General features: G+C 36.2%; 2 protein-coding genes, 1 long non-coding RNA gene and 1 pseudogene across 13 annotated transcripts; 2 read left to right on the top strand and 2 right to left on the bottom strand.

Moving 5' to 3' along the window:
• Positions 1–8,189: 8,189 nt before the first annotated feature.
• On the bottom strand, positions 8,190–228,809 carry SCLT1 (sodium channel and clathrin linker 1). Of its 4 annotated transcripts, none has more exons than XM_042935491.1 (21): positions 228,239–228,808; positions 211,891–211,958; positions 203,881–203,939; positions 202,950–203,022; positions 193,778–193,833; positions 181,309–181,444; positions 172,702–172,824; positions 170,483–170,548; positions 165,687–165,757; positions 126,345–126,435; positions 115,011–115,102; positions 105,078–105,255; positions 100,934–101,032; positions 83,791–83,862; positions 76,254–76,328; positions 73,853–73,998; positions 68,033–68,225; positions 61,285–61,481; positions 18,427–18,505; positions 12,509–12,604; positions 8,190–8,484 (listed from the first exon to the last, which is right to left on the bottom strand). In XM_042935491.1, exons 1-21 carry the CDS (start codon positions 228,270–228,272, stop codon positions 8,422–8,424), a joined length of 2,067 nt encoding a protein of 688 aa, XP_042791425.1. In that variant the 5' UTR covers positions 228,273–228,808; the 3' UTR covers positions 8,190–8,421. The 4 variants fall into 4 exon arrangements, 3 of the variants coding, with proteins under 3 accessions (XP_042791425.1, XP_042791426.1, XP_042791427.1); XM_042935492.1 differs by lacking the exons at positions 211,891–211,958; positions 228,239–228,808 and adding exons at positions 203,571–203,664; positions 208,768–208,974; XM_042935493.1 differs by lacking the exons at positions 211,891–211,958; positions 228,239–228,808 and adding an exon at positions 208,768–208,974.
• On the top strand, positions 169,692–173,046 carry LOC122217862. Its single transcript, XR_006201718.1, has 3 exons — positions 169,692–169,720; positions 172,025–172,138; positions 173,009–173,046. It is a non-coding gene; the product is annotated as an uncharacterized LOC122217862 (long non-coding RNA).
• A 101-nt stretch (positions 228,810–228,910) lies between the features above and the next one.
• Positions 228,911–355,617, top strand: CB1H4orf33 (chromosome B1 C4orf33 homolog). 8 transcript variants are annotated; one of them, XM_042935498.1, is made up of 11 exons: positions 228,911–229,047; positions 239,541–239,730; positions 244,408–244,468; positions 246,994–247,045; positions 247,404–247,603; positions 249,782–249,936; positions 287,583–287,706; positions 320,395–320,443; positions 351,292–351,564; positions 353,509–353,576; positions 355,360–355,617. In XM_042935498.1, the coding sequence occupies exons 2-6, from the start codon at positions 239,550–239,552 to the stop codon at positions 249,885–249,887; spliced, it is 600 nt and encodes a 199-aa protein (XP_042791432.1). In that variant the 5' UTR covers positions 228,911–229,047; positions 239,541–239,549; the 3' UTR covers positions 249,888–249,936; positions 287,583–287,706; positions 320,395–320,443; positions 351,292–351,564; positions 353,509–353,576; positions 355,360–355,617. The 8 variants fall into 8 exon arrangements, with proteins under 8 accessions (XP_042791432.1, XP_042791429.1, XP_042791431.1 ...); XM_042935495.1 differs by having other exon boundaries at positions 228,911–229,145; XM_042935500.1 differs by lacking the exon at positions 228,911–229,047 and adding an exon at positions 229,229–229,258.
• LOC122218435 lies at positions 303,702–313,581 on the bottom strand (annotated as a pseudogene).
• Positions 355,618–450,896: the final 95,279 nt, after the last annotated feature.

Raw genomic sequence — 450,896 nt, 5'->3', positions numbered from 1 at the left:
AAAAAAAAAAAAAAAAAGTTATTTCTGAATGACAGGAAGACTTTAAGGTCCTTCAAGAATGATTTTTCAAAGAGTAGTTTCGTTAAATGCTTTCTTTTGATTGCAGAATTCTGGAACACTAGGACCAAGAAGAGCTGCCCTCTGCATCCTACATAGAAGGTAGGTCCAAGATTACATACAGCATTAGGTATGGGCAGAACTGGGCCTAGACCCTAGTTCTCATTTCTGGTTTGGTGTTCTCCCCGCCTGAAACAGTCTTTATTTAACCACTACATGCAGAAATCAGTATATAGATATACTTTCCTTCATACTGGGAACAGCAAAGCTGGTATGGGTTTATAGTCTGCATTCTCTTCTAGATTATGAGCCATGACAGGGTCGTGTCACTGTCCCTAATTTATAATTACTGTAAAATTTTGGCCATTTTTAAAAATGTGAATTGTTCATACATTTGGCTAAAAGCTTGTTTATTTCTTCTTGTTCCTCCTTAGTGACTATTTACTTCCATGTTGCTTGCTCTGAGTAAGACCCCAGAGAGAAATAACTGTGGTTCTTCCTGCAAGGTCTTAAAGTTGAATAACCACAATAGTTCCCCAGGGAAATTAAGTCCCCAGGAGCCAAAGGAAGGGCCTATCACTGGCAATTCTGTGATACATGATGGGAAATGTGGCACCAGGGACTTGTGCTTACGTTTTTACCCAGATCACTTAGAAAACAGATTCTACCTTTGAAACATCAGCCATCTGCAGCAAACTTTGCAGTTAACTTCAGGGTTGAAGTCTTCAGTGTGATTTCCTTTTAATGCTCAGAACTGCATTAGGTGATGTGTTCTAGTCTGGGGTAGAAGAGCTTCAATTGCCTGGTCATTGAAAAAGAGGAAAAAAGCAAACCTGTCATCTACTTCCTTGACTTCAACTATTCTCTTTGCTGCCGAGTTCGAGGTCTCTGCAATCCAACTCTTCCTGAGTTCCAATGGACTGCTTCCTGGGCATTTCCTCTTGGATTCATGCAGGCACTTGAGATTTTGGAATGCCTCCTTTTCCCTATCCTGCCTTAGAGAATGTCATCCAAGCCTGAAACCTGGGAGTCCTTTGTGAGTCCTTCCGTCAACTCCCACAGCCAAATGGTGATCCGGGTCACCAGATGCATACGCAGCAGTTATTTTTCACTTCTCTCAATCCCACCACCACCTGCCATATAGTTTTAAGTCTCATCATTTCTTGCCCGGATTATTGCAGCAGCCTCTTAGCTGGTTTCCTTGACTCCAGTCTTGCTGAAATTAATCCCTTCCCCCAACTAGCTACAGCCTTGATAATGCCATTTACACAGTGGTAACCTGCAATAAAAACTGATGCTGTCATTCCACATAGCCTTCAGTGGACCCTTCAGACTTCTGCAGGTAATTACAAAGCATTTATCAAATGGCTGACACTGACTGGTCTGTATTTTATGCATATTACTTTGCTCACAACATGTGAGGTAGGCACTATTATCTAATTGGCAGATGAGGAAACAGGGGCACAATTTGCTCAAGGTCAGTTGGTGGTAGAGCTGGGAGTTAATCCCAGCCAGACTACAACTCAGCTCCTTGGGCTCTACTGTCTCTCAGAATATAAAAATAGTTCACATCAAGTAGTTCGTGTGTTCTTGAGTTCACTGAGGATTATATATGTGAACTTTGGTTCAATGAGTTTCTATAAAGTAAAACTAATAATCTTGGCCTAAAACATTATGTTCATGTGCTGGATGAATACCTGCACATAACCTAATGGAGGACGAGCAACAGTAGGCTTGCGGTCAGTCAGTTCCTGAATCGAATGGAATTAGTTTTGTTTCATACGTGTACATTTATGTAACACAAACATATTTACAGGTAAAATCTATGCATATAGGATCGAAGAAAATAACATTGCCATCAGAAACTTAATTCTGTGTCCTAACACACTGCTTGGAAACTTAAAGAGAATTATTTAAAGTTACATAGTTTCTTGATGATGAACCTAGAATTAAGACTAATGTCTTAAGACTTTTCAAACTGATTCTATGCAAAACTTTGCAATCGGTAATTTTGTGATATAAAGTACAGTAAAATCTGGTTATTTTTTAGAAATAAGTCCTTGCTTCTCAGTCTTTTGGCAAAGATCAAATGCAGAAATGAATAAATCAAGCAATGCCAAATTAAATAGTGAAGTCATTCCTAATAGCAAAGTCATTCCTAATGGATCACTAGTGTATCCTGATATTCTCACTCTTCCTTGGCTTACATATGGCTGTTTGAAATAGTGTATTTATAATTATGGGCTAATTGTGGTTATTTTATCCACTAATCTGGCTGATGGTTCTAATTTCAGGATTATTACCAGTATGATACAATTTATGAAGCAAATTTTTTCTCTGGTGTTTCCCTTCCCCGCCACGTAGCAGCCTCAAAGGGCACTTTCCTTCTTTTCTTCCTAATTATGGCTCTGTTCCAACTTTACTGTTTGAATTGTTTGAGCTTCTCTTTTTCGTATTAAATCTCTGTGATCGTATCTTTGCTTCAACTATTCCCAAGTACTTACTCAAAGTGAGTAAATACCTTTCAAACATCACGCTTTAAAATACCATGCTTAGGGCGCCTGGGTGGCTTAGTCGGTTAAGCAACCACATCTTGATTTCAGCTCAGGTCATGATCTCACAGTTTTGTGAGTTCGAGCCCCTCATCTGGCTGTATGCCCACTACTTGGGATTCTCTCCCTGCTCTTTGCCCCTCCCACACACACTGTATCTCTCTCAAATAAACTTAAAATCCCATGCTCTTGTTTTGACACAGGAAGGCATGCAAGTCTGTATCAATCACTTTATAACTGCTAAACAATTTAACATTTAAGAGTTTTTGGTAGCAACTTGGTAGACATGACACTTTTTTGGGGGTGAAATTGTTACCACTCATTACATCTGGAAACCTTCAAGAGATTGTCAGATTACGTGCATTACATAGAAAATTTCTTAGGAAAAGCACCTTCATATCTGGTGGGATTTTGTAATTTTTTCAAAACTTGAAACTGGCTAAAAAAAGTCCAGTAACTTTGGTGGAAAACAGATAGAGATCTAAGCAAGGGAAGTTATATAATTAGTGGGCTAGCTACCTCTTTTGAAGGTTTTCATTTTTCTTTAATGGGTGATAACCATTTCACCAAAAAAAGTATATCTACCAAAAAGGCTTAAATATGTTAAATTGTTTAGCAATTGTAAAGTGGTTGATGTCATACTGTATGACTTCCTGTGTCAAAACAAGCATGATATTTTAAAATGTGATGTTTGAAAGGCATTTACTCACTCTGAGTACTTAGGACTAGTTGAAGCAAGTTACTTAACTTTTATGATACCTTTGGAAAGGGAGTAATACCTAACTAGCAAGTCTGTTGAATTATATAAGGTAATAAATGCAAAATGCCAGCACAATGTCTTACATATGATAGGTGCTCAATAAATAGACATTATTCATACAGAGCAGCATGATTATTGTAGATCCAGGGAAAGATTCCCCAATGTATTCTTTCGGTTATTTGTAGAAACAAAACTTTTCTCATTCTCTTTTATCCCCCTACCGTTTATATGAAAGGAGGTGCTAGTATCACATTTTTAATATTTACAAATGTAAGTGCAAACAGACTTTGTATACATATTTTGCTCTGATTTTATTCTTTGAAAATAGGATGAAAATATTGAACGAAAAGTTCCATGATGCCATATTAAAGGCTTCAAGGGTTTTAAATGAACATTAAAAAAATAGTGATTACTAGGCAGCTACATGGATTTACTAGAAAGAAATCTATCGGAATAAACTTTCTTCTTGGATAGATTACTAGATGAGGTCTGGGAAGTATGACAGTTGTAGCATAAACAAACTTTCTCTGGACAGAAGAGTGGGTATTTCTTGATGTTTTTGTGATGGTGAAGAAGCAGCAAACAGGCCAGATTAAAAATGGGCTGAATAACCAGGCCCCATGATCCTGATTAATTATACATTATGGGAGCTGGGAGCTGGTGTGTTCTAAGAGACCAACTGCACTCACATCTGTCTAGTTCTTTTTTTTTTTTTTTTCATGATTTTCATGAAAATATGGGTGGTATGTTTACCAAACCTATAGATGGCATCATCGTAAAAAAGTTGTCATGGGTGCAAGAAACATAGCACTAAAAATAAAGCAGACATGGTCCCTATGCTTACAAGTAACAAACTGGATGACAGAATTGGAGCTAAAACGACCTCAGCACACTGTCATGACATAATAAAATTTAAAAGGGATGAACGACCAGTCTGGCTTCTGGAGCAAAGATTTAGCTCAGCAACGAAACCTTTGGAAAAGACGCGAAGATTTTAGTTAACAATATGCTCAACATTTCCAACACTGAAATTCAAATTCCAAAAAAGCTAACATGATTTTAAGTGGCATTAATGGAAGTACACATTGTAGAATAATTTTTTTCTCATTCTAAATACTAATGAGAAATTACATGTACATATCCAAGAATCACTAACTATAATAACTCTCAAAGCATGTTTCCATAAAAGACCATGTCAGACTATTGTGGGGGCTGGGAAAAGGGGAAGCGTATGTGGTTTGAACCACATCCGTCCCCTGGAGGTTCTAATACATGTTTTTCCCCCACACTTAGGTAGGTATCACTTACGCTTCTCCCACCTCTCTCTCAGTCATGATTCAGAACAAGGGAGTAGTTTTTTTACACCTTGAATATAATTTTTGGTTCTGGGCATAAGACTGATAAATCCCAAGCATGCCTGGTGTAAAAAGTAGGTGCTCAATAAATATTTACTGAATGAATGAAGAAGCATATGTGATAATCAGAGCACTTTCAGAGACCAGTGGGTGGCTGGCAAAAGGACTCAAAACCAACTCCTCTGAGGAAATGGGGATGTTTACTTACGTGCAGGCAGAACATGAAGATTATTTTCAAAAGGCTGAAGACCTGCCACTTGTAAGATGGTTTAGACTTACTCTGTTGCACAAGGTAGAACTAAGGCAGGAAGACACATTAAGGTAAGGTAAGGAAGGTCAGACTAATGGTCAGACTGTTGGAAAGTAGACTGGCCCATCTCAAGGGAGAGTACCCCCACCCCCTCCAGCCCCAGTGCATTTAGACAGAGGTGCAGGGTAACAGCACTAATCTGTTCTCTAAAAATAAAGCAGTGAACTTTAAGAATGTATATTTAGAAAGAAACTAGAGAAAATACAAAGTTAGCTCCATAATGTTATTCTCTCATGCTTACATTCCAATATACTTGAATGGAAGAAATGAGAGTGGTGTTAGAGCTAGTACATGGGGGTGTCTACCGGAATGTGGGGCACATGTGCATGTTTTGTGGTGAACCCTTGGGCTACAAAACCACTTACTCAGTGTAGATTGTTTTCTCAGTAGCTGGGTGGGTGCCAGTGTTGTAAAAAAAAAAATACCTTAAAGATGCCTTCCCATCCTATGTTTTTTTTTTAAGTATATACATATTTGTTTAGTTTCTATATAAATACTAAGAATGTTAACACTGCTCCAAAGGCACATATTTGTACATGTTTTAAGGGCTGGTGAGGGACAGATTTCATACATCACAGTGGGGTATTTCAGTGTCTCTCCCCTCATTGTGCACATATCTATATGTATATATACATTTTTAAATAAACTAAGAAAACCTAATCATTATTTTTGATTAAAATGTTTGTAAAAAAGCCCATTACAGATTTGCTATTCTGGAAAAACCGATGAAATACATTATGGTTAAAGAACAGAATTTATACTAAAATGTTTAAAGTATTTTTTCATTCTTCCTTGATTTGTCTGCGAGTTGGCTTGGCAGACTGTGTAGCTATGAAATATTCATATTTGCTGAATAAACGAATGGCTGAATTGTTGCTAATGTTCTCCCATATTTGGGGTAGTTACAGTGCTCATACCAGAGGAGAAATTAGAAGATTGTTGGCTGCCCCAATTTGCATATTTGTATACAAAAGGAAGAAGAGGTAATCATATCTCTTTCTTCCTCAGGGAGACACAAATAAAGAAATATGAATAAATAAAATGAACTAGCTGTGTTGTCCTTAATTTCAGATTTACATCATTTCTTTTCACTCTTTCCTATTCATTTCCCCTATCGCCTAAAATACAGTTCACAGAAAAATGATAATGTCTCTGTAAATGAAGGCAAGACTGACTGACCAATATGAGAAATGTCAAAAATTCCACTACATTTTTACATTGAAATCATTAGCTAACAAACTTTTCTGAAAGAAAAATAACCACGCATGTTCAGTTCTGTTGGTAAACCTAGCTTAAGTCTGTTCGAATTCAGCAGAGGTAAGAAAGGCCTATTGTCTGACTAGTAGCCTAAGCTTTACTTGGAGAATATCTAAGTATTCAAGGAGATCAACTGGAGAGAGGGTTATCGATTTTAAAAGGTAAAGAGTAGGTGCCCATGGCCAAAGTTTGGAGAAAGTGCTTACACTGAAAGATTTACCTTGAGGAAATGAGTCTGGGAAGTTCGATTTTCTTTTTGAGAAAGGATGATAATCAGATTCCATTTGTCTATAATGTTCATTTCTGAAGTGCTTCCTCCTACAGTCTCATCTTTCTTGTATAATTCTAACATCTTCTCTAATTAAAAGTTTTTAAGAATAAATTTTATATTCTATAAACATGAATATGAACATAACTCTTAACATGGAAATTACTCTGTGAGTGACATAGGAAGGAATTCACATTAGAGAATCAAATGAAAAATTCCTAGAAAATGAAAATAAGCTAAGTGCCTAATTATCATTTAACTATCATACTTGTACTATTTCATATCGCCACCGAATTTGACACTAGCAACCACTTGTCCCCTCCTTTAGTCCTGGCCCTCCTTTAGTCTTCTTTAGAGAATCATACTGGATTCTCTTGGTTATAGCCCTCTCATTGTTCCTATTTAGTCTCCTTCAATGACTCCTCTCCCTGAGCTCATTCAACAAATGAAGATATCTTCTAAGGTCCTGTCCTTAAAAATTATTTTTCAGAATTTGAACAGTTATTGAATACCCTCCGTGTGCCAGAAACTACTATGCTGAGTACTAAGAGTACAATGAAGGGGAGCAGACATGAATCCTGCTCTCAAGGAGTTTGCGGACTGTTGGAGTAGATATTAAAAAATTTCAAAAAGTTAATTACAAATTTTCCCAAGTGCTATGAATCAAAAATACAGCACACTATTACGAGAAGTACAAGGGGACCTAATCTAGTCTGGAGGCTGGAAGGCTCTCTGAGGCAGGGATATTTGAGTAGTGATCTGAAGAATGTGCAGATGGCAAAGTACACACAGAAATCCTGTGGGGAGGAAGGATGATGTGTTGACAGAAGTAAAAGAAGGCCACCATCAGAGCTAGAGCAAAAGAAATGGACGGAAAGAGGTAGCCACATCCCATAAAGTCCCAAGGCAAGCTCCTATACCCCATGGCTTCAATTCTCAGCACCATGCCAAAGACCCCATTTCTATCTGTTTGTTAGAGCCAGTCCTAAGCTTCTGACTGCCTGGGTGAATATTTACACATGAATGTTTTCATGTCACTTCAAACTCAATTCATTATCCTTTATCTGGACTACTGCAGCAGTTTCCTAACTTGTTAACCAGATGCAAACTCATGTGCTGTAATCACCAGAGAGCAGGGTGTACCAAGTTCAAACCAGAAGCAAAGAATAGCTAACTACATGGACCTATGAAAATCAACTAGACCTATGAAAATCAACTAGACTGCAATATTCAATGCCCATGCATTCTCAGAATTTATTGTTAGTACTGCTTTGAGTAATAGCAAAACAAAAACAAAACCTCCCAAATTCTTAAATATAAATATTTGATAAAAACTGGAAATCGTGTAAATTAAAAATGAATCACTACAATTATACATTAAAATACATGACTGCATCATTTTAGAAAGTGCATAATTTATTACATTTATGAGTTTATAATAAAATGGATACTTGGGAACTTAAAAAGTGAGTTAGTAACAATTAGATGTAAAATTCTCAAATCATGGAACCTGAAATATTAAAATTCTAGCATTGTCTTTCTCATGATTAGTATAGCTTAAAAATTATTATGCTTTTCCAAAGGAAGGAAGGGAGAATTAAAAAATAGACACGTTGATGAAGGCAATGAATTCTTCTCAGCTGGCTTTATTCTCCACTGAAGCTCAATATACGGTTATATTTTCTTTACTTACAGGAAGCTGTCATTGTTCTGTTTTCCATACCCCTCAAAACAGAATGGAAAATGCTTCTGCAAAACGACACAAGCCTTAACCATTCTCTATGGGTTTTTACCATTTCAATACACTTCTAGTCGAACAGTTTTCCCAATTCTAAAGTTCTGAGAGTGAACTATGAATATTTTTAAATATTTTCCAGATTCATCATGGAGGCTGCTTTTCTTCTCTGCACTGTAATCACACTGAGCTGCAATTAAAATAGACAATCAGTAAGTAGTTACTTTTTCTATGGAAAATCTTACACTAATACAAAGTATAATGCATCACAACTTACAATTATTGCAAATAATCTGACTGGAAGGGGTCCTGGAAGAGGTTATTTTGTGTGTTCCTTTCTATTTTACTCTTGAGTCTTTAAAATACCTGTATTACACTAGAGATATGCATGTCAAATACAGCATTCCATAGCTCAGAATGATATACAGTACTTAGAATTCCAAAACATATTTCACAGATGAATGAAAATATCTACATAAAAGCTAATTAGAAAAGTGGGTAAAATACAAACTAAGTGTGAGCCAGCACAATACAAGGTTGGGAATGAGAGGATGATAAATCATAGTAAGAAAGGTCTAATAGGAAAATAGTCTTTAAATATCAACTGGAGTTGACATTATACACACCTGGAAAGATATCTAACAGTACAAAAGAGTATATACATCCTAGAAAAGTCTTCTTACTGCTGTCCTTCATTCTATAGCCCTCTTACCAGATACAACCACTACTTCCGTTTTCTATTTCTAGAAATACATTCTAAATGAGAATAGATGGATGTATTTCCTCACGCCTTTTTATTTAAAAAAAAAATGATAAAGGGCTATATATGTTTTATCTTTTTTTTTCCTTCTGAATGATCTACCTTACAAATAGCTCCGTGTGAGATCTACTTTATTCTTCTTAACAGTGGCAAACTTTTCCTGGTATGGATACTCCATAATTTAACTGGCTTTCTATCGATGGGCATTTAGATGGCTTTGAATCTATTAAAATTATAGGCAATGTTGCAATTACTATTTTTACATGTTTCCTTGCAGACTTGCCAAGGTGCAAGTACACCACGGGCAGAATAAACTCATAGAACGACTGGGTCAAAGGTTATATATACATTACAATTTTTGAGAGATACTGCCAAACTGGGCTCCAAAGAGACTGCACCAATACACATTTATATCAGTGATGTATGGAAGTGCCAGCTTAATGTATTAACAAACTTCATGATCTGACATGATCATGAAATGGTGAAAAATGGTATGCAATTATGGTTTAATCCTGTATTTGTCTTATGAATGAGGATGAGTATCTTTTTAGATGTTTAGAAGCCATCTGTCTTCCCTTTTCTGCAAATAGGTTTTCTTTGTTGTACGTTGAACTTTTTGTTGACTTAGTCACTCTTTATATAAAAGATACTGCTTTTGTCACATGTATTGCAGATATTTTTCTCAATTTTTCATTGACTATGGCTTTTTAAAATGCAGACATTTGAAATTTTACATGGTTCACATTTATTAATTTCTTTTCATAGTTTTTAGGTTTTGTGTTCTTGCTTAGAAAGGCTTCACCACGCTGATTTTATGGTCAAAAGAACACAGTAGGGCTTTCATTAGTTTAGACTGATACATTTAGAACATATAACCACAGTCCAAAGATGGATGAAGAATGTACAGAAAAAGTTCATCAGAATAGCACATTTAGAACATGGAGGGTTCAGTACAATGCAGGGCTTGTGCATGACGTTGGGCTGCACTGGTAAGTATGATGTACACAGTAGAGGAAATAGTAATTCTTCAACTCCTTTCTTTCATTAAATATCAGGCCCTTAGCAGGGTAGTCTTTCTAATAGCAGTTTCCATTTTTTAGGGGAAAATGGGAAAATTAGAATCCAGAGAAAGCAAAGATAAAGATTTAAAAAGCCGAATATGTCTAAAGAAAGGAAGTTTATAACTTGAACTCATTTAAAACAGAACAAAAATTAATTCCAGGGTATAAATTCCTTTCTGTGGATGGGGAGAATGCTCAGTGATTACTTTTCATCTCCAAATGAAAATGGGATGGAAGGAGAAAAGCTTAAGGAAAAAACCTGTAAAGTGGTTACTGACATAACATCAAAAAAAAAATCTCATAAAGAGAATGGTGAAATGTCTGTCATTAGAGAGTTTAAATCACAGAAGAAAAATCAATGTTGCACTGTTTGGGTTTAATTCTGTCAGGAGGGAGACTAAACTAGTTGCCAAACTGGATTATCCAGTTAAGGTTCTGTAACTTTACTCTTTTTACTATAGAACTTAAGGTAGTTAATTTTAAGTAGGCATTTTCTTTACCATATTCTTTAAAAAAGGTAAACTTGAAGATTTAAGGACTGTGATATAGAAATTTACTTTCTTATATAACTAAATACTTACCACTTAATGATTATACTAAGTGTTTATATGTGTTAATCTTTTTGATCTTTCAATAACTCTGTAAGGGAGGTGTTATTACACTACATCAAACATGAAGAAACTGAGGCTTAGAAAAGTTGAAATTGTCCCAAATCACATGGCTACTTAATGGCACCAGGCTATTTGCCTGACACTAAAACATCCACTCTTAAGTTACTGCCCGGGACACCCAAAACAATGGTTTCTTGAATGATTAATAACTTACTACATTCATTCGTAAGTTCATAAGTTTATTTGGTAAAGCTCTAATTACTTTTTTTTTTTTTAATGTTTATTTATTTTTGAGACAGAGAGAGACAGAGCATGAGCAGGGAAGGGGCAGAGAGAGAGGGAGACACAGAATGTGAAGCAGGCTCCAGGCTCTGAGCTGTCAGCACAGAGCCCGACGCGGGGCTCGAACTCATGAACTGTGAGATCATGACCTGAGCCGAAGTCGGACGCTTAACCGACTGAGCCACCCAGGCGCCCCTCTAATTACTTTCCAGAGGGAGGAGAACAGAAGGGCAAATTACTGCACTTTCTTAAATGCCATGCCATGTTCAAATCAGAAGTAGATTAAAAAAAAAATCTACAAATATCACATACATAAACTGAATTCAATGAGTATTTAGAGCTGCTTTACTATTATGAAATGCTGTAATATCTGTACATAATATTAATTTTGATTGAAACAGTTTAAAAAAATTTTTTTTAATCTTTATTTTTGAGAGAGAGAGAGAGAGAGAGAGAGAGAGCAAGCGAGTCGGGGAGGAACAGAGAGAGGGAGACACAGAATCCGAAGCAGGCTTCAGGCTCCGAGCTGTCAGCACAGAGCCCAATATGGGGCTCGAACTCACAAACCATGAGATCAAACCTGAGCTGAAGTCGGACGCTTAACTGACTGAGCCACCCAGGCACCCCTGATTGAAACAGTTTTTATAAACAAATGTAATTAATAATGTAGTCACTTGGTTTCTCTGCCTATCTATATCTATCCATCTATCTATCTAAACGGTTTCCAGCCTATCTTTATAATCACTAAATGATCTCACATTGTTCCTAATAGGAGGGACTATTGCTCCTACTTTAGAACAAATGGTGCATTTCCTTTATATGATGTGCATAAATTATGAGTAATTACCCCTTTGTATTTTATTGATGTTCTGCATTTCCAGTCTATTTCCCAATGGATAACTTTCAGACAGTATTTTAGATTTATATGGTTATATACAAATGCACATTAAATGAAGGTAACCTATAGGCCAAGTAAAATTTTGCATTTAAAACTACAATAAAAACAAAGTTACTGCAGTTTGAAGCATTACACTCAAAGTGATGTTTTCTACTTACAAATCTGTCAGTGATACATGCTTAGAACAAAATTCTAGAACAGTGCTGTCCAAGAGAACTTTTTGTGATCATTGAGTTCTATTTATGCTGTCCAATATGAGAACCATAGTTACATAGGAGCATCTGAAATCCAGCCAGTGTTAATGAGGTTTTCAAATTGTAATTTATTTAATTTTAATAATTAAATTAAAACAGCTGCTTAGGCCTAGTGGCTACCAATCTGGCAGCAGAGGTCTAGATTTTGGTGTCAGTTTAGGAGACCATGTTTATTTCTGTTTTTAAAGTTTATTATTTCAATCTCAAACATTAAAAAGACTAATTTTAAACAGTTTAATCAAGTAAAAATAAAACTACTAGTTCTCTGGGAGCTTTTGAGGAACTTTACTTATCTTTGATCTCTACTCAGATTATTTACTAACCAGGGATAATGAGGAAGTTCCCTACCTGCTGGGAAGCTGAAGCCGCCCTCTGTTCTGCCTGACTTAGACGCCTTTGAAGTCTGTTGGCTTTTTCTTGATGCTCTAGAATTAGTTTTTCATTCTGTTAAGGGGAAATATAAAGTAAACAAGTTAAAAATCCGTATGTGACATTGAAAGGTTTTGTGGAATAATCAATACAAAATCTGAATATCATTTTTTATTTTTTAAAATTTATATCCAAGTTAGTTAGCATATAGTGCAACAATGGTTTCAGGAGTAGATTCCTAAGTGGCCCTTACCCATTTAGCCCATCCCCCCTCCCACACCCCCTCTAGTAACCCTCAGTTTGTTCCCCATATTTATGAGTCTCTTCTGTTTTATCCCCGTTTTTTCATATTATTTTTGTTTCCCTTATGTTCATCTGTTTTGTCTCTTAAAGTCCTCATATGAGTGAAATCATATGATTTTTGTCTTTTTCTGACTAATTTCACTTAGCATAATACCCTCCAGTTCCATCCACATAGTTGCAAATGGCAAGAGTTCATTCTTTTTCATTGCCGAGTAATACTCCATTGTATACATATACCACTTCTTCTTTATCCATTCATCCATCAATGGACATTTGGGCTCTTTCCATACTTTGGCTATTGTTGATAGTGCTGCTATAAACATGGGGGTGCATGTGTTTCTTCGAAACAGCATCCTTGTATCCCTTGGATAAATGCCTAATAGTGCAATTGCTGGGTTGAAGGGTAGTTCTATTTTTATTTTGAGGAACCTCCATACTGTTTTCCAGAGTGGCTGCACCAGCTTGCATTCCCACCAACAATGAAAAAGAGATCCTCTTTCTCCTCATCCTCGCCAACATCTGTTGTTGCCTTAGTTGTTAATGTTAGCCATTCTGACAGGTATAAGGTGGTATCTCATTGTGGTTTTGATTTGTATTTCCCTGATGAGTGATGTTGAGCACTTTTTCATGTGTCAGTTGGCCATCTGGATGTCTTCTTTGGAGAAGTGTCTATTCATGTCTTTTGCCCATTTCTTCATTGGATTATTTGTTTTTTGGGTGTTGAGTTTGATAAGTTCTTTATAGATTTTGGATACTAAACCTTTCTCTGATATGTCATTTGCAAATATCTTCTCCCATTCTGTTGGTTGCCTTTTAGTTTTGCTGATTGTTTCCTTTGCTGTGCAGAAGCTTTTTATTTTGATGAGGTCCCAGTAGTTCATTTTTGCTTTTGTTTCCCTTGCCTCCAGAGACATGTTGAGTAAGAAGTTGCTGTGGACAAGATCAAAGAGGTTTTTGCCTGCTTTCTCCTCGAGGATTTTGATGGCTTCCTGTCTTACATTGAGGTCTTTCATCCATTTTGAGTTTATTTTTGTGTATGGTGTAATAAAGTGGTCCAGGTTCATTCTTCTGCATGTCGCTGTCCAGTTTTCCCAGCACTAGTTGCTGAACACACTGTCTTTATTCTATTGGATGTCCTTTCCCGCTTTGTTGAGGATTAGTTGGCCATATGTTTGTGGGTCCATTTCTGGGTTCTCTATTCTATTCCATTGATCTGAGTGTCTGTTCTTGTGCCAGTACCTTGATGATGACAGCTTTGTAGTATAGCTTGAAGTCTGGGATTGTGATGCCTCCTACTTTGGTTTTCTTTTTCAAGATTGCTTTGGCTATTCGGGGTCTTTTCTGGTTGCATACAAATTTTAGGATTGTTTGTTCTAGCTCTGTGAAGAATGCTGGTGTTATTTTGATAGGGATTGCATTGAATATGTAGATTGCTTTGGGTAGTATCGACATTTTAAAAATATTTGTTCTTCCTATCCATGAGCATGGAATCTTCTTCCATTTTTTTGTATCTTCCTCAATTTCTTTCATAAGCTTTCTATAGTTTTCAGTGTATAGATTTTTCACCTCTTTGGTTAGATTTATTCCTAGGTATTTTATGGTTTTTGGTGCAACTGTAAATCAGATCGATTCCTTGATCTCTCTTTCTGTCGCTTCATTGTTGGTGTATAGGAATGCAACCGATTCCTGTGCGTTGATTTTATATCCTGCAACTTTGTTGAATTCATGAATCAATTCTAGCAGTTTTTTGGTGGAATCTTTTGGGTTTTCCATATAAAGTATCATGTCATCTGTGAAGAGTGAAAGTTTGACCTTCTCCTGGCTGATCTGGATAAAAATCTGAATATCATTTTACCCCTTATAAAATGCAAAGATAGATCTCCACGTTAATATTTTTTAAAATTATACTTTGACTAAATTGTTCTTTTCCCCCTCTATGTGTTACCAAAGAAAGTGAATCAGAGGTTAAGAACAAGATTTTCAATATTTGACATTACCCTTGAGACGCTAGATCACGCTTCAGAATCACCTGGAGTTTGAAAACACAGGCTGTTGGGCCTCACAAGTAAAACTTCAGTAGGATGGGATGAGTTGTGAGAATATGTACTCCTACCAAGTTCTTAGTTGGTGTTGATGCTGTCTGCTGGTGCATTTAGAACTACTATGCTACAGGGGCACCTGGGTGGCTCAGTCAGTTAAGCATCTGACTGCATTTGGGCTCAGGTCACAATCTCGCAGTTTCATGGGTTCAAGCCCTTATTGGGCTCTGCGCTGACAGTGCAGAACCTGCTTGGGATTCTCTCTCTCCCCCACTCTCTGCCCTTCCCCCATTCATACTGTCTCTCTCAAAGTAAAAAGTAACTACTATGCTACAGCAAGCTTCTAGAGACACTGCGACATTGCCATTCTTTTACTTTTTTTATTTTTTATTTTTTATTATTTTTATTTTTTTATTAAAAAAAAATTTTTTTTAACGTTTTTATTTTTGAGACAGAGAGAGACAAAGCATGAATGGGGGAGGGGCAGAGAGAGGGAGACACAGAATCCGAAACAGGCTCCAGGCTCTGAGCTGTCAGCACAGAGCCCGACGCGGGGCTCGAACTCACGGACCGCGAGATCATGACCTGAGCCGAAGTCGGCCGCTTAACTGACTGAGCCACCCAGGCGCCCCTCTTTTACTTTTTTTAAATGTTTATTTATTTTTGAGAGAGAGAGAGAGGGAGAGAGAGGGAGAGAGAGGGAGAGAGAGGGAGAGAGAGGGAGAGAGAGGGAGAGAGAGGGAGAGAGAGGGAGAGAGAGAAAGAGAGAGAGGGAGAGAGAGAGGGAGAGAGAGAAAGAGAGAGAGAGAGTTCGAGCAGGGGAGGGGCAGAGAGAGAGGCAGACACAGAATCCCAAGCAGGCTCCAGACTCTGAGCTGTCACCACAGAGCTTGATGCAGGGCTCAAACTCATGAACTCTGAGATCATGACCTGAGCCAAAATCCAATGTTTAACCAACTGAGCCACCCAGATGCCCTGTAACATTGCCATTCTTAAAGTTCACTTAAAATTCAAGGAATGGGTGGCTCAGTTGGTTAAGTGCCCAACTCTTGATTTTGGCTCAGGTCATGATCTCACGGTTTTGAGATCGAGTCCCATGTAAAGCTCCACGTTGAGCATGGAGCTTGCTTGGTGATCTCCTCTCCTCTCCTCTCCTTCTCCTCTCCCTCTCCCCTGCCTTTCCCCTCCCTCTCCCCTCCCCTCTCTCCTCCCCTCCCCTCTCCTCTCCCTCTCTCTCTCTCTGCCCCTCCCCTGCTCATGTATGGACTCTCTCTCAAAATAAATTAAAAAAAAAAAAAAAAGAAATAGGGTCTTTGCTGATGATTAAAGTGAGGTTTTAAGGTTTTTAGGGTGGATCCTAATCCAATATGCCTAGTATCTTCATAAAAAGGGAAAATTTGTACACGGACATGTACAAGGGGAAGACTGCAGGAAAACACAAGGAGAACACCATCTACAAGCCAAGCAATTCTGGAAGCCACCAGAAGGTAAGAGAGAAGCATGGAAGATTCTTCCTCAGAATCCTCAGAGGGAACCCATCCTGTTGACTTGATTTTGGACTTCTGGCCTTCAGAATTGTGAGACAATACATTTCTGTTGTTTAAACCATCAAGTTTGTAATACTTGTTAGAGCTGCCTCAGGAAACTATATTGACATCATGAATATAAATCTGTCATAATATGCTGTCAGGGAGACAAGTTCAAAGAAATTATCAATTAAAAAAATGTACTAGTGCTCTCCATACCTACTAGCCTAAAAAAAGAAAAGTTTTGTACAACTAGAATTGTTATGTAGTTTTCTGGCACCTGTCTAAATTGAGAGAGTAATACCAGTCTAATCAGGAACAGTAAGAAAAACACATTTTCTATGAACAACTACATCGTTCCCAGACCCTAACATATAAGTGATAACAGTGAATGTCATGTCTAATAATGAAAAGTGCTGAAATAACAATATATTGCTAAAATGAGCTTATTATATATTTTATTGTGCCCAAAAGCAAAATGAAATTTTATGAAGAGAACCATATTGGCTGTTTCAATTTACCAAGATATTTAAATATATACTCTTAAATTTAAAAGGTATATCATTAACACTAGAAAAAACTTGGGGGAAAAAATCCCATCATCTATAATAATCATTTTCATAGGTTATCATCAGACTACATATAATATGCATTTTTCCATGCTTAACCATACATTTTCCATGGTTAAGGCACAGTCTAGATTAGGTAAATCATAATATATACAACTGTTCTTTTTTAACTGATCATTTTGGTTGCTTTTGATCTTCTAATATTATTAACATTATTGTGTTGAATATCTGCATTTATTTTTTTCATATTTTAAATTATTTCCTTAAGTACAGATTCCTGGAAGTAAAAAACTACAGTAAGTATTTTTTTTTTTTAACATTTATTTTTGAGACAGAGAGAGACAGAGCATGAACAGGGGAGGGGCAGAGAGAGAGGGAGACACAGAATCTGAAACAGGCTCCAGGCTCTGAGCGGTCAGCACAGAGCCCGACGCGGGGCTCAAACTCACGGACCGTGAGATCATGACCTGAGCTGAAATCAGATGCTTAACCGACCGAGCCACCCAGGCGCCCCAAAAACTACAGTAAGTATTTTAATGGCTATTGTTTGTTTCCTAAATGGCTCATATCAATTTATAATGCTTTGAAACTTGAGAGTAATTATTTCACTGTGACTTTTATAGATGGCCACAAAAATACAGCAGACCATAATAGCCTATTAATGAAATTCCAACAAATACATTTGACATTAGAACATCAAATGAAGAACTAGAGTTCTAGAAAGCTCTAATCATAATCTAGAATTGTTAACTTTTTTTTTTAAAGATTCAAAGAGAAAAATGGTGAACTTTTGCTGCATTTAGCTCTAAAGCATTAATTAATCTAGGAGTGGCTGAGTGGCTTAGTTGGTTAAGCGGCTGACTTCAGCTCAGGTCATGATCTCACAGCTCGTGAGTTCTACCCCTGCACTGGGCTCTGTGCTGACAGCTCAGAACCTGGAGGCTGCTTTGGATTCTGTGTCTCCTTCTCTCTCTGCCCTTCCTCTGTTTGTGCTCTCTGTGTCTCTCTAAAATAAACATACATTAAAAAAAAAAAATAAAGCATTAATCTAAAGGAGTATTTTAATGTATTCCAGTAGGCAAAAGTAATTACTACATATCTTTTGTGTTGGATTAGAACAAAATAAGAGGAATGGGCTAACAAATATAATCTTAGACACGCTTAGAAATGAAGGGGATCTTAACACATTTTCTGCAACACTGCACAAGTTATATTGGTGAAAATGAAATAAGAGCTCTACCTTTTGTCATTTACATATGATGAATCACTGACTTTCAAAGCTTTTATTCACATTATAAAATGTGGACTTTTAGGGTTATGGATGATTTCTCTACAAGGAATACTCACATCTGTATGGTCATTTCCAAGTAGAATTAATTTGGAGTTGGCTCAGGTAAAATTCTATAACATGTGTATCAAGCTGCAGCAGAAAGTACTTCCCGGGAGAGTCATTATCTTACCTCAACTACCTTTTCATTTGCCATTTCCAGCTGAGAAAGCAGCTCTTGGGTATGAAGTTTCTGTCGACTCAGCTCACTCCTATTAATCAAGAGACATCCCCCCAACCAAAGCCATTAATATAATTGTTCAAAAATGTAACAAAAAAGAATCCCTTTTAGTGAGATATATGCTCATGTTTTGAACAAAATTATCTTATGTGCAAAATAAAGTCTCTGATTAATAGACTATATTTTACAGGACTCCTTACTTTATAAAATGCACATGTATTCTGGAGACTGGCTGTACAACAATGTGAATACACTGGACACTATTGAACTGTACACCTAAAAATGACTAAGATGGTAAATTTTATATGTATTTTATTACAACTAAAAAATGTTAAAATGTTAAATTTTATGTATATTTTACCACCAAAAGCGGAAAAAACCCACACCATATATTCAGAAAGTGCTCAAGTGTCTTCAATATTATTATCTTGAGGTATTATTTGGCATTAAAATGAATATATATCCACATTAAACAGATACAGTATTTGGTACTGTCTAATCTCATAAGCTATCATGATTCTTAGCTAGAGTATGCATTTTTAGGATTCATATACAGTGCTTCTTAGAGGAATTCAGTTCTTGGAAATTGAAGGTAATGTTAATCACTCCAACATCATTTCAGTGTAGTATATTCAGAATTGGTATTTATGTTTTGGTTGTATATGTGCTATATTTTATACATTCATATCCTTTATGCTTTAATAGCTGGGTTTATCCTATGCATTGTGCTGGCTGTCTTTTTTCTTTTCTGTTTTTAATCCAACATATAAGCATTGTTTTACTTTTGGCCAAAGGTATTTTGTTCAAGAGTCTCAATTTAGAAGTAGGTACAATGGGGGTACCTGGGTGCCTCAGTTGGTTCAGTGTCTGACTCTTGATTTCAGCTCAGGTCATGATCTCATGGTTCATGAGTTCAAGCACCACATTGGGCTCTGTGCTGACAGAGTAGAGCCTGCTTGGGATTCTTTCTGCCCCTCCCCCCACTCGTTTTCTCTCTCTCTCCTCCATAAACAAACAAACAAACATACACATAACTTAAAAAAAGTAGATACAATGTAGTCTCAAAAATAATTTTAGGGGTTCCTGGGTGGCTCAGTTGGTTGAGTGGCCGGCTTCAGCTCAGGTCATGATCTCATGGTTCATAAGTTTGAGTCCCACATTGGGCTCTGTGCTGACAGCTTGGAGCCTGGAGCCTGATTTGGATTCTGTGTCTCTCAGTCTCTCAGTCCCTCCCCCACTCACACTGTCTCTGTCTCTCTAAAAATAAAACATTAAAAACAATTTTTTTTAAAAGACCAAATAAATTTCTGAGTATTAAAATACTCTGTTAATTCAGGACTAGTTTTTATCTTTGACCTTACTTCTGCTTAAATAAATCAACAAATTAACACTTCTAAAATAACTTCAGCTTTAAAGTTTTTCCAAATGAGCTGCATGGTATAAAAACTTGGTAAGCCCCTCAGGTGTCCTACATTTGAATGAATAGTTGTTAAAATCTTGAGCAAGCAATCTGTTATAAATACATAGGAGAGAACAAAAAATAATGTCACCCACAAATCAATTCCACAAATATTTACTGAACACTATGGGCTAAGAGCAACACATAGCTGTTGCCATAATAGAACTCAGAGGGAAATGCCTTATTCTAACTCAGTGGCTTCATCCACATAGAACACTGACAATGAGGAAGAAGACTGAGTATCTATCATGGATTCTATGACAGACAAACCCAAATGTTTTATCTTTGCTATATTTTGGTAATAATAATGTGGGATAAATCACTGTGCAAAAAGTACCTTGTGTAGCTTAAAATCACTGCTGCTCCTCAACATGATATAACGAAGAGAGGCAAAATGACCAACGTGGCTAGTCTTCTAGGCCAAATTAATTAAAGGTAAAATTATGCACATTAATGCTGATGAGAAATAACCTTTGAGTAATACTGAGATTAAAATGATACAGTGATCCCATTTATAAAGTTAGCCAACATTCAGTTTATATAAAACCTTTTCAGAAAACACCTTCTGCATAACTTGATGCCTAAACCACTTACGCATGACAATTTATAGGATAGTCTCCACTTGTGCTCTTCTCTCTCTCAAAAATAAACATTAAAAAAATCAAAAAAACCATAATTTATATGATAGTAATAATTTCTAACAAATAATATTAAATAGTGATTTTCCACAAAATTTAAGACCACAAAGATCAAATTATTAACTTTAAGTTCTTTTAAATCCATGTAAATACTTATTCTGTTGTGCATCAAGCTCTGTAACCCCCACTGGATGGTCAGCAAGTTTGTTATTCATCTTTGTATCCTTACAATCTGGTACTCAACAGAGCTTGGCAAGTAATAGTGAAGATGACGGTGATAAGAACAGCAAACACTTTCATAGTGCTTACTATATGCCAGGCACTTTGGGTGTTTTATTTAAATTAACTTATTTAGTTTTCTTGATAACCCTATGAGATCCCCAGTTTTACAAATGAGAAAATTTAAACACGTGAGAATTTTAACAATCAAGTTAAATAAAATAAAATAAAATTTAAACAAATGAGAAATTTAAAAATAAAGTTAGGTCATATAGCTAGTCCAACTGTAGAGTCAGGATTCAAAAACTGGGCCCTTTTGTTCCAAGGTCTGTGTTCTTAACCACTCCCCTACACTGCAACATGGTAGGCAATTGCTAAATGTTAGCTGAATGAATATGTGAAAGAATATATATGTGTGAGTTTGGGTACTAGACATCCTAGGAATATAAATATTTATAAATTCACTTAAAAACCTAACACATTATATAGCTTTATTTCTGACTTCTTTCCTAAAATGTTATATTCAAATTTAACATGCCTAATATCAAACTTTTTGATTTTTCCCTGAAAACCTACTTCTCATCTTGCCACTCAATTAACAATTTTTTTTAAGTTTATTTATTTTGAAAGAGAGAAAGAGAGAGAGAGAGCAGCGAAGGGGCAGAGAGAAAGGGAGAGAGAGAATACTAAGTAGAGTCCACTCTGTCAGCACAGAGCCCAATGTGGGACTTGAACTCATGACACCGAAATTGTGATCTGAGCCGAAACCAAGAGTCGGGATGCTTAACCAAATGAGCCACCCAGGTGCCCCTTGACACTAAATTTTTATATCAGTGACATCTTTGCCCTCATTGCCTACGTTAAACCACCTCAACTCTATTTCTTACCTTCTCTTAAATGTAACATCTAGTTTGCCCCTAAAGAGACTCCCTAAAGAGACTCTTCCTTTGCAATGTCTCTTGTATCCGTTCTTCATTTTTATGGAGCCTTAGCATCACAACTCAAGTTCTTATAACTTAATTTTTAGATTTATTACAAAAGCCAAATGCTCAGGCTTCTCAATATGAAGTGAAAAAATTTTGCAAAGTACATCACATTGCACAAAAAGCACTCAATTAATATAGTGGTTTTCCATGTCTAACCCACACATCATGAATGTATTTCTCTAAGTCACTTTTATAATTTACTTCCTTAAATAATAACTTCCAGTGGCTTTCTGCTATTGGACAAAATAATCCAATTCCTGAGAGTGGCATTCAAAATCCTCCAAAATTTTGTATACTATCTTTCCAACCTTATCTCCAATAGGAATCTTCTACTTCAGTTAGGTTCTCACTGTCTCACATACAAGCCATATATGTAACACCTTTAGACTCATGTTTATGTCATTTTCTGTATCCTTTTTTTAGATTTCCCTTTAAACTCTTAAGATTCCACTTTTGCCCCCTTCTCTTTCTATACCTCCTTTTCAGTTCATTTTAATCCAGACAGTTCTCTTCTCAAATTAAAGCTTTGATACTTCTTTTATGTTACAAGACATTTAGCAATTCTCTATTATGCAAGTCATTTATATGTGCGTGTATACATACATAACATGTATGTATACACACACACTTCCCCAAGTATAATGGGGAACGTTTAAAGAGGGGATTGTTTTTAGTTTCCATAGTATTTACCACAGTGCTTTACATACAGGCTATCAATAAAAATGTGATTTATGGCTAAATTTCTGTAGAAAACCTGGCAGTTAGAAAATTTTATTCCTTATTTGTTCAACAAACATTTACTGAGGAATCTACCACAAAACATATTAGATAAAGGTTATTTTTATTTATTTAGATTTATTTATATTCTAGTTCTTTCTAACAAAGGATTCGAAGTGCCTAAGAAAAGGTTATTTTTCAGTTATGCATTTCCTTCAATCTCACTTCTGATTGAAATTTTAGAAGGTATTAAAGGGTGGAGAGAAAAGTGGTTTTGCCAACTCTATCCCCTGAGACCTCCTAGAGTCTGCCTGTCAGTCTTCAGCAACTCCTTATTTCTTTGTCAGGATATTTCACTGCAGGGATAAAGGAAAGACGTGGGAGGATGATCTAACTCAATGTATTATCTATGAGAATTTTCTCTTCATTAGAGAACATAATTGAAAGTTCCCTATATCATTAGTGATTTAGGATAAACATAAAATAAGACTTCAGAGTTTCACAGTGGTATTACACTTGAAACACTCACCAAGTACAGCTATATAATCTCTTCACTGGAAATCTTTAACAACAGAAACATTCCTACCTATCAGGGATGATTTAAGTGTAGCCTGCCAGAAAGTAAAGAGACAGATGACATTTCATTTCTGTATGACATTATGGCACTTAAAGAATATTTTATGCTAATTAAAGAATTTAAATGAAGTTGTACGCAATTTCTCTATATAATTTCTAGTATATTATACAATATGTTACAAGATTTAAGGTAAAATTATTGTCCTCTACCAATTTTTTTTTCTTTTTTTAGAGAGAGCGCCTGTGCATGTGTGATTGAGGGAGGGGCAGAGAGAATCTTAAGCAGGCCTCATGCTCAGTGTGGAACCTGATGTGGGACTTGATCTCCTGACCCCAGAGATCATGACCTGAGCTGAAATCAAGAGTCAGACGCTCAAATGATTGAGCCACCCAGGTGCCCCTATCTTCTGTCAATTTTAATGTAAGCGTATGTGAATGAGGAATTCCTTATAACACTGGGAACTGCTTAGCCCATCGGTGTCCTAAATACTTTCAGTTCACTTATATAATTAATATGTGACAGAAAATCCTAGTCATGCCTACAAAATGTAATTTAGAAAATACATTGTAAAATATAATTCATTTACTGCCTTCTGTGTAAGTAAAATCTTACAAAATAATTTAGCAAAGTAATAAATGCTGTATCTATTAAGAAAACATTCAGTGCTTTTCTACAAAATATTCCATAAAATATTATAATCAACACTGATAAAGTCTCAAATTCATCAATTTGAGGTGAAAGTGGGTGGATAGTGGGAACTAAGGCAAAGGTTCTCCATCTGTGGTCCACAGACAGGCTATATATATGTATGTTCACAAGCACCCTGAAACTATCTGCAATATCTTGTGTGTTTATCTTTTCTGGGAAGAGGATCCATAGATTTCCTGAATTTTTAAGAGGTCTGAGGCCCAAGGAAGGATAAGGATTTTGTCTGGACCTCTAGTCTAGAATATACAAAGTGTTTTGTTTTTTTTGTTTTGTTTTTAGATCTCTATGTTTTAAAGTATGACCACACTGATTGGAGTGTTTCAATGTTGAATGTCTTTCTTACAAAAACCACATCTATAATGTATCATCTATAACTATTTCCACTTCTGGCTTCATAAGTGTGGCTCAAGCATTCAAAGGCACTTGGCAAGCAATCCAAATACAGAATTCTCTAAATCGTTATAGTATTCCCTCTATTCTTTTAGAGTTGCTTGTCCAAATGTATTTCAACAGCAAATTCTCCAAAGTATACAATTCAGTTTTGAAAGAAATAATAACTTTTTCTGTAGTCATGAATCACTGTTTTATTATGTATTTCTAATACAAGTACAACTGGCATAACCTGGTTTGGGAGCAAACATAGGGACACTTGTAAAGCAAGTGACAGATAACAATACTAGAGTAAAGTCAATTAAAGCAAGGGCATGGAGAATGCTTTGGACACTGGTCAGAATTCTTTGCACAGAAATTTAGTTCACAGGTTAATGTTATAAGATTAAGTGGACATCAGCCAAGAGAGTTTGTTACTGTACCTTAACTTTACTACAGTACTTTATTATTACTTTAAGCTTGCAAAGTAGTTATTATTCTCATCTTCTAAGTAAAGGAATTAAGACTCAAATTATTTAATGTTCCTAAGGTCATGCAGTGACAATGAAAACATGGGGTTCACACTCAGTCTTTAATCAAAATCTTCTCTCAATTAAGTCACACTGCCTCATATCTTAAGCCCAATCAATTACAAAAGATATTAGTAAAACATATCTGTGGCATCATATAGTATCAAGACCTAAAAGGCAAAATGAAGATTCTGTAAAAAAAATTTAATCCTAAGTATGTGGCAAAATGGTTAGTAATTACAAAGATTGTGATCTCAACTTTTTGTATGGCTTCAAAAAGACCTGACTACTAAAAAAGGAAATTCATCCTACGGTTTCAAATCTCATTCAGTTAACTAAAAATACCACAAGTTAAAGCACACAGGCCAGCTATAGATATAGTAGAGCACTCTTGGTCATACTCCCAGGTTCTTTCCTTCCCTATCTGCACAATCCCCTTAAGTGATCTCATCTATTCTATGACTGTAAAGGAATGTTAATGAGCACCTCATATGTAACCTGTCCAAAATGGAAACTACCTCTTATCTATACCATCCCAAGTTTTCTCCTTCCCAGTAAAAGGCCTCACCGTCTACTGATGTTCAAGTCTACGCTAAGACATCATCTTTGACTCCTCCCTTTTCCTCATTACCTATATTTGACTTAACAAATAAGTTTTGTCTTACCTTCCTAATAGACTTTATAACTGTCTACTTCTCTCCATTTCCATTTGACAACACTCTGCTCTAAGCTACTATTATCTATTGCCTGGAATTCTGTAATAATCTAGTATCTTGTCTCCCTGACTCAATTTTTGCCACGTCTGTATTTTCTACACAATAGCTAAAGTGTTCTTTCAAAGATCTAAGGATGTTTAAAATTCTCCAATGATTTCCCACTCCTGTATTTCTTTTAACTTAAAATAGTCTTAAATATTTTTACTTAAAGTAAGAATATTTTACTTAAAACGCCCTACAAGATTCTCATGATCTAATCCATGCCTTGGTTCCTCAATGTTATAGCTTCTCTTTTTGCTGACTATACTTTATTTACATGGTCAACTCCTCTTAATTCTGGAGCTTTGTACTTCCTATTCTTCCCTCTGCCTGGAATACTTTCCTGGCTTTTTTGTATAGTTGGTTTATTTCTACAATTCAGGCCTTGGTTTAAAATGTCAGCTTTTCCGACCACTTTTTAAAAAATTGTGCAGTCCTTTCAGGTCCCGCCTCGTCCCAGTTACTGTCTATCATATTGACCTGTTTTCTTCATACCACTTAAAACATCTAAAATTATCTTATTTTATTTGTTGGCTTACCTCTTGACTATTTGTCTCTCCTCATTAAAATGAAAGCTCTAAAAGAGGAGCTATATTCACAAGGCTTAGATTAATGCCTTGAACATACAGGGTGATTTTTAGCCTAGGCAAATTTTAGGTAACCCCACAGAATCAGTTAACCAGTACATTCAATGATAACATTTCTAATACACTGTATTTTGCCTTTTCAAAGTTTTCACTATATATTTGCTCTCACAAGAAAACAAATTAGATAATTCAGTGATTACATTTTCAAAGTAGCTACCAAATGGTGTATTAAATTTGGGAGATTACTACTAGGGAAGTGAGTGTGAGATAGAGCTTTATGTACAAAAATCATTCACAGGAAGCTTATTTTAAGTTATTTGAATAAGGAACTCAAAGTTACAAAGTATTACGTGAATTTTCTTCACAACATCTAATTTTAAGTCCTGAACTTAGGATAAGATAGAGGGAATATAAAGTTCATTCATTCAACAAATACTGAAATGAATGCCTGTCACATTCCATATATTATGCTAAGTGCTAGGGAGACAAGGAGGAACAAGATCCAGTTACTGCCATAGTGAAATTTATAAACTACTAAATACTGAAAAGCCCCTACTTTATAATATAGGTAGTAAATGCTATAAAAAGTGCTATGGGAATGTGTAGGGATGATTAGGGGATTAGAGCTGTTTCTCCAGAGGAAGTAGGCTTTTAAGCTGATGTATGAAAGAGAAACAGAAGTTAGATGGACAAAAGCAGAGTAAGGAAAGGAAGAGTGTTACAATCAAATCCATGTGTGAAGGCCAGGCAGTAAGAAAGGATAATAAATTCAGGGAACTGAAAGGAGTTCAGTGTGTGCAAGGCATAGAGTGTTACTAGGAGGTGGAAGTGGGAGTAAGAGAGGAAAAGCTGGAAACACAGGAAATACAGATTGCAAAGGATCTTCTATGTCTTGACAGTAAGTTTAGACTTTATTATTAATACACTGGGGAAGCACTGAAGTACTTTAAGAAGAGATGTCACATGACTGGATTTGAATATCAGAAAATCTGCTGATTACAGCAAGAAAAAGTAGGTTAGGAGACATGACTGTGGTAAATTAAGGGTTATAGCAGTAATCCAGGTGAGCAATGTTGATAGCCTAAACTATTAGTGGGGAATGGACAGACTCAGGAGATATTTAGGAAGTAGAATTAGTAATAATTGATTCAGGGGTGCAAGGAGAAGAAGTTCAGGATGACTTCTGGCGTTTTTTTTGAGCAAATGGGTAGATATTATCAGTCATGGAATGGGAAATACAGGATGAAATAAAAACTTGGGTTAGGAGTGAAATATATTTAAATGTATTGAGTTTGAGGTACCTATCGACATGCTCAGCAGAGATTTGGAAATACAGATTATTTCAAAAAGGTCGGCACTAGAACCTGTTTTATAATAATTAACCCTTTTCTGTTTGTTTCTGTCATAGAAATGGATATCCTACCTAGCACATGTTGAAAGGAAGAATTTCTACTAAAAACGTGCTTCAATTCTTAGTATCACTGGCATATATAATAACTGAAAAGTATGCTTATGAGGATGACAGCAAAGTTTTCCCTACAATGCATGAGTTTCTTTGAAAACACCATAAATGCTTTAAATAAAAAAAAGAGAGAAGTATGGTTCCTTATGAAATGGGAGCTTGAAATTTAGGTCAATTTCTTAGGCATTATAATCAATTACTATAATTGCTCAGATCATTCTGTTATTATTGAGGCAGTTTTAAGATAAGAATAAGCCATGTATATTTTAGTTGATACAGCACAGGGGAAATTTCCTCAATGCCTGAAATCCTTTAGTGATGACTAAAGATTAAATCACATAAGGCTCTAGTCTATATTATACGAGAGAATTAAAAACAAAAGGTGTACTATTCGTTTCAGGAAAATGATGGATCTGCCAGCTGCAGCAAGTGCTTTCTTTGAAACTCTCTTATGACAAATTAACATAGCATGTGCCAGATGTTTTTTTTTTTTTTTCTGTTGAATTATACTATAATATGCTTCAGTTACTTTTAGTAATTACGCATTTTGTAATCTGCCAGTACCTGCAGCTGCCTCTCATTCTATTAAAAAAAAAAAGCAGTTATGGCAGCCAAACATTACAGATATATAGCCAAGAATAATGTTTTAAAGACTGATGAAAACTCCTTAGGCTTCAAACACTGTGTAATCTATATATATATATATGTGTATATGTGTGTGTATATATATATATATATATATATATATATACACACACATATATATTCACATATATTCATATATATGTATACATACATATGTGTATATATCAATAAAATTGTATAGAATGAATTTATTTACATTATGTAATATTTTCTAAAGAAAATATTTTTCTGATGAAAATATTACATACTGTGTATTCATTCATTCATTCATTCAATACAATTTTATTGACTGACTATAGGCCAGGCAAGATGTTAGCTCATGGTCTTGCAGAAGAAATGCATGTAAATGACAGTCATACTACAATTCAAGAAGTGTCATAAAGAAGAACAGTATGGGAACGCCTGGGTGATTCAGTTGGTTAAGTATCTGACTCTTGGTTTCGGCTCAGGTCATGATCTCACAGTTCGTGGGTTTGAGCCCCACACTGGGCTCTGTGCTGACAGTACAGAGCCTGCTTGAGATTCTCTCTCTCTTCCCCGCTCTCTCTGTTCCTCCCCTACTTGTGCTTGCTCTCTCTCTCTCTAAAATAAATAAATAAACTTGAAAAAAACCAGTATGGGAGTACAGAAAAAGGAAAGACTTGATCTGTCAGGGGAATTAGAAATGTCCTACAGAAAAAATGACATTTGAGTTGGGTCTGGAAGGAAGAAAACTTTTTCAGGTCGGGAATTGGGAAAGGACATTCCTACAAAGAAATTGCATGTACAAGCTACCTCTAGAATCATCCTTGATTCTTATCTTTTTCTTCATATTTCATAACCAATCCATCAGCACCTTCTATTACCTCTTAAAAAAATAAAAACTCCCAATGAATTCACCTTTCTCTTTCTTCTTAGTCTAAGCCACCATTAAGTAATCTCTGCACCCAATGTGGGGCTCGAACTCACAACCCTGAGATCAAGAGTTGCATACTTTACCGACTGAACCAGCCAGGTGCCCTAAAGCCACCACTATCTCTTAACAAGAATCTTGCAATAGCCTTAAATTTTTTCTCTAGCTTTTTCAGCCATTTCCATTTTCTACCCAGTAGCCAGAGTAATCTTAAAAAAAAAGAAATCTGGTCAGGTAACATTTTTCATAACTGACCACTGACCTTCATTCACACTTAGAATTCTTTTTTTTTTTTTTTTAATATTTTTGAGAGAGAGCGAGCGAGCAAGTGCATGCTGGGGTGGGGCAGAAGCAGGGAGAAGAGACACAGAATCCGAAGCAGGCTCCAGGCTCTGAGTTGTCAGCACAGAGCCCGACATGAGGCTCGAACCCATGAACCGTGAGATCGTGACCTGAGCTGAAGTCAGATGCTCCATTGACTGAGCCACCCAGGTGCCTCACACACTTAAAACTCTTTAACCTGTAAGATCAGGTCCTTGTCTGCAGCAGAGACAGTGTTCACCAAACATTCCGCTTGTTCCATATACATTTCCTAGACTCTTACACAGTTAGATTTGGTCCCTATGACTGGTTTGGCCAATAAAAGTAAAAGGAAATGATGTGTGTATATCACTTCAGAGCTTAGTTAAGAGTTACTGTTCTTCCATTCTTCTCTTTCCCTGTTTCAGTGATCTCAGGAAACCATATGTTCAAGATGGTGGAATCTCTACCAGCAGATCCTTCTTGTAAAACTGTCTCAGATGTGTAATGTGAGCAAGAAATAAACCTTTGTTAAGTCTCTGAGATATCAGTTTGTTTGCTGTGGTGCCTGGCATTACTTAATATAATACATTTCCCACATCTGTCACTATTGCCTTTATTTTTCATACTATTTTGTTTACTTCAAACATACCAAGTATATTCCTGCCTTGGGGTCTTTGCGCTGACTGTTCTGTCTGCTTTGATGATCTTTCTTCTGATTTTCAATGACAGGATACTTTTTGTCATTAGATCTTAAGATTTATTTTCTCGGGGCGCCTGGGTGGCTCGGTCGGTTAAGTGTCCGACTTCGGCTCAGGTCATGATCTCACGGTCCGTGAGTTCGAGCCCCACGTCGGGCTCTTTGCTGACCGCTCAGAGCCTGGTGCCTGTTTCAGATTTTGTGTCTCCCTCTCTCTCTGCCCCTCCCCTGTTCATGCTCTGTCTCTCTCTGTCTCAAAAATAAATAAACGTTAAAAAAAAAAAAAAAGATTTATTTTCTCACAGGATCCTATTCTCAGGGATCCACCCATTCATTAGCACATTGACTTATTTTAATTTTCTACATATACTTTGATTATTTGATTATTTGATTTTAAGCATATACATATTTTTTTTACTCAACAATTCCACCTTCCCATCAATAATCTGCTATCTTCAAAAACCCCAAAAGAAAACAGGGGGACCTTGGGCTTTGCTGTATCATCAGTACTTAAAGAACAATAAATTCAATAAATACATGATGAGTATGTGGAGTGCAGACTCGGAGTTGTAAAAAGGGCTGGCTGAGCATGCTTGTTTATTGAGGTAGGAGTTCAGTGTGGCTGGAACACAAGGAACGTGAAGGACAGAGGCAGACTGCTGATAATAAGGTGGAGAAAAGACTATAAAAAACTAATAGGCAAGAGTAAAAGAGAAGTCTTTAAGTAGGCAGGGCCAGAATCATATTTGCTTTTCAGGAAAATAATCTGACAGCAGTATGAAAGATGGGATAGAGCAGAATAAAACTGAAGACAGAGAAACCAGAGAGAAAGAGGCTGCCTTAACGGCTGTGATTTAAGATGTGAAGGATTGGACAGGTGGACAAATATGTTACCATATGTTTACATATATGCAAGTACTTCTTTAGGACAGATTCCTGTACTTGGAATTTCAAAAGGATATGTATAGTTTAATCTGTTAGATACTGCTACATTACTTTATAAAAAGGATTTGCCAGTTTACACTCCCACCAATACTGTATATCTATTCCTGTTTATTCATGTGTTTGCAGACACTGTGTAATAACTGTCATTTACATTTTTCTCTATTTGCTGGGTAAAATAAAATTATTGTTTAAATCTGCATTTCTTCAGTGAATACTGTGGTTGAACCTGATTTGTTATGTTTAAAGGAGCTTTGTATTTCTCCTTTTGTGAGCTGCTAGTTCACATACTTTTCCATCTATTAGCTTGTTAATATTTTTCATAATTATGGAATTCTTGATGGATTTTGCCTACTAATCCCTTATTTTATTTTTTGTCATTTGTCTTTTATCTTTGTTTAGTACCTTTCTTCATACAGAATTTTAATTTTTATGGTTAAATCAGTTAATCAATATTTTCCTTGTTTGCATTCTGGGTTTTGTGTTTTTATTACAAAGACTTTTCCATTCCAAGATACTAAAAATAATCTTATTTCTTCCAATACTTTCTTTTTTACTTAGCTTGTTAATCTACCTGGAATTTACCTTATATATGGAATATTCTAAATGATTTAAAATTTTTCCAACAGCATCTTTTCACCGTTGATTTGAAATGGCATATTCTCATGAACAAAATTTCTAATTTTACATGGTTTCTATTTTTCTGTATTCTGTTCAAATTATCTATCCCTATGCCAATACTACCATACAGCTTTACATACTTTGATACCTCATAGGGCAAATCTCATTTTTTTTCCTATAGAAGTTTTTGATTTAATCTGTAAAACTAACAGGGTCCCATCCAAGTAAGATTACTACAGATATATGGCAGTTACAAATGTTATACAATAATAATAACTATTAAAATTATTTTCTCTTGGAAGCTCAAAATTCCATGTTATATATATTTCAAGATAAAAGAGTAATTAAGAAGGAATAATTATAGATGAATTAATGAAATTTTATAAATAAAAGGAAACTTCAAACTGAAAGAAACCACAGAGGAGTTCAGATTTTTAAAAAGCTTTTATACTAGGTTTTAAAAAAATGTTTCTTCATTTATTTATTTTTTAGAGAGATAGTGAGTGGAGGAGGGACAGAGAGAGAAGGAGACAGAGAATCCTAAGTAGGCTCTGCACTGTCATCACACAGCCCGATGTGGGGCATGAACCCACAAATTGTGAGACCATGACCTGAGCAGAAATCAAGACTTGGACACTTAACTGACTGAGCCATGCAGACACCCCATACCAGCTTTTTGAGACTAAGATGAAAAACTTCCTTCTATGGGAAAATTATTTAATTATTTTGTGTTATATTTAATTATGACTATACTTACTTATGGGTAAGATCTTAAGAAATCATAGCTACCTGATAATCATATTTAACGGTCATCAGAAGGAACAAAGGTTGCCAAAGGCAGCACAGTTAGTCCAAAGAGGACTCTAACGTCCTTAAGGTTTTGTGGCTATGCTGATATTTGGTTTTCTCTAATATTTTTGCAACTGTAGTAAATAGGTGGATACATAATAAACAAGAAGACAGCCGATTTATAAGAATTTGTTATAAAGTAGAGAGGACAGATGCAAACAGCCAAGTATTTTTGATTTGATGAGTCCAGACTAGCACTAATTTTTAAGGGGCCTATTTTCAGAGAGAAAGCTTTGATGCTTAATGCACACTGGGAAGCAGGATGCTGGACCTAATGTGAAAGAGTTCATTTTGGATACCTAGTGCTAAACACTTCTTGTATGAATGGTAGAATGTATAAAGTCACAGCATGTACAGAGAAACTCTTATATAGGGAGAGTCAAATTCATCAAATGAGCTATCTGCTTTTTAAGTACTGCTCTGTAGTTTATTTTGGAATTTATAAAAGACCTAATAGGTTGAAGACTTAGATTGTATCACTGAATCATTCTGAAAACAAAACCATTTCTAAGGAGAGCAAATGAATCTTTTCCCAAAGATACAGAAATACTTTCTAGAAGTTAGCCTTGTACCCTAATGGTACAACATAGCATACATCAATTTGCTAAATGCCCAATATTGATGCTACTGCAAATATGTCCAGTAAAGATCATCACATTCGTAACATTTTTTTTCCACTGGAATAAGCATAAATTTTAATTTTCTATTTCAAAAATTATAAATTTATTATGGTGTCCATATAATTCTCTGTTATAACCAATAGGTGAGATATGTCAGTGAAAATATTTTAGTAGCTACATTTCTATTGCAGAAAAATTTTTGACTTGATTTCATATATATTCCTCAGTGTTATTTATATCCTCTAACAGGACAGATATAATTTATATATATAAATATTGCCTAAAATTTAGTGCTTTCTAAAACTAGTAATGTTTTCATAAATTAAAGGTGGAATACATGAGCTTCTCATACACACCTCATGAAATATATCATGCTTACTTTGAATACAATAATGTCTTAGAATTTATAAAGGCTATTCCCTAAACCCACTGTCCACTGTTTGCTTCCTAAAGATTTTCCTACGTGCTAGGCATGGAGTGAACATCTTATATTTGTTACCATATAAATCCTTATAATAACATATGGGGTTTATAGATAAGTGGGAAGGACTGGGCCTGGGTGGGATTCAAATTCAGGTCTTACGTACTTTGACTTAGTCCTCTTATCTCTAATGCTGTGCTGCCTCCTTATGTGCTAAAAAAAAATACTGTTTTTCAACATTACTAAATATAAAATCTTTTCATGAAAGGAAATAATCAATGCAAAATCTCATGAAAATGTTTCTATGTTGAAAGTTAACATTTTAGTTTTGACATGTCTGAGCATATAAGTACAATTTTAGTGACATAGTGAGAGACATGGATAAAGTTTTTCTTAGTATATCCCAATGTAATTTCTATTTCCAACTGTTGTTTAAACAGTTGACACAGGAATATCAAGCAAAAGTTAACTATATCCTATAAAAGCCCAATTTTCCTATGCAAAATCATAAATATATACAATGAAACCTTGTTAGAATATAATGCTTTCTCACATTTTTATAAGTCTTAAACATTTATTTATTTTTGAAGGAGAGACAGAGCATGAGTGAATGAGGGGCAGAGAGAGAGGGAGACACAGAATCAGAAGCAGGCTCCAGGCTCTGAGCTGTTAGCACAGAGCCCGATGTGGGGCTCGAACTCACGAGCTGTGAGATCATGACCTGAGCCGAAGTCAGACGCTTAACTGAGTGAGCCACCCAGGTGCCCCCACATTTTTATAATTTTATAGAAATTATCATATAACCTAGAAATATTTAACTTAAGCATAATTATTCCTTTTTAAAAAGATATCTAAAGAAGTATGACTAATCTAAAAATTCAAAGCATGTAAAAAATGTAACCTATTTATTTTTGATTTACTTTTTTTAATGTTTTATTTTATTTTTTGAGAGGCAGAGAGAGACAGAGCATGATCAGGGGAGGGGCAAAGAGAGAGGGAGACACAGAATACAAAAGAAGCTCCAGGCTCTGAGCTGTCAGCACACAACCCGACGTGCAACTTGAACCCACGAACGTGAGATCATGACCTGAGCTGAAGTTGGACACTCAATCAACCGGGCCACCCAGATGCCCCGATAACGATTATTTCTAAGTAATCTTTCTCAATCTATTCAACCTACCCAGAATGCCAAAGACCATGGGGCTTTTAACATTTATTAAAAATAAGTGATGAATCACTAAATTCTACTCCTGAAATTATAACACTGTATGTTAAAACTTGGATTTAAATAAAACTAAACAATTAAAAAACCACAAAGTTTTACATTAAAAAAAATAAAAAATAAAATTTATTAAAAACAGTGCTCTAATCATGGGACAAAGACCAGATTGTCACAAAAGCAGGAGAGGTGATGGCTGAAAAAAATCTGTTTTTTGTTTGTTTTTTTGTTCCTGTCTTTAATAAGAACATCCAAAGGAGGGTTCTTTCCATATGTATTTATGTTAAGTTTATTAAAAACTGCTACACTGAACTAGGATGGCAGAAAGAAAAGTAGTGACAATAATCAATATCCATTTGAACTTGAAAGGATAAGATCATGATAAAAATTGAAAAGGATGTTGAAAATATCTCAAGGACAGTCAAGGACTGGCAATTCAGGGATATTAAGGCAATTAAAAAACTAAAAATCTGGGTATAAAATATTTCTAATCTAATAATATACATTTGCTTGATGTTTTATAGTTTGACACTGGGATATTTATACTATTTCCAAAACAACCTTAGCAAACTAATATAGCTTTTATGCTTATCAATGATAAAATTGCAGCTTGGAAAAATTGGTTTATACATAATCACACATTTGTGGGGCAGAACTTGGATGTGAATTTAGCGTGTTAGCTTTTTATATACTGCAACTGACTCCTACATTAAGATCTTAAGTCCATCACTCATGTTTAGGAGAAAATTTTTGAGGTCTCTAAAAACTGGTATTTCATTAGTTCACTGTTTAAGGTCACTGATAAATATATGGGTCTAAGCTTCTATTTTTCAATATCTAAAAGGCTGTCAAATTAAGAGTTATGTATAAAAGATGGAGATCACTCAGGGAAACCATACACAGTCCTTTTAAGATTCTATGTAAACTGGAAATAAAATGAACACAATGCCTTCAGTTATGTGCTGAATGGATGATTTGGAAAGTTCACATTAATTCTGAAACATTACTTAAGAAGCTTTGAGAACAATTTAAGTTCTTAGTAATGACATACAAACTGAGTTTGATATAAATTCAAATTGATAGAAATGGTAAAAGAAATAAAAAATTAATTGACTAAAACTAGAGATCAAATTGCTAAAAACCTGGTAGCAGAGTAAACTTCCATTAGTACAGATCGTTATAGTCCGACTCCCCAACTAGAATGTAGTGTCTCCAATGGCAGGGCAATATTTGTCCACTGATTAAAACTGATGTTAAAAGCTATTTTTAAAAATATTATATAAGAAAAACAATAATCTTACCCATTTTTGGTGTCAAGTGATGGTATTATTCTCGTGATTTTCAAGGAAATAATTCTATTTCCTTTCTTTCCTTTTATCTAAGAGGTAAAAAAAAATCACTAAATTATTAGAAATTTGGTAGCCTTAACTTACTTAGGGTTTGGAAGGTTGTTTACCAAAACCTAGTTTTTAAGCCTAGACAGGGAAGAGGGTAAGCTTTGAAACTGAAAAGAATCCTAGTTATATTTACTGAATTCAAGGTACAACTGGAGTCAAGACACAAACTGTTTGACTAAGCTAACGTAATTTCTTGATTACCTAATGTAATCTGCTGAGCATATCCGACCATGGTGCACCAGCACTGGTGAAAAGTCTAAAAAATTTACAAACAAAGATTTTATTTAAGTAGGAATATTCCTTAGAAGACTGGTTGTTTAGTTTTAAATCGCTTATTCCATGAATTATTTCTATTTGTTTCTCTCTTAAGGGCACTTAACCACTTCGTGTTGCTATATTAGGTATTCTTTTTTTTATGGAAAATTGTTTTCAGAAAAGACTTTTTAGTTGAAAATTCAACAAAGAGGCAGTATAGCAAAGTGGCGATGAAATCTATGGGACAAAAGAAGAATTTGACCTTATATTGGAGCAGGGGTAGTTTATGTCATTACAGCAGGGTGTATGGGAAAAGATGCACAGAGAAATATAAATGCAGTAGAAGTTCTCTTCTGATTGCTTCTTTTTTCTCAGTGAAATAGGAATTGAGGTTACCAAATGAAAGTGGTTATGGGGAGGAGATATAAAAGATTTGAAGAAGGATATGAGGGTATGAAATAGTCACCAAAAAGAGTGGAATATATAGAGGTTGCCTGGCAGCTTAAAGACCCCTTTTGCGATGATGAATTAATTAATATATATATATATATATTTTTAATGTTTCTTTATTCTTAAGACAGAGCATGAGCAGGGGAGGGGCAGAGAGAGAGGGAGACACAGAATGTGAAGCAGGCTCCAGGCTCTGAGCTGTCAGCACAGAGCCCGACACGGGGCTCCAATTCACAAGCTGGGAGATCAAGACCTGAGCCGAAGTCGGACGCTTAACCAACTGAGCCACTCAGGCTCCCATAATTAATATCTTTAATGTTTGTTTGTTTGTTTGTTTGTTTATTTATTTATTTATTTTGAGAAAGTGAGAGAGAGAGAGAGAGAGCGAGCACAGGCAGGGGAGGTGCAGAGAGAGAGTGGGAGAGAGAGAATCCTAAGCAGGTTCTGCACTGTCAATGCAGAGCCTGATGTGGGGCTGGAACCCACGAATGGTGAGACCATGACCTGGGCCAAAATCAAGAATCGGACGCTTAACTGACTGGGCCACCCAGGTGCCTGATGATGAATTTAGAGTGAGATCACCAGCATGGCTGTGTGTTTTCCTCCAGCCACCTTAAGTTGAATGGGTGAAGGTACAGAAAGGACAACGGACTGGAGATAACCAGGGCTTGTCTGGCAAAAGGAAGAAGAGAAAGCATCAGCAGAGTTCAAAATGATTATCCCTGCTGACTCTTTCTAAACTACATGGCAACTGATGGATGGGAGAAGATATCTCCAAATGACACATCAGATAAAGGATTAGTATCCAAAATGTATAAATAAGTTATCAAAATAAACACCCCCAAACCAAATAATCCAGTGAAGAAATGGGCAAAAGACATGAACAGACACATTTCCAAAGAAGACATCCAGACAGCTAACAGACACATGAAAAGATGCTGAGCATCACTCATCATCAGGGAAATACAAATCAAAACCACAATGAGATATCACCTCACACCTATGAGAATGGCTAAAGTTAACAACTCAGGCAACAACAAATGTTAGCGAGAATGTGGAGAAAGGAAAACACTTTTGTACTGCTGGTGGGAATGCAAACTGGTGCAGCCACTGTGGAGAACAGTATGGAGGTTCCCAAAAAATTAAAAATAGAACTACCTTATGATCCAGCAATTGCACTACTAGGTATTTATCCAAAGGATACAAAATGCTGATATGAAGGGGCACATGCACCTCAATGTTTATAGCAGCACTATCAACAATAGCCAAATTATGGAAAGAGCCCAAATGTTCATTGACTAATGAATGGATAAAGAAGAGGTGGTATATATATATACAATAGAGTATTACTTGGTGATCAAAATGAATGAATGAAATCTTGCCATTTGCAACAATGTAGATGGAACTACAGTGTATTATGCTAAGCGAAATAAATCAGTCAGAAAAGACAGATATCATATGATTTCACTCATATGTGCAATTTAAGAAACAAAACAGATGAACATAGGGGGAGGGAAGGAAAAATAAGAAGAAAACAAAAAACAAAAAAGAAAGGGAGGCCAACCATAAAAGACCCTTAAATACAGAGAACAAATTGAGGGTTGCTGGAGCAGGGCTGGGTGGGGGGATGGGCTAAATGTGGATGGGCATTAAGGAGGCACTTGTTGGGATGAGCATTGGGTGTTAGGTGTAAGTGATGAATCACTAAATTCTATTCCCGAAATCATTATTGCACTATATGTTAATTAACTTGGATTTAAATAAGATTAAAAAATAAAAAATAACTTAAGAAAAACTATATTCCCTTCTAAAAATATATATACTACCTATTCCCTTTTTCTGCTTTACATTTATCTTCAGCCCTTATCATTCTCTACCACACTGTATACTTAATTTCTCTTGTTTACTATCTTTATTAGAATGAAAACTCCAGGAAGGCAAGGATTTTTTGTCTGTCTAGTTCACTGCTATTGTTTTTTAAAAGCACATCTTCTTGCTGGATAACGGCAAAGCAGTTTCACCCCCTCACTCTCCACCAACGCCCTGTAGTTTCACAGAGAGAACTGACTGGCTGGCTTATTAGCTAGGAGCTATTTTTAAAGGACTAGGTGCTTTGGATATAACTTTAATTTTTAAAACTGGTAATATTAACTTATTCTTATTAAAATAAAGGAAACTTAAGGTGATGGAGGTTTCTCTAAAATTTTCTTAAGTAGAAGAGAGTAATATAAAGTGGAAAGTGATAGAAATGATATTGGAATACTGTAAGGGCCCGATGAGAAAATCTCTGTAGCCACCTTCTTCCTAACTGGTTAGGAAGGGGTGGGAGAATAAAATGAATTAACATTTATAAGAGGCATCTCTGGCATAGTGTGGAAAATGGATTAGAGGGAAGACAAGTTTAGGGTTCCAGAAATCAATCGGAAAGCTGTTGCAGTAATCCAGGTAAGGAGATGAGGGTGGCCTGAACTAAGGAGTGAGATAAAGGCAAATATCTTTGAAAAACATTAAGGAGGGAAGATCAGCCAGACTCAGTAATTGTGAAGATACAGGAAAGGAGGTAGAATGAGAGGGGTCAGGGCAATTTGCTCTTCTGGTCATTCTATGGACCACATCAATGTTGTTTTCAAGATTCTGATGATTGGAAACCACTGGACTACTTCCCATAGTATTTGAATTTTAGCTAAAAATGAGACAAAAGCATATGAAAAACAAATAGTTTCCAGTATTCAAAAGATTAAGTTATGGTGGTGTGATGACAGGCAGCAGGATTGAGACTTTTTTGACACACTGGACTCATTCCATGAAACTTTTTTTTTTTGAGAGAGAGAGAGAGAGAGAGAGAGAGATGTGTACAAATAGGGGAGGGGCAGAGGAAGAGAAAGACAGTCCCAAGCAGGCTCTGTGCCCATCGTGGAGCCAAAAGTGAGGCTTGTTCTCATGACCATGACATCATGACCTGAGCTGAAATCAAGAGTTGGACACTTAACCAACTGAGCCACTTACATGCCCTCAGGAAACTCCTTTAAATCAGTCATATATGGAGCTACCTATTCTGCTTGCTCATAAAGCTGGCATTGCATCTCAGATTTCAGGTGGAAGGGATTCTTCTTTGGTCTTATACTACTGGCTGGCAAAAACTCCTTTAAAAAAATCACACTTCAGTAATTCAACTAAATCACCTATAAATGTTGTACATAATACTTAACAAATGCCCAGCACTATGCTATGGACTTTATGTTTACATAAATATTTATGCTTATATATGCATATTGATTCAATAAATATTATGTGCCAATAACTACTGATGTGTTGGTGCCTATGGATACACATGCTTACTTCACAGAAGTCTGTAATATATGACCAATGTGTACTTGAAATTTTAGAACAGGAGTTCAAACATGAGTTCAAACAATTGGATAAATAATCCTAGCCACATTATTTTGTGTGATATTTTATCCTCTGAAAGTATGATCTTGATTATGAGCAGTACTAATTTTAACTTATTTCACTCAATCCTGGTGCCTTCATCTTGGACTATGTATTCCTTTATCATCGACAGTTTTCATAATAATTATTAGAATGAAGACCATTTAAAAAACTTTATGAGATAAGAAAAAACTTCACTATAGGCTGTGGTATAATTATGGCAATTTATGTTTCTTAGTTTCTTGAATAGTGGCGGCACATTATACCTTATCATGTTTCACAAAGTTCAATTGCATTTCAAAAACTAAAATTCTACATAAAAGATCAAAATTGAAAGGGGAATTTGTCCTAGAAAAGAAAAAAATAATTGAAAAAAGATCAACTAGCTTTCATTCATTCACTCAATAAATAGGTTTTGAGTATCTTCTAGGGCTGGACATTCTTTTAGGGTCTAGGGATATAGTGGGGAACACGAGAGACAACTTACTTTATGCAGGGAGAAAGTAAAGATAAAAAGTATATTTTCTCCCTTCATGAGGGAGAAAGAAGATAAAAAGTATAAAGAAATAAATATAAAATGCAATTACTTTAAAAATTTTTTAAAATAATTTTTAAAAATTTATTTATTTATTTTGAGATAGCATGAGCAGGAGAGGGGCAGAGAGATAGGGGGAGAGAGAGAATCCCAAGCAGGCTCCATGCTGTCAGCACAGAGCCTGATGCAGGGCTTGAACTCATAAACCGTGAGATCATGACCTGACCTGAAATCAAGAGTTGATGCTTAACTGACTGAGCCACCCAGGTGCCCCTTTAGATTTTTTTTTAATGTTTGTTTGTATTTGAGAGAGACAGACAGAGTGCAAGCAGAGTAGGGGCAGAGAGTGAGAGAGGCAGAATCTGAAGCAGGCTTCAGGCTCTGAGCTGTCAGCACAGAGCCCAAAGTAGGGCTTGAACTCACAAGCCGCGAGGTCATGACCTGAGCCACAGTTGGATGCTTAACCAACTGAGCCACCCAGATGCCCCAAAATGCAGTAACTCTTAATGATGAACACTAAAAGGAGAAACAAAAAATGGGTAATGGGATATAGTAACTTCTTAAGAGCAGGGCCTGGTCTTACTCATCTCTGTGTTTCAATAGCAGCTAGCAGAATGCTTAGAAAAGAGTGGTCACTCACATGTTTTTTTATATAAATTAAAGTGAGTTTTTAGGTATCTGCTTTTGTTTCTGGAAGTACCTGTATAAATCTGCAAACTGAAGTATTAGACACTTTAAACTGGAATTCTGAACTTAATTCTGAACTTAATAAAGTGTAGAGACAGCCAAGATGTAAATAATCTTGCTGAACACTTTTAAAGGTGTCCTAAAGCCCTGAATCTGAGCAAATTTGGATATTTTCAGGTAGGTTTACCAATAAAAAAAGCAACTATATAAAATATTAATGTGTTTATATTCTTGCAGAGTTTATATCATTTAATAATCTACATGTAATTTTTAATACAAAGATAATAGTAAACCAAATTGATTTATTCATCACTTTTTTTTCTGAGAACTATGGGAAAAATCAAGTGTAATGAGACCCACAAAGAAGTGGCACTGCCTTTCTCTTAAGCCTGATGCAAAATATCTGTCAAGTGACAAAAGCTTTTTGGGTAGATTTATAGTGTCTAATTATCAAAGCATACTGACTGAAGAAAAAGCTATTATGTTAGAAAATGCAATGTTAAATCTTTACAGGACATCCTCTGCATGGGAAGTCTCTCACTAAGCAAGAAGTATAGTTACAAATTATGCTACATTTTTCAAGATGTTTTTAAGATCTCAGCTAACATGACAGGTACTTTTTATCTTTCAACACCGTGATATAAATAAATTCAAAGTTAGGCACTTCTGTCCTATTAAAATCTGTCCTTATATCCTAGGCTTATGACTCTATACTATTAGTTGCTTCAAGGTATAATATAGTTGTTTTTAAATGTTGTCTTGACTCAATTTTGAGGGCCTAGCAAGAGGTCTTTTTTTTTTTTTTTTTCTTGTACAGCCGATTAAATGCACACTCCCAACCACTTTGGTTATGTGGCTCTCATACTCTGTACCACTGTACATCTACCTTAACTGCCCCAGGGCGAGGTATCAGGCAACCAGAGCCCACTGAAATCATTCAAATTATCCAATCCTAACCCTACTTACCCTGCCTTATTCCTTCCACCGGAAAATACAATAAAGGGACTCGCCCACTGTTACCCCTACTTCCTCTGCCTTGTGACCCTTCAGTGGCCCTCTGTGGTGTGCTGTGTTTGCCCCAGGAAACTGTGATTATAAGAAATTATAAAATTCTTTCCTTTGTCTCTTAATCTGCATCTGCCCTTGCTATATCTCACTCAAAGTAATTTGGTTACAACACAGAGGCACACAATGTATTTCTTTTAGTTAAGACATAATACTAATATCAATTGCTAATGTTTATTAAAGAAGTAATATGTTCTATAAGTGCAACACTGGTTCTAAAGACCCTGAGGCTAATTCCCTGTAATAGTTTGAATTGATTTATTTTGTAGCTACAGTCCATTTCAACTTCCAGGATGCTGTAATCGACCAGACACACATGTAAACTCTGTACAAGACAAAAGTTATCTAAAGATTTTCACCAAGACATATCAATCACTGTGCTAAATGAGGTGGCTATTTTTAAAGAGATATATATGCTTAGATCTAGTAAAAGCACACCAGGGCATTCAGATTAATCAACCCATGAAAAACTCTACAACACTTTAAAAGCATTAAAGAGATGAAAATATAGCAAAAAGTCCCAAGATAGTTACTGAATGGAAGTTTGTAATGAGAAAAAGAAGCAGAATACTGGAACACCAATGCTTCCTATGCCCCAGAAGGCATTTACAATAGCCCATATTTAGGATCTCGTTCTTTCATGAGGGGGTGTGGTAGAGAAACCTTTTCCAATACTGATACTCTTTCAGGATAAAGGTGAAACATATCTTAATCCATGTCCTTCCTTGTAAAGTCATAGAACTATAGAGAAGCTACTTTGGTCATAAGCAAAACAGGAGAAGAAAAGAAAAAAGAAATATTCCTGTGAAGTTGTGGCCACAGACCAGCTATCTTACAGATTTACCTCAAAGAACAAATACCTAGGGTAGTCCAGAAAGCCTAACTGTATGGTCAAGTGCTCAAAACCAGAAGTGCTCTAAGGCACCCAGAAGCAGCAAAGGCAAAGCCTGTCCAGGTAATCCCCATAACAAAAATTTTCCAGTGCAATTACTAACAAGCAGATAGAGCAACCATACAACATGAATAGAACCAGCAGAAACAAACCTGTCTCATATTGAATTTATCAGATGTGGTCTTTCAAATAATGTTTACTATTTTAAAAGAAAAGCATGGCAAACTTGGAAATGTCAGCAAGAAAAAGGAGGCTTTAAGAATGTAAAATGGCAGATATGACCAAGTTAAATAGAACTTCTAGTAACAAAAAACCCTTAAGATAAAAACTCAGTGGACATATACAGAAGGTTGAACATAAACAGAACATAAAATATTAGACTTGAAGAAACTGTCTGAATATAGCACATTGAAAGAAAAAGATGGAAATAGAGACACAGTAATGTAGTATGGGAGAGAGAGAACTGAACAAAGGCAATATTTGTTTTGTTTTTAAAACCAACCTTATTGAAATGTAATTATGGAAAATAAATGTAGTCATTTTGAGTGTAGGGTTTGGTAAGGTCTGACAAATGCATATAGTCACATAACTACAATCACAGTTAATACACAGAATATGTCCATCACCCCAAAATATTCCCTCATGACCCCATGTAGTCATTGTCCCATCTCTAACCCCAGCCCTACGCATCCACTAAACTGTTCTCGTTACAGATTAAAATTATCGTTCTCAGAATTTCATATAAATGTGATCATACAGTGTGCACTCTTCTTTGGCTTTTGTTTCAGCTCACTTTTGACAATCATCCATGTTGTTGCATTTATCAGTAGTTTGTCCCTTTTTATCGCTGAGTATTTATCCACACACCTCTTGATGAACATCTGGGTTTTTTTTCCCATTTTTGGTTATCATAAATAAAGCATCTACAAAGACTTGTGCACAAGTTTTTTTGTGTGTGAATCTGTTTTCATTTCTCTTGGTTAAATATTTATGAGTCCAACTGCATGATAATATAGTAAGTACATACTTAACTTTGTAGTAAACTGCCAAACTGTTATTATCGTTATTGACCAGTAAGATTTTTTTAAAATACTCCGGGGGCACCTGGGTGGCTCAGTTGGTTAAGCATCCAATTTCGGCTCAGGTCATGATCTCACGGTCTGTGAGTTGGAGCCCCGCGTTGGGCTCTGTGCTGACAGCTCGGAGCCTGGAGCCTGCTTCAGATTCTGTGTCTCCCTCTCTCTCTCTGCCCCTCCCCAATTCGTGCTCTGTCTCTCTCTGTCTCAAAAATAAATAAAAATAAACATTAAAAAAAATAAAGTACTCTGAGTACAAGTTCTTTGTCAGTTATACTATTTGCAAATCTTTTCTCACAGTCTTATTTTGATTTTCTTAAATGGTGATTTTTGAAGAGAAGTTAATACAATGTAGTCCAATTTATCAATTTTTTAAATGATTTGTTCTTCTTGTGTCCTATATAAGAAATTTTTGCTTACTACAGATTTTTTTCATGTTTCTTCTAGAATTTTTGTTGTTTTCCTTTTATGTAAGACTAGGATTCATTTCAAGTTACTTTTGTATATTGTGTATGTAATGGTGTGGCAGGTAGCCTCTAAAATGGCTCCCAATTTCTGTACCTTCTGGTATTCAGACCCCCACATTCAAAGGGGGTGCTATACACAATAACTTGATTCTAATTAATGGAAAAAGGTAAAAGTGATGAGATGTCACTGAAAGATTAGATTAAAAAAGACAACAACTTTTGCTTTCCCTTCTCTTCTTTCTTCCTTTCTTTGCCTCTTTCTTTCTCAGCTCTCACTCTGAGGGAAGCAAGCAGTCATGTTGTGAGTACACATACAAAGAGGCTCACGAGGCAAGGAACTGATGTCTCCTGCCAACAACAATTAATACTCGAGGACTGCCATGGCTTTAAAGTGAACTTGGGAGTGAATCCTCCCCTTTGGAGCCTTGAGATGCCTGCAGTTTCATCACAGATCCTGAGTCAGAGGCATTCTGATTCAGATAAGCCTGGACTCCTGACCCAAAAAAAACTGTGGAATAATAAATGTTGTTCTAAGCCACTAAGTTTTGAAGTAATTTGTTATAACAAATTACTAATACAAATTAGTAATAGATAACTAATACAAAGGTTTTTTTTTAATCAAATATGGAAAACTTTTGACTATTATTTCTTAAAATACCCCTAACTGTCACCCCCACACTTTACCCTGCTTGATACTGTCCCTCTGGTCACTGAGGCTGTCTTTGTTTTTGTCTTTTTTTCTCATTATGCTTCATTTTTGGGTAATTTTCTTTTCTGTCTTCAAGTTCTCTGATCTTTTTTCCTGCGGTGTATAATTTTTTGTTAATCCCATCCAGTAAATAAAGCAATTTCCAATTTTATAATTAGCATGCCCAAATTTTCATATGGTTCCTTTCTCATCATCTTCATGTATTTCTTTAAATCACTGGGCACATTTTTAACCACTAGTTCAAAGTTTAATTATGCCAAACCTCTGTCACTTCTGAGTGTGTTTCTATGTACTGCTTCTTTTTTTCTTGGTTATGGGTACTATTTTTTGCTTACCTGATAATAAAAGTGTTGGATTTTTTCTGGCAGGCAATTAAATTACTTGAGAACATGCTAGATTATTTTGAGGCTTGGTTTTAAGTCTTGTCAAGGCAAATTTAGAATACCTTTTGTTCTAGGCTGGCTTAATTCTATTAATAAGGTAAAGTCATTCTGGAATCTTTACTGAAGGATTCTCCCCTCTGGCTGGGCAGAACTCTAATATCTCCTAGCCCTATGTGAGCTATTGATGTTTTTCAGCTTATAGCTCCTTAGTCATTGTTTGCCTAGCTTCTTTGAGTTTCATTCTATGTATGAGTAAGAAACACAAAGGGACTACTATGCAGATTTCTAAAGCTCTTTCTCTGTGTAGCTCTATCTTCTCTGGTTCTCTGCCTTGCAAATTTCAGTTACTCAGGCAGACTTGGAAGTGGCTGAGATGTACCCTCTCTGGACCATGGTCATGAAAGTACCTTGACACAGAAATCCAAGGTGAGTCTAGATTTTATCTTGTTTCTTGTCTCTCTTGAATCAGAAAAATAATTGTTTCAAATATTTTGTCCAGTTTTCTAGTTGTTTCTTGTGGGAAGTTAAGTCTGGCACCAGTTTCTCCATCATGGCAGGAAACAGAGATTTCCAGATGCCATATTTGAAAAGTTGACATCTGCCAATTTTCTGAACCAACACCAATCTACACTATCAAAAGGCACAAAATACAACAAATGAAATGACACCCATACTTAAGATACATCACAGTGAAAGGACAGAAAAACAAAACATTTAAATAGCCATAGGAAAAGAGATTACTTTCAAAGGAGTGATAAGTGAGGTGGCCAGATGTCTTCTATATAGAAATAACAGAAGTCAGAGGTAAACAGATTGTTTTTAATTTTCTGAAAGAAAATAGCAGTCAACTTGGAATTCTGTCAACCAGCCAAAATACTGCTCAAATAGGAACATAAAAAGTAGGAAAAATAGGGGCGCCCTGGGTGGCTCAGTCAGTTAAGTGTCTAACTTTGGCTCAGGTCATGATCTCACAGTTCATGATTTCGAGCCCAACTCTGGGCTCACTGCTGTCAGCACCGAAAACGCTTTGGATCCTCTGTCCCCCACCATCTCTCTCTCTGCCCTTCTCCTGCTCATACTCTCTCAAAACAAAAAACAAAAAACAAAAAACATTAAAAACAAAAAAAGTAGGAAAAGTAGTCCTAGCTGGAATGTTTGAGATATAAGAAGAAATGCAGAACAAAGAAGGTGGTAAATATATGGGCTAAATGAACTGTAATTATATAAAATAATTAGCAGTGTGAAATGAAAACACTACAAAGCAGACTTAAAAATTTGGCAACAATAACATATAAGTTGGGCCAGGGAAACAAATGGTGTTAATATGTTCCAAAGTTCTTGGATTATCTGGCTAGAGGAAAATGGCTTTGATTAACTTTAGACTTTCCTATGGTAAATATATATGGCATAATTTCTAGGGTAACAGAGTATTTAATTTCTAAAACTTAAGGGGAGAAGTGGAATGATTAAAAAAAATACCTAGTCAATAAAAAAAGATGAGAAAGGAAAGAAAAAGAAAGCAGAGATGATAAAAATAGGAAGTACTAAAATAAAACATAACAAATCTCAATATACTTTGGATTACACTGAGTATAAATGAACTAAATGGTCTAAAACAAAACTATATACTGTTTCTAAGAGACATATCTATGGAAAATAGAAGTAATTAACAAAAAGAGAGTATGTCCCCATATGTTTAGAAATTTAAAAATGTACTTATAAATAACACATGGATTGAAAGAAGAAATGAAAATCAGAAAATATTTTGAAGTAAATAAGAGTGAAAATACTAGATGTATCAAAACTTGTATGCTAAAGCTATGTCAGTGTCTGGGAGAAAATCAATAGCATTTAAGAAAATATATTCAAATGATGAAAAAACAAAAGGTGAAAATTTGTGAGATATGCTTCTATTTCAAGAAGACAGAAAAGGAACAGCAACATGAAAGCAAAGAAAGCAGAAGGAGCGAGGTAATAAAGAGAAAATATATAACAAATATAAAATAAAGAAGATTTAAAAAATCAAAGCTTATTTATAGAGTAATGAAATTGACAATCCTCTAGTGGAATGATAAGGACAAAAGAGACTAGGTACAAATAATATCAGTATCAACTGAGAACAAACTGAGGGTTGATGGGGGTTGGGAGGGAGGGGAGGGTAGGTGATGGCATCTTTTGGGATAAGCACTGGGTGTTGTATGGACACCAATTTGATAATAAATTTCATATATTAAAAAAAACAAATAATATCAGTATCAGTAATGCAATCATTACAGATGCTTCAGACATCAGATAAGAAGATATTATGAACAAATTTTATCCAAAATACTTGGAAATTCAGAAGACATGGAGGCATTTCTAGAAAAATATAATTTATCAAAACTGTTTCAGAGAAGAAAAAGAAAATGTGAAGAGTTTTTTTTAACTGTTCAATGGAATCAACAATCAAAGATATTCCTATAGAAATCCCAAAACAACAACAACAGCAACAACAACACTCCAGGCCAAGACAGTGTCACTGGAGAGATCTACCAAATATTCAAAGAAAATAAACATTTCTAACATACAGTTTATGAGAAAACAAAAAAGCAATTTTTTGAGGCTGGCATAACTTTGATTCTACAAATTAACAATGAGAGTTGAAGAATGGAAAGCTTCAGGTCCATCTCTCTAGTGAACACAGATGAAAAAATACTAAACAAAATACCAGCAAGCCAAATCCAGAAATATATTAAGAAGAATGCATTCGGACTGTGTTAGTTTTATTATAGGAATATAAATTTGGTACACTAGCAAAATTGATCTATAAAATTTATCCCATTGATTATAAGAAAAAAATCAAATGATTACCTCAAACAATACAGAAAAATCTTTTATAAAATTCAATAGGATAAAAACTCAGAAAAATAAGAAAACTTCCTGAATCTAACAGAAGTTATCTTCCAACACAGAAAACATTATACACAAAGATGAAGACTGAAAGCTTTCCTTCTGAGATTGAAAAAAAAGGAGAGGCTATTACTCTGATTCTTCACTGTGATGGAGATCTAGCCAGTGTAATAGGTGAAAAAGGGAAATAAAACAGATGATGACTGGAAATAAGTAAAAAAGTTGTGGTTTATATATACAATGGACTACTACTTGGCAATGAGAAAGAATGAAATATGGCCTTTTGTAGCAATGTGGATGGAACTGGAGAGTGTTATGCTAAGTGAAATAAGTCATACAGAGAAAGACAGATACCATATGTTTTCACTCTTATGTGGATCCTGAGAAACTTAACAGAAGACCATGGGGGAGGGGAAGGGAAAAAAAAAGTTACAGAGAGGGAAGGAGGCAAATCATAAGAGACTCTTAAAAACTGAGAATAAACTCAGACTTGATGGGGGGGGTGGGAGGGAGGGAAAAGTGGGTGACGGGCATTGAGGAGGGCATCTGTTGGGATGAGCACTGGGTGTTGTAAGGAATCCAATTTGACAATAAATTTCATATTAAAAAAACTGTTATATTCAGAGAGGATATAATTATACATAAACAAAATCCAACATATGCATTAATTTCTTAAATTATGTAGAAAACAAAATGTACAGTTATGAACCAAAGTTGCAATAATACTGGCTTTTAGATGATCTGCCCTTTTTTTTTTTTTTAATGTTTGTTTATTTTTGAGAGACAGAGACAGAGCACAAGCGGGGAAGGCAGAGAGAGGAAGACAGAATCCAAAGCAGGCTCCAGGCTCCAAGCTGGCAGCAAGGAGTCTGATGCAGAGTTCAAACTCATGAGTCTCAAGATCATGGCCTGAGCTGAAGTCAGATTGCCAACTGACTGAGCCACCCAGGCACTCCATAGACTAACTGCTTTTTAAAAAATCTATTACTCTTAAATCAGGTAGAAAACAAAGAGTAGAGTTATATTTTTCTCTAAAAAATTTTTTTAAGTGCTTATTTTTGAGAGAGAGAGAGAGAGAGAGAGAGAGAGAGAGAGTGTGTGCAGGGGAGGAACAGAGAGAGAGGGAGACACAGAATCTGAAGCACATTGCAGGTTCTGAGCTGTCAGCCCAGAGCTGGGTGTGGGGCTTGAACCCACAAACCTTGAGATTATGACCTAAGCCAAAGTCAGACACTTAACCTACTAAGCCACCCAGGTGCCCCTTGTTTTCTACATAATGTAGGAGCCTGATGCATTTTGAACAATTGTTTGTTTACGCTTTTGGACATAATGTATAAAGGTATAATTTTGTGACATCAACAACTGAAAGGAGTGGGGACAGAACTATAAAGGATCAGAGTTTTTGTATGTTACTGAAGTTAAACTGGTATAAACCCAAATTAGTGTTACAACAACTTTAGGATGTTACACGTAATCCCTATGGTAATCTCTCTCTCTCTCTCTCTCTCTCTCTCTCTCTCTCTCTCTCTCTCTCTCACACACACACACACACACACACACACACACACACACACAGAATATACACAAAAGGAAATGAGAAAGGAACTTAAATGTTTCATTTAAAAAAATCAGCTAAACATAAAGACAGTAATGCAAGAAATGAAGGACAAAAAAGCTGTGAAGTATATAGAAAACAAATAGTAAAATGACAGAAGCAAGTCCCTCCTTATCTGCTAGCCTTAAAAGAGAAGGAGATTCTGGCATACCCTACAACATGGATGAGTCTTGGGGACTTTGTGTTGGGTGAAATAGGCCAGTCACAGGGGGACTGATACCTCTGATACCTATATGAGGTACTTAGGGTGGTAGTCAAGGTCACAGAGACAGAAGTGGAGTGGTTGTTGCCAGTGGCTGGAGGAGGGGGAAGAGGGCACTGGGGGAGTTTAGTTTAATAGGTACAGAGTTTCCAATTTTCAAGATGAAAAGCAATTCTGGAGAAGGATGGGTGGTGATACATCATTCAGTACACTGAATACCACTGAAATGTATACTTAAAAATGGTTAATATGGTAAATGTCATATGCATATTTTGCCACAATTAAACAATAGTTTAAGTGGAATCAATGCAAAGGTCCATCAACTGGTGAGCAGATAAAACAAAATATGGTATATATCCATACTACTGACTCATCGATAAAAATAAACACAATACTGATCTGTGATACAATTTGGATGAATCTGAAAGACATTATGCTAAGGGAAAGAAGTGCGATGCAAAAGAACATATGATGTGTGATTCCCTATACAGGAAATGCCCAGAACAGGCAAATCTAAGGAGACAGCAAGTAGGTTATTGATTGTCAGAAATAGGAAGTTGGTACTGCCTGCAAATAGGCATGGGAGATTTTGTGGTTTGATGGAAATGTGCTGAAACCTGATTGAAGTGATGCTTGCACAACTCTGTAAAATTACTATAAATCACAGAATTGTATGCTTAATGGAGCGAGATATATGGTATGCAAATTATACCACAATAAAGCTGTTGAAAAACTCAAAGAATCTACAGTTTTTGTACTGAGCAAGGTTCCTGGTTAAAAAAAATCAGTTATAAAAAGCATTTCTATTTCTGTATGCAAGCAAAGATCACAAAATAAAATCAGGGAAATACTATTTATATCATAAAATATCAATTACTAAAATATACCAACTAAATCTAACAAAGATGTGTAAGACTTCTATAAAGAAATTAATACACTTTACTGAGGGTAGTAAAAAAGATGTAAACAAATAGAGAGATGCATGTCCAAAAGATTGGAATCTTTAAAACTTTAAATTATTTTAACTTGCTCCGAATTTACTTATAGACTCAATGTACTCCCAACCAAAATCTCATCACAGTTCTTTATGGAATTTAAGAACACGATTTTAACATGAATAGGAAATGTCCATGGCCAAGAACAGACAAGAATTTTGAAAAATAGAACAAGAGGAGTGGTTCTATCAGATATCAAGTCACTTTTCTAATTTTGTATTTGTTTTCAAAAGTGTCCCCTAAAGCTATAATAAACAGCAATATGGTATCGACACAGGATTGGCAGACAAACAAATGAAACATAAGAAAGCTCAGAAACAGACACACACATATGAACACAAATTATGACAAAGGGGACACTGCAAAATATTGAGGAAATGACAATTTTGTCATGAAAGGTTACAGGGATGAATGGCTACCACATGGAAAAAATGGACTTCTATCTTACCCTATACACAAAATCAATTTTAGAGTGAATAAAGACTTATCTGTGGAAGGTAAAACTATAAAACTTTTGGTAGTTAAGCTAAAAGAGAATCTTTAGAGGTCAGGATAGAAAGGGAGTTTTTAAAATAAGACACACAGTCATCATAAAACCAAAGAGATAAATATGACTCCATCAAAGTTAATAATTTCTGTTTATCAAAATGTGTCAGGAGATGGGGAAGAGAAAAATAGAAAGAAGGAAAATGATAAGCCACAGAATAGGAGAAGATATTTTTGTTTTTGTTTTTTGGAGAAGATATTTGCAACATTTGAGAAAAAGTAAACAATAGAGAAATGGTTAAAAGGCTTGAAGAGACACTTCACAGAATAAAAGTTCACAAGGCCAATAAACGTAGATGTTCAACTTCAATAGAATTATGAACTGCAAGTTAAAACTATAATGAGAAACCAATAATCATTACAGTCGCACAATTTAACATATCTGACTTCACTGAGTGGAGCTGAGGACTATCAGAAATTCTTACGCTGCTTGCAAAAATGTAAATAGTTACAATTATTTTGAGAAACAGTGAGGCCTTTTCTACTATGTTGAAAATATGCATTCCTTATGACTCAACGATTCCATTTTTAGGAATATGCTAGAAAGAGGGATGTCTAGGTATATCAGGATATTATAGAGTAATAATAAGTTCATTATCCATTGTACTGCTAATGGGCATTTGCATTTCCATTTGGAGACAATTATGAAAAATGCTACTATAAGCATTCTTGTAGCAGCTATGTATACGATCTTAAAAGCTATGATTTATTTTTGCCTGGTTTCTTTCCTTCTCCCCCACACCCCAAATGGGCCAAACTGAAAGCTTTAGGAGAGATTAGTAATTCAGCAATGAACTGGATAATGAAACTCTTGAACAGAGAAGATCAAGTGAAAATTAACTCTATGGAAACAGTTAATTCCATAACATGATTAAAGAAGAGCTCCCTGTGATATTTCTTTCTTGGATATCTATATTTTATCTTTTAGTGCCAAGATTTGTTGCATCTTAAAAAAAAGTAGCTGTGGGGCGCCTGGGTGGCTCAGTCGGTTAAGCGGCCGACTTCGGCTCAGGTCATGATCTCGCGGTCCGTGGGTTCGAGCCCCGCGTCGGGCTCTGTGCTGGCAGCACAGAGCCTGGAGCCTGTTTCAGATTCTGTGTCTCCCTCTCTCTGACCCTCCCCCGTTCATGCTCTGTCTCTCCCTGTCTCAAAAATAAATAAAACGTTAAAAAAAAATTAAAAAAAAAAGTAGCTGTATTTCATTATATAAACATTGCTATTATCATTAAAGATGTTATTTACTATTAATTTTTGGTTACCAATATCTTTATGTTCCAGCAAATATGTTCCTCCAAAATTGTTATTCATTACTAAGCTTTGGATCTTTTCTGCTGCAGTGTATTTCTCACCTTCAATTCTCACACCAGATCAACATTTCTAAAATCTATTGTGATTTCCAATATTTGAAAACTATATTTTGAGTAGTCAAAGAAGCCTTTTATTATCTTCATTAAGCTCATTAGGAAGAGTGTTACCAAAAGATAGATGACTTTCCAATCTAGTATCACCATGTTAATATTATCAGTATGTATTAAAGGCACTGAGTGATTATATCATATAACCACAGCTATCCCTCACATCTGTCAGAACGGCTAGCCTCAACAACACAAGATACAACAAGTGTTGGCAAGGATGTGGAGAAAAAAGAACACTTGTGAACTGCTGGTGGAAATGCAAACTGGTGCAGCCACTGTGGAAAGCAGTATGGAGGTTCCTCAAGAAGTTAAAAATAGAACTACCCTACAATCCAGCAACTGCACTACTGGGTACTTACCCAAAGAATACAAAACACTAATTCAAAGGGATACATGCACCTCTTTGTTTATAGCAGCATTATTTATAGTGGCCAAGATATGGAAGCAGCTCAAGAGTCCATCAACTAATGAATAAAGAAGATGTGGTATACATATACAATGGAATACTATTCAGCCATTAAAAGAATGAAATCTTTCCATTTACAATGGTATGGATGAAGCTGGAGAGTATACTGCTAAGTGAAATAAGTCAGAGAGAGACAAATACCATATAATTTCACTCAAGTGGAATTTAAGAAACAAAACAAATAAGCAAAGGGAAAAAAGAGAGAGAGATAGAAAACTGATGGTTAGAGGGGAAGGGGGTGGGGGTGGGGGTGGGGCTGGGTTAAATAAGTGATGGGACTAAGGAGTGTACTTGTCATGATAAGCATTGGGTGTTGTATGGAACTGCTGAATCACTATACAGTACACCGGAAACTCATATATAATGCTGTATGTTAATGAACAGGAATTAAAATAAAAACTTAAAAAATAAAATGTTAACTGACAGCTGCAAAGAAAAAAAAAATAATCCCAGCTACCAAGGTTTCATGTTTTCAGATTTATTCTGCATATTTTTATAAAAAAAGTATTTTATTCAATTTCTTTTTATGATTATAGCCCATCTGGTTTAATGTCACCACTGTGTTCTCTATCTTCCTCTAAGGTAATTCAAGTCTACTCTCTTTTTCATCTTCACTTTGTTTTGATCTTTTGTGTTTACCACATGTGGGGACACATCTATTTTGTGCCCATGCCAGATCTCCGCCTCAATTTATGTTTTGGGGGAAAAATAATCTGTGGAATCATTGATTTGTCTATAATTGAAAACAACTATACAAATTTTCCTTCACACAGCACTTTACAGGTTATTTTAAAAGCATGAGTTAGAACATTTAAAATTATTTTAGGGGCACCTGAGTGGCTCAGTTGTTAAGTATCTGACCGGCTCAGGTCATGATCTCACAGTTCATGAGTTCAAGTCCTACTTGGATGAGCTAAAGCCCCACATCAGGTGAGCTCAAGCCCTGCACAAGCCCCAGGTGAACCCTGCTTCTCTCTCTCCCTCTCTTTGCCACTTGCTCACTAGCGCCCTCTCTCTCTCAAAAAAAGTGATTTTAGATGTAAGAATTCAATTTGTGGGCATTTGTTACATTCATTAAGGTGTTTACTGGTCAAATATATTTAATCCTATATGCTAAAAATAAATGTATGGAAGTTAAGATCTATAAAACTTAAAGTCTAAGATATCTTTTTTAAATTTCTATATTTTTAAAATTTATTTATTCTTGAGAGAGAGAGAGCACATGAGCAGGGGAGGGGCAGAGAGAGAGAGAGGGAGAGAATCCCAAGCAAGCACAGTCAGCATGGAGTGTGGAGCCCCGCCGAGGCTAGTGATATCAAGAGTCAGATGCTTAACTGACTGAGCCACCAAGGCTCCCCAAAAGGTATCTATAATTTTTGAAGACATTCTTTGATCTTTCTGGACTAATAAAATATCCTACCAAAAAAAAAAAAAGAATAATCTTACAACTCACAGACTCCTATGTAATAATGGGACAACTCAAGGGAATCATGTAAAAATTCCTTGATAATGAGTATATAACTGGGGTGAATTATTTTTCAAAAAATCAAGTACTATTCCTGAAGTCACAAGTTGTAAAGAACCTTAATAATCTTTCTAGCCCAGATGAAAGCAATAGACGGGGTTGTGTTAAAAGTATTTTGACAGACTCAAGACAATTATATTCAACATTCTACGTGCTTCCTTTTGGCAAAGTACTTTGATACTTCAGAGAATACAAACTGAAATAAAACACATTCACTATCAATAACCTACTGGGAATAATTAGCTGGTGTGTACAAGTTACATGTATAATATAGCAATGCCTAACACAGCCAAGAACAGTATTTTAAGGGTTTAGAGTAGGACAGAGATTACAGTAGTCATAAATATTTCTCAGTAAAACATGTGAATAGGCATAATAAATGTTTATGTGTATCTGTATACACATGCATATATGTGTGTGCACACACATATATACCTATACCATAAATAGCCTCCTGTCAGTTCAAGTCAGGTTTGCCACCAAAGTGTAGGCAGTTAACTTTGGAAAAGTCTGTTTTCGGGTTTTTTTTTCAAATTTAAAATTGCAGACAATGAATTATGGATCTGTATAAATTTTTCAAAGTCTAGAGTTTCCTCATGTGTAAAATGGAGAGTGTGATGGTTAATTTTATGTGTCAATTTGTCTGGGCCATGGTGCCCAGATGTTTAATCAAGCATTATTCTGGATGTGTCTGTGAGAGTGTTTTAGGTAAAATTTACATTTAAATCACTGGACTTGGAATAAAGCAGAATACCTTTCATGATGTGGGTGGGCCCCATACAACTAGTTGATGGCCTCATAGAACAAAAAGCTGACTTCCCCCAAGCAAGAGGAAATTCTGCAGTAGACCACTTTTGGACTTGAATGGTAACAATGGCTCTTCAGGTCTCCAGCCTGAATGTCTCTGGACTCAAACTGCAACCTGCAACTATTTCCTGAGTCTCTGGTTTGTCAGTTTTCTCCATCAAAAAAACTTTACATACCTTATCCTTTATAGGCACTTGATTATATAGGTGATAATTTAAGTAACTGTTTTGCCATTGCATAGCATGGATTACCAGTGTACCCTTTACCAGTGGCCTTTAAATCTAATCAAAGCAGAGAATCAATTCCAGATAATCCAGATCCAGTTGGAGTACCCATTCATGAGGTTATATTCTTCTGGAACTACTTCTGTAATTGAAACCAATTCCTATATGTATCAGGGTTTATTCAGGAAAACAGAGCTACACTGAGTGATACAGAATATGGGATTTATTTTGGGAATTAGGTGTGACACACTTGTGGGAGCTGGTAGAAAAGCCAATGCAATGCAGTTGTTTCTGCATCTGGTGTTAAGTCCAAAGTCACTATGGGTCAGCTAAACTAGATGTCATGAAGAAAAGCTAGATATGAACGGAAGCAACTATAAGGACAAACTAGAATCCTGTTTTCATTTATCTCTCACCATCTCCAACTACTGCTGTAGATGACCTACAGGAGAAGCTGGTGCCCTTTCCCATGCATCTACACGTTTAAAAGGAGTCTGTTACACATCCATATATACATCCTCTTGGCCTTCGTCTAAGGGACCTGTGAAGAGTTAGCAGGGTGACCATGCAGTGGGGAAAAAGAAATCCAGGACATTTTCAGTATTACTGAGCAAGGCTGCTGAAAAAATTCTACAGATCCCAAATACCACTGTGGTCACTAACCAGGAGAGGTCTATACAGATCAGGTCATCAATGAAGTCTTCGCTTAAGTTGTCTCACAATGGGCCTAGTGTGTCTACAATCCTACTCTGTGGTTATTTCCCTGGTTCTGGGATGCATAATTGGAACAGACACACTGAACAACTAAATGGCAAAATCTCTACACTAGTTCTGTAAGCAGTGAAGTAAAGGCTATTATAGTAGGAAAAACCAAGTAGCATTTGAGGAAGTATAGTGAGTAAAGGAAAGGTACAATAAAAGTTTGACTTTCCACTTTATGTTTCCACAATGTGCTGGTTCCACAGCATCTTCCAAAGGTGTCCAAAGCCTTTTTTTCTTTATTAAATATCATTCTGAAGTCACGGATTTTTAATATATTTGACATGTTTCAATTTATTGTAGATACTCTTTTTGATGTTCAAACTGCCCCCACATCAGCCAGAGGGTGCCTACTTAAGTTAGCTCCTGGGTACTTTTGCCATGACCCAAGTAATGTTGATACCTTCTTTACCTTTTGCTACAACAAAGTGTTTTCTAGGCTCATCTTCTACTTTTCTAACCTAGATCTATGATCAATCATTTCTTTAAAGAGTCCTGGTTTCTTTTGGGATACCTCATTGCGACAGAATACTGGTCAGTGCTTCCAGGTCCTTTTAGTGGACAGAGCCAGGAGACACACGTTTTTAAGAGTAAAACACATCATGAGTTCCCATTATATTCCCAATTTCAATTACAGTTGTAAATTTTATTTAATTTCTTTGAGTTTCTTCTCTATTACAAAAATCTTGGTTCTTAAAGACATTTACATAATTACTCAATTGCTTTATCTCATAATTATAAGCTTCAGAATAATAATAATACCGATATTATTTCTAATGATATAACTACTAAACACAGTTTATGGTTTTTTTTACATTTCCTTTTATCCTTAGGATTTATCTCACTAGGGATATACAGTCTAATTACTGTGTTTAATGTAACTTGACATAATTTATCTGTGTAATTAAGCCATTAACTTCCTACACAATTAGCTCATTTGTCTAATTTTACTTTCAATTTTTGGGTTTTTAAAAAATTTTTTGATTTAATTTAAAAAATAATTATATGAACGTTTATATAGCTTCAAACTCAAGCCAATATATCTATAAAACAAGTTTCATTCAAAGAAGTCTAGCCTTCATCCTTTGCTCCTTTCTCTTCCCTCACAGAGAACCATTTCAGTTACTGTTTTGGTCACCTCTCTTTTTTTTTTTTTTTTTAATTTTTTTTCAATGTTTTTTATTTATTTTTGGGACAGAGAGAGACAGAGCATGAACGGGGGAGGGTCAGAGAGAGAGGGAGACACAGAATCGGAAACAGGCTCCAGGCTCCGAGCCATCAGCCCAGAGCCTGACGCGGGGCTCGAACTTACGGACCGCGAGATCGTGACCTGGCTGAAGTCGGACGCTTAACCGACTGCGCCACCCAGGTGCCCCTGGTCACCTCTCTTTTTGAGAATGTGTGCATGTGTGTATGAACATAGTGTATACGTAGCATGCTGGTATATATATGTACACACATACACAGAGACGTCCCCCTCTTAAAAGGTAGAATACTACACACACTGTAAAATACTTGATTTTTTCACTTAAAATATTTTGGATACTGCTCCATGTGCTAAGATTTTAACTGGGATTACGATGCATCTATAGATGACGGGGGGCGTGGGAGGGCTGTTAACAAATTTATAACATTGAGTATTCTGATCAGTTAACCTGATCTATCTAGTTAGGCCTTCCTCTATCTAGTTAGGCCTAACCTCTAGTTAGGCCTAACCTCTATCTAGTTAGGCCTTCTTTAATCATCCCGATATCATAGTTATGTAGAAGTCTTACACATTGTTAGATTTATTCTTGGGTATTTTATCTTTTTGATGCATTGTTAAGTTTACTATTATAGGTTTAATTTTGAAATATTTGTTGTAGGTATGTAGGAATACAATTGATTTTTATATATTTGCGTATTATCTATTAATTATTTTGGACTTATTACATATACAGTCATGCTATCTGTAAAGAATGACTGTTCCTTCCTTCCTTTCTAGTTTGTTTACCTTTTCATTTTCTTGCCACAGTGCACTGAAAATCAGGACTTCTGATACAAACATTAATAGAAGTGACAATAATGAACTTCTTTGTATCTTCTCAATCTTCAAAGTTACTAACATTTTTTGCCAATAAAAATGTTTGCTTTAGAATAGATACCTTTACAAAATTAAAGAAATTCTATTTCTAGTTTGCTAAGAGATATTTTGAAAAATGATAAATGGATATCAAATATTATCAAATGCTTTTTCTGTACTGAGAAGGCCTTATAATTTTTTCTTTTTTTAAAAAATCTAATGCAGTAAATTATATTATTTATTTTCTAAGCTTTTAATAATTTTGCATTCCCAGGATAAGCCAAATTGGTAACAATTTTTTTTGTTAGTTCTTTAATGCTCTCGATAGATGTTTTCTACAATTCATCTAACTTTTTTGGTTGTGGTCTAGGGCGGGTTCAAACTGCCTAGCTCACCATTAACTGGAAGCAGAAATTCTCTTTGTCTCTTCAATTCATTCCAAATACATTTTTATTCCAGCATTCCACCAAAACTGCTCTTATCATGGTTAACAAAGACCATCAAAGGGCAACAAACTAAAAGGTCCATTCTCAGTCCTCACCATATTCACCACTCAGTAGCATTTTATAAAACAACAGTTAAGAGCATATTGTCTTTACTGGCCATTCTGTTAGCTAAGTGACTTTGACTAAGTTCCTTAACCTCCCTCAGCCTCAGTTTCTCTACAGTAAAATGTAAATGATAATGTTATCCAGTTCTAGGGTTGTTGTAAAGTTTAAGTAAGTACATCTAAGTCGTTTAGAACAACAACAAAAAAACACATTATGTGCTAAATAAATATCACCTATTATTATTGCTTATACTCCTGAAAAAAAAAAAAGATTTCTTTTTTAACCATTCTTTCATGATTCTTATTTCTCTGGATATTCTTTCTCAGTCTCTTTCAGACTTTCAGACTCTTTCAGTCTCAGTCTTCATCTCTCCAGAATATAACTTTTGGAACTTAGTCTTCTGACAGCTTAATTTCTCTACCTAGACTTCCTTTCTACACAATATTATCCCATGACTTTAAAAATCACGTATATGTTAATGAGTCCCACAATTATAGCTTCTGTTGCAATCTCTTCCCTGAACTTCAAACTTACAGACTCTACTGACTAGTTAATATCTCGATTTAAATGTCTTCTAGGCAGCACATATTTAACATGGTTCAAACAAACTTTTTAAAATGATTTCCAACCCTTCAAAACCTAATCCAAGTTAGAATCATTTTATATGCCAATTATTACAGTATTTGCCAACCTTCTCCCTTCTACCCTTGCCCCTCTAGTCTGTTCTTCAAACTTCAATCAAACTGATATGTTAAACATTTAAGCCTGATCATATCACTTTGCTCAAAGCTTTCCATAGCATCCCATCGCATTCAGCATAAAAGCTCAAGTACTTTCCGGGCAGGGGTCAGCAAACTTTCTCTTCAAGGGCCAAAGAGCAAATATTTCAGGCTTTGCAAATCAATCACATTCTGCTGCAACCACAAAATATTATATGCTATACCTATATGCAAAGAGTATTAAGATTCTAAACTGCCACGTCCAAAAAAAATCATTATATTCTGTGGAATGTGACTAAAGTTTTCAAAAATGTAGCATGAGTTTTGGTTTCTAATGCTTAATATTTTTCACAGCAGTTCAATAAATATTTGCTGAATAAAAAAATAAGATATTTTTACAAAAAGATGGCAAAGACATTAAAGGTTAAATAATTTATTCTGTAAAATGTATCAAACAATTAATAGTGGACTTACTTTAGATTACTGATTCTAATCTCTGCACTTTCAGTAAGTTTCTTTGTTTCTTCTTTCCACCTATTGGCCACCTTCTGTTGAGTCACTAAGAGATGTCTCAGTTCAACAGTGGAATTTCGATTACTGTCTTCCATCTCTCTTAATTGAACTTCAAATCCATGTTCCTTTATTGAAAATTCATGTTCCATTGTACTGATCTAAGGAACAAAATGAACACATATCTTCTTTTATTTTTTTTTTTTTCCTACTGTAGGGGATACATTGATCAGTGACACTTACAAAAGCAATAACTCATTGTGGTGTTTGTGGCACAGAAATGTCTGGATGAGATATATAAAAATATGTTTACAATTTTCCTTCATCACAAATGAAGACTTATCCTGTATTGTAATTTAAATTTGGTGAAACCAGAATTATGGACAATTTTTTTTGCAACACTTTCCTCAACATCTTAAAATGCCGGTAGGAAAAAAGTATACTATTTAATATAAAACTGCTCTCATTATCTACTTTCACTTTTGCTGCCAGGATCCATGGAAAATGTTCATGCTCTCAAATAACTGAGAGCTTTTTACTCAAACCATTAAAAAAAAAGTTTACTAATTTATTATAAAGGGTACAACTCAGAAACAGGCAAATGGAATAGTTATATAGGGCAAGGTATGGATTTGGGGGTGTGCAGAGCCTCCACGACCTCTCCAAATGCACCATCCTCTCAGCACCTTAATGTGCTCAACTCAGAATCTCCTCAACTCACCTCATACTAAATTTCAAGTTGTCTTTTAAAGGGTTTTGTAAAGAAAGTAATATACGAGAGTTTCTTTACCACTTCAGTTATGGTATAAACAAATATTTCTTTTTCAGGAAAAAAAAAGACTATAAATAATGATTTTTCGGAATCTCATATGTAAGGATTGTCCATTATTTCCAGCTAATTTATGTCATTAGGGTAAAAATAACTTAATGCAGAATAAACATATAAGTAAATGCTTTTTGGATACTTTAGAAGCATTCTTAATTGGGGTTCAGGGAGAAAATTAAGCCCTAATGTTCTCAGGCATTCAGTGTATGTAATGAATTGCCTTCTCTTGAATGCTTCTAGAATGAAACTGTCTATATCATCCTTGAGGCAACTGACAAAACAGTCACTAGAACAATTTATTTGGTGTACTCTCAGGCCATCTTTATCTTACGATACTAAAGAAACATTATAAAGAATATTTATCTTATGATATTTTAAAGTAATGTGCTTTAAAGATCGTTACAGCTGGTATAGCTTATAGTAATTCATCAAATATGGCCACTTTCCAAAATCAAAAAAGGATGAATAAAAAGGACTCAACTTTACTCAATACCAAGGAAAACTAAACAACAGCAAAATCCATGGTTCTTGGGGTAAACTGCAAACACCCATCCTCACTACTTCTGCTAAATGCAACGTGCTTCCTAAAACTCTTAAATTTGGTTTCTCAAATAATACACAAGTAGAAATTTAAGACTTTATAAATACTGGCACTGGGAAAACAACCTTAGTTTTATTAATTCTCTATTATATTACAAGCTCCTGAGGCTCCTTGACTCCTGCTATTTTAATTTCTGTCTTATTGGATTCTGCAAATTTAGATTTGAATATGCTCCTACTCCTTCTCTGTCTCAATCTCAACCTTGCCTGGAGAAGCCATGGTTCTTATGTGTTAGGCAGAACTATTTCTGTCTTTGTCTCTCTCATATATATATTAAAAACTGATAAATGCATCTATACAGTTTTAGAAGTCTGCCTGCCTAGTTAACTCCCCATTTCTTCTTAGAAAGCTTATTTGTAATTTGATAAGCCTTGTTCTGAGGTTCTTTGTGACAACCTGGTCTTTGTCTACTTCTAACAAGCTTGTGTTGTGCTACTCTTCCCTTTTTTTTCTTTGTTTCTGTTACAATGGCTTCTCATTCTTGGCTCATTTTCACATGTAGTTCCCTTTGCCTGAAGTAATCTTACCTCTCCTGCTTGTCTTAGTTATTTCTATTCAATTTTTAAAACTTAGTTCAATTATTGCTTCTATCTAGAACCAAATCAAGTCCCTCTGTTATAAGTTCTCTCAGTGCCCTATGTTTTTCCTAAAGAGTATTTATTAGTTTGTAAATACATGTTAAAGTTTGCCCATCTCCATGAAAAAATGACAGTTTTAAGGTTGGGGGGGGGGCGCATGTCTTCATTACATTTTCAGCACCTGAAACATAGTAAAGTTCCCAAAACACATCTGTAGACCAAATTAATGATGGCTTTTTGGTATCAAAATGTAGTCTTTAAACACATGCCAGATCCTTTAGCTGGTGAAATTCCAACTGTTAAACTGGACAGATCTGCAGCTATGGACTACAAACAACTGAGTCTCCTATAACAGAAGTCCCACTAATGGTTAAATTCAATATATTGGTAGGAAGAAAGGATTTATGGTCTCCCTTTTTTCTTTGTGCTCTTCCTCTGCAGAGAACCACTCACACAAATAGTTCTGTCATCCTTTTGTTCTCCAAAACATCAATTACTATCCTGAACTGTTAAAGATAGATAAAATGTAGCACCAGGTAGGGAAAGTCATGAATTTCCCTCTCCCCCATTATAAAAACCAAAACACCTAAACATACACATATTGTAAAGTTATGGAAGATTAAAAAAAATTAAAAACAAATATAAGGTTTCTGTAATTGACAACTCAGAGATAACTACCTCTACTCTACCTGTTGTTTTTTATTTATGAATTTTAGAAGTTAGAGTAGTGACTACAGAATTGCAATATATATATACTTATATTTTTTCTTATTGTTTTAAAACTTAGACATAGCAATATAAAAAACATTATAAATTATTTAGAACCAATTTTTAATGATGACTCAATACAGTATTTTATAGATGTACCATCTCATTGTTCCTTCATTTCTAGTTATGAATAATGTTGCAATGGATTTTTTGAATTATGAAATATTTTACTTATTTTCTTACGAGAAAATTTTAGACTCTAAATGTGTACCATTTTTTTTAAAAAAATTAATATTTATTTTTTTTTGAGAGAGACAGAGTGCAAGTGAGGGAGGGAGAGGCAGAGAGAGAGGGAGACACAGAATCTGAAGCAGGCTCCAGGCTCTGAGCTGTCAGTATAGAGCCCGATGTGGGGCTTGAACTGACAAGCCGCAGTCGATTGACCTGGGTTGAAGTTGAATGCTTAACTGACTGTGCCACCCAGGGGCCTCTAAATGTGTATCATTTTAAACTCTCAGTTGCACATTCACTCACTGATAACTATGCAATTAATTAATAGTGACTTTAAACTTTAAAAAAGTTATTTACTAGCACTTTGTTTCCTTAGTCTGTGACTTCTGTTCATGTCTCCTACACGTTCTTCTATTGGGTTATATTTTTTAAAGCTCCTTATGTATGAATGTTTTTTGTCTTTTGTCCCATTTACTAAAATTATTTCTCCCAGTTATTTCTTTTCAAAACATTTAAAAATGGTTCTAAATATTTAAAAACTTTATATACCTAAACCTACCAATATATTCATTTGCAATATCTTCCAATTTTGTTTGTTTTGCTAGGAAAGTTCTTTTCCATCTATCAGTTACATATCTGCCTACATTTCCCACTAATGTTTTATAGTGTCACTAATAGCTTTTAGTTATAAACCCATATGAAATTTATAATGTAAAATTTAAAATCGAACAAGGTACAAATATTTTTTCACCAAGTACACTGACTTATTTTATTATGGAAATGTTTTGGTATGAGAACTTTCAAGCATACACAAAATAAAAATAAAAATATTACAACGAATCCCTATGTGCCCATCAACCACATAGTGCACTTGTTTTATCTGCACGCCTACTAAACTTTCCTTTGCCAAGATTTATCTTTCTTTTCCTTACAATGAACTACATTCCAACTCAAGTTTTACACATATACTGACATGCCAGAGTCACCACCCTGATTTAGATATCTCAGGAGGCTCACTCATATGTCCTAATCATTACTCATTTTGTAATTGAAGTTGTAACCTCTATTCTGATCTCATCCTCATAGGTAATTATGCCTATTCTTCACTTTCAAATAATGAAATTAATAGACTAGAGATTTTTCGTGTCTGGCTTCTTTGTTCAACATTAGGTCTGTGAGACTCATCCATAATTACTTATAGTTCATTCTGTTTTATTGGTGCATCTATTTCATTATCTGAGTGTACCACCATTTATTTATGTAATCTCATGTGGATGAACATGAGTTATTTTCAGTGTTTGATATGATTAAAACTTTTATGAATATTCTTATACAGATGTCTTCATGAACATAAGCACTCATATCTATGGGTATGTAGCCAGGATTATTTGGCATCGTATGTATGTATGTATGTCCAACTTTAAAAGATAATGCTAACTGCTGGTTGTACCAACTTACATTCTCAAAGTAGTGTATGAAAGTTCCAGTTGCTTTACATCTTTGTCAACACTTGATAGTCTTAGTTTTTTTTAATTTTATTTTAGCCATTCTGGTAGGTATGCAGTGGTACCTCACTGCAATTTTCATTATTTTGCTGATTAATAATGCAGTTGAACATTTTTTCATAAATCCTCTTTTATGAAGTGCCTATTTAAGGTTTTTACCCACTTTTGGAAACAGGTGTTTGTTTTTTCCTTATTAACTGCTAACTATTTTATCATTAACTGGTAACAGTTTTTATATTCTATTCTAGATATTAGTCCTTTTTTTGGTTATGTTCTATTATATATACATATATATTATTGTGTTACAAGTGTATTATATTATACATACATTATATATACTTTCCATATTCCAAATACTTTCTTACTTTTCACCCTCTTAATGGTATCTTTTTTTTTTTTTTTTAATATTTGTTTATTTCTGAGAGAGAGAGAGAGACAGAGCATGAGCAGGGGAGGGGCAGACAGAGAAGGAGACACAGAATCTGAAGCAGGCTCCAGGCTCTGAGTTGTCAACACAGAGCCCGACATGGGACTCGAACTCACAAACTGTGAGATCATGACCTGAGCCAAAGTCAGACACTCAACTGACTGAGCCACCCTGATGCCCCAATGGTGTCTTTTTTTATTTCGACAATTGGATTGTGATTTTTTTTTTAAATTTTTTTTTTTACATTTATTTATTTTTGAGAAACAGAGTGAGACAAAGCGTGAGTGGGGGAGGGGCAGAGAGAGGACACACAGAATCTGAAGCAGGCTCCAGGCTCTGAGCAAGCGGTCAGCACAGAGCCTGATGCGGGGCTCGAACCCACAGACTGTGAGATCATGACCTGAGCCGAAGTCGGATGCTCAACCGACTGAGCCACCCAGGTGCCCCGGATTGTGAATTTTAAGAGGCAAGACTGGCAAACCAGGGCTTGCATTGTACTTAATGGTGTCTTTTGATGACTCAATAATATTAATTTAATGAAATCCAATTAATTTATTATGATTATTGCATTTCGTGTTCTCATTAAGAAATTCTTTCTAACCCAAGATCATGAAGATTTGAAGCTTGAAGGTCCACTGTTTTATATGTTGCATTTAGGTCTACAAGACAGCTCAAATGAGTTTAAATGTGTGGTGTGATATAGGGGTCAAGGTTTATTTTAAAAATATGGACCCAATTGATCTAGCATCATTTTTTATAAAGATAATTCTTTCCCTGTTGAACTACAGTAGTGCTTTTGTTATAAATGAGGTGATTATGAAAAATGGGTTTGTCCCTGGACTATGTTTTGTTCCATTGATCAAATTGATTATTATTGATAGCACAGTGTTACTGTAGCTTTATATCGTCAATATCTGGTGGTGTGATTCTTCCCTTTTGTTCTTCAAAGATTTCCCACATACTAAACCATAAAGTACAAACCTCTCTGTATGATCTACAAAGCTGTCTTTCAGAGTTAAAGCTTTTATTAATAACTACAGTGTCTGATACATGCAGAAGGCAATACATATGGGTTGATATGAATTAGGTTGGAATGTGACTTTGTATGAGTACACAGTAACAAAAAACAAAGTGAAACATGAATACTGCTATCTCAATCTTTACTATGAAACTGGAAGATACAGCTTTTTACCATAAAGAGTTAATGCCACCTTTTACAAAAGTTGCATGGAATGGGGTAAAGCAAGCAACATGCTGATGGTCACACCAGTGCTTCTTGAAACTCCCTTAAACATGTTCCTATTGTCAAAGCATGTTAAACATTACCATGAAGAAAGAGGGAAGGAGAGGGAAAATAAAGGGGATTTTTTTTTTTTCTAGAAGGGACTTTTATCCCTTGCCTTCCTCCTAGCGTGGAAATTTTAGACTACCTATGAGAGGTTCTCAGAGCATACTGATGTAGCATCCTCTATAGAGCTAGTTTTAGAGTTCAATTTTTAAGAGGCTATTACAGAAGCGAGGATGACAGTCTGTAAAGTTATCTCATCTATAGTTTTGCTAGCACTGCTTAAATTGCTTTGGCAAGAATATCAGTGTATTTCATGGTTGGAAAGAATTTTTTGTGTGTGTGGATAGTGAAAGCAATCATTTTTAAGTATGCTTGCCAAATTCTACAATACAAAAAAGACTGGTTAATGCTCTGCATTATGATTTAGTGCTATCCGATGAAAAGGCAAAAAAAAAAAAAAAAAAAGGCCTTAAAAATGTTTTACTGGGTCTCTCTTATATTTTGATTTTTACAAGTACACATTTAACTCTAACTAGACTTGAAAATACCTTTAATTTGGCTTTTTTTTGAGCTTCAAGAGCAATCTTTCTTAAATCCTCAGTCTCTTTCTGTAACTGTTCATTTTCTTGCTGAAGTTTCAGCCTTTGTTCACTGACAAATCCACAGTTTTCTCTCTCAGACTCCAATAAGTTTTGAAGTTTCTGAATCATTTCTTGGCAACGTGATATCTCTTCTGAGGAACTGATAAAAAAACAAAAGGAACCCATAATTAAACTTAATGATCTGTAACAGAAGTCAAGCACTCTGTTTTATAGTGTAGACTTGTTTTGTTCTGACTCATTTCTCTTCACAGAGGATTTTTTTTCTTTTTTTAATTTTTATTTATTTATTTTTTTTAGATTTACAGCCAAATTAGTTAGCATATAGTACAACAATGATTTCAGGAGTAGATTCCTTAACGCCCCTTACCCATCCAGCCCATCCCCCCTCCCACAACCCCTCCAGCAACTCTCAGTCTGTTCTCTGTATTTATGAGTCTCTTCTGTTTTGTCCCCCCTCCCTGTTTTTATATTATTTTTGTTTCCCTTCCCTTATGTTTATCTGTTTTGTCGCTTAAAGTCCTCACATGAGTGAAGTCATATGGTTTTTGTCTTTCTCTAATTTCACTTAGCATAATACCCTCCAGTTCCACCCACGTAGTTGCAAATGGCAAGATTTCATTCTTTTTGACTGCCGAGTAGTACTCCATTGTGTGTGTGTGTGTGTGTGTGTGTGTGTGTGTGTGTGTGTGTGTGTATTTATATACCACATCTTCTTTATCCATTCATCCATCGATGGACATTTGGGCTCTTTCCATACTTTGGCTATTGTTGATAATGCTGCTATAAACATGGGGGTGCATGTGTCCCTTCAAAACAGCACACCTGTATCCTGTGGATAAATGCCTAGTAGTGCAATTGCTGGGTCGTAGGGTAGTTCTATTTTTAGTTTTTTGAGGAACCTCCATACTGTTTTCCAGAGTGGCTGCACCAGCTTGCATTCCCACCAACAATGCAAAAGAGATCCTCTTTCTCCGCATCCTCTCCAACATCTGTTGTTGCTTGAGTTGTTATCTTCACTGAGGATTTAAACTATGTGGTTTCACAATGTTATATTAGCCCAGGCAAATACATTCAGCTTAGCAATCTTGACTAATACACTGAACAGTTACTACTCACCTATAAAATCTATGTGAAACTTTTTTCAAATTTTTACTAACACTGAGAATCACTATGTAACAAGGACTTCAAGAGGATAAACTGAAGCTAATGATAAGGAAGGTGAAGTAGATAATGATCAAAACTCCTTTACTACTTTGATTAACTCCATAGGAAGACACATTAGGTGTCTAGATTACTAAATTACAATAAGACCTATTTCATATTTTTCTGTTGCATGACTTAAAATTTTTTTTTATAAACTTCCAGCTCTACAAATCTCATTTTATCAGTTTAAATAGGTTATAGTTCTTGAACTTTCTCAACAATGGATTATTGGGTAACACAACCTTCAAACATGTATGTTGCTTCAATATGCTAACTTATATTCCTATCTTTTAAAATTTCTATGTTTTCAAACCCAGCTAATCAAATACTGTGAACATTCTCTGGTCAACAGGTGTCAGAGGAAATATATATAAGGTCTTTTAGTTCCGTATACCATAACTCTTTTTTCCTATTCAACTCTGGCTGATAAAGTTTCTAATGAAATGATGGATCTAGGAAATGATCAAAGGATGATAAAATCAGAAAGATGCTAAGATCAGAAATAATCACATATTTTATTTTTCCTTTTCAAATTTTGATGTAAATTTTAGTTAACATACAGTACAATATTGGTGTCAGGAGCAGAATTCAGTGATTCATCACTTACATATAACACCAAGTGCTCATCATAACAAGTGCCCTCCTTAGTATCCATCACCCATTTAGCCTATCCCCCACCTGCCTCCCTCCATTAACTCTCAGTTTATGCTCTATCTTTAAGGATTTCTTAGGGTTTGTTTCCCTCTCTCTTTTTTCTCCCTTCCCCACCATGTGTTCATCTGTTTTATTTCTTAAATTGCACATATGAGTGAAATCATACTGTATGTCTTTCTCTGCCTGACTTATTTCACTTAGAATACACTCTAGCTCCATCCACGTTGCTGCCAATGACAAGATTTCACTCTTTCTTATGGCTGAGTAATGGTCCATTGTATATATGCTGCCTCTAATTTATCCACTCATCAGTCGATAGGCGTTTGGGATCTCTCCACAGTTTGGCTATCGTTGATAATTCTGCTATAAACATCAGGGTGCACATATCCCTTAGAATCAGTATTTCTGTATCCTTTGGGTAAATGCCTAATACTGCAATTGCTGGATCGTAGGGTAGGTCTGGAAAAGAGTATGGAGGTTCCTCAAAAAGTTAAAAATAGAACTACCCTACAACCCAACAACTGCACTGAACAATGTTTATTCATTTTTGAGAGAGACGGAGAGAGAGCACATGCACATGAATAGGAGAGGGGCAGAGAGAGGGTGACAAAGGATCCAAAATGGACTCTATGCTGATAGCAGAGATCCCAACGTGGGGCTCGAACTCACAAACCCTGAGATTATGACCGGAGCCGAAGCTGGATGCTTAACCAACCAAACCATCCAGGCATCCCTCCTGTGATAGTTTTTGACTTAAATTCTATTTGTCTGATAGAAGATACTCCTGCTATCTTTTGGGCACCATTCGCATGGAATATCTTTTGTCATCTCTTCATTTTCAGCCTGTGTATTTCCTCAAGTTTAAAGTGACTCTCTAGTAGGCAACATATAGTTGGATTTTATTTTCTAATCCATTCTGTCACTCTGTCTTTTGATTGGATGATTTAATCCACTTAAATTAAAAGTAATTACTAATAGGTAGTAACTCGTGATTTTGCTGTTTTCCATTTTGTAGTTCCTTTGTTCTTTTATTCCTATTTTAGTTGTCTTCCTTTGTGATTTGTTGAATTTTTGTAGTAGCTGCTTTCATTCCTTTCTCTTTACCTTTTGGGTGTCTACTACACATTTTTTTTTTTTTCTGATTAGCATGAGACTTACATAAAATGTCTGTTATGAGTCTATTTTAAATTGGTAACAATTTCAATCACTTTTATTTCTCTCTCTCCTCACATTCTGTGTTATTGATGTCATACTTTACATCTTTTTATATTGTATATCAATTATCACATTATTGTACTTCTTGTTATTTTTAATAATCTTATATTTTAGCTTCTATACTAGAGTTAAAAGTGATTTATGTAGTACTATTATGAGTCTTAGAGTATTCTGACTTTGGCAGTATACTTTCCTTTACCAGAAAGTTTTATTCTTTCACATATTTTTATGTTTCTAATTAGTATCCTTTCAGTTCCATTTGAAAACTCTAGCTTTTCTTATACAGCAACTCTAATAGTGATGCACTCCCTTTTGAGCTTTTGTTCATCTTAGGAAGTTTTTAATCTCTCTTTTACTTTTGATGGACAACTTTGCTGGGTATAGTATTCCTGGTTTGCACTTTTTTTCTTTCAGTACTTTGGATATATCATGCCACTTTCTCTCTGCTACAAAGTTTCTTCTAAGAAATCCATTAATACTTTTATTGGGGTTGGAGGGAGTCCCATGTATGTGATGAGTCACTTCCTGTTTTAAAAATTCTTTTTTATTCTTGGCAATTTGATTATAATGTGTCTAGGTGAAGACCTCTTGATGTTGAGCCTTTCTGTGATTCTTTGAGTGTCATGGATCTGGATGTTCAATTCCCTCCCCAGATTTGGGCAGTTTTCTATTATTATTTCTTTACAAGCTTTCTGTTCCTTTCTCATTCTCTGCTCCTTCTGGGATTTTCATAATGTGTATACTAATTCACTTTAAGATGTCCCATAACTCATGTAGGTTTTTTTCAGTCTTTTTCATTCTTCTCTTTGTTCCTCTAACTGGATGATTTCAAATGACCTCTCTTCAAGCATGCGGATTTTCTTCTGAATGATCAAGTCTGCTACTGAAACTCCACAGAATTTTTCAGTTCAGTTCTTCAGCTCCAGGATTTCTGTTTGTTTCTTTTTAATGGATTCTACTTCTTTGTTAAACTGCTCATTTTGTTCATGTAACATTTTTCTGATTTTATTTAGTTGACTCTGTTCTCTTATAGCTGAGTTTCTTTAAGACGATATTTTAAATTTTTGTTAAGCAGTCCATGGATCACCATTTCTTTTGGGTCAATTATTAGTTTCCTTTATTAGTTTATTAGTTTCCTTTGATGATGTCATATTTGCCCGATTCTTTCTTGGTATCTGTGTATTTGAAGAAGCAGATTCCTCTTCTAGTCCTTACAGACTGAAGGAGGAAGACTTCCTCCTGCCAAGTCCCACAGCTGATGAGGCTGCTTCTGGGATTGTGGTTGAGCAAGGCTGAAACCATGTCATGTGACTACTGCCAAGTTCATCTTTGGCAGGCATGTAACCAAGGGCACAATCAAGTGTTTTGTCCAGTGAGTTCCTAAAGGTGCTCCTGTCATGCCACTGAACTGGTCCATATGTGCACAGGACTGTTTCTGGACTGTGGTAGAGTGGGACTAAAGCTGGGTCACAAAACTACTTCACGGATTGTAGTCAGTTCTGAGGTCAGTGGGTCTGTAACTGTAAGCATCTATGGGTGTAGCTTGTGCTGAGTCTTTTGGCTGGTTGGCTGGACGCCTAGCCATGAAAGACTACCTCAAACTGTGGTACAGCAAAGCTGGATCCATGTCTTATGGTTTTTGCTAAGTCTGCAGTCAGGTCTGTGGTTGGCAGGCCTGTTACCAGAGGTGTGGCCAGGTGTGACTTCTGCTGGGTAACTGTTAGTACTCCCAAAACTGGGCTGGTTCTGGGTGGCAGGGTTGCTTCCAGACTACAGTAGAGTGGAACTAAAGCCAGGTTGCAGGGACAGTAAGGTCTGAGTTTGGCAGGCCTGTTATCAGAAGCACTCACAGGCATGGCTTCTCCTGAATCCCTAAGTGGAAGAGGCTAGGTGCAGGACTGTCAACAAGCAGGGCTAGAGCCAAGTCCACATGTAGATGGGGCTGCTTTGGCCCATAGATAGGACCATAGTATATGCTGGCACTGGTGTGTAGACCTGCCTCTCTGTTTTTGGGCTCCAATAGTGATTTGTAACCTCCTACCTGGATCCCAAAGCTTTCACAAAGGCACTTTTGTCCAGGGATGCCTTTCACATATTTGTTTCTGTGGAGGGATATGGGCTGGGTACCTCCAATTCATTCCACTATATTGCTGACAGTATTCATCTTTATTTTTAAAATATCTATCAAACATATTCTGTAACAGATTGAGATTTCATGCAATTCAAATTAAGTTTTACAGTATTAAGTAACACTCTGGCAGGAAAGGTAGAAAATTAGTTAGAACGGATATACCAGATTATAAATTTACCATTTTAATAGACAATGTAATAAATAAACATGAAGGATTATTATAGAATATTAAAAAAAAAAAAGAAATATAAGTATAAACTGATTATAAAAGCAATAATTGTAAGGAAGCTACTGCAATAGCTTAGTTAGTATGAAGAAAAACCCAATCTTATAAGCATTCTATTTAACTGCCAGAAAGGAGAAATTTGATACAAATGGTATAATACTGTTGAATCGTTTCTTCTGAAACAAATTAGTTTTCAGAAATAAGCTTGAAAAAAATTCTATTTGGTGCTAAATTTTTTGTCCCAACATATATATAAGTCCTATTTAAGAAAAGTAAAGAATCTGTCAAAAAGTATGTGAATTATAAAAATGTTAATAGAAAATGTAAAATAACTTACTTTATTTCAAGTTGTTTTATTTTATTTTCTGCCGTCTTAAGTCTTAGCTGAAGATCGTCTTTTGAACGTTCTGCAACCAGGCATCTTTGGTGCATTTCCTCTAGTTTTCTGTAATCACTTTCATTTACTCTGCCTTCATGGTAAATCTGCAAAAGAAGCTTATATGTACTACCTTACAGAAGAAAACTGCCTTAACAAATTATACAGTTTAGAAACTGAAATCAATGGATAAATAAAAACCCATAATCATGTGTTCATCTGTTCCCACTGTAACACACTAAAACATATCAATAATTTTGGTGTTTCATATTTATAAAATAAAATGTTGAAAACTGACATATAATTGCTTATTTTTTGAAATTATTCATGCTTATGGTAAACTATTCAAAAAGTTTTAATATTTTATCCTTTCTTTTATTAATGTGCTGTATCATGCTGACTGATTTGTGAATACTGAACCACCCTTGCAACCCAGGAATAAATCCTATTTGATCATGGTGAATGATTTGTTTTTTTTAATGTATAGTTTGGATTCAGTTTTGTCATTGAGAATTTTTGCATCTATGCTTATCAGGAATACTAGCCTGTAGTTCTCTTTTTCAGTGGTGTCTTTATCTGGTTTTGGTATTAGGGTAATACTGGCCTCATGGAATGAATATGGAAGTTTTCCTTCCTTTTCTATTTTAGGTAATAGTTTGGGAAGAATAGGTATTAACTCTTCTTTAACTGTTTGATAGAACTTCCTGTGAAGTCATCTGGTACTGGGGACAGTTTCAATATTTTAAAAAGAAATATAAAATAGTTGAAATAAAAAAAATACTCTAAATGTCACCACTTAGAGATAATTGTTTTGATTCAATTGTCTTGAATACCTTTTAAGAAAATTCTATATTCTGGTATTAAAAAATACAGACATATGCTATGGAGGAATGAGTAGAACTATCTGAAAGTGACTTCAGAATCTTACTCTGGTTTAACTAGACAATGATCTAACTGAAACGGGAGTTCCTCTTCCCCCAACGGGAGTGACTGTACCCAAGCTCAGCTTCTTATAAGACTAAGCTTCCTACCACGACACAGGGGCTATAACATCCCAAGAAGTGTGAAGTTGCCAGGTGCTAAGCAGCTCACATTTTCAGACAAATTCCACACAAGGCTATCCTCTAAATCCAGACTGCCTGGCAAATAACCTGTATCTTCTTCCACTGAAAAGACTGCTTTGTCACTCCTACTCTATAAAAAGGTAAAGTATCAGCAAGTTAATGTCCCACTACTAAAATACAGGCCTATAGTATAGTCCCAGCAGTGCTTTGACTTCAGCACACTTGTTTGTTGGACAGTGGGAGAATTAGGGACCTGTGCCTTCTCTTTACCTGTTGTCTTCAGTATTATAAGTTTTACATTTCCTCAATTAAGCCTATTCCTTACTCTATGCCATGTAATATTAAGAAATTCATCCCAGCCCTGATGTATAGCAGGTGGCAATCTAAATGGGATCTATACCTATTCCATAACATATAGTAACTCAGAAGGAATCAACCTTGCAGGAGAAAGATGACCATAAAGGTCCCACTTGGAATATGACATGTATGCTATATGCTGCTTTGTAAAGGACTCATTTACTATCTGATGTCATGATCTTTTTATGTCAATAACACATATATGTCACATGCTTTTTACTGATTGCTAAGTTTACTGATTTTCTTTATGCTATGTAGCACAGCATGTATGTACTCTTCTTTGAAAATCAAAGTCTGACTGTAACATTTAGTATTTGTTAACATTAGGTAACTTACTTAACCTCTCTACAAAAGTTCCTAATGCACCACTTAAAACACCGTATATTCTGCACCAAGTTAGTCTCCATTTTTTCCCAAGGCATTTTACAAGAGTGGGATATTTACTGATGATAAAAAAGCTATCTAAGTAAGAAATAAATTTTAAACTACACACTTCTTACAGTATTTTTTCATAAATATCATTTGGGTAATATTTTTCTACTTACAAAATAAAAATCTATACTTTTAAAAGGTTAAAATCAGAGCAATGTTGTAATTTTCTGGTTATACATATTTGTATTTATAGATGGCCTGAACCCAATAAAAGTTGGCATAGAATTTAAAAACACAAGGAAGATGAAGTAAAATTTACTACTGGAATAAGGTTTAATCAAGGATAGCTACTTCAAAAAATGTACACCTTTAAGTAAAAAGTACAAGTACTATGGCCACTCTTATAAAGAAATGTATTCAGGCAATACTAGTATTTAAGTACAGATTCTGAATATATTCCAGGTAAAAACACTCACTTATAATATAGGGGTTGCTAGTAGGCAGCGTGATGAAAGCAAACAGTAATAGTGAATATCTGCAGTTGAGTTTAGGTATTTTTTCCTTTTTACCTTTTCTAGTTCTTCTTCCACTGCTTTTTTCTCCCTAATGGCTCGTTCAATTTGGCTTTGTTTTTCAGCACACTCCTATAAATTCAATTCATATTGTAAATAAATATGTTTGTAAAAACTTAAGAAAAAAATGGGTAAAATGATTTGTTTGTAACAAAGAAATACCAACAAACAAATTCTTATTTGTAACAAGAATACCACACTTACACTATCAACAGAGCATGACCATATTGATTATTCAACAAAAACAAAAAAACCTCAATCTTCAAAGAGCTGCCTATCTCAGGATTTCAGAAATCGCCTCCAGCACAGAATGTCAAGGAGTTCTAAGTAAACATACTAAATGGGTGACAGAGGTTGAGGGATTCCAGAGAGAAAAAAATAAGACCCCTTTCTCATATTAGTTTTATTCATATACTCATATCACATATTTTAATTTCTTAAAAATGTTATTTATTTTCAGAAGGAGGGGGAGGGAGAGAATGCATGCGTGAGCTAGCAGTGGAGGGGCAGAAAGAGAGGGAGAGAAAGAGAGTACGAAGCCCAATTCACAAACCATGAGATCGTGACCTGAGCTGAAATCAAGAGACCTCTTATCACGTATTTTAAAAGGAAACACAGAACTGGACAGTGACACCATATCCTGAGGATAACCTGTGGCCTAAAATGTACATGGGTATATAAATTCAATTTTTTTTTTTTGGCAAAACTTATAAACAGCCAACGTACATAGTAAATTTTACTAACATGATCATTAAACATTTCTGCTCATGAGGCACCTGGGAGGCTCAGCTGATTAACCAGCCAACTTTGGCTCAGGTCATGATCTCGTGGTTCATGGGTTCGAGCCCCGCATTGGGCTCTGTGTGGACAGCTCAGAGCCTGGAGCCTGCTTTGGATTCTGTGTCTCCCTCTCTCTCTGCCCTCCTCTGCTTGCACTCTGTCTCTAAAATAAATAAACATTAAAAAAACTTTTTTTAACATTTCTCCTCAAAAGGCTTTAATCAGTAAAACTGAGCAAGCATATCAATCAGCTGATAAAATTTAATATTTTGCAAATGAGACTAAACTAAAAACAACCTTTATAATGACTGGCTCCTCACAGCTATTTGTTTTTAACTATTTATTTATTTTTGAGAATCAGTGTGATTATTTTCTACTAATTGTAGATTATGCTTTGGATGAACCCGCTTACTGTCAGTACACTACTAATTAATATTCAACTATCTTTAGCATAACTTTATTTTATTTTTTATTTTAAAAATGTTTATTTATTTTGAGAGAGCATATGCACCTGTGAGTGGGGGAGGGGCAGAGAGAGAGGGGGAGAGAGAATCCCAAGCAGGGATGGATCCCATGACTTGAGCTGAAATCAAGAGTTGGACGCTAAACTGATGGGGCCATCCAGGTGCACTCAGCATAACTTTATTTTATTTAAGTATCAAAATGTTTTTAAATTTTGAAATAAGCTTCTAAATTGTGAATTCTGATTATAATGAAGATCTTAACCCTATGTTACAAATCAGATGATTAATCTAAATTATCTTTCATTAAGCTAGAATTATTAGTGCACAAGAAATGAAACTTTAAACATTCCATATATATTCATATAGTAAGTCGCTAATCTATGAAAAGGTAGTTTTATGGTGTGATATTTGGGATTTCTTCTATGTTGATATGTGATTTTTAATAGACTATTTTTAGAGCAGTTCAGATTCACAGAAAAATTGAGAAGTCAGAGATTTCTGCTATGCTTCTTGACCCCATAATATGAAAAGCCCTCCCCTATTTTCAACATCCCTCACTGTAGTTATACACTTGTTAATACTGATGAACCTATAATGACACAACCTTATCACTCAAAGTCCATAGCTTACATTAGAGTTCACTCTTGGTGCTGTTCATTTTGTGAGTTTGGACACATTTATAATGATATGTATTCACTACAGAGTAGGTACAGTGTCCTAAAAATCCTCTCTGCTTCACCTATGCCTATTTATCCCTCTCTTCTCCTTAACTCCTGATAACCATCAGTCTTTTTACCCCATAGTTTTGCCTTTCCAAGAATGCCATACGGTTGGAATCAAACAATATGTAGCCTTTACAGACTAGCTTCTTTCACTTAATAATATGTGTTTACGTTTCCTCCATGGTTTTTTTCATGGCTCGATAGCTCATTTCTTTTTAGTGCTAAATAACTGTCTGAATGTACCACAGTTTATCCATTCACCTAACTAAAGGACATCTTGGTTGCTTCCAAATTTTGGCAACTGTGAAAAAAGCTGCTATAAACATCCATGTTGAGTTTTTTTGTGTGGACATAAGTTTTCAACTCCTTTGGATAAATACAGAAGAGTATAATTGTTGGACAATATGTTAAGAGTATATTTAATTTTGTAAGAAACCATCAAACTGCCTTCAAAAGTGGCCATACCATTTTGAATTACCACCAGCAATGAATGAGAATTCCTGTTGCTCCACATTTTCCCCAGAGGTTGGTGGTATCAGGGTTCTGGATTTTGGTCATTCTAACAGGCATATCTGGCACATACTTGATGTAATGAATGGCACCTCATTATTACTTTAATTTGCATTTCCATGGTGACATATGATGTGTAGCACCTTTCTGTATGTTTATATGCCATCTGTATATGTTCTTTGGTGACGTGTCTGTCAAGGTCTTTGGTCCAGTTTTTAATTGAGCTGATTTCTTACTGTTGAGTTTTAAGAGTTCTTCATATATTCTGGATAACAGTCTTTTGTCAGTTATGTCTTTTGCAAATATTTTCTCCTAATCTGTGGTCTGAATTTTCATTCTCTTGACTATCTTTCACAGAGAAACTTTTCATTTTAATGAAGTCCAACTTACCAATTGTTTCTTTCATCAATCATGCCTTTGATATTATATCCAAAAATTCATTACGAAACTCAAGATCATCCAGGTTTTCTTCTATGTTATCTTCTAGGAATTTTATAGTTTTGCATTTTACATTTAGGGTTGTGACCCATTAAAAAAAACTTTGTAATGTTTATTAATTTTTGAGAGACAGAGAGGCAGAGCATTAGCAGGGGAGAGACAGACAGGGAGGAAGACAAAGAATCTGAAGCAGGCTCCAGGCTTTGAGCTGTGGGGCTCAGACTCATGAGCCATGAGACGAACTGAACCGAAGTCAGACACTTAACTGACTGGGCCACCCAGGTGCCCCAGGAATGTGACCTATTTTGAATTAATTATTGTGGAAGGTGTGTCTGGATTCATTCTTTTACATGTGAATGTCTAATTGTCGTAGCACCATTTGCTAAAAAGACTTATCTTTGCTCCACTGTCTTACCTTTGCTTCTTTGTCAATGATCAGCTGACTGTATTTATGTGGGTCTATATTTTACTCCATTCTAGGTTGTTTTATTTCATTTATTTTATTTCATTGATCTGCTTGCCTATTCTTTCACCAAGATCACACTATCTTGATTATTATAGCTTTAGAGTGAGTCTTGAAATCTGGTAGTATTAGTCCTCTGACTTTCTTCTTCTCCTTCAGTGTTGTGTTGGCTATTCTGGGTCTTTTGTCTCTCCAGATATACTTTGCAGTCAGTTTGTCAATATCCACAAAATAACTTACTGAGATTTTGACTGGGATTGCACTCAATCTATGGATCAGGCTGTGAAGAACTGACATTTTGACTGAGTCTTCCTATCCATGAGCATGGACTATCTCTTCATTTATTTACTTCTAGTTTGATACCTGTCATCAGTTTTCCTCACATAGACTTTGTATATTTTGTTAGATATATATCTAAGTAATTTTTTTACATGCTAAGGTAAATGGCACTGTGTTTTTAGTTTAAAATTCCACTTGTTAATTGCTGGTATGTGGGAATACAAAGGACTTTTGTATATTAACTCTATATCCTGCAACCTTACTATGCTATGATTGCTTCTTTCTTTTTGGTTGAATTTTTTGGGGTTTTACTTTTATTTTTTATTTTAGAAAGACAGCACACAAGCAGGGAAGAAGGACAGAGGAAGAGAGAGAGAGAGAGAGAGAGAGAGAGAGAGAGAGAGAGATTGATTTTTAGGAAGGCTCCATGCTCAATGTGGAGCTTGACATGGGGCTCAATCCCACGACCCTGGGATCATGACCTGAGCCAAAATCGAGTCAGATGCTCAACTGACTGAACAACCCAGGGCCCCCCCACCCCCGCCACTTTTTTTTTTTTTCTACATAGATAATCATATCAAATTTCTTCCTTCCCAATCTATGTAACTTTTATTTCCATTTTTAGTCAAATGGCATTAGCTAGTACTTCCAGGATGATGTTGAAAAGTAATGGTAAGAGGTCACATCACTGCCTTGCTCCTGATCTTAGTGGGAAAGCTTCTGGTTTCACAGCTGTAGGCTTTTTGTAGATATTCTTTATCAAGTTGAGGAAGTTCCCCTCTGTTTCTAGTTTACTGCAAGTTTTTATCATGAATGGGGGTTGGATTTTGTCAAATGCTTTTTCTATAGCTGCTTATATGATACCCATGTGATTTTTAATGTAGATATTAGTAACAAGGTTGGATCACACTTCTGAATCTGGTGAACGGCATATAAATAATGGTATGTTATATACTATGCATCTCTCTCTACCCAATTCACCATTTCACTGCCCAATGATGAAAAAAAAAAAAAAAAATTTGGTTAACCTCAAACAACAAAGTTAAAATTAGATAGAAAAGTTGAACCTTTCTAGAGAAATATACTAATTCTATTAAAAATTCACAGTAATACTAAAGCGAGTATTTAAAATTACTATTATTAAAAAGCCTTCATGAATATTTACTATTAATCACCACCAACATTCCTACCTTTTGGGCACAATATGACCAAATGATAACTAGATATTTTTTCAAGTACTCATGGAGTATTTCCAAAATTATACCCTATAGTGTACCATAAAGAAAATCACAACAAATATTAAGAATCAATATCATATAGACTATACTCTATGGCCTCTATTTAACTAGATTAGAAACCAATAATAAAAAGATATCTAAATACCTATGCACATGGAGATTCAAAATTAGACTTCTAAAAAATTCACATATCCAAAAAAGATCATATTGAATTTTTCATTTTACTTGCATAAAATTTGGGCATTTATAACCAGTCTTTTTACTATTTGCTGTAGATTAAAGTTCATTTTATTTATTTATTTATTTATTTATTTATTTATTTATTTATTTAGAGATCAGGGGAGGGGAAGAGAGAGAGGAGAGAAAGAATCTTAACCAGGCTCCTCAGCACTGTGAACTTAGAGTCCAAAGCAGGGCTTGATCCTCTGAACCGCAGGATCATGACCTGAGTCGATATCAAGAGTTGGATGCTTAACCAACTGAGCCACCCAGGCGCCCCACTATTTACTGTAGGTTAAAAATAATCTCTCCTATTTGGCAGAATTAAAGCCTTGAGTTTTCTTAAGAGAAACTGTAGGAGAAATAAAAGCTGTGTTGCTCTCCAAAGGGAGACATGTGGGTAGAGAGAGACTGGTTCTGGCCTTTTCTTAAACCTATCAAAAAAAATCTGCACACTAACTTAAAATACAGGTTTTTTTTTCCTTCCTGCAAGCATAACTTAGTTTGGGGTTAGCTAAAGTATGCTTAACCTCCCTCCTTGACTTCATGTTTATGGTCCAGCTGATAAAATTGGTATTTAAGAATATAAATCAATAGCCAACATCAGGTTATTATGTCTCAAACTATAGTCTGAGTTTCTGAGTTACCTGACAAAATCTGCTTTTTAAAGTAGTTGAACATGTCCTCCTTCAAACATATTTCTCAATGTTTGATATTTCAAACACTTTTCAATTATTCAGGACAGTTCCCCATGGAATCAACATGACATCACATAATATTTAATATCTTTAGAAAAATCCACTTAGCTATGTATTATAATTGTTTCACTATAAATCCTAAGAAATATAATTTTTTGCTCGAAATTGAGTTTACACAGCTCTGGTTGTGTAAACAGATAAGAATTATTTTTAAAAGCCCTGCAGATCTTATCCAACACACATTCATTCCTTTGAGAAAACAGAAAGAGATAATGTTCTTGTCCTTCCAGAGTTTACAAGCCATTAAATGATCCTGGACTGGGGAAAGACTTTCTTCTAGCTATGAATCTACTCAAAGCTAAACCAGTCCATGTAAGACAACAAGCAAAATAGCAAGGTAATAGAAGAAGTAGTAAAACTTGAAAACAACAATTAATTAGACATGACTATTTGGCCACACTGCATCCCATTAGTTTTACTTAATGTTCCTACATCCTTAACACAAATGACATTAAACAAAAAGTAACACTGGTTTCTAGTCTATTACTCTCAGGACCTGTACACAAAGACTAAAGTCTCAAGATGTACATTACAGAGTTTGTAGAATGTGGAAAAAGATCTGTTCTTTCCTTCAGAATTGTTTAAATATTAGTCAATAAGTATTTATTAAAATACATACTGTGAAAACACTGTGCTGGCAATGAAGATAAAAGAAGGCATAAGACTTTTCTCCTTCAAGGTGTTTATAATACAATTGGAAAGATAAGATTTGTCTAAAGTAAGAGAAAAGGAGAGTGAGGGAAGGAGATGGGAGATGGAAAGAGAACTAACATAATGTAATATATTTATTACAAGACATAAGTTGTTGCTAAGTTTTGTAGGCAGCATTAAAAGTGAGGCAGAGATTCAGAAAGGATTAGAGTTTGTGAAGTGGAAAATATCTTCCCAATCTCTAAAAATTCTTGTACTTTCATTCCCCTATAAGCAAGGTTATTAAATTCCATTTCATTATATCTTAATGTTACATTTACATATTTAATCTCACCTCTATCGAAACAAGTATTTTTTTTCCTTTCTCCTCTTTGCCTATTTATCCTTCAGTACTCTATCTCTTTTGGGAAGCTTGTCTTTCTTCTATCCCACTGACATATATACTTTCTCTTACTTTCTACTTAATCTCCCAGATGAAACTAGCATGTGGTAGCAGCTGCAGATGGGTGCTTCATAGCATGCTGTGCATTGTCAAAAAAAAAAGTAATAGTAAAATGTGATAAATGCCATCCATCTGTCCTCCTAGACCACAGGCTCCAAGATTACAGTTAACATGTTTATCTTGATTTTTAATCTTTTCCTAGAATCTAGCATAGTTCCTGGCTTAGTAAGTATCTTCTGAATGAACAAGAATGTGCATTACAAGACACATTAAAATGTATCTTGGCTTTAAAATAAGCAATATTCAGGGTCGCCTGGGTGGCTCAGTTGGTTAAGCTTCCAACTCTTGGTTTTGGCTCAGACCACGATCTCATGGTTCGTGAGATGAAGCCCCATATCACGCTCTGTGCTGACAGCATGGAGCATGCTTGGGATGTTCTCTCTACCTCTCTCTCTCTGCCCCTCCCCTGCTCTCTCTCTCACCCTCACTTTCAAGGTGAGTAAATAAACATTAAAAAAATAAGAAAAATAAAATAGACAATATTCAGAAGAATATAGTCTTCTAACCTACCATTTGAAGGGCTGAAAGTTCTTCTGTTAGTCGAGAAATCTGCACATTATACTGTTTTCTTGTGCTTGCAACCTGTAATTAAGACATTCAAAAATTGTTTAGGTTCACAAAAATTGATTAATACCCAATAAAAATATTTAGGATAATTTTGAGAAAAAACCAAAACTTTTACGGCATAAAAAATAAATAAGCACCTGAGTATTAAAGAGTCAAGAATTGAGAGTGTGATGCTAAGTGAAATAAGCCATACAGAGAAAGACAGATACCATATGGTTTCACTCTTATGTAGATCCTGAGAAACATAACAGAAACCCATGGGGGAGGGGAAGGAAAAAAAAAAAAAAAAGAGGTTAGAGTGGGAGAGAGCCAAAGCATTAGAGACTGTTAAAAACTGAGAACAAACTGAGGGTTGATGGGGGGTGGGAGGGAGGGCAGGGTGGGTGATGGGTATTGAGGAGGGCACCTTTTGGGATGAGCACTGGGTGTTGTATGGAAACCAATTTGACAGTAAATTTCATATATTAAAAAAAAAAAAAAAAAAAAGAGTCAAGAATTATTTTAAAAAATTTTTAATGTTTATTTTTGAGAGAGAGAGAGACAGAGTGTGGCTGGGGGAGGGGCAGAGAAAGAGGGAGACAGAATCTGAAGCAGGCTCCAGGCTCTAGGCTGTCAGCAGAGAGCCCGATGGGGAGCTGCGAGATCATGACCTGAGCTAAAGTCAGACACTTAACTGACTGAGCCACCTAGGTGCCCCTAAAGGGTCAAGAATTTATCACAACAGTGGAAGGAGAGTGAATTTCTATGAAAACTTACCATATTTGAAGTGAAAACTGGCAACATTTCAAAATATTTACTTATGAATCCCCTTATAGATATTAAGTCATTATAGGTTAACATAAATAACATTTTATGAAAAATAAGTTCATTTTCCAAAATAAAAAATTTTCTAGAAAAATGTTATTATTTTACATTTTTGTAAATTTCCTTAATGTTTGAACAGGGGATAGCCAGATTCACATTATCTACTTCTGTGTTCAACCCGTTGTGCTGCTTACCATCAGCCTCTGGAAAACACCACTGTACACTCATCAGAGAACGAGTATGAAAAAAGAAAACAGTAAACTATAATTATGAAAGTAGGTGTGACCTTCCAAACTCCCTGAACAACACTTTAAGAACTGGTGCCATAGAGCAAGTCAAGAGAAAAACTGAATTACACACTAAAAATGTAACTAGTAACTTTTAAGGCACTTTTGTTTTATAAGAAGAAAAATATTTTCATATTGCATATATTTCAGTATAAAGTAAATTACTTTGTGAGAAAAACTCTTATTTCAATTAACATTTAAAATACTTCAGAAACAGTATGACTTATGTGTACAAAATATTTTGAAGAATTAGTTACATCTCATCAAGATGACTCCTATGACAGTATATTTTTCTAATTAATAACTACTCATACTTTTTAAAAAGACCATGAAGGAAGGAGGAATTAAGATGGCAGAGCATCATGGAGATCCTGAGCTTGTCTTGTCCTTGAAACACAGCTAGAACAGCACCAAACTATTTTGAACGCCTAGGAAATTGTTCGGATAATTAATGCAACAATCTGCATAACTTAAATTTGTCCTTAACCTATAAGGGAAGATAGGTCAGGGTTGCAATAAACCTATCTACAAGAAATTTTGCAGGCCAAAAAGGAGTGATGTATTCAATGTGCTGAATTGGAAAATTATGCAGCCAAGAAATCTTTATCCAGAAAGGCTGTCATTCAAAATAAAAGGAGAGATAAAGAGTTTCCAAGACAAACAAAAACTAAAGGAGTACGTGACCACTAAAGCATCCCTGCAAGAAATTTTAAGAGGGACTCTGAGTGGACAAAAGAGAAAACAAAACAAAACAAAGATCAAAGCAACAAAGACTAGAAGCACCGGGGAACATTACCAGAAACAACTCTATAGGGAACACAAGGGCACTAAATTCATATGTTTCAGTACTCACTCTAAATGTCAATGGACTAAATGCTCCAATCAAAAGACATAGGGTATCAGAATGGATAAGAAAACAAGACACATTTATATGCTGCTTACAAGAGACTCATTTTAGACCTAAAGACACCTACAGATAGAAAGTAAGGGGATGGAGAACAATCTATCATGCTACTGGTTGTCAAATGAAAGCTGGAGTAGCCATACTTATATCAGACAATCTAGACTTTAAAATAAAGCCTGTATCAAGAGATGAAGGAGGGCATTATATCATAATTAAGGGGTCTATCAAGAATATCTAGCAATTGTAAACATTTATGCTCCAAATGTGAAAGCACCCAAATATGAAGAAAATCAACAAGGAAACAATGGCTTTGAATGACACACTGGACCGGATGGTTTAACAGATACATTTAGGGCATTTCATCCTAAAGCAGCAGAATACACATTCTTCTTGAGTGCACATGGAACATTCTCCACACTAGATCACATACTGGAACACAAATCAGCCTTCAACAAGTACAAAAAGATCAGGATCATACCTTTCATATTTTCAGACCACGAGTTTGCTATGAAACTCGAAATCAACCACAAGAAGAAATCTGCAATAACCATGAACACTTGGAGATTAAAGAACATCTTACTACAGAATGAATGGGTTAACCAAGAAATAAAAGAGGAAATTAAGAAGTACACAGAAGCCAATGAAAATGAAAACATGACAGCCCAAAACCTCTGGTATGCAGCAAAGGTGGTCATAAGAGGGAAGTACATAGCAATCCAGGCTCTCCTAAAGAAGGAAGAAAGGTCTCAAATACACAACTTAACTTTACACCTTAAAGAGCTGGAAAAAGAACAAATAAAGCCCAAAACCAGCGAAAGAAGGGAAATAATAAAGATTAGAGCAGAAATCAACGATATAGATTGAATCAAAGAAACAACAGATCAACAGAACCAGGAGTTGGTTGTTTGAAAGAATTAAGAAAATTGATAAACTCCTAGCCAGATGGATCAAAATGAAAAAGGAGAGGAGAATGAATAAGGAGAATGAAAGAGGAGAGATCACAACACCAGAGAAATACAAACTATAATAAGAGAATATTATGAGCAATTATATGCCAACAAACTGGTCAATCTGGAAGAAATGGAAAATTTGAATAGACCCACAACCAGTAAAGAAATTAAATCAGTAATCAAAAATCTCCCCAAAAACAAGAGTCCAGGGCTGGAAGGCTTTCCAGGGGAATTCTACCAAACATTTAAAGAAAAGTTAACACCTATCCTTTAAACCTGTTCCAAAAAATAGAAATGGAAAGAAAACTTTCAAACTCATTCTACAAGGCCAGCATTACCTTGAATCCAAAACCAGACAAAGACCCCCTACTAAAAAGGAGAACTACATACCAATTCCTTTGATGAACATGGATGTGAAAATTCTCAACAAGATACTAGCAAACCGGATCCAACAATACATTAAAAGATTTATTCACCACAATCAAGTGGGATTTATTCCTGTGATCCAGAGCTGGTTCAATATCCACAAATCAATTAATGTGATACATCACATAAATTAAAAAAAGGGTAAGAACCACATGATCCTCTCAATAGATGCAGAGAAAGAATTTGACAACATACAGTATCCTTTCTTGATAGCTGTTAAGAAAGTAGGGATAGAAGGAACATACCTCAAGATCATAAAGACCAGATACAAAAGATTGACTGCTAATATCATCCTCAATAGAGAAAAACTGACAGCTTTCCCTCTAAGGTCAGGAACACGACAAGGAGGCCCAATCTCTCCACTACACTGTTATTCAAAATAGTGTTGGAAGTCTGAGCCTCGGCAATCAGACAAAAAAAAAGAAATAAAAGGCATCTAGATCAGCAAGGAGGAAGTCACACTTTCACTCTTCGCAGATGACGTGATATTTTATGTGGAAAACCTGAAAGACTCCATCAAAAAACTGCTAGAACTGATCCAGGAATTCAGCAAAGTAGCAGAATATAAATTCAATGTACAGGAATCACATTTCTATACACCAATAATGAAGCAACAGAAAGAGATAACAGGGAATTGATCCCATTTACAATTGCACGAAAAACCATAAATATCTAGGAATAAACTTAATCAAAGAGGTGAAAAATCTATACACTGAAAACTATAGAAAGGTTATGAAAGAAATGGAAGAAGACACAGAACAGTGGAAAAACATTCCATGCTCGTGGATTGGAAGAACAAATATTGTTAAAATGTCGATACTACCCAAAGCAATCTACATATTCAATACAACCCCTATCAAAGTAACACCAGCATTCTTCACAGAGCTGGAACAAAGAGTCTAAAATTTGTATGGTACCAGAAAAGACCCTGAATAGCCAAAGTAATTTTGAAAAAGGAAACCAAAGCTGGAGGCATCACATTTCCAGACTTTAAGCTGTATTACAAAGTTGTAATCATCAAGACAGTATGGTACTGGCACAAAAACAGACACATGGATCAATGGAACAGAACCCAGAACCCAGAAATGGACCCACAAACGTATGGGCAACCAATCTTTGACAAAGCAGGAAAGAATATCCAGTGGAAAATAGACCATCTCTTCTGAAAACAGTGTTGGGAAAACTGGACAGCCAAATGCAGAACAATGAATCTGGACCACTTTCTTACACCATACACAAAATAACCTCAAATTGGATGAAAGACTTAAACATAAGACAGGAAGCCATCAAAATCCTAGAGGAGAAAACGGGTAACAACCTCTTTGACCTCAGCTGTAGCAACTTCTCACTGGTCTCCAGAGGCAAGGGAAACTAAAGGAAAAATGAACTATTGGGACTTTATCCAAATAAAAAGCTTCTGCACAGCGAAGGAAACAATCAGCAAAACTAAAAGGCAACTGGCGAAATGGGAGAAGATATTTGAAACAACATATCAGATAAAGGGTTAGTATCCAAAATCTATAAATAACTTATATCAAACTCAACATCCAAACAACTAATAATCCAGTGAAGAAATGGACAAAAGACATGAATAGATACTTTTCCATAAGAGAGATCCAGATGGCTAACAGACACATGAAAAGATGCTCAACATCACTCATTAGCAGGAAAACACAAATCAAAACCAAAATGAGATACCACCTCACACTTATCAGAATGGCTAAAATTAACAACTCAGGCCACAACAGATGTTGGCAAGGGTGTGGAGAAAGAGGAATCCTTTTGCACTGCTGGTGGGAATGCAAACTGGTGCATTTCCTCTGGAAAACAGAATGGAGGTTCCTCAAAAAATTAAAAATAGAACTACCCTACGACCCAGCAATGGCACTACTACATATTTATCTGAAGGATACAAAAATGCTGATTCAAAGGGGCACACTCAGCCCCTTTTTTTATAGCAGCTGTATCAACAATAGCCAAAGAATGGAAAGAACCTAAATGTCCATCCACTGATGTATGGATAAAAAAGATGTAGCATATATATTCAATGGACTATTACTCAGCAATCAAAAAGAATGCAATCTTACCATCTGCAACAAGGTAGATGGAACTAGAGTGTATTATGCTAAGCAATGTAAGTCAGCCAGAGAAAGATAAATAGGATACAATTTCACTCATATGTGGAATTTAAGAAACAAAACAGAAGAACATAGAAGAAGGGAAACAAAAATAAGATAAAAACGGAGAGGGAGGCAAACCATAAGAAACTCTTAAGTACAGAAAACAAACAGGCTGGCTGGTGGATAGTTGGGTAGGGGGATGGGCTAAATGAGCAATGGGCATTAAGACGGTCACTTACTGGGATGAACACTGGGTCTCGTATTATTATATGTAAGTGATGAGTCACTAAATTCTATTCCTGAAATTATTACACTATGTGTAATATACACTATTACACTATGTGTAATATACACCATGTGTAATAATTTGGATTTAAATTAAAAAAAAGGTCGTGAGGAATATTGATACTGATGCTATCATCAGTAAACATATGGTCAACAAAGATTTTTGGAAATATTCTAGATCTTATAAAATAGATTATTTCTAAAACATGATGTAAACCTTCTTTAGAACACTTATAAAATTGACATATATTTTATTTGGTTAATTAATAGAAGTTATTTTTCTGAAGACCTGACAAACATATGTGGGTCCATTTTAGCTCTATTTTAGATTTTGATGTAAACTTTGCCTATGAATAATTGTATGAAGGATCAATCCATCCTATTTATGGGTCAGTGATAATCATAGTTACTATTTACAGAGGTTTGATGTGTTAATGACTACTTAGAGCAGTGTAAGTGTTATTATCTGGTTCTCACCAACAATCTGCTTAAGTAGTCAGTATCCTCATTATAGATGAGGAAGATCAAGGCACAGAGAAATTAAGTCATGAAGGTTTTTAGAATATACAAGTTTTGGTTTCTATAAGGCCAGTCATGTCTGCTTGTCTCTCTCTCACACAATTTTTTAAAAGTGTTCTTTTTAGTATCTAGAAATGAATGCAGCTAGCATGAGGGTTTATGACCATAGTCGTATATATATTTTAAAACATTTTTACAATAATGTTGATGACTTCAGCAAATTAAAATATTCATACTTTAAAAAAGACTGTGTATAACTACTGAGACTGATGGTGTATCATCAATAAAATTATATGCTGCAGAGGTCATAGAAAATTTTCTGAGGTTGGTATCTGATAAAATATAATGTAAACCCTGCTATATGAGCAAATAACATGTTTCTGGAGGTAGTTTAATGTGGTTGGGGTTCAGAAGTCTGTAAGGGAACTAAAATCCCCTCTTACCCAACCTCACTTTCTTCATGTAAACATTTTCTTTTATAGTTTATGGATAGTAAGGATATCTATAAACTAAATAGTAAGACAAATTAACAAGAGACAGAAATAGAAAAGGACAATGATAGTACAAATACTGCCTAACAGGATGAATATAATTTTGATCACCAACTTTAAGCCATGACTTAAAATAAACAGAAAATCAAAATCAAAACCAGTATCAAATTTTTTTCACAAATTAAGTTTTACTTGAGAGAGATCTGAGCAATTGCATTTTCTGCGTTTTAAAGAAATAAGCTATTCTCATATTTCGTTCAGTTTTATAGCCAGAACATAAATATGTGATAATTTATTCATTATGTTTACTTTAGTTAAAAAAAAGATACCACTTAAGTCATTAGATGTAAGTTATCCCCAATTCAACAAATTAATTCTACATTATTTGGAGGACATATTAAATTATAATAATGGGACAATTACCAATACAGGTGAAAATTTTCAATCAAAAACATTAAAAATGTTTTAAAAGTATAAGGAAATAAATATTACATGTTGTATAAAATCTTATTATAGTTTGTTTACAAAAATACCTACTCTTGAAATTCCACACCTGCAGAATTACAATATGTAGAAAGTGAAAGATTCCTCATTATTCTATCTTCCAGGCTTAACATTATTCAAAGATTCATGTATAGGTCTCCAGAATTTTTTGTTTCACAGATAGTTACAACATTTCTTTGATAATTTGCAATTAAATGAAAATTCAAAGGACAATGCTAAAAATAGTGCTTATCTCTGGGTACTGGAATTATGATTTTAATTTTCTTTTACATTTCTTTCTCTTACATTTCTTTTTATAATGAACATGTATTACTTTTTAATAATAGTAACAATAAAGTTTACTTTAAAAAATCAACTTGGCAATAGTGTGGGACTTGGAGAAAGCAGGGACCCAGCAAAGTGCTTGGCACACAGTTAGTGCTCAATAATTACTTCTTTTAAATTATTTTATTTTTATTTTTTTATTTTTTAGAGAGAGATAGATAGTGTGTGAGCGGGGGAAGGGGAAGGAGAAAGAGAGAGAATCTTAAGCAAGCCCCACACTTAGCACAGATCCCAATATGAGGATAGATCTCACGACCCTGGGATCATGACCTGAGCTGAAATCAAGAGGCTGGCACTGAACTGACTGAGCCACCCACACACCCCTCAATAGCTATTTCTCAATAATTACTTCTTGAGCGAATAGTTGGAATACTACAGAAAGGCTGGATGCAAGGAAATCAAATGGAATCCACAAGGAAGGGAAGATAAGGGAGTAAGAGAGGGAGTTTGTTTTAGAAATGTCGGGCTTCAGATGCCTGGTGGGACTACTAGGTAGAGAAGCAGTTGAATATTCATGTTTGTAAAAAGGTTTAAATTGAATATAGAGATCATAGTATCTTTGAAAAATTATACTAAGATTATTTAAGGACTTGTGCAAAAGACAACTTCTATCAACTTTAAAATCAATGTGAACTTATTTTAGGATTAGGAAAAAAAATTAGAGGACTTTTCAGATGATGAGTACTTTGAGAAAACATTTTTATCACCGAAAGTCACAAAATTTATTAAATATTTTGAAGATATGCCATCAAAAATATTTCAAACTATGATTTTTTGGTTGGGAGAAGATGGCGGAGGAGGAGGACACTGGGCTCACTGTGTCCTGCTGATCACTTAGATTCCACCCAAATCTCCCTAAATAACCCAGAAAACTGCCAGAAGACTAGCAAAACGGACTCTCCAGAGCTAAGTGTAGACAAGAGGCTCATGGAAGAGGGTAGGAAGGGCGGAGAGGCAGTGTGCGCTACAGGGACTGATGGGAGGGAGCCGGGTGGCAGAGGGGCAGTCCCCCCAGCAAGGCAGAGCCCCCAAGTCTGGCTTGTAAAAGCGGAGGGGCCGGATGCCTGAGTTCTGACAGCCAGCAGGACTTAACATCTGGAATGTTATAAGTCCATAGCTCTGCTCGGAAAGCGGGAGGGTGAGAGGACACCAGGAGGGAGAGGTGTTGAGACCCGGAAGACAGAGCTCAGCTCACAGGGAACACAGGCGCTGGCCAGGGCCATCTCCCTCGCCCATCCCTCAGCTGAAACCCCAAAGGAAACCAGTTTCTATCACCGAACTTGCTTGCACCGTGCAAACACCCAACTCTGTGCTTCTGTGGATCCATCTCTCCAACGGGTCTGCCTGCCTCCCTCCAGGTGCTGCAGGGCCCCTACCGCAGGGGACCATCGACAGCAAAGCGAGGTAAGCCTGCCCCTCCTGCCCCTGTGCACCTTGTGGATCCACCCTGGCTAATATGCCAGATCCCATAGAAGCAGCACCACAAGCCTGGCAGTGTGCAAGTAGCCCAGACAGGGGCCACACCACTCCACAGTGAGTCCTGCCCCTGGGAGAGGGGAAGATAAGGTACACACCAGTCTGACTGTGGCCCCAGCGGGGGGGGGGGAAGACATCGGGACTGACTGAGGCCCCACCCACCAACACAAGTTACTCCAGACAGCACAGGGGAAGTGCCCTGCAGTTCCGCGCCACTCCAGGGACTATTCAAATGACGAAACGGAAGAATTCTCCTCAAAAGAAACTCCAGGAAGTAGCAACAGCTAACAAATTGATCAAAAATGATTTAAGCAATATAACGGAACATGAATTTAAAATAATAGTCATAAAATTAATCACTGGGCTTGAAAAAAGTATAGAGGACAGCAGAGAATCTATTGCTACAGAGATCAAGGGACTAAGAAAGAGTCAGGAGGAGCTAAAAAATGCTATAAATGAGGTGCAAAATAAAATGGAGGCGACCACACCTTGGATTGAAGAGGCAGAGGAGAGAATAGGTGAATTAGAAGATAAAATTATGGAAAAAGAGGAAGCTGAGAAAAAGAGATAAAAAAAATCCAGGAGTATGAGGGGAGAATTAGAGAATGAAGTGATGCAATGAAACGGAACAATATCCATATAATAGGAATTCCAGAAGAGGAAGAGAGAGAGAAAGGGGCTGAAGATGTACTTGAAAAAATCATAGATGAGAACTTCCCTGATCTGGGGAAGGAAAAAGGCATTGAAATCCAAGAGGCACAGAGAACTCCCTTCAGACATAACTTGAATCGATCTTCTGCATGACATATCACAGTCAAACTGGCAAAATACAAGGATAAAGAGAAAATTCTGAAAGCAGCTAGGGATAAACACGTTCTAACATATAAAGGGAGACCGATAAGACTAGTGATGGATCTATCTACTGAAACTTGGCAGGCCAGAAAGGAATGGCAGGAAATCTTCAATGTGATGAACAGAAAAAATATGCAGCTGAGAATTCTTTATCCAGCAAGTCTGTCATTTAGAATAGAAGGAGAGATAAAGGTCTTCCCAAACAAACAAAAACTGAAGGAATTCATCACCACTAAACCAACCCTACAGGAGATCCAAAGGGGGACTCTGTGAGTGAAATGTTGCAAGGACCACAAAGTACCAGAGACATCACTACAAGCATGAAACTTACAGACATCACAATGACTCTAAACCCATATCTTTCTATAATAACACTGAATATAAATGGACTAAATGCGCCAACCAAAAGACATAGGGTATCAGAATGGATAAAAAACAAGACCCATCTACTTGCTGTCTATGAGAGACTCATTTTAGACCTGAGGACACCTTCAGATTGAGAGTGAGGGGATGGAGAACTATTTATCATGCCACTGGAAGTCAAAAGAAAGCTGGAGTAGCCATATTTATATCAGACAAACTAGCCTTTAAATTAAAGGCTGTAACAAGAGATGAAGAAGGGCATTATATAATAATTACAGGTCTATCCATCAGGAAGAGCTAACAATTATAAATGTCTATGTGCCAAATATGGGAGCTCCCAAATATATAAAACAATTACTCACAAACATAAGCAACCTTATTGATAAGAATGTGATAATTGCAGGGGACTTTAATACTCCAATTACAACAATGGATAGATCATCTAGACACACGGTCAATAAAGAAACAAGGGCCCTGAATGATACATTGGATCAGATGGACTTGACAGATATATTTAGAACTCTGCATCCCAAAGCAACAGAATATACTTTCTTCTTGAGTGCACATGGAACATTCTCCAAGATAGATCACATACTGGATCACAAAACAGCCCTTCATAAGTATCCAAGAATTGAGATCATACCATGCATACTTTCAGACCACAATGCTATGAAGCTTGAAATCAACCACAGGAAAAAGTCTGGAAAACCTCCAAAAGCATGGAGGTTAAAGAACACCCTACTAAAGAATGAATGGGTCAACCAGGCAATTAGAGAAGAAATTTAAAAATATATGGAAACAAATGGAAATGAAAATACAACAATCCAAATGCTTTGGGATGCAGCAAAGGCAGTCCTGAGAGGAAAATACATTGCAATCCAGGCCTATCTCAAGAAAGAAGAAAAATCCCAAATACAAAACTTAACAGCACACCTAAAGGAAATAGAAGCAGAACAGCAAAGGCACCCCAAACCCAGCAGAAAAAGAGAAATAATAAAGATCAGAGCAGAAATAAACAATATAGAATCTAAAAAACCTGTAGAACAGATCAATGAAACCAAGAGTTGGCGTTTTGAAAAAATAAACAAAATCGATAAACCTCAGCCACGCTTCTCAGAAAGAAAAGCGAGATGACCGAAACAGATAAAATCATGAATGAAAATGGAATTATTACAACCAATCCCTCAGAAATACAAGCAACTATCAAGGAATACTATGAAAAATTATATGCCAACAAACTGGACAACCTGGAAGAAATGGACAAAGTCCTAAGTACCCACACACTTCCAAAACTCAAACAGGAAGAAATAGAAAACTTGAACAGACCCATAACCAGCAAAGAAATTGAATCAGTTATCAAAAATCTCCCCACAAATAAGAGTCCAGGACCAGATGGCTTCCCAGGGGAGTTCTACCAGACATTTAAAGCAGAAATAATAACTACCTTCTCAAGCTATTCCAAAAAAATAGAAAGGGAAGGAAAACTTCCAGACTCATTCTATGAAGCCAGCATTACTTTGATTCCTAAACCAGACAGAGACCCAGAAAAAAAAGAGAACTATAGGCCAATATCCCTGATGAATATGGATGCAAAAATTCTCAATAAGATAGTAGCAAATCGAATTCAACAGCATATAAAAAGAATTATACACCATGATCAAGTGGGATTCATTCCTGGGCTGCAGGGCTGGTTCAACATTCACAAATCAATCAATGTGATACATCACATTAATAAAAGAAAAGAACCATATGATCCTGTCAATCGATGCAGAAAAAGCATTTGACAAAATTCAGCATCCTTTCTTACTAAAAACCCTCGAGAAAGTCGGGATAGAAGGAACATACTTAAACATCATAAAAGCCATTTATGAAAAGCCACAGCTAATATCATCCTCAATGGGGAAAAACTGAGAACTTTTGCCCTGAGATCAGGAACATGACAGGGATGTCCACTCTCATCGCTGTTGTTTAACACTGTATTGGAAGTGCTAGCATCAGCAATCAGACAACAAAAGGAAATCAAAGGCATCAAAATTGGCAAAGATGAAGTCAAGCTTTCACTTTTTGCAGATGACATGATAGTATACATGGAAAATCTGATAGACTCCACCGAAAGTCTGCTAGAACTGATACATGAATTCAGCAAAGTCGCAGGATACAAAATCAATGTACAGAAATCAGTTGCATTCTTATACACTAATAATGAAGCAACAGAAAGACAAATAAAGAAACTGATCCCATCCACAATTGCACCAAGAAGCATAAAATACATAGGAATAAACCTAACCAATGATGTAAAAGATCTGTATGCTATTAACTGTAGAAAGCTTATGAAGGAAACTGAAGAAGATATAAAGAAATGGAAAAACATTCTGTGCTCATGGATTGGAAGAATAAATATTGGTAAAATGTCAATACTACCCAAAGCTATCTACACATTCAATGCAATCCCAATCAAAATTGCACCAGCATTCTTCTCGAAGCTAGAACAAGCAATCCTAAAATTTGTATGGAACCACAAAAGACCCCAAACAGCCAAAGTAATTTTGAAGAAGAAGACCAAAGCAGGAGGCATCACAATCCGAGACTTTAGCCTCTATCACAAAGCTGTAATCATCAAGACAGCATGGTATTGGCACAAAAACAGACACATAGACAATGGAATAGAATAGAAACCCCAGAATTAGACCCACAAAAGTATGGCCAACTAATCTTTGACAAAGAAGGAAAGAATATCCAATGGAAAAAAGACAGTCTCTTTAACAAATGGTGCTGGGAGAACTGGACAGCAACATGCAGAAGGATGAAACTAGACCACTTTCTTACACCATTCACAAACATAAACTCAAAATGGATACAGGACCTGAATGTGAGACATGAAACCATCAAAACCCTAGAGGAGAAAGCATGAAAAGACCTCTCTGACCTCAGCCACAGAAATTTCTTACTTGACACATCCCCAAAGGCATGGGAATTAAAAGCAAAAATGAACTACTGGGACCTCATCAAGATAAAACGTTTCTGCACTGCAAAGGAAACAACCAACAAAACTACAAGGCAACCAACAGAATGGGAAAAGATATTTGCAAATGACATGTGAGACAAAGGGCTAGTATCCAAAATCTATAAAGAGCTCACCAAACTCCACACCCTAAAAACAAATAATCCAGTGAAGAAATGGGTAGAAAACATGAATAGACACCTCTCTAAAGAAGACATCCAGATGGCCAACAGGCACATGAGAAGATGCTCAACGTCGCTCCTCATCAGGGAAATACAAATCAAAACCACACTCAGATATCACCTAACGCCAGTCACAGTGGCTAAAATGAACAAATCAGCAGGAGAGTATAGATGCTGGTGAGGATGTGGAGAAACAGGAACCCTCTTGCACTGTTGGTGGGAATGCAAACTGGTGCAGTCACTCTGGAAAACAGTGTGGAGGTTCTTCAATAAATTAAAAATAGATCTACCCTATGACCCAGCAATAGCACTGCTAGGAATTTACCCAAGGGATACAGGAGTGCTGATGCATGGGGCACTTGTACCCCAATGTTTATAGCAGCACTTTCAACAATAGCCAAATTATGGAAAGAGCCTAAATGTCCATCAACTGATGAATGGATAAAGAAATTGTGGTTTATATACACAATGGAATACTACGTGGCAATGAGAAAGAATGAAATATCGCTTTTTGTAGCAACATGGATGGAACTGGAGAGTGTGATGCTAAGTGAAATAAGTCAGAGAGAGAAAGACAGATACCATATGGTTTCACTCTTATGTGGATCCTGAGAAACTTAACAGAAGACAATGGGGACGGGAAGGAAAAAAAAAAAAAAAGAGGTTAGAGAGGGAGGGAGCCAAAACAGAAGAGACTCTTAAAAACTGAGAACAAACTGAGGGTTGATTGGGGGTGGGAGAGAGGGGAGAGTGCATGATGGGTATAGAGGAGAACACCTGTTGGGATGGGCACTGGGTGTTGTATGGAAACCAATTTGACAATAAATTTCATATTAAAAAAAATAATTCAAACTACGGCCAAAGATATAATATTCTTAACCCCAAGAATAGGACAAGGATTCCTACAGAAAGGTATGAAAATTAGTAATAAAAAAAAATCAACAAACCGGGTTTTAGTTTGGATTCTGCCTCAAATAGAGATTTTATCTTAGGAAATCACCTAATTTCAGCCTGTGATAAAGTAACAGATTTCTAAAAAATACTTTTGCAGCAAGAAACCTTATACAGAGACTCTATAGGAATGAAAATTCTACCACTTAGTTGCTTGGGAGAAAAGCAAGTACATTAGCTTTCTTTAACTGATGAGACTTTTTAAAACAAGTCTACTTCAGTCTATCTAGGAGAGAAATAATAATGCCCACAGAAAATACAGGTAAGAAAAGAGTTAACACCTTTATTTTATCCAGTGGAGGAATATACAGTGCACCCAACTACCCTATAGGAGCTCATTTTAAAGGAAAGGAGTATTAGTTTTCATTCCTTTTTGTTAACTATTTTCATAGACAGACTTTATGGATACACAGGAAATCATTTTAATGTAAATATTATAGTAAAAATGAAAAAACAATAGTTTTGCTAATTCGTGTCTCTGACAAAAATATCAAATAAAAAAATTATAACCAAAGCATGCTGGAAAAGTGGCTGACTCCCTGTCTGAGGTAGGGAAAGTACAAGATGAGAGAGGAATATCATTTATGCAAAAAAGCTGCAGAGACATTATGAGAATAAAAAAAACCCGATGGTAGTAGGTTGTAACAAAAAACTAAAGAAGACCAATGAACCATAGCGATATTAAAAAAGGAGAAAAGTCTACCGAAAACTGACAGCTAATAAATGTATAAAAATGATATAATCATTTGTAATCACTTCTTATAACATTTACTTCAGGCAAAGATTATTAATGGATGCTAAGACCACTGGATGATAACTTTTGGTAGAGAGCATAACTGTACAGTCTTCAAGTATCTCCCCCAGTTATTTATAAAGTTTACAAATGGAGAGTTCTGGTCTTACCACCATAACCATGTTGTCAAGCTTAGCTTCAACTAATGCACAACCTGACATTATAGCTTCCTGACGTGATGAAGTGGAAGATAACATTATCACTCTGCCAGAAATGATCTGAATCGAATCAAAAAGAAATGATTACAAGAATCCATATGTGGAATATTCTGGATTCTACAAAGGATTCTTTGTCATACACAGAGGAAGACAGAGGACTGGGTTACATTGAGGGGGACTACAGAGACATAGTAGTCAAATGCAATGATATATAAATTTGGGTTGGATCCTGAATTTAAAAAAAACAAAAAGCCATAGCCCGCATTGGGCTCCACATACAGCGTGGGGCCTGCTTGGGGCTCTCTCTCCCCTTCTCTCTCTGCCCCTTCCCTGTTTGCATTCTCTTGCTCTCATAATAAATAAATAAACTTTAAAAAACAAAACAAAAAAACCCAAAACCAAAAAAAGCTGTAAAGGATATTTTAGGAAAATATGAGTATAGATTAAAAATAATACTGATTTTTTTTTTAAGGTATGGTAATAGCAGTATGATTGTGTAGTAAAATGTCCTTTCTCAGGGAGAAAAAATGCCAAGATATTTAGGAGTGAAGTGTCATGATGTCTGCGGTCCATGTCCAAATGGCTGGCAAAAAGAGTGCATATGTATATAAAGACAGATGGAGCGTGTGTGGCAAGACATTAAGAATTATCTTGCTAAAGGGTAAATAAGTGTTCACTGAACAACGTTTAACCTTTTTATGGGTTTGAAAGTTTCTAAAAATAAAAAAATACACAATTAATGGGAACCAATTATTCACAGTGATTGAGGGTAGAGCTCAAGAATCAACGGACTTGTATTTACATCTAGTTCTGCTACTTCATAGAGGTGGAACCCTAAGCAACCTAAGTATTTTGGTTTTAAAAATGGTTTTTTTTTCATTTTAAAATGGGTTTTTGTGGTTTCTTCCTCCACAATTCATGTTATACTTTCAAACTTTACCACCCCACTTATGAACTGATCCATATCCATACCAGAGAAAAGGCAACTAGATATAGATCTTCCTTGTCTCTTTATATGAACGTAAACCTACATTGCTCAGACAATTTCAACTTCCATAAGCCTTACAATTCAAACCAACAAACAACTCATTATTTTAACACAAAAATATCAGATTTAGTCTTGATAACAGACTTGAAAATAACAACATAATTCACAAATTGTATAAGTGCCAGCATTATGTGATCAAAATAATGCTGGGCTTAGTATAGCAGGAGAAGGTACAGGTGTAAGTTCTGGCTTTAATTAGTATGTAACTTTGAGGGAGTCAATAATCTCTTGGAAGCTTCAGTTTCTTTACCAGTAAAATAAGAGGTCAAACCAGATTTCTCCAGTCTTAAGCTGCTCTAAGATACTGCAAGCCAACAGGTTTTTTCCTCTTAACTTCTTATACATTCTAAGTTTCTTTCTGAGGCTTCTTCAGGTGTGTTAATCTTCACTATATTCCTAGCCTAACCCCCCCCCCCCTCCAAATTCTTCTACTCCCACCCAGGCCCATACTAGCTAAAATGGTAGGGACTGCTTTCCTGAGATAATTTTTATTTGAATTGAATTTTTATTTAGCACAATTGATGCAATTAGCTGATAGTTAATTAGTTATGTCCATCAGGCAAAAACTTAGGTAATATTTAGTTGTAAGTTGTGAAATTCTGTAAACTTTTGAATGTTAAATAATTTTGAAGTTTAAAAACTCCTTACTTCCTTCCTGGTTCTTAGGGTAACATCTTGCACAAGCCGAGACACTGTTTCTTTCATTTTCTCTATATCTTCTTCTTTTTGCTTCTCCTCAAGTAGAGCCTTCAAAAAAATAATCACTTGATGTCATTATAGATCACACCGTTATTAATAAAGGTAACATAATAAATGGTTAAAAAGCTATCCAATAATCACTTTGTGGAAAGCAAACATCTTATGCTAAACTTCTGGGACATCTCCACTTGGAATCTTGCCTAATCTGTTACTTTCCCTCACCTTCTCACCTGACTTTATCCTAAAAATTTATTATTTTCCTCTGGTATTTATTTCGGCCAGGGCCATCACTCTTCTAACCCCTAGAAATCTTAAGAGTTATTTTTCAATTTTCCTTTTCCTTTACTCCCTATACAAAATAAGTCATCAAGTCTAGGTATTAAAGTCTTGGAAAAAAATCTCTTGGACTTCCCCTTCTTTCCATTATTTGATATTATTCAAATTATGTCCCTTGTCACCTCATTCCTTGATGTTTCTATCTATCCAATCATTTTCATCTCCCAATTAAAAAATATTCTTATAATCCTAGTTCTGTTGTCAGTCACACTCCCATTTCTCTGCTTCTCTCTGGAGTAAAACTCTAAATTCTGCACTTGCTCATCTCCAATACTTTTTCTTACACCAACTCCAATCAGGCTTTCAACCATCCATTGTCTCCATATTAATAACCTGTGAGTCAATTCTGAGTAACTATCTTATTTGATCTGTCAGCAGCACTTGAGATAACTGATTTCTCTCTTTTCTTTGTTTTATTTTCTTTATTCAGCTTTTAGAACACCACAGTATGGGTTTTCCTCCTAACTCACTGATCACTCCTTTTCAGTCTGCATTGCTGTTTCTTCCTCTTCTTCTAAACCTCTTTAAAAATTGCACTATCCATCAGAGGGGAGATGGGTGGAGGGATGGGTGAAATAGGCTACAGGGATTAAGAAGTGCACTTGTGATGAGCACTGGTAATATCTGGAATTGCTGAATCACTATGTTGCACACCTGAAACTAATATCACACTGTATGTTAACTATACTGAAATAAAAAAAACAAAATTGACTACCCAAGACTTAAGTCCTTCATCCTTCATTTCCATCTATCCTTTTATGGTTTAATTCAGTATCATGGTTTTCAATATCATTTATATGCTGATAACTCCCAAATTTATACCTCTAGACCAAATATCTTTCTGAGCCTGGAAGTGCTCCAATTCTAGGCATGATTGAATCTTTTTTTTTTTTTTTTTTTTAATCATCATATAATAAGTGGCCCTGTGTTTTGACCGTACTATTTTCCAAAGATTCTATACACATTCCCACCTGTTTTTTTTTCAATTGTTTAATAAATTTCCTGCTGTTTAAATAGGTAAGCTAGTAAGAGGTACAGCTGTTTTTTTTGTTTTTTTTTTTAGGTAGAATTAACAATAAGGTGTTATATTAGCTTCAGGTGCACAACAGAATGATTCAACAGTTCTATACATTACTCAGTGTTCACCATTAAGTGTACTTTTAATTCCCTTTACCTATTTGCTCCATCTCCCTACCCACCTGCCCTCTCTCAACCACCAGTTTGTTCTCCATATTTAAGAGTCTGTTTCTTTTTTTGATCATTTTGTTTTTTAAATTCCACATAAGTGAAATCATATGGTATTGTCTTTCCTCTGACTTATTTCACTAGTATTATATACCTTCTAGATCCATCCATGTTGTTACAAATGGTAAGAATTTGTTCTTTTTATGGCTGATTAATGTTCCATTGTATATATATACAGCCCATCCGTTCTTTTTTTAATTTAAATTCAAGTTAGTTAACATATAGTGTAGTAGTGGTTTCAGAATTTAGTGATTCATCACTTTCATATAACACTCAGTGCTCATCCCAACAAGTGCCCTCCTTAATGCCCATCACCCATGCAGCCCATCCCCCACCCAACAACCCTCCAGCACCCTGTTTTTCTGTATTAAAGAGTTTCTTATGATTTGCCTCCCTGTTTTAATCTTATTTTTCTTTCCCTTCTCCTATGTTCATCTGTTTTGTTTCTTAAATACCACATGAGTGAAATCATATCCTATCTGTCTTTGACTGACTTATTTCACTTAGTATAATACACTCTAGTTCCATCCATGTCATTGCAAATGGATTTCATTCCTTTTGATTGCCAAGTAATACTCCGTTGTATATATATACCACCTCTTCCTTATCCATTCATCAGTTGATGGACATTTGGACTCTTTTCATAATTTGGCTATTATTGATAGCACTGCTATAAATTATTGATAGCACTGCTATAAACATTGGGGTGCATGTGTCCCTTCAAATCAGCATTTTTGTATCCTTTGGATATATACTTAATAATGCAATTGCCGGGTTGTAGGGTAGTTCTATTTTGAATTTTTTGAGGAACCTCCATACTGCTTTCCTGAGTAGCTGTACCAATTTGCATTCCCACCAACAGTAAAAAAGTGTTCCCCTTTCTCTGCATCCTCACCAACATCTGTTGTTGCCTGAGTTGTTGATTTTAGCTATTCTCACAACACCAAATCTTTATCCATTCATACATGGATGGGCACTTGGATTGCTTCCATATCCTGGTTATTGTAAATTATGCAGTAACAGCTGTTATGATGTAACCACTTTGTGTGGGAGAATAAGACAATGAGGAAATAGAGAAGCATTATAAGAGAACTATAACACGCTGTGTTTCATGTCTGTTTGTGTGATCAGTTGAGAGAACCCCTGGCTTTGGAATAAGCAACTGAAGGTTGCTTAAACTGAAGGTGGGATTCCTCTAACAATTAAACAATGAGTCAGGAGGGAGCTTAATATGCAGCCATAACCAGTCTCTTTAAGGGTCTGTTGACTTCGGACCTGAGTGAGCAAATTTGAGGGATAGGCAATGAGTATTGTCACTACTTCTCTGTCCATTGTTGTTTACAAAAAATGTTCATCTTTAGTGACCGGATGTTAACAATGCTCATATGACTAGGCTTCAGAGGGGAAAGATAAGTAATTCTGTCCTGCTCTTAACTGTTCTAGCTAACTTAGAGTTAAGAGCAATTCCCAAGAATATTATGTGTATGTTGTGCCTTTCAACCATCCTAAGAGACAGTATGCAAATCACAGATGGGATTATTAGCAGAAAGGCATGACAAGCATTTTGCATTCCCAGTTTAAATAAGGATATTATTTCTTTTTTATTTATTACCTTCTTAATATGTGATTTATATCGCTGGTTTTGTTTTAATAGCCTTCTTGGAAAACCTCTATCATGTTAAGAGGAAATATAAATAAAGTATTTCCTGTGTACTCCCCATATTTCCCAGTAGAGTATTATGCAAATGTTAGGTATTCAATAAATGTTGGTTAAATGAAGTAATGATTTAATGATCTCTACATAAAGGAGGCAACAACATCAAAACCAAATCCATCCACCTGGTGACTTCTATAAACTATACACCATTTATATGGAAGTGATAAAACAAAAAAATATGATATGTGATACACAGGAATCACAATTGTTAGAGGGTTAAAAAAAAAAACAGTGGCGTGAAGGTCCCAGTTAATAAATCGTTACAGCTAAATTTAATTCCTGTCAATTAAGCTTCTGCTCTATTAGAGTAATTATGTAGGTGATGAAGGGGAAATCAAGATGAGTAAGATTGATCTGATTCAACCGAATAAAATATAGTATATTGTAGTAAAGTGCTATAATAGCTTTTTTAAAGTATGAGACTATAGGGGATGAAGATTATTCACATAAGGATTGGAGACATAAAGTCTGATATAAAAGTTTTGAGAGAGGGTTGACATTTTATCATCTTTTTAAAAAAATTTTATCATTTCATTTCATTTCATTTCAGCAATCTCTACACCCAACATGGGGTTCAAATTCATGCTCTTCCAACTGAGTCAGCCGGGCATCCCTATTTTATCATATTTTGTGGTTAAGTCTTACCATGAAGAATACAGTATGTCTATCAATGCAGAGCACAGCAATATTATTTTCATATGTTTATTCTGTAGTTACTGATTTCCTTATTATTAGGTCACATGGAGGAACTTTCAGTATTATATTATTTGTAAACATGTTTACTAGTTTTCTTACCTGATTTTTTTGAAGGTTAGCTTCTTCTAAGAGCTGCATGCTATTTCTGGCTCTTACAATAGCTTCATATTTTTCATTTTCTAATTCATTGCACTTTGCTTGTAATTCTCTGGTCTGTTTTTCCAAATGTGTTTTTTGTGCTCTTAACTGAGTGGCTTCTTGCATTGCTACACAGAGTCTAAAAGTCAATAATCACATTGTGAAAGTTAAATATCTTTAAAGGGAAGAAGGAAAATAGGAGATTTAGTGAGCATCTAGTATAGAACAAACACTATTCTGGTTACTTTCATATGTATTTTCTCATTTGATCTGCACAAAAGTTTTGTAAAGTAGGTTTCATTATTTCCATCTTAAAGAACAACAGACCCAGAGAGATTAAGCATGTGATTAAGTCCATATGGCTAATGAGCTGTAGTGCTGAGAATGAGCCTAGATATTGATTCTAATTATGTTACAGTTTTTACAGTATCACATTACATTATATAATCACAAGACAATGTTTTAAAGCAAATCCTTAAAGAATAAGTTGTTGTTTCTATTTATATTGTCTTCTAAAAATTTTCTTTTTTTGCTTGGCTCCCTTTTCCCACTCTCTACCCAATTTAATGTTAATTTACTAATGTATACCTTTAAATATTTTTCTCCGTGTTCATAAAATTGTATACACATATATATGCATGTATACACATAGATAAGCATGCAAAGTACATATACATCGGTCCATAGGTATTTTAACATAATTTTTTTGTGTTATAAAAATTAAGATCATAGGGTGCCTGGGTGGCTCAGTCAGTTAAGCACTGATTTCGTTTTAGGTCATGATTTCACAGTTTGTGAGATCAAGCCACAAGTTGGTCTCTGTGCTGACAGCATGGAACCTGCTTGAGATTCTCTCTCCCCCTCTTTCTCTGCTCTTTCTCTCTCTCTCAAAATAAACATTAAAAAAAATTAAGATCATAATACACCCTTTTCTGCACTTGCTTTTCTCATTCAATATCTTACGGAAATCACCTCAAGCAATACATCCCAAAGCTCTTTCTTTTCCTGGTATGATGCATGGAACTTCATTTTACTATTAATTTGTATTTCCCTGAATACTGGAGAGCTTAAGCACATTTTTAGTTTGTTAGCTATGTGAATTGTCCTCTTCGAACTTCCTCTTCATATCTTCTGCCAATTTTTTTTTTTCTGATGGGTTATTTGCTTATTCCTTTATATGAACTCTTTTAATATTAAAATATAAATGCTCAGGTTGTTCTGTATGCTACAAATATTTTTCCAAATCTACTTTTTTGGTTGTTGCTGCCTACTGACTATTTAGGAAATTTTCACTACACTAAAAATGTTCACTTTAATATAGCTAAATTTGGCTTTATCTTTCAGCTTCCAGGATTCATTTTTTAATAAAGACTATCTCCCTCATTAATACATTGCTAATGTAATTTCATAGATTTCCTCAAAAGATTGCTATGTCTTTAATATTTTTAACCAGTAAATCTTAATGCATCTGGAGTTTACTTCTGAATGTGTTGTAAGAGAGGAGTCCAATTTAACTTTTTTTCAGATTGATGGCCAGTTGTATGAATACCATTAGTAACTGATGAAGTAAAATTATCCCTTTAACATACTAAAATATGCAAATATAATGATTTACTTATGGATTATCATGTCTCCTTGATCTATTGGCCTATTCTATACCCAAATCATATCAATTTGATTATGACTTTATAATAGGTTCTGATACATTGTTGTTGCTGTTTGTTTGGTATATCTGCTTCATTCATTTTTTTAAACTTTTTTAAAAATGTGTATTTATTTTTGAGAGAGAGAGAGAGAGAGAGAGAAAATGCAAGTGGGGAAGGGACAGAGAGAGAGGGAGATACAGAATCTCAAGCAGATTCCAGGCTCCGAGCCATCAGCATAAAACCTGATACGGGGCTCGAACTCATGGACCATGAGATTATGACCTGAGCCAAAGTGAAACATTTAATGGACTGAGCCACTTAGGTGCCCCTCTGCTTCATTCTGAATGAAGTGAGATAAGGTCTACTACCATTTTAGTCAGGGTTCTTAGCTGCAGTAGTAGAAGCCAACTCTAATTTACGCAGAAAAAAGGTTTATTAAAAAAGATATTGGTAAGTTCACAGACTTACTGGGAGAGCTGGAAAATCAAGTTTGAAGCTTTGTAGCAAGAAATATGCCTAAAACTTCACCACAGGATTAGTTGATTCTCTCATAAAGAACTATAATCTGGGGAATTACCCAAACATGGAAGGGAGATAAGATCCAGATGGCCCAAAATAATGATCATAACTATATTTTATCAGATCACCCTTTCATCAAATTTCCTAGCTTTTGCATCACATATTTAGCTATCTTATTACTTACTATACATAAGGTTATTAATGTATCTTTTTCAATATGGTGCTATTTTTCACTATATAAAGTCTCTCTTTGTTCTGTTTGCTGCTTTTTACCATGAAACCATACCTAGTATAATAGTAAGACTCACTCCTCCTTTCTTTTTTGTTTATAGTTGATAATATGCTCCACTAAAACCTTTACTTTTTTATATTTATTTATGACAGAGAGAGAGAGGGAGAGAGACAGAATCTGAAGCAGGCTCCACACCTAGTGTGGAGCCCAATGTGGGGCTCGATTTCACAACTGTGAGATCATAACCTGAGCCTAAATCAAGAGTTGGATGCTTAACCTACTGAGCTACCCAGGCGCCGCTAAAACCTTTATTTTAAATTTAAAATAAATCATCTTTCTTTCCTTGAAATCTTTGTTCTAATTCATTTATCCTTTGTTTTAGGTATTTTCTAATATAACATATTACTGGCCTTACTTTTTAATCAAACTTTGCAAGTCTCTGCCTTTTAATGGAATTCAGTCCTCTCATATTTTAATGTGATGATTTATATATATGACATTATTCATTCTATTTCACTTAAAAATTTTTTTTTAATGTTTATTTATTATTGAAAGACAGAGAGACACAGAGTGTGAGCAGGAGAAGGGTAGAGAGAGGTAGAATCCGAAGCAGGCTCCAGGGTCTGAGCTGTCAGCACAGAGCCCGACGCAGGGCTCGAACTCACAAACTGCGAGATCATGACCTGAGCTGAAGTTGGTCACCCGACCAACTGAGCCACCCAGGCGCCCCCATTCTATTTCACTTTAGTTAAACATTGGTGGTAGAAGATGAAGCAGTCCGTACCTCTCCCAAAGAGGTATAGGGCACATGGCACTTTACTAGCATTATTAGTTGAGCCATTTGCTTTACCATGGCATCCTCAGGGTCAAGCAGAGCAAGTAACTCATGAAAGGCATATGCCAACTTCATCTCTTAAAAGCAGGCTTTGTTTAGGACTGTGTGCATTCCAATCCTCAGACAAGTCTCTCTGACACTCACTTCCAGGCTTCACTAACACTCATGTCAGAAAAAGCCTTGCAAACAAAAGATTCACATGCATTCAACAGTCTAGCAGCCCCAGCAACCACTTGGCTCTGTAAAGTCAGACTGGTGTTAGGAGTCAAGTGGAATTACAGTAAAGCAGATTCAGATAATCAGTTTCAAAATATATAGGTTTTCACAATTTTATAACATAAAAGGTGTATTACTACTATTCTTACTCTAATAAAAGCGCTTCTACATGCTTTATAGCCAAATCTTGCAAGAATCCTGTCAACTTGCTAAAATTGGGTCCAATTCCATCTTTGTAATAATGGTAACAACAAGGATGACAGCAAAAACTTGTAATAACATTCTTTGTGCTATGTACTTTATGTTAAAGAAAACATAATCCTCAATATCTTCAACAATGCTGTGAGATAGGTTATATCATTAACTTATGAGATAGGATATAAAGTTATAGTACATAAAAGATAGAAGATAGGTTATATCATTACAATTATCTTATAGATGAAGAAACAGAAGTACAGAGAGTAATCAACATGCCCAGGATTATTTATCTAGTTACTGGTGAAACTGGAGTTTGAACTTAGTCTAGGTCCAGAGCCAGTGTTCCTAGTAAATATACTATACTGCCAAATAGAAACTTCCACTTAAATGGTACAGATCCAACCCACAGATCTATGTATCTATAACTACACAGCAGGGGGCGGTCATTTCATCTAAAGTTGGGGATCAGAAGACATACCAAAACCCAGGGTATTGAGTGAAAGTTTGAATATTGAACCTCATTACTTCCAGACTCCTTCAACTTTGGAATACACTCACGCTTGTGCATTTCTACTCAGCCCACAGCAGAAGATTAATGAATCCTACCCTGGGAAAACTGGCTCAAGAAAGATTCTCATATATGGGAACTGCCTAAGGAAACAGCCAGCTTACTGACTAAACATAATAAAGTCTGGCAGATCCCAACCCACCTATACACACCTAGCTTCCTATCTGCTTTCTGGGGTCTTACTCTTTATTTTTAACTGAAACATATTTGATATACAACTCTGTATTAGTTTCAAGTATACAACATAATGATTTGGTATTTTTTTACATTGCAAAATGTTCACTGTAGTAAATTTAGTTAATATATATCACCACATACAGCTGTAATTTTTTCTTATGAAAACTTTTAAGATCTATTCTCTTAGCAACTTTCAAATATACAATACAGTATTATTATCAATAATCACCATGTTGTACATTACATCCTATGATTTATTTCTTTTATAACTGGAAATTTGTATCTTTTGACCATTGTCTCCCATTCCATCCCCTACCCCCTCCCCGGCAAACACCAGTCTGTTCTCTATCTATGGGTTTGGTGTTTAAAGATATGGAATGCTTCACAGATCTGCATGTGGGCCATCCTAATTTTCTCTGTATTCCAATTTTTAGTATATGTGCTGCTCAAATACTTTGGTGTCTTACTATTAAATATCAATGGATAGAAAGGATCACCAAGCATTTGAAGAAAGACAGATGGGCAAACAGAACAAAAGGAATGTAGAGAGAACACAGATAATGCAGATAGCAGAAGAAAACCTTATAAGATACATATTTAATACACTGAACTAAGATATAATATATATTAAATAAGAATAAGCTACTACAGAAAAAGAAACAGAATAAGAAATGGCTCTTTAAAATAAAATTTATGATAACTAAAATATTCAACAGATGGGGCACTTGAGTGGATCAGTTGGTTATGTGTCCAAATCTTGGTTTCAGCTCAGGTCATGATCTCACAGTTCCTGAGTTTGAGCCCTGCACCAGGCTCTGTGCTGACAGCATGACAGAATCTGTTTGGGATTCTCTCTCTCCCTCTCTCCCTGCCCCTCCCCTGCTTGCTCATGCACGTTCTCTCTCTCTCTCAAAATAAATTAATTAAAAGAAAAAAGTCAACAGATGGCTAGTTAGAAGAAAATTTAAGGAAACCTCCAAGAAAGGAGAAAATCAATGAAGGAAAGGAAAATCAGGGAGAAAAGATAGAAAAATTAGGTAATCAATCCGTAAGGTCCAATATGAAACTCATATTAAGTTCAAGAAAAAAGAACAGAGGAAAAAATGACTAAAACCATCAAATGAAAATTCCTTGAACTGAAGGACATGAATTTCTAGACTGAAGTGTTCCCAGTAAGATGAATGAAAAGGGATTCTCACTGAATGTGCACACTGCAATTTTAGAACACTGATTGTGGTGGTGGGGGTGGTAGATGATCCTAAAAGTCTTCAGAGGGAAAAGAAGAGTCAAAGAGAAAATATTGGAATTTTGAATGACATAGGAATTTTTTCCCTACATCCAAAGGCTAGATAATATAAGGAAAATGTCAACATTCTAAGAATAAGTGATTTAAAACCTTGGATTTCCAACCTATGATTCATTACTCAAGGAACTATCAAATACCTTTGAAACAGGATAAAAATATTTCTAAATAAGCAACATCTTAATAAATGTATCCCATGTATCTTCAGGAAGCTGATGAATCCATCAAATGGGTATTTGGTGGTATCCATCAAAATGAGGGGGAGTTAAGAAAGAAAGCAGCATTCGTGGGGATGCAAAAGACAGGCTTCAATATAGGAATGGCAAGAAGGAAATCGCAGGACCTAGTGAATTAAAGTTTTAAAATGAGAGTTGCATCAGTCCTAGTAGTGAACAGTTTGAGGCAGAGGATGGAGGACACCAATGGATTTCTTTAAGAAAAGGATGTAATGGCAATGACCTCATGTGGTTGACCAGATTGAGAGTCATTTTAGAGCTTTGATAGAGTATTTAGCCAAGAATGAGTATAAAGTACATAGAAAACTTACTATGTGAAGAAATGAGATAATTAATAAGAATGTATTTCTCATTATAATGCTTGTGGTACTATACGATTTTGAAACAATGCATATATATTTTCCTGATAAAAATAAAATTAAAAATGAATAAAGCCAATTTGTAACTAATATATAAAAACCACCTTACAGAAATAATATAATTAAATAATTTTATTTGGTCAATATTAAAAAAATACTCAGATTAGTTTGAAAACATTTCATAATAAACCAAAGAGCTATAATTGTGGGAAAGATTTAAGACTTATTCTTTGTAACACTGAAGACTGCTTTATTCTTTGTGACAGTTTATTAGACTTTACTCTACCTTGTTCTATTTCATTAAGACCATTAAAACAATTAAGATCCAAAAACCATTTTTTACTGTTCAGAATTCTCGGGGCGCCTGGGTGGCGCAGTCGGTTAAGCGTCCGACTTCAGCCCGGTCACGATCTCGCGGTCCGTGAGTTCGAGCCCCGCGTCAGGCTCTGGGCTGATGGCTCGGAGCCTGGAGCCTGTTTCCGATTGTGTCTCCCTCTCTCTCTGCCCCTCCCCCGTTCATGCTCTGTCTCTCTCTGTCCCAAAAATAAATAAAAAACGTTGAAAAAAAAAAATTTAAAAAAAAAAAAAAAAAAAAGAATTCTCATCATTTGTTAGTCTAATAAGTAGACTAGTTCTCCTCCAAATACTTGTTCATTCTATTAAATCCTAAATCTTATACAAGGTAAAGGTTGAAAGTGAAAAGAATTGTGAGTTTTCTAGAAAGAAGTTAACTTTACTCTGAAAGAAGGGGAAGATTTGAGAAAGTAAAATAATAAGCATGGTGCTAGGTTCCCTATATATTCTTATCTCATTTAATCCTAAAGAAACTACAGCTAAGTGAGGTTGGTTAACTCCTCCAAGGTACAAAGACAGAATACACTACAACCAGAAATCAAAGCAACTTTGCCTCTAAATCTCAAAATCTTTCTCCTCCAACAATTTATATTCCTGTCGCCAAATAGCCTCACTTTGAAAATATCATCAAATTAATCTTCATAAAATATTAATTTCATCATGTAATCCTGACTCAAGAATCTGTAATACATCACATGAAATCCAAATTTGACTATCTCCAAGGCCCTCCATATTTTCTCCAACATATTCACTAATTTCCAATGCATGGCCTTCTATTCTACTTAAAATCGAGACCATATTTCAACATCTTTAAAGAATTTATGTATTCTATTATGCTTAGAGTAGGGATAGAAAATAAAAAGCTGAACAATGATTGGAACGAAATTCACTTTCCACCAGTCACATAACTGAAGGTTTTGTAGTCCTATTTGCATAATCTCATTTTAAAAGAAACATCAAATTTAAAAATATGAAGAGGTAACTTAGAGCAATTCAACTCATTTAACTTCTGCCTTATTCAAGCTGAGCATATACAAACCGCAAAATATTTCCCAGAGAGAACTGTCATTCTCTGGAGGTAATTAATTCCCAGGATCCATGAATCATCTAAAAAGGGGAATGGAGGGGATCCTTTCTTTGAAAGACAAAGGAAATGGCTTAATGCTTCTCAGATGTTTGTGGCATTTGAAAGAATCACAAAGAATAATTTTAAAAATAAATAATAATTTTAATAATGCCAAAAAGCATTTACTGAGGCAAAAATGTCTTTGATTTTGTGGAACAAAGATGACCATTAAAAAGCTTACCTTTTTTTTTTTTTTTTAAAGTTTGTTTATTTATTTTGAGAGAGAGAGAAAGAGAGAATATCCCAAGCAGGATCCATACTGTCAGTACAGAGCCCAACATGGAGCTTGATCTCAAAAACTGTGAGATGACCTGAGCTGAAGTCAACAGTCAGACGTTTAACTGACTGAGTCACCCAGGCGCCCCCAAAACATAGCTTTTCTAACTGCAAGTTCCATTAAATAAGATACATTTACACCTAAAACATACTAGCTAAACATTGTTTAGAAACACATATCAAATATACTAATAACTTTGCTTTCTCCTACGTAAAATACAAGAGATTTTTAAAGTTTAAAATAGATAATTGTTTTTATTCTAACAGTAATATTAGTTTAATAGCTCTAAAAGGAAGCCAATGTAACAATTTCCTTTTCAGAGGTGGCTAGCTGAATATTGGACTTTAAAAAAATATTCTTAGATTTTCTTATATAGGCAGTGATCTCTTCTTACAGAGCTATTTGGTTAGATCATATTATAGCTTTATATTAAAAGCAAAACAAAATAAAACAAGAGTAACAAAAAACCACAAACTCTCAACATTAAAAAGACAACTAAAAGCACTGCTGAATGAAAAAAAAAATGAAAAAAAAACCCCCCAAAAACCTAGGTTCTTTATGATTCAATGCTATCAGAATCAAAAGGAATTGATACTCACTATTCAGTTAACTGTCTCAAGTCTCTAGCATTTTTCATAGCATAGAATAGCCACTAAGATAACAGAAATGAAAATCTACAATCACAAATTTTTTTCTCTAAGGTTAACACAAAGAAGTTCAGGAAAGCAGCAGTACAATAAATCAATCAACTGCTGAAAAGTTTAGATAACTGAAAAACAAAAACCCAAGACCCTCGTACATAAAATTATAACTCCTTTCATCACAAGTTAGTAGTTAAAATCAATTAGTTCTCAACCTGCTATGAGAAAATAATATTTTTATTACTATTTTGAAGCACAGGAAACAGAAGGTTAAGTATACTAATTTTTCTTCTGAACAAACAATAAATTAGCCATGGACTAGAATGGAGATCTTGATTTTTTTTTTAAATTTTTTTTAATGTTTATTTATTTTTGAGACAGAGAGAGACAGAGCATGAGCAGGGGAGGGGCAGAGAGAGAGGGTGGCACAGCAGCTGAAGGAGGCTCCAGGCTCTGAGCTGTCAGCACAGAGCCTGACGCGGGGCTTGAACTCACGAACTGTGAGATCATGACCTGAGCCGAAGTCGGACGCTTAACCAACTGAGCCACCCAGGCACCCCAAGGAGATCTTGATTTTTAATGTGCTCACGTTAGCAGGCTATTTATGAGATTCCAATCAGAGTAGATTTTTCATTTATAAACCATAAAGTAAATTTATGGGCTGTGGTCACTGTATCTTTAATGGATTACAAATGACAATTTTTAAGTCTCTTAAGGAAATAGATAGCAATTAAAAACAACCTACAGATACATTTAAAAAGTAGTCTAGACCTTCAACGACAACTGAAATTACTGCTCCAGAAGGTTCCAGGGCAAACATCTATAATGATTTCTTGGGTATTTTTTTTTCTCTTGTGTGTCTACTTAGTAAGTAGGTTCTACCAATTAGTTTTTCTATATAATTTTTACCCAACTTTTTCTGCTTTAAGATGGAAAGAACATTTTCATTTGGGGATTCACTTAACTTGACAATGACTGGGGAAAGGGTAAGACAGAAATGGTCTTTGAATATACATTCAAAATATACCAATATTTTGAACATGATTTTTTAAAATAAATAATGTCCAGTGAATCAGATTTCAAACTTACAAGTATAGTTTGTTTAGCACTATAAAATATATATTCTAGAAAATATCATAAACTGAAATTCTAATGTGGAATACCTTTTGAAGGTAACAGAGAAAGCTAGATGTATTTAACAATTTACCTTGTTTCTAATTGTTTTATGCTAGATTGTAACTGCTGTAAACGCCTATCTGATGCTTCCTCTCTTCCCTGGGCAGACAACATATCCTCCTCCTAGAAAATAAAGAAATTGGAATCCTGAGTATATGAAAATATAATACATCATTATATAGCATAAAGAAAAGAATTCAGTCTATAAAGGTATTATACTTCTAGAATTTATTATGTAAGTTTAAAGAAGGGATAACAGGGGCACCTGAGTGGTTCAGTTGGTTGAGACTGACTTTCAGCTCAGGTCATGATCTTGCAGTTCACGAGTTCAGCCCCATGTTGGGCTTTGTGCTGACAGCTCAAGGCCTGGAGCCTGTTTCAGATTCTGTGATTCCCTCTCTCTCTCTGCCCCTCCCCCACTCATGCTGTCTCTTAAAAATAAACATTAAAGAAGAAACATTAATAAACATTTAAATATGAGAGCCGTCCATGAAATATGTTTCACTAAAAAAATTCTGTAGCATAGTATTTATGGTATGACTCATTTTTTTAAATATTTCTTTTTTTTTTTTTTTTTTAACGTTTATTTATTTTTGAGACAGAGACAGAGCATGAACAGGGAAGGGGCAGAGAGAGAGGGAGACACAGAATCCGAAGCAGGCTCCAGGCTCTGAGCTGTCAGCACAGAGCCCGACGCGGGGCTCGAACTCATGGACCGTGAGATCATGACCTGAGCCGAAGTCGGATGCTTAACCGACCGAGCCACCCAGGCGCCCCAACTCATTTTACATTAAACAAAATTTAAGTATATGCGTGCGCACACACACACACACACACACACACACACACACACACACACAGAAAAAAGGTCTTTACGCTATAAATAATCTGTTACCGTTATTACTTCCTAGGGATTTGACTGCAAGGTAATTTTGTATATCTCTTTATTGCATATTTTGTATATAAATTGTGCTTTTCTTTGTGTATTTCTATGGTATTTGCATTTTTATGAATAGCATGCACTACCCTTATAACTAGAAAAATAATAAAGTTGAATTTTTAAACAAGTAAAAAAGAAAATCAGCAATAACAGTTTAGAAACAAATCACACATATACTAAATAAAAAAGGGGGAAGAGACCTATTAATTTTATATTAGAAAAACAGTAATCAAAAGTCATTATAAGTTTCACCAATATTTCAATCTACTTCTATAGTGTAAGTCTAACAAAACACAGCACAAACTGTATGTAGATAATCAGCCTTTAGAATATGCTCTTTTATGGGGCGCCTGGGTGGCGCAGTCAGTTAAGCGTCCGACTTCAGCCAGGTCACGATCTCGCGGTCCGTGAGTTCGAGCCCCGCGTCAGGCTCTGGGCTGATGGCTCGGAGCCTGGAGCCTGGAGCCTGTTTCCGATCCTGTGTCTCCCTCTCTCTGCCCCTCCCCCGTTCATGCTCTGTCTCTCTCTGTCCCAAAAATAAATAAAAAACATTGAAAAAAAAAAAATTTAGAATATGCTCTTTTAACGTGGTTATACAGCATCCTGTTATAATCACAGGATATTTCTTCTCTGACATAGCAACATTCTGAAATAAATCGGTTTGATTGGCACCACCTTAAAAAAAACCCTTGTTGATACTTCCTTGTCTTCTGTTGTATTAAACATTTTTTACATACCATTTTAATTCCATTGGCTTTTAGCTGTATGTCTTTAAATTATTTTTTAGTAGTTGCTCTGGAGATTATAACATGCATCTTTATCTTATCCCAATTTATTCAGAGTTAATGTTTAACTCATAAAAAACATTTGAACCTTGCAGGAATGTATTTATTTCCATGTCTCATCCTAGTCTTTAGTGCCATTGTTATATTACATCTGTGTACTTTATAAATCCATCACATATACTGCTCAATTCTGCTTTAGTCAATTTTTTAAAAGTATTAGAGAAAAGAAAAATATGTACATATATTATCTCATATTTATAATTATTATTGTTCTTATTTTCTCCCTATATCTGAGTTGCCATCTGGTGTCATTTCCTTTTAGCATAAAGAATTAACCATCATCATGCTTTGAAGAATAGCTCTGCTAGTGACGAGTTCTCTGTTTTGTTTATCTAAAAATGCTTTTATTTTCCCTTTATTTTTAAAAGCACAGTTTCACTTGACACAGGATTCGTAGACAGCATTTTTTTTCCTCTAGCACTTCACAGACTCTTCCAATGTTCTCTGCTTCCAAGATTGTTCTTTTTATTACTATGTTTTTAAATTTATAACCAAGTTAGTTAACATATAGTGTAATAATGATTTCAGGAATAGAATTCATTGATTCATCACTTACATATAACAGCCAGTGCTCAACCAACACATGTCCTTAATGCCTCTCACCCATTTAGCCCATCCCCCACCCAGCACCCCTCCAGCAACCCTGTTCATCCTCCATATTTAAGAGTCTCTTATGGTTTGTCTCCCTCTCTGTTGTTGTATTATTTTTGCTTTCCTTCCCTTATGTTCATCTGTTTTGTACCTTAAATTCCATGTATGAGTGAAGTCATGTGATATTTGTCTTTCTCTGACTGATTTCCCTTAGAATAATATACTCTAGTTCCGTCCAAGTTGATGTAAATGGCAAGATTTCATTCTTTTTGGTCACTGAGAAATATTCCATTGTCTATAGATACCATATCTTCTTTATCCATCATCAGTCGATGCATTATTTCGGTTCTTTCCATACTTTGGCTATTGTCGATAGTGCTGCTGTAAACATTGGGGTGCATGTGCCCCTTCGAATCAGTATTTTTGTATCCTTTGGATACAGATACCTAGTAGTGCAATTGCTGGGCTGTAGGGTAGTTCTATTTTTAACTTTTTGAGGAACCTGCATACTGTTTCCCAGAGGGGTTGCACCAGTTTGCATTCCCACCAGCAGTGCAAAAGGGTTCCTCTTTCTCCACATCGTCGCCAACATCTGTTGTGGCCTGAATTGTTAATTTTAGCCATTCTGACAGGTGTGAGGTGGTATCTCATTGTGGTTTTGATTTGTGTTTTCCTGCTAATGAGTGATGCTGAGCATCTTTTCATGTGTCTGTTAGCCATCTGGATGTCTTTTTTGGGAAAGTGCCTGTTCGTGTCTTTTGTCCATTTCTTCACTGGATTATTTGTTTTCTGGGTGTTGAGTTTGAGAAGTTCTTTATAGATTTTGGATACTAACCCTTTATCTGATATGCCCTTTGCAAATATCCTCTCCCATTCTGTTGGCTGCCTTTTAGTTCTGCTGATTGTTCCCTTCACTGTGCAGAAGCTTTTTACCTTGATGAGGTCCCAATAGTTCATTTTGCTTTTGTTTCCCTTGCCTCCAGAGACCTGTCAAGTAAAAAGTTGCTGTGGCCAAGGTCAAAGAGGTTGTTACCTGTTTTCTCCTCAAGGATTTTGATGGCTTCCTATCTCACGTTTAGGTCTTTTGTCCGTTTTGAATTTATTTTTGTGTGTGGTGTAAGAAAGTGGTCTCGGTTCATTCTTCTGCATGTGGCTGTCCAGTTTTCCCAACAGCACTTGCTGAAGAGACTGTCTTTTTTCCATTGGATATTCCTTCCTGCTTTGTCAAAGATTAGTCGGCCATATGTTTGTGGATCCATCTCTGGGTTCTGTTCCATTGATCTGTGTGTCTGTTTTTGTGCCAGTACCATAGTCTTGATGATTACAGCTTTGTGAAATAGCTTGAAGTCTGGAAATGTGATGCCTCCAGCTTTGGTTTCCTTTTTCAGGATTGCTTTGCCTATTTGAGGTCTTTTCTGATTCCATACAAATTTTCGGATTGTTTGTTCTACCACTGGGAAGAATGCTGGTGTGATTTTGATAGGGATTACATTGCACGTGTACATTGCTTAGACAGAATCAACATTTTAACAATATTTGTTCTTCCAATCCATGAGCATGGAATGTTTTTCCACTGTTCTGTGTCTTCTTCCATTTCTTCCATAACCTCTCCATAGTTTTCAGTGTATAGATTTTTCACCTCTTTGATTAGGTTTATTCCTAGGTATTTTATGGTTTTTCGTGCAATTGTAAATGGGATTGATCCCTTGACTTCTTGTTTTGCTGCTTCATGCAAGCAATTTCCGTACATTGAATTTATATACTGGGACTTTGCTGAATTCCTGGCTCAGTTCTAGCAGTTTTTTGGTGGAGTCTTTTGGGTTTTCCACATAGAGTATCATACTGTCTATGAAGAGTGAAATTTGACTTCCTCCCTGCCTATTTGGATGCCTTTTATTATTTTGTGTTGTCTAACTGCTGAGGCTAGGACTTCCAACACTATATTAAATAACAGTGGTGAGAGTGGACATCCTTGTCGTGTTCCTGACCTTAGGGGGAAAGTCTCAGTTTTTCCCAATTGAGGATGATATTAGCAGTGGGTTTTTCATATATGGCTTTTATGATCTTGAAGTATGATCCTTAAATCCTTACTTTGAGGGTTTTTATAAAAAAATGAGGCTATATTTTGTCAAATAGTTTTTTTTTTTTTGCACTATTGAGAGGATCATGTGTTTCCTATCCTTTGTTTTATTAATATGATTTAGCACACTGACTGATTTGCAGATTTTGAACCAGCCCTGGATACCAGGAATAAATCCCAGTGATCGTAGTGAATAATTCTTTTAATGTGTTGTTGGATCCAGTTGACTAGTATCTTGTTGAGAATTTTTGCATCCATGTTCATCAGAGGAATTGGCCTGTAGTTCTCCTTTTTAGTGGGGTCTTTATCTGGTTTTGGAATCAAGGTAATTCTGGCCTTGTGGAAGGAGTTTGGAAGTTTTCCTTCCATTTCTATATTTTGGAGCAGCTTTAAAACAATCAGTGTTAACTCTTCTTTAAATGTTTGGTAGAATTCCCCTGGAAAGCCATCCAGCCCAAGACTATTTGTTGGGAGATTTTTGATTACTGATTTCATTTCTTTACTGGTTATGGGTCTGTTCAAATCTTCTATTTCTTCCTGTTTCAGTTTTGGTAGTTATAGGTTTGTAGGACTTTGTCCATTTCTTCCAGATTGACCAGTTTGTTGGCATATAATTGCTCATAATAGTCTCATATTATTGTATTTCTGTGGTGTTGGTTGTGATCTCTCCTCTTTCATTCATGATTTTATTTACTTGGGTCCTTTGCTTTTTCATTTTGATCGATCTGGTTAGGGTTTTATCAATTTTGTGATTCTTTCAAAGAATCAGCTCCTGGTTTCACTGATCTGTTCTACCGTTTCTTTGATTTTGATATCACTGATTTCTGCTCTAACCTTTATTATTTTTCTTCTTCTGCTGGTTTTGGGTTTTATTTGCAGTTCTTTTTCCAGGTCTTTAAGGTGTAAGGTTAGGCTGTGTATTTGAGACCTTCCTTCCTTTTAGGAAGGCCTGGATTACTGTATACTTCCCTCTTATGACTGCCTTTCCTGCAACCAAGGGCTTTTGTGTTTTCATTTTTATTGGCCTCCAGATACTTTTTAATTTCCTCTTTATTTCTTGGTTAACCCATTCATTCTGTAGTTGGATTTCTCTAATCTCCAAGTATGCGTGGTCTTTCCAAATTTTTTCTTGTGGTTGATTTCAAGTTTTATAGCGTTGTGTTCTGAAAATATGCAAGGTATGATCTTGATCTTTTTGAACTTGTTGAGGGCTGATTTGTGCTCTACTATGTGATCTAGTTTGGAGAATATTCCATGTGCACTCGAGAATAATGTGTATTCTGCTGATTTAGGATGAATTACTCTGAATATATCTGTTAAGTCCATCTGGTCCAGTCATTCAAAGCCATTGTCTCTTTGTTGCTTTTCTGCTTAGATGATCTGTGCATTGTTGTAAGTGGGGTGTTGAAGTCCCCTACAATTTATGGTATTATTATCAATGAGTTTCTTTATGTTTGCGATTAACTGAGTTATATATTTGGGTGCTTTCACCTTTGGAGCATAAATGTTTACAACTGTTAGATCTTCTTGGTGGATAGACCTCTTATGATATAAAGCTCTTCTTCATCTCTTTGTTATAGTCTTTATTTTAAAATCTAGTTTGTCTAAGTATGGCTACTCTAGCTTTCTTTTGGCGACCATTAGCATGACAGATGGTTCACCATCCCCACTTTCAATCTGTATTGAAATATACATGTGTCTTATTTTCTTATCTATATAGATGTGTCTTGTTTTCTTATCCATTCTGATACCCTATGTCTTTTGATTGAAGCATTTAGTCCATTGACATTAAGAGTGAGTACAAAAAGATATGAATTTGGTGCCATTATGTTTCCTGTGAAGTTGGGAGTTTCTGGTGATACTCTCTGATCCTTTGTAGTCTTTGTTGCTTTTGATCTTTTTTGTTTTGGTTCATCTTTTCTCCACTCAAAGACTCCCCCTTAAAATTTAGTGGTTTAGTGGTCACAAATTCCTTCAGTTTTTGTCTGGGAAACTCTTTATCCCACCTTCTATTTTGAATGATGGCCTTTCTGGATAAAGATTTCTTGGCTGCATAATTTTCTGATTCAGCATATTGAATATATCCTGCCACTCCTTTCTGGCCTGCCAAGTTTCTGTGGATAGGTCTGCTGTGAATCTAATCTGTCTTCCCTTATAGGCTAACGACTTTTTTTTCCCTCTCTGCTTTCATAATTCTTTCCTTGTCTGTTTATCTTATGAATTTGACTAAGATATGCCTTGGTGATGATTGGTTTCTGTTGAATCTAATGGGAGTTTTTTGTGCTTCTTGGATTTTGATGTCTATGTCCTATCCCAGATTAGGCAAGTTTTCCACTGTAATGTGCTCACATAACTCTCTGTCCCTTTTCTCTCTCTTCATCTTCTGGGACTCCTATGATTTGGATGTTATTCCTTTTTAACAAGTCACTAAATTCTCAAAGTCCTGCATCGTTCTCTCTTGCCTTTGTCCCCCTCTATTTTTCTGCTTCATTATTCTCCATAATTCTGTCTTCTGTATCACTGATTTGCTGCTCTGCTTGTCCATCCTTGCCACTCTGGCATCCATTAGAGATTGCATCTTTGTTGTAGCATTTTTAATTTCATCCTGACTGGATTTTACTTATTTTTTTCCCCCATAGATAGGATTCAATGCTTTTTAAACCCCAGCTAGCCTTCCTGTTATTGTGGTTCTAAATTCTAGTTCAGACATCTTGCTTATATCTGTATTGATTAAGCCCCGGGCTATCATTTTTTCCTGTTCTTTCTTTTGTGGTGAATTCCTTCATTTGGTCATTTTGGAGGAAGAAAAAATTAACGAAATAAAAAATAAAAATTTAAAATTTAAAAACAAAACAAAAAGTCAAATAAAGGAAGCTAAATCCTAGGTATGTTTGGTCTGCTTCTGGAAAGAAGCGTGATAGACTATAGAAAAAAAAGGAAAGAGAGAAAAAAAAGGTAAGATAAAATTTAGAAATTAAAAAAATGTAAATAAAATAGAAGAAAATGAAATAAAGTGAAATAGAAAATTTACAATAAAATAAAAAATTAATTTTTTAAGAAAAAATAAAATAAAAATAAAATTTTCTCTTACTGTATGCGAGAAAAGGAAAAGGAGGAAAAAAACAAAGAAAAAAAACAATTTAAACAAAGACAGAAAAAAACAAACAAGTATATGAACCAGCAAACAGAATGAAACCTGAATGAAGTTACATCCAGTTTCCTCTAGAACTATGAAACACTCTATAAAGCATTCAGAGACTTGTGCTGGTCTTCTAGGGGATGTGTTGGGAGGGCATAGCTGGGCGGGGCTTAGTGTAACGGCTCCATTCTCCACTAGGTGGCACCACTTAACTTAATGGGGTGGATCAGTGTGGCTAGTATGCACACATGCATGTATACAGGAATGGTGGAAATGGCTTCGCCTAGCTTCCTAGTCTGGCACAGGAACTCTGCATTCTAACCAACCTATGATCAAGTACCCCTCCTTTGTCTTAGGCCTCTGTCTACTCTGCAGCTTTATCCTGTCTGTGTCCAAGTTGTCAGCCTGCCAGGCAGCACCTCCCTCCATAGTTTTATCGCAGACATGGCTGTGTTTTAAAATCCCTCACTTCAGAGAACCCTGGGGCTTGGACCTGCTTCAACTCTCTCAGGCAGGGTCTCACTGATCAATGGCTGGGCACCAGCTTGCCTGAGAAAACAATTGTGTTATTGCGCAGCAGGAGAGGTTCTGAGATTGTGGCAATTCAAACACACAGCTGGTACCAGGTTTCACTGCACTCTGGTGTCTGTCTCAATACCAGCAAAGGTGGCTGCTCTCCGGGGTCCGCTGGGACCTTTGCCTGTGGGAGGCTGTATGGACCCTACCTAATGCTCTCCAAGCAGGGGAACCACTTCGCTCCGTGTAGCACATGGACCCCTCAGACCCCATTGCCTTCTTCTGGGGATTTGCCCTTTTTCCTCACCAGACCACCGCCCAGCACTGGGCTCTGGAATTTCAGACTTTGTGCTCTAATGTTTATAGAATCCTAATGGTATTGAAACCCTCTCCTTTCTCCCCATAAGTCATTTTGGGGAACAGATTTCTTATTCAGCCCCTTGTGAGAGTTTTCACTCTTTGTCTTTCTCTCCAGCTACTTTCAGGGGGAGTACTTTTCCTGTGCTCTCCCTAGGCGCCACACTCTCCCCTGCCTTTCCCTGTCCTCTGCAAAAACAGCTTCCTACCCTTCGTGGCTGTTCTTTCCCTCAGTCTACCCCTCCACACCACATACCTGTCGAGTTCTGTGGCTCCAGTTATGCAGATTGTTGTGTTAAACCTCAGATCAGTTTCCTAGATGTGCAAAATGGCTTGGTGGTGATGTATTTGCGTTTCACTGTCGAGACAAGATGAGAGATTCCATGCTACTCTGCCATCTTGAACTCCTTCTGCTTCCACATTTCTTAATTAGAAGGCAGCCATTACTCTTATCACTGTTCCCATGTTCATGCCATTTTTCTGTTGCTGCTTTCAAGTTTTAGCTTTATAACTGGTTGTCAGTGTTGTCATGATGTGTCTAGAAGTAATTTTCTTTGTGTTTATCTCACCTGTTTACCACCAAATTTTGGAAGTTTTCAGCCATTATTTCTTTAGATATCTTTTCTGTTTCCCTCCCTTCCACAATTCCAATTACACTCTTGTTGGCTTGCTTCATATTTTCACATAGATCTCTGAGGACTTGTTCACTTTTCTTCCACGTTTTAAATTCTGTTTTTTGGACAGGAAAATTTATGTTGATCTTTCTTCAAGTTCATTGCTTATTTCTTCTGCTTTTCCCAATCTATTCTTGAACCATCTAATAAAATTTTTATTTTGGTTGTTATACTTTTGATCTCCGGAATGTCTTTTTTTTTTTTTTTTAAGCTTATTTATTTTGAGAGAGGCAGAGACAGCATGAGTCAGGGAGAGGCGGAAGGAGAGGGAGACAGAGAATCCCAAGCAGGTGTAGAGCCTGATGCAGGGCTCGGACTCATGAAACCATGAGATCATGACCTGAGCCAAAACCAAGAATCGGACGCTTAACCAAGTGAGCCATCCTGGCACCCCTAAACTCCAAGATTTCTATTTTTAAAATTATTTTCTATTTCTCAGTAAAAAATCTCTTTCTGCTCCTTCACTGAAACCTTATTTTACTGTAATTTAATTCTTTGAACACATTTATAACAGATTATTTGAAGTCTTTGCCTGCTGAATCCAAGAGCTGGGCCTGCTAAGAGTGAGTTTCTATGGACTGTTTCCCTGACCCCAACTCTGTCAGTCACACTTTCCCGTCAAGGAAGTTTTGGTTGAAAACTGGAAAATATAGATAATACATTGGATTCTATTTTGTTGAGCATTACTGGCTTTTTTGTGAGTAGGCAATTATCTTGCTTAGGTGCAAACTCTGAAATGTTTCCTCTACGGTAGGAGCAGCTGCCAACTCTGATCACTTATTTGTTTCCACTGTTTGTTTTTGAACTAGGCTTCCTAGAAATTCTCCTGTACCTGCCTAATATGAGGATCTGTCAAGTTTGGGCAGAGGAAGGACTCATTCTCTTCATGATTTTGTTGCTATTATAGATTCCTCTGTAATTTCTAGCTGCTCTGGGTTCTGTCCTTTGATACTTCAAACATTAAGTCTTCAGCTTTCTGTTGCCTGAATAGCACACATTTCAGGAATGCACTCAATTACAGAAAGCAGCAAACTCAAATATCTAGTTCCATACAGCTCTATCTTTCAAGAGTAGACTGCTTTCAGGTCTACTGCCTACTTCTTCACTGGACTCCCTGTCCCACTCCACTATGCATAGTTTGGCTGTTAGACACGGATTTGGTCAGAATTTGTACTCAGAATTTAGGTCTCTCTCTTTTTTGTGTTTCTTTTGCTGCTAATAATTTTTCTTCAAATTTTCAACTGCTTTTCCAGCCTTAAACATTGATTTTGGCCATTTTAAGTCCATATAAACCTGTTGTTTTCTCAAGTCACAACTATGGGGATTGGTGAAACTCTCAGTTCAGAAATTAAAAAACTTATAATTCACACCTCTTTCAGTGTTTTTCTGTTTTGGGACATGTTCCAGTGTTTGAAAGAATGTATCCAATTTTCATAACTGTTATCTATGGGAAGTTTTGCAAGTCTTTCATGAATCTACCATTACTAGAAATATGTAAGCAACTTTTACAGATTAAGAAATAAGGCTTAGAGAAGTTACACAGCTAGTAAGTACCAGAGCTAGACTTTTTAATAATTAGACCCACCTAAATCTAAAGCCTGACCATTCCTTGACTCTCGTGAAATGTCCTTATTACACATAAAAAAAACAATTTCTTATGCCAATACATATTTCTAAAAATAATACAAAATGTAGTATTAAATGCTTCTCTTCATTTACATATTCCCAATTAATCAAATTTGATCTTGCATTAATATGTCTTTTAGTAATGATGTGTTTATGAATGATTACTGTTTTATTAACTCAGGATAAAGTAAATGGAAAGAAGTTATCTCCAAAATTATACTTTAGCTTCCTAATTTCATATTTCATATTTAGGGCAACAGAATTTTTTTTAATGTTTATTTTTGAAAGAGAGAGAGAGAGAAAGAGCGTGCAAGCAGGAGAGGGGCAGAGAGAGAGGGAGACACAGACCCGAAGCAGCTCCAGGCTCTAAGCTGTCAGCACAGAGTCCGATGCGGAGCTCAAACCCACAGACCGTGAGATCATTACCTGAGCCAAAGTCAGACGCCCAACCGCCTGAGACACTCAGGCACCCCTCAAAATGATTTTTAATTCATTTTCCAGCAATTGTCTTCAGTACCTAATCCAAAATAGTTTAATAACAAAATTCATAGAAAACTAAGCTATAGGCTACCAACTGCCCTAAAAAGAGGCAAATACCTTCTTTTGCATCTGTCCTTGAAGATCTTCAGTTACTTTGGTTAACTCATCCACTTTTGCTGCTGCACTTCTCAGATCTAACTTGGCTTGCCTAAAATAGAAATTAAATTAATAAACACTTTTCACAGACCATAAATAATTAAAAGTATTAGAAAAGAAATCCAAATATGATAAAATCAGTACTACCTCTAGTGCACCTAAAAATGGATCTAAGAGGTAGATACTAAAAGAGCCCTTTATTACTAATAAAATGCATGTGGAAGAGAGTGAAAAGGAAAAATATCACTAAAGGGCAAGGGTATAAAGTGAGAGTTATTACTACTTTATTTGGAAAAATTATATTTCATACTCAAATGATTCATATTTCATGAAAAAGTACTTTATCATCTTAATAAATTACCTAACAAGAATGACAGTATTAAGTAGAATATAGCTATGGTAATTTCTTGAATTTATAGAGTTGAAGAAGTATCACTAATTGGCTTTTCTATAAAAATGAACCAAAGCTTCAGTGCCTTAATCATTCCTTAAACACCAGACGTATTATATAGCCACCGAACATAACGAATTAAAATATTTGTCTTGAGATAGTATAATAGTTATTAATGTTTTCAGACATTTAGTGGCAAAGGACAAAAATAACAAATTTACTGAATGTTCTGTTACTGTCAAGTTTCAGTATCTTGACTCCCCATAGAAAAAGATATTAGGATAGAGAGACTTTCTGAAACAGATAAAAAATATTTTTAATATCCTACCAATTAAGCACTAAGTATGAATACAAAACACCTGGGTTATGTAAAAAAAATACATTTTTAGGAACAAAACTACTTTAGTATAGGAACTGACCATATTTATTTGTTAATTATAGTTTATGTAGGTATTAAATATAAATCATATTAGTGCTGTTGAACCTAAAAAAACTATTTGATGGAAAATTCATAATAAATGTTAACTGATTTACTTTTGGCTAACAGTATTTATAATTACATTCTGATTGGCATAAAACAATAGGAAATAAAAATCTAATAATAGCTAAAATGTATCAGATAATCATTATATACCAGGAACTGTCCTAAATTCTTTGCAATCATCTCACTAATATAATTAACTCTCTCTGTGAATTAAGTACTATTGAGACTATTCTATCAAACTAAAGTCAAGAGAGTGAAGTTGACAGAGATTTACCAACTTGCCCAAGGATTCACAAATTAAACATGAAACTGGTATTTAAACAGAAACTGTCTACAAAAAGTGGTCTCAAGAATATAAAATTAAGCATTTTAGGGAAATGCTTTTATTTTTAAATAAATCCAATTTATGGGGCGCCTGGGTGGCTCAGTCGGTTAAGCGTCCGACTTCGGCTCAGGCCATGATCTCATGATTGGTGGGTTTGAGCCCCACATTGGGCTCTGTGCTGGCAGTTCGGAGCCTGGAGCCTGCCTCGGATTCTGTGTCTCCCTCCCCTGCTCATGATCTGTCTCTCTCTCTCTCAAAAATTAACATTAAAAAAATTTTTTTAATAAAAAATAAACCCAATTTATAAAAATCTGAATTTATCAGACATGAAACAGACCTTTCTACTTGCAAAATGGATCACCAAACAACAAAGCTAAAACCAAGACCACCTTAAACCAACACATTTAAAATCTACTTTAAGTTTAGAGATAATTTCAGGACAGCAACTAATAAATGTATTAATAAATGAACCTACCAGTTATAATATGCTATATACTTTGATTTTTTAAAAATGTTTATTCATTTAAGAAAAATTTTTTATGTTTATTTTTGAGAGACATAGAGACAGAGCATGAGTGGGGGAGGGGCAGAGAGATGAGACAGAGAATCCGAAGCAGGCTCCAGGCTCTGATCTGTCAGCACAGAGCCTGAAGCGGGGCTTGAACCCATGAACCATGAGATCATGACCTGAGCCAAAATAGAATGCTTAACTGACTGAGCCTCCCAGGCACTCCTACATTCTATATATTTTGAAAGGAAAAACTTAAGAGGTAAGATATTTAGGTAGCAATGATAAAACTGGATACATTCTAAAGAAGCATAGCACCCACACTGATTTGGTTTTCTTACCTTCAGATAGAGGATAATAATGCTTATTCTATTTATTTCATAGGTTGCTGAACAAGACAAAATAGATAATGTACATCAAGTACACTATAAACTATAAACAAATGCAAGCTTATGGCATGATTAAGAAAAAAAAAAAAACTATTGGTTAGAGACACAATCAGAATAGGGTGCAATATGGAAAACCCTAGAGTCACGAACCCAGTTCTGTCACTAACTAGTAATGTAGGCCTAATGCAATTCACTTGATAACAAGACTGTCTCAGCTATCTCACATCCAACAACAAGGAAGTGGTTGGCCAATCTTCAAAGACCAAAACCCTAAATAGATGGTCTCCTGATTCTAATTTTCCTAATGATTCTAATTCTAAAATTATCTTTCAATTGTATTCCATTTCCACTTCATGGCCCAACCTTTGGCCCCATCATTACTTCCCACAACTATTCCACTACTTTCCAAAGTGAAGGCTTCACTGTGGGTCTCCTCCTTAATTCATCCTCTATAATGCATCTTCTCTGCAAATAAAAGGTATCTAGTGGCAAAAATTCGTGTTTAATAACATTTTCTGAATTTCCTACTTACTTCTTTGGGCACACAATCAACTCCTCTACATGGCATAAAGGTTAGTCATCACCTGGCCTCAAAAAGTCCCATATTTTACCAATTCCCTTCACATAATTTATGTTTCAAATATAACAGAGCACAAACTCACTGTTTCTTGAAACACATCATTGTCTATTTTCTTACATGTTTGACTGGCCTAGACTTCTTCCTCTTTTTCTGAAACGTTCCTCAATCATCTTCAAGACATAGGTCAAAATCTCCACATCTCAAGTCTTCCTTAACTTCTAGTCAAAAGGCCCTATAATGCCAGTCTGCAAATTACATAATACTTTGTATGTTATTAACACCTACTCGCTTGTGGAAATGTGAATTTATAAAAAAAATATGGAATATAAGATCATTAAAGGCAAAAATCACATTTTACTATTTTTTAAAATCTAAGGAGATAGCACAGTGCTTGGCATATAGTAGACAAGTAAAAGTCATAAATGAATAAAAGAGCATAAAAGGAGGAAATAAAGAGTAACAGGTACAATTATATCTTGACATTTAACTTAGGTCCCTCATTCCAATTTAATATTCATGTGTGGAAATCTTAGAATAATAATTTTATGAACTCTTCCAAATATATACTCTCTCATTTGAAATAGGAATCTCTCTTCTACATAAATCAAAGAAAAAAATTCCTGCAATGGTCTTAAGAATTTTTTTTTTCAGTCATTAAAAGGAGCAATCCCTATCAAAATCACACTAGCATTCTTCCCAGTGGTAGAACAAACAATCCGAAAATTTGTATGGAATCAGAAAAGACCTCAAATAGGCAAAGCAATCCTGAAAAAGGAAACCAAAGCTGGAGGCATCACATTTCCAGACTTCAAGCTATTTCACAAAGCTGTAATCATCAAGACTATGGTACTGGCACAAAAACAGACACACAGATCAATGGAACAGAACCCAGAGATGGATCCACAAACATATGGCCGACTAATCTTTGACAAAGCAGGAAGGAATATCCAATGGAAAAAAGACAGTCTCTTCAGCAAGTGCTGTTGGGAAAACTGGACAGCCACATGCAGAAGAATGAACCGAGACCACTTTCTTACACCACACACAAAAATAAATTCAAAACGGACAAAAGACCTAAACGTGAGATAGGAAGCCATCAAAATCCTTGAGGAGAAAACAGGTAACAACCTCTTTGACCTTGGCCACAGCAACTTTTTACTTGACAGGTCTCTGGAGGCAAGGGAAACAAAAGCAAAATGAACTATTGGGACCTCATCAAGGTAAAAAGCTTCTGCACAGTGAAGGGAACAATCAGCAGAACTAAAAGGCAGCCAACAGAATGGGAGAGGATATTTGCAAAGGGCATATCAGATAAAGGGTTAGTATCCAAAATCTATAAAGAACTTCTCAAACTCAACACCCAGAAAACAAATAATCCAGTGAAGAAATGGACAAAAGACACGAACAGGCACTTTCCCAAAAAAGACATCCAGATGGCTAACAGACACATGAAAAGATGCTCAGCATCACTCATTAGCAGGAAAACACAAATCAAAACCACAATGAGATACCACCTCACACCTGTCAGAATGGCTAAAATTAACAATTCAGGCCACAACAGATGTTGGCGACGATGTGGAGAAAGAGGAACCCTTTTGCACTGCTGGTGGGAATGCAAACTGGTGCAACCCCTCTGGGAAACAGTATGCAGGTTCCTCAAAAAGTTAAAAATAGAACTACCCTACAGCCCAGCAATTGCACTACTAGGTATCTGTATCCAAAGGATACAAAAATACTGATTCGAAGGGGCACATGCACCCCAATGTTTACAGCAGCACTATCGACAATAGCCAAAGTATGGAAAGAACCGAAATAATGCATCGACTGATGATGGATAAAGAAGATATGGTATCTATAGACAATGGAATATTTCTCAGTGACCAAAAAGAATGAAATCTTGCCATTTACATCAACTTGGACGGAACTAGAGTATATTATTCTAAGGGAAATCAGTCAGAGAAAGACAAATATCACATGACTTCACTCATACATGGAATTTAAGGTACAAAACAGATGAACATAAGGGAAGGAAAGCAAAAATAATACAACAACAGAGAGGGAGACAAACCATAAGAGACTCTTAAATATGGAGGATGAACAGGGTTGCTGGAGGGGTGCTGGGTGGGGGATGGGCTAAATGGGTGAGAGGCATTAAGGACATGTGTTGGTTGAGCACTGGCTGTTATATGTAAGTGATGAATCAATGAATTCTATTCCTGAAATCATTATTACACTATATGTTAACTAACTTGGTTATAAATTAAAAAAAAAAAGGATTTAAGAAATCTAAACTCATTAAAGGAAAAATATACAGGAAGTATTTGTTATACTAATTTCCCTAAAACACAAAAAGCTATGCTTGAGAGAAAAATAAGTAGTAATTTTATATATATATATATATTATATATATAATATATATATATATATATATAAAATATATATATATATTTTTTTTCATTCCTACCTTATTTTATAAGAAGTGAATAGTTCTTTCTATTTTTGGCATGAAATACTAAAAAACATTGTAGAATACAAATTGTTAAGGTCTGTCTTCTGTACCTTACTCTACCACCACAAAAGACATGTAAACTGGGCCAATCACTTAACCTCTTGAGTCTCAGAATTGCAGCTATAAAATCCAGATTAATAACAATTTTCCTGTATAGCTCACAGAATTCCCATAAAGTGCAAATAAGGTAATGCATATTAAAGCACTTTTATAAACTAATTGTAGTTTATACAAATGCAAACTATCATCATAATTTTGCCCTATTTTAGAATTTAAATTGTCATGACCTATGTGGTATAGCTAGATTATAGCTGAAAAAGTACTGGGATACATGCATGTCTAACTCTGTTAGCCAGGAAATGAAAAGTGGGATTTATGACGTGCTGCTTAAAGTCTGAATATCACCTGGTAATCCCCAAACAGGATTTTAACTGATGGTTTTCATTTGGTACTGGTTAGATAGCTGGGATGGACTATGTGATCAGAGGGGCAAAAAAACATGCATCTTGGTAGCTTAATCTTCTGGAGACAAAGTATGCCATTGTCTAAAGATCCTAGGGGTGCTTGTGGCTGAATGTCACCTGTGCCCTCTCTATGCCTGTTTATGCTTTTCTTTCTTTCTTTTTTTTTTTAACTGCATGGTATCTTTTGCATTTAAATAAAAGCCTTATATGAGTCTACTCTGTGGAGTTTTGTCAGTCCTTTCAAATATTCAGACTTGTAAAACCTTTAAAGGAAGCAATAAAAATAATCCTAATTTTATTTTATGAAGGAAGTTTAACAACTATATGTTTATACTATTTTACATGCAAATGTCTTAGATACATGTCTGCTTATGTACATAATTTTATAAGTCAAAAAGTTTTTTTAGAAAAACAAATTTGAGGGGCGCCTGGGTGGTGCAGTCGGTTAAGCGTCCAACTTCAGCCAGGTCACGATCTCGCGGTCCGTGAGTTCGAGCCCCGCGTCAGGCTCTGGGCTGATGGCTCGGAGCCTGGAGCCTGTTTCCGATTCTGTGTCTCCCTCTCTCTCTGCCCCTCCCCCGTTCATGCTCTGTCTCTCTCTGTCCCAAAAATAAATAAATAAATAAATAAAAAAAAAAAAAAAAAAAGAAAAACAAATTTGATAAAAAATAAACAATAATACTAAATATTAACTAAGATTTGGTTAGCAGAAACGAACATGGCTGCAGAGCAGGAGGACCCTAGGCTCGTCTTGTCCTACAAACACAATTAGATAACTATCAAATCATCCTAAATATGCCATAAATCAACGTGAAGACTGACACAACAAACTCCATAACTAAAGGGAGTGAAGAGGCCACATTGAAGAAGGTAGAAAGTGCAGAGATGCAGTTTAGGGTAAAAATGGATCATGGGTGCTGCTGAGGGAGCCACGGTCAAGCAGAAGGGTGAGGGACAGGGGAGTACATAGGGGAATACACTAGGAGAATATTTCCCCAAAGTTATTGGCTTAGAAAATGATAGGGGCTGAATTTTGTGAGTTCTTGCAACCAGTGAGGCTTAAAGCATGGGGTTTTAAAGGTTGGCAGGCTTGGCTGGGATACAGTGCAGAGGGCACTCCTCTGTTCCTGGCAGAGAAGGCAGGCAAAAAACCTGGGGACAGGCAGCATAGAGAAACAGGGATCTGAAGAGCACCTATGGCACACAGTAGGGAGATTATTTGCTCTTCTCAGAGCAAGTCCCTGAGAGGCATCATTTACGGGCAGGCCTCTCTGGGAACAAAGAAGCTGGCTGATGCCACTTCCTTCTCCTGCCCCTCAGCATAAACACAGAGCCACCTGTGGGAAGCAGCACAGCATGGGCATTCGCAACCTGAATTGCTTACACCAAACCCCATCCCCCTACACTCTGGGCAGGAGTGCCCTTCTCATCAGTCAAGCTTGTCTCAGTCCCTATGTGGCAGACCTTCCCCCAGAACAGCAGCACAAACCTGTCTACACCACATCTCCCAACCAGAGAGTTCTGCAGGGTCTCAGTTCTGGTGGAGGTGGACACCACCTCAGGTCTCATTTTACAAGCAGACCAGAGCACACCTCATTAAAACTCACCACATTCAGGTCAGGGACCAAACACTGCCCAGAGCAGGCAAGGAGAGCCTCTGCAGATGACTGGCCTGAAGGACAGAGCAGCCTGAAACACAATAGCAGAGCACACTCAGCACACACTGGAGATACTTTCTAAGGCACCAAGCCCTGGGCACTACATGACCTCTTCTTCATAAGGTCAGTAGTTTCAGGAGCAGGTCACATATTGCCTTTTCTAACACAGAGAAGAAAGCAGAAACTTAGATAAAATGCCAAGGTGGAGGAATTTATCCCAAGTGAAAGAACAAGATAAGGCCATTGCCAGAGATCTAACAGAAACAGATACAAGTAACATGCCTGATGAAGAATTTAAAGCAACAATCATAAGAATACTCACTGGGATTGACAAAAGAATAGAAGACATCAGAGAGACCCTTACCACATTAATAAAAGTTTAAAAAGATTAAGAAAACAATAAATGAGATTGGAAACAGGTTTGATGCAATGAACATCAGGTTGGAAGACAGAGAAACGACTGGTGATCTAGAAGACAAAGTAATGGAAAATAATGAAGTTGAACAAAAGAGAATATTATATAATATGAGAATAGATTTAAGGAACCCACTGACTCCATCAAATGAAATACCACTTGTATTATAGGAGTCCCAGAAGAAGAAGAAGAGAGAAAAGGGGGCAGACAATTTATTTCAAGAAATAATAGCAGACAACTTCCTAACTGAAGGGAGGAATCAGACATCCAGATCTAGGAGGCACAAAGAATTCCCATCAAAAATGAACAAAAGCAGGCCAAAACAAAGACATATTGTAATTAAATTTGAAAAATATAGTGTTAAAGCAAAAAATCTTAAAAGCAACAAGAGAAAAGAAGTCCTTAGCTTACAAGGGAAAACCCGTAAAGTTAGCTGGAGATTTCTCAACAGAAACTTGGCAAGCCAGAAGGGAGTGGTATGATACATCCACAGTGCTGAATGGCAAAAATCTGCAGCCAAGAATACTCTATCCAGAAGACTAGCATTCAGAATAGGAGAGGGGGTTTCCCACACAACAAAAACTAAAGGAATTCGTGACTACTACACCAACCCTGCAAGAAATATTAAAGGAGACTCTTTGAGTACAAAGGAGAAACCAAAAGTGACAAAGATAAGAAAGGATCGAGGAATATTTCCAAAAACAACACACAAAGTAAATAATAAAATGGTACTAAATACATACCTATCAACAATTATTCTGAATGTAAATGGACTAAGTGCTTCAATCAAAAGACAGAGGGTATCAAATGGATGAAATAAATAAGACCCATCTATATGCTGCCAATAAGAGACTCATTTTAGACCTTAAGACACCTGCAGATTGAAAATGAGTGGGGTGGAAAAATATTTATTATGCAAATGGATGTCAAAAGAAAACTGGAGTAGCAATACTTGTATCAGATAAACTAGCCTTTAAAACAAAGACTGTAAAAAGAGAGAAAGGGCATTATATAATCATAAAGAAGGCAATCCAACAAGAAGATATAACAATTATAAATATTTATGCACCAAGCATGGGTGCACCCAAATATTTAAAACAATTACTAACAAACATAAAGGAACTAACTGATAATAATACAACAATAGCAGAGGACTTTAACACCCTACTTACATCAATGGACATATTTATATTCTCATATAAATAGAAAATAAACAGGGAAACAATGGCTTTGAATGACACTTGGGATCATATGGATTTCACGGATACATTGAGAACATTCCATGCTAAAACAGAATACACTGTTTTCAAGTACATATGGAACATTCTCAAGAATAAATCAAATAGCAGGTCACACAACAGGCCTCAACAAATACAAAAAGACTGAAATTAGGGGTACCTAGGTGGCTCAGTTGGTTGAGCCTCCAACTCTTGACCTTCAGCTCAGGTTATGATCTCACGATTCGTGGGATCAGGACCCATGCTGGGCTGCGTGCTGACAGCCAAGAGCCTGCTTGGGATTCTCTCTCTCCTCTCTGCCTCTCCCCCATCACATATTCTCTCTGTCTCAATAAATAAATAAATAAATAAATAAATAAATAATCATTAAAAAAAAAAAAAAAAAGACTGAATCATACCATGCATCTTTTCTGACCACAATGCTATGAAACTAGAAGTCAACTCACCCCCCCCCCACACACACACACAAACACACACAATCTAGACTACAAATGCATGGAGGTTAAGCAACATACTACTGAACAATGAATGAGTCAGGGTGGCTGGGTGGCTCAGGCAGTTAAGCGTCCAACTTGGGCTTAGGTCATGATCTCATGGTCTGTGAGTTTGAGCCCCATGTCAAGCTCTGTGCAGACAGCTCAGAGTCTGGAGCCTCCTTTGGATTCTGTGTCTCCCTCTCTCTGCCCCTCCCCCACCCAACTCTGTCTCTCTCAAAAATAAATAAACATTAAAAAAATTATAAACAATGAATGGGTCAATCAGGAAATCAAAAAAGTTAAAAAAATACATAAGAAACAAATGAAAATGAAGACACAATGGTCCAAAATCATTGGGATGCAACAAATGCAGTCCTAAGAGGGAAATATACAGCACTACAGGTTTATCTCAAGAAGCAAGAAAAATTTCAAATAAACAACCTACCTTACATTTAAAGGAGCTAGAAAAAGAACAACAAATGAAGCCTGAAGCCAGCAGAAGAAAGGAAGTAATAAAGATTAGAGCAGAAATAAATGATATAGAAACTTAAAAACAATAGAACAGATCAATGAAATCAGGAGCTGGTTCTTTGAAAAAATTAATAAAATTGAACTTCTAGCTAGATTTATCAGAAAGAAGAGAGAAAGGATCCAAATAAAATCACAAATGAGAAAGGAGAAATAACAACACCACAAAAATACCAACAGTTCTAACATAAAAATGTATATGAAAAGCAAAGCTGGAGACATCACAATTCTAGATTTCAAGTTATATTACAAAGTTATAGTCTTGGAGACAGTATGGTATTAGCACAAAATAGACACATAGATCAATAGAACAGAACAGAAAACTCAGAAATGAATCCACAAGTATATGGTCAATTAATATCCAGTGGTGTTGGGAAAAATGGATAGCAACAAGCAAAAAAATGAAAGTGGATCACTTTCTTACACCAAACACAAATGTAAATAATCTTAAATTGTTTATCTAAATAAGCTTATCTAAATAAGCTTAAGTTGTATTACAATAAAATCTGGGATTTTTCATTAATGTAATTTTTGTTACTTATAATATTAAAGAGATTTGAATTAAACCTTTAAAAATAAAGCTCTGGGGTGCCTGAGTGGCTCAGTTGGTTAAGCGTCCGAATTCGGCTCAGGTCATGATCTCGTGGTTTGTGAATTTGAGCCCCGTGTCCGGCTCTGCGCTGACAGCTCAGAGCCTGGAGCCTGCTTTCTGAAGCATGAGCAGGGGAGGAGCAGTGACAGAGGGAGACACAGAATCCGAAGCAGGCTCCAGGCTCTAAGCTGTCATCACAGAGCTCAGTGCAGGGCGTGAACCCACGAGCTGTGAGATCATGACCTAAGCCGAAGTCAGATGCTTAACTGACTGAGCCACCCAAGTGACCCCCCCAATTTTTTTTAAAAATAAAGCTTTGCTCTCTTATGCAAAGTATAACCAAGTATAGAAGATACAATAAGTATAATACTTATAGCATCAACTTGGGCAGAAATTAAAATGTCTTAATTATCAAAACATATTTTTTGAGATTTAACATCAAATACAATAAGCTTAAGTTGTATTACAATAAAATCTTAAATATTTTTGTAGGGCATTTCAACAGTATCCTAGAAATGTTTATAATATTTCTTTCATATGATGAAAAACCGTAAGGCTCTGAAAGAAAAAAACCCAGTTTGACTGATTTGATACATATTCCAAAATATACATACATACATACATACATACATACATTTTTGTTTCAAGTTTTCATTTGAATTCCAGTTAGTTAACATAGAGTATAATATTAGTTTCAGGAGTAGAACTTAGTGATTCATTATTTACATATCACACCCAGTGCTCACAAGTGCCCTCCTTAACACCCATCATCCATTTAGCTTATCCCCCTGCCCACCTCCTCTCCAAGAATCCTTAGTTTGTTCTCTATAGTTAAAAGTCTGTTTTATGGTTTGCCTCTTTTTCCCTGCTATGTTCATCTGTTTTGTTTCTTAAATTCCACAAATTAATGAAATCATATGGTATTTGTTTTTCTCTGACTTGTTTCACTTAGCATAATATACCATAGCTCCATCCACATTGCTTCAAATGGGAAGATTTCATTCTTTTTTATCGCTGAGCAATATTCCACTGTGTGTGTGAGATAGCTTTCTTCATATATACATACATCTATATATATATATACACATATGTATAAACACATATTATATACACACACACACATAAAAGGTAGTAGAAAGCACACAAAGGTGAGATACAGATCTACATCTATCTATTGAGAAAGGGAAATATCACAACTTCTTTATCCATTCATCAGTTGATGGTCATCTGGGCTCTTTCCATAATTTGGCTACTGTTGAATATTTAAAATTTTTAAATGTAAAAGAAAAGGCATACATAAGGTACTTTAATAAGTACTTCTGTAATTGTCCAGGATAATAAAACCAACCATTTATGCTTAAAAAACTTTAGAAAATCCCCAAATATAATTGTAGACAATTCTGAATTTAAAAAAAATTTTTTTTAATGTTTATTTATTTTTGAGAGAGAGAGAGAAAGATAGAATGCAAGCAGGAGAAGGGAAGAGAGAGAGGGAGACACAGAACCTGAAGCAGGCTCCAGGCTTTGAGCTATCAGCGCAGAGCCCGACACGGGGCTCAAACCCATTAACTGTGAGATCATGACCTGAGCCGAAGGTGGACACTTAACCAACTGAACCACCCAGGCTCTCCCAAAGTTATGAATTTTTACGACCACTTCTGCTTTTAGAAAACTGAAGTAAAAATCATAGCAAAAGTTTATTTTATTTTTAAATTTATTAATTATTTATTTTTGGAAAAGTTTTAATTTTTTTCTCCTTTCAATCTTTAGTCATAGTCTAATGATTAAACCTACTCAAAAGGCAGAAGCCTATTAAGAAACTGTGAAAGCAATGGATATTAATAATTCCTGTACTTAGCTATCAAAATTTAAAATAGGTTTTGCAGTCTAAAAATAGTTCATTTGTGTATAACTTTTACATAACTTTAATTCAAAATTATACACAATTTAGTTCAAAATTCTGAATTCTATATTAGAATATAATTTTTTATCACACTAGTAGTGGTTCTCTATATTCTGTGTATGAAAGTAAGCTTTTTGCAACTATATATGCATAGTCTCTGAGTCCTGTTTCAGATGACTGAATAGTACCTGGTCATCTCTTTTTCAGAATCACTACAGTTGATTCTGATATACAGCCATTGTCTTAGATTTTACACAATGACTACACAATCAACATGTTTAACTTTGCAAAAATACTCTAAGAAATGATTACAAATACAGTTTTAGAGTCATATAACTTTAAGTACCACTGATAATCTGAAGAATATATTAATTTTCAGTTATGAAACAGGCTTAGGCAATGGGCATATTCAAACATTTTTACCACACACCTGTCATGTTCCAGACAGAAAAGATGTTTTGTAAGGTGGTAGGAAGCACATAAAGATAGGTGAGATACAGTAATCTTTAGGAGGGGCACACAGCACACTTCAAGCATCACAAAAGATTACAAGAAAGTATTATGATTCAGAGTAGGTAGTACATTTGCATTTAGTTAAGAGCCTATGGAAGTAGGAGGTATTTAAAATGAGAATTGATACAGGAATGGTGGATTTCACAAGCAGAGACAAAGAGAAAGCTTCAAGAAGGAACAAAGCAAATACAAGCATAAAGATAGGAAAGTATAGGACGTATTTAGAGAAGATGGGAAACAAGACTGGAAATGTAATGGGTAGTTACAATGTGCCTCAATTAACAAGTTAAGTGATCTGTACAAATTTAAATGAAATGGGGGAGCTGCTCAAATAACAGGATCAGAGCTGTACTTTAGGAATTTAAATCTGGCATTTGTGAAAAAGGATGGACTATAATGAGGGTCCTCTTTAACCAATAGATCATAATAAATGAGACAGAGGCAGGAAAGGTGAAGGGTGATGGTAACAATAGGTAAGCAGTTCCACTGGGTAAGATGGCATAGATTTCACCAAGATAAAATTTACAAGATTCCATCCACTTATTCTTTCAACAAATCTTTACTGAATGTTTATAATATGTCAGACACTATGAATATAGTCAGGACACGTTGAGCTTCAAGTGTTGGTGACTCATTCAGTTTTGTATTTCTGGAGCCCTAGACTTATTTTATTGAACATCTAATGTAAACTATACTAAGTACTATTGTCAGTACTGGTGATGCAGGAGTAAACAAGGGAGAGAAAGCTCCTGTCCTCATAAACTTTATACATTGTAGTAGAGGGATATAGACAATATGTATGTTAATAAATAAATGAAGTAATTTCAGAAAGTGATAATGCTATGAAGCAAATGGTATAGAATAATGAGAGAAAGACGTGGGTCATCAGGAACAGCCTGTTTAAGGAAGGGATATTTGAGCTAAGATCTAAAGGACAATGAATTCAAGTTAAAATAAATCTAGGGAGAGTTATAAGGCAGAGAGAATTAACAATGAATGTAAATAGTATTAAAAGGGTACTGTAAGAAATGACAATTAGCTGGAATGTATTATAGAAAAAAAGAAACAGTAAGAATTTTGGAATTTGTTCCAACTGCAATGAAAACTACTGAATGTTAAAACAGGTGAGTGATGTGTTTTATAGTTTGAGAAGACTACTTGGGCTGGTATGTTGAAAATGATTTACAGCAGAATAAGAGTGAAAACAGAGAGACCAGATAGAAGACAAATACAGGCAAGAGATAGTGATGGCTTGGAATAGTGGTGAGAAAGGTAATGACTGGATTTGTGATATCTGGATATAGAGCCTACAAGATTTGAATGTGGGAGTAAAGCAAAAGAGAAGAATAAGCAAAATTCCTAGGTTTGATGATGGTATTAGTTATAAGATGGGGAAGACCTGCAATCCTTACCTCAATCATAGCAGTTCAACTTTGATCAGTTTTATATATTGCGGTTCTATGTGTATGATTTTTTAAAGGATTCTCCTTAAAAAAAAAAAAAAGTATGAAAACTCCTGCTCTAGAAATTCAAGTATAGAGCTCAACAAAGTTATCAAGGCCAGAGGTACATATTTGGGCAACAGTATTGAGATTAAAGTTTAACTCGGATAGGATAAATATGATCATTTAAGGTGGGGATGTGTATAATATAACTAGAGAACTATCTGAGTAGGTAGGCTAAGGAAATGGGAAAAGCTAAGGAAGAAAAGAAATGGCCAAAAAGGTCAGAGAGGAAATCAGGATACAAACACTAAAGATGTAGTAGAGAAATGTTCAAGGTTAGAAAAATAATCAACAGAGGAGAATGGAGGATTTTATTTTCAGGCACAAATGGTACCAGTAATCTTGAGGAGAAGAATAGAGAGGTAGGATCAAATCCAAGCTGAAAGAAATTTGGAAGAGTGACTATAGTACATACGATACTTCTTCCAAGCAATTTCAGAAAAGGGTAAGGAGAAAATATAGTAATATGAGGAAGCATCAGGGGACATCTGTATACTAGAGGTCTTGGAAGAACCCCACAAAAGACAGACTAAGATTTTTAAAAAGAATGAATATATTTGATGGAATCAGATATAAGAAACAAAAAACTGGGGTTATATAGCTAACAAGACATGAGGTTATAACAACAGAGAGGAGGAAAACAGAAAGGAATGTTTCATCTAGTCTTAGAAAGAATAGCAACAACAAAGGTAAGATGGATCTTCCAGAGCTCAGGAGGGAAACATCTACTGTCTATTTATTATATGAATACCAACTCCCAAATCTACAGGTATATGCTTTGTAAATATTATACAAGCCTACCTACATAGGTTGGATACTAAAGCAGAATGGAGGAAATCAAAGATAGTAAAAGTAAATAGTATACTGCAGCACTACAAGGAAGCTCATTTTATTTCTATTATTAAGATGAGGAAACTGAAGTTCATTCAGTTAAGCAACCTGTCCAAGTCAACAGAATATAAAAAACAATACAAATGTAGAACTGTCTGACTTCAAAGACTATGCTTTTTAAACTTTATACCACACAGAAGCACACTCTTAGATTAGGTGTGCAAATGTGGAGTATTTGCACAATATAATTATATTTACCAATAAGATACGTATTTTGAAATAAACCAGTAATGCCCTATTAGAGGTAAAGTTCCAAACAATAAAATTAGGGATTTGTTCCTACTCCTGACTAGTATGTTCCAGAAGCAAAGTCTAATATTCCTTATGCCTGTTAAAGATGAAAAGGAAAAGATATAAACATTTTTGAGTAGGAGGTGACATTAAGTAACTCTTTAAATAACATTAAAGTAAAACAGTATGAGGAGATAGGAAAATGCCAACAAAGCCCTATTTCTTATCTTAAAAACATGCTTTCTATGCTCAGAAAACTAGCTGCCAACACATAAGCAACTGTCTGGCAATTCTTATGACTAAGCACATCTGCTCCAGACCATTTCTCACATGGGATAGTTTCCAAGAAACACTATGAATCAAAAGAGTGATCCATAAATTCCAGATTTCCATAGCATTTTTATAATAGAAGACAAAATATTATTCAAATTTGAACATGAAACATCTGAGAAAAATCTGTTATCTCAGCTAAAATAAAAGTATTACCTGGCAAAGGTACATCTGTGTATTTCTAAAACATACAAAAACTACTGGCACAACATTTTTGAAAAAAAAAGTATGCATCTATAAAAAAGATTAATGATAAACACAATGAATATACATAGACAGTGATTTATGTAGTTTAACCTTTGTTGCATCAAACATAATAAAATTCTATCAACAATTACATTTCTACCACATCAGCTCTTACGTTCTTCAATAAAATCATTTATTTATAAATCATTTTACTATCACATTTTAAAGATTTCCTGGATTTTATTTCATATTTAAATACAACATTAAACTTAAAAAAATACTTAAATGTGTCTATCATGCATTCAAACTTGGAGATGATTGGTAATAAAAACAGATTTAAAAGTCAATAGGGTTTAAAGCCAGTATCCATAATGTGAAACACTGAAAAATCTTTTAATTCAGTTTGCAAAGCTACTGTTATATTAAAAATTGTTTTTTTAGGTGTGTTGTTTTAGAAATCAAACTACTAAGTAGATCTACATTACTCCACAACTGAAGAATTTAACATATAGTTTTTCTAAATAATTACAGTCCACGAAAACAGTTGTGACCCCAAAAGGCCAATAGTCATGTACACAAATAAAAAACCCACAAAAATTTAGTTTTGCCCCTCCAATGAAATACAATTACTTAATTAACTAACTTAATGACTCAAAAAAAATTTTTTGAGTACTTGCCATGTGTCTAACACTGTGTTAGATGTTGGCAAGATATAAATGGCTAAATGAGGATCTTATGAACTAGCAAGGACAGATTAATTTGTAAAGAATTATGTACGTTAAAGTGTTAAAAATGCTGTGACAGATATATGTGCAGTCCAAAGCTGAGGCACAAAGAAAGGCATGTTTGGCTCCTACTTGAGGAAGAAGAAACCATAACGTTTCAGAAAAAGATTTCTAGAAGATGTGACACCTGAGCTGAACCTTGAAAGTTGAGAGGATATTTATCAGAGAAAGGCATTTTAGGCAGCCTGAACAATGTGAGCTAAAGTAGGGAGTTATGAAATAGCATGGTGTGTTTAGGAAACAAAATAGTTCAGAAAATTGAGGGGATGACTGACAAAATATAGAGTTAAGTAGCCAGGGGTCAAGTCATAGAAGGTTTTAATGTCATAGTGAGTAATTTGAATTAAATCCTACAGGCATTTGGTAGCCACTAAAGGAGACTGACATGATCAGATTTTATTTCAAATCATTTTGATGACAGTATGAAAAAAGAAGATGTGGAGGGTAAGTCAATTTGGAGGTTACTGCTGCACTGATGGACTATGGAAACACAGTACCAACATAGTTAAACAAAACTGAAGGATCTGAGAGACATTTATAAGGTAGAGCTAGGAAAGAAAAGGATTTAGGATGCCTCCTACTTTTCTAAAGCAGAAACTGGATGGTGCCATTCATAAACATAAAAAGATACAGGAGATATGGTAAGACACAGTTTAGTACCTCTGACCTATGGGAGTAGAAATGATAACAAGAACACTGAGCTAGAAAAAATGGAATGGGACCCCATCTTTAGAAATTGTTAAATCCACAGAAGATGTGTGAAATGAAATGAGTCCAATTACAACAAGTTTGAGGCTGTATAATACATAAACTTATTAAAGACTGTTTCTACACTCAGAGCACACATGTTTAAGTTTTCAATAAGTATTAAATAAGTTGACTGACAAGTTACAGATTCTTTATATGAAGATAATATCTGTATCTGCTAATAAGATCATTCCTTAGTGGCTAATTTTTTTTAAAATAAATATTCTGATGGTGCCAATCTGATGATATGGATCTCTATGCAAGTGCTTTAGTCAATCTTTATAGTATGTCCTTTTACAAGTTTACAGTATGTCCTTTTTACAAATTATTCCTCAAAGAGATACACAAATGACAATCCTTTCCTTCAAAGATTTTACAAGGCAGATAAAAAAATCTGAGCACATATGAACTGAAAAATAACTGTTTCCATAAACCAGCTAAATATAAACAAATATAACAAAAAAGCACCCAAAGAAAAACAGCATAAAATCTCATGTTAAAATAAATAAATGCTGAGTATATCCACAAGAAAAGAAAAGTAAAAATCTGGTATAATGAATTGAGAAAAGTCTTCTTGGAGAAGGCAGGTTTTAACCAGGTTTTGAAAGTTGTAAGTTTTCTGAGAAACAGAATAATGATCAAAAGCCAAAGGAAGAAACCAAAGGCCTTTCCATGAGAAACCATAAAATAACTATTTTGAGCAGTGTGTACGTAACTGGGAGGTTGGGGAAGGGGCAGGTGAATAAAGGTTCATAGAAACTAGGCTGAAGAGTTTTATCTCCTATGACAGAGCATCAGCAGAAACTCTTGAAAAGGAAAATGATAAAAGCTTTCATTATAAGGTCCCATGATTCTAATCTTTGTTGCACCATAAAACCAGACAGCAAATGAAACTAATATGTTTTCAGTACGAGTACAAATTTAAACAAATCTAGAATTAAAAGAGTTTTTAATTTAGTTACTCTTGGCATAGTTACAGGGGCATCTCAAAACTTAAATTCTGGTAATGTCAATATGCCCCATCATTCAGAATCTGTCAAACTTGAAAGCAACACCCTCTTCCCTAAAAGAAGCATCTGCTTATCCTTATGTTTCTTCAGATCTGTGGCAGGAAAAGCAAGCATAGTTTTATGTATACAACTACGAACTGCTTAATGTTATGCTATGGAATATTGTCAGCAAATATGGCAAAGTTGCTCATGGACAATTATACACTTAAGACTTTCTAAGCTTTAGAAAACCATTACTTCCTTTAGTGATCTCTAACCTCAACTTATAATCTTTAGGCCCAAATGTCCAAAACCCAAATGAAACTTCATGCAGGTGTCAAAAACCAATGTAACCACTCTTGGTCCTTTAATAATTAACTCTCATTCTTGACTGCTGTGAATGTTGTCAGAAAACCAGGTTTAGAACTCACTAGACTAGCAATTATAAGTTATGAGCTCTAATTTGGCTCCATGAATTTGTCGTACAACCATGGACAAGACAAATAATTTCTGAGCCTTTGGTTCAGTTTGGTTTCTTCTAATATCATTAAGCTATCGTTAGCAATAAAATCCTACAATTCTTCATCTGCCCTTTCGCCCAATATCACCAAGTTCTACCATTTTTCCTACATAGAATCTTTTATATGCATTTCAGTTTTCTATTTCTGTTTTCATCATATGACTGCAGGTCTTTGTGAACCAATTTCCTTACTCATCTTCCTTCCAGAATCATCATACCCTGATTTATACTACATACATCATAAATCACATTCTTCTTTTTTCTTCCACTCTTTCTGAACCCTGAGTGCAGAGTTGAGTTAATCACACTTCTCATCCCATGGCCCATTATCACTATTAGCTGTGAAAGACTGCTCTCATTTGTTTCTTTTATTTTCCTGTTCATTACCAATCCCTCTCTCATTCCCCTTCATTTTTAAGGTTCATATTACATTATGATATATTCTTGGACATATATATGTATACTGGAAAAATATATATTATTATTTGCATGCTTGTGTTTTTTATGCTATAGATCTATATCTCTTTTTACTGTAATATAAACCTTGTTTTTTAGATTGACGTAAATACAAGTTTCCAAATGATGCAGTTATTCCACAGGATGCAATCACCACATTTTACCTATCCATTTCCTTAGTGACAGACACTTACAATGTCTCTAATACCCAATTTTTACAAATAAAGGCAATCACTAAACTTGAAGTTAGGTATATCAGTCCTTTTAATTTTTAGATTTTATTCTTTTATAGTATATAATACATATAATATGTACACATATATATATATTTACATTTCACTTTACTAAATATCCTGATATGAATATAGCTAACTAAAAAAAATATGTTCACAATCAATACACATTACTGTTTAAAATATTTAAAATGTATACAAATTGTATCATACTGTATTGTAACTTCTTTACCTTGTTATTATACTCATTATATATTTTTATTTATTATTTATTTTTAGACAAAGAGAGTGTGTGCGAGTGGGGGAGAGGTGCAGAGGGGGAGAGAGAGAAAGAGAGAGAGAATCCCAAGCAGGCTTCCCACACAGAGTGAGTAGAGCCTGATGTGGGGCTCAATCCCATGACCCTGGGATCATGACCCAAGCCGAAATCAAGAGTCATATGCTCAACTGACAGCTACCCAGGTATCCCTCCACATATTTTTGACACTGATAACTGGTATCACACTGATCACATTCTTTTAGAAGTATTTAGAAATAGTATCACATTATTTTAACTTGCATTTTCCTGATTGCTGACTTTTGACTTCATATTCTTTGCCTAATTTTCTATATTATTATTGATGTTTAAGTTAATGTATCCTCAATAGTAATGCACTGTCAATTATACGTACTGTGAACGTCTTCTCACAGAGTATGGGTTGTCCTTTCATTTGACATACTGATTCTTATAATAGAAGTTTTATATTTTAACAAATTCAAATATATCAATCTTTTCCTTTTTGGCTTGCACTTGAATTTTGATTAAGAATTACTTCTGTAGCAAAATGTTCAAGAGAGATTTTTTGATACTTTAAAACAAATTCTATAAAGTTTTGCTTTTTACATTTAGGTATTTAATCCATAAAACTGTATAAATACTTGAGGGAGGGGTTAAGATGGCAGAGAAGTAGGGGGACACTGGGCTTTCCTCATTCCTCAAACACAGCTATATTGAGGTCAGATCAATTCAAACACCCAGGAAATCAATCTGCGGAGTAGCAGAAGGATCTCTACAGTTGGAGGGAGAGAGTGAGGCAGGTGTGTGGAAGTGAACTGGGGGAGAGAAAAATGGCAGTGTCATGGAGGGGAGGGAACCCTTTCCATGGAGACAAAAGGGAGAGAAAGAGAGAGTGGCACTGAGAAAATGCACCATCGAGTTTGCATAAGAGGAAAATCTCTCTGGATCATGGACTGGAGAGCAAGAAATACTGAGCGTCACAGGGTTTTTTCTGCAATAGCATTTGGAGCTCAAACTCTGAGGTTTTGGAAGTGCATGACTTTCTCTGGAGCAGAGCTGTGGTGCACACTCCTGGGGAGGGAGCTGGCCTGGAAGTGCATAGTGTGGTGTAGGCATTTCAGGTCACATTGGGAGAGAACACTCCCCTTTTTGGAGTACTTTGGGAAGAGGGTTTATTGCCTCCCCAAAGCCAAAAGACCCTGCAGGTACCAGGCAAAGGCCTTTCATCAGCATGGGACAGAGGCACACCCCGAGGGAATATAACCTTTGCTGCTTTTAGCGGTGTGACACTATATATTTTGTGCACTATGCAGGCATGGGACTGTTTTTCAGGGACAGAGGGCTAATGACACAGGGTGCAGAGGCTCTACTCTGGAGGAGAGGGTCAGATATGCGTGGTGCCCAGTCCTTTGAGACTTTGGGTTTTGAATCCTAGCTGCATACCAAAGAAAAAACAAGGGAGAACTATGGCGTAGGGCAAATCAACTGCCCTCGCTATTCTGTGTGGCACCATTTTCTCCCTACCACCAACACAGTAGGTCTTCAGAGAACAGCACAGTAGCCCCCAGTATAGGCAGACCCACTTACACTAAACCATGCCTGCCCACCCCTGTCTGGCAACTGCTTATTTACTGGAGCAAGACTGACTCTGGGCCAACGCAGCAGGCCTCTCCTCCAGACCAGCACAGCTAGCATCCCCCATGCACCAAGTGCATTGAAAATATAGTGCTTTAAATGACACCTGTGTTTTTTTTTTCTCTTTTTCTTTTGGAATCAGGATTTTAGTTACCTGTTGTTTTTTTTATTTCCTTTTCTCTCTCTTTTTTTTTTTGGATCTGCTTTTTTATTATTTTTCTCTTCTTTTTTTTCACCCCTTTATTTTTCTTAGAAATAACCCTTATAGTTTTTTGATCCTGTTTGGTTTTTGTTGTTGTTCCCTTTCCTTTTCTCTTTTTTTGGGATCAGGCATTTATCCCACCCCCCCCCCCCACTTTCTTCCAGGTTTACTCCAACAAAAAATTCAAAGCACACACAGTTAAAAGTTCAAACACTCCGCTACTGCAAGCAAAGAGGAGCTCTGCAGAGGACTGACCAGTGGGAAAGAGCAGCCAAAATGCAACAACAGAGTGTGCAGAGCATACAATGGAAACACTTCCTGGAGTGCCAGGCCTCAGACAGTGTATGAGCCCTTTATATATAGCAGTATTTGCAGGTGCAGGACACATAACAAGCTTCTAAAACATGCAAAAGAAAGAAACAGCCAGAATGACAAAACAGAAGAATTCTTGCCAAAGAAATCACAGCCAGGGACATGCTCAAAACAGATAAAAACAACATTTAGAATTTAGAACAACAGTCATAAGACTACTAGCTGGGCTTGAAAAAAGCATAGAAGATACCAGAGAAACCCTGGCTGCAGAGATCAAAGACCTAAAAACTAATCACAATGAATTAAAACATGCTATCACTGAGATGTAAAACCAACTGGATACAGTCACAACGAGGACTGAAGAAGCAAAGAAGAGAACAGGTAATATAAAAGATAAAATTATGGAAAATAATGAAGCTGAGAAAAAAGAGGAAAAAGAAATTATCAGATCATGAGGGGAGACTTAGAGAACTAAGTGATTCCATAAAATGAAACAATATCTGTATCACAGGAGTGCCAGAAGAGAAGGGCAGGAAAAGGAAGCAGAAGGCTTATTTGAACAAATTAGAGAACTTCCCTAATCTGGAGAAGGAAACAGCCATTCAAGTCCAAGAGGTACAGAAAACTCTTTTCAGAATCAACAAAACAGGTCAACACCATAACATATCCTAGTGAAACTGGCAAAATACAAAGATAAAGAGAGCATTCTGAAAGCAGCTGGGGACAAATAGTCCTTAACTTACAAGGGTAGACACATAAGGTTAGTAGCAGACCGGTTCACTGAAACTTGGCAGGCCAAAATGGAGTGGCAGGAAATATTCAATGTACAGAATGGGAAAAATACGCAGCCAAGAAATCCTTTATCCAGCAAGGCTGTCATTCAGGATAAAGGGGAGATAAAGAGTTTCCCAGACAAACGAAAACTAAAGGAGTTCATGACCACTAAACCAGCCCTGCAAGAAATTTTAAGGGGGACTCTCTGAGTGGAGGAAAAAAAAAGACCAAAGCCACAAAGACTATAAAGGACTAGAGAATGTTATCAGAAACACCAAGTCTACAGGTATCAAAATGGCATTAAAATTCATATCTTTCAATAATTACTCTGAAGGTAAGCAGAGTACATATTCCAATCATAAGACACAGGGTATCAGAATGGATAAAAAACAAGATCCATCTATATGCTGCCTATGAGAGACTCTGTTAGACCTAAACACAACTGCAGATTGAAGGTGAGGGGATGGAGAAGCATCTATCATGCTAACGGATGTCAAAAGAAAGTTGGAGTAGCCATAATTACATCAGACAAACTAGATTAAAAAAAATTTTTTTTTAATGTTTATTTATTTTGAGAGACAGAGAGAGAAAGAGAGAGAGAGAGAGAGAGAGAGAGAGAGAGAGCGCCAGTAAGCATGTGAGTTGCAGAGAGGCAGAGAGAAAGGGGGACAGAATCCTAGCAGGTTCTGCACTGTCAGTGCAGAGTCCAATGCGGGGCTCAATCTCATGAATCATGAGATCATGACCTGAGCTGAAATCAAGAGTCAGATGTTTAACCAACTGAGCCACCCAGGGACCCCCACACAAACTAGATTTTAAAGCAAAGACTACAACAAGACATGAAAAAGGGTATTATAATTAAAGGGTCTATCCATCAAGAAGACCTAACAATTATAAATATTTATGCACCCAAATATATTTGGGAGCACTGAAATATATAAGAATCAACTAATAACAAACCTAAAGGAATTCATTGATAATAATACCATAAGAGTAGCAGACTTTAATACCCCACTTAAAGCAATGGACACATTATGTAAGCAGAAAATCAATAAGGAAACAATGGCTTTTAATGACACACTGGACCAGATGGACTTAACAAATATATTCAGAACATTTCATCCTAAAGCTGAATACACATTCTTCTCAAGTGCACATGGAACATTCTCCAGAACAGATCACATACTGGGTCACAAATCAGCCCTCAACAGGTACAAAAAGACTGAGATCATACCATGGATATTTTCAGATCACAATGCTATGAAATTTGAAATCAACCCAAAGAAAAAAATATTGAAAGCCCTCAAATATAAGGAGGTTAGAAAACATGAATGAATGGGTTAACCAGGAAATTAAAGAAGAAATTAAAAAATACATGGAAGTAAATAAAAATGAAGACACAACAGTCCAAACCCTTTGGGATGCAGCAAAGGCAGTCCTAAGTGGAAAGTACATTGCAATTCAGGCCTCTCTCAAGGAGGAAGGAAGGTACCAAATTCAAAATCTAACCCTATACCTAAAGGAGATGGAAAAGGAGTAGCAGATAAAGCCTAAAGACAGCAGAAGAAAGGGAAATAATAAAGGTTAGAATGGAAATAAAAGATATTTTAAAAAAAGGGTAGAACAATCAATGAAATTAAATGCTGATTTTTTTAAAGAATAAATAATATTGATAAACCACTAGCCAGTCTTATCAAAAAGAAAAGAGAAAGGACCCAAAGGAAAGAGGAAAGATCATAACCAACATCATAGAAATACAATTTACTGTGAAAAATTATATGCCAAAAAACTGGGCAATCTGGAAATGGACAAATTTCTAGAAACTCACACACTGCCAAAATTGAAATAGGAAGAAATTAAAAATTTGAACAGACCCATAACCAGTAAAAATTGAGAGTTATCAAAAATCTCCCAACAAATAAGAGTCCTGGGCCAGATGTGGCTTCCCAGGGGCATTCTACCAGACATTTAAAGAAGAGTTAATACCTATTATTCTCAAACTATTCCAAAAAATAGAAATCGAAGGAAAGCTTCCAACTGTGGGGCTTCCAATTCTATGAAGCCAGCATTACCTTGATTCCAAACCCAGACAAAGACCCCACTAAAAAGGAGAATTACAAGATAATATCCCTGATGAACATGGATGCAAAAATTCTCAACAAGACACTAGCAAATCGAATCCAACAGTACATTAAAAGAATTATTTACTATGATCAAGTGAGATTTATTCCTGGGCTGCAGGACTGGTTCAATATTTGCAAATCAATCAATGTGAAACATCACTTTACTAGAAGAAAGGATAAGAACCATCTAATCCTGTCAAGAGATGCAGAAAAAGCATTTGACAAGATACAGCATCCTTTCTTGATAAAGATCCTTAAGAAGTAGGGATAGAAGAAACATAACTGAACATAATAAAGGCCATATATGAGAAATCCATAGCTAATATCATTCTCAATGGGGAAAAACTGAGAGCTTTCCTCCTAAGGTCAGGAGCATGACAGGCATGTCTATTCTCTCCACTGTTGTTCAGTATAGTACTGGAATTCCTAGCTTCAGCAGACCAAATAATAATAATGATAATAATAATAATAATAATAATAATAATAATAATAATAATAAAACGCATGCAAGTTGCCAAGAAAGAAGTCAAAAGTCTCACTCTTTAAAGATGACATGATACTCTACATGGAAAACCGGAAAGACCACCAAAAAACTGGTAGAACTGATATGTGAAGTCAGCAAACTCACAGGACAGTCATGCAGAAATTGGTTGCACTACTTTGCACCAATAATGAAGCAGCAGAATAAGAAATCAAGGAATTTATCCCATTTATACTTGCACCAAAAACCATAAGATACCTAGGAATAAATCTAACCAAAGTGCTAAAAAATCTGTATGCTGAAAACTATAGAAACCTTATGAAAAAAAATTGAAGATGACACAAAGAAATGGAAAAATATTCCGTGCTCATGGATTGGAAAAATAAATATTGTTAAAATGTTGATACTCAAAAAACATGTTGATATTACCCAGGGCAATCTACACATTCAATGTAATCCTTATCAAAATAACATGAGCATTCTTCACAGAGCTAGAACAAACAATCCTAAAATCTGTATGCAACTATGAAAGACAGCAAATAGCCAAAGTAATGTTGAAAAAGAAAACCAAGACTGGAAGCATTAAAATTCTGTGAACTTCAAGCTATACTACAAAGCTGTAATCATCAAGACAGTATGGTATTGGCACAAAAACAGACACATAGATCAATGGAATAGAAAACCCCGAAATGGACCCACAAATATATGGCCAACTAATCTTGAACAAAGCGGGAAAGAATATCCAATGGAAAAAAGACTGTTTCTTTAGCAAATGGTGCTGGGAGAACTGGACAGCAACATGCAGAAGAATGAAACTGGACCACTCTCTTATGCCACACACAAAAATAGATGCAAAAAGCCTGAAAAACCTACATGTAAGACCTAAAACTCAAAATTCTACCTCTTTGACCTGGACCACAGCATGTTACCAGAGGCCAGGGAAACAAAAGCAAAAATGAACTATTAGGACCTCATCAAGATACAAATGTTTCTGCACAGAGAAGGAAACAGGCAATCAACGGAATGGGAGAAGGTATTTGCAAATGACATATTGGATAACGGGTTAGTATCCAAAATCTATAAAGAACTTCTCAAACACAACACCCAAAAAACAAATAATCCAGTGAAGAAATGGGCAGAAGACATGAACAGACACTTTTCCAAAGAAGATATCCAGATGGCAAACAAACATCAAAGATGCTTGAACATCTTTGTCCTCAGGGAAATATAAATCAAAACCACAATGAGATATCATCTCACATCTGTCAGAATGGCTATGATTAACTCAGGAATCAACAGATGTTGGCAAGGATGTGGAGAAATGAGAACCCTCTTGCACTGTTGGTGAGAGTGCAAACTGGTGCAGCTGCTCTGGAAAACAATGTGGAGGTTCCTCGAAAAATTAAAAATAGAACTACCCTATTACCCAGGAATAGCACCACCAGGAATTTATCCAAAGGATACAGGACTGCTGATTCACAGGGGCACACGTACCCCAATGTTTACAGCAGCACTTTCAACAATAGCCAAATCATGGAAAGAGCCCAAATGTCCATCAACTGATGAATGGATAAAGACGATGTGGTTTATATATACAATGGAATACTACTTGGCAATGAGAAAGAATGAAATCCTGCCATTTGCAGCAATGTGGATGGAACTAGAGGATATTATGCTAAGTGAAATAAGTCAGTCAGAAAAAGACAGATATATGTTTTCATTCATATGTGATCTTGAGAGACTCAACAGAAGACCATGGGGGAAGAGAAGGGGAAAAAAAAAGTTACAGAGAGGGAGGGAGGCAAACCATAAGAGACTCTTAAATACAGAGAACAAACTAAGGGTTGATGGGGGTGCAGGCAAGAGGGGAAATGGGGGGAGGGCACTTGCTGGGATGAGCACTGGGTGTTATATGTAAGTGATGAATCACGGGAATCTACCCCCAAAACCAAGAGCACACTGTATACACTGTGTGTTAGCCAATTTGACAATAAATTATTAAAAAAACTAAATAAACAGAATTAAAGGAAAAAAAAAAAAGAAAATACAGCTACCCTATGACTCAGCAATTGCACTACTAGGTATTTAATCCAAAGGATACAAAAATGCTGATTAAAAAGGGCACATGCACCCCAATGTTTATAGCAGCACTATCAACAAAAACCAAATTACGGAAAGAGCCCAATGTTCGCTGACTTATGAATGGATAAAGAAGATGTGGTGGGTGTACACACACACATACAGACACACACACAAGCAATGGAATTAGTCAGCTATGAAAAATAATGAAATCTTGCCATTTACAACAAGGTGGATAGAACTAGAGTGTTATGCTAAGTGAAATAAGTCAGTCAGAGAAAGACAAATATTATATGATTTCACTCATACATAGAATTTAAAAAACGAAACAGATGGAACATAGGGGAAAGGAAGGAAAAGTAAGAAAAACAGAGAGGGAGGCAAACCATAAGAGACTCTTAAATACAGAGAAGATACTGAAGGTTGCCAGAGCAGAAGTGGGCAGGAGGATGGGCTAAATGGGTGATGGGTATTAAGGCAGGCACTTGTTGGGATGAGCACTGGGTGTTACATGTAAGTGATGAATCACTAAATTCTCCTGAAACCAATACTACACTGTATTTTAACTAACTTGACTTGTAAAACAAAAACAAAAACAAAAAAACACATAAATACTTAAATGTGTACAGAAAAACATTATAGTTTTTTTTCTTCATAGAAAACAACCATTCCTGACATGATTTTGACATCAGTTTCCCTACTGATTTATACTATCTCCTCTGTCGTATACTAAATTTCTTTTTTTCTCTTTTTTAAATAGCTTATTCATTTAATTGGAAAGAGAGCATACATGTAGGAGGGGCAGAGAGAGAGAGAATCTCAAGCAGGCTCTGCACTAATTCATGAACCATGAGGTCATGACATGAGCCGAAATCAAGTTTAACTGAGTCATGCGGGTGCCCCCTAAATTTCTATATAGTCTTTATTCTGTTCTATTTGGCCAAACTCATGTTCTTGCAAATAACACTGCATTTTATTCTCTACAAGATGGTTTTGGTAAATGGTACTTTACTATTTCATGATGTTAGGATTACATTACCATGTTTTTCTCTCTCAGACACATATATACACACAAATTATAGAGGTTTTTAATACAAACTACGTTAAGGTTAATTTTAAAGATCTGGGAAACTTATAGGAAATTTAATCTTCCTATCCAAGTATGGCTGTCCATTGATAAAAACTGGAGTTAGGAGCACCAAACCCCCATGTAGTCAAAAATCCACATATAATGTTGACCCCCTCAAAAGTCAACTAACAGTCTACAGTTGACCTGAAACATACAGTTGATTAACACGTATTTTGTGTGTTTTACATATTATATACTGTATTCTTACAATAAAGTAAGGTAGAAGAAGAAAAATGTTAAGAAGATCCTAAGGAAGAAAAAACACATTCATAATATTGTATGTATTTATTGAAGAATATCTGCATACAAATGGACCCATGAAGTTCAAACCTGTGTTGTACATGGGTTAACTGTACTGATCTATTCCAGTGCCATGGCTGTCAACACTATTCTTATGTTGATCATCAAAAGTCTTGTACCCTGAGTGCAGATCTTTACTGAATTGCTTGTTAATGGTTATCACCAGTAGGATTTCCAGTAGTTACTGCAAGGCCAATTTGTCCAAACTGCCCCCTCCCCCACCATCTGGCCACCTATACATAGACTTCTCAGTTCATTCTTCCACTTGCTTGTGGAAAAAAACTTTAAGTCATCCTTGATACTTCAATCTCTCTGTTACCTCTATCAAATCTGTCAGGAATCTACCATACAAAATGTTAAAAACAAAACAAAACAAAACAAAACCATTTCCAGAATCTGACCACATCTTACCAGCTCCCACTGCCACCACCACAGCCCTAGTCAACCTGAGTCCCACTGCAGCTTTGGTTACTGTAATACCCTCCTTACTGGTCTCCTTGCTTCCAATTCTTCCTCTTTACAGTCTACTTTCCAATATGGCAGTCTGAGTGATCAATCCTATTAGAATATAAGTTAGATTGTGTCAATCTCCTGTTAAAAACCATTCCTATTTCGCCCACAGTAAAAAGCCAAAGTGCTCACTATAGCCTACAAGGCCCCATATCACTGTGTCTTCCACCCTCGATATCATTTCTGATTTAATCTTTTACTACTCTCATCCTCCTGTTTTATACTCTATTCCACATATAGTAGTGAGAAAGAGTCTGAAAAAAATGGCACCAAATTCTTGACTATCTATATCAACATCTGTGCAACATGATGTTGAAAATCTTTCCATCAAAAGGAGTATCTATTTCCCTATCCTTTGAATTTGGATTGACTTGGTGATGTGCCTCACCATGGATAATTAACAAATATGACTCTAAAGAGGCTTGAAAAGTATTTTCAACCTACGCAATGGCAAGTGCTATACTTGGAATACTGTTTCCCTGCATTCTATGGATAATCTGTTCATACCCTTCAAGTCTTTGTTCATATCTCAACTATTCAATGAGGTTTACTTTGAATACTCTATTTAAAATTGCAGGAGAGGGGCAAGATGGCAGAAGAGCATGGAAGGTTTTTTTGTTTGTTTGTATTTTTTTTCTGTATTTTTTTTGCATTTGTATTTTTTGTTTGTATTTTTGCATTTTGTGTCTCGCATTCATGAAATACAGCCAGACCAACACTAAACCTTCCTGCACGCCTAAAAAACTAATTTGAGGATTAACACAATAATCTGCATAACCTGAACCATAGAACTTAGCAGGTAGGCAGTGCGGAGAGGTGAACTGGGGGAGAGAGAAGCTGCAGAGGGCAGGGAGCTGTTTTTACTTGCAAAGAGAGGACAGAGAATGGGGGAGTATGGGAAAAGCACACCACCCAAAGCAGCTGGAGAGAAGGGGAAAAGTGGAAACAGCCGCAGGGACTGAATAAAAACGGGAAAAAGGAGAAAGGAGAGTGTTTAAATTCTATGAAAACTCTATAAAACAGGGGGAGCACAGACTCTGAAACTCTGCAGCTCCATACCTGGTGGTGCTCTGGTGGGAAGGGTGAATCCACAGGAGCAGAGAGTGAGGTCTGGGAGTCCTGGGGCCACACAAGAGAAGGCAATTGCCTTCTGGGAGGACATTTGGTAGAGGTCGTGTAGCCACCCTACAGCCAAAGGTCCTCACAGACCCCAGAGAAAAATGACATTCACCGGTGCTGGAAGAAGGACGTTAAGGGGGAAGCCAAGTGCCAGATATGTGTTGTGACTTACCATAATCCCTGAAACACTGCTGCTACATGATTGCGAGAAGTTTTTCTGGGGTGGTCTGGAATCCAGCCACAGATTCTGGACATCGGCAGCAGCACGGTCCTGCGAACATTTCTGGGTGCGGCTGGCACCCAGCCATTGCTCTGTGAACCCTCCCCCCAGAGGATCTGAGAGGGTCAAAACCACAGTCCCTCAGAAGTGAGGAGCTGCAAAAACAGTGCTGCATCTGAGATAAAACTAAGAAGGAAAGTGGCACCTGGCAACCTGATGGCTTGGTCACGGACAATGTAAAAGTAGGGAGTGGACGGAAGCCTGAGACAAAGGATGGGTGTGCGATTGCTGATCAGGCAGTACAGAGTTCTGATAACAGAGACTGGGTAGCTGGGTGATGCCATTTTCACCTCTCCCACGCATACGCATACACAACTACAAGTGCCACAACAATCCACCCCAGTAAGCTAAACGGTGACATCTAGTGGAGAATGGAGCTGTTACATTAAGCCCCACACAACTGGGCTAACCTCACTCTTCAGGAACACCACAAGTCTCTCCGCTTGCTTCGTTTATGGACTATAAAGTGCTTCAGAGTTTGACTTCTAGGGGAAAACAATGCAATTTCAATCGTATTTCAGTGTGTTAGTTGGTCCATCTATTCAATTTTTTTTCGTTTCTCTTTTCTTCAATACAGAAAGAAAAAATGTTATTTCTATTTTCAATTTTTATTGAAAATATATTTAACTTCTTCCAGTATATCTTTTACAGTTTTGTAAATTTCTCAAATTCTATTTTATTTCCATAATTTCATTTTACCTATTTATTTTTTGAAAATTTCAGACATTTTCCTTTTTTCCCCCTTTCCCCTTTTTTCTCTAATCTATCAAGCTCCTTACAACAACCAGACCAAAACACACCTATGATCTAACATCATTTATTTGATTTCTTTTTGGGTTGTTTTTTTTTCCTTATCAATTCCTTTTCTTCCTTCAAAATGATGAAACAAAGGAATTCACCCCAAAAGAAAGAGAAGGAAGAAACCACAGCCAGGGAATTAACACAGATACAAGCAAGATGTCTGAACCACAATTTAGAATCACGATAATAAGAATACTAGCTGGGGTTGAAAATAGATTGGAATACCTTTCTGTGGAGATAAAAGAAGTAAAAACTAGTCAGGATGAAATAAAAAATGGTATAACTGAGCTGCAATCTGGAATGGATGCCACGACAGCAAGGATGTATGAGGCAGAGCAGTGAATCAGTGATATAGAAGACAAATTTATGGAGAATAAAAAAGCAGAAAAAAGAGGGAGACTAAGACAAAAGAGCACGATTAAGAACTGGAGAAATCAGTGACTCAAAAGGAGCAAGAACAGAATCACAGGAGTCCCAGAAGATGAAGAGAGAGAAAAAAGGGTAGAAGGGTTATGTGAGCAAATCATAGTGGAAAACTTTTCCTAACCTGGGGAAAGGCACAGACATCAAAATCCAGGAAGCACAGAGGACTTCCACTAGATTCAACAAAAACCGACCACCAACAAGGCATATCATAGTCAAATTCACAAAATACTCAGGAAAGGAGAGAATCATGAAAGTAGCAAGGGAAAAAGAGTCCCTAATCTACAAGGTAAGACAGATCAGGTTTGCAGCACACCTATCCACAGAAACTTGGCAGGCCAGAAAGGAGTGGCAGGATATATTCAATGTGCTGAATCAGAAAAATATGCAGCCAAGAATTCCTTATCCAGCAAGACTTTCATTCAAAATAGGAGAGATTAAAAGTTTCCCACACAAAAAAAATTAAAGGAGTTCATGTCCACTAAACTAGCCCTACAAGAAATTTTAAGGGGGACTCTCTGAGGAGAGAAAAGATGCAAAAAAAACCATAAACCAAAATAACAAAAAAACCCAAAAAAACCCCAAAAGCAACAAAAACTAGAAAGGACCAGAGAACACTACCAGAAACTCCAACTCTGTAAGAAACATAATGGCAATAAATTCATATCTTTCAGTACTCACTCTAAATGTCAATGGACTAAATGCTCCAATCAAAAGATATAGGGTAACAGAATGGATAAGAAAACAAGATCCATCTATATGCTGTTTACAAGAGACCCACTCTAGACCTAAAACTACCTTCAGATTGAAAGTAAGGGGATGAAGAACCATGTATCATGCTAATGGTCGACAAAAGAAAGCTGGAGTAGCCATACTTATGTCAGAAAATCTAGACTTTAAGATAAAGATTATAACAAGAAATGAAGAAGGGCATGATCATAAATAAGGGGACATTCCACCAAGAAGACCTAACAATTGTTAACATTTATGCTCCAAATGTGTGAGCTCCCAAAAATATAAATCAATTAATCAAAAAGATAAACTCATTGATAATAATACCATAATAGGAGGGGACTTCAACACCCCACTTACAGCAATGGACAGATCATCTAAACAAAAAAATCAATAAGGAAACAATGGCTCTGAATGATACACTGGACCAGATGGACTTAACAGATATAATCAGAACACTTCATCCAAAAGCAGTGGAATATACATTCTTCTCCAGTGCACACGGGACATTCTCCAGAATAGATCACATACTGGGACACAAATCAGCCATCAACAAGTATAAAAAGATCGAGATGATACCATGCATATTTCCAGATCACAACTCTATGAAACTTGAAATCAACCACAATAAAAAATTTGGAAAGGTAACAAATACTTGGAGACTAAAGAACATCCTACTAAAGAATGAACGGGCCATCCAAGAAGTTAAAGAGGAAATTAAAAAGTTCATGGAAGCCAATGAAAATGGTAACACCATAGCCCAAAACCTCTGGGACACAGCAAAGGCAGTCATAAGAAGGAAGTATATATAGTAATCCAGACCTTCCTAAACAAGGAAGAAAGATCTCAGATACACAACCTAACCTTACACCTTAAAGAGGTGAAAAAAGAACAGCAAATAAAAACTCAAACCAGCAGAAGACAGGAAATAATAAAGATTAGAGTGAAATGACTGCTACTCAAACCCCCCCCCCCCCCAAAAAAAAAAAAAACAGACAGATCAATGAAACCAGAAGCTGGTTCTTTGAAAGAATTAAAAACTTTGATAAACCCTTAACCAGGTTGATCAAAAGAAACAGGAAAGGACCCAAATAAATACAATCAAGAATGAAAGAGGAGAGGCCATCACCAACACAGCAGAAATACAAACAATAATAAGAGAATATTATGAGCGATTATAAACCAATAAAACAGCAATCTGTAAGTAATGGACAAATTCCTAGAAACATACAAACTACCAAAAGAGAAACAGGAAGAAACAGAAAATTTGAACAGACCCATAACCAGTAAAGAAATCAAATCAGTAATCAAGAATCTCCCCCAAAACAAGAGTCCATGGCCAGATAGCTTTCCAGGGGAATTCAACCAAACACTTTTTTTTTTTTTTAATTTTTTTTTTAATGTTTATTTTTGAGACAGAGAGAGACACAGAATGAGCGGGGAAGGGGCAGAGAGAGAGGGAGACACAGAATGTGAAGCAGGCTCCAGGCTCTGAGCTGTCAGCACAGAGCCTGATGCAGGGCTCGAACTCACGAACTGTGAGATCATGACCTGAGCTGAAGTTGGACACTTAACCGACTGAGCCACCCAGGCGCCCCTTCAACCAAACATTTAAGGAAGAGTTAACACCTATTCTCTTGACGGTGTTCCAAAAAACAGAAATGGAAGGAAAACTTCCAAACTCTTTCTATGAAGCCAGCATTACTTTGATTCTAAAACCAGACAAAGACCCCACTAAAAAGAACTACAGACCGATTTCCCTGATGAACATGGATGCAAAAATCCTCAACAAGATATTAGCCAACCGGATCCAACAATACATTAAAAAATTATTCACCACGACCAAGTAGGATTTATACCTGAGATGCGGGGCTGGTTCAATATCCAAAAAACAATCAATGTGATGCATCACATCAATAAAAGAAGGACAAGAACCACATGATCCTCTCAAAAGATGCAGAGAAAACATTTGACAAAATACAGCATCCTTTCTTGATAAAAACCCTCAAGAAAGTAGGGATAGAAGGATCATACCTCAAGATCATAAAAGCCAAATATGAAAGACTCAACGCTAATATCATCCTCAATGGGGAAACACTGAGAGCTTTCCTCCTAAGGTCAGGAACAAGACAGGGGTGTCCACTCTCACCACTGTTATTCAACATAGTATTAGAAGTCTTAGCCTCTGCAATCAGACAACACAAAGAAATAAAAGGCATCCAAATTGGCCAGGAGGAGGTCAAACTTTTACTCTTTACTGATGACATGATATTCTATATGGAAAACCCAAAAGATTCCACCAAAAAACCTCTGGAATTGGTTCATGAATTCAGCAAAGTTGCAGGATATAAAATCAATGCACAGAAATCGGTTGCATTCCTGTACATCAACAATGAAGCAACAGAAAGAGAAACCAAGGAATCAACCTCATTTACAATTGCACCAAAACCCATAACATACCAAGGAATAAATCTAACCAAAGAGGTGAAAAAATTATACACTGACAACTATAGAAAGCTTATGAAACAAGTTGAAGACAACACAAAAAAAATGGAAAAATATTCCATGCTCCTGGATAAGAAGAATAAATATTGTTAAAATGTCGATACTACCCAAAGCAATCTACATATTCAATGCAATCCCTATCAAAATAACAGCAGCACTCTTCACAGAGCTAGAACAGTCTAAAATTTGTGTGGAACCAGAAAAGATCCAAATAGCCAAAGCAATCTTGGAAGAGGAAACCAAAGTAGGAGGCATCACAATCCTGGACTTCAAGCTGTACTACAAAGCTGTAATCATCAAGACAGTATGGTACTGGCACAAAAACAGACATGCAGATCAATGGAACAGAATAGAGAACCGAGAAATGGACCCACAAACGTATGGCCAACTAATCTTTGACAAAGCAGGAATGAATATCCAATGGAATAAAGACAGTCTCCTTAGCAAGTGGTGCTGGGAAAACTGGACAGAAACATGCAGAAAAATGATCCTGGACCACTTTCTTACACCATACACAAAATTAAACCCAAAATGGATGAAAGATCTAAACATAAGACAGGAAGCCATCAAAATCCTCGAGGAGAAAGCAGGCAAAAACCTCTTTGATCTTGGCTGCAGCAACTTCTTACTCAACACATCTCCAGAGGCAAGGGAAACAAAAGCAAAAATGAACTATTGGGACCTTATCCAAATAAAAAGCTTCTGCACAGCAAAGGAAACAGTCAGCAAAACTAAAAGGCAACTGACAGAATGGGAAAAGATATTTGCAAATGACATTAGATAAAGGGTTAGTATCCAAAATCTGTAAAGAACTTGTCTAATTCAACACCCAAAAAACCAAATAATCCAGTGAAGAAATGGGCAAAAGACATGAATAGACACTTCTCCAAAGAAGACATCCAGATGGCCAACTGACACATGAAAAACTACTCAACATCACTCATTATCAGGGAAATACAAATCAAAACCACAATGAGATACCATCTTATACCTGTCAGAATGGCTAACGTTAACTACTCAAGCAACAACAGATGTTGGCGAGGATGCGGAGAAAGAGGATCTCTTTTGCACTGCTGGTGGTAATGCAAACTGATGCAGCCACTCTGGAAAACAATATGGAGGTTCCTCAAAAAATTAAAAATAAAACTACCCAATAACCCAGCAATTGCACTACTAGGTATTTAGTCAAGGGATACAGGTATGCTGTTTCAAAGGAACACATGCACCCCCATGTTTATAGCAGCACTAACAACAGCCAAAGTATGAAAAGAGCCCAAATGTCTATCGATGGATGAATGAATAAAGAAAAGTGGTGTGTATACATACAATGGAGTATTACTTGGCAATCAAAAAGAATGAAACCTTGCCATTTGCAGTTACATGGATGGAACTAGAGGGTATTATGTACGCTAAGCGAAATTAGTCAGAGAAACAGAAACATCCTATGACTTAACTCATATGAGGACTTTAAGATACAAAACAGATAAACATAAGGGAAGGGAATCAAAAATAATATAGAAACAGGGAGGGGTATGAAACGTCAGAGATTCTTAAATATGGAGAACAAACAGAGGGTTACTGGAGGGTTGTGGGAAGGGGAATGGGCTAAATGGGTAAGGGGCATTATGGAGTCCGCTCCTGAAATCACTGTTGCACTATATGCTAACTAACTTGGATGTAAATTAAAAAAAATATATATAAATAACCTAAAAAATAAATAAAATAAAATTTCAAGCCCACCACTACTACGTTCCCCTCATAGCAGGAGTATCTTTGCTATTCAAGGTAGGCCTCTGGGACCATGTCTGAGTTTATGCTAATGAAGTGACACAAGGTAGGAATGGGAGCTGGGCCATGCTGGAAAGTGCAATCAGGTAATTAGAGAGTTGAGGCTTTGAGCCATGTAATATAGGCCTGACTTCTTGACCTCCAGGGAGAGAAGGTAGACTGGAGATTGAATTCAATCAAAAGGCCAATGATTCAATCAGTCATGATATTTAAATTGCAAAAGCATAGTCAAATAATGTTTTATTGGATGACACAGTCATTGAGAAATATCATTAAAAAAGTAAATTTATTTAGATTTAAAACAAATCATAGGCATATAATAAAAATACAATAAAATGTCTGAACACTAAGGCTTAGGTCAGCTTCCTAGTTGGTGAACACAGTGATGTGCCAGGAGGGTGCTGCACCCTAGTTCCATGGGCAGAGGACATGAGAGTTCTAATTTTGAGATCTTACTAGATCTCACCCAATGGGTCTCTTCTTTTGGCTGGTTCTGATTTGTGAACTTTATAATAAAATTTTAATCATTAAGTATAGTGCTTTCCTGAGTTCCCTTAGACATTGTAGAGAATTACTGTGGGGACACTTGTATTTGGAGCCAGTTGGCCACAAGTGTGGGTGGCCCGGGGATCCCTAAACTTGAATCCTAGTGAGGGTTCTTATTGGGGATTGTGCTCTTAATCTGTGGAGTCTGGACTAAACATGGTTAGTGCCAGAACTGCACTGCAACTTGTATACTTTCATACTATCTAGAGTTTTCTCTAATGGACTTATATTAGTTTTATAATTAAAATAAGACACTTCCATTTGGAAGAAAGAGAAATAAAATCTTGGGATTGAATACTATTTTAAAATGTAAAATCATTAACATCAAAAGAAATATAGAGGACCAAATAAGAGCCCTTGAATAGAAATGTCTAGGGGAAAAGAATGTAAATTTATTTAAATTAAATTAAAAAGCTGATAAAGGCATAAAATTTTGTGAAATGCATTCTTCTTTTTTTAAAATAGCAAAATGTTATTTTGTGGGGCCAAATACATGATGGTGTAAAAAACGAAATAAATAGCAAGGTTCATTTAACAAACAGAAACTTACGTTTTTTTTAATAAAATGTAAATATATACTACAATTTAAAGATATTTCTAAGTTACTGCATCATACAGCAAAACCCTATTATGATTATACTTTTGACTTTTCAGTATTATGATTAAGGGGGACGAAAAGTGAAAAAAAAGTTTTGGTCATTTGGAGCCCAATGCCAGGCTTGATTGCACCAACCCTGAAATCATGACTGAGCCACAATCAAGAGCCAGATGCTTAACCAAGTGAGCCACCCAGGTGCCCCTAAGTTGCCTGAACTTTAAAAACTCTCTACTGGCTTTCTTATCTTCCTCTCTGTTCCACTTTCCTCCTACTGGTGCTCCCTGGTATTACATTTCAATAAACTACATGCTTTGACACCCTTTTCTCAGGTCTACTTACAGGGAAATACAAAGAAGATATGTGCAGAAAAAATGTTTCTAAGGGAACTGATTTTATTCCATAAGCACTGGTTTTACTATCATGGAACATCCTTTCATGTGTATATTAATAGATGCCTCCTCACTAATTGCCTTGATTTCAATCTGCCTTGAGAGAAGCTTAAAAGGGAAGAAAAAAATTCACGGAAAACTCATGGAAAAATTATGGCATCATCACTTGCTCTGAAGTAAAATAATTTCTTTAAAAATTTATTTATCTTGAGAGAGAGAGAGAGAGAGAGAGAGAGAATGTGTGTGAGTGGAGGAGCGGCAAAGAGAGAGGGAAGAAAGAATCTCAAGCAGGCTCCACACTATCAGCACGGAGCCCAATGCAGGGTTGGAACTCATGAACCAAGAGACCATGACCTGAGTCGAAATCAAGAGTCAGAGGCTTAACCAACTAAGCCACTAGGCATCCCTGAAAAAAAATTATTAATAAAATAACAAAATTCATTTTTGAATTTACCTAAGTTGTTTTCGGAGTTGCTCAATTTCCACATTTTGTTCAGTTACTGTTTTCAGAAAGTGTTGGTTAGTCTGCCACAAGAAAAAAAACAGAAACGTTCAGTATTAGAACACTTAAAACTACATCTTCAAAGACTAACTACAGGGCATATAAGTAGAAAAAATTAAGTCATGATAATGATTAGTGTTTTTGACTGTAAAATATAACCTTGGCAATATTTCCTCACCTTTACTACTTAGTGGATGTCTGCTTCACTTCAAACCATGTACATCTGTTTTTCTGTTTTAGGTCTTTCCTTGAATATTTGAACCTCCTTTATTCACTTAACTGCCCAGAAGGTGACAGGTGTTGCAGAATTCATGTCCCCAGTATGCTCTGGAAGAGCTCGATAACAATGACTGAAGAGAACTGGTGTGTAAACATCTCACTCTCCTCCTATGCTCCATGGTGGAATAAGTCTGAGCCTGTTATACAAAGGCTTCCAGAGTCCATTGGTAGGATTCAGTCTCAGTTACCCATGGTGTTAACTGGCATGATTCTTAAAAACCCTTTGGCTACCTTCTCTTCCTTTCCTAGTCTCACTTCCCCATTTCCCTACTGGTGCGCCCTTGTATTATCTCCTAAATAAACGACATGCTTTAGAATCATTTTCTCAGGGTTAGCCTGCAAAGGAACCTAAAGTAAGATATGTAGCAGTCTTCCAACTGTAGAAAAAACTTTTTTAAAGGAAATTGATTTTCTTCTGTAAGTGCTGGTTTTATCACAAAGGCACAGATCCCTTATCCTTATCATCTTTATCTATACGCCTTATAGGTAAAGTCATACAGACTCCAGTTACTTCATAATCCATAGTCTTGATTTCAGTTTCTTCCCATCCCAACAAATCATACATACATCTGTCCAAATGCTTCTCCCCAAAGCAGTTTTCATTGTGCTTCTATCATATTCTATTCAATTTCATTGACTCCCCCTCCCTCCCTCCTTCCGTCTTTCTCCTTCCTTCCTTCCTTCCTTCTCTCTCTCTCTCTTTTTTTTTTTATTTTTTTTAATTTTTTTTTATTTTTATTTTTGGGACAGAGAGAGACAGAGCATGAACGGGGGAGGGGCAGAGAGAAAGGGAGACACAGAATCGGAAACAGGCTCCAGGCTCCGAGCCATCAGCCCAGAGCCTGACGCGGGGCTCGAACCCACGGACTGTGAGATCGTGACCTGGCTGAAGTCGGACGCTTAACCGCTTAACCGACTGCGCCACCCAGGCGCCCCTCTCTCTCTCTTTCTTAAGAGAGTATGAGTGGGGATGGAGCAGAGAGAGAGGGAGGGATCTGAGGAGCCAAAGCAGGTTCTGTGCTGCCAGCAGCGAGCCCAACATGGATCTTGAACTCAAAAACCTTAAGATCACAACCTGAGCCGAAGTTGGACGCTCAACTGAGCCACAGATGTGCCCCACGGACTTCATATTTTTAATACACTATTTTATTTCTTCCTGAAATCAGAATTCCATCCTGCCATCATTTATCCCTTTCACATCCTGTGTGGCCCACTCACTTTAAGACAGAAATAATTGTTTCCTTTCTATATTTTGATAAAATTTTATATGCATTTTTACAATACACATCACATTATATTCAAACATTATATTTAAAGTTCATGTATTCCTGGCAAAAATATGAGTCATTTATTGAAGACCACCTTCTCCCAGAATCCTCAGTAAATGCCACATGATTTAGTACATTCTAAGTACCTAAACCTTTAAGGAATAAATGAATGAATGTCTCCATTGAAACATGGAAGAGTTTGAAGACTGCATCTTTCTTTATTTTGGGAAGCAGAATACTGCAGACCAGAATTTAGTGGTCCATTCACAGACCACAATTTAAGAGGCCAACTATCACACACAGGAAAAGAAGGCTAGAATTATGAAAGGTAGGTAAATTATACCATATCAGAATAGTTAAAACAAAAAAACTGGGTGCAGCACTGGGCATGAATCAGGAAAGACCTAATGGTTACATGTAAATAATTGAAGGGTTAACTTGAAGAAGTGAGCTTGTTCTATGTTACTCCAAAAGATAAAATCACATATCAATGGGAGGAAATTTATGAAGATTTTAGTTTTCTAATAATCAGAATTCAAAAGAACAGACTCTTTGGGGAAGTGATAAATCTCTTACAAGGAATATCTAAAGCATAGGCTAGATGATCATTTAACTGAAAAGCATTTAATGAAAGATGCCTATGTCATTTGAGGAAATAGATGACTTTTAATATCATTTCAAATTCTCCTGTCAAGCAATCTCAATGACTTCAGTCCAAACTGATTCACATCTCTGAATTCTTCTATGTCTGTAATGCACCATGATGTTTTATTACATATACTGTCTTAGCATTAACATAATTAATGCTTGTGTCTTTTACCAGTTGGGAACACCTTAAAAATAAATGACATAGAGCAATCAGGAGAATTATAAATTGAAACTGTGAATTATAAAAAGCTAGTGTTAGAAACTAACACACTTGATTTGCTAGCAAGCCTAGTAGAGCTCAACAACTGCAACTGAATATGGCTTTGGTGATCTGTATTTGTCATTACAAAGAAAATTAAATACTATATTAATATTCTAGAGTTTGAAGATTCATAAAGGTCCAAGGAGGCATCCCTTTCAATCATCAATCATGATTATTTCATATGTCATCCTGTTTTACCAAGTAGGACAGGAATTTATGGTTAGATGCACATTTCTCTTGCAACCTTTAACAGTGAAAGGAACTTAATATGCAATTAGCAAATATTTTTGAGTAATTTTATAGAGATGAACAAATCTCAAAAAAGAATATTATTTCACTAAGAGAACCTGTAGGAAATATCAACTACTATTATATAAATAAATATATACTTGTAATAAATAAATATAAACTTGTACTTTTACGTATCATTCACATCACTTCCATATGTTACAAAAGTGCACTGGTCATGAAAGATAATTACTTCTTGTATACTCACCAATTTACTGTACATCTATAGGGACTGATTCCATTAATCAGCTTATTATCAATTCTTTTTTATGGGAACTGCTTGATTTTTAAAGGGTACTTTTCTTCAAGTCTGATTTTTACTCAAACGTGCTCCTATGCCTATGCTCTGAATGCTCTTTGAGACATACAAAATCTTTACAATCAGTTAGCTATGTCTCTTCACATTTAGCAGTCTTGTTTGCCACCTGATAGGTACGTTAAGAAAAATTCTTAAGTTTCAAAATTTCTTTTACCATTTTCCTTTATTTTAACCACCAAGACAGCCTCTTCTTTGTTCTCTCTCTTTCATCTCTTATATCCATCGTGTCACTCCTTTATCACTTTTATTATACCCATAACTTTCTATGCTTAGTTTTGGCTAAAATCTATGAATTCTTATGTCTTAGAAAATTTTTAATGCATTTCCTATGAATACTCAAATATTTGCTTCCCATGACTTTTATCATAATGATTTTGGGTTGCTTATAATAAAATAGGAGCTCTGTGGTATAAGGTAACAGAGGATTATATAATCCCTGAAATTCTAGGAGATATACTGAAAGAATGAATAATTGTGATAATAGGTTAGACTACTGATTTCATGCAGAAATATGATTTCCTGATTATGGATATTAGTCATTTAGTTCTGGAGCACTTTTAATATTGTTTTTAAAATGTCTAAGAAGTATATCATCAAAAACTTTAAGTGATTAAAAAATAGAAGCTAAATAAGGCAAAATTTATTTAATAATTTTTTGCATGGTTAAAGGAGAAAATTTTGAAAGGTAGAAAAAATTAGATATAACTTACTTTTGATGGCACAACTCCACTCTTAAACAAAGACATTTTCATTAGGTACTAACAAGAATTAGCAGAGTAACTAAGCAAAATGAAGAAAGGAAAGAGAGGAATTACCTGGGATGTCATAATTATATTACTCAACAATGAGGTAAAATAAAATTCCAAGAAGAAAGGAAAAGAAAAGGAGACAAAAGAAGAGAAAAAGTGAGAGGAGAAAAAAGGTAAAGAGTAGAATTAGGAAGGCTAATTACATTTCTTTTAGAAAAATATTAAAGGGAAATTTAGATATACCAAATAATACTGGTGGTCAATCCACTAACAAATGATCCTTAATGTCCCATTATTTTAAGAAATTGGTCTATTAGTTTATTTAACAGTTCTACAATTCTTATTATATACCTAGCAGTGTGCTACACAAAATGGTAAGAATAAAGAATGAGAGGGGTGACTGAGCGGCTCAGTCGGTTGCACGTCTGACTTCGGCTTAGGTCATGATCTTGCGGTCTGTGAGTTTGAGCCCTATGTCGGGCTCTGTGCTGACAGGTCAGAGCCTGGAGCCTGCTTTGGATTCTGTGTCTCTCTCTCTCTCTGTACCACCCCTGCTTGCATTCTCTGTCTCTCAAAAATGAATAAATGTTAAAAAAAAAAAAAAGGAAAGAAAAGAAAAAAGAAAGAATAAAGTATGAGTCATACTCTTGAGAAGCTCACAGTCTAGAATACTCTCAGGAGATCCTACCTAGGACCCTAAGATAACCATTAGATTAGGTGATATTTCAGAGAGATTTTAGCTTTAGATCTCCAGTAAGTTTTGTGAATTCTGTCATGCTATTGAATGTAAAAGATAAAAAAGAGGACTGCCTACTTATCTTAATTTCACGTAACACAGGATTTTCTGTTACTGATTTTTATTAGCATAAATAATATTTACAGTGACAATTTCTAGTTTGTATAAACAAGCACACTAAATGGATACTTTCACTTACCATTTCTATGTTCTCATTAGTAACATGAAGTTGCTTGGTCAGTTGTTGAAAATTGGTCAGTTGATCCTATAGGAGGAAGGTAGAAGTGTACATAAATAGCATTCTGTACAACAGACATTCAGGTTCAACCTGTATGTAAAATTAACCTAAAATCAAGTCTAAATTCATTGTGCCTAAGTTTAGATGAAATTACTTGCCTTTCTGTTATTGTGTGAATTAACAGTTGAAGAAATAAGACAAAAACTTTTAAAAATGATTACAAAAAATGAATGTATTTATTTTTTATGTAAGACCACTATTTCTAAAAATTGGTTTATTAGTAAATAGACATGCTAAGAGAGACACTGCTTAATTTTGGAAAACTACATTCAAACCTACTCAAAACCTATTAACATAAAACCCTGGCACAGGAATTATTGTCCCTCTATCCCCCTTTTAAAATTCTCATGGCTTGAATTTTTAAGTTATGTCATTATCTGTTATGATCCTGTTAAACACAGTATGTGCAGGGGACACAAAATTGGAAGGGGCTGTTAATATGTTGGATGACAGAATTAAAGACTGATAGATAACTGGGGAAATAAGGACAAAGTATTATTTGTAAAGTCTTGTTCAAAAAAAGAAAACTAACTGCATAGCTACAGTACAAGAATAAAGGTAAATAACATAGGACTTAGTAGATTGACCTAAATGAGGAAAACAGCCTCAAAGAACTAGATTGTATTAGAAATGGTTTCTAGATCTCAGAAGTAAAAGCCTTTTCTCTTTGATAAAATGCTATCTATATACACATATCCATACACAGACACACTTCCAATTTTTTTTTTTTTTTTTTTTTTTTGACACAGAGAGAAAGAAAGAGAGGAGTGGGGGAGAGGGAGAGAGTGGCAGGGAGGGAGAATCTTAAGCAGGTTCCAAGCTCAGTGTAGATCCCTACATGGGGCTTAATTCCATGACTCTGAGATCATGACCTGAACTGAAATCAAAGGTCAGTCACTCAACTGACTGAGCCACCCAGGTGCCCCCACACTTTTGAGTATAGTTGACACACAATGTTACATTAGTTTCAAGTGTACAACCAACACAGTGATTCAACTTCTCTATGCATTGTGCTATGGCTCACCATGAGTATAGCTACCATCTGTCACCATACAATGTTGCTATAATATCACTGACTATATTCCCTATAATGTGCCTCTTATTCTTGTGACTTATTCAGTCCATATCTGGAAGCCTGTATCTCCTCTTCACTCCCCTTCACTCATTTTTCCCATTCTCCCCGCTCCCCTTCTCTCAGAGGTAAACGTCTTATGGCTGAGACTACATATGGGTTATTTGCAAACCAGGGAATATATAGAAAAATCATTTTGTAAAGTGCAAAGCATCATGTAAGCATTATTATGACTCCTTTAGGTAAAAATTCCCAATAATGCTGATAATAATAGAAACAATCTTAAACTGGAATTTGAAAAGTCTATAAATGAGAATTAAAGAAAGGCGTGATAACCAATGTATTTATAGCTGCCTTCTCAAAACCCACAGAAAAGGAATCAGAATTGGGATTACTCTACAACTGTCAATGTTCCTAGCAGAAAAAGAATCAATGGAAGGATAAAGGAGGCAGATTTTTCAAGGAATGGATGGTCTTGTGACATGGTAAGTTCATGTCAACAGAGGTATACAGCAAAAGCTTAATGTCTACTTTGACAATATAAAAATCATTCTTGCTTTGGATAGAAAGAATGCCTTAATAATCATTAAGATCTCTTCCTATTATAAAACTCTAATCTGATTAACTTATGGTAAAACACTTGATACCTATCTTAGAGGTCACATTAAGGGTGTTAATATTTTCATCTTACATGACGTTATCACTATATTTGAGCAGGTTTCTTCACTGGCCATGATCTAATGAATAGTTTCTGTCTTAAGCAAGGTAGGAAATTAACAATATAAAAGTTTGGGGGTCCATTTATACAGAATCATCTTATACCTGCTTCTTAGAACTAAATAAAGCTTCCATTGCTAATTTATATTATAAAACCTAATGTACAATAGGCACTGCTTTGACTAACTGTCCAAGAAATATCATCTATTTAATGTAAATAACACAATGGACACTTAGGCATTCCTCTTCAAAACTGAGTTTCTCCAGAATGAAGATATATAAGAAAACTATGAAAACTGATATGTAAGAAAACTATGAAATTCAAGATTACCTTTTGTTTTTGACTTTCAACTACATGAATGTGGGCCTCAGTCATATATTCCTGGTAAAGTCTCTGAAGTCTGTCCAACTCCTGAGAAGCAGTCTGCCAGAGTTCCACAGCCTGAGTTTTTTCCTATAAAACAAAAAGAAGTAGGCTATTACACAGTACAAATGAATCATATTCTTTTACAGAATGAATTCTTATATATAAAGTCACAAAAATATAAATAAGACTGTGTAAAGATGGTATAGTCATACTATTTTTGATGATATGCACTTTGTATTTTTTTTAATCTTTTTTTTTTTTTTCTTGTCAGGGGGAAGGGCAGGGGGAGAAGGAGAAGAGACTCTCAAGCAGGCTCCATGCTGGGCATCAATGCAGCACCCGATTCCATGACCCTGAAATCATGACTTGAACTGAAATCAAGAGTCTAGACACAACCGACTGAGCCACCCAGATGCCCTGATATGCACTTGTGTTAATAACAATTTAGAGAAGAACCCAAAAGATGAAATTTCTTATGTTGAAATTATTTCACAGCTAAAATTTAACTTTTTAATTTTTTTTTAATGTTTATTTTTGAGAGAGAGAGACAGAGCATGAGCAGGGGAGGGGCAGAGAGAGGGAGACACAGATTCTGAAGCTAGTTCCAGGCTTTGAGCTGTCAGCACAGAGCCCAATGCGGGGCTTCAACTCATGAACTATTGTTGATAGTGCTGCTGTAAACATGGGAGTGCATGTGCCCCTCCGAATCAGCATTTCTGTGTCTTTGGACAAATTCCTAGCAGTGCAATTGCTGGGTTGTACAGTATTTGTATTTTGAATTTTTTAAGGAACCTCCATACTGTTTTCCAGAGTAGCTACAACAGTTTGTATCCCCCCTAACAGTGCAAGAGGGTTCCCATTTCTCCACATCCTCGCCAACATCTGCTGTTTCTGGAATTAATTTTAGCCATTCTGACCAGTGGGAGGTGGTATCTCATTTGGATTGTGTTTCCCTGAGGATGAATGATGTTGAGCATCTTTTCTTTGCTTAATTTTTCTTTAATGTTTATTTATTTTTGAGACAGAGAGACAGAGCATGAGTGATGGAGGGGCAGAAAGAGAGGGAGACACAGAAGCCAAAGCAGGCTCCAGGCTCTGAGATGTCAGCATAGAGCTTGAGGTGGGGCTCGCACTTACGAACCATGAGATCATGACCAGAGCCAAAGTCAGACGCTTAACCAACTGAGCCACTAGGTACCCCTTGAGCATATTTTCATGTGTCTGTTTCCATCTGGATGTCTTCTTTGGAGAAGTGTCTATTCATGTCTTCTGCCTATTTCTTCACTGGATTATTTGTTTTTTGGGTGTTGAGTTTGAGATGTTCTTTATAGATTTTGGATACTAACCCTTTTTATCTGAGATGTCAATTGCAAATATCTTTTCCCATTCTGTTGGTTGTCTTTTAGTTTTCTTGACTGTTTCCTTTGCTATGCAGATGATTTTTGTCTTGCTAAGGTCCCAATAGTTCATTTTTGCTTTTATTTCCCTGCCTCTGGAGACATGTCAAATAAGAAGTTGCTGTGGCTTAGGTCAAAGAGATTGGTGCCTGTTTTCACCTATAGTATTTTGATGGTTTCCTGTCTCACATTTAGGTCATTCATCCATTTTGAGTTTATTTTTGTATATGGTGTAAGAAAGTAGCCCAGTTTCATTCTTCTGCATGTTTCTGTCCAGTTCTACCAGACCCGTTGGCTAAAGAGACTTTTTTCCATTGGATACTCTTTCCTTCTTTGTTGAAGATTGGTATATTTGTGGGTCCATTTCTGGGTTCTCTATTCTATCCCATTGATCTGTGGGTCTGTTTTTATGTCAATACCATACTGACTTGATGATTACAGCTTTGTAATACAAGTTGAAGTCCAGGATTGTGATGCTCCCAATTCGTTTTCTTTTTCAACATTACTCTGGCTATTTGGAGTCTTTTGTAGTTTCATACAAATTTTAGGACTGTTTGTTCTAGCTCTGTGAAGAATGCTGGTGTTATCTTGATAGGTATTGCACTGGATGTCTAGATTGCTTTGGGTAGCATCAACACTTTAACAATATTCTTCCACTCCATGAGCATGGAATGTTTTTCCATTTGTTTGGATATTTTTCAATTTCTTTCATAAGCTTTCTATAGTTTTCAGCATACAGATCTTTTACCTCTTTGGTTAGGTTTATTCCTAAGTATTTTATGGTTTTTGGTGCAGTTGTAAATGGGATTGATTCCCTGATTTCTCCTTCTGTTGCTTCATTATTGGTGTATAGAAATGCAACCGACTTCTGCACATTGATTTTATATCCTGTGACTTTGCTGAATTCATGTATCAGCTTTAGCAGGTTTTTGGTGGAGTCTTTCAGGTTTTCCATGTAGAAAATCATGTCATCTGTGAAGAGTGGAAGTTTGGCTTCTTCTTTGCCAATTTGGATGCCTTTATTTGGTTTTGTTGTCTGATTGCTGAGGCTAGGACTTCCAACACTACGCTGAACAACATTGGTGAGAGTGGACATCCCTGTTATTTCTGATCTCAGGGGGAAAGAGCTTGGTTTTTCTCCATTGAGGATGATATTAGCTGTGGTCTTTCCTATATGGCTTTTATGATGTTAAGATATGTTCCTTCTATCCCGAGTTTTGTGAGGGTTTTATCAAGAAAGGATGCCATGTTTTGTTGAATGCCTTTTCTGCATCTGTAGACAGGATCATATAGTTCTTATCCTTTCTTCTATTAATGTGGTGTATCACATTGATTGATTTGCAAATATTAACCAACCCTGCAGCCTAGGAATGAATCCCACTTGTTCATGGTGAATAATTCTTTTAATGTACTATTGAGTTCGATTTGCTACCATCTTGTTGATAATTTCTGCATCCAGGTTCATCAGGGATATTGGCCTGTCATTCTCCTTTTTAGTGGGGATTTTGGTTTTGGAAATCAAGGTAAGGTACTGCTGACTTCATAGAATGAGTCTGGAAACTTTCTTTACATTTGTATTTTTTGGAACAGCTTGAGTAGAATGTCTGGTAGAATTCCCCTAGGAAGCCATCTGGCCCAGGACTCTTTTGTTGGGAGATTCTTGATAACCCATTCACTTCTTCACTGGTCTGTTCAAGTTCTCTATTTCTTCCCATTTGAGTTTTGGTAGTATATGAATGTCTATGAATTTGTCCACTTCTTCCAGATTGTCCAGTTTATTGGCATATATAGTTTTTCATAGCATCATCTTACACTTGTACTTCTGTGGTGTTGGTTTTACTCTCTCCTCTTTTATTTGTGATTGTATCTATTTGGATCCCCTCTCTTTTCTTTTAAGTCTGGCTAGGGGGTTATCAATTTTTTTTATTCTTTCAAAAAGTCAGTTCTTAGTTTCATTAATCTGTTTTACTGTTTTCTTTTGGATTCTATTTATTTCTGCTCTAATGTTTATTATTGCCCTTCTTCTGCTGGCTTTGGGCTTTATTTGCTTCAGCTTTTCTAGGTGTAAGGTTAGGTTGTGTATTTGGGAACTTTCTGACTTCTTTTTTTTTTTTCTTTTTTCAACGTTTTTTTTTTTTTTTTTTTTTTTTTTAATTTTTATTTTTGGGACAGAGAGAGACAGAGCATGAACGGGGGAGGGGCAGAGAGAGAGGGAGACACAGAATCGGAAACAGGCTCCAGGCTCCGAGCCATCAGCCCAGAGCCTGACGCGGGGCTCGAACTCACGGACCGCGAGATCGTGACCTGGCCGAAGTCGGACGCTTAACCGACTGCGCCACCCAGGCGCCCCTCTGACTTCTTGAGATAGGCCTGAATTACAATGTATTTTCCTCTTAGGACTGCCTTTGCTACATCCCAAAGGGTTTAGACTGTTGTGTTCTCATTTTCACTTGCTTTCACGTATTTTTAAATTTCTTTTTAAATTTCGTTTAACCTATTCATTCTTAAGTAGGATGTTCTTTAACCTCCATGTATTTGGGGGCTTTCAAGTTTCATAGTGTTGTGATCTGAAAATATGCACGGTATGATCTCAATCTGTTTGTACCTGTTGAGGGCTGTTTTGTGACCCAATATATGATCTATTTTGGAGAATGTTCCATGTGCACTCGAGAAGAATGTGTATTCTGCTTTATTATGAAAAATTCTGAATATATCTGTTAAGTCCACCTGGTCCAATGTGTCATTCAGAGCCATTGTTTCTGTACTGATTTTCTGCCTAGATAATCTGTCCATTGTTGTAAGGGTGTATAAAAGTCTCTTACAATTATGGTGTTTATCAGTAAATTTGCTTCTGTTTGTGATTAATAGATTTATATAAGTGGGTGCTGCCACACTGGGGGCATATTTACAATTATTAAAACTTCTTGGTGCAGAGAACCTTTAATTATAATATAATGCTTTTTTTGATTTCTTGTTACAGTCTTTCTTTTCAAATCTAGTTTGTTTGATGAAAGTATGGCTACTCTGGCTTTCTTTCAACGTCCATTAGCATGATAGATGGTTCTCCATTCCCTCACTTTCAAAGAGTCTCTTGTAGGCAGCATATTGATGGCTCTTGTTTTTTATCCATCTTGAAACCCTATGTCTTTTGATTGGGGCATTTAGTCCATTTACATTCAGAGTGATTGTTGAAAGATATGAATTTAGTGCCATTGTGTTTTCTGTAGATTTGATGTTCATGGTGATATCCCTGGTCCTTCTGTAGTCTTTGCTGCTTTCCACACACACAGTACCCCTTAGGATCTCTTGCAGGCCTGGTCTAGTCATCACAAACTCCTCTAATTTTCTTTTTGTCTGGAGAACTCTTTTTTTTCTCCCCTTCTATTCTGAACGACAGCTTTGCTGGATAAAGGATTCTTGGCTGCATAATTTTCCTATCCAGCATGTTGAATATTTCCTGCCACTCCCTTCTGGCCTGCCAAAGTTCAGTGGACAAGTCTGCTACTACCCTTATGTGTCAACCCTTGTAGGCTAAGGATCGTTTGTCCTTAGCTGTTTTCAGAATTCTCTCTTTATCTTTGTATATTGCCAGTGTCACTAGGATATGTCATGATGTTGACCTGTTCTTGTTGATTCTGAAGGGAGTTCTCTGTGCCTGTTGGACTTGGATGCCTGTTTCTTTCCCCAGAGTAGGGAAGTTCTCAGCTATAACTGGTTCAAATAAACCTGCCCCTTTCTCTCACTCCTCTTCTTCTGGAACTCCGATGATATGGACACTCGTTTCATTTCATGGAATCACTTAGGTCTCCAATTCTCCCCTCGTGATCTAATAATTTCCTCCCCCCTGCCTTTTTCTTTTCAGCTTCTTTATTTTCCAAAATTTTATCTTCTATTTCACCTCGTCTCTCCTCTGGTTCTTCCATTCTCGCTGTCACTGTTTCTAGTTTATTTTTCATCTCAGTTATAGCATTTTTTAATTCATCATGACTAGTTCTTAGGTCTTTGATCTCTGCAACAAGAGTTTCTCTGGTGTCTTCTATGCTTTTTTCAAGCCCAGTTGTTAGTCTTATGACTGTTACTCTAAATTCTTGTTCAGATATATTACTTATATCTGTTTTGAACAATTCTCTGGCCTTGCTTTCTTCTTGAAGAAATCTCGAATTCTCTTTTGGGGAGAATTCCTCCGTTTTGTCATTTTGGCTAAGTTTCTGTGTTTTGTGTTTTAAAAGCTTCTTCTGTGTCCTGCACCTGAGTGTACTACTATATTAAAAAGGGGTCAAACCCTATCCAGGCCTGGCACTCCAGGTATTTTTGGTATATGTGGTGTGCACTCTGTTGTACATTTTGGCTGCTCATCCTAGTGACCAGTACTGTGCAGAGCTCCTCTTTGCTTGTAGTGGCGGAATGTGTGGGCCTTCAACCAGATGTGCTTTAATGTTTTTGATGAAGTAACCAACTCACCCCCCAAAAAAGGAAAGAGGGTAGAAGTCTGATCCCATAAAAAGAGAAAAATGAAAAGGGAGAAAAGAAATCCAAATAGAGAATCAAAAAACTATAAGGCTAAATTCAGGGAGAGAGAGAGGAAAATAAAGAAGAAGAGAGAAGGTGGAAAAAGAACAGAATAAAAATGACTAATATTATATATATATATATATAATATACTATTATTTATACACACACACATATATATATGTATACAAGAATTGACCAAAAACAAATCAGAAACTTTGAGCCTGATTCCAAAAGAAACATAAAAGAGGGAAGAAAGAGAAAGAAAAAGAAAAGAATAAAGGAAAACAAACAGAAAAACAAACAAAAAGAAACACTTGTGTGTTGGTGCCTGGGACCAGTGGCTGTGCTGGTCTGGAGGAGAGGCCAGCTGTGTTGTATCAGTCAGTCTTCCTCCATTAAGTAAGCAGTTGCCATATGGGCAGAGTTTGGTGTAAGCTGGTCTTGCCTCCACTAGGGGCCACTGAGGTGCTCTCTTAAGTCCCACCGTGTTGGTGTTGGTGTTGGTGTTGGTGTTGGTGTTGGTGTTGGTGTTGGTGTTGGGGAGAAAAATGTCAACCCCCCCAATCTCTCTTCCCTGGACTGGGTATCTCAACCCACACTGTTGAGGCAGCCCTCACAGAATAGTTAGGGGAGTCAGCTTGCCCTGATCCACAGTTCCTGCGCCTTCTAAGTGCTCAGCTGGGATTCATAACCCAAAGTCTCAAAGGACCCAGCTCAGTGGGACTCCTTTCCCCCGTTCTGGAGTAGAGCCACCCCACCCTGCTGATTTAAAAGGCCTTTGGCTGGCACCTGCAGGGTCTCTTTTCCTTGGGGAGGCAATATACCATCTTCACAAAGTACTCCAAGAAGGGGACTGTTCTCTCCCAGTACTCCTCTGAGATTCTACACCATGCTATGTGCTTTGGAGCTGGCTTCCTCCTCCCCAGAAGCATGAGCCAAGGCTTCCAGCTTGGTTCCACAGAAAGCCACGCATTTTTGAAATCTCCTTGTTTCAGCTTCTAAGGCTTTTTTGCGAAATAGAACCTGGTACTCTCCATATTTTTTGTTCCCCAGTCTGTGGTCCAGAGAAGTTTTCCTTTTGTGCTAATTTGACTTCGGAATTTCACAGCCCCTCTCTTTCTCTTCCTTTTTTCTCTCCACAGAAGGGGTTCCCTCCCCTCTGTGCCTATGCCGTTTTATCTCCCCCAATTCACATACATGTACTTGGAATCTGCCAAGCTGTCTCCCTACAACTGTGGAGATACTTCTGCCACTCTGCATATCTATTTCCTGGGTGTTCAAGTGATCTGACCGAAATAGAGCTATGTTTGAAGGACAAGGAAAATCCCAGTCCCCCTACTTCTCTGCCATCTTAACTTCTCCCTCTCCAATTTCTAGTTCTTAATTGTTTTTCAGTTTTACTGAAGTATGATTGACAAATAATCATTGTATATACTTAAGGTATATTAACAGAGGGTTGTTTTACATATGGTCTGCCACAATCTATTATGGACTACTGAGAATTGTACATTGTGCATCAGCTTTTGCTACCTGGTTAGAAAGCATTCATAAGCTTCAATTAATTTTCATTTATTTCTATATAAATATTTAGAAATCCTGATAATACTAGTTTGAACAGAGTAAAGAGCATGCTTTTTCAAATTCCTTCTCTTTACACATTAAAAAAATAAAATCAGAGTTAAATACATGCCCCTTTATCAAGGTACATATAGCCTGCCTGATTAAATTCTCAATTTCACAAGTATAAAAATTTTAAAACCAAATTTCTAGGATATAAAAAAGTGATTTTTCATAGATAACTATAAAATCAAAATCACAATAAAGAATTTGTAATCTCCATTTATAAATGAGGAAACTGAGGCACGTAAGTAGAAAGTAGAATGAGATTCAAATCCATACAAGTTATGAGATGCCTAGAATAGAAAATTATAAATTAAAATTAAACTCCTTTATGTACAATCACAAAAATGTTCAGTGTAGAAAACAGGATATATGTATGTATAATATATATATATGTGTATACCAAATACATATATATATACGTATAACAAATACATATATTACACATAACAAATACATATATATATATATATATATACATAACAAATACATACGTGTGTGTGTGTGTGTGTGTGTATATATATATATATACATATATATATATATATACATATATATATATATATATATATACATATATGTATATATATATATATAACAAATATTTCAATTACTATGAGGGAGGACAAAAGGAGAGAAAGTAACTTGGAGAAGTATAATTTTGAAAAAATATAATTCTATGATCTTAGAAAACTGAAGAGAACACAGTATGAAAAGAAAACACAGAAAAATAAAAAATGTAAATTTAGGTGAGTGAATAATTTTCTTTAAAAATTTTCTTGGGAATTAAAATATTTTAATAAGACATAAAAATCACGTCAAAAGCTTTATGATTCAATTAAAACATACATTTTGTAACTATATTTATAACAATTAGGGAGGGTATATATTATACGTTTTGTTAGCTGTTAAATGTATCTTGTAGAAAATCAGTATGTATTAATTTTGCTGTTCCACTATTATCATTCATAAATAATGATTAACAGATATTTAAAAAATTCTGTTAATTCAGAATAAAATTTTAAAAATATATGTCACTCACTTGATTGGCTAGTTGTAATTGTTCTTGAAGATTCCTGACTGTTTCATCATCTGTATATATATCATTTCCCATATCTGTGCCAAAGGGAAGGGTCTCCAGTTGCTTTTCAACAGCATCTTTTAATTCACTGTGCAACCTTCAGAAAAAGTTAACACAATAGTAATATAAATTCATTTTACTAGCAGTAATCACTTTCAGAATCAACTAAAAAAACATTTTGGTCAGAAATCACTCTTTAAAATGAAAGTTCTTCACACAAAAGTCATTTTTAAGTAGCCCTCAAAAATTAGAAGTTTTAATCACCATTAAATACTGCACTACAAGTGTAAAAATATAACAATTTCAAACGCACTAAATTGTCATAATTAATTCAAGCATAATTCAGTTTGTCCTAGAAAGATTTAAATTTTTCGAACAGGTAAAATTCAGATATTACACCCTATTAATTGATGAAAAAGCCATTCAGAAATGTAAATACAACAATGGTTTCATCTAGTCTATTAAAAGGAAATGTGATATAAAATTCTGTAGAATTATTTATTTTTTCCATTGCATTTCATAAATCTCAGTTGACTTACTAGATCCAGTTAATAAACAGAATAAAATTGTTGCTGGTTATGAAATCAAGACTATTAGTAGAGGCACAGTATTCAGCTAGACCATAACTCTGAAAGCCTTAAATTCAATTTTAATGTTAACATTAAAGTAAATTACACATATGTATTATGTTTTAAACAGCTACCAAAAAAAAGTTATAGAAAGGTACATCTAAAAAGACGGATTAAGTGTTTTATTTTAAAACCTAAGAGGAAGAAAAAAAAAATTTGTAATATCGGAGAAACTTGAAAACCCTTAACTCATACAATTATAAGCAGAAATGTTATTTATAATAAACATATCTCATGGCAAGTTTCCCAAAGAAACTGCATCCACCTATTTAAAATAAAGACAATTATCTACTGATATTAAAAAATCTCCATTGAAACTAGAAAAATTCAATTTAATATTTAGAATATATTTACTGAAAACAAAGTTCATCAAACACAGTTTGGATAATTTAGGAACAACAAGAAATTACTCCCTAAGGAAAGTACAGAATTTGCTAACTATTTCCTAGTTAAAAATTTTAAAAGTATTTAGAATTATCAATAACACAAAGGTTCATATTTTAAAATATTTCTAGTATTTTATGTTTTTCACTTTTATTCAATTTTTAACTCTAGTTCTAGTATAGTTAACAGTGTTATATTAGTTTCAGGTGTACAATATAGGAATTCAACAACTGCATACATTACTCAGTTCTCATCACAAGTGCACTCCTTAATCCCCATCATCTATTTCACCTATCCCCCCACCCATCTCCCCTCTGGTAACCACCAGTTTGTTCTCTATAGTTAAGGGTTTGTTTCTTGGTTTATCTCTTTTTCTCCCCACTGTTCATTTGTTTTGTTTCTTAAATTCCATGAGTGAGATCATACAGTATTTGTCTTTCTCTAATTTCACTTAGCATTATACTCTAGCTCCATCCATGTCACTGCAAATGGCAAGATTTCATTCTTTTTTTCATGGCTCAATAATATTCCATTGTCTTTATCTACAACATCGTTTTTATCCATTCATCTATGAATGGACACTTAGGCTGCTTCTATAATGTGGCTACAGTAAAAAATGCTACAATAAACACAGGATGCCGCATATTATCTTTTAGAATTAGCGTTTTTGTATTCTATGGGTAAATACCCAGTATTATTATTATTGGATGGTAGGGTAGTTCTATTTTTACTTTTTTGAGGAACTTCCATACGGTTTTCCACAGTTGCCGCACCAGCTTGCACTCCCACCAACAGTGCACAAGGATTCCACATCACTGCCAGCACCTGTTTCTTGTATTTTTGATTTTAGCCATTCTGACAGGTATAAGGTGATATCTCATTGTGGTTTTGATTTGTATTTCCCTGATGATGGGTGATGTTGAGCCTCTTCAGATGTTGGGCATCTGTATGTCTTTTTTGAGGAAATATCTGTTAATGTCATCTGCCCAGGTTTTTTGGTTTTTTTTTTTTTTGGCTTTTAAGTTTACTTATTTGAGAGAGAAAGAGAGAGTGAGCACGAGCAAGGGAGGGGCAGAGACAGAGAGAGGGAGTGAGAGAATCCCTTACCACAAAGGCTGACGTGGGGCTCGATCTTGCAAACTGTGAGATTATGAACTGAGCTGAAATCAAGAGTCAGACGCTTAACAGACTGAGCCACCCAGATGCCCCAGTATGTTGAAATTTAATATAATTACTACTATTTGGGGGCTTAAGTCTACTATCTTAGTATTTGCTTCCAATATGCCCTGTCTATTTTGATTTTCTCTCCTTTAATGCTTTATTTAAAAAAAAATGTGTTTATTTTAGATGACTCTATTTTAAAAAGACTTAATTGTTTAGCAGTTTTAGGTTCATAGCAAAAGTGAGCAGAAAGTACAGAGATTCCCTAATATATCCCTTGACCCCCTTGCCATGACCTCCCCCACTATCAACATCCCCCACCAGAGTGGTACATTTTTGCAACTGGTAAACCTACACTGACACCATTACCCAAAGTCTATAGTTTACATTATGGTTCACTCTTAGCATTATAAAACATTCTATAATGATGTGTATCCATCACTATAGCAGCTTACAGAACGGTTTCACTGCCCTAAAAATCCTATGTGCTCTGCCTTTTCATCCCTCTCTTCCTTCACTCCCTCCCCACAGCTCCTGGCAACCACTGATCATTTTATCATCTCCATAGTTTTGCCTTTTCTAGAACGTCATGTAGTTGGAATGATACAATATGTAGCCTTTTCAGACTGACTGCTTTCACTTAGTAATATGTTTAGGGTTCCTCCATATCCTCTCATAGCTTCATAGCTCATTTCTTAATATTGCTGAGTAATATTCCATAGGCTGGATGTACTACAGTTTATTTATCCATTCACCTATTGAAGGACATCTTGGTTGTTTCCAAGTTTTGGCAATTGTGAATAAAGGTAGTATAAACATTCATGTGCAGGTTTTTGTGTAGACTAAGTTTCCAATTCCTTTAGGTAAATACCAAGGAGTATGACTGCTGAATTGTTATAGTAAGATGATGTTTCATATTTTAAGAAACCACCAAATGGTCTTCCTAGGTGACCGTACATTTTGCTTTCCCACCAGCAATGACTAAGAGTTCCTGTTGTTCTATATTGGTTACTTTTTATTATTCTATTTTTCTACTTTATTAACTTGGAAGTTATATGATCCTTTACTTTCACTGTCTACCCTAGAGATTAAAACACACACACAGAATTAACAAAACTCTAAAATAAATAAGTATTCTATTACTTTTGGGCAATGCTGAAACCTGAGAATACCTTAACTGTATTTACCCTTTTCCCAAATTTATGATATTGCTGCTTTGTATTTTAATTCCCTACAAATACTTTAGAAACATTATTATTATTTCAGAATAGTTAATGTGATATTCATTACACTTTCTCCCTTAGTTACCCTTTTCCCTCTTTTTGTAGAATATCCTTTTAGGATTTTAATTTTGCTACTGGTAATTTTTTCAATTTCTTTGCATCTGAAAATGTACTAATTTGACTTCTAGAAAAACATTTCACTAGATACATAATTCTAAATTAATAGTCCTTCTTTCAGCACTTTGAAGATACTGCACTGTCTCCTGATTTCCATCATTTGTTGAGTAGTCAGTTTATGTCTTATTGCTATTTCTTTGAAGACAATTTTTCTGCTTTGAACATTTTTAAAAATGGTCTTTAAATTTGTATTTAATGTTACAGCCATGTATCTAGATATAGATTGTTTGCTTGTTTTTGTATTATCCAGCTTATGATACATGCTGTTTCCTTAACCTGCAGATTGAGGTCTCTCTGTCCTCTCTTTCTCAGGCTTAAGTTATATGAATTTTAGTTTTCACTATTTCCCTTATGTCTCTTACATTATTTCCTGTATTTTTCTATCTCCTCGTCTCTGTGATCTTCACTCTGAATATTTCCTTCAGACTTGGACTGTATTCCATTAATTCCCTCTTCAGTTATGTCTTACTTCATTACCATATGTTTTCAGTTCTGAATTTGTTTGGTTCCTTTTGTAGAGTTCCCTATCCCCTTATCAACATTCTCAAAATTTTGTCTGTTTTCACTGAACATATTAAGCATAGTTATTTTAAAGGCCAATCCTGTGGATTTTTTTATGTTGTCTATTATTCATCATTGTTTAAAACTATGCTCTTTAAGATATGAGCCAGATATTACATGGGGAGATATTTTAAGGCCTAGCAATAATGTTATCTTCCTATAAAATGGTCTTCCTTTTTTTTTTCTTCTACATGTGGCTAGCGGCATTATCAATCTCTGAACAGAGATTCAGGTAATTCCAAGCTATGTTTTAGATCTTTTTAGGACTACTAGATTTTTGGGGTCACTCTTACTCATAGGGTACCCCAACCTAATGCCTGAAAGCTTACTGAGCCACTGAGCCTCTAATCTGATGGGCTCTGACTTTCCATTTTAATCTCTCTAGCTCTGTGAATTTGTTTCAAGCCCCATTTTTCAACCTTTGCCTACTCCAGGATAATGAGATATACCTATGAAGGCAGCTCCAAATGCAGGCTCATATCCCTGGATTTCATTATTTTCCTGGTCCTTCCCTAGAATTCTCCAATGAGTTCATTTAAAGAGATCTGACTGTTGTCAAATATCTGTCCCAATTTCCTAGTTTTTGTCTAGAATTTCTAGTTTTTGTCAGAAGGAGTCTGATTTACCTAGTCTGCCATCATTGTAAACAAAAATCTCTAGTTCACTTATTTTCAATTTTATTTTTCAATTAATTACAAATGTTCTGAGTACTAGTTTGGCTTCATCTCACTAGTTTGATATGTTGTTCATTTTAAGAAGTTTTTAATTTTTTTAATTCTTTTCATCTCAGGAGTTAGCTGAAAACGTAGTTAAAAATTATTTGTGCCTGCTTTTTGTTATTTCAAACTTTACTGTAGGTGTGATTTATGACTTTTTAAATTTGCATCTGTGTACACGATGAGTAGGGTTTGCAGTCCATGTCTATGTTTACAAAAGTTTCATAGGCCTTTGAAAAGAACAGTATATTCTTGTCGGTTGAAATGAGTGCATACAAACATATACCCACATACTCAAACTTATTATTTGTTCTTTCCTCTATAGCCTTATGCTTATTTTTATCCTACAGACTTATTTTTGTCCTTATTTTCTTTGAAATATAATTGTAATAATATATTTGTAAATGCTCATTAAATGAATTTTATCTAATTCTCCAAAGATATTAGAAATATAACTGAGAAAATAAAACTATTTAAGTACCACAAAGATTTAAGGAATTAATCTTTTTCAAAGCATTCCTTTTTTATGTTTTTTGAAAGTTAGACACTAATAATTATGTTCAACAAACATTTGAAGGGGTATTACATAGAAGATAGTAAGAGTTCTGGTTCTCGTTTTATTTATTCAAATATATAATAATTAAGTCAAAATGTAAGAGCCTGAGGAAAATAAAAAGAAGAAAGTTCCATTATTTTGGACAGCTTGATAGTAAGAAGAGAAATCATACAAAGCTTTGTGGAGGTAAACAATATTATCCTTATTATTAATAACTAGTAGCATTCACTTTTTCTGCTGCCACCACTTATTAGTTGATCTCTACTTTCTAGTGCAATTTCTAGAAAAAGCCAATCTTACTGGTTTAGCTAGTTGCAAAACTGATTTGCTGAGGGAACAGGTAAATATGCCACAGTTAGGAAGCCGGACAATCAGGAAGCAACTATACCTACTGCTGGTTCCAAGATCACACATTCTTAGCTGAGATCCTGGGATTAGGATTACTGCCAGTTAGGATAACCTGCAGAACACCATGCTTTAGCTTCAACAGAAGTAGCTGCCCAGAATTATCGGCTCTAGAGCTACTCTATACTTGTTAGATTCTCAACCACAAAAACAGACCCTCAGATACTGCTTCTCTTCCTACTTATCTCCTAATTTAGATCTCTTACAAGTACTTATTGTTAGCAGAACCTAATTCATATCCTGAACTAGATTTCAGTTTTCCAGCCTCTTGCACTACAGGAATACACACTTAAAAGAGGTTGGAACAGCCAATCTATATCATAGCTGCATTACTTACTATGACTGCACAATTTAATTAAATATGACCCAAAGTGATACACTTAACATATAAAAGAGTTGTTTTTTTTCCCCCCATGAAACCTGGACTGAAAATAAAAGGCTCAATGAAGATGAGTCATTAAAGAACTGCTAGTGAATTAAGGTAAGTAAAATAACTACAAAAACTCAGGAAAATTATAAAATCACAGAAGATCAAAAGATCAAAGGGATCTCTAAGTTTTTACTCTTCAAAGAAACAAACTGAGAATTATAAAGAATGCATTTTATAGTTTATGCATAAAAGATGCTAAAGCACTGTTCAACAGTGTTATGTATACAGTAGTAAATAGAAAAGACAAGGGTCTTGCTCTCGTGAAGGATGCATTTTACTAGATAAGACAAAAAATAAGGAAGCGAATAAATAATTTCAAGTAGTAATAGGTGCCAAAAATAAAATAAAATTATATTAGAGAAAAAAGAAAAGGGAAGAGCATAGAAACAGCTAGATAATGTGGTCAGGGAATGTTTTCCTGATAAAAAAAACCTGAACAAAGGGAAGGAGACAGTGCCATGCAGATCTGAAGAAGAGCATTCTAGGCAGAAGAAACGGGTAAGGTGTTCTGGTAGAAACTGGTCTGCCAGGTTTAAGGAAGCCAAGTACGAAGGCTGGCATGACTAGAGATTAGTACTCAAAGGGAACTGTGGTAAGAGTGTATGTTATGTACACATAATTATACAAAAACAAACTCAGTTATAAAAACAGATATAGAGAAAAAAGAGACATAGCTCTGACTTTATGAGATTCAAAACCTAAATTTAAAACTTTATAAGGCTTAGGATTTGGCAAACTTCTGGGGATGGTCTTCCTTAGAGTGCCTCAAGTAGCACAAGAGCACCAGTATTTACCATGTAATCCCAGAGATTTTTCTTTCTCTCGTTCAAAAATAGATCAAATATATTCATCTTCTGCTATTAGAAAAATGAACCAAGTTTTAGGGTTGAGAATACCATTTTTTTGGACTACTAGTAAAAAATAATGGCTTCATTATTGCTTTTATAAACACATAAATTTCTCAAGTTTCAAAAAAACATTTAACGTGCTCATAGGATACTGTCAACATTCATGAATGAGATGATTAGGGAAGTTGAAATCAAATTTAAAACCATACCTCTGATGTATTATCAGTCAATTATCAGTAGTCAAATTATGAGAACAAATCGATGAAAATAAGCATAAAAAACAATTCCATTTTATAATGCTATTGAAATCTTCTACATCACATATTGATAATTATAATCTTAAAAATGATAAAAATCAGACTATCAGAAAATAAAAACAGTAAAATAAATAATATGCTCAATATCATTGGTTTTAATTTATTAAATAATAACTTTATATTTCTTCCTGTTGAAGTTTGTTTTTTTTTTTTTTTTTTGTTTTGTTTTTTATTTTTTTAATTTTTTTTTTTTTCAACATTTTTTATTTTTATTTTTGGGACAGAGAGAGACAGAGCATGAACGGGGGAGGGGCAGAGAGAGAGGGAGACACAGAATCGGAAACAGGCTCCAGGCTCCGAGCCATCAGCCCAGAGCCTGACGCGGGGCTCGAACTCACGGACCGCGAGATCGTGACCTGGCTGAAGTCGGACGCTTAACCGACTGCGCCACCCAGGCGCCCCTTCCTGTTGAAGTTTTAAGTTCTAAAGCTACATTTATACCTAAATAAAAATGCAAAGACCATTTTAAATTTCAAAAAAGACTGTTGCATTAAAGACCAGATAACAGAAAGAGTTTGCAGTGAAATATCACTACATGTACAAAAGAATAGTCAACTTTTTCTGTAAAGGGCCAGACAGTAAATGTTTTAGACTGTGTGTGCCATTCACTCTCTGTTGCAACAATTCACCTCCACCAGCACAGAGCAAAAGTTGCCACAGACACAATGAATGAGTGTGGCTGTGAGCCAATAAACTTTTATTTACAAATAGAGGCAGCAGGCTAAATCTGGTCCATAGGCTGATGTAGTTTGTGAATCCCCGACAAATGCAATTAAGTCTCTATATCAGTTAGTGTTTTTGTCTGTTTTATCACTGATGTATTCACTTGATGTACTGACCTGATAATAAATACTTGTAGCGAATGAATGAATGAATGGATGTTTTATTTCCTTATCTAATATTAAATTGGAAGGGTAAGTGGTTCCAGATTTGTTTCAGCAGTTCAATAATATAATAAGGATCAAAGGTTTTCTCATTTTTCCCTTCTTCTAATCTTCACATCTACCCCCATGGTTACAAAAATGGCTATACCAGCCAGCTTCACATATCACTTTTAAAAATAACATGCAGCAGGAGGGAGGTAAAGCTTTCTTCTTGCCTGCCTCTCTTTTTATCAGGGAGAAAATTCTTTCCCAGAAGCTCTACAACAGACTTTCCCTTATACTTCACTGGTTAAAAGTAGGGTTACATATTCATTCCCAGACCAATCGCTGGCAAAAAGAAAATCAAACTAGTTTGAATAAAAGTTTAATAAAAGACTTATCACTTTAAAAATAAAATACTTAAATAAAAGACTTATCACTTAAAATTATGGAAGCAGTTAATTTCCCCTGAGCAAAATGACAGTGGAAGAAAATCAGAGTTAAATGAATGAAAGAAGAAAAACCGGCTCTTATGTAGGTAACAAATGATGTCTTCCATGCCCTGAGTAATAACAAATAATAAAAATTAGTATTTAGACACTTAGAAATTTAAAAATTAGTATTTAGTATTTAGAAAAATTAGTATTTAAAAAACGTAATTTTTAAAAATGCTGTACATATCTCTCCATTTAATTATCTTACCAAATTTCCTTCCTCTGTTAAGTTTTAAGGAGAAAAGATGGAATTAGAGAAAAAAGGAGGATGAAACAAACAACACTATATTCTCAAGATGAACTAAATTTCAAGGAAGACTTAAAAATGGAAGGGAGGAAAATAAAATATTTTTTCACCTCTCTCTTAGCCTGATTTTAAATGACTTCATTATTTCCTATTTGTAGTCAATTCCCAGAAAACATACATCCACATAAAAATGTAAATATTAAAATGTTCCCAAAACTCAATAACATAGAATTGCATACTATTATACAATCCATGTCATTGCCAGCTTCTATTATTCAGAACTGACCATGTATGAATATTTAAATATTTTCCTTAAAAGTGATAAACTCTCTTGATTTTGCAGCCCTTAATTGCAATACATAATTAAAAGTAAGATGTTGCCCTAAAAACATAAGTAAAATTCACTTTAAAACTTGATAGCATTTTCAAATTACTAAAAGTGCCTTTTAATAAGTTCAGAATCTATTTTTCCCACTTTCCTATTGTACTAGGAATAAATACATTCATGAGACACAACCACATTACTGTTAAATAGGTGAAGGCAGATTTTTAAAAGACTAGCTTAAAAAGACCTGGACATGAAAGGAAGTTAAATATGTTGAGTCAAATATAGGAAAAAGGATTATCTCAACCATATAATACACCTTGTCTATCCCAAGTACATTAAAATACAAGATTAATCTACATACATTGGTGATTCAAAAATCTTAGCAATGTCCTTTATTAGGAATAGCATCGCTTATTTAATAACTTTTTTGAGAAAGAATAGTAAACCATAAAAAGTTAAAATTAGAAAAACTTTTCTATGGGGAAAAAACACAAATGAGGAAAACTGAAAACCCAATTAAAAGATTTATGTTACACTTTGGCAAACATTGCTGGCTTAAACATATGACGCTTTCAGAAATTAGAAGAGAGGAGAAATAGTGAAAACGTATTTTTAAATTTTTTTTTTTTTTTTTATCATTTATTTTTGAGACAGAGAGAGACAGAGCATGAACGGGGTAGGGTCACAGAGAGAGGGAGACACAGAATCTGAAACAGGCTCCAGGCTCTGAGCTGTCAGCACAGAGCCCGACGCGGGGCTCGAACCCACCGACCGCGAGATCGTGACCTGAGCCGAAGTCGGACGCTTAACCGACCAAGCCACCCAGGCGCCCCAAAACGTATTTTTTAAAATGTAAGGTAGAAGGTGACAAAATAGTCATAAGACATACGAATTCTGTGGGAGTTCTAGTTTATTCTCGAGAGCAACATGCTTTAAAATAAATTAACAAAACTAAAAGGAAAGTGCTATATAATGTAGCAAAACGCAAACAAAAGAAAGTTAACTTTTAAAAAGCCCATGCTTTAAATGAATTTGGAATTAAAAAAATTTCATTTCTTTACTTTTTGGACTAGTTACACAAGTTAACAAGAGATCTATCAGATTTCAGCCCAGGTGCATGATCTTTAAAAGTTAAAGTTAATGGGGCGCCTGGGTGGCTCTGTTGGTTAAGTGGCCGACTTAGGCCCAGGTCCTGATCTCATGGTTCGTGAGTTCGAGCCCTGTGTTGGGCTCTGTGCTGACAGCTCAGGGCCTAGAGCCTGCTTCGGATTCTGTGTCTTCCTCTCTCTCGGCCCTTCCCCCCATGCATGCTCTGTCTCCTTCTCAAAAATAAGTAAACATTAAAAAAAAAAAAAAATTTTAAGTTACAGTTAAGAAACTTGGGGTAGAATAAAACTTTAAATATTTTTAGCCAAAAATACGGGATCTTTATGATCATAGGCTAAGAGAGGATCTATTAGAGACACAAAGAACAACCATTAGAAAAAAGATGGACAGATTCAATTACCTTAAAATTAAAAACAAAATAGAAAATTCTGTTTATCAAACATATCAGAACCTGGGAATATATCTATGAAAATACCTATCATCTAGCATGTTGTATGGTACTGTGGCAACATTCATTCCCATTCCTTTCCATATTTCAGTCTCTATCACAGAGGCTGAAAGTCCAAAACTACAGTTCTCAGAGGTCCTTGTAGCTGGAGCTGTCGGTGGGATTAAAGTATCACCAGTGAGAAGCACTTGAGGGGAATATGGAAGACAGAAGAGAGCTGAGAACATTTTTCTATTGGTAAGACAGCACGCAAAACTGGATAGACATGAGTGTCACTTATAGTCAATACCCCGTGCCTCACTTTCCAATGTCAAGTCTCCAGTTTTATGGAAATGATGCTGTAGGAGTAGGAACAGAGATGGTGGCAGCACCAAAAATTCCTGACTTCAGGATCATAGCCCCTAAATACGATCCTAAAGCTAGTGATCTAGTAGCAAATGTTAAGTGATTGAATCCCTTCCTGAAATTTCTAGTGGTTATGGTTTACAGTATTGTTACTGCATTCACACAGACTGGCATACCAACAAATATTCAGAATACAGATTATATAAAGTGCTTTGACAATTTAATAAGGAAAAGATAAATAGAAAATGGGAAAAAGAAATGAACAAGCATTTCATGAGAAAACAACACTACATGGGTAAATAAACATATGAAATATGGTTAACCATATTAGTATTCAGGGAAATATTAAATTATAACCACAGTAAAAAACAACCTAAGACTCAAAATAACAAAAATTAAGAAACTTGGTAAGACTAAGTGCTGATAAAAAGATATAGATCAATAAGAACTCATAAATATCACAGGTGGGAATGTAAATTGGCACAGCCACTTTGGAAATTGGCATTACACTGTAAAAATGAATATTTCATAATCTATGATCCAGCAATTTTATCCCTTGAAACTCTTGTACTTGTTTGTGCATGATACTGAGTGGGGAAAAAAAAGTCCCAGAAGACTAAATGATACAATTTTAATATAGCTTAAAAAACCCCCGGAAAACTAAATAATCTATCATTAGGGACACAGACACCTATAACAAAATTTAAAAACCAAGGGAATGATAAACACAAAATTCAACAAAGTGTTACCTCTGGCAGAGGGAAAGAGAGGAATGGGATAGGGCAAGAAAACATGGGTAGATGTACCAGTATTGCTAACCTTTTTAGCTCTTAACTAGACGGTGGATTGAAGGTTTTTATCAGTATGTTTTGGAACATACATGATTATTATAAACTGTACTGTTAATGATTGCTAGTATGTATAAAGTACTTATTACATACTCTATGTTCCTTTACAGTCAGCCCTATGAAATAGGTTATTATCTCCAATTTACAGATAAGAAAACTAAAGCACAAAAAAGGTTAAGTAACTGTCCAAAGTCACAAAACTAGTAAGTAATGGACCTGGGAGTGAAATAGGAAATCAGGCTCCAGAGTCTTCACTCATAACCAGTATACTACATGAATAAAATATTAAATAACAACAATAAATATTATCTAGGATAACAATAAAAGAAGTTAATTTATTTACCTTTCATTTTCCTTGATGACATTTTCAAGTTGTAGTTTCATCTCACCCATCTGTTTCTGAAAGATTAAAATATGGTCATAGCAATACATTTTGCAGACAGTTCTCTATTAAGTAATGCATTCAAATACAAGCAGACTCTATGACACTAGTCTACTGATAAGAAACAATGATTCTTTACTTCTAACAAGTGCTTGTAAATATGGATATTTTAATGATACTTGGAACATAATAAAACATTCATTTTGAAATAAAGAGAAATATTTATATGACACAAGAAATATTTATAAATGTAACCCTATGATTTATAGATGTTCACATATATATTCCTCAGTATGTCATTGTAACAAATGCCAGATTCGTTTATCTTAATTCACTGAATATAGTTTATCTTAATTCACTTTAGTTTAGATGAAGCCCATAGAAGAGCTTATATTTGGAAAAGTATAACGTTAATAGTGGAAAAAAAAAATAGAGATCTTTTTAGCAGTAATTCACTTAGTCTCTTATTCACCACCACCATTAACTGTCTAAACTCTCCAGACAATACAAGGTTGCTATGGTAAACCCATATGGTCACTAACAAATACTTTAATGGGAAAAATGGTTAAAAAAAAATCACTAATTAAAATACAAGAATAAAATATATATTGTAAAGAGGAGATTGGTATGATTAATTCTCTTTGAGGAGATAAAGGGATTGTAAAATTTCAACAGGAAGGAAAGGCATTTCAAGTAGGGAAAAATATGCGTAAAAGCAGAGTCAAAAAGTATTAGATAATACAGGAATAGTAGTCAGCTCTCAGTGAGAGTAAATAGGCAAGGGGAGAGTAGGAAGGAGGCCATGTAAAATCGCACTTAAACTGCAATCAACTCATGATATGTCCATTAGTCTTGATTGGGTATCCTAGGCTAAAGAAGAGAAGCAAAGCCTGGAGTGCACCTGGTAAGGGAAGGGTAGAACAGGCAATGCTCTAAGCCCTTTTGTCTCCCTTTCAACCAAAGAAGCTCAAGGCATCTTGGTCTAGGAAATCAGTAACAGCCAACTCTAAATACAATTCTGGCTTTGGGAAAGGTGAATCTTTCCAGGTCCTTGCTGTGAATGAATCACAATTAAGCCAAAATGAATGAATTCACGATCAGATGACTGAGAACTGACCATACATAGAGCAACGATGCAATGAAAGAAAATTAGAAAGGCAGACAGCAGGTCTTGAATGCCATACTAATAGATTTGGATTTTGTTGTAGCAATTATTCTGATCTTGTCATTTTTTTTTTTTACAAAAAGTGATTTTGCACAATCTTGCAAGATATTTAAAAGTTGCAAAAATGTTTATCTTGAAAAAATATTTACTCAAATTACCAAAATAATTAGAATATATATGCAATAGCTAGGATTAAATGTGAATCATTATGGTCACACTAAACATTCTTTACTATAAAATATTTCAAAATATATTTAATAGTTGAAACAAAATCTCAGCAACAGCATCAAATATTCCCTTATTTATATTTTTCGAAAAAAGTCCTTCATATAGAGAATTATAGTCACACTTTTCTTGCTTACAAGAATAAACTATGTTTTTAGTGGGTCAATAAATCCTAAGAACTAGTTCTAATCAGTAATATCTATGTGAGCAACTGTTCTTAGAAGTAGCAGCCAGTATCTTTTCTCCTCAAAAGTATCAACTACTCTTGTTATAGACCCTTGCTTGGGCTCTTTGCTAGTTTCCTCTCTCTTGTAATTAACTCAATAATCACCCTTAGATTAAGAATGCTAAATGGAAAAATGAAGCTAAACACCTTAGTAACATAGCTGATTAAAGATATATATGAATCAAATTATTAAAAAATTAAACCTTTAATTCAAGATAACTAGCTATCCCATTTTATAACAAACCACATAATAGATCATTAGAGCAATTCTGAGAGTAAATTCAGCAGAAAATTTAAATTCACTAGCCCTAAAAATAAAAGCAAAATGCCATTTGTGCAGAGGAGAGCTTTCTGTTGCTCTTTGTCAGTTAGAAAGATTAAAAGACATCTATGGTTGGTTCAAATTTAAATGACTGCAGGCTCAAAAAAAAAAAAAAAAAGGACATAGTACAGACTTGGAAAGCACCTATTTAACTTATCATAAAACAGGAACTGCAATTTAAAGAAATGCTTGTTTTTGAAATTTGGATCTACAGGATCACTTTCATTACTCTTGGAAAGTATAAATAATTTCAAGTGCAATGGAAAACCCAAATTTATTTTTAGAAGATATAAGCATATGTATTCTTTTAGTAAAATCCTTTTAGTCAATCCATTTATTTACAAATAGGAGATTGTTAAGCTAGATCTAATCATCTTGTTCCAATGAGACCTGGTTTATATTCATTCATCAAGAATTGAGGGATTATGCACTAGACTTCAAGGCATATGATAGGATCTCTTGCTGTCCCTGCATGAACAGAAAAGGAAGCCATAAAGAAAGTTCTTAGTGTTTGCCCATCTATAGCCCCATTCTGAGGAAATGAGTCTTAAGCAGATGTTTTTATATAATGTTGCTCTACTTTCTTTCATTTGCATTAAATTCAGTGAAGCTTGCTACCCAACTGAACTGATCCAGAGATTAGTATCTAAACCAAACACAGTAGTAAGTATATTCAAACACTAGGAAAGGGAGTTTAACGCCTCCAGGTGGGCTTGAGACATGTAGCATCTCTTTAACAAATGCTTCTGTTATCCAATAATCAGAAATATCAAAATTTGGGAGAAAAATGTAAACATTTTAAAATCAAAGAAACAGGTTATAAATATCAAGTATACTTTAAAAATGTATCTCACTGAAACTCACATTGTATCCTGAACAATGTTGTGCTATTACTCTAGTTTTCTATCAGCCTCCCATATATCCTAATTTTAGAAATTCTAGGGTACAGAAGGGTCCTTGGTTTCTAAACTCTCTTCACTCCTAAAATAAACCTTCATTACTAAAGAGGATTTCAGACAAAAGATGCCACAGCATAATCCTACCTATATTAGAAGATGATCAAATGAATCTCAAATCTGATAGACATAATGTTTGAAATTGGGGGAAAAAATCCATTCTCCAAACAAAGGGAAATACAGGTAGGATGAGGGTTAAAAGTCTAAAATTATATGAGGTGGTTTTTGGTCTTCTTGGGGGAAAAATAAAGATGTAAACAAATAATGAGTTTAAGTGCTCCAAGCATCTAAGATATGCTCCTGTGATATACCAGGAGCAAGGAAACACTGGATTAAAAAATGAAACTGAAGAGGCAGAGGCAGTTAAGATGGCAGAGAAGTAGGGGAATGGGAATTTTCCTAGTCCCTCAAACACAGCTGTACTGAGATCGGATCACATGGAACACCCAGGAAATCGATCTGCAGAGTAGCAGAGGATCTCCACAGTTGTAGGGAGACAGCTTGGCAGGATGGAGCCTCTGGAGCAGAGAGATTTTGGAAGTGCAAGACTCTCTCCAAGGTAGAGTCGGTGCCATGACTCGTGTGCTCCTTGGGAGGGAGGGAGCTGACCCCAGGGTATAGCACAGCGTAGCAATTTCAGGAGAGCACTAGGAGAGAACAGTCCCCTTCCTGGAGTACTTTGGGAAGATGATTCATTGCCTCTCCAAGGACAAAAGACCCTGCACGTGCCAGCCAAAGGCCTTTTTTCAGCAGGGCAGAGTGGCAATACTGCAGAATGGGGTGCACACGGTGTGGAGTCCTTGAAGACGACATCAGGTTTTGAATCGCAGCCAAGCTGCCTAAGAGGTTTGGGAGGCTGTGGAGCAGTGCAAAGTGAACACCCTTGCTATTCTGTGAGGACTACCTGAACAGCATGGGTTGAGACACCCAGTCGGGGGAGCGAGACTGGGATGTCGCCGTTTTTCTCCCCAACACCAACACAGTGGAACTTCAGAGAGCAGCACAGCACCCCCAGTGGAGGCTGGACATGCTTACACCAAACACCGCTCCTCCATGGTTGGCAACTTCTTATCTACTGGAGCAAGAATGACTGAGCCAACTCAGCTGGCCTCTCCTCCAGACCAGCACAGCCACTGGTGCTAGGCACCAAAAGACAACTGTTTCTCCTTCCTTCCTTCCTTCCTTCCTTCCTTTTCTTCCTTTTCTTCCTTTTCTTCCTTTTCTTCCTTCCTTTCTTTTTCTAATTGTTCTTTCTCCTATTTTATTCTTTTAGAATCAGGCACATAGTTTCTGGTTTGTTTTTGGTCAATTCTTATTCTATATATATGTGTGTGTGTGTGTGTGTGTGTGCATAAATATAACTTTTTTTAGCAGAAATTTTTATTCTATCATTTTTCCACCTTTCCTATTTCTTATTTTCCTATTCCTCTGAATTTAGCCTTATACTTTTTTGTTTTGTTTTTCCTTTTTTTCCCCCCTTCCCCCCCCCCCCCCCTTGATTTGCTGTTTGGACTATTTTCTCCTTTCATTTTTCTTTTTATGGGATCAGGATTCCCCCACCCTTTTTTTCCCTATGCTTTTCCAGGGTTACTTCAACAACAAATCAAAGCTTCCCTGGTTGAAGGTCCACACACTCCACCACTATAAGCAAGGAGGAGCTCTGCACAGTACTGATCACTGGGATGAGCAGCCAAAATGTACAACAGAGTGCACACCACATATACAAAAACCACTTCCTGGAGTGCCAGGCCCTGGATAGGGTATGACCCCTTTTTAATACAGTAGTACACTCAGGTGCAGGACACACAAGAAGCTTTTAAAATACACAAAAGACAGAAATTTAGCCAAAATGACCAAACAGAGGAATTCTCCCCAAAAGAGAGTGCAAGAAGCAAAGCCAGAGAATTGCTCAAAACAGATATAAATAATATATCTGAACAAGAATTTAGAATAACAGTCATAAGATTAACAACTGGGCTTGAAAAAAGCATAGAAGACACCAGAGAAACTCTTGTTCCAGAGATCAAAGACCTAAGAACTAGTCATGATGAATTAAAAAATGCTATAACTGAGATGCAAAATAACCTAGATACAGTGACAGCGAGGATGAAAGAAGCAGAAGAGAGAATAGGTGAAATAGAAGATAAAATTTTGGAAAATAAGGAAGCTGAAAAAAAAAAAGGGGGTGAGGAAGGAAATTACTAGATCACGAGGGGAGAATTGGAGACCTAAATGATTCCATGAAATGAAACAAGTGTCCATATCATAGGAGTTCCAGAAGAAGAACAGTGAGAGAAAGGGGCAGAAGGTTTATTTGAACAAATTGTAGTTGAGAACATTCTCCAAAATAGACCGCATACTGGGTCACAAAACAGCCCCCAACAGACTGAGATCAAACAGACTGAGATCAAACAGATTGAGATCATACTATGCATATTTTCAGATCACAACACTATGAAACTTGAAATCAACCACAAGAAAAAATTTGGAAAGCCTCCAAATACATGGAGGTTAAAGAACATCCTACTTAAGAATGAATGGGTTAAACAGGGTATTGAAAAAGAAATTGAAAAATACATGGAAGCAAATGAAAATGAAAACACGACAGTCTAAACTCTTTGGGATGCAGCAAAGGTAGTCCTAAGAGGAAAATACATTGCAATTCAGGCCTGTCTCAAGAAGCAAGAAAGGTCCCAAATACACAACCTAACCTTACACCTAAAGGAGCTAGAAAAGCCACAGTAAATAAAGCCCAGCAGAAGGACAATAATAAACATTAGAGCAGAAATAAATGAAATAGAATCCAAAAGAAAACAGTACAACAGATCAATGAAACTAAGAGCTGACTTTTTGAAAGAATGAACAAAATTGATAAACCCCTAGCCAGACTTCTCAAAGAGGATCCAAATGGATAAAATGACAAATAAAAGAGAGAGCACAACCAACACCACAGAAATACAAACAACTGTAAGATAATACTATGAAAAACTATATATGCCAATAAACTGGACAAAGAAATGGACAAATTCCTAGACACTCATACACTACCAAAACTCATGGGAAGAAATAGAAAACTTGAACAGACCCGTAACCAATGAATAAGTAAGTGGGTTATCAAAAATCTCTCAACAAACAAGAGTCCTGGGCCAGGTGGCTTGCCAGGGAATTCTACCAGACATTTAAAACAGAGTTAATACCTATTCTTCTCAAACTGTTCCAAAAAACAGAAATGGAAGTAAATTTTCCAGACTCATTCTATGAAGGTAGCATTACCTTACCTTGACTCCAAAACCAAAATCCCCACTGAAAAGAGAATGACAGGCCAATATCCCTGATGAACCTAAATATAAAAATTCTCAACAAGATAGTAGCAAATAGAACTCAACAGTACATTAAAAGAATTATTCACCATGAGCAAGTGGGATTCATTTCTGGGCTGCAGGGCTGGTTCAATATCCACAAATCAATCAACGTGATATACCACATTAATAGAAGAAAGGATAAGAACCATATGATCCTGTCTACAGATGCAGAAAAGGCATTAGACAAAATACAGCATCTTTTCTTGATAAAAATCCTCACAAAACTTGGGATAGAAGGAACATATCTTTAAAAAAGCCACATATGAAAGACCACAGCTAATATCATCCTCAATGGAGAAAAACTGAGCTTTTTCCCCCAGAGATCAGGAACACAACAGGGATGTCTACTCTCACCTCTGTTGTTCAGCGTAGTGTTGGAAGTCCTAGCCTCAGCAATCAGACAACAAAACCAAATAAAGGCATCCAAATTGGCAAAGAAGAAGCCAAACTTCCACTCTTCACAGATGACATGATTCCCTACATGGAAAACCTGAAAGACTCCACCAAAAACCTGGTAGAGCTGATACATGAATTCAGCAAAGTCGCAGGATATAAAATCAATGTACAGAAATTGGTTGCATTTCTACACACCAACAATGAAGCAACAGAATGAGAAATCAAGGAATCAATCCCATTTACAGCTGCACCAAAACCATAAAATACTTAGAAATAAACCTAACCAAAGAGGTAAAAGATCTGTATGCTGAAAACTATAGAAAGCTTATGAAAGAAATTGAAAAAGACACAAACAAATGGAAAAACATTCCATACTCATGGAATGGAAGAATGTTGTTAAAATGTCGATACTACCCAAAGCAATCTACACATTCAGTGCAATCCCTATCAAATAACACCAGCATTCTAGAGCTAGAGCAAACAATCCTAAAATTTGTATGGAACCTCAATAGACCCCAAATAGCCAATGTAATGCTGAAAAAGAAAACCAAAGCTGGAGGCATCACAATCCCGGACTTCAACTTGTATTACAAAGCTGTAATCATCAAGATGTATGGTATTGGTACAAAAACAGACCCACATTTTAATGGAATAGAATAGAGAACCCAGAAATGGACCCCAAAATATATGGCCAACTCATCTTTGGCAATGCAGGAAAGAGTATCCAATGGAAAAGGACAATCTCCTTAGCAAATGGTTCTGGGCAAACTGAACAGTGACATGCAGAAGAATGAACCTGGACCACTTTCTTACACCATACACAAAAATAAAGTCAAAATGGATGAAAGACCTAAATGTGAGACAGGAAACCATCAAAATCCTAGAGGAGAAAACAGGCAACAACCTCTTTGACCTCAGTCACAGCAACTTCTTACTTGACACGTCTCCAGAGGCAAGGGAAACAAAAGCAAAAATGAACTATTGGGACCTCATCAAGATAAAAAGCTTCTGCAAAGCAAAGGAAACAATCAACATAAGTATAAGGCAACCAACAGAATGGCAGGAGATATTTGCAAATGACAAATCAGATAAAGGGTTAATTACCCAAAATCTATAAAGAACTTACCAAACTCAACACCTGAAAAACAAATAATCCAGTGAAGAAATGGGCAAAAGACATGAATAGACACTTCTCCAATTAGACATCCAGATGGCCAAAAGACACATGGAAAGATGCTCAACATCCCTCATCATCAGGGAAATATAAATCAAAACCACAATGATATAACACCTCACTCCAGTTAGAGTGGCTAAAATTAACAACTCATGAAACAACAGATGTTGGCGAGGATGTGGAGAAAGGGGAACCGTTTTGCACTGCTGGTGGGAATGCAAACTGGTACATCTACTCTGGAGAACAGAATGAAGGTTCCTCAAAAAATTAAAAATAGAACTACCCTACAACACAGCAATTGCACTACTAGGAATTTATCTAAAGGACAATGGAATTCTGATTCGAAGGGGCACATGCACCCCAATGTTTAAAGCAGTGCTATTAATAGCCAAATTATGGAAAAAGTCCAAATGTCTTTGAACTGATGAATAGATTAAGATAAAAATTTGCGGGGGTGGGGAGGCTAAAAAGTAAGGTTACATTTATTTTACACTGTAGAAACACTGCAATGAATTAGCCAGTAAATCGCACTCCCATGGCTTCACACAAGGAAGAAGTTAACATTGTCACCACTTTCTCTGGAATAGCTCGACAACCATGATTTCCATATACCCTAATGTAACTGCCTACTAAAATGCCAGTCATCTGTATGTACCATTGTCAAAGATGAAAAGTAAACTGTAGTAAGATGTGGTTTATATGTATAATATAACGGAATACTACTCAGCAATAAAAAAGAATGAAATCTTGGCATTTGCAACAACATGGATGGAACTGGAGGGCATTATGCTAAGCAAAATAAGTCAGTCAGAGAAAGACAGATATATGATTTCACCCACATGTAGAATTTGAGAAACTTAACAGATGAACACAGAGGAAGAAAAGGAAAAATAAGATAAAAACAGAGAGGGAGGCGAACCATAGACGACTCTCAAATCAGAGACAAGCTGAAGGTTGATGGTGGGGACATGAATAGGTGGGTAGGGGTGGGTTAAATGGGTGACGGGATGGGCATTAAGGAGGGCAGTTTTCAGGATGAGCACTGGGTATCATATATGAGAGATGAATTATTCCTGAAACCAAGACTACACTGTATGTTAACTAACTTGAGAATAAATCAATAAAATTAAAAAAAAAAATGAAACTGAAGATAATCTTTAAATACACACATACTTTCTTATTGAGAGCCAAGAATTGATTAGATATAGCTAAATATGTTATTCCCCATCAATGTTTTTGAAGAGTATTTTACTTCTTTTTTTAAAATAAAATATTATAATAAAAACTTGAAAACTATGATTTCATACCTGGTAATATTTCAGCTGCCCATTTAGTTCTTCCAGATGTTTATCATACTCAATAATAAGAGGAGCTAAAAAGCTAATAAAAATACATAATTTTAAAAATCTCATATTCTGTTTAATCTAGTGTAATATGTAGCATGTGAATTAAATAGAACATCAATATTTTTATGTTAAATTTATCCATAAAAATCAATACTTTGTCTTTTTCGTGTTCTCAAGCTTATCTCAATATTTCCAGATGCTATCAAATATCTGGGAAGGGGAGGTAATGAAGGAGGTCATCAAGACAACTGCCAGTTGACCCTTGAGCTGAACCTGGGCAATTGGAGGCCTTTCCCTGACCCTCCCCTGTACTTAGAATATGTATTCTGCTTGTCTTCTTCACACCCAGAAGCAGCTCCAAGGATACAGCCTTAAGATAGTAATGTGATGCAGAGGGTGTCTGTACTGGGATGTAAGTGAACCCAGTTAAGGCCTTTTGTGTATGTGACTGAACCCAGTTAAAGCTTCTACACAAACTTTTAAGATTATGGCAGGCAGGTGAGGAAATCTAGCTGTCTTGCAGTGTCCTACAACAAGATAACTCATAAGTAGGTTCTATTGCTTAATAAATTTGTCACCTACCAACCCGGAGTGGTCTGCCTCTTCCCTCAGTCTGTCCTTGCCCTCCACATACGGGAGCCAGTTTCAGATTACATCCGTATTACTCTTGGAAGGTCTGGAGGAGGTTGCAAATAGGAGGGATATAAAATCACCCAATTGAGAACTACTCTTGTAGATTATAATGCTGGCTTTCCCGCACTTGTATATTCAATGACAGATCATTTAAATCTAATTATAGCAGACCATGAAATAATCCTAATATTAAAGAAATTATTTTAACAATAATAAATATACTTAAGAAAACAGTATTTTTCTGGTAACTCAAACATACCTTTGGTCAACTAGTGTGTTCTCTAATGTGTCATCTCCACCTCCTTTGAAGACAGCTTTCTACAACAGAGAATATCGCATCTTAAAATGTTTTCTCACATCATCAAAGCCAAAATGACGGTAGTTTAAAATTATAGTGAAAAATTTCACAAACGTAGAAAAATCTTTTAATGCAATTAAAAAACAAAACAGGAAAGAGTAATCATCTAAATTGATGTTGAAAGTGCATTTGGTAAATTTTAACATCCATATGTAACAAAAACTCTTGGCAAAGTCGAATAGGAAGAATTTTTCTCAATTTGACAAAGTATCTATCAGAAACCTATATCAATTACTATCTTTCATGGTGAAACATCAAAAGTGCTGCATTAAATACGGTATAACACAATGTTGCTCACTATCACTGCTAAATTCAACACTGCACTAGCAGTTCTAGTCAGTGGAACTAGGGTAAAGGGCTGGGAATTTAAAAGTTGAAAAAGAAACAACACTCTTATTATTTACAGATAATTTGACCATTTACCCAGAAAACTCTATGTATAATCTACCAATTATTAGGTCTAATAAGAGAATATGGTAAGTTATCCCATAGAAGATCAACAGAACAGTAGCCTTCCCAAGTGCCAGCAATAATTTGAAAATGTAAAAAGAAATAATATCTTTTCACTACTGTAACAAAAGGTAGCACATGAGAATAAAAAACAAAAAAAGATGCTATAACTTTACTGAAAAATTAACTGTACTGAAGAATATATAAGAAATATGTAAATTTGGGGCGCCTGGGTGGCTCAGTCGGTTAAGCGTCCGACTTCGGCTCAGGTCACGATCTCGTGGTCCGTGAGTTCGAGCCCCCTGTCAGGCTCTGGGCTGATGGCTCAGAGCCTGGAGCCTGTTTCAGATTCTGTGTCTCCCTCTCTCTCTGCCCCTCCCCAGTTCATGCTCTGTCTCTCTCTGTCCCAAAAATAAATGAACGTTAAAAAAAAATAAAAAATAAAAATAAAAAAGAAATATGTAAATTTAATAAGGAATAATGTTATATAAAATGTTTAGCATAATTCCTGACATGTAGAAAGCTCTTAATAAATCTTGTCTATTTTTTTCTTTTTTTTTTTCTTAATATGGGGGAAAATCTATTGGCTAACCAACCAACATGGGAAGGATTAGCTTTCAACCAACATGGGAAGGATTAGCTCTCAAAATATAAAGCCTCAGTAGACATGTTTACATGGATCCAGAACTGTAAGATGAATTAGACAAAAAGAAAAGGTAACCTTCCAGGGAGAATCCTGATGGATTAAAGAATAAATGAATCCAGTAGTCTATGCAATTTCAGAGAAGGATTTTTTCAATCCTAGACTATTAAAAAATAGTTATTGTGTTTATTAAAGAATTAATTAAGGGGCAAGAGATAGTTTAACTTTCAATTGTCCAAAAGTTAGTTAAAATCTTCTTGGGATAACTAAGTGGTTCAAACCTTAAAAATATTATTTCTCAAATTTCTTAGGAATTTTTATAAAAATCAAATCAACTACCAATGTTATGACTGATAGCTAGAGATGGATGGCATTCTACAAAATAATAATTCAAGCTCTCATTAACCTCCCACCCATCAATTAGAAGTTTCCTAATTGTTACTCTTACCATGTTTCACTCCACTTTATCATTCTTTTAAACAATATTTAGTAATCTCCTAGTGTTTACTAAATTAAGTCCAAACTCCTCAATTTAACCATTCAAGGCCCTCTACAATGCAAATACAATCTATCCTTTCTAATGTTATTTTCCATTACTTCTCTCATATACGCCAAACACACTTTGAAAAAATGAAGTATGTTTTACTCCCTAAATACTCCACTACCTCTTCTTTTAGCCCCCATTGAAGTTCTCTCATATACGCCAAACACACTTCGAAAAAATGAAGTATGTTTTACTCCCTAAATACTCCACTCCCTCTTCTTTTAGCCCCCATTGAAGTTCTTTTAAAATCTTAGCTACTTTTCAGTACTCATCAAACATGCTACATCCTTCAGGAAACTTTCCCTGATCTCTCCAACTATATATGATCACCTTTTTCCCTGTGATACTCATTTTTGGCTTTCAGGTTAAGATACGAATAATAATATGTTAAATAATATGTTATTTAACATTTTTCTCAAACCCATATTTCTTAGTCTTTAGGTCCCTATGAAATGGTAGTATTATGATACACATTTTCATAGCACTAAAGCTCCTGGCATAGTGCCTTACATATAGGAAGTGCTCAACATATATTGGTTAAACTGAATTCTATAAAGACACTGCTCTGAAACTATTTTCTAATGATAGTTGCTAATAAAATGCCAACCTAAGAATAAAGGACCAATAATCCAAATTATAAAAATTATGATCCTAAGGGCACCTGGTTGGCTCAGTTGGCTAAGAGTACAACTCTTGATTTGGGCTCAGGTCATGATCCCATGATTCATGAGTCCCACTTCAGGCCTGCTTGGGATTCTCTGTCTCCCTCTCCGTCTCTCTCTGTCCCTGACTTGCTTGCACTCTCTCTCTCTCAAAATAAATAAATAAGCTGAAAAAATGATACGATTATAAAGATAAACATAATAAAACAAAATATAAAAAATTTTCATAGAATAATAATATAGATTCAGTAATCCTTTCCCACTTGCTAGTGAAACTTTTAGAATAAAAGTATGTAGGACTTAATAATTCAAGATCTAGTGGAAAAAATCAAGTTGGGAGGGTAAGATTGATATCAACTACACAAGCATTTACATAAGGGCACCTGGCTCTCTCAGTCAGTGGAGAGTGTGAGTCATGATCTCAGGGTTGTAGGTTTGAGCCCTAAATTGGGTGTAGAAATTACTTAAAAAATAAAATTTTAAAAAAAGAATTTACATATATGTATTACCATATTTATATGTGTTATTTATATATGTATTTTAATTGAAATATAATTGACATGTTTAGTTTCAGGTGTACAACATAGGGATCTGACAATTCTATACATTGTTATTCTCACCATAAAAATAATTAAAAGCATTTATAAATATCCTTTTTATATTTCCTAAACAAAATTTAAATAAATTACACTAAATAAAAGCAATATATACAGAATTTTATATATCTTGAATCTTGAAAAATGGATACTGTACAAGTAATTTCTACTTATTTTTATCCCAAGATGACTTCCTGTGATCATGATGGTCAGAGTATATCACAGAAGGAATGCCAATAATATTGAATTATAGTTGGGTAGACAAATTTTCCGGACACTTTTCTTCCTCTGAGGAAACTATACACTCTCTAAATATTCTAATTATAATTCTGAATGTTTAATTTTGTGCCCCTGATTTTAAACTATATCTCTGGCTATCAAATATGTTAATGACACCCTTTCTGCCATCCTTTGGAAGAAAATACAAGCTGACTCGCATTTTGTGAAAATGTTTCTTCACATTTTATTTACTTTTTTAATGTTTGTTTATTTTGGAGAGAGAGGGACAGAGTGTAAGCAGGAGAGGAGCAGAGAGAGAGGGAGAGACAGAATCTGAAGCAGGCTCCAGGCTTTGAGCTGTCAGCACAGAGCCTGATGTGGGGCTCAAACTCACAAACTGTGAGATCATGACCTGGGCCTAAGTCGGCCGCTTAACCGACTAAGCTACCCAGGTGCCCATATTGTTGCACATTTTAAGGGTGTTGTAGCATGTGATTCATATCGTGAAGAGACTGATTTTCATCATTTATCACTTTATTAATGTAGAGTGTAAGAAATTGCTAAACTCTTACAAATGGCTCTTTTTAAAGTGTTACGGTCATTGATTTTCTAACATCATCATGGGATGATGCAAAATCAACAAGGTTTCATTCAGCAAATGGAGAGTCTACAACTGCACTGTCCAATACAATAGGCACAAGCCACACGCATCTATTTAAATTTTATTTATTTAAAATGAAAATTAAATAGGGTGCCTGGGTGACTCAGTCATTAAGTATCTGACTTCAGCTTAGGTCATGATTTCACAGTTTGTGAGCTCGAGCCCCATTTAGGGTGAGTTCGAGTTCTGCATCAGGTGAGCACAAGCCCTGCTTTGGGTTGAACATGAGCCTCACTTCGGGTAAAACACAAGCCCCGGGTAAGCCCCACTTCTCTCTCTCTCTCTCTCTCTCTCTCTCTCTCTCTGCCCCTTGTGGGATCCTCTCTCTGCCCCTTGTTCATTTGTGTGCTCACTTGCTCTCTCCCTCTCAAAAATAAACAAAATGAAAATTAAATGAATCATCTAACAGTTGTACTAGCTTCATTTAAAGTGCTCCAAAGTCCCATGTGATCAGTGGCTACCATTTTGGACAGCACAAGATTATATAACATTTCCATCAAAACAGTAAGTTTTCCATCAGACGGTGCTGGCCTAGAAAGCCAGTAAGTTGACTCAATTCAAATAGTACAGGTGGTTTGTTATATTTTATCTATTGAGTCTTGTATTTTTAAACACATGATCAACAGGAGTAGCCCTCCTGTCCCTTTCAATGTATTTTCAAATAACTACTATTTGATTACAGTTGAGACCAGTTCCCATACATTATGCAAGCATAATCAAATTTTTTCCTGCTTTAGGGCCTCTTTTTGGTCCACTTCTCTGGCTCCTTCTTCAACTTTCAGTGCTAACTTGAATACTACTGCCGTAGAGAAGACTGCTCTGAACATTCTACCAAAAATAGATCTCAGCCACAAACATCACTACTATACTGTATACGTGGTAATTTCTACTTTAGCACCTTGTTTATTTTTTTCACATAAGATAGCAGTATTAATTACTTAATTATTCACTTATATCTCTTCCATGGAAATAGGATGCTTTGTCATAGTCATAGCTCTATCCCCAAAGCTTACCCAGCACACACATGCAATGCAAGATTTGGTGAATTAATAAATTAATGTTTGCTGAGGCGCCCGGTGGCTCAGTGGGTTAAGTGCTCAACTCTTGATTTCAACTCTTAATTTCATCTTGCGGTTCATGAGTTCATGTCCCTCATAGGGCTCTGTCCGTGCAGACAGTGCGGAGCTTGCTTGGGATTCTCTCTCTCCCACTTGTGTGCATGTGCTCTCAAGGAATAAACAAACTTAAAAAAATAAATTAATGGTTGTTAAATCAATGAATACATTTGCACCATGACTGTCTCTCCCTTTCAGAACCAGCTCATACCTTCTTGGCACTATGCTTTTATGTTTATTGACATAGTTTGTCAGTTTATGTGTTCCATTTCTTTCCTGGCTAGACTATATGTCAATTTAACTTTAATTTTGGGTTCAAGCAGAAGGAGTAGAGTTGTCCCAAACTAGAAAAGGAAGATATTTTCAAGAGAGTTTTCGGAGAAAATAAACTTATTTTTAATATTCTACCTTATCCCTCCAGCAACTATGAAGAGACCCAAACATTCATCCTTCAGTACACGCATGTACTGGTATGGCACAGAGGCATAACTAGCCTACATGTGAGGAAAGACATGTAAGGGGGGCAAAAAAAAGGTAGGAACAAAGTATTGGGAAAAGAGGGAAATTTCCCACCTTCTTGAATAAAATCTTTTAACACTTGTCATCCAGTGCCCACTACTATACTCTCAAATAGCAATGTCACTTGAAATACTTTTTATTTATATAGAAAACACAAAATAATCAAAGGAAGACAACTAGATTTCACAACAACCCTGAAAATATCATTCAAGAAACTAGTTGCTATTTATTTCCCTAAGAAATCATACGATACAAAACATCTTAAGGCAATTCACAAAACTTATTTGATCCAAGGAAAGTCTAAATGATCCTTATATAATGATAGCACTAAGGAATTTTAACTATCACTTATAACAGTTTCTATAGAAAATCAAGTTTGAAATTCCAACTTAAAATACAAGAAATAAATTATCAAGATCCTGCAGCTTTATTTTTCCAACATTAGAAAAGTTTCATAAAGTATGTTCATTTAACACAACTCCTGGCAATTTACCTAGCATGAGTAAAGAGGAGGGCATTTCATTGGGATTTTATCTTGAAAATACAGAACTAAAAAGCATGAACTATTTGTGTTTCACAAGCTGATCATGACTTTTTACAATTCCACTTTCACTTACTTGGCTATAAAACTCAAATGATACTGGAAGATAAGTAGGTAGGAGGAAAGGAAAGATATAATTGCTTCATTCATTCAACAATTATTTATTGAGCATCTATTAACAAGAATTGTTTTAGGCACCTGGGAAATACAGTTGGACAAAAAGGGCAAATGTAAATTTATGAAGGATTTCTGCTGCTAGTGGCAATCACTAAAGTTAGTGACAAGAGATCTCAGTCAGTGCTCCTGGGTCTCACATAACCATCGATAATGGTTTCCTCTTACTTCTATGTCTTCCTTTACTACAAACAGAAAAAAATAAATAAAAATAATTGTTCCTGAACATTTTTTTCACAAACCAGAATAACGTTTCTGGGGGTGAAGAACCAAAGAATGCACTGCATATGGCCAAGGATATGGACCATATTGCTAGAAAGCAAATTAATTCCCCTCTCATGCTCTCCTACTACCTCCTTTTTCATTACTGCAAACTACGTAGTGAAAGGCAAGACCCATGGAGATTGGTGTTTTGAGACAGCAACAGCAACATGTTCTGAAGAGATGGTGAACTGCAGAAGAATCTTAGGCAGTAACAGTATACTACTACCAAAACTAAGAGATAAGAATCAAGATTTGATTGTGTGACTGACTATAAGAATAGTATCCGTAAAAGAAGAACATATACCTTTAGAAAACTAAAGGAACTATAATTTCACCAAAGAGTACACTATTAAATAAAACTTTACCATACTTTGCATGTTCTCATGAGGCTTTAGTTAATTATAATCACAATGTACAAGGCAGGTGCATCTAAAAGGCTACCTCGAGTCATTGTTTTATCTGGTAAAACAATCTTTCATAATTGAGTCAGCCACAGTGTACAGTAGATATAATATCATGCCCAGAGATCCTCTCAGGCTTTAAAATCAATCTTTGTTTGAATCCTCCTTTCAGGCATATTCTATGAGACATTAAGCAGAAGAAAAAGAACCTAAGAATCTGAGCAAAATTTAGAGGCTACTATATTATGAAAGATTCTCTACCATCTAAATGATAACATTCCTAGTTAAGGATGAGTAACAAAGTAACATGAGAAACACAATATAGTTATTAACATAGCAGATGGATAGTTTTAAGACCCTCTGGACTCTGAGTCTGGTCTTTGTAAATAAAAACACAGAGTAGTAGGCTAAATGTTAATACACTAAAGAAAATATTTATAAGTATATTCAGGTCAACCAGATAAACTATTCCTTTTTAATTTCTTAAACACAACTTCCTTTTCAATATCTTAAAAACAGTATGTTTTAATTGTAAGATTCATTTATGTTAAAAGCAAAACACTTCCTTATTAATTCAGTAGGGAGCTATCACTAATGTAGGAGCTACTGTTTTTCTTTTAATATTGTGTAACTCAGCAATAAGTATGCCTTAGTGCTCAAAAAAAATTTTAACAGAATATTTAAATAAGAACATGTACCCAAGGAAAGAAATATTAAAAACAATACCATATATTGTTTACTGTTTTGAATTCGCTTTTGCTTGCCATAATTTATGAGAATTCCAAGTTAAAACTTACTACTATAATGTATCTTGAGAAAAGATTTTAAGATGTTTCAAAATGTCAATGAATTCTCATTTTAGAACTCAGACATTTTAACATTATACGTAATATGTAAGCGCTAACTCTGAAAAAAAAAGTCAATTTCTATGGTTAAAGAATTTGTATTCATTAAGTAAAAACAAGTGTTCCTTCCTCCTTATAAGAATCAAAGTTGTAAGCAAAATTTCAAAGTGCTATAGGCAACCGCACATGAAAATAATCCTAAATAGAATTTATTTATGTAATTATATTTACAACCAAACTGGAACCTAGATCATTAGACCTTAACTAATTTACATACCTGTACCAATGAATATTTGGAAAAATCTTCCATTTGATATCGCCTAAGCACTTCATTTAGTCGTTGATCTGAAAAGGAACAAAAAAAGTCTATAGTTTATTGGCTAATGTTCAACATTTAAAAATTACAACTAAGGTAGCTTACCTGAGAAATCCAATGCAAAACTGCTAGTCTTCACTGTTTCTCAAAATGAATCCTCAATTTCAGCACGTTTTTGAAATTTAAGAAAGAGGCCCTTCTATACACATAACCCAACCAACTATTGCCAATGGTAAAAAGAATATCTGAAAAGAACTAATTCTTTGGGTTTCATAAATTTAATTCTCAATCTCTCCTGGCTTACTCTTCAGGTTAGCAAAAGTAAAAAAGATACTCTCCACTTTTTTTTTTCTTCCCCTGCTACTAGAGGTGAAAAGAGCTGAAAAGATAAACTGTAGCCATCATTTTTAGAATAGTGAAAACAGACTGAAATTCTGTTCCAGAACAAACCTCCACATGGAAGAGAAACAGCAGGACAAAGATTATAAATTAAACAGGAGTGAGCAAGAGATAATAGAAATGAAGGACTGGAATAAAACCAAGTGCTCTCAGCAAGCACAAGGTGATTAATATTTTTATTCATATCAAGAAAACATACAATAGAACACAGTTAAAATGTACAAAACCGATTCTTTCAAGATCACATGGGCCATTTAAAACTGATAATTTACTGGCAATAGAGTAAATCTCAACTTTCAAAAAGGCCGAAGCCAAAGAGAGCATGTAACTGACAACAGCACAATTAAGCTGGAATTAAAAACTAAAAAACATTCAGGAAAAATTTTAATACATTTTCAAGTTCAGAAATTACTTTTTCAAAATATGAAATTTATTATTAAATTGGTTTCCATACAACACCCAGTGCTCATCCCAACAGGTGCCCTCCTCAATACCCATCACCCACTCTCCCCTCCTTCCCACCCCCCATCAACCCTCAGTTTGTTCTCAGTTTTTAAGAGTCTCTTCTGTTTTGGCTCCCTCCCTCTCTAACCTCTTTTTTTTTTTTTTTCCTTCCCCACCACCATGGTCTTCTGTTACGTTTCTCAGGATCCACATAAGAGTGAAAACACATGGTATATGTCTTTCTCTCTATGATTTATTTCACTTAGCTTAACACTATCCAGTTCCATTCACGTTGCTACAAACGGCCATATTTCATTCTTTCTCATTGCCACGTAGTATTCCACTGTGTATATAAACCACAATTTCTTTATCCATTCATCAGTTGATGGACATTTAGGCTTTCCATAATTTGGCTATTGTTGAAAGTGCTGATATAAACATTGGGGTGCAAGTGCCCCTATGCATCAGCACTCCTGTATCCCTTGGGTAAATTCCAAGCAGTGCTATTGCTGGGTCATAGGGTAGATCTATTTTTAATTTTTTGAGGAACCTCCACACTGTTTTCCAGAGTGGCTGCACCAGTTTGCATTCCCACCAACACTGCAAGAGGGTTCCCGTTTCTCCACATCCTCACCAGCATCGATTCTCTCCTGATTTGTTCATTTTAGCCACTCTGACTGGCGTGAGGTGATATCTGAGTGTGGTTTTGATTTGTATTTCCCTGATGAGGAGCGACGTTGAGCATCTTCTCATGTGCCTGTTGGCCATCTGGATGTCTTCTTTAGAGAAGTGTCTATTCATGTTTTCTGCCCATTTCTTCACTGGATTACTTGTTTTTCGGGTGTGGAGTTTGGTGAGCTCTTTATAGATTTTGGATACTAGCCCTTTGTCTCATATGTCATTTGTAAATATCTTTTCCCATTTCGTTGGTTGCCTTGTACTTTTGTTGATTGTTTCCTTTGCAGTGCAGAAGCTTTTTATCTTGATGAGGTCCCAGTAATTCATTTTTGCTTTTAATTCCTTGCCTTTGGGGATGTGTCAAGTAAGAAATTGCTGCAGCTGAGGTCAGAGAGGTCTTTTCCTGCTTTCTCCTCTAGGGTTTTGATGGTTTCATGTCTCACATTCGGGTCCTTTATCCATTTTGAGTTTATGTTTGTAAATGGTGTAAGAAAGTGGTCTAGTTTCAATCTTCTGCATGTTGCTGTCCAGTTCTCCCAGCACCATTTGTTAAAGAGACTGTCTTTTTTCCTTTGGATATTCTTTCCTGCACTGTCAAAGATTAGTTGGCCATACATTTGTGGGTCTAGTTCTGGAGTTTCTATTCTATTCCATTGGTCTATGTGTCTGTTTTTGTGCCAATACCATGCTGTCTTGATGATTACAGCTTTGTAGTAGAGGCTAAAGTCTGGGATTGTGATGCCTCCTGCTTTGGTCTTCTTCAAAATTATGTTGGATATTCGGGGCCCTTTGTGGTTCCATACAAATTTTAGGATTGCTTGTTCTAGCTTCGAGAAGAATGCTGGTGCAATTTTGATTGGGATTGCACTGAATGTGTAGATAGCTTTGGGTAGTATTGACATTTTACCAATATTTATTCTTCCAATCCATGAGCACAGAATGTTTTTCCATTTCTTTATATCTTCTTCAATTTCCTTCATAAGCTTTCTATAGTTTTCAGCATACAGATCTTTTACATCTTTTGTTAGGTTTGTTCCTAGGTATTTTATAGTTCTTGGTGCAATTGTGAATGGGATTAGTTTATTTGTCTTTCTGTTGCTTCGTTACTAGTGTATAAGAATGCAACTGATTTCTGTACATTGATTTTGTATCCTGCAACTTTGCTGAATTCATGTATCAGTTCTAGCAGACTTTTGGTGGAGTCTATCGGGTTTTCCATGTATAATATCATGTCATCTGCCAAAAGTGAAAGCTTGACTTCATCTTTGCCAATTTTGATGCCTTTGATTTCCTTTTGTTGTCTGACTGCTGATGATAACACTTCCAATACAATGTTAAACAACAGAGGGGAGAGTGGACATCCCTGTCATGTTCCTGATCTCAGGGAAAAAGCTCTCAGTTTTTCCCCATTGAGGATGATATTAGCTGTGGGCTTTTCATAAATGGCTTTTATGATGTTTAAGTATGTACCTTCTAAATCCCAACTTTCTCGGGGGGTTTTATTTTTTAATTAAAAAAAAATTTTTTTTTTAATGTTTATTTATTTCTGAGACAGAGAGAGAGACAGAGCATGAGTAGGGGAGGGGGAGAGAGAGGGAGACACAGAATCAGAAGCAGGCTCCAGGCTCTGAGCCGTCAGCACAGAGCATGACGCGGGGCTTGAACTCACAAACCATGAGATCATGACCTGAGCCGAAGTCGGTCACTCAACCGACCAAGCTACCCAGGCACACCATCGAGGGTTTTTATTAAGAAAGATGCTGAATTTTGTCAAATGCTTTTTCTGCATCGATTGACAGGATCATATGGTTCTTTTCTTTTATTAATGTGATGTATCACGTTGATTGATTTGCGAATGTTCAACCAGCCCTGCAGCCCAGGTATGAATCTCACTTGGTCATGGTGTATAATTCTTTTTATATGCTGTTGAATTCGATTTGCTACTATCTTATTGAGAATTTTTGCATACACATTCATCAGGAATATTGGCCTGTAGTTCTCTTTTTTGTGCTGGGTCTCTGGTTTAGGAATCAAAGTAATGCTGGCTTCATAGAATGAGTCTGGAAGTTTTCCTTCCCCTTCTATTTTTTGGAACAGCTTGAGAAGGATAGGTATTATCTCTGCTTTAAATGTCTGGTAGAATTCCCCAGGGAAGCCATCTGGTCCTGGACTCTTATTTGTTGGGAGATTTTTGATAACCGATTCAATTTCTTCGCTGGTTATGGGTCTGTTCAAGTTTTCTATTTCTTCCTGTTTGAGTTTTGGAAGTGTGTGGGTGCTTAGGAATTTGTACATTTCTTCCAGGTTGTCCAGTTTGTTGGCATATAATTTTTCATAGTATTCCTTGACAATTGCTTGCATTTCTGAGGGATTGGTTGCAATAATTCCATTTTCATTCATGATTTTATCTATTTCGGTCATCTCCCTTTTCTTTCTGAGAAGCGTGGCTGAGGATTATCAATTTTGTTTATTTTTTCAAAACACCAACTCTTGGTTTCATTGATCTGTTCTACAGGTTTTTTAGATTCTATATTGTTTATTTCTGCTCTGATCTTTATTATTTCCCTTCTTCTGCTGGGTTTGGGGTGTCTTTGCTATTTTGCTTCTATTTCCTTTAGGTGTGCTGTTACATTTTGTATTTGGGATTTTTCTTGTTTCTGGAGATAGGCCTGGATTGCAATGTATTTTCCTCTCAGGACTGCCTTCGCTGCATCCCAAAGCGTTTGGATTGTTGTATTTTCATTTCCATTTGTTTCCATATATTTTTAAATTTCTTCTCTAATTGCCTGGTTGACCCATTCATTCTTTAGTAGGGTGTTCTTTAACCTCCATGCTTTTGGAGGTTTTCCACTTTTTCCTGTGGTTGATTTCAAGCTTCATAGCATTGTGGTCTGAAAGTATGCATGGTATGATCTCAATTCTTGTGAAGGGCTGTTTTGTGACCCAGTATGTGATCTATCTTGGAGAAGGTTCCATGTGCACTCAAGAAGAAAGTATATTCTGTTGCTTTGGGATGCAGAGTTCTAACTATATCTGTCCAGTCCATCTGATCCAATGTATCATTCAGGGCCCTTGTTTCTTTATTGATCCTATGTCTAGATGATCTATCCATTGATGTAAGGTGGAGTATTAAAGCCCCCTGCAATTACCACATTCTTATCAATAAAGTTGCTTATGTTTGTGATTAATTCTTTTATATATTTGGGGGCTCCCAAATTCAGTGCATAGACATTTATAATTGTTAGCTCTTCCTGATGGATAGACCTGTAATTATTATATAATGCCCTTCTTCATCTCTTGTTACAGCCTTTAAAGTCTAGTTTGTCTGATAGAAGTATGGCTACTCCAGCTTTCTTTTGAGTTCCAGTAGCATGATAGATAGTTCTCCATCACCTCACTCTCAATCTGAGGGTGTCCTCAGGTCTAGAACGAGTCTCTTGTAGACAGCAAATAGATGATGGGTCTTGTTTTTTTTTATCCATTCTGATACCCTTTGTCTTTTGGTTGGAGCATTTAGTCCATCTACATTCAGTGTTATTATAGAAAGATATGGGTTCAGAGTCATTGTAATGTCTGTAAGTTGCATGCTTGTAGTGATGTCTCTGGTACTTTGTGGTCCTTGCAACATTTCACTCACAGAATCCCCCTTTGGATCTCCTGTAGGGCTGGCTTAGTGGTGATCAATTCCTTCCATTTTTGTTTGTTTGGGAAGACCTTTATCTCTCCTACTCTAAATGACAGACTTGCTGGATAAAGGATTCTCAGCTGCATATTTTTTCTGTTCATCACATTGAAGATTTCCTGCCATTCCTTTCTGGCCTGCCAAGTTTCAGTAGATAGATCCGTCACGAGTCTTATCCGTCTCCCTTTATATGTTAGAGCGTTTATCCCTAGCTGCTTTCAGAATTTTCTCTTTATCCTTGTATTTTGCCAGTTTGACTATGATATGTCATGCAGAAGACCGATTCAAGTTACGTCTGAAGGGAGTTCTCTGTGCCTCTTGGATTTCAATGCCTTTTTCCTTCCCCAGATCTGGGGAGTTCTCGGCTATGATTTCTTCAAGTACACCTTCAGCCCCTTTCTCTCTCTCTTCCTCCTCTGGAATTCCTAGTATATGGGTATTATTCCATTTCATTGCATCACTTCATTCTCTAATTCTCCCCTCATACTCCTGGATTTTTTTCTCTCTCTTTTTCTCAGCTTCCTCTTTTCCCATAATTTATCTTCTAATTCACCTATTCTCTCCTCTGCCTTTTCAATCCAAGGTGTGGTCGCCTCCATTTTATTTTGCACCTCATTTATAGCATTTTTTAGCTCCTCCTGACTCTTTCTTAGTCCCTTGATCTCTGTAGCAATAGATTCTCTGCTGTCCTCTATACTTTTTTCAAGCCCAGTGATTAATTTTATGACTATTATTTTAAATTCATGTTCCGTTATATTGCTTAAATCGTTTTTGATCAATTTGTTAACTGTTGCTACTTCCTGGAGTTTCTTTTGAGGAGAGTTCTTTCATCATTTTGGGTAGTCCCTGGGGTGGCTTCCAACTGCAGGGCAATTCCCCTGTGCTGTCTGGAGTAATTTGTGTTGGTGGGCGGGACGGCAGTCAGACCCGATATATGTCCCCAGCCCACGGCTGGGGCCACAGTCAGACTGGTGTGTACCTTATCTTCCCCTCTCCCAGGGGCAGGACTCACTGTGGAGTGGTGTGGCCCCTGTCTGGGCTGCTTGCACACTGCCAGGCTTGTGGTGCTGCTTCTATGGGATCTGGCATAACAGCTGGGGTGGATCCGCGAGGTGCACAGGGTCAGGAGGGGCAGGCTTCGCTTGCTTTGCCGTCGGTGGTCCCCTGTGGGAGGGGCCCTGCAGCACCCGGATGGAGGTACGCAGACCCATTGGAGGAATGGATCCACAGAAGAACAGTGTTGGGTGTTTGTGTGGTGCATGCAAGTCGGAAATTACTAATAATCCAGAGGTCACGGGAGAAATTACAAAACAAATTTAAATGTATTTTGAGCTGACAGTGAAAATAAAGTAACTCAAAACTTGCTCAAAAAGAAATCTATAGCTTTTAGTTGCATATACTAGAAAAAAATGGCTTAATGAACTATGAGTCCGTTCCAAGAAGTCAGAAGAAAAGGAAATTAAACCGAAAGAATGTCAGGTGAAGGAAATAATAAAGATAAGCCCACTCCAAAGAAATTGAAAATAAACTCATAAAAAAGATCAACAAATACAATCATCTCAAAAGCTACTGTAAAAGCATATGATAAAATTTAAGATATATTCATGATAAAGCCTCCAGAATGTAAGAATAGCAATTAATTTCCTTAATACAATAACGGATTCCTATACAAACACACAGCAAACATCATACTTAAGAATGAGATGTTGAAAACTTTCCCTTGGAAATTGGTAATGACAAAATGACAAATTATCTTGATATTTAGTCATACTCTACTGGCAGTCCTAGTTTATGCAATTATTAATACAATAAAAAATAAAAGGTATAAAGACAGAAAAGGAAAAAAAAATCACCTGTCATTATCAATAGTTATGAGTGTGTAGGTATAGGTAGATCCCAGAGAACACATTGATAAATTCTTAGAATAATGACCTTTAGGGGTTCCTGGATGGCTCAGTCGGTTAAGCAATTGACCCTTGATTTCGGTTTGGGTCATGATCTCCTGGTTGTAGGATCAAGCCCTGCATCAGGCTTTGCCCTGCTAGTGCAGAGCCTGCTTGGGATTCTCTTTCCCCCTCTATCTCTCTGCCTCTCCCTTGCTTGTATGCATGCTCATGCTCTCTCACTCTCTCAAAATAAATAAACATTTAAAACAGAGAGAGAGTGAATAATAACCTTTAGCATGGTTTTTGGATACAAGGTCAAAAAAAATAATTATATTTCTATATACTGGCAACAAAGTTAGAAAATAAAAGACAATATTTACAATACTATACAAAAAACCCCACAATTATCTAGGAATATATCTAAAAGACTCAAACAGGGGAGCTTGGGTGGCTCAGTTGGTTGAGTGCTCAACTCGATTTCAGCTCAGGTCATGATTTCAAGGTTCGTGGGTTCAAGTCCCATGTCAGGCTTTGCGCTGGCAGTGTGAGGCCTGCTTGGGATTATCTCTCTCTCCCTGCTCTCCCCTGCTCACTTACTGTCACTCTCTCTCCCTCTCAAGATAAATTAAAAACAATAATAATAAAATTGACGAATTGAAGAGAACAAGCAATACAAAAATATATTCATGTCATACAGAACACCTGAATTACAATGAGGGGGAAATAATAATCTTTTTTAAATTGGTCTAGGTCAACTGGATATCCTCATAAAAAATAAAACATACATAAAAATCAATTCTAGATGAAATGAAGATCTGTGAATATCAAAACAAATTCTAGAGAAGAACAAAGAGACTATCTTAAAATCTTAGGGTAGGGAATATTTTTTTTAATCAGAACACAAAAAGCACTAGCCATAAATGAAAAAAACTGATAAACTGAACTACATTAAAATTAAGAACTTTTGTTTAACAAAAAGAGACTTTTAAGAGAGTAAAAATACAAGACACAAAACATGGAGAAGATATTTCCAACACATGTAACAGACAAAAGTCTTGTATCTAGAATATACAAGAACTGTCAATTAAAGGAAGACAACCTTATAGAAAAGTGGAAGGAGACATGAATGGACACTTCACCTAAAGGTTACTCAGAGGACCAATAAACATAGAAAAGCTGCCCAACCTCATTAGGCATCAGGAAAATACAAATTAAAATGACAATAAAGAGCTAAAATTAGAAAATATTGGTAACAATATAAATTAGAACTCTCATATACTACTGGTGGGGATATTAATTAGTACAACTTTAAAATTAAACATATATATAATTCCTAAGAATATACATAACCAAAATGTGTACACTTGAGCACCAAGGACCATGAAAAAAATGTTGATAACAGCATTATTCTCAATGGCCCCCAAACAGAAACTGCAATTATCCATCAAAAGAAAAACAGATAAATGTGATAGATTTAAAACTGGAATATTTTATAGCAGAGAAAATGAACAAGCTACATCTACACGCAAGAATGTGGGTAAATCTCAAAGACATAATTAATGTTAAAGGAGCCAAAAACAAGAATACACAGCTTATGATTCCATTTATATAAAGCTCAAACATAGGCAAATTAAAGATATTGATTGTCTTCAATTACCTTTGAAGAGAAGCGAACCTGGAAATGTTCTATTTCTTTTTTTTTTTTTTTCTAATTTTTTTTTTTTTAATGTTTATTCACTTTTGAGATAGCATGAGCAGGGGAGGGGTAGAGACAGGGAGACACAGACTGGGAAGCAGGCTCCAGGCTCTGAGCTGTCAGCAAAGTGCTGGACGGTGGGGGGCCTCAAACTCACTGACCACAAGACCCATGAACTACTCGGACGCTCAACTCACTGAGCCATACAGGTGCCCCAGAAATGTTCTATTTCTTGACCTAAGTTGCAGTTATAGGAGTATGAACTTTGTAATCATTCACTTAGCTTTATATTTGTTTTCTTTACTTTTCTGTTATGCTACATATGTTATGCATAACTACATATACATATGTATGGAATTCAAACTATGTAAGTTTTAAAAATGTATATATAATAATGCACACAGGTAGTACATACACTCTATGTTGGGAACTTCAGATAATAGTTTTCTTCCTTAAAAATACACATAATTTAGTGGAGAAATATGACAAACGTGATTCTGGTAAAGAAGTAATCATGGAGTACTGATACTGTAAATGGTTAACTTTTTATTGAGTTTAAAAGAAATTATCCACATATTTTATTGTTACCCACAGAACTTTTAAGATAGTTACTTGACACACAGAACTACAATTTTACCCCCATATAGGATCTAATTTCTGCCTGTTACTCTTCTTCCCTGTGAGTCTTAAAAAGAGGCTGGAGTTATGGTAATGGATATAGTAATTCCAATACAAACCACATTCCCACCCCCCGCCCCCCCCCCACCCAGTAGGGTTTTCAAATAAGAAAAAATACTAAATCTGAGTTCTCAGTGATTAAAATAGGTTCAGGAGTCAATTGTGGATTACTGAGGAAAACACATTCAATCCTCAGAGATTGACTTTAATCTGAAGAAAATTTTACTATAATTTAAATCTACTATTTCCTTCATTCATTCAATATGTACTTATCACACTATTATTTAATTTGCATTTACTGAATTACTGAGGAGACTGTCATTTTTCGTTTTTTTTAGTTCTTCAATTTTATTTTTTTGTAAATGGCCTAGTCATATTCTTTAACCATTTTTCTATTAGTATGAATTTATTTTTGTTTGTGAAAGATCTTTCTAAATTTTGGACAGGCTAATCAATTCTCAGTCATATTTACTAGTAAATACATTCTCCCTTTCTTCAGCTGGGCTAGTCACTTATTGGTGATGTCTTTTACAATATCGAAGCTTTTATCTCTAAAATACTCTAATTGTATGTATTTTCTTCTAGTCAAAAATGTTTATATCTGTTGAAATCTTTCCCTATCCTGAGATCATCAAGACACCCTCTTAAATTTTTTTCTGAAAGTTTAAAGAGAATTTACTTCTTCAATCAACCTGCAGATGTTTTCTTCTATATATGTGAAAAAGGTATCTTTATTATTTTTTCTTTCCTATTTGATAGCTAATTATCCTAGCACCATTTGCTAAATAGTCTATTCTTTTCCCACTGATTTGTATTGTTTGTTCTTTTTCAGATAACAAGTGTTCATGTATGTGTCTTTTTCTGTGCTAATTTATTCCACTGATTTATGATTTATCAATCTGACAATCTAACATTGATTTAATAATTGGATATTTATACCAAGTTTTAATAGCTGGCAAATAAAATTTCCCACCTTGTTTACAATTCCCTAGTTCTTCCACTAGATTTTAGAACCATGTTGTCAAAACTCCATTTCAGAATGCATCGAATCTAACCATTAATCTGTGGAAGAACTGACATATCTATTATACTGAGTGTTCTAATCTGCAATTTGATATTTTAATGGCTTCTCCATTAACCTAACTCTTCTTTATTGTATTCAATAATTTTTTAATGCTAACTACCTATTGGTGGGATGAACCCAATATTAAGACAACTATTTTATGGGTATATACCCAATATACACATATATGTACGTATGTACACACAGTCATTGCTGGATTTATTTTTTATTTAGGATTTTAGTTTCCACATGCATAAGTGAAATAGGTTTATATATATACATATATATGTGTGTGTGTGTATATATATATATATATATATATATATATATATACACACACATTTTTTTTGCAAGTTTCTTTGTTGGGTAGAAGTTAAGAATACAGACACTGAAACTAGACAGCCTGGGTTCAAATATCAGCCCAGTTACTTTTTAGTTATGAGTTAACCATGAGTTTGTGATGGCACTTATCCAGAGAGTTGAGATTTTTACTTATGGCTACTGAACAGCTGGTTGTGAGAACTGTTAAAGCAAACTAAAAAAACTGATCTAGAGATTAGGTATTACTGAGTATGTGCTACTCAGAGAAGCAAGAGTTTAATCATATTATGTTTACTGACAAGAGAACAGATGAACTAATGGGTAATGGTTATAGGCTGTATAAGAAAGTAATAAAAAATAAGCTGGGAAAGAGTTAATAGAAGAAAATCAAGAGTTCAAAGAAGAGAATTCTTGATGAAGTCAAAGAACAGTTACAGTGGAAGAAACTTGTGTTTCAGATTTCAAAAGTAGGGTAACTTGAATAAGACTTCTGCTTATGTCCAGAATGAAGAAGGACCACCCTCCCACTCAACACAACCAAAAGCAAATAAATAAATGAAATTATGGTTTGCAAGACAGTAGACAATAGATGATGATGAGAGATGCAAACAAATGACGTGAGCCCTATGACTGCTCCAGCTTAACGACCTAAGAGACTTTCCAAGCCATGGCACAAAGAGGGAAAAATGCAGGGATAACTCAGCAGACTCTGTGACTGAGTAGACTCAGCAGACTCTAAGGAAACGCAGCTAAGAAGTGGTGGAGACCAGCAATAGCACTGCTAGGAATTCACCCAAGGGATACAGGAGTACTGATGCATAGGGGCACTTGTACCCCAATGTTTATAGCAGCACTCTCAACAATAGCCAAATTATGGAAAGAGCCTAAATGTCCATCAACTGATGAATGGATAAAGAAATTGTGGTTTATATACACAATGGAATACTACGTGGCAATGAGAAAGAATGAAATATGGCCTTTTGTAGCAACGTGGATGGAACTGAAGAGTGTGATGCTAAGTGAAATAAGCCATACAGAGAAAGACAGATACCATATGGTTTCATTCTTATGTGGATCCTGAGAAACTTAACAGAAACCCATGGGGGAGGGGAAGGAAAAAAAAAAAAAAAGAGGTTAGAGTGGGAGAGAGCCAAAGCATAAGAGACTGTTAAAAACTGAGAACAAACTGAGGGTTGATGGGGGGTGGGAGGGAGGGGAGGGTGGGTGATGGGTATTGAGGAGGGCACCTTTTGGGATGAGCACTGGGTGTTGTATGGAAACCAATTTGACAATAAACTTCATATATTGAAAAAAAATAAAAAAAAATAAAGGAGTTAAAAAAAAAAAAAAGAAGTGGTGAAGACCAAGTGAATTAGAATTGGCAGGACAAAATATGAGAGAGAAAGCTACACAGAGAGAGAACTCTGGATATATGAAATCTGTGGAGGGTCGCTCTGTATACAACAGTACACAACAGACTACTGAGTAGCTCTTTATCTATTAAAGAAATTAAATTTACAGTTTAAAATCTTTCCACAAAGAAAACTCTAGGTCCCACTGGCTTTACTGGTAAATTCTACCAAACATTTAAGGAAGAAATAATGCCAATTCTATGCAAACTTTTCCAGAAAATTAAAGAGAACAAAATATTTTCCAAGAAATTCTTTGAGGCAAGCATCACCTAACACTAAAACCAGACAAAGACATTAAAGGGGAAAAAAAGGCTTTATGAACATAGAAAATTAAATTGTAAATAAACTTTTAGAAAATCAAACCTAACAACATATAAAAAGGATAATACATGACCAAGAGGAGTTTATTTCCAAAAGAAAGGTAAGGAAGGCTTAAAATTTGAAAATTAATCAATGTTAAGTGGTCACCCTATTAACAAGCTAAAAGTGAAAAAAAAAAAACAAAAAACAATCCTCTCGATAAATGCAGAAAAAGCATTAGGAAAAAAAAAAATCACCATCCATTCTGATTAAAAACTCTCACATGGGGCGCCTGAGTGGCTCAGTCAGTTGAGCGTTCCACTTCAGCTCAGGTCATGATCTCATGGTTCATGGGTTCAGGCCCCATGTCAGGCTCTTTGTTGTCAGTGCAGAGCTTGCTTTGGATCCTCTGTTCCCCTCTCTCTCTCTGTCCCTCCATTGCTGGTTCTCTCTCTGTCTCTCTCTCTCTCAAAAGTAAATAAACATTAAAAAAAAAAAAACAAAACCTCGCAGAAAACCAGGAATAGAAAGGAATATCCTCAACCCTTGAAAAACATCTAAGAAAAATCTAGTTAGTATCATACTTAATTCTGAAAGACAGATGCTTGTATTATAAGATCAGGAAGAAGACAAGGATGTCCACTTCAAACACGTGTGTTCAACATTGTATACTAGAAGTTCTAGCCAGTACAATAAAGCAAGAAAATGAAATGAAAGGCATCCAAATTGGAAAGGAAGAAGTAAAACTGTACTGACAGATGAAAAGATCATCCATATATCAAAAATCTGATGAACTCTAAAAAAAACCCTACTAGAACAAGTGGGTTTAAAAGGTTGCAGAATACAATATGACAAAAAGAAAAAGTATTTCTGTACATTAGTAATGATAAATCAGAAATTGAATGTAAAAGAATACCATTTACTATAGTATCAGAAACAATACATAGGAATTGTTCTGATAAAAGATATGCAAAATCCATACACTAAACACTACAAAATATTGAGGAGAGAAATAAAAGAATAGGTACATCAATGGAGAGAATATATCTTTTCATTGGTAAGAGGACTCAATATCATTAGATATGAATTCTACACATATTGATCAATAGATTCAATGCAATGTCTCTCAAAATCTCAGCATCTTTTTTGGAAGAAATTGACAAACTGATTCTAAAATTCATATGAAGTGCAAAGTACCTAGGATAGCCAAAATAACTGAAAAAGAGCAAATCTGAAAGACTAACATCATCTGATTTTATGACCTACTATAAAGCTGCAATAATCAAAACATTGGGATACTGGTACTCAAATAGATAAACAAATCAACGGAACAGAATAGAGTCCAGAAATAGATCGACAGAAATAAGGACAACTGATTTTTAGCAAAGATGCAAAGGTAATCCAATGGAGAAAGGACAGTCTTTTCAATTGTATCCGGATGCAAAAAGATGAACTTTGACCCCTATCTTGCACCTTGTACAAAATTTAAGTCAAACATCATAAATCTACATATAAAACCTAAAATTACGGAATTTCTAGAAGAAAACATAGGAGGAAATGTTTGCAGCCTTTGATTAAACAAAGATTTCTTAGATATGACATCCATAAAAGAACAAATTGAGAATTTAGTCAAAATTAAAAACTTCTCCGTGAAGAACACTTAAAGAATAAAAAAAAATAATAATCACCACTTCCCAAATTCCTACCACAAGAATGATTTTTTCATTCCTTAGCTTAATAAGTAAGTATCTCTTTGAACAGTTTCCTAAGGACTATCAGACTTCCCTTCTCAGATGGAGGTGAAGAATGGTATACTACAAAAATGCTAGTTTGTTAGGAGCATGGTTGGTCTGCAATTGCCTGTAGTTAGTTGTAAAGCTAATGCTTTTATCACAGGGGTTGCGAGTTGAGAAATGCCAAATCAAACTGTCTCAAACTAGATTAACAAATCCAAATGGAACAAATGAAAAGAGACAATCAAGATCAATTGAAGTTAATGCAGAGAAGGTCAGAGTAGGTGGGAGAGGGTCAAGCCATCTATATTTACCTCAGGTGGTGTCCAGGTGTTTTGTCTAACTGGGTAATCTACCCAGCTGTATAATGGCACACTAGGTCCAGTTAAAACGAAAAAATGGCTGGCTCATTCCTCTAAAACTCATTGTTTCTGTGTAACTTAGGTACCCTCCCCATCCCAACCAAACTACTTATCACCCAGTTCTTATCCCACACCACTCAGCTGATGGCTAGCTAGTCTTCCTTAGGGATGGGAGATATTCCCACTTAAAACACAGAAATAATAATATAGTACCATTACAGGGCATTAATAATTTTAAATATACATAATGCACTTAATATGGACTAGAAATCATGCTAAGCAATTTACATCATCTCATTTAATCCTTACAACCCTATGAGAGTTATTGTGCTATTATACCCATTTTAGAAATGAGAAAACTGAGGCACAGCGAAGCTAAGGTCAGGTCAAAGACCTGAAAAAAGAAAAAGCCAGGATATGAACCTAGACAGACTCAATCTAGAGGTTGAGTCTTTAACCACTGGTTTTTGTTTTGTTTTTTTGTTTTTTTTTAACCACTGGTTTATAAAGCTTTCAAAATGGAACTTACTACTTTTTTTCCTACCTTCCCACTCCTTAACACAAAAATCTCAGTTGCCCTCTACCTCTTTCTCTCAAATTCCCTAATCTCCAATCTCACCGTACTACCTTAGCTCACCCCTTACGTGAATGGTAACAATAGTCACCTAACTTGTACTCTGCTAAAATGCATGTTCCTCATAACAGCCACACCAGGCTTTCCAAATCACAATCCGATCATGTTACTCTCAAGTGAATTCCTTTCCCTGGCTCCAATAACCTGTGTTATGGTCCAAACTCAACACACAGAAGCCAAGGCCCTTCACCATCCAGCCCCATTCTTCCCTTTAGGTCTACTTGCTATTTGCCTATATAAACCACATTTCGTACAAGCCAACCTTGTTCCAAGTCTTTCACAAAACATATTCCTAATTCCTTCAAAGCTGCAATACTATTCTCTTTGGGATAGCTACACAATTCTTTATCTATATTCATATTAGTACTTCAAGTTTCAGGCCAAATGACACCTTTCTTGACCACAGCTAATAATAATCCTGTAATAGTCAATATTTGTTTACCTCTATGTGTCAGATAGTATGCTAAATCCTTTACATATTTAATACTCATTTAATCATTCCAACAACCCTATAAGGAAACTGAGGCAAAAGAGTGGTTGCTTCCACTTCAGTGTATTTACGGAATTTACACATTTCTTTTCTCAAATTCTTGGAAGGTAGAACTGTCTTCCTCATCTTTGCAGCAGCAGCTATGTCTGTACAGAGTCTGGCATAACTGAAACAGGAGTAGTTCAACAAAAATCTATTTACAAATGGCCAGAACTGTGCCTCTAGGTTCTAATGGCAAACTTGGAAACTCCTCCTGGACATTAGCCTTCTAATTTCTCCAGTTATGCGAGGAGCATAACAACCATGTTTGGTGTCTAGTAGAGTTCCATGTAAGCTAAAGGAACGTACAAGGATTTACCAAACGGTTCTGCTTAAGTACATACACATCCTCATGCATACCACCAAGCTTTTTGTAAAGCTAACTTTTTACAAATTTCCATGCACCGAACAGGCATTCGAAAAATGTTAGTTGGTTAGCGATGACGACATTAAACATGTAAGAATTCTCAAATAAAAGAATATGGAGCTTACTTTGATCTCTCAGAAAGTCGATTTCCGTGGCCATTTCGATACAATTTCAGTCTGGAGCTTTTACCACCTTCACTTTCTTAAAAAACAAAAACAAAAAAATCCCAGAGAGCTCGCTGTCCGGGAAAGCTAAACTAAAGCAACGCTGGAGGTTGTCAAGCACTCAGCAGTGTAATCAGTATCCTACTCACGCGGCGTCAACAGCCCCGCCGCGCCTTCTCCTGAGTCCCAGCCGAGCCCCTCCTCGCTCAGGCGACAGACTTCAGGTTTCAGGTTTGCTGGGGACCCGCCAAGTGAATTTTGTTCCACGTTCACTCGAATCCCAGCCGGGTAAAAAGGAGACGCGGGTGGATATAGACGTCCCGCAGGTCACTCGGGGTCGTGTCGGGCCACTTAGGAGAGAGCCAAGGAAGCCAGCCAGGAGGCCGGGTGGAGGCGTCCTTGAAGGAGCGTTTGGGGTGGGGGGGGGGGCGTTGACTTCAGGACCGCGGGGAAACCCGGGGCCAACTGCGGAAGTCCACCCGGCCCGCCCTGCGACTTTGAAACCGGTGCCCTGGACCGCTCCTTGGAGACGGTAACGCCGCCTGCGTCACTACGTGAACGTCCATGCTTACATCATCGCGCTTCCTAGAGTCTTTACACGCTATTGGCTATTTGTCAAGCTATAGGCGGAGCTGCGATAACCTGGATAACAGGGAATTGAGCCACTAGCGTGGCAGGGGCGAGCTGGCTCCTTTCGGTCTTCCTGTGGTAGAGTACAGTGTTTCCGTGTGTGTGTTTATGTGTGTTTACATCCCAAGATGTAAACGTAGGTAGGGCATAAAATACATATTTTAAATGTTCTCGGGGTCTTTGATACCTAGTACTTCTGGACTGGGAGAACGTGCTGGCCAAAAGGAGTGAGTGGAAAGTAAGTAAATTTCTGGAGCTGGAGGCAGAACCCATGCTGGCGGCTTCAGAGTCCACCACCAAGGCTGACCTTCTGGAGGATTTTTGAGTATGGACTTGATTTCCAGAAGCTAAGTACGATACTGCCCCTCTGGGTCTTTAGAGAAAGGAAACACCTCTTTAAATATTTAACTGTGTGTCAGTAAGGCATGTAGTTACAAGTACTCCAAAGGTCCTGCAAATTCAGCAGTTACTTCTTTTTTTTTTTTTTAATTTTTTTTTAACGTTTATTTATTTTTGAGACAGAGAGAGACAGAGCATGAACGAGGGAGGGTCAGAGAGAGAGGGAGACACAGAATCCAAAGCAGGCTCCAGGCTCTGAGCTGTCAGCACAGAGCCCGACGCTGGGCTCTAACTCACGGATTGTGAGATCATGACCTGAGCCGAATTCGGCCGCTTAACGGACTGAGCCACCCAGGCGCCCCAGCAGTTATTTCTTTAGAGATACTTTGCTTCCTTAAAAAAGAAGAAAAAAGTTACATTGTATTGCAAGAAAAAATTAGACAAAACTTTAAATTTCGGGGTAAATTACAATTATCAGAATTAAAAATTGATTTTGTCTGGATATAAGCCTTATCTTACTATTGGAGGAAGTTTCAACACTAGCAAAAATATTAACTTGAAGCTAGCTTTAATAGATTATGGTTCTGCCAAATATGTTTTATTGAAATGGTTTCACTAGATATGTCAAGATGTAGCTCCATTTGGCTTTCTCTTTAACAGTTTAAGTTTTGTTGTTCTGTACTCATAATGCAATATAAATGATATAATGTTAGCAGAATATATTAAGAAGTTTAAAAAATTTGTCCCACTATGTCCATTTAGGTATTTGAAATCCTGAAGCTTTCTCCATACTCCCTATAAGGGATGAGGTGGTCCCTTCCTCTAAAGGCTGGCAAATATGGAGGTATATCTAATAACCATAAAAAAGTTTAGTTTAGCTTTGTGTCAGTGAAGATTGAACTTGATCTGGTTTTGGTAGCCTTGAAGTTAACCCAAAAACTTATTGCAAGGAGAGATTGAGTGGGCGAGTTTCAACTCTTTTGAAGGTCGGTGTATGACTTTTCTTCATGAACTCTTCACTGACTCCTCAAGGACTTGTTTTTAAGTTCTCCTACATTTGAACCTGTATTTTGTCATATTGTAGTTTAATTTGCCATCAAATAGTAATAAACTTAATTCTACATTTGTAGAAGTTATAGATGTTAATATATATTAGTGCTGGCAAAGAGTACCTTCTGGATATAAATGATGAATTGTCTTTGCATTGCATAAATTAAATATCTGAAGTTGGAATTTTTATCTCTGTACTTGAACTATCTGGTTTATACAGTCAAGCTCAATACAAACTGTAGTTTTGGGATTTGGTGTTTGTCTGGGGGGGCTGGTTTACAAAACTCTGCTAGTTGAATTTCTGAATTTCAGTGGAGTTTTTTCAAAAAATTTTTCATCCTTATGAAACAAAATTGTGATGATTCCACTTGTCCTTAAAGTATTGCCTCTAGTGTTGCTTGATTTTAAAGGTTCCTTTGTGTTCTTTATCCAAGGAAGGTGCTTCCTTAATGCTTCATGCATTGTTTTGTAGTTTGTCTCCAGGCTCCTGCCTGGAACACAGTAAGGGCTCAACAAATACGTGAAGAAGGAATTAAAGAATTCAGTAGATGTGCTTGGAAAGTATTAATGTAATTGAGTACAAGGAATGAGAAGTGAGAGAAAAAAAGTACTTAGTATGTGTTTAACCATTCTCTAGCCCTAGATCTATTTCCTCAATAAAGAAAACCCTTGAAAATTGATAGCTTTTACTAATATTAACTTATTTAATAAATTGACATTGAGCACCCAGTACTATATGGAAAGCATCATAAAGAATACAAAGTTGGAACTTTAAGCTAGGGTGAAAACTGTATGAAACATTCTCTGGTATAATTAAATGCCATAAAAAACTGATTTTTAAGAAGCTCTTCATAATTATGTTTATTTTCACCAGCCAAGAGAAGCATGGCCTGGAAATTGGGAGCTCTCTTTTTAAGCTTGTCTTTTTTATTATTATAATTTCTGTAATATAAAATGATATGAAATCTCTCAAATTTTTAAGTGTACAGTATAGTAGTGTTAACTATGTGCACATTGTTGTACAGCAGATCTCTAGAATTCTTTCATCTTACCTAACTCAAACTGTATACCTATTGAACAATAACTCCTCATTTCCCTCTCCCACCCAAAGTGATTTTTATAAAACAAAAATAATAGTTGTGGTAAAACAAATACAAAAGCCGTTTTTTCCCCCAAAGAGGTTTTTAAAAGTATGCTATAAGCAAAATAAATTTAGGCTGAGCCATGTGAAATTGCAATTTTTACGATTTTTGAGTAATGGCTACATACTAATGTCTGCTCTTGCAGAGCAGGAGAAAATGGTGGTGACTTGACTTAAATATGTAGCATATGCACAGTATTCTCAGAGTAGCTATGAAGTTCAAGTGCAGTGACTCCTCCTGAATTAAACCCATAGATCCTATAGACATTTTGGTAACTCTCAGCAACCAAAATACAGAGTGATTCTATTATTTGGAAATATTGTAGTTCTGTAAATTATTACCTTTTCTTGAGAAGTTTAAAATTTTACACAAAATTGTGTTATGAGTTTGTGTCTAATCCTCTTTAGAAACAATAAGTTTACACTGGCATGAAAGAGACACTAAATGAAGGAAAATAGATTGATAAATGCTCGGATAGTTAAGACTGAACCAACCAGAGCCATGATGTGTATCTCTAGAACACTTAACCATATTTTATGATCTCAAGGATCAGTTAGATTCTCCTACCTCAAAGTCTAGTTTTTTTAAAGGAAAACCACTTAAGAAAGATGTAATTTTAATGATTTCAACAGAAAAATATTTTTTAAGCAAACCTATATACTTTAATAATAACAGCTAATCTCTTATATTTACTACATACATGCTAGGCACTGTACTAAATATATATATATATATATATATGTGTGTGTGTGTGTGTGTGTATATATTGTGTGTGTATGTATATATATATATATATATATATATATATATATACGCTCACAAAAACCTTTGAAGCTAGGTCCTATTTTAAAATCCTTTTTTACAGTAATTTGCTGATGATCACAGTTGGAAAGTGCTTGAATTGGAATTTGACCCTAGGCAGTCTGGTTCCAATGTCACAATCTTTGACCACTATGTATATGCCTCCCAGTAGTGTAATATAATTTACATTTAGGGTAATATTATTTATAATGAGTGTAATATAAAATTAATTTACAATTTTTGCTTATAGGGCCAGTTAGCCTTTAGTTACATTAAGTGAATTATTGCTGTATATGTTCTATTGTAATTTTTTTTTTAATGTTTATTTTTGAAAGGGAGAGAGATGGAGGGAGGGGCAGAGAGAGAGAGAGGGAGGGGCAAGAGGATCCAAAGCAGGCTCTGTGCTGGATGTGGAGCTCGGATATGTGAACCATGAGATCATGACCTGAGCCAAAATTGGTGTTTAACTGACTGAGCCACCTAGGAGCCCTCGTTCTATTGTAATTTTAATGATTTATAATCCATTTTGAGATTGTTGCACAGTATTTATATTGCTGAATTACCCATCCTTCCCCTTCTAGACTGCTCAAACTTAAGTGGAAAGATTAAAAGTTCAAATATTCATTGGTAGTCTTTCAGCAGTTTTCTTTCCTGCAAAAACCAGGCATCTCGGCCTCAGTCCTCCGAGCCCCACCCCCAGAATGTGTAGGCAGCTGGGCGGAGCCTAAGGTTGAGCCCTCTCCCGTGACCCCCACAGAAGCTAGTGAGCTGAGTGTGGTGCAGAAAAGAGCTTCCGGGTCTGTGTTCTCTCCTTGTTATGCGCTGTTTCCTCTGTCATTACTGGTACCTTCGACCAGTCTTGTTGGCTTTTTCTCTGGTAATTTATTTTTCCGCTGCTTTTGCTGGCATAGTTTACTCCCACTTTCGGACTTTCTTCTTTCTCCGTTCTCTGTAAATGGGCAGGGGTGCAAGTGGAAGCAGAATGCAAACTGAAAATAATTATCGTGAGAAACTACAGAAAATTTCGTGAAAAAAGGAATTTGGAAATTTTCCTTGTAAAATGTTCTGTAGAGAAAACACCTTTTTTCCGTAACTTAACCTTTGCAGAATGTTTTCCGTCTTCCAGGTGCTCAGTGTTCTGGGGTTCTGTCTTCTTTATCTCCCTTCATTTCCTTTTAAAGGCCTTTTCTCTAGTACAGATAAAGCATGAAAATAATTTAAAAATTGTGACTTTTTTTGATGAAAGAGGAGTTTGAAGAATAGAGGTTAAAAATGTGGAAAAACACAGATTAACAAACATTCTTTTAAGAAAGTTTAAATAGGGGTACCTGGGTGGCTCAGTGGGTTAGCATCTGACTTTGGCTCAGATCATGATCTCACGGTTGGTGAGTTCCAGCCCCAAGTCGGGCTGTGTGCTGAGGGCTCAGAGCCTGGAGCCCGCTTCAGATTCTGTCTCCCTCTCTCTGTTCCTCCTCCACTCATGTTGTGTCTCTTTCAAAAATAAAATAAAACATTAAAAAATAATGAAAAAAAGTTTAAATAGCCAACACTGAAATTGCATAATAGACTGGTGATCACCTTGAATGAATATATTCCTTCAATAATATTCCCAGTGTTCATTCTGACTTTTTAGAAATGTTCAGCATATGTAGTCAGAGAAGCGTCTATAGAGAAGAGGTGGTCACTATAGTCTTTGAGAGATCCAGCCATAAAATGGACTTTAAAAATAGTTTCAAATGATTCATTTATTTTTTGATAGTGATGTGTGCCTATCATAATATAAAATTCAGGTAGTTTTTTAAAAGAAAGTGATAATGGTTGCAAGTAAACCTCCCTTTCTGTCTTGTCTCAGGCAGTTAATTCCCTCAAAAGAGGTAACCACTGTCATCACTGGTTTCTTGTATATGCTTTTTGAGATACTATATGCATTCACAAGTATATATGCAAAGAGCCTTTTTTTTAATGAAATAAATTCATGCTTTTTGCACCTTGCTTTTTTCACTGAATATATTTTAGATATATATATAGAGAGCCGCCTCATTTTTAATAGCTAAATTGTATTTCCTTGCTTAATAATAGTGTAATTTCTTCACCAGTCCTCTACTGATGGATATTTAAATTATGATATTAATTTGATATTTTGTTATTATAAATAATGTTGCAGTGAATGTCTTTATACTTATGTCATTTTGAATATGTGCAGGTATAATAACTCCTAGAACTAGAATTGAGTCAAAGGATATTTGCATTTTTTTTGTTTTGATAGATATTGAGGGATTGCTCTTCACAGAGGCTGTGCCAGTAATGCCCCCACAACAATATGTGATTATTTCTCAGTGCCCTCTTTATCATACCATGTTATCAAACTTTTTGATCCATGGAAATAGTAATGTATTGTTTTAATTTGCATTTCTATCATAAGTGAGGTTGAACATTTTGCATCTACTTTCTGTCAACTGTGTTTTCCTATTTTGCTGTTGGGATATTGATGTTTTCCTTACTGATTTCTAGGAGCCCTTTAAACATCAAAGAAGTTAGTTATTTGTCTAAAATATGAGTTGAAGATGTTTTTGTTCCCAAACTATCTTTTGATTTTGTAATGGTGGGCTTCTCTTTTCTTTTCTTTTCTTTTCTTTTCTTTTCTTTTCTTTTCTTTTCTTTTCTTTCTAGAGAGCATACATGATCCAGGGAGAAGGGCAGAGGGAGGGAGGGAGGGAGGGAGGGAGAGAGAGAGAGAGAGAGAGAGAGAGAGAGAGAATCTCAAGCAGGCTCCATGCCCAGCACGGAGCCTGACGTGGATCCCGACATGGGGTTCGATGTCATGATCATAACATGAGCCAAAATCAGGAGTCAGATACTTAACCAACTGAGCCACCCAAGTGCCCCTGTAATGGTGGTAGTTGTTTTTTTGTTTTGTTTTGTTTTGTTTTTTTGTGGATGTAGGCAGACTTCTTCTGGTTTTGTTATTTTTATGCAGCCAAATGTATCACTCTTCTATGTCTTTTGGGTTTGGGGTTATATTTTATTCATTTTTTTAAGTTTATTTTTGAGACAGAGCATGCAAGCGAGGGAAGGGCACAGAGAGAGGGGGAAAGAAGATCTGAGGTGGGCACCATGCTGATAGCAGTGAGCCCGATGCAGGGCTCAAACTCACAAACTGTGAGATCATGACCTGAGCCAGGGTTCGACACTCAACTGACTGAGCCACCCAGGTGCTCCTGGGGTTATATTTTAAAAGGTTTTTTTTCCTACTATAAGGTTTTTTAAAAATTCATTTTTTCCATTTTTTTTCTTTTTTTTTTTTTTTTTTTTTTTTAAACGTTTATTTATTTTTGAGACAGAGAGATACAGAGCATGAATGGGGGAGGGTCAGAGAGAGGGAGACACAGAATCTGAAACAGGCTCCAGGCTCTGAGCTGTCAGCACAGAGCCCGATGCGGGGCTCGAACTCATGGACCGCGAGATCATGACCTGAGCCGAAGTCAGCCACTTAACCAACTGAGCCACCCAGGCGCCCCCATTTTTTCCATTTTTTAATATGGTTTTTATGTTTAAATTTTTGATTCATTTAAATTTGAACATAATATACCAAACTATATTTAAATATATATACTATTTTTATATACTATTTAAATATAGTATATATTATATATACTATATATAATATATTACCATTTATACTATGTATTATACATATTATATATAACATATACTATTTAAATATACTATATAAGCTATTTATAGTTTGGTATAGGGATCCAACCTTATTAAATTGGACTGCAAAATGAACTAATTGATAATAGACCTGTTTGGTTTAGTTATACAAGACCTGGTTGGTTAGCTACATGAGAATCATCCCTAACTCCCTAGAGACTTAAACTTTATTTCCTGAGCACCTGGTATGTCACCTGAAATAAAGTGAGTAGTTAATAAACCTTTTTTAAAAAAATTTTTTAAACATTTATTCATTTTTGAGAGACACAGAGAGACAGAGTGTGAGTGAGGGAGAGGCAGAAAGAGAGGGAGACACAGAATCTGAAGCAGGTTCCAGGCTCTAAACTGTCAGCTCAGAGCCCGATGTAGGGCTCAAATTCACAGACTGCGAGATCATGACCTGAGCTGAAGTTGGACACTTAACTGACTGAGCCCCCAGGCACCCAATACACCTATGATAAACTAAATTGAAAGGATGTTTCTAGGTATGATTTATTATCTTAGTTACTTACCACTGTTTTGGTTGAAAGAGAAATGCTACCACAAACACAGTTGATTTCTATTGCACAAAACCTTAGAATCATGAAATTTTGGATCCAGAGACTAGAATGATTATTTACTTAAGAAATAAATAATAAATTCCTATTACTTACAGGCATTCTAGTTGGGAATGGAGAGACAGTAAACATGTTGTAATGCTGTGAATCATGTATAGACAGTAGAGAGTGACAGGAAGTAGAGTGCTGCAGGGACGCACACTAGCACAGATCACAAAGGACGTGGACAGTTGAATTGTCTTTACTTCATATGAGTACATGTGCAAACAAAAAAATTGAGAGGTAGTGAGAGTTAAGCTTCAGGAGACAGTTCTAAGTATCCCAGGGAAATTGAAAGGAGAATGTGTTGTTTTTGTCTGGGCCCATGTTATATTTAGATTACATTGTAAACTAGTGGGTTTGACCATATTTTTGGGTTAATTTTGTTATAAACATTGTGTACATTTAGATTAACAGGAATGCTCTTTAAGCAAATTAACAAATTTGTCATTCTAATAAGGAAACTAAAGTCATTTATGCAATTAAAGCCAAAGTTACATGCTACCCTTGGACATGTCATCCATGACACTCCTCCCTGCTGGTAGAAGTCTAGTCAATATTTCTTGCAGTAATTTTCAAACACTGCTCAAAGAAATTCAGGGAAAAAGGCTAATAGAAGGTCTTGAAGTTCCACTACTTTATACTCTCAACAAGAGTAGCTCTACTTTTATATTTAATTTCTTCTGAACTTTTAAGTAAGATTACATTTTATAATTTGAAGTTATAGAGTAGTTTGTAATTTGAAACTCTAAAGTACATGTCAGTCTTACCACAAGACCCACCATGTGTGGATGGAAGTGACAAGCCACTTTTTAGGAGCAAATCACTGTGTGTGGTTTAATTCCATTTAGACATAGAGATGATTGCCTAGAATAGCTGGGCGTTGAGAATTCTGTAGTGGAAACCCACTGATTAGGATAGAGATCCCTTTAATGTGTGCAATATTTTTGTAGATATGATGGTCCTGTGGAGAATGAGTGAATCCGCCAAAACTTCCAAGTCGCTAAGTTATATTTTGCCAGGATTGTAAAGCTCCAGGTTATGAGAATAGCATATTCTCTGGCATATTGGTACCAGAATCAGATTTAATCACCATTTCTAACGTCTTGATTTGTTCTTATTTCTTCCTGTATGCTTCAAGATGGTACTTAACCAGTACCAAAATTTGGGATAGAGATTTATCCATTTATACATGAAGAATGTGCCTTGATATTTCAACTAAGGATAGTAAATTTATGATTGAGGTATTTTATTTCACATAAAATCAGTACTAAGTTCTACAAAAATCACTCAATTTATGCAGACTTATCACTCATTTGAGCTTATTTTAATAATGAAGAACATAAATTGCTGAACATATCCTCTTCTCAAATACTGTAAGTTGCAAATGGATTGTAATGCCAGAATTATTTTATTTTAATTTTAGAGATTATCAATTAAAATTTGTTAGCATGTAGTGAAAATTAGGAAGAGCTACTACATACTTTAGAAAAAGGTTTTCAAAGATCTTGGATTCCTGTGGGCCACCGAGCTTATATATTTGGATCTCCCAATGATTGGTACACAGTAGGTACTCAGTATCTATTCATTGAAATAAATTTATTCAAAACTTAATAACTTTATTATTTGCAGTAAAAACCTATGAAGCAAGGAAATGCATTCAAAGGTTTCAGATAAGGGAAATTGAAGTTTGGAAATAGCACCATTGCTAATCAAGATTATCTTCTGAACAAGACATAAGGACCTAATATAAGTTGAGGAATCCACCACTCCTAAAATAAGGTTTTCATCTCCTTACAGATCTCTGATGTACCTTCATTTTTCTTAATGTTTATTAATTTTTTAGAGAGGGAGAGAGAGAGACAGAGTGCAAGCAGGGAAGGAGCAGAGAGAGAGGGAGGCACAGAATCTGAAGAAAACTCCAGGCTCTGAGCTGTCAGCACAGAGCCCAACACAGGGCTTGAACTCACGAACCGTGAGATCATCATCTGAGCCGGCGTCGGCCACTTAACCGACTGAGCCACCCAGGCACCCCAGTGATGTATCTTCATTTGGGAAAACGTGGCTTATATTAGTTCAGTTTCATGTGACCTTGGACAAATCTGTTTTCTTCATTTGTAATGAGGATAAAAATAGATCCTCTGCAAGTTTGTTGTGAAATTAAGTGAGATAACATTTATAAAATGCCTGATCTATAGTGTTTAAATAAAAACGTAATTTTGTAAATATAATGCTTTCTTTGCATTTAATCCTCAGAAAAACAATTTAAAATGCAAATACTGCTTGTGTCAAATGTATTTAGTCTATTTCAAAGTTTAGACGATAAATTCTATTTTTCAGTCAGAGAAGGGATTAACATGTTGTGTTTAACACTTGAAATATCAACAATTGAGAAGGTTAAGAAAATCTGTACCCTGAGATCAAGGAAGACAATATTAAACTCTACTAACCTTCAAATAGTTGGAGCACCCCCCTTCCCGCAATTCCCACCCCAAAGAGAAAAGGGTTTTAGCCAAAAGAACAAGTGTTAACAGCAGTGCTTCTGCTGATTTGTAGTTATTTTTTTTATCAAATCGTTTTTTTATTATATAGATCTTGATTCCCAAAGGGGTCCAATACACCTGCACATTTTAGAATAAAAGATAAAGAATGTAGAAACTCATAGTGTTTATAGTCATTAAGTACATGAATAGTTTCTTCAGTGGACTTAATTGGTTTTTAAAAATGATTTTGATATATTCTTTACAAGGTAACATGAGCTGCATCTAGACCTAGTCTTAAAGCTTTTTGGATCCAACTCCCTATCTTATAATAGAACTCACATCCACGGTTTGCCATAACACAAATGGCCTTTTGACTCTCAGAACTGTGTGTCTGCCCCTCTGCTGCTTTCCTGCTATTTGACATTGACATTTCCATTTCATTTCTAACTATAGGAAACAATTGTATACGGTTAAAGAGTTTGTCTTATTTTTTTTTTTTTTCCTTTAGAGTCTTCAGATGGATTTTAAAATAGAATACACTTGGGATGGTTTTCCAGTGAAGCATGAGCCAGTGTTTGTCAGGCTGAATCCAGGTGATGGAGGAGTGGTGATGGAAGTTAGCGCCCCATTTTTCAATGATCCTCCAGCCCCACTTGGAGAACCAGGAAAACCTTTCAATGAACTGTGGGATTATGAAGGTAAGTGGAAGTACTGTATTTTATTGCAAACATAAATCTTTTTATAATACCCTCTCCTAGAACTATTATTTTATCTTGCTGTAAGGAAGTGTGTGCTCTTCTGAGCAGCTGACGTGTGCAGTTTCTTCCGTTCCCTACCAATCTCTTATTCTGACTTTTTCACCATCACCTGTGTGACTTCAGCTATATAACTAGAACAGTGAAAAATGGCAATTACAAATCCAGATTTTTAAATTGCTGCCATATTTCTTTCCTTTACTTCTGATACCTATTTTAAGAAGAGTTCAGCATTTCTGTTTTGTCGTTAAGTATCTTCAAATTGCCACTTTAACCTTATAAACCTTCTTTATGGAAGTTTGGGGATGTTTTACTTACAGAAATACTATCAACTTTAATATGAAATGTAGTTTTTATTTTATACTGACAATCTCACATGTCAAATGAAGACTAAAAGACATACCATGAAATTACATTTTGCCAGGTTTGCTATATGATCCCCTCCTAATGTATTCTAATTAAGCAACCAAACTTATATTTTGAAATACTCTTTATGATTCCATTCCTCAGATCACAAACCATAACCGTCCCTGAGATGAAGTTCAAACCCTTCCTGTAAGATTTCAGAGTACTCATGGGTTGGGCTATCATATTCAACCAAAAGCTCTTTTTTTTAATTAAAGTGTCATTGATACACTATGTTACATTAGTTTCAGGTGTACAGCATAATGGTCCGACAAGTCTGTGTATTATACTATGCTCACCACAAGTGTAGCTGCCATCAGTCTCCATACAATGCTATTACAGTACCATTGATTATATTCCCTTTATCTCTGTGACTTATTTATTCCAAAACTGGAAGCCTGTATCTCCCACTGCCTTTCACCCATGTTCCCTATCTCCCTCCAGCAACCATCAGTTTGTTCTCTGTATTTATGGGTCTGTTTCCACTTTTTATTTACTCATTTGTTTTGTTTTTTAGATTCCATATATAAGTGAAACCATACGTCAACCAAAGGCTCTTGACTTATGAAAGGCTAATGGTCTTACTATCCATGAATGTTCTCGCCCATGTACCTTTTCTCATTCTATTTCCCCCACCTGTAATGCACTTAGTTCTAAGGTCTAATATAGGTTTCATTTCTTTAAAAAAACCTTTGATGATTCTTGTAATCCATACAATCTGTATAGCATCTGTATAGCATGCATTTTGTCAGTGTTAACTTACCGTATGTAAAACATACATTATCTTTTACTGATACCGAACTTAAATATACCAGCTACCTACTGGTGTAGACACCAATGTGACCTAACTACTGGAAGTACCACAGACACCAAACTCAAGAGCTCCTAAACTCAACTCATCTACTTCTGTCATAAACCTGCTTCTTGCCCCAGTTGCCCAATTACTTAATACATCAGTTCACCAAATACAGAAATATGAGGTCTTTCCAATATATCCTTCTCTCTCACTCTCCATATTTGGATTTATTTACTGAGTCCTATCAGCTTTACCTCCTGAATGTTTCTCTAAGCTAGTTCTTCTTCATCCCCACTATCCCTGCCATAGGTTAGACCTTTATGATCTTTCACCTGGGCCAGTCAAAGCCTCCTTACTTGTCCTTTTGCCCTTGGCTTCATTCTTCGCTTAGAAGCCAGAGTGATCTATCTAAAATGAAAATTCAAGGGGCGCCTGGGTGGCTCAGTCGGTTAAGTGGCCGACTTCAGCTCAGGTCATGATCTCGCGGTCCGTGAGTTCGAGCCCTGCGTCGGGCTCTGTGCTGACCGCTCAGGGCCTGGAGCCTGTTTCAGATTCTGTGTCTCCCTCTCTCTCTGACCCTCCCTCGTTCATGCTCTGTCTCTCTCTGTCTCAAAAATAAATAAACGTTAATAAAAAAATAATTTTAAAAAAATAATAAAAAAAATAAAATGAAAATTCAAACTCATAATTCAGGTCTTTACAAACCTTCTCAGGCTCCCTGTCCTCTCGGGATAGTTTCATCCTTCTTTTTATGATCTCTATATAAGATTTTCCATGACCTAGCCCCTTATTCTCTTTGCAGCATTGCTTCTTCATGCACTTCAATGTTTGCCTAGAAAGACTGAACTGCTTGTAGTTCTTTAAGGGAAAATATTTCCTAATCATGTACATTTGATTATACTTCTCTTTCATCCTGGAATGCCCTTTTCATCATTCCTCTTCACCCAGTTCCAACTCATCTTTCAAGATGGAGCTTAGGTAACACCTTCTCCAGGAATCCTTCCCTAAACCACATTTTGGAGCTAAGTATCTGTTTTCTCTTTTCTTGTGGTAGCAACCCATACCTCCTTCCCTTTTGATATTTTTATTAGAAGTGTCCACTTTCATGTCTGATTAGGTTGTAAGCTAATGAAAGTATTCCCAGAATCTGATACAGGGTTTAATTCAGAGAAGATGCAAAAATGATTTTAAGATGATTATGGAAAGTAGTAATTAGAAGATGTATTAGAGTCTTCCAGAGAAACAAGACCAAGAGATACAGTGTGTGTGTGAGTGTGTGTATGTGTAAAGAAAGAGAGGGATTTATTTTAAGGTATTGGGTTATGCAGTTTTAGAGTCTGGCAAGTACAAAATCTTCACGGTAGAGCAGCAGGCTGGAGATCTGGTGAAGAGTATATACTGCAGTCTGAGTCTGATGGTGTCTGCTGGCAGAATTCCTTCATGGTCAGGGGAAGTCTGTCTTTTTTCTGTTAAGGGCTTCAATGATTGGATGAGACTCAGCCACATTATAGGGAATAATCTGTTTTACTAAAAGTTTACCGATTTAAATGCTAAATCTCATGTAAACAATACCTTCACAGAAACATCTAGGATAATGTTTGACCGAATATCTGGGTACTATGGCTAAGTTGACACAAAAATTAACCATCATGGAAGCATTCTAATTCATTTAGGTAAAAAACTTAGAAAGGGGCAATAAGCCTGAATCACTGTATCCATGCTCAGCGAGGAGCCCGAGCGGGGCTTGATGCCAAGACCCTGGGCTCATGACCTGAGCTGAAATCACCAGTTGGATGCTCAACCAACTGAGCCAGCCAGGCGACCCTTAGCTATTTTATTATAAAAATAACACATGGAAAACTGGAAACAACATATACGTCTTCAATAAAGGACTGTGTGAATAAATTATAACATTCTATAGAAGAATACTATACAATAGTTTAAAAGCATTAGGTATCTATATGCTGCAAATTTTTTTGTGAAAAAAGCAAGTTGTAGGCAATTATGATCCATATTTATTTTTTAAAATCCATGCAGGTAAAATAGATTGTAGAAGGACAGAAAACATCTGACAAAAATTTTAGAGCAAAGTGGAAAGAAAAGGACTTTGCCTTTTTACTTTATATATGTTTATATTGTTTTAATCATTTATAAGAAGTATGTATTACTTTCATAATTAAACAATTTAAAAAACATCACATGCACAAAAAAGTCCAGGAAATTGTAAAGAAAAGAAAAATCACCTACGTGTATTGCCCCATCAGAGATAACCAGTCATTTGTGTGCGTGTGTGTGTGTGTGCGCGTGCGCGCGTGCACTCATACTTTGCATACATTTATTTTTTAATTTTTTTAATGTTTATTTATTTTTGACAGAGAGACAGAGTGCAAGCAGCGGAGAGGCAGAGAGAGAGGGAGACACAGAATCCGAAGCAGGCTTCAGGCTCCGAGCTGTCAGCCCAGAGCCTGATGCGGGACTCACACTCACGGACTGTGAGATCATGACCTGAGCTGAAGTCAAATGCTCAACAGACTGAGCCACCCAGGCTCTCCCCTTTACAGACATCTAGACACAGGCATGCATGCACATTCTTATTTCATGTACATTTCGTTATTGTTCTGCAGCCTGCTTATCACATGTCATGGATATCTTCCCATATCAAAAAATATAATTAACTGTATATTTGATTGTAATGACTGTATTATATATTTTTGCATGGAATATATAAATTCCATAATTTATTTAACAGCTCTCCCATATAACAGCAGTTTTATTTATATAGTGCGAAATAACCATTTAGATCATTCTAAATTTTTGAGCAATACTTTGATGACTGGCATGATATTTATTTCTTTTCCCAGTTGTCTGATTATTTTCTTTTTAAAAAAATTTTTTTAATGTGTTTTTAATTTATTTTTGAGACAGAGAGAGACAGAGCATGAGCAGGGGAGGGGCAGAGAGAGAGGGACACAGAATCTGAAGCAGACTCTAGGCTCTGAGCTGTGAGCACAGAACCCAATGCGGGGCTCAAACTCACGGACTGTGAGATCATGACCTGAACTGAAGTCGGACGCTTAACCGATTGAGCCACCCAGGCGCCCCTGTCTGATTATTTTCTTAAGATAAATCGCTAGAAAAGAAGATAACTGTCTCAAAGTCTGTGTAATAATATTCATTGTTTTAGAACGTCACCCAACACGAGGCTTTATTAATATTTTTAATTTATGATGATCTGATGTAGGAAAAAAATGATGATTTATTTCCTATGTATTTCTTCTTCCAGGCAAATGCGTATTTGTTTTCTTTTGGGGATAGAATTAAAAATACTGAGTTAATTAATTTTATATTCTAAAAAATGAAGTATTTATTACTGAAGCAAAATCAACCTTCTCAGTATGTCTTATCTTTGTTTTCAAAAGTTGTGGAAGCATTTTTCTTGAATGACATAACTGAACAGTATTTAGAAGTTGAACTTTGTCCGTAAGTATAACATTTTTTTCTAACTCATTACTACGTAATTTGAATACAGTTATTTCCTTATTATAAATTATATGGTCAGGGAAAAGCTCAACTAATATGAGTGCTAATCTGAACTAATCTGAATTATGTATAATTCTTTATTTTCAAGTTAGTGTATAACATATATTATAAACCTTTGAAAATATTATGTTGATATTATTCTCAATTCTCTAATGTGTCTTGTTTTCTAATTGGGTTTTTTATAAAATGAAAAATCATTATAAATAACAAAACTTCCTCTTATTATTTATTCTAAAATTTGCATTATTATATATTAGCTATTCAGAAATAAAAGGAGATATAGATATAATGAATTGAACTAGTTTCTTTTCGGGAATCTTTTAAATGACTGGATTAAATTTGAATTTTATGTATTACATAATTATGTATTCCTTCTTTTATTCATCATTCAGTTATTGAGTGTATACTATGTCACTTTGTGTTCAATGCCAGGGATAAAAATTAAATCACACATAGCTTTTTTAAAGACTTATTAAAAAAATTAACCTTGGACTGTTGTTTAAATTTAACCAGTCCTTTGGGAACCCTTTTTACCTAGTTGGCAGTTTTTCCTATATATGCAAAAAAGTAAATTTATGGCTACCTTTCATCTAAATTATGACAATTTAAATTAGTAAAATATTTAGTAAAGAAATATTTCTTTATATTGCCATTATTCATTTTAAATGACCTTAATTAAAAAAAATTTTTTTTAATGTTTATTTTCAAGAGATAGACGGCAAGCAAGGGAGGGGTGGAGAGAGAGGGAGACACAGAATCTGAAGCAGGCTCCAGGCTCTGAACTATCAGCACAGAGCCCAATGCGGGGCTCAAATCCATGAGCTATGTGATCATGACCTGAGCCGAAGTCAGATGTGGAACTGACTGACCCACCTAGGCACCCCTTTTAAATACCTCTTAGTATCTAAATCCAGCAGCCTCTGTCCCTTTGTAGGGTGGGCAGAGTCCCAAACAGTTGATTTAAATGAAATTTTAGATATTTTTTTCTTTTCCCTTATTTTGATATCTTGCTAATTCTGATGTGGAAAACATAGATGTTCACAATTATATTTTTGAGAACAATCATATATTTTTGTGTGTACCTTTTAACTAACATGCCAGAATCTTTTGTTGAAAATACGATTAAACTGTCATATGAGGAAATAAAACTTCAACTGTTGTGTGATTATTTTCATCATACAGGAGAGAAAGCTAAGGCAAATAGGCTTTCAACTTGTTTAGAAAGCAGTTAAGAACTTGGGTATGCTAGAATTCTAAAGTTTTATCCTTAGTTTTAAGTTCATTAGATGATACTATCAGTGTCTTTTCATAAAATGGTTTAGTAGTATATGAATAGGATAATTAGATTCTCTTTTGTTTTTAAATTATATAGTAACTATTATGTATATAATTAATAATTCTAAAAGTTAAAAAAAATCCTTAGAGTAGGTTAGTTTCATATATTCCAGGACAGTTAATAATCAAGAATCATGGTTTTGCTTCAGGCTATCAACTCCTATGACAGTTAATTAGCCTCTGGGAAAGCAACATGAAGAAAATTGTTGTTTTAATTTGCAAGGACTTTTTATTCCTCTTAGGATATTCTTAAGGTTGTATAATAATACAAATAAACAGAGAACTTTTAAGTGAAAATAATACTTCTGTTAGAATTATTTATTGAAGGAAATCCTTCCTGAAAAGCTTACAGCAGACCCTCTGAGGAGAAATGTTTAGTGTTTTCCAGAGACAGTAAATTTGTTTCATGTAACTACTTGAAATCCTTTGATTCTTACTGACCTGGCTCATCCCAGTTATGCTCTCTTAATAGAATTCCTTCTGAGGATATATTTTGTTTATCTTTGAAAATGTAACATCAGTGTCTGAGCTAATGGTACAAATTAAAAAAACAGGAAAACACAACAGGCAGACGGATGGTGGAGAGTTGTGTGAAAGAAGAGATACAAATTAAAATCTTCAGCCTGTTGACTTGTGTTAGACAATCTGTGTTTTTATTTCTTATCTTCCTGACGAGCGTCAGTCTTTTTTTTTCTTTTTCTTTTTCCTTTTCTTTTTTTTTTCTTTTTTTTTTTTAACAGAAATAGCCTTTAGGAAAGTTGTTGGATTCAGTCGTAGATATTTGTGCAAACTTCCTTTATGGTGTTTTAGTTTTCAAGATGGGTTTTATTATGCCATCAGATACTGTGGTATCCCCCCCCCCCCCCCCCATCCCTTTTTCATACTTTGCCTCATCTGACACATGTAGCTTTCTGCATTTGACTGCAGTGGTCTGAAAAATGGTAAGCTTGAAAATCACATTTCTAAGTAACTGAACACACTAGTTCTCCCTATAATTATCCAATATTCATATTGCACCTTTTAATTATTTGGAAATTTGATATAAGCACACACACTGCAGGTATGAAGGAAAGTAAAGAAAATAACATTTGTTTCTTTCAAACACTCATGAGGAATTTTAATTTTGACAGTCACGGACAACATTTGGTGCTTTTACTCTCTGGAAGAAGAAATGTATGGAAAGTAAGTAAATAAAAATATTAGACAAAATCCTTTAATCCATAAGGTATGTAGAGAGGTGTGTGTGTCTTATATAAAATGTTTCAAGTATAAATCTAAATTTACTGGGGCGCCTGGTTGGCTCAGTCGGTTGGGTGTCCGACTTCCGCTCAGGTCATGATCTCACAGTTCGTGGGTTTGAGCCCCGTGTCGGGCTCTGTGCTGACAGCACACAGCCTGGAGCCTGTTTCGGATTCTGTGTCTCCCTCTCTCTCTGCTCCTCCCCTGTTCACGCTCTGTCTCTGTCTCAAGAATAAACATTAAAAATTTTTTTTTTTTAAAACATCTAAATTTACCTTTTGTGTTTCACATGTTTCTATAGCAGGAGCTTGCTCTATCATTCAGAGTGTCCAGAGAAGAGACAAAATGGGAAGGCAAAGCTTATCTTCCTTGGAGTTATTTTCCACCAAAGGTGACAAAATTCAATTCATTTGCAATTCATGGGTCAAAAGATAAAAGAAATTATGAAGCTCTTTACCCTGTACCTCAGCATGAACTGCAACAAGGACAAAAACCTGATTTGTAAGTAGAAAATAAATGAAGATACGTTCCGATTTTGAATTTTTTGGAATCTAATTTGTGGTAGAACAGTAGTAACATTTTTCATTCCAAGAAGACACGTGTACAAATACCTAGTAGAGTCTTATGTCCAGTGACGGTCCCCAGTAAATACTTGACAGACTGACTTTGGGCAGACATTGTCTCTCTTACTGCTGTCAGTAGAGCACTTACATTTCCATAGCGGCATGAGAAAAGTGTTGCTTAGTGAGTATTGCAATGGCTAGTTTAAAAATATGGTTGCAAATTCATTTATGATCCCTTTCAGAGCTAAATGGCCAGAGGCATCTATGTTTCCTGATGTGAGTGAGGGGTTAATAAATCTTTTCCCTTGCTGTTTAAAAATGTGATCTTCAGCCAACTCTCTAGCTCTCTTCCCCTGGTAACCTCATGATGATAAAAATGTCAGATATATTTTTAGGCAACATTGCTTGTCATAGTAATGACCCTTAATTGGTAAATTGATTCTGATCTGAGAGGAATTACGAATAAACTATGAATACCTGATAGGGGCAGCATGACTTTGGGATTTCCTCTTAACAGTCTCGTTCCCTGTGGGGATGTAAGAAACTATGCCTATGAAGTTATTATTACAAGAGATTTTGGCTCCTGTGGGGCAGCAGGCATGTAAGCTAAGGTATTGCCTACATTTTCTCATTTTGAGTCTTACCTCTTTGCACCTGAACCTGTCACGTAAGGAGAATATGATTCCTGCCCAGCCTCATAAATGCTTCATGGAAGCATAAACACTGCTCCCTTAGGAAGGAAAGGCACATGCTGTCCTGGGGCAAACTGAGATTCCTACTCTGTATCTCTCTGGGTGTACCTAGTGTGGCCAAGATAGTCTGGTGTGATTGCATGTTTAGAATAGCCTAACAGATATCCTGGTGGGCTTTGTACCATGGTAGACTGACTTTCCTGCCTTTTTACCTTTAGAAAGTGCTATACTGCCATTCCTCTCCCTTTAGCTTTCACCTTCCTGTCACGCTCTTTACTCACTTCACCTTTATCTTTTCTAGCCAATTGCCTTTATTCTGCCTGACACACTTTTCCCTTTTCCCTTTGCATTTGTCCCAGTCCTGACCCTTTATCTTATCCTTCACTGTTTCCCTAACCTCTTTTTTTTTTTAATTTTTAAAATTTAAAAAATTGAAGTATAGTTGAGACACACTGTTACATTAGTTTCAGGTGTACAACATAGTGATTCGATAAGTCTGTACATTATGCTATGCTCATAAGTGTAGCTGCCATCAGTCTCCATACAACAAATGCTATTACAATATATTCACTAGGCTATATTGACTAGATTCCCAAGGCTGCACTTTTTATCCCCGTGATTTATTCATTTTGTAACTGGAAGTTTCCTACATTGACCATGTGACTCTAAACCAGGTTCAGCCTGGCCAGGGGGGCAGAATGGGACAGGAATCCAGATGCAACTCACTCAGGGCCCTCATATCAAGATGGCTTGTTTCTCTGGTTCTTCACCAGCTAGCTAATGCCTTCCTGTATTCAGGCTCCTCATTTACAAGTTATTGGAGTTTTACCCTAGATTAAAGTATGATTATACTATTGGCCAAGGTGGAGCCAGGGCAGAGTGATTTCCTACACAGCTGAGATCCACTGTAACTTGTTAGTGAAGCCTTTCTCCTCATTAAGCCACAATAGTTTAAATGGTTTTCCCAGAAAGGAGAGAACTAGGATTAAATCTCTTTTACATTAACCGCCCTTGCTTTGACAAAATAGTCTATTCTCTATAATCTATTGAGCTGAAGCTTTAAAAACAATTATCTATATGGCATATAAAGTATATAACACTTTGAATGTAAAAATATCTGTAAGAGTATAATATTTGTTAAGGCTAGATGGAATGAGTCAGGTTTTGAGGGTTGATTTTTATTTCTCCCCTCAGCCATGAGGGAGCTTTTGCAGAATTGAGAGTGCTTTGAGATGTGGTGAATTTCAGAGCTGAATGTTTCATAGAAAGAATGAGAAAGTTGTACACATAGAAAACATCTTACCTTTGGTATTTTTAAAATAGAATGTTGTTCTGTCACAAATGTGACAAATAGCCCTTGAGGACAGCTGTTTCACAAATGCATAATTCATTTCAGTTCCCACCTTCTTTTTCTTTGTGTTTAGCCATTGTCTGGAATACTTTAAGCCTTTCAATTTTAACACACTGCTTGGAGAAGAATGGAAACAACCAGAATCAGAGCTGTGGCTTATGGAGAAATCTGATGTATAGGAGTATAGTAGATGATCATATCAATCATTTCTTCTCTGTATCTTTTAAGGTAAACCAATAATAAGTATAATCTCTTTTAATCATGGTACCACCAGCACATTTCAACAGCAAATATTTTCATAGAAGTCAGTGAAAATACAGTGTCTCTGTGGCAAGTTGTATATGAGTTAACAAGAAAATTGAAGGTTTGTAGATGAGTTTATCTAGTAAGTTAAAATGTTCCTCAGAGTCATTTAGTCCAGAAGCGACCGTGTCAATGAGTTCTATTGTCTGCCTTACCACCCTCAACCCAAATATCTCCAACTCTGTCAGCCAAAATCATTATTTCTCTTCCCACTTCCCTAAACCTCAGTCAGCCTGAGACTGGAACATCTTATTTGCACATGTTTTAATTCCATGTAATGTACAATAATTCTTTACTCAGAATCTTCTGCATTCTTCAAGTGGGTTGAAAACAATGACCTATTTCAGCTGAGAAGGAGATCCACATTTGTTAAGGCACCATTAAGCTACATATGTATTTAACCAGCTGTTTTTCCTGTCTTGGAGGCTATTTTTAGTCTGTAGAAGGAAATGGAATGAAGTAGCCTTGAATTTGGGCAACTGATTCTACTTTTGTTTACAAACAGATGACACTTACTTATGTATGCTGTTAAACCAGATGTGAAAATGTTTTTGCTTTATTTTGTGAGCATTAAACATTCCTGGTCTAGAATTTTCAAATTTTGTGCTATAATATAGCTCAGAGTTTGAAGCCATCTAGCAGATCATCTGTGAACTTCTCCACTAAACCTGTTTCTCCACTAGCATTCTTAACTCAGAGGTTAGTAGCCTCGCAGAAGAATTTTTATTGTACAGAATACACAACAATATACTTTATTCTCTTGTTTTTTACTAACAGAACTTGAATTTTTAGGGGCATTGCTCAAAAACATTTTTCCAGATTCCTTTGAAGACAGAAATGGCATGATAAAGCAGCTCAGGTTAATGTGATATAAGTACACAGTATTAGGTGGGGATTTAAGGAAAGATGACTTGAAGATGAAAGATTCAGCTGTCATACACTTTTTGTCCTTTGCCCTCCCCTTTCCTTTTTCCTGAATTGCATAATTGGAACCTGAGGTAACACACTAGCTGTATTGTATCAATGAGGAGACAATCCAGGGAGAGCTGAGCAGCAGGGCAGAGGAGCCTGGATTATAAACAATGCAGTAGAGTAACATACCATATCTGGACTGCCTACCTATTGACTTCTTTATACAGGAGAAAAGAAGCTGCCTAATTTGTTTCCCCAAATTGATCCATAGATTTAATACAATCCCAGTTAAAAATCCCAGAAGGCTTTTTTGGGGTCTAAATTGACAGACATTAAAATTTTATGTGGAAATGTGAAGGACCTCAAATAGCCAAACAATTTTGAAAAAGAACAGAGTTTGAGGACTTACATGACTTGACTTCAAGACTTACTATTAAACTTCAATAATGAAGACAGTGTGACATTGGCATAGATTTAGACAAATATATCAAAGTAACAGAAACCAGAAACGAAACAATATACAGTCAGTTGATTTTTTAACAAAGGTGCCAGTGTATTTAAAAAGGGAAAGGATATCTTTTCAACAAATGGTATTGGGATAGCTGAAAAAAGCATGAAAACAAAACCTTGACCCTCTACTTAATCTACATAAAAATTAACTTATATGTGACTGGTGAAACGAAAAAGGTTCTAGGAGAAATCTTCATAATCTGGAGTAGAGAAACATTTGTTTTCAAATAGGACACACAAAGCACTAACTTAAAGAGAAATTGGACTTCACCAAAATCAAAACTTTCTGTTCCTCAAAAGCTTCCATTAAGAAAGTAAAGAAGCAAGCCACAGATTGGAATAAAATATTCAAAATACCCATATCTGACAAAAGACTCTTACCCAGAATATATAAAGAACTCCTACAAACCTGTAATAAAAGGAGAAGCCAGTTAAGGAGCCTTCACAGACACTTCACAGAAAAAATATACAAAAGGCCAATAAGTATATATAGAAACGCTCTCAACATCACTTATCATCAAGGAAATGCAAATTAAAACCACAAGATACCACTAAATGACTAAAATTACAAAATATACACACTGGTTAAATGGCTAACACTAAAAAAGACTGAGCAATAATGAGAATGTGGAGTGCCTGGAACTTTCATACACTATGGATAGGAATGTAATATATGGTACAATCACTTTGGAAAACTGGAAATTTCGAAAGTTAAATACACACTCTGTTTTTCAGTAGTTTCATGCTTAAGTACATACTGAAGAGAAATGAATGTTGATGGCAGTTTTATTGATGGCACAAAACATAAACAATCAAGTTTGTATCTATAGGAGAATGGATATACAAACTGTGATCTAGTCAGACAATGAAGTACTACTTATGAAAAAGAATGGACTACTGATAAATGTAATAACCTTACCTGAATCTCTAAAGCATTACATTGAGCAAAATAAACCAGACAGAACATTCTGTATAACTAATTATATGATGGCCAATTATAGGCAAAACTAAGCTGTAGTGATGGATCTCAGAACGACTATTTTCTCTGGGTGAGGTCAGGGGATTCAAACTGGCTGTAAAAGGAACATGAGGAAATTTGAGAGGGGAGCAGTTGAAATGATTTGTATATTGATCTGGCTGACAGTTATATAGCTGCATATATTTGTCAACATTCCCCAAGCTGTATATTTAAGATACATGATTTTACTATTGTGAATTATACCTTAATAAAATAGAGTTATAAAATAAGCTGTAAATTAAATGGAGTTAACTTCTACTGTGTATTGTTTCATTGAACAGTCACTAGTGCTAGTTAAATGTGGCTTATTAACTAATTTTTTTTCATTTATTAAGTATGTTTTCTATCTGAAAAGAGCTGGTGTAAGATGAATGCTGACTTTTACAAAAGGCTGTAAGTGTCTTCATAATTACATATGCTGGTGTCAGTGTTAGGCATCCTAGATAAATTCAGAAAATATTTTTAAAATCAACAGTAGCAACTAATTTGATAGGACAACAATATGCCAGTTTTATATACAAAAGGCATATTTGTGGGGTGCCTGGGTGGCTCAGTCAGTTAAGTGTCCAACGTTGGCCAGGTCGTGATCTCACAGTTTGTGAGTTCGAGCCCCACTGCGTCGGGCTCTGTGCTGACAGCTTGAAGTGTGGAGCCTGCTTCAGATTCTGTGTCTCCATTTCTTTGCCCCTCCCCTGCTCAAGCACTCGCTTGTTCTCTCTCTCTCTCTCTCTCTCTCTCTCTCTCTCAAAAAATAAACATTTAAAAAAAATTTTAAATAGTCTGCAATGCCTTACCTATAAATTACCTGAAGCAGTTTTATAAACACACATAAAACTATACCCTGCCCCCCGCAAAAAAGATACATTTAGTGTGTCCTGATTTGAGAAGTGAATCTGTCATTCTGAATCACAGGTTCAGATATAAAGTGGAACTGTTTATAATATGGGGGGAAAGTAAAGTACAGATATTTTAGATATAATCATAGCCATGTAAAATATTGAATTTGAATATTGTGGTTTGTGAACTTTCTGAAACCTGCTATGTATCCTCTTCTTTTCTGTTTAGGTGTCTTTAAAATATCTCTTAGCTTTATTTTGACCAGATAAGAAATATTTTCCTTCTTCCAATACTAAGTAAGCAAGAGCACTTATATAAACATTTTCTTTTGAAAGGAACATATAGTTCAACCACAGAATTTTGGAAACTTTGTCCATTAGTAAGATACAAACAATGCACCCTATAGAAACTTAGCATTTGAGAATGGTGTTTGTAATCACTGTTTGAAATTTGCTTTTCAACTTCAGGACCATAACAGAATAATCATTCTTTTATTTAATATATGTATAAGTCCATTTCCTTGCTATGTTCTGAATTGTTTACTATGGCATCAGATTTTGTCTTCTCACCACCTAAATAGATTACACAGTGCATGCATTTGTTCAGGTGTTTTCACATGCTTTTTCACAGCTCCAGTAAAATGTAAGTCATAGTCCGGGGGGAAATACAGTAGTCCCTCCACCCCCTATATGCTGTTTTGATTTAAGTGGTTTCAGTTAGCTGCAGTCAACTGTTGTTCAAATATATTAAATGGAAAGTTCCAGAAAGAAACAATTCATAAGTTTTAAATTGCATGAAATTTTGAGTATCCTGATGAAATCTCACACTGTCCTGTCTAGGATGAGAATCATCCCTTTATGCAATGTATCCACACTGTATATGCACTACCCAGCCATTAGTCACTTAGCAATCTGGGTTATCAGATCAGCTGTCACAGTATGGCAGTGCTTGTGGTCAGGTAGCCCTTATTTTACTTAATAATGGTCCCAAACCTCAAGAGTGGTGATACTGGCAATTCAGAGATGCCAAAGAAACACCAGAAAGTGCTTCCCTGAAGTGAATAGTTGAAAATTCTCAACTAAATAGGGAAAGAAAAAAATCACATGCTGAGGTTGCTGAGATCTATAGTAAGAATGAATCTTCTATCTGTGAAATTGTAAAGAAGGAAAAAGAAATTCATGCTGGTTTTATTGTTATTGATCCCAGTTTTAGGCATGTATATAAGGTAAAAAACATAGTATACATAGGGTTTGGTACTATCCATGGTTTCAGTCATTCACTGGGAGTTTTGGGAACATATGCCCCACAGATAGGAAGGACTAATGAATACATTGTATTTTTAGCCACCAACTGCATTTTCTTAATTACATTATATTTATTTATAAGAAAAATGTTTCTACTGGTTATAGCCAAATAGCAGCTTTCAAAACATACTAACCTATTTTAAAATTGAAAAAAAAAATTTCATACAGTCTATGAATTAGTCCACAAAGAGATCTAATTTTTAGTTGTCTAATTTTGGCCACTTAATGCAAATGATCTACTTTTTCTACTTTTGGATCACCTTACAATTTGGTTTTAAAAAGCAACGCAGTCCTGTTTTGTTTGATTAAAGAAAGACATGTATTTAACGTCCTAAAGTCTTGGATGACTGCTATGTCAACCTCTTATGATTTGATGGCTGTTCTTTTTTTTTTTTTTTAACTTGTTTTATTTTTTTAAATTTACATGCAAATTAGTTAGCATATAGTGCAACAATGATTTCAGGAGTAGATTCCTTAATGTCCGTTACCCATTTAGCCCATCCCCCCTCCCACAATCTCTCCCATAACCCTCAGTTTGTTCTTCGTATTTATGAGTCTCTTCTGATTTCTCCCCTCCCTATTTTTATATTACTTTTGTCTCCCTTACCTTATGTTCATCTGTTTTGTCTCTTAAAGTCCTCACATGAGTGAAGTCATATGATTTTTGTCTTTGACTGACTAATTTCACTTAGCATAATACCCTCCAGTTCCATCCACATAGTTGCAAATGGCAAGATTTCATTATTTTTGATTGCCAAGTAATACTCCATTGCATATATATACCACCTCTTCTTTATCCATTCATACATCAATGGACATTTGGGCTTTTTCCATACTTTGGCTATTGTTGATAGTGCTGCTATAAACATGGGGGTGCATGTGTCCCTTCGAAACAGCACACCTGTATCCTATGGATAAATGCCTAATAGTGCAATTGCTGGGTCATAGGGTAGTTCTATTTTTGTTTTTTGAGGAATGTCCATACTGTTTTCCAGAGTGGCTGCACCGGCTTGCATTCCCACCAACAATGCAAAAGAGATCCTCTTTCTCTGCATCCTCGTCAACATCTGTTGTTGCCTGAGTTGTTAATGTTAGCCATTCTGACAGGTATAAAGTGGTATCTAAATGTGGTTTTGATTTGTATTTCCCTGATGATGAGTGATGTTCAGCATTTTTTCATGTGTCGGTTGGTCATCTGGATGTCTTCTTTGGAGAAGTGTCTATTCATGTCTTTTGCCCATTTCTTCACTGGATTATTTGTTTTTTGGGGTGTTGAGTTTGATAAGTTCTCTATAGATTTTGGATACTAACCCTTTATCTGATATGTCATTTGCAAATATCTTCTCCCATTCTGTTGGTTGCCTTTTAGTTTTGCTGATTGTTTCCTTTGCTGTGCAGAAGCTTTTTATTTTGATGAGGTCCCAGTAGTTCACTTTTGCTTTTGCTTCCCTTGCCTCTAGAGACATGTTGAGTAAGAAGTGGCTGCGGCCAAGATCAAAGAAGTTTTTGCCTGCTTTCTCCTCGAGGATTTTGATGGCTTCCTGTCTTATATTGAGGTCTTTCATCCACTTTGAGTTTATTTTTGTGTATGGTGCAAGAAAGGGGTACAGGTTCATTCTTCTGCATGTCGCTGTCCAGTTTTCCCAGCACCACTTGCTGAAGAGAGTGTCTTCATTCCATTGGATATTCTTTCCTGCTTTGTCAAAGATTAGTTGGCCATACGTTTGTGGGTCCATTTCTGGGTTCTCTATTCTGTGCCATTGATCTGAGTGTCTGTTCTTGTGCCAGTACCATACTGTCTTGATGATTACAGCTTTGTAGTATAGCTTGAAGTCTGGGATTGTGATGCCTCCTACTTCGGTTTTCTTTTTCAAGATTGCTTTGGCTATTCAGGGTCTTTTCTGGTTCCATAGAAATTTTAGGATTGTTTGTTCTAGCTTTGTGAAGAATGCTGATGTTATTTTGATAGGGATTGCATTGAATGTGTAGATTGCTTTGGGTATTATCGACATTTTAACAATATTTGTTCTTCCTATCCAGGAATATGGAATCTTTTTCCATTGTTTTGTGTCTTCTTCAATTTCTTTCTTTCTTTCTATACTTCTCAGTGTGTAGATCTTTTACGTCTTTAGTTAGGTTTATTCCCAGGTATTTTATGGTTTTTGGTGCATCTGTAAATCGGATCGATTCCTTGATTTTCTGTCGCTTCATTGTTGGTGTATAGGAATGCAACCGATTTCTGTGCATTGATTTTATATCCTGCAACTTTGCAGAATTCATGAATCAGTTCTAGCAGTTTTTTGGTGGCATCTTTTGGGTTTTCCATATAGAGTATCATGTCATCTGCGAAGTGTGAAAGTTTGACCTCCTGGCCGATTTGGATGCCTTTTATTTCTTTGTGTTGTCTGATTGGAGGCTAATACTATGTTGAATAACAGTGGCGAGAGTAGACATCCCTGTCTTGTTCCTAATCTTAGGGGAAAGCTCTCAGTTTTTCCCCATTGAGGATGATATTAGTGTTGGGTCGTTCATATATGGCTTTTATGATCTCAAGGTATGCTCCTTCTATTCCTACTTTCTTGAGGGTTTTTATCAAGAAAGGATGCTTTATTTTGTCAAATGCTTTCTCTGCATCTATTGAGAGGATCATATGGTTATTGTCCTTTCTTTTATTGATGTGATGAATCACGTTAATTGTTTTGCAGATATTGAACCAGCCCTGTATCCCAGGTATAAATCCCACTTGGTTGTGGTGAATAATTTTTTTAATGTATTGTTGGAGCCGGTTGGCTAATATCTTGTTGAGGATTTTTGCATCCATGTTCATCAGGGAAATTGGTATATAGTTCTCCTTTTTAGTGGGGTCTCTGTCTGGTTTTGGAATCGAGGTAATGCTGGCTTCAGAGAAAGAGTTTGGAAGTTTTCCTTCCGTTTCTATTTTTTGGAACAGCTTCAAGAGAATAGATGTTAACTTTTAAATGTTTGATAGAATTCCCCTGGAAAGCCATCTGGCCCTGGGCTCTTGTTTTTTGGAAGATTTTTGATTACTAATTCAATTTCCTTACTGGTTTTGGGTCTGTTCAAATTTTCTATTTCTTCCTGTTTCAGTTTTGGTAGTGGATATGTTTCTAGGAATTTGTCCATTTCTTCCAGATTGCCCATTTTATTGGCCTATAATTGTCATACTATTCTCTTATTATTGTTTTGATTTCTGCTGCATTGGTTGTGATCTCTCTTTCGTTCTTGATTTTATTTATTTGGGCTTTTCCTTTTTCTTTTTGATCAGACTGGCTAGTGGTTTATCAATTTTTTTTAATTCTTTCAAAGAACCAGCTTCTGGTTTCATTAATCTGTTCTACTGTTTTTTTGGTTTCGATAGCATTAATTTCTGATCTAATCTTTATTATTTCTTGCCTTCTGCTGGTTTTGGGTTTTATTTGCTGTTCTTTTTCCAGCTCCTTAAGACGTAAGGTTAGGTTGTGTATCTGAGATCTTTCTTCCTTCTTTAGGAAGGCCTAGATTGCTATATACTTTCCTCTTATGACTGCCTTTGCTGCATCCCAGAGGTTTTGGGTTGTGGTGTTGTCATGTTCATTGACTTCCATATACTTTTTAATTTCCTCTTTAACTTCTTGGTTGGCCCATTCATTCTTTAGTAGGATGTTCTTTAGTCTCCAAGTATTTACCTTTCCACATTTTTTCTTGTGCTTGATTTCGAGTTTCATAGCATTGTGGTCTGAAAATATGCACGGTATGATCTTGATCTTTTTGTACTTACTTAGGGCTGATTTGTGTCCCAGTATATGGTCTATTCTGGAGAATGTTTCATGTGCACTGGAGAACAATGTATATGCTGCTGCTTTAGGATGAAATGTTTTGAATATATCTGTTAAGTCCATCTGGTCCAGTGTGTCATTCAAAGCCATTGTTTCCTTGTTGATTTTTTGATTAGATGATCTGTCCATTGCTGTGAGTGGGGTGTTGAAGTCTCCTACTATTATGTTATTACTATCGGTGAGTTTCTTTATGTTTGTGACTAATTGATGTATATATTTGGATGCTGCCACATTTGGTGCATAAATGTTTACAATTGTTAGGTCTTCTTGGTGGATAGACCCCTTGATTATGATATAATGCCCTTCTGCATCTCTGGGTCAGTCTTTATTTTAAAGTCTAGATTGTCTGATATAAGTATGGCTACTCCGGCTTTCTTTTATTGACGATTAGCATGATAGATGGTTCTCCATCCCCTTATTTTCAATCTGAAGGTGTCTTTAGGTCTAAAGTGGGTCTCTTATAAACAGCATACAGATGGATCTTGTTTTCTTTTCCATTCTGTTACCCTGTGTCTTTTGATTGGAGCATTGAGTCCATGATGTTTAGAGTGAGTACTGAAAGATATGAATTTATTGCCATTATGATGTTTGTAGAATTGGAGTTTCTGGTGGTGTTCTCTGGTCCCTTCTAATATTTGTTGCTTTTGATATATAGACATACATACATATGTACACATACTTTTTTTCCACCTTTTCTCCCCTCAGAGAGTCCCCCTTAAAATTTCTTGCAAGGCTGGTTTAGTGGCCACAAACTCCTTTAATTTTTGTTTTTCTGGGAAACTTTTTATCTCTCCTTCTATTTTGAATGATAGCCTTGCTGGATAAGGAACTCTTGGCTGCATATTTTTCTGATTCAGCACACTGAATATATCCTGCCATTCCTTTGTGGTCTGCCAAGTTTCTGTGGATAGGTGTGCTGCAAACCTGATGTGTCTTCCCTTGTAGGTTAGGGACTTTTTTCTCTTGCTGCTTTCATGATTCTCTCCTTTCCTGAGAATTTTGTGAATTTGACTATGATATGCCTTGTTGATGGTCAGTTTTTGTTGAATCTAATGGGAGTCCTCTGTGTGTTCTAGTATTTGATGTCCGTGTCTTTCCCCAGGTTAGGAACGTTTTCTCCTATGACTTGCTCACATAACCCTTCTACCCCTATTTCTCTCTCTTCCTCTTCTGGGGGCCCTATGATTCTGATATTGTTCCTTTTTAATGAGTCACTGATTTCTCTAATTCTTACATCATGCTCTTTTGCCTTAATCTTCCTCTTTTTTTCTGCTTCATTATTCTCTATAAGTTTGTCCTCTATATCACTGATTCTCTCTTCTGCCTCATCCATCCTTGCTGCCGCTGCATCCATTCATGATTGCAGATCAGTTATAGCATTGTTAATTTCATTCTGACCATTTTTTACTTACTTTATCTCTGCAGAAAGGTATTCTAATCTATTTTTGACTCCAGCTGGTATTCTTATTATCGTGATTCTAAATTGTGGTTCAGACATCCTGATTGTATCTGTGTTAGTTAAATTCCTGGCTGTTGTTTCTTTGTGCTCTTTCTTTTGGGGTGAATTCCTTCGTTTTGTCATTTTGAAGGGAGAAAAGATATTAATGAGATAGAAAATTAAATTTTTAAATAATATTAAAATTTTTTAAATATTAAAATTAAAAACTTAAAAATACACACACACACACACAAAATCTAATAAATGATGGTAGATCCTAGGTGTGTTTTGGTCTGGGTGTTGAAAGTGGTTTGACAGATTAGAGAAAAAAAAGGGGGGGCAGAAATTGAGAGTTTGAAAAAATGAATACACTGAAGTAGACTAAAATGAGATGATGGGAGTAAAGGAGGATTTGAAAAAATTTACACAAAAATAAAAAATATAGTAGGAAAATAAGTAAAGAAAAATACTTTTAATAAAAATTAAAAATAAAAATGAATTCTTTCTCTTTCTGTATTCCAGAAAAAGAAAAGAAACAAAAAGAAAAAATAAAAAAAATGAAATTGTTTGAAACTTTAAAAAGTGAATACATTGTAGTAGACTAAAATAAAATGATGGAAGTAAAATAAAATTTTAAAAAATTTACATAAAAGCAAAAAAATAGTAAACAATTAAAGAAAAATATTTTTAATAGAAATTGAAAGTAAAAATGAAGTTTTTCACTTTCTGCATTCAAGAAAAAGAAAAAAAAGAGAAAAAAGAAAACAAGTAAATTGTTTGATAATTTGAAAAGGTGAATACACTGAAGTAGACTAAAATAGAATGATGGAAGTAAGATAGAATTTGAAAAAAATTACCCAAAAGTAAAAAATATAGTAAAAAAAAAATTAAAAATATTTTTAATAAAAATTGAAAATAAAAATGAAATTTTTTTCTTTCTGTATTCAGAGAAAGAATAGTGTAGAAGAGAAAAAAAAAAAGAAAATTGAATAGATAGACCTGCTAGCAGATTGAAATAGTATTGAAATTACTTTGTTTTCCCCTAGAAGTCAGACTATGTAGCCCTTTATAGTCCATAAACCAAGTAGGCGGTGAGACTTGTGTTCTTCAAGAACGAGGTTGGCCCAGTTGGGCAGGGCTCAGTGTAACGGCTCCGTTCTCCAATAAATGGCACTGCTAGCCTACTGGGATGGATTGTTGCGGCGCTCATAAGTGCTTATGTGCATGTGCGAGAGCGGTGAAAATGGCATCACCCAGCTACCCAGTCTCTAGTATCGGAACTCTGTTCTCTCCGATCGGCAATTGCGCACCCATCCTCTGTCTTCAGCTTTCGTCCACTCCCCGCTTTTTCACTGTCTGTGACCGAGCCCCAGGCAGTACCTCTCTCCCAAGTTTTGTCTCAGATGCTGCTGTTTTCCCCAGCCCCTTCTGAAGGACTGCAGCTTTGACCCCTTCCGCCCTTCTGCTGGAGGGTCTCACCGAGCAATGGCTGAATGCCAACTGCACCCAGGAATGCCTGCTGGACCCTGCTGCTGCCGGTCCCCTGAGACCGCAGCCAGGTGCCAACCTGCCCCAGAAAAATTTCACGAGATAGTGTAGCAGCAGCTTTTCAGGGATTATGGAAAATCACAGCACACATCTGGCACCAGGCTTCACTCGTAACGACCTTGTTCCGGCACCAGCGAATGTGACCGTTTTCTGGGGTCTGCTGGGACCAAGTGGCTTCAACAGTCTCTACCAAATGTCCTTCCAGCAGTGGAACCACTTTTCCCCATGTGGCTCGAGAACCTCCCAGACCCCACTCTGTCCCTGTGTATTCGCTCTTCCCACCAGAGCACCACCAGGTATCGAGCTGCGGAGTTGCTGCCTTTGCACTCCCCTTGTTTACAGTCTTAATGGAATTTAAACGCTCTCCTTTCTCCTTTGTCCTTTTTTAGTTTAGTCCCTGAGTCTGTTTCCAATTTTCCACTTTCTCTCCAACTGCTTTTGGGGAGGGGTGCTTTTCCCATATTCTCCCCTGCCCCAGTCTCCGTCCTCTCTGCCTGCAAAGGTGGCTCCCTGCCTGCAGCCACCTTCTCTCTCCCCAAGTTCATCTCCCTGCGCCATGTACCTGCTGAATTCTGTGGTGCAGTTTGTGCAGATTGTTGTGTTAATTCTCCAATCAGTTTTCTAGGTGTGTAGGATGGTTTAGTGTTGGTCTGGCTGTATTTCATGGATGCAAGACACACAAAAAACTCCCATGCATGCTGTTCTGCCATCTCGGCTCCTCCCCTGCGTTGTTTTTTACATTAAAAATATTTTGCCACGGAAAAAGCATTTAATTTTTTGTCCTCTTTTTCCTCTTTTTAAAACATTAGATTTTCGGGGCAGAAGATAATGAATATAATTAAACTGATATTTAATAGGAAGAAGAAAGGATACAAATGGTAAAGCAATTACTCTGAGCCTTCAGCTCTTCCAGTCATGGGAGAGCCATGCTTTTTTTTTTTTTTTTTTTTTTTTTTTTTAATGTTTATGTAGTTTTGAGAGAGAGAGACAGAGCTAAAACAGGGGAGGGCAGAGAGAGAGGAAGACACAGAAGCCAAACCAGGCTCCAGGCTCTGAACTGTCAGTACAGAGCCTGACTCGGGGCTCAAACCCACGGACCGTGAGATCATGACCTGAGCCAAAGTTGGATACTTAACCGACTAAGCCACCCAGGCACCCCAAAGAGCCATGCTTTTGAAGTCATGCTTCAAAACCAAAGGATCATCTGCTTTTTCCGCATTTAAATTTCCATAGTATTTTAACATTGCCTTATTAGAGCACTTACCTACTGTGCATTAGAAAGTTCTTCTGGCCCATCTGTTATTATCTAAGCCTAACATTTTACTCCAGCAATTAGTTCCATTCCTTTTGGTGCAGGGCTTTGCTGCTGCCTCAGCTGTTTGAAACATGTGCAAGAACCCACTTAGCCATTATGTAACTGCCCTGGATGTGTGAGGTAGCTAATACCACATGGGGCAACTCTTGAACAAGAGGATGGGAGAAAGTGGTTAAATACTTTTCTCTTTTGTTCTTCAGGTTGGCAATTCTGAGGTCCCTCGTCAGAGGGTTACTAAAGGGATCACACTCCAGTTGCCAACTAATAACAGCAGCAGTGGTGAACTAATAACACATTTTATATTGCCTTTTCTTCATTTCCTGTTCTGCTCTTCCTACTTCCCTACTCTTGTTTGCAGTTACTTCACTAAAATCATCCTACATGCAAGCTCTCATCCCAGGTCTCTTTCATGGGGAATTCAGGCTAAGTCAATTGTTACCTGAAGTGATCCTAGAAAGGAGCCTGTCAGGATGGGAATCAGGTCTGAATCACTCGGGGCAATGCAGCGATAGGGACACTATTGGTGGTGGTGATGACTCTAGTGTAACATCACAGTTACTAAGACTGTCTCCAGTGGTAGACTGGCTTGAGGAGCCAGTGAAGGTGAAACATCTGTATAAGTGATAGGTAGCACTTGGCATAGAGACAGTGGCAGTAATAAGGACTGAAGTTCATGGTTTCTTTTCTTTTTAAAATTATTCTGATATTGAAATAATTTTATTTTATATTTCTCCATTAATGAAAAACAACAATTTAGAATTTGGAGAGGATTCTGGGAAGATGGTGGAATAGGAAGCACCAGGAATCTCTCTCCCCACCTAGACAACAGTTGCACTGGTGGAATTACCTGATAAAACTTTTCTTTTTTTTAAATTCTGTAATCTGTTGAAGGTGGACTTGACTACTTTTTGATAAAGTCTTTAGACTGACTTGAGAAAAAAATAAGCAACTACAAACTCAGGGTATACTGTGAGCATCAGAAAAATGCATCTCAGTGTTTGAAAAGTCCTATTTACAGCAGCTGGAGCACAAACACTATGGAAACTCAAACTCAAGGTTTAATGGTAACGATAGCTACACTGCTGAATACTGAGCCTTGACAGGTCTCCTATTTTGAAATGAGAGATATCTAATGGAAAGAGTGGGATCCATGACCTGGGGTGGGGATATTTGTGTGGATGAGCCTCTTCTGGTGTATTTTGAATGCCAGATTTTTCTTCACTCTCTAGGCTGGCAGAAGCAGGTCCTTTAACCTTGTTAGAAGAAATTATCATCAACTTGCCTTGATAGTCCACCCAAAACCCCACCTGAAGCAAGTGTCTTTTAAGTAATCCTTGTTCTCAAAATATGTCATCTCTTCACCAGACTTAAAATAAGGGTCAGACTACAGCCCTTTGCAAGGCATAGTAGAAATAATAAGTACATGCTGTGCGAAGTATTGTGCACACTGAAAGGATACAGGACCTGGAACAAGGGTAGAACATGTTGGAGTGCATCTAAAAAAGTTAGTATGTGTGGCTGGAAAGGGAAAATGTATGTTGACATGGGTTGTTAAACTGGGGGCTTAACATCTTGACAAGGACATCTGGAACTTGTCTTAATATGCTACTGAACTGAATTCTTGAAGTTGGATGAAATGATGGCTTATAGTATATGAAGCAGAAATGCTAAAATTGCCTTGGTGGAGAATCGAGGAAAGGTCAAAGACTTGGAGAGATGATAATGTTATATTAGACTATAAATGTAGAATGTTATATGAGGCCAGAGAACCTACCATCTGACTATGTTTATGTCAAGGAGAATAGAATAGAAGAGACTATAGAGAGGAACATTGTCATTCTTGAGAAACTCAGTTGTGATCTGGATAACTATAGGTAGCCTCTGTAGCCCAGGACTGAGTAGGCAGTGTTGGCATAGAACTGCGATGTCTAGTGTTGATGGGTATGATAAATTTCCAGAATATCAGATTCCTAGGGAGACACGAATTAACAGAAGCTATGAGAATGTAATTACTATAATGAGCAGCAGGGCTGGAGGTGGCAGTCAGGGTGCATTAACATCAGATATCCATGACTTTAGCTGATAGTTTAAGGTGTACCTAAGAGTGATATGGGTAGCTAGCCAACTTGACTTATATACCAGAAAAAAAAAAATTGAGAGCTGGTGGGCAGCAGGCTATTTTCAGCTCTTGGAATAGATCATTTTGATTTGTTACCCTTTCTGTAGATTTAATCCAGTTTTCAAACCCAGGTCCTATTGACTGAAAGAAAAGCTGGATCTTGTTAATAAAATAACCAGAAATTTTGCTCCAAGAATATATGATAAATATCCTCCTAATTCTTCCCCAGGGAGATAAATGTGGACATTTAACCAAATAACTCTAGTCTGAAGAAAGGTGACTACTAAGACATTTGGGATTGCTGAAAAAGGTAAATTCAGTGACTAAGGTGACACTGATAGTGAGGGACCTGAATTGCCATTATGGCCCTCTATTAGAATGGGACACGTGGAGACCAGGTGATCAAGGGAATCTTGGTTAAGAACATCTCATAGTGCGTCCAGTATGTCCACCTCCCACCCTGAGGTCATTCCCAGGAACAGGAGAGGATATTGCAGCAGTTTTGACCATGGTGCGATTGGCCCTGTCACCATTTATTACATGTATACGTTGTTTTAAGAGTTTATTCTTATTTTGGATCTAGGAACAAATGTTCAAGATCCATCAATTTAAAGTGTTTACAGAACACTAGCTTTAAACACTTTGGTTTTCACAGTATTATCTTTTGGGTAACTAGTTAATATCTAAAATATTTTCAATGATTAGTGACTGGAGAAGATTTTCAATGATTAGTGACTGGAGGGGAATGTTACATTTAAAAGTGACTCCAGGGGGGCGCCTGGGTGGCTCAGTCAGTTAAGCGGCCGACTTCGGCTCAGGTCATGATCTCGCAGTCCGTGAGTTTGAGCCCCGCGTCGGGCTCTGTGCTGACAGCTCAGAGCCTGGAGCCTGTTTCAGATTCTGTGTCTCCCTCTCTCTCTGCCCCTCCCTGTTCATGCTCTCTCTCTCTCTATCTCAAAAATAAATAAACGTTAAAAAAAAAATTAAAAAAAATAATAAAAGTGACTCCAGGGACACCTGGGTGGCTAGTTGGTTAAGCATCCAACTTTGGCTCAGCTCTTGTGGTTTGTGAATTTGAGCCCCACATCAGGCTCTGTGCTGGCAGCTTGCTCAGAGCCTGGAGTCTGGTCTGGATTCTGTCTCTCTTTTTCTCTGCCCCTGCCCCGCTCACACTCTGTCTCTGTCTCTCTCAAAAATAAACATTAAAAGTGGCTCCAGTGCAGCTTAAAAGCTAAGGGAAGAAAAACAGCCTTCTACTTTACTCTTCAATTTGATTTTATTTATAATTTGAAAAAAAAACAGATTAGATAGATAGATAGATAGATAGGACTTGCATATACAGAGCCTCAAATTGTAAATATATTTTTTGGAAGTGGTTCCTTTTCACAGTCTATAGCTCCTTTTCTAATCTATAAATTAAGAAGCTTTGGTTACAAATAAAAGTAAGTTCAGCTCAAACCAGCTTAAACAGTAAAAGGAGATACAGCAGACTTCACAGTTTGATGTAGAGGTTGATAATTGCACTGTGTAATCAGGTTTCTAGGTCCATTTATATGAGGTTTTCTTGGTCTCCCATATTCTAGGTCATCTTCATCTAAAGACAACTTCTTTTTGTATATGAAGTAACTGGGTATTACAGATCTCACAATGACAAACCACAAATCCAGTGCAAGAGAAAATACTCAGTGATTTTTGCCACTATTCTAGATATTTTCCTCATATTTTAGAAATTACAGAGTCTTTTGCAGTCTGGATTTGGTAGTTATATCCCCATGCTTTCATCTGCCTCCTATATTTTCTGTGAATTACATCTAGAAGCTTGATTACATTCAGGTTCAATTTCTGGTAAAAATATCTCATAGATGGTGTTGTATTCTTCTGTCAGGAGATATATAATGACTTGTTGTCTCCATTTTGTGATATTAGATGCCACTAGGTGAGTATTGCCTAAATTCATGAATTCATTAGGGCTTATAAAATGTTGATAATCCAGTTTTGTCATTATTACATATTTCTTAGCTGGAGTACTTCTATTAAGAAAAATGATCCCAATTCAATTATAGGATACCAAGAAGCACTGTTTTTACAGGATAATACTTGATTATTTTATTTAGCAGTTCTATGAATAATTGGTTCTATGGCAATCTCCAAAGATGACCAATGAGATTTTTTAAATTATCTCTCAGACTTCCAGGGAAGATGGTGGAATAGGATGATCCTGGCTTCACCTGTCCCACAGATACAACTAGATAACACCACACCAGTCCTAATAGAAAACAACCTGACGACTGGCAGAACAGACACTCCACAGCTAGATGTAGAGAAGAGGCCACGTCAAAGAGGGTAGGAAGGGCAGAGAGACGTTTGGGAGCAAAAGTGATCTGCAGGACTGTCCATAGGAGGGAGGGATGACATGGGGCACAGAGAAGGGAGAAGAACAGACCCTATTCCAATCACCCCTGGCACAGGGACCTGCACTGGGAAGATGAATCCCATAACATTTGGCTTTGAAAACCAGAAGGGCCTGGCTTCATGAATTTTTATAATCAATGGGGCCCAACACTTGGAACTTTAAAAATCAGTAGGCTTTCCTCTGGAAGAGCTGGAGGACAATAGGAAGCAGTCTCTGCCTTTAAAGAGACAGCACAGCAAACAGCCCTGCTGAGATACAGCACAAAAGCATCAGTTTCAAAAATACCTGGGGTATACAGGAAGATTTATTTAGTAGTCTCAGAGCATGTGCTGAGGGGCAGGGAGCTTTAGGAGACTTCTCTAAGAGCAAATGGCATGTGCCACTTCCCTCCCCTGTACCCCAGACCCCACGCAGACACCCGTACGAATCAGTGCAATGAAAACACCCTCCACCTAGCTTGCTAACAGCACATCCTGTTCCACGTACTTCTTCAGATCCACCCCCTCCAAACCAACCAGGTTTCACAGGAGTTTTCCCAGGCAGATGCAGGTCCTCTCCCACAGCAGACCTGTGTAGACCCTGCTGACACCAAGTGCCCCAACCCCTTCTCCTTCTCCTGCAGACACAGCCTCCAACATGCCTTTCACAAGAGTTCATCCAAAGTGGTGCCACAAGTCTGGCAGTGTGCAAGCAGCCCCAGCAGGGGCCAGCAGCACCCCAAAGTGACTCCTGCCCCAGGAAGAGGGGAAGTTAACCACACACAGCAGTCTGATTGTAGCTTCAGCAGTGGGCTGGGGGCAGACATCTGGTCTGACTTCTGGCGCTGCCCACCAATGAAAGCTTCCCATAGGACAACACAGGGAGAGCACCCTACAGTTTGGTGCTACTACACCTCTAGAAAGCACCTGGTCTTACTCAACTCAAGCCCAAGGCAGCCCCATACTGGCTCCAAAACAACACAGGGACCAAACAGTGCCCATAACAGGCAAAAAGAACCATTGTAAACGACTGGACTGAAGGCAAACATGGTTTACCCATAATAGGGCACATGCAGCACACATAGGAGATACCTCTGAAGTGCCAGGTTCTGGTGAACATGGGACACTGAACTACAGGACACTACAGAAACTTCTTCACAAGGCCACTGCTTTTAAGAGCAGGAGACACAGCTGACTTTCCTGACACACAGAAACAGACACAGACAGACAAAATGAGGAGACAAAGGAATATGTTCCAAATGAAAGAACAGGACAAAATCATAGCAAGATAGCTAAGCAAAATACAGGTAAGCAATATGCCTGTTAGAGAATTTAAAGTCATGGTCATAAAGATACTCACTGGACTTGAGAAAGGAATGGAGGACCTCAGAGAGACCCCTAACAAAGAGACAGACAATATAAAAAAGAACCAATCAGAGATGAAGAACTCAACTGAAATTAAAAATACCCTAGGTGGAATAAATGGTAGATGAGAGGAAGCAGAGGAATGGATCAGCGACCTGGAGAACAGAGTAATAGAAAGCAATCAAGCTAAATAGGAAAGAGAAAAAAATAATAATAAATGGAAATAGTTTAAGGGAACTCAGTGACACCATTAAGAACAATAACATTTGCATTGTAGGGATGCCAGAAGGAGAAGAGAGAGAAAAGGAGGCAAAAAAATTTATTTGAAGAAATGATAGCTGAAAATTCTCCCAAATATAGGGAAGGAAACAGGTCCAGAAGGCACAGAGAATCCCCAACAAAATTAACCCAAGGAGGTCCACACCAAGACATATAGTAATTAAAATGCAAAATGTATTGATAAAGAATTTTACAAACAGCAAGAGAAGACAGTTACATACAAGAGAAACCTCATGGGACACCTGAGTGGCTCAGTGGTTGATCATTTGTCTTCGGCTGAGGTCATGATCTCACAGTTCATGAGTTCGAGCCCCACACTGGGCTAGCTGCTGTCAGCACAGAGCCTGCTTCAGATCCTCTGGCCCCATTTCTCTGCCCCTTCTTCATTTGCAGTCTCTCTCAAAAATAAATAAACATTAAAATATATATATATATATATATATATATATATATATATATATATATATATATACGCACACACACATATATGAAATATGATTTGAAAAAGAGAGAGAGAGATGCCTCATAAGGCTGTCAGCTGATTGTTCAGCAGACACTTTACAGGCCAGAGGGAGTAGCATGATATGTTCAAAGTGCTGAAAGAAAAAAAAAATACCTACAACTAAGAGTACTCTATCCAGCAAGGCTATCATTGGGAATGGAAGGAGAAAGAGTTTTCCCAGACAAACATAAGCTAAAGGAGTTTATCACCACTAAACCAGCCTTAAAAGAAATGATAAAGAGGACTTTGTGAGTGGAAAGGAAAGATCACAAGCAAGAGTAAGGAAAACAGGAAGTACAAAAGCAATGAAATTAAGTATATCCAGAAATTTCAGTGAAGGAATTCACAAAATAAATGGATATAAAGTATGACATACCTAAAACTTCAGGAGGACAGGAGTAAAAATTTGGTGCTTTCAGAAGGTGTTCAAACTTAAACGACCATCATTTTAATATAGACTGCTATATGCATAAGATGTTATATATAAACCTAATGGTAACCACAAATCAGAATCCTATAATAGATATGCTAAAGAGAAATGGATGCAAATATATCAGTAAAGAAAGCCAGCAAACTGAGAGAAGAAAGCAAGAGAAGAGAGGAACAGACAAGAATTACAAAAACAACCATAAAACAAGTAATAAAACGGCAATAAGTTACTTACCTATCAATAATTACTTTGAATGTAAATGGATTGAATGCTCCAATCAAAAGACATAGGGTGACTGAATGGATTAAAAAAACAAGACCCATCTATATACTGCCTACAAGAGACTCATTTCAGATCTGAAGACACACGCAGATTGAAAGTGAGGGATGGAAAAGCATTTATCATGCAAATGGAAGTGAAAGGAAAGCTAGAGTATCAATATGTACATCAACAAAAGAGACTGTAAAACAAAGACTGTAACAAGAGACAAGGACACTACATAATCATAAAAGGAACAAACACTGTATCATAATAAAGGGGACAATCCAACAAGAAGATGTAACAATTGTAAATATTTATGCACCCAACAGAGGAGCACACAAATACATAAGGCAGCTAATAATAACCATAAAGGAAGTAATTGATAGTAATACAATAATAACAGTGGACTTTAACACCCTATTTACTTCAACGGATTGATTACCCAAACAGAAAATCAACAAGGAAACAGTGGCTTTGAATGACACATTGGACCAGATGGACCTAATAGATATAGTCAGAACATACAATCCTAACACAGAATACACATTCTCTTCAAGTGTACATGGAACATTCTGCAGAAGAGATCATATATTAGGCCACAAAACAAGTTTCAACAAATTCAAAAAGATCAAAAGCATACCATGCATTTTTCCAACCACAATGCTATGAAACTGGAAATCAACCAAACGAAAAATTCTGGGAAGAACACAAATACATGGAGGTTAATACATACTACTAAATAATGAATGGGTCAACTAAGATATCAAAGAGGAAATAAAAAAAAATACATGGAGACAAATGGAAAAGAAAATACAATGGTCCAAAATATTTGGGATGCAGTGAAAACTTTTCTAAGAGGGAAGTTTTAATAATGCAGGGCTATTTCAAGAAGCAAGACATATCTCAAACCTATAAGCTTACACCTAGAGAACTAGAAAAAGAACAAACAAAGCCTGAAACCAGTTTAAAGAAGGAAATAATAAAGATTAGAGCAGAAATAAATGAAATAGGGGTGCCTGGGTGACTCGGTTAAGTTTCTGACTTCAGCTCAGGTCATGATCTTGTGGTTTGTGAGTTCAAGCCCCACTTTGGGCTCTGTGCTGACAGCTCAGAGCCTGGAGCCCGATTCAGATTCTGTGTCTCCCCCTCTCTCTGCCCCTCCATTGCTTATGCTTGTCTCTCTCTGTCTCTCAATAATAAAAAAAATTAACGTTAAAATTTTTTTTAAAAGAAATAAGTGAAATAGAAACTAAAAATAAAAAAAATAGAACAGATCAGTGAAAACAGAAGCTGGTTGTTTGAAAAGATCAAGAAATTTATAAACCTTTAGCCAGACTAATTTAGAAAAAGAGAGAGAGAGGATTCAAATAAATAAAACAAAATCAGGGGCGCCTGGGTGGCTCAGTCGGTTAAGTGTCCGACTTCAGCTCAGGTCATGATTTCACAGTTTGTGAGTTTGAGCCCCGCATCAGGCCCTGTGCTGATGGCTCAGAGCCTGGAGCCTGTTTCAGATTCTGTGTCTCCCTCTCTCTCTCTCTCTCCTCCTCCCCCACTTGCACTTTGTCTCTCTCTCTCTCTTTCTCTCTCCAAATTAAATAAACATTAAAAAAATTAAAAAAACAAAATCAGAAATGAAAAAGAGAAATAGCAATCAATACCACAGAAACATAGATTAAGAGAATATTATGAAATATTATATGCCGACAAATTGGACAACCCTAGAAGGAATGGATAAATTCCTAGAAATATATAACCTCCAAAAACTGAATCAGGAAGAACTAGAAAGTTTGAACAGACTGATTATCAGCAATGAAATTGAAGCAGTAATCATAAAATTCATAACAAACAAAAATCCAGGACCAGATGGCTTATAGGAAAATTCTACTGAACATTTACAGAAAAGTTAATACTTCTCAAACTATTCCAAACATTTTTGGAAGAGGAAGGATAGCTTCCAAATTCATTTTATATGGCCACATTAACTTGATATCGAAACAAGACAAAGACATTACAAAAAAAAATGCAGAGAGAAAATTACAGGCCACTATCTCTGATGAACATAGATGTAAAAATCCTCAACCAAATATTAGCAAACAAAATTCAACAGTACATGAAAAAAACATACATCATGATCAAATGGGACATATTCCTGGGATGTAAAAGTGACTTGTTATTCACAAAACAATCAATGTGATACATCACATCAACAAGAGAAAGAATAAAAACCATAAAAATATTTTAATAAATGTAGAAAAAGCATTTGAGGTGTGGCTGGGTGGCTCAGCCAGTTAAGCATCTAACTCTTGATTTTGGCTCAGGTCATGATCTCACGGTTCATGGGTTCAAGCTCTGCATTGGGCTCTCTGCTGTCAACACAGAGCCTGCTTCAGATCCTCTGTTCACCCCCTCTCTGTCCCTCCCTAGGCTTGGACTTTTGCTCTCTCTTTCAAAAAAAAAAAAAGACATTTAAAAAATTATTGAAAAAGTTCAGAGCATTGACATTAACCTTGACTGGACTTAAAAAAAAAAAGCACTTGATAAAGTACAATATCCATTTATGATAAAAAGTGTCAACAAAGTAAGTTTAGAGGGAACATACCTCAACATAATAAAGCTCGTATATGAAAAACTCACAGCTAACGTCATCCTCAATGGGGAAACACTGAAAGCCTTTCCCCTAAGGTCAGGAACAAGAGAAGGATGTCCACTTTCACCAGTTTTATTCAACATGGTATTGGAAGTCCTAGTCACAGCAATCAGATAACAAAAAGAAATAAAAGGTATCCAAATCAGTAAGGAAGACATAAAACTTACTATCTGCATATGACACGATTGATACTATATATATAAAAAACCTGAAAGACTCCATCAAAAAACTATTAGAACTGATAAATGAATTTCAAATCTGTTGCATTTCTATGCACCAATAATGAATCAGCAGAAATGGAAATTCAAAAAACAATCCCATTTACAGTTACACCAAAAATAATAAAATACCTAGGAATAAACTTAACCAAAGGGGTGAAAGGCCTGTACTCTGTAACTTATAAAACACTGATGAAATAAATTGAAGATGACACAAACAAATGGGAAGATATTCCATGCTCATAGATTAGGAGAACAAATAATGTTAAAATATTCATAATACCCAAAGCAATCTATATATTTAATGTAATTCTTATCAAAACATCAACAACATTTTTCACAGTACTCAAACAAACAATCCTTAAATTTGAGTATAACCACAAAAGAATAGCCAAAGCAATCTTGAGAAAGAAGAACATCACAATGGCGGCATCACAATCCCAGATTTCAAACTATACTACAAAGCTATCATGATCAAAATAGTATGGGACTGGCATAAAAACAGACACAGAGATCAATAAAGCAGAATAGAGATCCCAGAAATCCACATTTATAAGGTCAATTAATCTACAACAAAGAAGGCAAGAATATGCAATGGGAAAAAGTCTCTTCAACAAATAGTGTTGGGAAAAGTGAACAGCTACTTGCAAAAAGAATGAAACTGGATCCGCCTTCTTAATCTATACACAAAAATAAATTTAAAATGGATCAAAGACCTAAACATGAGACCTGAAACCATAAAAATCTCAGAAGAGAGCATAGGCAATGATTTCTCTGACATTTGCTGTAACAACATTTTTCTAGATATGGCTACTAAGGCAAGGGAAACAAATGCAAAACAGACAATTGGGACTACATCAAAATAAAAACCTGCATAGTAAAGGGAACAACAAAAATAAAGACAACCCATGGTATGGGAGAAGATATTAGTCAATGACATATCTGATGGTTATATATATAGATATATAAAGAACTTACACAACTCAACACCAACAAACCCAAATAATCCAATTAAAAATAGGCAGATGACATGAACAGACATTTCTCCAAAGAAGACATGGCCAACAGATACCTGAAAAGATGTTCAGAAGCACTTATCATTGGGGAAATGCAAATCAAAACAATGAGATATCACCTCATACCTGTCAGAATGGCTAAAATGAAAAACATAAGAAACAAGTATTGGTGAAGATATGAAGGAAAAGGAACCTATGTGAACTGTTGGGAATGGAAACTGGTACACCACTATGGAAAACAGGATGGAGTTTCCTCAAAAAATTAAAAATAGAATTATCATTATGATCCAGTAATTCTACTACTGGATATTTATATATATTTTATCCACTACTGGATATATATATATATATATATATATATATATATATATATGTATATGTATATATGACACAGAATATTACTCATCCACAAAAAAGAGTGAAATCTGGGGCGCCTGGGTGGCGCAGTCGGTTAAGCGTCCGACTTCAGCCAGGTCACGATCTCGCGGTCTGTGAGTTCGAGCCCCGCGTCAGGCTCTGGGCTGATGGCTCGGAGCCTGGAGCCTGTTTCTGATTCTGTGTCTCCCTCTCTCTCTGCCCCTCCCCCGTTCATGCTCTGTCTCTCTCTGTCCCAAAAATAAATAAAAAACGTTGAAAAAAAAAAAAAAAAAAAAAAAAAAAAAAAAAAAAGAGTGAAATCTTGCCATTTTCCACAGCATGAAATAATCTAGAGGATATAAACCTGAGTGAAATAAGTCAGTCAGAGAAGGACAAATAACATATGATTTCATTCGTATGAGAATTTAAGAAACAAAACAGATGAACAATGAAAAAAAGACAAACCAGGAAACAGACTCTTAACTATAGAGAACAAACATGATTACCATAAGGTGGGGGTGGGGGAAGAGATGGGTGAAATAGGTGACAGGGATTAAGAGTACACTTATCATGATGAGCACTAAATAACTTGTAGAATTATTGAAGCACTATGTTGTACACCTGAAACTAATATAACATGGTATGTTAATTCTACCAGAATTAAAAAAAACCTCTCTGAACTCATGGATTTAAAAATAGTTTAAGAGGGGGGGGAGCACCTGGGCGGCCCAGTCGGGTAAGCATCCAACTTCAGCTCAGGTCATGATCTCACACTGTGAGTTTGAGCCCTGTGTCAGGCTCTGTGCTGACATCTCAGAGCATGGAGCCTGCTTCGGATTCTGTGTCTCCCTCTCTCTCTGCCCCTCCCCTGCTCATGCTCTGTCTCTCTATGTCTCAAAAATAAATAAAAACATTTTAAAAAATTAAAAAAATAAAAAATAAAAATAAATAAAAATAAAAATAGTTTATGGGGGCACCTGCCTGGGTGGCTTAGTTGGTTAAGCATTGACTCTTGATATCAGTTCAGGTCATGATCTCGTGGTCATGAAATCGAGCTCTGCATCAGGCTCCATGCTGACGACACAGAGACGGCTTGGGATTTTCTCTCTCCCTCTCTCTAGGCCCCTCCCCTGCTCTCTCTCTCTCTCTCTCAAAATAAATAAACATTTAAAAAGTAGTTTATATGCGGGGCAGCTGACTGGCTCAGTTGGTAGAATGTGTGACTCTTGATCTCAGTATCATTAGTTCAAGCCCATGTTTGGTGCAGAGCTTACTTGTAATGAATGAATGAATGAATGGGTAAGTAAGTAAATAAATAAGTACATAAGTAAGTAGAGAGAGGTACAACCATCTTAAAAATAGTTTACGTATATCAATCCATTGTAGATATCTCATATATGGTCTGTGTTTTCAATCTTTGGCCAATGGGAATATCTTTAAGTTGACTTCTAAGTCTTTTGACATGACCTTACTAGTCTTTAATAACTTATTTGCTTTCTGGTATGGCAAGATATTCAAAGCTCATCTTGCACATTGCCTGCTATAGACATAGAGCTAGCCATTCTTCCAGTAATTCTTGGTTTCTCTTAGTGGCAAATGATATTAGAGACCACTACTTGTACATTAGGAGTGCCCATTGCTAATGGTTGGGTATATTTTTCTAGGCCTTTAACATGTTTTTATTTTATTTTTGAGAGAGAGACAGAGTTGAATGGGGGGGGGGGGGGGGGGGGGGGGGCGGGCAGAGACAGAGGGAGACACAGAATCCAAAGCAGGCTCCAGGCTCTGAGCTGTCAGCACAGGGCCCGACGCAGGGCTCGAACTCACAAATTGTGAGATCATGACCTGAGCTGAAGTTGGACGCCTAACTGACTGAGCCACCCAGGCGCCCCTATTTTATTTTTGAGAGAGAGACAGAATGCGGACAGGGGAGGGGCAGAGAGAGGGAGACACAGAATCCGATCTAGAGTAAATACATTATAATTTCATATTGATACTTCCTACTTCTTCTCATGCATCTTACATTTGTTTCCCTTCTAACATCACCCAAATAGGTTTTCAGTGATTTCAACATAATTTCTCATTTGCTTTTTCCCACAATACACACCACAGATTCTGAATAAAATAACACTGTTAACAGCAATATGATACTGGAAAAAGCTTAAAGGGTATATTATTTTTGTTTTTTTCTAGCGTTTTTGACCTCAGGGTATATCCCAGCAAGGTTAGATAGCAAATTACTGTGTTTAAAGTCAGCACTCTCAACAATAGCCAAATTATGGAAAGAGCCTAAATGTCCATCAACTGATGAATGGATAAAGAAATTGGGGTTTATATACACAATGGAATACTACGTGGCAATGAGAAAAAATGAAATATGGCCTTTTGTAGCAACATGGATGGAACTGGAGAGTGTGATGCTAAGTGAAATAAGCCATACAGAGAAAGACAGATACCATATGGTTTCACTCTTATGTGGATCCTGAGAAACATAACAGAAACCCATGGGGGAGGGGAAGGAAAAAAAAAAAAGAGGTTAGAGTGGGAGAGAGCCAAAGCATTAGAGACTGTTAAAAACTGAGAACAAACTGAGGGTTGATGGGGGGTGGGAGGGAGGGCAGGGTGGGTGATGGGTATTGAGGAGGGCACCTTTTGGGATGAGCACTGGGTGTTGTATGGAAACCAATTTGACAGTAAATTTCATATATTAAAAAATAAAAAAAGAAAAAAAAAAATAAAGTCAGTTGAAAGCAGTTTCTGTCATTGTGTTATGACACCAAACTCAATACATAGTTAGGTTCGTTGGTTTCATTCCCCTTTCACTTTTGGGAAATTTAAATAATTTAAAATATTTGTGAGTTTCCAAATTCAATTCTACAAATAAAGATATACCCAGAAAACTCTGGCCTCTATTCTAGTTCCCTCTAACCTGTTACCTTTCTCTCTTTATAGATAACCATTAACAACATTTATACTTTAAACTTCCATCTGAATATAAGCAATATATATAAATAGCTACATTCTCTTCTTCCAACTTAGTGGTAAATGTTAGCATACTGGAGCTAACAGAAAAAATTGTGCTGTCAAATTAGACTTACATGAATAAGGAGTCTTACGCAGGTTTACTAATATGTTTGAGGTTATAAATTATTGAAAGTCTTGGGAAAGTCAGAGAGAAGTCCAGTTCACCTCTGTGGCTACCTTGGCCCTTCATTTCTGTGTTGGACACCTTCTCTGGTCAGTAATAGATGAAGAATTTAAATGAGGTTTATAAGTGACCTCACATAACAAGAGGGCAGTTGTTTAAGTTATGGAACATCTCTATTTTATATTTAGATTGGTAAAGGGTTTATGTGACATTTTTCCAGGAGCCATGCTTATAAATCCATAGATTCTAGAAACAGTCTTGCTAAGAGAATTCCACAGTTAAGAACATTCCTCCTAGCAAATATATTTAGTTTAAGGAGTCAGTTATCAGCATGTTTACAAGGAGGTTAGACAGGGACACCTATCTTTTTTTCTTTCCCAGAGAATGTTACTTTGGTAATCAGAGAGAAACATATCACAGGCCAGCAGCTGCTGTGTAGAGAATTCGCTCTACAAAATACCTTAATGATGACCATTCAGCTTCATAAGCCTTTTAAATTTCTTTTACCAACTCAGTTACATTTTTTCCTCCTTTTATCCACAGTTATTTGAACCTTTTTATAGTGTGTTGATGGAAGCATTTAAGTCTATGTTTCTTCTAAGGCCAAATCCACTGCCTTCTCTAATCAGTTTCTGTAAATATTCCATCTGTTGGGATATTTAATACGGCTTCCCAAAAATATTTTCTCATCCTGGAGAATCATTGTTTACATATATCTTGCTTTTTGCTTTTTATCTAATTGTGTAAATAAGCTTACAAATCCTTTGTTACACCATACAGCTATGGAAGAGTGGTTAAAATAATGTTTGACACACCACACATCAGTTAATATTACGGGATTATTCAATTTCTTCCCAAAGAAATGACTTCTCATATACCACATTCCCCATTATAAGGTTGGTGACTAGAGTCCATTGTTCAATAAATTCTGGATCCCATTTGGTTTATTCCAGATGTTATAGTCCCGGTTTTTACAAGTGTCATGTAACATTTACCCCTGCTAGGGAAGAGGCAGATTGCTACGGTTATCTGAACATGCATACCTACCAGATAGTTAGCTCAGGAATCTGATTAAGGCATCTACCTTAGTGTTCCAATCTCCTTTCTAAACTGGAAACTGTATTTTTTGTTTTGTTTTTTTGTTAACATACACATGACCCCTTCTAATTCCTAATTCCCACAGAGATTTACTTAAATGAGTGCCACATAAGGGTATTCAATTGTCTGGTGATCTAGGACCCATTTGCTGTTGACTACAACCCAAAGTCTGTAAATATCCAAATGGTCCTCTGAGATCAGGAGACTAATTCTTCTCACACTGCTAAATTAGCAGTTCTCAACTCTGCCAAATTTGCCAACTTGCCTGTTCCTTCTCTCATCAAGGAACTGTGTCTGGCAGGATTTTTTTTTTTTTTTTTCTATCAGTATGGCACATAGCTGCCAATTTCCAAACAGTAACACGGCTCTCAAGCCAGGAACTCCTATAAGTGAACCAGTTAGCTACTTTGTCAGAGTAATGTGAGCAAGCGGGATTCTTGGAGAGCTCTCTAATTGGATCTGTGAGAAGCGTGCTCATGTATTCAGTGTACTCCCCCTCAACTTCCCACCTCAGGGTATTCTACCATATAGCATTTGTTCTGGGTCACTGAGATTTGCTATGCAGCCCTTTCTCTATTTGAGGTCTTTCTGACATAATCCAAGACATGACTGATATTTAACCTCAGAATTATCTAATGCCCTTCTGACGTGGGGGCAGTTTTGACCAATACCCAGTAACAAGCTAGCAACTGTCTTTCAAATGGACTTTAGTGGTCAACTACCTCAGCTAGTTTTCAAATCCAAATTCAAGAAGTCTGCTGACTAGCACTATTCGACTTCTTCCAAAGGCTTCACAGCTGTAAATATGCTAGGAGATAGATATTCTTACATAATCAGTTGGATCATAAGGTCTTAGTGTGGTTCCCTGTGCCATCATCCTCTGTGAATCTTTTAATGCTTGTTTCTTCTTAGGACCCCACTTGAAATAAGACTTATTTTTGATGACTTTGTGATAAGGGCTAACACTATTTTTGTAGGAGCAATGTGATTTTGCCAAAACTCAAATAGTCCTCCAAGCTGTGAGTTTCTTGCTTGTTGGAAGGGTCTGTTAAAAGGCAATAACTTACTTCATACAGTTTGAGAAATATCTCTGGTTGCTCCAGGAATCTCTCAGATTGGACTGGACTTGAATTTTAGCTGGATTTATCAGCCATCTTCTGTCATAAAGGTGACCATGGTTTTTCACTCCTTTTGAACTTCTTTATTTGAGGAGTCAATGTAGTGCACTTAAAAATTTGCTGTTAATGGTTATGTCCAAGTACTGAGTCAGTAGATTGTGGTAATATGCCAGGAGTGTTACATATTGCTGTGGCAATACAGTAAATTTACATTGATTTCCATTACACATTTACATGAAAGGCAAACTGTGTCTGGCAGGATTCTGAACTCAGGATTGAAAAGAAGGCATTATTAATTAAATGCATATTGGCATACCAGGCCCCCTTGGCCTGTTGTACTTCTTATATAATCTTTACCATATTAGGTGTAACTGAAATAACCTAAGAAACTACTTTGTTTGATCTTTGACAGTCTATTGTTTACCTTTAGGAACTTTGTGAAACCTTCTGGGTTTTTGTTTTGTTTTGGGTTTGGTGTTTTTTTGTTTGTTTTTTTTTTTTGTTTTTTTTTTTGTAAGCTCTAGGCTCAACTGGGGCTTGAACTCATGACCCTGAGATCAAGGGTCTCATGCTCTACTAACTGAGCCAGTCAGGCACCCCTTGAAATTTTCTGTTTTACACTTGGTCTTAGCCAAAAGACCGAGAAGCAATGGAACTGTTTTATATGTTAGCTAGGACTGCTAAAAAAGGGAAATAATGGGAATCAAAACTCACACCTCAACCATTTCCTTAATTAGAACAATCATCCATTGTTGTCCTCCTAGAATTTTGTATTGCTTAATATTTACTACTGAGGAGGATTCAGCCAATTCCAGAGGTGTTTAGCATGGCCATGAAAGTTGGGTGAAGGGTGGACTTAGTCAATATCCCCTATAAAAAGGGCAGAAGCAACATGCATCATGTTTTCAGCTACAGGACTGAACACCAAAGGGGGCTATATTTTAGTCAATAGCCATCTCCATTTTATATTCAAATTATTACACTTCTTATATGATATTTTCCAAGGATCCATACCGCATAAGTCCAAATCTAGGTTTGTTTGTTTGTTTATCATAAGCAATCTTAAACCAACCAAATACATCATGCTAAAAGCATTCAATAGATAAGGAATCTTCTGCTAGCACATATTGTTATTGTGCCAGATTTATCATGATCTAGCTTACAAGATTTGATTGGATCATTTTATTTTTACCTAGGATATTCCCATATAAAAGAAGTAATAGATTGCTGTTCTACAAAGACTTGTGTATTTTTGCCCAAATATCTTTGATATTTCTAGGCAAGGTATTTCCTGAGTCAAAGGGTAAATGCATGTACAGTTTTACTAGAAAGTACAAAATTATACTGTATAGGGAATTCGCATTTCCACCATCAAAGTATAATAGTTTCTGTTATCTCACACCATCTTCAATGGAGTATGTTATCACACGTTCAAGATTTTGCTGTCCTGATAGTTGAGAATGGTATGTTAATTTGCATTTACCTTATTATAAGTTTGTTAGACATCGTCTTGCTCATTCTAGATCTCCCCCATTTGTCTTAGGAATATCATTTTCTCAGTTCACCTTCTAATTCTTCTTGGTTAGTTCCCTCTCTTTGCAGACTTTAAAAATGGAATTTGCCAAGACTCGATCTATAGAACTCTTCTATCTGTATATTCCCTCTCTTGGTCACCTCAGTCAATATTGTGATTTAAAATACAATATACAGTAAAACTTTGGTTTGTGAACATAATTTGTTCCAGAAACATGCTTGTAATCCAAAGCACTTGTATATCAAAGTGAATTTCCCTGTAAGAAACAATGGAAACTCAGATGATTCATTCCACAACCCAAAAATATTCATATAAAAATGGTTACAATATTGTAATAGAACACAAAAACAATAAAGAAAATACAAAATATGAAGAAAAATAAACAAATTAACCTGCACTTACCTTTGCAAACCTTCATCGCTGCTGTGAGGGAGATGAGTGAGAAGAGGGTTATTGTGTAGGATGATTTCACTATCACTAATGGAATTACTGATATCTGTTGGCTCAATGGAATCTTTTTCTTTTCCTGCAACTTTAACAAGGAGTCTTTCCAATGACCTAGAATGAAGCAAAGCATTCCTAAGCTTACTCTTGTATGGAAAAACAAAGGACTATCCATAGGTACTCTGAAGTGACAAAAAATACACTAGTTTCAGTTGTGCGCAACTTCCAATGTTCTGAAAAATCATCGATTTCTGCCAAACACTGCAGCCTAAGACCAAACATCCAAGCATGTAAGATGATTACCCACAATCCTACAGCAAGAGAGAGAGAGAGAGAGAGAGAGAAGAACCATTGGCTCAGTTGTGATCATGTGACATTCGGCATCGCATATTACTCGTATTGCAAGACATCACTTGTTTATCAAGTTAAAATTTATTAAAAATGGTTGCCTTATGGAATATTTGCAGAACAAGTTACTCGCAATCCAAGGTTTTACTGTATGTGCTAATGATTCCCAAATGTATATCTTTATCCACTTAATGTGTGCCTGAACATACACATCTTGACATTGCCACTAAGATGTCTGATGAGCATTTTATACTCATATTGGGATATTTGCATATCCCAAACTGAACTCTTTTCAGCCACTGTACTTGATATTCCCCAAGTTTATATCATCTTAAATGGCAAGTCTTCTTGTAGTTCAGGACAAAAATTTCTTTCTCACTTGACCCACATCTAGTCCATTTTTTCCAGTCTCTGCTTTTGAAATATATCTGGAATCTCACAATTTCTTAACACCTTCATTACTACCACTCTGGCCCAACCCAATATCACCTTCCCTGGATTGTTGCAACCCTGGGTTATTGCAGTAGTGTTTGAACTGATCTCCATGCTTCTCCCTTTGCCCTGCTCCCTGCCCCCATCCAAGTCTATACACAGAAGCCAGAATTTCCTTCTTAAAAGCAATATTATCAGGCCAAAATTTACATAAAACAAATGTACTCATTTAAATGTACAATTCTATTGCTTGAAAATATCCCCTGTTCCTGTCTCTTGCCAATCTCTACTCCCATCCTCAAACCCAGGCAATAGCTAATCTATTTTTTGTTCCCACAGTTTTTCCTTTTCTAAAAATTTTATATAATTATTATCATACACTATGATCATACACTATGATCAGTTATTTGTGTCTGAGATATCACTGACATGATGTTTTTGAAATTTATCCATGTTGTTGCATGTATCAGTAGTTTATTCCTTTTTGTTGCTCATTACTATGCCATTATGTGGATGTATTACAATTTATTGATTGATTCACCTGTTGATGGACATTCTGGTTGTTTCCAGTTTCTGGATATTTTGTATAATACTGCTATAAACATTTGTAGACAAATATTTTTGCGAACATAATTTTTTATTTCTCTTCAGTAAATGAGAGAATTGGATTATGTGGTAACAGTATATTTAGCTTCTAAGGAGATGATACACTATTTGCAAAGTAGTTTTACCATTTTATAGTACCAACATGCATGAGGGTTCTTATTGTTCCACATTCCCACTAACCTTGATATTGTCAGTCTTTAAATTTTAGACTTTCAAGTGTGGGTGTGCTGGTTTCTCAATGTGGTTTTAATTTGTAGTTCTTGACTGGCCAATGATTTTCATTATCTTTTCATGTGCCTATTTGCCATTCATATATTTTCTTTTGTGAAGTGTCTGTCCAAATATTTTGCCCATTTCTGTCTTTATTATAATTGGGCTCTTTGAAAAATATATTCTGAATATCAGTTCCTAGACAAATTTATGTATTGCAAATATTTTATCCTAGTCTATGGCTTGGCTTGCCTTTTAATTTTCTCAAATGTGTTGTAATGTCTACTCCTTGAATTCATAATACAGTCCACTGCTAGTACATTCTTTACTCTTCTATCCATAACACAGTACTTTTATTTTTGCTTGAATTAGACAATTAAATTTAAAAATTTTTTAAAATTAAAAAAATTTAGAAATGAGAAAAGTTTTTTTTGTATGTCTACCTATATATTTACTATTTCCAGCACTCTTCATTCCTTTGAAATCCAAGTTTCTTTTTCATCTGGCATCATTTTCTTCTGCCTAAAGAACTTCCTTTAATATTTACTAGGGTATAGATAAACCTGCTTCAAAGAATTCTCTCAGAATTTTATTGTCTGAAAAGTCTTTATTTTAATTTTTGAAAGATAATTTCACTGAGCATGGAATTCTAGGTTGACTTTTTCTTTCAGTATGATAAAGATGTAATTCCATTGCCTTCTTATTTGTGTAGTTTCTGATGAAGTATGCTATTTTTTTTTCTTTTGTTTGTAATGTGTCTTTTTTAATTCAATCACTCAATTTTGTGATTTTCCTTCTATCACTGGGTTTTGGGAATTTGTTTATGACTTGCTGTGGTATGGATTTCTTGGTATTTATCTTAACTGAGGTTTTGTTGATTTTCTTGGATCTCTGGATTGTAGTTTTAATAAAATTTGGAAAGCTTTTAGTCATTAATTTTTTAAAGTTTATTTATTTTGAGAGAGAGAGAGAGAGAGAGGGAGATTGAGTTCATGAGTGGAAAAGGGGCAGAGAGAGAGGGAGAGAGGGAATCCTAAGCAGGCTCCATATTGTCAGCACAGAGTCCAACATGGGGCTCAATCCCATGAACTGCAAGACCATGATCTGAACCGAAATCAACTGACTGAGCCACTCAAGTGCCTCACCATTAATTTTTAAATACTTTCCTGTGCCTTCCTCTGCTCAATCAAGACTGCTTTATTTGGTCACATCGGTCACTGAGATTCTATTCATTTTTTCCCCAGTCTTTTTGCTCTATGCTTTTATTTTGGAGAGTTACTATTTTGTTTTCACATTCACTGAACCTGTCATTTACAGTGCTGAATCTGCTGTCAGTCCTATCAGGTGAACTTTTCATTTCAGGTATTGTAGTAGGTACCTATTGATGCATATAAAATGACTCCCAAAATTAGTGTCTTAAAACAATATTTATTATCTCATAATTCCTATGGGTTAGGAATTTGGGAAATGGCTTAAAACTGTGTGGTTCTTACTCAAAGTCTCTCATGAGATTATGGCCAAGCTAATGACTGAGTCCGCAGTCTTATCAGAAGGCTTAACTGGAGAAGGATCTGCCTCCCAGCTAACTCAACTTGCTGTTCACACTCAATTCTATACCATCTGGGCTTCTCCACAGGGCTGCCTCCAGATATGGCTGCTGACTCCCCCCAGAACAAGTAGTCTAAGAGAGTAAGAGGGCAAGTGTGTGAACCTAATACAAAAGCTGTAGTCTTTTGTAACCTACCATCAGAAGTGATATCCCATTACTCTACCATATTGATCCTTTTGAGACTTTTTAAAGCTCTCTCTCTGCTGCGTTCTGGAAATTACTTCCAGGCCAAAAGCAAGAGTAGTTATGCATTCACTGTTTCCCTTTTCTTGTACTGCATGTTATCTAATATACAACATAGGGGCTTCATATATTTATCCTGTTTTTCATTCATGTATTTTATCCAGTTTATGGCAAGTCCCATAGCAAGCCCCATATAAAAGTCCCATAGCAATTATCTTTTCATAGGTACAAGCTGAAGTTCAGAGCTATGTTTTAAAATGTTAGATCATGTCACACCTCTGCTCAGCAATGCCAGTGACTTGTCATCTCAATCATTGGCCTCAATCATTTATCACCCAGACCTCATGTATATGTTTGATGTTTGGTGAAAAATTCTGTGTTAAAGTCCAGTAGACTGAGTCAAAACTGGGGCACATCTGTAACTTCTGATTTTATTTAAAACAATGTGTAGACTCAGAAAGAAAAAGCAATTATGTGACATGCAAAGAAAAATATTTAACTTAGAAACCTAAAATATTTCAAAGTTACCTTGTGGGGTTTTTTTTTGTTTTTGTAATCTTGTGAGTCCTTCAGAAATATTTTGAATATTAAAGGTGATCAACTAATAATTACAAGTTGGCTTCAGAAAAGTAAACAAGAGTGACTGGATATAATAACTCAGATGGATTTGTGTGCAAATTATGACAGTCCTTTCTTCCTCCTTAATTACAAAGAATAAGGTTTCAAATATTGGATAGGCCTTTAGCATTAATGTATTCTATCCAAATATGAAAATATGTCTCTGTTCTCTAGATACTTTTGTACAAAAATTTTTTACCATATAATCACCTCACTCCAACTCAGATTACACGGGGTCAGAAAAATTGATTGGGTGCTTTGGAATGAATTTTTTCCATTCTCTGATCTTATGCTTCATTTCATTACAGCCAATCCTACTATACTCAAATTTGCTTTTGGGGTTCAGGGTGTTAAGGAGGGTTTCTTTGTTCTTGAAAATTAGGAAACAAACAGCCTTTTAATTAAAATATTGAATTTGAAATAATTATGATATTCCCTAATACTTTCATTTCCAATACGTAGTCTAAATATATTTTTAAACTTTGAAAGACTCTTAATTTATTTTTATTTTTATTATTTATATTTATTTATTTTTATCTTTAAAAAGATTTTATTTTTAAGTAATCTCCACATCCATTGTGGGACTTGAACCCACAACTCCAAGATCAAGAGTCTCACACTCCACTAACTGAGCCAGCCAGACACCCCAACAAACTCTTAATTTATGTTACCATTATACAGTTAGTTGCCTCACTTAAATAGGGGAAGGGGAAAAGCTTGCTTTCTTGGAGAACATTTTTTCCATTTTAGCATAACCCAACATTTAACTCCTAAAATATTAATTACATTTGCAGTGAGGCAAACAAAGTGTTAGAAGGGCAGTCAAACTTCATGTATTAGGGATAAGCTGGTGGCCTTTGAGAGTGCAGAGAATGTACAATTATGCTATGCATTGCATGTTATTTTTCATTAATGTTTTTGAAGCAGCTCTAACAATGCAGACCAAATGGTTGTGCCTTCTTTAAAGTTTGTGACTTCCCCCACCCTGCACTTGACCTTATGCTTCAGGCCATGAAGTAGTTCACTGCCTATTATTGCAGAAGTATTTTGACTAATAATTTCAATGGGATAGGTCAATTACAGTGGTTTTCAATTATATTTCTTGAAGCTTATAACAACACAGTAGCCCTGTGCTGACAGTCAAGGAATAATAGAATTGTAAATAATTACCCAAAATTTGGTCCAGAAATACAACTGTATACCCAAACAAATTCATCCTGATTTAGTACAGGGTGATACATACATTTACATATGTACCAGAAGTCTTTGTTAAAATGTACAAATACACATATGCAACGTAATTGCATAACTCAATTATCCTAGCTGAACACTGTCAATTTGCTAGAATTATTTTTTGTAATACTGTATATACTTTTTAAATATACTTATAAGTTAAACCTTGGATGTTGGACTCTTCACCACCAGTAGTTCCTGCAATGGCATTTAGAACCATTTCATCATGGTGTTTTTCTAGGACATTTTTTTCTTACTGCTTTTTGCCACTAGATGGAAGAAGTAGGTTAACAAAATGATATTTTTGGTACTTCATTTAATTCTACACAGAAACAACCACAAGACTGTGTTTAAAATAATGACAGTCTCAGCATTCTTTTATTTATACATTTTTGTTACAGCATTTGTTTTCATATGAATACTGGATTTAAGAATTTTTTATTTTTAGATTTTTTTTTAAATTTTTGTACTGGTCAACTTTATTTTTGTTATTTTAAAGTATTAGAATTTCCAAAAGTAACCAAAAAATAAAATAATTGCCAGCTGGAAGAAGAGAGGTAAGAATTATATAAAGATACCGATAACATGTATGCCACAAAGTAATCTTCACATACATTATTGTCCAAGGAAGCACACACCCAGATAAACATCAAACCTCATTCATTTAATTATTCTTTTGTGCCACAGATACTTACAGAGCAATTGGCACATTGAAGACTCTAGACTAGGTGCTGAGAAACTCACAAGGGATGACTTGTAAGACTTTTATGTCTATAAGATTTTTACACTCTACAAGAGAGCTAATCAAGAGGTAAGCCATATTCATTTACGCATACATTTAGAATAAGGTAGAAATGGATAAATATGAGAAATATAGATGCAATATTTTGGACATACAGGGTAGATCTCCTCCCTTTAATCTGAGGAGATCAGGATTCTTTAGAGCCAGAAGAAACTGAAACTAAAATGGATCCTTGAAGTGGGAGAGGCAGATGATGGCATTTCAGTGATAGAGTCAGAGTGAGCAAAGGCACAGAGGCAAGAAATAACAGCTTAAAAAATGTTTAAAGATGAAAGAGCAGTACATTTTAAAAAGCAATTTAAAAGTTTGCATAGATAAGACATTGTAATTTATATTCTTTAGGCAGATAATAGATATAGGAAGTATCCTCACTAGTTAATGTACCATGTAGAGAAGAGTGGGCATTCTGGAAAAGTGAAATTTCAGTTTAGAAACAGATCAGTCAAGATGAAATAAACTGGAAATATGGATACTAGCCTCCATCTGATGCCAGTGTTTTATCAAACATAGGTTTACTGTGTATGTGTGCCTGTAAATTGATGGGAAGACTCTGTCATAATAGAATGATAAATTCTGACTTCTGAAGACAGCTTCCTCTGCCTTCCATTCTTCACCATTCTAACACATCCTAGAAAGGAGACTAGTGTGGTAAACAGTGTCATTTGACTCCCAAGAAGTTATTTCAATATTTAACCTTTAAGACAAAACATACCACATACGTTCATGCCTAGTAGTCTACTGATGTGAATGATCAAAGAATTCTAGTCCAGCCACTGAAGGCAATGAGCTTGAACCCTGATATTATGAGTGGCTATAAAATTATCCAGCTTTTAAATCCAACCACAGAATTTGATTTTATGACCTCCTAGCTACAGGTTAACTAAAGGTTGTGAAGTAATATTTCCTTTTTATGGTTCTGAATTCACCGCCTTGTAATTTCAGAGATCACCTTGTTCTACAGTGGGACAAACTTTATGGTATTGTAATTTTGTGTAGTTCAATGTGGATCTTGTGACTTTTTTCCCAAATTCATATTCTATATTACTCATATAATATTATTTGTATCAGTTCATCACTATTTTAGTTACTAGGAATGTATGTAGGATACCCTTACATAATTTTAAACCTTACTTTCCTATTTTGTTCTTTGCATTCCTTACAGTTAAGGCTTAATTAAAACTAAAAAAATATTGTTTTATATCTTACTGGGAGTAAAAATGTTATTTATTAAATCCTATGTAAACTTGATATATGTATGATAATACATAGGATTACTAGATTACCTAGAATAATTTTATATATTTATATATTTTATGTATTTATAATTTCAAATGAATAAATTCAGATTATAAATAGCTTCACCATTTTATTCTATAAAGGAACTTTGTATCAATAGCACATATATGCCTATATTCTTGAATTCAAAGTGGTAATCCCAGTGATTTTATTTATTTAAAAAAAATTTTAAGGTTTTATTATCCATATTTGAGAGAGAGGGAGACAGAGCGTGAGCAGGGGAAGGGCAGAGAGAGAGAGGGAGACACAATCTGAAGCAGGCTCCAGGCTCCAAGCTGTCAGCACAGAGCCCGACGCAGGTCTCGAACCCACGAACCTGTGATCATGACCTGAGCCGAAGTTGGACGCTTAACCGACTGAGCCACCAGGCGCCCCATCCAGTGATTTTAATACAAATAAATTATTAGCCATGTTTACATCTCTTTAGATGAAACTAATAATTTTTATTTTGCTGATACTTCATACACTTTGTAAAATAAGCTAATCCTTCTACAGAGCAAATGACATTAGTTTGATATTACAATTTCTCTGCCCATCTATAATTAAAGTCTTAAAAAAAGTAATTGTAACTCAATACTAGTATTAGATATGAAAAATATAATTTCAAATATATTTATCAGAAGGATATAAAATGACTACAGATGCCTGCATAAATTATTGGCCTTTTCAAAAGATGGTGTCTACAAAAGCAAGGTGGACAATAGATGTATTTATTTGAAAAAAACTGGACAAAAATTGTATGTCCTATAATTGAAGAAATGATGTAGCAAGGAGTTTTTAGCTTAGTTACCCAGACTGTGTATTTACATTGATTCTATGGACTCAACATAATTGCTAACTCCCATTAACTTTTTGCCGTTATAGATGCAGGTAGAAAACCTAGAAATAAAATTCTCTAATTTGATATAGCTCAGCCCTAACTTTAATGCAGCTTGGTTTCCAGTGACTATCATTGAAAATCATTGGTGGTTTTCCATTTAATGACTTTTTAAACAGAAAACTATCAACGAGATGGCAGCACTGAACTCATCTCCTCCCATAGATATGACAATCTATAACTATATATGGGGCAATTGCCTCTGAAAAAGAACTGAAAACTAGCTAAACAGCTCTTTTGCAACAAAAGATAGGAGGGCTACACTGAAACAGTAGGTGAGGCAGAGATGTGGTCTTGCCAAAAACCCCACCCGTAGTGCTGTGTTCCACAATTGGGAAGGATCTCATAAGTCTGGAACATTTTTCTGAGGAGTGAGGGGTGTGTGCCCACATCAGGCACTCCAACCCTCGGGACCTGCACTAGAGAGACAAGCACCTAAAACGTCTAGGTTTAAAAACTAAGGGGGCTAATGTCCAAGGGAACCAAAGTGCTGTTGGGCACTGACCTACTCCTTTTAAAGGGCTTGCATGTGGACTCACTTGCCCCAGGGCTCAGCACAAAAGCAGCAGTTTGAAAAACACGTAGATTATATGTGAAGGAGATTCTTTTGTTAATCTTAAAGCATCTTCCAGGAGGCACCTGGGTGACTCAGTCAGTTGAGTGTCTGACTTTGGCTGAAGCCTCCAATCAGGCTTGCTGTTATCAGTGCAGAGCCTGTTTCATATCCTCTGTCCTCCTGTCTCTCTGTGCCTCCCCTGCTTGCACTGCTTGCAGTGTCTCTAAATTAAAAATATTTATATCTATGTCTATATCTATATCTATATATATACATATATATATTTTTAATACACACACACACACACACACACACACATAGGAAACTAAAGCATCTGCCACAGTGGCAGGGGAAAGTTGGGATTTCAATGATGGAGGCACTAACTGGTGCCATTTTTGCTCTCACCATCTCCCTTGATACTGCAAGTGGTCACAAGCAGTCATAGCACACTCCTGCTGCTAGCACAAAGTCATTAAGTGCTAGTAGATGCACACAAAGCACTCTACCACTGCTTTGCTAAAGCCAACAGATGTGCCCTGCCACCCCAGTGCTCTTTCACTGCCTAGCTAAAGCCAGAGGGTGTGCCCCAGCCTCAACACTCTCCCACTGCCTTGCTAAAGCCAGAGGTTACATGCAGTCCACATAGGAGATGCCCCTGATCACCTGACCCTGGTGGCCAGGAAGACTTGGGCATGGGCCCCACAGGACTATAGCATCAAAAAAGACAGTTCTCAGCAGGCTATCACTCCCAGGCCACTGCACAGACAGTGGGGTGAAACACACGCCCAGTCTTCCACTGAAGACTATTTACTTGGTCTGGAGCTTCAGTCTAAGAGATAGGCTTCAGATTTGCAAGGCTATGATGGGGCTCTCAGGGAACTTAGGGAGACACCATCTTTGCACTCTCCTTTGCCCTCATTACAGCTTACAGGTACCTACTAGAAAGGAGTTTATACACTTGTCTGAAGCCGAGATTTTTGCAACTGTTGGCTAGGGGACACCTCCAGATCTCCTAGTCTAGAGGCCAAAAATGTTTAAAATTGTGGTCCCACAGGATTGTATGTATTTGCAAACCTTAAAAGCTGCTGCTTGAGGATCTGTCTTCCAAGCAGCCTGAAACTAGGTGCTGACACTAGATTCCACTATTTGGAACACTGACATATCTTGGTATACTCTCAACAACTGAGATTTATCAAGAATAAATCAGGTTGCTTGGGTAATCACAAAGGTTGGAGAGACAATCAAGGGTTAGGGCAAGGTTGAATGATCAGACTCCTCTCTTATGAAAGACCACTCCTTCAAGCCTGGGAGAGGTAGCTGTTATACTTAATATATAGAAACATATATAGTCAGGTGAGATGAGGTTACAGAGGAATATGTTCCAAATGAAAGAAGAAAATAAACTTCAGAAAAACACCTTAAAGGAATAGATATAAGTAATCTACCCTATAAAGAGTTCAAAGTAATGGTCATAAAGATGCTCACTGAACTCAGAAGAATGAATGAACACAGTGAGAACTTCAACAAGGAGAAAATATAAGAAAGTACCAAACAAGTCACAGAGCTGACAAATACAATCACTGAAGTGAAAAATACACTAGAATGGATCAACAGCAAACTACATGAGGCAAAAGAACAGATCAGCCATCTAGAAGACAGGATAGTGGAACTCACCCAAACAGAGCATCAATAAGAAAAAAAGAATTTTAAAAAAGTGAAGATAGCTTAAGAGACTGATGGGAAAACACCAGTCAGAAAAACATTTGTGTTATAGGGGTCCCAGAAGGTGAAGAGAGAGAAAGGGGCAGAAAACTTATTTGAAGAAATAATGACTAAAACTTCCTCAATCTGGAGAAGTAAACAGACATCCAGGTCCAGGAAGCACAGAGAATTCTAAATAAGATGGACCCTGGGCGCCTGGCTGCCTCAGTTGGTTAAGTGTCCAACTTTGGCTCAGGTCATGATCTCATGTTTCATGAGTTCAAACCCTGCGTCGGGCTCTGTGCTGATACCTTGAAGCCTGGAGCCTGCTTCGGATTCTGTGTCTCCTTTCTGTATCTCCCTCTCTCTCTGCCCCTCTCCTGCTTGTTCTCTCTCTCTCTCTCTCTCTCAAAAATAAACATTAAATACATAAATAAATAAGATGGACCCAGACAGATATACACCAAGACACATTATACTTAAAATGTCAAAATTAAAGATAAAGAGAGACTCTTAAAAGCAGCAAGAGAAAAACAACTCAATTTGTTACATACAAAAGCACCCCGTAAGACTATCAACAGATTGTTAAGGATTAATTAGTAATAGGAAAGTTGGGGAAGTAAAAATCTCACTGGTAAAGGTAAATATATAGTAAGGGTAGTGGATTAACTACTTATAAAGTTAGTAGGAAGGCTAAAAGACAAAAGTAGGAAAGTTAACTTTAATAGCTAGTAAGAGATACACAAAATAAAAATATGTAAAATGTGACATCAAAAAATACAAAACATTTACACTTAAAAGAATGAAAATTTAAAAAAAACATATTTATGTGTATATATATATATAACATATATAATATTCTGATTTATTCTTGATAAATCTATACATCTATATACCTATCTATATCTATTGATATAGCCAAACAAAACATTGATGGAGGAAATAGAGAGTTCTAGAATATGTTAAACTTAAATTGCTATAAACTTAAAATAGACTGTAATATATATATATATATGCTGTTTTATGTGACCCTCATGGTAACCACAATGCAAAAACCTACAGTATATACACAAAAGATAATGAAAAAAAATCTAACCATAACAGTAATGAAAGTCATCAAACTACAAGGGAAGAGAGCAAGAGAAGAAAGGAAGAGAGAACTGCAAAAACAGAAAGCAATTAACAAAATGGAAATAAGTACATACCTATTAATAATTCATTTAAATGTAAATGGACTAAATTCTCCAATCAAAAGACATAGAGTTGTTGAATGGATAAAAAAAACAAGACCCATTTGTATGCTGCTTATAAGGCACTCACTTCAGATGTAAGGATATACAAGACTGAAAATGAAGATATGGAAAAAGATATTTCATGAAATTGGAAATGAAAAGAAAACTGATGTAGCAAAACTTACATCAGACAAAACAGACTTTAAACAAAGACAGTAATAAAAGGCAAAGAAAGGCATTACATAGTGAAAAAGGGGTCAATCCAACATGAGGATTTAACATGACAGCCTCAGAAGTTGATGGAGTAGGAGGATCCTAAGCTCACCTCATCCCAGAGGTACACCTAGATAAAAGCCACATCAGTGCAACTAACCTAGAAAATTACCTGAAAACTGATGGAATAAATTCTGCAGTTAATCATAGGGAGGAGGCAACATGGAAAAAAGGTTGGAGGTTCAGAGACCCAGTCAGGAATCAATTTCCTGGCAAGATTAACCACAAATGGGAGGGATACCACAAACATGGAGAAGGGAGAGGAATAGATCCTGCACTGGGCACCCCAGACATGGGAACCTGCACTGGGAAGACAGGTCCTTATAACATTTGGCTTTGAAAATCAGTGGGGGTTAACTTCACAAGTTTTAAAATCTGAACCTTAACTCTGGGTACTTTAAAACTTGACAGACTCAGTTCTGGGAGTACTGGAGGGCTATAGGAAACTGAGTCTCCACTCTTAAAGAGACAGCATAACAAACAACCCCACCAAGATACAGCATAGAAGCAGCAGTTTGAAAAATGCTTGAAGTTTAAGGGAAGATTTATTTACTAATGTCAGAATGTGCACTGGAGGTGCAGGGATCTTTAGGAGGTGATGGGCACCATTTACATCACAAAATACAAGGATGTAAAGTATGACATCATTTACATAAAACATGGTGGGGGAGGTGTAAAAATTTAATGCCTTTAGAATAGGTTTAAATGTAAGAGTGACCATCAATTTAAAATAGACTGCTATATGCTATGATGTTATATATAAACCTAATGGTAATCACAAATAAAAAACCCACCTATAACATATATGCAAAAAATAGAAAGGAATCCAAGCATATCACTAAAGCAAGCCATTGAACCACAAGGGAAGAGAGCAAGAGAAGAAAGGAACAGAGAAGAACTACAAAAACAACCATAAAACAAGTAACAAAATGGCAATAAGTATTTACCTATCAATAATTATTCTGAATATAAATTAAAAGTTCTAATCAAAAGACTTAGGGTGACTGAATAGATAGAAAAGCAAGATGCAACTATATGTTGCCTATAAGGGACTCATTTCAGAACGAAAGACACATGTAGATTGAAAGCAAAGGGATGGAAAAACATTTACCATGCAAATGGAAACAAAAAGAAAGCTGGGGTAGCAATACTTAGGACAAAATAGACTTTAAAACAAAGACTGTAACAAAAGGGAAAGGATACTACATAATCATAAAAGGAATAATACAACAAGAAGATATAACAACTGTAAATATTTATATACCCAACATAAAGCAGCTATTAACAGAAATTAAGAAAGAAATCAGTAATACAATAATGGTAGGGGACTTTTAACACCCCACTTACATCAATGGACAGATCATCCAAACAAAATCAACAAAGAAACAATGGTTTTGAATGGCATTTGGGATCAGATGGACCTAATGGGTACAGTCAGTGCCTTTCATCCTAAAAGAGTGGAATGCACATTGTTTTCAAGTGCACATGGAATATTCTCCAGAATAGATCACATGTTTGGTCACAAAACAAGAATCAATGAATTGAAAAAAAAAAAAAGTTGAAATCATATCATGCATCTTTTCTGATTGCAATGGTATGAAACTAGAAATCAATCACAAGAAAAAATCTAGAAAAAAATACAAATACACGAAGGTTAAATGACATGCTACCAAACAACAAATGGGTCAACCAAGAAATCAAAGAGGAAATTAGAAAATACATGGAGCCAAAAGAAAATGAAAACACAACAGTTCAAAATCTTTAGGATGCAACAAAAGCCGTTTTAAGAGAGATTATAGCAAAAAAGGCCTACCTTAAGATGCAAAAACATTTCAAGGAAAGAACCTAGTCTTACACCTAAGGATCTAGAAAAAGAACAACAAAGCCAAAAGCTAGTCGAAGGAAGGAAGTAATAAAGATTAGAGCAGAAATAAATGATATAGAAACTAAAAAAACAATAGAACAGATCAATGAAACCAGGAGCACTAAATTTAATTTGGATCTGACTCCTAAAGAAAGGTGATAAAAGCAAAATCATTAAGTGGGACTACATCAAACTAAAAGCCAAGGAAACCAACAAAATGAATAGATAATCTACAGAAGTGAGAAAATATTTACAAATTATATATTAAGTAAGAGGTTAATATCCAAAAATATATGAAGAATGCCTACAATTCAATAACAAAAAATCAAATGGTCTGATTAAAACATGAGCAGAGGAACTAAATAGACATTTTCCCAAACAAGATATGCAGACACATGACAAAATGCTCAACTTCACTAATTACCAGAGAAATGGAAATCAAAGCCACAATGAGATATTACCTCACACATGTTAGGATGGTTAGTATCAAAAAGACAAGAAATAACAAGTGTTGGCAAGGATATGGAGAAAAGGGAACTCTTGTGCAATGTTGGTGGGAATGTAAATTGGTACAGTCACTATGGAAAACAGTATGGAGTTTCCTCAAAAAAAAAATTAAAAATAGAGCTACCATATGATCCAAGAATTGTACTAATTCAAAGATACATGCTTCCTTATGTTCAATGCAGCATTATTTTCAATAGCCAAGATATGTAAACAACCTAAATGTTACTGGATGGAATGCATAAAGAAACTGTGGTGTATATATACAATGGAATACTACTCATCCATAAAAAAGAATGAAAATTATTTCAACTGCAACAACATGAGTGGACTTGGAGGGCATTATGCTAAGTAAAATAAGTCAGACAGAGAAAGACAAATAATGTATGATTTTTCTCAATGTGGAATCTAAACAAAAGAAAACAAAACTCATAGATACAAAGAACAGATTGGTGGTTGTGAGAGGGGAAAGGAGTTAGGGATGGGAGAAATGGGTAAATGAGGTCAAGAGGCACATATCTCCAGATATAAAATAAATGCGTCATCATGGGGATGTAATATACAGCATGGTTTTTATGGTCAATAATATTGCATTGCATATGTCAAAGATGCCAAGAGAACTCATAAGAGTTCTCATCACAAGGATAGAAAAAAAGAATTTTTTACTTTGAATGGTGAAGGATGGTAGCGAGCCCAATTGTGATGATGACTTCACATGAGTACAAATATCAAAGGATTTTGTTGTACATCTGAAACTAATATATGTCAACTTTATCTCAATTTCTTAAAAATGAGAAGAAGAGAAGTCAGTAAAAGGTTATAGAGCTAAACAAAACATGTATATTGAGTGTAATCTGCTCTTTTATTGACTTTTAGAAGTTTAATTCAGTTTAGAAAAATTTCGTGTTGCCTTTCTGGAGTCAGCACTTTTGGCAAAAAATGTCTCTGTTAACTACAGGTGATGTATTATTCCTTTGTGGAAATTTGATTAAAAAAATGAAAATAAAACCCAAACTTCATAGGCCAAATTCTGTTCTATGTAGTGCTGGCATCAAATGGGAATTTCATAAATTTAATAGAAAGCTGTCTTTAAGCAGTTGAAAATTTGGTGAACATTGAGGTATTTTAGAAGGGGGTTGGTGTCTTAATTGCATCAGCATTGAGCATTAGGATACCTAAAACTGTTGCATATAGTGTTGTGAGGTTTTTGTTTTGTTTTTGCATTTAAGCTTTTCTTTATATACTAAGTGTGAAGTTTCATACAAGAGAACATTTGAATACTAGAATAAAAAAAAAATATGTGCTTTCTGTCCATACATATTAATTCTATTTTGTTCCATAAATTTTCTTGTTGGCATTTGCTATTTGTAAAGTATATAACAAAACAACTAAATTTTAGTACAAAATTAAGATTACGTGACATTTTGAATTTTTACTAGAGGTGATATTTTTACTGATATTTGCAAGCTGCCAGAAGAATGCCTTTGACCATTTTGAGATATTAGAACATAATCTGTTTATAAAGAAAGGGAAAAAAACCTATCACCATAATACATTTTAAAAATTGTTCCAACTCTTTTTCTACACAAAAGTAGCTCAAAGCTAGACATAATTTAAGAATATTTAGGAGCAAAAGAACAATAATACCATTGAATATATCAAGTTTTAAACTTTTGCACAGATACATTTCTTTTGCTTTTATGATGGGATAGTTTTCTAAATGGCTGTTTAAACCTATAGTATTCAATGCTTATAGTAATTTATTCTTGGCTCTAAATTTTGCTTTCTTCCTTCAGTCAGCATAGCTTTGGTTAATTTTCTTTATATAACGAGAAAGGAATAATTGAGAAGGCATGAGTGTATCTAGCACTGGGACATTCAAGAAGTATTATGTTGTACAGAGGGAATAAAGAGTTCCATTGTTATTGAATTGAGTTCAATTCTTTAAGACAGTTTTCTCTTCAGACGTTCAAAAGAATCATTTGAAATAAAGACTCTAACTTTGAAAATGAAAGCTTACGAGTATCATTAGGGGAAGCTGAGATAGAAAAATAAATTTTAGGTAAGACTTCAAAATTTCTTACAGTATTTTTGTTCTTCTATACATCCTCCAAAGTGATTCTTCTGAAACAGGAACCTTGTCAGTAAATTCTCTGCTTAAAACCCTACATTGGGGGGCGCCTGGATGGCGCAGTCGGTTAAGCATCCGACTTCAGCCAGGTCACGATCTCGCGGTCCGTGAGTTCGAGCCCCGCTTCTCGCGGTCCGTGAGTTCGAGCCCCGTGAGTTCGAGCCCCGCTTCAGGCTCTGGGCTGATGGCTCAGAGCCTGGAGCCTGTTTCCGATTCTGTGTCTCCCTCTCTCTCTGCCCCTCCCCTGTTCATGCTCTGTCTCTCTCTGTCCCAAAAATAAATAAAAAACGTTGAAAAAAAAATTAAAAAAAAAAAAAAACAACCCTACATTGGCTCCACATGCCTTCAGTATGTAGCCCTGATGTTAGCTATCCAGATCTCTGCACCCCCTTCTACCAGCATCATTTCTCTCATCGTATCACTGCCCCCCACCCCGCACCCTCCACCTCCCACCATGCACATATGCTCCCTTTGTATTTGCTCTCCCATCTCTTCTTTGGCTTTCACATGCTCTGTGCTTTTGTTCACACCAATTTTCCCATTTATAGGTTTCCCATTAAAGGTTTCCCATTATAAGTTTCCCATCAAAGGTGTCCTTTCCTGTTCTGTTCCTATGCATCTTTAACTGTAACTTCTGTCAAGTCTTTGAAATACTCCCCATTCTTCCAGTTCCCACCGTCAGAACCAGAGGCTCCTGCTATGTGTTTCCAAACTTCTATTAAAGCACTTTTCACAGTTTTCTCACATATTGTTTACAGTTTTCATTCCTACTAGATTGGGAGTTACCCAAGGGCAAGGGAAATGTCTTGTTTTTGTAGTTTTAACACATAGCACAGAAAAGGCAGATAGTGGTTACACAAATGTTTGTTTCACTAAAGGATTAGCATTAATGAACATTTAATGTATATCTAGGTAAGAACAACAATCAAATAGATTTTAGGGGAATACTAGAAGTTAGCACCTAGCATGAAACGTGAATAATAAATGCTGACCAATTGGTGTTATTATTTTAAGTTTTTGAAAAGCTTGAAATTAAAGTAGGCAAAATAAACACCCAAAATAAACTATCCTTGATAGTTATATTCAATATATGTATTTTCCTTTCTTGTGAAACTTAAGTTCCAGGAGGCATTTTCTGACTATTACAACTTCACATTTATCTCCATATTTCTGTTACTTTTCTGTGTAATCCAATCTGGTTCTAAATCTATCCTTCCTTGAACAATTCATTAGTTTGTAGATGTATATTTTTATCTTTGCTTTGTGATTATAAAGATTATATGTTCTTTTACGTCAGGGATTACATCTTTGATTTCTTTGAATTTTCTCTGTAGGACCTAAGGAGAAGCTGCACACATATTATGTCCTCAAAAATTACTTGTGGAATGAATGAAAGCAAATTCACATCACTAAACATTATAAATACTACATAAATAAATGTATCTGTGTATTAAGTCAAAGGAAGCAATTCCTCAAAATATTTTTTGTGCAGATTTTGCTATGGGCGAATACCATATAAAAACTTTTTACTGCAATTAGAATTATTTAAAATGTAATGCAGGTGTTGATTGCTTTGAGGATAGTAGTAAAAAATTTTATTTAAATTTAATTAGATCAAGACTTGAGGAGCAAGAAACACATTGCTTTATTTACATCATAGTATTTGCTCTTTTGTGTCTTTTTGACGGTTGGACTATAGAATTTACTGCACGGGAAAATTTACCAGTGTTGCACAGGCTTGTGAGTCTCAAGTTTAAATCAGGGATTCAAGGCTTACTGATGGAAGTGAATGCTTTCTTTGATGATCTCCCAACACCACCAGAGTATGCAGATCAGCCTCATGATGGACCCTGGGAGTATGAAGGTGAAACTTGTCTATTTCGAGTACCAAAGCTGAGAGAAATAGAGAGCACATGTTATATATGGGGTGCTCTTTTACCATATCTATTACTCCTCTCAGAGTTTACAGATACCTCATGCTACCTAAGTGAGAAACTGAAAATTCAATGGCATGGAGAGCTGGGATCAAAACTGTGTGACTTGGAATGAGGATTTTGGGTGAACAGTCTATATCTCATAGGTACTGAAAATTATCTATGAAATAGTAATAATCAGCAAGGCCTGTGAAAATGTTAGTCCGAGTAATAAATATAGATAATTATTTTATTTTAGGTGTTGAGTGGTATTTGCAAAGCATGCATCATTGAATTTAAATTGAGTGTTCTCTGAGCTCTAGGAACTATAAACTAAAGCTGCATCCCCTTTTTAAAAAAATTTACAGTAGTATTGTGATACTTGTAAAAATTAGCTATATATTTTGATAAAGATTTTTCATCTATATATTTTCTGTTGTTGTAATGTATAGATTTGATTGAACAATTTGAAAATAGAAGGTGACCTTGTCATGGAATCAGTAGTGTATTGGAGCTCTGTGAGGGATCCAGTAGTCTAGCTACTTTAAACATACCTGTGTCTGCATCTAGCACCTCTTGACTCCAAATCCAGTACCTTCCAATATATACTGTTGTTCTGCTAAAAAAAATTCACTTCTTAAGCATTTGATGAGGAGAAATTCTTTCTCTGAAAACTCTCTTGAAACCATATTCATAACTTTGGTTATAGACATGAAAACTTGAATATTTTTTTTATCCCAAATTTTCACACCTAAATCTGAACCTGTCATCATACAAAATCACTTTTATTTTTGACTTTCCAGTTTCGGTTAACTTAAGTTTGAGATGACATCCTTGTGTCGTCACTGACCATTTTACCCCACCTCCCCTGCTCACTAGTTATCAAATCCTGTTGATTCTTCTTTGGGGATGTCCCATGAATATGTCCCTTCATTTCCATCCTGAACATTACTTCTTGGACCATTAGACTATTATAATATGCTTTCAGATAGTGTTCCTGCTGCCAATGTCTCTCTAATCCTGCTTATCCCATACACAAATACGTGGCTGGTGGTCCTAAAACACCACTTCATTATTTTCGAGAAGATTGTAGCTCCATTTTGCTTGCAAGGTTAAGTCCCAAATTGCTAGACTGCTGATATTCAGAGTCTTTAAGTGGCTGCTCCCAAACTGTGTTCAATTTCTATCTTCCAGAAACCTCTGCCTCAACCAAACAGGCCTGTCATTTTAACTTAAATGATTTGAACCTTTGAACACATAGAATTGTCCTTTCTTTCTGCCTACCCTTATCCTCCCTTTTCAACCTGACTATAATGTTACCTCCTCTGTGAAGCCTTCTAGGGTAATCCAGTTCATGGTGATCAGCTTATCTTTTGAACTCCTGTAATATATATTAACTATGCCATTCATTTACCCATTTATTATGTATTGCTTTGTGACCTTTATGTATCACTATATTGAATTTTCTCTTATAATTTACACTGCTGTTTAAACTCTTAGGTACAGTCTTATTTCCTTTATTATATTTAAAACTGCTTCAAGGCAGGAATATATATTTTTCTGTCCTCTGAGTGGATTTGCTATAAAGCTAATAAAGCTTATGCTTCAGGGCCCCTTGCACGGGTTCCTTCTAAGGTCCTGTGTCTGATTTTATATTTCTTTTTTTTTTTTTTTTTTTTCAGACAAGGCCCTCCCATATTGTATAAATTTCTGCCCCACAAACCCTGGATCCAACCCTGCATGGGAATATTTATTGTGTGCTCATGATAAGGCACTGTTTTATTATAATATTTATGCTTAGCTACAGATAGAACTACCCTCCTCCATCCCACCGAAACTCCAATATAATTAATTATATTAATTCTCCAATTTATAATAATAACAAATAGAAAAATCTAACAGAAGCAATCACATACAAAGCAGGAGAAAATATAGAATCTCTGAGCAGTGTCCTTTGGCCTCCCTAAGTATGGTAGTAACATGGTCTCAGCAGGGCTCAGTCATGAAGCTGAATAATTTGTTATGCCATAGTTCTTTTATGGTTGGGATTGATGTTATTATTAAAAAAAAATCTTATACCAGCAATAATGGGTCATTAGCCAGAAATATTTGGAGATAATCTGAGTTCTCCTGCTTCTCAAGTTATACTCAGCATCAGAGAGTCATAGCCTTGTTTGGGTGGGGTAGGGGAATGGAGAGACTTCAGTGCACAGGCTGCTCCAAGCAGAGTCTTTGTTCCCAGTTTGACAGCACTCTGGCAAGTACTTCCCAAATCTTGTTCCATTTAATCCTCACAGCAATCCCGTGAGATTTACAAATGAGGAAGCAGAGGCTCAGAGAATTTCATTATCTTGCCTAAGATCACACAGTACATAAGTAATGGAGTGGGTACTCAAAGCCAGGTCTGATTTTAGAACTAGATTTTAAAAATTCCTTACTGAAGTGATTACAATAGACAGATTTGTTTGTATTGTCTTTTTTTAAAAATTCTTTTTGAAATCCTCTTTTTTTTTTTTATACTTAATCCTTCAGGCCTGTTCATTGATATTAGTTTTGAAAAATATGCTGAGTGGGGAAAAAAGGTTCTAGTGAGAAAAGCTTGGAAAGCTCTGCAGACTCTGTCCCTTAGAGAGTCACTATGAATATTATCATATTAATAACTCAAAAATCCTTTAGAAATCTTTTATTTTTTATATTTTTAATTTTTTTTAAGTTGAGAGACAGCAAGCAGGGGAGGGCCAGAAAAAGGGGGAGACAGAGGATCTGAAGCAGGATCTGTGCTGACAACAGAGTCTGACGTGGGGCTTGAAACTATAAACTGTGAGATCAGGACCTGAGCCGAAGTCAGACACTTAATCTAGTGAGCCACCCATGTGCCCTGAGAGATCTGTTTTATATTATTAACCCAAAATATCACATATTTGTCTACTGTACTTTTTCCTTTACATGGCAATATCAGTAACCATGCCAACTACCATTTACTGAGTATTTACTATGTGCCAGACACTATTCTAAACACTTCATTCATTAGTCCTATGACCCAGATACCATTTTTATTTCTGTTTCATAGATTAGGAAACTGAGACATAAGGCAGTTAAGAAATTTGCCTGAGATCATGTAAGTGAAGTAAGCATAATTTGAACTCAACTATTATTCTATGCTGCCTCCCACATTTAATACTTACTATCTATAAAAATTCTGTCAAATTAATATTTCAGTGAAATCATTCTGGGAAACAATTGGAAGAATTGTATATATGTATATTTATGTAAATTTGGAATAGAATATTTTGTATGGACAACAGATAAATTGCTTTAACATTTAATATTCACCAGCTAATGAGAATGTTACGCTGAATTTTTTAATTTTTAATTTTTAAGTTATATTGAATTTTCTAAAAAGTAGTTTGCAGTAATGTTGAATATAAAATTTTATTTTTTAAGGTTCTAGATTTTCCTTCTTCAGAATGTGACTTTTTACAATCTTTACTTTCTTGACTCTTTCTGGATGTCTCAATATGATGATTGTTTTTTACTTATAGTTGTTGAATCTTTTTTTTTTTTTTCTGCAAAAACATCAATATTTCCACTTGGTCCCTGGCTTGGGAGAGGGCATCAGTGTGGTTAAAAAGCTACCTAGTGGCTGCACAGAGAGGCTCAGGCAAAAGCCTTACAGGAGGGGATGCCAGAGAGGCCCCTAGCCTGCTTGAGGGTGTGCTTTTCCAGGAAATACTGGCCTCGCCCAGCCTAGAGACCAGCCAGCCTGGGAGATCAGTCAAGTGGTTGCCATCTTCTTGATGAGTTTCACTTCCTCATCCAGGAAGTGGTTCTCCAGGAAGTTACAGGGATGTAGGTCTGGAATGCTGGGCGTACAGATACAAAACAGCCTGGTTCAGGGTTTCTCTAGACCATGGTAGCTTCCATGGCATCCAGAGTTTTACCTCACTCATCCTGGAATGGCTTCTGCATATCCTGGAAGAGAGCACAGCTGCTGAGTTGGTTTGCATCAAGAGACACTGGGATGCCTGGGTGGCTCAGTCAGTTCAGCATCTGACTCTTGATTTGGCTCAGGTCATGATCTCATGATTGAGTTTGAGCTCTGCATCTGACTCTGTGTTGTCAGTGCAGAGCCTACTTGGGATTCTCTCTCTCGCTCTCTCTGCCCCTCCTCTGCTTGCACACACTCTCTCAAAATAAATAAATAAACCTTAAAAAAAATTAAAAGAGACACTGTTGCCCTTGAGCTTCTCCTCAGCCAAGTCCAGCCAAGTCTCTGAGAAGCTTCTACACCCTCCAGAGCCACATTGTCACAGTCAAAATAGAAGCCTAGAGAGAGTTAGGTGTAGAAGGACTGAAGATGCATGTTGATCAGGCGGTTGAGTGTTGTCTCCACCCTGGTGGAATAACTCTGATGAATGTGGGAGCTCACAGTTGATTGGCAATAAAGAGCTAAGCTCAAAATATGATGTTGGCTCATTGCCAGAGGCAGAGGATAGCTGAGAAGATGGTTCCAAAGGTTGCAACTGGAAAAGAAGTTGGAGGGTGGTCTGAGGCTGGAAGAAGGGGCATCTATGGGTCTGTTTGGTTCAAACACTGTTGAAGCAAGAGACAGGTCTGTGGGACTGCTAGATGTACTGCCTTGAAATGTTGTTTTGTTTTGTTTTTGTAAAACAAGAAGAAACAGTACCTCAAGGTGGAACTCTGCTGGTAAATTCTCTTTTAATGCATACTAAAGCTGCTTGCTTCTTAAGGACAGCTTTCCAAACAGTTTTTTAAAGTCATTAAGCTCTCAAACATTCTGTTTGGTTTGCAAAATGTGGATGAGTCCCACCCATAATTATTATGGTAGGCATTGTACAAAGTTAGAAGCATTAAAGCAGACTATGCAATTCCTCTGAAATGCAAAATCACACAGGTAACAGGGATTATGGTATTTCCTAAGGCTGACCCACTTCCTGGCTTAAATCACTTCCTGATTTAAATTCATCAGGACCAGTGACTTTTCATGAAACTAGTCTGATAGAGCTGAAAACTGTACAGAGCTTCTAGATAGTCACGATACCTAGTGTTTTTTTTTTCCTTAGGGTGCTATTATTAGAATATTAATTCAACTTCACTAAGTTCTATACCTCTCCCATGGTTTATAGACCTTAAGTCAACAAGCAAACAAAATTTAGAAGCTAATTTCCTAATGAGATGAATTCTGAGCTCCAAAGCCTTTGTTTTAAACTTTAAAATTATAAAATTTATAGTGATATATTCAGCTCTGTCGGTGGCATCACTTGCTTCTATACAAAGTCCGTACAGGGTATATGGATTCTTCTGGCCCTAATTGTGCTGGACAAACAATATTGATGTCTGTAAAGATGTTCAGTCAAGAAGTATGGTTTAGAGATGCATTGCATGGCTCTAGCTTTAAAGAAAAAATTCTTTAGATGTTATTTGGATAATTAAATACAATTTTACCACACGGAAAAAGCACTTACCACATGTAGTCTATTTGAACCACTTCACATTCTGCCTGTTGAAAATGCTATCCTGGACATTTCTCAGTGACAGCCAGCCATCTAAGGATGTTCTTTACCTCCTAAAATTAACCTCACCCATAGATTTATCTTTTCGTAAAGTTTTTGCTTGAAGTGCTTGTTTATGCTATGTTCTTCTCCCAAGGCTTCTTTTAGGATTTCTTAGATGCAACAAATTATCAAATTCAGTTACATGTAGCTGAGTCATGAACCTATAACTTTTCTAAAAAGATCATATATTTTGTGTATTTTTCTCTTTTGATGATAAAAGAAAATTATATACATTGTACAATACTTAGGAAATAATAAAAAGTACACGAATAAAAGTAATCTGTAATATTACTACCCAGATAAAATCACTATTCACTTTTGGACGTATAACCATGCATCCCAATGGCTGAATATGGCCTGCAGAATTTTTTTTTGTTTTATTTTTATTATTTTTTTAAACAGAACTTATTGTCAAGTTGACTAATATACAGAGTATACAGTCTGCTTTTGGTTTGGGGGGTAGATTCCCATGATTCATTGCTTACATACAACACCCAGTGCTCATCCCAACAAGTGCCCTCCTCAATGCCCATCACCCATTTTCCCATCTCCTCTCCCACCCTCCCTTGCCCACCTCCATCAACCCTCAGTGTGCTGTCTGTATTTAAGAGTCTCTTATGGTTTGCTTCCTTCCCTCTCTGTAACTATTTTAGATTTTTTTAAAGCTTACAATGTGTTTTTACAATTTACAAGACTCAGAGTGCTCCTCGTGGTTACAGAGCATGCGTGGTCCTCCACATATCTGAGGGAGCGATCTCTGAATCACAATACAACATTTTTAAAAACACATTATAGTATTGTTGTAGAAAATAGGCAGAAGCATCAGCATTAGATTCTTTCAGTCTCAAGTCCCAAATTCCCAGTAAGATAATTTGGTTTCCACTGCATTCCTCTTCTTTAGAGAAAAAAGGTAGGTGGCAAAGGGAACCGCCATGTTATTCTTGTGTTTGGAACTACTAACGTTGCTAAAATGCTTCATTACTTTGGATGTGTATACCTAAACTTTTGCACATCTATCAAGCAGTTCTGATACTCATTTCTTTCACTGAAGTAAACTCTGAGATGAGGAGTCAACCAATGAGGATTTTTTTTTCAATGAGGCATTTTAAAACACGATATTGTTTTAGATAACAGTAATAATAATGACTAACACTAATGTAATGCTAACATTGTGTAGGATGCCATTCTAAGCACTTTTCACCTTTCAAACGCTTTAAGCACACCATAATCCATTTTTCAGGTGAGGAAACGTATCTCTGTTGGATAACTTGACCAAGGTCTCATGGCTAGTAGGTGCAAGAGTCTAAATTTGAATCCAGGTTATCTGGCTTCAGAGTCCGTGCTTTTTAATCCCCATACTATACTGCATCTGTTGATAACTTAATACTTATTATATTAACTTGAATTGCTAGTATAATTTCTTCAAAATGAATCATTTATTTTCTTCACTTTTATTAATTGTGTTGGCATTCAGATATCAAAAGAGAATAATTTCAATAAGTAAAATGCAAATATTTTACAGTTTTAATCATATAAAGGCATAAAATATTAAAAACATGAAACAAAAAATAGTGCCCAAAGTTGAAAATCTTGAATATTCATGACTTGAAATATTTTGATTTACAAAGTTACCTCTATATATTTGTAAGTAAAATTGGAAGTCTCCTGTATTCATCAGAATTCTTTTATTTGTAAATGAAAGAAGTGAAACTAGGAAATTCGAGCAGAAAGAGAGAATTGTTGGCTCAAGAATTTAAGAAGATGAGAGGTGGGCTAGCTGGCCTGACTCAATCCAAAGATTAGGGTGATGGCAACAGATATTTTTCTTTTCCTCTTTTCTCTTCTCACACCCCCATATCTGACCCCCCCCCCATTAATCTCTACATTTCTTTCTTGTCTTCGTGTATCTGTCTTAATACTTTCCTTCTGTAGAGGCTTCTTTTTTTTTTCCTTGTATGGTTCTCCAGCATCATTCCTTCCTTTGTTTTGTTTGTTTTGTTTTTATGAAATTTAGTGTCAAATTGGTTTCCATACAGCACCCAGTGCTCATCCCAACAGATGCCCTCCTCATGCCCATCACCCACTTTCCCCTCCCTCACAGCCCCCATCAACTCTCAGATTGTTCTCAGTATTTAAGAGTCTCTTATGGTTTGCCTCCATCCTTCTGTAACTTTTTTTTCCCCCTTCCCCTCCCCCCTGGTCTTCTGTTGAGTTTCTCAGAATCCACATATGAGTGAAAACATGTGGTATCTGTCTTTCTCTGCCTGACTCATTTCACTTAGCATAACACTCTCCAGTTCCAACCACGTTGCTACAAATGGCCAATTTCATTCTTTCTCATTGCCAAGTAGTATTCCATTGTGTATATCAACCACAATTTCTTTATCCATTTGTCAGTTGATGGACATTTAGGCTCTTTCCATAGTTTGGCTATTGTTGAAAATGCTGCTATAAACATTGGGGTATTAGTGCTCCTGTGCATCACCCCTCCTGTATCCCTTGGGTAAATTCCTAGCAGTGCTATTGCTGAGTCATAAGGTAGGTCTATTTTTAATTTTTTGAGGAACTTCCAAGTTTGCCAGAGTGGCTGCACCAGTTTGCATTCCCACCAACAGTGCAAGAGGGTTCCTGTTTCTCCACATCCTCACCAGCATCGATTCTCTCCTGATTTGTTCATTTTAGCCACTCTGACTGGTGTGAGGTGTTATTTCAGTGTGGTTTTGATTTGTATTTCCCTGATGAGAAGTGACATTGAGCATCTTTTCATGTGTCTATTGGCCATCTGGACGTCTTCTTTAGAGAAATTCATGTTTTCTGCCCATTTCTTCACTGGATTATTTGTTTTCTGGGTGTGGAGTTTGATGAGTTCTTTATAGATTTTGGATACTAGTTCTTTGTCCGATATGTCATTTGCAAATCTTTTTTCCATTCCGTTGGTTGCCTTTTAGTTTTATTGATTGTTTCCTTTGCAGTGCAGAAGCTTTTTATCTTGATGAGGTCCCAATAGTTCATTTTTGCTCTTAATTCCCTTGCCTTTGAAGATGTGTCAAGTAAGAAATTGCTGCAGCTGAGGTCAGAGAGGTTTTTTCCTGCTTTCTCCTCTAGGGTTTTGATGGTTTCCTGTCTCACATTCAAATCCTTTATCCATTTTGAGTTTATTTTTGTGAATGGTGTAAGAAAGTGGTCTAGTTTCAATCTTCTGCATGTTGCTGTCCAGTTCTCCCAGCACCATTTGTTAAAGAGACTGTCTTTTTTCCATTGGATATTCTTTCCTGTGTTGTCAGGATTAGTTGGCCATATATTTGTGGGTCCAGTTTTTGAGTCTTTATTCTATTCCATTGGTCTATGTGTCTGTTTTTGTGCCAATACCATGCTGTCTTGATGATCTTGATGATTATAGCTTTGTAGTAGAGGCTAAAGTCTGGGATTGTGATACCTCCTTGGTCTTCTTCAAAATTACTTTGGCTATTTGGGGTCTTTTGTGGTTCCATACAAATTTTAGGATTGCTTGTTCTAGCTTTGAGAAGAATGCTGGTGTAATTTTGATTGGGATTACATTGAATGTGTAGATAGCTTTGGGTAGTATTGACATTTTAACAATATTTATTCTTCCAATTCATGAGTATGGAATGTTTTCCATTTCTTTATATTTTCTTCAATTTCCTTCATAAGCTTTCTATAGTTTTCAGCATACAGATCTTTTACATCTTTGGTTAGGTTTATTCCTAGGTATTTTATGCTTCTTGGTGCAATTGTGAATGGGATCAGTTTCTTTATTTGTCTTTCTGTTGCTTCATTATTAGTGTATAGGAATGCAGTTGATTTCTGTACACTAATTTTGTACACTGTGACTTTGCTGAATTCATGTATCAGTTTTAGCAGACTTTTGGTGGAGTCTATTGGGTTTTCCATGTATAATATCATGTCATCTGCAAAAAAGTGAAAGCTTGACATCATCTTTGCCAATTTTTATGCCTTTGATTTCCTTTTGTTGTCTGATTGCTGAAGCTAGAACTTCCAACACTATGTTAAACAACAGCGGTGACAGTGGACATCCCTGTTGTGTTCCTGATCCTCAGGGGGAAATTTCTCAGTTTTTCCCCCATTGAGTATGATATGAGCTGTGGGCTTTTCATAAATGGCTTTTATGATGTTTAAGTGTGTTCCTTCTATCCCGACTTTCTCGAGGGTTTTTATTAAGAAAGATGCTGAATTTTGTCAAATGCTTTTTCTGCATGGATTGACAGGATCATATGATTCTTTTCTTTTCTTTTATTAATGTGATGTATCACGTTGATTGATTTGCGAATGTTCAACCAGCCCTGCATCCCAGGAATGAATCCCACTTGATCATGGTGAATAATTATTTTTATATGCTGTTGAATTCGATTTGCTAGTATCTTATTGAGAATTTTTGCATCCATATTCATCAGGGATATTGGCCTTTTTTTTTTGCTGGGTCTCTGGTTTGGGAATCAAAGTAATGCTGGCTTCATAGAATGAGTCTGGAAGTTTTCCTTCCCTTTCTATTTCTTGGAACAGCTTGAGAAGGATAAGTATTATCTCTGCTTTCAACATCTGGTAGAATTCCCCAGGGAAGCCATCTGGTTCTGGACTCTTATTTGTTGGGAGATTTTTGATAACTGATTCAATTTTTTCTCTGGTTATGGGTCTGTTCAAGTTTTCTATTTCTTCCTGTTTGAGTTTTGGAAGTGTGGGGGTACTTAGGACTTTGTCCATTTCTTCCAGGTTGTCCAGTTTGTTGGTATATAATTTTTCATAGTATTCCTTGATAATTGCTTGTATTTCTGAGGGATTGGTTGTAATAATTCCATTTTCATTCATGATTTTATCTATTTGGGTCATCTCCCTTTTCTTTTTGAGAAGCCTGGCTAGAGGTTAATCAATTTTGTTTATTTTTTCAAAACACCAACTCTTGGTTTCATTGATCTGCTCTACAGTTTTTTTAGATTCCATATTGTTTATTTCTGCTCTGATCTTTATTATTTCCCTTCTTCTGCTGGGTTTGGGGTGCCTTTGCTGTTCTGCTTCTATTTCCTTTAGGTGTGCTGTTAGATTTCGTATTTGGGATTTTTCTTGTTTCTGGAGATAGGCCTGGATTGCAATGTATTTTCCTCTCAGGACTGCCTTCACTGCATCCCAAAGCGTTTGGATTGTTGTATGTTCATTTTCATTTGTTTCCATATATTTTTTAATTTCTTCTCTAATTGCCTGGTTGAGCCATTCATTCTTTAGTAGGGTGTTCTTTAACCTCCATGCTTTTGGAGGTTTTCCAGACTTTTTCCTGTGGTTGATTTCAAGTTTCATAGCATTGTGGTCTTAAAGTGTGCATGGTGTGATCTCAATTCTTGTATACTTATGAAGGGCTGTTTTGTGACCCAGTATGTGACCTATCTTGGAGAAGGTTTCATGTGCACTCAAGAAGAAAGTATATTCTGTTGCTTTGGGATGCAGAATTCTAAATACATCTGCCAAGTCCATCTGATCCAATGTATCATTCAGGGCCCTTGTCTTTATTGATCCTGTGTCTAGATGTTGTATCCATTGCTGTAAGTAGGGTATTAAAGTATCCTGCAATTACCATATTCTATCAATAACGTTGCTTATGTTTGTGAGTAATTGTTTTATATACTTTGGGGCTCCTGAATTCAGTGTGTAGACATTTATAATTGTTAACTCTTCCTGCTGGATAGACCCTGTAATTATTATATAATGCCCTTCTTCATCTCTTGTTCCAGCCTTTAATTTAAAGTCTAGTTTGTTTGATATAAGTATGGCTACTCCAGCTTTCTTTTGACTTCCAGTAGCATGATAGATAGTTCTCCATCCCCTTTCAATCTGAAGGTGTCCTCAGGTCTAAAATTAGTCTCTGTCGACACCATATAGATGGGTCTTGTTTTTTTATCCATTCTGATACCCTTTGTCTTTTGGTTGGAGCATTTAGTCCATTTACATTCAGTGTTATTATTGAAAGATATGGGTTTACACTTATTGTGATATCTATAGGTTTCTTGCTTATAGTAGTGTCTCTGGTACTTTGTGGTCCTTGCAACATTTCACTCACAGAATCCCCCTTAGGATCTCTTGTAGGGCTGGTTTAGTGGTGATGAATTCCTTCAGTTTTTGTTTGTTTGGGAAAACCTTTGTCTCTCCTTCTATTCTAAATGACAGACTTGTTGGGTAAAGGATTCTCAGCTGCATTTTTTTCTGTTCATCACATTGAAGATTTCCTGCGATTCCTTTCTGGCCTGCCAAGTTTCAGTAGATAGGTCTGCTACTATCCTTATGTGTCTACCTTTGTATGTTAAGGCCTGTTTATCCCTAGCTGCTTTCAGAATTTTCTCTTTATCCTTGTATTTTGCCAGTTTGATTATGATATGTCATGCAGAAGATGGATTCAAATTATGTCTGAAGGGAGATCTCTGTGCCTCTTGGATTTCAATGCCTTTTTCCTTCCCCAGATCAGGGAAGTTCTCAGCTATGATTTCTTCAAGTACACCTTCAGCCCCTTTCTCTCTCTCTTCCTCTTCTGGAATTCCTATTATACGGATATTGTTTCATTTGGTTGCCTCACTTTGTTCTGTAATTCTCCTCTCGTACTGCTGGATTTTATCTCTCTTTTTCTCAGCTTCCTCTTTTTCCATAATTTTATCGTCTAAATCATCTATTCTCTCCTTTGCCTCTTCAATCCGTGCTGTGGCCACCTCCATTTTATTTTGCACCTCATGTATAGCATTTTTAAATTCATCATGACTATTTTTTAGTCCCTTCGTCTCTGTAGCAATAGACTCTGTTGTCCTCTATGCTTTTTTCCAGCCCAGCGATTAATTTTATGACTATTATTCTAAATTCTTGTTCCATTATAGCACTTAAATCATTTTTGATCAATTCGTTACCTGTCGCTATTTCCTGGAATTTCTTTTGAGGAGAATTCTTCCATTTGGTCATTTTGGCTAGTTTTCTGTCCTTATGTGTTTTAAAAGCTTGTTGTATGCTCTGTACCTTCAAGCACTGCTATATTAAAGGAGGGTCATACACTGTCCAAGATCTGGCCCTTCAGGAGGTGTTTTTTCAGGGATTGTTACTTGCTCTCTGTTGGTGTGACCTTGGTTATTTTATCACCCTACTCATAGTAATATTTTGGACCCTCCACCACATGTGCTTTGATATGTTCCTTGGAGTAGCTCTGTAAAGGAAAACAGATAGACAAACAGGAGACAAAAACACGCAAGCACACAAACAAACAAAAACAAAAAACCCCAAAACACCAACCACAAGTAAAGCAGAGGGTGGAGGTGGTGCTGATGGAAGAGCACATACAAAGAGAGAAATGACAGGAGTGGGGAAGGGGGGTGGGAAGAAAAAATAAACATTGGTTCAGCAGAGAGACTAAAAGTCTTAATCCAGAGGGAGAGAGAAAGGAAAATAAAGAAAGAGGCAGGGAAAAGGAAATGAAGATAAAGTTGCCCAGACAGAGAAAATATATGGCTTGATTATTTCAGAGAGAGAGAGAAAGGAGTGTATCGAAGGAGGTGTAGAACATGTATCAAGAAAATGGATTAAATATGTCTGTTTTGACAGACCAATAACCAGAGTAACCAGCCTAGGAGAGGGAAGAGATAAGGAGGAGAAATGGGGGTGGGGAGGAGAATATATCTATATATCCAGAATTGACCTAGAGTTAATCCAGGAAATGCTGCATTGCTTGTAGGTAATAGCTATCCGCAGGGTCTGTGCTGCTTTGGTGGATATACAGTTACCCAGTACAAGGGGGTGTGGTTTGGCGTAATCTGAGCCTACCTCCACAATGGGCCCTGGGAGTGATCCCTGACGCTCCGCCTTGGCGGTGGTGGTGGGGTGGAATGGTGATTCCCCAGTCTCTTTTCCACAGAGCTAGACAAGGTGACCTCAGTTTGAGTCGTCCTCACTGCCGTGGGCATAGACGGGATGGTCCTTCTCACTCTGCCAACCCCCGACCCTACGCTTGGCTAGGATTCAAAGTCCTGCTCCATGTGCTCTGGCGCTGGGGAAGCACCTCTCAGTGAGGCCTGATATGTGGTCCTGGCTGGCTTTGTCTGTGCCACTGCACTTCAGGGAGGACCGCCTTCTCCTACTAAGGACTGAGCTGCCACCCTCCCCAAGAGTCCCTGGGGTGGTGGATGCAGGCAGCCTTTGTCTTTTCCCGCAGCACTCCAGGGAAACGGCGTTGTTTTCCTCCTGCAGACGTCGCCCTCGGCCCAGCCACTGCGCCTGGGGATGGCGGACACAGGCAGGTTCTGTACTATCCCGCAGCCCTCCAGGGAGGGAACCACTTTCTCCAACTGCGGACTGAACCGCTGACCTACCACCACATCCAGGCCTGGCTTCCCTCCGCCCCAGGTGCGGAACAAGGAGCCATCCCCCGTCCAAAGAAAGTCCCACAGTTAGAGATCGGTTTCCTCTCAGTCTCAATCTGAGGTTTTTCTCCTGTCCAGATACGGTCCTGCACTTCCCTAGCCGCTCTTTCTCTTCCCTTTGTCTCTCTGCAGAAAGGGGTCCTACTCCTCCATGCCCACGTGGCCTTTTTTTTAATCTCCCCCAGTTCAGTTACCCACCTATCTTTTTTTCCAGCTTTCCTGTTTTCTTCCTAGTAGATTCAGTCTCTTTTCCTCCCAGGCTCTGGTGTTCAAAGTCGTTTGGCTTCTACACCTCTTTGTTTGAGAGACGTGGGAACTATGGATCCCCCCTACTTCTCTGCCATGTTGGGCCCCATCCCCTGTAGAGGCTTCTCTTATGAGGTGGTGGTGACGGAGATGACTCAGGCAATTGAAATTTGCAGTAATCCTAATTTAGCCACTATAAAGGAAACAGATTTCTTCTTCCCACTTCAGTATGTAAAGAGGCTGTGATATTGTAGTTGGCAGCCCTGTCTGAATCACAAAGTTTAAAGGTAAGGAGCAGTTCTTCAAAGGCTATAGGGCTTTTGAAAAAAAGGAGAAAGAAAATGTGATAGAAGTGACTGGTGTCCATTATATTTCCACATCTCCAGTACAGTCATTATATAATTCTTAAATATAAATCCTTGTGGGTTATTTAAGTTTTTCATTTTTCTTTCTTCTTTTCTATCTGCAACCCCGAATTTTCACAAATTTTCTAGAATACTCAATGGAAAACAAATGTGCATAAACCATTTGCCATACACCAAGGACTACTAAAATATGTTGTAGGGAGATAAGATTGGAATTACTAATATTTTAATTTCTTCTGTTAAAAGCATTTGTCTTATACTGTCCCAAGATCAATAAGAAAATCAGGAGTTTATCATTTTGGGTTTTCCAAGTTCTTATGTGTTAAAGATGTCTCTGAGTATCTAACAGGCATGTTTAATGAACTCACCAATTTATTGTCACTTTAAAGATTTTATTATTTAGATTATGTAGAGAGGTAGGCATTTTACTGTAAGTAGTTTTTTTAAAAATATTTTAATTCCAGTTAAATATAACATAGTGTTATATTAGCTTTAGGTGTTTAATATAGTCATTCAGCAATTCCATACATCACTCAGTGCTCATCATGACAAGTACACTCCTTAATCCCCAACACCTATTCATCCATTCCGTCACCCCATCTCCCCTCTGGTGATCATCAGTTTGTGTAATTAAGAGTCTGTTTCTTGGCTTGTTTCTCTTTCTCTGTCTTCTTTTTCCCTTTTTCTCATTTGTTTTGTTTTCTTAAATTCCACATGAAAGAAACCATATGATATTGTCTTTCTCTGACTTAGTTCACTTAGCATAATACTCTCTAGCTCCATCCAAATGGCAAGGATTTTATTCTTGCAAATGATTTCATTCTTTTTTATGGCTGAGTAATATTGAATTACACACACACACACACACACACACACACACACACACACCACTTTATCCACTCACCAATCAGTGGACATTTGGACTGCTTCCATAATTTGGCTATTGTAAATAATGTTGCAATAAGCATAGGGGGGCATGTATCCCTTTAAATTGGTGTTTTTGTATTCTTTTTTTCTTTTAATTTTTTTAATGTTTATTTTTGAGAGAAAGAGACAGAGTACAAGCAGGGGAGGGGCAGAGAGAGGGGAGACACAGAATCAGAAGCAGGCTTCAGGCTCCAAGCTGTCAGCCCAGAATCTGACATGGGGCTCGAACCCACGGACAGAGAGATCATGACCTGAGCTGAAGTCGGATGCTCAATCAACTGAGCCATAGTCAGGCACCCCAGTGCTTTTGTATTCTTTGGGTAAAAACCCAGTAGTGTGATTGGATTGTGTAGAGTAGTTCTATTTATTTTTATTTTTTTTTATTTTAGAGAGAGAGTATCAGCAAGGGTGAGGGGCAGGGAGAGAGAGAGAAAGAGAGAGAGAATCTTAAGCAGGCTCCATATTCAGTGCAGAGCCCTTTGTGGGACTTGTTCCCATGACCCTGGGATCTTGACCTGAGCCAAAATCAAGAGTCAGACCTCAACCAGCTTAGCCACCCAGGTGCCCCAGGTAGTTCTATTTTTAACTTCTTGAGGAAGCTCCATACTGTTTTCCAGACTGGCTTCACCAGTTTACATTCTCTCCAACAGTGCAAGAGGGTTCCTTTTTCTCCATATCTTCAGCAACACCTGTTGTTTCTTGTATTGTTGATTTTTACTTTAAGTAGTTATTGCCTATATAACAGACCTTACCTTTATAAGACAGGATCCTGGAAGGAATTATATTATCTTGATATGTTAGAAGTCATACTTCATTTAATCTTAATAAAGCATTCTTCCATGTAGTTTCTAATTCTTGAAACAAATGTCCATAACAAAGAAAATTAAATCATTTTAATGTAAAAAAATGTGTTGATTACTGATTAATTTATTTAAAATAGGCAAATATCCTTTCTTCATGGAACTTTTATCCAATGAATTATAGTACATAGATTATAATATGAATGGTTATATTATTGACATTATTTTATATATGCTATGTGATTGACTTATAAATAGCATTTATTGAGGATTTACCATATGCTAGACAATGCTAATCACATTACATATATTATCTTATTCAGTTTTCACCTGGGAAGAAGGTATTATTATTTTGCCCATTTTACAGGTGAGGAAACTGAGGTATAAGAAACTGAGATAGGGGCGTCTGGGTGGCTCAGTTGATTGAGCATCTGACTTCGCCTCAGGTCATGATCTCGCAGTTTGTGAGTTTGGGCCCCAGGTCGGGCTCTGTGCTGACAGCTCAGATCCTGGAGCCTACTTTGCATTCTGTGTCTCCTTCTCTCTCTGCCCTCCCTGACTTGTGCTCTGTCTCTCTTTATCAAAAATAAATAAATGTAAAAAAAATTAAAAAAAGAAGGAAAGAAACTGAGATAGACTAAGTGGCAGAGCAGGGATTCAAACCTAGATTCATTCATCTTAGAAGCCTGCACTCTTAACCACAGCGCTGTATCATCTCCAGTGCCCTGAGCATTGGCAGGTATAGAGTAGGGCCTCAATAAATGATCATTGAATAAAAGTATTTCTGAGGCCCACTTATAACAATGGCATTGTGTTAGGCAGTAGAGATAGTGCAAAGATGGCATGATATAGTAAATTATGTTATTTGCTTTAATTAACTTATTAATAAATTGGAGAGAACCATTAAGATGTTTATAAAGTGACAGAATCTAGGGGAGATGTAAATATAAGTATGGCAAAAGTCAAGAGACATCATGTTGTCAATTTAGTAAGTTACTTCATGATTGTAACATGAATCAATCAAGCAGTCTAAAACTGCTACCAAAAATGATGAATGAAAGGAATTTTCAATTCCAGTCAAATTAATTTCAGACCATGAGATATAATTTTATATCTATACTCTGAATCTGGAGCTTGCTCTCTAGATTTTCAAACATATTTGTTTGAAAGATGTTATGGTTATCCTGTTTTTTGGGGAGGGGGGAGACCTGTGAAACTTGGTGTTGTATAAAAATGATAATTAAAATAATTTTTTTCTAATTATTCAGATGTATTTCCCAGTAACCTATTCCTTGGTTATAAATTACAAATTTTAATGTTTTATTTTTATTTGGGAGAGAGAGAGAGAGAGACAGAGAGAAGGAAAGAAAGAAAAAGAGAGAGCGTGAGCGAGGGAGGGCAGAGAGAGAGGGAGATACAGAATCTGAAGTAGGCTCCAGGCTCTGAGCTGTCAGCACAGAGCCTGACACAGGGCTTGAACCCATGACCCATGAGATCATGACCTGAGCCAAGGTCAGATGCTTAACTGAGCAACTCAGGTGCCCTCCAGACCTTTTTTTTTTTTTTTTAAATTTTTTTAATGTTTATTTATTTTTGAGACGGAGACAGAGTGTGAGTGGGGGAGAGGCAGAGAGAGAGGGAGACAGAATCTGAAGCAGGCTCCAGGCTCTGAGCTGTCAGCACAGAGCCGGACGCGGGGCTTGAACCCATGAACCGTGAGATCATGACCTGAGCCGAAGTTGGACGCTCAACCAACTGAGCCACCCAGGCGCCCCCCTCCAGACCTTTTTTATCTTGCCTCCCATTTTCTCATCCTCCTCCCAACTTTCCTTTTCCTACCTAATATGTAATTGCAGGATATTAGGCTGGAAGAAACTTTGAAGGTCATCTATTCAGTACTTTTATTCAATTCAGAAATCTCTCCTTCCATTTGTTGGTGGAGGACATTATCCAACCTTTGAGAAGCACATCTATGGGGCACCTGGGTGGCTCAGTCAGTTGAGTGTCTGACTCTTGATTTCAACTCAGATCATGATCTCAAGGTTGTGAGATTGAGCTCGGTGTGGGGATCCACAGTGGGCATGGAGCCTGCTTAAGCTTCTCTCTCTGCCTCTCCCTCTGTCCCTTCCCCACTCGTGTGTGCATGTTCTTTCTCTCTCTCAAAACAAAACATAATGATAATAAAAAGAAGGAAAAGCAGATCTAGTGTTGGAACTGTAGTAGTTTCTAAAGAGTGTCAATATTAGAAAATAATTTTCTATATTTAATTGAAACTCACTTCTATACATTTGCTAGATCTTGGTCCTAGTTCTGCCTTTTAGATTAACAAAAACAAATTTTATTTCTTATCTATGTGTTAAGTTTGGCCAAAAACCTAGCCACTTAGGCTATATCTATGTTCAGGGAGTGCTGGGAAATTTCTCTGCTTGCCAGGAAATCACAGGTTGGGTAAACCTAGTGATATCTATTATAAAAAGGTAGCAGGGGAGAATAGATATTTATGGACAATCATCAGTAATTCTGCCTGTAGAAAACAGGAAAACAAATGAAACATCATGTTCTATGTTCTTTTATGTGATGGTCAGTCAACTGTGGCCACAAAAGGAGACACAGGAGATTCTCAGGAAAACTAAGTTTATTATATGCATAGGTCCTAGAAACAGGAGGCATGCCATGCCATGCCATGAAGGGCTACATGGGAAAACACTAGCATGGATTGGGAGGCTGAAAGGGCAAGAGGTAGGAGAGCACCCAAGTCACTGCCTTTATTGGAGTTTCTGAGAGAAAGGCAAGGCAGAACAGGGAAAACAGTTTAGGATTGATTAGTTTGAATACTTTTGGTGAGCTCTAAGCTCTAAGAGTGGTCCCTAGTTGCCTTGTACCTGGCCCTGGATGATTAAGGTATAGGAACATTTCCTCCTGAGTTGTATGGCCAGATAGAGGACGTATACCTTTGGATTAGTGTGCATATCAAAGACATGTTCCCAGCTGGGCCCTCAGCTATCTCTAAGAATTGGCTAGCCCAGGGAGGGGCAATCTCTCTCCAAACAGAAATGTTTTGGTTTTTTTTTTTTTTTTTTTTAAGATGTCAAAACCTCATAATATACAGAAAATAAAATACGTAATAGTATACATCATTGTAAGAAATTTAAAATTTGGGGTCAAACAGGGTTAAATTGAGTGACATTTTTTGCCCATTATTAAAAATGAATTAAGTATGTTAGTAATTAATTTTAAAGAAATCAAAATTTAAAATTCTGCAATTTAATTAGCTTATGTTACTAACTTTGAACACTACTAATATAATCTTAATTTTTAATTTTAAAAATGTCATGACTGGGAACCTGAATTCTTTTGGCGGGGGGACAGGGGGAATCTGAATCCTTAAGAGATACTTTCAAGATATTCATTCCTTAAGATATTTGATGAGGCAAGTTTAGCTTCTGAACTTATTAAATATAACATTGGGCAAGTATGTAGTTGGCTGAAATACACCTATCTCTTATGTGAAGGGCAATAAATTGACTGGGTTGGGTAGATGCTGTTACATTGCCATCTCTGACTATTTTGTGAGTGGAGTACTTTAGCATATCATGTACAGTGTGCTGAACATTATTAACATGAATCCAAACACCTCATCCTGAAATTGATGTTCTTTTTATCTAACAATTAACTTCCGCTGTTAATAGAAATAGAGCTGAAAATTTAGATGAAGTTTAGATTTATGGACAGTGTTTAGTAGGTTTTTTATAAGTTGAAGAGATTTATATAATCTACACAAGTGGAAAACCCAAACCTCTTCCTTTTAACTTTGTAAATGCAAGTACTCTGTGTCCCCATCATCACTTGCTTGTAACTTCAATCTGTTAAGTAGCCTGCAGTTTTCTGAGAATGAGCTACTGGAAAATCAAGAATAAGATTAGATAAAAATGAAAATTGGATGCCATTTTAATTTGAAAATGCCTGAATTATTGAGCCTAATTTCAACTTTATCATTATGATTCTCTTTATTCACTTAGGCATGGACAGCATCTAGTCCTACTGCTTTCCAGTGCTGATGCATTTGCAGTGAGTACTACAAATTTCTACTCAATCAAATTGACCTTTGTGTTAAAATGACTGTGTCTTTTAAAGGCAGGTTTAAATGTTTTCAGAAATTTGAATATTTATATACTTGGTGTTTAACCTTTATCTTCTTTGAAGTTATGGGAAAAAGAAGCAAAATAAGAAAGTGTAAGGGCTTGAGTAGGGTTGATGTGCATGAGGCTATTTTTTTTTTTTTAATGAATCACTGGTTTGGATGGTTTATGGGTAGGTCATTAATAAGGCTTGTTGTTTTCCATGTGCCCTTGCTCACTCCCCAGTTCCATCCATGTTGCTACAAAGGGCCATATTTCATTCTTTCTCATTGCCACCTAGTACTCCATTGTATATATAAACCACAATTTCTTTATCCATTCATCAGTTGATGGACATTTAGGCTCTTTCCATAATTTGGCTATTGTTGAGAGTGCTGCTATAAACTTTGGGGTACAAGTGCCCCTATACATCAGTACTCCTGTATCCCTTGGGTAAATTCCTAGAAGTGCTTTTTCTGGGTAATAGGGTAGATCTATTTTTAATTTTTTGAGGAACCTCCACACTGTTTTCCAGAGTGGCTGCACCAATTTGCATTCCCACCAACAGTGTAAGAGGGTTCCCGTTTCTCCACATCCTCTCCCGTTTCTCCACATAGTTTCCTGATTTGTTCATTTTGGCCACTCTGACTGGCATGAGGTGATATCTGAGTGTGGTTTTGATTTGTATTTCCCTGATGAGGAGTGACGTTGAGCATCTTTTCATGTGCCTGTTGGCCATCCAGATGTCTTCTTTAGAGAAGTGTCTATTCATGTTTTCTGCCCATTTCTTCACTGGGTTATTTGTTTTCTGGGTGTGGAGTTTGGTGAGCTCTTTATAGATTTTGGATACTAGCCCTTTGTCTCACATGTCATTTGCAAATATCTTTTCCCATTCCATTGGTTGCCTTTTAGTTTTGTTGGTTGTTTCCTTTGTTGTGCAGAAGCTTTTTATCTTCATAAGGTCCCAGTAATTCATTTTTGCTTTTAATTCCCTTGCCTTTGGGGATGTGTCAAGTAAGAAATTGCTGCAGCTGAGGTCAGAGAGGTCTTTTCCTGCTTTCTCCTCTAGGGTTTTGATGGTTTCCTGTCTCACATTCAGGTCCTTTATCCATTTTGAATTTATTTTTGTGAATGGTGTGAGACAGTGGTCTAGTTTCAACCTTCTGCATGTTGCTGTCCAGTTCTCCCAGCACCATTTGTTAAAGAGACTGTCTTTTTTCCATTGGATGTTCTTCCCTGCTTTGTCAAAGATTAGTTGGCTGTACGTTTGTGGGTCTAGTTCTGGAGTTTCTATTCTATTCCATTGGTCTATGTGTCTGTTTTTGTGCCAATACCATGCTGTCTTGATGATGACAGCTTTGTAGTAGAGGCTAAAGTCTGGGATTGTGATGCCTCCTGCTTTGGTCTTCTTCTTCAAAATTACTTTGGCTATTCGGGGCCTTTTGTGGTTCCATATGAATTTTAGGATTGCTTGTTCTAGCTTCGAGAAGAATGCTGGTGCAATTTTGATTGGGATTGCATTGAATGTGTAGATAGCTTTGGGTAGTATTGACATTTTGACAATATTTATTCTTCCAATCCATGAGCAGGGAATGTCTTTCCATTTCTTTATATCTTCTTCAATTTCCTTCATAAGCTTTCTATAGTTTTTAGCATACAGATCTTTTACATCTTTGGTTAGATTTATCCCTAGGTATTTTATGCTTCTTGGTGCAATTGTGAATGGGATCAGTTTCTTTATTTGTCTTTCTGTTGCTTCATTATTAGTGTATAAGAATGCAACTGATTTCTGTACATTGATTTTGTATCCTACAACTTTGCTGAATTCATGTATCAGTTCTAGCAGACTTTTGGTGGAGTCTATTGGGTTTCCATGTATAATATCATGTCATCTGCAAAAAGTGAAAGCTTAACTTCACCTTTGCCAATTTTGATGCCTTTGATTTCCTTTTGTTGTCTGATTGCTGATGCTAGAACTTCCAGCACTATATTAAACAACAGCGGTGACAGTGGGCATCCCTGTCGTGTTCCTGATCTCAGGAAAAAAGCTCTGTTTTTCCCCATTGAGTATGATATGAGCTGTGGGCTTTTCATAAGTGGCTTTTATGATGTTTAAGTGTGTTCCTTCTTTCCCGACTTTCTCGAGGGTTTTTATTAAGAAAGGGTGCTGAATTTTGTCAAATGCCTTTTCTGCATCGATTGACAGGATCATATGGTTCTTTTCTTTTCTTTTATTAATGTGATGTATCACGTTGATTGATTTGCGAATGTTCAACCAGCCCTGCATCCCAGGAATGAATCCCACTTGATCATGGTGAATAATTATTTTTATATGCTGTTGAATTCGATTTGCTAGTATCTTATTGAGAATTTTTGCATCCATATTCATCAGGGATATTGGCCTGTAGTTCTCTTTTTTTTCTGGGTCTCTGTCTGGTTTGGGAATCAAAGTAATACTGGCTTCATAGAATGAGTCTGGAAGTTGTCCTTCCCTTTCTATTTCTTGGAATAGCTTGAGAAGGATAGGTATTATCTGTGCTTTAAACGTCTGGTAGAACTCCCCTGGAAAGCCATCTGGTCCTGGACTCTTATTTGTTGGGAGATTTTTGATAACCGATTCAATTTCTTTTCTGGTTATGGGTCTGTTCAAGCTTTCTATTTCCTCCTGATTGAGTTCTAGAAGCGTGTGAGTGTTTAGGACTTTGTCCATTTCTTCCAGGTTGTCCAGTTAGTTGGCATATAATTTTTCATAGTATTCCTTGATAATTGCTTGTATTTCTGAGGGATTGGTTGTAATAATTCCATTTTCATTCATGATTTTATCTATTTGGGTCATCTCCCTTTTCTTTTTGAGAAGCCTGGCTAGAGGTTAATCAATTTTGTTTATTTTTTCAAAAAAACAACTCTTGGTTTCATTGATCTGCTCTACAGTTTTTTTAGATTCTATATTGTTTATTTCTACTCTGATCTTTATTATTTCCCTTCTTCTGCTGGGTTTAGCCTGTCTTTGCTGTTCTGCTTCTATTTCCTTTAGGTGTGTGGTTAGATTTTGTATTTGGAATTTTTCTTGTTTCTGGAGATAGGCCTGGATTGCAGTGTATTTTCCTCTCAGGACTGCCTTCACTGCATCCCAAAGCGTTTGGATTGTTGTATGTTCATTTTCGTTTGTTTCCATATATTTTTAAATTTCTTTTCTAATTGCCTGGTTGAGCCATTCATTCTTTAGAAGGGTGTTCTTTAACCTCCATGCTTTTGGAGGTTTTCCAGACTTTTTTCCTGTGGTTGATTTCAAGCTTCATAGCATTGTGGTCTGAGAGTATGCATAGTATGATCTCAATTCTTGTAGACTTATGAAGGGCTGTTTTGTGACCTATTATGTGATCCATCTTGGAGAAGGTTTCATGTGCACTCGAGAAGAAAGAATATTCTGTTGCTTTGGGATGCAGAGTTCTAAATACATCTGTCAAGTCCATCTGATCCAATGTATCATTCAGGGCCCTTGTTTCTTTATTGACCGTGTGCCTAGATGATCTATCCATTTCTGTAAGTGGAGTGTTAAAGTCCCCTGCAATTATCATATTCTTATCAATAATTTGCTTATGTGTGTGAGTAATTGTTTTATATATTTGGGGGCTCCTGTATTTGGCACATAGACATTTATAATTGTTAGCTCTTCCTGATGGATAGACCCTGTGATTATTATATAATGCCCTTCTTCATCTCTTGTTACAGCCTTTAATTTAAAGTCTGGTTTGTCTGATATAAGTATGGCTACTCCAGCTTTCTTTTGACTTCCCGTAGCATGATAAATAGTTCTCCATCCCCTCACTCTCAATCTGAAGGTGTCCTCAGGTCTAAAATGAGTCTCTCATAGACAGCAAATAGATGGGTCTTGTTTTTTTTATCCATTCTGATACCCTATGTCTTTTGGTTGGAGCATTTAGTCCATTTACATTCAGTGTTATTATAGAAAGATATGGGTTTAGAGTCATTGTGATGTCTGTAGGTTTCATGCTTGTAGCGATGTCTCTGGTACTTTGTCTCACAGGATCCCCCTCAGGATCTCTTGTAGGGCTGGTTTAGTGGTGACGAATTCCTTCAGTTTTTGTTTGTTTGGGAAGACCTTTATCTCTCCTTCTATTCTAAATGACAGACTTGCTGGATAAAGGATTCTTGGCTGCATATTTTTTTCTGTTCATCACATTGAAGATCTCCTGCGATTCCTTTCTGGCCTGCCAAGTTTCAGTAGAGAGATGGGTCACAAGTCTTATAGGTCTCCCTTTATATGTTCGAGCATGTTTATCCCTAGCTGCTTTCAGAATTTTCTCTTTATCCTTGCATTTTGCCAGTTTGACTATGATATGTCATGCAGAAGATCGATTCAAGTTACGTCTGAAGGGAGATCTCTGTGCCTCTTGGGTTTCAATGCCTTTTTCCTTCCCCAGATCAGGGAAGTTCTCAGCTATTATTTCTTCAAGTACACCTTCAGCACCTTTCCCTCTCTCTTCCTCCTCTGGAATACCAATTATGTGTAGATTATTTCTCTTTAGTGCATCAACTTAGTTCTCTAATTTTCCCCTCATACTCCTGGATTTTTTTTTATCTTTTTCTCAGCTTCTTATTTTTTCCATAATTTTATCTTCTAGTTCACTTATTCTCTCCTCTGCCTCTTCAGTCCGGGCCATGGTTGTCTCCATTTTATTTTGGAGCTCATTAATAGCATTTTTTAGCTCCTCCTGGCTGTTCCTTAGTCCCTTGATCTCTGTAGCAATAGATTCTCTGCTGTCCTTTATACTGTTTTCAAGCCCAGCGATTAATTTTATGACTATTATTCTAAATTCACTTTCTGTTATATTGTTTAAATCATTTTTGATCAGTTTGTTAGCTGTTGTTATTTCCTGGACGTTTTTCTGAGGGGAATTCTTCCGTTTCGTCATTTTGGATAGTCCCTGGTGTGGTGGGGGACTGCGGGGCACTTCCCCTGTGCTGTCTTGAATAACTTGTGTTGGTGGGTGGGGCGCAGTCAGACCTGATGTCTGCCCCAGCCCACCGCTGGGGCCACAGTCAGACTGGTGTATGCCTTCTCTTCCCCTCTCCTAGGGGTGGGATTCACTGTGGGGTGGCATGGCCCGTCTGGGCTACTGCACACTGCCAGGCTTGTGGTGCTAGGGATCTGGCGTATTAGCTGGGGTGGATTGGCAAGGTGCACAGGGGCAGGAAGGGCAGGCTCAGCTCGCTTTTCCTTCAGATATCCACTTCGGGAGGGGCCCTGTGGCACCGGGAGGGAGTCAGACTGGCCAGAGGGATGGATCCGCAGAAGCACAGCGTTGGGTGTTTGTGTGGTGCAAGCAAGTTCCCTGGCAGGAACTGGTTCCCTTTGGGATTTTGGCTGGGGGATGGGTGAGGGAGATGGCGCTGGCAAGAGCCTTTGTTCCCTGTCAAGCTGAGCTCTGTCGTCCAGGGCTCAACAACTCTCCCTCCATTGTCTTCCAGCCCTCCTGTTCTCCGAGCAGAGCTGTTAATTTATAACCTTCCAGATGTTAAGTCCCGCTGGCTATCAGAACTCACGCAGTCCGGCCCCTCTGCTTTTGCAAGCCAGACTCTGGAGCTCTGCCTTGCCAGGCGGGCTACACCTCCACCCCGGCTCCCTCCCGCCAGTCCGTGTAGCACACACCGCCTCTCCGCCCTTCCTACCCTCTTCCATGGGCCTCTCATCTGCGCTTGGCTCCGGGGACTCCATTCTGCTAGTCTTCTGGTGGTTTTCTGGGTTATTTAGGCAGGTGTAGGTGGAATCTAAGTGATCCATAGGATGCAGTGAGCCCAGCGTCCTCCTACGCCACCATCTTCCCCCAATATTCAAGTTTATTATTTTAAAAAGCTGTTTGTTAAATGTACATGGTTTAAAAATCACCTGAAGTGCTTTTAAGGCTAAATACAGTATTCCTTTCCACATTATTCTTCACTCTAGCCTTATTTCCACACTCAACTGCTTTTAAGAGTCTTAGCTTTATTTTCTTGTTTCCATATTTAAAGTACATGGTTTATGTTTGGTGGTTCTTTTTAATCATTAAGAAGACACAATAGTATGATGTAGCTCTTTTTTTCTAATAAGAAATGCATTAAGATGTAAACTTTCTGTTAAGGATATCTCAAAGAGTGTACTGATAAGAAGGCCAAGATTAGAAGTTTGGTGTATACGTTGGCCAGTTATCTTTTGTGTGTTCCATAAGTATACACTACAACCCTAACTTTTGTCAGCTTTTCATATGTGTAGTCTGTTGACTTCAAACTTTTCAGAAAATAGATAAGCAAGGAAAAAGCCAAGTGCCTATTATAAAGTTGCTGACAGTGGTAGAAATACAGGATTTAAGAACTGAAATAATGACCTGTCCATAGGAATCATAACAAACCTTTGCAGAGTTCTTTTCCAACTCTAGAAACAAAATCTCAGCAAGGGACCACCAGTAGGAATATAACTGGAATTTACAAAAGGTTGCACACTCTATTAGGAAGGATTGTTTTACTTTGTTTTGTTATTTAAGTTTTGGCACAAGGGGAAATAACAAAGTGACTCAAGCTCTATTGGGTATTTTGTTTAAGGAAAAGTTATGAAAGACTTTTTGATTTGGAGGACATTTGCGTTATTGATACTACATTGTAAAATAGTTCCAACACTATTATTTCAAAGTGGTAGTAAGTAGAAAAATTTATAGGGGCTATGTATGTATTGGCAATATAAAAAAAAGAAAGAGGTAGGAAGGAAGATAATACTTTTTTTCCAATTGTAAAAGAATAATTTATTATCTGTCATTTGTTTTCCCTCTGAACCATGCCAGATATAGCTCTGTTTTTTTTTTTAAGTATTTTATTGTGGTAAGAACAAAAAACAGGAGATCTACCCTCTTAAATTTTTAAGTGTAAAATACATTATTGTTCACTATAGGTACAGTGTTGTATATAGCAGATCTCTAGAGGTAATTCATCTTTCTAAACTGAGATTTTATGCTACTTGATTAGTAACTCCCCATTATATTCCCCCAGCCCCTGTCAAACACCATTCCACTCCGATTCTATGAATTTGACAGTTTTAGATACATCATATAAGTGGAATCATACAGTATTTATCTTTCTGTGACAGGCTTATTTCACTTAGCATAATGTCTTTAAGACTCACCCATGTTGTCACATATTGCAGAATTTCCTTCTCTTTAGGAATCTAATATTCTATTATATGCATATACCATATTTTCTTTATCCATTCTTGGAGGGTAATAAGAGAAGTAGCAAAACATACTAAAGATTGACTTATGTAATGAAAATTGTAAATCAGTACTGTTAACAGAAATTTCTGTGATAATGGAAAATGTTCTGTATATGCTCTGTCCAGAATAGGAGCCACTAGCCACATGTGGCTTCTGAGCACCTGAAATGTGGCTATTGTAACTGGGAAAATAAATTTTAACTATTATTTCATTTTAATTAATTAAATTTAAATTGCTAGGTGTGGCTAATGGCTACAATACTGGACAGTGAAGTTTTACAGAAAGTATCACATATAGGCATGGCATCTTCTTTTTTTCTTGTAAATATAATTGTGTTGTTCAATTTTTAATGTGTTTGAGAAGACATAAGTATAACTTGTATTTCAGTTGTGAAAACAGAAAGGAGAAAAATTATAAAAGGAATGCAACAAAGAACCAATATGTGTATTGTCTGAGAATTACTTAATAGAAAATATGCTGCTAGTATAATACCATCAAATTACATATATATATATATATATATATCTAATGATAAAAATAAAAAATTTAACATTTTCACACTAAGCTATAGAACATGAAGATATGCTACTAACTTAATACCATTGAATAGTGTGAATATATACTTAGAGATACATGATATATATTTGATAAGAAATAATAATATATACTAAAGTTAACCCTAGAAGATGTATCATAATTTTGATGATAATTAAGGATGAATTTCAAATTGTGATCTTATGGCACATTCACACTATCTATCAATAAAGATGCATTGATAGAGAAAAGAACAGAGAGAATGAAAGAGGGCAAAGACCCATTAAAATAACTCAGGGTCTCTTAGGAGGCAGGATGCTACTTGGTAAAACTGTGAAGAAGGAACAAAACAATTCTTGAATTCTGTCCTTTTCAGTATTTTGCAATAGGATGAACCGGAATTGACAGATGTCTGCATTTAGTAATGAGAATTTGTTTTGTGCAGCATTCTAATAATGAAAAGGTGTTAATGAATGATTGATGTTCTTGTAAAGTAAGACTACAAAAGGATTGAAATAGAATTTTCCACAAGATAGATGATGAACATTGGAGTGAAATAGATGTAGGTTCAAACTTCCTCTTTGTTGCTTACTTGTGTGACTTTGGATGAGTGACCTAATCTTTCTGACGCTTAGAGTTTCCTTGTCAATGAATTAGAGTGAATAAAGATAATCATTTTCAAGGGCTTTGGAGGGGCACTTGGGTGGTTCAGTCAGTTAAGTGTCTAACTCTTGATTTTGATTCAGGACATGATCTCAAGGTTTGTGGGATTGAGCCCTGCATCAGGCTCTGCACTGACAGTGTGGAGCCTGCTTGGGATTCTCTCTCTCCCTCTCTCTCTCTCTGCACCTCCCCTGTTCATGCATGTGTGTGTTCTCTCCCTCTCTCAAAATAAATAAATGAACTTAAAAAAAAAAAAAGACTTTGGAGATGATGAAATGAGATAATGAATATCAGGCACTATACAAAATGTTTGATATATAAAGTAAGCCCTCAAAAGCTAGTTAACATTAACTACTGATGAAAATAATTTATAAGTTAGAACCAGAATTTTCTGTTTCAGAGCACTGAGAATGCCATGTGGTATATTTCAGTACTGTGATGAAAATATGACTTACAAAATGCTTATGAAAAAGATATACTCTCCAAATACAGATGAATGGAGGTATGGGCAATTCCTGAGAGAAAAGCATGAAATTTATGAAGGAGGTTATTAAAGACGGTGTGAAATTTTATTGTAATTTAAAATTTTGGTGGGGTGTGGTGCCTGGGTGGCTCAGTTGGTTAAGCATCTGACTTTGGTTCGGGTCATTATCTCACAGTTCATGAGTTCAAGCCCTGCGTTGGACTCTGTGCTAATAGCTCAGAGCCTGGAGACTGCTTTGGATTCTGTGTCTCCCTCTTTCTCTCTGCTCCTCCCTTGCTCAGACTCTGTTTCTATCTTTCAAAAAATAAATAATAATAAAATAAAAATAAAAAAAAATAAAATAAAATAAAATCTTAGGAGGAAAATGATTAAAATGGAGGAAATGCTGCTTTAAAAAATGAAGTTTTATGGATTGGGAACCAAGCTTGAATTGATGGGAAGTAGAACTGGAGAAACTGGTTCATGGTAGAATGCCCAAATGCTCTTAGGCTTTCTGGGAACAAGCAAAGATAAAATAATTCATTATGATCACTGGGGTCCCACGTACAAAAGAGATAAACTCCACTAAAAGCTTCTCTGAATGCTTTTTATGTGCTATAACATCCCAGTCATGAAAGAAGAAACTTTCAAGAAGTGGCAAGAAATCAGAAATCAATGAGATACTTGTATGTGCTGTATATGTATTATTTACAAAGTCTTCTACTAATCCATCTCTGAAGTGTTCTTCTTAACCTTTTCCTGTTTGATTTCTAATAGGAGAACTCTACCCTTGCAGCTCCTTTTTCTCAAATGTGCTTTTTTCTTAAATTCTTTTATTTTGGCAATTACCAGTTGAAATTAGTTAATGGGATCTTCTTATTCTTCATGATTTCTATGCTGCATGTGACATTGATGGTAATTTATTTCTTCTTTAGATTCTTTTCAGGATTTTCCTTTTTTCCCTCTTATTAGCCCTTTGTGATCTCATTCTTTTCTTTTCTCCCACTTTTCCAAATATGTCTTCTCTTTGTTTTTGCTGTAAGGTCTCTTGGCTTTATATTCTCCATGATGGCCATCTGATTCTCTCTCATGCCTTCAATCTTCATTTCTATTCAGATTTCTCCAACACCTACATATCTGGGCCTAAGTTATCTCGGGAGCTTTAGTCCTACATTCCTACTAATGTTTATTGGACATCTGTACCTGGGTGTCCTGATAACAACTCAAACTTAATATTTCTGAAACTAACCTATCAATTCCCAGGTTTTGGTTGTGCCTTCTTTCCTTCTAAAATTGTACTATTATTTTCTAAATCAGGCAGACCGGAAACTTCTGCTGTTTGTCCCATCTCCCTTGCCCCTCATATATACTTAGTTGCTATATTTTGTAACTTTTCAGAGTTTTGCCATACACAAGTCTGTGAAGCAGTGTGAATGAGGCTACACGTTCTGACTACATATTGAACCAAACTTAGCAAATAGTGGTTAGAAGATCCATTAGAACTCTAGGCATTTACTGGTAGTAGGTCAGTCACACGAGTGTGAGTATTGGAAATAAACCCTGGCTGGATGATGATGATGATGATGATGATGATGGTGGTGGTGGTGGTGGTTAGAGGGAGAGCACGTGAGCAGGGAAAGGGGTAGAGGGGGAGAGAGAGAGAGAGAGAGAGAGAGAGAGAGAGAGAGAGAGAGAGAATCTTAAGCAGGATCCACACTTAGCATGGAGCCTTATGCAGAGCTCAGTCCCATGACTCTGGGATCATGACCTGAGCCAAAACCAAGAGTGGGATGCTCAACCAACTAAGCCACCCAGGCACCCCAGGCCTGTCTGGATTATTAAAATAGGAAGTGATTAAATATGGAGAGAGGAAAGAGCCATGGCCTAGGCAATTGGGCATTCACATTATATGCAACCTCTTGACAACTGCAGTGCTTGAGCCAAGTCTCTCAGAATGAGTTCTCTGTATTGCTTTGTTAGAGTTCTGTGGATAGCAACACCTCTGTAACCATCTCTGAATATCCTAGCAGACTTCCAATCGCTAGGGAAGAGATATAATGATAAGAGTTATAAGTGGGAAAAGAGAAAAACATTTAGTTAAAAATTAAGATATGATTAATTTGTTTTTTTTTCCTGCTATAAAACATGTGAAAAATAGAATGGAAAAGAAAAATAGAATAGAAAAGAAATAATTTGAAGAATAAACTGGGTCTTGTGAGAGGCCCAGAATAATGTGTAGAATAGTGTTGTATTTTGTCACTTTCCTGATTTTTATAACTAGAGAGGCTACACTTTGTTAGCTGCTTTCCTCCACCATATTTCCTGGCATCTCAAGGTCAAGTTCTTGTCATTTGTTTTTTAAGTCCCTCCTTCTCCCCAGTGGATTGATAACAATATAGTAAGGCCTATTTGTGCAATATCTTTTTTTTATTTAAATATAACAAATGGATTTTTGTATCTTGCCTTAATGACAAGTTTGCAAATTGCCAATCTTTGCTCTTTCTCTCCCTCCCAATTTTTCATGGTGGTAATTAAGGACTGTAAATTTCACTTTATCATTTGTGTTAGAAATGGTAGCATAAATCATAGTAATAGCACCGTTTATTTCAGTAATGCCAGCCTGCCTGCAAATCACTTGTAAATTGGTTCCATGGATGTACCTCTATCAAATTAATCAAAAAACCACCTGAATACATTTCCTGAGCTTATTTCAAAGGCTTAGTAACAGTGAGGAAGAAAGACCATTACTGACCTTTCCATTTTTATTTATTCATAAGTTCTGAATGGCTCATGCATGTTTTCTATTTGAACCCTGGCTACCATCTAACATCTAACTGAACAGTTTATGTAGTACTTTTTGTTTTTAAACACAGGTTGGGATTTGGCCCCAAATAATATGCCTGACAGATGGTCCTACTGTGTTCCATACACAGTAATAATAATATTTGATTAGACACAAAATTTTATGCTATTTAAGAATTTGTGAGAAGTAGTGCTTTTGTGCTAAAAAAAAAGCATTTTCAAGCTAGCATAATAGTTTTCAGTATTGGGAAGTTGAGCAACAGTCATTTATGTTTGTCTCCTTGTACTCAAGAAGGTGACTCAATGTATCATTCTGAATATGAAGGAAAAGAGAGAATCATTCTTTATGTTTTGACCTTATGTACCTGTTTATGCTCCCTGGAGCAAAAGCTAAGACAACTCTAGTCCATATGAGTGCTTCATTGTACTGTTTTTATAACATGTTAAGTTCTGTTCTGGATATGGTATGTCCTTTTGGGTAATTCCTGATGTATGATATTCATACCTGGCTTACCTCTTACTTATTGGTCCTACCCTAAAAGGAGAAGGGAATTTAAATTTAGTAATAGCTTTATCTTAGTCTTACCCAAACTCAAATATGACAAAAAGTAGATTATTTATTTTAATTTTACATTTGGAACTACAAAAATGAGACAAAATCAAGTTCTAGGGCTCTAATGAAAACAATATAATAATAATAAACACAATATATAACTTTATATTTTTATGTATACTTTTCTCCTCTTTCTGTTTCTGGTATATAAACCTGGTTTTGAGAAATCATTATCTGTATATGAATTCAATATTTTGGTGGGTTTTATACATTGTAGACCCTTCACGGTTAGCATACAGTTAGCATAAGAAATCAGAAATTAGTATAGGTTTAATTTTCATAAACAGCATGCTTTTACATCTAATTAAGATGATGACAAATTTTCTTTAAATTCCTTTTTTTAATGTTTATTTATTTGTTTGGAAAGGGAGAGAGAGCATGCACACAAGCAGGGAAGGGGCAGAGAGAGAGGGAGAGAGAGAAAACCCAAGCAGGTTCTGTGCTGCCAGCACAGAGCCCGATGTGGGGCTTGAACCCACCAACCGTGAGATCATGACCTGAGCTGAAACCAAGAGTTGGATGCTTACTGACGGAGTCACGCAGGTGCCTCTCCTTTACATTCTTAATAGTTATATCTAGTGTTACTCTTTGTATATACTCGACTATAGTCTCTGTACTATTTACTAGTCTATATTGAAGATTTCACATTTGGAAAGTCAGAATAATAGTCTTTCTTTTAAAAAAAATTTTTTTTAATGTTTATTTTTGAGACAAAGAGAGACAGACCATGAGTGGGGGAGGGGCAGAGAGAAAGGGAGACACAGACTCCAAAGCAGGCTCCAGGCTCTGAGCTGTCAGCACAGAGCCTGATACGAGGCTCGAACTCATCAACTGCGAGATCATGACCTGAGCTGAAGTTGGATGCTCAACTGACTGAGCCACCCAGGTGCCCCAAAATAATAGTCTTTTAAACAAATGCAGTCACTATTCTTTCTTTACTTCTCCCTGGATGAACTTGTAAGTAATTAACACTAACTTACTTTGAAGAATTTCCTTTATTAGAACAAAAAGAGACAAGAGGCAATCCGTTGATTGTCTTGAATTTTGCTAGTCTCTAAAGAAATTAGTCTAAATATTTTATTTTATGTAGCAAAATCAGAGCATTCCATAGTGAGTTTGATACATCTTGAAATGCTGTTAAATAATTGTTTCAATAACCATTTTGTAATTTATTTTTTATTTTAGAGAGAGAGAGTGTGCAAACAGGGGAGAGAGACAGAGGGAGAGAGAGAGAGGGACAGAGACAGTGAGAATCTTTTATTTTATTTTTTTAATTTTTTAATTTTATTTTTTTAATTTATATCCAAATTGGTTAGCATATAGTGCAACAATGATTTCAGGAGTAGATTCCTTAATTCCCCTTACCCATTTAGCCCATCCCCCTTTCCACAACCCCTCCAGTAACCCTCTGTTTGTTCTCCATATTTAAGAGTCTCTTATGTTTTGTCCCCTCCCTGTTTTTATATTATTTTTCCTTCCCTGATGTTCATCTGTTCTGTGTCTTAAAGTCCTCACATGAGTGAAGTCATATGATATTTGTCTTTCTCTGACTAGTTTTGCTTAGCATAATACCCTCCAGTTCCATCCACATAGTTGCAAATGGCAAGATTTCATTCTTTTTGACTGCTGAGTAATACTCTATTGTGTGTATATATATACCACATCTTCTTTATCCATTCATCCATCAATGGACATTTGGGCTCTTTCCATACTTTGGCTATTGTTGATAGTGCTGCTATAGACATTAGGGTACATGTGCCTCTTCGAAACAGCATACCTGTCCCTTGGATAAATACCTAGTAGTGCAATTGCTGGGTCATAGGGTAGTTTTATTTTTGTTTTTTGAGGAATGTCCATACTGTTTTCCAGAGTGGCTGCACCAGCTTGCATCCCACCAACAATGCAAAAGAGGTCCTCTTTCTCTGCATCCTCCTCAACATCTGTTGTTGCCTGAGTTGTTAATGTTAGCCATTCTGACAGGTATAAAGTGGTATCTAAATGTGGTTTTGATTTGTATTTCCCTGATGATGAGTGATGTTCAGCATTTTTTCATGTGTCGGTTGGTCATCTGGATGTCTTCTTTGGAGAAGTGTCTATTCATGTCTTTTGCCCATTTCTTCACCAGATTATTTGTTTTTTGGGTGTTGAGTTTGATAAGTTCTCTATAGATTTTGGATACTGACCCTTTATCTGAAACGTCATTTGCAAATATCTTCTCCCATTCTGTTGGTTGCCTTTTAGTTTTGCTGATTGTTTCCTTTGCTGTGCAGAAGCTTTTTATTTTGATGAGGTCCCAGTAGTTCATTTTTGCTTTTGTTTCCCTTGCCTCCGGAGACATGTTGAGTAAGAAGTGGCTGCGGCCAAGATCAAAGAAGTTTTTGCCTGCTTTCTCCTCGAAGATTTTGATGGCTTCGTGTCTTACATTGAGGTCTTACATCCACTTTGAGTTTATTTTTGTGTATGGTGTAAGAAAGTGGTCCAGGTTCATTGTTCTTCATGTCGCCGTCCAGTTTTCCCAACACCAGTTGCTGAAGAGAGTGTCTTCATTCCATTGGATATTCTTTCCTGCTTTGTCAAAGATTAGTTGGCCATACATTTGTGGGTCCATTTCTGGGTTCTCTATTCTGTGCCATTGATCTGAGTATCTGTTCTTGTGCCAGTACCATACTGTCTTGATGATTACAGCTTTGTAGTATAGCTTGAAGTCTGGGATTGTGATGCCTCCTACTTTGGTTTTCTTTTTCAAGATCGCTTTGGCTATTCGTGGTCTCTTCTGGTTCCATACAAATCTTAGGATTGTTTGTTCTAGCTTTGTGAAGAATGCTGGTGTTACTTTGATAGGGATCGCATTGAATGTGTAGATTGCTTTGGGTATTATCGACATTTTAACAATATTTGTTCTTCCTATCCAGGAATATGGAATCTTTTTCCATTGTTTTGTGTCTTCTTCAATTTCTTTCTTTCTTTCTATACTTCTCAGTGTGTAGATCTTTTACATCTTTGGTTAGGTTTATTCCCAGGTATTTTATGGTTTTTTAGCAACTGTAAATGGGTTCAATCCCTTGATTTCTCTTTCTGTTGCTTCTTTGTTGGTGTATAGGAATGCAACCGATTTCTGTGCATTGATTTTATATCCTGCAACTTTGCTGAATTCATGAATCAGTTCTAGCAGTTTTTTGGTGGCATCTTTTGGGTTTTCCATATAGAGTATCATGTCATCTGATAAGAGAGAAAGTTTTACCTCCTCCTGGCTGATTTGGATGCCTTTTATTTCTTTGTGTTGTCTGATTGCAGAGGCTAAGATTTCCAATACTATGTTGAATAACAGTGGTGAGAGTGGATATACCTGTCTCGTCCTGACCTTAGGGGGAAAGCTCTCAGTTTTTCCCTATTGAGGATGATATTAACATTGAGTCTTTCATATATGGCTTTTATGATGTTGAGTTATGATCCTTCTATCCCTACTTTCTTGAGGGTTTTAATCCAGAAGGATGCTATATTTGAGACAGAGAGAATCTTAAGCAGGCTTGACACTTAGCACAGAGTTGAACACAAGGCTCAGTCCCATGACCCTGGGATCATGACCTGAGCTGAAATCAAGAGGTGGACACTCAACCAACTGAGCCACCCAGGTGCCCCACCATTTTATAATTTAGTCCTACGTATATATACAGTAATTCTTTAAAAATTTTTTTTCTCAATGTTTATTTATTTTTGAGAGAAAGAGACAGAGAGCAAACAAGGAAGGAACAGAGAGAGAGAGAGAGAGAGAGAGTCGGAAGCAGGCTCCAGGCTCTGAGCTGTCAGCACAGAGCCTGAAGCAGGGCTTGAACACACTAACTGTGAGATCATGACCTGAGCCCAGGTCTGATGCTTAACCAACTGAGCCACCCAGGTTCCCCTATATGCAGTAATTTTTATGGGGGAAAAGGTTTGGAAAGCAATGGATTTAATAGTCAAAATATTAAGTGGAGGTTTTAGAGAGTGACAATTCTGATTATCATGGGCTCTTTCATGTGTGGAAGAAGCTAATGTTTAAAAACATTGGAAGGGACACCTACAGAATAAGTAAATATTGGTTTATATATAGACCCATGTATGAATAAATATATTGTAAATGTATTTGTAAATATATACATAAGATTACATCATGTTTTTCATTGTCTAGTGTTATAGTAATCCATTTTACCACATTAATGTGGAAGAGAATAAATTAAAATTACTTTAGCCACGGACAATATTTTTACCCTAGGTTTTCTCTATTCAGGAAATTTTGAAATATTTTAGTGTTATTAACAAAGATAAAAGCAATAAAAATTAAAGGTTGAAAGCCATCACATTTCATTTAACAGTAAACTTGTGATTAACTGATAATCACGTTCTCAAAGATGGTAGAATAAATTATCTTTCTACTCCTTTCACCTCTATTCCTTTGTAAAATAAATCATTTCTGGACTGTCAACAAGCATGAGAAATTTCTAGCTAAAGACGTTTCTTTCTTGAAGACTCTGAAAAGAAGGACTTAGAGTGAAAAGTGCCATAACTACAATAGTAAGTGCATTCTACTAAGAATAAATAAAAATTGCAAAGCCTGACAGTGAAGAATACAGAGAGGAATTCAAGTGACTATACCTCAAATAAAGGATTATCCTTGTTTGTGAGGAATCTATTCCAGGACGAAATCGATCTAGGAACCTCTGCATACAAAATCAGCTAGACAGTTTTTTGAGCTATAGAGAAACTGCAGGTGAGACCAGTAATCATAACTGGACAGTGATCAGCCAACAGGTCTTCAGGTCTAAGCGATGGACATGCCATGCCTTTTTCTCTAATTGTTAGGCCCCAAATCTATTTATTCAGAGAGCAGCTATCCTAAACGACACTCACACTGCCATTAAAATACATTTGTACTGTGTTTTTTACACTTCTGTTAACTTTACCATTTGATTTTCCATTTCATGGAAGGGAAAAATCAAAATTGAGAACTGTGGGTATATTGAGTGTTAGGTGGATACCAACTGGATTAAAATCCCAGTAGTGGAGGTAACAGAACGAAGGTGATGGATTTAATACTGTTGGTCTATTTAAGTGTCAAATAGAGTGAAGTGTTTTGCTGAATTCTTGAAATGGTTTGGCTCTGTCATACTGTAGTATCTAGCATAATCAACACTGAAAACTGGAGCACAGTTTTGTTTTCATAGGTAGAAAAAGGTATGTATACTTGAGTATCAAGCAAATTGCTACTGAAAGTAGTTTGTTAAAAAATGGGTTTGATTAATGAAACAAAATTAGTTTTTAAGTATATTTATTAGGCAGAAATGAATTCATTCATTTATTCTTTCATTTGTTAATCCAAGTTTCACTGAGTACCTTTTATGGGCCTGGCTCTGTGTTAGGGCCAGAGGATACAGAGTCAAATAATATGTCACCTCTCCTGAAGCTTTCACTTTTAGTGAAGCTTTCACTAATAAATGTCATTTATTACTTTTTTAAATGTTTTGTTAATTTAGTTAACATTGGATTTCTTACAAGTTTTATATGATTTTTTTAGTATGTGTTTTATTTATATCTACTTTAAGTATCTCTTATTTGGAAAAAAAAAACAAAGGAGAAGCAAAATTTTAAAAAAATGAACAACACCAAAATATAAACTATACTGGGAATTTACAAAATAAGGAAATCTCCTTTTCTCTGAAAGGAAGAAAAAAATATTTGTATCTGAAGGAGTATGTTTTCTCCTAGGATGGTTCTTTGGGTTAGAAGTTCATTGAAATATTTGTGCCATCTATAAAATCTGCCATAATGTTGACAAACAAATACATTTCACATTTTTAGCATTAGGCATATAGTAGGTATATAATTCTATAGGACATTATCATGCAGGTTTATTTTTTTTTTTTTATTTTATTTTTTAATATATGAAATTTACTGTCAAATTGGTTTCCATACAACACCCAGTGCTCATCCCAAAAGGTGCCCTCCTCAATACCCATCACCCACCCTGCCCTCCCTCCCACCCTGCCCTCCCTCCCCCCCCCATCAACCCTCAGTTTGTTCTCAGTTTTTAACAGTCTCTAATGCTTTGGCTCTCTCCCACTCTAACCTCTTTTTTTTTTTTTTTTTTTTTTTTTCCTTCCCCTCCCCCATGGGTTTCTGTTATGTTTCTCAGGATCCACATAAGAGTGAAACCATATGGTATCTGTCTTTCTCTGTATGGCTTATTTCACTTAGCATCACACTCTCCAGTTCCATCCATGTTGCTACAAAAGGCCATATTTCATTTTTTCTCATTGCCACGTAGTATTCCATTGTGTATATAAACCACAATTTCTTTATCCATTCATCAGTTGATGGACATTTAGGCTCTTTCCATAATTTGGCTATTGTTGAGAGTGCCGCTATAAACATTGGGGTACAGGTGCCCCTATGCATCAGTACTCCTGTATCCCTTGGATAAATTCCTAGCAGTGCTATTGCTGGGTCATAGGGTAGGTCTATTTTTAATTTTCTGAGGAACCTCCACACTGCTTTCCAGAGCGGCTGCACCAATTTGCATTCCCACCAACAGTGCAAGAGGGTTCCTGTTTCTCCACATCCTCTCCAGCATCTATAGTCTCCTGATTTCTTCATTTTGGCCACTCTGACTGGCGTGAGGTGGTATCTGAGTGTGGTTTTGATTTGTATTTCCCTGATAAGGAGCGACGTTGAACATCTTTTCATGTGCCTGTTGGCCATCCGGATGTCTTCTTTAGAGAAGTGTCTATTCATGTTTTCTGCCCATTTCTTCACTGGGTTATTTGTTTTTCGGGTGTGGAGTTTGATGAGCTCTTTATAGATTTTGGATACTAGCCCTTTGTCCGATGTGTCATTTGCAAATATCTTTTCCCATTCCGTTGGTTGCCTTTTAGTTTTGTTGGTTGTTTCCTTTGCTGTGCAGAAGCTTTTTATCTTCATAAGGTCCCAGTAATTCACTTTTGCTTTTAATTCCCTTGCCTTTGGGGATGTGCCGAGTAAGAGATTGCTACGGCTGAGGTCAGAGAGGTCTTTTCCTGCTTTCTCCTCTAAGGTTTTGATGGTTTCCTGTCTCACATTCAGGTCCTTTATCCATTTTGAGTTTATTTTTGTGAATGGTGTGAGAAAGTGGTCTAGTTTCAACCTTCTGCATGTTGCTGTCCAGTTCTCCCAGCACCATTTGTTAAAGAGACTGTCTTTTTTCCATTGGATGTTCTTTCCTGCTTTGTCAAAGATGAGTTGGCCATACGTTTGTGGGTCTAGTTCTGGGGTTTCTATTCTATTCCATTGGTCTATGTGTCTGTTTTTATGCCAATACCATGCTGTCTTGATGATGACAGCTTTGTAGTAGAGGCTAAAGTCTGGGATTGTGATGCCTCCTGCTTTGGTCTTCTTCTTCAAAATTACTTTGGCTATTCGGGGCCTTTTGTGGTTCCATATGAATTTTAGGATTGCTTGTTCTAGTTTCGAGAAGAATGCTGGTGCAATTTTGATTGGGATTGCATTGAATGTGTAGATAGCTTTGGGTAGTATTGACATTTTGACAATATTTATTCTTCCAATCCATGAGCAGGGAATGTCTTTCCATTTCTTTATATCTTCTTCAATTACCTGCATAAGCTTTCTATAGTTTTCAGCATACAGATCTTTTACATCTTTGGTTAGATTTATTCCTAGGTATTTTATGCTTCTTGGTGCAATTGTGAATGGGATCAGTTTCTTCATTTGTCTTTCTGTTGCTTCATTGTTAGTGTATAAGAATGCAACTGATTTCTGTACATTGATTTTGTATCCTGCAACTTTGCTGAATTCATGTATCAGTTCTAGCAGACTTTTGGTGGAGTCTATCGGATTTTCCATGTATAATATCATGTCATCTGCAAAAAGCGAAAGCTTGACTTCCTCTTTGCCAATTTTGATGCCTTTGATTTCCTTTTGTTGTCTGATTGCTGATGCTAGAACTTCCAGCACTATATTAAAGAGCAGCGGTGACAGTGGGCATCCCTGTCGTGTTCCTGATCTCAGGGAAAAAGCTCTCAGTTTTTCCCCGTTGAGGATGATGTTAGCTGTGGGCTTTTCATAAATGGCCTTTATGATCTTTAAGTATGTTCCTTCTATCCCGACTTTCTCAAGGGTTTTTATTAAGAAAGGGTGCTGGATTTTGTCAAAGGCCTTTTCTGCATCGATTGACAGGATCATATGGTTCTTCTCTTTTTTTTTGTTAATGTGATGTATCACGTTGATCGATTTGCGAATGTTGAACCAGCCCTGCATCCCAGGAATGAATCCCACTTGATCATGGTGAATAATTCTTTTTATATGCTGTTGAATTCGATTTGCTAGTATCTTATTAAGAATTTTTGCATCCATATTCATCAGGGATATTGGCCTGTAGTTCTCTTTTTTTACTGGGTCTCTGTCTGGTTTAGGAATCAAAGTAATACTGGCTTCATAGAATGAGTCTGGAAGTTTTCCTTCCCTTTCTATTTCTTGGAATAGCTTGAGAAGGATAGGTATTATCTCTGCTTTAAATGTCTGGTAGAACTCCCCTGGGAAGCCATCTGGTCCTGGACTCTTATTTGTTGGGAGATTTTTGATAACCGATTCGATTTCTTCGCTGGTTATGGGTCTGTTCAAGCTTTCTATTTCCTCCTGATTGAGTTTTGGAAGAGTGTGGGTGTTTAGAAATTTGTCCGTTTCTTCCAGGTTGTCCAATTTTCTGGCATATAATTTTTCATAGTATTCCCTGATAATTGTTTGTATCTCTGAGGGATTGGTTGTAATCATTCCATTTTCATTCATGATTTTATCTATTTGGGTCATCTCCCTTTTCTTTTTGAGAAGCCTGGCTAGAGGTTTGTCAATTTTGTTTATTTTTTCAAAAAACCAACTCTTGGTTTCGTTGATCTGCTCTACAGTTTTTTTAGATTCTATATTGTTTATTTCTGCTCTGATCTTTATGATTTCTCTTCTTCTGCTGGGTTTAGGCTGCCTTTGCTGTTCTGCTTCTATTTCCTTTAGGTGTGCTGTTAGATTTTGTATTTGGGATTTTTCTTGTTTCTTGAGATAGGCCTGGATTGCAATGTATTTTCCTCTCAGGACTGCCTTCGCTGCATCCCAGAGCGTTTGGATTGTTGTATTTTCATTTTCGTTTGTTTCCATATATGTTTTAATTTCTTCTCTAATTGCCTGGTTGACCCACTCATTCGTTAGTAGGGTGTTCTTTAACCTCCATGCTTTTGGAGGTTTTCCAGACTTTTTCCTGTGGTTGATTTCAAGCTTCATAGCATTCTGGTCTGAAAGTATGCATGGTATAATTTCAATTCTTGTAAACTTATGAAGGGCTGTTTTGTGACCCAGTATATGATCTATCTTGGAGAATGTTCCATGTGCACTCGAGAAGAAAGTATATTCTGTTGCTTTGGGATGCAGAGTTCTAAATATATCTGTCAAGTCCATCTGATCCAATGTATCATTCAGGTCCCTTGTTTCTTTATTGACTGTGTGCCTAGATGATCTATCCATTTCTGTAAGTGGGGTGTTAAAGTCCCCTGCAATGACCACATTCTTATCAATAAGGTTGCTTATGTTTATGAGTAATTGTTTTATATATCTGGGGGCTCGGGTATTTGGCGCATAGACATTTATAATAGTTAGCTCTTCCTGGTGGATAGACCCTGTGATTATTATATAATGCCCTTCTTCATCTCTTGTTACAGCCTTTAATTTAAAGTCTAGTTTGTCTGATATAAGTATGGCTACTCCAGCTTTCTTTTGGCTTCCAGGAGCATGATAAATAGTTCTCCATCCCCTCACTCTCAATCTAAAGGTGTCCTCAGATCTAAAATGAGTCTCTTGTAGACAGCAAATAGATGGGTCTTGTTTTTTTATCCATTCTGATACCCTATGTCTTTTAGTTGGCGCATTTAATCCATTTACATTCAGTGTTATTATAGAAAGATATGGGTTTAGAGTCATTGTGATGTCTGTATGTTTTATGCTTGTAGTGATGTCTCTGGTACTTTGTCTCACAGGATCCCCCTTAGGATCTCTTGTAGGGCTGGTTTCGTGGTGACAAATTCCTTCAGTTTTTGTTTGTTTGGGAAGACCTTTATCTCTCCTTCTATTCTAAATGACAGACTTGCTGGATAAAGGATTCTCGGCTGCATATTTTTTCTGTTTAGCACACTGTAGATATCGTGCCAAGCCTTTCTGGCCTGCCAAGTTTCAAAGGAGAGATCAGTCACGAGTCTTATAGGTCTCCCTTTATATGTGAGGGCACGTTTATCCCTTGCTGCTTTCAGAATTTTCTCTTTATCCTTGTATTTTGCCAGTTTCACTATGATATGTTGTGCAGAAGATCGATTCAAGTTACGTCTGAAGGGAGTTCTCTGTGCCTCTTGGATTTCAATGCCTTTTTCCTTCCCCAGTTCAGGGAAGTTCTCAGCTATAATTTGTTCAAGTACCCCTTCAGCACCCTTCCCTCTCTCTTCCTCCTCTGGGATACCAATTATGCGTATATTATTTTTTTTTAGTGTATCACTTAGTTCTCTAATTTTCCCCTCATACTCCTGGATTTTTTTATCTCTCTTTCTTTCAGCTTCCTCTTTCTCCATAACTTTATCTTCTAGTTCACCTATTCTCTCCTCTGCCTCTTCAAGCCGAGCCATCGTGGATTCCATTTTGTTTTGCAATTCATTTAAAGCGTTTTTCAACTCCTCGTGACTGTTCCTTAGTCCCTCGATCTTTGTGGCAAGAGATTCTCTGCTGTCCTGTATACTGTTTTCAAGCCCTGCGATTAATTTTATGACTATTAATCTAAATTCACTTTCTGTTATATTATTTAAATCCTTTTTGATCAGTTCGTTAGCTGTTGTTATTTCCTGGAGATTCTTCTGAGGGGAATTCTTCCGTTTGGTCATTTTGGAGAGTCCCTGGCGTGGTGAGGACCTGCAGTGCACTTCCCCTGTGCTGTGGTGTATAACTGGAGTTAGTGGGCGGGGCCGCAGTCCGACCCGATGTCTGCCCCCAGCCCACCGCTGGGGCCACAGTCAGACTGGTGTGTGCCTTCTCTTCCCCTCTCCTAGGGGCGGGATTCCCTGTGGGGTGGCGTGTCCCGTCTGGGCTACTTGCACACTGCCAGGCTTGTGTTGCTGGGGATCTGGCGTATTAGCTGGGGTGGGTAGGCAAGGTGCACGGGGGCTGGAGGGGCAGGCTTAGCTCGCTTCTCCTTAGGTGATCCACTTCAGGAGGAGCCCTGTGGCAGCGGGAGGGAGTCAGATCCGCTGCCTGAGGTTTGGCTCCGCAGAAGCACAGAGTTGGGTGTTTGCGCAGAGCGAGCAAGTTCTCTGGCAGGAACTGGTTCCCTTTGGGATTTTGGCTGGGGGATGGGCGGGGGAGATGGCGCTGGCGCCTTTGTTCCCCGCCAAGCTGAGCTCTGTCGTCCGGGGGCTCAACAGCTCTCCCTCCCTTTGTCCTCCAGCCTTCCCGCTTTCCGAGCAGAGCTGTTAACTTATGACCTCCCAGACGCTAAGTCGCGCTTGCTGTCGGAACACAGTCTGTCCGGCCCCTCCGCTTTTGCCAGCCAGACTCGGGGGCTCTGCTTGGCCGGCGAGCCGCCCCTCCGCCCCGGCTCCCTCCCGCCAGTCCGTGGAGCGCGCACCGCCTCGCCGCCCTTCCTACCCTCTTCCGTGGGCCTCTAGTCTGCGCTTGACTCCGGAGACTCCCTTCTGCTAATCCTCTGGCGGTTTTCTGGGTTCTTTAGGCAGGTGTAGGTGGAATCTAAGTGATCGGCAGGACGCGCTGTGAGCCCCGCATCCTCCTACGCCGCCATCTTCCGGCACTCCTCTCCATGCAGGTTTAAATAAGAAGAATTTGATCTCTAAATGATAGCCATTACAATCCTTCCTTGTAAACATTGTTGTTTGAAGAATGAAAATGGGCTCTTAAAATACATTGAAGTCATCAATGTCAACTTCAACTTTTCTGGCTCGGATGTATCTGTATTCAATATTATAAGTTCTACTCTGATTAAACACTCTTGGCATTTTGTATGGGACTTGATAAATATGAGGTTTATAGACTGATTCATTTACTCAATAAATATTTGTGGGCACTTACCATGTATATATATGGTATTGTTCTTGTGGCTGGAGTTAAAGACATGAATAGCACAGTCAAACCTTCTTTCAAGGAGCTCACATTCCAGGGAAAATCTAGACTAGCAAAAAATACAGGTGGGCAAAATCCTAATGATTCTGTCCCACAAAATGAACTAACCATCTGTCTTCAGGAAATGAAGTATTCAGTATGGGAGTCAATAACTCATACATTTACTCATTTAACTGATTCTTGGCATGTAGCTACTAATGTGCAAGGCACTACTGTAGACACTGGATCTTCCCTTAATATTCAGATTCAGGAATCTTGAATGAAGACTAGGGATTTTGTTTTGTTTTGTTTTAGTTTTTATTTAAACAATTTTTTTAATGTTCATTCATATTTTGAGAGACAGAGCATGAGTGGGGGGCGGGCAGAGAGAGAGGGAGACAGAATCCAAAGAAGGCTCCAGGCTCTGAACTGACAGCACAGAGCCCAATGTGGGGCTTGAACTCACAGACTGCGAGATCATGATCTGAGCTGAAATCAGATGCTTAACCGACTGAGCCACCCAGGGGCCCCTAGTTTTTATTTTAATCTCCTGGTGCTCATCATGACAGTGCACTCCTTAATTCCCCACGCACCTTCCCTCTGGTAACCATCAGTTTGTTCTCTGTAGTTAAGAATTTGTTTCTTGGTTTGTTTCTTTTTCCTTTTTCCATTTGGCTTATTGTTTTGTTTCTTAAATTCCACATACGAGTGAAATCATATGGTATTTATCTTTCTCTGACTGACTTATTTCACTTAGCGTTATATTCTGTAGCTCCATCCATGTCACTGCAAATTGGAAGATTTCATTTTTTATGGCAAAGTAATATTACATATTTTGTGTATGTGTGTGTGTGTGTGTGTGTGTGTGTGTGTGTGTGTACCACTTCTTTATCCATTCATTTGGCCAATGGACATTTGGGCTCTTTCTATAATTTGGTTATTGTAAATTATGCTGTAATAAACATAGGGGTGCATGTATCCCTTTGAGTTAGTGTTTTTATATTCTTTAGGTGAGTACCCAGTAATGTGATTCCTGGATTATAGGGTAGTTCTATTTTTAAATATTTGAGGAACTTCCATACTGTTTTTCAGAGAGGCTGCATCAGTTTGCATTCCCATCAACAGTGTGAGAGGATTCCTTTTCTCCACATTCTTGTCAATATCGATTGTTTCTTGTGTTGATTTTAGCCATTCTGACAGGTGTGAGGTGATATCTCATTGTAGTTTTTTTTAAAGGTTATTTATTTATTTTTGAGAAGGGGGAGGGGCAAAGAGAGAATCCCAAGCAAGCTTCACACTCAGTGCAGAGCCTGATGCAGGGCTTGAATTCGTGACCTGTGAGATCATGACCTGAGCTGAAATCAAGAGTCAGACACTTAACCAGTGGAGCCACCCAGGTACCCCTCATTGTAGTTTTGATTTACATTTCCCAAGATTTATTTTTTAAAGTATATTTATTTATTTTGAGAGAAAGAAACAGAGCATGCATGTAAGCAGGGGAGGGGCAGAGAGGAGAGAGAATATCCTAAGCATGCTCCATGCTATCAGCAAGATTGCTTTGGCTATTTGGGGTCTCTTGTGGTTCCATACAAATTTTAAGATTGTTTGTTGTCGTTCTGTGAAAATGTTCCATATGCACTTGAAAATAACGTGTATTATGCTCTTCTAGGATGGAATGTATATGCTGCTGTTTTAAGATGGAATGTTCTAAATATATTTGTTAAATCCATCTGGTCCAGTGTGTCTTTCAAAGCCATTGTTTCCTTGTTGATTTTCTGTTTAGATGATATGTCCATTGATGTAAATGGGATGTTAATTAGTCCCCTACTATTATTGTATTATTGATTAGTTCCTTTATATTTGTTATTAACTGTTCTGTGTATTTGGGTGCTCTCATGTTAGGTCTATAATATGTTACATGTTTGTGTATAATAATATTACAATTGTATCTTTTGTTGTATTGTCCCCTTTATTATTAAAAATAGTGTCCTTGTTTGTCTCTCATTACAGTCTTTGTCTTTTTTAATGTTTATTCATTTTTGAGAGAAAGAGAGAGAGAGAGAGAGCAAGTTGGGGAGGAGCAGAGAGAGAGGAAGACACAGAATCTGAAGCAGACTCCAGGCTCGGAGCTGTCAGCACAGAGCCTGATGTGGGGCTCAAACTCACGAACCATGAGATCATGACCTGAGCCAAAGTCAGACACTTAACCAACTGAGCCACCCAGGTGCTCCACAGTCTTTGAATTAATGTCTGTTTTGTCTTATATAAGTATTGCTCTGGCTTTCTTTTGACACTAATTTGCATGATAGAAGTTCCTGATAAAGGAACCCTCGCTTTCAATCTACAGATGTCTTTAGTTCTAAAATGAGTCTCTGATAGGCAACATGAGTTGCCTATCAAAACATGAGTTTTGTTTTGCCTTTTTTTTTTCATCCTGTCACCTTATGTCTTTTGATTGGAGCATTTAGTCCACTTATATTTAATGTTATTATTGATAGCTATGTATTTATTGCCATTTTATTATTTGTTTTGTGGTTTCTGAAGATTTTCTCTGATCCTTTCTTCTCTTTCACTTTCATTGCTTTCTGGTTTTCTTTAGTGATAAATTTGGATTTTTTTCTCTTTATTCTTTGTATATTTATTAGTGGTTTTTAATATATGGTTACCATTAGGTTTGTATACAACATCTTCTGCATATAGCAGTCTATATTAAGTCGTTTAAGTTTGAACCCATTCTTTACTCCTCTCCTCCTCATGTTTTATGTATATGGTGTCATATTTTGCATCATTTCATTTTGTGAGTTCCTTGACTGACTTTTTACAGAAATATTCATTTTTACTGCTTGTGTGTTTCCTACCTTCATTCTGTCACTTTTGGTCTTTCCTTTCCACTCAAAGAATCCCCTTTAAAATTTCTTGCAGGGCTGGTTTAGTGTTCATGAACTCCTTTAGTTTTTGTTTTTCTGGGAAACTATCTCCCCTTATATTCTGAATGATAGCTTTGCTGGATAGAGTATCCTTGGCTGCAGGTTTTTCCAATTCAGCATTTTGTATATATCATGCCACTACTTTCTGGCTTGGAAAGTTTCTGCTGAGAAATCCACTGATAGCCTTATGGAGTTCCTTTGTACATAAATCTCTTCTTTGTTCTTGCTTCTTTTAATATTTTTTCTTTATCACTATCTTTTGTTATTTTCATTATAATATGTCTTGATGTAGATCTACTTTTGTTGATTTTGTTGGGGGTTCTCTGTGCTTCTTGGATCTGGATATCTGTTTCCTTCTCCAGATTAGTGAATGGTTAGCTATTACTTCTTCAAATAAGTTCTCTGCCCCCCTTTTCTCTCCTTTTTCTGAGACTCCTATAATATGAATGTTTTACATTTGATAGGGTCACTGAGTTCTCTAAATCTATTCTCATTTTGCATAATTTTTTTCTCTCTTTTGTTCAGCTTGATTACTTTCCATTACTTTGCTTCTGTGTCATTAATTTCTTCCTCTTCTTCTTCCAGCCTGCTGTTCATTCCATCAAGTGTGTTTCTCAGTTTGTCATCGAACACTTTATCTCTCTGCTATGTTATTTCTTGTCTTTGTGCTAATGGTCTCACTAATGTCCTCCACTCTTCTCAAGTCCAGTGAGTATCCTTATCACTATTGCTTTAAATTCTCCATCAAGCATGTTATTTATATCTGTATTGCTCAGAAATCCACGTGTAGCTTTGTCCTATTCTTTAATTTGGGACAAATTCTTCTGTCTTCTCATTTTGTCTAAGTCTTTCTAACTGTTTCTCTGTGTTAGGAAAGTCACCTACCTCTCCTGTTCTTGAGCGTAATGGCTTTGTGAATAAGAGGTCCTGTAATGCCTTGTATTGTAGTGTCCCCTATTCCTCAGGGCCTGACACTTCTGGGAGTGTCTCCAATGTGTGCTGTGTGTGCTTTGCTTTTGTGTCCTGGCTGCTTTATCCTTTTGACCAGTCATATGCAGAGGCTCTCTTTGCCTGTTTTGGGCAGTGTTTAATATCTTGCCTGAGTGTGGCATTCTGGTCTGCTTCTGAAATGAGACCTGTCACTACTGCCACTGGAACTGAGTCCTCACAAAACTCATGGGTCAGGAGATGCAATGTTCATAGGGTTTGAGCCAGCCTTTTGGAGAAGGGGGTCCACCATGCTGAGACTGAGGCAAGTGTGACTGTGAAGGGCAGTTATACTGGAGCACAGAGGGGCAGGGCTTGGTATAAGCAATTTAGGTAGTGAGTGTAGGCCCTCTGCTGGTTCCCACAGGTGGCCCTGCTTATATTGAGGGGCAGGGGAGAGAAATTGTGCCTGCTAGTTCCTTTGTTCCCTGAGGGGTTTCTCTGTGCAAACTGCTTCTCTGGGACATGCTCTGAGATGAGCAACTAACCTCCCCACTCTGTACCCCAGGCTGTCTTCAGATAGCTGTTTACAAGTTGTATATCCATGGGCTGTGTGCCCTGCCTTCTCTTCAAAAGCATCTCCAATGTCCCCTGGGTTCTCCCAGAACCAAGCATGCTGACATTTAAAACTCCAGGCTTTAAGTCTTACTGGTTGCAAGAACTCATGAAATTTGGGCCCCTCACTTTCCAAGTCAATTGCTATGAGGATTCATTTTCTCTATGCACTCCCCTGTGTGCTAGTCTGTTTCTGGCTCTTCTCCATGACCACAGCTCCCTCCCCTCTGCTGCAGCCTTGATCCATTTCTCTTCCAAGCTGTGTTTCTGCACTTCCTACCTTCTTCAATGTGGCCTCTTCTCTACCCTTTAGTTATGGAGTTTGTTCTGCCAGTCTTCAGATGGACTTTTGGGGTATCTAAGGTTATATGAAAGTTATCTAGTTGTATTTGTGAGACTAGGTAAGCCTATGGTCCTCCTAGTTTGCCACCATCTTCCCTCTATCACTAGGAATGTGTTTTTATAAGTACCTTGGATAAGTTTACAATTAGAAAATATTTTGAGGGGCGCCTGTGTGGCTCAGTTGATTAAGTACCTGACCCTAGATTTAGGCTCAGGTCATGATCTCATATTTTGTGGAATCAAGTCCTGTGTTGGGCTTTGCACTGACAGTGCATAGCCTTCCTGGGATTCTCTCTCTCCCTCTGTCTCTGCCTTCCCTCCCCCCACCCCCAACTCTCAAATTAAAAAGAGAAAGAAAGAAAGAAAGAAAGAAAGAAAGAAAGAAAGAAAGAAAACATTTTGAAATGACCACTTTAATCAACTTCTTTTGAATGTAAAGTATCTTAGCTGGGTTTCCAACAAGAGGTATGTGGCTAAAAATTCATAGTGGGAAGCAAAAGCAAGCACACTATGATGATGCCTTCTATTATGTATGGTTGATTGATAGAAGACTATTGTAATCTTAATCAGACAAACTGATGACCAGAATGGTTTTTCAGCGGAATATTGAAGAGCCTGGCTTATTTTTTTGCTGGCATGAAAATCCAACCTACCTAAAAGGAAACTGTGCTGGAATGCCTTGGTTAGAGCTGAAGCTTTTTTCAAAAAAAGCAACTGTACTTAAATAAGAACTTACTTGAAATTATAGAATTACTCACCACAACCTTGGAAGACTTTGGCCTGGAATATTTTGGGGGCCTGATTTTAATGTGGCTACTGGACCATTTTTAATATTTAATTGAAAAAAAAATTGTGCAATTTAGTAGGAGAAACTGGAGTAGGATTTGAGAGGGTAGACAGCAGGCTGAAGATGCTACAGCTTTGGGAAACAAGGGAGCTCCCCCCTGTGATAATATATAAATGACACATTGGTTCCCTCCTATAGCTTCTATATGGCTTCTTTTGCCTCACCACTCAGAGAAAAATATGAAGAATTTAGAGGAAGGGATGGGGCGAGGAGCACAGAAATAGCAATCTCAATCTGTGACTAGTACATTTACAATTTTTCTTAGGATTTTGCCTGTTGCCTAATATGACAGGAAGGTCACTTGACAGAGTCACTTTGAGAAGTAAGACGGATGATACTGTGAACAACTAACGGTGTTAATCAACCACAGTTATAGGGTTGCCTATGAATAGGTACTTCAGTGATACTCATTTATTCATTCATTATTTCACCTGTTGCTCATTAGTCAGTCAACATATGTTAAATGTGCTAGACAATGGGGGCATGCTAGTGTACAAGGTAGACATCATCTTTGACCTCTTAAAATTATATTCTTCTAAGGCAGAAGGAAATAGAAGAAGATGAATGAAAAGGTTATTCAGCTGGATGATAATTTACTGCTATCGTCTGCGTTCTGAACATTAATCATTTTTTTTCTGCAGTGCTTTTAGCAAATCAAAAATGGCATCCGGTTCCTCTCTTGGTAAATGAGAAAAGGAATCTAAGGTGCTTGCCTTAGGTGTTTGCTGATACTCAAGAACCTCTTCTATGAATATAGCTAGAATATAAGATCCATGAGGATATGAGATACATGAGGACAAGGACTTTATTTTGTTGACTACTTTTGCCCAGTTTGAAAAGTGTCTACCATGTGGCAACACTTGATAAATTCTTGTTGAATGACAGTGCAGAGCTTGATAAAGTTAAGAATTAAGGTAAGTTTCTTGTTACAGAAGCAAGTGAAATGAGGAGAGGAATAATGGTGTTAACATTTAGATCCTAACTTGTTAGAGCTTGATAGTGTCAGATCTTTATAAAAATATTTTTTATAAAAACTATTTTTGGAAAAATAACATCATAAACAATGAATGCTTGGCTCTTATGATACACTTATCATCTTAAAACAAATAAATTATAGCCCCCCCAAAACCAATTCTAGCCATGATGAAGAACTTTTATGAATTCCTATTTTGAAGGAGGTCAAGCAAGTTACACAAATTTTTTCTGGCAGCAGGATAGTTTACAGGATTCAAATTATCTGATAGTAGAGTCTTTACTTAAAAAGTTCTATTAAAAAATTCTAAAAGGGAGACAACTTTTAGAAGTTTTATAGAGTTACACCAGAGTGAGCTCTGAGCTTCCCTGGATAAAATTCCTTACATACTTTCCTCTCTAGATGCAGAATAGATGGCTAGGGGAAATGACTATATTCAATGGATTTTGTTTATCAGAGACCATAGATTGTAGTTTATGGGTCTTTTCATAGAAGTTGTCAATGTTCTGTGTATAACATTGTTACAGCAGTTTCCTGAACAGTTCTTTACAATTAAGTTGTCTTGATCTCTGAGGGACTGCAGTTGGAAGAGCAGAGAAGGTAATTTGGCTTTCGATCACCAGTTTTCCAAATGGATAATTCTTAGAATGGGATTGTCAATGATTCTGGTTGACTTCAGTTAATATTAGATTCTTCATTAGGGTTGACAGGATCTGCTTTGGGAACAGGGTAAGAAAGTCTATGGGGAGACAATCTGAATAAAAAAGGAATCCAATATTCTCTGTTTGGCATATGGATGGTTTCCAAAACCTATCCCTTTTATGCCTTATCCCTGTTAAAAGATTATAGTTAATAAGCACTAATAAGAAGATGAGCAGTTTAAAAGGGTAGAAATTGATATCAGCAAAAAATTTACCAAAATATACCAAAATGATAAAATAGTAAAATAATTGTTGTTGATTGAGTGAAAAAGACCAATATAATAAATATGATCAGCTTCGAAATCATGAGAAAGAATAAAATGATTAGCCCAAGCAGGTAGGGGCAAGTTTCCTGGGGCTAAGGTGGCTGCTTAACAGGTCTCTAGAGTCTAGGTTTGCCTGTCAGGGATCAGCATAGACATTAACAACTATAATAAAGTTTGGGCTAATGAGCAAACAGCGGCTTTAGTTGCTTTCCTTAGAGCTTTAAGCCTTAAGAACCAATGCTTAGCTCAGCAGTGTCAATATGCCTTTTAAAAAGTAGCCATTTGCACAAGTTGAATCTGACATTTTATATGTTTTATAGCAGACCATAAATACTTTTAACTTTATAAATAATAAAACTATGAATGGGATAAATACTCAATAGCATTATTAATGGATTTTCAACCTAGGGACCATGAGTGACAACTTGCCTATAAAGCAGTTATATATAGTTTTTGTTTAGTTTAAACTGTGGTTCTGGGGCGCCTGGGTGGCGCAGTCGGTTAAGCGTCGACTTCAGCCAGGTCACGATCTCGCGGTCCGTGAGTTCGAGCCCCGCGTCAGGCTCTGGGCTGATGGCTCGGAGCCTGGAGCCTGCTTCCGATTCTGTGTCTCCCTCTCTCTCTGCCCCTCCCCTGTTCATGCTCTGTCTCTCTCTGTCCCAAAAATAAATAAAAAACGTTGAAAAAAAAATTAAAAAAAAAAATAAACTGTGGTTCTATTTGTTTACACATTAAATTTGCCAACCTCAAAATTATAACATTTTGATTATTTCTTCTTAATTTATGAAAAAAATTGCTGAGCTTACATTTAAGTCAACATTACCTGGAATCAGTAGAATGGGAATTGCATTTCTTCATTCCTCTTTGGGAATATTTGCCACCTGGCACTGATATAATGAATTCATATACAATTCATAGATTGGGGATTGGACGAATTTATGAAGCCCTTTATTCAATACTCTATGAAAAAACTGAGGTCTGACAAGGTGAGTAGGCAACAATAATTTGATTACATGTTTCCTTTTGTCTTTTAGCTATAATGGGTTGTGAGAGGGAGATAAGAACTTTAACAACAACTCCTTGAGTTTTTTTAATATCCAAGAAAGATCTTCATCGTATTTCTGATAATGAGAATAAGAGGCTCTATTCATAAATGAGATTTTAACCAAATGTATTCTAAAATATTTTCTGTTTATACTGTATGAGCTAAAAGGCAATGAAAAATACCAAGGGAAGATTGTAAATTATTTAAACTTTTTAAAATGTAGAATAAAATCTATGATATAACCTTTCCTGTATATTTACATTATTTTCTCAACTTTCCATAACTCCAAAAATCCAAATATCGTTTATATTTTACAAGTATTTCTTATGTTACATTTTATGAATATTTGAATTTTTTGGTTTGATACCTGCTCATTTCAGATACTGTACATTTTTTTGGAAGGTACTTTAAACACTCAAAATTTTTTTCACTGTGCCTAAAATTAAAAAAAATTGTACATATAAAATTATAAACATGTAAGTATATATACATTATATATACATATTATTTTTTATTCTTTATATATAGCACAGTTGAATTATTTTCAGTATATTTGTTTGAATTACTTTTTATATATTTTATATAAATATATATAAATATTTTAATAAATATATAAATAAGATATAAATATTATATATAATAAATTTTATTATTGTATAATACTATATATTATTTAATATTAACAATAATTATATATTATTTATATGTTATATATAATAAATATATAAATAATATATAAATAATATATATAATATGTAAATATTTTATATATATATATTTTAACAGCTGTATTATTTGGATCAACTTCCATCTAATCAGAAATGAATGTATACATTAGTCAATTTGGATCAATTTCCTTTGGGCTGTGGTGGGCGCTATATAGGACTGCATGATTTCTGTTTGCTTTTAAGAATAGTAGTAGTAACATTGCTGCTGGTAGTAGAAGCTTGTGTGCTTTGCTAATCTATAGATAAAACTAATAAGACTTTTGTATGAATGAAAGTAATTAATATACAGTACTCTGTGTGAATTGAGTCTGTGTATTTTGTAATAATCACAGACTCAGAGAAATTATCAATAGGACATGACAGATTATCTTTATTTTTACATGGTGAATCTTAGATTTAGACCATCTTGACATGTCTTAAATGTGAATTCAACAACCTGCTCATACAAACTCTTAGATGTGATTTGAATTAAGAAAAACATGCCATGTATATATATATGTATATGTAAAACATTAGCATAGAATGGTTTCTTGCTCTTTTTTCAAAAAGTTTATTTATTTATTTTGAGAGAGAGAGAGAGAGAAGAGACTGTGTGCACATGCTGGGGATGGGCAGAGATCCCAAACAAGCTCTGCGCTGTTAGCATAGAGCCTGATAAGGGCCTTGATCTCACAAACCTGTGAGATTATGACCTGAACTGAAATCAAGAGTTGGACACTTAACAGATTGAGCCACCCAGGCACCCCTGGTTTCTCACTCTTCAATGAATATTTTAGCAAGGTCTGTATACTTGTGCACAAGAAAAATTGCATATGTATGTAAAAAAAGTATATAATACATAATATTTATATAAATATAATTTAAAAATAACATATTAATGCACAATTTCCAGACACATACATAATATGATTTTCTTTTAAAATTTCATTGGTTTTAATGAATAAATAGAAACACAGTTGTGTATTCAATACTTAAAAGTTGATTTTTTTATTTCAGTGTGACCTGAAGCCATTGCCTTGTGTATTTTAAACATTTCAATTTGAAGTGGATTATGGGAGACAACTGGGAGCATCCAGACTCAAGAGCTGTGTGGAGGGATCTTTGCTGTGATCCCTCTGACAACACAGGTAATCACTCATAAAGAAAACCACCTCACAAATAGAACTCATCTTTTGGCCTCAGTTGGATAGCTGAAGTAAAAATCTTTGTCTGGTACCACTGTAAATGTTCCAACAATATGCCCAAAATAAATCATTTAATTGAACATGACTTTTACTCTTTATGTTTTACTATATGATACTTTTTAATGAATGGCAAGAGAAAATAATTGTTGGGGTGTTTCTTCCCTATCAACTCAGGCTTCCTGGCAAGTTTTCTGTTCCCTGAAATAGATCTTTGGAAAATAAGAAGAAAGAATGCACTGTTTCTGTGAAAATGCCAGTGATACGTTGCATAGTGCTGAGACCTGATGTAGAAAAATGAGCTTCTACAAATTTTGCCCTAGGGACATGTCAGTACTGTGCAAATGCATGGAGGTGAATATTATAACTTGTACTCAATATTACACTTTAACATATTATCTAAATCCTAAATATGGCAATTTTCTTGGTAGGGATGGTATGCAGGTTGTCTGTCAGAATAAATGCTCACTTAACCTGAAAGACCTTGAACAATACTGCTTTAGAGGACTGGAGTAAGTCCAGTAGGTATTATATGATTATGTTATTGGGCACTTGTAGGATTCAGGAATATCATGTATGTTAAAGATATATCTAGACTTCTTTCTTCAGCTGCCAAAACTTTAACTGACTTTCTGAGGAGCCAGTTTATTTATGGTGGCAATAATAGTTGAGTTTTGAGGCTATTAATTTAAAGATAGAGTATTTCTTTTGACATCAGCCTTTGAATTGGGGAGGCCAGAAAGAAAAACAGGATAATAGCACTAAACAGTAGCCATGCATAATTATTGGGCAAAGATTCTTTTTTTTTTTTTTTTTTTTTTTAAATTTTTTTTAATGTTTATTTATTTTTGAGACAGAGAGAGACAGAGCATGAACAGGGGAGGGGCAGAGAGAGAAGGAGACACACAGAATATGAAACAGGCTCCAGGCTCCGAGCTGTCAGCACAGAGCCCGACGCGGGGCTCGAACTCACTGACCGTGAGATCATGACCTGAGCCGAAGTCGGACGCTCAACCAACCGAGCCACCCAGGCGCCCCTAGGGCAAAGATTCTTATAGTGCCCTAGAAAGAAATGCAATCTGATTCTGAAAAATTTGTTCTCTTGTCTGCCTCTCTGTAAACAGTTTAGATTATTTATAAATTGAATCCTTCTTTAGTTAAAACGTGTCCTAAATAACACAGTGTACTTCTAATCTTGTGGCAACATCATAATCGTTCTGGGGATTGAAAAACTAAATATTCTTAACAAAATAAATAAGCAATGACAAGTGGCAAACTAACACAAAAAACCTTAAAAGAATTTATTGGATAACAACTTCACTTGGACACTTATATTAAACAGTCAAGTCCTGAAAGAATGAATAAGAAAAATAAATTCCATTATTTCTGAGCACTTACAGTAAGCCAGTTCTGCTATAAATCTTAAAATTACCAACACTTTGGATGGAAGTTTGAAAACATACTATAACTATGTGGTGCAGTGAAATTTAAATGTGAAATCATTCCCTTTAGACTACCAGCCATTCTAGCTGGAATGGAAACAGCATATTCTTATGTTCTGATTCATCAAAGTCCAGTTTTCAGGTATTTTGATGGTTAAATCTGTCTGGTGAAAGGCCATCAATTTCAGGCAGAGGTTTCCCTGTATGGCTGCCTTGTCATATACTTCTGTAAATGGGAGTTTGGGAACTTTAAATGAAAGAGTATGTAAAGTTTTCTTTGCTGAGTGTTATTAACTGAGGGACTCTGGATTAATTTAACAGCCAGGTCTGTTCTTTCAGCCATAAGCCATGCTGTCAGAGAAACTTAATTACACTTTAAGTGGGATGCAAATGAGTTGTGACACTACATCATTTCACATGAAAGGTTCATTACTTACATTAACTTGCACAATGGTTGCTCCCAAACCTAGACCTCATTACAATATTCCTGGGATTTTTTTTTTTAAAACGTAGCTAAATGCATGTAGGGTTTTAACTTTTAATAGCCTGTTTCTTTCTTAATGTTTAAGACTACAAATGTTCACTTTATTAAATGATTATGAATTGAACTACTGGATACATGATTGTATTAAGACTGGCAGGAAAAAAATGTTCTACCATGTTCTACTCAATATGTATATGTTCTGCTCAGTAGCACATTCTTAGTACCAATTTATTTTTTTTAAAGTAACTTTATATGAATAACTTCTTTAGCATTGCTATCTCTGGCTTGAAACAGGAAATTTAACAAGCTTTAGAATCAAAAGCTTAAGGAATCTTATTCCGGGCTTAATAGATTTTTTTTCTGAGCATGAGTTGGGTGGGAAATATAGAAATGTAAACACATATAATGCAATTCATATTGATAGCTCACAACCTCGAGTGATAAGGATAAATCAGTCATGACTAACACCTAACAAAGTGTTAAGAAAAGTAAAAAATATACATATATTTGGTCCCACTTTATCTTTTTTATTTTTTTTAACGTTTATTTATTTTTGAGAAGCGGGAGACAGGGCATGAGTGGGGGAGGAGAGAGAACGAGGGAGACACAGAATCTGAAACAGGCTCCAGGGTCTGAGCTGTCAGCACAGAGCCCAACACGGGGCTTGAACTCACGGAGTAGGAGATCATGACCTGAGTTGAAATCAGACACCTAACTGACTGAGCCACCCAGGAGCCTCTGTTTGGTCCCACTTTAAACAAACAATTAAGTGGTCCTGGAATTCTAAGGGGAGAAAGTGTTTATCTCTCTATTCTCTCATATGGTGATTTGAGAGAGTTTTAGGGAAAATTAGTTGTTTCTTCTTCACATAATCAGTCACCATAATCAATCGAGTGTTTGACGCTTGTTCTCAAGGAGATAGATAAAAGGAAAAACAAAAACAGTGAACTTTCATTTGACATTTATTAAACACTTTATTTCTATTAGCTCATTTAATACACCCAAAAACCCTATGAGGCAGGTGCTCTATCCCCATTTTACAAATGACAAAACTGAGACAGAGAGTGGTTAATCTTGCCCAAAGTTGTATGAGTGTGAGAGCCAAGATTCAAGCAAAGTCAGTCTATTTTCAAAGCCCATGCTTTTAACCACTATGGCATGCTGCCCAAGTTTTACAAGGCATTTTTGTATTTATTAAATATAACACAGTTTTTTTAAATAAGCGAATGGTGAGATCCAAGGAAATCATAGTGCAGAAGATATTTATTCTGTAATTTGAGGCACATGATGTTTTAGTGCAATCGTATTATCTCTTTTAATTCAAATAAGCTCTTAGAGATTAGAGTCAAAGGTTTATTGTATTATAATATGTATATATATAAATACCAACCACTAGATGCTCTTTTTTTTTTAAATTTTTTAACGTTTATTTATTATTGAGAGACAGAGAGACACAGAGCATGAGCAGGGGAGGGGCCAAGAGATGGAGAGACACAGAATCTGAAGCAGGCTCCAGGCTCTGAGCTGTCAGCACAGAGCCCAACGCGGGGCTCGAACTTGATGCAGGGCTCGAACTTACAAACCGCGAGACCATGAGCTGAGCTGAAGTCAGACACTTAACCGACTGAGCCATCCAGGCGCCCCCACTAGATGCTCTTTTAAGTCATAAGTCTTTTTCTTGTCCCATGTGTAGCCCATGATATTTATTAAAAATAGACCTTGATATCAAATAAGAATAAGTTTGGAAAGGTGAAATATATTCTTCAATTGCAAAATTAGAGAATAAGTTGAAATCACATAATGCACTGAGCTGCTCTGCTACAATTTAATATGCTTGAATTGTAGTTTGTTAACTAATACTTTGGTGTTCGAAAGAATTAATTATTTAAATCCAAATTTACTTCCTCATATAATAACATGAAGAAATATCTTTTAAATTTTAGGAAATATGCTCTTAAATTGAGCATAACATGTATGCAATGAAATTTATATTCCTTATTTTGCCAATCATCAATTCATTGCCACTCAAACCCATTCTTCACTGCCTGCTCTGTGATACGGAGCTGGATTCTGTAATCACTTATTTTCAACAAGGGTAGTATTAAGCGAAGACAATAGAGGGCAGTGGAGAGACACTGCAGGAGGAAAGTGTTTTAGTGTTTTCTGTATGTCTTACTTGCTTCTACTGCATTCTGTAATCATTTCTCATTTTCAGGAAGCATAGTGTTAAGCTAAGTGATTACCTCACTGCCAGCACAAATGCTATGCCCTCTGACTGAAATATACATAAAAATGTATATGAAGTTGGTAAAGAATACTAGCATATTAGAGGTAGAAGAAACCTTACAAGTCATTTAGTCTAAACCTTCCTTTTTTGTAGGAATCCTGAGGGGTTAATTCCAGGTATTGTCACAAGTTTTATATAGCATGTAACACTTTTAAATCTTCTCTTTCAGGGTTTATATTTAAAAAATAAATAATGACGTTATTTATAATTTTATAAAGCTATCAATTTGAATTGCAAAGGAGCTTTTATTCACTTGAAACTCAATAGGTATTTGTTGATTTTCTATAAATTCTCAAAGTGTTTTATGGAATATAAGAATAAAAAAGATACTTCTATTTTCTGAGGTAAACCAAAATTTAAAACCCTGATGAAGAAATAAACCATGATAGAATATAAGGATCACAAGAGTAATGCAGAAAGAGACTGGAGATCATATTTGGGGCAATAAAGAGGGCTTTCATGAAGATGACAGACCTATAAGTAGGGCCTTGAAACATGCATAGGTTTGAGAGTTGGATTTGAGGAGTGGGGAATAAGAATTTATGGATAGTTTAAGGCATAGCAACAGCTCAGAGGCAGAAAAATGTTTCACGTATGGATGGAAAATGCCCTCCAGGTTTTTTTTTCTTAAGTGTGGCATAGGCTAGGATTAGGGGAATAGTGGGAAAACTTGGCAAAATATCTGAACTGACACTGAATTTTTATAAATCCTGACACAGCATCCCAATACAAATCAAGAAAATGTAAGATCAGTTGAGTAAATCAGTTAATCATAATTTATATTCATAATTAATAAATTATGTGAGTTAAATAATAGAGCTTTGAAAGCAACCAAATTCTTTATCTTTGGCTTCTAAAATAAGAGCTTTAAAAAGAGCTAAGAAAGTACTAAACTCATTTTGAATGTGACATTAATATAAGGATTTCTCACTGAATCATATGTGACAGATTTTGGTTTCATTTTTAGTAATCCTAAAATTATCTTCTTTATCATTGAATATTAAACATAATATCCAATATTGACTCATATTAAAACAACTTAAAGAGCTTTGTTTCTGGATAGTGGGGATTATATAACCAGAATAGCATCTAGTTTTTAAAAATCTAGAAATACTAGATAAAACACAACCATTCATTTAAATGCTCACAGAAAAATTTGGAAAATCCCCAGGGAGATAAATGATGAGGAAACAAAACCCCAGGGAAAAAGTTGATGTGGCTACCTAGGAAAATGGGAGTGGGGTTGGTTCCATCTCTGTCATCAAGAACTGGAATTTAATGGCCCTGTGGGGACAGAAAATGACGCTGTGGTCCATATGAGTCAGGGGCTTCAAAATGAAATAGAAAATAAAATGAGAAACTATTGAAGAATTGCAACACCAGTGGACAGGTTAAGACTGAACTGGAAAAATATCTATCCACTGGCACAAAGCCAATTAAGCAACTTACTTATATTAGTCTGAGCTGGGAGTTGGGGTAGCACAATTTTTCTCTGAGAATTTATGAATATGGGCCCACCTTCACATTCATTTGGAGCTCAACTTTACACTATCTAGGTGTTTTATATATTTAGTTTTTTAAGAATTTATTTAACTTCCAGTTAACATACAGCATTATATTAGTTTCAGGTGTACAATATAATGATTCAACACTTAACATACAACACCCTGTGCTCATCACAACAAATGCACTCTTTAATCCCCATCACCTATTTCACTCATCCCCACACCCACCTCCCCTCTGGTAACTATCAGTTCTCTAGAGTTAAGAGTCTGTTTCTTGGTTTGCTTTGCTCTCTCTTTTTTCTCTTTGCTTGTTTTGTTTCTTAAATTCCACATTTGAGTGAAATCATATGGTATTTGTCTTTCTCTGACTGACTTATTTCACTTAGCATAATACTCTCTAGCTCCATCCAAGTCATTGCAAATGGTAAGATCTTTCTTTCTTTCTTTCTTTCTTTCTTTCTTTCTTTCTTTCTTTCTTTCTTTCTTTCTTCTTCCTTCCTTCCTTCCTTCCTTTCTTTCTTTCTTTCTTTCTTTCTTTCTTTTTCTTTCTTTCCTTCCTTCTTTCTTTCTTTCTTTTCTTTCTCTTTCTTTCTTCCTTCCTCCTTTCTTTCTTTTCTTTCTCTTTCTTTCTTCCTTCCTCCTTTCTTTCTTTCTTCTTTCTTTCTTTCTTTCTTTCTTTCTTTCTTTCTTTCTTTCTTTCTTTCTTTCTTTCTTTCTTTCTTTCTTTCTAATATTCCATTATGTGTATGCACCACATCTTCTTAAATGTATAGATTACTTTGGGTAGAATAGACATTGCATCAGTCGGGGGACATGGGCTGTTTCCATAATTTTGGCTATCATAGCTAATGCTGCTATGAATATTGGGGTGTATGTATCCCTTTGAATTAGTATTTTTGTATTCTTACCTAGTAGTACAATTGCTGTATCATAGGATAGTTCTATTTTTAAATTTTTGAGAAACCTCCATACTGGTTTTCAGAGCGGCTGCACTAGTTTTCATTCCCACCCAACAGTATACGAGGGTTTCCCTTGCTCCACATCCTTGCCAATACCTGTTGTTTCTTGTGTTGTTGATTTTGGCCATTCTGACAGGTATGAGGTGATATCTCATTGTATTTTTGATTTTTGTTTCCCTGATGATGAATCATGTTGAGCATCTTTTCATGTGTCTCTTGGCCATTTGGATGTCTTCTTTGGAAAAATGTCAGTTCATGTCTTCTGACCATTTTTTAATTGGATTCTTTGCTTTTATGGAGTGTTGAATTTTGTAAGTTCTATGTATTTTGGATACTAGCCCTTTATCATATATGCCATTTGCAAATATCTTTTCCCATTCCATAGGTTGCCTTTTAGTTTTGTTGATTATTTCCTTCACTGTGCAACAACTTTTTTATTTTGATGAAATCCCCACAGTTTATTTTTGCCTGTGTTCCTCTTGCCTCAGGAAACCTATCTGGAAAGAAGTTATTATGGCCAATGTCAAAGAGGTTACTGCCTATGTTCTCTAGAGTTTTTATGGTCTCAGGTGTTACCTTTAGGTCTTTAATTCATTTTGAATGTATTTTTGTGTTTGGTGTAAAAAAGTGGTCCGGTTTCATTCTTTTGCATGTTGCTGTTCAGTTTTCTCAACACCATTTCTTGAATAGATTGTCTTTTTTCCGTTGTAAATTCTTTCCTGCTTTGTCAAAGATTAATTGGCCATATAGTTCTGGGTTTTTTATTCTGTTCTGTTGATCCTTGTGTCTGTTTTTGTGCTAGTACCATATTAGCTTTGATCACTACACCTTTTTTTTTTGTTTTACAAGTTTATTTATTTTGAGAGAAGGAGAGAGAGGGAGAGTGTGTGCATGTACTCGTGTGCTAGTAGGGGAGGGGCAGAGAGACAGAGAAAGAGAATCCCGAGTAGGCTCTGTGTTGTCAGTGTGGAGCCCGATAGAGGGCTCCATCTCAAGAAACGTGAGATGATGAACTGAGCTGAAATCAAGACTCGACGCCTAACTGACTGAACTACCCAGGCGCCCCTGATCACTACAGCTTTGTAATATAACTTGAAGTCCAGAATCGTGATGCCTCCTCCTTTGCTTTTCTTTTTCAAGGTTGCCTGGCTATTTAGAGTCTTTTGTGGTTCTATACAAATTTTGGGATTGTTCTAGCTCTGTGAAAACCGCTAGTGGTATTTTATAGGGATTGCATTAAATGTGTAGATTACTTTGGGTAGAATAGACATTTTAAAAGTATTTGTTCTTCCAATCCATGAGTATGGGATGCTTTTCCATTTCTTTGTGTCCTCTTCAATTTGTTTCATCAGTATTTTATAGTTTTCAGAGTACAGATCTTTTACCTCTTTGGTTAGGTTTATTCCTAAGTATTTTGTGGTTTCTGGTGCAATTTTCAATGGGATAAATTCCTTGATTTCTCTTTCTGCTCCTTCATCATTGGTGTATGGAAATGCAACAGATTTCTGGATGTTGATTTTGTATCCTGTGACTTTACTGAATTAGTTTGTTTATCAGTTCTAGTAGTTTTTTGTGGAGGCTTTTGAGTTTCTATATAGAGTATCATGTCATCTGCAAATAGTGAAAGTTTGAATTCTTCCTTGCCTATTTGGAAGCCTTTTATTTCTTTTTGTTGTCTAAAATCGCTGTGGCTGGGAATTCCAGGACTATGTTAAACAATAGTGGTGAGAGTGGACATCACTGTCCACTGTAGACAAAAGTTCTCAGTTTTTCCCCATTGCGAATGATGTTAGTTGTTGGTTTTTCATACATGGTCTTTATCATATTCAGGTATGTTCCCTCTAAACTTACTTTGTTGAGGGTTTTTATCATGAGTAAATGTTGTACTTTGTCAAATGCTCTTTCTACATCTATGGAAATGATCATATGGTTCTTATCCTTTCTCTTGATAGAATGTATCACATTGATTCATTTGAAAGTACTGAACACCCTGGAATCCCAGGAATAAATCCCACTTGATCATGGGAAATGATTTTTTTAAGGTATTGTAGGATTCAGTTTGGTAGTATTGTATTGAGGATTTTTGCAACTATGTTCATCAGAGTTATTGGCTTGTAGTTCTCTTTTTTTGTGGTGTCTTTATCTGGTTTTGGTATCAGGGTAATGCTGCCTCATGGAATAAATTTGGAATTTTCCTTTCTTTTTCTGTTTTTGGGAATAGTTTGAGAAGAATAGGTATTAACTCTTCTTTGAATATTTGGTAGAATTTGCCTGTGAAGCCATCTGGCCCTAGATTTTTGTTTGTAGGAAGTTTTTTGATTACTCTGATTCAATTGCCTTGCTGCTCATAAGTCTGTTCAAATTTTCTATTTCTTCCAGTTTCAGTTTTGGTAGGTTACATGTTTGTAGGAATTTATCCATTTTTTCTAGTTGTCCAATTTGGTGGCATATCATTTTTCATAATATTCTCTTATAATTGTATTTCTGTGGTGTTTGTTATTATTTCTCTCCACTTATTTGTGTTTTATTTATTTGAGTCCTTTCTCTTGTTTTCTTGATAAGTCTGGCTAGAATTTTATCCACTTTATTGATTTTTTTTTTTCAGAGAACCAGCTCCTTGTTTCATTGATCTGTTCTATTGTTCTTTTAGTTTCTTTATCATTTCTTTCTGCTCTAATCTTCATTATTTCCTTCCTTCTCCTGGTTTTAGGTTTTGTTTGTTGTTCTTTTTCTAGCACCTTTATGTGTAAGGTTAGGTTGTTTATCTGAGATTTTTCTTACTTCTTGAGGGAGACCTGTATTGCTTGCTACAACCTTCCCTCTTGGAACCACTTTTGATGCATTCCAAAGATTTTGAACAGTTGTGTTTTCATTTTCATTTGTTTTCATATAATTTTTTAATTTCTTCTTTGATTTCTTGGTTGACTCACTCATTATTTCATAGCATGTTATTTAACTTCTATGTATCTGTGGTCTTTCCAGATTTTTTCTTGTGGTTGACTTCTAGTTTCATAGAGTTGTGATCAGAAAAGATGCATGGTGTTATTTCATTCATTTTGTACTTGTTGAGTCTTGTTTTGTCACCTAATATGTGATCTATTCTGGAGAATATTCCATGTGCACTTGAAAAGAATGTGTATTCTGCTGTTTTAGGATGGAATGTTCTGAATGTATCTGTTAAGTCTATCTGGTCCAGTGTATCATTCAAAGTCATTGTTTCCTTGTTGATTTTCTGTTTAGATGATCTATCCATTGATATTTAAGTGGGGTATTACAGTCTTCTACTATTATTATGTTATTATCAATTAGTTCCTTCATTATATATATATATATATATATATATATATATATATATATATAATCATTTGTTGGGTGCATAAATATTTACAATTGTTATATCTTCTTGTTGGATAATTACATAATTCCCTTGTTCATCTCTTTTTATAGTCTTTGTTTTAAAGTCTAGTTTGTCCAATATAAGTATTGCTATTTCAGCTCTCTTTTGACATTTATTGCATGATAAATGTTTTTCCACCCTCTCACTTCCAATTTGCAGGTCTAAATGGTCTAAAATGGTCTTTATATCTTTAGATCTAAATGAATTTCTTGTAGGCAGCATATAGATGGGTCTTGTTTTTTTTTTATTCATCCTGACACTGTATGTCTTTTGATTGGAACATTTGGTCTATTTACATTAAAAGTAATCATTGGTAGATATGTATGTTTGCAGCTATCACAACAAGAAAGGATGCTGTGCAGTTTTGCTTCCAGACACATTTCCTAACTTTGGTGTTTATTTTCTTTTATTTTAGATTTTTAAATTTTTAAATTTTTATTTAAATATTGGTTAGCTAACAGTGCAATATTGGTTTCAGGAGTAGAATTTGGTGATTCATCACTTATAAACAACACTCAGTGCTCATTGCAGCCAGTACCCTTTTTAATACCCAACAACCATTTAGCCCATGCCCCACCTACCTTGCTCCATCAACCCTGTTTATTCTCGGTCATTAAGAGACTCTCATGTGTATACACACACACACACACACACACACACACACACCATAGCTTTATCCACTCATTAGTCAATGGACATTTGGACTCTCTCCATAGTTTGCTATTGTTGATGATGCTTCTATAAACATTGGGGTGCATGTACCCCAGTATGTATTTTGTATCCTTTGAGTAAATACCTAGTGGTGCAATTGCTGGATCATAGGGAGGTTCTACTTATAACTTTTTGAGGAAACTCCGCACTGTTTTTCAGAGTAGTTTACCAGTTTTCATTCCCACCAACAGTGTAAGAGTGTTCCCTTTTCTCCACATCCTCACCAACACCTGTTGTTTCTTGTGTTGTTAATTTTAGCCATTCTAACAGGTATGAGGTGATATCTCATTGTGGTTTTGATTTATATTTCTCTGATGATAAGTGACACATCATCATGTGTCTCTTGGCCATCCAGATGTCTTCTTTCAAAAAGTGTATTCATGTCTTCTGCCCATTTTTTAACTGGATTATTTGTTTTTTTGGGTGTTGAATTTGCTAAGTTCTTTATAGATCTTGAATATTAACCCTTTATCTGATATTTCTTTTGCAAATATCTTCTCCCTTTCTGTATGCTGCCTTTTAGTTTTGTTGATTGTTTCCTTCTCTGTTCAGAAGATTTTTATCTTGATGAAGTCCCAATAATTCATTTTTGCTTTTGTTTTCCCTTGCTTCTGGTGATGTGTCTAATAGGTAGTTGCTATGGCCAAGTTCAAAGAGGTTGTTTGCTGTGTTCTTCTTTAGGATTTTGATGGTTTCTTGTTTCACATTTAGGTTTGTCATCCATTTTGAACTTATTTTTATGTATGGTGTTAGGAAGTGGTCTAGTTTCATTCTTCAGTATGTCACTGTCCAGTTTTCTCAACACCATTTGCTGAAGAGACTGCCTTTTTTCCGTTGGATATTCTTTCCTTCTTTGTCAAAGATTAGTTGGTCATATAGTTGTGGGTCCATTTCTGGGTCCTCTATTCTGTTCTATTGATCTTTGTGTCTATTTTTGTGTCAGTACCATATTGTTTGATGACTGTGGCTTTGTAATATACCTTGAAATCTGGACTTCTGATGCCTCCAGCTTTGTTTTTCTTTTCCAGGATTGCTTTGGCTATTTGGAGTCTTTTGTGGTTCCATACAAATTTTAAGATTGTTTTAGCTCTATGAAAAATGCTGTTGGCATTTTGATAGGAATTGCATTAAATGTGTATATTACTTTAGGTAGTATAGACATTTTAACAATGTTTGTTTTTCCAAACCATGAGTATGGAATGCTTTTCGTTTCTTTGTGCCTTCTTCAATTTCTTTCACAAATGTTCTATAGTTTTCAGACTACATACCTTTCACCTCTCTGGTAAGCTTTATTCCTACATATCTTATGGTTTTTGGTGCAATTGCAAGTGTGATCAATTCCTCGATTTCTTTTTCTGTGGGTTTGTTATTGGTGTATAGAAATGCAACAGATTTCTGTACATTGATTTTATACCCTTTGAATTTGCTGAATTCATGTATTAATTCTGTCCATTTTTTGGCAGAGTCTTTCAGTTTTTCTACATAGAGTATCATGTCCTCTGAAAAGAGTGAAAGTTTGACTCTTCCTTGCCAATTTGGATGCCTTTTATTTCTTTTTGTTGTCTGATTACTAAAGTGAGGATTTCCAGTACTATGTTAAATAGTAATGGTGAGAGTGGACATTCCTGTCTTGTTCCTCACTGAGGGGAAAGGGTCTCAGTTTTTCCCCACTGAGGATATTAGCTGTGTGTCTTTTGTATATGGCCTTTATGATGTTGAGGTGTGTTCCATTTATCCCTACTTTATTGAGGGTTTTTATCAAGAATATATTCTGTACTTTGTCAAATGCCTTTTCTGCATCCATTATGAGAGGATCATATGGTTCTTACCTTTCTTTTATTAATGTAGTGTATCACATTGATCAATTTGTGAATTTCGAACCAGCCTTGTAGCTCAGGAATAGATCCCATTTGACCAGTGAATATTTCTTTTAATGTACTGTTGAATTCAATTTGCTAGTATCTTGTTGAGAATTTTAACATCTATGTTCATCAGGGATATTGGCCTGTAATTCTTTTTAGTGGGGTCTCTGGTTTTGGAATCAATGTAATGCTGGCCTTGTAGAATGAGTTTGGAAGTTTTTCTTCCATTACTATTTTTTGGAACAGTTTGAGAAAAATGGATATTTACTCTTCTTCAAATGTCTTATAGAATTCCTCTGGGAAGCCATCTGGCCCTGGACTTTTGTTCGTTGGGAGATTTTTGATTATTGATTCAGTTTCTTTGCTGGTTATGAGTATGTTCGAATTTTCTATTTCTTCCTAGTTCAGTTTTGGTAGTTTGCATTTTCCAGGAATTTGTGCACTTCTTCCAAATTTCCCAGTTTTTTGGCATATAGGTTTTCATAATATTCTCTTATAATTGTTTGTATTTCTGTGGTGTTAGTGGTGATTTCTACTCTTTCATTCATTATTTTATTTATTGGTTCCTTTCTCTTTTCTTTTTTGATAAGTCTGGTCAGGGGGTTATAAATTATACTAAATTTACTATAGAATTTTACTAATTCTTTCAAAAAACCAGTTTCATTGATCTGTTATACTGGTTTGTTGTTGTTGTTGTTGTTGTTGCTGTTTCTATATCATTTATTTCTACTCTAATCTTTGTTATTCCCCTTTTCTGGCTTTAGCCTTTATTTGCTGTTTCTTTTCTGACTCTTTTAGGTGTAAGGTTAGGTTGTGTATCTGAGTTCTTTGTTCCTTTGAGGCAGGCCTGTAATGCAATATAGTTCCCTCTTAGGACTGCCTTTGCTGCATCCCAAAGGTTTTAGATTGTCATGTTTTCATTTTCATTTCTTCCATGTCCTTTTTTATTTCTTCTTTAATTTTCTGGTTTACCCATTCATTCTTTAATAAGATGTTTTTTAACCTTCATGTAGTTGTGGTCTTTTCAAATTTGTCTCTTGTGGTTGACATCGAGTTTCATAGCGTTGTGGTCCAAAAATATGCACGGTATGATCTTGAATTCTTTGTACTTGTTGAGGGATGATTTGTGACTCAATATGTGATCAATTCTGGAGAATGTTCTATGTACACTTGAAAAGATGTGTATCCTGCCGCTTTGGGACAAAATATTCTACATATATCTGTTAAGTCCATCCAGTCCCGTGTGTTATTCAAAGCCTTTGTTTCCTTGTGGATATTCTGCTTAGATGATCTGTCCATTGTTGTAAGTGGGGTATTAAAGTGCCCTACTACTATTGTATTATTATCAATAAATTTCTTTTTTTAATTGATTTATAAATTTGGGGACTCCAAGCTGGGGCATAAATGTTTACATTAGGTGCCATTAGATGTTACATTAGGGGCATTAGATGTTCTTGATGGATAGACCCCTTAATTATGATATAATGCCCTTCTTCATCTCTTATTATAGTCTTTATTTGAAAATCTAGTTTTTCTAATAAAAATATGGCTGCTCTGGCTTTCTTTTGACTTCCATTAGCATAATAGATGATTCTCCATTCCCTCACTTTCAATCTGCAGGTGTCTTTAGGTCTGAAATGAGTCTCTTGTAGGCAACATATAGATGGGTCTTGTTTTTTTTTTTTTAATCCATTCTGACACCCTATGTCTTTTTTTTGGAGCATTTAGTCCATTTACATTCAGAGTGATTATTGATAGAGATGAATTAATGCCATTGTGTTACCTTTAATGTTGGTGTTTCTGGTGATATTCTCTGTTCCTTTCTAGCCTTTGTTGCTTTTAGTCTTTTTTTCCCCATTCAGAGTCCCCTTTAATATTTCTTGCAGGGCTGGTATAGTGGTCATGAACTCCTTTAGTTTTTGTTTGTTTGGGAAATTCTTTATCTCTCCTTCTATTCTGAATGACAGCCTTGCTGGATAAAGTGTTCTTGGCTGCATATTTTTCCCATTCAGCACGTGGAATATATTCTGCCATTCCCTACTGGTCTGCTAAGTTTTTGTGGACATATGTGCTGCAAACCTGATGCAAACCTGATCTGTCTTCCCTTGTAGGTTAAGGACTTACTTTCCCTTTGCTGCTTTCAGGATTCTTTCCTTGTCTGTGTATTTTTTGAATTTGACTATAATATGCCATGGTGATGGCTGGCTTTTGTTGCATTTAATGGGAGTTCTCTGTTCTTCCTGGATTTTGATATGTGTCCTTCCCCAGATTAGGGAAGTTTTCAGCTATAGTTTGCTCAAATAAACGTTCTGCCCCCTTTTCTCTCTCTTCATCATCTGGGACTCCTGTGATGTTAATGTCATTACATTTTAATAAATCACTGATTTCCCTAAGTCTACCTTTGTAATCCATTACCTTTATTTCCCTCTTCTTTTCAGCTTCATTATTTTCTATAATTTTATCTTCTTTGCCACTGATTTATTCCTCTGTTTCATCTGTCCCTGTTATTATAGCCCTCATTCAGGTTTGCATCTTGGTTATAGCATTTTTAATTTCTACATGATTATATTTTAGTTCTTTAATCTCTGCAGTAAGGGATTCTCTAGTGTCCTCTATGCTTTTGTTTTCAAACTCAGAGTATCCTTATAGTTGCTGTTTGTTTATTTATTTATTTATTTGTTTATTTTAGAGAAAGAGTGCACAAACAGGAGACAGAGAGAGAGAGAGAAACAATCTCAAACAGGCTCCATGCTCAGCATGGAGTTCAATGCGGGGCTTGATCCCACAATCCTGGTATCATGACATGAGCTGAAATCAAGAGTCAGATGTTCAACCAACTGAGCCACCCAAGTGCCCCTAATTGTTGTTTTAAATTCTAGCTTATACATCTTACTTATATCTGTATTGATTAAATCTCTGGCCATTATTTATTCCTGTTCTTTCTTTTGGGGTGAATTCCTCTGTCTCATCATTTTGAGGTCAAAAAGAAAAAAATAAAATAAAATAACAAATTGAAAAATAAAAATAAACAAACAAAGGAAGCTTGATCCTAGGTGTGTTTTGGTCTGCTTGTTAGAAGAAGCTCCCACAGGTCACTTTCTCTATTGGTAGACATGTAGCTTTGTTCTCTAAGACTTCTAATATATTTCTGGGTGTTCAGAATACTTTGATATTTATCTAGATGTGTTGAGGAAGGAGGCAAATTTAGGGTCTGCCTACTACCCTGCCATCTTAACCCTCTTTCCTCTGCTATTATTTCTTGAAATAAATTTCTGCCCATTTTCTCTCTCTTCTTCTTCTGGGTCTCCTATAGTAGGAATGTCATTATGTTTGATGGAGACACTGAGTTCTCTAAGTGTATTCTTGTGTTGCATAATTCTTCTTTCTCTCTTTTGTTCTGCTTTATTATTTTCCATTACTTTGCCTTCTAAATCACCAATTTGTTTCTTTGCTTCTGCCAACCTGATATTCAAGCCTGTTTCCAGTCTCATTTATTGTATTCTTCATCTCTGATTCTTTTTTAACTTTTATCTCTGTGGTAAGGGCCTCACTGACATCTTCTTTTCTCAAGCGCAGTGAGTATCCTTATGTTGTTATTTTAAAGTCTCCATCAGGCATATTGCTTATATATTTTGACTTAGATCTCTGGCCATGGCCTTGTTTTATTCTTTCATTTGGGATAAATTCCTCCATCTTGGCATTTTGTCTAAGCTTCTTCTTTCTTCTCTGTGTTACAAAAGCTAGTTATGTCACCTGTTCCTGAACCTACTGGCCTTATGAAGAAGAGGTCATGTAGTGCCCAGGGCTTGGCTCTTTAGAAAGTGTCTCCAGTTTGTGCTGAGTGTGCTCTGCTGTTGTGTTTTGGCTCCTCTATCCTTCAGGTCAGTAGTTGGCTGATGCTCTCCTTGCGTACTGTGGGCAGTATTTGGTCCCTGGCCTGAATGTGGTGAGTTTTAATGAAGTGTCCTCTGGTCTGCTTATGGAATGAAACCTGACACAGTTTCCATAAGAACTGGGGCCCTGCAGAACTCTGGTTGGGAGACATGGTTTGGGCAGAGGCCTGTGCTGGTCTTCTGGGGGAAGGTCCCCTTGCACTTGTACTGAGGCAAGCTTGACTGAGAAAGGCAGTCTGGCAGGGGTGGGACAGGTGGAGTGGTAGGGCTTTGTGTAAGCAAGTTAGGCAGCCAGTGTATGCACTGCACTGTTTCCCACAGGTGGCTCTGCAATTATGCTGAGAGGAAGAAAAGAGAAATGGCACAGGCTAGCTCCTTTGTTTTTGGAGAGGTGTCTCCATGAATACTGCTTCTCAGGGATATACTTTGGGAAGAGCAAATAATCTCCCAATGTGTGCCCCAGATGGTTTCCAAATCACTTTTTCCACACTGTCTGCCCCCCAGGTTGTTTGCCTGCCGTCTCTCCAGGAGCTGTGCAGTGCCCTCGGGCTTCATCCCAGTCAAGTCTGCTGACCTTTAAAACTCTAGGCTTTAAGCTTGGCTGATTACAAGAACTCACGAAATTCACCCCTCTCATTTCCCAGGCCAATGGCTTTGGAGAAATATTCTCCTTGTGTGTTGCTCTCTGTGCTCCCCTCTCTTTTGCCCTTCTCCATAACCATACTGTTTCCCCTCTGCAGCAGCCAGGATCCATTTCTCCCCTAAACCACATCTTCACACTTCCTACCTTGTTCAGTGTGGGCTTTCCTGTCCCTTTAGTTGTGGAGTTTGTTCAGTCAGTTTTCAGATTGATTTCTGGGGTATTTACGATGATTTGATAGTTATCGAGTTGTGTTCATGGAACAAGAGTTGCCTAACATCCTTCTACTCTGCTGCTATCTTTCATCAGGTCTCCCGGTGGTTTATACATTTATAAATTAACCTAAAACATAATTTCAACTGGTAATATCCTTGGGCACACATGTTTGAAGAACCACAAATAATCATAGAGGCTAGGCTTTATGGAGTTTAGAGTATTGTAGTAGTGTGTAGCATTGTGTGTATGTGTGTATGTGTGTGTGTGTGTGTGTGTTTGAAGGAGGGTAGAGGCACAGATTAACTTCAGACTTTCTTAAGCCAATTGCTTAGACATATGGAAACAAAAATGAATTCATAGATTATAACATAAATCAATTCAAGTTGTATAAAAGATCCAAACATGAAATACAAAGCTAAACTTCTTTCAGAAGAAAATATAGAAAATACCACTTTGGACTTCATGTAATGGATAGTTTTCTTAAATAGAACCCAGAAAGCATAAAAATTGATTAATTTAAATAAAAAAATTTCTGTGCATCATGAGGTACCGTAAATTCTGTTAGTAAGAATATGGATTAATACAGCTATTTTGAAGAGCAATTGGAGGCACAAACTTGAAGATGTGCATAACCTTAGAACTCAGTATTCCATTCCTACATGTATACTCTAGGGACATTTCCTTACATATGTATAGGAAATGTATATAAGAATGTGTATTGAAATATTGTTTTAGAAATTGGAAACAACTTAAATGTCTATCCATAGGTGAATGAATAAACAAATTTTGTCACATTAATTCATTGGAACAAAATAATTAAAATTATGAATTATAGTCAAATTACCAAAATAAAATATCTAAAAAATATGTTTTTGCATATATATATATATATATATATATATATATATATATATATATATAATAAGAATGGTATACTACAGTTTTATAAAGACCAGAAACATGCAAGATGACACTCATTTTGTATATATACAGAGTTTATATAGTAAAATTTTGTGATTGGAAATGATAAGCACTAATTTTAGAATAATGGCTATTTTGAGAGAGGGAGGAAGATGAAGGGTTTTTTTTTTTCTTAAATCGGGTATGTTAAAAAATGATTAGGGGCTCCTGGGTGGCTCAGTTGGTTAAGTTTCTGGCTCTTGATTTCACCTCATGGTTTGTGAGTTGGAGCCCCATGTTGGGCTGTGCACTGTGAGTGTGGAGCCTGCTTGGGATTCTCTCTCTCCCTACCTCTCTTGTCCCTGCCCTTGTATTTCTCTTTCTATCAAAATAAATCAACTTAAAAAAAATGATTGAAGGAGGCAACTTAAGTGATACAAACAAATTTTATGTAATGTTTCATGAAGCAGAGAGTCTCCATTTGGAGCACTGCAAAATGGGTAGAACGCAGGAGGCTTTTATAAGATAAGGCTTTTATAAGATAAAGAATAAAGAACAAGGAAGAGACCAATAGACAATGTCTGATTGGCTGTGGCCACATAGTCAACCTTGTTTGGAGTGAGAAGGAATAAGAAAGTATAGAGCCCAGAGTTGGCTTGGTGTTTAGGGATTGGCTGATTGGATATATTGCATTTCTGATCAAGCAGAGTGTTCATAGGGACATGAAAGTTAACTGAGTTTTGGTTGGCTGATGTGGCAACCTGGGCAAGTGGGCAAGACTGGCTCTATCTTAGAAAGTTATTTTTGAAATATTTTGTAAGTTATCTTTGAAAATTATTTCAACTGGTGGTAGATGTTTATTATTTAAATATAGCTGAGATATTCCATAATAAAACAACTGACAGCTTCTTAATTAATATTATAACTTTAATATCAAAATAAAAAATTATCACACTGGCCTGCACACAACAAATTTCCTCAATATTTTTTATGGGTGTGATTTTTAAATCTATGCATGTGTATTTATTTTTATTTTATTATTATTTTTTTATTTTAGAGAGAGAAAGAGAGTGTGGGTGGGGGAGAGGGCCAGGAGGAGAGAGAGAGAGAATCTTAAGCAGGCTCCACACTCAGCACAGAGCCTGACATGGCACTGGATCCCACGACCCTGGCATCACGACCTGAGCTGAAATCGACAGTTGAATGCTCACTGACTGAGCCACCTCGTGCCCCTTAAACCTATGTAAATCAAAATATTAATATTAAAAATAAGCATAAAATTATAAAAATATAGATAAATCTTTGAATATTTTAAAGAGGTAATATCATAGATTAATATCCCATAGAAATTACAATATTTCGAAAACAAAAACAACGATCTTTGGAGTTAGAAGGATTTTTAGAGTTAATGTCTCTTAGTTTTTTCACTTTATTTTTTGACAGATGATAAAGCCCTAGATGAACAAAGATTAAGTACTTTCTCAAACCACTCAGGAAAATAGAATCCAGTTCTTTTATTCCCTAATCTAAGGTTGGGATATCAGTACTTTAGACTTCCCTCTTGCTAGATTATATGTTTTAAAATAAAAAGCAACCTGAACCTATACTGATTGTTATCTTTCATAACACATTTTTCCTTTAAATTTTTCCACATTTTATGCATATACAGCTCTAAATTTTAGTATGTAACAAAATTACCGAAGGAAATCAATGTTGGAAAATGCACTAGAGTGGCAGTCTTTAGGTTTTCAGAACTTTAATTTTGTACATCTTCTGAACACAGATAACAATGGCTCATTAACCATAAAATCTGGGCAATTTGTCAAAAAGATATCAGTGTTGCAAGGCACCATTTGACTCAGCATTCTAGTACTCCCCACCAACTCCCTACCTGAAAACTAAATAATAATCTGCCACTCTAGCAGTGACCTGAAGTACGGGTCTTTCTCTCCATTGGAGAAGAACATTAGGAGGAAAGGTTCTTAAATATTTTGTTCTTATTTCAGAACCTCAGCAAAACTGCTTGTCTGATAAGTTTTCTGATCGATTACCATAAAACGGACAATCTCACCTCCCTTGAGGGCAAGGGAAATGCATGCTAGGATTTCAAGCCTGAAAAATGGCACATACATAATCATCACAGTTCCACTATCAGCCTTTAATCTGCTTCCTGCATCCTTCAATGTTTGGGAATTCTATTTTCAAGGAATTTTCTCTTTTAGCAAGAGTATTTGGCTCAGCACACAGTGGCTTTTCTCAAACAAGATTTTAGAAAGCAGAATTTGAGGGAAATGTAAGTAGGATTTTCCTAAGTGTTTGGTTACTTTGAGACAAGACTGTTAAAAAAGTCTGCCTAAAAGCTGTTTTGGCATGCAATAAGGCAAACTTCCATTTGTAGTATAGCATTAACAAAGTGTATATATCTCTAGAGCTGAGAATGTTGTTGTTGGCTTTATTTTTTTAAATGATGGCTCAAATGTTTACAGCCTCGTACATGCACTAAGATGAAAAATCAGTGCAATTGGAGAAAAAAAAACAATGGTTTAAAACAGTTTGGAAGAAAAGAAAGTATCCCAATAAATCACTTGTCATTGTGGATAATAGAATACTGAATCATCTTCTATCAGCTAGAATAAAGGTTAAAACACTGTGCTTGTTCTCTAAACTCTATGATCTTGCTGGCATATTCAATAGTGAATTCCATCATTATTGCCTTTGGTAATGGAAACACTTCTCTTTCCTGTAATTGTTTATAATTCCTAAAAACTCTTAGGGAATGGCATCTGCTTTAATAAGTAATAGCTTCTCTGCTGAATGTGTTGAGAGATAGCAATAATAGGGAGAGAGATGGAAATTTCTTTTCACACCAAGAATAAATTGCTGACAGAATGTTTCTCAAATTATTTAAAGCATTTTGCATTTAAAAGGAGTTTCAAAAAGAAAGGTTGTCTTACTCTGAAAAATGATAGGATTAAAATGCAAGGGTATAGCATTGAAAATTTGATTTGAAAACCTTGAGTTATTCCATCTAGACCATGATCAGCAGCAATCTATCACTCAATCCAGCTATTGGTCCTCCTGAAGTTCATCTCCTGACTGATTACCTCTTAATCTCTTTTGCATCATTCTCATCCTCTTTTTGAAAACTTTTGAAGATTTTATTTAAATAAAAATTGTACATGCACATCATTTAAGGAGATGAAATATGCTGCCAGGTTTACTATAAAAAACAAGTCTCCAGACATGCTTTCCATCCTTTCCTTCACCCTAGAGGAACTTTTACCCTTTAGCTGATTATTTAACCCCTTTTGTATTTATATTGTAGTTGGCTAGGTATTTAGGGATTACATAATTATTACCATGTAAATGCTGTTCAGAGAGCTGAGTTAGGTAGTAAACTATCTGTACATTAATTTTCCTATGCAATTTATGGTTTTCTTCAAAAAAATAGTTGTCTTATTTGTTGATTTTGCTCTTCTATGTACCTTTCATTAATGAAACCTCAGATTCTCTTAAGTTGCCTAAATTATCTCCTTAGATGTTCAGTTGTATCAGGCTTTCTATCAAATTAATATTTTTGGAGTCATCTTTCCAAGAGCTTACTCCAATCTGGGCAATTTTCCCTCCCTATTGGGTGTACAGTTGACATTCTGGGATTTATCATTATTCTGGGGATTCCTTCACCTTCTATCCTTGGTTGATCTCCTACTTTTTCTATTCTAGGTCTTCCTCATTGTTGGTTTGCTGTCTTATTTTGTAGAATATGTTCTCAAATAGATTTCATAGAAAGCCTAGTTTGTAACTTTACATGTATAAAATTATGTTTTTATCCTACCCTGAAATATTAATTAAGCCTTTCAAATTTTATTAAGATAAAATTTATCTATAGTATCACACAGCCTCTAAAGGTACAGTTTGACAACTTATATATGTATGTACTTATATACACCACCCAAATGAAGATATGGAACACTTCATTAGTCAAAAAGGTTTTTTAGTGCCCCGTGCTAGTCAGTATCCACTCTTCAGGAGTTACCATTATTCTGACTGCTATGACTTGGATCAATTTTGCCTTCTTGAATGTCATAAAAATGGAATCATATAATATGTACTTTTTTGCATTTATTTTTTTCACTCCATATGTTTTTGAGATTCATTCATATAGTTGTGTTTTCTAATAATTTTCCTTTTTTTTTGCTATTTAATATTACATTGTATGAATAGGTCACAAAATATTAGCTTATATTTTCTTTTGGAAGCTTTTTATTTTTTATTTATTTTTATTTTTTTAAATTTATTTTATTTTAGAGAGAGAGAATGAGTGGGGGGAGGGGGGAGAGGGAGAGAGAGAATCTTAGGCAGGCTTCACACTCAGCATGGAGCCTGATATGGGGCTTGATCTCATGACCCTAGGGTCATGACCTGAGTCAAAATCAAGAGTTCAACGATCAACTGGCTGAGACACCCAGGTGCCCCTCTTTTGGAAGCTTTCTCAAACAACATTTTACATTTGACATTTAAGTCTATGATTAACTTAAAATTAAATTTTTTAATATAATGCAAAGTATGGATTCAGGTTCACTTTTTTTCTATATGGATACCTAATGTTTAGCATCCTTTATTGAGAAAAATATTGTGTTCCCCACTGAATTGCAGTGACACTTTTAGTAAATCAGGTGACTATATATGTGTGGGTCTCTTTCTGAACTCAGTTCTATTTGTCTATTTACCTATCCTTGAATCAGTAACATTGCCTTGATTGATGTAGATTTATAGCAGATTTGATTAGCTAGGAGTATAAATCCTCCAGCTTAATTCTTCAAGGTCATCTTGGCTCTTCAGGGTTGTCTGCATATCTTCATATAAATTTTAAAATTAGCTTGTTAATGTCCACCAAACAAACAAACAAACAAACAAACAAACAAAAACAAGAAGCAAAAATAAAATATAGAAAGCCAGGGATTATAATCAGGATTGAATCAAATCTATAGATCATTTGGGGTAAGATTTGACATGTTAGCAATATTGATTCTTCTAATCCACAAACATGTTATTCCACTTATTCAGATGTTTTTCACTTTCTCTCATCAGTGTTTATAGTTTCCAATATAACGATTTTATCCAAATTTTGTTGGATATGTTGTAAATTTATTGGGTTCATTCCTAAGTATTTTATATTTTTTGATGATTTTGGAAATGGTATTTAAAAGAATTTCATTTGTCAATCGTTTGTTGCTAGCAAATAAAATCCAACTAATTTTTGTATGTTGAACTCCTATCTGGTGAATTTATTCAATGTACTTATTAATTCAAACAATTTGTAGATTATTTTGGATTTTACACATATACAAAAATATCATCTCCAAATAATAACAGTTTTATTTCTTTCATTCTAATATTTATACCTTTTACATGTTTTCCTAACCTTATAGTAGTGTTTTGGACCTCCAAAACAGTGCTGAATAGAGTTGTGATTGTGGGGATTACTCTGGCTCTACTTTTTCTTATGGGGGAGGGGGTATTCAGTATTTAACCATTAATTATAGTATTATATCTGTAATTTTTTTCTTTGGTGCCCTTTATTGGATTGAGAAACTTCTTTTGTATTGCTAATTTGCTTAGAATTTTTATCATGAACAGATGTTGAATTTTATCAATTACATTTTCATAGTCTATTGCTATATTGTTTTTCTCCTTTGTTATGTTGATGTAGTAATTTACATTCATTGTGTTTCAAATGTTAAGTCAATCCTGCATTGTGAGGATAAACCCTACTTGGTGTTGATATTTTAACCTGTTAATATATTGGTAGATTTGATTTGTTAATATTTCATTTAGATCTTTTTAATCTATGAGAAATATTGGCTTGTAATTTTCATTTCTTACATCTTTGTTAGATTTTGGTATCAAGGTTACACTAACTTGACACTTGATAATAGTTTAGTTGGTTATGGGATAGTAGGTTAGAAATAATTACTTTCCAATATCTTCTAATGTCCAATGTGCTCTTTGGAAGACTTATATCATTATAATTTATATTGTAGCCTATGTTATCTTTATATGTTTCTGATATTCTACAATTTCATTATACTGTGCTTTATCATGTCTCTGTTTTCATCACTGTGCTGGGAAGTAAGGTGTATGCATGTATGTATGTATGTATGTATTTATATTTTAGAGAGAAAGAGAAAGAGAGTGAGTGGGGGAGAGAGGTAGAGAGAGAGAGAGAGAGAGAGAGAATCCTAAGCAGGCTCTACATTCAGCATGGAGCACGAGATGGGGCTCAATCCCATGACCCTGGGATCATAACATGAGCAAAAATCAAAAATTAGACACTCAACTGACTGACCCACCCAGGCACCCCAATAAGGTACATTTTTAATTTAATCTTCCAACTCAGATCTTTCAGCTGTGGGGAAATTTTCATGATTATTTCATCAATAGGTTGGTACAGTGAATAATGCTCTCCAACACCATCCTCCCTTCCTGTCAAGATATCCATGTCCTAATCTCTAGAACCCGTGAATTTTACCTTATATATAAGTCAAAAAGGACTTTTCAGATGTGCTCAAGTTAATTATCTTGAGATAGGAAGATTGTTATGGATTATTCAACTGGGCCGATGTAATCATAATAGTTCTTACAAGAGGTATGCAGAAGGGGTTAGAGTCATAGAGAAGACCATATGATGACAGAAGCAGAGATAATAGTAATGTATTTTGAGGATGGAGGAAGGGAACCACATGAGAAGGAATTCGTGGTTGCTATAAGCTGGACTTCTTCCTGGAGCCTCCAGAAGGAACCAGCCCTGTCAACACTTTGATGTCAGCCCTGTGACACTGGCTTTAATCTTCTGGCCTCTAGTACTGTAAAACAATAAATTTGTGTTTTTTTAAGCCATAGGAAACTGTTATAGCAGCCATAGGAAACTAATACAATTGGTTGTCTTCTCTTTCTTTTCTCTTTTCTCTATTTTCTGTTTGTGGAACTCCAGTTTTATTATAGCTTCTAAGCCACACCTGCAATTTTCTTAACTTTATTTGGTCTCTATTTTTTGCCCAACTTTCTAGAATATTTCCTAAGTTTCTCTTCAAACTTATCTTTTTGATTTTTCATTTCCACTATCAAAGTTCTAATTTTCCAGGAATCTGCTCCTCTTTTTGTTTTCACAATGTTCTTTTTTTTTTTTTTTAATGGTATGCTGTTCTTATTCGTGGTTGTGCCTTTTTATTTATTTTCTACCTAAGGGTATTAAAAGTAATTTTCTTTGGAGTTTTATTTTCCATGGAAAATCAGTTCCCTCCAACTTTTATTTAACTGTTTTGATTTTTGCATTTCATAGTAGAAATTCTCTTTTGTTGTTCAGTAATATTTGTTTGTCTGCTTATACTTAGAAGAGTTGGCAGCTAAAAAAAATATATGGAAGCACTGAACATGTGGGGTAGAGATTTACTCCAACTTTCTGAAGTTTATAGTGCTGACAGTTCTTACTGATCCTTTTGGGAAGATGTTACATAAATTGGCTTAGTTCTTGGGCATGCTTAATACTGGATAAGATTCTGGTGGTGTTTTTTCCCCCACCCAGCTTGCTAAATTATTTACCATTTGTCTGAATACTTATCACCTTCCTAAGTTGTATGTTCTTCTTGCCACGTTTCTGTTCTGCTTGTCCTTATGAGCTATACTTAGAAATGAAAATATCTGTGTTCTTATTTTAATGTGGCATGGATGGACCAAAAATAGATGAATGTGTTCAGTCTGACATTTTTAGCCATAAGTACTATGGCTTCCATTCTTTAGCCTAATCCGTAACATTGGTGCTCTTCAGGTGCCATCCTCATTGTCTTTCCCTTTTTACTCTTCATACTGTTCTTTCTCAATTTTATCCCTTCCTAGGACTTCCACTACCCCAAAGACTTTCAACTTTGTATCTATTTCCTACTTCTTCCCTGATTTTTCAGAGTTTTGCTTCCAATAGGAGGTTCTCAACCAGTGTTTGGATCTACATTTCTCTCAAATGAAATGTTTTAAAAATTAACCTTCCAATTTCTCTACAACCTTATTGTACCTTTTCTGCACACAAACTCACTTCTTTTTTTGTGTTTCCTCTTTTATTGGCATCACTGTGATCTAAGATCTAAAACCGGGAATCATCCTTAACTTTCTTTTTCCCCTTACTTCTTACATCTATCTAGGTAGTTACCAAGTTCTACCAAAATACCTTCCTTTGATCTCTCTCACACTACAACCTGTTGATATAAAGTCATCATTTAACAAACATTTATTGTGTTCCTATATCTGTGCCAGGTATGGTATGCCCTAGAGATACCACTGGCAAAAAGACATAGTTAGTCTTTGTGTTAGTAGAGAAATTAATTTACTGGGAAAATATCACATGAATGGGAAATTACAAAACAGCATGTTAAGTGTTATGATAAGAAAAATACAAGGTATTAGATAGCCATACAGGGACAATCTAATTTACACTTGGGGACAATTGGAGAGACTTCCTAGGACAATGTCATGCATAGAGAGACCACAAAATTATGGAATATGTTCTTTTTATTTATTTATTTATTTATTTTTGAGAGAGAGAGAGAGAGAGAGAGTGCAAGCTGGGGGGCGTGGGTGGGTAGAGACAGAGAGAGGGAGACACGGAATCTGAAGCAGGCTCCAGGCTCTGAGCTGTCAGTACAGAGCCCAACATGGGGCTTGAACCCACAAACCATGAGATCATGACCTGAGCTGAAGTTGGATGCTTAACCAACTAAGCCACCCAAGTGCCCCAGGAATATGTTCTGTATAAAAGACATAGCTCCTGTCTGAGCTCCTGAAGGCTCTGAAGTAGTGGGAAGCATTTTATGGACTAAAAGAAATCCAATATGGTTGAACTGAAGAGTGTAAAGAAAGTGGGATGAAGTAAAGCTGGAGAAGGAATCAAGAGCCTGATCACTCAGCACTGTCTAAATCAATTTTAAGAGACTGGGAATCTCTTCTAAGAAAAGTAGAAGACAAACAGGAAGCTATGATTTATTTTGCATTTTAGAAAAATTTATCTTTCTGTGGGCAATGGGTGAAATTGATCAATTTGAAGAGGGAGACCAGTTGTAATAATTCAGGTGGGAGACAGTGATGGCCTGAAATAGAGTTAGGGAAGTTAACAGTGAGAAAAGTAGTTAGCCTTGCAGGATTTTAAGAGGTAGGTTTGGGAAGGTAAAAGAGTGGGAGGAATTAAGAACCATAGAAATGGTAGGTTTAAAGTAATGGCTTGGGGATGAGTTAAAGTTTGATCATGTTGAATTTGAAGTGCCTGTGGGACATCCAAGTCCTGAAATACAGAAATTTGATTATATATACTCAGACATAAACACATTCCATAGTTCCTTACTGTAACGTTCAGCATAAAACCAAACTCCTTTACATGTACACAGAGTCCTTTCTATTCTCACCCCGGGACATCCGTCTGGCTTCATCTCTTAATAACTTCTAACTTCTTCAACTACTTATTTACACCCTTTTATGCCTTTTTGTCTTCAAATATACAGCTGTACATTTGACCCACACCACATCAATACTTTTATGTAATTTAGCTTTGTTATTTTTGGCAACACAAATCCCCTACACCAAGTATTTGTGAATATGGTAGACCTCTCTCCTAAATTGTCAAATTCTTCTTCATCTATTATGCAAAGCAGTTTAACTCCACATTCTATTTAAATTTGCCTATGAAATCTCATCAAAGATTTCATTTTTTAGCCTCTTCTTAGGAGGAAGTTGTTATTATATACACCAAAAACAAAAAATTCAAAACTCAAAACATTCATATTTCTACTTTAGTACTCATTACATTGTAGTATGATTATTTAAAAATTTTTTTCTTTCCCCCTTTAGGCTGTAAAGAAAAAGAATGTCTTTTTCATCTTTCTATCCATAACATTTAACACAGTGGCAAGCACATAGTAGGTGTGAAGAAATATTCGTTCAATGACAGGATTGTATTCTTTATTATCTGAAAAGAAAATATTAACTGAATTTGAAAATTACATTCCTGGCAATTGGTGTCACGTAAATTACGAATAATGGCAAATACGTCTTGATATATTTATATCCCTCCATTCTCCCTTGACCTTACAGATTGATCCAGTAGTGATCACACTAAGCAGTTCATTGCATCTTTGTCACAAAGTCTGTGCTAATATCATTCTCCTCTAAACATATAAGTAGAAGCAGAGAAGGAATTTAAGTCAATAAAACTAACAAATAAATAACAAGCTGGAGAAGTGGAACTTGTCACTAAAGTACATGTGAGGTGAAGGACGTATTGACAGTTTCTAGTAACTAAGTGGATTGAGTATTGATAGCAAAAGTCATTATGAAATGAACACTTACTTGAGATCATGTTTACATAAAGTTGTTATAGCAAGTAGGTATTATAAGTACCACGATGGCACTGTCCTTGAACCTATTAGGCCAGGGCTTTATTGTGTACTGTAATTACTGACTGCAGATATAATTCCTTTAATGCAAATTTCAAAGTTTGAAATGCACTTGCTGACTTCACACAACAGTAATCCCCTAATGACAGAAATTTTGCCTGTACTTCAGAGGAAAATTCCACGACAGACCATGCATAAAGTGGTATGGTGAAAAAATGATAATACAAAGAGAATCAGATTTCCCCTGTGGTTTAGGTACAGCTTGACTTTAAATCTAAAACTTTTGGAAGTTGTGTTCACTTTTTTAAGGCCATACGTTCAGTAATCTCAAGAGGCGCCTCATGATTTCTATCCATGGAAGAGTCTAGGTTCTAAGAGAATACATATGAGTAAGAAAAGTGAGGCAAATATTAGTTTAAATTTTTGACAATGTATTAATGTCACCCTGAAATCTTCTGCTATTTTGGATAGTGTGTGTGTATATTTCTTTCAGAGTAAAGAGTACATACTTAGTCAGCAGTAGTCATGTTACAGGTAAATTGATGATATGTGTCTGGGAATCATTAGTCCATGACACAGAAAACTGTAGAAATACCAGGCATGGTATTTACATGCAATGTCTACATTTTCTTTTCCTGAAATGTGGTTTGTAAGAGGAACAGAACAATCTTAAGCCACAGCATCCTTCCTCAATCCCCCCATTAGTGTTTAGGGAAATACTTTGCACATTTCAAGCATGCTAAATAAATGAACGAATAAAAATTTTAAAACCTAGGAGTTTACAATGCTTCTTTTAAAAAAAATTAATGTTTATTATTTGAGAGAGAGAGAGAGACAGAGAGCAAGCAGAGGAGAGGCAGAGAGAGAGAGGGAGACACAGATTTGGAAGCAGGCTCCAAGCTCTGAGCTGCCAGCACAGACCCCAATGTGGGGTCTCAAACCCACAGACTGCAAGATCATGACCTGGGCTGATGTCGGCCGCTTAACTGACTAAGCCCCCTACAATGCTTCTGTTTTCATAAGTGGCTTAGCAGCAAATAGTTTGAGTTTCATCAAAACAGGTAAGTTTACTAGAAATAGAAGTGAAGATATAAATATTATATCTTATCTTTTTTTTCACTGGACACAAAGCATCGAAAAACCAGCCAAGGAATGGCTGTTCCCAACAATTTAGAGAAGTCTTAGTATAGGCTGAGATGAGTTGGAGAATTTATTGCACTGTTATATTTCAGTATAATGTTAAACTAAAGTTGAGAAAGCAAAGTTTGCCATAATAAAATTTTCTCAAATGAAAATCAGCAATCTCTTAACTTACTTTTAAAAAAGTCTTTTCTGAAGAGATAAATTATACCACAGTATAATGGCCTATTAATTTAGAGGATTAGTAAAATCACTATCCTTATTTGTCATTCATTCCTAGAGATTACAAATCTAAACAAGTTCCAACTAAAACAAGTCTAGTAAAGGGAAAAACTATTGATGACCATAGGAAAAATAATATAGTCATATACATACCTATCCATTTAATCTATTGGTTCTCTATCTTTTGTTTTCTTTTTTTTTCATCTGAATAAATAGAAATAAGCAACTAACTTATTGCTTGGCAGCTGCTAATCTTTTATAGTCCTCTGTTACTTTGGCCAGCACATTTCTGTGTTGCTTTTTGACTAGATAGTCTCTCATAATAGTAATGTGGCAATGAATATCTAACTTTCAAATTGCAGTATAGTTTTTAAAAATCCTATATTGCAGAGAGAGAGAAGAAAAATTGTCAATAGGCAGTTTAAATGATAAGCTGACTCTGTATAACGATGGCCACCAGAAAAATATCTCAAAAATATGGAAATTGGCCAATGCAGCCAACCTGACTATCATTTATCATACAATGAGAAAGTAGAGTAGGAGGGAATAGTAATTTCATTCTAATACTTCTCTAACTCAAAAGCCTTTCCATTAAGAAAAGTTTGTAGGTATTCACAATATTCATTCTCCTTGAAATTAACAAACTCTTTAATCCTTAAACTTTTTAATTTTCTCTGTTCTAGTTGATCACTTTTGTGGTTGTGATCCAGCAAAAGCCCAGAGTAAACATTTCTTCCAAAGTATTTATCTGCAGGCATACCACAGTGGAAAACAGAGCAAGCTGGTAGACTAAGCATAACCACAGGAGCCAGAAGCCTTACTGGTTTTTTGGAGCAGTTCACATAATCCTCTCCACTACTTGAAACAATACTTACCTATAGTGCCATATTCTCAATTAAACTGAATGGCTATAATTTAGGATTATTTCTCCTTCATAGATCCTAACTAAATCTCTTATATTTAAATAATATGATTCAGTCATTTTGTATGATCTTCATGTTTTCGACATTGCTGTAGTGCAATGTTGCACACTGATTAATATTCACAAAAGTCTCTAGATTTAGGATTAGAAGTAGAAAATCACATAAGAAACTATAACTTCTCAAGATGGGTGAGGAGGTTAAGTAGAATTATGGTTTCAGTTCTGTGTGTAGGAGGTAGAGATCAGAAGAGCAAATATCCATGAAGTTCAAAGCAACTGCATAGGAAACATATCAACTCAAAAACAATTAAGATGGTGGTCTTGAGAAGGATCATGTTCAGAAACACTGATAGGAATTTAGATGGCTAAAGCCACACACTGATGGGCTTTGTGAAGAGAATGGAACTTGGTGTGAAGTAACAGATTTTGGCTAAGAATTAATGTAATGATCTTAACACATAATCTGCATATAACTGAAATGTCTCCAAATCAAGTAAGAGACATCAGCAATTTTATTTTGGTGGTAACTCAGATTATTCTTACATAGAGTGAGTGCAATTTTTTTTCTCAGTTTTTTTTTTGCTTATTTTTTGGCCTCTGGAATTTTTTTCAGTTCTGTTTTCTGACTTTGAATAGGAAAGAGAAAAGACCTGATCCATCTTCACACACACACACACACACACACACACACACACACCCCATAATAATAATAGCAGTGAAAAACTCAGCAAATAACCTTAATGTCTGATCCAAATGAAGTCCTACAAACTCAAGGAGTCTGACTTGACTGCCTTCTTGAATAGAGTACATTCAAAGATAAATCTCTAAAGGGAAAGGCAATCTTTGTGTAAGTTGTTTCATGATAATTAAGCCAGTGGAATTAAGGCAGGTACCAGGAGGTTAAGAACCTAGATGATTGTCCAATATTGGTGTGCTGAGATCACTAACATGTGAGACAAAGGAGACACTTATGTGCTACATAATACAAGAGGGAGGAAGAGAGAGCCCTATCAGAGTTAGAACTATATTTAGGAGGTCAATTTACCTGGGCTGAAATAAACTCACCAGTCACTATAGCCTCATTTGTATCTAGTGGGCATTACTGCTACACAACATAGTAACTTGTTCTCCCCCTCCCCTGAGCTGGTACTCAGTACATCTTCTTCCTGTTATATTACTTCCTCATAGCACTAACCTTGATTTACTACGTTTACTTGCTTATTTGTTTACTGACTTTCTCTGCTTTCTAGGATGTAAGTTCAATTAAGGCAAGGAGTTTGTCTTATCATTGCTGTTATCTTCTGTACATTGGCAGTAAATGTTTGTCAAATAAGTACATCAATTATGTTTGGCTTAGTGAGATGTTTAGAATGTGCTCAACTACATCTTTTGAAAAATAAATATGGTTATTTTAATAGTTATTCTGCATAAACAGATGTAAGAATACATAGCTGGTGGTTAAGTTATACCTAAAAATAATTTTCAAGCATGAAAACTTAAAGTTAATTTAGTGGAGCATTATCAAAGTGAAATTGCAAATAGGCAGAGACATAGGATGTCACACATTTTAAACTATGTTAGGCACAGAAAATAACAACTTCTGTTTCTAATCAAATAGCTCCAATTATAAATTATACTGCACAGTGTTTTACTTTTTGGGCAGAGCCCATGGATTATGGAGACTAAGGAATTACACCTGAGAAATGAAGTTCATTTATCTGCTTTGACTCTATTTTTAGCAAAAAGAATAACAGTGGTGGTTTGGTTACCTCATTCAACTTGCTTTTGGTATGTGAAATGAATATCTCAGAAGTATGTTTGAAAAGAAAAAGTATACCCATTTCTAGTTCTTTTTATCATAATGAATCAGGGCCACAGTTATTATAAGAGTGCAAAATGGAACATGAGTAGCAATTTTTTAAGCAGAAGTTATTCTCTAGAAAGCTAGTTGTAAGTGAGTTCTGTCAAATTTAAGAAAAGTGATTGTTCTTGATCAAACCATTTTGAGGTGTAGATCAGAAGATGATTATACCATGTAATTAAGCATGCCAATTAAAATGTATAAATTTAAAGCAGTTTTTTTCATGGGATACAAAAATAAAATACATAGCAATGTCTTTGGAAATCCTCCCAGAAACAATTTGTCAATAGGTGGGAGATAAGCTACAGCCCTAGGCAAATTGTTTATTCTATTTTATAGACAGGTGAGTGAAGCACTGAAGTGTTAAACTACAAATCATTCTGCAATAATAAATACAATTCAACTGGTTTGATTTTCTAAGCAGTTTATAAATATTTCAAAAGATTAATTCCTCCAGTATGTCTGATACCTCCTGCCAGCTACATTAGGGTTGTTGGGATGGGTTAGTTACCAAGAGACGTGGCAAGAAGGCACTGAAGAGAGTAATATGCTTCTGAGAAGATTCCTAGGGTTATTCCAGACAAATTATATCAGCTGACAGGAGGGGCAAATGTGGAAGAAAAAAGTGGTAGGCAGAGCAAGAAGTCAGGTGTTAGAGAAATACACTGTCAATTTGGGAAGAAGTGATGCAAAGCAAGAGTGAAATGATGAAGCCTAGAAAGTTGGTTACTAATAGGCTAAAGTTCTTACAGATTATTCTTAAAGATGCTGGTCTCATGGTGCATGGGTAGGTGGTAAATTAAATATGGGTACAGCTTATACATATTGGATTTTGAGATGCTGTGATCAGATAAGACTTTTTGGGGTCTTGAGAGGGTGTGAGTAATTTTGCACATACAAGGAATGTAAGTATGACCAGAAGGTGGACTGCAGATCCTTTGCAGCTCCTCCCTTCCAGATGTGGAATACATTTCCACATCCCTCTGTGGATTGGCCTTATCTCTTTCTTTGACTGACATGTGTGACAAAGGTAATACTTTGTGAGTTTCAAAGCCTAGGACTCAAGAGGTCTTGCAGTTTTTGCCTTTACCCTTAGAATGCTGCCTGGACTCTGCCACATCAGGAACCTGTCTAACTTATTAGAAGATGAAGGACCATGTTGAGTAAAACCAGGGCATCCCAGTTAATAGCCAGTACCAACTACCAGACATCTGAATAGGACTATCTTGGTTCTTTCATGCTTATTGATCCTGCTGCTAAATATAACCGAATGAATAAGCCCATGCAAAACCAGAAGAAAATCTCCCCAGCCAGCCCATAGATTCTTAAGAAATAATAAATCATTGCTGTTTTAAGTTCTAGAGCAATAGTTAAATAGTTGGGTCACATTGAGTTTGTTCTTTGTTTATTTGTCCATCTATCCATCCATCCGTACTATTTTTTTTTTAAGTAGGCCTAATGCCCAGAGTGGAGCCCAATGCAGGGCTTGAACTCACAATCTTAAGATCAAGACCTGAGCTAAGATCAAGAGTCAGACACTTGCTTGACTGAGCCACCCAGGCACCCCATCCCATATTTCTTCAATGTCTACACTATTGCACAAGATATTGAGGACACAAAGGATCCAGATAGATGTATTACTTCTTTTCATCTTTGTTTATATTGCACTTTTCAAGGCAATTAGAGCTCTGCAGGTAGTAAGTGAGAAGGTAAAAAGGAATATATCAGAAAATTTCAGTTGTAAAGGTCTGAGGAGTCTAGACCTTGATGGTAAGAAGATGGAAAAGTTAACATTTCCAAGTTGCAGTTTTCTGTTCCCCAGGGACTTAAGTTTTTCTTTGAGGAAGACTGATTATTTGTTATGAGGTGAAAAGGGAGGAAAAACCCCACAAAGCCCCAAAGCCACCAAAATCTAAAAACCAAAAACACTATAGTAGGTCTTTTAGTTGTAAGAAGCAAATGATTATCCACCCATTGTTTTGAAAAGATATTATGAAATAATTTAAATGCAGATATTCTAAAAAGATAAGTGTTATTTTTAAGATTATATAAATTGGGTATATATTTTGTAAGTTTTAGGTTTCTGAAGATTCTTTGAGTTTTAAGGGCTAGAAGGTTGAAGATAGAAGTGTTTCTTTAAGTATTGATTTAGAAAGCTCTCTGAATAGATATCATTGCTTGGTCCTGGAATGCATGGTCTTCTTTAAGCAACTTCTGATAGATTAAGTGGAAATTCTGAAGACTGCAGGAAGATCACACAAGCCTGTCTCCCTGGGACTGGAGGGATTCTTGTTAAAAGAGAATGGATTGGGCAGGCTCCATGTGACCAGGTGGGAACAGATTGTTGGAGCTGAACATCCAGAATTGGAGGAACACTCTGTGTATTTAGAGAATTTCCCAGTTGACAATCATGGGCCCTGTGTAGAGTTATTGGTACTTACCCCTAGAGAAAGTGGATATTGACTCTTCAGAAAGTCTGAGAAAGCAAATGGGAATTTAGAAGGTGGATGTGAGGCTGAAGTAGGCAGGGATTCTCTTCCTCTTGACTGGGCCTACGCTCTGGGTAGTGTAGATGTACTTGAAGACATTCCCATTATTGGAAGTATTTCTATAGCAACCCAGGAGAAGCCATCATATTTACCTTTGTGCAATCCTCTAACTTTAAATTTATTTATTTATTTTGAGACAGAGAGTGCAAGTGGGGGAGGGGCAAACAGAGAGGTAAAGAGAGAGAGAGAGAGAGAGAGAGAGAGAGAGAGAGAGAGAGAATCCCAAGCAGGCTCCACACGGTCAGTGAAGAGCCCGATATGGAGCTCAAATTCACAAACGAGATTATGACCTGAGCTGAAGTCAGATGCTTAACCAACTGAGCCACCCAGGAGCTCCCCAAATTTTAATAAATCCCCCAAATTTTAATAAATCTTTTGAAAACTTCAATTTTGTTTCAGTTGAATCAAGGGAACTAAGAATGGGATCATGCTCATGATCTTTGATATTTCTTACCTTTAAGAAACCAGGTAAACCACTTTTCTTCTATGAACCCCAGTTTTCTTGTTTTTCTGAATAGCGATAATACATGATTCAGGGTTATTGTATGGAACAAATGAAATTTGATACTCTGAAACTCCAAAGAACCATGAAAATATAGGGAATTATAGTAAACCTCTTTTAGATATGGTTCTTATAAATCTTCCTGATTCTGACCCAGACTTTTCTAAAATCACATCTTATGCAGTAGAAGTTCTCACTTATATTGAAAATAAATTCCATGAGTCAGTAGTCAGAATCAGATGTTCTATAACAAAACTAGTCTAATACAACTTTAAACTTTAAATAGCTCAAAAAACTGAGAAGAGAGAATTGTAAAATGGTGGCAGAACTCCATGCTTCTCTACAATCAAAGTTCTTTTGGGGAAAAATGAGAGAATTCTTAAATAGAGTACTGCAGGCAAATAAATACTTTCTGACCAGGTTTTTTTTTTTCCCCTCTAAGAATCTATTATTACCAGCAGAGGAACCCAAAGAGATCCTTTTTTCCTTAAAATGAATGGCCAAACCCTCAGATTAATTGGATGACATCCAATTAATACATGTGCTGTTACTCTCACAAGTCACATGGAAAGTCTGAATTCTGTTAGATTTTTAATACTAATGACTTCTCTTGGGGACACATCATTAGAGAACCTAATTTATTGAGAGGTCCAATTAAGGAAATAGGTCTTCCCCCCTTGTCTTAGCCTGTTTTGCTGCTATAACAAAAAACACAGACTAGGGAGTTTATAAAAAACAGAAACTTATTTTCTCACAGTTCTATAGGCTAAAAGTCTTAAGAGGAGGGTGCCAGCATGGTGGGACTCTGGTGAGAGCCCTTTTCTGGGTTGCAGACTGCTGACTTCTGGCTGTGTTCTCACATGCTGAAAGCTCCCTCATGCTAACTCCCTGGGGTCTCTTTCACAGAGGCACTAATCCCAATCAGGAGGACTCTGTCCTCATGACCTAATCATCTCAAAAGGTCTCACCTCTTAATACCATCACTTTGGGGGTTAAGATTCAAACCTATGAATTTTTTTTTGTTTGTTTTTGGTGGGGGAGGACCCACACATTCAGACCAAAGCATCCCTTTTGTAGAATTTTCACAAAACTATTTGTGTTTGCATAGTTAGAAAAAAATGGAAAATAATCTTTCAAAAATGGCATAAATGCACCTTTATGAATAATGAAAGTTGGTAAATCTATTTAGTTATTCTTTCCTTGTGTAGAGCTGTCTTAATTTGTACTTACTTTTAGTATTTATTAAAATATAGTAATAAAGTTAAGGAGTTATCTTCTTTTTTTTTAAATAATACATCAGAACACTTTAAAAAAAGAAAAAAATGGAAAGAAAAATTTTAAAAGAGTCAGATAAATTATCAATTAAAGTAAAATAGAAAGATGATATCAGGAACCTATAAAGATGTTAGTTATTGCACATTTATTTCTGAGCTCCCCAAGGACCTCCCCTCCTCCACCCCCTAAAAAAAAATGAAGGAATGGAGGAAATAATATAAACAGTAAATAGAGGGCCTGGAGAACATGGAGGGATGGCTAGATAATACATTCCCTAGAAAGCCTCTCATACATATTAAGTCTTTCAAGTCAATTTTTGGCAATTATTCTATTATCTTCAATCTGCTTGTGACTTCTCTTAGGAGAACTTGAAGAGTTGAACTTCTGGGCTTCTTATTAATGCAATAGCTATCCAAAGTGCAGGAAACAAACTTATAGTCTTTGTGAAAATTTAGATTTACATTCTTCTCTTTGGGCAGGTCTCCTTATTTCCTCATAGAATGATGGGTCTATAGAATAACTGAGGTAGAGTATAAAAAGAAAAAGTTCTGAATCTTGTTAAACACTTACAAAATTTTGTTTTATGTCATGGAGCATAGAATAAATGATATCAGGTTTTTTTAAATCACAGGACCTGTGTTACCAGTTTGTTTTCTAACCATAAAAGTCCTTTCAATACAATTTTTAAGTCTAATTATTGAGTAGAGCTGCAATGAAATGATTTCATTGTTGCTAACTATATCCCAAACAGTTTAATTATTTTACTTGTTGTTTAGGAGTATTTAGAATTTTCCTTTTCAGCAATTACACAATTTTAGTTTTAAGCTTAAGCACCAGTAAATATATATTGAATAAATAAATAAAGAGTAAAATGGCAGGATCAGCTGCTAATTTTAATATGTTTTCTCAGTTCTACAATTAATATGTTTGTTGTAAACATTAAAAAAATAGAGACTTATATGAAGAGACAATTATTAGTTTCTCCTTCTACCTCTAATCCTATCTCCCTGATAAAACCAATATTAACGCTTGGTGGGTATCCTGGTATTCTTCCGTATTTTTTCTGTGTATGTGTATACAAGAATACATATATATGCATATGCATATACAAATATACCCATTTATAATATATATGCATATGCATGTACAAATATTATACCCATTTATAGAGGTTCTTCTATAATATAATCATATTACATATATTGCCCTACAACTTCCATTTTTTCCCCACCTAATTTATGTTAGATTTTCAGGTCAGTACAAAAAAATCAACTCCTTTCTAATAACTGTAGGATCCTCTGTCATGTGGATGTACTTTAATATACTTAACTGTAACTTTACTGATAGCCACTCAGGTTGTTTCCAGTTACTTTGGTGTTACAAACAATGCTGCAGTAAATACTCTCCTACATACGTTCTTCCATGTTTGTGATTTTGTTTCAATAGGATGAATTTCTAGAAGTAGAATTGCTGAGTCAAAGATTATGCACATTTAATATTTTAACAGAGACTGCCAGATACTTTCCAAAAAAAGAAGCAATTCAAGCTCCCATCATCAGTGTATAAGATTGCCTGGGCTTCACATCCTCATTAGCACTGGAAATACCAGTCTTAAATGTTTGCAACAATAATGGGTGAAAATGGTATCTGTTTATTTTACTTTGCATTTTTCTTATTATTGTGAGGTTGAGTGAGCATCTGTGTCTTGGCGACTTGCATTTCTTCTGTTTTAAATTGCCTTTATATTTTCTTTTGCTCACTTTAGTATGGCAGGATTTGTTGTTTTGCCTATTAATCAGTAGAAGCATTTTACACTTTAGGAATATAACTATTTGTCAGTCATGAATTTTGTACATATTTTCTTCTATAATACAGTTTACTTCTTGATTTTGTTTATTGTGTTTTATGTCAAGCAGAGTTCTTTTTTGCTTTACTATAAGAAAGCCCCACATTTTAGTTATCTTCTATATGGCTTCCCTTCCAGGTTTTCTTTATTGTTTAAGAATTTCCCCCATTTGGGGTTTTATAGATAATTTCCTATTTTAAAAATATTTTTGTAGTTTTATTTTTAGGTTTAGACTATTAATCCACCTAAAATTTATTTTTATATGGAGTGAAGGTCTGCCTTTATTTTTTTTCTTTCTTATATTCTTTCCATATACACTTATACTAACACTCTCCTTTCCCATAGATTGAAATACTTTTCTTATGTATTTTAAGTTCTTTATATACTTGAGTCTGTTTTTGAGTTTTCTAATCTGTTTCACTTATTTATTTGGCTATTCCTATGCCACTATTATATTGAGTTGATTAGTTTAATGATATAAATGACTTACAGGCACAATTTCACTATTCCTTCCCCACCCCAAATATCTTAGCAACAATCACATTTTGATTTTTATATGTCAACTTTAAAATATTTTTCCAGTTCTTTAAGAAACTCATTGGATTTACATACTTATTGGGGAAAATGCCATTATTATGGTATAGTTTTATCCCTCCCTTTCTTTCGTTAGCCTTGAGAGGATAATTTGCTCCTGAAAAATCCTTCAGGGATGTGTCCTCCTAAATAAACCTAAAATGTAATTTCCAAAGAAATTTTTGGTTCTTCAACATTTAATGGACAGAGCATTTCTCAATTTTATGTAATTGAACTAAAGTGAAACAGCAGTGATAAATACAAAGGAATAAAACATTATGAGTGATGCATGATCATCACTACTCTAACTAGCAATCTGTAAGCACTTAGAGGGGAGAGTGGAAGGAATCAGAAACCAATTCACATCACTGTGAAGGTTGCAGCATGCTGGTGCTTATCTCCAGGTGTTTGGGAGACTCCAAGTGAGTCTGAATAATTGTAGAGATACCTCATTAACTGAAATAGGGTGTAAGATGAAACAACTCATTAGGTTACATTCATGTCATTTGAATAGGCTTTCCAAGAACATTGTAGACCTCTATAAACTTTTTGAGCTTTTGTTGTGTATTCTCACCTAACATCCAGTACAATGCTTCTACACTACAGAGTAGTAAATAACTGCTAACATTGTGACTTGATTCATTCAGGAGTAAGAAGTTAAATGAATTAATTTCTGGGAAACTGGCAGAAATAGTTTTGCTTCCACAATTTCTCTTGTACCAGCATTACTGTAGGAGACAATGTTCCTGAATCCACATTTATCCTCCAAAGATTACTTAGTGGAGAATGCTTGCTCCTAGCTCTTTTTCTGTTTTGTCCATACCGATTTCCCTTATGATATTCTAGCTGAACTCCCTATCCTGCTTAGAAGAAAAGATATAACCTGCTCCAATGGAGAAGAAAGACTGAGGAGAATAGGCATGGAAGGAATTGGTTATAATCTGTTAGCCTTACTATTGATCTGGCCAGAGATGCCATCTATGATGCTACCTGCTAGAGTCCAGTCATTACCCAAATCACAGGTAACCCTGTGAACACATGGTGCCTTATTCTTATAAAGCATTTTTTTTCTCCACTAGGCTAAGCCTTCCTATGCCTGGGCTAGTTCCCTTGGGTGTGTCTTAGTGGAAGAGTGGATTAGTATTAGGTTTCTGGTACTCCAACTAGCTCATCTGGACAAATAGTGTTTTTACTACAGTTTTAACTTTTTATCTTTACAATATCAGCAGTTTAAAAATGTATATTAGTTTAGTTTGGTATATGATTATATTTGTGGCACAGTTTTAAAAATCTGAGAAGTTTGGAGAGAAGTCATTTTCAGCTCAATAAAAATAAAAGCTAACTTTGTATGGTACTTTTATACTTATAAGCACTTTACATTATCTTATTTAATCATAACAAATCTGTAAAATTATTGAATAAAGAAAAATATAGACTGGTATCATAGTATACATAAGGGAAAAAGAGCCAGAAAGGAAAGTTTAATTAATTAAAAGCTATTGTCTGGGTTGAATATCACTTTGGCACCGTTAGTTTTTGAGGAGGTTTTGGGTGTATGAGGAATTTTGGTATCTTGTGGAAATATGTTACAAATCCTGAAAATCAGCACATACATTCATTGGCTATGCAGTTTTGGAGTGGGCCGATGCATATTTTATAGACACATTTCTCACAATTTAGCAGGCACATGTGTTACTAAACAGGTTCTGTTATACAACTGATACACTAAAGGGTTTGCTTTTCTCATGCGTACTAAAATTGGAATTAAGATATTCATTGTCTTCCTATAATAAATTGGACAGATGGCATATTAAAACTATGGGGTCTGCCTCTGCTTGTGTCTTGTGCTTAATTCGATGGAGGCTATCAGACTAGGACAAGGACAGGACCCTTCCCTTATTCATTCAGCATGGGTCCATTTATGGAAGCCAGTGCAGTTGGTAGAGTTGCAGGAAGAGCTATACTCTGGACAGGTGAAAGCCAAGAGTCTAATTACATTTAGACTAATTTATTGTGACAGGAGCTGCCTTATCCATTCTTTGACTAATCTAAAGACAATGGACAAAAAAGGTAGAATGGACTTTAAGAATATTCATTTTCCTAGTCCATTTGTGTCATGTGGACCACTTTGTTTTAAAGTAAAATTGACTTTGCTGTTTATGGCAAAACAAGCTTGTATAGTTTTCAAATTCATGAGCTATCAGTCTTCCATTCATCAAAGAGTTCTGGGGTTAATCAGAAATTAAAGAGGAAATTAAAAAGTACATGAAAGCCAATGAAAATGAAAACACAGCAGTCCAAAACCTCTGGGATGCAGCAAAGGCAGTCATAAGAGGAAAGTATATAGCAATCCAAGCCTTCCAAAAGAAGGAAGAAATGTCTCAAAAACATTACACCTAAAGAATCTGGAAAAAGAACAGCAAATAAAGCCCAAAACCAGAAGAAGAAGGGACATAATAAAGGTTAGAGCAGAAATCAAGGATATCGAAATTAAAACAAAAATAAAAACAAACAAACAAACAAAACAGTAGAACAGATCAATGAAACCAGGAGATGATTCTTTGAAAGAATTAACAAAATTGATAAACCCCTAGCCATATTGATCAAAAAGAAAAAGCAAAGGACCCAAATAAATAAAATCACAAATGAAAGAGGAGAGATCACTGACACTGCAGAAATACAAACAATAATAAGGGAATATTATGAGCAATTATATGCCAAAAAATTAGACAATCTGGAAGAAATAGACAAATTCCTAGAAACATATAAATTACCAAAACTGAAACAGGAAGAAGCAAAAAATTTGAACAGACCCATAACCAGTAAAGAAATTGAGTCATTAACCAAAAGTCTCCCAACAAATAAGAGTCCAGGGCTGGATGGCTTCCCAGGGAGAATTCTACCAAACATTTAAAGAAGAGATAATATCTATTCTTTTGAAACTGTTCCAAAACATAGGAAAACTTCCAAACTCATTCTATGAGGCCAACATTACCCTGATCCCAACACCAAAGACCCCAGTAAAAAAGGGAATTACAGGCCAATCTCCTTGATGAATATGAATGCAAAAATTCTCAAGAAGAGGGGTGTCTGGGTGGCTCATCAGTTAAGCATTGACTCTTATATAGGCTCAGGTCATGATCCCACAGTTCATGGGACCGAGCTCCGCATCGGACTCTGCACTGACAGTGTGGAGCCTGTGTGGGATTCTCTCTCCTCTCTCTGTCCCTTCCCTGTTTTCTCTCTCTTTCAAAATGAATAAATAAACATTAAAAAAATTCTCAAGAAGATACTATCAAACTAAATCCAACAATACATTAAAAGAATTATTCACCGCGATCAAGTGGGATTTATTCCTGGGCTGCAGGAGTGATTCAATATCTGCAAATAAATCAACATGATACATCACATTAATAAAAGGAAAAGAACCACATGATCCTCTCAATAGATGCAGAGAAGGCATTTGAAAAAATACAGCACCCTTTCTTGGTAAAAAAAAAAAGGCAATAAAGGAGGGATAGAATGAACATACCTCAAGATCATAAAGGCCATATATGAAAGACCCACAGCTAATATCATACTCAATTGGGAAAAACTGAGAACTTTCCCCCTATGGTGAGGAACACAAGAGGGGTGTTCATTGTCACCACTGTTGTTCAACATGGTGTCGGAAGTCCTAGCTTCAGCATTCAAACAACAACAAAAAAATAAAAATGAAAAGCATCCAAGGAAGAAGTCAAACTCACTCTACATAGATGACATGATCCTCTACATGGAAAACCCAAGAGACTCCACCAAAAAAACTGCTAGAGCTGATCCATGAATTCAACAAAGTTGCAGGATATAAAATGAACGTACAGAAATTGGTTGCATTTCTATACACAAATAATGAAGCAGTAGAATGAGAAATCAAGGAATCTATCACATTTACAATTGAGTCAAAACCCATAAAATACCTAGGAATAAACCTAACCTAAAAGGTGAAAAATCTATACACTGAAAACTGTAGAAAGCTTATGATAGAAATTGAAGAAGACACAAAGAAATGGAAAAACATTCCATGCTCATGGATTGGAAGAATATTGTTAAAATATTGATACTACCCAAAGCTATATACACATTCAATTCAATCCCTCTCAAAATAACAGCAGCATTCTTCACAGAGCTAGAACAAACAATCCTAAAATTTGTATGGATCCAGAAAAGACCCCGAATAGCTAAAGCAATCCTAAAAAAGAGAAGCAAAGCAGGAGGCACCACAATTCCAGACTTCATGCTGTGTTACATGACTGTAATATTCAAGACAGTATGGCACTGGCACAAGAACAGATACTCAGATCAATGGAACAGAATAGAGAATGCAGAAGGGGACCCACAAATGTATGGCCAACTAATCTTTGACAAAGCAGGAAAGAATATCCAATGGAAAAAAGACAGTCTTTCAGCAAATGGTGTTGGGAAAACTGGACAGTGATATACAGAAGAATGAACCTGGACCACTTTTACACCATACACAAAAATACACTTAAAATGGATGAAAGACTTAAATGTAATACAGAAAACCATCAAAATCCTAGAGGAGAACACAGGCAGCAATCTCTTTGACCTCGGCCACAGCAACTCCTTACTAGACATGTCACTGGAGGCAAGGGAAACAAAAGCAAAAATGAACTACTGGGACTTCATCAAGAAAAAAAGCTGCACAGCAAAGGAAACATTTAACAAACCTAAAGGCAAATGATGGAATGGGAGAAAATATTTCAAATGACATATCAGATAAAGGATTAGTATCCAAAATCTATAAAGAACTTATCAAACTCCACACCCAACAAAACAAATAATCCAGTGAAGAAATGAGCAAAAGGCATGAACAGACACTTTTCCAAAGACATCCAGATGGCTAACAGACATGAAAAGATGCTCAACATCACTCATCAAAAGGGAAATACAAATCAAAACCACAATGAGATATCACCTCATACCTTTCAGAATGGCTAAAATTAACAACTCAGGAAACAACAGATATTGGGGAGGATGTGGAGAAAGGGGAACACTTTTGCACTGCTGGTGGGAATACAAACTGGTGCAGTCCCTCTGGAAAACAGTATGGAGGTTCCTCAAAAAATTAAAAATAGAACTACCTACGACCCAGCAATTGCACTACTAGGTTTTTAGCCAAAGGATACAAAAATGCTGATTCGAAGTGGCACATGCACCCCAGTGTATATAGTAGTACTGTCAACAATAGTCAAATTATGGAAAAAGCCCAATGTCCATTGAATGACAACTGGATAAAGAAAATATGGGATATATATATACAATGGAATATGACTCAGCAATCAAAAAGAATGAAATCTTGCTATTTGCAGCAATATGGATGGTAGTAGAATGTATGCTAAATGAAATAAGTCAGTCAGAGAAAGACAAATAACATACGATTTCACTCATGTGGAATTTAAGAAACAAAATAGATGAACATAGTGGAAGGGAAGCAAAAATAAGATAAAAAGAGAATGGGAGGCAAACCATAAGAGACTCTTAAATACAGAGAACAAACTGAGGATTGCTGGAGGGCTGTTGAGTGGGGGGATGGGCTAAGTGGGTGATGGGCATAAAGGAGGGTACTTGTGGGGATGAGCACTGGGTGTTATATGCATGTGATGAGTCACTAAATTCTACTCCTGAAACCATTATTACATTATATGTTAACTAACTAGGATTTAAATAAAACAAACAAACAAACAAAAGAAACAAAAACAAAAACAAAATTTCTGAAGTCTTCTGGTAAAGTCTAATTGGTCTCCCTTTCAAGTATTCTTTAGTTCATTGGCACAGTGGAGTCATTGCCTCCTTTTGTATATTCCTGTTATATATTGTTTGTGCATAATGGCATCTCTTATCTAATTCTTCCTGGTTTGTTTTCTGAGTCAAGGCCTTTATTCTACAGAGATATCTTTACTTGGCTGACTCATTTTTTCTGTTGATTTTTTTCTTATGATGGTTTATTTTTTGTGCCTAACTCTTTTCAAGTAAATTGAGTCAATTATATATTTTTCAATAGTTTTAAAAAGGATTAGAAAAACTATTAACTTTAACTTGTACCACTCTCACATTTATTTTCACATTGACAGTGGTTTAATTTCCATAGAGAAGTCTGCTTGTGAGCTATCTTTCTTTTCTTCAGAGGTTTAGCAGTTTGCTTCAAAATGATGGCAATTGTCCCAAGGATTAGAAAATGTTATTTTGGAAGATTTATAAGCCATCATCAATGTATAACCTTTAGTGACCTCTTTATTATATTCATTTCAGTTCAACAAACATTTAAAGATTGTCTGTTGTGTTGCACATTTTTTTGGGAACTAAAGTTTTAGGTAAAGAAGACACTGTCCCTGGTGTAAAAGATACAATCTAGCAGGTTGAAAAGATGATATAAATTCTGATCTTGAGCAAGGACTACCTAGACTTCACATGTTAAGAATTCCTTGACTAAAGACAAATATCATATGATTTCACTTATATGTGGAATTTAAGAAACAAAATAAATGAACAAAGGAAAAGATAACCCAAAAAACAGACTCTTAACTATAGAGAACAAGCTGATGGTTACTAGAGGGGAAGTGAGTGGGGAGCTGGGTGAAACAGGTGAAGGGGATTAAGAGTACATTTATAGTGATGAGCACTGAGTAATAAACAGAATTGTTGAATCATTATATTGTATACTTGAAACTAATGGACACTGTATACTAATTACACCGGAATTAAAAAAAGGAATTCTTTGATTATATATAAAAAGTCTATTCTTTTATATCAGGCATCTAGCATATATCTTTTACCAGACTATCTAAGGATTGGTGTATAGTCTTTTGTTAAAAGATGAAATGCTTGGTCGTATATCCATTATTTTATCTTTAGTGTAGATATGTATTGTTCATATATCAGATGCTATCTGTAGACTACAGAGTTGTGCAATGACTATATTGTATATATATTTTTTTATCAAACATAAGTAATCAGGGTCAGAGCAGACACTCTTCTCCAAATTGTTCAGTCACGTCGCTAGTGTTCACTACACTGATATTGTGAACAGTCTGCACCTTGTTATATATGACATTGAACCTTAGTGCACTTACTGTGTGTTCATGGCTGAGAAGTACCTTGAGCTTTCCCTGAGGGCTATAGGAACTGTTTTTCTTTTCTTTATGTGCCAGTCAAGGCAGCCTGTTTGGGCAGTAACCACCCTACAGGCAGAAGTTTAGCAAATTAAAAAGCCTTAGATACACCCTCTTCCCCAATTTAGGATGTTTTCTAGGGAAAACATAAATCCCTGCCCTGCCTTCAGCCTTTTTATTACCCTCTTTTATGGTCACTAGCAAATGGAATCTCAGTGTGCGCTGTCTCCTTTAGAAAACTTGTTCATTAAAAAAAGGATTTGAATTTATAGTAATTCAATATATTCAGTGCAGACCAATTTGCCATCAATTCTTTGGATTGTTACAGCAATAAAGGTATTCATGACAAACTATTTTTCTATTATCTTTAACAGTATGGAAATTAGACATGCTATTTTAATCGGATTTCTTCTGAATTTGAGATTTTGCTAATGAAACTCCCACTTTAAAGTGTGACTTTTATTTCCAAATAAATAACCAGTAGATATCATGTCCATGCTCTAATAACCATCGATAGCTGCAAATATTTTGAATTTCCAAAATTTTTTCTATTAAAGATGGTTTCAAATACAGTCACTTTGGAAAGTCCTAGGACTTTTTACTAGGGCAAGAGCAACTATCCAGTTTGGGCTGTTCTTGTCATCACAGTTTCCTGGAGATGGCAGCAAAGTACACAGAAGCAAGGGAATCAACCATAACACAGAAACAAGTGGTGAGATTAATGGCCCTGTGCAGCTCTGGGGATGACTGACGAAAGGCATCGGCCTCTTCTGCTCTCAGATGACAGGGCAGGTAAACAGAGAGCTGATGTATGTGTTAATTCGATTTTTAATTATGTTGGATAGCTTCCAAAAAATTCCATACAAAAGCTAGTTTTATTTTATTCTTCACCTGTGGTCAAGTCCCTAGCTCTCTTATCTGTCTGCCTGTTTGTTGCTTTTTTTTCTTTTCTAGTAAAAGTATTGAAAGATCTCCAGAAAAAACAAACAGTATTTGAAAGCTTTATTTTATGTACCAATCTGCAACATTTGTTATCCTTACTTCATTTTCATATAGCTATTTCTAATCTTGTAGCACACTGCATTTCAATCCCTCTGGGAAGTCAGATTTTCAGAATCTATAATGGAATGATTAACTGGCAAGGCGATGCACAGGCTAATAACAGATTGCAAAGGACATCATATTAGACATTGTAAAAGCCCTCTTTATTCCAAAGTATACATCCAATAATGCACCGGCAGACATGAGTAATGAGCATTGTACCCAGAATAACAGGGACCCTATCGTTTCGGAATTTGTGCAGAAATGTTATTAAAATGAAAAAGAAAGAACTTCTTTCTACTGAATTGCAACTGTTGGTTTCAATGCTAAACTTGTTTGTCAAAATGTTGTTGCCTAGAATGAGTGAAAAGCTTATATAAGACTGAAATATTTCACAAGTTGATTGAATACTATAAGAAATTTTGCTTTGGAGGAAGCTCAGTGAAAGGTCTTAAAATGTAAAGATCCAGTGTCTTTCAGCTAAAATGGATAGCTATCTTTTGAGAGTATTTTTGAAGTAAATTTTACTTTTAAGATGAGACAAAAAAGAACACCCTTAATGATGAGTAAAATTCCTAACGTCAGATCTTAAATTCAGATCTTGAACATAAAGTTAAAAAAATAGAAGGATATTTACTTTCTCAGAAAATAGATAAATAAGATGAATTGGTTAAATTATTGTTTTTGATCAGATTATTTAGTTAGTACAACACATTTTGGTGCAATGAGAACTTGCTTTTTAACTATAAATATACCAGAAAAATTTTTCTGTACTTACATGCTGTAAAAAGTTCTTAAGCACTTGTTAACTTTTAAATAATTGATAGACTAAATACAAATGATTTCTATATATTTACTTGAGGATAAGGTAAAGGAACACTAAAAAGAAAGGCCTGGAGGCTTGACTTCAAATTTGGGTGCTATGTTTTTTGTGTAGTCACTTACCCAAAGATGCTTTTGGTTGGGTTAGAGCTTGTCTAAATACCAGCTAGACTTGCACCTTATAGTTCTTTATTATGATCCAATCAACTAAACTTAACAGACTTGAATGTTCAGACAGAAACCTGAACAGAAAATGGTAAAACAGACAGACATATTTAAAGGTGTGCATAGTCCTAGTGTAAAAGATGAGTTATTTAAAAAAAAAAACAAAAAACGAGTATTAGTATCTTCTTTTTTTTCCTTTTAATGTTTATTTATTTTTGAGAGACAGAGACAGAGTGTGAGCAGGGGAGGAGCAGAGAGAGAGGGACACAGAATCTGAAGCAGGCTCCATGCTCCAAGCTGTCAGCACAGAGCCCAACGCAGGGTTCAAACCCATAAACCATGAGATCATGACCTGAGCTGGAGTTGGACCCTTAACCAACTGAGCCACCCAGGTGCCCCGGGTATCTACTTTCTCTGTTCTTACATTAAGGAAAAAACCTCAGGAAAGACATTTGAAAGTCTCAAATTTTCTTTCTCTCACACAAGAGATCACTTTGCTTCAGAATCTTTGAGAAGGAGGTTGGTAGAAGGAGAGAGCATAATGGAGAGACAAAAGTGGCCAAGTTTAAAGGTGTCAGGGTTGGGGAATGTTGAAAGTCCTTCAGATTAACAGCAGTGTTGGAAGTTTGTGACCCCACTTATATAAGTACCATGTGTTAACAGTTTATGCCACCAGAACATGCTTTTGGTTTTTGGTGACTCTCCTTGTATATCACATTTTTGGTGGGGGCTGTTGCAGATTCTTGCAATAGCAATCAGAGGAACAACAGCTTTTCTTTATCACACAATGGCCAACTATCACTCTACAGACAGTAGGGTGCTTCAGGACTATTAACAAATTTTTTTTAATTTTATTTTTTTAAATTTACATCCAAATTAGTTAGCAGATAATGCAACAATGATTTCAGGACTAGATGCCTTAATGCCCCTTACCCATTTAGCCCATCCCCCCTCCCACAACCCCTCCAGTAGCCTTCTGTTCTCCATATTTAAGTTTCTTCTGTTTTGTCCCCCTCCCTGTTTTTTATATTATTTTTGCTTCCCTTCCCTTATATTCATCTGTCCATTCATCCTTCGATGGACATTTGGGTTCTTTCCATACTTTGGCTATTGTTGGTAATGCTGCAATAAACATTGGGGTGGATGTGTCCCTTCGAAACAGCACACCTGTATCCCTTGGATAAATGACTAGTAGTGCAATTTCTGGGTTGTAAGGTAGTTTTATTTTTAATTTTTTGAGGAACCTCCATACTGTTTTCCAGAGTGGCTGCACCAGCTTGCATTCCCAACAGCAATACAAAAGAGATCCTCTTTCTCTGCATCCTCAATAACATCTGTTTTTGCCTGAGTTGTCAATGTTAGCCATTCTGACAGGTGTGAGGTGGTATCTCGTGGTTTTGATTTGTATTTCCCTGGTGATGAGTGACGTTGAGCATTTTTTTCATGTGCCGGTTGGTCATCTGGATGTCTTCTTTGGAGAAGTTCTATTCATGTCTTTTGCCCATTTCTTCACTGGATTATTTGTTTTTTGGGTGTTGAGTTTGATAAGTTCTTTATAGATTTTTGATACTAACGCTTTATCTTTTATGTAGTTTGCAAATATCTTCTCCCATTCCGTTGGTTGCCTGTTAGATTTGCTGATTGTTTCCTTCACTGTGCAGAAGCTTTTTATTTTGATGAGGGGCCAATATTTCATGTTTGCTTTTGTTTCCCTTGCTTCCTGAGACATGTTGAGTAAGAAGTGGCTGCGGCCAAGATCAAAGAAGTTTTTGCCTGCTTTCTCCCGAGGATTTTGATGGCTTCCCATCTTACATTTAGGTCTTTCATCCATGTTGAGTATATTTTTGTGTATGGTGTAAGAAAGTGGTCCAGGTTCATTCTTTTGCATGTTGCTGTCCAGGTTTCCCAGCACCGCTTACTGAAGAGACTGTGTTTATTCCATTGGGTATTCTTTCCTGCTTTGTCAAAGATTAGCTGGCCATACGTTTGTGGGTCTATTTCTGGGTTCTCTATTCTGTTCCATTGATCTGAGTATCTGTTCTTGTGCCAGTACCATACTGTCTTGATGATTACAGCTTTGTAGTATAGCTTGAAGTCCAGGATTGTGATGCTTCCTGCTTAGGTTTACTTTTTCAAGATCGCTTTGGCTATTCGGGGTCTTTTCTGGTTCCATACAAATCTCAGGATTGTTTGTTTTAGCTCTGTGAAGAGTGCTGCTGTTATTTTGATAGGGATTGCATTGAATATGTAGATTGCTTTGGGTAGTATCAACATTTTAACAATATTTTTTCTTCCCATCCAGGAGCATGGAATCTTTTCCCATTTTTTTGTATCTTCTTCAATTTCTTTAATAAGCTTTCTATAGTTGTCCGTGTATAGATTTTTCACCTCTTTGGTTAGATTGATTCCTAGGTATTTTATGGTTTTTGGTGCAATTGCAAATGGGATCAATTCCTTGATTTCTCTTTCTGTCGCTTCATTGTTGGGGTATAGGAATGCAACCAATTTCTGTGCATTGATTTTATATTCTGCAACTTTGCTGAATTCATGAATCAGTTCTAGCAGTTTTTTGGTGGAATCTTTTGGGTTTTCCATTTAAAGTATCATGTCATCTGTTAAGAGTGAAAGTTTGACCTCCTCCTGGCTGATTTGGATGCCTTTTATTTCCTTGTGTTGTCTGATTGCTGAGGCTAAGACTTCTAATAGTATGTTGAACAACAGTGGTGAGAGTGGCCATCCCTGTCTTGTTCCTGACCTTAGGGGGAAAGCTCTCAGTTTTTTCCCATTGAGGATGATATTAGCATTGGGTCTTTCATATATGGCTTTCATAATCTTAAGGGATGGTCCTTCTTTCCCCACTTTCTTGAGGGTTTTTATCAAGAAAGGATGCTGCATTTTGTCAAATGCTTTCTCTACATCTATTGAGAGGATTATATGATTCTTGTCCTTACTTTTATTGATGTGATGAATCACATTGATTCTTTTACAGATATTGAACCAGCCCTGCATCCCAGGTGTAAATCCCACTTGGTCATGGTGAATAGTTTTTTTAATGTATTGTTGGATCTAGTTAGCTAATATATTGTTGAGGATCTTTGCATCCATGTTCATCAGGGAAATTGGTCTATAGTTCTCCTTTTAGTGGGGTCTCTGTCTGGTTTTGGAATCGAGGTAATGCTGGCCTCATAGAAAGAGTTTGGAAGTTTTCCTTCCATGTCTATTTTTTGGAACAGCTTCAAGAGAATAGGTGTTAACTCTTCCTTAAATGATTGGTAGAATTCCCCTGGAAAGCCATCTAGCCCTGGACTCTTGATTTTTTGGAGATTTTTGATTACTAATTCGATTTCCTTATGGGTTATGGGTCTGTTCAAATTTTCTGTTTCTTCCTGTTTCAGTTTTGGTAGTGTATATGTTTCTAGGAATTTGTCCATTTCTTCCAGATTGCCCATTTTATTGGCATATAATTCCTCATAATATTCTCTTATTGTTTTGATTTCTGCTGTGTTGGTGGTGATCTCTCCTCTTTCATTCTTGATTTTATTTATTTGGGCTTTTCCTTTTTCTTTTTGATCAAACTGGCTAGTGGTTTATCAATTTTGTTAATTCTTTCAAGGAACCAGCTTCTGGTTTCATTGATTTGTTCTACTGTTTTTTTGGTTTCGATAGCATTAATTTCTGCTCTAATCTTTATTATTTCTTGCCTTCTGCTGGTTTTGGGTTTTATTTGCTGTTCTTTTTCCAGCTCTTTAAGGTGTAAGGTTAGGTTGTGTATCTGAGATCTTTGTTCTTTCTTTAGGAAGGCCTGGATTGCTATACACTTTCCCCTTATGACCACCTTTCCTGCATCCCAGAAGTTTTGGGTTGTGGTGTTATCTTTTTCATTGGCTTCCATGAACTTTTTAATTTCCTCTTTAACTTCTTGGTTAGCCTGTTCATTCTTTAGTAGAATGTTTAGTCTCCAAGTATTTGTTACTTTTCCACATTTTTTCTTGTGGTTGATTTCAAGTTTCATAGCGTTGTGGTCTGAAAATATGCATGGTATGATCTTGGTCTTTTTGTACTTACTTAGGGCTGATTTGTGTCCCAGTATGTGGTCTATTCTGGAGAATGTTCCGTGTGCACTGGAGAAGAATGTATATTCTGCTGCATTAGGATGAAATATTCTGAATATATCTTTTAAGCCCATCTGGTCCACTGTGTCAATCAAAGTCATTGTTTCCTTGTTGATTTTTTGATTAGATGATCTGTCCATTGCTGTGAGTGGGGTGTTGAAGTCCCCTACTGTTATGATTTTATTATCAATTAATTTATTTATATTTGCAATTATTTGATTTATATATTTGGGAGCTACCACATTTGGAGCATAAATGTTTATAATTTTTAGGTCTTCTTGGTGGATAGATCCCTTAATGATATAATGCCCTTATTCATCTCTTGATACAGTCTTTATTTTAAAGTTTAGATTGTCTGATATAAGTATGGCTACTGCAGCTTTCTTTTGTTGACCATTAGCATAGTAGATGGTTCTCCATCCCCTTACTTTCATTCTGAAGGTGTCTTTAGGTCTAAAAGGGGGTCTCTTGCAAAGAGCATATAGATGGATCTTGTTTTCTTATCCATTCTGTTACCCTATGTCTTTTGATTGGAGCATTGAGTCCATTGACATTTAGAGTGAGTACTGAAAGATATGAATTTATTGCCATTATTTTTCTTGTAGAGTTGGATTTTCTGGTGGTGTTCTCTGGTCCTTTCTAGTCTTTGTTGCTTTTGGTTTTCATTTATTTGTTTTTTAATTTGTTCATCTTTTTTCCCCTCAGAGAGTCCCCCTTAAAATTTCTTGCAGGGCTGGTTTAGTGGCCACAAAGTCCTTTAATTTTTGCTTGTCTGGGAAACTTTTTATCTCTCCTTCTATTTTGAATGACAGCCTTGCTGGATAAAGAATTCCTGGCTGCATATTTTTCTGATTCAGCATATTGAATATATCCTGCCGCTCCTTTCTGGCGTGCCTAGTTTCCGTGGATGGTTCTGCTGCAAACCTGATCTGTCTTCCCTTGTAGTTTAGAGACTTTTTTCCTTGCTGCTTTCATGATTCTCTTCTTGCCTGAGTATTTTGTGTATTTGACTATGATATGCCTGTTGATGGTCGATTTTTGTTGAATCTAATGGGAGTCCTCTGTGCTTCCTGGATTTTGATGTCTGTGTCTTACTCCAGGTCAAGAAAGTTTCCTGCTATGGTTTGTTCACATACCCCTTCTACCCTTATTTCTCTCTCTTCCTCTTCTGGGACCTCTGTGATTCTGATGTTCCCTTTTAAGGAGTCGCTGATTTCTCTAATTCTTAAATTGTGCTCTTTTGCTTTAATCTCCCTCTTTTTTTCTGCTTCATTATTCTCCATAAGTTTGTCCTGTATAACGCTGATTCTCTGTTCTGCCTCATCCATCCTTGCCGCTGTTTCATGCATTCGAGATTGCAGCTCAGTTATAGCATTTTTTATTTCATCCTGACTATATTTTACTTCTTTTATCTCCGCAGAAAGTGATTCTAATCTATTCTTGACTCCAGCTAGTATTCTTATTATTTTGATTCTAAATTCTGGTTCAGACATCTTCCTTGTATCTGTATTGGTTAATTCCCTGGCTGTCGTTTCTTCCTGCTCTTTCTTTTGGGGTGAATTCCTTCATTTCATCATTTTGAAGGGAGAAAAGGAATTAATGAGGTTAAAAAAATTAAAATTAAAAAAAATTAAAAAATATTAAAATTAAAAAATTAAAAACACACACACACACACACAAAATCGAATAAATTGTGCTAGATCCTAGGTGTGTTTTGGTCTGGGTGTTGAAAGGGGCTTGATAGATTAGAGAAAAAAGGGGAAAGAAAGAATAGAAAGGAATCATTTGAAAAATTGAAAGAAATGAATACAGAGAAGTAGATTAAAATGAAATTATGGGAGTAAAATAGACTGAAGAAATTTACACAAATATAAAAAATATAGAGGAAAAAAATTAAAGAAAAATATTTTTAATAAATATTGAATATAAAAATGATTTTTTTCTCTCTGTATCAAGAAAAAGAAAAGAAATGAAAAGAGAAAAAAGAAAAGAAAGAAAATTGAGTAGATGGACTGGTGAACAGACTGAAATACTACTGAAATTAGTTTGTTTTCCCCTAGAATTCAAAGTATGAAGCACTTCATAGTCCACAAAGTAACCAGGTGGAGAGACTTGTGTTCTTGAAGAGCAAGGTTGGACGAGTTGGGCGGGACTCAGTGCAATGGCTCCATTCTCCACTAGGTGGTGCTGCTTAGCTTACTGGGGTGGATTGTTGTGGCACTTGTAGGTTCACATGTGCATGCATGGGATTGGTGAAAATGGCATCACCCAGCTACCCAGTCTCTAGTATCTGGACTCTACTCTCCCCATGAGCAATCGCGTACCTGTCCCTTGTCTTCAGCTTCCGTCCACTCCTCGCGTTTACACAGTCCATGACCAAGCCCCAGACAGCATCTCCCTTCTTAGTTTTATATAAGATGTGGCTGTTTTTCCCGACCCCATACTTCTGAGCGACTGCGGGTTTGATCCTTTCTGCCCTTCACAGGAGGGTCTCAATGAGCAATGGCCAGGTGCTGGCTGCACCCAGAAACTTTTGTGGGACTGTGCTGCTGCCAATGCCAAGAGACTGTGGCCAGGTGCCAGCCCACCCCAGAAAAAGTTCAGGAGATAGTGTAGCAGCAGTGTTTCAGGGACTATGGCAAATCACAACACACATCTGGCACCAGGCTTCACCCTTAATGACCTTGTTCCAGCACCAGAAAATGTGGTTGTTCTCCCGGGTCCACTGGGGCCTTGCCTTTGGGGGACTTACACAGCCTCTACCAGGTGTCCTTCCAGCAGGGGAACCACCTCTCCCCATGTGGCCTGAAGAAGCCGGGACTCCACTCTGCTCCTGGGGATTCGTCCTTCCTACCAGGACACCACCAGGTATTGTGCTGTGGAGTTTCAGACTCTGCACTTCCCCTATTTATAGTCTTAATGGAATTTAAATCTTCTCCTTTGTCCTTTCTCCCTTTTTAGTTCAGTCCCTGTGGCTGTTTCCACTTTTCCACTTTCTCTCCAGCTGCTTTGGGGTGGTGCTTTTCCCGTGTCCCCCCACCCCCCGACCCCTGTCTCCATCCTCTCTCTGCATGAAAGTCACTCCCTGCCCTCCACGGCTTCTCTCTGCCCCAGTGCACCTCTCCGTGCCACATACCCGCTGAATTTTGTGGTTCAGGTTGTGCAGATTGTTGTGTTAATCCTCATATCAGTTTTCTAGGTGTACAGGATGGTTTAGTGTACAGGTCTGGCTGTATTTCATGGACACGAGACACACAAAAAACTTCCATGCTGTTCTGCCATCTTGTCTCCTCCTCGACTATTAACAAATTTAATGCTCACAATAATCCTTTGTGGTAGATTCTGGTCCTGGCGTATTCTAATAATTTTATAGATATGAGGTACAGACAAGTTAAATAACCTGCTTAAGTCAAAAAGGAAGTTGATTTGATTATGGTGGTTTCAGCTCGTGTTTTTAATGACTGGACATTTGCACTGTGTCCTGAAGGTCATCTGTCTGTCTCTGTTAACCAGTCTGTGGGCAGTGGAGGGACAGAGTACCAGCTCTTGACAGTAGCATGAAGGAAGAGAAGCAACTGCAATGTTTAGAATCACTGTGGACTAAGCACCAAGTCCTTTCCTAGTTTTCTGGTATAATGTAAGTCTGTGATCCTGATAGCCAGTGGAGAGGAAAATAACCCTTCAATGACTAAGATTGAATTCTCTACCAGTCAGGTAGATGGGAGCCTGCAGCTGAATATGTCTAAGCCGTATTTCCAACTAGCTTCTGAACATCTTTAATTGGCTGTCTAATAGGTATTTCAACCTAAATGTGTCTAAAACTGGGCCCTTGAATTTCCCTTTGTGATATTGTGATTTATAATAAGAAATATATATATTTGGACTTTGGTCCTTGTCCCCATTCTGGCATAGACTTTCTAAAATCATTGGAATTTCTTAAGTGAGGAGGGAGATACAGGTCTTTTCTTATGTGAATAAGGTGCCTTTTGGGATATACCTAAGGGGGGTGTGATGCTGGTTGCCAGGGTAATCAAGGTTATGATTAGAAGGGAAATTTCACTGCCCACCCCCACCCCCAGTGAGGAGAGGAGGCTGGAGATTGAGTTCAGTTGCCAATGGCAAATGGTGAAATCAATCAGGTCTATATAATGGAGCCTCCATAAAAACCCAAATTGACAGGGTTCAGTGAAGAGCTTCTGGGCAGTGAATACTTGGAGATTTGGGGAAAGTGATGTGCTTGGAGAAAGTGTGAAAGCTTTTTTCCCTCTTCCCACATACCTTGCCTATGCATCTCTTACATTTAGCTATTTCTGAATTATATCCTTTTATAGTAAACTAGTGATCTAGAAAGAAAAATGTTTCTCTGAGTTCTGTAAGCTTCTGTAGCAAATTAATTGTACCTAAGGAAGGAGGCTGTCATGGGAACATCTGATTTATAACTAGTTAGTAACAAGTACAGGTAACAGCCTGGCTTTGCAAATGACATCTGAAGATGGGGACAGTCTTGTAAGACAGATCCCTTAACCAGTGGAATTTGATGCTATCTCCTTGTAGATAGTGTTACAATTGAGTTATAGGACACCCAGCTGATGTCCTGAGCATTGCTTGGTGGGGAAAGAATTTCTCCCCACCACCAACATAAGCTGGAATTGGTGATCAGGACACTTTCATCCCTCAAGTCAATTTTTCCTATAATCTTTTTTTCTGTCTCAGTTGTGATAACTCCATTTTTCCAGTTGTTCAACCAAAACCTTGGCGTAATCCTTGATTCATGTCTTTCTCTCATACCCCCTATCTGCTTTTTCAGAAAATCCTTTTGACTCTCTTCAAAATCTGACTGTTTGTCGCTGAGCATACTGATACCAACCTGGTTCAAGCCACCATCATTTCTGGATTATTGCTATAGACTTTCTACTGGTTCGCAGATTCTGCCCCTACTTTCCTTTAGTTTATTTTCAATGTAGAGGACAGACTGACTTTGTTGAGCATGGGTCAAATTATGTCACCCCTCTGTTCAGAATACTTTAATGCCTTCCCATTTCATTTAGAAAAAGTATTAGTCATGACCTATAAACCCTATGGCATCTGGCTCCTCATTTCCCTCTGATTTTATTGCTATGATTCTCATCCTTCTCTCTCAGCCGCCACCACATTGGCCTTCTACCTATAGCCTTAGGGCCTTCAAACTTGCCATCCCCTTTGCACGGGATGCTCTTCTGGGTACTTGCATGACTGGTTGATTTCACTTTCTTCCCATTTTAACTAAAAGTCACCCTTTCAATGAGGCTTTCCATGACTAACCTGTCCAAAATATAATCTCCTCATATCCACAACAATTCACATCCCTTCCCTTGCTTTATTTTTCCCGTGGAACATAACACTATCTAATATACCTCTTATTTATCATGTGCATTGTCTATGTTCCTCACTAGAATGTTGTTAGCACTCCATGAAGGCAAGAGTTATTGTCTTTTTCAATCAATGAACCATACCTATCCCAGTGCCTGGCACATAGTAAGTACTCAATAAATCGTTTCTGAATTTATGAATGTATAGAACTAGAAGAATGTAATATGACTTACACCTTAGGGATGTGCACAAACTTCATACTGCAACAATGCTTGGATTATATTAAACTTTTATCTATTTTTACCAGCAGGCTAATAAATAAGTTGATAGTGTAGTCTGACAATTAGGTTTCCAAGGTATTTAATGTATGTGATGTAAAAATAAAGAGGGTTTGTCACTTGATCTTGTCAATTTGCCCTAGGATGCAGCAGACACTTAGGATACTCTCTGTGTATATCTATTATTTATTTATTTGTTCATTTGTTTATATCGATCTGAGCTGGTGACCAGTTAGGTGATGACCCATTGATTATCTGTTAATTACTTTGTCATTTATGCTGATGTATTTAATTTCCATATGTTCATTGAGTAGATGAGACTAATAGCTGAGGGACTGTTACATTGCATTGGTGCAGATTTCTCCAGGAGTATTTATCCAGGATTATTGTTTATCTTCCTACTCAGGAACTATTTTTCTATTATGCAACTATATATCCTTATTTCATCCTGACACATATATGAATACCTTTTAGGGTATATAGGGTATATAGTAAGGTACAGAATAATAAGATAACCATGGCCATCCCCAAGGAAACGATATTATTTCTGGCTTAATTTTGTTCAGTTTATTAACTCTGTATTCAGTGAGAAAAGGGAAAGTTTGGGATTGCCATGGACTCAAACCTTTCCAGGAGGAAGCATCAATAAACAATGAAAAACCTCACAGAAAAACGTAAGAGGTTTCAAAAGGTAGAAACCTGAGAGTAGGAGAGACAGAAGCTTGGATGGTCAGGAAAAAGGACCTAATGGTTATGTCATTGAATAAAGGTAGGTAAGAGGTAATAATTTCAATTGAATAATGGATTTTATTTTAATTTAGAAACACATACCTGGGTGCATATTCTCTTGGTTCTGATTTTCAAGATGGAAAGATCCACCCATTGACTAGGCAAGTGAAAACTGGAAGAATAGCAACCAGTTCTGTAGCAGAATCTTAAATATGCAATTTCTGACATTTTTTAGCTCTATAAAAAATTGAATTAATAAAAACAGCAATTCACATCTTTTCAGAAATTGTTGATTAAAAAATGTAAGTTAAAAGCAATGGAGATTTAAAATAAGAGACTTTGTGGTAGGCAGAATAATGTGCTCCCAAAGATATCCACAGTAAAATCCCTAGAACCTGTGAATATAATACTTTTTATGTCAAAAGGGTCTTTGCAAGTGTGATTAAGTCAAGGACCTTGAGAGAGGGACATTATTCTGGATTATCTTAATGGACCCCATGTAATGACAAGGGTCCTTATATGCATAAGGCAGGATAGTTGGAGGAGATGCAGAGTTTGGAGCGATGTGGCTATGAATGAAGGAAACACATTCTTTACTACAACTTGAGAAGGAGTGCAGCTCTATTGACCCATGTTAGACTTCTGACCTGACTGTAAGATAATGAATTTGTATTATTTTAAGCCACTAATATTGTGGTAATTTGTTGACGGCAGCAAAAAACTAATACAGGCTCTGAAAGTAGATCCTTAGAATTATTGAGTGATTGAATCAAGATAATTTTCTAAATTTTGTTTTTGTTTTCCTTCCATAGGTTTTCATAAACTTAATAAAATAAATAAATACTATAGTTCTTCTGATAAGTGGTACCAAGTGGCTGTGGTACCAATAGTTGTCCAGATTTAGGAAGTACATTTTATTCCTAGAAAAACTTAATTATATTAGATTTATGTTTTGAATAATCACATAGTTTTTGTTCAATGGGTATCTATTTAACCTCTGTACAAGTGGCTGATAAATGAATAAATAAGCAGTGTAGATTGCCAATTAAGTTTCCAAGGCATTTAAAATACATGAAGCAAAAAGAGAGAGGGTAGGCTTCTTTCAAGTCTTGCAATTTTCAGAATGTTTAAAGCACCAATCTTTCAGGCCTCATTCCTGTGATAAAGAGTGTAACAAAACCAGGAAAAATGGAGCTGTTTGAATCCATTTTTGAGTCAGAGACTAGAAGAAGAATGGACAAACAGTATGAAACCTTTGTACTATTTTTACAAGTCATTCTCATTAAAATCTGAAGACTGTAAAGCTATTGGGCTCCTTCTAGGATAATGTCCCCCCTACTGTTATATTTCTTCCAATGAAACCCATCTGTGAGCTTTTTCAGGATGTTCATGACACACATTTAAATTGCCTGTTGTGTTCCAGAAACCACTTCTTCCTGCAAACAAGTGGTGACCTCTCTGCTCTATGTTCATTCAAGGGACAGACAGTGTACATCATCCCAGGCAGGCAGCCAAGTGACGGCCACATCCTGTTCAATGCAAAAATACACATTTTCATTAAACCAAGATAATTAGAAAAAGTAGCATAGAGGAATATGAGTAATTCCATCAGTAATTACAGCAATTATACCCTTAATTGCCATGCCACCTCCAGTGTCACATTATATATATGCACTGGCATTTTACAGAGAAAACGCTCATGTGTTTTATATTAAAGATGTACCTGGTTACATCAGGTACTTCTAGTGGTTAAAAGATAATTGAGGTAATGTTGTTTCATCCTTGCAATGATCAAAGCAAAATGCACTGTATTGTCCTCATTATTGTCATTATTGAGTGCTTTTTCAAGACACAAATTTCTATGTATTCAAGAAACAGAAATAAGAACTGATATACTAGAAACCATCATTCCATACAGTTTTCTTCCCAAATTGGTGAAAAACAGTTTCTCACATTTCCCAATAAAGAGAAAAATACCTGCTATTAGATGTTTCTTCAATTTTGTTCTTAAAGCATATGCTTATAGTTAGCCTATTAAAAAAATTAAATATTTACCTCTTTTTTTAATGATTATTTTATTTTAGAGAGTGAGTAGGGGAGGGGCAGAGAGAGGGAGACACAGAATCTGAAGCAGGCTCTAGGCTCCAAGCTGTCAGCCCAGAGCCCAATGTGGAGCTCAAACCCCCAAACTGTGAGATCATGACCTAAGCTGAAGTTGGATGCTTAGCTGAATGAGCCACCCAGGAACCCCAATATTTTTCTCTTAAATATTTACTGGATTTGACTTGCCAGTCTCCCATTTCTCTGCTAGTATATTAGAAACAAATCTTGATGTTCACCTGGTGTTCTTGGAGTAGGAAAGCCTGGCAAGGCTGCATTGCTTTCAGCTGCCCACCGAATTGATAGCATTTCCTTAGCCTACAGCCTGGTTGTGTAAGTGGTAAGGAAAAGACTTGAAGTTCACCTGTCCTCCTGTTCAGCTATTAGGAATGACTTTGGGCTTAGCTCTGTTGCTCCCAAGGTTCCTGGTAAATGTCAGCCCCCAGAGTTATGATACAGTCCATCCCTATGAGAAAGGAGGTAGAGCTGAGGTCCATAGGAAAGATGAGTTATTTTGCATCCCACCAAGGCAGATCATTATGGCATTTGCTTTTCAGTTCAAAATTTTGTATTTAATTGGGATGATTTTATAATCTCACAAAGACAACCTCATGTTCATATTTGTTCTTGTTAACCTATTCTCACCCCATTGAGTGGTCTCAAGTTGCCTCAGTGGCAGCAACTCCTGGCAGTGCCATGCCCAAACTGGCAGCTGCCACACAGGAAGAGGGTGCTTTACTGTTCCCTGGACCTGGGGCTTAACTTTATGCAGCAAAAGTTTCTGGTAGAACAGGTGAAGTTGTGTGCATTCACAAATATGTAGTTGATTTATGTTAAAGCCCAAGACTGTACTTTCATGGTCCTGTGAAACCTAGGCAGAGAGAATTCAATCACAATGTACAACTGAGACCAGCCTCTTGTGGCAGCACTTTTTATCCAATGCACAGATCCCTCCCAGGTATCTTGTAAGTCCTTCCCTGAAGGTGAATATAGCTGGGATGTGTTGCTTTCTCCCTGATCACTTACTTTGCTTCTGGCTTTTCTCATTATGACATTCTTAATATGGCTAGCTTTCAATTGTGTTCTTTAGTAATAACATCTCACTTTTGAGTTTTCAGGAATGCAAACATCCTGCAGGTTCCTTCTCTTTATTTTGTCTGTTCTTCTTCAATATCTTGGAAATCTCTGCTGTTTACTTGTGGTACAACCTGATCAAATGACTGAAATTCTCCCTGTCTCAGTTTCCTTATCAATAAAAACTAGGGTAGTAATACCAGTTTTATAGAGTCATTGTGAGGATTTAATAAATTAAAATTCATTAAGTGCTGAGATGATGTCTGGCATATAGTTAGTGTTCAATAAATCTTAACTATCATCACGATTAATATTACCCTGAATTCACTAAGCTTTCACATTCTTTCTTAAACTCTTCACAACTTAGATACAATATATCTTTCTCTGATGAAGATTTCTTATAAACATTTACCGATTAGCTATGTGATCCTGAGTAAATTACTTAATCTCTCTGAGCTTTAGTTTCCTCATCTGTAAAGTGGTGGTGATGATAATGTACCTTCATATGGTTACCTTGAGGATAAAATGAGAAAAATCCACTAAATGTGCTCGCCTAAAAAGTTTCCTACTATATAGCAAATGTTCAATGAGTATTTAATTATGTTATTAGTTTGCAATTAGATGATAGACAACACCCTATATTTTGGGGCATGGACAATATAGAATTGATCCTCTATATTTTCCATGTGATTATTTCTCTTTTCCTTTTTGTTGAGGTAAAATTTACATACAGTAAATGCACAGTTCTTAAAGGTACAGGTCAATGAATTTAGACAAATGTGACCAACATTTGTCTATGTGACCAACAATCTAAACAAGTTGCAGAACATTTTCACCATTGGCAGTCTTTATCCTGATAGGCAACCATTGCTCTGATTTCTAGAACCATACATTAATTTAGTCTGGTTTTGAACTCCATTTGTGTGACAGAATAATACAATATGTAGTCTTTGTGTCGTTTCTTTCACTTAACATGATGTTTTTGAGGTTCACTTATGTTTCATGTATCAGTAGTTCATTTTTCAAAAATTAAATGCTTACTAGTATTTTATTATATGATATATACCACATTTTGTTTATCCATTTTTCTGTTGATGTTCACTGTTTCACATTTTGGCTATTATTAATAAAGTTTTTTGTCCAAGTCTTTGTGTGAACAGGTTTTCATTTCTTTTTAGGTAAATACCTAAGGAAGGAATAGATCATAAGGTAGATTCATGTTTGTCTTAAGACACTGCCATACAGTTTTCCAATATGGTTATATCATTTTACACTCCTACTACCATGAGAGTCTTTTTAATTTTAGCTATTCTAGTGAGTATGAAGTGGCACCTTACTCTGGATTAAATTTGCAGCTTCTTCATGACTAATGATGCTGGGCATCCTTTCATGTGTTTATTGCTATTCTATATCTTTTTTGTGAACTGTGAATTCTGTATATTTTTGTAAAGTGTGAATTCAAAACTTTTTTGCACTTTTTCAGTTAGTTTTTTTCTTTTATCATTGAGTTCTTTATATATTTAGGATATGAGTCTTTTGTTAGATAAAAGTATTATGAATATTGTCTTCCAGTCTGTAGCTTCCTTTTTCATTTTCTTAGCAGTGTCTTTGGCTGAGTTTTAAGTCTTCATAAAGTTAGTACTTCATGGTTAATATTTTTTGTGTTCTCTAAGAAGTCCTTTTTACCCTAAGCCACAGAAATAGTCTTCTATTTTTTCTTCTAAAGCCCTTAGAATTTTAGCTTTAAGTTCAAGTCTATATCCATCTCAAATCACATTTGTGAATGGTGTGAGGAAAGGGTCAAAGTTCTTTTTTTATTTTTTCATACATTTATATAGTTGTTCCAGTGCCATTTGTTGAAAATACTTTCTTTTCTCCACTAATTTGCCTTGGATGTTTGTTTAAAACATATTCATTGTATATGTGTGGGTTTATTTTTGAATATCACATTTCATTAACCTATTTGTTCATTAACCTTGATTTTTGATACTGTTGTAAATGATATTGATTTTTAAATTTCTAATTTTCAATTCAATTTTCTAATTGTTCATTACTAGTGTACAGAAATACAATATTTGGTATGTTGATCTTGTGTCCTTAGTTTACTAAACTTATTAGTTCTAGTAGTAGATTTTCTACAGATTTCTTATGATTTTCTACATTCACCCTCATTCAGTATGCAAATAAAACAAGTTTCTTTTTTTCTAACCTTGATGCCTTTCTCTATTCGAGTCAATGGGTGATTTTTATGATAAACTGAACTCAGTTTACCTCAGAAAAGGAAATGTTGAACATCTGATTATTTCTATTGCTTATTAATCTAAAATGGGTTTTGGGAGGCATTCTTGATAAGGATGTACTACAAAAATCATATTCAGGAATATTTTACTGAAAGAAAAAAATTTAATGTATGAAAATCTAGAAAGATGAGTCCCGTTGATGCTGCTCTTACCTAGTTATGCAGGGTATTTGTGAGTAAACATTTGTTCAGTGGACAGTTGTGAGTAGAGATGTCTTATTAGTCTGATTTCCATTGTTAGGATTTCATGTTTCTATAAAACTTTGTTTAACTTCACAGCTTTTCACATCATTAGGCCTCCCTGTCTTTCCACAGGTGTTATTAGCCTCATTTCAGACTGAAGAAGATTTGTCAGTCTGAAGAAAATTTGGCAAAACATACTGAAATAAATCAGCAGCACTGCAAAGAAAACAATTGATAAGAATTTCTATCTTGAGCTAATCCCTCTTTTACCAGATACTATGGGTTATCTAAATTAATCTAAACAATGACTCTCTCCCCCACAGAAAAAGGAAATTAAACTTTAAATCAACCCATCATATTTTGTTCAGTGGAAAAGGCTCCGGTGGAGAAGGTCCTTTGGATGCTCTTTCATTATCTTAGGCAAATAAGCAGCAGGGGCTTCTGTGTAAATATGCAAATGCACATGCTGAATTAAGGCGTATTGTTTGCTCAGTTAATATGTGCTTTGGAAGAGGCATTATTTACGTATAAAGCTCTGAAATCCCTTTGTAGATACATCATCTTGGGCTGACAGCTTTGAGAGGTGGAAGTTGATGGAGTACTTACTCTAGCAGCCCTGCTTGAAGTGCTGTTGGCACAGCTTCAGGGGAGGGGGTTGCTGATGGGTGATGCTTCTTTCTGTCAGCCCAGCAATGGCACAACCAGAAATAGCAGACAGCATATGAAGAGACAATGATAGAGTATAAGAGACACACAGAATGAAAATTACCCAAAATATGGCAGGACTTCTCCCTGAATAACTGAGAACTAGTTGAACAGTCACTCCTAGAGAGGTACAAAGTGGGGATCTTTCTATGGGTGTTCTTACTTCCCACATTCAACAGAGAGGCAGTATGTGAAGGGAAGATCTATTGCTTACTGTATGTCCCTATCCAGATCATAGTTTCTAAATGAATGACAAGGAAGAGAGAGCTGTTGGTTTTTTGCTGAATTATGGCCATCTGGCTATTTTAACTACAGACAATTAGAGATAATGAGAATTCCCTTTCTCCTGTCTTCCAGAAGTTGGCACGCTGATGTATGGGCTTGTGGCCTTGTATTTGGAAGCCCAGCAGGTGTATTCTGAGTCCTTCCATGTAAGAAGTGTGACCTCAGAATAGCACTGCATATATTCAACCCAGATTAATGATCTCTGGGTAGTCAAAAACGTAGCCCTACACAGTTAAATGTCATCTTGACCTAAGTTAGGAGCACTTGATTTTCTTTTAATGACAGGAGACTTTAAATCAAGAAGTGCTTGAATAAAGCACTATTGCAGGTTGTCTCTTGTGGATGTGTGTCTTATGGTTGATGGCTCCATTAAGTGAGTAGTGAAAACATATTCTTTAGTCAAACTTACTTTTACTCTGCCTCTGGTGAATGCTCAAGAATATAGAGGTTATCATAACAAGGCAGAAGTAGTCTGAGTAAAAAGTTAAGGGAAAAAAGAATGAGCTTACTCACTTTGATGAATTTGCTAAAAAAGTATATCTGGCTTTGGCACTTTTTTTTTCCTGGCCAATTTGAGAGGAAGTTGTGGAATAAAAAGTTTTGAAAAGTGTGACACACCAAGTGAATTCATAAGCCAACTTTCTCTACGAAACAAAGCTCAAAGGCACAAAAGCACAAAGCAAGGTTTCTATGCCTGCCACAAACTTACTCCCTTGAAGTTGTCCTGTTGCTTTTATAAGCTAAATTGCAGCATAGCCAATGGGCGGATAGAGGCAGGTGAGGTCCCACCGTGGACATATTCCATCTGTAGACCATTAGGAGTCTGCTTTAGCCGTCCTGTGTCGTTCTCATTAAACACTAATCAAAAGGCTGGGGCTCATCTTTTTTGTGGTGCTCCCTATTTCTTTTAATGCACCTGCAAATAAAATGAAATGGGCTTAATGGACTGAGGCTTTGACTGATTCTCTCAGCTCTGCTGCATGGTCACTAGTTGCTTCTCTTGGTAATTTACAGGGTTTCCTGCTGCATGATAAAACACAGGTGCTCAGGCTGTCATCCAGAGCAATGATTTATTAGCTTTAGTGGTACCACAAACCTCAGGCAGCAGGCACTAAATCAAGAGAATATATACTGAAATAATATGTTTTCCAATGATGACCCATGGAGACTCTTTAGCTGTTCATGCCCTTTACCCACTGCTGTTGGTTTTGCCATTTCTCCTCATTATTTTAAAGCCCACAGGATTCACTTCCTGTCTTAATTTCTCACCTGCCAGGACAGTCTCACCACCAGCTTTATTGCTATAGATTTCTAGTTGATCCCTCACACCACCAAAGAGTTCCAGCTAATGAGTAGGAGAAAGGGTACCTTAGGGGCTTTTTCAGGCCTCAGGGACACTCAGAATTCCTATTCCTGGCTCTACTTTGATATGGTTGCCAGACAATAAAGCTCACATTGTCCTTAAAAAAACCTTGCTTTGAGGTTAAATATGTCTGGACACTCATTTGGAACATTTCATCTACTGAATATTTCTTCATGGAAATTTGTTACGAGGTTCTGCCTTCTTATTTTTGTGACAGTGACTATCAATCAAAGTGACTTCTTGTAGATTATCAGAGAGCCCTATGAACAGATCAGGGAAATCTTTAATTACTATTAAATGCCTGCCAAACATGGGCACAGGGAAGAATCACTCAGTCAATCAAAGCAGAAGACTTATGTGGGCTCTGAATTTTAATGAGAGGATAGATCGGAGATGTAAAGGTAATCCTAGTAGGTAAGAAAGTGAATACAGGGAACAAAGTGTCCAAAATAATAATGAAAACAAAGAAACAGGACTAAAACAGAAAAGTCAATGATGTGAAATATTAAGAAAGATAACAAAAATGGGCATTAATTATACACAGCAGATAAAGAAATCCAGAACTTTGCCTTAAATAGGACAAAATAAGGAGATCCAAAGCTTTAGCCAAAGACACTGGAAGTCAGTGGTTATTGCCTTGCATATGTAGTGTGGGATGGCAGGTGCAGAGTGCACATGGCAGAACAGTGGAAGTTGGGAGGTATGAGAACATTTATGACTGAGGCCAGTGGGATTTGCCAACACCAAAGTGAAGTAGCTGAGTGGTGAAGATGGTAAAGATGGGGACCACAGGAGATTTCTGAGTACCACCAAAGGCAACAGCTAGCTGCCCAGTTTGTTAAAATAAAGCATGTATGATTCCCCAACGTGATATTCAGAGAATTCAACAACTGATGAGGCATGGCCCTGACCCTTCAAAATAGATACTAGCCATCCCCTTAGTGGCTATGTAATGGGGAAGAATCCTGAGAGAAGGTTGGGTAGCCAGGGCTGTAAGGAGCTCTTAGGGGTTTCAGAGCAGTGACTTCCTACATTAAGAAAATATTTCTTGGGGCACTTGAGTGGCTCAGTTGGTTGAGAGTCTGACTTTGGCTCAGGTCATGATCTCATAGTTCTGTGAGTTCGAGCCCTGCATCAGGCTTACTGCTGTCGGCACAGAGCCTGCTTACAATCCTCTGTCCCCTATCTCTAACCCCCTCCCCCATTCATACTCTGTCTCTCAAAAATAAACATTAAAAAATGTCTTTAAATTTTTTTATTTAAAAAGTTTTAATTCCAGTGTAAATAACACAAAGTGTTATATTAGTTTCAGGTGTATAATAATTCAACAATTTTATATATTAGTGCTCATCAAGAGCACATAAGTATACTCTTAATCCTCATCACCTATTTCACATACTTTCCCTACCCTACCCCTCTGGTAAATATCAGTTTGTTCTCTGTATTGAAGGTCTGTTTTTTGGTTTGTCTCTTTTTCCTCTGTTCATTTGTTTTGTTTCTTAAATTCCACATATGAATGAAATCATATGGTATTTGTCTTTCTCCAACTGACTTATTTCATTTAGCATTATACTTTCTAGATCCATCCCTGTATTTGCAAATGGCAAGATTTCATTCTTTTTTTATGGCAAAGTAATATTCCATCGTATATATTCTATTCCATTGTGTGTATGTGTGTGTTTGTATGTGTGTATGCATGTATGTATGTATGTATGTATGTATATACATCTTCTTTATTCATCTATCAGTGGACACTTGGGCTGATTCCATATCTTGGCTCTTGTAAATAATCCTGCAATAAACATAGGAGTGCCTATATCTTTTCAAATTCATGTTTTCATATTCCTGTGTAAATAGTACTGGAATTACCTGGATCATATGGTAATTCTATTTATTATTTTTTGAGGAGACATATCTAGAAAAATGTTGCTATGGTCTGTCCAAGAAATCACTGCCTATTCTGTCTTCCAGAATTTTTATGGCTTCAGGTGTCACATGTAGGTATGTAATTAATTTTGAGTTTATTTTTATGTATGGTGTAACAAAGTGGTCCAGTTTCATTCTTTGCATGTTGCAATCTAGTTTTCCCAACACCATTTGTTGAAGAGACTGTTTTTTCCCATTACATATTCCTGCCTCTTTGGTTGAAGATTAATTGATCATATAATTATGGGTTTATTTCAGGGCTCTCTATTCTGTTCTATTGATCTATGTGTCTGTTTTTGTGCAGTTACCATACTGTTTGGATTACTAGAGCTTTGTAGTATATCTTGAAATCTGGAATTGTGATACTTCAGTTTTGTCCTTCCTTTTCAAGATTGCTCTGGCTACTCAGAGTCCTTTGTGGTTCCATAAAAAATTTGTGATTATTTATTCTAGTTCTGTGAAAAATACTGTTGATATTTTGATAGAAATTGTATTAGATTTGTAAATTTATTTGGGTAGTATGGACATTTTAACAACATTTGTTCTCCCAATCCATGAGCTTGGAATATTTTTCCATGTGTTTGTGTCATCTTCAATTCCTTAGAATACCAGGAGTGTTTGATCATGACCACTATTATTTTCTTTCATGACATCTGATTGGGACTGACATCTGATTGGGACAATTTAGTTTTTGGGAAATATCAGTGATCCCTTAGGAAGCAGCAGAAAAGTTTTCTTACACTGATATTTTGAATTACTGTCATTTGAGAAAGAGGCAAATAGATAATAAAGTATAATGTTTGTATTTACTAATAGTATATTTAATGAAATACAAAGGAAAAATTTCAGAATTCAGTGTCAAACAGGTTATGTTGTCAGAATCATATTCAATTTTGCTACTTTTGTACATAAAGGCATAAATACATCATAATTCTGCACATTCCCATATCTGTTTTCTAACTCACCTTGCCCTCTTTCTACATTCTATGAAACTCTTGGCCCTACTCTGCCTGTTCAGGGCTTCAGCCATCTGCTTACCTTTGCTCTATGATAGTTAAGCCTTCTGGTTTTGGCCTCCCGCTTGGGTCTGACCTGTATTTGCCTGATCTCTGGGAACTGTGAGGCTGTGCCTTCCCTGTGTCTGCCTGGTTTGTTTTTGGTTTGTTTGTTTGTTTGTTTGTTTGTTTTTGAGAAAGAGAGAGTGCACACATGAGGTGGGAGGAGGGACAGAAGGAGAGGAGGAGAGAGACTCACAAGCAGGCTCCATGCCCAGTGCAGAGTCAGACATAGCTGCCTGGTTCTTAACTCACGGCTCTTGCCTGCCTCTGACATGCAGTCCTGCTGGACTCTGCCTGCCTTGTGGTTAATTTACTATTCATCTTATAACTCCTCAATGTGGGTAAATTTCTGGTTCAGCCCGTTTCAGCTTCACCACCCTAATTCTGAATTCCTATCATAGTCCACCATTCTGCTGTTAATGCCTAGGATTCAAGACCCCTTCTTTTTGCTTTTACCTACTGAGGAGGAGAATGTATAACATAAATACAACTTTAATAACCTCACAAAGGCATGAGCACATTTTGGGAAGGAGGGCAACTCATACACAAATTAACAATTAACAGAAGTGCTTTCAAGTCGTTCCTTTAGTTAAGCATAGACTTGAGATGCATCAATAGGATTCTCTGTGGTTTCCTTTGTTTAAGATTTTTCCTAACTCTTGGGAGCATTGTCCTTTTAAAATAAATTTCATTCTTATTTCTCCTGAAATCTCAGGATGACTGATTTCTTTAGATAGTATATCAAGTTCCTGGAGAAGTCTTAATGGTACCAGATCAAAATGGTTCTTTGAATCCATCTGACTCATACCCCAGTCAATGCTATTTGCAGTTTGCTCACAACAAAATCTCCAGAGTCAGTGTCCCCTCTGTATTTTTCAGCAACCTGAGGTACAGTCTCAAATTCTACATATACATCCTGTCTCTTCTCAGTTCTTATTTCATCCCTTTTTGTACTCACAAATCCTTCTCTAAGTTTCCATGTAATTTTGGTGATAGCATTATAAACTTCCTAGATCAGGTAGGTGTTCAAGATTTCCAGGCATTCTTACTAATTAAAAACCTTCTTTTGTTTCCCACATGCCACACACTCTTAATTTTTTTTGGCTGTATTAAGTTTATTTATTTTTTTAAATTTTTATTTGAATTCTAGTTGTTTAATATATGGTATAATATTGGCTTCAGGAGTAAAATTTAGTGATTGAACATTTACATATAACACCCAGTGCTCAACACAACAAGTGCCCTCCTTAATACCCTTCACCCATCTAGCCCATCCCCTGCCTCTGCTCTGTCAACCCTTAGTTTGTTTTCTACAGTTAAGAGTTTGCTTCCCTCTCTTTTTTTGCTCCCCTTATGTTCATATGTTTTGTTTTTAAATTCCACATATGAGTGAAATCATACATATGATATTTATCTTTCTGTGACCGAGTTATTTTGCTTAGAATAATATACTCTAGTTCCATTCAAGTTGTTGCAAATGGCAAGATGAGATATATATATATATATATATATATATATATATATATATATGATATCTGCATGAATATATATATATATATATATATATATATATATATATTACATCTTATTTATCCATTCATCAATATATGGACATTTGGCCTCTTTCCATAATGTGACTATTGTGATAGTGCTGCTATAAACATTGGCTTACATGTGCCCCTTCAAATCAGTATTTTTGTATCCTTGGGATAAATACCTAGTAGTGCAATTGCTGGGTCATGGGATAGCTCTAGTTTTACTTTTTTTGAGGAACCTCCACACTGTTTTCCAGAGTGGTGGCACCAGTTTACATGCCCATCAACAGTGCAAAGCCTTTCTCCACATCATCTCCAATATCTGTTGTTTCCTGAGTTGTTAATTTTAGCCATTTTGACAGGTGTGAGGTAGTATCTCATTGTGGTTTTGATTTGTATTTCCCTCATGATGAGTGATGTTGAGCATTTTTTCATGTGTCAGTTGGCCATCTGGATGTCTTCTTTGGAGAAGTGTTCATGTCTTTTGCCCATTTCTTCACTGCATTATTTGTTTTTTGGGTGTTGAGTTTGATAAGTTCTTTATAGATTTTGGAAACTAACCCTTTATCCAATATGTCATTTGCAAATATCTTCTCCCTTTCCATTGGTTGCCTGTTTGTTTTGCTGATTGCTTCCTTTGCTGTGCAGAAGCTTTTTATCTTGATGAGGTCCCAATAGTTCTTTGCTTTTGTTTCCCTTACCTCCAGTGATGTGTCTAGTAAGAAGTTGCTATAGCCAAGGTCAAAGAGATTGTTTCCTGTTTTTTCCTCTAGGGTTTGATGGTTTCCTGTCTCACATTTAGGTCTTTCATCCACTTTGAATTTTTTTTTTTTTTGTATGATGTAAGAAAGTGGTCTAGCTTCATTGTTCTGCATGTTGCTGTCCAATTTTTCTAACACCATTGTTGAAGAGACTACCTTTTTTCCACTGGATATTCTTTCCTGCTTTGTCCAAGATTAGTTGACCTTATAGCTGTGGGTCCATTTCTGGGTCTTCTATTCAGTGCCATTGATCTATGTGTCTGTTTTTGTATCAGTACCATACTGTCCTGATGACTACAGCTTTGTAATATAGCTTGAAGTCTGGAATTGTGATGCCTCCAGCTTTGCTTTTCTTTTTCAGGATTCCTTTTCTGGATTTTCTTTTCAGCCAAATTCCTTTGGCTATTCTGGGTCTTTTGTAGTTATATATACATTTTAGGATTGTTTATTTTAGCTGTGTGACAAATGCTGGTAGTATTTTGATAATGATTGCATCAAATGCATAGATTGCTTTGGGTAATATAGACATTTTAACAATGTTTGTTCTTTCAATCCATGAGTATGGAATGCTTTTGCATTTCTTTTTGTACTCTTCAATTTCTTTTATAAAGCTTCTATAGTTTTCAGAGCACAGATCTTTTACTTCTTTTGTTAGGTTTATTTCTAGGTATTGTATGGTTTTTGGTGCAATTGTAAATAGCACGTATTCCTTGATTTCTTTCTGCTGCTTCATTATTCATGTATAGAAATGTAACAGATTTATATCCTGAGACTTTACTGAATCATCTATCAGTTCAAGCGATTTTTTGGTGGAGGCCTTCAGGTTTTCTACATAGAGTATCATGTCATCTGAAAATTGTGAAAATTTGACTTCTTTCTTGCCAATTTGGATGCCTTTTATATCTTTTTGTTGTCTGGTTGCTGAGGCTAGGACTTCCAGTACTATACAAATAACAATGGTGAGAGTGGACATCCCTGTCTTTTTCCTGATCATAGAGGAAAGCTCTCAGTTTTCCCCATTGAGGGTGATATTAACTGTGGGTCTTTCATATATGGCCTTTATGATGTTGAGGTATGTTCCCTCTATCCTACTTTGTTGAGGGTTTTTATCAAGATTGGATGCTGTTTTTGTCAAATGCTTTTTCTGCATCTTAATAGATCAGAGGATCATATGGTTCTTACCCTTTCTTTTATTAATGTGGTGTATCATGTTGATTGATATGTGAATATTGAACCACCCCAGAAGCCCAGGAATAAATCCCACTTGATCCTGGTGAATAATTCTTTTAATGTACTGTTGGATTCGATTTGCTAGTATCTTGTTGAGAATTTTTGCATCCATGTTCATCAGGGATATTGACCTGTAATTCTCCTTTTTAATGAGGTCTTTGTCTGGTTTTTATAATCAAGGTAATGCTGGCTTTGTAGAATGAGTTCAGAAGTTTTCCTTCCATTTCTACTTTTTTAGAGCAGTTTGAGAAGAATATGTATTAACTCTTTAAATGTTTCGTAGAATCCCTTGGCAAGTTATCTGGCCCTGGACTTTTGTTTGTTGGGAGATTTTTTTTTTAAGTTTATTCATTGATTTTGAGAGAGAGAGAGAGAGAGAGAGAGAGATAGGTAGAAAGAGAGAGAGAGAAAGCGAGTGGCAGAGAAAGAGGGAGAAAGAGAATCCCAAGCAGGGATTGAAAGAGGGAGAGAGAGAATCCCAGTGCACTGGGTCTTATGAACCATGAGATTATGATCTGAGCTGAAATAAAGAATTGGACTTTAACCGACTGAGCCACACAAGCTCCCCTGTTGGGAGGCTTTTTATTACTTATTTGATTTCTTTGCTGGTTGTGGTTCTGTTCAAATTTTCTATTTCTTCCTGGTTCAGTTTTGGTAGTTTCCATGTTTCTAGGAATTTTTCTTCTAGATTATCTCATTTTTTGCCATATAATTTTTCCTAATATTCTCTTATAATTGTTTCTGTTTCTGTGGTGTTTGTTGAGATCTCTCCTCTCTCATTTGTGATTTTATTTATTGGGATCCTTTTTCTTTTCTTTTTTTTGATAAGTTTGGCTGGGGGTTTATCAGTTTTATTAATTCTTTCAAAGAACTAGCTCTTGGCTTCATTGATCTGTTCTACTGGGGGTTTGTTTGTTTGTTTCTATATCATTTATTTATGCTCTATCTTTATTATTTCCCTTCTTCTGCTGGCTTTAGGCCTTATATACTGTTCCTTTTCTAGCTCCTTTAGGTATAAGTTTAGGTTATGTATTTGAGAATTTTCTTGTTTCTTGAAGTAATTCTGTATTGGTATATAGTTCCCTCTTATGACCACCTTTGCTGCATACCAAAGATTCTGTTTTCAATTTCATTTGCTTCTATATCTTTTTTAAAGTTTCATCTTTAATTTCCTGGTTAACCCATTCATCTTTGGTAGGATGCTCTTTAACCTCATGTATTTGTGGTCTTTTCAATTTTTTTCTTGTGGGTGGCTTCAACTTTTATAGTGTTCTCATCTAAAACCATGCATGGTATGACCTCAATCTTTTGTACTGGTTGAGGTCTGATATGTGACCACGTATGTGATCTGTTGTGGAGAATGTTCCATGTGCGTTCAAAAAGAAAGTACGTTCTGTAGCTTTAGGAAGAAATGTCCTGAATATATCTGTTAAGCTCATCTGGCTCAGTGTGTCATTCAAAGCCACTGTTATTCTGCTTAGAGGATCTGTCCATTGTTGTATGTGGGGTGTCAAATCCCCTAGTTTAATTGTATTGTTATCAATGAGTTTTCTTATGTTTGTTATTAATTGATTTATAAATTTGGGTGCTTTCAAGGTGGAGGCATAAATATTCGTAATTGTTAGCTTTCTTGTTGGATAGACCCTTTTGTTATGATATAGTGCCCTTCCTCATCTCTCATGACAGTCTTTAAAATCTATTTTGTCTGATGTAAGTATGGCTTCTGTGGCTTTCTTTTGCTTCCATTAGCATGACAGATGGTTCTCCATCCCCTCACTTTCAATCTACAGGTGTCTTTAGGTCTGAAGTGAGTGTCTTATAGGCAACATATAGATGGGTCTTTTTTTTTTAATCTATTCTGACACCCTGTGTCTTTTGATTGGAGCATTTAGGCCATGTACATTTAGAATGCTTATTGATAGATATGAATTTAGTGCCATTGTATTACTTGTAAAGTCATTTCTGGAGATTTTCTCTGTTCCTTTCTAGTCTTTGTTGCTTTTGGTCTTTCTTTCCCACTCAAAGAGTCCCCTTTAATATTTCTTGAAGGGCTGGTTTAGTTGTCACAAACTCCTTTAGTTTGTGTTTGGAAAACTCTTTATCTCTCCCTCTATTCTGAATGACAACCTTGTTGCATCGTCTCCTTGGCTGCTTATTTTTCCCGTTCAGCATGTTGAATATACCATGCTGCTCCCATCTGGTCTGCCAGGTTTCTGTGGATAGGTCTGCTGCTAACCTGATTTGTCTTCTCTAGTAAGTTAGGGATTTCTTTTCCCTTTCTGCTTTCAAGATTCTTTCCTTATCTCTGTATTTTGCAAATTTTATTATGATATGTCTTGATGTTGGCCTGCTTTTGTTGATTTTGATGGGAGTTCTCTGTATCTCCTGGATTTGGATGTCTGTGTCCTTCCCCAGATTAGGGAGGTTTTCAGCTATAATTTGCCCAAATAAACCTTCTGCCCCCTTTTCCCTCTCTTCTTCTTCTGGACTCCTATGATATGAATGTCATTGTGCTTTATGCAGTCATTGAGTTTCCTAAGTCTATATTCATGACCTAATATTCTTATTTCCCTCTTCTTTTCAGCTTCATTATTTTCCATAATTTTATCTTGTATATAATATATTTGTTCTTCTGTTACTTCCATCCTTGTGGTCATTACATCAAGTCAGTTTTGCCTGTCAATTATAGATTTTTAAATTTCAGCCTTACTAGTTTTCAGGTCTTTTAACTCTGTGGTAAGTGTCTCTGGTTTCTTCTATTCTTTTGTCAAGCCCAGCTAGTATCCTTATGATTGTTGTTTTAGTATCCTTATGATTGTTCTGGTTCAGGCATATTACTTAACATCTGTTTTGATTAGCTCCCTGGCCATAACCTCTTTTTTTTTTCTCTCTTTTGGGATGAATTCCTTTGTCTTGGCATTTTGTCTAGGTCTCCATCTTTTGTGTCTTAGTAAAGCCTGTGCTGGTCCTATTTCCACTAGAGCTAAAGATTTGCTGCAGTCTATAATCAGTAGACCTGGTGTGTGCAGGGGGTTTGTGTTGGTCTTCTGGGGGAAAGACCTCACTGCTTCTCTGGCTCTCAATCACACTTGCTCTATTAAAAAAGATACCTGCAGAATGCAGGCATGCCAGGTTTGGTATAAAAGGCTCAATCCTCCCCTGTGTGTGTTGTACCACTTGCTGAAATTTGTCCATGCTGATGAGAAGAGTGAAATATGGCATCATCTCACTCTCTTCCCCTGAGAGGGGAGTTTGCACTTGCTGACATTCAGGAAGCCCTCACAGAAGAGTGAACAATCTCCCCTCTTGTATCCCAGGCTTCTGTCAGATCCTTGCCTTCACCCTATGTCCCACCATCTATCCACCAGACAGCAGTGCAGTGCTCCTGTGTTTTACCTCAGCCACCTTTGTGGGTTTCAAAACTCCACATTTTAGGGACCTGGCACATGGTAAGGACCTGTGCTATTCCTCTGGGGGATGGTCTTGCCGTGCTGTAGCTGGTTCCAGTTTGTCCTCAAAAAGCAGTCGCACACTCCTGCATGGGCTTGGAGTTTATGGTAAAGCGTAGCAAAAAGCTGGCATCCAGGTTAGCTGCCCTCAGCGGATGTCTCTGCTCCTATGCTGATGAACAGGGCAGCACAATGGTGTCCACCAGCTCTTTTGTTCCCTGAGGGCCAGTACAGCCTCTCCCAAATGCACTCTAAGAAGGGGAACTGTCCCTCCCAGTGTGACCCAGGGGGTCCTGAGAGTATGCTGCACCCTGGGTCTCTGCCCTCCTTCTACACAGGAACACCACTGTACCCACCAGGCTTGACCCTGATGATGCAGCAGACTTCTAAAACTTTAGTCTTTCAGCTCTGCTGTTTGTAAAAACTTGTGATAATCAGCCCCTCTTGTTTTCCTAGTCAGTATACACTAACTCTTATGTTTACATTTGCTGTCTCAATGATTATTTTTTAAGGAGATGTGCTAAATCTATAAAAAAATTGTTTTTGCATAACATATGTCTTTTCCTCAAGTTAAGTAGTTCATTCAGACTGAATTATATACATGACATAAAAAACTACAGAGAAGGGAAAACTTAAAAATGAGAACAAAATTATTATATCTAAGGTATTACAAATGGACAGTAATTTTATTGCATTCATTGCTAATCTTAGATGTGTAAAATACTATTGCTATAATATTTGTTTGTGGATGGTTTTAATTTTTTTAAAAATGAATGTAAGGGTTGGAGTGCCTGGATGATTCAGTCTGCTAAGCCTCCAACTCATAATTTTGGCTCAGCTCATGATCTCACGGTTTGTAGGAAAAAGTCCCATGTCAGTGCAGAGCCTGCTTGGGATTCTCTCCCTCTCTCTCTGCCCCTCCCTTGCCCCTCCCCTTTCTCTCTCTCTCTCTCAAAATAAATAAATAAACATTTAAATGAATGTATGGGTTTTTATGGATTCCCTTATAATTTCAGTCCCTTCACCCTAATTTCCTTTAAGGATTAAATTTTTAATTCTTTAAAAGGTAGAATATCTCTGACAGCTCAGGACAGCCCATGCCCTCCATTCCTTGGACTTGTTTTAGGATATTAGCATAGTCTGGAAGTGAGTTTTCCAGCTATGGGGATTTTCAGGGTCATTCAGAGACCAGTCTGTGACTGAGGTGATATGGGAAGCAGAGGCTAGTCTAGGGGGCTGGAGGAGCAGGGCCTGGTAAAGGGATCAGGCATTAACTGCTAAGTTCAGCTCACTCTGTTATTGATCCCAGAGGAAAACTGGATAAAAACCAATGCAGAAGTCAAGTCAGGCAGATATTTAAATGCCATTATTAATGAAATCGAAGTAGAGTGACTGCAGCTCGGGGAACTGGATTCATTCCAAGCTGATCCTTCCCCCGAAAGTGGGAAGCATCCTATATCCAGATGTTCACTTAGACTGGATCTCACTGGTTGCATGTCTCTGCAGAATGGAGCAAAGTTATTCAGAGATGGATTTTAGTCTTCTATTTAGTGTCTTGGACAAGTATTTTCTCTATGCTTTAAGTTTTTAGCCTATATAAAAATAACCAAACCTATCTCTTATGAGATTAAATTTGGTAACACTGCAATTAAATTTGATAATGTATGAAAAATACTTAAGACAGTGACTGGCATATTGTAAGTACTAATAAAAGGTAGATATTATTCTTGTTGTTGTTTCCATTGTAATTGTTTTTATTGTTCTTTAAGGCTTAAGCTAAAGATCTGGCAGAGGAAGCAAGAAGCGGTACATAGTGACTTTTAGGACTGAGGTTTTGCCATTTTTCCTCTCTAGAAAAATTCATTCTAGTGGCATTTTAGCTTTTACAAGTAGAAATTTCCTAAGGGTAACTAACCAGTGCCCTTACCAATATCATCTCAGAGAAGAAGTTTTTACATTAGATCTACTTCCTAAAAGCTTAATGATGTTGGTGAAGGATATATAAAGTGGAAATGTTATGTAAAGTGCTTTTGGTCTTTTAAGTCAATAACAACCAGTTACATCTGGCCCGTTTGTGCCTGGACCCAGATTGAAAGAGTTCTATCTGGCAGCTATGAGGGCTCAGCATTGTAGAACATATGGAGGGAAGTACAATAAATTTTAAGTTTTAGTTTATAGTAAACTTTAAGTTTAAATTCCTTTAGTAACTGATGCACATATGTAATTTTCTTCCCTTTTATTTAATGTTAAGATATTGAGATAATGAGGTATAGTATGTAAGTTCTGTGAGAAATTGAATCGTCCCTCAAATATCTTACACTCTTATAGGAACAGAAGATATATAAATATATATAAAGAGAAGATATATAAAAATGTACCAGAAAAAAAAAAAAAAACATTACTCCTGCCCTCCAGCCACCAGTATGGTGGGAGATAAAGTGGTGGGCATAAATAGAAGATTTTTGCAAGGAATAGAGAAGTCTAATGGAGAATTTTGTTATGCCATAGACAAAGGACATTGGGACAACCATTATAATTCCTCTTACTGTTGTATTTATTGTTACTTAGGACTGAAGCAGAAGGACCAAGCAGAGATAAGCAAGAAACTGGTATACTGTGACTTTTAGAGTGAGGAACCTAGTCCATGCTATTTCACCCATGGGAAATATATAGCAGGGAGAAAGCAAGGATGGGTGGCTATGCTAGCAATCAAATCCAGGCAGACTCCTTTCTGAGGAGTCTCTTGCTTTAAAAATCTGAACAAGAATTAGTCACACAGAATCAGGAGCATGGGGGTTTGGGAGACAGTGCTAATTAGCTGCCTGGCAGAGAGTCCATGAGGGCTTATAAGCAACAGCATTAGGCAAGATCTGGAAAGTCTTGCTGTGTGGTGTGAAACATATGAGGTGAATCATTTTCCTTTTCTTTCTGTGAATCCATAAATAAAATTGACATTACTCACTTACCAGTGCTTCTGGCATTGGATATTTCGGGGGGGTTGGATTTTAAGGATAGATAGATAAAGAGTACTGAATCTGGCCTCAAAGAACATGAGATGTAAGTAGGGACTACCCAAAGATTCCAGGACACATTTGGATTAGAATTAAATAACCATAATAAAGCATAAGACTGATAAGTATCATAAAAGAAGTAAAAAGAAACATTATCAAAGGTCTGAGTAGTGGAAAGTTACTACTAGTCTAGGAAGAGAGAGAGGGGGGGGAAAGGAGGAGGACTTTGTAAAAGAGTTAATTGGATTGGGCTTTGGGAGATGGTGTGTCGAACACTGGCTAACTCCCTACCATCCACTCTACCTCTGAGGATATGTATAAACTGACTGTGGCCATTCCATACCCCTTGTCAGGGATCAGTTCAGAGATGGATAAGGCCCTTGCTAATTTAGACCAATAAGACATAAAATAGTTGGGGCTTTGGAGAAGAAGCAACTCTCTTTCTGCTATTGGATGGGAACAAGGAAATATTTAGCTTCATCTGCTCTGGCAGTACTCTTGCTACCACAAGAAAAGCCAGTCTCCCCATGAAGCTACAACTGAGGAGAACAGACTAGAAGGAGAGAAAGAGCCTGTCTTCCTGCTGACAAAGATACAGAAGGGTAAGATTTGAATACGTGGAATTATAGAAATTCTGTAGAACTATGAGCAAAGGCGTGAAGGTGAGAAAGTTTAAAATATTGTAGAGAACAGCCAGGAGTTCTCCACCAATAATCCTCTCCACACCCACCAGCCCTGTCTATCCAGGATCTGAACACAGTGTACAACAAACCATTTTTGTTGTTATTTTTTTAAAAAAATGCTTGTGTGTTTTCACTTCAAGAGTGCACTTACTATTGCTTTTGTGCATTATAAATTTGAACATGAGAGGAAAAAAAAAATCAATTTTTTGGTGGTTGATCACTTTCATTAATCATTACTTAATTTTGATGTGTTTTAAGAAATTGTTGTATCAGTAGCTGTGTTTGAGATTCCATTACATTCTCTAGCTCTACAACTGTCTGCCACAGCAAAGTGCTGTGGGAGGAGCTTTGGAGAGAATTACCTGTGGCTTTGAATCCCAACGTTTGGTTGTGTGATAGCTAACTTTTTAACTGCATTTTCTTCTACTGTACCTTAACAAACTTTTTTGTTAAAATAAATGAAATTCTGTTCATGTTTTAATGTTACTGTAGTCCCTGGGATCAAGACTTGACCTACTATTTTAGGTCTTTACTGAAACAATGTTTCCTCTACCAGGGTTTTAAGAGAAAGAGAGCTGGCTCTGAGAAAAGAGTCTATTCTGTCACAGGAGAGGAGATTGTTACTTTAGTACTCTGACCACATTCCATTTGGGATATTTGTATTCTACCTTATTAAAATTTATACAGAAAAAAAATAATAATTTTTGGGTGGTTATGTAATTTTTTCTTATTTCTTATTCCTTATTTTACTGAATGGTTTTCAGCTAGCTGGAATATAAGTTCAGTGAACAGAGTCAGTTTTTTGGGTTCTGTTCACTGTGATATAACTAATACCCAGAAGGGTACTTGAACCATAGTCAGCTTTCAATAAACTGTAGGAATGAGTTTTCTGTAGGAATGAGTTTACTACTCAGCACTATTATATACCACATGATTTTTTCATGTTGGGAAGAATGATTTCTTCATCACTATATTTTATTTTGTTAATTGAATTTAATTGCTGTTTATTGGACATTTATTTTCTAGGTGACTAACAGTTATTTGAAGTGTTTCAAATTAACTATGTAGGCTTTTGTTTATTAAATTTAAAGATAAATGTAGACTTTGAAAGCAACACTGTAATCCATTCATGAATAATCTCTCCTTTGTCAAGGAAACACAGGTGACTAGCTTGGTTTAAGTAATACTGCCCATTTTGATGAGCTTACTTTTTAATGTTTTAGTGTAGAACAAGATAAAATGAGCAAAATTGTCTAATTCTTCTTCCTGTGCTTAATCTATATATACTTAATCTCATTGGCTCATGTTGCCACCCTAATAATCAGATTCAAAAGTACCAAAGATGAGAAAAACAACAATCTAGCAAAATGAAGACTCTCCTTTACCTGTCTCACCAACTGAAAAATAAATAAATAAATAAATAAATAAATAAAACAAGCGAAATAACTTATTCTCCAATGGCAAGTTAACTGAAACTAAAATATTTGAAATAATAAATGTCTCCAGATACTGAGATTTACACATTGTTTGCCTTGCTATAAATAAATGGCTCCTATAAGTAAGGGCAGGCTTAAATGACTGTGACTACACTGTATGTATAGTGAAGGCATATGTCTTGGTGGGAAACAAGGGACAAGGAACATAATGAGATTCAACTGAGAGAGATTTGGGACTTAACTTCTCTTCACGTTGGAGTGAAACCAGATTCATAGCAGTAGAAGGACTCCATAAACATAATTCACTGAAATGAGAGGGTGATAAAAGGCCTTTTTTCTTGCCTTTTGCAGGGATAAATTACAGCCAAAGCTACAGAAATGTTCCTTTCTAGCTTCAGATTAAGTGTGCTTGTATAATAAACATTTCCGTAACATTCGGCTTCTTTAACCTCGACAGCTCAATTAGGGCTGTACGATAAAATACAACTTCCATACACTTTGTGAGCACTTAATGTGACTGAGGACCTGTTAGCAAGAAATCTCACAGAAAATAGGTCTTGTCAAGTGTTTAAGGAAATTGAATTGGCATTGTGTTTAACAAATATATATATGTATATGTATACACACACACACACACACGCACACACACATGCATTCTTTTAGATTCTGTGTAATTTAATTATACTGATGTATTTTTGACTCTTTTCTATGTGAAAATCTCTTATTCATTATCTCTCCTATTTGCTGGAAAACTATGGGGAAACTTGGGAAATTGTTATACATAGGCATAGATGTTAAAGCAGTTGGGAACTCTGAAGACTCGCAAAAAATTTGGAGAAAGCCTTAATCCAAATCTCAAAAACTGTCATGAATGGAATGTAAAGCCAGTGATCCCCTAGACTTGAAGTTGTATTGCTTGATTAATTTGCGTATTTCTTTTCTGGAGGGAGGTAAATGTCCCTTGCAGGATTGGTTAAGAAAAAGACCTCAGGTGGATGAATGGTCTGCAAGTAGCTCTGTGTGCTGGAGACATTTGACAATCTGTTCAACTCACTCATCTACACATTAGTATTAGAAGTCCCTTCCAGACTGTAACTGTTGCTTTTGTGTGGCGCCATTACTGTGTCATAAGTATTGTCATCATTATCTACCAACTAAAGTTTCAGTTTCTTAGACTGGTTTTCAAAGACTTCCTAGACTAGACTTACTGTAATTTACCCCACCTTATATTCAGATTTTCATTTGCTCATGTATGTAGTGTCCCTCTTCCAGGTCAGTGTATTTCGTGTGATTCATCTATTTAATTGGGACTTATTTTCTACCACACTACTTCTTGCTTCCAACTTTCGTGACAAACCACACACTTTATTATTCCTTGTTTGCCCACCTTTGTCTGATCATTCGCTCTGTGCACTCTAGCAGGTGTGGCTCTGTTTCTCTAGTTGTTTAAAGTCGTTTTGCTGTACCCTCTCAGGTGACCCTTTACTGGTCCCCCAGCCAGGAAGAGTCTCCCCTCAAACTCCTTTATTTCTTCATTTTTACTTCTCTTCTGACACATCAATTTCCACTTGTGTTATTGTTATTTTTGTATCTGTCTCCTCTCCCTTGAGGGCAGAGCAGGTGATAGATTCCCTGTCATGCTTGGGACTAGTGCTGTATATTCAATTCTTACTTTTCCATTTATATTGAACATATTTATAAACAGATCCTGCTTTCTGAGAACACCAGCAATAGTTTTTTTGAATATACATAAATAGCATTATACATATAATTTTAGTACCTATAATAATGTTGTGAGGGCCTGAACTATGATGAATAGAATACCAAATACAGTTCCACTTGTAGAAGAAAAGGATCACAGTGTCTTCCTGAAAAATTTGTAACTTCTAGCTTAAAAGAAATATCTTACAGACTAACAGAGAGAGAAAGTTTGGGGAACATCAAAAGGCAAAAAGATTAATTTTTAATGTTACATGATGTCTCTCGAAGGAGCTAATTCAGATGTCAGTTGCATTTTTTCTTTCCTAGATTAGTTTATCATCATGGTGAGGAGAAGATGGGAGAAAGTGCCGGGGCTTTTCAAAGGGCTTGTTTACCAGTGTTCTGATCACACAAGATAAGTGGGACTTTAGAGAATTCTTTATTTGCACTTCTAATTGTTTCCTTACATGTGTCCATAAAAATTCATTCGGAAAACTGCAGCAGATTTAAGGAGATAAAATAAGACCTCAGATGGCTGTTAGTAATACAAATAACTTAAAGTGTTTTTGCAAATTGCATGTCAGCCACAATTAACAATATGATGTTTATTTTGGTATGGATGGATACCCTCAGTAAGCAGTCTCTCCAAGTATATCAGTGATTCCTTTTAGAATGCCATCGTAATTGAAGCATTTTGGCTTGCATAGACAGATGGGTGTGCATCAAGTGTTGAGGACCATTTATTCCAATAGAGCTTGCAGACAGCAGCTCCACCTTGTCCTGTGAGCAATGGCTATCCTCCTGGCGAAGGGATCCATGCAAGCGTTAGAGCTTAGATCACAGTCACCATACATTATGGATTCTGCCAGATCGCAGCAATTTTGGCATTGTCTAATTTATACGCAGTGTGATGTGGGAATATTTTGAACAAATATTGATTGGTGAGAAGCAGATGAGTGTCACGATTACCATTTTTAGTACTTCCTTTTCTCACTCAGTATAAAAATTGTCTACTCTCCTGAGATGAAGTAAATAAGATATGGAAATGTACTCTACTGTGTGAGAAGCAAGACAAATATTTTATTTTCCACCACAGAGTGTTTTCTGGTGCTTGTCAAAATTTCTTGTGTGCTTGGTGATTCTATACTCATACACCATGGCAGTGCTTGCTTTGTGATAGCACTGAGCTTGCACTTGTTATCAATAAAAGCAATATTTAGAGATTTATTGGGATGGATTTAAAAGCTAGTCAATTAGGCTGTTAATTAATCTGCCAGCTCTTTCCTCTTGCCCTGCCATTCCAATGATCACCATAAGCTATGCCTGAACCAGGAACAGCCCTTTTCTGATGAAGTATGGTTTAATGATAAGGATTTTGTCACTTCTAGGCATGTTTTTGTGTCTATACTCAATCATCTTGATAGCTTTGTTTTTACCATAAACATCAAATGGCACTATATTGGGAACGTTATGTAACAATTAACCACATTTTAATGTGTATGACAATTATGGAAACATAGTGCTGCTGTGGAAATGGACTGCTTCACAGCTATATTAAAGATGCTGGATGAAACATCTTTTCTATGTAGGACTTCTAAACAGAGATGCTGCTTCCATCAGTTAAGATTGGGTGTTTGGCTGCAAATAATAGAAAACCCTATTACAGTATTTGAACATATTCTGTCATTCTTAGCATGTAGAATGACAGGAATTTTAGTTACAAGCTGATTGCTGCACCTCCAGAATCTTTCAGGGTCCCAGGCACAAAGAAGGAAGGAAGAAGCAGAGAGGACCAGACAAGAAATAATAACTTCCCAGAATTCTTTAAAAAAATTTTTTTAAACATTTATTTATTTTTGAGAGACAGAGAGCTACAGAGCATGAACCGGGGAGGGGCAGAGAAAGAGAAGGAGACACAGAATCTAAAGCAGGCTCCAGGCTCCGAGCTGTCATCACAGAGCCCATGCGGGGCTCAAACCCATGGACCACGAGATCATGACCTGAGCCTAAGTCAGACACTTAACTGACTCAGGCACCCAGGTGCCCCCATTACTTCCCAGAATTCTCAATTCATACCTTTTTAAGCATTTAGATACCCTTAGCTGTAGTGGAATCTGGGGAATCCCACACTGAGTCAGATCTTGATTCTGCATCAGATGAAGAGAGGATAATGATATTGAATTAATTAATAGTGTCATTCATACTCCTTCAATGTGATTTTAAAATAAAAAAGTTGAATACTGTTGAGAGTTGCTTTTCCATGCTGTAAAATCTCACTCTGCTGGGCTGAATATTCCTGGAGAGTGGGCTGGGTTGGGAGGAGTTGGAAAGAACTAGAAAACGACAACATGTTGAATGCTTTTAGTTTCCAGGTTGTTTTGGCTTAGAGGCCAAAGAAACGGAAAGAAAAGTCCTTTGATGACTGAAATATAATTCCTTATTTTCACCCTCCTTTCCCTTTTATGCACTCTAAGCTTGTCCTTGATATGGAAAATCTTGTTCATGACATGTCCTATGAAGACAAATATTTTGAGAAGATAGATAGTGCTCAGGTAAGAAAAGCCTAGACTAACACCTTCTGCATGAGAAAGGAAAGGAAAGGAGAATATAAGGAAAAAAAACCCCATGAAATTCTGGCAAATATGATCTGCTAGAAAACTGATCTTTGTAAACCTTTTCCTGGTTTTATTTTTCAATATTTATGATTTTGATAAGATTACGGAGTCCTTGACATTAAGTTATTATATCATCAGTAGTTTCCAAGGGAAAGGCAGGTAAGTGATCAGTTGTTTTAAGGCAAAAGTCATTCATTGGTATCAGACCAGAATTTGACAGTTAATTTTATATTCTGACAATTACATAAATTAATCCAGTAAATCCAACAAAGCCTACTAAGATTTGTCTGGATTTGTCATGAACATTAAAATGTCATCAGCATACATGATAATTTATACTGCCTACAATTAGTGGTAATCCTTCCTGTCTCCTGTGAGAATCTAATAACCAGAGCTAATGGCTGTAATGCTAAAACAAACACCAGAGGATCTGAGCAACATCTTTTCTTTGTAGCTTTTGGAGATGGTCTGGTATGTGTAGAATATATTCATGGTGCACATTTTCTTTTTTTGGAATAATATCAACTGCTTATTCCTATTCCAAATCAAAGTATTTTAATACATCATAGAACACATTGTTTCATTTGGTGAGTTATACATCTTGTATTCAATAAAGTGGTAATTAGAATTTGTATGGTAAATATTTAGAATGTTCACATTTCCTCAAATAAATCCATAACTAATGTTGGCACACAATGTTGTAAAAGCCACTGTTAAGTAAATTACTAGTTTTGTCACTATAACATGGAGATAACAATAGTGACACAGCAACTATTAGCTCTTACAGGCCTATGTGTGAAATTAAAAGTAAAAACGATTTTCCAAGGTAGATGGAGGTGTGGCATACAGGTTGATAAGCAAAATTTGGGCTACTTTATAGTCCCTGATTTGCCCCCTCGGATAGGTACCCTTGTGCAGAGCACAACCTATATATGATGTGAACGTACCCTGATACTAAAATTCTACTCAATGATTATAAATGGAATACCTCTAGAAGAGTTTCTATTAAGTGCCAGTACATCTGAATAGCCACACTGAGTAGACAATATTATGTAGCAAAAATCAATTAATTATATGTTTATTTGCTGTCTAAGACCATACAGATATTTTGATGTTAGAAAGGCTATGTAAGTCCTTTTTATTTTTCTTTTTGAACTCTATAAAAAATATTAATTCCTTTTAAGTCATGGGCCAGGAACTTTCTATATACTTAATTGCATTTATTATGAACAACAAGCCTTATTTTATAAATAATGAAACTTAAGCTTAGGGAACTGTGCAAGAAGAGCTAACCAGCAGGCCTGAGCTGCTGAAACTCTGCACAATCCCTAAGTCCTCAGGACTGGTTTTTGGCTCTCCGAGCCTTTGGAGAATCCTACCTATTTTGTGTGCCTGGAAATTTGGGCCGGTCTGTATCACTTTCACCTCTGGGAGGCTGTGGTCTGAGTAGCTGAGGTTTGCCAAGTAGGTGTTGCATCCTCTGTAACTGATATTCAGTTAAATCTTTGAATACCAGGGTGTGGGTGAGTTTCCCTGGTTGGTAACACTTCACATGTTTTGCCACACATTCTTGCTGGGAGAATTAAGTACCACCCATGTGACTCCACTGCAGAGAGGACAAATGGAAGTTTGTACCTGGTTTCTCTTGTACTACTCCCTATGCACATTTCCCTTTGCTGATTTTAGTCTGTACTCTTTCCCAGTAATAAACCATTTATGAGTATAACAGCCTTTCTGAGTTCTGTGAGTCCTTCAGGAAATCATTGAGCCTGAGTGTTCTTGGAGATCACTGACACGGGAGGTTATGTGGCTTGCCTTGGTTATGCAGATAATTGTGGCAGACCAAGGATTTGAAAAGACACTTTTGGCTTTGAATCAAATGCTCTATTTGTGTTGATTATCTGTTGGAAACTCAATAGTTTCCACTATGAAACACTATTTTTTAGTGTTTTTAATAGTGTTTCCTTTCTATGCTCTCCCTTCTATCCTTCAGTGAGGAGCATTTCTTCAATACATAGAAGGTAGATGAGAAAAAGATACCATATTTTTATTCTTTTGGCAGTGGCAGGAAAATGCATAGGCTTCAGCACACATGAAATTTGTGGTGACCCTCAGGCCTTTTTTCTACAAGTCACTTGCTTTTGTGATAGAGGTGTATAAAATATTGTTCGTGGTTTGCTATAGTTTCTGCAACTTCCTAACTTTCTTAAAACTAATAGCAAATCTTAAATATAGTGGTGACCTTCCCTGTCATTCATGCTTTCAGCATTTCCAATGGTTTAATAGTTATATATTTACCTGTATTAAATCAATTCCTATTTGAAATACCTAGATTGTAATGGTTTTCCTAACTGAATATTGAGAGGCTATTTGGTACTGGAAGTGGTCCCAGAAATCAAACCACAAGCTAGGATTGTAGTCGCTGAAAGAAGAGAGACAAACCAGATGACCTTTGACTGCCCTTACTTTCTTCTTGAAGACAAATTGTGTACCATGAGGCAGGAAGAGGAAACCCAAGTAGAGTATAGCAGTTTCACTGGGTTGAGCGAGAGAAATTGGAATTAAGTAGGCAGAGGCAACTGGAATTTCTGAGGCAGTGTTCCAGAGAGGAAGGAGCTATATACAGAAAGAGTGCCAGAATTCTGTACAGGGATTTTCTTAAGTCTGCGTGAATACTAAGCTCTTCTATATACACAAGTGAGACTCTATGATGGTGGGCAATGAAAAGTCATAGGTATCTCTAAGCTGAATAATTCTGAGTTCATACAGGGCCTGAAGAGATTATGGTCTGACAAATGACAGTGGAGAGACTATACTGAACATTTAATTTCTCTTTTCATGCATGTTGCTGTTAGGTTGTTTGTGCAACGAATTGAAATTTGTAAGTAACTGGTGTTTACCCTATAGATATGCACCCCAGAACAGTTGCAGGGAGCTTTGTAGATGTGACTGAGTTCTCCCTATTTCTGTTTTCTAAGTTTCCCACAGCCATAAAAAAAAATGGATGAAGGACCAGAACAGACATTTTTTCAAAGAAGACATACAAATAGACAACAGTTACATGATAAAGATTCTCCACATCACTAATTATCAAGGAAATACAAATCAAAACCAATGTGATATCACCTCACACCTATTAGAATGGTTACTATAAAAAATGGTAAGTATTGGTGAAGATGCAGAGAAATGGAAACCTTATACACTGTTGGTAGGAATGCAAATTAGTAAAGTCATTATAGAAAATAATATGGCGTTTCCTTGAAAAATTAAACATAGAACTGCTATATGATCCAGAAATCCCAAGTCTGTGTATATATCTATAGGAAATGAAATTTGGATCTCAAAAAGATGACTGAACCCCTATGTTCATTGCAGTATTATATACAATAGGTACTATATGAAAACAACCTGAAAGTCCATTGACAGGTGAATGGATAAAGAAAATGTACATACAATGGAATATAATTCAGCCTTCAAAAAAAGGGAAAATCTTTCCATTTGCAATAACACAGATAAGCCTGGAGGACATTATGCTAAGTGAAGTAAGCCAGAGACAGAAAGACAATGCATGATCTCACTTGTATGTGGAATGTAAAATAGTCAAACTCATAGAAGCAGAGGGTAGAGTGGCAGTTGTCTGGGGCTGTAGAGAGAGAAAGATGGGGAGATATTACTCAAAGTCTACAAAATTTTGTTATACAAGATAAATAAATTCTAGAAATGTACTGTACAGTGTCATGACTGTAGTTATCAATACTGTATTGCTTAAAAATTTGCTAAGAGGGTCAGGGTGCCTGGGTGGCTCAGTTGGTTAAGCAGCTGACTTCGGCTCAGGTCATGATCTCATTGTTCGTGAGTTTGAACCATTGGGCTCTCTGCTGTCAGCACAGTGGGCCCACTTTGGATCCTCTGTACGCCTCTTTTTGTGCTTCTCTGCTACTTGCATGCTCTCTCTCTCTCTCTCAAAAAGAAATAAACATTTAAAAACTTAAAACAAATTTTAAGAAGATATATCTTTAAAATTTTTTTAACGTTTATTCAATTTTGAGAGACAGAGACAGAGTGTGAGTGGGAGAAGATGAGAGAGAGGAAGACAGAGAATCTGAAGCAGGCTCCAAGTTCTGAGCTGTCAGCACAGAGTCCGATGTGGGGCTCAAACCCATGGCTGTAAGAGCATGACCTGAGCCAAAGTCAGATGCTCAACTGACTGAGCCACCCAAGTGCCCCCTAAGAGGATATATTTTATATTACATGTTATAACAAAATAACCACAGCAACAACAACAATATTAATAAATTAAAGGGCAAGAGGAAACTTTTGGAGGTGATTGATAGGTTTATGGCATATATTGTAGACGTGGTGAAACCATCTCCATCTTGGAGATGATATCTCCAAGACCATCAAGTTGTAAATATTAATTATGTAAAGCTTTTTGTATGTCAAAACTTTTTAAAATAATTTTTAATTATTTTTAATGTTTAATTATTTTTTTGCAAGAGAGAGAGAGAGAGGGGGAGAGAGAGATTGAGAGAGAGAGTGCAAGCAGGGGAGGGAGACAATCCCAAGAAGACAGAGAATTGCAAGCAGGTTCCACACTGCCAGTGCAAAACCTGATGCAAGGCTTGAACTCAAAAACTGTGAGATCGTGACTTGAGCTGAAATCAAGAGTCAGATGCTCAACTGACTCGGCCACCCAGGCACCCAAAAGAAAAGAAGTTTTAAAGAACAATTATAGATATGTGAAAATATTGAAGTAAAACATAAACATAATTATGAAAGAAGATATATAAAATAGGCAAATGGAACATCTAGAGCTAAAAATGTAGTATTAGAAGCTAAAAAGATTCCTAGGTGTTAAAAATATAACAACAGAAATAAAACAATCTAAACTGAAGAATAGAAAGTATAAAGTTGAAAAAAATATGAATAGATCCTCAGTGGTCTCTGACTGGCAGGGGGGGAGGGCGTCTGGGTGAGTCAGTTAGTTGAGAGTTTGACTCTTGATTCTGGCTCAGGTCATGACCCTAGGGTCATGGGATCAAGCCCTGTGTCAGGCTTTCTGCTGAGCGTGGAGCTTACTTAAGATTCTCTCTCTCTCTCTCTCTCTCTCTCTCTCTCACTCCCTTTCTCTCTCACTCCCTCCCTCTCTCACTCCCTCTGCCCCTCTCCCCTTATTGTGCTCTCTCTTTCTAAAATAAAATTTAAAAAAATATAGTTGGATTTGAAGGAGCAGAAAAAGATATTTGAAGAAATAATACAACATTTTTCTATATTTGATCAAAACTGTAAATCCACATACCCAAAATACTCAGTGAACACTAATATTTAAACAAAAGAGAAAAAAGAAAACTACCACATAAGATACACCATAACCAAATTTTTGGACAAGGGCTAAAAAGAAAATCTTATAAGCATCTAGAGAAAAAATGGCTGATTAACATTCAAGGAAAGAAAGATAGAAATGGCCAGTCATTTCTCATAGAAGCACACATGCCTGAAAACTGTAGAGTGACTTCTTTAAATTGTTGAAAGGAAAAAAAAAATTCTATCACAAAATGTTATTCAAAAATGGAGTCAAATTAGAACTATTTTCAGAGAAACAAGCTGAGAAATACAGTAGGCCAGCAATACAAAAAATATTAAAGAAAATCCTTTATAAAATATATAAGAATGTTTTCATATTTTCTACTTTTTCTAAATGATAATTGATTACTCAAGAAAAATGTATAATACCTGAATTATGATATTTGTAAAGTATTTAGAAATAAAGTATAACTAAAATAGCTTTAAAAATGAGTGGAGTAGAATGAATCTTATGTCTGACAGGGTGAAATATTTGAAGGTAGCCTGTGACACATTAAAGATGGGTTAGTGAAATAGAGCAACCACTAAACAACAAGAGACATTCCACTTGTAAATACAGGAGATAAATGGAAAACTAAAGAAACTACTTAATCCAAAAGAATGAAGGAAAAGATAGTAAAATTAAAAAAAAACAAAACAAAAATCATATGGGATAATAGGAAATATATAGCAAGATGGTACATTTAAATCCAAGTATGGTGATAATTATCTTACATGAATTGGTTTAAATCCTCATTGAAGAAGCAGTAATTGTCAGAATTGGTGGGGTGGGAGAGGAAGTAAGATACAGGTAGCTTAAAAGTAAAAGGATGGAGAAAGATGTACCATGAAAAGATGACTATTAGAAGTGTATATATTAGTATCGAGAAAAACAATGTTCAGGTGTAGGATTATTTATAATGATAGGGTGGATTATTTCATAATGATAAAATATTCATCAAGAAGATGTACAATTTTTATGGTTTTTGTCAATTACAGATCTTTATTTTTTAATGTTTTATTTATTTTTGAGAGAGAGTATGAGCAAGGAGGGGCAAAGACAGAGGGGGACAGAGGATCCAAAGTGGGCGCTGTGCTGAGAGCAGAGAGCCTAAGGTGGGACTCCAACTCACAAATGGTGAGATCATGACCTCAGCCAAAGTCAGAAACTCAGTTGACTGAGCCACTCAGGGGCCCCAATTACAGATCCTTAAAAAACATGAAACAAAAACTGACAGAATTGAAAGGAAAAACTGACATATACAAATTTTAATTGATTATTTCAATGTTCATTTTAGTAACTGATAGAACAGTAAATCAATAATATAGAAAACTTGAACAGCAATATCAATTAATTTTAGCTCATTGACATTAGTAAGAATAACATTTTACTTAGACTGCTCAAGAAAATAAAAAGGGAGAAAATACAAATTATCAATAACAGAAGTGAAATTAAAAGAGTGGTCATCACTAAAGATTCTATAGGGTATAAAAGTAAAATAAGAGAATGTTATGCACATCTTTATGCCAATAAATTATATAATACACAAATTCTGTGAAAAATGTAAGTACTAAACTGTTTCAAGAAGGAGAAAACCTAAATAGTCCTCTATCTATTAAAAATTGAATTCATAGTAAAATATTTTCCACAAAGAAAACTCAAGACTTAGTTTTTTTCATTTTTTCATTTTATTTTTTTAAATTTACATCCAAATTAGTTAGCATATAGTGCAACAATGATTAGTTTTTTTCATTTTTTCATTTTATTTTTTTAAATTTACATCCAAATTAGTTAGCATATAGTGCAACAATGATTTCACGTGTAGATTCCTTAGTGCTTTTTACCCATTTAGCCCATTCCTCCTTCCCACAACCCCTCCAGGACCCTCAGTTTGTTCTCCATATTTATGAATCTCTTCTGTTTTGTCCCCTCCCTGTTTTTATATTATTTTTGTTTCCCTTCTGTTATGTTCATCTGTTTTGTCTCTTAAAGTCCTCATATGAGTAAAGTCATATGATTTTTGTCTTTCTCTGACTACTTTTGCTTAGCGTAATACCCTCCAGTTCCATCCACGTAGTTGCAAATGGCAAGATTTCGTTGTTTTTGACTGCCAAGTAATACTCTATTGTCTATCTATCTATCTATCTATCTATCTATCTATCTATCTATCTATCTAGATATATAGATGTATATACCACATCTTCTTTATCCATTCATCCACCAATGGACATTTGGGTTCTTTCCATATTTTGGCTATTGTTGATAGTGCTGCTATAAACATGGGAGTGCATGTGTCCTTTTGAAACAGCACACCTGTATCCCTCGGATAAATGCCTAGTAGTGCAATTGCTGGGTCGTAGGGTAGTTCTATTTTTAGTTTTTAAGGAACCTCCATACTGTTTTCCAGAGTGGCTGCACCAACTTGCATTCCCACCAGAAGTGCAAAAGAGATCCTCTTTCTCCTCATCCTCGCCAACTACTGTTGTTGCTTGAGTTGTTAATGTTAGCCATTCTGACAGGTGTGAGGTGGTATCTCATTGTTGTTTTGATTTGTATTTCCCTGATGATGAGTGATGTTGAGCATTTTTTTATGTGTCAGTTGGCCATCTGGATGTCTTCTTTGGAGAAGTGTCTATTCATGTCTTTTGCCCATTTCTTCACTGGATTATTTGTTTTTTGGTTGTTGAGTTTGGTAAATTCTTTATAGATTTTGGATACTAACCCTTTATCTGCTCTGTCATTTGCAAATATCTTCTCCCATTCCATCGGTTGCCTTTTAGTTTTGCTGATTGTTTCCTTCACTGTGCAGAAGCTTTTTATTTTGATGAGGTCCCAGTAGTTCATTTTTGTTTTTGATTCTCTTGGCTCTGGAGGTGTGTTGATGCTGTAAGAAGATGCTGTGGCCAAGATCAAAGAGGTTTTTGCCTGCTTTCTCCTTGACGATTTTGATGGCTTCCTGTTTTACATTGAGGTCTTTCATCTATTTTGAGTTTATTTTTGTGTATGGTGTAAGAAAGTGGTTCAGGTTCATTCTTCTGCATGTCTCTGTCCAGTTTTCCCAGCACTACCTACTGAAGAGAGGGTCTTCATTCCATTGGATATTCCTTCCTGCTTTGTCAGTACGTTTGGCCATATGTTTGTGGGTCCATTTCTGGGTTCTCTATTTTGTTCCAGTGACTTGAGTGTCTGTTTTTGTGCCAGTTCCATACTGTCTTGATGATTACAGCTTTGTAGTACAGCTTGAAGTCCGGGATTATGATGCCTCCTACTTTGGTTTCCTTTTCCAAGATTGCTTTGGCTATTTGGA

This window comes from Panthera leo, chromosome B1 (genome assembly GCF_018350215.1).
Source record: "Panthera leo isolate Ple1 chromosome B1, P.leo_Ple1_pat1.1, whole genome shotgun sequence".
Taxonomy (NCBI): domain Eukaryota; kingdom Metazoa; phylum Chordata; class Mammalia; order Carnivora; family Felidae; genus Panthera; species Panthera leo.
The sequence above is the reverse complement of the archived record's forward strand: the minus strand, read 5'-3'. Positions and strand labels throughout refer to the sequence as shown.

Bases quoted from the DNA above. Each gene is read 5' to 3' on its own strand.
- CB1H4orf33 (XM_042935498.1), top strand. From the start codon at position 239,550: ATGGATTTTAAAATAGAATACACTTGGGATGGTTTTCCAGTGAAGCAT. The intron at 244,469-246,993 runs GTAAGTATAACA...TAATTTTGACAG, and splicing joins TTAGAAGTTGAACTTTGTCC to TCACGGACAACATTTGGTGC. The intron at 247,604-249,781 runs GTAAGTAGAAAA...CTTTGTGTTTAG, and splicing joins CAAGGACAAAAACCTGATTT to CCATTGTCTGGAATACTTTA.
- SCLT1 (XM_042935491.1), bottom strand. From the start codon at position 228,272: ATGGCCACGGAAATCGACTTTCTGAGAGATCAAA. The intron at 172,825-181,308 runs GTGAGTGACATA...TTTGTTTTATAG, and splicing joins AATTACAACTAGCCAATCAA to GAAAAAACTCAGGCTGTGGA. The intron at 18,506-61,284 runs GTAAGTCCACTA...CTTGATTAATAG, and splicing joins ATTAGAATCAGTAATCTAAA to GAGTGAGCTGAGTCGACAGA.